Raw genomic sequence first — 576,716 nt, 5'->3', positions numbered from 1 at the left:
CTTTTGATAACAATCCCATGGATGAAGGTGCAGCATTACTGCACAGAGAATTAAATATTCGTCGTGAGATGATTATCAGACCGCGCATAGACGTCCTTAATATACTGCAGCCATAATTACAAAATAAATGAAATGGATCTTTTGAGCAAGTTGAATGTATTTGATTTAGCGTTTCCTAAATATAATCCCAGCTTTTCTTGCAATTCATAGGTTCAAAAGTGTGTGTTTTTAATCGGGTTACCGGTATATAAACTACTCCTATATAGCCTTCTGATCCAGAATATCATCTATAATGCGAGGTGGTGCATTTCACGGCAGGGGCTGAATACGGCCGTTTCATGTCACAGTCCATCATTTACATACACAGCCTTATCCGTTCTTACATTTCCAACATTAACAACCAAAGTCATGCTCTCACATCCCAGCAGATATTGTGTGTTGCGCTGCGTTTTTTTGCAAATGGGAGTTTTTTATACAACATATAAAACAGCCACAGCCACTACGTTTAAACTTACGCACTGACCCGAGCAGCAATGTTCTCCCACACCATCTCCCTCTCTTTTGCTGCTGTAGCGGTGTTACACTTTCGGCGAAAACATGCTCAAACTCTCCGTATGAGCTAAATGAAATAAACTAATAGGCTCCATCTCAAGCAGTTTCCCCTGTGATATTACTGTGATTGCAAAGGACTACATTTAAACTTATGCACTGACCCGAGCAGCAATGTTCTCCCGCACCGTCTCCCTCTCTTTTGCTGCTGCAGCGGTGTAAACCTGCTCAAACTCTCCGTATGAGCGCATTAATATTTACAGTTCCAGTTGTAGCGTAGCGCTCCGCTTCCCCGTTGCCATGGTGACTCGTCGAATCAGGGCTCCATTGATGCTGTCTTTTTTTACTTGGGGTGCACGCGCTTAACTCCAGGTCAAACTACTCTGAGTTGATCAACCTAACGCAACTCTGCTGTTCTGAGATGAAAACTCAGAGTTTCCTATCTCAGAGTAGATCAACTCAGAGTTCAGGGTTAGACTCAGAGTTTTTTGAACCTGCTTTGTGAAACGGACCCCTGCTCTTTTCCTGATCCTTGTGCAGAGTAAATTCAAATCGCAGGCAGAGAGGGATGCGGATACCCAGTCTACCAAAAGTCTAAAATGATGCAAAAAAACATATAGAATTATTTAATTTAAGTGACTGAGGCAGCCAAAAACATTCAAGGCTTTATTGTCAAATACACGGAGAACATGCTGCAGTATCATGGTATTCTACTGTGGGTTAACCACCATTGAGTCAGTAATTACAAACTTTCTTTATTTATGCATATTGTTCTTTTTTAGTGGTGATTGAATCGCTCCTCAACTCAGACATACTGGTTTGAGAGAATGGTTCATTGGGTATCAACCAGTAAGTGTAATTAGCTGCTATGCTGTCTTGTCACTCATTGGCAATCTTGTTCAAGACAATGATATTCGCTCATTCATCGCTTGTCCTGTTTCCTATGTTTTCAGCAAGTAGGAAAAGTGAGCAGTACCATGATGACAGCGAGTGAGTTGGCAGCACGAGTGGGAAAAGTCGGCATTCAGGATTACTTGGTGGGCTTGATAAGCTGATCCACTACATATCGGACATTCATCACTAGAAGACTAGAATAAATTAAACAAGTGTAAAAAATATAATGTCAGACCTGTACAATATGCATTTCTGTTTGCATATGCAGAAGCAACATGCGTTGTAATATTTTTACTACATACAGTAGAAGCATACTACTGCACCGTTAGAACAAGTGGATACAGAAATATGTTAAACACTATGGTAAACAGGTTAATAAGAGGTAAAGAGGTTAAATGTATAGGTTACTCTGTTGTGTGTTTGTATTTGTTGACACAGTAATGTGGGTGTGCATTGCTAGAGTGTTTTCTTATGTGACATTGTGTGTGTTTGGATGTTCTGACGATCTGTCCTGAAGGTAACATGAGCCTGGTCTGTGAGTCTGTGGCAGCCGCTCTTATGAATGGCAGTTACATGTCTCCCTGAGGAAACGTCAGGCTTGCAGTAATTGATGTAATCAAAGGCATTTGGCTTTGGGTCACATGCCGGCTCACTGGCTGCCTTAACGCCTTTGTGCCTCTGCCTGGACTTGCCGCTCTCCTTAGCCAGCAAATTCGTGGAAGTTCTTTTTGGCTGGAGGGTCTATCTGCGGGATCGTAAACCCCAATGAATCATTTAGAAATGAGTCATCCACGCTCCAAGTGATGACTCTTTGACCGGCGTGTCTTTCACTCTGAGCAGGGCTTTTTTTTTATACTTTTGAATTTGCTTTGAACACTTTTCCTATGAGTCACTGCTTTGAGGACATGCAGGATTGTACATGTGCCTGTTTTGCTCACAGTGCAAAATTATTGAACTGCTTTGGATATAAACTGTGCTGCTGCTGTTGAATCAAACACCTTTGGAAAACTATTGTTTCCACAATATGTTTCAAATGAACTGAAGATGAATACAGCTGCATTTTTTTGTGCAAATGAGTCCAAAGGCTGATGTTATAGAGCTCATGTTTCATCTAATCCCTCCTGAATAGCAGTTATGGGATTTATCTGATGTTGTCACCCTTGGGCTGTATCCAAGACGTGCATGGGAAGGAAAAATCTGTGTGGAAAAGTACATTGCAAAAGTCTTAATGCATGCATGACAGGACACATTTTCTGCTGACAACCATCAACCAAACAATAACATTCCACATATGTTGCACAATCACTAGCAATGCTTTAACTTTAAGCTGAGGATTTCAGAATTTCCACTCTACATGGAGCTTCCTCTTTGTGTCATGGAGGAATGGCAGACGTTTCACATGCTACTTTTATTAAGTCTAATTAGACTACCTGACATAAGAACACACTGTTTGTCCACAGTATGGGCGCTGGGCGGGAAGACTAAGCCAAAACCATCGCTCTGTAGACTCTTTCACCCCACATTAGCATTACCACCATCACCCCATTTATACCCCACACCTTCCCCCCTTTTCCGCCACCGAACTTTAGTCAGCCGTCTTTTTTGAAAAGGCCTGGAGGAGAGGTCATCAAGTGCAGGAATGCCATTGCTTACTGTGCATGTGTGTGTGTGTGTGTGTGTGTGTGTGTGTGTGTGAGTGTGTTTAGGAAGTCTATACTCTGTAATTAAATTCACCTCATGCATTTAGTGGATCGGGAGCATGAGTGAGATGTTGACTGTGAATGCACCGCGCTGAGACAAAGGCTTGTCTCCCAGCCCCTTTAGACACGGGGCCGCTGGAGGCCCCCGGCCTAGCTTTGCAGCTCTACTTTAGTTTTCAGAATTAAAAACCCTCAGATGTCTTGAAGGTTTCTTTCATGGATAAAAATGAATATGAATGCCTTCATTAATCTAGGGCAGGGGTCGGGAACCTATGGCTCGCGAGCCAGGTGTGGCTCTTTTGATGATTACATCTGGCTCACAGATTTTGGCTTTTCAGATTAAACATAAAATATTATCACTTGTTTTAGTCCATCCATCGATTTTCCACTACTCATGTCCTGTTCAGGGCTGCAGTTGGCTGCAGGAGCAATTGCCCATTATTTTAATTGGATGATAATAGCCGACGTTGGCCGTTGCTGGGTAAACAGGTAAACGCCCCCTTTTGAATCAGTCTGCTCACTCATTAGCTCAAAGCTAACCCTTCGACGAAGAAGATGGCGAAAAGAAAAAAAGATGATGAGTATCGTGCATTTCAGGATGAATGGACTTAAGAATTCGCCTTTGTGGAGAGAGCAGGTTCTGCGGTGTGCCTAATTTGCAATGACAAAATTGCATCGATGAAACGGTCGAATGTAAAGCGGCACTTCGACACACGCCATGCTACCTTTGCATCAAAATACCCTGCGGGAGACAGCAGGAAGAAAGCGTGCCAAGAGTTACTGAGCAGGGTGCAAGCTAGCCAGCAGCAACTCCGCGTATGGACCCGCCAAGGTGACTATAATTCTGCTAGTTTTGCTGGATCTTTAGCAATAGTGAGGAACGGAAAACCATTCACAGATGGCGAGTATGCTAAAACCTTCATGCTGGATGTAGCGAATGAACTTTTTGATGATCTTCCGAACAAAGACAAGATAATCAAACGGATACAAGACATGCCTCTGTCGGCAAGAACTGTTCATGATCGTACCATCATGATGGCAAACCAAGTGGAGGTAACGCAAGTGAAGGACATACATGCAGCGCCGTTCTTTTCCCTGGCTTTGGATGAGTCAACAGACGTAAGTCATTTGTCGCAGTTCAGTGTGATTGCAAGATATGCTGCTGGTGACACATTTCGCGAAGAAAGTCTTGCTGTTCTGCCAATAAAAGGGTCCACAAGAGGTGAAGATTTATTCAAGTCTTTCATTGAGTTCGCTCATGAAAAAAATCTGCCTATGGATAAACTTCTCTCAGTGTGTACTAATGGTGCTCCGTGTATGGTGGGGAAAAACAAAGGATTTGTGGCGCTTCTCCGTGAACATGAAAACAGACCCATTCTAGGTTTCCATTGCATTCTACACCAGGAGGCACTTTGTGCTCAGATGTGTGACGGGCAGCTTGGCGAAGTGATGTCGCTGGTCATTCGAGTGATCAACTTTATTGTTGCCCGAGCCTTAAATGATCGCCAGTTTAAAACACTGCTGGATGAAGTTGGAAATAACTATCACAGTCTGCTTTTGCACAGCAATGTGCGTTGGTTGTCAAGAGGGAAGGTGCTCAGCCGTTTTGCGGCTTGCCTGAACGAAATCCGGACTTTCCTTGAAATGAAAGGCATCGAGCATCCTGAGCTAGGTGAAACTGAGTGGCTCCTCAAGTTTTACTATCTCGTGGATATGACTGAACATCTTAACCAGCTCAACGGGAAAATGCAAGGCATTGGAAATACAGTACACTTCAACACGCCGTGTTTGCTTTTGAAAACAAGCTGGAGCTCTTCATCAAGGATCTTGAAACAGGTCGTTTACTACATTTTGAAAAACTGAGACAATTTAAAGATGCATGCACAGCAAGTGAGCCCACTCAAAACTTTGATCTCCACCAGCTAGCTGGCTTCACATCCAGTCTCCTACAGTCGTTCAAAGCACGCTTTGGAGAATTTCGTGAGCAACTTTTTAAGTTCATCACACATCCAAACGAGTGTTCCCTGAACACAGCCGACCTGAGTTACATTCCGGATGTCTCCCTCAGAGATTTTGAAGCAGAAGTGGCTGACCTGAAGGCCTCAGACATGTGGGTGAATAAGTTCAAGTCACTGAATGAAGATTTGGAAACAATCGCAAGACAGAAAGCGGAGTTGGCGAGCAAGCACATGTGGACAGAATTGAAAAAACTTCAACCCGAAGACCAGCTGATTATCAAAACTTGGAACACGCTTCCTGTCACATATGACACACTGAAGCGTGTGAGTATTGCTGTATTGACCATGTTTGGATCTACGTATTCATGTGAGCAGTCATTTTCACATCTTAAAAACATCAAGTCCAACCTACGATCACGTTTAACGGATGAAAGCCTCAACGCCTGCATGAAGCTTAACCTTACCAAGTACCAACCAGACTACAAAGCTATCAGCAAATCCATGCAGTACCAGAAGTCGCATTAATGGTGAGTGTCATCACAACATTATTTAAAGAATAAATTCAGAGGCTTATTATACTCACATGTAGTAGAAATCAGTCTTAAAATATATCATATGGCTCTCACTGAAATAAATTTCCGAATATTTTGCTTTCATGGCTCTCTGAGTCAAAAAGGTTCCCGACCCCTGATCTAGGGGATTAACTGCAGGATGTCACACCGCGGTGAGGAATGTCCTGTCTTGGGTTTTTTGTCTTGTGAATTTCATGTTTTTATTTTGAAAAGTAACTCTCCTCTCGTTTCAGGTCACTTGCCCTTCCTCTTGTGTCACCGGTCTGGTGTCTCCCCTAATCCCTGATTGTTTCCACCTGTGCTCTCTTCCCTGGTGTATATTGTCTTTGTCTTCCCCTGTCTCGTCGCCAGAGTATTTCGTCGTGTCATGAATCTCCAGCCTTTCACAGCCTTGCCACAGAGTTGCCTTGTAATCGATAAGTATTGCCTTGCTTGTTTTTCTGTTTCCTTGTATACCTCTGACGAAGAGTGATTTTGATTTTGATAAAGTTTTTGGTCAGTTGTGAACCCTTTTGTTTTCTAGAAAGCCATAGCCTTTTTGTTTTGTTCCTCCCTCCTTGTGGAGCGCTTTGATTTTGTAATTATTCTCAGCACAGTGTAGAGTAGATCATTTTATAGCCTTTTGTCCTTTTCCTCCTCGAGAGCGATTATCTGTTGGTGTAACGTTTCTTAGTTTTTTCATTATTAAACCAGTGTAGTGTTTGTTTCTGGTTTCCCCTCCTTCAGAGGCGAATTTCAGTTTCTAGTCCTGTCTATTGTTTTCTTGTCTATCCTCTGTCTGTTGACGAGGTAGAGTTTAAAGCCGTTTGATGGTCACTTCTTCTGAAGGAGATACAAGTGTTTTTCAGAATAAAAGCCTGTCATACTCGTTCTCTGACTGCATCTGAGTCCTCCTTTCGCCAGGCCTGACACAGGATTGTCAAACTATTTGTCTGGACCCCAAAAAACAGTCTTTGACTGATTGCAATCCTCCTTTAGTACTGTACTTATTATTTAGCATTCAGCTCCTTATTTCAGGCAACGTCTGATTTTCTTCTGTCACATTTAACTTAAATTATTAGCCATGCATATTAATTTCACATGACAGTATGTGTAGGCTGCAATGGAATCTATGTCTGTCATCAGACTTCTTAGAGGTACACTGACTCTGCACATGAAAAGGGCCATTTGGATTAAGCAAATGCCCCCCTCTTATAAAACAATTTTTTTTTACAGAGCCTGTCAAGAAGCAGCATGTTTAAAGTCCAACTGAAATGTGAATTCTCTTCACTTTTTTTGTAATGAAATATAAACCATAGCTGCAGCTATTTTACATATTTTTCAAAAGAGCATAAAACTTTTCTGTACACCCGTTGTGAGTGACTGATGTTTTTCTATACTGACTGGAAAATATCATACTGTATAGCCTATGAATATTGATTAAAAAGCAATTTCCCCCTTTTTTCAGTCCATTAGTTAACAGCAATTAGCAATGAAAGCTGTGTGTCTTAAAGGGTTAGGGTTAGGTCAGGTTCTTTTGCACATTTTTACAGTACTTTTGTATATATTACTATTGTAAAGTTAATGTAGTTATATACTGTATAAATATATATACACTATATGAAACAGTACATATATATATATATATATATATATATATATATATATATGTCTTATTTACTTGTTTAATATTTCTGTTTTTCCAAAATATAAAGTATATTGTATGTATAATATTGTTGTTAAATATGTTGTTAGTATAGCTAGAGTTTGCAACAAAAATAATTTCCCCCTGGGATTATCAATGTATTTCTGATTCTGATACTTTTATCTGTGGTTTCTACTGCATGTGTACATGCTTTAATGTTCAAAAAACACTTTATTTTTCTCATATTGCTCATGGCTGCTGCACCTATAATCACCCTCTGTCTGACACTCTGTTGCAGCGCCTGTCTCTTTTAGACCCCCGCTCCAAAACGACCAGTCTGCTCTGATTGGGCAACATTTCCGCATCTGTTTCTATGTTCATGTGGGATGATCGGAAAAATTAGTTCCTGCCCGGAAAGTTCATGTGAACGTACCCAAAAGTCAACGAAAACAACAACTCGGCTACAAGACCTGTCAAGATTCCTTCATATTACGCAGAAACATGGAGGATGAATGTAAGTTTTGTAAGTGGTTGATGGTAATAAAGTTATTATTATTGCATATGAAACTGCATAGTTGTGGTCCACATAGGGTGACCTGGATTGGTTAAAAAATAACCTGACTTGAAAATAAGCAAGTAGCATGTAGCTAAATGTGTATGGAATAATGTTCTACACTGCAGTACCGTGCCTGGAGCAGATGATCATCTAATGTCAACTTGAGCTGAGAGTAGAAAAAACTGGTGGAAACGGAGGGCTTAGAATGATCTGAAATCTGAGGATTCTTTTTTCATAAGTTTAACTCACTATTGGAAGCTTTAGTTGAATATGTTAGTCTAGTCTTCTGGACTCATCGATCATTTACCTGAAAGTCTGACAGTTTGTTATAATTTATGGCGCAATATACCCATTGTGTCCATGAGGGTCTGGTTTGGTCCTCGTGGTGTAAATGTCATCATCCGCCAATGTCCACGAGGGTCTGAGCGGACCAAAAAATCTGCCTAAAAAGTAACTGTACGCATAGCAAGCGTGCCTATTGCGCATGCTCCAGTTGGTCAATAGCTGGTTTGTCAAAAGGAGGAGGAAGAAGAAGGACTAGGGTACCTCCCTCCCCCACTAGTTCAGAGAATATTATAGATCTGAGATGAAACAACCGAAGGGCAGGACTCAGTCTGTTACCTTGGCCCCACAGACAGCACCATGTACAGTATTTATCAAATCACAGTTAATGCTCAGTTCCACAGTAGCAGTCCACAGACTTGTACTGGTCATGAGGTCATTCCCCCGATCTATTCCAGATGGTTCAATTCAATTCAATTCAAAAAACTTTATTTGTCCCCGGGGGGCAATTCAAGTTGTGATTGGTGGTTTTTGTTATTCTTTAAAGACAGAGAATTTCCTCCTCTTTCATTCTGTGGTCTAACTGGTCTTTTGAATTTGATACATTTCTGTCTTTACTGTCCTCATCTCACTTTTCCTTCTTTGCTTCCTTTCTTTCTCCTCCTTGTCCCTGTTAAAAATGTACAAATTGCCTGACAAGAGTATGGAAGAAAGAATTTCAGGTTAACTGTATGATTTAAGGTTTATAATCATCGGTGCTTATTAAACAAAGTAAGCCCTTGCTTTAAAGATAGTAATTCAATTATTAGAACATTTTTTAGACTTTTTCATTTTTTACATTGTATTTCATAAATCGCCCTACTCATCACCTCCCTTTGCATACACTATGCACAATCCTCTGTCTATTTTTCTGGATCATACTGACTGTGACGCTTGCTCCATGCCAATGGATGTGTTGTTTTGATGTCAGCAGCGGCACCATCTCAAATCGCTATTTTATGCATGCAGCAGCACAGAGAACTGCTCTTTGAATGCCACTCTGGGAATATGCTGTGAAACAAGACGAGTGCTATGAAGAAGGGCTGTCTGCTGTACTGTGATAATTCATAATTACATGCAACTCACCTGGGCCTTTCTGTGTGGAGTTTGCATGTTCTTTCTGTGTCTGCATGGGTTTTCTCCGGGTACTCCGGTTTCCTCCCACAATCCAAAGGCATGTGTTAGGTTAATTGATGACTCTAAAATTGCCCGTGTGAATGGTTGTCTGTCTCTGTTCGTCTCTAAGTGCCCTGCGATAGACTGGCGTCCTGTCCAGGGTGTACCATGTACCCAGGGATCGGCTCCAGCACCCCCCGCGACCCCGACCCTGGGATAGGTGGTTGAACATGAACGATGATGCTCCTTCCAGAGCAAAAGCGGTGCCTCCATCACAAGGCTGACTTTGAAGCCATGCAGCGCTCTCCAGCTTCAAATTCAAATTCAAATTCAAATTAAAAAAACTTTATTTGTCCCCGGGGGGCAATTCAGGGCACACAGAGCAGCAAATAACGACAGTGCAATTATACAAAATCATTTTAACCTAACACAAGAATAAAGTGTAAGAGAAGAGTAAGTGTCAGGATGTTAGTGTGTTAGTACAGGTAGAATAAGTGTCAGGATGTTAGTGTGTTAGTACAGGTTAGATACAGAGAACATCGTCGGCGTGAGATGTAGAAAGACATGTGTGTATCAGATGTAAGCAGACATGTGAACGGGTTTATAAGATGTAAACACGCAGTAGACTGTTGAAACAGGTATAAACAGAACTGTAGTGCAGAAAAGATATAAGTGGACAGATATCGGATTCAGATGAGGTCAGACATGATACATGTGTGTAATGAGCAGACTTAAACAGAACTATAGTGCAGTAATAGAGTATAAATATAATATATAACTATAAGCTAGATAATGAAGTGATAGTGGTGCATGGCAGGAAAACAGCAGTCTGAGTATATGCTAGCTCTGTGTAACAGATGAATACTGAAAAATAAAGTGACCATAGTGCTGTGATGGATACAATATAAGACCTGCTTACCTTGCTCCGCTCTTTTAGCATCATGCATTTTCTGCTGCTAACTGCTTTTTGTAATTTTTCATGTTTGTAATAAAAGTTTCTTATTAAAAAGAAGAATGTAATAGCTTTATGTTGAGTCTAGTTTTCAGTTGCTAGCTAAAGACATGTGGTATCTAGCATTAAAGCTTTGTCATGAGGTTAGATGGGGATAGTTCTGGATAGTTGCTCTGGGGTTGGTTGTCACAAGTATGGGACATTGTTTTGTTCACGTCTAAATATGTAGGTAGGGATGCCTTTTGTTTTGTTTGTTTGCTTGTTGGCAGAATGTTCCAGAACTTCAAAAGAAAGACAAACAGGGGCAGTAGGCCATACCATGCCCCCATAAATCAAATATTTGTTCTTAACAGCCAACAGCATATCAATTCTTACTTATTAAATCATCATTTTAAGGGTACTACTCAGCCCCAGTTCTTCTCTCCATCTCCTTTACCTCCCAGTGTAGGGGACTACTTTATGCAGGATTCATTGATATGGATGAATATGAAAATATGAAGCCCTTTTTAGAGCCTGTTGATCATCAGCGTCTGTGTAAGAAACTCCCCGTTCATTTGTGTTGTAGTGGAGCAGAGCAGAGATGGATGTGGAGTCAGAAATATGTTTGTCACACATTATTTTTTCCACCATTTCAATTATTTCAGTTTAGATGTTAAGTCTGAAAATACATTTCTTCAATTTTGAATAATTTAGGATATTTTTATTGGGGGGGGGGGGGGGAATTCATGTTTTTCAGAATTGATCCCCCCTCCAGGGTCTGCGCCCATGGTTTGACTCCAGCTTGTTAGAAATGCCTTGTGTCATCGTTCCGTGTCATATTTCCGCTGTGTGCACCGAGAGAAGGAGGAGAAGAAGCGGCGAGCGCGGGGGAGGGGTTTGAGCTGCGGAACGGTAGTGCGATTCTCCAAGCTCCGCTGCGTACCTTTGAGGGAGGACGCGCGCGCTTCCCGCCGACACCAACGCGAAGCCGCTGCGCGCTAACGATGTTGTGAATGAGGGGATGGAGTGACGTCAGCGGCCGAATGTCAACAATGTAGCGACTGAGAGTAAGCTTTCCAGTCGAGTGTAATCAACAGCGGGGACGGAGCGGCACGCCGCGCTGGATCACCACGCACACGCGCGCAAGTCGTACACAACAGACCGTAGAGTCACACGGACGTTTGTTTTTCTCTAAGTGAGCATTAACGGGAGGAGAAGAAGAGCTGTCTGCGGCCGGGAGGCTCCGAGGAAACAGCAAATCGAGTCATCATGTGAACAACTTCTGCGCGAGACGGACAAAAGGGAATACGAGCACAAAAGAAAGTCAAAGGTGAGCTAGCGTGCACGCGTATCCCTCTCTCCGTGCCTCTGTGTGGTTACACCGTGTGGCTCGCTCTATTGTTGAGGCACTCACTCACGAGTTGCAAACTTGCATAAGTGTCGCGGCGGCAGCGGGCTTCAATCGGGAGACTCTTCACTGAGAGCTCCGGGAGAAAAGTCCCCGAGAGGCACACGCACCGCACTCTGCAGAGCTCGCGTGGATATCGAAAGGTGTAATGTGTTGGGGTGCGAACGCGGCTTCAGGAGTGAAACTCAACCACATCCTGTTGTGTTTTGAGTCAGTACGCCGTGTGCGCACCCCCTGTTCTCTGCTTTTGCAGATGCGACCCCGGAGCAGGGCCAGCCTGCCGCCGCAGCTCCGGGAGGAACGGTCCAGAAAAGAAGACGCTGTCACTTGCAGCGTCATAAAAACCTCCCTCGTTTACTACATTACCATCCATCAAATGAATCTGCTGCTGAACAGAATTCTACATTCTCTTTTTTTGTACTTATTCATATACAAGAGGGATGTTTTCTGCTCTTCTTCAGTCTGAAATGCTCGGTTATTACACCTGCTCATTAATGCACATTTGAAAGCAATCATGGAAATATGCGCTGTGTAAGGACGTGCCGTGCTTCCTCCGACAGCCAATGGAATCCTATCAATCGCTCGACGGTGTCGTTAAAGACCCCATATTCCATCATCATTAACCCCTTAATGTAAAAAAGAAGCTGCGAGAAATAAAAAAAAACACTTTTTTATAATAAAGTGGGGACTGAATGGATTCACGCGCGCTCCTGCATTGTCATTGGGATGGGTGCTGCAATAGTGTCTTAGTCAGTTTTTATTAATATTAGAGGTGGCAGCGGGGTGCTGGTTATGATGCAAGATAAGAAGGTTTCACAAGTCGATATGAAAAATCAGAGGATGTTTTGTGTTATAAGACCCTTTAAAAAAATAAAAACACACTGAACAAACAGTTTGATGACACATGCTGTTTATGCAAGCAGCCACGTCTTCACGGTCCACGGTATTCAGCGGGACTGATGCGTGTTTTTGGACCCGATAACAAGCCTTATCTCGGCTTTCATCACGGAGTCTCGGGAAATAAAAGCATCCTCGTGTTGAGGCAGTGCTGCTTCCTGACAATAAAAGGAAAAATAAAACAATGAATGTTTATTTCGGGTATGCTGTTTGTTCTTTTCTTTTGATCGCCACGTGTCGGACTCGCTGACGGTGAGGGGAAACATAAGGGAGTGGAGTGATGCTGCCGTTGATGCGGTGAGACAGCATTCTGAGGAGCGGTGACATCCACGGCATCAGGTTCTTTGTCTGTTTGTGCTGATGCAACGCGATGGTTGCACTGAGTGAGGGGGTCGCAGCATCACCTCCATCCTCAACCCTTCCTCGCGTCACGGCGCGCGATTCTGCTCTTCTTTGAAACTGTAATTATTGGAGGTAATGAGTCTGCGCGGGAGCCCGTTTCGAGCGCTCACTGAGGCGACACCGCTGATGTGTCTCACAACTAATCGCTGACATTTGAAAGGGAGCTGAAACGAAAACACACTGTCGTTCACTGACACCGCTCTGCTTTCACAACACGTGCAGCCGCCGCGGCAGCAGCAACAGCAGCGGCAGCGCCAGTAGCAGCGGCAGCAGCAGCGGCAGCAGCAGCGGCAGCGGCAGCCCTCATGCGCAGTTTTACGTCGGGAGCCTTTTGTTCTGTACAGTGGCCCCGCTGCCGTTCTCTTGACAATCCCCTGCTTATTGCAAGGGGGGATTAAATGCCATTTCATCACTTCTGCCTGCGTTTTATGCCTCCTGCTCCTGTTATCATGTGAAATATCCAGTGTGGATTTGTCTGCATCAGGGTTCACTCTTTTCTTTGTCCAGCAGTAAAAAGAGAGAAATTCAATGACGTTTGACATTTTGACTTTGGACAAATGATCTACAGTATATATTATGAAGAAAAAAAATAATTCCTGCGTTTCAACATCAAAATTCAGTCCGTTTGTTTTCGGTCTGTGATTGAAACATATTAATATACAAACATCAGACAAATTTAACATGTGAAATAAAACATTTACATTTTTGAAAACAGATCATTAATAGGGATGCACCAGTTTTGCGTTTGGTTTTGTTGTTGTTTATTTTGTTTTTATTGTTATTTATTTCCTGTGGAAACAAAGTCATCTTAATATAAAGTCATTCAACCGTTTATGACACTATCTTTAAAGGAGCACACATTCAACCATTCAAAACAACCTTTAATATCACCTTCAATTACATTTTTACCTATTAACATTTAGTGGCACAAAATTGATGCATAACAGCAGATAAACATCGGCCACTGCCATCGGTGAATATCATCTTGTTTATCTTATATATCTTATATATCATCCGATACCACAGTTTTTTTCTGATTTTGCATGTGGTGTTTTTTAGAGACTCAGCTGTTACCTGAATGCAGAGACATTTTGAATCTCCCGTTTATTTTACTTCTGGAAAATGGTAATATGCCTTTTTTTGGCATAATAACATTGCTTCAATTCAATTCAATTTTATTTATAGTGCTAAATCATAACAAAAGTTATCTCAGGACACTTTACAGACTAGGTAAAGACCATCACCCCACTCCATTATGGAAGTAGGTGTACAAATCCAGCTAATGCTATCATAACACTAGGGCTAGTCAATTATTTGAATCAAAATACTGACTAGTGTGAATTAAGTTATTTATATTCACGAGGCTGTATCATGTTTGCAAAATGACATTAAAAAGAATCAAACTGATGCATTTGCATTACAGTCAAAACTGCAATACAGTTTGTTTCTAATTGAAATCCCATCTGAATGATTCATTTGGGCTAAATAATTCAGTGAAATGCTGACATGATATGAGTATATATTATGACAATATGATTCCACTGAATGTCACTCAGCAATGGTATTGACTTGTTGCCCAGTTATTGCATCACATAACTCTCAGTGTTCCTAGCTACAGCTGAAATCCCACACGGAAACTAGATCCCTTCATGTGACCCTACCAGCCCCCCCCCCCCCCCCCCCCCATGCTTTTTGTTCTGAAGTGCACCGTCCAGGCCAAGCTCCTCCAGCTTTCCACCGAGCCTGTAGTGATTGTGTTTTATGTTGCTGAAGTTCCTATCAAGCTCATTAAAATGTTGATGACAAAGGAAGCTGCTTGTGTTCAAAAGTACCAAAGCACTTATGGGTTAATGAGTCATGAAATAGTAGTTGGATTAGGATGTGATGGAAGAACTCCTTATGTGATCATAGATGGAACTGTCCAGAAAACATTCAGAGCAGGCCCACTTTTAGCAAGACTAAAAGACATCACCATAAAACTTTCCAAGTTGATTATTTACATTAAGACAAATCTTTTTTGTGTGTGTGTGTGTACAAGTTTTCAGAAATATCGTGTTTAAATATGCAAATGTGGTATTATCTAATGCTCACTTTTGGTGAATTTAAGAGAAACCTACAGGCCCAAACAGTCAAGGTGTAGTCAAATAAACATCTCAAAGGAAAAGGAGATGAAGAAAAAGCATCTCTCACATAGATCCTTTTCCCTCTGCATCATTAAAGGATCGTTTGCATCATTTTGATTGTGTGCCTTGGCCAGAAAAGAAAAGAAAAAACATGTTCCCATAGCTCTCCCACGTCATCTAAGATCCTGCACTTTACACAGAGGGCTATTGTTTCTCTCTCTCTCTCTCTCTCTCTCTTTCTCTCGATCCCTTCTTTTCTCTGTCATATCATGGCTGCTAATTTCTCTTAAGTCGTGAACGGTGCACTGGCACCATCGCTCACCATGTGAAATCAGATTGCATTATCCCGACAGACCCAGCTGCCATCAGTGTGCGGTTGCAGAGTCAGTGCCTGTCTAAGTGCTGCTAAACGGAGACACTTGGCAAGAAGCTTTCAAATCTAAAACACCACAGGTAGATTGTTCTCTTTAGGCTTTTTTTTTTTTTTTTAATTGTGTTGCCTGTAAGAAATTATCAAGGCATGTAAATCACCCCGTGGTTGCGTCAAACCTATTTGATGATCTCACAGACTTGTCTTGCAGCCTCCAGCGGATAGCTTCGCCTTCTGAACTCTGACTTCATCCTCTTTAGTAACCCATCCTGTGGTCATACTTAAGTTTACAACTGCAAATCATATTGAGCTAATAAAATGATGCACATCTGGTCCTAATAGCTTTGGAAAATGAAACAATCGAAGAGGGAGGGTTACTGAAGCAGTTTAGAAGAATTAGCTGTGTGTAAAGTGGTGTTCAGTGAATGAAGAGAAACCATTTAGTACAGTGTAATGACCTGTTTGTACTGGATTAGTGCAGCACTACTACTACTGCTGGCAAGGGCCTGGAGAGCATTGCTGAGGTCATGCACCCACTGAGCTTCAGAGACTCTAGTTTAATATGCTTTAACCTGGACCCTAATTCCCCATGGATTTCTGTGTAAGTGACCAATGGCAAAAAAATTGAAATTGGTCCAGTATTGAGCTGGAGCACTTCAGCCTGACTGCTGTGAACTGAGCAATGGAATCAAACGGGGCACCTGCACCCCTACACAATATAGTGCGACTTACAGGTTTTGTTTTTGCCGTTGACAGGCTCAGATCTTTATCAGAAGTTTCTGATTACATTATAGAAAGATGGAGATGGAGAAGCTGCCCTTCTCCTGCCATGCTTTACTGTGTTGCTAGTGATGCAGGTCAACGCAGTAACTTTAGCTAATAGCATTAGCCTCCCTCCGCTCTGTCTGCAGCAAGGGTCTCCTTTCTCTAAACAAACACATTGAAAACAAAAATAAAATGTACTTAAGCCATAAAAATAAAGACTATATTAAACACAGTGATATATGATAACCATATTACACTGCGCTCCTATCTGCCAGATGGTGGCAGCGATAACAGCATCAGTGTGGAAACATTATTTGTCCTCTTCACCGTATTATTTATGAAAATAAACTCTGTAACATGCACGTACTGTTTACTAATTTCCGAACATATTTATGAGTTATGAGATCCTACATCTTACTGTTTTTTTGAACTGCAGAGAGAACCAATCAAACAGCTGTTGGTGTAAGAATGGCTTACGTGAATTCTTCATATGATTAATGAGGTAATATTTGATTTACTTTACAGAATGGTCTCAGTTTCACAGTTTCTCATTTGTCATTATTCTGCCGTCGGTGTCACAGTTTCTCATTTCTCCCGTTTGTTTGCATACGCCAGGTTCAGAGTTTGTGTGTAGGACCACACATTCTCCCATCAAGTTTGCTTTTTATCAATCCCAAAGTTTGCTTAGAAAGTGGCGTGCGCCCTCTTCTGTGCGTATGCCACCTTTAGAAATGAGGCCCCCGGAAGTCCACTATAATGAAAATAATTGGCTGCACTGTTTTCCCAGTTGCACGCAAAAGACACTTCAATCTCAGATTTGTTCTTTGTTTTTGTTTTTAGGAAAATTTATAAATTTCAGAGTTGAATTTCATTAAATTCAATGTTCTTCCTGTGGCCTTGATTTCTACTGAACAATACATTTAGCATTTGAAAATAATACTTTGAATGTCAGACTTATTCTGATATAATAATAATAATAATAATGATTTTAAAGGCCAACTGGCACTGAGTTAAATTAATGACTGAAGACAATTCTGAGAGTCTGAAATAGAAAATCATTCTCAGAATCCTCACGTTCCTCTCACAATTCAGAAATTTAGAAATGTAATATCCTCCCCTAATATCGTCCCCTGCTGGAGCTGTCAGCTGCTGTGACCCGACCCAGGATAAGAGGCTGAAAATGAGTGATGAGTGACTTATATTCAGATTTTTTTAATTTTAGGCTAACATAGTTATAAAAGACAAAAGTAGAAGTAGGCAGAAGAAGATTTTTTTTGTCAGACATTGATCTCAGATTTAATTTTCAGAATTTTGAGAATTGACTCAGATCTAAGATATGTGCTATTTTTCTCAAGATTCCTGAAATTATTCTCAAATTAAATTGAGAATTCTTAATTTCTTCATAATTTCTTCTCATAATTATTTCATTTCAGAACTTAAATATATTTAGAATTCCGAGAGAAAGAGTTACAGTATATCACAGACTTTCCTCAGCAGTGAAAAGTAATTTTGAAAAGGACTTTTAATCATCATTTTAAACCATCACTGACAGCTGCAGAGCCACTCAACATTCCGTTTCATATCAGTAAAACTGTATGAATGTAGTGTACATTCTCATATTTCATACTTGCGTGCTCAGAATTCAGAAAATAAATTAAAACTTCTCATGTTGTTTTCAGAATTTATTTAAGAGCCCAAGCAAGTTTGTTAATGAGGCCTTAACTAGCTTTAATTGTGTCATTTTGTCAGTTGAACAGTTCAGTTGTGGAATTGCCAGTGGAACAACCATCTTGATAAAAATAGCTATGAAACGTCAGTCATATGTTACGGTTGTTTCACTCCTGAACACGCGCATCCAGTGCTGTATGAAACACACACCTCCGTATTTAAAGTGGAAATGCAAAGACAACCACACAGGGACAACTTCTATTTCCCTCTGAGTTAAAGTTAGCAACAACGCAGGACACACTGCATTTTTATATGAAACAGGTAGATTGAGATCAGGTCTTTGTTGATGTTCTGGTAATAACATGGCTACTATTAGCAGCGTGGCTACTGTCCAAAGCAAGAAAACAGCTGTCGTAAATACTTGGCATGAGTGTTGTCAGATTTTGTTTCTTACTGATCTAGCTTGGTAGAAAACTTTTATCGCCTTCTTTGCCTCCTCTGTCAGTGTGGCTCTGGTTTCCACAGATTCTAGTGTGCCTTTCACACTACCTGATGATAGCTACTGTAAAATATTTTATTGAGTTGGTTTGTTGCGTTGCCTCTTAGCAAAAGGCTCTCTGGTTAGCAGTGATGCGATGTAACATTATATGTCTAAGGCTTTTATTGTGAAAGGTAAGAACAAAGTAGTAAAAGCTGTAATTTGCTTCTGTTGAAAATGTGGAAGGCAAAATAGTTTGTGTTCTCTGTTCAGCCTCTTTTTTTATTATCGTTCTAATAATAATAATAATAATTCATTTATTTTATATAGCGCTTTTCAGAGACCCAAAGTCGCTTACAGAGTAGGACAGGTAATATACAGACGATAAACAACAGGAGACAAGGATGACAAGGATGACAGGGAAACAAGGCGAAGGGGGCATGGGGTAATGGTGATACAGACAAATAGCCAGAAACAGGTACAACAATAGAGGGTGGGGGGGATGGGATTGAAGAGCAGTTGGGGGGGGGGGGTCAGGGGAAGGGGCTGAATGGGTGAGGAGAGCGGAAGGAGGGTGTGGGGGGGGGGGGGGTGGTCGGGGGAGAGGCCAGGAGTGAATGTAGTTATGGGTAGGGGAGGTTGTAGGCTTGTGAGAAAAGGAAGGTTTTTAGACAGGATTTAAATGTTGTGAGTGATGGAGAGTCGCGGATGGGCTGGGGGAGAGAGTTCCAGAGTCGGGGTGCAGTTCTAGAGAAAGCTCTGTGTCCGAAGGTTTTGAGTTTGGAAGGTGGCATGGTCAGAGTTAGGGAGGAGGAGGATCGGAGGGCTCGGGAGGGGCGGTGGGGGGCAAGGAGGTCAGAGAGGTAGGGTGGTGCCAGATGGTGGAGAGCTTTGAAGGTGAGGAGGAGTATTTTGAAGTCGATGCGTTGTTTGATCGGGAGCCAGTGGAGGGTGTAGAGAATGGGGGTGATGTGTTCACGGGAGCGGGTGTGAGTGAGGAGGCGAGCAGCAGAGTTCTGGACCATTTGGAGTCTATGGAGGGAATGGGAGGTGATGCCAGTGAGGAGGGAATTGCAGTAGTCGAGACGTGAGGAGATGAAGGCGTGGATGAGGGATTCAGCGGCAGGGGGGGAGAGGCAGTGTCTGATTTTGGCGATGCGGCGGAGGTGGAAGTAGGAGGTCTTGACGATGGAGCGGACGTGGTGATCAAAGGAGAGCGTGGGTTCCAGGATAACACCAAGGTTGCGTGCAAGGGGGGAGGGAGAAATGATTGAGCTGTCAATGGTAAGTGAGATGGGTCCGGTTTTGTTTAAAGTGGATTTGGTGCCAATGAGGAGGAGTTCTGTTTTGTCACTGTTGAGTTTGAGGAAGTTCTGGGACAGCCATGTTTTTATTGCAGAAATGCAGGTTTCAATGTGGTTGAGTGGAAGATTTTGGGTGGGTTTGGTGCGGATGTAGATCTGGGTGTCGTCAGCATAGCAGTGGAAATCGAGGTTGAGTGAGCGGATGAGGTGACCAAGGGGGAATAGGTAGCAGATGAAGAGAAGGGGGCCAAGGACTGAGCCTTGAGGGACCCCCTGCGAAACAGGAGAGAGGGTGGATGTGTTGCCGGAGAGGGAGACGAACTGTTGCCTGTTGGTGAGGTAGGAGGTGAGCCAGTCGAGGGCAGTGCCCTCAACACCCTGCTGGCGCAGCCTTTCGAGGAGGATGGAATGATTGATAGTATCGAAGGCTGTGCTGAGGTCGAGTAGTAGCAGGATGTTGAGGGCACCGGAGTCTGCAGAGGTGAGGAGGTCATTGACAACTTTGACAAGGGCAGTTTCGGTGCTGTGAAGTGGGCGGAAACCAGATTGGAGGGGTTCATAGAGGTTGTTTGACTGGAGGTGGGAGTGAAGTTGGGCGGCGACAATGCGTTCCAGAGTTTTGGAGAAGAACTGCAGGTTGGAGATAGGACGGTAGTTGGAGAGGTTAGCTGGATCAAGGGTGGGCTTTTTAAGGATGGGGGTGATGGAGGCAAGTTTGTAGGTGGAGGGAACGAGACCAAGGGACAGAGACTGGTTGAAGAGGGTGGTGAGGTGGGGGATGAGGACGGGGAGGCAGGCCTTGGTTAGAGCTGTTGGTAGGGGGTCGAGGGAGCAGGTGGTTGTTTTGGACGCAGAGATGATGTCCAAGATGTAGGAGGGGTCGATGGGGGAGAAGGCAGTGAGAGAAGGGGGGGCGGGTGGTCAGGGAGGGGGGAGGGGACTGGGATGGTGTTGGTGGAGGAGTTGCCAACAGTGGCAGTCAGGAAGCTGTTGATTTGGGAGATTTTATTGTTAAAGGCGAGGAGGAAAGAGTTGCAGATGTCGGGTGACGAGGGAGGGTTGTGGTCTGGGGGTTGGAGCAGTTTGTTGACGGTGGAGAACAGGATGCGGGGGTTCCTATTGGTGCTGTTGATGAGGGTGGAGAAGTGGGCGGATTTGGCAGCGTGGAGAGCATCACGGTAGGAGGAGATGTGTTGTTTGGAGGCTTCAGCGTGAACGGTGAGGTGGGTTCGTTTGAGGAGTCGTTCCATTTGTCGGCCGGTCTGTTTCATGGTGCGGAGTTCGGGGGTGTACCAGGGGGCAGAGCGGGTGAATGAGACAGAGGACGTTTTCCAGGGGGCAAGGGAGTCAAGTGAGTCAGAAAGGATGGAGTTGAGCATGGTGGCGTAGTCATCAGGGGAAGAGGGGGCAGAGTCGGGGGGGAAGGCAGAGGATATGAGCTGGGAGAGGGAGAGTGGATGGACTGATTTGATGTTACGGTAGGAGATGGCACGCTTTTTGGGATTGTGGGGGGAGGGTAGAGGGGCGGAGAAGATGATGCAAAGGTGATCAGAGAGGGGAAAGGGGAGGGGATGTGGGTTAGAGACGGGGAGGGAGGCAGAGCAGACGATGTCGAGGATGTGGCCTTTGGTGTGGGTGGGGAAGTCAATATGTTGGGTTAGGTGGAAACAGTCAAGAAGAGAGAGGAAGTCAGATGTCAGTGGGGCGTTGGGCTGATCGATGTGGATGTTCAGGTCACCGGTAAGTAGGAGGCGGGGAGAGAGGGAGGACGCAATAGTGAGGAGGTCGGACAGATCAGAGAGAAAAGATGGGTGTGGCTTCGGGGGACGGTAGATTAGAACAGCAGTGATAGAGTTGGGAAGGGAGAAGGCAAGGTGTTCGAAGGATGAGATGGATGGGAGGTTGAGATTGAGTTCAGTGATGGTCAGGGATTGTTTATGGAGAACGGCAACGCCTCCCCCTCTGCCGGAAAGGCGGGGTTTGGCGATGTAGCTGTAGTTGGGAGGAGTGGCTTGGTTATAAGTACAGGCACAACGCCAGAGCTTTCCTCTTCCTTTCTGCTGTAAAGGGAGTTGTCATTCTCCTGGGAGTTTGTACCCGGTGGCATGAGTTTATACCCGGTGGCAGGAGTTTGTACCCGGTGGCAGGAGTTTGTAACTGGTGGCTTGGAAACAGTAACAGCCATTACCACAGCATGCAGCATGGAGGCCAGCTCCTCTATATATTCATGTTGTATTCTCTTCAGGTTGCTGAGGTTATTCATAGTAAACACTGTTGTCTCTGTGGTCCCTAGTGGCCACCCCCCTGCTGCTACCATAGAAATGATATGCATACCATATCAAATTAGAGCACTTTGCTGGGAAAAGGAGGCGGTGTATACAGTGAGTGTCTCTGGGGTTAGTCCTCCTCTGGTGTATGCAGCACCTCCCTGTGTCCTCCTGGAGAACACTGGAGCACACAGTGATAACAATTCCAATTTAAGGTCCTTCTCTTGTCTGTCAATAGTTTTCTCTCTGCAGCTGCTGATTCATTAAACAAGTGGTAGCTCTGTGACCAGAGAACAGCACCCACTGCTTCAGTGTTGCCACCTTAAAGCTGATCACACATACAGTCTGTCTCACCTGTCAGTCTTGAACCTTTATCTTTTAATAGATGTGATGCAGAATTATTGTCTTTAGATTTTTAACCCATCAGAGTAGAAACAGTAAAATTTGATTTTATTACTACAGATTATGTTCTGCTTATCATGTCAAATGACCTTCATTAGTAGATGGAGATATGAGATAAAAAAATCCAGAACCATGCAGTGTTTCTCATGCAGTTCAAACGTGTTATTTTGGTTTATTATTAAATGGAGTATTGGAATATTTCCGCATACTGGGGTCCATAAACAGTCTTGTAATTACATAAATTGGGTCTGAGAGTAAAGCTGAGACTCGTGGATTCAATGAGTCCTGTTGTCTTCATGTGTGATGATGTTAGTCCCCACAGGAAACATTTCATTGTATAAAATTATCTGTTTTGACCTCTAGGATCATTACAGCCTTATAAAACTTTACAACCACAAACTGGGACATTCAGAGGAGGGATGGCTTTCCAACTTATACTGACAAAAAGATGCTTTCTGAGCAGTTTACACAATCCAGTCAATGACAAATGTAATTCTTGCAGAAATCTCAAAATGTGATCCCCAAAGCAATTTCAGTCAAAAGCAACTGAACTTTCCTAGACAAATAACCAAGTCCAGTTGCTTATGACTGAAATTGCTTTGGGGATAATGATGACCTGGACAAATGAGAACATTCACAGGCTCCAAATGTGATCAAAGTTTTTGATCCAAAATCACTGCATGGATTTTTCTATGGCCTTCCTCAACGCCTGGGTTACTTTATGTTACTGTTACTGTTTGGAGGGATTTTGAGTGGTAAGAAAAAATGCTTCACCAACTAATGAGATATAATATCTCCATCCTGTGGGCCCGCCTCTCGCAGGAGGAACCACTTGGGTCGGGTGCGCTGCTGCATGGGTGGCAGTGAAGGTGAGGGGCCTCGACGGACCAGGCAGAAGAAGCTGGCTCTGGGGATGTGGAATGTCACCTCTCTGCCGAGGAAGGAGCCGGAGCTTGTGCGGGAGGTGGAGCGCTACCAGTTAGATCTGGTGGGGCTTACCTCCACACACAGTCTCGGTTCTGGAACCGTACTCCTGGATAGGGGTTGGACCCTATTCTTCTCTGGAGTTGCCCAGGGTGTGAGGCGCCGGGCGGGTGTGGGGATACTCACAAACCCCCTGCTGAGCGCTGCCGGTGTTGGAGTTCACGAGAGGGTTGCCTCCATACGCCTGCGGGTGGTAGGGGGGAAAACTCTGACTGTTGTTTGTGCATATGCACCGAACTGCAGTTCAGAGTATTCAGCCTTCTTGGAGACCCTGAATGGAGTCCTGCATGGGGCTCCAGGAGGGGACTCCATAGTTCTGCTTGGAGACTTCAACACCCACGTTGACAATGATGGAGACACCTGGAGAGGCGTGATTGGGAGGAACGGCCTCCATGATCTAAATCCGAGTGGTCATCAGTTAATAGACTTCTGTGCTAGTCACGGATTGTCTATAACTAACACCATGTTCGAACATAACGATGCTCATAAGTATATGTGGTACCAGAGCACCCTAGGCCAAAGGTCGATGATCAATTTTGTGATTGTGTCATCAGATCTGAGGCCGTATATTTTGGACACTCGAGTGAAGAGAGGGTCAGAGGATGGGGGAAGATTCTGGACAGACCAGGTAAGCCCAAACAAGTAGTGCGGGTGAACTGGGAACGTCTGGAGGAGGCCCCTGTCCGAGAGATCTTCAACTCACACCTCCGGCGAAGCTTTTCTGGCATCCCTGTGGAGGTTGGGGGCATTGAACCGGAGTGGGCAATGTTCAAAGCTTCCATCGCTGAAGCTGCAGCAGTGAGCTGTGGCCTCAAGGTCTTAGGTGCCTCAAGGGGCGGTAACCCTCCAACACTGTGGTGGACACGGGTGGTCAGGGAAGCTGTCCGACTAAAGAAGGAGGCCTTCTGGGATATGTTATCCCAGAAGACTGCGGAGGAAGTTGCAAGGTATCGACAGGCCAGAAGGGCTGCAGCCTCTGCTGTGTCAGAGGCAAAGCAGTGGGTGTGGTAGGAGTTCGGAGAAGTCATGGAGAAGGACTTTCGGGCGGCACCAAGGTGCTTCTGGAAAACCATTCAACATCTCAGGAGGGGGAAACGGGAAACCGTCCAAGCTGTTTACAGTAAGGACGGGACGCTGGTGACCTCAACCGATGAGGTAATCGGGCGGTGGAAGGAGCACTTTGAGGAACTCCTTAATCCGACTAACACGCCCTCTTTTGTAGAGGCAGAGCTGGAGGCTGATGGGGAATCATTGTCAATATCTCTGGCGGAAGTCCCTGAGGTAGTCAAACAACTCCACCCCAGGGATTGATGAGATTCGTCAAGAAATGCTGAAAGCTTTGGGTTTGGAGGGGCTGTCTTGGTTGACACGTCTCTTCAACATTGCGTGGAAATCTGGGACAGTGCCAAGGGAGTGGCAGACCTGGGTGGTGGTTCCTCTGTTTAACAAGGGGGACCAGAGGGTGTGTGCCAATTACAGGTGTATGACACTACTCAGCCTCCCTGGTAAGGTCTACTCCAAAGTGCTGGAAAGGAGGGTTCGTCCTATAGTCGAACCTCAGATTGAAGAGGAACAACGGACCAGCTCTTCACTCTCGCAAGGATCCTGGACGGGGCCTGGGAGTGTGCCCATCCAGTCTACATGTGTATCGTGGATCTGGAGATGGCATATGACCGGGTCCATCGGGAGATACTGTGGGAGGTGCCGCGGGAGTATGGGGTGAGGGGGTAACTTCTGTGGACCATCCAATCTTTGTACACCCAAAGCGAGAGCTGTGTCCGGATCCTCCGCAATAAGTAGGTTTCGTTTCCGGTGGGGGTTGGCCTTGGCCAGGGGTGCGCTTTGTCACCAATCCTGTTTGTGATTTTCATGGACAGGATATCAAGGCATTGTCGTGATGGGGAGGGGTTGCAGTTCGGTGGGCTGAGGATCTCGTCTCTGCTTCTGGGAGATGATGTGGTCCTGATGGCATCGTCGGTCAGTGACCTTCAGCACTCACTGGATCGGTTCACAGCAGAGTGTGAAACGGCTAGAATGAGGATCAGCACCTCTAAATCTGAGGCCATGGCTCTCAGCAGGAAACCGGTGGATTGCTTACTCCAGGTAGGGAATGAGTCCTTACCCCAAGTGAAGGAGTACCTCAGGATCATGTTCACGAGTGAGGGGACGATGGAGCATGAGTTTGGCCGGAGAATCGGAGCAGCGGGAGCGGTGTTGCAGTTGCTCTACCGCACCGACGAAAAGAGAGCTGAGCCGGAAAGGCAAAGCTTTCAATCTACCGGCCAATCTTTGCTCTTACCCTCACCTATGGTCATGAAAGCTGGGTCATGACCAGAAGAACGAGGTCGCGGGTACAAGCGGCCGAAATGGGTTTTCTCGTGAGGGTGGCTGGAGTCCCTTAGAGATAGCGTGAGAAGTTCAGCCACCCGTGAGGAACTCGTAGTAGAGCCGCTGCTCCTTTGCGTTAAAAGGAGCCAGTTGAGGTGGTTCGGGCATCTAGTAAGGATGCCCCCTGGGCACCTCCCTAGGGAGGTGTTCCAGGCACGTCCAGCTGGGAGGAGGCCACGGGGAAGACCCTCCCCCAGGTGGAGAGATTATATCTCCACACTGGCCTTGGAATGCCTTGGGATCCCCCAGTTACAGCTGGTTAATGTGGCCCGGGAAAGGGAAGTTTGGGGTCCCTTGCTTAGGCTGCTGCCCCTGCTACCCGACCCCGGACAAGCTGTTGAAGATGAGATGAGATGAGATGAGATATAATAGCGCATGTGAATAGGCATCATACTTCCATCATTATGCTCTGCCCTTAAAGTGAAATTCAGGCCTACTATCATCCTCAGGGTTTTTTATGGCAAATTGGGTCATCAAATAAGCCATCGAGACAATTTTTTTTCGTATATGAACTATTTACATAGATTTTCGCGAAAGTCTACTAATAAACTCTGGGTTCTCTAACTACGTTGTTGTTGCTTCGGTTAATGTTTAGGGACTCTTCTCATGCTACTGCAGAGGTTTGGTGTTAATAGTTCGTACACAAAAAAAATAGTTTCGATTGATGACCCAAATTGCCTAAAAAGACCCTGGGATGATTTTACACTGGAATATCACTTTAAGCACTCTAAAGCTTCATAATTTGAACAGGTGCCAAACCCAAACAGATTTCTGACTTGACACAGTGCTGTGTCTCAAATGAATCCAGCTTTCAGATGATGTACAACGCTTCTATGTTTCATCTAATGTTGACCTGCTGTCTCCCCCTGAACATCCCCCGTGGTCCCTAAAAAAGACAAAAATAGAATAATAGGAGCTCCTTTGCATAAGTGGTAGAAAAATCTTTTCTTGCACCTGCATCAAAATATGTTCACTTGTTCCTTAGTTAAATTATATATATATATATATATATATATATATATATATATATATAGAGAGAGAGAGAGAGAGAGAGAGAGAGAGAGAGAGAGAGAGAGAGCGAGAGCGAGCGCTATCCTGCTAACTAATAAGCATAGAGACAAAGACACAGAGACAAGATTCAGATCTGATTTATTAGTAGGTTTTCACAATCAAAGAATTTCCCCTGGTGTTTTGGTACATAACATTAACATAGAAAGAAAAATTAAATGAAAAGTTAAACCCAGCATTGCAATTTATCCAAGTGACAGCTTACATGCTTAACACATTTGTAAATTCAACAGTATCTGACAGGTTTCTAAATATAAAGTTAGTTTGGACACGGTCCTCTTCGTCCTGCACTGGCACAAGAATGCTGTGCTTCTTCCTCTGAAGTTTGAGGTCATATCCTTAAGTGGCACCCTTTGTTGTGTTTACTGACACTGAAGTGCACAATGCAACTCTGAAAATGATTGCAGTTTTGTTGCAGCCATCACTGTTCTTTCTGTTATTACAGTGTGTGAATAAAAACAAACTGCACGGTTATGGTTTGTGTTAATAACTCAGACTGTATGCTGCAAAGCTACTCTGATATTGATATACGTATATCTGTGGTATTGAAGTGTATTTAAGTCCACATTCCGGTCCTCCCCAAAAATAGCATTGCTCCTTTTTATATATAGTTATTAGTTGATCGAATGATATTAATTTATGTGTTTATACCATTCAAATAACACCGCTGCTGCTGTCATCTTTGATAAAAGGTTATTGTTCAACTGTAAAACATTTATTTTCTCAGACATATTAAAACCGATTTATGTTAGACACAGTTTTTGGATTTTATTACTATCATATTTCAATGAGTCTTCCTTAATTACAGTGGCCTCATAGTCACTAAGTGTAACTGAAACCATTAGTTGTAAGGGTCCAAATGCTGCTAGTTCTCATCTAGCCAGAGGGCTGGATGTTTCCTGCTAAGGCCGTTTTGTTTTCCCTGTCTGTCCTCCGGCTCGACAGGAAAAATAAGTTGTGATCAGTCAAGCACAGTGGAAGGTATTTCAAACAATCAGCGGATTCCTGTTACAGGGAGTGAGATCATTGTTTTAGTGAGAGTGGAGGGAGCCGGGATGACCCTCGTGGCAGGACGTTGCTTTGCACATCAGAAACACTGTGTGTCTGTGAGGCGTGTTAGCATGGAGCTCTGACATCTGTGGCTGATGAACACAGTATAAATAGAAAATAATAGACATGCTACTCTGAGGTCGGAGTAAACAAAGAGTCAGGGAAGAACCATTGATCAGTGGATACAGGCAATAATCCGATCTCTTGTTTGTTTTGTGCGCTCACATAAAAGGCGACATTGAGAAATGCTCTTGGTTTCTGTGCATCATTATTGCTGCACGATCACAAACTTGACAGTAACAAAATGGTGAACTCAGAATCTAATCCAAGTTGGCTTCTCTTGGGCTTGTAGTTGTCAAGTGAATGACAGCTGACAAATATTGAAGAGTGGTTAAAACATCATAAAAGTGTTTTAAGCTCATTACCTTTACTTTGAATTAGGATTCAACAATATTAGAATTCCCTTTCTAGTTGTTGGGGGCTGAACCAACCTCTAAACATAATTTTGAGGCAGTTTCCAGTAAACCCAATCATATCTTTACTGACGTTGTTGAAGCAGCAGAGTGTTAAACAACAAAGTGTGTTCAGTGTGCTGTTTGCTAAAGAAGTGCAGCTGTAAAGGAGTTTGTGTGAGGGAGGAAAAGAGGGTTGGAAGGGGGGACATCCTGTGAGACCAGCACAGGTGGTTGGGGTGTAGTGGTGGGAGGGGAGGGCAGCGGTTGTGGGCGTGGATGTGTAGTAATGTGCCCACTTCCTGCACCGAGGCCCCATGTTATACTGTAAAACAGTAAGCTTACAACGAGATGAGCAAGATTTGCCGACGGTGGCTTCCTGCCATTTCACAGCAGGCAGCTATAGGTGGAGATCCCGTCTGTGCACTCTAGTGACCCACTGCACCTCCAACTTTTCTTTATGTGTTATTTCTAATCATGGCACAGGAAAAGGACCATTCATTCTACAGCAAGGAAAAGCTGTGAAATGGAAGCATTATGAGCATGACGTTTACCCAATGGGCTTTCCATTTGTTGCACACAGATGTGGAATGGAAAGCATAAAAGTATGTGTTGGGTTAAATCCATGTATACAGCCCTTCCTGTGGGGGAGTAATCACATGTTGGAGCACTTCACTCATACTTTGGAGGGTTCATTTGTGTTGGTTTGGCTCGACTGGCCACAACGCCATTCAAACCAGGGCTGCCCCCTCTTAGTTGATTAGTCATTTTTTATATTTATTTCATGCTAAATTACTTGTTTAAAGAAACTAATAAGAACATCTCTGGTAAACACAAGATTAAATGCCATTTTGGTGTCACTAGTCAATGGGTGCCCTAATGTAAAATGCATGACACTCCAGGTTGTTGTTTAAAATGTTATACGTGGTTAGTTTTAGGCAACAAAACTTCTTGGATAGGGTTAGGAAAGATCATGCGTGGGGATAAAATAAGTTTGTTTGTAACGTAACCACAGTGGCGCATGGGACATGAAAGGGACATGGACCACGGTAGCACACTTGTGGGCCAAACGCCAAGGCCATTACAAAATGGAGGTATTCGTAATCCTGGGAATGAAAATGTTTAGCTCACTGGCTAATCTTAGTTTAAATCAACTAATCGACATGATCAAAGCAATCATGTTAGTCGACTTAGAATTTCTTTAATCAAGGACAGCCCTAACTTAAACTTGGGGTGGCACCAAAGAAACCCCACCATCCTCCATGTAAACCTAATTTTGTGTTTGTTAGGCGCATCAATGAACAATGAATTTACAAATATTTGAATTGTTGCCAAAAAAAGTGTAGAAGAAAGCAAAACCACACTGCCTGCTACAAACAGCAGCTGAGAAAAAGTGGTCAGAACATTCAAAAAGCTCAGACTTGAAATAGAATATAAACTGAACTTCAGTGACTGTGACACTTTAAAAATCAAGAAATTGCAGCAGAGAATTTACTTTTTAAGCAAACCATTTGAATGTAAACTGTTGGATTTTACAAATGCTTTAAACGTCGGATCTGCACAGGTCTTCTGGTCTTAACTGTGTGCTGTGTACAAACAGGACCAAGGGCTGCGACAACAAATTAGGAAAGCAGGAAAAATCATAGGAAATCAACCACTAGCCTGTACACCAAACGCATCCTCCAAAAATGGAAACATTCAACAAGATACTGCTTCCCCATCCCCTTCACTTCAAATCCATTCAAAGCAGCAATGGAAAAAAAGGGCTTCTACAAAATAGAATCAAAACAAGAACTCTTTTATTCCTCAAGCCATCTGCCTGTAGAACATACGACTCTTAGCTCTATAGTGGTACTTTTTTTCAATTACTGTATTGACTCTACTGTACATAATCAAATGTGTTTTATTATGATTATGTTGTTGTCTTACTGCCGTTTTTACCAAAAACATTCCCTGTGCGTAATAATAACGTTGATCTGAATCTCAAAAAGTAATTTGAAAGGATTCTGCAAAACTTCAGATTCTGTTCAGTGATGATGATTTTGAATGTTCACAATGTTTAAAGCAGACAGTGATGGCTGTTGGTTGGGGGTATGATGGAGATCCAGACCTCCAGTAAACAGGTTACCTGTCCGTTCATCACCCAGAACAAACCCGTCCTTATTTTTCTAAGGGCTGGATGAAGTTCAGACTTGGACACAGTTCTGTTCCTAATACAGACGTTTTCACACATTTGTCTGTGGATACCATCTGTGCCTCTGGTTCGCTTGCGTTTAAATTTATTTCATGCGGACCCCCACAGATATAATAAGCATTTTAGGCTGGAATTGGTTCTCCAGAGATACACTTACAATGTGTATGTGTATGTAGCAGCAATGCATCATGTGCTCCTAGGCAGGCTGGTTGGTTCATCCAAGTCCTCCACGGAGGAGAGCTCCAAAGAGAATCAAGTATGAAAGAAACATCCTCACAAACATTTTCATGCACGTTTTTCAACATGATTTGTGCCTTTAGTGTAAAACTTTATTCAGACTAACTGAAGGTAACAGCAGTTTGTGTTTGAAGACTCAACTTTGAATAGCACTTGACTTGACTTTTAACCCAAACCGTTATCTTTTTCTAAACTTAACAAGTAGTTTTGTTGCCTAAACCCAAGAAGAGTTCTGCCAGAAAGTAAGTTGTGGAAGTTGGAGCTGAGCTTGGCGCTGGAGACGATCCCAGCTGACATGGCGTGAGGTGGGGTTCACCCTAGACAGGACGCCAGTTTATCACAGGGCACATAGAGACAAACAGAGAAAGACAACCATCCACACTCACATTCACACCTACGGGCAATTTAGAGTCATCAATGAATCTAGCACCTGCATGTCTTTGGACTGTGGGAGGAAGACGGAGAACCCGGAGAGAACCCACGCAGACACAGGGAGAACATGCAAACTCCACAAAGAAGGGCCCCAGCAGGGATTCGAAACAGGAACCAGGCGACAGTGCTAACCACCACACCACTGTGCCATAGTTAACATGACAAAGAATAAATATTAAAAATCAAACTATGAAAAGGCAAGTGCAGAGGACCACTTGCCGGCCACATTCATCACATTACTTGGATCAAAATTCTCAGAATATTGTATAAAATGACCCAAAATGTTTTCAAAGAGTGATTGTTTACATTTAATAAGTAAGATTTTCCAGAAGTAGAGTGATGGGCAGTTGTTTTATCCAATTAATGAAGGCATTTGGAATTAAACTGAGACATTTTCTTTATTCTATGGCCTTGTTTTCTTTATTCCTTTTTCATTATGTATAAATAAAGCAACACATCAGAAATATGAATTCTGAATAATCAGTATCAACCTTACAAATGCCATCATTCTACCCCTAGTTAGGACGTAGAACATAAAATAAGGGTAACCAGTGTAAATGACCCCAGAGCACGGGGTTTTATGGGCATAGGAAGATGGACACCTGATAGCCAGCAGTCACAGATTCTTGCAAAACCTTAAGTAATAAAACATGTTTTTAATGGTGAATAGGTGAATTGTGGTAAAACAGAAAAACAGTCAGTTTGAGCCCTGGCGAGTGTGCAGACAGCAAGTGTGAACCTAAATGAAATCAACTCTAAAGGGGACAGGGAACTGATCTAAGTTCAAGGTCAGTTCAGTGGGTGTCCACCTGGGCCCCCCTCCGCTGCAGTGAGTAAGCAGACTCCTGTTGTGCACCTGCTGTGGTCACATGCTGCCATGTGCAGTCCACCGGCTGGGCCGTGTCATTAAGGGCAGATGCTGAAAGGTCAATGAGGCAGAGTTGTGTACAGTCACAAGATCTGTGTCAGCCAAGCATGCTGAAACAAACCTGACTTTTAAACAATTTACTTACTTTGAATTCTTTTATGTTTGATTTTAAATGTATACCATATTTAAAGGTAAACCATATCAAAAACTGGCTTCTTATTGGTTTCTGTGTGTGTGTGTGTGTGTGTGTGTGTGTGTGTGTGTGTGTGTGTGTGTGTGTGTGTGTGCGTGTGCGTGTGTGTGTGTGTGTGTGTGTGTGTGTGTGTGTGTGTGTTTTACTCACTTACTTGAAGGTGTGTGTTAATTTCCATAGGCTCTCTATTTTGTAACGTTGAGATGTGTGAACTGTTTTCTCAGCAAGTGCTAGACACAATTGTATCATCACATTATTATTATTATTATTGTTATATCAGTTAGAGGATATAGCTGGTATCAGCCAATCAGCGTACAGGTTAGTTACAGGTTTGTAAGGACATTAGCATTGTTTGTTTTTTCATTACCAGTCCAATACAGTAGCTGTTTTTCTACTGCACCGACTTCCTAAATAATTAACTAACTAACTGTAACTCTTGTTATACTCATGCCGTATAATATAATGTCAGATTTTTTAAGATATCATACGTATTGTTGTGCATTTGTTCTCATAAGATATCATGCAAACCTGTTGATGAGATAAGATTGACCAATTCAATCTTTAGATTTAAAACAACACAAAATAACTAGCAAGAGCATGATTGTAGTAGCCTCCTGAGTTCATCCTGATCTCTGAGCTCCATCGTATTTTACTCTCAGATCAGTCTGGTAATGTGCGACAAAGAAAATGTGGAGAAGTTTGAGCAGCGACCGAACCAATCAGCGTTGGTTTCTAGGTGGATTTAAGTGAGGAAACGAGAAGAGACTGTTCAGTGTAAACAACCTGGAAACTTCCCCGGATGAGATGAGCAGCTATGGAGCAAGCCGCTCACTAACTCTTTTTTCTCTGGATCCTTATGTTGAATATGGTCCGGGCTCCTGAAATTGGGCCTTTGATCCGCAAATTCATGTTACACAAACGGAAAATATCCTTTACCCACATGTTGTTTCCTTTCCGAGCTTTGCCTCCAAGCTGTTAGTACGTCATACGCTTCAGGCATCTGATTGGTTGATTTGGCCCGTATGTTGGTGATAGACAGATTATTTATCCAATCATCTTCCCAAAAATCTTTAAACCAGAGTTCCCAGATGGATCTGCTGAGACAATGAGAATCAGTCCATCTGGAGGAGTCAGGTTATGATTTTAGCTCTTTGGGATAACACACCAGTTTAAAGTCCAGTTACAGAGGCTTTCCTGTGAAGGGCAGAGAAAGGGACATATTGAGAAACAATGGCAGACACACGAAGAGTTAGTAAGAGCGGAGATCAATTGTCGGGGCTGCATGAAAGGATGTAAGAGCCGCCCATTTCAATGGATTACAGTAGCACAGCTGCCCTTTCATCTCACTCAGGGATTGTGTTTGGAGGGCAGGAAATTGGGCAACCTGGTGCTCAGTCTCATTCCGATAGCTGAGTCTGTTTGAACACCGTGATATATTCCTTCAGAATGATCTACAAGAGGAACATTTAGAAGCATTTATAACCAACTATCACAGTCATCTCCAATTCTAAGAGCACAGCGACAGACCGCAAACAGGCTAATCTATCACACTCTGTGCTGCAGCTTCTCCAAAATGTGATTCATCAGAAGCCTGCTGTAACCGTCATGATATCTGTGTCACAAACATGCAGCTGTGAGGGCATGATCAGGTCGAGCTGTGGAACTGTTATAAGTCAACACCAGTGGCAGAATGAGAAGAGAAGGGGAAAAAAGAGATTTCACAGCTGATTTGAATGTGAAAGTGAAGGAGTTGAGTCTACTCTATTAGAGCAGTGATGTGATTCTACATTTTCTCAGCCGCACACTGGTAACTGGCAAAAATACATATATTCTTCTTACATATAGTGCTTTATCAGTGGACCAGTAAGGACTAGCTTTTTCCACTGCTTTCAAACACATCTCATGGTGTTCATAGGTAGATGAAGCTTTTATGACAACTGAGCTACAGTAAGTCCATCTACTGATGAACACTCTGAGATTCATGTCAAATAGATTACTTATTTAGCTTCGCATGTTTAAAAATGACAACATCATAATTTCCAATGATCTAAATTGCTGTTGCTTATTTTGTCCAACCAACTGTACAAAAACAGCAAAGACTTTTGTTTAAGACATCAAATGTTTACTCATTTTTGGATGAATTTAGAACTGATTGGGGCATTTTCTGTGAAATGAGTTAAATACTGTAACTTTTTCAGCACTAGAAAAATGGAGATTCTTTTTGAAAAAAAAACTTTTTTTAAAGTGTAATTCCAGCATATTTGCATTTCATTGGTCTTTTTTTGGCATGAATATACATCGAATAAGCCATGGAGCCGACGAACGTCTTTTTAACCACTAATACTGCTCAAAATAACAGCAAACCTCTGCAGCAGCATGACAAGAGTCCCTACACAGAAAACAAAGCACCAAAAACATAGTCGGTGAACCCAGAGTTTATTAAAAGACTGTTTTACAGGGCGGCCAGTGGCTCAGTGGTTAGATTCCGCGAGGCAGCAGCCGAGGGTTTGACTCCGACCTACGTCCCTCTGTTCCCCCCCCCCTCTCTCTCATCCCATTTCCTGTCTGTTCTATATAATAAAGGCTTGAAAAAGTGCCAAAATATAATCTTTAAAAAAAAGACCTTTCTACAAGGAGCAGTAGGCTACGTCTATGTTGATAGGCAGTCTAGGCAGAACCAAGTGCATTGGTAATTGACTTGTCTGGACTTGTCTGGCTGCTCGTGACTCTCCAGGATTTCTCTGTTGATAGGTGATCAACAGAGAAAAAAAATGTCTCAATGGTTTATTTGATGTATATTCATGCCAAAAAAAGTTAATGCAATGCAAATACGACGAAATTACACTTTAAGAGCAAACCTACCTATAAGGTACAGTGATGTAAAACATTTAGGTAAAAAACGTGGCTTTAATAAAGTGGGTGGAATTCTGTGATGTGGAAATCTAGGAAAACAATGGAAAAAATTTAAATACTGTGTGTAATATATAGTAAAGGTAATCAAACTGCAAAATATTTAAAGGTAAAATTCAATGAAATTAAATACACAAAAATAAAACTCAAAATAACAGAGCAAACTCTGCATCCCTGACTGTGAGATACAGCTGAGAGCTCAGCAGAAAGCTATAGAGCTATTCAATCAGTCAATCGGTTGAACAAAAGCTTCATTCTCTTTGTTAAGAACGCAAATTAACTTAAGTGTTTCAGGAACAGCAATGTTTTTAAATCAAGTACTATTTACTCTATACAAGTAGATTAATCTTCCCTTTTTTACTGTATTTCTGATTCTTGATTCTAGAAAAGTCCTGAAACAAGTAAACTTGTGCTGAAAGCAAAATTACGGTAACTTTTCACTTGTTCTTTAAACCTGAATTCAAAGACAATCAATTACTTTTGAGCTTGTTCTTAAATGCTTCACTTTATGTCCTTGTGCGCTCTCTTGCCATAGATTTTATAAACAATTACAAGTTGGAAAGGGATAAAGTATAATGATCTCTCACAAAACTCTTTTTTCTTGTCAAAAATATCTTTTTTGGGAATCTTTTCATAGAGAAGATGTAGGAACGGAATGTGACATGTGTTTGTGTAGCTTTTCTGTGAGATTTCATGAGTAACTGTGGATGATAGGAGGGTCTGTCTTCACGCTGCAGGGACGCCCTCCCCATGCTCCACCAACCTGCCAATCATGTACCTGACCATGCGTCTTACTGACTGATAGTGATGTAGGTGTGTCATTGTGACTGTGCGCTGCTTGTGGATAAATGATCACTAATCACCATCAGAAGATGAAGGACCAGTCTGTAAGTAGCACTAATACTGTACATACTTTTGTTTTTGTTTTTTTTATGTCAAAACATTCTTTTCTGTAGGCAGGAAGGCTGCTTTTTATTTTTTCCTGTTGTGGTTAGACTGTGTGAAGCCGAGGCAAACATTTGTCACTGTGACATACACAAACAGACATTCAGTAGGCGCTCTAGCCTCATTGCTTTAATTTATATGAATCCATATCTATCTTATTCATTTGTAATCCCAGCAGCAACAACTCATATATTCATTTTGCTGTGAAATAATTCAATGATTCTTTTCAGTTTTGAAATAAAAAAATTGGAGTCTAGAACCAAAATTCCCTGTTAAAACCGATCATTCGAAGGCTGGTGAAGAATGATAATACCACTCTGTGTTCTCAAACAATATGAGAAAACCCCACGGTTCGAAAATATTCAGCTGTGTGCATTTATAACTAACTGTTGCAAAGGAAATACAGCTTCTTTCTCTGACTTCCTTCGCAGGTGCTAGAATAGCAGCTGTAGTAATATTTAACTGACCCAACTCTTTGGTTCTCTCTTTTGCTCATAAAATAAATGAAGAGAACCTACATGTTTAACTCTCTCCCTCTAGTAATAAACCCTGACAAACTATCCCACAGAATATATTTTTGTTAAAAGGGAAGCGTGACATGCTTACAGATCTCATTATGGCAGCTCTCACTTGTATATAAGGTCACAACTCTTATCCCTGCTTTTTTTTAAGAGTCTACTAGCAAACACAAAGGCCCTTTTTGTCCTGGAGCTGTTTGTGTCATAGCCACAGTTTGTGGCTTGTAGTGGGGTTAAATCTGCTGTAGTAAGAGTACAACTTGTCAGAGTACTTAAACCAGACCACGTGGAGTGCTGGCATCTGTGTGTTGCACCCTGAGACCAGCTCAACGTGGCTTTGAGCGTCTGTGGCATGCTGCTCTGGACCTCCACTGTAAGATAGATATATATCCAACTGAAATCATTATTCACTCTTGATGGGAGATCAGTTCATATCTCTGTGGTGTTTTGTATTTTGTAAACATTGTAATTGTAAAGAGAAGACCGCAGTTGTTGCTCCTGAAACCAGAGTTTTTTGTGAGCGGAGTCCAGGGTGAACTTTTTGTTAAAGTGTGGTTTCAGCAGTCATGTGTGGACAGGAAAAACCAGTGTTTGACGTCACACTGTGCGACGGTGACCAGTCAGTTGTATCCATGGAGACTTGTGGAGCGCTCTAGACGTGACCAGCTGAGGTAGGCGGATTTTGCAGTTTCATGTGGATGGAGATATTTTTAATCGCACCGGTGGTGTGGACGAGAATTTTTTTTTGAATGGGGGCCATAAAACTTTGGTTTCAAAAATACCCGTGTTCCTGTGGACTAGGCCTAAATCATCTTATTATCTTGTTTCCTGCAAGGACAGCACCCTCTATACTGCTGTTCTTCAGTTGGCTTGAATATATGGTGCCAATTGATGATAATGGTGCTCTCATTTGATTTTTGATTGTGCAATTTCTGTATAGGTGGACGTTAAGTGGCTCGTCCTTGTATATAACTTTAAGAAGCCATTCCAAAACTTGTTATGACAGATATCACTTTTCATGGAATTCATGCAATTAACGATATGGCGGCCAAAATTGTAAAAAATTATGAACTGAGCACATTTTCTATGTGGAGATTGCAGGCTGCTTTCTTAAACAGATACTTTTATTAAAGAATATTTATTAAAAAAAAAAACACTTTTATATACAATGTATTACGTTGAGGTAAGGTATAAATACAAGTACAATGAATAGCAAAATAAACCTCATGCTCAGTATCAGTGAATTGCTGGCATTCAAATAAATAAACAAAAATAAAGTAAACAGCTAAAGACTATTGTCTTTTCAGTGTCAGTCAATTTGAATGCAGTCTCTGTTTAATATGTCTTAACTACCTTAAATGTCTCAAACAGGAAGCTAAAATCCTGAATGACTTCCTGCATTTCTGTTCCTTCTCAGGTCAACTAAATCTTGTGTGGTCATCAAAACAATGTCTTGCAAAAAGGGGAGAAACAGGAGTCAAAAGAAGATGGAATGAAAGTTCTTATCCAGTCGAAGGGAACAAATAAGCTTTGTCAAAAAAAAAAAATATATATATATATATTCCAAGGGTTTTCTCTGTATCCAAACTGCATTCATATAACATTTTCATTTTGTTTGGGGAAAAAAATACCCTTTTTTTTGTTGTGCAATATAATTCAGGAGGGACTCCATAGTCTCAGCATGTAGTTAAACATAAATCTTTTTTTATTTAAGGATATTTCCTAAGGCGGTAGCTTAAGAAAGTCTTTCAATACTTTAAGCATCTGAGCAATTGTTTTTCTATGAAATGGGTGAAAACTGTCACAGCTGTTTGACATCTTGAACATGTAAAAATATGAAATATAGAAAGCAGTCCATCCTTCAAAGAAGTGCTTGCACATCAGAATCATGTAAACATCCCATCACACTTGTCATACTTAATTTTTCTGACATAATGTCAGGAGTTGTGGGTCTGTGAACTGACTGCCCTCTGATCCAGACTGACTGTTTCAGCACTGTGTGTTTTAAAGCAGCCATACAGTAATCCAACACATAGATCACACATGGCCCATATCTGGAAGTTTAAGTGCCGTTGCTTATTGCCATGGTTTGCATGAGGCCTCTCTGAATTTCTGCGCTCAACTGTACGAGTCTGTCTGTCTGTCTGTCTGTCTGTTTCCCATGATGCACCTCCCCATCTCCAGCCTGGTGAAGGCAGTGAAAGAAGCCATTGTTCTTGTCACTCTGAGGCATGTTGCATGCACTTCTGACACAGAGTGGGAGAAATGATTCCCTTTATACGCCTGGAATGTCTTTGAATCAATCAAGTCTGTATGAATAAATGCTGCTCTTTAGCAGACTTTGATCAGCAAAGTTGGTCAAAAAACAAGTATTGTAGTACAAAAAACAGATCTGAAGTTTCCAAATCTAAAGCAACACCTTTTAGTATGCTAATTCCCTTCCTCATTGATGCATTTTTCATTTTTAGCCTAACCTGGAGCAAAGACCACCTCTAGGCCTGATTCAGATGTCTGATCCTCTAAATGGAGCAGCCTGTTAACATTGTGCAGGAGAACAAGTGGCTTTCAGGACTTCTCTCCCTCCAATTCCTTTCTCTTCTCACTGAGCTTTGATTGATGTGCAGAAAACCACAGTTGGAAAAACTCACAGCTTCTCTCATGGATTCTTCCTGCATGATGAAATGTTTTGATGATCCTCCGTATAGTATGTCATGTGCAGTGGTAGCAAAACAAAAGAAATATCCTCCCTCTGAAAAGGTGGATTCCTCTGTCTTCTCAGGCAGATCATTTATGCTTCACATGCCATGAGACCCTTTGAATCGCCTAAACAGGACGTTCTTTGCTTTGATATGCGTGAGAATGTTTAATTCTCTCTGTTCTCAGGTTACACATAAAATCCTAACAGAAGTGAGCATTCCTGGTCTTATTTCCAACGTATGAGTGGTTAAAAAAAATGCAGATCTTTGTTTTTTTGTATTAATCTGGAGCTGATTCATACAAGTCTTAGACACAGCTACTCGTAGTGTAAACCAAGAGCGCTATGCAGAGGTCACAAAACACTGCCCTATCCGTCAGAGGTGAGTCTATTTTTAACCCTGCTGTATCACGTATCACCTCTTGCCATTTTGGTCTTTTGTTTGGTGAGCAGGGATATTTCAGGACACTCTCGGGTAGCGTGGGAGGCAAGGTGAGGCGGATCCTCTCCCCGACAATTGATCTCCCCTCTGCTTAGTCTGTTTGTGTGTGTGAGAGGAGGTGAAGGCCTGCCACTGACCTGTTACACGGGTTCAAAATGTGCTCTTCCCATTCATTAAGCTAGGCCGCCCACGCTGCTACCAAGCGCTTTAACTACATCTGTATTTGTGGTCTGATAGGATCCAGATGGCAGTCTGGAACACCCGTACAGACCTAGTATGAGCTTCACATATTGCAAACAATAAAGGAATATTTAAAGGAGCCTTGCACCCAGGTCACTCTGAAAGCAAGCAATGGATCCGAGCATTTGTAGTATACGCAATTCATTTATAATTAGTGTCCTGTGAGCAAGATTTAGATTCTGGACATGATTATTTGTTAATACAACAGGACCAAACAGTTTTGGGGCTCCCTGAGAGGAACTGCCCACTGGGGATCTCCCAGTGAACTACAGACCCTTTTTTTATTTCAATTTGCACCAGCAATAGGATCCCTGAGGTGACGTAAGACCTCCGATCCCTCTGCTCACTTCCTGCTTCAAGCAGACCACAACCAGCCAGCCTTTCTATCTCAGGTGCCGGCTAACATTAGTTAGCTAGCCAGCTGCACCGTCCACTCAGTGGCAGGGAGTGAGTCACAAGAACCGTGCCCAGCACTGCCTATGGCCACCAGCCCACTGTTTGGCTCATTTTCTGCAATCAGTGTAGCATGAAAGTATGGTGGAATTAACTACTAGCTTCTCTGTCTACTCTGAAGTTTGAGCTAAAAAAGTCCACAAAACAGCATTCTTATGGTGAGGATACAATAAAAAAAAAGGGGGGTTCTTAAAAGTATGAAAAGGTTCCTCCGGTCAAAAACGTTACATCAAGCAAAAAGCATGTATACCTTTCTCTGAAGGTGAGTAGAAAAGCCAGCTGTCATAAGCCCTATTCGGACGGGATTATTTTTACGTGGGGATGTAGGGTAAGCATTGACGGATTATGAGATAATGGGCCCCTGGGCCCAGACTCTTGAATGCAATTTTAAGAAATTTAAAAAAAGGATAACTACAGCGGTCGAGCTGCCATCAAGGACAAGCTCAGCACTAGTTGCTTGAAACCTGGATAAAATCGTATGCCAAAACTTGGCCTTGAAAATATTTCCAAAGTCTCCAATTGCGCACAAAGTTGATTCCTTTACGGGTCCTCATTTGCACTTTGTCCGTTGCTGCTTCAGAACGTGTGGCCCTTTTTTCTGTCTTATCCATGGACAAAGTCCTAAGCCTTTCTTGTATGTGCTGGTAATTCTGCCACAAAGCCGTTGTGGAGTCAGCATGGCAGCTCCAGTGTGTATTTGAGAGAGATTTTAGATCACTGGCGCACTGGAGTCCAAATACTGCGATGTGTGGAAGAAGACGTATATACACCGTGTTCCAAATTATTACGCAAATTTTAATTGTTGTAAAGATTACATATTTTGTTTTTCAATTAAACTCATGGATGGTATTGTGTCACAGGGCTCTTTAGATCACTGAAATCAATCTCAGACACCTGTGACCAATTAGTTTGCCAGGTGAGCCCAATTAAGGAAAAACTACTTATGAAGGGCGTTCCACATTATTAAGCAGATGACCATTTCCAAGCAATATGGGAAAGAAAAAAGATCTCTCTGCTGCAGAAAAGCGTGAAATAGTTCAATGCCTTCATGAAAACTTAAGCGTGATCATCGTACTGTTAAGAGATTTGTGGCTGATTCAGAGCACACACGGGTTCGTGCAGATAAAGGCACAACGAGGAAGGTTTCTGCCAGACAAAAACATCAGATTAAGAGAGCAGCTGCTAAAATGCCATTACAAAGTAGCAAACAGATATTTGAAGCTGCTGGTGCCGAACATCAAGGTGTAGGATCCTCCAGAGGCTTGCAGTTATGCGTAAACCTTCTATTCAGCCACCCCTAAACAATGGTCACAAGCAGAAACGGCTGCAGTGGGCCCAGAAATACATGAAGACTAATTTTCAAACAGTCTTGTTCACTGATGAGTGCCGTGCAACCCTGGATGGTCCAGATGGATGGAGTAGTGGATGGGTGGTGGACGGCCACCATGTCCCAACAAGGCTGCGACGTCAGCAAGGAGGTGGTGGAGTCATGTTTTGGGCGGGAATCATGGGGAGAGAGCTGGTTGGCCCCTTTAAGGTCCCTGAAGGTGTAAAAATGACCTCTGTAAAGTATGTGGAGTTTCTGACTGACCACTTTCTTCCATGGTACAAAAGGAAGAGCTGTGCTTTCCCTAACAAAATCATCTTCATGCATGACAATGCACCTTCTCATGCTGCAAGAAATACCTCTGCATCATTAGCTGTTATGGGCATAAAAGGAGAGAACCTCATGGTGTTGCCCCCATCCTCCCCTGACCTCAACCCTATTGAGAACCTTTGGAGCATCCTCAAGCAAAAGATCTATGAGGGTGGGAGGCAGTTCACATCCAAACAGCAGCTCTGGGAGGCTATTCTGACATCCTGCAAAGAAATTCAAGCAGAAACAGTCCAAAAACTCACAAGGTCAATGGATGGAAGAATTGTGAAGCTGCTATCAGATTAGGGGTCCTATGTTAAAATGTAACTTGACCTGTTAAGACATTTTTGATTGAAATAGCTTTTGATTTCACCAACTATGACCTCCCAATGCTGCAAATTCAAAAAATTACCTTTTTCAGTTATTAACAACCTTTAAATGTTATAAAACTGCGTTGTGCGTAATAATTTGGAACAGTGCGTTTTAGTTTTTTATTTTTGAAAAAATACTGTTATCATTGGGAGGTTTGTTGAATAACATTTGAATTCATTAAATAACAGTTGGTGACTTGAAAATTATGCTGACTGTGGTTTGCATCGACTATTTAGGAAAATCTGAGAAAAATATAATTTGCATTATAATTTGGAAGTGTAGAGACGACAACATATCAAAATATTTGCCAACAATATTACTACAAGCTTCAATAATGTTGACTTCGACCAGATTTAAAGAATGGCCAGCGAATGGGACATAGTGAATCGATGTATTCCTCTTCCAGTAGATGCGCCTGCAATCTGTTATATTGACTGGCGTTGTCATATGATTGTCCCCGGCAGTTTGCCAAGTCAAGCTCAAGATAGTGCACCATTGAGACAACACAGTCTGCTTCCCCTGTATGACTAGTGATGGGCTCAAATCCTAGAAATTGTTCTTCTACACAGTCCATTTTGCTCAGAAACCTAGATATAAAAGTGAGCTGAAGGGGTGGAGTCAACTATTACAGAGAAATATTTCGCATCAATTCATTCCTTTGTAATTGCTTGTTTGGTCTTCCCCATAAGGTCTATAAATTCTTCACAAATTGCTGAGGATAAATATGAAACACTGCCCCTACCCATCTGTCCACACTTTTTTCTATGCTCTGCCAAGAACAGGTCAAATTGTGACAGCAATTAACCTTCTGTAAAACGGTCTGGAAAAAATCCATCAGGTGAAACTACCGGTCTCAATATGACCCTCTGTAAAACAAATATATATAACATGATATACCGTCATATCCCATCACTACGTAGTTTCTACATTATTTTGACTTGAAGAAGCACTCTTAACACTTTTTTTTGATAATCGATTTTGTACGATTTTGTTTCGTCTTTAGTGAGTTTTTTTATATCAGGAAGCAAAGTGGCACACTCATAGCGACAGGGAGGTGACGGCAGTGTGTAAATCGAGTAACCCCTCCCACCTGTGGAAGAATACAGGGATTTCTTAATTCCGTGTGAATTTATATTACAGACGTAAGACTATTTGACCCCACTTCACCACATTAAACTAATCCCGTCCGAAGAGCATCTCAGACTTTTAGACATTCTCTCCTCGAAGGCATTCATGGTGTTGCATTGGGTTGTACACCCCATAAAAGATAGATTGAGAAAGGAAGTCAAACTCCTCTTACTTATCTGTACACACTTTGCCAATGGCTGCATAAGCTGGAAAGTTCCAAAACTATCACACGCAGCCCGCTTAATTCTGGCATCAGATAGGTAAGCGGAAAGGGGCATCGGACACTGTTTCTTCTAAAGCATACAGAGGCCTTATACATTGAAAGCCCACATGATGACATTTACATCAAGCGGATCGAAGCGTACCTTCACGGACATGTAATGCAGCAGGCCATCCCTGAACACACAACTGTTTTTCTTTCCTAAAACTAAAATGAACATGTGGCTTAACTTGTTCTGTAAATAATATATGAACTGCCTAGCTAAGACATGTAGTGACTATAGGCTAATAAATGAAAATAATGAAAACCAATTAAATGCAGCTGAAGGTTCAAAGGGTAAAAGGCTGAAAGACACAGTTTCCAAATGATGTACCATTCATGCAGACATTTGGAATATGCCATTTGCTGAGTTTAGAGGTTTAGTCAGTGTTCAGGACAAGACTTAATCTCCCTGAGGGAAAAGCCCACAGGCTCGTCTGCTGCTGTATTTGTTTGGGTTGGGTTATCCTTGATGCTATGAATGTGACTGGGGAATGTGTGTAGCAGAGGGGGGAGCGCAGTAATTCCCACTCACTTGGCTCATCTTGCATTTGCTGTACTCCTTCGCTGAATCTCCCCCACCGCACATGGAAAGGGGATGTTTTGTTTTTTGAAACTCAGCGCTCTCTGGGCCGAGCACGCCATCCTTGTTTTTCAGGCAGGACCCAGAGACGCTGCACAATGTAGCAGCTGGGTTAGCAGGAGGAGCACCGCTGAGTTCATTTATCCGCCTTTCAAAGGCCCCTTGATGCTTTTATTTTTAGCCAAAATCCAAGTGGGGCAATTTGAGCGAAGTTGAGGGCAGAGTTCCAGGTCCTTTCTACAAAGTCAATGTTCTACTCCTCCTTTTGGGAAAAATCTCTGGACAGCCCTGCTCCAGGCCCGGGGTTTTGTTGAGTCATGTGAGATCATGTACACAGAAACACAGGAGAGGTGGGGGTTGACGTTGGAGGAGGCTGCGGGGTAAATGAGGCGGATGGGGTTAAGGCCAGGGGTAGCAGGGGAGCTAGAATCTGCTCACAAGCCAGCAGACAGTAGAACGCTCTGGTGTTAGCCTTGTATAAGGTAATGTCTAGTGAGCATGTTGGGGTGGGACGTGTGCACAGATTTATTTTAATACACTGCTGGTCTTGCCAATGGGGGGTGGGATGTCAAGCCTGCCCGCTCGTTCCAGAACCACTGTCACACCTCGGGAAAGACAGGACATTTTAGTAGACAAACTCACCACAGGCGAATAAAAAGCACTGAAAGGAGGCAAGTTTAGTTCAAGTTTGACCTTTTAATCTGCATGATCAGACTGGATTGTTTTCTCATCCCCTGAATGCTGTCTGAACTCGTATTCCTCATGCTGCCTTCATGTCACTGGACTCACTCCTCACACATGCATGTTTTGAGTGAATTGCCCTATAGGGAGGTTTGGATTTGGCATGTCAGTCTTGTATTTAGCATCACAGTGATACAGTATGAGTAGCTGCCTCAAGGTAGTTATGGTGCACTGAGGTAATAGTCTGCTGTAAATTCACACGTCTATGGACGACATATTCAATTCAGCTTTTGGGAATCAAAGATTTTTAACAACTACTTAGATACTGTTAAGGCTGCAGCTAATCATTTATGTCACAAATAATGATTTGATTCTTTAATTTAAAAAAAAAACTAAAATAGTCCCCGAAACAATAGCATTTCAGCAGTGCTGACATGGAGTTAGCTGTGTGTGAATACCAAGCGCCCACCACAGCGACTTCCTGGGTGATCCAATCACGAAGTGCCAAAAATTGCAGTTCTCCAACTCTCCACTAGGAGTAGTTTGCACAATAGAGCAGTTAGCCTGACTTAAATTTCTTTGGGGATCCATAATAGAGCAGTTTCTCATTGACCCCCATGTTAAACAGGCCGTTTTCACAGCATAATTAAATCTATTTGAGGGCGCACTCACACTGTCCATCCGTACCCGTGCTTTAGGGTACTTGTCCCCCCCTCCCTCTCCCCCGCGGCCCAGGCCCGTTTGTACTCACACTACCTGGGCCTCGCCGCGAATGCTTCTTGCCTGCCTATATGTCATCACGCCGTAACACGTCACACGCATTGATTGACGTCATCGCGATGCAACGCTTTGTTTACAAAAGCGTGCGGTCTTTTGGCCACATAATGGAAAGCAGCGCAGAAAACATGGTAACGTTTTTGGCTTTGTGGTTTTTATGAACTCATTGTGAGCCATTGTTTTAAATGTCCACGCATGGTCCTTCCATCTTTTTTCTATGTCAGAACAGGTAACCATAAAATGACTTCAGAACCGCCATAGGCCTCGCGCTCGTACATGTGCGCACTCTCATGCTTGTACATGTGCAAGCTTGCTTGACAAAAGCCCACCTCTCCCAAACGGGGCCGTGGCCGGCAAGCGTACCGCGCCTAGGCGCACTAGACTTTACTTTAGCTGTGAAACATGCTTGGGCACGGTACGGATGGACCGTGTGAGTGCGCCCTAAGGTTTCAAAAAAACTTTCTAGTTTGTATGTTTAGGTCATATCTCCATGACAACACTGAGAGGGGTGAATTATTTTGTACCAGGCTAGTTTTTATTTTATTGGAGGTTAAATTTTATGAATAATAAGTGGCGCGGCCTCTTCAGTGACAGTAAGCCTCTGACCCTCACTACTCCTCGGAGGCTAGTTGTCAGGATTAGCATCATTAGCATGCTAACTCCGTCAATCGGCCTGGACTGTGGTCATTCTTGTGGTGGTGTTTCCATAAGTGACAAGATGGTTTAGGAACACACGTGTTAGCGTTAGCTCTGTTATGCTAATTAAATAGCCGCACTTGCACCATGACTTGCAGTACAGCCTGCTATCAATGGCACATACACTAGATGCTAATTTAGAGCAGCGGGAGGATTTGGGCCGTGAGGGTCAGTGTTTTACATGTACATCGGACTGTGTTGAATATCAGTTACACAAGCCGGCGTAATCTCCGCTAGAGACACGGGACTCTTCCACGGTCCATTTTTATAAAGTCTGTGGTGAATACACACCGACGTGTTGGCGCAGCTTTCACATACAGTCAGTGGCAATTGCTCTAAGACTGCAAGGGAAGCTCAGCTTCCCCTAAAATGTCACCAAAAAAAAAAAAGTGTTGAAATTCATCTTTTGTTCAGAATCAGCTACTTATCACAGCTAACCGGCCCAACTTCCTTCTCCTTCATCCCCACAGCGCCACAGCGCTTTACTCAGTTGGACGCTCAGCTTCTACTGACTTCAATGGGGAAGCGTAGAGTGGGTTATTCCACTGCAGCCAAACTAGACGCTCATTGGATAAATGCTGGGCTTTGTCCCGTCCATCGGATGCTCAGTGTCTCCGGGGTCTATGGGGCAGTTGTCTGAGGCGGAATCCTTTTTTGATTGACAGCTAAATGAGCAAATCAGAGATCTTGAAGAATAAACATCCAGCGGAACATTTTCCAAGTTTTTCATTCCGTTGTTCTGTACTGATCTGGAGTCTTTACCGATCCCTAGAGACTTTGTCTTTGTTAAAAACGACTAGCGATGTTTTTGGCGACTCTTTTCTGTCTGCAGTTCTTTCCCTAACGAGCAGCAACAGCTGCTGAGCTTCTCCCCCCATCACTCACACTCACAGGCGCAGCAGCTCCAGCTGGGCCAAGGCCGTTTAAGCAGCCTAGCTCTGCTGCCATTGAAAGGACATTGGTCGGAAAAGACGCCTAGTTTATCAGACAAGGGCGCAGATCATTTTCTTGAAAAGGAACGAAGGGTAGAATTTACATCTAAATAAACAAACACATTTATGATGTAGGCCGGAAAAATGAGCTTCCCCTCCTTGAAAGACCAGCAGCCATCACTGCATACAGTAGATAGAAAAATAGTTTGCTTATGGATAGTTTTGTGGTGCCACTGTCGCTTTTCTTAATTTTTTCTGAAAATGTTTTGACAACTGAAGACAGAGAGAGAGAAAGTATTGAATCTGAGCTAATTCTATAGTTGGGCCGGCATTGAATGCTACTATCAGGTTCAATGTTAACTTGATGGTAGCCAGTGGCAGGAATTCACTGAGTTCTGCTTGGGTTAACAATCCAAACCAAGAAGAGAAAATTTTCGAACTTGCATTCACTTTCTTCTTTGACAGCAGTATTAGCTTTGCAGGAACAGGCAATGGCTTTCTCAGATATTTTCCATTGTGGAATTAAACTGTTTAGAGTACATTCAGGGGCTTAATCATTTTTTAGCCTGTAAAAACACTCCCACAGAACATACATCTGCACAGTTTGTCTTTGCAGGGTGTTCTGAAGCATGTTGGAAACAAGGCTGTATACTGCAGTGGCAACCCCTTCCACCCCACCTTGAGCAATGAAGGTCACAGAAGAGGAGAGTTAATGACCAACACACAGGTCAACTTTAATGAGCCCTGCACAAGTGTAATTTAGATGCCATCATAGCCTGTCTTCCTACTCCCGTTAGAGCTTTCAAGAGGCTGTATATCCTTCATCTGTGCATGTGTGACTTTTATCTCTGGGAGCTACACACTTCCATGCTGCTATATGTTCATGGGGGGATGGTTTGGTGGAGGTGGTGGTGGTGTGGTGTTACTCATTACCCCTATTTCTGCTTCTTTTCGTCATGGCTTGTCATCATTCAAAAAACACACACACACACACAAACCTATCCAGATACATCGTGCCATCCGGATAGAGTGAATTTGATTGTGGTTGGATAAGAAGTATAGACATCCCTATTGGTTCCAGACCTCCATGAACTTGCTCCAACAGAGACCCGTCCATGCCAGATTGTGGCAAAGAGTGCATACTTGACCGTACAGCAACATTTTGTGCCATTACTTAGAGTAGGTGGGACCTTTTCCTAATGAGTTTGTCTCATTTTAGTGACAAACTCTTGAGCCTAGACTGGATTTATTGTTCTCTCAGTATTTGATGTTGTGTGGCATGTAGCCTTTGTTGCCTGTGAGCAGGGGTCTATAAGTGGGATGTCACCCCTGTCAGCACTGTTCACAGAGCCTTCAACCAAGGAAGGCATGGCATAGGTGCCGTGGCTATGCCTGTGGTCAGTATGTTCCATTTTTTCAGTTGGACATCACACTCTTGCAAGGCAGCTTCCAGCTTTGTAGCTTTTCTCAAACGACTGGGATTCCTTCATTCCCTTTGTTCTCATTCTGTTGTGCAACATCATGGCTTGTTGAGTTTCATGATAACTAACTGGAAAATGTAAAATTGCAAAAAGGATTATTGATTAAAATACTTCATAAATAGCTCACAAGAGACTACAGAAATGGTAGAGCACTGCTACAAATCAATAATGTAAATTTCCAAATTATTCTACTTATGCGAAATGACCCTTCCAAAGGGATGTGTTTCTCCATGCTTGTGGATTCTGTTAAGGATGTTGTTTTCTTCCAAACTATTGATGCATGCAAATTCCTCCTGTGTTGTCAAGACCTAAGGCTGAAAGGATGCCTCTGGCAAAAAAAAAGGGAAGTTTGAGGCTGTATCCATGGACCATGGGAACAGCAGTGATGGTAACGGAACATGGACAAAAGGGGATTTTCTTTTCTTTAAATCAGAGTTTACTTACCTTCTGACACAGAACGGAAAAAGGAGCCTGCTGAAAAATGTTCTGTAATGTGGTGGAAGTTGGGGGTCATTGTTCCGCCGGTTCATTTCTGTACCGCAGCCCTGGATCTGAGGACCCATCTCCATGGAAACCATTATGCGGGGCAATTGGCGGCAGAGCAATTTAGAAATCTCCTTGGAATATATTAGTAGCTGCAAAGGCCCCACTCTCCTCACCTTCAACCTCTCACCATTGTCTCACAAGTTAGTTTACTTCAGGCGCTGTTCTCAGGATTTCAGGCCTCGGCTCAGGAATGCTCAACCTAACCGAGCCCGTCTCCACGTAGGGACGTAAAAAAACAACCCAGCTGCTGTCGGCTGATGTTTGAAATCTCAAATGAACAGGCTGAAACATGCACACCTGCCACCAGTGACGCTGGTCCCGAAGGCTCACCTCTCTATTATACAGAAGAAATCCAATGAAAAAGATGAAATTCATTGACTCATGCAGACCGTAGCAAAGCAAACCGTCAATTTTGACTTTGATCAGAGAAATTAAATGATTTGCGCTGCAGAGCCAAAGAACAGCATTTTTTTTTCCTGATGTGGCAAAAACTCAATAAGATGAAGTCTTAATATAGAGCAGATGTGCTGAGAGACTCAAATTTCACTGCTGCTGATTCAGAATGCTCATTGAATTGTCAAACTGTGCAGGTGCATGTGTGTGTATGTGTCATTAACTCAGCCCTACCTACTGAACAGACCGCTCTGATGTCTGAAAATGATTTCTTTCCGCCTCTTTCACAGTGATATTACCTTTTTGCCCTTCACAGACATTCCCCTCTGGTATTTTGTCGGCAGGATCAGTTCTCAAACTGAAACGCTCAGCAATCTTGTAGCCTATCACATAGGATCTCTCAAAGGCATTGAGAGCAATACTACTTTTCCTTTTTAGATAAAAAAAAAAGATAGTTGTGCCAATTTGTGTGCTATGGCCTGATATGGTACATTTTTATTGACCAGGAAAACAAGCTTCTTAAAGATCTGCTAACCCATCTGGCTGAGGTTATTAACAAAAGCGTAGGCAGATGGTGCCACGGCAAGATTCTGCGTTGTTTCGGGGGGGGGGGGGGTAATAATCTGCATATATGAGAGCCATGTTTGGCTGTGAGAAATATTTTTGCGTCAGTAGTTTCCAGCTGTGTGTGAGGTTTCTGGTGAAAGCTCATGCTCATTTACTGCGGCAAGCTGATTGACTGGGACCCTCAGGATGTTTTTGTTAGGGGACGGGGTGGGGGGGACCTTCCACTCTTCATCTGCAGCAAACATGGTAAGAGTGAATGAGCCCCGCAGCAGCCACCTCCCTTCACTGGCAGCGGGGTCTGGAAATGTTGATACACAGAGGAGAGAGCAGCCCCAGAAACCTCAGGAATCCCCCCGAGAAGACGCTGGGCGGGAGGGTGAGGTGGAGCCTTGGAATGTACTTATTTACTAGCTGAACTCGGTGAACCCTGCATTAGTCAGCCACTTCCACCACAGCCAGTCTGTCCCACCTCTGCCTCCCACTCTCCGCTCTGTTTTGTTCTTGAACCTACCCTAATGCTCCTCGTTTGCTCGCCCCTCCCCTTCCTTCCCCTTATTGACAGACATTCCACCTCTTGGCTTCTCATTGGCTGGCATCTTCGCCCATGCCCCGAGTGACCTCATCCAACCCCCACCGGATCCCCACTCTGTTGCTCACCCTCTAGCCGCAAACGTTGCGGTTATAAACTCATGATGAGGAATGAAACAAATGTCTCTGAGCAGTAGAGTACTAAGAACTAAGTACTAATGTTTTGAGATTTTTATTTTTGCTTAGGTGCAGACTGTATAAAATACAAAGAAGACTTTATACTTTGGAGCTCCACTTGTTATAAGCAGTGTCCCTCATGTTCAACACAAGGATTCACAACATTACACACAATTCATTTGATTTATTTTTCGCTCCTTGAAACCTATGAGACACACTTTAGTCAAGCCTCTCATGTGAGCCTCGTCTCTGTGCGTAACATATTTTTCCTGCATAGTCCTACGACCTCTAACGTTAGACAGCCAATCACCAGCATTATTATATCTTGGTACAAGCATGCTGCATGCTTTCTGGCTCACTGACGTTGATGACATTTACTGCTTGGGTATTGAAATTTTGGTATTAAATGACAAGGTTATTTTTTATATTTAATACAATGGAGGCACATTAGTACCAAAGTTTGGTTCTAGGGCCTGACAGATATGGGATTTTTAAGACCAGTATCAATACCGATTTTAGATGTAAAGAAAATATACCTTTTTGTCTGCTGACATGACTCTGCAAAGGTACTCAGAAGACTGCTTTCCAAACAAATAACTTTAATAAAGAACGTTTAACATTATCATATATATGCTGTATTACAATGTCCGCCAATTCTAGAAATGAACACTGAGAAAATAAAAAAGCGAAATAAATATCAAGTTCAGCATCAGTTAACCGATGACCATTAAAAAAAAAAGAAAAGAAAATGACTAGCTATATGACACGGTTTCTAAATCACTCCAAGCATCGATTTACATATTTACATATTACACATAACATATCGTGTGTGCCTTGTGGCTCTTTCTATAATCATCCTGTCATGTTTGAAAAAAGCCATTACAGAACAGACATGGAGTCTGTATATTGCGTGTGAGTCTGTATATTGCGTGTGAACATGTTGATGGATTTGGTGAAAATCAGTCCTCATCTGAAGAGAAGCATTGTGAGAGGAGGTGTAATGATGACCACTGATCTGATGAGAGAACAATAATCCATGACTCTGGGAATCCAGAGCAGTATTGTCAGTGATACTCTCTGCATGTCAAGTACTTTCACTGGTAAATGTCAATGGGCTTCATCTGAATTCAGCACAGCAGACACTTCGAACCACGTCATTTATTATAGTATTGAAAGATAGAATAGATTTTTAAACAGACAATATTGTATGAAGACGGCATAATATTACAATAACATTGTGTGTGTGTGTGTGTGTGTGTGTGCGCGTGTGTGTGCGTGTGCGTGTGTGTGTGTGGTCTACGGGAGGATCACTTGACCGTGGATATTGAATGTGTGTGGAGACAGCGAGGAACAAGCTGTTTCCCTGACAGCAGGAGCGTGGATGTGTTCAGCAGAGTGCTGCTTCTGCTCACTTTATCACCTTCATCTGGCTGCTGGACTGATCCACGTCCCCGACTGATACACCAGAACAGCAGCTTCTGTATGCTTGCATGTGCTCCATCTGTGTGTCCCTACCTCCAGCAAGGAGATTAAATGTTTGTCCGTTAGTTAGCAGGATATCTCAAAATACGATACCAGATTTCAGTGAAATTTGGTTAAAAGCATGGAGCAAGAAATAAGTGGTTGGTTTTGGGGGTGAATCTGGATCTAAATGCAACTCTTTTACTTATAGTAGTAATCTAACAGTTGTACTGCGTAAGATTTTAATCTATTTAATTGTCTATTAAGTTCCTCTCTATCACAGAGTGAGTTAAAACACTCATGATTGATCATGTGACCCACTAATGAAAGCACCTGTTGCCTCTTTGCTGATTATTCCAATATCTGTGTCTGTGGAGACATTCCCTCTCTAGATGGAAATAAGCCGCCATGTTAGTGACTCTGCTGACAGCAGTCGGTCTGTCAGCCCAGATCGTCACCAATGGTTATGCTGTGTTCAGTTGTACCCGGAAATCGGAAATTCCAACTTCTGAGTCAGGCTTGTAGTAATGACAGAAGTTTAATAGGAACATGTGTGTGTGTGTTGATTTAAGAGGGGAACATATAGGAAGACTGGAAGTAGAGAGGTGAATGTGTTTCAATAAAGTTAACAAAAGAGCAAAACCAAAATACAATAGTCAGCACACAAAATGACTGTGGAGGTGACAAGATGGAGGCTCTGAAAGAACAGGCTGCAGTTATATCTTACTGCCACAGAGGCCACTAGAAGCAAGGGATCTCAAATCTAATGGAGTACAAGTTTAAGTCACTATCTATCACTGAATAGGGGAACACAATGGTGACAAGATTTCCAAACACTGCTGAGTCCATTTTAGTTTAGTGTTTTAGTGTGGACAGCAGAAACAAAGACATTTGTAAACAATGACACACACATCCGCGTCAGTCAGTGTGATCAGTTAGGTAGGCTGACTGTGATTTCATCTTCTTGGGTTGGAGCTCCTTTCTCTGTGCCATGACTTCCTCCAGTGATGGATCACACTCCTGCTATCGCTCTGATATATGGATGTTATTTTTTAACCACTGTTGTCTCTTTATACTTATGTTTTACTTTTAGTAACACCTGTCAGTCAAACAGTGTTATCTGTGTTTGTGCAGGTGCACCATTTTCTCTTTATCATTCATGGTGGCTTGCCCTGCTACTTTTCTATAGTGAAAAGTTACTGTTGCCAGTGGTCATGTTAAAAATACTTCTTGTGGCTGCAGAAGATCTTTCAATATTTTCCCAATATTTACCTTGAATGACATTTGAGCTTGGTCTGTGTTTTTGCCTGTGGCTAAGGAGCAGCTAGAAAAGACACTGTCACAACACTCCCCAAGACATTCTATAAAGCTTTCTTTCCAAATCAACCTTTTGTTTTTCTCCTTTTTGTTTTGACTCTCCACATCCCAACAGAAAGTAGGTCACAGGCCGGCCGAGGTAAAGTATGAGGCAGCAGTTTGCCGGCCGGCCCCAGTAGAGGCCGATTGTGTCTCCAGGAAGCTTGTTGCAGAGGAGATGTTAAACACACAAGTTCCTGTTTGACATGTGTTCCCAGAGGGCCTCGCAGGCTGGCCTTCCCCCTGCCACACATACTCAGAGGCCACATTTACCTAGCCGCTCTATCAACAGGTTTGACGGTTTAACTGCTCTGTGACCCCTTCCTCCCCTCCCATCCTAGAAACCAAAAATATTCGGATGACGCGCCTACTGTTGACTCTGTGCCCAGAATAACGAAATGTTGAGAGATACAATCAGGAAAGACAGGTCCTTACACAGGCAGCTAGACTGCAGACCCTCAGGGCTGTGAATAATTAACCAGGTGTATATTTAAGGAGACAGGGCAACACTGTGTGTGTGCATGGAGTACATCTGCTTGTGAATGATCCCATCCTGCCATTTTACATTTAAAAATCCTCAAATTGCAGTTTGTTTGAAAGCATGATCTGAAAGAAAGACCGGCTTGAGGAATCCTCCAAGTGAGCAGTCAACATGACAGCTACACTGGCACACTTTAGGGTTTGTGTCCCAGGCTGCCCAGAGATGGCTCTAATTTTTTTCCGTCATCAATAAACTGGTTGTAAACCTCTACGGGCTTCCCTTTGCACACGTATGAAGGCAGACAGATGAGGGGGGTATTTTTAGCTGCGGGAGATACTGTGACCTGCCAGACATCAGAGGACAAATTATCCTCCTACTACATCTTGCTTCATGTGAAACCCTAGATAGGCCGGGCCAGAGTCAGACAGCGAGCTGGCCCTGCGAGCAGTGCTGATGTCAGAGGCTGAGCTGAAAGGCAACACGAGTGAGTGTTCGAGGTGGCACAGGGCCAGCAGGGCACAGTGTTCCTGTGTCACACAGGGGAAGGTGTCTCCCACCTGGACTCCACAGGCATGTGGACACGGAGCTACAGCTCAGTGATGTCATCAGCAGCAACACACAAGGTGGAGCGTCTTCTTACACCGCAAAAAATCTATCTCATTTGAGCTATTTTTAAGGCTTTATTTGAGGTTGATATGGAACGGGGCTGTTGATAAAAATCTTCTCCTTTCAAGAACTTGTACAATGAAGTGGTAGTGGAAGCAGCATTTAGACTTTTACATGAGAAAAACACACTGTAAAGTTTTTTTAAAAATGAATTTATTAAAGTCAAGCTAGCATTAGTCTCATCAGAGAATTATATTCTATGTTATCAGATTATTATTAATGATGTGACCCAGATCTCAGCAATCGTCAATCAAAACTAATAGAAATGATGGTCAAAACTAGGAAAATAAGACCAAGGTGGAACAAGAATGAACCTTTAAGACTGAATCTGATTTGTATGGTTGAATAGTGTTTGCAGTCTGGCGCATTAGCATCAGTTTATGTTGCCAAAGTCTTTCAATGTATCATGGGGGCTTTCACTAAATGTCATGCAGTTACTCATCGTGCATTAGATCAGAAACAGTGTTCTGCCCACTACCCTCCTCAGTGAGGCCAGATATCCTGCAGTTGGGGATGTGATAAAGTCAGATTTTATGAATGTTAAACCCCTGTACATTTTCCTTTGGAAACAATGAGGGGTAGTGGGCCCAGCCTAAATTTCCACTAATTTTCTTGGGGTTGAAACGTTACAGTGAACGATTCACATTTTCCACTTACTGTAAATCTACTGGCAGCTAAAGGTTCTATGTTAGCTGCTCTCATGATGAGGCATCATCTGCAAGAAATCTCTGTAACAACTCATCATCACCATCTGACACAAGTTGAGTCAATGCAGATGCTCCTATAGTAACATATTTAGATTCTTAAAGTGGAAACAGATGGCTGGATCAATCTAGCACAAGTAAAATTTTCATGTAACGTTATCGTTAGAACCATGGCTAATGTTACAGCTAGCAGCCTGGCTACTGTCCAAAGCAAAAAACAACTGTAAGAATCCAAGACCCAGTAGTATTAACCAGTGGTGGCTGGTGGAATTTATTTCGGGAGGGCTTTGTCAAAAATAAAGCAAACTTTCTCTCAGAAATATATAACCGGTTCTGGCAAGAAACAGTGAGAAGATTGTGTGTCAATATAATGGACACAGACACAGTTCATATTGTCCCTGTTGTGTAATATCAATAACCTCAAAAACATAGCTTTAAGATAATGACTGACACATTGTGGTTACTGAAGTGAACATAACTAAACATACTTTTCTTTTAGATGTTTCCATATTTAATTTGCAAATAATTTAGCTGAATTTTCAATGAGACATCTCTCTTTTTCATATATATATTTATATATCAGAAAGGAGCTTTAGGTCATTTGCTCCATTATTTATCCAGGTTTGAACTGTTATTTTGATTTGGAAAGGGAGGAAAGGAAGGCATTAACTAGTCAGTTTAACAGCTAACGTTCATCGTAACATCGGTAAACTAACATACGATCGACAGTTCATGCTAATAGTACATGCATCCTGCAAAATTACGACTTTGGACACATCGATCCTGCAGACTCTGGACAGCCTCGGACTGCTTCGTCAAAAAGACCCGGCGGCCTGTGAAGCAGCGGGAGCTCCCACCAGCGCTGGCCGCTCCCGGAGGAGAAGGAGACGGTGCGATAGGAAGCGGAAGCGCGGTAGCCGGGGAGGGCTAACGGCTAAGCTAAAGGCGAACCCCTGCAGAACGCCGCTTCCATCCATCCTGCTTGCCAACGTCCGCTCCCTGGAGAACAAAGTGGATTACCTGAAGCTGGATCTAACATCGAAACGGGAGATAAGAGACTGTTGTGCCATAATTCTCACGGAGACGTGGCTAAACTCCTCCATCCCCGACAGCGCTGTTAGCATGGAAGGACTGACAACTTTCCGGTTGGACAGAAGCTGCGCTCTCAGCGGTAAAACCCGGGGTGGTGGCGTTTGCATCTACAGTAACAACAGTTGGTGTAATAACCCTAATGTGGTCTCAAGTCATTGCTCTCCGGACATTGAACTTCTGGCTATAAAATGTAGACCGTTTTATATGCCCAGGGAGTTCACCACCATCATCATCACTGCTGTTTACATCCCCCCAAGTGCTAACACCAAGGAGGCTCTGAGTGTGCTCTACCGCTCCATCAGTGACTTGCAAACTACACATCCAGAGGGTGTCTTTATTGTTGCCGGGGACTTTAATCAGGCCAACATGAAGACAGTTCTCCCCCATTTCCATCAGCATGTGGACTTTGCAACCAGAGGCTCAAACACACTAGACAAAGCCTACACCAACATCAAGGCAGCATACAAGGCAGCCCCCCGCCCCCACCTTGGCTCATCAGACCATCTCTCTGTTATGCTAATTCCTGCATACAGGCCCCTGCTCACCAGAGGACAACCCACTGTGAAGCAGGTGAGGGTCTGGCCTGAGGGATCTGTGTCAGCACTACAGGACTGTTTTGAGTGCACAGACTGGGACATCTTTAAGACAGCTGCAACTGTAGACAACACCATCGATGTGGAGGAGTATGCTGAATCTGTGTCGGCTTACATCCAGAAATGCATGGAGGATGTCTCTGCCACTAAGTCTGTCACCACACGGGCTAATCAGAAACCCTGGATGACCAATGAGGTACGTGCTAAGCTGAGGGCACGGAATGTAGCGTTCAAGTCCGGGGACGGTGAGGCGCTCAGATCAGCCAGAGCCAACCTGAACCGTGCCATCAGAATAGCTAAACGTGCCTATGGTCAGAGAATCCAGGGATTCTTCCACGACCCGACAAACACCAGGCGCATGTGGAAAGGCATCCAGACCATTACCGATTACAAAGCTGCTCCTCTACCCTGCGACGACAACACAGACTTCCTCAACGAGCTCAACTTCTACTTTGGTTGGTTTGAAGCTCGTAACCACACTCCTGCGAGGAAATCCCCACCTCACCCCGATGAACAGGCACTCAGACTTGAGACAGCTGAGGTCCGGAGGACACTGAGTAGAGTCAACGCGCGGAAGGCAGCGGGCCCTGATAACATACCGGGTCGGGTGTTCAAAGACTGTGCTGACCAGCTGGCTCACGTCCTTACGGATCTATTCAACACCTCGCTGTCACTTGCTGTCGTCCCTTCCTGTTTTAAGACTGCCACCATCATACCTGTGCCCAAAAAACCCACAATCTCATCCCTCAATGATTACCGCCCTGTTGCACTGACTCCAATCATGATGAAGTGCTTCGAGAGGCTGGTGAAGGACCACATCATCTCCAAACTCCCCTCCTCCTTTGACCCGCTCCAGTTTGCTTACCGCTCCAATCGCTCCACAGAGGACGCCATCTCCTCTACACTCCACCTGAGCCTGGATCATCTGGAGAGGAATAACACCCACGTGCGTATGCTGTTTCTGGACTTCAGCTCAGCATTTAACACGATCATCCCCCAGCATCTGGTGAGCAAACTGGCCCCCCTTGGACTCAACACCCCCCTTTGCAACTGGCTGCTAGATTTCCTCACAGACAGGCCCCAGTCTGTGCGGGTCGGCAGAAACACCTCCAGCATCATCTCCCTCAGCACAGGCTCCCCCCAGGGCTGTGTCCTGAGCCCACTGCTCTTCACCCTGATGACCCATGACTGCCGTGCCAGGTTCAGCACGAACCACATCATTAAGTATGCGGACGACACGACAGTGGTGGGCCTCATCAGGGACAACGACGAACTGGCCTACAGAGAGGAGGTGAAACATCTGGTGGACTGGTGTGACATGAACAATTTGATCCTGAATGTCAACAAAACAAAAGAGATCGTCGTTGACTTCAGGAAAAAACAGCCCAGTCACACCCCCCTCCTCATCAATAACGCCGCAGTGGAGCGGGTCAGTAGCACCAGATTCCTGGGGGTGCAGATTACCGACACTTTGACCTGGTCCCTTCACACCTCTGCTCTCGTGAAGAGAGCACAGCAGCGTCTGCACTTTCTGCGTCGGATGAGAAGAGCATTCCTTCCCCCTCCCATTCTCACCACCTTCTACAAAGGGACAATAGAGAGCATTTTAACCAGCTGCATCTCTCTCTGGTCTGGGGCCTGCAACGCCTCAGACTGGAAACGTGTGGATAGAGTGGTGAGAACAGCGGAGGGTATCATCTGTACAGCTCTTCCTGCCATCCAGGAGACTGCACGCAGACGCTGCCTGACCAGGGCAGAGTCCATCATCGAGGACCCCTCTCACCCCCATCATGTTCTGTTCTCCCTGCTGCCCTCTGGTAAGAGGTTCAGCAGCTTCAAGAGCAGAACATCCAGACTCCACAACAGCTTCATCCCCCACGCAATAAGGCTTTTAAACTCCAAATAACCCCCCCCCCCCCCCCCCCCCCCCACACACACACTCACTTGTCACTTTACTGGACACTGCGTCACTTTACTGGACACTATGCACTACCTCATTCCATTCTGTTACTCTCTGTTTATATTCACCGTTCACTGTTTATTTATTATTTATACTTAATATTCTGCTGCTAATACTCACTCAAACAGCTGTCAACTTAGATGTTATATTTTATTTTATTTTATATTTTATTTGTTGTAGATATGTATATATCTTGCCTCCTTTTATATTTTATATTTACCTTTTATATTGTATATTTTTTGGTGGTTTCTGGAGCCTTGCAACGGAATTTCGTTTGTATACATGAAAATGTGTGTGAATGACAATAAAGTTTGTCTAAGTCTAAGTCTAAGTCTAAGTCTAAGTCCTGAGCATCAAAACAGGCAGTTAGCTGTGAAGTTTTTACAAACCTCTTTAGACTCATTCTCCCACGGTGTAATACTGAACACCGGAGGAAGTCTTTTCTTCCGGCGGCCATCAAACTTTATAATTCATCTCCCCCCAGTCAGGTAAGGAACAGTGGAGACACTGTATCCTGAAAATGTCACTTTGTCACTATATACCATCACTGCATCACTTTATTCAGTTGTACTTTATTCAGTTGTACTGTCACTTACTTCAGTAAGTAATGCTGCTATACGACACTGTCACTTTATACCACCACTACATCACTTTATTTATTTATTAATGGTTTACTGTAACTATCTGCTGATACACTTACTGTGCTTTAGGACATGCTGCTACATTTCACTGTGGTTACTGTAACTTACTTAAGTACGAAATGCTGCTACACTCCACTGTGCCATACTGTCACTTAGTTCTGTATGACATGCTGCTACATTTTTAACATTTTTAACACTTATAACTTATCGCTCCTTCTCACTTATTTAGTTTGTACTTATTTTATTTCAATCTGCTGCTAAACTGCACGCTGCGTATTGTTGTATATTGTATATACCTACGCTTAACCACGACGTCTGTTGCACTCTGTCACACTTGGTTCATTGCTTGATTTATCTGACGTTAGCTTTATTTTGATTTGATTTATGTTTATGCTTATTGTTACTCTGATCCTTTTCCGCCTTTGTATCGAAACTGTTGCACAATAATTTCCCTCGGGATAAATAAAGCTTCTTGAATCTTGATATTCTTTACCTCTCTCAGTGGTTGTCGTGACAACTGTAACATCATGCTGATGCAGCCCAAGTTGTTTAACAAGTTTGTCTGTTTGTGATCTTTTCTTAAAATTATTTAGTTTGAGAGATTTGACAGTTAAGAACACTAGTCAGCTCCATGTTGTGGTCCCTCCCACTACAACTATCGTTTCAGTTTCCAGTCCCACGTAGGCTGTCAGTCACCCAACAGAAACACAACGGGCGAGACTTGGAGGGAGTTTAGGGGAGTGATTTGGGGTGATAGAAATACCGCCCGAGGTCCCATGTAATCGTCCATAGAGGACAGCAAGCTGCGTGGCAACCTCTTAATGAGTGTATGTGGAACCGATGGGCGCTCTGAAAATCGCCCTCATTCTTGTCTGAGAACTGTAAACTTACAAGAACAGCTTTCTTCGCCTGGCAGGAGGGGCAGCACCCTAACGCCCTCTATGGGTCAGCTGCCACTGGTATTAACATGAAGACTGACTTAGTAGAAAGAGCGTTTTTATGGCTATCTTCCTCCATCTGTGGGGCTGTTTTTCTTTGGCCTTTATTGTGAGGGTTTCCACTGGTACTCTGTTTGTTTCACCTGCCACCATTCATGCTACCTGATGATAGCTATTGTAAACTGTTTTGTAAGCTTTTTTGATTACTTGCCTCTTAGCAAAATGCTCTCTGATAAGCAGTGATGTGGTTTAACATTATGGCTATTATTGTGAAAGGTAAGAAGGAAGTAGTGAGGCTGTAATGCTGCTGTTGACATTGTGGAAGGTAAAATAATTTGTTGTCTTGGTTCAGACCATGGTTCAGGCTACTCAGCCTCTGTGTTAGTAATGTATTACCTTCATGAGAACAGGCCCAGCTCCCGATCTCCTCTTCCTTTGTGCTGTAAAGTAAGCCTTCATTCTGCTTGGAGAGTGTGCCCGGTGGCAGGAGTTTGTACCAGGTGGCAGACAAAATTGCATAGTGAAAGCGAGGCTTATAGGGGACCATCTTAATTAGTATTTGAAATGTATTCATTTGATGGGATAAACCCCTTGAGTTGGACCGACTCATTATCGAGGGGGTCCCGCACAAAACAGATAAACACAATACAGACAAAGCAGTAAAAGATACAACAATGATAGAACAGACAAAAACAACTAAAGACAGACGGAGAACATTACACAAACATAATAATAACTAATAATAAAAATAAAAAAGGGATAAATGGGTAAAACTAACCTACATATAAGCACAAACATAAACATAGACTATGTTACTGAAAACATATGCAATCAGATTTAAGGTGAGAAGACAATTTATTTTTAAACCCATAAAATGATGAATGCGATCGGATGTCTATGGGTAACTGATTCCAGTCTGAGGGAGCCCTAACATAAAAGCTTTTTATACCAAAGTGTTAATTAGTGTATGGGACTGTAAAAAGTGATTGAGCAGTGCTTCTGAGTGAATAGAAATGAGATAAATGCTGGTGGAGTTGTTATTCTATAGCCATTACATTTTGCAACCAGTATTTACTTCATAATGTTAAGTTACAACAGAAAAGGTATCTATTGCCACTTCAAGTGATTTACTTTGCTTCAGTAAATGAATAATAATGTCTTTTGCTGCAAAACCAATTTAGCCACAAGGGATGAAAAGCTGCTCCTCATTCTGTGTGATTGCGCACTCTAGGACTTTAGAATGTCAGCAGTATTGACGTGGCTCTGATCGATAAACCATGAGCAGAGGGTGCAGGGGATTCAGGACGGAGGTTGGAAAAAAGAATCAGCTTGGTTTCTCTCAGAGTACGTGGGAGTCAGTGGGATGACACAGGAAAAGAGAGGAGAAAAAAAGAGCTCTGTTTGTTGTTGCTGCCCAGAGCTGCAGGCTGAGATCAGACTAATCAATAGCAGAGATAATGTGGAGATGAGTAGTATGACATCAATATTAAGCGCAGAGTCCCAGCAACACCATTGTGCTGCTCCCCAGCTTGGCCTGTGCTGAGTAAACAGTAGCTCCCCAGGGAGAAAAGAACTCATTGATGCTTTAGCCCCTCTGCCTCTGTGCATTGTTGGTCCTCCCATACATGGCCAAGTGATCTACCTGCAGGCCAACAGAGGACAGGGAGACCTGGTCAATCAGTGGCTAAATATAACGACATCTTAGTGGTTTGCGAGATTGACGAACTCTCCTCCTCTTCAGTCCACCATTTATTGCATTGTGAAATAAATCATCAAGGCTCTGCTGAGACGATTCATGTTGGTAATTGAGTGGTCTTTCTTGTGGAAGGTTAGATTTTCACTGACGCCTGATGATTCTACATAGAAAGTGTGCACAGTTTGATCAAAGAAAAAAGTGACAACTGTGCTTGTATACTGAATACCATTTCACATACAACAAAACATGTTAAGAGGAAATAGAAAAAAAAGCAAAGTACTCCGACAATCAAAAACATAAATATAGAATAAAATAATTACCATAAAAAATGTAAACAGATACTATTAAAATACTAAAATACTGTAACCATGTGTTCAATATAACTGTTAGAATCGGAAAGTCTATATTCTGGGCCTTGTTGATGAGGACAGATGCAGTTGGGAAGAAACTGTGATGGGAGGTTTTGGTCCTGATGGACCCCATCCTCCTGCCAAAAGTGACTGTTTCAAACAGTTTGTGTTTTGGGTGGGAGGGTGGGGGGGTAGGCAGAACTTCTTCAGCTGCTACAGGTAGTGCATCTTGAGGCTTCTCGGTGAGGGAGCTTGAGGTCCTCGGTGACCCTGGAAGCGTAAGGACTACACAGTGTCGAGTGGGGAATGACAGGTGGTCAATCTCCCACCTGTAGGTGGACTCATCCCCACCAGAGATGATTCCAACAAGGGCCGTGTCGTCTGCAAACTTCAGGAGCCTGATGGACTGGTGACTGGGAGCTGTTGGTGGTCAGGGAGAAGGGCAGAGGGTAAAGAACAAAGCCTTGAGGGAAACAGGTGCTGAGTCAGAGATGTGTTTCCTCAGCTTTACGTGCTGCTTTCTGTCAGACAGGATCCAACTTATTGAATAGAGAAAGTAGGAGATGTATTTTTCTTTAATTCAAAACTAAATGATTACACATTACCACCCTGGATACCACAGATTGTGTGGTGATCTTCAAAAATATATTTTTAACAAAGGTGGTTAGCATCACTACCATGTTAACATTGCCATTGCAACCATGTTAGCATGCTGATGTTAGCATCCAGCTCAGAACACCATTGTGCAGCCTTGCAGAGCCACTATCTAACAATGAAACAAGAAGTAAAACATTTTTAAGTTTACATCTCTATGGACACGTCTGCAGCAGTCCTCAAAAACAGAATTCATGGCATGCATGTGTTAATTTGGATTACTTATTACTTATTTTTTAAATTATTACTTTAATCTGGCATTTCTGAACAAAACCTATTAAAAATAGCAACAGTCAGACCTGTTAGAAGAACTGTTACCGATGTGTTGTGATAAGTTATTTTGTCAAAGTTAGAGAAATGTTAATTAGCCACCACGTCCTGATATTATTTTACCTGTGTGGGTAAATGTCACCTAAGCATTACATTTATATACTGTATTATGGTAGTGTGTCTTTATGGTTGTGTTCAATTTATTCATTATTGTTAGATTGCTTGAGTATCTTAGAACATTACTATGTAACGGGGTTTATGTCAACAATTCTATCAAACCTTCTGTTTAACCTACAAATATGAATGCTTTCATGGTGTAAAACAAAAGTCTAACTTCTTACTTTTGTAACCATATATTGGTTTAACGCCCCAATTAAGCTTTGTGTTTACTGTAGAAGTTCAAAAGGACGCTGATACCCAAAGTATGTCGCTGCAGACCCGGAGACCTGCACAGTCAGACCCCTGTACTTGGTCTGTAGACACGTCCTCCATATTTCGAGTAGGTAACATTAGCATAACAAAAACCAGGGGGCGCTGTAGCAAAAAACCAAAGTGTCAGACCCTATGTGCAGGTCTGAATGTGCAGGTCTCCGGGTCTGCAGACACATGCTCCTCCTGATACCAGTGAACTAGCTACCCTTGGCCCTGCTCGGACTCCCCGATCTCCTCGCCGTAAACACTGGGAGCTGCTGGTCCAAACAATGCTGTCAACACATCCAGGACTGTACTTCAGTCATTCATAAAAAATTACATGCTTTAAGAACTCCAAAATACAATGTAAAATCTTCTTAATTACCATTTTTAATGTAAACCCCCACCTGAGCCACAAACATTCTGACTGCTTTCTCTCATCAAAGTCACTTTCTTTATTAAATAGACTTATAAATTACAGTACAAACATGAAATATCACTTTTAGATTCTTAAAGTGTGTAAATGAAGTCTAAAAGCACCAAGAAAAGACCAGAAACTGCACCAGACGCGATGTGTCCGAATAGGGACCATACCAGCAAACGGCGCCCGACTGGTGATACAGTGATGTACTGTAGATTAACAGCTGTCCAACTTTGACAAAATAACTTATCATAACACATCGCTGACAGTGCCTCTAACGGCTGTGACTGTTGCTATTTGTAGTAGGTTTTGTTCAGAAAGGCTGGCTTTCATGGTTTATTGTTGTTTGTAAGATAATAGCTAAGCTAATATAAGCTAACAGAACTATACAGCTTCTGTAGCCTTATATCTAACGTTAATTATATCTCTTAGTATATCAATAAAGTATTATGGGTTGTCGTTCTGTATTTTATCCATATAATGATCACACTCTGTCACCAACGTTACTTTACCTATAGCAACAACAACAACAACAACAAGCTCGCGTTTAAACAACAATAAGCCATAAAGCTAGAATTCAGCACTTTAGAACCAAACCAGTCCCAACTCAATACAGTCAAAGCCCTCAGGATCTTAACCATGTGTTGTCACAAGTTCAAATATCAGAGAAGAAGCAGAAATCCCTCTCTGACACAGCACCGTCCTCACAGCTGCTTTACTGGGAAATGGAAACTTACGGTCGGAGAATATAATAAAACAGTAGTTTTTTTATTTTTGTCTTCTAGTGATTTTAATTTTTATTATCATAACTAGAAAACAAAAATCAAATAAAACACCTTGTATTTCAATTTGGATTTTAGTATTTTAAAACGAAAATCAAATAATCACTAATTTTATTTATTTTTTTAAATCCATACATTTTTTTCCTTGAACTCACTGCACACTCATTGATGGGTAAATTATCATCCTCCTCTCTACAAAGAGACCTGAGTGAACGAGGCCATGGCCGCTCAAGTGCTGGTCATCTCTTTAGATGAACGCTGGAGCTGTTGCTCTCTTGGTGCTGAAGAGAACCGTTAGTTTAAGAATCCCCACTGCATTTCAAGCTCTTAATTTGCTGATGTTCTGATTAAGCCTCTTGTGTCTCTGTAGCAACTTCAGTTTAACGCTGATGTGTACATTTTCTGCATTCCAGAGTTCGAGGACATTCTCTTGAGTCCTGTCATCTGGCTCTCTCTTGGCATGTGACAATTCATTATGTGGGACATTGTTTTGACATTAAACAGAATACCTGTCTCTTTGAGGGAGGGATCCAGGATTATGGTTCAAATCATCAGCATCATTTTGTTTGCATTTTTTGCATCATGAATGTTAGCAAAATGAATATGTCTTTGGGAACAAAGCCGTTTTATTTAGTGCTGGAACCATTAATGCAACAGCAACAGATTAGATACAATTCCTGGTAGATCGACTACTTGATGTCAATCCTGATAAGTAATTAATCAGGCGAAAATCAGTCATTACTCTCTGACATTATGTCCCTTCAAGGAAATCCCAAGTTACTGCGGTGAGAGTCAAGCCAGACAAATCAACTCATATGAAACCCTGATGATCTACCCCGGTTTCCACATTTAAATCATTTAAAAGACAGAGGTCATGAGAAGTTGAGTTTTTTTTTTACATCAACAAAAACTGCCTGCTTACACCTTGGGCCATTGCTGGTCATGCGTCTGGTCTGCCACATCCTAGTGGGTTCCCAGGTTTGTGCGCACTGCACTAAATCACCAAATAATGTTTCAAAAACAAATTCTAACTTCTCAATACTTAGAAAATGCAAGTGTTTAATTTTTAGAAAGTCCTTTCAAGTCATCTATGTCAGACCTCTAATCTCTCACCTCTGCTTTTTTTTGTAATTTAATAGATTATATGATTCACCAATGAATGGAAAAAATACTCAACAGATCAAAAATTAAAAGAAGTGTTAGGTGCAGCACAATTTTTATTGAATCCATGTACATATCAGTAGATAAACAAATATAGTTTGACAAAATAATATTGACCCAAGGTCCGGTTACTCACTTTTTCCAGAGTTTTTAAGCACATGTGCTGCTCTCCCTCAGTGAAAGACTGAGCTAACTCAGTAATCTGGAAAAATCTATAAGCTGTATGCAGTTGAAAGCTCTGAAAAAAAAACTTGTAGTGGACCTGAGGTTTCAAACTGTCCAGTTCACATTCATTGATATTATTTTATAAAAAGGACAATGAGAAAAAATGAAAAAAATGTAACCTGTTACCCTACAGTTTCCAAAACTAAAACTGTAATCATTAACGTTAATTTTTATTCATTTATTTATTTTTTAAACCAGTCAAGATTGTTTTGTTTAAGTTTTCAATTTAGTTTTAGTTTTTATTCATTTTCAGTTTACTAGAAATGTTTTTCACTGCTTACTTTTGTTACGGTTTACAATAATAACCCTGTTTCTGACGGACATGTGTCAAAGCTTGAATTGATAACCACAGGATCCACCACTCAGCCCTCCACCCCCCTCACGACGAGCCTCCTCTCACTGGAGCGGGGACACCCAAAGTAAATGGTGGAGCTTTGATGTGATGCTGCTCCACTAAGCCTCTCAATTCAGCACTTGACACTTAACAATGCATGTGTCTTTGATCTGCAGAGCCAATTAATTTGTGACATGGAGTAGAATTTCAGAGAGCGGCTGTAGAGCTAAAACTAACTGACTGGTCATATATATATATATGGTATATATACCATATATATATGCTGTATATATGGTCAGTCAGTTGAGAATGGTGTTGTGTTACCATATACAGTGAATATGCTTTGTATTTCAAGTTTTTGCATAGATAAATGATGTTGTGTTCACCTCAGTTTACTCTCTACAGTATCAGTGTTCATCCAGAGGAGGTTTTATGGAGAAAGACAGCAGACAGCAAGTTCAGTCTCGTCACTGGACTTATTTATTGTGTCAAGAGGGAAACAGTCCCTGAGAGTCATTCATGCAACACTAACATGTACTATTAGGCTTGTGGAACATTTTCTGACTCATTCCTGGCTTCCTCCTTCATGTCTCAGAGGTACAGGGTGAAAAAACGTTCAGACTTTAGAGCATTCTCATGTGTGTATCTGTGTGTGTGCAAGAGTGAGAGACAAATGGCCAGTGCAAGAGGCCCTTGCTCTATTCATAAAATAATGTCATCTGATTACAAATGTGAAAAGAGCTCGGGTAGCACAAAGATACATTTCTAAAAGTAGGTGATCCCAATACCAAGAAATCATTGTACATCTGGTTTACGTTGTGAAATCTTCATTTGAACATGTGGAAGTTCAATTTATGATCCTGTTGCAGCTTTTTTAATGTATTCAAAACAACAATTCTACCAATATTTATGTCTATTAATGACTCTTAAAGCTTTTCTTTTTTAAATAAAAAAATCATTTGTCAGAACAGTGAGCTAATTTAACCTGCTTCCAATATGAACAGTACAAGTGGATCTCCTCACATTAATGACAGATCCATTCCAGTAAGCCATGCCACTGAGGAAATGCAGCCATCGTTAATGTTATTAATTACACCTGTGTATTCAAAGGCAATGTTTATTGGTTTTGTTTTGTTTTGCCAATGCCACTGAATGGCAGCTAAAACGTGTGGGTATGACACATAAACTTCCATACCCACTTCCATACGTTAAAGTTAAAGAAATAATATGATGAGAGTTCATAAAAAGTCGAACATTATTTGCAGGTTTGTGACAGTCTCCTGCACGGACACAGACTCCAGTCTTCTGCACACCTTTACTTTCTGCCCCCCCTGCCTTCCAATATGGACATAGGCTGGGCTGGACATGCACTCATCTGCTGTACTTCTAACCTTAACCCTACTGATACAACATATACAAAAACTGAGAGTAAGTCAGGAAGTCAAAATACTGAAAATCGATAACAGAAGTAACATCGGGGATGGAAACATTCAATGTATTTATGTTAAGAAGTTCCTGTGATATCTTATGAAAAATGATGCACAACATTTCATAAGGTTTCTTACAAAATATCACATTCTATTTAATGCTGTGTGACCGTGAATGGTAAAGTTTAGGCAACAAAGCATCTTAGGGTTAAGGGTTAAGGGGTTAGGGGTTAGGGGTTTGGCTTAGTACTTTCTGTGTTTTGGGACCCATCCACAACCCCAAATCCTCCCCTTGTGGTGTTCTACTACATCACCTGATTTCCTTCTTTGCTCCAGATGTAATTACAGTAATACATATGTGGATTCCATATGAATAACAGCGTATTACTTTATGTAGTTATATACAAATAATGAATGAGGACAGCCTGAAATATTGCAAAGACATTGGGGAAAACAGCAGACACACACAACACACCGCATCCGTTAACAATTCAATTCAATTTTATTTACATTTTATTTTATTTACTTTACATATAGACACTTTACATATAGAGTAGGTATAGACCACACTCTATGACTTATTTATGATTCACACAGACCCAACAGTTCCCCCTTTGAGCATGCAGTGGCAACGAAAACCTTCCCTGTAACAGGCAGGAACGTCGGACAGACCCAGCTCTGTGGAGGACGGACATCTGTCTGCACCGGTTGGGGAGGAAGAAAAGGAGAGCGAAAGAGAGAAAAGACAGACAGATGGACAGAGAGAGACAAGGACAGACATAGAGACAGCAACCCAAAAGTAACAGTAACTATAATAATATCTAAAGTAATGTGAATATGACTTATATGTTATGGCAGTTAATACAGCAGAATAGTAGAAACAATCACAGCTAAGGTGACAGAATATGACAATGATAATAATTATGGTGGTAAACATGATTAATGATAAGTAGTGGTAAGAACAGCTGTGCTATCCATATATACATACATATATATATATATATATATATATATATATATATGCGTGCGTGCATGCGTGCGTGCGTGTGTGAGAGAGAGAGAGAATGGGTGGGGATGAATGTCCTGTGGCAACCCTGGTGCTTTGTGAGCTGTTTACCAGTCTCCCCTGTTGCCCGGCCCCTTCCACCACCCCACCACCCCTCACTCCCTCCTCCCATCACCTCGCTGTAGAGAGTTTGTTGTGACGAGCCTGAACAACTGGTAGAAACGAGATTACCACAGTCACACAGGATGTGAAAGAGTTCAGAATAAGTCAGCTTGTCGCACATAACATCAAATGATTTCTTGTCTGCCGTGTTTACATAACCTAGCGTGACTCAATCCCTAGATCACAAGCGAAGAAGTTTAAAACTCCCAATGCGTCTTTTGGAAAGAACAGATTCTGAATAAGCAGCAGCAGTCAGCTTAGTTGACGTCATGCTGCATCAGTCAGTCCAGGGCTGAGGAATGGACTATGACTCACTCTGAGCTGTTGTCCTGACAGGTGAAGTCTGGGCTGGGGCTTTTACGAGTTCTGCAAGCTTCAGCAGAGGTGAGGAAAGGTCACCAAATGAGGCGGGTGAGGACCAGAGGCGCTGCTGAGCCACGCTTGTAAACTTGACTCATGCTGAAGCTTGTGTGCAGGGACTGAGATACTGCACCAAAACACTTGAGAATCACACTTGCAATACTAGCTCATCATCAAAGCATAACAAATCAGAACACAGACTAATGAAGCACAGTTTTTAGCAATAAATAATAATACATTCTATTTGTATAGCGCTTTTAAAAGGTACTCAAAGATAGACATTTAAAACAAGTAGGCTATATTTCAGAAGTAAGTTGTGTAAAAAGATGCAAAATGATAAAACGGCTAAAAAGCAGGCACATTTAAAAACAAGAAGTGATGCAATAGAAATGAAATGAAATAGTGGAGTTATTGGGGGTTGAAGGCAATTCTGAAGACATTTGCACGACGGTTACATTTCAACAGGTCAAGTCTGGAACTTGTGGCAGTATGGAAATAAAATGAATACATAGGCTGAACTGTATTGAAGGCAGATGTATCGAAGCTTTTGCATGAAAAGACACTTTTAACTGATTTTACTGAGAATTATGGGTATCTTAGACATCATGGCTATGAAATATACAAACAAAGAATGGACACAAGCACACTGGTTGATTTGCAGACTGAAACATAGTCACCAAAATACCTTTATTTAAAATAGAGATTAAAAAAAATCCTGAAAAGAAATACAAGCCCCAACTTCATCAATACAGAGCACTCAACACCAATGCTGCGCAGGTTAGATGAGTTGTACATCAAAAGTAGTGTTGTCATAATACCATAATTATGACTTCGATAGTGATACTGAAACGATACCAAAGAAGAAAACTAAAACATTAGCAAAAGTAATGGAATAAAATATGAGATGACACTGGTGGGTCAAATATGGATAAATTATGCTTATGTTCGATACTATTATAATGAACATTATTATCATTTCAGTTTTGATACTTAGCTGCCAATGTGTTTACATAAATCTCTGTAAGTGTCTTTTTGTTCATTTGTTCATTCCTGATGCCATTAAAAGCTTGCAGTAGAAAAAAATTACCAGCACATTAACTACGATTTTATTCAGCATAAGGATAATGAACATAAATTACTAAGTAAATCTGGCTATTCATAAAATCAGATAATCCTTTATTCATCTCACAAATGGGACATTTTCAATTTGAACTTCCTGTTGATAAAGTTCAAACCCTGCAAACTACAGTAGTGACTACAGTACAACACAAATGACCCAGACCTGAAGGAGGGCTGTGCTCTAATCACACCATTTTATACTGCTAGAAATTATTATAGATATTATAAATGATTGACAAAAATGTACATGCTATGATTATATTATCAGTACAGACTTAAAATCGATAATTTATAACTGGTGGTGTTGAGCATACTTGTGAACACCAGCTCATGTTCTGGTAAAGTTAATGTCTCCAGTGTGAACAGTGTGAACCACATCAGACAGTTCAACAGTTAGCTTGAGCCCTGACTGCCTCGATCAACTCTGATGGTGAAAAAAGTTCACTTCACAAAATAAACTTTCACTTGACCTCACGTTACATAAGGGGGATATTTCTGTTATCTATCTCTAACCTGCAGCTCTCTGAACTCTTTGAACAAGCCCTCATGTCTGTCAGCTCCATGTTTCTCCAAGTTGGACATGTTGACTTCTTTGGTCTGTATCGATTTAAAGCCTCGTTTACAGACGGGCTGTGTGGCGTCCATTGGCTTGACACTGTCAGCTACCTTTTCGTTCTCTGCGTCTGCTTATAAATAAGCCTAGGACGGTCGGCAGGAGGACTGCCACTTTCAGCCATGTCTGTCTCTGTAACTAACATTATGAAACCACGCCCACTCTGGCTGCAGGCAGTGATGAAGCAGAGAGAAGCTGCACACAGACACGCTACCTGGCTGTCACACAAAGTACAGACACTAGTAAAACGAGAATTAGTATTGTTTCTAATGGCACGGTAGAAAGATTAGAAACTTTTTAGAAACGTTTTACCGTGCAAAACTAAACCAGAGGTGTTTTAGGTCTTCTTAAACAAGTCCAATCCAAAATCCCTTGACGCTTGAAGTCAAGTGGCTGTCTGCAGTCAGAGTAAAGTTACTCAATTTCCTAATTTTGGCACCTAAAATACACCTCAAGTCCTCACATCACCTCTGCATTCATTTCATTCTTTATTCCAAAGCCAGATTGAGGCTAACATATTGAGACTAAACAACACATTCATACGTGAAATTTTTCTCCTTTAGAGTGGGGTCACTGCTAAATGTGATCAATCCACAAAGCCACACAACTCACTGCACAATTCAGCAAAAAGCAGAAAATATGGCAAAATAGTGTACAAAAGTCCGTCTTGCCCTTAATCAGATTCAGTTCCAATGGTTGAGATCCAACATATCTGTTGTTTGCATAAATGTACACTGCCAGATTTTTTTTTTCCTGGCCACTGGGCTGACCTGGATCTTTGACCTCGGTCAATGCTTCTGCATGATGAGAAGTAGACACAGAAGAGTCTCCAACGGCGTTAAACCAGATGACACTCGCACTCTATACAGTGGCTGAGGCATGCGTGTGTTCACAGCGTTATCGAGCTGTGCGTCTATGTCTGGCTTTATATTAGAACATATTGAGCAGCGAGGCAGAGGAGTTTGGGACATGTGGAGGACATCACATGTGGAGTGCACAGAGATCAGCTGGTTGGGGGTGAATCCCTACTTGCAGAACAGCACTCATTCCACACTAATACATCTTACACAGTAGTGTTTTCACGATACCAAAATGATGACTTAGAGGTATGATACCTTCCAAAATATACCGATATCGATACTGAAACAATACCATGGCAGAAAACTAAAACATCATCAAAAATAATGGAATAAAATATTACATGACAGAACGTGGAACTTAAAATTATTTATGTCTTTTTATCAATTAAAACACTTAAGGTGCTGTCATCTCAACGTGGTCTCATGGGAGGGCGTATAAATAGCACGCCACTTTTCATGACTTGCATGACTTTTCGCGTGCATGTCTACGCATATTAAGCTTTTCGCGTGTCATTTAACGCCCGTAGTTCCCCAGGGTTAGGGTCTGGGTTAGGGTTAGGGTAAGGGTTAGGGTTAGGGCATTTCACGCCCGTTATTTCAGCCATCCTTCACATGAAATATTGATTTAAAAACAACCCTCTGACAGAAAGCTCCACCACTTCGTATTTCTCCGGAAAGTAGCGGAGAAATACGAACACGTGGGTTTTCCCTCAATGACATTTGTGCGTGAAATGACAACGCAATCTCTGCACTATACAAGTCAATTGAGACTACATGGCGTGAAATGACACGCAAAAAACAGGACATGCGTTGTAATTATACGCGAGATGGCTTAAGAGAAATAGCGTGTCATTCACACGCCTTTTAGTGAGACCAGGCTGGTCATCTGCATTTACAAGGAGCTTCCCTCGCTCCCAAGCCAGCAGAATCTGCTAGATCCAGCTGACCAGATGCAGCTAGCATTGCATGGCGTTTCTTTGTAGCCTGCTGCCCATGCTGCTTTTTTTAGGAGATGGAAATTGCTCAATCCACTCTTCCATAGTAAGGCCACTCAAGAGATCAATGTTCATCTTAAATGCTTCTTTTTGTAACAGTTTTTTGTTTCTTTGTTTGTTAGTCTGACAAACAGTTAAAATAATAAAAGAATTAGACATGCTTATCATATCACGGCTATTAGCCAATCAGATTGCTTGATTTCATACATTTTTGTGTTTTTTGATCATCTGGAATAACTGTTGGCTTGTTTACATCTTTGCGCTTTTGGACTTTGACGTTTCTGGTTCCAGTTCTGAGCAACTGCCCTCGATATAAATCATACCAAAAACTCCAAGCTGTAATGAATTATGCTTTAAGGGTAATCAGAAATTGACCTTACTGGTACTTAATTTTGTGATTAAGTTGATACCCAGTACAATACCTGGAGAGCACCTGTGAATATGTTCTTACATCAAAAGAAAGAAAAAAGACAATTGAGAAAAATGTACCTGTCATCATGTGTAAATGTTGAAATCAACATGCCTCATATGTTTTGTTGTGGAGTTGTGGAGTGCCCATTGGCTCACAGCAGTGGATCCCAGGAATTGCAGATAATGATGTTGATGTCTGCAGGATTCTAGACAGCTACAAGATTAGAGTAGAGTTTGTTCCTGATAAAAGCCTGAGGGGGGAGTTCATGCCGTCTGTGTGTGGTCACGTTTGACCCCACCCACCTCAGCAGATTAGCTGCACAGTTACTGCTTAGCTGGGCAGAATGTCCAGGATCTGTGTGAGACATGTTCAGCACTTCTGAAAGAGATTAATAAGATGCTCACCATGAGGAACCTGTTGTTTTTGAAATCCTTTGATTCATCATACATAATCAGCATGGTTGCTGTCCCAAAATTGCTCTCATGTTCCATAATAAGTTATATATATATATATATACAAAAATACAAAAATAATGACAGATGAGACATAAACCTAGTGTGCTCTTTAACATTAAGCTTTTTATGTTTATTTTTGTCATCTGGCCTGTTTGGCCCATTATGAATTCTTTGAAGGATTAGGCAGCTAAAAATAGCCGCTTACGATGAGGACTTAGTGCACAATTTGAACCATAAACAAACAAATGGCAATTTCTCTGCGGCCCTGTCTGCCAGCGTTTCAGGGAGTATTTGCATTGCGCAGAGAGGCTGACCTCGGTCAGAAAACAGCGGCAGGATAAAGGAGGGCCATTTAGCCCTGTTTGGAGCTAAAGAGTGGCGTTCTCTCAGACTGTGTCCACTGTGTGGCAGCTGCACGGCCACAGACAAGTTAAAACGCTCAGGACGCTCGAGCACAGATGTACATCAACCATGTCTTCCAAATACTGTGTGCCACTAGAAAAGCCAATGTCCTCCCACAGCCCAACGTATCATTTCAGCCAGTGCTGTCTCTCATCTGCAAATAGCAGCAGCTTATGTCTGCATTTTCCACAGGGCCGATCTGAGAGGAAGGCTGGCCTCCTCTGTGCTCGGCTGTAGGCTAAGTGAGAGTGGAGGAGGACAGGGACTTTGGAGATACTGGGTGCTACCAGCTCAACTGAGGAGTGTAGATGTAGGTTTTTCCTGCTACAGTTATTATTTGTAACACACGGAGAGGGATTTTTCTGGCAGTAACAGCTGGTGCACTGATACCCTTTTTCGACCAACCCAGACCTGGTTCTAGTGCTGGGCTGGAGCTGGTTTACTGTTGGTTTAACTTGCAAACCTTCTTAGAACCCGTTTTTCCACAGACTAGAGAGCCAAGAGAGTCACGTCATTATGTCACTGTATATGTCTGAGGTTTTCTCAGAAATGCTAACGCCCACTTCAAGCACAACAACAACAACAACAACAGCAACAACGGTGGGCACATTTGTACTGCTTGTCTTGAATACAATGGATGATTTCGTTTGAGAAGAAAGGTAATCATCTAACACGTTTTGATTCTTAGCACAGACTACCTGCAATTGATCACAATGCAGTTAAAAGGAATGATCCATTTATTTCTTTACAATTTATGTCAACGTCATACTCAAAGGAGTGCAGCTGGAGCTGTGTTCAATGAAAACTGCTGTTACAACAGACATGTACAGGTTTATGTTTGCTTTCCGAGTTGTTAATAGTTCTTTGATTTTCTGAAAGGAACTGTGTTTAGTTATTGTGTATAGCTGTGAATTAACATTTTAAAAAAACTGAACTTAAACTGTGTTTCTCTGTTGATTAAGCACACTAAAGAAGACATGTCTCTTTAGAAAAGTTGTTAATTTTGACCAAAAAAACAACAATTGGGGGTGGTTCTAGACCAGCAAAGAGTTGGTGCTGATCTGGAACCAGTTTTCCTGACAGAGCCGGTTCTCTGTCTGTGGAAACAGGAAGAACTGGTTCCAGGTTGGGAACCAGCTCTGAACTGGCCCTCCGAGTGTCTTGGTTGAAAAGGGGTATTAGTAAGGCCTGACCAATATGGGATTTTTGAGAACAATGTCGATTTTAGTGCAAAATTCACTGATTACAGATATGGTGACCGGTGAATTTGTGAGCAGAAATGAGAATAGACCTTATCGATGTGGATTTGCACTTATATGACTCTGCAAAGGCATCCAGGAGGCTATTTTCTTATAACTTTTTCAAAGAATATTTAACATTATTATGCATTGTACAAGATGACATTCAACCAATTCTAGAAAGAACATTTAGAAAATAAAGAATAAATACAAATAAAATAGTTATCAGCACTGTATGTTCAGTATCAGTCAATTGCTGACCGTGCAAAACGACATTATTTCTAAATCACCTAAGCATTGTTTTCTGCATTATATGTTCTGTAAAAAAGGGTTTCATGTCAGAGAATATCTGAAAATATGTGTATACACCGATACCAATACATACCAATGTGTCTGTGATAGGTCAGTATCGGCCAAATAATATCCATTAAGAGTAAAACGTACAGTATATTGAACTGTATGCCTTCAAAAAAAGAAAACAGCACTCAGCACTGTGCATTTACCATAGAAATAGAATGCGCTAACCCACTACAACGCTCACAGTTCTTTGCGATGCAATGGTACTATTGTTGTTTTTGGCGGCCTGTTTTACTTTTAGTCTTAGTCTAGTCTTTGTGTCAAGCTGTCATTTTAGTCTTTATTAGTTTTAGTCACGGTGATATTCTTTTTAGTCTAGTCAAGTTTTAGTCGACTAAAAGTCTGAGCACTTTAGTCTTATTTTAGTCAGAATTGTCCGTGACTATTTTTGTCTAGTTTTAGTCAAAGAAAATTGTATATTAGTCTCTTTTGTAATGCAATTATATTTAATCAATATAATAAAAGTACCTAGTAGTATTGACGAAACCAACATTTTCTTTTAGTCAAACCCATGCAAATATCTTTTGTTTACATGTATGTACGGGTCTACAATAAGTTTTTCAAAGTCATGTTGATGCCAAATTCAGTTCAGTGTAAATGACAAAACTAGTGAAAGTATTTGGCCAACAAGGGATGCTTAGTGCTCTTATAGAGTGAGTGAGTCAGGTAGGGACTAAAGACCCATCTTACACTCTCTCACAAACAAATATACACACACACACGCTAGTCACACACATTTGTTTTCAGCTCCAGTGGCCAATGTCTAAGCTAGCATTAAAATCCGACACATTAACCGTAGCCTCACGAGTTAGCATGTCACATGAGCTTTCTAAAACAGAAAGTATCGTTACATTAATGTCTTGACTTACCTAAATTTCATTATGGGATGCCCTGAAATGTCTCTTAAGATTTGTGTTGTTTTTTCCTGTGATTGTCGCATTTCTCCCCATCTTTTTCCACAATACATTCCGTTTTCTTTTCCACGTCTATGTAATGAAAGTGTTTCTTCTTTTTCTCCCAAAGACGACCCCAGGCTGGCCGACCTTCGGTCCCTTTCTCGATGTCAGACTTCGTTCTCATTTTTCTTTCTTTCTTGTCGTTAACGCTAACCCACAGCAGCTGCATCTTCGTGACGTCACCCAGATGCAAGACACAGGAAACAGAAAAACTTCAAAATAATAATATTAATAATAATAACAACATGACTGAACGAGACGAAACAACGTTATTTCGTCTCCTTTTAGCACAGTTTTTATTTTGTAAACCACATTTAGTCTTGTTTTTATTTGTCAACAACATTGCATTATATATTTAATTATAGTTATCGTCACATGACCAGCATTTTTTCGTTTCGTCTCGTCTAGTTTTCCTCACGTGATAAAGGTTCGTTGAAGACAATATTTCGTCATAATTTTCGTTGTCGAAAGCAACACAAAAGGGTAGACAATCATGGCTCTGACTCTCCTGCTGCAGTTTGTTAGTTTTTATGGGAATGGCCTCCTCCTCTTATTCTACAGTATTTCTTTTGTATTGCAGAGGCCTTTTGTCTGAGATCAGTGGCACGTGTTATGCCCAACAAATATTACTGTGATCATGACTGAAAATCGCAGACAGACATTTTAATTTAATCCACAAACTGACGTTACAGACCTGACCACAGACTGACTACCAACCGGGCCATAATTAAGCTCAGTGACCATGAATGTTCCAGCCATATACTATTATTTATTAATATTTAGCTTTTGCCAGTGTTTTTATAGTCTGGGTGTTATGACATAAACGTAGGTCTGCAACTCCTTTTTTGTCATTTGATCCAATGTTTAGTTTAGTGTAGGTTTCAAGGAAACAGAAAACCTCTATGATTGTAATGGAAAACTGAAAATCTAAACCACCTACACTAAAAAAACATTTACATATGATTAACATCACTACCTCTGTGATTGACTTAAAACAGAGCATCATTTCCCTCAGTCCCTCTTTTCATGTTTGCTCTGAAAAGGACATTTACTGTATATGCAGGAAAGGAGTTCCAGCAAGTGAATACTAAATGGCTTCTGTCATATAGTCATATTTATCACGTATTTATGCAACTCTTATGTATTTATCTTTATATATATGAATTAATATATGAACACTCTCATGAGTCAAAGTCACTTCTCTCAGCCATAATGACACTAACAAACCGCAGAACACTTACAAGCTGCAGTCATTGCAAAGACCAGACTGTAACGGATGATGAATCAGATGTTTAACAAAGACTTAGATGAGCATTTCTGTTTAAGTCATTGCTCCGTTTTTATAGTGTGAGACAAAATAAATTCCATCAGAAGTGGATCGATGTGTGAAAACAAATAGACTGGCTGTTTGTTGCCTATAGATGTTTTCAACTGATTATTGGATTAGTCATTTCCAGCCGTGATGGAAAAATCAATCACACATCCCTCAGAAAGTTGTCCTCCACCGCATATACAGTACATCACAGTATGTACTGTGCTGAGCTGTGCTCAGGATTCCCAGTGTTCATGTGAGTTCAGATTTCTGCCATCCAAAAACACACACCTGCTGTTGCACTGCTCTTTCTCTTTGAACTTGTTACCATTCAGTGTTTAAATCCAAAAGAAACTATCCCTAAGATGAATATTGCTCTCTCAGTATTGACTCACTGTGACCAGACAGTGACTGAGTTATTTCAGCGGTCTTTTGGCTGTCCTCACAAAGTAATGCACTGTGATTCATCTGTTATCCACATATTTAGTGCTGCAACTGTACTGTAACTTCAGTTACCTTTCGTTGTCTAAACTTAACTGTCACATTTTGTTGCCTAAACTTAACTGTCATCATTTGTTGCCTTCACGCCAAATCCTGGTTGCCGTTTTACGGAACACCGTGTTTCCTAAGATATTATACAAACCTGTTGAGTAGGGCTGCCATCGTCATATTGGTCTAAACCTAAAAGTCATTTGACTAAGATTTGTTTTACCTATTAGTAGTTTTTTGAAATCATTTTTTTCATGCTGAATTATTTATTTCCAACAAACGTCTGAGCACATCTCTGCTAAACACAAGATTTAAAGTGATGCTTTGATCATGATTCTCTGTTGAGAAACTCCATTTTACAGATCTGTTGATAAAATCAACTAATCGATGAGTCAACAAAATGGCACAAGTGTGAGTCGACTTAAGATTTCTTCAATGAAGGACAGCCCTATTGATAAGAATAGGTTTGATGTTACTTGTACTTTTATGTGTTTAGCATGCAGCAGCCAGGGTTTCTTCAAGCAGACTGTGTACTATTGTAATGTAAAAGTGCACAGCACACAATAATAGTCAGATTGCAACACTGTGTTTAACAGATTGCTCTAATGGCTGCATGACACAGCTGTCCCACCCATGTGTAGATAAATCACAGGTTGGCTCCTAACATTACTCAGGAGAGCTTTATGACTGAGAGGCTGCTCTCTCTGCCAGCCTATGAAAATATGTTGATGTTGCAGGTTTAAATAGTACCAGATTGACATCACTGCTGACTGACACACTGGCTCAGCATTTTAAAGAAATCTGATGGAATCTTTCTCTTTTGTGTCTGATATGTATGTATGACCCCATTTATGTTTTGGAACCAAGTGATCAAAATCAAACAACTCAAACATTTGACACACTGTTCCCTGGTGATGCGGTTCCTCCTCCCTGCGAAGATTTCCGCTGTGATGCTTAGACGTGAAAAGGGGTCCAATAAATAAGCATTGCTTTCTCTTATCGGGTTGAGTCATCAGTACTGCTGCCCAAAAGCCACTAAACCACTCTGTGTCACATCTGCGCACACTTGAAACCATAACCTTTCATTCGGTGCCCTTGCGCTTGATTCGAGGCAGTCTGGATTTGAGTTGGCGTACTTTGACAGCTCAGACTGACCTATGATACATGCTCTTCACTGATGCTTTACTGTAGATAATGTAATATATGTATATTATAAATTATGTCTGTTAGAAGAGGACACAGTCTACAAGCATGTTTAAATGGCACAATGCTGGATTTAGGACTCCTTTTGTGATGTCATTTTGTCGTGCTCAGTCACGCAGTCATTCTGTGAAATGAGCACAGTGGTTAAAGGAACCACTGAGAGAAAGAGAGACGAGTGGAAACAGGTACTGAGGTTGTGTGCATTATAAGGTCATTGATACTGCAATATATCTCTTGTGTGTTCTCTTGTGATGCTGCAGATATTTAACTCTTGTGCTCTCTGGCAGATGAACCTGGTGTCACCGTTGGTTGGCTGTTGTTGCACAAATGTCATGATGGATCTTAGAGGAGTCTTGGACAAAACAAATCTCAAGGTTTACTAGCCACCGTTTAGCAGAGTTTTTAACTGCATCACAGTCTACCTCAGGTGATGGAGTGTGCTCAGTTATTGTCCTTTTACTCTTTGGCCGGGAGGACACAACGTCCATGATTTCCAAAAACAATATGAAATGTGGACTCATCAGACCACAGCACACTTTTCCACTTTGCATCAGCCTGTCTCACATGAGCTCAGGCCCAGAGAAGCCGATGGTGTTTCTGGGTGTTTTAACTTGTACATGTAGATGTAGTGATGAACTTTGTTAACTGACAATGGTTTTCTGAAGTGTTCCTGAGCCCACGTGGTTTTATCCTTTACAGAATGACGCTGGTCAGGGCCATCTAAGGGATCAAAGGTAACGGGCATTCAATGTTGGGTTTCGGCCCTGCCATGCAGAGATTTCTCCAGATTCCCTGAATCTTTGGATGATATTATGGACTGTTGAGAAACGTTCTTAAACTGTCGGACTGTTTGCTCCCGCAGTTATTCAAGTGGTGAACCTCGCCCCATCCCTGCTTGTGAATGACTGAGCCTTTCGGGGATGCTCCCTCTATACCCAATTATGACACTCACTTGTTTCTAATGAACCTGTTCACCTGTGGAAGGTTCCAAACGAATGTGTTGCAGGCATCAAGTTCAAAAGGAGTGAATATTTGCAAAAAAAACAAACCAATAAAGTTTATCAGTTTGACTATTAAATATCTTGTCTTTGTAGTGTATTCAATCAATTGAATATAGGGTGAAAGGATTTGCAAATCATTGTATTCTGGTTTTATTTACGTTTTACACATTGTCCCAACTTCATGTGAATTGGGGTTGTATGTGTATACTTATCTCTTTAGTACACCAATCGATCACACAGTCCAGTCCCCTTCCGTGTATTCACCCTCACATCGCTTTTTAAATTAGCTCACTCTCGGTGGCTGCTGCTGCCAGTTGGTCATCTAACCCGGTATAGCCGTTCTCTGGCGTGGTAATGTGAGTGAGCTTGAAGCTCAGCTTTAAGTGTTGGAACATGTGAATGTGTTGCAGCTTCTCACATCTTCTGACAGCGATGGCTGTTCAGCAGATCCTTCCGCATGCACTGCCTGACTGACATACAGGTTTTTATGTGACCTGACTAATTACCTTAGAGCAGGCCCATCAGCGAGGTGAAAGTCTGCTAGATAGTTACACTCTTCAGACTGCCAAGGAGCACAATGTGAGCACTCAGACAGTAGTCATAAGTACAAGTATTATATGTCATTCATTTTAGGCAGGTTCATTAGGCAGAGTTTTCATGCATCAGTCCTCTGAAAATCGATTTTAAAATCTTTGGCTTTTCTTGTGTTACAACAGATTCATTTTTTTCAGTGAATTCATACTGTTACTGAAGCAGTAAGAAGACAGACTGTCAGGTGCAGGTCCTGACCTGACCTGACTGTTGACAGCAATCGGGCTGGGTCAGCCTAATTGGGTCTAGTAGACTCCTGTTGTACTGCCTTAGGTCTGTGTCATGTAGTATAATTAGAGACAGCTGGATGGATTCCCCTCAGAGATCGGTCTGTTTGGGCAAACATATGAACACAGCAATCACAGTTGGATGAGGAATAAAACTCATCCAACTGAGGAGAAGTGACGGCCAGAGGCTAACTGTCACTCAAGAGGCCATGCCCCTAATTATTCATACACTTTAACCTCCAATAGACTAAAAACTAGCCTGGTACAAAAAAATCCCCCCCAGTGTTGTCATGGAGATATGACCTAAACATACAGACTAGAATGTTTTTTTGTCCCAGGCCTTAAACAGGTTTAATGATGCTGTGAAAAAGTCCTGTTTCCACTTCAGTAAGTTTAAATCCACTAATTTAGTGAAGTTTGGGCATCCATCATAAAACAGAGAGAAGAAGACTCACACTTTGCATGACAGGATGTGTTCACATGGTTACAGCAGACAGCCTCTTATCCAAGCTAACGTTTGGCTCGAAGATCAAGAAGCTAGAGAAAATGAGTCATGGGTTGACCTGGAGCAGAAATGACGTCAAATACCTTTTTTCTTGTGTTTTTTTCCCCTAAGATTTCTGACCAATGAGAGATCAGTTTGCTAGGGCTGCAACTAATAATTCTAAAATTTTCAAAGAAAAATGAAAAATGTCCAGCCCAGTTTCTCAAATTCCAAGTCAATGTCTTTGAATGTCTTGCTTAGTCAGTGCAAAAACCAAATATATTTAATTTACTGTGATATACAGAGGAAAGCAGGAAATCTCCATGTTTGAGCGATTTTTGCATGAGAAATTACTTTAACGGTTAACCAGTTATCAAAATAGTTGAAAATAATTTTCTCTTCTTCTCTTCGACCAATAAGTTAATCAACTTATTGTTGAAGTGCTACAGTTTGCTCTTGCATGGCATTTGTTTACAACTAAGGTTGCCGTGTGATTCATTTAATTGATGGCACATATGCTGCAGCCAATGTCGATTTCAGATTCAGTACTTATTGTTTATCAGCCCAGGTGCTATGTGCCTCATCAATTGAGTGCCATACATTCCTCAAAAGATCAAGGTTCATCAGTCAGATTAAGACATGCTGGTGTCATTGTCGCCTTTTTGGGCTTCGTGAAACAAGAAAACAAGAACTGTATTGTTAAGCAAGCATGCTTGTGAATGGCTGACAGGCAGGACCCACTCCTGTCCTTCCGGTCTTGTGTGTGGTCTCGCACGGCAGCTAGAACTGCAGAACAAGGCGTGACAACAGCACACAAACAAATAAACAAGGAGGGATTTCATGAGAAAAGGCACCAGTATGGCGTCCAGCTCGAGCCCTGAATGGCTGAATTGGTGCTTGTGTGCGAGGAATTAGGGCGCACTCACACTCTCCATCCGTACCGTGCCCAAACAGGTTTTACAGGTAAAGCCTAGATCGTTTGACCAGTGTGAGTGCAACCGCACTGCGCCTAACTGCGGCCAGCTTGACGGCCACAGAGCGTTTGGGAGAGGTGGGCTTTTGTAAGCGCGTTTACACATGTACGAGCATGAGGCCTACGGCGGCTCTGACGGCATTTTATGTGCACCTGTTCGGACATAAAACATTTTTTTTTAAAAGACGGACGATGCGCGGACATTTAAAACAATGGCGGCGAAGGTTCACATTGGTGTAATGCTGAGGTGGAGTGTTTACTGCAGATTTGGTCAGATGAAAATATTCAAAAACAGTCAGACAAGATGCACAAAAACTCTGAGGTCTATGGAAAAATTTGTAAACAAAGCGACGCATTGCGATGACGTCAATCAATGCGTGTGACGTGTTACGGCGTGATGAGGTATGGACAGGCAAGAAGCATTCGCGCGAGGCCCAGGTAGTGTGAGTACAAACTGGCCTGGCCGGCGGGGGGAGAGGGAAGGGGGGACAAGTACCCTAAAGCCCGGGGCACGTCACAGATGGACAGTGTGAGTGCGCCTTTACATCAGTCACATCAGGAGATGTTGTCTTTCATCTTCCTCATGTAGCCCTTCGATCTCAGCTGGATACCATTGCTTTGGGTTTGTAGGTGTATGCATGTTGCTACAACAGGAGCTCTTGCATGTATTCTTAAACTTGAGATGTATGAAGAAGTGCTTTTCTTTGCCATATCAACTGAGTTGTATTTTCCAGCCCACTCACATACATGATCACACGCACATGGCTTTGCACACACACACCCACACACACAAACACACATACATGCATTCAGACATGGGTTGTGAAGGTTTTAATGTGGGCGATGCCTCTGTGTCAACTCTTTCCTGTGGGAAGACTTTCCACTTGTCTTTTTTCCATGAGCACTGTGAAAACTGATGGTTGAATTTCAACTTCATGCACGCGCTGAATTTATTGTCTCAGATAAAAGGCTTGCATCTCAACCCAGCCCCCCACTCAATTCATTCCATCTGTTTCCACCCGACCCCATTAATAATGCAGCACATAATCCAGTCTTGGGCACAATCATGCTAGCAGCCCCTTGACCTGCCAATCACTGGCCTAATTAGCACTAGATCTGCTCCTTATCTTGCTGCTACTGGGAAACACACATGTCCCAATTCAGTACCTTATAGGTCACTTTCCCTCTTTTCAGTGATTGTTTTGAGGTGTTTCGCTTCCATTCTGAGGTTGTTTTCTGTACCTGCAGACTGAGGTGTCACTTGTTTCCTTGTTGATTCAGTCAATCACACAGGAAGAGGTTTAGATTTATTTTTTTAAATTTAAACCTAACTTACTTAATTTGAGGAAGGCAGATGCCGGAGACGAGCAATATGTGCGTCTCCTGGTCACCTTTTTCTTATACTCTGTATCAACCACAGTTCAGTGGAGAGCCAGCTAGCTAACTAGCTTGCTAATTTCACCATGCCTTCATGTTACACTGGTTGCAGAAACCAGTTGTCTCATCTGGTGATAGCAATGTGGGTGCTTTCTTTCGCTGTATGTGGATGAAGCATTAAGTTGTTAAATTTTATTCATTTAGTGGCTGGCTGGATAGGTAGCTAGCTTGCTACGGGGCTCCTTTCTCCAGTTTTATGGTATGGGACAATGTTTATTTTGTGATGTGTAGATATTTTAAAAGTTTATGTTGAAATAAATGTACCTATACAAGTGGTTATGTCTCCCATTGTATTGCTTTGCCCTCTTATGAACACAATGCGCAAAAATAGGTTAAAATATATTTCAATATCTATGAGTCATCTTTGGCCAGTTTTGACAGCCCTAGTGGATGTTTACCTTGTCAGTGCTAATATCAGGCTTGAGGTAGAAATGCAATAAGCATCTGCTATTATTTCTAGAATCTGTCTAAGACTTGGTCCATATTTGTCTTTGTGGTGACTAATTTACGTTGTGCAGTAATGTATGGCTGCTGTGTTACATTTGAGGCTGAAGCTGTGTCACATGAAAACCAAAATCTGTCTGAGTCATGTTGAGTCACACCAGAATGTTGGACAGACTGCTCAAAACTAAAAATCACACTCACAAATATCAAAGAACTGTGTTAGGCATATCAAAGGGCAGATTAAACAAAGACAAATGTGTTCTATTATCTGATATCTGAACACTGAGACAGAGCTGAGACGCTGCAGCTCTGCTTCAGACATTTGAAACAGCGAGCCCAGTCTATAGATAACCCCAGTGTTTCTATCACATGTGCAGTGTGTTACCATATAAGACAGCAATATGACTCACCCCTGCTCACTGACCTACTATGTGGGAAGTCATGATTCATGCAAGCTGCATTTAAGCAGGCAGGGCCCAAAAATACTCTGGCATGCCATCACACAAACACATACACAACTATCACACACACACTCACACATAGCTCACTTGCTCAGTCATACTCACCACCCACAGACACTGATAGGTTCAGATGCTGTCTGTAACATACAGTGAGAGACATTTGACAGTTGTCAGAGCAAAGACTGGAATATCGAGATGACTGGATCAGTGCTGATGCCTATTTGAGGTAATGTTAACATCGCTAGCAGCTGACACTTTCAGTGCTTAATTCTTTTTCTAAAGTCAAGTCTGGTTTGATGCAACAGGATTTCATTGCAATTCAGCAATACAAAATAATAGCATATCTTTGCTTAAGTTCAATTTATCTGGCCACATAGTGAACTGCCCAGGGTGTTGTTGTATCCTGTTTGTCTTGATGTTGTTTTTCAAAGTGAGCGGGTCTTAGAGGGATTAGTCAGCAGGATACATCTATTAATAGCTCCTTGAGTGTTTTTGTTGCGATAGATACAGGTGCAAGACACCACAGTGACACCAGGCTTTGAAGACAACTCTTACAAACTTGTCCTCAAACACCTGGCTAAGGCTACATCCACACTACTACCATTTTATCCTTAAAGCGTTTTAACTCTGTATCAGGAATAATCTTGGCCCATATTAACACATGCAACATGACTAGGGCTGCAAACTAACAACTATTTTGATAATCAACTATTCTGTTGATAATCACTTCCATTAATCAATTATTAATCGGATAAAAAGAAAAAAGCTACATTTTATGCCATGCATCATAACATAGACCCATCTAATCAATGATGACATTTGTTGCTAACTATTTTTTTGTTATTCATTTTAATCGATCTAATCAATTACTTGTTGCAGTGCACTGGGTATGTGCGTGCCGGTGTTAACAGGAAGCAGAATGTGAGTTTCTCTGCAGTTAAAAAAAATCTTGGAAGTGTTGCTAAAAGTAACACGAGTATAAAGAGGTAATGGTGGTGAAACACACTGATTTGGAGTCTTTTAACGTTTTGGGGGCTCTGAAATGCAACTTAACAAAAGATATGTGTTTTTAAATGAAAATGAAGTAGTACTCAAGATTTTACCCTGTAGTCTTGCTTTTTTCTGATGTCAGAGACATAAGCCTCCATGCATTTTTAATGCAGATGTTGGCTGTTCTGATAATGAGTTTCTTTGTATTTAATCCAGGTGTATTTGATGGTTTATATGTAGCTTGTACTCCTCATTAATTGTTTCTTTTAAAAGGTAAATCTTAGCATCGGTTTGAGTATTGATTCATGTGGTTGAGGTCACTGCCCGGACCTTTCCATAGCTGGGAGATGAAGTAGCTATGATGTTAATTAGGCTGATTGCAGATAGATACAGGTCTGTGCAGCGCTCCAAGTGCATTCTGAGCTGTGCAGATGCTCTCTTTCATAGCCAGTCCCATTCATCAGTGTCTGGGTTTAGGAGGGACTCAGAAGATCCCTTCTCAGGTCAGACAACATTTCTAGAGTCTGGTTGAATCTCGCGCATAAATACCCCATGCTTTCTTGCCTTCTTGAATTAATGCTGTGTTGTCTTTGCTCAGTCCCCCGATCGAAGCACAGGGAGGCTGTATTGATTTTTCTCTGGAGTGAAAAGCACTTGATCCATGTATAGATGGACTCCAGCTGCAGCCTGAGATGACTATGTCCTCTATTTTTGGTTTTACCTTGAACTTCCTTGACCATTGTGTTGTAGAAAGTGTACCTACAGTAAATCTTGCAAAACTCCCTCATTATGCTTGAACATTCCTCAGCATGTGATCAGCAGAGACCAGTGAGCATCTGCAGTGTGTCTTAGATGTGGCTTTCTTGCATAAATTATCTCAGGATCAATATCAGCAACCCAGTGACCTTCTGAAGGGTTGTTTACCTTATCAGCAGTGTGGAGAATGAGGAGCGTCTGCCATGAATGTTAGTGAATAACTGTGATCAGAGTGGAAAGCCCCCCAAAAAACTGCTCAGCTTCAACCATAACGTACAATCTTAGGTGGAGGAATTTACTTAAGGGATGATGTTTTCTTGCTTGTTTTAAAGCTTAAGTTGGTAACTTTCTGTAAAAAAATTAATGTTTTTTTTTTCATATTTGCTGAAACTGTCACTATATCCTGACAGCAAAATAAGACAGATGATCTGTAAAAAAAAAGTGATGTGGTTCGACCTCTCTCTGTATGCTCCAAATGTCATCTAGTAGATCCAATGCACCTGATTGACAGCAGAGTAAAGGATACTCTGACACCGCTTCAATAACTGCCAGTCAGTTGGTGGGTGGGGCATGGTTTTGTTTTTGACTTTCTTATTTTACAGATAAACAGTAACTAAAAAAAAATCTAAAAACACTTTCGACACTTATGCAAGAAATATGCATACACAGTACAGTTCCACAGTTTGCTCAGAGTTCAGAGCAGTCATTGACACTGAGTCAGAGACTCCTCGGCTTTTGAGAGGTTGTTTTTCTTCGGGCGGTGGAAACTAGCAGATGTCATTAGGAGCAGACAGAGAGGGCTCTGGGAGCAGAAAGGAACAGTAGATGTAGAAAACATAACAGAAAGTTACCAACTTCAGCTTTAATGCAAAACATCAGTGATGTTCCTTATCTATGTGACCATTGACATTCATCTTCAAGGTGTTCAGAGACTTGCTGAAGTTTGTTCAAACACCTGGAAAATCTCACCACACTGGAGGATTAGTGTTCTTTCTTATGTTTCAAGATTTAGATTTTGGATTCATCACTCTTCACCACTGCAGAAACACACACCCTCCATCCTCTTACTAAGAATGGCCTCTCCTTTAGAAATAATGTATTTGTGATTTAACAGTGTTTGCTGAACGCTGGCAGTCAAGTGGAAGTGTCTCTGCTGAATTGATAACTGTTTTTTAATAGAGCCTGAACAGCATGCTTTTTGTCTGATACCACAGTTCCAGATGAAAAACACATCTTTCAGGAACTAACAAAAACAGTGTTGTTTTAAGTCTTGATGACAGAGCACATGTATTGGTATTCAAAAGGTTTTGCAATGGTGTCATAAGCCATAGAGGTCAACCATGCAATCATACTGAAGTTGGAACATAACAGTGATAGACCACAGATCATTTGTTCAGTGAAAACCATGTACATTTTTTTTCACACAACCAAAACTGGATAATTTAATTTAATTTAATTAATAAACCACATTTTAACATTGAGACCAGTCTTAATTAATGACTGTTAAGTAAGGGCATGACAGAAATAGAGAGGCAGGTGTAATAGCTGACTAGCCAGGGAGACATTCGATAAAAATGAGGGGCTCCATACTCATTAACATTGTCTGTTATGGCCCAGATAGACAAATCACAGTTTAATCCATCTCCGTGCCTGATATCACTATTGATGCTTGTAATGAAACACTAACACTTCTCTGATGATGTCTGCATTTCGTCCTGCAGTGAAGCACCATTCTGGGCATGATCAGCACCATCTCTTGATAAATATTAAAGGAGACCACCTATTGTCCATTAAATGTATAATGTAGGCTACTCAGAAATATGACTCAAGTCATTAGGTCCAAGTCTCAAGTAAATCCTCGTCGTTTGTTCTTGGGCCAGTACCAGATTATGTCAAGTCAAGCGGAGTCCATAGTTAGGACTAGTCAAGTCCCAAGTCAAGTAGGGGTGGGTAAAAATATCTATTCATCAATGCATTGCATTATAATATTTCCCAATTCAATATCTATTCAGGAAATCCTGAAATTGTTTTTTCCATTATAATAATGAAGTCCTAGTCACCAAACACTGTTTATTCAAACACAATGACGGCCGAACAGCAGCAGCAGGACTTTCACCCGGGCGAGCAGGGTTCATTTCCCGGGTGGTGGCCGTCCATGTCCAGGTGGAGTTCATGCCATGGACGTACTAAACCAAACCACGGCCTTTTTTCAAATCCTAACCAAGTGGTTTTCATGTCTAACCCTGCCTAACCATCACCTTTTGTAGGCGTAACGGTGTTTTTAATGTGTTGTGTCGTGTTCGACTTCCAGTCCATGACAGTATTGCGTCCGACTTTCGTTCACCGTTTTTCCAATTTCTGTGCTGACTTTTTGTACATCCTACGAACCCGATCATGAAGTAATTTTGATAGCAATAATAATGCAACTACTATCTTCTCTTAATTGCTGTTACCAGTACAGTACAGTACAAATATTGCACACATGATCATTTACCAATTATCAGAAGGTATTCTAATGATTTATTTGTGTATTTTATGTCATCTACACTCATTACTGAATCAATATCGAAGCATTTATATCAATATCGAATTAAATCTAAATCAAATAGCGACCTAAAGAATAAAAACGGAATCAAATTGTAAGGCTCTTACAATTCCCTTAAACTCAAGTTACGTTTTACCACCAAGATTTGGTCACCTGCAGTATCTGGTCTTTATAAAGAGAAAAGACACACTATTAGTACTTCCCCATTACTTTAAAAGTGAAATACTTACAAGACTACAAAATTAAAACGGATTCAAACAAAAAAGTTGAGCTCATTTATTTCTTAATTTATTCTTAATTTATTCTGGTAATTGGGTTGAAAAGTGATATCAGTTGTTATCAAGCTAACATCAGCCAGCTACAGAGTTTTTAGAGAACAGATTATAGGTAAATTTGTAGTTAACATCAGCCCTCTCAGACACTATACACAGACACTCTAATGTCAACATTGAACATTGTAAATATTTAAATTTAAAACATAAAATGAACACAGGCAGGTTATTTGAGTCTTCATGTCTTAAGTCAAGTAACTAGTCTTTAATTTCCTTTTTTTTTCATTTTCAAAGTAATCAAGTTGTATGGGCTACCTTTCAACATGGCCCTACTGGTAAGGCACAGACTTGTAAAACAGTATTTTTGAATAAACTCTGGGTTCACTAAATACGTTGCTGGTGCTTGGTTTTCTGTATAGGGACTCTTCTCATGCTACTGCAGAGGTTTGCTGTTATTTTGAGCAGTATTAGTGGTTAAAAAAAAATGCCTTTTTGGATGAGTTCACCGCACTGTCCAGAGCTATTCAGTGTTAGCCCTTCCCGGCTGTTAGCATCTCCCCAGGATTTCTCCATACAGGGTTGATCAACGATAAATTTCTCAAAGACTTATTTGCTGTATTTTCATGCAGAAAAAGACTATGGAGTCCATTTTTCGCCGGACTTACACTTTAACATGTACAAACTGAGATCTATCTGATAAATACGACTTAAACCAGCTTAATGTGGTTCCCTTAATGCCAATTAGATGCTCCAGTCTCTGTAGCAGGATGCGATGGTCAAAAGTGTCGAAGGCTGCACTAAGATCTAGTAAAACAAGTACAGAGACGAGTCCTTTGTCTGAAGCTATTAGAAGGTCATTAGTAATTTTTACCAGTGCTGTCTCATTGCTATGATTCATTCTAAATCCTGGCTGGAAGTCCTCAAATAATTCATTATTATGTATAAAAAATAAAATAAAAAAAGTCAATGTGCTACCTTTGCCTGACTAACGCTCTTGCAGAAACCCTGCAATAACCTACAAACTGGTGGCATGAAGTTTGAAAGACATTGCTGTTAGCCAGGCAGGGTTAAAGAAAAGATGGTTGCATTACGGGGAATTTAGCTTTTTCAAAGCTTGACCTATAAACTGGAGCCCAATCCTCTCCACTGAATATATTTGGTACTGCCAAATATAAGCCAAAATCCGACATTATATAATTGCTTAATTTGATCCATTGCACACTAGTAAGGCTATAGTGCAAGGCTTTTTGCTTAAATGTCTTGCGATCGCTTGTGCATCCGACTGGCCATTGTATCTCTACCGTACAAATCTGAAAAAAAATGCATACCATGAAGTATTAAAGGCTGTCATACAGACTGATGAATAGATGTACTATCGCACTCACCAACACTGCCACAAAAACTACTCTGAGGGTATGGGGTAGCAGATAGTTTCACGGGAGGAAATGAAACCCGTCCAAAAATATCATCTGCATGTTACATTCAATGATGACAGTATGTATTTTGTGGTTGAAAAGGCTTCTGCTTTGTGGATTTCATTTGAACTTTACATGGTGATGTACACTCTGGATTATGGCTTCCATTTACCTCCCGATTATCACCATCAATGTTGACATTTGCTGCCTTGTACAGCTCCAAGGACATTCGCTGCTGTGGCCTGATTTGATCATTACAATTAAAATAATGTTCACCCCAGTGTAATTACAGTCACCTGGCAGGAGTCCTCCCCCCCTAATTGTGCACAGTGACACAGTGTTCATGTTAGTCTCCATGTGACTGTACTGGCTCAGTGGATAATGTTATTAGACTGCAGCAGCAGCAGTTGAGACTAACCTAACTGTCCCGCAGTAAGCTATGCTTTAGACCTCCTGTCTGGGACCATGCTGATTCATTTGCCCCATGTTTGAGGCACTAATATGCCAGGAAATGATGGAAAGCATTTCAAATATGTTAATATACCAGAGAAAAGAATATCTGTGTCGACTTGCCAGCAAAGCTTCTCAAAATGCAATCTGATAATTTACAAAACAGCCTTTCCATGACTTGAGTGTAAGTTATGGAGCAGTTTCCACTTTCTTTTAAGGGATAATCCCTATTAACAACTGTCTGGATTGGTATTTACATAGTCCAGATCCACAGTCCAACATCCTAGTTCTTCTCGCCACAGTGATGCGCCAGGGATGGGGACTCACAGTTTGATACTCAGACTTGAGTTGCACTTAAGTCGCACACAAATGTGACCTGAGACTCGACTCTGCCTCGAGATTTAAGAGTTGTGCACAATCTCTTCATCTATGTACTTTTTATTCTCTCCCACAGAGACGTGTGAGCAGCCACACTCACACACAATTCAATTCAATTCAATTCAATTTTATTTATAGTGCCAAATCATAACTTAAGTTATCTCAGGATACTTTAGAGAGTAGGTATAGACCACACTCTATGACTTATTCACATAGACCCAACAATTCCCCCGGTGAGTACGGTGGCAACGAAAACCTTCCCTATAAAAGGCAGGAACGTTGGACAGACCCAGCTCCATGGAGGACGGATATCTGTCTGTACCGGTTGGGGAGGAAGAAAAGGAGAGAGAAAGAGGGACAAGACAGACTGGTGGACAGAAAGAGACAAAGAAAGACACAAAGACAGAGACAGACACACTTCCAGTAACTATAATACTATCTATAGTAATGTGAATATGACTTATATGTTATGGCAGTTAATACAGCAGAATAGTAGAAACAAGCACATCTAAGGTGATAGAATATAAAAATTATATTAATTATGGTGGCAAACATGATCAATGATAAGCAGCGGCAACAGCAGCTACGACACAGCGAGACATACCACCGATGGTGCCTCTATGGCTACAAATTCCATAGTTTATAAGACTAGTGATAGTATATATGAGTAATAGTTATAATAGTAGCAGGAAGCATCATGCAGGACCATGGCAGCAGGCACCACCACGATCAGCAGAGACCTGCGAGACGACAAAGCACAAACAACTCCGGGGAAGAAGTTGAATTAGTAACATGCATTGATGAGACATGGATGATACAGACAGAGAGGAGAGAAGCTCAGAGTAACACGAAAAGTATTATCCCCTGGCAGACTAGGCCTATAGCAGCATCATTAAGCAGAACAAAATCAGCTTAAAAATAACAACATTTGTTGACTTTATTACCAAATTTAAGTTTACTCTTAAATATGGGGAAAGTGTCCGCCTCCCGAATAACACTTGGCAGTTGGTTCCACAGGAGAGGAGCTTGGTAGTTGAAGGCTTTGCCTCCCATTCTACTTTTGGAGACTCAAGTAGCCCTGCATTCTCAGAGCGCAGCGATCTAGTCAGTATTACGGTACTATGAGCTCTTTAAGATACGACGGAGCCTGACCAATAAGAGCTTTGTAGGTAAGGAGAAGGATTTTGAATTCTGTTCTAGATTTGACAGGTAGCCAATGCAAAGAGGCTAATACAGGAGAAATATGTTCTCTTCCATTTGTTTTAGTTAGTACTCGAGCTGCAGCATTTTGGACCAACTGGAGACTCCTAACAGACTTATTGGAACAGCCTGATAATAAGGAGTTGCAGTAGTCCAGCCTAGAAGTAACAAATGAATGGACTAGTTTTTCTGCATCTTTCTGAGACACAATGGGCCTCATTTATCAAACTTGCGTGGAAACGGGTGCAGATCTGAGCGCATAATTGGTCGTAGGAAAGGAACCACGTGTGATTTATGAAACATTCGTATCTGACCAATCTCAGCGTATGAATGAGCGGGCCTTGATAAATGCGGCGGCTGAATTCGATCGTCTTTAACATGTTACGCCCTTAAATATTCCTGTTTCGGAGGCCTCGCCCACTGAGGTCAAACACGGAGAGAAAGAACGCTGGTTAGTAAAGAAACTTTTCCGACACACAGATCAGCATCCTGACATCTGAGATGGAGCAAAATAAAGATGTGCTTTTTGTCAGTCTTAAGAGTGGAATAAAAGGGGCCCATAAAAACACTGTATGGAAAAAAATAAACCGAGGGATTTAAACCGAAGCAGCGCTCCACTGTGACCCGAGTGCGCCTGTGCGCACTGTTGGACAGGTGTGCCGTATTCAGCACCCCTGCCGTGAATTGCATCCCCTCGCATTATAGCTGATATTCAAAAGATCCATTTAATTCATTTTATAATTATGGCTGCAGTTTATTTCCACAGAATATAAAAAAGGTGTTGTTTTGTGTTCGCTATTATCCAAGTTTGTGATTTTAAACTCTTTAAAATAGTTTAAAGACTGTAAGTAACCAATGGTCTGACCGTTGTGGGTTACCTGTATATAAAATACTCCTTTAGGTGGAAACAACAGCCTTCTGATCCAGAATATCACCTATAATGCGAGGGGGTGCATTTCACGGCAGGGGTGCTGAATACGGCTACCGGTGGGTCATTAGGTATTCCGTAAGAGAATACCTTTGTCACCTAGAAGAACCATACCAAGATGTTAATCATCTGATACCTTGTTTGATTTAATGCAATTTATTGAGGGTAGCCACTTACCGAGGAGATGAATTTGGCTCTGCAGTGCGTCTTGCTGCAGCCACGCGCCAACACATTCATTCATTCATTCAATGTCGGGGTCGCGGGGGGCTGGAGCCCAGCTGTTTTGATATTTAAAAGAATCGTGTGTGTCCCCCCCTGGCCACCTGGCCACCACGTTTAAAAGCGACAGCTTGGCATCACACATCGCCTGTACATTTATCGGGTGGTAGTTTTGGCAATTGATGAATGCGTAATCATTCATGGATGGTGCCTTCAGACGCACATGAGTACAATAAATCACTCCAACCACAATTTTTATATATTTTTTTATTCGTTTTAAGAATCCGTTTTGATATGTTCTTAATATGTGACTGCTTATGCTTAATGACAGCTGAGGTTTGTTAATTATTTTCAGTCAGATTTTGCTGTGCTGCACCACAAATCCACAGGCTCAAATTTGCGTACACGACCTCAGACCAGACGTGAGATTTGATCGTAGCTCCCGCTCACGTCAAAATTGATAAATACCGACGTTTGCCAGGAAATGGTCGTACCCACGTTTTTCTGCCGTACGCTCGTTTGATAAATGAGGCCCAATGTTCCTAATTTTCGCAATATTATGCAAGTGAAAATATGCAGTCCTTGTCGTTAGTTTTATGTGAGAATCAAAGGACATATCCTGATCAAAAATAACACCCAGATTCCTTACTGTGGTGCTGGAGGACAACACAACATCATCCAGAGTAACAATATCTTTAGCTATTGAGTTTCGGAGACCTTCAGGGCCAAGTACGATAACTTCAGTTTTATCTGAGTGTAACATCAGAAAATTGCAGGTCATCCAGCTTTTTAATTCCTTAATGCACATTTGAAGTTTAGCTAACTGATTGGTTTCTTCTGGTTTGATCGACAAATACAATTGTGTATCATCAGCATAACAATGAAAATGTGCTTCCTTATAATATTTCCTAAGGGAAGCATATATAGGGTGAATAGAATCGGTATAAGGACAGAAACCTGTTGAACTCCGTGACTAACTTTAGTGTGCATGGAGGATTTGTCGTTAACATGTACAAACTGAGATCTATCTGATGAATACGACTTAAACTTAGAGAGAAAAAGAAGGTTAGATATAGGTCTATAGTTAGCTAGTAACTCAGGATCAAGACTGGGCTTTTTAAGAAGAGGTTTGATTACAGCTACTTTAAAAGACTGTGGTACATAACCTGCTGATAAAGACATATTAATCATATCTTATACAGGAGTGCTAACTAAAGGTAACACTTCTTTAATAACCTAGTTGGAATAGAGTCTAGGAGACAAGTAGAAGGCTTTGATGCGGAATTAGTAGAGGTTGATTTGTTAAGGGGGGCGACATGGTGGAATAGTGGTTAGCACTGTCGCCTCACAGCGGGGAGGTTCCAGATTCGCGTCCCGGCTGGGGCCTTTCAGTGTGGAGTTTTTTCTGGGTTCTCCGGTTTCCTCCCAAAGTCCAAAGACATGCACGTGTTAGGTTAATTGATGACTCTAAATTGCCTGTAGGTGTGAATGGTTGTCTGTCTCTGTGCATCTCTATGTGCCCTGCGATAGACTGGCATCCTGTCCAGGGTGTACCCCGCCTCATGCCCGATGTCCAGCCCCCCGCGACCCCAACAAGCGGTTGAAGATGAATGAATGAATGATTGAATAATTTGTTAGTGTCAACTGTAGAAAAGCAGTCCAAGAATATATCAGGTCATACAGTTGTTTCTAAGGTTCCTGGGTTTGAAGAAAAATTGGTGCCATGCGAATTGATTTTGTCTCTAATAGTTAGGATTTTGTCATTTAAGAAGGTCATGAAGTCGTTACTACTGAGGGTTATAGGAATACATGGCTCAATAGAGCTGTGGCTCTCTGTCAGCCTGGCTACAGTGCTGAAAAGAAATCTAGGATTGTTCTTATTCTCCTCTATTAAAGATGAGTAATATGCTGCTCTGGCATTACGGAGGGCCCTCCTATTTGTTTTTAGACTTTCATGCCAAACTAAGCCAGATTCCTCCAATTTAGTGGAAGGCCATTTACTTTCCAATTTTCGCGATACTTGTTTTAATTCACAGGTTTGTGAGTTATACCATGGAGCTAACTTCCTCTGTCTTCTTTTTTAAAGGAGCAACAAAGTCGAGTGTTGTTCGTCGTGAGCCTGCAACACTGTCAACAAAGTGATCAATTTCAGAGAAACTAGCGTTAGTGCAGGAATTTTGAATATTAGGATAAGGCATAAAATTAAATGCAGATGGAATTACTTCCTTAAATTTAGTTACAGCACTATCACATAAACATCTAGTATAGAAACTTATGCTCAGAGGTGAGTAGTCCTGTAATATGAATTCAAAAGTTATTAAATAATGGTCTGATAAAATAGGAGTCTGTGTAAAGACTTTTAAGTCATTGATTTCCACACCATAAGCCAAAACAAGGTCGAGGGTGTGATTAATATAGTGAGTAGGTTTATGTACACTCTGACTAAAACCAATCGAATCTAATAGAGAGATAAATGCAATACTAACACAGATGACACAGAGAGCAGACCACGTCACCTACTGCTGCTGACCAGGGTGAAGTTAGTTCTAAGTTCGATATTCAGCGGACCCAGTCCAGTCCCGGTTCTAATAACTTCAGACAAAGCAGAAAAAAAAAATCATTGAATGCGACGTCTGTGTTAAGCTCAGCTGCATAAACTATCAACGTTAGCTTGCCACTAATGTTAGCTTTGTGAGATTTTTGAAATGTGTTTTCTTTCCAGTTCTGCCACCATCTGCTGGCTAACGCCGTTAAACCGGGCGAAATAATCGTTAATTATTAATGTCAGCTAAAGGCAAGTTTACGTTACAGATTTATTGTCGACCAGTTAACTTGAGTGTTACTTAACCTAACTTACCTTATTAGCTTGCCATTACACTGCATTTGAAAGGCTATAGGACTCTTTTTTTTAACAGGAAGAGCTCACTGACATTTAAAATCTCTTTTTTCAGAGTGCCCTGGCCAAGACAGGCCGCAGCACGACTAACGTTTCTGACAAACAGCAGCCAAAACAAAATACATGACTTTAATACAATAAAAAATATATCGAAGAACAAGTGAAAACAGAGAATATATATCAAAATCGATCATAATCACAAACGTCTTTAAAATCATCCAATGAGAGCAGGACCTGAAGTTTTAGGTGTGACTGTAATTAGTTCCAGGTAAACAGAGCAGCAGACCTTTTTTTTATTTACAGTAGATTATAAACTGTCATTAGTTGGGACTTTGTGTAATTCTACAATATGGTTACACTCCAACTCTATTTTATTATTTATTAAAACCATAAGAGACTTGATTAGGACTCAGTTTTTGACTTGCAAAAAGTGACTTGTGACCATCTCTGTTGTGCGCACACATTTATCCTGTGTAATACCGGATTATAACCAACATCTCAGGTGTGCTGCTCAGATTGTTTCCCCCATCAAGCCTCTTTTTAATGTCGCTGCATTCCTTTATTTCAGCAATAACTTTTGGTAAGTGCAGTGTTCTCATGACCGCCTACACGGGCAAAACTACGGAATAAGACCAAAGTCGTCGATTTCCACTCAAGGTCCATGATTCCCTTGTTCTGGAGCTTTTGCCTAGTCCATCCTGATCTCTGAGCTCCGTTGTATTTTACTCTCAAATCAGTCTAGTAAGGTGCGACGGAGAAAAATTGGAGAAGTTTGACAAGTGACCAAACCAATCAGCGTTGGTTTTAAGGCGGGTTTGAGTGTGATGAAAGAAGTACTGACTGTTCAGTGTAAACAACATGGAGGCTTCCACGGATGAGATGAGCAGCTATGGAGCAAGCTGCTCACTAACTCTTTTTTCTCTGGATCCTTATATTGACTATGGACCGGTCTCCGGAAATTGGGCCTTTTATCCGTAAATTCACGTTACACAAAGCTGTTAGTACGTCACACGCTTAGTTGATCTGATATTTTGATTTGGCCCATATGTTGTTGATAGACAGATGGTCTATCCAATCAGCAACCAGTATTTTCACCCCTTCCCAAAAGATCTTCAAACAAGAGACAATGAGACAATGAGAATCAATCCATCTGATGGAGTCAGGTTAGATTAAGCCCGCATCGCAGTTGAACTGTAGATGATGATAAACAAGATCTGAACATCTATAGCATGACTACTGAGCAAGACCATATGATGAGGTCGAAGGCCTCTTGACAAGCGAGTCGGTGGCTCTTTTTATAATTAGTATATTTCATTTGAGTAAGTGTCTTATTTTTGACGATGTAGATGGCCTTTTCCAAGGTCAAGAAAAATGTCATATATGTAACTATCCCCTTCATGCTTTTCTTGAAATTGAATATCAAAGCATGAAATGATTTCTTGAAAACATCCTGAAGCTCAGAGAGTCAGTAGAATAATGTGATTCCTTATAGAGTCCAGTCATTAACAGGGTTCCCACATCCTGGAAAACCTGGAAATTTAGAGACTAGACCAAATAATCTGAAAATAATCCATGTTGTCCTAGAAAATTCAAATTTTCTTTAAGCCCGCCCTCAGATCACCTATGTAAAATAGATCTCCAACTAATGATTACTTTCATTATCGATTACTCTGTCTATCATTTTCTCAATTAATTGTTTTTTTTTTGCTCTAGAAAATGTGGGTCAGTCTCTCCCAAAGCGATTTTTAATTTACTATCATAGAGAAAGAAATCAGAAAATATTCACGTGATTAATGATTAATCCGTCATCAAAATAATTTAATTTAATAGTTCAGAACTAATTGATTAATTGATTAATCAACTAATCGTTGTGGCTCTAACGTGAATGTAGGTACATATTTGGTTTCAAACTTGACTTGTTGGTAGGATAAGCTGTAATTCTCTGAGAAGCTGAGGGATAAATGCCTCCCTACTAGGCCTACCGGTAAATTATGACCTTTTGTGATCAAGTGCAGACCTGTATTTTAAAGAAAAACTCCTGGAAATGTCCTGGAAAGTTCCTGGAAAATAGGTTCTTAAATACAGTGGGGACCCTGATTATGTCCTCAGCAGCTTGAATGCATTTAACTTTCAAATGTGATTTAGCATGTTAAACTGGCAACCCTGCTATTATGAGATATGCACATAAAAATGCAGTGTTAAATACCTGTATGCCTGAAGCACAAATTGCATTGCTGTTTTGTCCATCACTGTGCTGTAGATGAATGTGGACAAGTGCAGCAGAGCCTCTCAGAGAAACATGATGATATGTCAGCTTCCTGAATGGTGAATGATGTTTTTTATACCAATAGCCATCCAGACTGCCACTGGGGGCTCAGTTCAGCCCCTGAAGTCTGTCAGTCCACCCTCGCTCTTTTATAGATTTCATTCCGTCATGACCCAGCACCGCCTCTTCTTCCCACACACCCTGCAAATGATTCTGCTGGGGCCCAGGGAGGAGGACACACATCACAGAGCACATTATGACACGCTGTCACACATTACCATCCCCCTTATTTAAAGTCGCCAAACTAAGACGACTGAGCGTGATCACACTGTCAGGTCAAGGCTGACTTGAACATCCTGCTCTGTTGTGCTCACTGATTGGCTCTGCTAGTGTCTGCTTGGTCCAGTCTTAGTTCTGCTCTTTTAACATACTGATGCATGAATTAAAGATTGATTCGGGGGAAGGTTTTCTTACCTACCCCCCAAGGTATCTCAGATTTGTTTCCATGGTACCAATCAGTGAAATCTGTGATAATAAAAAGAAAGAAAAGATGAAATAATGCGACAGTAAGCCTATTTAAATACATTGGCTCATTCAAGTTTCTCAATGTAATGATTTACTGTTTCAATTCAGATCATAAATTGTGTATGATTGGTTCCTGGAAAAAACAAGTTGAGGAAGTCATCTTTCCAGTTAGTGAGTTAGTCTCAGTTCGCCATGTTTTGTAGTTTGACAAGAATCTTTTATTTACCAAAATGTTAGTTGGTTTTACTTAAAGGACATGATCATCCCTTTGGAAAATAGATGTATTTGCTTTGTTTCATATCAGTCTTGTATGTGTTAAATACTGCGCTGGCATAAGGACATAGTTAGCCTAATTTAGCACAAAGACTAAGCATGCATCTTCCCCGAGAACCAAAAATCGTCATCTTTACATTGCTGTGTGCAGATTAAACAGCTAGATGTTTCCCCCTGCTTCTAGTCTTTATGCTACACTAGGCTAACCCCATCCTTTTTCTAGCTCTGTACTTAAAACGCAGATATGAGACTCTCACCTCTCTCTGAAAACAGCAATCATTTTAGAATATTTAGAATTTAACATTTAGCAGTAGATTGAACAGATAGTTGTAATAGATCTAATGTCTCACGGTTTGATACATTTTATATAGAAAAAGTTTATGTAGCTCCAGTGAGAACATGACATGTTAAGTTGCAATTTGGAACTTTATTCTCCACAATCAACATGAATTACAAATAAATAAAATAAAAAATATATACAGTTAACTGGATCCAATCATTGAACTGCCATTGGAATAAGTTATTTTTTGTAGACGCTTTTGGTAGCTAGTAGCAGTCTGAAGCACCTTTACATTCAAGCTTTGACTGCACTGTAACACCCTACGCTGTGTTAGTAAGCAATCGATCTGACCAAGGACAGCAGACTCTTCACACATGAAGGCTGTGTCAGGTAAACATAATGAAAGCATTGTTGAGTACAGGATGTTACTGTCAGCAGTGTGGTGGGGGTCTCTTTTTCACACATTTAAGCGGGCCGCACCATAGCTCCACAAAAATAATTGCTGTAATGGATTCAGTTGCTTGGTTGGTCATCGTGACCCAGTCTGACGTGGGTTGTTGGGAGGGATAGCGGGATTGATGTTGGGGTTTTTCTGTTTTTATCTGGGGCTGTTTTGCACCTTAAAGCAGACACACTGTACAACTATTATACTTTTTCTTGTGTACTTGTCTGCATAATTCAATGAAAAAAATTGGTGTAATGGGTAATGCAAAGCTTACGGGTCTCCAGCCATATTAGTCTTCATCAGCCTTCCTCAGATCAGCAGGCTTGCTCCAGGAGCAGCCAGCGGTAAGCACTGAAGTTAGATCTGACCACTGCTGAAGCGCACTCATCACCCTTACGCTGTGCTTTTCATCTACACAGGAATGTCAGCAACTCACAGAGGAGGTTGGCGGCATCACTGTTATTGTGGCAGAAAGAGCTGCCATCAACAACTGACCCTGGAAGTAAAAAGAAATCAAAAAAATCTTTTGCATCCATCAGCACTTCTAATCAGATTTCGGCCACAACCTGCTATTTTGCGGTGTGTTTGTCTGGGTATATGTCTGTCTGTATGAGTGTGTAAATATGTTTGCTGTGTGTGTGTGTGTGTGTGTGTGTGTGTGTGTGTGTGTGTGTGCGTGTGCGCCCGCGCGCGCATGTCTGTGTGCGTGTGTGTGTATCATCTTCGTTTTTTCCTCCCACTGCAACAAGCCATCTGAAGTCCAAGAGAAGTGAATGTGCATTCCAGGGTAGAAATAGCAAGTTTGGATGGCTCTAAACCTCACAACCGCATCTGGAAACATTATTCTTGGAAGACAAGTCATTATCTTAGGAAGCCAACTGAGAAATGTTTGGTGGAAATAAGCAAACTATACAACATTCAGAGCAGCCAGAACCACATGAAAGTCTGGACTAATATAGTTGTTCCACAACAGCCCCCACACTGGACTGTCTGCTCCAGTCGAATCATTACGACAACTCTGTCACAGGTAAAAACCATGGACTGTATAAATAATTGATGTATCGTCTCCAGCGAGGTCTATTCTCTACCAACTTTATCCAATTCGACTCGCCTACAGGAGTCTCCATCTTGTCAGACTTTGACTCCGCCTCATTTCCTCTTACCAAAAAAGGGCATGTATGTGACGTTGGGGGAAGGGAGATACGTCCATCTGGCTGACGTTTACCTCCGAGGAGAAGTGAGGGCCAGAGGCTAGCTGTCACTCAAGAGACCACACCTGGTACTAAAAAATCCCCCCGTACAGTGTTGTCATGGAGACATAGGCTTGGAAAAAACCCAAATCTACAAATAGGCTGACAAATAGACTTCAATGCAATCCATGGCTCAATGTAGCCTTGCTAAGCCAGCTCACAATTTTCACTTCCCTTGTAGTGGACTAGGCTCATTTGCTCGTCAGATGTAATTTCTAGTATGCTGTACAGTAGATAGTAGAGGATTGACCAGTGCTCTCCTTTGATGCCTTCTTGCACCTGGTTGGACAGAAGCACCACTCACTGCACTGTGATTAGCCTTTGCTTCTGGTTTTCAAAGATGCTGATCACCCTAAATTTGTTTCTTCATAAACCTGAGATCAAAAACAGGTAATGCAGTCATTGAGGCATTATATCTACAATGATATGTTACATGTGACATGTTACATCATCAACTAAAACACTTCTTATTGTAATTAGCTTTGTCTCATTGTAAAAGACCTACAATTCCTTTCAGATAGAAATATAGAAACCAAGATATGTATGAGTATGAAGTGAATTATTTTCTTCCTATTAATTAAACAGTCTCTTCATCAATTTATCCCACCATTGTTCAGTATAAAAGAGCATCTGCTGAATTTTGTCTTCAGATGGTGATGGTAAATCTATGTCATCTGCATACAGAAGAATACTGTACACATGTTAGCCCACATGTAGAATTGATTTGTGCATTTAATGGGAACCCGAGTCAATCCGATGATGAATAAACTGCAACCAAACTTTTGCATAATTAAATGAAATAAGAATTGGATTTATTTTAGGGAAATAGTAAGGCAAGCCATCTGTCCACACCCATGTTGTTAAGAGTATTAAAAACTCAAACTCAGTGCCATTTGGCCAATGATACTGTAACAACTATAAAGGAAGGAATCTGTCTGTGAATGTATGCATGACTGTCCTTTGCATATCTCAAGAAACATTCCCACTTCACACTTGGCAGGTGTATTGCTGAGAACACAAGGGAGAGCAGTGTAAAGTGTGAAGTTGATTGGAAAAGCGGTTCTCGAGAACTTTGGGTGTCAATGCGCTCTGAACAGTTATATTGAAATATCACTTATTGTACTATTTTATACAAGAACTTCTCTATATCCTAATGGAACTGTTGAGAGCAACACTTATGCAATGATTGTGCCAAACACTATGCAGGTTTTTCAAAGGTTGATATCAAAATGATGACCTTATTTGTATTAGTTAAAACACTTGAACTTAAAAAGTCAAAATAAAAAAATAATTGTTTTTTAAAGGTGCTGAGCTTTATAGCTACTTAACATGTTCAGTTCATAAAAACAGATAATCCTTTATTCATCTCACTAAGGGGACATTTTCAATTTGAACTTCCTGTTGATAAAGTTCAAACCCTGCAAACTACAGTAGTGACTACAGTACAACACAAATGACCAAGACCTGAAGGAGGGCTGTGCTCTAATCACACCATTTTCTACTGCTAGAAATTATTATAGATATTATAAATGATTGACAAAAATGTACATGCTATGATTATATTATCAGTACAGACTTAAAATCGATCATTTATTACTGGTGGTGTTGAGCATACTTGTTCTGGTAAAGTTAATGTCTCCAGTGTGAAAAGTGTGAACCACATCAGACAGTTCAACAGTTAGCTTGAGCCCTGACTGCCTCGGTCAACTCTGATGGTGAAAAAAGTTTACTTCACAAAATAAACTTTCACTTGACCTCACGTTACATAAGGGGGATATTTCTGTTATCTATCTCTAACCTGCAGCTCTCTGAACTCTTTGAACAAGCCTTCATGTCTGTCAGTTCCATGTTTCTCCAAGTTGGACATGTTGACTTCCTTGGTCTGTATCGATTTAAAGCGTCGTTTACAGACGGGTTGTGTGGCGTCCATTGGCTTGACACTGTCAGCTACCTTTTCGCTCCGTGCGTCTGCTTATAAATAAGCCTAGGACGGTCGGCAGGAGGACTGCCACTTTCAGCCATGTCTGTCTCTGTGATTAACATTATGAAACCATGCCCACTCTGGCTGCAGGCAGTGATGAACCAGAGAGAAGCTGCACACAGACACGCTACTGCGCACACAAAGTTACATAAAATATAGACACTAATAAAACGAGAAATAGTATTTTTTCTAACAGCAGGGTAGAAAGATTACAAACTTTCTAGAAAGGTTTTACCGTGCAACACTAAACCACAGCCACAACAGTGATGAGGGCCAGCTGATCAGCAGCCGTGTTGAGTTCTCCCCTCTGCCCTCCCATTGAGGGGCTCCTAATTTCACAAGATGGAAGCTTTCTATTTGAAAGTTGAAGACATCGCAACCTCCATTTTCACACTTAGTGCAGTGGTGGCAACACACACACACACACACACCCCACCTTTCCTGTGGCCTTGAGTGTCTGTTGGGTAACCAGATCCACTGGTTCTGAGAATCTCTAAATGATGGAAAATTAATCCCACAGAATGTTTGAGTCTATTCACCTAAAGGATGTTAGCTGTGCTTCCTCATTTTCAGTAACACTTCTCCTCTTGCTCAGCATTTTTCATACATTAAAGTATGAGTCAGTGAGAGCTTCCTTTGCTTAACATAGTTATTTGGTCATTGCTAACACTAGGAAGTAAAAATGTTATTTCCTTTATTTATCCAAAGACGTCTTAAAAACACATCTGGTTGACAAAAATCCCTTTCCATAAACATTTCCATACATAAGGAGCCTAACTAGAACAATTGTATGTGTGGATTCACATTTTTCTAGACCTCTACATTTGGCTGATATCTTGCAAGCCAACTAAAAAAACACAACATCTAGTCTAATTTGGAGCACTGTGTAAAACTAGGACAAAGGGACAAAGTCACAGAATGTCAAGGCATTCATTTTGATAGAAAAAAATAAAAATAAAACTTTCATTTTATTCATGAAATAGTACATAGTTTCTCAAGTTTAGAACTCTTATGAGGGTCCTTGAGTTTGAATCATCACACAAACCCACCAGGGTCCAGAGCAGTAGATGTAACAAATGTGGGGTGAACAGCTTCAGACTGAGTGGTGTTGTGTCAGCAGATGACACAGAGTAGTAGAGTTCATTTCAAACTTGCGACCACAAGTTCTCTCAGCGTGAGCAGAACGGAACGTTTTGCTGAAAAGACAGGAGCACAGGCTGTTAGGTTCCCAGAGCTGAGCTTTCTTGAGGTTTTGTGTTTTGACCAATCCCCCACCACAGCGACTTCCTGGTTGATCCAATCAGGAAGTGCCAAAACTGCAGTTCTCCAGTGTCCACTGGGGGCAGGTTTCATAATAGAGCAATTTCTCATTGACCCCCATGTTAAACAGGCCATTTTCACAGCATAATTAAACCTGTTTAAGGCCTGGTACAAAAAAAACATTCTAGTGAATTTTTTTGTTCCAGTCTAGTTTTTATTTTATTGGAGGATAAAGTTTATAAATTATTAGGGGCGTGGCCTCTTGAGTGACAGCTAGCCTCTGGCCCTCACTTCTCCTCGGAGGTAAACGTCAGCCAGATGGACGCATCTCCCTCCCCCCAATGTCACATACATGCCCTTTTTTGGTCAGAGGAAATGAGGCGGAGTCAAAGTTTGACAAGATGGAGACTCCTGTAGGCATGGATGACTGGATCAAGTTGAGAGAACGGACCTCGACAGAGACGCTACGTCCATTTTTTATACAGTTTATGGATTTGATGGAAGTGTGAAGTAATGCTGAATTACCATGACTCCAGACCAGTGGTGATTGTTCTAAGAAGAAAAAAAAAAGTGGTGAACTATGTACTGCTGTGTGTACATTTCATTATCTAAATACGCGCTAGAAAGCCTTCCTAATTTAATCAGAATCAGCTACTTATCACAGGTAACCGGAGCAACTTCCTTCTCATTCATCCCCACAGCTCCACAGCGCTTTACACAGTCGGACGCTCAGCTTCTACTGACTTCAGTGGGGAAGCGTAAAGTGGGTTGTTCCACTGCAGCCAAACTAGACGATCATTGGATAAATGCTGGGCTTTGTCCCGCCCATCGGACGCTCAGCTTCTCTGGGGGTCTATGGGGCAGTGGGCTGGCCTGGACGCTCGGCTTCTGCATGATGATTGGATGAGCTGTCCGAGGCGGAATTCTTTTTTGATAGTGCAAAAGATAGGGAAAAGTAACAGGTCTTTTCAGGTGTCCTGGTATGACAAGGCGAGCTGGCTGACTGGAAGTGCTGTCCCAAATAAAATGTACTGTTGGCCACGCCTCTTGATGAAATCATCTCAGGGATGTGTTGTCTGGTCAAAAGTGGGTTTTGGGGATCTATCTAAAAATTTTTTTTTTTTTTCATTTCAGTTTTTAATGTTGTTTTCATTTAACAGACATTGCAAAAACACTACTGACAATAACCCCCCCCCCCCCCAAAAAAAAATAAAATAAAAATAAAAACAGTAGAAGGAGTCACTCTCTTGAATATTTCAGTCTTCGTTTCCCATGTCCTCGTGTCTATCGCTGTTTGAGTTCTTGTATATAGTCCATTTCTCCCATTTTTGCTCTCCTTGCACCTCTTGTAGTCTCATACAAAATGTCATCTTCTCCATTGTGTATATCTCTTCGACAATTGCCATCCACTGATCCTGGTTAGATGGGTCTACCTTACACCAATTTCTAGTTATAGCTTTCTTACACGCAATCAATAATATCTTTACCAAATATCTATCTCCAATATGTATATGTCCTTCATCCAGGTCACACATGTACAGAGTCTCACAGGTCATGGGGATATTATATCCCAGTATCTTCTGCATGACATTGTGTACCATTCCCCAAAACCTTACAATTTTATTACACTTTACAAAAAATATGGGCATGGCCTGCTTCTAACTCGCCACATTCTCCCCAACACAAGTAATTCGTTTTTGAATATTTATTTTTAATTTTAGGCGTAATAAAGAATCGTATCAGGTTTTTCCATGTGAATTCCCTCTATGACTGTGAGCTGGTGGTTGTTTGGTGTGCTTTCCACATCTCTTGCCATTGTTGATTTGTAATGCCTATGTTGAGTTCCGATTACCATTTTTCTTTTACATACTGTATTTGGTTGAATTTTTATTTGCTGTCAATGCTTTGTATAATGCTGATATAGTTCTAAAAGGAGTTCCTGCATATGATTTGATTAGAAGATGAGTTACACCCCACACTTCCATGGGGGGGATCTCTTCTGATTTTCTTCTTGTAATAGTCCCTTAGCTGTAGATACCTTAGCTTCCCCAGATCGTATTTATCCTTCATATTTTGAAAACTCTCCAGCTCCCCCTTCTCCTCTAGGGTGCACCATGCTGTGATTCCCTTAGTTAACCATGTTTTGAATACCCCGTCATATTTGTTTGGTTTGAAACTACTATCAAATGCCAGCCATTTTAGTTGGTTTATATAATTTATCTTTTATTTTGGGACCACTTTGAACCATAGATTCAACATGAATGAGGTAATTGGGTCTATTCTTTCCTGTATTTTTTTTTTAGGTTTCCTTATCCCCAATGATGCTCTGAATTGGGTACCCAGCAAATTCCTTTTCCATGTATTTCCACTTAGTCAAGCCTACACCAGCACACTATGGATCTAAATTGGGCTGCATGGTAATATTCCTATGCCGCCAGCTCACTGCCACCCCGCTGTTCCGTCAGCTCCTCGGTGTTGAGTCTGGTCTCGCTCCGGAGCCGGTGCGCTGTTGCTCCTCCTCGCTACCGGTGCTTCCCCCTCCTCACCTGGATCTTCCATTGTATAGCCCTTCGCTCTCATATCAAGCGCTGCCTCTCTGGCATCTTCATATACTTTAACTCCGTCTTCCCGGTATATTCTTATTTTAGCCAGCGGGGCCTGGAACCGGATTCTTTCTTGTTTTAGTATCTTTTTAATATACTTCCATATGTTTTTCGCTTCTGGATGACTTCGGTCGCATAGTCATGATCAAAGAAAACTCGTTTGTCTGCGATCTTTATCGTTTTCTTCTCTTTGCCCCATACCTTTTATAGGATCATTTCTTTAGTGTCGTATTGCAGAAAGTTGGTGACTATTGATCTAGGGGTCGCCTCTGGGCCAGGTTTTTTCACGAGGGCTCGGTGACAGCGCTGAATGTGAAGCTTGGTTCCTTCTGGCAGTCTGAGTTCAGTAATCAACAAGTGCTCCACATATTTGCTCAACCACTCATAGTCCTTTTCTGTGTCTTCCAGGACTCCATAAATACGGATATTTCTCCGTGATCTGCCTTCTAAGTCCGTTAGCTTATCTTGTAGCCGGCGGGTCCGCTCCGACATCTCCCACATCAGTGTGCCTGAGTCTGCCTGCCACTCCTCAAGTTCCGCTATGCGTGTCTGTGCTTCCTCTATGCTAGCTGCCTGAACATGCAGCTCTTTTTGATTTTCCGAGCATTTGCGGTCGATCTCCACTCGCATTGCGCTTATCTCACCCTTCAACTCTCCTTTGAATGTGGCTAGGTCACTGCGGAACTCACTTCTTAGCCCTTTTATTTCGTCCTTGACAGTGGTTAGCCCAGCTCTGAGCTCCTCCGTGTACTTCGCCATTTCAGTTTTCTCGTTAGCTTCTTCGTCTGTGTTGACGTTTCTAACTTGTTCGGGGTCCATTTTAGATTTTCCCTCTTGTTTATTTCTATTCCTTTGTCTTCTTAGTGCTGTCGCCTTGTTCATATCTTGCCTTTGGCTGTCAAGTTACATATATTATATGTATTTTTCCTGCCGACTCGAGGGAGCTGGTCAAGTGTACGTCCACTCACAATGAACATGTGAGTGCATGTGCAAGGTTAAGTTGCCTGGGCAGAGTCAGGGTTGAACATGCAATAAATGAAGGTCCTCGCAGTCATTTAGGGGGCATGGTGAGAGTGGTGAATCATCCAACAAGGGGAATTACAGGGAGTTTACAGAAACATTAGCAAAATATGACTCTGTCCTGGCAACACAATTCCAGTCATCGGCTGTGTTTTCTGGGATGTCCCATTCAATCCAAAAATGACTTGATCACGGCTCTTTCAGCCACTGTTTCTGATAGTTCTCAAAGATGAAATTCAGGCTGCTCCCTTTTTTGCATAGCAGGTGGATGAGACAACTGATATAGCTTGCTTTGTCCAACTCTCGTGGCACAAACCTATGATGAGGGCTGCTGTCATGGCTTCAGCTCTCAATGGTTTGCAGGCCAAACTTAAAGCAATAGCCCTCAGTGCAATGTTTGCTATGCACACAGTTTGAATCTGGTGCTGTCTCAGGGGGCTAAATACTTATCTGAGTGAATTTTTTTTTGTATCTCTCTCTGGGTTTGCCACATTTTTCTCAAAATTCACAAAAAGGAAGTCTTTTCTTGAGTCTGCAGGCTGCTCAAGGTTGCCCAGAAACGCTCCGGCTCCATGTTTTACATCACGGATAGTGAGCACTGTGGCAACCAATTATGATGCCCTTCATGGAGACTTTTGAGAAGATCATCGCAGATAAGACCATGGATGACGACACATTAGATTGTGCCAAAGGCTTTCTGATGAAACTGGAGGATTTTGAGTTTGTGTTCACGTTGTACACATATGAACAATCTTCTCATAGACTGATGTGGTGTTTGACATTGTCCAGCAGAGATCTATAGATGTTCTATACTGCAAGAAAAGAGTCTCTTCTTGCTTACGTCATGGAGAAGAGGTCAGAGGGGGCTTTCCTGGCTGTCTATGCCAAAGCAGAAGATCTCACATTAGACATGCAAACTGAGCCCCTGAGAAAGCACCGTCTATCACAACTGCAGGATCCCAAGGAGCGCTACAGAAATCTATACATGCAAATTTGGAAAGCATGGGCTTCTTAGAATTAATCAATCAAGGGAAATTTGATGAGTGTTTCCAGAGGAGGCGTTCAGAGTGTCCTGGAAAGTTATGGCCAGTTATTTGATTCAAAGTGACTGAGGTCTGAACGACATGGAGTTGGACCGTGCAATGCCTCAGCTGCACAAACTGTTGTCATTAGTAGCAACAGTTGGAGCTACATCTGCAGGTGTAGAGAGGAGCTTCTCCTGTTTAAAGCGGCTCAAGCCTTACAAGCGCAACACGATGGGCCCAGGCCGCTTAAGCAGCCTAGCTCTGCTGCCATTGAGAGGACACTGGTCAAGTCCCTGGAAAAGATGCCTAGTTGGTACGACAAGGTCACAGATCATTTTCTTGAAAAGGAACGGTAGAATTTGCATCTAAATAAACAAACACATTCATGATGTAGGCCGGAAAAATGGGCTTCCCCTGCTTGAAAGACCAGCAGCCGCCGCTGGTGCACATACACACTTGTTTTATTTGATAATATTCATTTAATGCAGTGAGTAGATGCTCACAGACGACAGTGTCTCTCCAGTGTCCTGAAGCTGTTCTTACAAGTTGCCTGGGTGCCTGAGGAGTAAGGTTGAGGTTAGCTTAGCTTAGCATCAAGACTGGAAACAGGGGCAAACAGCTATCGACTGGCTCTGTTCATACATTTACCAACACCTCTAAAGCTCATTGATGAGCATGCTTTGGCGATACATTTTGGCAACATTTATTTATATACCAAAATGTTGTGATGTAAAGTATTCCTTTAATATTTCTGTTTATAATATATAGACAGAGCATTATCTTCAATACATTTGTGTTAAAATGAAATAATCCAAAACTAACTGAGACACAGCAGCAGTACAGTTTATTTTTGACCCCCCTGCTGGTTAATCCGATATTATTTGAAACGCCAAGGTAAAACCAAACATGAAATGGCACAACTCAGTAATTTCCTATAGCTGTGTCCACTGTCCCACCTCTTTAAGAGACTAGCGGCATGTCATGAACACAGATTATGACCGATACCTTTGCACCATAATCCCTGAAGTAAATATTGGACCCATTTTTTTACAAGCCAGATATCTGCAGAGGTTCCACCTCTCTGGGAACCATCACCTTATCGTGGTGGAGAGGTTTGTGTGTCCCTGTGAACCTGAGGGCTGTGTTGTCTGGAGTCTAGTGCTCCTGGTAGGGCCTCCCATGGCAAAGTGGTCTCAGGCGAGGAGCTGGACTAAGAATGGTTCACGAAGACTCAATGGACAAATGAGGAAGAGGAAGAGAGACCCTGCCCGGAGGAAGCCCGGGGCCCCTGTCTGGAGCCAGGCAAGCGCCTGGTGGCCGGGTTTGCCACGGAGCCCGGCCGGGCACAGCTCGAAAAAGTGACGTGGCACCTCCCTCCTCTGGTGAAGGGCCTCGACGGACCAGACACGGGCAGCAGAAGCTGGCTCTGGGGACGTGGAATGTCACCTCTCTGTCGGGGAAGGAGCCGGAGCTTGTGCGGGAGGTGGTACGCTACCAGTTAGATCTGGTGGGGCTTACCTTCACACACAGTCTCGGTTCTGGAACCGTACTCCTGGATAGGGGTTGGACCCTATTCTTCTCTGGAGTTGCCCAGGGTGTGAGGCGCCGGGCGAATGTGGGGATACTCACAAACCCCCGGCTGAGCGCCGCAGTGTTGGAGTTCATCCCGGTGGACGAGAGGGTCGCCTCCTTACCCCTGCGGGTGGTAGGGGGAAAACTCTGACTGTTGTTTGGGCATATGCACCGAACAGCAGTTCAGAGTATTAGTGTATGATGACTGAGTGACCACACCAAATATGGTGCCATTTGGCCAATAGGTGGTCCTGTAGCAGCATCATTTATCTATAAAGGAAGTAATCTGTCCGTCTGTCTGTGTGTATGCTTGTATGACTGTCTTTTGCACATCTCAAAACATATTCATCCAATTGACTTCAGACTTGGCAGGTGTGTTGCTGAGGACCTAAAGGGGTGCAGTGTGAGTGTGAAGTTGATCTGTACAGCGGTTCTCGAGAACTTTAAGCGTCAAGCAATCAGCCCACTCCAAACGGGCATGGGTCCTGAACGGGCATGCACTAGTTACATTTAAATTACATCTATTGTACAGTATTTATCCACATGGCATTCCCTACACTTTCAAACGAGGCCACGCCCACTAAGGAGACAGGAAGTGTTTACCATTTTGCTCCTTTAGTTCAGAGAGTCTTTGGTAAAAGTGCTGTTTTTAATTTGGAGCTGCAGATACGCAGTTATTATACAGTATTTCCTTTATTGTTTCTACTCTCATGGCTACAAAACAATCTCTGTGCTGTCATTTGGGTTATTATCCCATGATGAAGCTGCTCCTCTACTTATATTCTCATTCTTCCTCAGCGGGTGCTCTCTTGCTGCTCAGCATACCTTTACAGTGAGTCTTTAGATTACAAACACATGTGGATCTCTAGGGGCGTATTCACACTGTCCATCCGTACCCTGCCCCGTGCTTTAGGGTAGTTGCCCCCCCCTCTCCCCCCGCGGCCCAGGACCGTTTGTATTCATACTACCTAGGCAAGGCAAGGCAAGGCAGCTTTATTTGTATAGCACTTTTCATACACAAGGCAGACTCAAAGTGCTTCACAGCACAACATGTCATGAATTCAAATGCATTACAGGAAGACAAAGAGAATAAAAACATAGACAATAATCAAAACAGTGCGGACGTTAAAAGTGCGAAGATTTAGCAGAAAGCTAAGGTGAACATAAAAGTTTTCAGTCTAGTTTTAAAAGTGGTCAGAGTGGGTGAAAGTCTCAAATCTTCAGGAAGTTTATTCCAGCTGTTTGTTGCATAATGACTGAAAGATGCTTTCCCTTGATTTGAGTTTACTCTGCGAACCACTAACAGATTGGTCTCAGAGGATCTTAGTGATCTAGAAGGCTTATGTAGTGGGAGCATATCAGTGATATACCTCGGCCCTAGACCATGAAGTGATTTATATGTGAGCAGGAGGATTTTGAAATCAATTCTCTGACGTACAGGAAGCCAGTGTAATGATTTAAGAATTGGTGTAATGTGCTCACATTTTTTGGTCTTTGTTAGAACTCTAGCAGCAGCGTTCTGAACAAGCTGTAGCTGCCTGACAGTTTTTTTGGGAAGACCTGCAAGGAGACCGTTACAGTAGTCTAGCCTACTGGTTATAAAGGCATGGACAAGTTTTTCTAAGTCTTGAGCTGACATGAGCCCTCTAAGTCTTGTTACATTTTTAAGGTGATAGTAGGCCGATTTTGTTACTGATTTGATGTGACTGTCGAAATGTAAATCAGAATCCATAATAACCCCAAGATTTCTGGCTTTATTTGAGGTTTTCAGGGACAGTGATTGAAGGTGTTGGATGACTTTAGACCTTTCTTTCTTAGCACCAAAAACAATTATCTCAGTTTTATCCTCATTTAGTTGAAGGAAATTTTGGCACATCCAGTGTTTGACCTGCTCAATGCACTGGCACAGTAGATCTATGGGGCGATAGTCATTTGGTGTACCTAGGCCTCGGCACGAATGCTTCTTGCTGCCTATATGTCATCACGCCGTAACAAGTCACACGCATTGATTGACATCATTGCGATGCGTCGCTTTGTTAACAAAAGCGTGCTGTCTTTTGGCGACATAATGAAAAGCAGCGCAGAAAACATGGTAATGTTATTGGCTTTGTGGGGCTTTTTTTACTCATCGACCCGTGAACCTTTCGCCGCCATTGTTTTAAATGTCCGCGCATGGTCCGTCCTTCTTTTTTCTATGTCCGAACAGGCGCACATAAAATATGTCAGAACCGCTGTAGGCCTCTTGCTTGTGCTCGTACACGTGCGCACGCTCGTGCTCTTACATGTGCAAATGTGCTTTACAAAAGCCCACCTCTCCCAAATGGGCCGTGGCACTCACACTGGTCAAACGAACTAGACTTTAGCCGTAAAAACATGCTTGGGCATGGTACGGATGGACAGTGTTAGTGCGCCCTGGAGAGAAAAAGTACAGAAACAGTACTTCTGGCTGGACTGTCTTGGCTACCTTTAATTTAAACCTAATTGTTTTTTAAACAAAGCGTGTTCTGTGTTGTTTTTTTGATGATGTGATTACCTTTCTTTGTGCATACACTCAAAGTCACTCTTTTGTGATTCATGTATGGGTGTCTTGTGTGTCCACACTGAGCAGGGCCTTGCACAGAAACGTGCTGGATTTTAAATGTTAAAGGGGCGAGTGAGCATGTGAAGCAGAGAGCAGCAGTCATTTAGGCTCATATGTGTTGAATCATCAGCAGACCGCCCGGGCTGATGTCAGACCGCCGGGGCTGATGTCAGCCCTGCGGTATGTGCCTGCTGGGCTCCGCTATAAGCTGACCCCCCTCTGTTGTGCTTCTTTTTCCAGGGTGTGAGCGGAATGTCTGTGGATGAGAAGCCTGAAGCCCCCATGTATGTGTATGAGTCGACAGTTCATTGTACCAATATCCTCCTCTGCCTCAACGACCAGCGGAAGCAGGATATCCTGTGCGATGTGACTGTCCTAGTGGAGGGCAAGGAGTTCCGCGGGCACCGGTCCGTGCTGGCCGCCTGTAGCGAGTATTTCCTCCAGGCGCTGGTGGGCCAGGCGGAAAATGGCTTGGTCATTAGCCTTCCGGAAGAGGTACGCCCATCAAACATGCTGTTTCCCTGACAGTTTTCTCTTGCAGGGGTGGAAGTGCTATTGACTTCTAGACAATGCAACACCAAAACTCCCCACTGACACCAGTAGAAATACTAACCATGCTCTCTTCACCTTTTCCCAGCGTCCATATTCTTTGTATTTACATTTATGAATTTGGCAGACGCTCTTGTTAATGTTGTTTTGTCCAAAGCAACACTCACATCTGTCTTGTAAAGTAAAATCACATGAATCAACATATAACATGCACATATTTGGTCAGGACCAAGGGAAAATAAAGATACCTTTATTGTTGCCTATTCACTCAACTACAAGGAATCATATGGACCGACAGGTATCTCAATTGCAAGAGCGTTTTGGTGACAGTCTTGCTGCATTATAAACTGTATATGGACCCACAGGGGAAATTAACTGACTGGTGACTGACAGCAAGTTATGCTGCACCTTATGAGAATATTTATCCTCTCTTGTGTCACAAAGAGCTTACAAAAATGATCAGGAGCATTATTAATCAGGACTGTTATGAATGTTGTATATCATATGATGAGGTATGAAATGAAACAATAAATGTAGACTGATAAATATAAGGTCACACCAGAGGGGCAAATTCTTTATTCTTTCCTGATCAAATTTAAAGTTTTTAACACAAATACTGTTACAGTGTTATTTTATTATTTTAAAGTCACCAGAATGCAGGAAACAAAGTGTCTAAAACAGATTTCAAATCCTCCCTATTTTTGAAGTCTCAAGGTTGGCTAGTATGATGTTGGTTTGGTGCATTAGCTTGCACTTAAATGTTGCTTGACTGGTAGAATGCAGTATTGTTATGTTGTGTTAGCGCGGCCATATTTAAAAAGTATTTTTTTTAACTGAATAAAGGGGCATGTCTACATAGTGACTTTTTTCAGCAGAAGGTGCCGGCAAGTAACCTGACTCTCGCCAGATGAATTTGGTTCCGCCTTGCTTCATTCATCTATCTGGGATCGCTCGACCGGGAAGCGATTTCAGGAGGCTGGGCCTTATCAAAAATCCTTGCGTATGATTGGATAAACCACTTGTCCGTCATCTTTATTGACATGCTGCTTCAACCCACTCACGTCGAAACCCACCTGTGATGCTGATGAGAGCGACGCAGGGAAAAGCCAAACAGAACAGCCGACATGATTTCCACCAACAAAAGCCTTCAGAGCTGTTCTCTGGTGTTCTTTTGAAGAAGAAATATTCACTAGATTGGACAACATGGATGAAATAGCAGCATCGATGTGGACGCCTGCTTTCTCGATGCAAGCCGCCATTGTTGTCTGAATCACAACAGTCGTTTCTCTGCTCTATAAAACCCTGGCCGGCGCTCCTGATTGGCTTGACCACCTGAAATCACTTTCTAATGGAGCGATCCCAGATGGTTGAGTGGAGCTAGGCGGAACGAGAGTTATCTAGCAACAGTCAGGTTAGCTGGCAGGGTGCAGGGGAGTGCTTCATTCAAGCGCCTCTTATCCCTGCCAGTGGGTTTGGTTTCTATGACAATAACATTAATGTTAGCTAGGAGGCTATATAGTTAACAACAAACTTGCAACACGTATGATAATATAAGCACAACACTTACCAGCAAAATTCAGTGTCTGGTAGATCTCATCTCATCTTCATCCGCTTATCCAGCAGCAGCTTTAGCAAATGGAGCGCAAACTTCCCTTTCCCGGGCCACATTAACCAGCTCTAACTGGGGGATCCCGAGGCGTTCCTAGACCAGTGTGGAGATATAATCTCTCCACCTAGTCCTGGGTCTTCCCCGAGGCCTCCTCCCAGCTGGACGTGCCTGGAACACCTCCCTAGGGAGGTGCCCAGGGGGCATCCTTACTAGATGCCCGAACCACCTCAACTGGCTCCTTTCAACGCTAAGGAGCAGCGGCTTTACTCCGAGTTCCTCACGGATGGCTGAACTGAGGGTAGGAACAAAGATTGACCGGTAGATTGAGAGCTTTGCCTTCCGGCTCAGCTCTCTTTTCGTCACAACGGTGCGGTAGAGCGACTGCAACACCGCCCCCGCTGCTCCGATTCTCCGGCCAAACTCACGCTCCATCGTCCCCTCACTCGTGAACATGATCCCGAGGTACTTGAGCTCCTTCACTTCGGGTAAGGACTCATTCCCTACCTGGAGTAATCAATCCACCGGTTTCCTGCTAAGAGCCATGGCCTCAGATTTAGAGGTGCTGATCCTCATCCCAGCCGTTTCACACTCGGCTGCGAACCGATCCAGTGAGTGCTGAAGGTCACTGACCGACGATGCCATCAGGACCACATCATCTGCGAAAAGCAGAGACGAGATCCTCAGCCCACCGAACTGCAATCCCTCCCCATCACGACTACGCCTCGATATCCTGTCCATGAAAATCACGAACAGGATTGGTGACAAAGCGTATCCCTGGCGGAGGCCAACACCCAACGGAAACGAATCCGACTTACTGCCGAGGATCCGGACACAGCTCTTGCTTTCGGTGTACAGAGATTGGATGGCCCACAGAAGTGACCCCCTCACCTCATACTCCCGCAGCACCTCCCACAGTATCTCCCGAGCAACCCGGTCATATGCCTTCTCCAGATCCACAAAACACATGTAGACTGGATGAGCATACTCCCAGGCCCCCTCCAGGATCCTTGCGAGAATGAAGAGCTGGTCCGTTGTTTCACGTCCAGGACAGAATCCACATTGTTTCTCTTCAATCTGAGGTTCGACTATAGGACGAACCCTTCTTTCCAGCACCTTGGAGTAGACTTTACCAGGGAGGCTGAGTAGTGTGATACCCCTGTAATTGTCACACACCCTCTGGTCCCCCTTTTTAAAAAGAGGAACCACCACCCCGGTCTGCCACTCCCTTGGCACTGTCCCAGACTTCCATGCAATGTTGAAGAGGCGTGTCAACCAAGACAGCCCCTCCAAACCCAAAGCTTTCAGCATTTCTGGACGAATCTCATCAACCCCTGGGGCTTTGCCACTGTGGAGTTGTTTGACTACCTCAGTGACTTCCGCCAGGGATATTGACAATGATTCCCCTGCTCCCACAAAATGGGCTTTGAATTGAATTGAATTGAATTTATGAATTTATTTCATTTGTTTTGTCAAAAAAGAATACAAAAGTATACAAAATTAAATTAGTTGAACAATAAAGAGAAAAAAACAATATATATACAATTAACTCTTCCTGCTTTCTGTCTTTGTTGGGATAGTTGTGAACAGGCTGTATGAATGGGGTCATAGAAAATAGTTGCCTATGATATTGTAACATACGTGAGTGGGGAGGGGGGATCTGTGGCGTGTGCATTAACTGTGCCTGATAGTCAGCTCTCTGCTGAGTGGACAGAATGATACAGGCGCGGTTTTTGAAAAACAAACAATAGACTTACGTGGACATAGACGCGCGTTTTTTTTTCTAAAAACAGAGGATTTGTGTTGTTATAACAAAGCATAGTGTCGGCTTCAGTGAATATGATCAAACAAATGTTTCCGACTGCGACTTTAACATTATGAATATTGCGTACAGTGCCTCTAACTATCTGGTCCATTTGTAATATATTGTTCCTTCTCAGTTTTAACTTCAAGTTTGGAGTATTCTCATTTTAGAGTTATTTTTGGTTTCTTTTCTATTTGCAGTGCCGTTTTCTGTCATGAGAGGGGATGGCAGTAAAACAGTATTTTAATTTGATGTGCTGTTCGCTGGAGGATAACAACTCAGTGAAAGGTGTGAGAATGCATTATTGAGCCTATGAGGCTGTGATTGCCAATTAGCACCTGTCAGCTGCCACCAGTGCGCCGTTGTCGGTGGCAGGTAGCATTTCCTGGCGAGATTAACGACACCTTGGGCTCAGCGCTCAACAGGTTTAGCAACACTCCTCACTTTTGCTCACCTCAGATCTCACACTGTCACTTTAAACTGATCCCCTTCAGAGCTCTTCCACTGAGCACATGATGAAAGTCTCCCTCTGACGTATTGATGTCACACAGCCACACTCGCTCACAGACACATATGCGTACATACATGTGCTGCTGTGAAAACTGGGGCACATCCCACATGTGCTGTGGAGTTGTGGCTCCTTGCTGGGGCTAGCGTGCATTAATAAAGTAACGCCTGTCAAAACACTTTGTCACCGCGCTCATTGAAAAAAGAAGTCACCGTCAGATTGTCGTCTTGTATAAAATGAGCATCAGGGGCTTTTTTCTCCCTCCTTACCTCAAAGAAGGACTGCAGCAGGGACCCGCTCCTGGATGCTCAAAGCAGCATCCCTTTCATTCACTCACTGCATGCATGAATAATGCATGAGCTTCTGTGTGTTTCAGGTGTGAGATGGAGTGTGGAAAGTAACATCTTTCAATGACTGTCTTCAATGTGCCACAGAGAGTTACTCCCATTGAGGTTTAAACCAAGCCTTCTTTCCTTTGTCCATCCCTGTTCAATTTGACAACATCTCACATCTTTTTTTAATTATTTTTATCCTAGTGGAAAAACAGCACATAATGAAGACTGTATGTTGGCTATGTTCTGTCTCAATGGACACTTGAGGTAACTCCGGCGGTTCTCATGCAGTTTTCATACATATAACAATGAATAGTAATGGTCAGTAATTTGTGCTTTTTCCACATATTTATTCCGCCTCCTTTTGTATGCTAATAGCAGTCACATAATGGTAGTTTTGGAGGCTAAACATAACCGACACCAAAAGCAACCGTTGCAGTCCATTTCCAGCCAGTGCTGCTACCACAAGCTCGGTGGTTGTCGTCGGGTCTAGTGCAGCAGTCCCGGACCTGGCACAGGTGGCGAGTGCACAGGTGGTTGTCGGAGAGATAGCGGAAGAGGGGAAGGAGGGAGAGGATGATGATGACAAGAGAGATGTGACCCAGCAGCAGCAGGGACAGAATGAGGTCAGAGAGGCCACTGAAATGTTAGGAGAATCAACGTGGCATCAACAATGAAAATGTTATTGGATGTGTATTGTAGGCTTATGCAATTGTACTTAAAATAATATCAATATATTCATTTTCATTCACATACGTGTGTGTGTGTGTGTGTGTGTGTGTGTGTGTGTGTGTGTGTGTGTGTGTGTGTGTGTGTGTGTGTGTGTGTGTGTGTGTGTGTGTGTGTGTGTGTGTGTGTGTGTGTGTGTGTGTGTGTGTGTGTGTGTGTGTGTGTGTGGTTGTGTGTGTGTGTGTGTGTGTACTGCCTTTATAGCCTTTGTTGTCAAATAATGCTTAGAGTAGATTTGGTGTAACTCACAGTGTTAGTTATTTTAGCTTGCCATAAAGTTATAGTTTGCAGGTGTTGCAGCTTACAGTTAGGTCTATTATTATCACATAATAGTAGTGAAACATTTCTTTGCTGAAATGGATGATTCATCGTTGGTAAACAGAGAAGAAACACTAGTGACACTAACATCCCTGCCTCTCTCTCTTTCCTATGTCTGCCTGTCTCTGCATCTCCCTCCCTGTCTTTCTTACTGTAGGCCTAATTGCCTTGTGTAAATTGTATGTTTGATTAAACACTGAAAAGACAGTGTGATGTTGAAAGTGAGAGACCCCACGAGCCTACCTTAGTTTCACCGGTGATCGCTGCTGCTAGCAGGCTACCTAGCAAACAGCGCCTTCTCAGCCCGTTTATGATGTTTTATAGCATTTGCTGTACATATGTGATGTGTGGATTAGTTTAATGTAGCCTATAAATTTTGCATTGTGTAAGCCTCCGATGTTTTGAGCCTGTTTTGACGCCCATGTCAGAAGCGTCAATAATTAATTTTCAGCAGTTATATGTTTCACATGTTTGTTTTAACCATCAATTTCGGTGCAAGGCTATACAGCAACATTTGTTACCTTAGCAGACAATTACTTTGTGTGCGTTAGTATCAATCTGTGTGGGTTTTGCGACATTTCGTCAGCTCTTTAGTGTAGCCATAATTTTCTAGACAGTAGCCTGTGCTGTGTGCCATGCAATGCCAGTATGCTGTCCTGTAACAGACAAAGGAGTTTCAATAAAATACAATTAATTTTGTGCTTTTTCAATAAAGCCTATTTTTATGTAGACACACACACACTACAGCACCCCCAACCAAAACTCACTTCCCACGGCCTTGATCTGAGTGTTATTGCTGTGTTCATATACTGTATAATATATGCCCTGACGAACCGATCTTTGGGGGGGAAACCATAGCAGTTTCTTAACAGTATCATGGAGAGCTGCAATGATTAATCAACTAATCAATAACTATTTTGATAATCGATTAATGGTTTAACATTTTAAAAAATAATATTTTATATAAGGATAATTTTTCTGTTTTATTTCATATTGTATTGATATCTTTGGGTTTTATAACATGACATTTAAAAAAATTACCTTGGATGGACATTGTTCACTATTTTATTACATTTTATAGACCAAAGGATTTTTCGATTAATCGATCATTCATAATTATAATCAATCATTAGATTAATCCATAACGAAGATTATTGTTGTGCAGCCTTAGTATTATCATAAAAACAGAGCCTGGAAAACAAGATGAATTTAAATTGGTTGTAAGTCTATCGAATTGTGTCCAGAAGCATTTTGATCTTCTCTGTTGATAATGCTCCTTGGAAATCTTATAGGGCCCAGATGAACTCACATTTGGGTCTCCGTGTAGTGTAGAACTATAAAGTGCCCTAAAATAGAAATATTCAAGTCCAAGAGTAACAACTAATTGGCTTAGAAACTGCCCTGTTCAATAGATACCTGACTGTCTAGACAATTCACTGTCACATCATGGAAGAATGTCATTTCTCTGATGAGCAGTTTAGTTTTTTAAGGTCTCTGTCACCCTTTTGCTTTATGGTCAGTGACTGAAGCATGCTGACACATCCCTGCCTGGTGTCTGAACACCATCTTTCTCTGATGATGGGGGAGGGCTGGGTCTGCTCAGCCTGGAGCTGTGGCCCGGGTCATGGAGAGTATTCCTTCATCAACTACTGAAGGCGGCTGCCTATTTGTAAAATGAAGGCAAATCAGGCAGGCCCTGGCTGCCGCTGGGGGGAATGAGGGGGAGTTTGGTGCAGATGAAATGTGAAACAAGGACCACCTCCCCCAACAATCTTCATCACTCCTCTCTCATGGCCCCAATGCCCCTGGAATAGCCGGGGCTGGTGCTGGTGAGTGACATCATCTATATCTAATGTGATTGTGTGGCGTTGCAGAGGGGCAGCCAATTTCATCTAGGGGCTTTGTTGGCCATCACATCATGGGAACAAAACAATCTTGCTTTATCTCAGTGATGCTGTCCTCCGGGCAAGCTGGCAGGGGGAGGGAACAGAAGATGGAGGCTTCACACACACACACACACACACACACACACACACACACACACACACACACACACAGTGTTTCTGTACATCATATTTCTTGTGAGTGTAAGAACAAAGAGGGATTCATAAGAATCACTGGCCACAAATACGAGCCAGGAAGATGAATTTTAAAGAGAGCCCTCCACTGGAGAGGAGCAGCCATCACTGTATCAAACAGAAATGTTCTCCATATAGTGGAACTGTATGCAAAGCTGTTACTCAATCCTCACTGTCATTATCACAGCACAAGAGACTTCTGGTCAGAGCCAGCTAACTTCAGGTTTATGCTAGGCTAACTTGAATGAGGATAAAACAATTCTCTTCTAGACTTTCCAAATTGTCATCAGACCTAATTTATCAGATTCTGCTAGTGAAACAAGTCATTTTGCGGTGGTTGTGACACTCCAAACAATTTATCTACCTTTTCACAGCTACTACAGAAGCGTCCATATTCTGTGTGGTAGCAAAGGAGTAGGCTATGGCACTGTATGGCTACAGTGGAGTACAGCAGGGCCTATGATGTTAGCATGTTTTACTAACTTGGTTGTGATTGGCCAGTGAATCTATGTAAACACACAGCCTTACAATGGTGTTAGTCCCACCAATGGCGGTGATAGGCTAATCGTCAGTCGTTCAGGAAGAGGTATCAAAGTGAAGGTATCAGTACCGGTGTCGGTATCGAACATTTTAACACTATCCAGCCCTAGTTAGTAGTGTGGCATGATACCTTTGTTCTCCTGTACAAGAATTCGATGCTGGAAATCTGATAATCCTCACTACTGTACACAGGAAGGTTATTCCGCAACTGTAGCAGAAACCTGATTTATTGTGGTAATTACATCAGTAAATGATCGAGTTTACTTGAAAGAGAGAGAGAGTCATTCCAATGACTGGCTTCTCCACTGTCTACTTGTTTGCACATCTGACATTCAGGGCGCACTCACACTGTCCTTCCGTACCGGGCCAAAACAGGTTTTACGGGTAAAGCCTAGTTCGTTTGACCAGTGTGAGTGCAACCGCTCCGCGCCTAGCTGCGGCCAGCTGGCCGTCCCCGGCCCGTTTGAGAGAGGTGGGCTTTTGTAAAGCGTGTTTACACATGTACGAGCACGAGCGTGCACACGTGTACAAGCACAAGCACGAGGCCTACGTCGGCTCCGACGTCATTTTATGTGCGCCTGTTCGGACATAGAAAAAAATAAAAAGACGGAGCATGCGCGGACATTTAACAACAACAATGGTGGCGAAAGGTTCACGTTGGTGTGATGCGGAGGTGGAGTGTTTACTGCAGATTTGGGCAGATGAAAATATTCAAAAACAGTTGGACAAGACGCACAAAAACTCTGGAAATATTTGTAAACAAAGCGACGTCAATCAATGCGTGTGACGTGTTACGGCGTGATGACTTATGGACAGGCAAGAAGCATTTGCGCGAGGCCCAGGTAGTAGTAGTACAAACGGTGAGTACAAACGGGCTGGCAAGCGGGGGGAGAGGTAGGGGGGGACAAGTACCCTAAAGCCCGGGGCTCGGTATGGGCGGACAGTGTGAGTGCGTCCTCAGTGTGGGATTGTTCTGACTGATTCCAGACCACTGTGGGGACAGTGGAGGGCTCCAGAATGTGGCCGATCATCTACCATTCCTGAGTTTTATTCTTGCAAAAGGAGAGAGCACACAGTGATTCAGCAGAGGCGCTGATTCACAGACCTCAAACCACCTCGTGTTTGTCATTTCTTTCCTTAGTCATGAGCCATGGAACACTGCACATTTTTCATCTCAAAAGAAAACACAAGCACACAAATCTTCACCCAAGTTTGAAAAGGAGAGTGTATCCACTGCAGAGTCGTAAAGGATTTGCTGTGATTTATTTTAACAAGACAACCCAGCAAGTCTGAAAAGCTGCTTGTGGCCCCTCAAGGCTGCTGTTTTCTTTACACAACACAATTTGAACATGTTGGATGGATTACTGAAGAGTTTGTTATTAATGGTGACTTAAACATAGCATGGAAGCAAAGACATTTGTTTTTTGTAATGGTCGGGGCTATAGTCAGATTAGGGTTATGGGTGTTGGGGTTACAGATCTTTGATGGCTCTTCATACCTAAAATCATCGTTTAGGCAGTTTGGATTATGATGCCAAAGGTATGTCACTCAAGACCAAATGCATCAAGTGGACCCCCATTCAGCCAGGAGGAGCCCCCAAACCACAAAGGGTCACAGTGGGACATGTTAAGCACGCCCAGCTGGGGTTATGCATTCAAGATAAAATGGTTGGGGTATGGGCAGATTGGTCCAGGGTTTAAAGGCCAGGGCAGAGATCAAAGACAAAGATGGGTAACATCATGGGTAACAAATATGGGTTACAGCAGTCCAAAAATGTCAGTGTAAACGGTGTAGTCTGCAAAGCATCAGACGTGGCACTGTTGTCAACATTGGGTTCTTTAAGCAATGACCATGATCTTGCCCTAACATGAAGAAAGTCATTTTAGCTTCCTATATACAGTATACCCAGACCTAAGCTATAGAGGTGGCAGGTCAGAAAATACAGCCTGTTCTCAATCCCAGGGCGTCAAGTGGGCATTATGGCACAGAGGCACAAGGTGCAATAATGCACCAATCGTTCAACTGTAAACCCAAGCAAAGTACTCCAGGATTAACAGCACCAAACTCCGCCTAAGGAGGCCAGTTGGGGTGGTGGATGGTCAAACAAACACCAGACTTTCACCCAGAAGACCATGGTTTGTCCTGTGCATGTCTCATCTGTGCATCACTGTAGTTACATTACAAATGCATTCATTTGAACTCCACCCACAATCTTTTCCTTACCCTAACCAAGTGTGTTTGTTGTCTAAATCTAACCATATAGTTTTGTGTGAATTCAAGACGTTAACCAAATGTTGCCCAAGTCTTAAACAGCAACCGCCAAGTGGATGCAATTGATGTGCAGGGCTACCTAAGGTATAGACAAGTGACACCAAAACGTTCTAGCAAAACGGCAGTATGTGACAACTTTGGATGAGAATGGGTTAGAAAGCACTCATATTGTTTTGGTATGAGGATTGCAGGCTCTGCTGCTTGTGAGATTAAAAAAAAAAGTCTGGCTGCTCAGAGATAGAGAGAGAGTTGAGCTAGACCAGAGACAGGAAAACAGAATGTTCTTGTAGTGGTTTAGGGAGATGAGTGATATCCATCCACCACCTCAGATCAACCAGTTGATCGGAGCTCGACCCCAATGCTGGCTAAACTGACTCTCACACAGACTGGCCCGATACAGTGCCTGGCAAGGACACTATCACAGAAATACAGTCTATTAGACAGATGGTAGAAGTGAAGGACAGAGCGTTGGAGAAAGGAGTGATGCGCTGTGTTGGTTGTACCGGCACTAATACCCTTCCCCCTTGGTCCAGCTGGGGGTCTCTCTTTCTCTGCCAACACAAGGACACATCTCTTTGGTAAGCTGACAGAGAAGATGCAGGGTCTTTGTCTAAGTGTGGGTAGAGGAGCACCTTGAGCAGCCAGTCTGCCAGGCGACAGCCTGCGGTGTGATCCCCATGTTTATGCTCTTTGTATTTAACCTCCAAACCTGGCACAGTTAAGCAGCTGACACCCCCTTACTGAAAGGAATACACAGACTTTCATCAGGCTAGGCTGGAAAAACCTGCCAGACAAGCATGGTGGACAAATCAGATGCTGGACACAGAGCTGAGAATAGCCTAGTTCGTGTTAATGTACTTTTAATGTACATTTATAATTTGTTATTTGTATTATCAGGAAGAAACACATTCTTCTTGTGTATTAAACAGCGTAAAGGGTGGGCCATGTCCTTCCCAGTGTCTGGCCTGTACAGTAAACTTCACTGGGAGAGGATTAGGATGTACACTATCTGATTTAATCCACTGCCAGGAAGAGGTTTACTTACCCACAGCTGAGCACCAGAAACGTCTAATCTCTGCTGTCACTGTGGTTGACACTTTCCTTACGTTTCCAATTCTCTCTCAACATTACTGTGAAAATGTATTCACAGTGCTTAGTCCCTCTTTATCACAGTTAATACTGACTCAAATGTGCAACAAACCTCACAGTACAGATCCAGGACCTTTACTGATCTGGACTTGAATATTAGAGCCTCACTCATATAACAGCAGGCTGATTTTGGCTTATGAAAATACACTGTTATGGCAAAAATCATTATCACAATTATTTTGGTCACTTTTGAGATCACGATTATTTTACATGATTACAGTGACTTTGGAAACATCATGCATTTATTGAACCTTTTATAAAAAAAAAATAAAAAAAGATTTTTCTTCTAACTGGATTTTCTTGAACTAAATATTATTCAACTGAAAAACAAAATGTAGAAAAAAATAATGAATATACAATAACATGTAATTTCATTAAAACAATACATATAAAAACCATTAAAATAGATAAAAATATAAACAACTAAATAAAAATATTCAATATATAATAAATTAAAATAAATTAGATCTAGTTCTAGTGCACTTCCAAGACCTATTGTAAACTAAAAAAAGATTCTTGCCTAATTTTGTAAACTTAACTCAACATATTCCAGTCAGTAACTCAGTGCTGTAAAGGAAAGGCAGTACTGGATTTACAACACAAGAAGAAAGACTAATGATTGTGAAACATAATAATATTATCTTGTTTAAATTCAATTCAATTTAATTCAATTTTATTTATAGTGCCAAATCATAACAAAAGTTATCTCAGGACACTTTACAGAGTAGGCATAGACCCAACAATTCCCCCCCGTAAAGTACGGTGGCAACGAAAACCTTCCCTAGAACAGGCAGGAACATCGGACAGACCCAGCTCTGTGGAGGACCGCCATCTGTCTTGACCGGTTGGGGAGGAAGAAAAGGAGAGAGAAAGATAGAAAGACAAAGACAGACAAAAGACAGAGAGACAGACACACTTCCAGAGATGCAAGTGTGGGAGGAAGCCGGAGAACCCACGCAGACAAAACATGCAAACTCCACACAGAAGGGCCCGAGGGGGGATTTGTACCAGGAACCCTCTCATGCTGTGAGGCGACAGTACTAACCACCATACCACCGTGCCACCCCCTACTGTGTTCTTGCATCTATTAATGCTGTGGGCTTTAAAAAGCACACAGTATATTATTGTTCAGACTTATTCTGCTTATTCTCCTTCTTCTGACTAAAACTTTGACTCGATTCAAGTCCGACAGCGTTGCCAACACATGCTCAAAACATACAACAAAACGTGCAGAATGATTGGGAAGGGTGTGCTACTATTTTTGTCAAAGATTTGCCAAGCACATACACAGCAATGGGAAATCGTTGTGGACCAGGCTCAAAACCAGCCTTCTTTGGGGCGACACCGATTGGCCATAGTTTAACCTAGAAAACCGATTGAAAGTTTTAACGGGTCAGGAGATTTGCAACTTCTTTGGGCTAAATGGGCATTTTGAAATCAAGCACCGTTTTCACATAATCACAGTTTTGGTTTCATTCAATGTTCAGGCTGTTAAAGATGTTGTAATGGTTGTGTATGTGGTGGAAAGTTCAGACCTAGAGCGTGTGACATCACAGCTAGAGAGTGGAGGAGCTGTAAAATAATCTGAAAACACTCTCAACAACTTGCTCTATCTCCCACAATGTTCACTCTTCTTACATCAATTTCAGTCAAAACGGAGGAAAATGTGTGCTGGTCGCAGACATGTTACTATGGGATTAAATAGGAGTAAACATTTGACCCTATGAGCCTCCCAGTGACAGGAGTGACAACCAGTTGCCCATTGTGCTCAAATACAAACTGGGACAAGAAATAGTCTGATTATAGCTGACAGCCAGGTTTTTAACCTGCTCTTCTCTCTGCAAAAATCATATTTTGGACCTTGGACTCCACGCTTTTTTGATTAAAAGATGTTGTTTGAGAGGTGTAATCTCCATTAAATGAACTTTCTGACCTGTCTACATACAGTAAGTTGCTGTCTACCTGTCACCATGGAAACCAGGGCTGCGACAGGTGACTCTGATTGATGGAGACAGTGACCCAATGACTTAACAGTTGCTCAGAAAACAGAAGACAGGACGACTCTAATTTGACCTTTCCAATAGATCTCGGATTGGCCCTATGTATTTTTGCTTGGACTTCAGTGTTGCCCCTACCATTATATTAGGGGGGGGCATGGCACCCCCCGCCCCCCTTGAAAGTCAAGTAAATTTTATTTGTATTTGTATGTATTGTATTTTATTTTCTGAAAAACGTGAGATCCAGGGTTCTAAATTAACACCTGCCAACCCGCCAAATGCAGGTAAAAATTGCGGGTGTTGATAATAACTCACTAGCCAGTGTGGCCGGTGATGTAGAATATGAGGTATTACATGCATGATACAAGCCTCTGTTATCGGCTATTTATCCCTGTTGTGGTACTTCCTACATTTCCCATGAAGGCTGTGCCTAGGGTTGCCAACTCCCTGAAAAAAAAACAAGGGACACCGATTGCGGATAATTCTGGCGTAGTGAATTCTTTCAGCCCTTTTTCGTATATGTGAAGCGATTTTTTTTTTAACTATTTGACTCATTGAATTAGATGCACATTTGAGTGATATAAACACATAGAAAATAAATAATTATCAGCTTTTTTAATACAAAATAAAATAACGGAATAACAGAATAAAATAAATATATTTCCTGCTTAACTTAAAACTGTATAAATTAATATAAAACAACACAAAGCAGAACATAGTACACAATTAATGCAACGCGAAAAGTGCAAACATAAGATCTGAGTAAAACAAAGAGCACTTGTGCCTCAAAGGCCATGACTGTAGCCTGCAGTTGTAGTCTTTGTTTTTCCGTCTGTACTTTTTCTGAGCTCTTGCTGCAGCCACAAGCTGTTTTTCTTTCAGTGCCACACAGTAAAAATCTACTTAAGGTACTCATCTAGCAATTGTACTTGCTTATTACACAGAAAACAATATTGTTATATATTATATATTTCTCCATACAATTCAGACATTCATTGTACTTTCCCATATTAACCTTAAACAGAGTGTTAAAATCATTATTTCCATACCATATCTGCCTCTGGCGTTGCCTGGTGGACAATAAATTGGCCTAGGGTTCCCCTGGTTTTGGTGTCCCTTGTGTTTCTTGTGTGCCCACTGCCCACCACTGGAAGCCTGTCACTTTAGGTCAGTCAGTCCACCATGGGCTATGGGAAAAGTCACAGCGCAGTGCGCTTTATAGACGTTATTGTGCACTTTTTCCACCCATGTGTTTCCTTCTAACCATTCCTCTCAGTATTTTTACATTCTTTTCTTCCTTTTTTTCCCCGGAGGAGTAGTTGCATTGCTGCTAGAAGATGTACAGCCTGGACCTGTAAAGTACTGTCGGCGTCACTGCTCTCATTAATGCTTTGTTGTCTTCCGGTATCTTCTTCGCAAGCAACAGTACCTCAACCAATGAGATGAGCGGGATTCTGGATCATCATACTCGTGTGTGAGTGTGCTCATTGGTCAAAGAACAGGAGATGCTGAGAATAAGTTTACCGTAAATTTTCTTATAAGGCGCCATTTATTCATTCATTCTATTGACATTTTTAATACTATTTTTGATTCTCACGGTAATAGGGGACAAAGTGCGTCTTTTCAGCTCAATGCGGGACGCATTGTTTCTGAATACGGGACGATTCCGTTTTTCAAGGGACGGTTGGCAACCCTAGCTTTGCAGTTTCATACGCCCATTGACTGTGTGCAGTTTGCAGTGAAACCAGCGTTAGAAACCATGGAAACAAATGTTGCGTCCAACAGAAGACACAAGGAAAAAGAAAAACGAACAGAGCTGAAGCAGGAAAATAGACTGAAAGAGGAGGGAGTTAGCTAATGTTAGTAAAGTAAAGTCAAAAATTCAGATTAAACTAAATGACTAAAGAGGAGGGAGATGGCTAACTTTAGTGAAGTAAAGTCAAAAGTTCAGATTCAACTAAATGACTAAAGAGGAGGGAGATGGCTAACGTTAGTAAAGTAAAGTCAAAAGTTCAGATTCAACTAAATGACTAAAGAGGAGAGAGTTAGCTAATGTTAGTAAAGAAAAATCAAAAATTCAGATTAAACTAAATGCCGCGGTGGTTGGGACAGACCTCTGGGTGTGAGAAGAGGAAAGAGGCAGGGGGTGATGATGTCGACAGAGAAAAGGAAGAAAAGAAAATTGAAAGCCAAATGGCTGACGGTCATGGCTGGCTTGTGATTGATCACAAATATGTCGTCATGTTTTGTCAGGAATGCTGCATATACGAAAAGAAAAAACTAAATGAATTATTTGGTGGTGTGAACTAGTAATTCTAAAGTCGAGACAGTAAAGGACCATAAGAGTGCCTGAAGTCATCATGAGAGCCTAACGAACATGTAATATTATAGATAGATAGATAGATAGATAGATAGATAGATAGATAGATAGATAGATAGATAGATAGATAGATAGATAGACAGATAGATAGATAGATAGATAGATAGATAGATAGATAGATAGATAGATAGATAGATAGATAGATAGATAGATAGATAGATAGATAGATAGATAGATAGATAGATAGATAGATAGATAAAATAATAGGTAAATAGAATTATAGATAGATGCTACCACATCCTGTGTCTGGAAAGATTTCTTTACTGTTAGTCTGTTACAGCGGGTATCCAATCCTGCTCCTGCTGAGCTTGAGCTTGTCACATTAGCTTATACCTGACTTTTCACCAGTAATGATAGTTTCATCCATTTCTCAGTATAACGTATTTCTAATGGAAGCTGTCTGATAGGTTAGTAAGCTTCTGTATGTCTGCTCCAGCTGTCTTTATAAAAGACCTTGCTTTGGCCCCAGAGCTCTTCTGTTCTGCAGCAGATCTTGTTCCTGCACATTTCCTGTCATCTCCTCTAGCATAACAGCTTAACCCACAATGGCGTCCTGACAGCGTACAGTACAGCGCCTGTTTCATTTCCATTAGTGCTGTGACTCAGGCTCCTTATGGTTTGTCTGTGAACACAGAGGTTAATGTCAGGTTACTCAGCAGATCTGATGTTAAAGTGTCGGCTGCCCCCTCCAATGGAGATGGAGCATTTTCTCTTGCACTCTATTGTCATGCCATACCATGTCCTCATTAGCATGCATGACATGCAGGAATTTGCTGGAGGACATTTGCATAAATTAGCCTTCTCTTCTACGGAGGCGAAAGGCTGATGAAAGAGAGGAGCATGGGTTAGGGAGAGTGGTTTAGGGAGGAGTTTACTATTGCTCAGCCTGTTTATGAAAGGATATTTGGCAGCTTCACAAAAAACAAAAATGTCCTGCAAACATTGCCTATAATTTCCTGCCCTGTAATGTTATCGTCTTTCCACTCCAGACGCAGAGCAGAACTGTGTTAGCCCAAAAGGGCCTCAATCTGTCACACTGATAAATTTGTGTCTTTGTTTTAACTCATACACTAAGTGCTGCTAACAGCTGAAATACTTCAAAAAGTCATGGACTCCGCTAATGACCAGGAAACAGTCCGTGTATCCTCCCTGTCCTCCTCTTCTTCCTTTAACACTTCCCTGTGCTGTGACTGCATCCCTTCCTCTCTCATTTTCCTCTGTGCTCACTTTGACCTAGACTTAGACTTAGACTTAGACTTCTCTTTATTGATCCTTTGGGATGACTCCCGCAAGGAAATTAAGTTTCCAGCAGCTTACAAAAACACGAGGGAGGTATAAAAAAATACAGTATAGGATAACCAATAAACTCTTAGCTAAATAGATACAGACAGTATAAAAAAAGCAATAAACACCCTCCATCTCCATCCTCTCTCAGTATTTACCCCCTTCCCTCCCTTCCTCCATCCTGTGTCGCTCTCTTTACGCTTTCTTTCATTAGGCTGCTGTGCTGCTGCTGTTGGAGTGGAGTAATCACATATGGTGCAGGGTGCACATAAAGATGTGCTCCCGCAGGCAGCAGCTGCTGATACTAGCTGAAAATAGATCCCTGGTACGCTCAGCACTTTTTCTCCATCAGCTTTGCTGTTTATCAGCAGCCCTGGACCAGCCTCATTTAAGTTGCCACGGCCTCACCATTACAGTGGGCATGGCCTGATCTAAAGCAACTAACTCAGTGTGTGTGTATGTGTGTGTCTGTTTGTGTGTGTCTGTGTGTGTGTCTGTGTGAGAGACAGTGTGTGTGTGTGTGTGTCTGTGTGAGAGACAGTGTGTGTGTGTGTGTGTGTGTGTGTGTGTGTATGTGTGCGTGTGCATGTGTGTGTGTTTGTATCGGCAATATATATCAAATACAGAAGTCATGTTGCCTAAAAACAGTGTGTTTACAAGGAAACGAATAATGTGCGTATGATGGGGTTTTTGGAGTTTATGTGTTTGAGCATGTGAACACTATATCCTGTTATAAGAAACCTGACTATACTACCTGGAGCACTCCAAAAGAAACTGTGATACTGCTGCATGTAAATACTTTAATCCAGTTATTGAGTAACTATCGCCGCCTATCTGCAAGTGAGGCTTCAACCATGGGTGCAGATCCACCAATAAAATCTTGAGATGGAATAGAACGTGAGTCGTAGGCGCAACAGTGCCTCCAGTAAAATAGGGGGCAGTATGCGCCCTCGAAAACAGCCATGTTGAGTCTCCACTTTGCAAGATAAAAAAAACACAGCAAAGGCTGTTCTGATACAGCTGCAAATTAGAGCGAGAATAACAACTAAAAGGAAAATTCTAGTCTGGCAACTACAACAGAGTATTAGGGCCACTATTAGAAAAAAAATGATAATAATCTGAGATTTTCAGAATGATGACATAAGACAATAGGTTGCTTGGAGTCATATTATCAGATTTTTATATTTAAATGTTGTCACCTGTGTTCTCCATTCCATAAATAAAAATGAGTGTATAAACTCCCACCAGAATGCAGGAAATCAAGTGTTATGCTCAAAATGTTCTGGGGGTGGACCCAAAGACCCCCTGCTTATATGAAATTAAATCTGCACCCTTGGAAGCAAGAACATGTCACACCTGGAGAAATGAAAAAACATCTCATCTCATCTCATCTTCATCCGCTTATCCGGGGTCGGGTCGCGGGGGCAGCAGCTTTAGCAGGGGACCCCAAACTTCCCTTTCCCGGGCCACATTAACCAGCTCTAACTGGGGGATCCCAAGGCATTCCCAGGCCAGCGTGGAGATATAATCTCTCCACCTAGTCCTGGGATTTCCCCGAGGCCTCCTCCCAGCTGGACGTGCCTGGAACACCTCCCTAGGTGCTTTCACATACAGGGAATTCTCCAGGAAGCGCTGAAGGACGGACTGGACATGATGAATGTGTTGCTCCTTGGACCGGGAGAAGATGAGGATGTCATTGAGATAAACAAAGACATATCGATTGAGCATGTCTCTGGGCACATCGTTTATCATTGCCTGGAAGACGGCAGGGACAGGCGGAACGGCATTAAGAGATACTCATAGTGTCCAGTTGGGGTGTTGAATGCCGTCTTCCACTCATCTCCTTCTCTGATGCGGACGACATGGTAGGCATTGCGCAGGTCAAGTTTGGAGAAAATGGTAGCCCCCTGGAGCAGTTCGAAGGCAGTGGAGATGAGTGGCAGTGGGTAACGGTTCTTAATGGTGATATCATTTAGTCCTCTGTAGTCGATGCAGGGTCTCAAAGTCTTGTCCTTCTTCTCTACAAAGAAAAAAACCGATCCAGCAGGACATGAAGAAGCACGAATGATGCCTGCGGCCAGGGAGTCATTGATGTAAGTCTCCATGACTTTTCTTTCGGGCTCAGAGAGAGAGTACAGGCGCCCCTTAGGAGGTGAGGTACCAGGCAGGAGATCTATGGCCCAGTCATAGGGGCGGTGAGGGGGCAGAGACATAGCTCTGGCTTTACTGAAGACCTGACAGAAATCGTAGTACTCAGGTGGCACCCCGGAGAGGTCAGGTGAAGAGCTGGGGGAGTGAAATGGAGCTGAGGCATGCTGTAGGACCCTTTGTTGACAGGAGGAGCTCCACTCCAGAATGGCCCCAGCGGCCCAGTTGATGTGAGGGTTGTGAAGACGGAGCCATGGATACCCCAGGATGAGAGGCAGACAGGAAGAGCTTAGGATGTGGAACTGGACTGTCTCGTGATGATTACCAGAAAGCAGCAGGTGAACCGGGGAGGTCTAATGCGTGACAGTGCCCAAGATGTGTCCATCTAAGGCTCTAGCAGGAACCGGATGAGGCAAAGGAACCCACTTGAGACCCAGCTGAAGGACCACCTCCTCATTAATGATTTAGGCATCAGCCCCAGAGTCAATGAAGATGGCCAAGGTGTGGGGGCCACCTGGAAGGAGAAGGCGGCCTTGAAACAGAGGTCTCTGGCTTTGGGGAGGTGACAGGGCAATTGAGCTCACCAGGATCCCCCCAACTACTGGTGAGCTCTGGCTTTTGCTGGAACAGTTGGAGATGTAGTGTCCTGCTGCCCCACAATAGAGGCAAAGATTAGCCTTGCAGCGGCGCTCCCTCTCTTCCAGGGAGAGGGGGTTGTGACCCAACTGCATGGGTTCAGCATCCTCAACCTGCTTATGCAGTGAGGTGGAGTTGGCTGCTGCAGCGCCCCCACGGGAGCGAGGTGGAAAAGAGCGTTGGGGCCCCCCTTGACGCTTCTCTCGTCGACAGGTCTGAATGCGTAGGTCAATGCGGATGGCCAAATCAATTACCCCGTCCAAGGTGATGGGATGTCATGTGAGACCAGTTCATCTTTAATATAGTCAGCCAAACCGTGGAGGAAGGCCTCACAGAGAGCAGAACTGGTCCAACTGCTTTGGCTGGCTCTGGCTCAATTGTCTCCAGGCAACTAAGTGGTGTGGGATTGTCTGCTGGGTTCATAGCTGGCCAGGTTGTACTGTAACGGATATGGAGTGAACCCAATTGCAGCCCAGATGAACCAGGTATTCGTTTTAAAACAGTCTTAATTCAGCAGATACACGGCTGACCAGGGGAGGGCAGCAGAGAACTGGATCTGGAGCTTGAGATGATTTCACCAGAGAATGTGAGCTGGTGAGGTGAAGCTGAAGCCAGGTGGGTCTTTTGGTGGAGCAGAAAAAGGCCAGGCTCCAACCAGCCACAGGCAGACAGGGAACAGAAAACAGGCAGGCAATACTCGTGGTCAGGGACAAAAGGCTGGTGGATTTACCGGGGCTTAGACGAGAGGCGAAGGTCAGAGGCAAGTCAGGTCGATACCAGGTAAGCAATCCGGGAACAAGTGCTGGAGAGTCAGGCATGAGAGCGAAGACAATCTGGCAAAGAGTGAGTGGAGTGAGGCTGCATATATACTGGCTTGATTGGAGATGGTGAGCAGGTGAAAGCTGTAGACTGATCAGGGGTGTGGCTGAGCAGCAGAACAGGGGAGGAGCCAAGCAAACTGTGACAGCGCCTGCACAAATAGAATGCAGTAATCGCTTACTAGGTAACTGGTAATTATCATGTATACAGGGAATATGAATAACCTGATTTCTCTGTGCTCATGTGAACACCATATGCCATATATGATCATAACCGGGATAAGCCTCATAAACAGGATATTCATGTCCATGTAAACACTTCTAGTCCTTTTCTTAATTGAAACTTAAAAAACTAAATGAAACACGGGAGAGTAAACACAATGAGCTTTTTTCGATCCATTTAAAATATTTTACATTGGAAATATAGACTGGGTTTTAATTTAAATATAGACAGGCAAAATCTTTATTATTATTATTATTTTCATTATTTCAACATATGTCTCTCTCTCTTTTTAACGGCTCCGACAGCAACGAAGCATGGTAATATGATTCTGCCCCAGTCAGAGCACGTTTTCTAAAAAGTGGCACTATGAAGGTGTGTTCAGACCATGAAGCAAATGTTCACCAAAATGTTCTTTTTCTTCTTGTCTCAATACCATCATGAATTAAAGCCAGAAAACCTTAAGATAAGCTAGAATGATTGTAAAGGGAGACATTTATCCACTGAGGATACTGATATTCGGAAGAAGCTCGTAAGTGAACCTTGAGTTTAAAATATTTTATCCATTCTCAAAAAATGAAAGAATTCTGTATATCCCCACCAGAATTGTATTCCAGGCAAAGTGTCTAATATTTGACAGCATTTAGCCCAGGGGTTGGCAATTAAAGGCACGTGTGTCAATAGCTTAACCAGTAGCACTAAGTGTGCAAGAGAGTTTTTGGGAATTTGGAAGTGCCATTGGTGCACTGCCTCATATTAAGGTAGTTTGACTGACTTTTTCACGATCTGCAACGTCATTGTGCTTGTTTCAATCATAGCTAGTATGACGCGACTATGGTTAAAGCCAGATTTACTTCAGTGCAGTTGTTAGACACATTACCTTGCAGATCATCGAGTTAAGCTGAAATTCAAGTTGGGTGTTTGACAATTTAAAGCTCTAATTCTCGTATCTGCTCATCACATAATCCTTGTCTGTATTTTGGGGTCATGTTCCATTTAAATGGGCATGAACACATCCTCTGTTGTGCTGTTGAGTTCTGAGCCTCTAGCATGTATAAGCTCTAGTTTCACACTGAACATTTGGAAGTAAACAAGGATGAAGTCAATAAAATGTTGCCTCTACTAGGTTTTAAACCTTTAAAAAAAAAAGTAACAACCTATTACACGTTTGTTCATCTTCCTGCCAATTCACAAAGACAAATGATTCAATATATTCTTAGACTGACTCTGACGACTCTGTCTCTGCTGTTTTTTACTGACATATTTGTGTTTCCTCATGCATATTGCTAAGTTTTTTCCAGGCGGAAAAATCCACTGAGCAAATTTTGTGGTTTTTGAAGCCTAATTGCTAAAGAGGGAAATCCTATTTTACTAGTGAGGTGTTTGTCAGAGACCACTGGAACTGTGGAATCTGCTGCAGTGCTCACACAGTGTACACTGTTCCACCTGGGGTCATTCATCTTCTTGTTTCCCCCCAACAAAGGCAGCAAAACAATCAGTAAACAGTGGGCTCAAAATCACATTGTGCCGCTCCTTCCCTACATCTGCAAGCCTCTGTTAAGTCTTGTAAGAAAAACTTTACATCACTCAGCCTCTGAAAAGGCTGCTTTGTAGAGTAAACAATACCGTCTCAAAAAGCAATTGTGTTTGTGAGCACACCTTTTCTCTGAGTGTGTTGTTTGATTGCATTCCATGAGTGCCTAACAGTATTGCGTTGTCACAAGAGAATGAACCAGGATAAAGCTGCAGTGATCGGTTGCTATAGCCTGAGTAAAGTGAAAAAATGCAACCTAATGTGAACCCCACGCTGATCTCAAAACAGCAGACAACCCTGGTATTAAAGCCATCTCCTCTGGCTCCCGCCTCTCATCTGTGTACTCTGTGACAACAGCAGGAGAGGGCGGCATGGCCTTCTGCAGGCTCAGGAGTTTACCTAATTATCTGGTCTTAAGTCTAAATGGAAGGCTTCCCTCTATCATCCTGCACCACATGGCCACAACGGGGATAAGCCGTAGTCTTACAAACCATTAGGCTTTACAGGCCCTTGACCTGAGGATGCAGTCACAGACAGAAAGTGAGGCTGTTGGGGGATGCCCTCATCAGGGCGTTTACAGTACACTACACTACGGACACGTTTAGATCAGTATTGTTAAGGTAAAACTCCAAGGGTTAAGCAAAGCAGTCTTTTAACTGAGGGTAATATTTTTGTTTATAGCACCAGCAGTTTACTGTCAAGTGCCAAAAGCTGGCATCAAATGTGTGGCCAGATTCTTTAATCTTTTTTATTTATTATTTTTCAAAATTTTAATTCTTACAAACTTTGCTTGATATTAGTGTCAACGCTTTGGAACTGGCAGCAAACCTCAGTTGAGACTAAAACTCAAAACCCATCTCTAGGTATTGAACAAGTCAAAAAGCTCTTTGCTGGTTCTTTGTTTTATTTTTTTATTTTTTTCATTTAACCATTATTTAACCAGGAGAAATCTCATTGAGATTAAAAATCTCTTTTACAAGACAAGCAGCAGCACAGTTTCACAGTTACAGACAATAATTTAACAGTCAGAACGGCATCAAACAAAGCATGTACAGACAGAAGAGTCTGCTTCAACATTCTAAAGAAGTGATTTAAATCTGTTTAGAGAAACCAGCTCCTTCTGTTTCAGTTCATTCTGCAGCTCTCCAAAGACTGTAGGCATTTTGAAGACAGAAACGTTGCAGCAAGTCTTTTTATGGCTTCAAAAGAAAAACTAAATTTGTATCTAAAGTAAAAACTTAATTTTATCTTTAGTTTGAGTTCAGTTAAGTTCCTGGATATGAGGTTTTAAAAGAGTGAGAATAGTTTATATTGAGATTCAATCACAGAGCCCTGAAAAGTGGTGATAGGGGGAAGGTCAGAGTGCTTTGATTTAGCTTTAATCAACAGCATGAGCATTCGACTCCGACCTGCGGCCGCATGCCCCCCCCACCCCCCCCACCCTATTACCAGTCTGTCCTACTGAGTAAAGGCTTGAAAAACTGCCAGAAAAAATCATCTTTAAAAAAAATTCAGAGCTTCGTGATCTAGACTATTAATATAAATAATAAAGGGTCGAGAACAGATCCCTGTGGCACACACTTGGATATATAAAAAAAAAAACTAGAGGCTATACCTTGTGGTCGCACACACTGGGGTCTGCCTGATATTATATTATAGGGCCTTATGCACCTCTGAACGTGTAACAGCATCAAAAGTAAAGGCTTGCAAAAAAAACAGAATTGTTAGGAACTACCATCACTTGCAGTTAAGACAGTAATTTCAACATAGATTCCTACTGCTACTAGTGAATACATATAACTGTATGAATACGTTTAAGCACCTGTCCTTAAACATCTTGCCTCAAGTAAGTAAGCGTTTCGCAAATCCAAAGCAGTGACAGGAGGGGGTGTGGGCAAAACCAGTGATATCACCACAGAGCAGACAATGGTAGACTGCTGGAACGTCCCAGAGGTTGTTATTATGAATTATGAAGGTTTAGTGCTGATCTGATAAAAAGATAGACCGGTACTTTCCAGTGTTTGTATATGGTCGTTGGAGCTGTCGGGTTGTCTCACTACACTCCAAGTGCTCTGAACAATGGCTGTGCTGATGGTAATGCTGGCAATTTCCCTGTTTTTTTTGCAGGTCACTGCCAGGGGATTCGCTCCATTGTTGCAGTTTGCCTATACTGCTAAGCTGTTACTCAGCAGAGAAAACATCCAGGAGGTCATCCGCTGTGCTGAATTCCTGCGCATGCACAACCTTGAGGACTCATGCTTTCGCTTCCTGGAAGCTCAGCTGCGCAGTGAGGAGGATGGCTTGCTGCTCTGCCACAAGGTGGCAGTGGAGGTGAACAACTCAGAGGATGACAGCATGCAGTCAGAGGTGGAAAGGCCAACCTCCCCCAAGGCGCAGCAGTGTGCTGACGCCATCAGCTCCTTTGGACACCCTGACGATGATCGGCTATCAATAGCTATTCCCAGTAACTTAACAGATGGCCGACTGGACTTTGATCGGCACAGCGCATCAGACCTGCCACGATGCCCCAAGTACAGGAAATACCAGTGGGCTTGCAACAAGCACAATAATGACACCTCCTCACACACCAGTACCTCAGGTTTTCCAAGCACATTAAAAGAGAGCAGTGTTAGCGGAGTAGTGCCGGATCAGGGCAGGCTACCTTTGGCCCAGATCAAAGTTGAACCACAGGCAGAAGAAGTGGCCATCTCATTGTGCCTGTCAGGGGACGAGCAGGACGTCAAGGATAAGGACAGCGTGACAGCTATGGAGATGGATAGCCCCATATCTGTGGTAAGAACCAAGAGAACCAAGTCCCCTTCCTGCCTCGGAGCCTTCTTTAAGAAAGGGGTGGACCTCCCCAGTCTGCCCAACACATCACAGCAGCTATTTGCCAACAGACTTGTCTGCCCCCAGGACAAAGGAAACTCTCAGGGAGATCAGAAAAAAGACTTCAGGCCTTTCACTGGGGAGCTGAGTCTGTCTGTTATATCCCCAAAGGACAAGGACAGTTTCCCTGCAGGGTTGTCCCTCAAGTCTGCTTCCTGCGATGGGGTCTGCAAACAGGAAGGTGAGCTAGATCGGCGTAGTGTCATATTTTCCTCAGGGGCATGCAACCGTCTGGGAACCCCAGCACATTCCTACCCTGGTGGGAACTCTTTGGAGATGGAGCTCTCTGAGCACATGCCAAAGGGCCTGTGGGCTGGAGCCAGCCAGTCCCTCCCCACCTCCCAGACCTATTCTCCCAGCACCACCTCCACTGAGCCCCCACTCCTGTGCCAGCCCCGACCCAACACCAGCTGCCCAGTGCCAATCAAAGTGTGCCCACGCTCGCCGCCTTGTGAGACACGCACCAGGACTTCCAGCTCCTGCTCTTCCTACTCCTATGCAGAGGATGGCAGTGGAGGCTCTCCCTGCAGCCTGCCCCAGTTTGAGTTCTCCTCCTCTCCATGCTCCAACGTGGCACGCTGCCTCAATGTGGACCAGCAGGAGCAAAGTGTGGGCGGGGATGCCCTTTTTAACCAGGTGCGGCCCAAGATCAAATGTGAGCAGTCCTATGGCACCAACTCCAGTGACGAGTCGGGCTCCTTCTCAGAGGGAGACAGTGAGTCCTGTCATGTACAGGAGCGAGGGCCAGAGGTGAGTGTAAAACATTGAATTTCACATGTAAAACACAATGTAGTCATTGCACTCAATTCCACCATGGCTAATTATATCAAAGTGCCCTGCTCTCCAGGTCTGCATTAGCAGTCATTAAATCATCATGTAATTGAAGCAGGAGTGTTCAGTACAAGATTTATAGCATCACCAAAGGACACAGATGTGCTTTGATATTATTATTCTGCTTTATGCACACTGCTGGAGATCTGTGTAATGAGTCTGATTATGTGAGCCCAAATGCACTAGGAGAGTCTAAGTGCAGGAGGTTGCGGTTCTGTATTTTAAGACTGTGTGATTGGTTCATTATCTTAGCTGAGAGTAGCGTATATGTGTGAAAAGCACTGCAGGCAGTTGAAGGCTCAGGATTCTCCCAAGGCAGACTTGCCCTCTGAAGTGATTCCCTATGGCTCTATCCATCTCCCTGCCAGTGCCAACTACCCTAACTAGCTCATTTTATCCCGGCAGAAACACTGACATCTATAATTCGTGCCTATAAATATGCAAAATGCTAATTCTAAGTGAAGCCTAGCCGACTACTGACATTTCTGATCGATCAACAATTAGCTGTGATACCCAGCTGCAGTGAAGGTGTGTGTCGCAAAGGGATTAAAACGAATACATTACAGCAGTGATGTGTTGTGGCCATAAAGTTTTAATGGCCGGCGGTTGCAGTGAGTTGGAGTTGTGTGGGCGAGAGGTTCAGCTCGGTCTCATGACGGGACTGTAGTGCAGCTCAACAGTGCTGACAAGGATGAATAGCCAATCCTCTAATCATCTTCCCCTAATCCACATGGGCAGACGTCCTCCAAGCTGCAGACTAGACGACTGTTGTTGTTTACCGGGTAAAGATCAGTGAGGGAGCCCCCTAATTCACAGGTGGAGCTCAGCACATCTAAATGAGAAGATTTCCCACCTAAGGGAGAGTGAAAGGCATTATAATCAATTTACAAAGAACAGCTTTGGCAAATGGTAAATGGACTTGTATTAAATAGCAGTGACGATTGCTCTAAGACTGCAAGGGAAGCTCAGCTTCACCTGAAACGTCACCAAAGAAAAGTGGTGAAATATGTACTGCTGTGTGTACATTTCATTGACTAATACGCGCTAGAAAGCGAATCAGCTACTTATCACAGGTAACCGGCGCAATTTCCTTCTCCTTCATCCCCACAGCGCCACAGCAGTCAGACGCTCGGCTTCTACTGATTTCAATGGGGAAGCGTAGAGCGAGTTGTTCCACTGCAGCCAAACTAGACGCTCAATGGATAAATGCTGGGCTTTGGCCCGCCCATCGGACGCTCAGCGTCTCTGGGGGTCTATGGGACAGTGGGCTGGCCCGGACATTCGGATTCTGCATGATGATTTGATGAAATGTCTGAGGAGGAATCCTTTTTTGATTGACAGCTAAATGAGCGAATCAGAAGAATAAACATCCAGTAGAGCATTTTCCAAGTTTTTCATTCCGTTGTTCTGAACTGATCCGTAGACTTTACCAATCCCCAGTGACTTTGTCTTTGTTAAAAACGACTAGCGTTGTTTTTGGTGACTCTGTTCTGTCACTCTGCGGTTTCTTTTCCCAACGAGCAGCAGCAGCGGTGGAGCTTCTCCCTCCGTCACTCACACTCACACTCACAGGCGGTCACACTTCACAGTAGCCTGGCGCAGCAGCTCCAGCTGGGCCAAGGCCGTTTAAGCAGCCTAGCTCTGCTGGCCATTGAGAGGACACTGGTCAAGTCCCTGGAAAAGACACCTAGTTGGTACGACAAGGTCACAGATCATTTTCTTGAAAAGGAACGAAGGGTAGAACATCTAAATAAACAAACACATTTATGATGTAGGCCGGAAAAATGAGCTTCCCCTCCTTAAAAGGCTAGCAGCCACCACTGTTATATAGCACCTTTTTAGTCTTCTGACTACTCAAGGCGCTTTTACACACTACTGCTTTCAAATGGAGGAAGACCCGCTCTACCTCTGCTCCACAGCCGCCTGCATTTCTTCCTCCTAGCACTGCTGTTTACTCACTTTAATTATAAAAAATTCTGTATCTCTCAAATGCTTTTAGGAGCTTGGAAAATGAGCTCTTTTTTGGTTTTCCTGGTTGGGATTTGAAATGCTTTTAAAATAAAATCAGGTTTGAAGTTTTCACATGATACTAGCATTGACATCACATGTTGGCTGTTGCAGAGCTTGAACTTATGACCCCTCCCGGAGGCTCTGTGTTACCACCAGGCCATCTTGACTCTTGTGATATTACATCCAGTGATGTTTGCTTGATGTACAGGCAGAGTTATCTTTGATAAGCTTGGCGGAGAGGGCTGTTCTAAGTGCACAAGGGAGCAGAAAGGGAGACAGAGAGAGAAAGTGCTGCGTTGCCATGGTGATCGGATTCAAAGAGCAATGAGATTCAAGAGTCGGTGTGTCGCAAGGGTTGCGTGACAGGATTTTGCTTTTCCGTGGAAAGAATTCAGTTCCATTGCTCAAACAGAGCTGCAAGATGAAGAGGCTCAGCAGTAATGTGTTATTATTACCTTCACATCGTGTTACACAACACCCATCGCTATTAGATTTATGGGCCTTTGAAGTGGCTGCTGAATGTGCCACAGTAAATTATGTGGTATGGATTTACAGTGCTGAGCTATCAATCAGAAGAGAAGCCCAAAAATGACTAGGAGACATTTCAGTTCCCTTCTTTGTGTGGGTATGACTGTGTTATGTATGTGTCAACCATTGTTGGCGCGCCATTACTCCACACAATAACATCTGTCAAATCTCTATTGACTTACACAGGTTTATCTGCCAGCTTTCCACTTAGTATCACAGCCTGTGGAAGATCCTTCCTAAATGAATGCTTCCCAGACCTGCCTGCTCTACAGTTTATTGCACTGACATTAAAGTGAAGGCCACAGGGAGGGTCATAGAAAGTAAAGCTCAGTGTTAGGTTACTCTCCCTTTGCATTTATGTGGTGAAGAACTGCTAACTCATACTTCATGGGCCACTTGTCCCACCACCCCTCTGTAATTCTGCCATACAAGCAAACATGGAGAAGGCAGACCTCATTGTTGCAGAGCAAATGGCAGAGGGGAAAAGTAGCTTTGGTAAAGAAAAAAAACAGTTGCAACCCTGGACTGTGGGCTGAACACAGTGAATACGGATGAGGAAGGAAGTTGTTAAAGTGCAGGGCAGTCTGACTGAAGCCTAGTCATTCAAGGTAGCTAGGGTCACTTGAGGTCTCTTGGCAGCTCCTGCTCTGTGCTTATGGGCTGTCGTGTTCATATGTTGTGTTACCACCGCAATTATTATCATAATCATAATCTTTCACCTTGACTGCAGTTGTTGCTATTCATATCCCTCTGGTATATTAACTGCCATAACATATAAGTCATACTAACATTACTATAGATATTATTATATTTACTGTTACTTTTGTGATTGCTTGTATCTCTGAGACTGTCTTTGTGTCTGTCTGTCTGTCTGTCTGTCTTTGTGTTTGTCTGTCTGTCTGTCTCTCTCTGTCCATCTGTCTGTCTTTTCTCTCTTTCTCTCTTCTTTTCTTCCTCCCCAACCGGTGCAAACAGATGGCCGTCCTCCATAGAGCCGGGTCTGTCCGACGTTCCTGCTGTAATAGGGAAGGTTTTTGTTGCCACTGTGTGCACAAGATTTCTGGATTAATATTAATGTATTGTAACTATAATAATAACAATTATTATTATTATTATTATTATTATTATTATTATGATTATTAAAGATAGTGCGACTTGTTGCAACTGATGGGGGAATTGTTTGGTCTCTGTAAATCATAAATTAGCCATATAGTGTGGTCTTTACCTACTCTATATGTAAAGTGTCTTGACTTCTGTAATGATTTGGAACCGTGAATAAAATTCAATTAAATTTAATTGAATATGAGCCACATCTGAGAACTATCAGCAGTTTCGTACAATAGACAGTACAGTCTCCTTAAAAGACAGAAGAAGCCATATTTGAAAGATTAGCACATTCTTCTCTTAGATATGAAAAGTTGGACCCAAAGCTCAACCTGATTGTAGCTTTTAACATTGTGTGTACAACCATGCATGCTTTTGATTTTGTGTCAACAACACCGGCCCACTCGGGGAACCATCACCTTATCGTGGTGGAGAGGTTTGTGTGTCCCTGTGAACCTGAGGGCTGTGTTGTCTGGAGCCTAGTGCTCCTGGTAGGGTCTCCCATGGCAAAGTCGCCTCAGGCGAGGGGCCAGACTAAGAATGGTTCACAAAGACTCAATGGACAAACAACGAAGAGGAAGAGAGACCCTGCCCGGAGGTAGCCCGGGGCCCCCGTCTGGAGCCAGGCCCAGACGGAGGGCTCGCCGGCGAGCGCCTGGTGGCCGGGTTTGGCCTGGCCGGGCACAGCCCGAAAAAGTGACGTGGCACCTCCCTCCTCTCCATCCTGTGGGCCCACCACTCGCAGGAGGAACCACTTGGGTCGGGTGCGCTGCTGCACGGGCACTACACGGGCAGCAGAAGCTGGCTCTTGGGACGTGGAATGTCACCTCTCTGTCGGGGAAGGAGCCGGAGCTTGTGCGGGAGGTGGAGCGCTACCAGTTGGATCTGGTGGCTTACCTCCACACACAGTCTTGGTTCTGGAACCGTACTCCTGGATAGGGGTTGGACACTATTCTTCTCTGGAGTTGCCCAGGGTGTGAGGCGCCGGGCAGGTGTGGGGATACTCACAAACCCCCGGCTGAGCCCCGCGGTGTTGGAGTTCACCCCGGTGGACGAGAGGGTCGCCTCCTTATGCCTGCGGGTGGTAGAGGGGAAAACTCTGACTGTTGTTTGTGCATATGCACCGAACAGCAGTTCAGAGTATTCGGCCTTCTTGGAGACCCTGAATGGAGTCCTGCATGGGGCTCCGGTAGGGGACTCCATAGTTCTCCTGGGAGACTTCAACGCCCACGTGGGCAATGATGGAGACACCTGGAGAGGCGTGATTGGGAACGGCCTCCCTGATCTAAATCCGAGTGGTCGTCAGTTATTAGACTTCTGTGCTAGTCACGGATTATCTATAACTAACACCATGTTCGAACATAAGGATGCTCATAAGTGTACATGGTACCAGAGCACCCTAGGCCAAAGGTCGATGATCGATTTTGTGATCGTATCATCTGATCTGAGGCCGTATGTTTTGGACACTCGGGTGAAGAGAGGGGCAGAGCTGTCAACTGATCACCATCTGGTGATGAGTTGGATCAGAGGATGGGGGAAGATTCTGGACAGACCAGGTAAACCCAAAAGAGCAGTGCAGGTGAACTGGAAACGTCTGGAGGAGGCCCCTGTCCGAGAGATCTTCAACTGGCTGATGGGGAATCATTGTCAATATCCCTGGCGGAAGTCACTGAGGTAGTCAAACAACTCCACAGTGGCAAAGCCCCAGGGGTTGATGAGATTCGTCCAGAAATGCTGAAAGCTTTGGGTTTGGAGGGGCTGTCTTGGTTGACACGCCTCTTCAACATTGCGTGGAAGTCTGGGACAGTGCCAAGGGAGTGGCAGACCTGGGTGGTGGTTCCTCTTTTTAAAAAGGGGGACCAGAGGGTGTGTGCCAATTACAGGGGTATCACACTACTCAGCCTCCCTGGTAAAGTACACTCCAAGGTGCTGGAAAGGAGGGTTCGTCCTATTGTCGAACCTCAGATTGAAGAGGAACAATGTGGATTCTGTCCTGGACGTGGAACAACGGACCAGCTCTTCATTCTCGCAAGGATCCTGGAGGGGGCCTGGGAGTATGCTCATCCAGTCTACATGTGTTTTATGGATCTGGAGAAGGCATATGACCGGGTTCCTCGGGAGATACTGTGGGAGGTGCTGCGGGAGTATTGGGTGAGGGGGTCACTTCTGTGGGCCATCCAATATCTGTACACCCAAAGCGAGAGCTGTGTCCGGATCCTCGGCAGTAAGTCGGATTCGTTTCCCCCGGGTGTTGGCCTCCGCCAGGGATACGCTTTGTCACCAATCCTGTTCGTGATTTTCATGGACAGGATATCGAGGCGTAGTCGTGGTGGGGAGGGATTGCAGTTCGGTGGGCTGAGGATCTCGTCTCTGCTTTTCGCAGATGATGTGGTCCTGATGGCATCTTCGGTCAGTGACCTTCAGCACTCACTGGATCGGTTCGCAGCCGAGTGTGAAACGGCTGGGATGAGGATCAGCACCTCTAAATCTGAGGCCGTGGCTCTTAGCGGGAAACCGGTGGATTGATTACTCCAGGTAGGGAATGATTCCTTACCCCAAGTGAAGGAGTTCAAGTACCTCGGGATCATGTTCACGAGTGAGGGGACGATGGAGCGTGAGTTTGGCCGGAGAATCGGAGCAGCGGGGGCAGTGTTGCCAGTTGAGGTGGTTCAGGCATCAAGTAAGGATGCCCCCTGGGCGCCTCCCTAGGGAGGTGTTCCAGGCACGTCCAGCTGGGAGGAGGCCTCGGGGAAGACCCAGGACTAGGTGGAGAGATTATATCTCCACACTGGCCTGGGAACGCCTCGGGATCCCTCAGTTAGAGCTGGTTAATGTGGCCCGGGAAAGGGAATTTTGGGGTCCCCTGCTAAAGCTGCTGCCCCCGCGACCCGACCCCGGATAAGCTGATGAAGATGAGATGAGATGAGATGAACACCGGCCCAACTCTACCTCTGATTGGCTTACCATGAAATTTTTCTCTACTAATCATCTTCATTTATGTGGTTGTCTCATCCCCCCTCACCAAGAAAGAACAGTCTTTGCCGCTTGACTCAGAGATCTAGTTTGTCTGATGAAAAAAGCTTCAATGAGCCAATAATTATAGTAACGCGCCACATTTATTGGGAGTAATGGTAACGGCATTATAACGGCAAGAAGAGGAGTATATTAGATTACTCGTTACTAAAAAAAGTTAGTAACGCTGTTATTCCCTTCACTGGACATTACTGGGTCAGTCCTTGTGCTGCTGTTACTATATGTTTTATCATTCACTGTTATCTGATTATTGCCATAAAATGTTAGCTAAATGCATCAGCAATAAAACATACTCTTGCAAATGTAAGCTAATGTTCTACCTTTTAATCGGTATCGTAACTGATAATACCCAGTCACTTTGCTAACCCTTTATAGCATGCGCTAATGTCAAAGCATTTGCTATTCTAGAATTGCCACAAAATTTTTGAAAATATTCAAAAAGTTCAATTCATAGGCAATTAATTGTATTCTTGCGCAGTTCACTGCACTTGGGAAGTTTGTCAGATCCAGCTTTAGTTTGATATGACTCTTAACTTATCATGGCCAATGTTAGCTTATGTTTAGGGCGCACTAAGACTGTCCTTCCGCACCGGGCCAAAACAGGTTTAACGGGAAAAGCCTAGCTCGTTTGACCAGTGTGAGTGCAACTGCTCCGCGCCTAGCTGCGGCCAGCTGGCCGTCCACGGCCCGTTTGAGAGAGATGGGCTTTTGTAAAGCTCGTTTGCACATGTACGAGCACGAGCGTGCGCACGTGTACGAGCACGACGCCTACGGCGGCTCTCACGTCATTTTATGTGCGCCTGTTCGGACATAGAAAAAAATAAAAAGGACCATGCACGAACATTTTACAACAACAATGGTGGCGAAAGGTTCACGTTGGTGTGAGGCAGAGGTGGAGTGTTTACTGCAGATTTGGTCGGATAAAAATATTCAAAAACAGTCGGACAAGACGCACAAAAACTCCAAGGTCTATGGAAAGATTTGTAAACAAAGCGACGCATCGCGATGACGTCATCAATGCATGTGACGTGTTACGGCGTGATGACGTATGGACAGGCAAGAAGCATTTGCGCGAGGCCCAGGCAGTGTGACTACAAACGGGCTGGCCAGCGGGGGGAGAGGGAGGGGGGGACAAGTACCCTAAAGCTCGGGGCGCCTGCTTTACAGTTTATCATGTTAGCTAATCGAAATATTAGTGTGAATCACTGTCAGTCCGTCTGTTCACTGACTTTATAACTAGTGGTGTCCAAATGAAGCTTCATGAACCATTTGCATTATTTCCGGAGTCCTCTAGATGGAGCTCTCTGTTCAACAAAGGGTTGAAAACACACTGAATTAACATTCATTGAGCCTTTTCCTGGGGCAACACGGTGGTGTGGTGGTTAGCACTGTCACCACACAGCGAGAGGGTTACTGGTTCGAATCCTGGCTGGTGCCCTTCTGTGTGGAGTTTGCATGTTCTCCCCGTGTCTGTGTGGGCTTTCTCCAGGTTCTCTGGTTTCCTCCCACAGTCCAAAGACATGCTCATGTTAGGTTAATTGAAGACTTGAATTTCAATTAATTGAAGATGTTACTTTTACACTAAGTATTTAGCACTTATCAATAAGAGCAAACTCAATTTGAAATACATTTAATGGAAGATACCAAAATGCATAAGTTTGCATGTTGGACATCTTCACAAAAATCATAGATCAATAGATCATAGATCATAGTATCAATAGATGTGATTATGAAGATATGTGCAAGTTTAAAATGTATGCATGAGGGATTACTTTCCTGTTACCGTCCTAAATCTGTTGCATAAGGGGTCTGGATAAACCTCAGCCAACTTTTCTTTGGATGAATGAGAGCAGTGTAGGACCTTGAATTGTAGGGACCTGAGCACAAATTGAGGCAGTATGTACTCTTTGAAGGATGGACTGCTTGTTGTTATCTGTTATTTTAGATGCCAAATCTTCTTCCCAATGGGATCTCATATTGGAAAGAGAGAGAGAATTTAAATTCCATCATATATTATATCACTTTGATTATTCCTCTGTTGTGTACGTTTAAAGCTGTTTCAGATGATAAATTGGGGAACTATGCAACGCATGAAATTTCTAATTTATAGATAATTGAAGAAAGGAATCTGTGGGATTTTACATTTAGGTCAATTGAGTTAAGTAAATGAGGCAAATACTGTATGTTATCTGTATCCTTAAAACTATGTGTACCATTATTGTTTCAGATCGTAAAAACAGAAAAACCTTTCAGAGAGGGTGGGAACGTGTTTAGAATAAATTGGTGCCTAAAACGGCACTGAATGTAATCTAAACTGCAATGGCAGAACCACATGAATAGTGTCAGTCACACAGGTCTCAGCTATTATGTGAAGGCTGCCACAAGCCCACCTGAATCGGACATGGTTTAAAGTTTGAGTGTTGAGACCTTACCACCGCAAACAGCTGAGAGTACAACATGAATTTCAACACAACACCATTTGTCTCTTTCTCTCTTTGTGTCTCTCAGAGCTCCAGCTCCTGGGTGCAGCGTATACGTTGAGCTCATTCTAGCGTATCGTCTGGCCGCAGTGGTGAAAATCTGAGAGCAAGTAGGAGGAATGAGGAAGTAGTTGTGATACATCAGCACATTGTTGTTGTTCTTTTTATCTGAGCGATACATGTGATAGAATGTAACGCATGTGTGACAGGAAGTGCACAGACCTTAATATCAGTTCTGCTAGCCTTGCACAATCTAGATATGATGTGGCTGTGGTCTGTTTCCAATTTGCTATTCATAATGTTAGCAGTAGAGCTGTTTACTTGTTTAGTCAGAAACAAAAGTGATAAATGCCTTTAGTGGGGTGTTTAGTGAGCTATGAGTAATGTGCAGAAGTCTACTATCTATGACTGTTAGCTGGAAATGAGTTCTTAATTATAGTATAGTAAATCTAGAAATACAGAATGTTTGAAAGGATGTAATGAAATATACAGTAAATACCTGAGTGTAAGTGTACCTGAATGAACAAAAATGAAAGAGCAAGGCAGTCTCATTGCACACTGTGATATATTAATGGAGACTTATTCCAGGTTAACACGTTTGCCCATACATTTCATTCTCAAATTTGTATTTAATAAAGACGTTGCACATGGAAATGCACTTATGGCAACACTAGAAGACTTGTTTTTAGCCTACAGAATACGCAGAGGGACAAAGTGAGCAAGAGGAGTAATGTTTACCCAAGCGTTTTACTTTGAAATCTATATTTATCTAGCCATGCATTTACAAAAGAATGTAGTATCAAGGTAATGAGATACAGTGCCTCCTCATTACCTCCCAAATCACCCCTGGAGCGTATGCTGCATTGCTCTGGAGCGCTGAGTGAGTGGGAAAAATAAAGAGAACTAACAGGAAATACTTTTGCACTCTTATTTAGTGTGTGCATTGAAGAGAATGGTGTGTGATCAGGACAGAGATCCCAGGATGCTGCTGCAGCTGAGTTACAGCATACTGTACAGTACAGTGCGTGGATCGTCAGGGCCAGATGGGGCACAGTAACATCTCTATTCCTCTGCAGGGCCATTTATCCTGTGCAGTGCTGGAAGAAAGACATGTAGCAGTTACCTTACAGTGTTAATCTACAACATTCTTGTGTTGATTTTGGGTGTGTCATTGCAGCTCGTTGGCTAGTACTGTGGTGTCTTTGCACTTCAATGCCCAGAAATAATTTGGCAATGAAACGGTGTTTCCGGTACTGCAAGTTATGTTGGGTTTTTATGGATTTTCTTTTTTGTTGATGAAGTTTGATATTTTGTTCTAATTAATTACACATTTCTTCCTGTGTATATTCCAAACAAACTACAGTTGCTGCTGCTGGTAAAGGATCAGATGATTTTTCCATGGAAATCTTAATAACACAGAATGCTTATTACGTTATATAGTGGAGATCGGCACACAATGTCTCATCGTTTAAGACTTTTTGGAGTGAAAGCCCACTCTGCAGTGGCCAAACCTCTCATCAGCAGAAAGAATCAAAAGGCTAGACTTGCTTTGCTGAGGAGCACCTTGTGTGGACAGAGGAGAACTGGTCCAGGGTGACTTCAGTAATGAGAGGACATTCAGTTTATTTGGGTCTGATGGAAACATTATGTTGGGCGTAGGACTGGGGAAAGACTGAACCCAAAGTGTGTAAAGAAGTCAGTTACATTTGGAGGAGGAAGTGTCATGGTTTGGGGGATGTTTTCTGCAGCAGGAGTTGGGCCTCTTGTACAGCTACACTGCAGGGTGAATGCAAATGTTTATGTGAGCCTCCTTCAGCAACATGCAATACCTTCACTGCAACTGTCTCCCAATCAGCTGCAATTTGCATACAAGACAATGGCCCCTGTCACACTAAGCTGAAAATATTGAAAAATGAAATGGCCAGCCCAGAGTCCAGATTTAAACCCCACAGAGAATCTCTGGAAAATCCTTGGCTACAAAGTAATGTCTAAGAAACCCACTCCAGTTAGTGAACTGTGGAAGAGACTGAAGAAGAATGGACCAAGATCAAACCAGAGCAGTGTGAGATACTAGTGATGTCCTGTGGGCGCAGATGTACTGAAGTCATTCGAAGCTGTGGCCTCTACATTCCTGTTCATTTTTTAATCCTATTGAAGAAGACATTGTTAAAATCTTCTCTTCTGACACAGTGGTTACTGTTCTCTAATTTCTATCACTGTTTTTTTTCACAAAAGAAAGGTTTTTGTTGAAGTGTATTAGTTATTTAAAAAAACATACAGTGGTATAGCCACAGCTGATATTCTATTAAATTATTAATAAAAAATTACAATATTTCAGAATAAATGAAGAATGAATACTTTGTTCTATAATGTTGATCCTCACAGTAAATGTAGTTATATAAAATATATTATTATTATTATTATTATTATTATTACTATTAGTATTATTATTGTTAATTTTCTATTATTATTATTACATAATCCGGCAAGAGAGCAGCAAAACATTTATTTCTCTGAGAATGCAGGACTAAACAGTTCTTACTGAACCTCGCCACATTATCTTCATTAAGATCTGACTCAGTTTATGTGTGATGCTTCTTTATTATCCCTTTTACAAGCATGTGCACTGTAACAGGGTTAATTACAGAAATCTCATGAAACACAAATGTGTGTTTCTAAACCACATATTATAAAGATAAGATCTCATTTTAGTTTGGATAAGAGTAGATAAGGGAACAGCATTACACAGGCCTGGAGCAGAGGTGTCAAGCAGGAATCATTTTAAAAAATACCTTCTGTTGTGAAAGCTGACTGCAGTATCACGTTTGTTCTAATCTGGGCCACGGCCCACGCCCCCTATCAAGACACATAACGATACAAATTCAACTATCTGCAATGTGGAGAGCGTTATTCCATTCTTGAAATAGAGATTATTTCTGATACGGAGCTAAAATGCTTATGTGAATGGAGTTGGAGATTAGTTGGAATGAAAACATAGTATGTGGATGCAGCAGTCCATGACACAGCAGCATGGTTTCCCCTTGAACCAGCAAAGGGACTATAAGCAGGGGAAACAGCTAGCCTGGCTCTGTGTAAAGTTCAAAAATACTCTTACCAACCGACTTAAAGATCACTGATTAAAACACTTTTCTTGTTGTTTAAGGGGGCAGTTATATTGACAAGCAGTTTATTCATCCACTTACTACTGTTGTGCAGTACCTCCAGCAGGTTAAACTAATTAGACTGAACTGGACTGTATGCACAGAGGTTCTGCTGTTGCCATTTCTTTACTCCTCCAATGATATTAACATTGTACATTGCTAAAAAGAACAGGGAAAAAAAGACAATATTCAGAACATCAGACAAATTTGATCTCCAGTTCATGAAAGGAAGACCCAAGCTGTAATAAACCTGAACATGTGATGAATCTAAACATCCTTTTGACTTAATTTTTCACTTGTCCCACATAAATAGTACTTTGAGCCTAAATTTGGGACTCTGAAACATCTGTTATTTTTTTCAATCGTGCACAGTGTCTGGGCAGATATAAGATGATGAGCCCTACTTTTCATTTTGACTACCCCCAGAGTGACTGGGGGTAGGAATGAAGTGTACTTAGAAAGAAATGTAAATCCAGAGCAGTTTGGTGTGAATTTATGACCACTGCTGAAGCATACTCAGTCATTCCAGCCTTGCTGCTGAACTGGGTCTGGTGGTGAAGCGGCTAAATTTAGCTGTCCCCTGTGCACCGATGACTGGTGGTGGTGGATGCGGGGGAAAAGTAAGCATCACAAGGTTGCAGCGTCTTCTTCCCCTTGTTTTTCTAGCCTAGTTTTGCCAAAGATCCCATCAGACCCTGTACCGGGGTAAAGTTCACACCTCTGTAAAAGCTCTGCATGAGATACAAGCTATGGAATCACAAACAGAGTCATCTTCTCCTCTGCTTTAGACGAATTTGGCAGCTCGTACTGATGTTTTATAGCGTTACCCCACTCCTCTCTTTGAGGCTGGAGTTGTCATGCCCTGGCAAAGTAGCAAGAGCCGAGTGTGGCCTTGAACGCTTGGGTCATTATTTATTCATGTGTCTGCATGCAGATGTTGAGCTGAGATGAGAAATAAGGCTCCTGGCAGCTCAGAGGGCTGCACTTCTAATGAGAAAACTCAGTCAATTTTCTCTCTCAGGGATAGATTGACATCTAGATTTGCTCTTCACTGAAGACTCATTTGGATTCTGTCATGAGTAGGCAGCATTCTGTTTATCACCCTGATTGTGGCACTTACACCAGGTGAGGCCTCAGCCATCACTGTGTACTGTCTGGTGGAGAAACAGAGCCACATCTGCTGCAGCCTATGGCTGTAGTCATCTGAGCAGTTAAGAGTCTCTATGTATATGTTAGTGTGGAGTAGCATCGTTTGCTCCTCTTTCTCCTCTCTTCCTCCTTTGTTTGACTTCCTGTGCTCCTCATAGGCAGCCACAGGGAAGCAAAGGGAAAGGGGAGATGAGAAAACTGCAGCTCCTCTCATCTCTGCCAAGCTCATCCGGCTGCCTTCCTCTGGCTCTTTGTTATGCCTCCACTGCTTCACTCGTTGCCTAAAGCTACAGATCCCTGGTGCACACAGATACCACTGGGGTGGATCTGCCTATGATGTGCTTATCATAAGGTTTGCCATCACCTGAGGGAGAGAGGCAGACTTATTGTTGCTCTTCAAACTGAGAAAAAGAGAATAAACACATTGATATGGTGTTATAGGAGTGAAGAAATACCACACGGCTTTCTGATTTGGCTTTGCACCGTCAAATCACTGCTGCATTTATTCCACCAATTCTTTTGTTCTAGACTGCTGCTAGTTGCCAGTGTAGATATTCATGCCCCCAGAAATCACCTGACACTGCCCCCTCAATCTGTTATACTGGCTCTGTCCAAGGTGCTAAGGGACAGATGGAGAGGGACTCTCTTTTGGATCACCTTTTCCCCTCTGCTTGAGAATGCACTGTGTTAACTATAAGGCAAGGCGAAGAGAGCTGAAGGCTCACTAAGTCCTGCTCTGCGAGGCATGTGAAGCAGAGCTCTTTTGCCATCTTGTGGTCAAGAGTGGTAACTGTCCTACAGTTAATTGGCACAATGATGCATTGACTCACCTTGTAAATTCTCCTCTATGGACGAGGTAAATTTAGCCGTAATCCTTTCTATAACCCACCTCATTAGATCACAGGAGATGTTTATTAAGCGAATCAGACAAGGTGTTTTTTGTTGTTTGTTTGTTTTGAAATTGAGATGTCAATCATGTAAAAGTGTCTCCTATAGAAGAGAGCAACCCTACACCACATAAAAGGCCGCGCCACCTCGCCAGTGAAAACAAAGGAGAAGACCACAGTGTTCTATAGGTGCTCATATGAAAAACAGGAGTGTGTACTCCGTTTATAAAATAAATTATATTACATTTGAGGAAATACAAGTAACATTTCCATATTTATTGATATTATGATGGCACAAAGATGCAGTGAGTGTGTGTGTCAGAGAATTTTCACCCTCATTTAGGTGGACAAAGCCTTTGCTGTTTGTTTTGTTTCACAGAGCTAAACTAAAACAACAGTATATTAACAACAGAGAAAGGGATCGTTGTCATAGTTCTGCATTACCTGGTGATTCAGTGAGGTAGAATTAATGTGTGGGGATATCACCTCTGGCCGCTGAGTGGGATCCTTTACACACTTCTCCTCCACTAAACTGGAGAAACATTTTCTGACTCTTTGATTTTTTCCATAAAACGCCGATCATCGCTCTGCAACAACCTAATACAGCTGTCTGCCTGACTAACGTTAGCCATTGCAGGAGGTTTGCAGGTCGGTTAACGTAAAATAGGTGAAATCAGGACAGATTACAGCGGGATTTGTATTTATGGCCAGTCAAATATTTTCTTTATTTTCTGTATTTTCAACATACACATCCATGATTTTTTGAACCACAGAGTAATGTCAGACAATCTTCTTCCTGTTTACACCAGCACACACATACCCACTAGGGATGGGTATCGTTAAGGTTTTAAAGTTATACTCTGTAAGATTTTCATCTATTTAATTCTCTATTTAAAGTTCCTCTCTATCACAGAGTGAGTTAAAACAATGTTGACTGATCATTTGACCCACTAATGAAAGCACTTGTTGCCTCTTTGCTGATTATTCCAATATCTGTGTCTGTGGAGACATTCCCTCTCTAGATGGAAATAAGCCGCCAGTAGTTGGTCTGTGGGCCCAGATCGTCACTAACAGTTATGCTGCGTTCACTTGTAACCGGAAATCAGAAATTCCAACTTCTCAGTCAGGCTTGTGGTAAGAACAGAAGTGCAATAGGAACAGTTTACAAAAGAGCAAAAAAAAGTCAACACACATAGTAGCAGTGTTCGAAATTGTTCCCTACACAGAAGTAGTGCACTCTACGTGTAAGTTATTTTGTAGTGGTGTTTGAATTCTCCATCGTTAATTGTATTCACTATATAGTCCACTATAGAATACCCACAATGCACAGCTAATTTGACTGTACATAAGATGTACACTACATTGTACTCCTGCATACCACAATGCAATGTGGTCGTGTTTTACCGGAGGAGAAAAAGAAGAAGAAGAGGTGCTAACTGTAGCAAGGTATCTGAGAGCTAACTGCAGTTACTAACAACTGTTCCTCGTGAGCTGACTGCTGTTACTTGCTTAAGCCTGTGAATGTTCTCATTTGCCCAGTTTATTGTTATCCCCAAAGCAATTTCAGTCAAAAGACACTGGACTTGGTTATTTGTCTAGGAAGACGTTTCACCTCTCATCCAAGAGGCTTCATCAGTTCATGTACGCATCAGACCAGGCCGGGACTGGTCCAACTTACTGGTGTGGAGATCCAGGTATTTAACCTTTCACAAGACCAATGATGTCACTGGAACCCTTTGTGCTCCAAGTGCCAACAACCGTCGTTAGAGTGGCAGTCGCTGGTGGTAAGTTGGTTTTGACTTCGTTAGTGCTCTATTGAGTCTTAACGACAGTCGTTGGAGTCACAGGAGGCCATTTGTGAACAGTTGTTCTTTGAGGTTAGATTGTTGAATCTCCTGGAAAGGGATGAAAGGGCAGCATTGTAAATTGGGGATAAGTGGTGTCTCAGACCTCCTCCACTGTTTAGAAGAAGAAGAAGAAGAAGAATTACTTTATTTATCCCGCACGGGGAAATTTAATTTTTTCACTCTTATTATTATACATGTTACACACACAGGCCCGAAATACACAATAGTGATGGTTTCTCTAATTTTGCATAGATGGCTTCTTTTATTCCTCTTTCAAAGCATCTGTCCTCTCTGTTTGACCAGTAGGTACTAGTCAGGTGACTAATGTTAGCCATTGTAGGAGGTTTGCAGGCCGGTTAACATAAAATAGGCGAAACAACATTCCCTCTCTAAATGTTGCCGCCATGTTAGTGATGCTGCTGACAGTGGTTGGTCTGTCTTCCCAGGTATGGCGAGTGTTTTTCTTTGGTTTTGCCAATGAGAGTGGTGGATGACGAAAGGACACCCCCCCTCACCAACTCGCATATTTTCTCCTCCAAATTTTGCGGCATTCTTAAATGTCCAGTTACTCCTCTTCTTCACTGATTTTCGCGAATGGCTGGACTTCTGACTCTACACTGCCGCCTTGATTTCCGGTGGTATTGCTCAGTTTCCCCCGGAGAACTCGACAAGACAACCTCTGAGACCGGATAAAAGGGTCCAAATCCGTATTTGCCGTAGGGTGGGAAAGGGCCTTATGTCTGTACCCATCCCATTGCCCAGTGTATGAGAACTGTCACGTGATATGTGTTTTCAGGCATGTTAATATGGATGGAGATGATTTATGATACAGCGATAAAACACTTGTGTGGAGGAAGATCGTTTTTGTTTTGAAATGCAGAACATTGTAGTGTGGATAAAGCCTGGGAGTCATTGAAATGTCATTAAAATTATTTAAAATAAATTATTTAAATATTATGCTGCAAAATAAGTTAGTAAAACATAGTCATGGGTTTCGAAGCCCCCTTTACACCTCAAGTTAACTCTGATTGTATTGGATTTATAGATATTGGGTCTAAATATATCAGAATCCCATCTAGAAACAGTCCCAAAAACACTACCAAGTAAACACGGGGTGGGAGCTTCTATGTGAAGGCAGCACAATGGCAGATGGGCTGTTAGGGGCTCTTTAAATTGAGGATTTATAAACTCAAAGTAGAAAATAAAAGAATAGATCAAAGCATACCTTGCACATCCATTGTAAACCCAAACAGATTTCACTTCTTTCTGTTGATTAGACCTTTGTGGTCTGTTAGATCTGTGTGGATGTGAACAGTGTTTGATTGATATCTCCTTCACTCTCCTGTTGGCTCTGACATCCTTATCATCCTTATTTTAATCTGAGCAGAGGTAGCATCACACATCCAAAACCTCTTTACCTTTTCAAATGGTAAAATTGGTTTTATGAAGGTTCTCCGTTTAAATAAATAATCATAATAAATGTTACCACAGCCTGTAACTCATGTACCATCTCCATGAACCAATAGTGCTATAAGACACACATAATTCCTGCTTTACACTCAGATTGCGGTTCTAAACCCTCTTTTTTCAAATAACAATTCTCTACAGTTGGCACTGATACTGATGACTACTTCAGTCAAATCTCTTGTAGTGTTCAGCAGTATGGCCAAAAGTTTGTATTGCAGTATTTCCTAGTATTTGGGTGGTCTGAGTGTCCTGGTCCTGGTCTCTGGTTGTTTTTGGATATGTGTTCTGAGAATGTGAGGTATGCTTTCGGAAAATTTGTAATTTGGTTTATTCATAACATCTTGTTCTTTTTTTCCAGGTGAAGCTGCCTTTCCCTGTAGATCAAATCACAAATCTTCCACGGAATGACTTCCAAATGTTGGTGAAAATGCACAAACTGACCTCGGAACAGCTTGAGTTTATCCATGACGTGAGGCGGCGGAGTAAGAACCGCATCGCGGCACAGCGCTGCCGCAAGAGGAAGCTCGACTGCATCATGAACCTGGAGTGTGAGATCAGAAAACTGGTGAGTCGACTGTTTCTGTAACTGTCACCAGCTGTCATGTTTGCCATGAGACCTTGTCACCAGGAATACTTCTGGTATGTGCCATCTGGTCACCATGCTGAGTGCGTGGGTTGTGTGCACAAGAATACTGGATTAATACTATCTTTAATAATAGTATTATTTTTACTAAAGAAAGTTCAACTTGTTGCTTCTCATGGAGGAATTGGTGCGGTCTTTACCTACTCTATGTAAAGTGTCTTGAGAGAACCTCTGGTAGAAATTGGCATTATAAATAAAATTGAATTGAATTAAATTGAATTGAATTGGTTCAATCTGCACGAAACTGTCTTTTTTATGTGATGTTTTTGGTAGTGAAAATGATAATTATATACACCTTTTACTGTGAAGCACCTTTCGTACATCAGATGGCCTGCTCCAGCTGTATGTTGAGTCATTTCAACCTGATCTTCTCATTATACAGCTGACTGTTAATAATAACATGATATGTCAGCACAGTATAAGAAAGCGACATTCTGATATATATGTACAAATTTTTTCAACGTAGTCATTCCTCCAGTTCTTACCGGACATTAAAAGATCCCTTCCTAATGTGATTCCAAAGTATGTTAAAATACAGCCTTTGGTTGTATTCAAAACCTACTATACTAGCAGTATGTACTAATTAATTAATCATTAATTCATTGATTAGTTGTTTGGTCCATAAAATAGTGAAAAAGATCTTAATGTGTTCCCCAGATGACGTCCTCAAATGTCTTGTTTTGTCCACTTCTCAAAGAAATTTAGTTCGCTGTCATAGAGGAGGAAAGAAACCAGTAAACATCGGATAATATAAACTGGGATCAGAGAATTTGATTTGTTTTCTTAAAAAATGACTCAAACCATTTACTGTAATCGATTAACAAAATAGTTGGCAATTGACAACTGATGAATTCATTGACTAATCACTGCAGCTCTATTGGCCATAATGTAGCATGTACTGTAGCATGCAGTATGAAAACAAAAGCAAAATCTGCTCTATGCTAAAAATACCCAGATGTTGCACTGATACCATAGACAGTCTAAATAAGTAGACATAGCGTCCGGGCCTGAATAGTGAGTGTCCAGCAGAGGGAAACTCCACTGGCTCCAAAAAGAAGCCCATCAGGGTCGCAGCTGACATCGGGCGCAAGGTTGGGTACACCCTGGACAGGACGCCAGGCTATCACAGGGCACATAGAGACAAACAGAGACAGACAAACATTCACACTCACATTCACACCAGGGGAAATTTTAGGGTCCTCAATTAACCTTAACACCTGCATGTCTTTGGACTGTGGGAGGAATGCCAGAGAACCCGGAGAGAACCCACGCAGACACGGGGAGAACATGCAAACTCCACACAGAAGGGATTAAGAGATTAAGGGAAACCAATGGTTTGAGAGATTTTATTCCAAAAACTGACAAACGAATGCTTATTTTAGCACTAGAGGGTTTTATTGAATGAACCGAACTGCACCTTTAAAGTACTTCATATTCTGTTTGTGTGTGTGTGTGTGTGTGTGTGTGTGTGTGTGTGTGTGTGTGTGTGTGTGTGTGTGTGTGCGTGTGCGTGTGTGTGTGTGTGTGTGTGTGTGTGTGTGTGTGTGTGTGTGTGTGTGTGTGTGTGTGTGTGTGTGCAGGTGTGTGAGAAGGAGAAGCTGCTGACAGAGAGGAACCAGTTGAAGGCATGTATGGGCGAGCTGTGGGAGAACTTCTCCTGCCTGTCACAGGAAGTGTGTAGGGACGTGCAACTGAGCCCCGAGCAGGTCCAGTCTTTACACCACTACTGCCCCGTGCTGCGGCCCGCCAACTCCACTGCCAGCATCAACGTCGCCCACGAGCCCAAGCCTACCCCAAGCCCTGCCACCACCACCACCAGCATCGACCTCACCGCCCACTCGGGCTCAGCCACGCCGGAGCCCAGCTTCCACGGGTCCCCTGGACCCTCGGAGAGTGAGCACGACTCAGCCGTCAGAAACGGGGCAGACAGAGATATGGACAGTCAAGATGCCAGCTTGTACACAAAGTCAGGGCTGGAAAAATCCAACCAGACGGTAACGGTGGATTTCTGCCAGGAAATGACTGACAAATGTACAACTGACGAGCAGCCGAGGAAGGACTACACTAACTAAAGGTGGTTCTCTGTGTTGTTGTTTTTGACGTTTTTTTTATTATTTAATTTTATTCTTCTGACAAACCCTCTCTTGGGGTTGCTGAGATGGTCAGCCTCTGCCAGTGTTCACTGAAAAACAAGCTTTGTTTGTATTTATGTCTTTTTGTTCGTTCTTTTGTTTTTTTGAACGGTTGACACTAAAGTTGTCTTAACAGCAGCAATACTGTTCTCCAGGTATTCTCCTCTCGCATGGCAGAGTGGGAACTTCTCACCAGACTCTTCCAATGGTGCTACCCTCTCCCTGACAGCAACCTCTATGGTGGAGACGGTTCTCCACGCGTAACACATCACAACTCAAAGTCGAACCTCATCGGACCTAAACAGCAGCTCCCTTTGTCTTTCTGTGTACCAACAGTATCTCTGTTCCTGCCTTTCTCTTTCTCTTTTTCTCTTGTCTCTGTCAATCTTCTCTACCTCTCTCACTCTCTTTCTCTCTCTGTGTGTGTCTGTCTGTGGTTCTTCTTTCGCTATATCTCAGTGGCACTTTTCGTCACAGCAATTCAAACTCAGGAAAAAAAAAGAATCCTCTGAATGTTCAACCTAATTCATGAAAAATGAGAATACAGCTTCTGTACATGAGGACGTTATGATGCAGTTAGACTGTAAAATGTTCATATGCAAAAATGTCCTCAAAGTGTCTGGCATTTGTATTTCTGTACAGGAGAACTTTGTACTGGCTGTAACCGAAAAACATTCCTCCTTTGCCTTCCTCAGCACTGAATTGAAAGGAAAAAGGTTTTTTTTGCAGGCAGTTAAATGGCTATTTTTATCTCCCACTCATCAGCAATACCATTGTATTTGGATGTTGTAACGGTGACTTTCAAGTGCTTGTTTGGCAGAAATGTACATAGTATGGAGCATGATGACTGTAACAGTGATTTTGTACAGGTAGAGGCTTAGATGTTTCTTTTTCACGGGGTAATATCAAGCACCTTTTGCTAAGGGTAAATCTTTGCTTTGCTGTTTCCTGTCCTGCCTAACGAGTTTTCCTCATCATGGTGAGCGCTCTTATACTCAGGAAATCAGCTACACACGCGCACACACGCGCGCGCACACACACACACACGCGCACACACACACACACTCACACACACACACACACACACACACACACACACACACACACACACACGTGTGCGTCATCATGTATAAATGTGTGCCCCATGCATGTTTAAAAGATAGACATTCAAGATTTTTTTAACACGAGGCTGAGGCCAGCTCCTGTCTCCTTTGACTCCTCTTTAAATGTGAAAAAAAGACTTCTTCCATGTGTTTTTTGGAGGAAATCTTATTTCTTATCAGTATTTGAAGATGCTATTTGTGTACACTCTCACAGACATGCTTTTGGTTTCTTCAGTGTTGCAGTTTGATGTTAGGAGACAGCAATAAGGGAAGCAAACATACAATACACATATACTTTCTTTTTTTTCAAATTGATCCTAATTGAAATGAATTAACAAAAATAAAAAATACTGACTTTTAAGTCAGGCACCTTCCGGCCCCCAAGCACTCGGAGCCGTTCAGCACTTCAAAAAGGGTCTTTGTCTTTGTTTCAGACCCCTTAAAAGTCTCAGACTGGAGCACTTAAATTGGCACTTCAAGAGAAAACAACCTTGTTGATATGATAATATTAATATTCAATTAAAAGTATCTCTATGAAGAAGACATATCTGAAACCTAAACATAAAAATAATCTAATGTTTCTGTGTAAGAGTGTTGACACCTTATATCTGTTTTTCTTTAGAAATTGAATAAGCTAATTCAGATTTCATTTGACGTGAACCTGAAATCAGTGTATGTGTTGTCCAGACGATTGAGTAACAATCATATAAGATAGTAACACGTTTGCCCTAATTGTGCATTTGTTTGAATATCCTCCTCTGTGATATGCATGCATGCTGCCTATAGCGATAGGCCTAGTTAGTTTGTCTAGCTTCTGTTTATCTTCTGAGTTCTGTCTGCTTTCGAGAATTATATATTTTTTAAATTCCTATACATGCGTTATTTCAACCATTACTAGAGGCAGGCTTTTAGTACAAGGGCAATACTCTAGCACAGAGGTTGAATCCAATTGGAATGTGAAGCTTTATTCATTGCTCTTTAAAGCCCCAATCCAAAATAGCGACCCCTGTTAGCTTAATAGAGAGCTGAAGCTAATGTCCTCTCTAGGCTAACCACTGTTCCACTAGCTTCTGTATATCAGTGTGATCTGTCATTGAGCATTTCTAACACAGTCTTTCTGAAAAAAAATCCTGACGTTTACTACCTTTACTCTCTTCATCCTAACTAGACTTAATGCTAGTGTGTGAGCAAGCGAATATCAGATTGTTTCAGTGTTTCCCAATGAAGATGTTCTAACCTGCTCAGGGTTTAGTCGTTCTTCCACACTATTGGGCCCATAAGACAGGCGCACTAGAAATATCTGTGGACCGAGCTGGCTACTTCCAGTAGGACTTCAGCTAACTTGAATGGGGATTAGATGATTTAATCGTGCCATTCTTCTGGACTTTCAAAATGTTATTGGAACGAATGGATTGAATTCTGAAACTGAAACGAGTCGTTTCATGGGGGTTGTAATGCTCCAAAAAATGTATCCACTGATATTTTATTTATTGATAGACATCTCTTTTAGTATACAGGGATAAGGCTTTTTGGACCAGAGGGCATCACATGACGGACTTGGAAGTTGCAATTCCACCGTTTGGCCACTATGTCAAACTGGCTTCAAAGGCCTCTGCACTTTCCGGGAGCTTGCTTGACGCCGAAAGGATCACTGCATGTACGTTCAACTCTGCAGATTGATTGAGTGTCATACTGCAGCTTAATATGCACCTAGGTTTACATAGGTGATCTGAGTAAGAGGCTTTTTGGTAGTTTTAATCAATTTCCAGGTGTTTCCATTACTGGAAAACTAGTGACTAAATAATCATCTATCTTACAGTATGGACAGTAAACTTCACACAGACCCTCCCCTACCAGTGAATCCACTGGGACCTTTTTTGAGAAAAAAAATCGGCTATGTATAGTAGTTAATGTCTAGAGACAAATCATTTTTTGATCCAGTTTGAATTGTACAATGAATTATACATATGATGTTTGTCAATTTAAATGATAATTTTGCGAGTCAAGAAAGCCAGTTTGTAAATCTGTTGAAGTAGGCTGCAAAAATACATAATTAGACCCCAAAGTTAGGTAACTGACATCTGACTGAGGTCAAGTCAAGGAAGTCATTGTTGGTCTTAGGTTTGTCGCAGTACATTTTGTATAAAACCAAACAGTGAACAACATCTCGTCTTGCTCAGTATACGTCACCTACAATCGCTTGCTTGCTAGCTAGCTAGCTAACTTTGCTATGTTTACAACACATGTAACATTATCTAACCTGATGTGATGTGTTTTCAGCAACTCATTTTATCAACTGGGGAAGCTAAAGAACTAGCAAGACCGGTTTGTGTGACTAACGATATATCCCAGTACACGTGTACATGACTTTCAAAATGATCTTTTAAATTAACAAACCTGTTATTCATTGTCACAATTCAAACGGTATCAAAAAAATTATTGCTCTCCCCCCGTTTACTACCATACATATTTATTCTAAAATAGATCCCCTATAATATAGTCCAATAAACTGATATCATCTTACGTGGAACAGGCTGGACAAAATTGTAAATGAAAAATCTGTTTTCGAGATTGGGGCTTTAAAGTTTGGATGAAATGTTTTGAAGTCCTCCCTCTGACTTTAACTGATGTAAATTTAAGATGTAGTTTAAAAAATTATGTCTCATGTGAGAATGTTTCTGCTATAAAGCTGAACAGATTAAGTGTATTTTATAAACCTGTCTTTAAATTCTTAAAAGACTGGTACAAAGACCCATACATGCACAAATACATGCACAAACACACGTATATTCATACAATACACACAGTACATACATTGTGGCACAGCCTGAGTGTGGAGCAGTAGTGTTTCTTTATCGACTGCTGTAATTTTTCACGTTTATTCAGCCCTTTATTCTATCTGTGCTCTTTTCATTCTTTTATACATATTTACTACAGCAGAACAGTGATTACCCATGTGGAGATTCTACCAGGTTCAGGGCAGAAAACTAAAGTGGAAGCATCTACATTACAGAAGCTTCTCTGCACATGTTATGCAACTCATTGTCTACTCATTAATTTTCATTAGCTTGATCCGAAATCGAGGAACCCGGTGTTGCATTAGAGAGCACCGACACAGACTGTGACTGTGTCTTTCTGTTTGGTGAAAATGAATTTGTGTGTCTCCTCAGATGTCCTAATAAGACTACAATGGTCATTCTTGTTTTTGCATTGCAGAATTGCTTTCATACTTTTTGAAGTTGATGATTCAACGTAACAAACTCTTAGATTCCTGTGGAGCTAAAATGAGATGATACAGTAAACAGAGGCCCCTGAGGTGCTCTCTCCAGTCAGAAAAGCTTTTTGTCCAGACCTCTAAGCTCTTCCAGTCTTGCTGCATGCTCCAAGACTGGCTATCAAAGTGCAGTAACACACAGCTTCAGTGGTGAGATGAGTTAATGTCAGCATCTACAACATTTCCAATGTTGTTTCATAGGTCGATTCAAAATTCTAACTTCTGTTTTGTGTCATGTAGTCATGTAAATTGTTTTGGTTTTATTGGTCGAGGTTTTGGGATAGTGGTCTCTTGAGATTTCTGCTTACACTTGCAGTGGAGGGATTTCCTTCATTGCGCTCACATCACTGCAGAAAAGCGAACATTTCTCTGCAGAAGTAGTGTCCAGTTTCTCTGGATGATCACAAAACTGTGAACTAGTTTTTTTCTCAGACAGTGAATACAACCTAAATGATATGCATAGCTAGATACCACTAGAAGTAAGGGAGATTTTTTTTTTTTTTGTCATTAGGGTGAACCGACTCTTTAGTGTCTCAGGGTGCCAAGCTATTGAACCTGCTCTCTATGTCATTCTAAAACTGATTTTTCTTAGTCAAACTAAAGGTCCCTTAAAATTACTTGTTAATATTACTTAAAGCTGCATTCATTTTTTTTTTTGCCACTTGGGAGCAGCAGAACAATCTGTATACACAACATTGACATACTATCACCTTATAAAGTTTAAATGGCTAACAATTTAGTAAGTCTGTAAGTCCAATATCCTGTCAGCTCTGTTTTTGGTCTCCACAGTGTCCTCAGAAAAATATCTCATCACTATGTCCACCAGCTAATTTGTATCTGTGCCATTTGGTGTAGCAAGTGGCACAAGTAGCACACAATTCCTTTTTGCAAAGGGTTTTTTCTTTAAAAAAAAAAAAAAACAGTGGCCTGCTGCAGCTGGAAACAAGACTGATGGAAAACCAAAACAACCATCTTAAAGAGACTAAAGCGGTGGTTATACGCTGATATAACTTCCACGCGTGGGGCAACTGGAGCATGTGCAGTAAGCACACTTACTGTGCATGCAGTTGGCACCGTCACTTTTTTTTGGACAGGATGGCGAGATTTAGCTTATGCAGATCAAAGCAGAGCCTCACGGACACATGGAAATCATCCCTTTTAAATTACACATAGTCATCTAATCTATTGATCATATAAAAATATCAATTAGTGCGGCTATAAAAAGATGCAGCATTAATAATAAGCATGAACACCTAAAATGCATTTTAAAAATTGACATTTAGACTGAAGGAATCCTCCAGGTTCTTTTTTGGTTTTGGACGTTATAGCAGATTGCTGTTGCTGTAATCAAATGCTCATACCTTTTTGCTGTGTATGTGTCTTGTTCAGTTAAACATTTTTTTTGTTGCTACTTTTCTGAAACAAACACTGGCTTTTCAACTCCAAAGGTTGTTCTATAAAAGAATATAAACAAAAACATGCCTTTCTTACAGATTGCTCAAAAAAAATCTGGTATCTGGTTGAATGCAAAGGCTGAGATCATTGAGTACAATATAAAAATGGAAAATGTTTACAAATAGGTGTCATGTCATACGTGATACATTTTTGCCATGTAAAAATCGTTCGGTTCAATTGGACTGGTTCTTGGTGTTGTGTAAGGAGACAATGAGTTTCTTCATCTTGTCTTGAATCCAACTTTTGGGATGGGTCAACATTACATGGATACAAGTGCACCTCCGATATTTGCCTTAGAACTTGCAGAGGCCATAATTCACATGCAAGTGAAGTGAGTGTATGCAGGGGCCTGGGCCCCCCATCCCTGAGTCACCAGTGCGGACTTTCTCACACTTATCTACCTGTGAAATCCTTCATACCTCTCATAACTGGTCAATGACTGTATCAGCAAACTGCATCAGGTGTTTTTTCTACATGCTTTTTACACAGATTATAAGGATTATTGTATTAGTAGATTTTGGTGCATCATTTTTTAATGTAATAGCTCTTGACCTATTAGTAGTTCAAGTTGTTCTTTCATTTTTGTAGATGACTGTTTTGTGTTAATATTGTCAATTTGAAATAGCTGTTATTTGCTTCTTCTCTACTAAGAGTTCTTATCTTTATAATTTTTAAATGCTACATGACTCTTATTAATTAAAATGACTTAATAACCATTGTAAATACGGTATTGTGCAAACCCCATTTTCATTCATTTCAATTGCTAGTGTTATATAAATGACTCTTTTGCCTAGACACCATTTCTCTTGATGAAATAAAGAAACATGCATATCATATTTTGTGTTTTGTGGATGTTTTAGCGGAAAAATATGTTGGTCGATATTAAAGCTGCATTAATTGCACAAACACACGTATATTCATACAATACACACAGTACATACATTGTGGCACAGCCTGAGTGTGGAGCAGTAGTGCTTCTTTATCGACTGCTGTGATTTTTCACGTTTATTCAGCCCTTTATTCTATCTGTGCTCTTTTCATTCTTTTATACATATTTACTACAGCAGAACAGTGATTACCCATGTGGAGATTCTACCAGGTTCAGGGCAGAAAACTAAAGTGGAAGCATCTACATTACAGAAGCTTCTCTGCAAATGTTATGCAACTCATTGTCTACTCATTCATTTTCATTAGCTTGATCCTAAATCGAGGAACCCGGTGTTGCATTAGAGAGCTGTGTCTTTCTGTTTGGTGAAAATGAATTTGTGAAGTTTGTGTTGTAGCAAAACAATTGTGAATTATTCCAAACTGTACATACTAAAGGGCATCCAGTATATTCTCTAGCTTGTAAGGGCTCCTTGGCTGCAAACATAAATTCTGGTTAAGGCAAATATTTAACATGTTCACCACTATAGAGTCATCGTACCCTTTTGACATATTCTCCAATCAAAAAAAAAAAAGTGACTATTTCCCCATTCTTCCTTCAGAACTGTTGGAGTTCAGTCAAATTCTGTGGTGAGCGACTGCACTCTTCAAGTCCATCCACAGATGTTCTGTAGGATTTAGGTCAGGGCTCTGACTAGGCCACTCTATGACATTAACCTTCCTGTCCTTTAGCAAATGTGTTGTTTTTATGGAGGTGTGTTTTGGGTCGTTGTCATGCTAGAAGGTGAACCACCTGCCCATTTTCAAGTGTCTAACAGAGGGCTGCAGGTTGTCCTCAAGAATTTGCCACCAACCTGTGTTTGGTTTCTGACCAACATAGAGCTTGGAGTGCAGCCCAAAAAGTTCAATTTTGGTCTCATCTGACCATATAACCTTAACACATGGCATCAGAACCTTCAATATGTTTCTTGGTACACTATAAACGAGACTCAGTGTGACATTTTTCAGAAGATGCTTCTTTCTTGCCACCCTGCCATACAGAATTGTGAAATAGTTGTCACATGCACAGATCGACCAACCTCTGCCATTAAGACTTGGAACTTCTTCAAGGTCCCTATGGGCCTCTTGGTAGCTTCCCTGATCAACCTTTTCCTGGCTCGGTCATCCAATATGGACGGGCGGCCTGATCTAGGCCAGGTCTGGGTGGAGCCATATGCCTTCCACTTCTGGACAATACTCTGAACGGTCCTCAGAGGGAGTTAAAGCCTTTGAAATCTTTTTAGATCCGTCTCCTAACTTGTGCCTATCCACAGCTTTACCCCGGAGCTCGTTTGAAAGCATCTTTCCAACCATGGTGAATTCTTTGTGTTGCCATGCACTACTAGGAGTGGAATCCTCAAGGAACAGATGATTTTATTCTGAAGTCAAATCAAACATGCGGCATGTGCAAGAAAAACAGAAACATTCACAAAAGCTTTAATTTTTCAGTTACATTCATAAACAATATTAGGACACTCAGTCAAAACAAAATCCTGAATTTGAAGAGCCCTTTTCCTCCAGCTCATTCTGTATGATAAAACATAAACACTTGATAAGCTCATCTTTTTTCTTGAAATTACAATCTTCAGTCAAATACCTTTTCAACAGACTTTTGGTCTCATTTTATGAGCAGCCACATTTTCTTTGAGCCATATATCATTTTGATTCATATTTGAATTCACACTATCAATATTAAAGTAATTGGATGCTGGAGATATCATTTGTATAGTACATGAAGCAATTTATGAATTGTCTGTGGGATGTCATGTTAACAGTGAAGAACAAGGGAAGCACAATACATACTGTATATACTGTGCATACGGAAAGTATTCACAGCGTTTAACTTTTTCCCACATTTTATTACGTTACAAGCTTATTCCAAATTGTATTACATTTATCTCGGTCCTCAAAATTGTACACATAATGCCCCATTATGACCACGTGAAAAAAGTTCTTGAGAGTTTTGAAAATTCATTCAAATACAAAAACAAAGAAATCATATTTACATAAGTATTCACAGCCTTTGCTTAATACTTTGTAGAACCACCTTTGGCAGCCTCAAGTCTTTTTGAATATGATGCCACAAGCTTGGCACACCTCTCTTTAGGCAGTTTTGCCCATTCTTCTTTGCAGTACCTCTCAAGCTCTATCAGGTTGGATGGGAGCGTCTGTGCACAGCCATTTTCAGATCTCTCCAGAGATGTTCAATCGGATTCAAGTCTGGGCTCTGGCTGGGCCACTCCAGGACATTCACAGAGTGGTCCTGAAGCCTCCTTTGAGATCTTGGCTGTGTGCTTGGGGTCGTTGTCCTGCTGAAAAATGAACTGTCGCCGTAGTCTGAGGTCAAGAGCACTCTGGAGCAGGTTTTCATCCAGGATGTCTCTGTACATTGCTGAATTCATCTTTCCCTCTACCCTTACTAGTCTGCCAGTTCCTGCTGCTGAAAAACATCCCCATAGCATGATGCTGCCGCCACCATGCTTGACTGTAGGGATGGTATTGGCCTCGTGATGAGCAGTGGCTGGTTTCCTCCAAACATGACGCCTGGCATTCACACCAAAGAGTTCAATCTTTGTCTCATCAGACCAGATAATTTTGTTTCTCAGCCCTTCAGGTGCCTTTTGGCAAATTCCAGACGGGCTGCCTTGTGCCTTTTACTAAGGAGTGGCTTTCGCCTGGCCACTCTGCCATACAGGCCTGATTGGTGGATTGCTGCAGAGATGGTTGTCCTTCTGCAAGGTTCTCCTCTCTCCACGGAGGAACGCTGGAACTCTGACAGAGTGACCATCGGGTTCTTGGTCTCTTCCCCGACCAACGCCCTTCTTCCCCGATTGCTCAATTTAGACGGCCGGCCAGCTCTAGGAAGAGTCCTGGTGGTTCCAAACTTCTTCCATTTATGAATGATGGAGGCCACTGTGCTCATTGGGACATTCAAAGCAGCAGATGTTTTTCTGTATCCTTCCCCAGATTTGTACTTCAAGACAATTTTGTCTCTGAGGTCTACAGACAATTCCTTTGACTTCATGCTTGGTGTTTGCGCTCTGACATGCAGTCAACTGCGGGACCTTATATAGACAGGTGTGTGCCTTTCCAAATCATGTCCAATCAACTGGATTTACCACAGGTGGACTCCATTTAAGCTGCAGAAATATCTCAAGGATGATCAGTGGAAACAGGATGCACCTGAGCTCAATTTTGATCTTCATGGTAAAGGCTGTGAATACTTACGTAAATGTGATTTCTTTGTTTTTTAATTTTAATAAATTTTCAAAACTCTCATGAAAACTTTTTTCACGTGGTCATAATGGGGCATTATGTGTAGAATTTTGAGGACAGAGATTAATTTAATACAATTTGGAATAAGGCTGTAACGTAATAAAATGTGGAAAAAGTGAAACGCTGTGAATACTTTCCGGATGCACTGTATATACTGTGAAAACATCACGAAACAAGATGAGATTCTCTTTGCAGTCAGGGTCCCTCCATCCCTTTTGAACTCCTATATGCCTCTAGTTTGGTCACAAAATTGTCATTTTCAATTTACTTTTTCATGATTGAAGACAGTTCCAGAATCATGCTCTGAAAGAAAGAAAGAAAGAAAGAAAGAAAAAAGAAAGAAAGAAAGAAAGAAAGAAAGACAGACAGAAAATTCATGGTTATTCAAATTGCAGACATAAACATATTTCTCTGAGTGGCAGATGAGAACTGGGTTTTTCTTACAATTCACCTTGCTTCAGTGGTGTCGAATTGTACTGCAGGGTTTGTCCCCATGACATCATACATATGACAACATACAGATGCAACAGAGCACACTTCTGACCACACCTGACCCAACCACACCAGAGGAGCACCAGAGAAGGCAGCCCAGATGCAAGTCACCTAGCCAGATCATCATTCAGATCACCCAGATTATCATTTTTGGAAGTAAAAGCTCTGGCCAATTTTGATGATCTCATTTTGCTCTGAACCAATCACAATTGCCTTATGCAGCACTAAGCTGGAGAGCAGAGATAGCAAAGGAGGAAGAGAGAGAGATACTCTTCAAGATATTTCCCATGTTCCGTCATTTCCCAATTCCCAAGCTAATAAGGATTGTGAGGTAAATTGGAGGCAAAAATGTTAAAGTTGTTCTCCTTAAGATTTGCGATACTAGTAAGATAATTCTGATTGGTCTTCAGTGGAAACCCAGTCCAGTTTCCATGTAAACAGCCTGGTCTCAGTGGCTAACTATAACACATTATCGGAGGTTGCTAATAAGTTAGCCTCCTGCTAGCCGTAGCCAAAGGCATACAGCTACTGCTAATACAAGCTCAGGTTTATGTTGCTACATTTAAGTCCTGAATCATACTATTCCACCTCAAACATCTTCACAAACCTACAAGTTTGCCAAGAGTGACAGTAAATTCCCTTCTATCATTTTACACTCATGATCGGGGCGATGTAAATGAGTGATGCATAAGCAGACTGACACAGGTGAACATATGAGTAAAGTTAGTTCTCCATTTCAGTCATACTGGCAAGTTGGCGATTGCTGTCGGTGCATGTATGAAGCGCATGCATCAGATGCGCATGATTGTCTGGTGGGAGGATATGGGTCAGAGCTGAGGAGATGAGACCCACGTAGACCCAAAAATCACCATCTTTCTAGGTTTCCTGCCTACTGAGCCTTTAAATATGACAGACCAATGTTTATCTAGGGCAGAGACAAGACCAAAAAAGACTGAAGACTTAAGTTTGCTGGCAAAACAATATAGAAATGTCAATGGCTTACAATACTCCAAGGTGTGTCCACGGATTCCAAAATGGCATTGATTCATGTTTACTAAATATATAAATACATAACTAGTTTGTACGGTGGCTCTGAAGTGCAAATCATTACAGCAAATAGAAAACACAACGCCAAATAGGGAAGCACAACGCCAAATCCGAAACCACAACGACAAATCGTAAAACACAACTACATTAACTTCTACCGGAAAGGGTAGTTCTCTCTGATCAGAGGATGGACCCTCCTGATTGGAAAGAAGGACTGTCTGTATTTTAACAGGAAGGAGAGATGGAAACCCGCTGCAGCTGTACATGGCCGTGTAACGTTAGGGCGCTCTCTGATTTTCCCAGTGATATGACGGGTTTCAGAGTGAGATATTGAAGCCGACACCGACACACATGTGAGGCAGACAGCTGGTGCACCTCCTTCAGTGCAGCAGCTTCGTCAGCCTCCGGTGCAGCTGACGCCTCCGGTGCAGCTGACGCCCCCGGTGGGGGGGATGGTCATGGCCATGAAGACTCAGCTGGATGAAAACATGAACTGTACATCGTAAGCTTATTTGTTTTATGTTTGTCAGCGTCCACATGAACCAGCATAAGTGTTTCAGTCATAAGAACCGAAGTGTGGTTAGTACTCTTGCTGTAAAGCAGCCGAAACACACCAGCTAACAAGCTGCATTAGCGGTTAGCATTGGATTTTATCAAACCTAACGCTACAAGTTAATCCAGCAAAATCTGTAACACCAGTTCGCTAATGTTAAAACCCTGACGTGTAGTTACAGAGTGTTAGTTTGAGATTATGTTTGCACAGCTAATGTATTTATAATTTATGGTTGTTTTGGACTAGTATTGCCTGGGTCCAGACAGCCCACAGACTCGGTAACGTTAATGTAGGGACAGATGCACCTTGTCACGCTGCGGTGAGGTTTGTCCTGTCTTTGGGTTTTTTGTCTTGTGAATTTCCTGTTTTATTTTGAAAGATAACTCTCCTCTCTTGTGTCACCGGTCTGACGTCATTCCCTGATTCCCGATTGTTTCCACCTGTGGCTCCCCTTCCCTCATGTGTATAAAGTCCGTGTCTTTCCTCCTGTTCTGTGCCAGATTATTTCGTACCTTGTGTCGAATGTATCCAGCGTTTTGTTTCACAGTCTTGTTCATGCTATCGAGTTCTTTGTTACCACATTCAGGTTTTTGTATTCCTTGTTTTTGTCCAAGTAAGTTTTCCATTTTTGAATTCTCTTGTGACTTTGTTTTTTCCTCCTGGTTGGAGCGTCTTTGTTTGATTAATTATTTTGTTCACTTTGTATTTGTTTATTCCTCCCGTACGGAGCGACTCTCTTTTGAGATTTATTTTTTAACTTTGCCTTTTGTTTTTTCCTCTGTACGGAGCGTCTATATTTTGTACTTTGTTTTATTACTGACGACTTTTGTTTTGTTCCTCCTGTGCGGATATGATTTTTTGATTGTGGCTTTTTTCTGTGCCACGTCCCAGTCGTCGAGCTAATAAATTCAGTGTTGATCCGCGAACCTCCGCATCTGAGTCCTCTTTCCTGCCTGGGCCTGACAGTACAATCTGGCCAGTATGGAATCAGCGGAGGCAGGTCGTCTATTGGAGGCACTGCGTACTCAGGAGGCCCGCCTCGTCCAGCAAGAGGAGTTCCAGACGGCCACGGCCAACCACATGGGACAGCTTTCCTCACAGCTACAGGACCTGCTGGGGCATCTTGCTCGACCAGCGGCCACAGCTCCTCCTCCGGCCGTGAATACTACCCCAGCGCCCACCTCCCCAGCCAGGAGCGCTAGTTGCAGGATGTCTCCTCCTGCACAGTATTTGGGAGAGCCCGGAACCTGCAAGATTTTTTTAATAGACTGCTCGCTGCATTTCGAATTTTTGCCTCATACATTCCCCACGGACCGCTCCAAGATTGCCTTCATGATTTTTCACATGTCTGGCAGAGCCAATGCCTGGGCGGCAGCTGAATAGAGCCAAGGTAACACCACTGTCCTCACTGTAGTTGATCGATTCTCCAAAATGGTAAGATTCATCGGCTTGCCTAAGCTACCCTCCGCCAAGGAAACGGCGGAGATCATGATGACTAGCATTTTCAAGATCCATGGGTTCCCCAACAATATTGTTTCTGACCGGGGGCCCCAGTTTGTGTCCCGGTTCTGGAGGGAATTTTGCAGGCTCATCGGCGCCAAGGCCAGCCTGACTTCTGGTTACCACCCGGAAGCCAACAGCCAGACCGAACTCCTCAACCAACAACTGGAAACCGGCCTCCGGGGCCTGGTTTCACAGAATCCCTCCACATGGAGCAGACACCTGGTCTGGGTTGAGTATGCACACAATGCTCTTCCCACATCTGCCACTGGTTTTTCTCCTTTTCATGTTGTCTTTGGTTATCAGCCACCTCTCTTCCCAGAGAATGAGCTGGAGGTGTCGGTTCCCTCAGCCCATGCCATGATCCGACGCTGTCGCCGCATCTGGCCAGCCGCCCGTCAAGTACTGATTTGACAGGGGGATTGAGTCAAAAGAGCAGCAGACCGCAAGAGCAGCCTGTCCCTACCTATCAGCCTGGACAGAAGGTTTGGTTGTCGGCCAAGGACTTAAGGATAAAGGTCCCCTCCAAGAAGCTGGCCCCACGATTCGTCGGGCCCTTCCCAGTCACCAGACTCGTCGGACCTGCGGAGGTTCGACTTCGCCTGTCCCGGTCTCTTCCCGTACATCCTACCTTTCACGTCAGCCAGGTAACCCCGGAGGTGATCGACGGGGGACCAGTTTACAAGGTCAAGCAATTACTGCCGGTACGCAACCGGGGCCGGGGCAGACAGTTTCTGGTGGACTGGGAGGGATATGGACCCGAAGAAAGACAGTGGGTTCCCTCTCGCCACATCATGAACCCTAGCTTGATCAGGGACTTCTTTCAAGCTCATCCTGAACTCCCTGGGCCGTCAGGTGTCGGCCCTAAAGGGAGGGGTAGTGTCACGCCACGGTGAGGTTTGTCCTGTCTTTGGGTTTTTTGTCTTGTGAATTTCCTGTTTTATTTGGAAAGATAACCCTCCTCTCGTTCCAGGTGACTTGCCCTTCCTCTTGTGTCACCGGTCTGACGTCATTCCCTGATTCATGATTGTTTCCACCTGTGGCTCCCCTTCGCTCATGTGTATAAAGTCCGTGTCTTTCCCCCTGTTCTGTGCCAGATTATTTCGTACCTTGTGTCGAATGTATCCAGCGTTTTGTTTCACAGTCTTGTTCATGCTATCGAGTTCTTTGTTACCACATTCAGGTTTTTGTATACCTTGATTTTGTCCAAGTAAGTTTTCCATTTTTGAATTCTCTTGTGACTTTGTCTTTTCCTATTGGTTGGAGCTTCTTTGTTTGATTAATTATTTTGTTCACTTTGTATTTGTTTATTCCTCCCGTACGGAGCGACTCTGTTTTGAGATTTATTTGTTAACTTTGCCTTTTGTTTTTTCCTCCTATACGGAGCGTCTTTATTTTGTACTTTGTTTTATTACTGACGACTTTTGTTTTGTTCCTCCTGTGCGGAGTGATTTTTTGTATGGGGCTTTTTTTCTGTGCCACCTCCCAGTCATCAAGCTAATAAATTCAGTATTGGTCCGCGAACCTCCACATCTGAGTCCGCTTTCCTGCCTGGGCCTGACACACCTACGGTTACAGAGCTGTTAGTGTTGTAGATTCAGAACAAAAACATGTGCATTTACTCTGCTATCTAGCATGAACTGTTAACTGTACATGTTCTATAGTAAACAGATTTATCCACTCCAATGACATGATGCTGTGTAAAATAACACCACTGAGTATAGTGCAGTCAGACACAACTCTACTAGTCCCTCTGACCTCAATGATAATATTATGATAATCTTAATGACATAATGTGATGAACTCATCTCAGTAAAGCTGGACTAAATCATCTCGATAACAGTTATAACAAAAACATTATAAACGTCATGCATATTGAATTCATTGCAGGGTCCTTGTGTTTGACTACATTATTTATTTTCAATGTTTAATGCAACAGTTTTATCAGACTAGTAGTGATCCGCTAATCTACAAAATACAAAAAAAATGTGTTTTGTTCTACATACAAGATTTTACTTGTATCCTATATTTTCTTTACTTCTGTGTTTCTTCACAAATTATCACATTGTGAACTGCATAATGTGCTTTTTCTCCAGGCTTCTCTTGGCAGTCCTGCTTTTAAACCACAATGGCAGCTGAGAGGTCGATGGACCAGTGATGGTGACGTCTGATTGCCCTATCAATGAGACGCTGAATCACTGAATGTGATCTAAAAGCATGTGTTTGCATCCTCAGCCTTCACATCGGCCCTAACAGAGTCACAGAGAGGTCTACATCACATTATCACCTCATCAAAGACTGCTGTACCAGAGAGCCGTGCTGCCTGCCCTTTCCACATCCTGCCAAAACATCACCGGGGACAGCTGGACAGCCTGTCTCTCACACAATATTTGCAGTTTAACACAGGACATCAGTGTGAAAGTTTACAGCTAAAGATTATTATTCGTCAAAAAAAAGTCAGATCAAAGTCTAAAATTCACATGAGTAAAAAAATGTTTTCTAAACATTGTAAGATGTTTGTTTTTACCTTTGTCACTATTCACGTTTGCATATTTTACTAAGTTGAGAAAAAATGTTGCATATATGTCATGATTGTCTGTGTATTTTGATCAATTAAAACATTTTTCTAATAATAAAATAGTTAATTTAGGATCGTACAAATCTAATAAGTGCTTTCAAGTTTTAAATGGATACATCTTTTTTTTTTTTTTACTTTTGACCATTTGGCACATCCACATTCATATTTTAAAAAGATCCAGTCTGTTTTAAGTTTTGCGGGTGCAGTTATACACACTTAAATTTGTATTGCAGAATGTTTCTTATTGTTTTAACTGTAGTTCCTGAATATAAAAATACATTAATAGTTTGTATATTTTGGGATGTTGGTAAATAGTTTCACTTCTGTATGCAGGCCTAACATTAATGCAGTATCTTTTGAACATTCAGCATCAGTGTTTATGTTGGATTCACTTGGTCTAGAAAATGTGATAAAGTAAAGATATTAAATGAGTTCTATCTCAGTCAGACTCTGTCCTCGCTCTCCTGCGGTCCGTTATAGCCCCATACACGTGTAGCGGTAAATAATGAAAGTCACGTTTGAGAGAAGCAGGGTTGTATAGAAGGAAAAACTGTTCACATCCAGATGAGGTGAGACGTGCCGTCCTCACAGAGCTGCGTGGACCAGGGCAGCTACTCGGCTATCTGCTGTGAGCAAAGGTTAAGTTTAACATGCAGCTTGTGTTTTTGCTGAAGTACTTCCCACATAGTCCGATATACTCATCCTGATGTTTAGGTTGGTTGACAACATATCATCTGTCAAGCCGTACGGATGCCCTGCATCAAAAATGATTCTTAATAATAGCGAAAGTATCTTCGGAAATACTTTGAAAATAGGCTCTTTTCCGTGTTTTCCATCGCTCCTTCCTGTTAAAAGACGGACAGTCCGTCTGTCCAATCAGGAGGGTCCATCCTCTGATCAGAGAGACCTACCCTTTCTGGTAGAAGTTAATGTTGTGTTTTACGATTTGTCGTTGTGGTTTCAGATTTATTGTTGTGGTTTCAGATTTGTCGTTGTGGTTTCCGATTTGACGTTGTAGTTTCAGATTTGTCGTTGTGGTTTCAGATTTGTCGTTGTGGTTTCAGATTTGTCGTTGTTCTTTAGGATTTGTTGTTTTGTTTTACTATTTGTCGTTGTGCTTTAGGATTTGTTGTTTTGTTTTACGATATGTTGTTGTGCTTTTGGATTTGCTGTTGCGTTGTAATTAAAGGCTTTAATACATTCATAAATATGTAATTCATTGCTAAATTTTCACCACAACTAAATAAACCATAACTTAAATGAGACATTACAAATACTGTATACAGTATATATATATATATATATATATATATATATATATATATATATATATATATATACATACAGACACACAGTTGAGATCAAAATTAGAGAACAAAGTATTAATTCTTGATTTATTCTGAAATACTGGTTTTTTTTTTATTGTTCAGAATTTTGATAGAATATCAGCTGTGGCTATACCACTGCTGTACTAGAATGTTTTTAAAATAAAAATCACTGTTTCTTTTCAAAAACCTTTGCTTTGTGAAAAAAAGCAGTGATCAAAATTAGAGAACCCTTTCAGATCCTTCCCAGTTATTGGTGTTAATCTGCACCTGGTGACAATTGACTTGTTGGACACAACCTATTTATCTGCAGCTCTCCTGGTTAATTTGAAGATGGAAGCTGCTCTAAGGAGACTGAAACCCTGACACAGCAGGTTGTCCAGATGAAGGCCAAAGGGATGACCCTCTCAGCCATCAGAGAGATGACAGCACTAAGATCTATTAAAACACATACAGAGACAAGTCCTTTGTCTGAAGCTATTAGAAGGACGTTAGTAATTTTTACCAGTGCTGTCTCAGTGCTAGGATTCATTCTAAATCCTGACTGGAAGCCCTCAAATAACTCATTATTATGTAAAAAGTCACACAGCTGATTGGCGACTAATTTCTTGAGGATTTTAGAGAGAAAAGGAAGGTTAAATATAGGTCTATACATGGCTAGTACCTCTGGATCAAGACTGGGCTTTTTAAGAAGAGGTTTGATTACGGCTACTTTAAAAGACTGTGGTACATAACCTGCTAATAAATTCAATTCAATTCAATTTTATTTATAGTGCCAAATCATAACAAACGTTATCTCAGGACACTTTACAAACTAGGTAAAGACCACACTCTATGATAAACATAGACCCAACAATTCCCCCGTAGAGTACGGTGGCAACGAAAAACCTTCCCTATTACAGGCAGGAACGTCAGACAGACCCAGCTCTGTGGAGGACGGACATCTGTCTTGACCGGTTGGGGAGGAAGAAAGGAGAGAGAAAGAGAGATAAGACAGACAGATGGGCAGAGAAAGACAAAGACAGACACAAAGACAGAGACAGACACACTTCCAGTAACTATAATAATATCTATAGTAATGTGAATATGACTTATATGTTATGGCAGTTAATACAGCAGAATAGTAGAAACAAGCACAGCTAAGGTTATAGATTATAATAGTAGCAGGAAGCGTCATGCAGGACCACGGCAGCGGGCACCACCATGATCAGCAGAGACCTGCGAGAAGACAAAGCACAAATAATAATAATATACTGTATAATAAAGACATATTAACCATATCTAATACAGGAGTGCTAACTAAAGGTAACACTTCTTTAAGTAACCTAGTTGGAATAGAGTCTAGGAGACAAGTAGAAGGCTTTGATCCGTAAATAGTAGAGGTTAATTTGTGAAGGTCAACTATAGATAAGCAGTCCCAGTATACATCAGGTCGTACAGTTGTTTCTAAGGTTCCTGGGTTTGAAGAAAAATTGGTGCCAAGCGAATTGATTTTGTCTCTAATAGTTATAATTTTATCATTAAAGAAGGTCCTGAAGTCATTACTACTGAGGGTTATAGGAATAAATGGCTCAATAGAGCTGTGGCTCTCTGTCACCCTGGCTACAGTGCTGAAAAGAAATCTAGGTTTGTTTTTATTCTCCTCTATTAAAGATGAGTCATAGGCTGCTCTGGCATTACGGAGGGCCTTCCTATATGTTTTTAGACTTTCTTGCCAAACTAAGCGAGATTTCTCCAATTTAGTGAAAGGCCATTTACTTTCCAATTTTCGCGATGTTTGTTTTAATTCACAAGTTTGTGAGTTATACCATGGAGCTTACTTCCTCTGTTTCATTATCTTCTTTTTTAAAGGAGCAACAGAGTCGAGTGTTGTTCATAGTGAGCCTGCAACACTGTCAACAAAGTGATTTAGTTACAGCAATATCAGATAAACATCTAGTGTAGAAACTTTTGCCAAGAGGTGAGTAGTCCTGTAATATGAATTCAAAAGTTATTAAATAATGGTCTGATAAAATAGGATTTTGTGAAAAGACTATTAAGTCATTGATTACCGCACCATAAGCCAAAACAAGGTAGAGGGTGTGATTAAAACAGTCAGTAGGTTTATGTAAACTCTGACTAAAACCGATCAAATCTAATAGAGAGATAAACGCAGAACTAAGGCTATTATTATCAACGTCCATGTGAATATTAAAATCTCCTACAATTATTACTTTATCAGATTTAAGGACTAAATTTTACAGAAACTCTGAGAATTCATACAGAAATTCAGAGTACGGACCAGGAGCACAGTACACTATAAAAAGTATAATTGGCTGCACAGTTTTCCAGGTTGATTGTGGAAGACAAAGTTCAAGACTGAATTGAAATGAATTACAAGTTAGTTTAGGTTTAGGGTTGATTAATAGGCCTGAGTCAAATAGCCACAACGCCTCCTCCTCCGCCACTGCCTCGAGGAATATGAGTATTAATATGACTGGGAGGAGTGGATTCATTTAGGCTAACATATTCTTCATAACACAATCAAGTTTCAGTCAGACAGAGTACATCAATATGGTTATCTGATATCAGCTCATTTATTAATACAGCTTTAGATGACAGAGATGTGGCGTTGATTTGTATCAAGTTTTTCTGTATAGCTCCTCTTCTGTTCATTTTTGATTTAATAAATGTAGATGATCGTGAGGCACACAGCGTTTGTATAGGGTACTGAGCTGGAAATTGATCCACAGGGAACTCTGCTTCCTTTGCGTCTTTGGTAAGGGCAGCTCAGAGAGGTGTATTAAACTGTGCAGGTGCAGCTGGCGGAGGCGGCTGTACATGACGTCACCAAAACGCGGCGGGGGAAGCGGGCCAGAGAAAATCCGACGTGTCTAGCAGGCGGTCCACCATGGACCTGAAGTTCTGCTTGAGGACCTCGGACTGGTGGTTTTTTAAATCATTGGTACCGACTTGCAGGACCAGCGTGGAGGCCGAGCTGTGCAGTTAACACTGCTGGAGGGCGGAGGACTCAACCTCTCTGCCGCGGGCTCCAGAGCGGCAGAAGGTCTGGCCGCCGTGTACCCTTACGTGCCTGACCATCGAGGTCCCGACAACCAGCACGGAGGGAATGCGCCTTTCCACAGGTTGCCTGGAGGTGCGCTGGCCTCCTAACCGAGATAGAGGGGCGGGCGACCGGCTGTATGGACGGATCCCGGGGACAAGCTGGAGCGCTCACCCAGCGGAGGGAAATCCTGAGGGCTTAGGATGTCAAACCTGTTATCCAGTGGTAGATCTGGAGGCGGAAAAGGGAGAGATGGGCGAGCCCCAGTGCCCCTGTTCACCACTGACCAGGGTTCACTCGGCTTGAGTGGAGTTGAGCTCACCAGACCCGGAGCCAGTGTTCCATCCTCCCTGGTGGAGCACTGTGAAGGCAGGAGGTGGAGGGTGACGAAGACTGGGGCTTGGCTCCCTGGTGGTGCCAGCGGTACTCGTGAGTGCTGGTGCCGGAGATCCGGTGGTGATGGAGCCATTCCACGGCAGGGTGGTGTTGGTGTTATCACCAGCGCCGGAAGCCTTAAGATGGGCGAGAAGCTTCGCTAGTGCGATTCGGCGTCATGATTCGGCGTCATGACTTCCGTATTTTACTTCTCCAGTGTAATCCATGTGGTTGCCTCTGATTACACTGGAGAAGTAACCAGATGGTTAAAAGCTTTGTTCCATGGTTTGAAGAAATAAATACAATAAAAGCTGGGCACGATTGATTCCAAATATGGAAACGATGAACTAAGTTAAAAACAATATTTTCCGGAGCCGAAGTGGCGGGAAATCCAGTGAAATCAAGCAACGCTGCGCATGCGTATGCATAGATGACGTAGACAAATGACGTAGAAAGTACAATGCAATACAATGCGATACAATACAGAGCAATACAGGCCAATACAGAACAATACAGGCCTCTAGGTGGCGCGGTGGCAAGAAAGTTATCAGAAAGTCTGGGGTACCCGGTCATATGCCTTCTCCAGATCTACAAAACACATGTAAAGTGGATGGGCATTTTCCCAGGCCTCCTCCAGGATCCTTGCGAGAGTCCACCCACTGACTTTTGATGGATGAAGTTGAAATATTAATTTATTTTGCTGCAGCAATTTAAACTATAGACACATTAGTGTATATATATATATATATATATATATATACTGTATATATACTCACCAGCCACTTTATTAGGTGCACCTGTCCAACTGCTCGTTAACGCAAATTTCTAATCAGCCAATCACATGCCAGCAACTCAATGCATTTAGGCATGTCGACATGGTCAAGATGATCTGCTGCAGTTCAAAGCGAGCATCAGAATGGGGAAGAAAGGTGATGGAAGTGACTTTGAACGTGGCATGGTTGTTGGTGCCAGACCAGTATCCACTGGTTCCAACAGAAGAATGCAGGAGCATCTGTGAACACACAACACCACCTACTTTCTAGCAGATAGGTAACAGCAGCAGAAGACCACACTGACACTTTTATAAGCACCAGGTGCACCTAATAAAGTGACCGGGGAGTGTGATAAAAAACAGCAGCATAAATGTGTTATTTTCTACTATTTTAAAACGGTTTGGTATAGCACTGTCGTAATGTGTATATATATATGGTAATGTGTGTATGTATATATATATCTATATATATATATAGATATATATATATATATATATGAGGAGCTCTTTTCCAAAACGCTATAAATCCATTTGAATAGTTTTCAGGAAAATTACATTTTTTACCCAGACCCACACATTTGGTTAATATTCAATGTATCTTGTCACAATGGTTTATGGCTCAGTCTGAACATGTTGAACGGACGGACAAAACAAAAAATTCTTCCGCTTCAGAGCGCCGCCATGTTGGATCGCATAGAACGCTCAGTGAATTCTAATTGGTCGAGAGGACGTATCCCATTTAGGCTAAAAATAGGTTTGGCGCTGGTCGCGGTTTGGAAAGGAACTGCATCTTGCGGACCATTTTAAACAAGGAAATATAGCGATTTGGCTTGAAACATTGATGAAGCAGTGAAAAGGTTCTGTATACAGCAAAGTGGCTCAAACTCATTTTTTTTAAATTTGGCTTTTATCTCGTTTTGGAAAAGAGCTCTCCATATATACACATTAGTGTTATACCAAACCGTTTTGAAATAGTAGAAAATAACACATTTAAGCTGCTGTTTTTTATGTGAGATTAACATAAAGTGGTAATGTATGTAAAGGGGAGGCTCATGGCTACCAGTAGAACCCATTTTCCCTGTCTGAAAATGGTCATGCCAGTTTTCCCTCGCCAAACTTTAGCCTAACTTTGGAGCGTCATTTAGCCCCCTTTCAGACAAACTAGCCTGTTATGGAGTTTTACCACCTTTATTCTAACTTTGATCGCCAGTGTATATACATAGTATGAATGAATTTTAAAAAATTAAACATTTATATACTATGTCTGTAATTCTGTATATAATAACTATAATTATTTTTATTATTATTATTATTATTAAAGATAGTGCGACTTGCTGCTGCTCATGGGGGAATTGTTGGGTCTCTGTAAATCATGAATAAGCCATAGAGTGTGGTCTTTACCTACTCTATATGTTATGTGTCTTGAGAGAACTTTTGTTATGATTTGGCACTATAAATAAAATAAAATTGAATTGAATAATTATTTATTTGTTTGTTTATATAACCATTTTATTATATAATTAGTTATGTATTTAGACCCTTAAAACCCTCCATACTATATCATATATAGACATATATATATTTACATATCATATATATATACTATGCTATATTCAGTTCAATGAGAATTGCTCATCTGGCCCCACAAAAAAAAAAATTCTGGGCAATACTGGGATGATGTCACAGGTTTTTAATTCGCTAGTTTGACAACTAAAATAACTCCATGGATTTAAATTCATAATAGAAAGAGTTATACTGGACCATGTTCGAGGTGTCCTGTCAACAGTTTTAGAGACGTTACATTGGATTCATGGTGAAAATGCTTTTTGAGCAGCAGGGGGATTTTTTGGCCAGTGGAAAAAAATTGTCCAAAGGGCAATGAATACACTTTAAATGTCTAAATAATAAAAAAATAAATAATAAATACAATGAAGTACTATACACATTGTTTGAAATATTTCTATATTATATGACTTAATGGTGTCACAATTAAATGAAAAATATGTTAAAAGAGAAGAGGTGAATTATATTGCAGTGCTGTCCAGCAGAGGGCACCGTAGATCTGCCAATACTAAATGTTTTCATGAGGACAACCAGGGAGCTTTTTCTCCATGCCCATGACAAAATCAAAACAATCAGCATGAGCTGGAAATACATGTGACAACGTGTAATTTTATTTTCTTTGCTTGATTTGCTTTTATGTAAGCATTTTGAATCTTCCATAACTGAAACACTGCTTTCCAGCTTGGTGTTAAATTTCCCTTTAAATGGACTGCTTCAATATTATATTCAGTTATAATACTATCAGACAGTGTTGCTTTAGGGACTCTAGATAAAACATAACTGGATGACCATTTTTTGTTCTCACCATGGACATCCTCCTCCCGCTTGCTGGAGGCGGCGGGGTTACAGCTGGACTCTCTCCCTGGTTGAGGTGCTGGGCCTCAACGTCTGTTCCACTCTGAGAGTTGGTGGTGTCAGACGGTGTCCCCAGCTGGGCCTCTGACAGTCCTCGGGACATGAAACTGCACTTTCTGGCTGTGGGGTAGTGGTCGCTCTCTGGAGAATCACTCATGTCGCTGAGCTCCTTACAAGCACTCACTCTGCTCTGCTTCCTCTGTGGGTTCCTCAGAGCAGCTGGGATCTCCATGTGGCCGGCCATGAGCGTGGGTCGAGGTCCTGCGTATTGCAGCCGGTCAGAGACGTGAGGTTCATTAGACTCCTCGCTGCTGCATGAGGGCTTCCTGTTGTCCAGAGTGTAGCGTTGCTCCACAACCCCCAGCTGCTGTAGACCCTGCATGGCAGCTTGACTCGCCAGGTACATTTGTGCAGGCTGCTGGTTGGAGCTGTTGGACCCCTCCTTATACAGAGGGGCCAAACTCAATGGCAGAGTCTCCCTGTGAGCATCAGACACAACAGAGCAGGTCATCTGTGTGAGATGCGTCAACCTCTGTGGCGAAGAGTTAGTGAGCACACAAATCTGCTGCACTGTGGAGTTTTTCTTTGACCTGCACATGCTCTCATCGTCTCCATATTTGTATCCATTCAAGCTTTGTTTGATCTTCTTCACCCCCAGATGGAAAATCTCCAGGAGGTTAAGGAACAAAGAAACTCCAGCAATAACCAGCATGAAAACCATGAAAATGTTTTTCTCTGTTGGTCGCGACATAAAACAATCAACGCTGTTGGGACAAGGCAACCTCTCACATTTGTACAGAGGAGATAGTCCAATGCCGTACAGAGCACACTGACCTATAATGAAACCCACCTCCACCACCGATCTGGTTAAGATATGGAAAACATATGTGCGTAGTAATGAGCCTCTAAGGGGAGCTTTCCTTACTCTCTTTTGTTCATCTAGTTTCCTAAGCTCTCGCTCAATCCTCTTATGGTCCTCCTGGACGGGGTCTGCCCCCTCCAGCTCAGCTTTGAGACAGGCTTTCTTCCTGTGTCTCTCCTTCTCAAGAGTCCTCAAACGGTACAATGCATGCCCCATGTAGACCAGTGACGGAGAGGATACGAAAATGATCTGCAGCACCCAGTAGCGGATGAGGGAGATGGGGAAAGCCTGGTCATAGCAGACATTCTTACAGCCGGGTTGCTCCGTGTTGCAAACAAACTCACTCTGTTCGTCATCCCAGACGTCCTCAGCTGCAACGCCGAGAACAAGCATGCGGAAAATGAAGAGGATGGTAAGCCAGATCTTGCCCACGATGGTGGAATGAATATGGACCTCTTCTAAAATACTCCCTAATAAGTTCCAATCCCCCATCTTCTGTCACATCTGTCAATGAATAAAGAAACACAAGCAGTTTGTAGTTTTTATCTAATGGAAAATCAAAAAATTCAATAAAAATTGTTACTTACATAATTTCTAGGGTCCTTTTTTCACATGCGTCAGCATGAAGCCAGTATAGAAGAGCAGACTCATTGTGCAGGCATCGTGGGCTCATTTGTCGTCCCTTGTAGACAGACTAGACCCCACTGTGCAGTGTAAATGACACTGTTTCAATGCTGTTGTAAACTAGGACTCCAGTTTGGAGCCATTGATCCAATACATGGCCCTATAATGCCCTGAGGTTAGTTTCACCCTGGTACTTTTAACAGGACAGTACACCAGATGTCAATACTCAGTGTTGTGGAAATAGATTCTTCAATAAAGATCAACAAACAGGATCAGCTATTTCTCCATGGTTTATTTTGCCAAAGCATTTTCCTCTGCAGACAAAAATACGTTCACCCCTGCATCCTCACAAGTTAGAGTCTAGCAGAGAATGACGATTTGCCAAATCTCGCACAGTCTTTTAGGGAGAGGGACAGGACGCGAATAGCCTTGGTTGGGTGACGTCTTTAGACCAAACATAAACATGCCTTAGACATTACAATTCTGAACATTCTGAACCTCTCTCATCACAAGGTCTCTAACATAGGGTACAGATGCACAAATATGCCAATATATCATCATGAGTTAGTAATTTGCATTATCCATTAAGAATGTGAGATAGAGGAGACACTGAACTGTCCCCCCTTTGAACATTTTATGTTCACTACAAAAGGAAATTTGTAATTTATCTATATTTCAATTTTTAGCAATTTTTTAAATAGCATGCATCAAAACTGGAGAAAAGGCTTTTTATATTATAGATGAATAAAGGTAATTTTGTTGAAAACAGTGATTGGAATAGTTACAAAGGGTAATTATCATGTAATAAATGATTGAGGGGGAAAGGAACAAACGATGAATTCAATTCAATTCATAGCATAATACAGATAAACCCCTTTCTTTCTTTTCACTACCACAGGCCAGAAATTGACCTGATGGCTTGAAACATTCACCCTGAAGGGGAAAAATGATAAAATATGATTAAAAAGAAGGTGCGGATACAGCATACATGTATTTGGCCAAACTTCTAACCACAGGGCCCCCACCCACCGTCACCGCTCAGCAACTTTCTAATTTCTATAGCCCCCTTGACAAAGTCTGTTGTCACTTTTCACCGGGTTGAGACGAAGGATATCTAAACAATCCCCCCCCCCCCCCCCTTTGAAGCGGTCTGGTCAAGCTGTAGAGGGTAAAGGAGCTAAGGTCGGACAGGCAAGCAGGCAGACCTGAGTGAGACAGTTTGCACACAATTACATGTCATGGTTTGCACAAAAGGGTGAGAATTTTATTGTTGTCATCACGCATGTGGTTGTAGTGTAATCACACTCTAGCATTCACATTTTGTGTTTACATGAGTTTGACTCAATATCTGAATCCAAAAACGGTGGTACCCACAGATCTTAATCTGGGGTCATGTTGATTCATGGGTACTACCATGTTGCGGAGCTCACTGAGGAAAACACGAGAGCTCTGCAGCAAGGCAGCACGCAACAAATGACCAACAACATTACCACCACCACAATCAACACAATTCAATTCAATTCAATTCAATTTTATTTATAGTGTCGAATCATAACAAAAGTTATCTCAGGACACTTTACAGAGTAGGTAAAGACCACACTCAATGACTTATTTATGATTTACATAGACCCAACAATTCCTGTGTAGAGTACGGTGGCAACGAAAACCTTCCCTATTACAGGCAGGAACGTCAGACAGACCCAGCTCTGTGGAGGACGGCCATCTGTCTTGACCGGTTGGGGAGGAAGAAAAGAAGATAGAAAGAGAGACAGACAGACACACTTCCTGAGATGCAAGCAAAGCCTAACAGTAACTATAATAATATTTATAGTAATGTGAATATACCGTATATGTTAAGACAGTTAATACAACAGAATATTAGAAACAAGCACAGCTAAGGTGACAGAATATGAAAATGATAATAATTATGGTGGCAAACATGATTAATGATGAGTAGTGGCAATAGCAGCTACGATACAGCTACAAAATTTATAGTTTATTATTGATAATAGCAGCAGGAAGCATCATGTAGGACCACGGCAGCAGGCACCACCACGATCAGCTGAGACCTGCAAGACGACAAAGCACAAACAGCTCCGGGGAAGAAGCTGAATTAGTAACATGCATTGATGAGACATGAATGGTACAGACAGAGAGGAGAGAAGCTCAGAGTATCAGGAAAAGTATTATCCCCCGGCAGACTAGGCCTATAGCAGCATAATTAAGCAGAATAAAGTCTTATCGTAAGCCCTAGCTGTAAGCTTTATCAAAAAGGAAAGTTTTAAGTTTACTTTTAAATAAGGGGACAGTGTCTGCCTCCCGAATAACATTTGGGAGTTTGTTCCACAGGAGAGGAGCTTGGTAGCTGAAGGCTCTGCCTCCACTTCTACTTTTGGAGACTCTAGGAACGACGAGTAGCCCTGCATTCTCAGAGCGCAGAGATCTAGTTGGGTGATGTGGTACTATGAGCTCTTTAAGATACGACGGAGCCTGACCAATAAGAGTTTTGTACGTAAGGAGAAGGATTTTAAATTCTATTCTAGATTTTACAGGTAGCCAGTGCAGAGAAGCTAATACAGGAGAAATATGTTCTCTTCTATTTGTTTTAGTTAGTACACAAGCTGCAGCATTTTGGACCAACTGGAGACTCTTAACAGACTTATTGGAGCAGCCTGATAATAAGGAGTTGCAATAGTCCAGCCTAGAAGTAACAAATGCATGGACAAGTTTCTCTGCATCTTTCTGAGACACAATGTTCCTAATTTTTGCAATATTACGCAGGTGAAAATATGCAGTCCTTGTTGTTAGTTTTATGTGAGGATCGAAGGACATATCCTGATCAAAAAATAACACCCAGATTCCTTACTGTGGTGCTGGAGGACAACACAACATCATCCAGAGTAACAATGTCTTTAGCTATTGACACAACTACACAGGGAGTAATAATCTGACAGCGGTGGATTTTCCATTCCCCCATTGTGAGCCAGGACCAAGGTCCCAGCTGTCATGGGCTTCTGAGTTTTGCTTTTCTCTCAACAGTTCATTCAAGTGGGCGACAACATGAGTCAAATTGTCACCTAATGCAAGCACATGGGTGCAGCATTTTGTCCCGATAATGTGGCACACACCCCCTTGAGAGGCCAGGCTGTGGGTGTGTGTGAGGTTCAGTCTGCCCAGTTAAGAGCCCGCGTTCTTGCACTCAGGGTTGGTGTAGGCAGCGTTCCATGCGCTGTTGCACGTGGCGCTCACTGTCTAGTTGCAAAATGACGTGCCTAGATTTTGGTCAAGTGATGTCCGGCACGTTCTTACAAAGCACACAGCTCCTCGTTGCCGTGTGGGGTTTGTCGTCATCACTGAATGATGCACCTGACTCAGTGTAGTTGTGATGTTTCTGAATCTGACTGTCGATCCCTCGTAGTTGACGGCACTGATGTTCAGAACCCCCAACCAGGGAGCGAGGCCGCAGGCAGTGCCATGCCCACACCGTGAGGATGTTGGGCACAGACATACCAACTGCCATTCATAATCAGCCTGGTGGTTAGAGCCACAGCTCGCTACCAGGCATTCTGCTCCAGTCGGGTGACCGGGGCGATGTCCACGATGTGTAGTTCCTGTCCGTTTCGATCTGCGAGGCTGGAGTAGGACTCGTTCAGCAGCAGGGGTAGTAGGTGTTGAGCCGGCAACAGATCCAGGTGGCGTCTCAACCCCCCCTGGAGTGGCTTGCCTTGGAAGATCGATGCCATCTGGTTCCCTCGGATCTGTCTGTACGAGGGTGTCGTCTGATGGCTCCGTGACTCTTTTGCAGTGGCAGGCGTGGATCCAGGTGGCCCTCTCTGCGTCCTTTACTGCGGCTTCTGTGATGAGCAGCACCTGGTAGGGCCCGTTCCACCTTCTTGATCGCCAAGATTTCCTTCTCAGATCTTGGACCGCTACCCAGTCACCTGGATCCAGCTATTCAACTGCTTGTGAATATCAGAGAGAACAGAGGTTAGATGTGTACAATATCGCAGCATCTCATCTTCACAACACCCTGTCTCAGGGAATTGCCTCTCAGACCCAATCCCAGTTCGCAAAGGCCGACCGAACAGGATTTCAAACGGGCTGAGATTATTTCTGGAACTGATTCTCCCCCTCATGTACATCAACACAATGGGGAGGGCCTTTGTCCAGGGCAGTTTTGTTTCCTTACAGCTTTTAGCTAGTTGGTTCTTTAGGGTCCCATTTTCTAGCTGCAATGCCGCCTCAGGTCAAAACCGAGGTACTGACTGATGTTTTTAAGTACGGCGTTTACAAAAGGGGTCCCATTGTCGCTTGATATTCGTAAGGGGACTCCCCATCTGGGAAGTTTCTGTGTTAGTAAGGCTTTTGCCACTGCTGACACATCTTGCTTTGAAGTGGGAAAAGCCTCTACATACTTTGAGAACCTGTCGACCATGACAAGGAAAAATTCCTTTTCTTCACTTGGTGTTAGTTCTATGAAGTCCATTTGTAAGTGATCAAAAGGTCTCGCTGCTGGGGGATGGGCGCTCTGTTTGACCCTAATGCCTCTACCTGCATTGTTTGTTGCAGAGATCACAAATTTTTTGTAAAGTGAGAAACCCTTTTGTGAACCAATTTCTTTAAATATCACGTGTCATCCAATGTCTTTGGATATCACGTGTCATCCCCCCTTTTGACTCTCGACCATGCGTCAATTTAGCGTAATGGTGAAACAAATAATCCGGCAAACAGGGCTTGTCATTAGGCCCATACCAAATGTTTTGTTTCATCACACTGCCAGCTTGCTTCCACGCCCATTTCTCTTTTGGTGTGGCTCTGTTCTGCAGCTCTTGTAAGTCTGCGTATGGTGTTACAGCGGGCTGGAAGTGATAGCAAGCTGTGTTATCAGCGGTTGTTTAGCTGCGACCTTGGTTGCAGTATCAGCACGGGCATTTCCTAGTGAGACAGTCTGTTTTCTGTGTATTTTCTTCTATTACATATGGCGATGTGATGTGGAACAGCAAAGCATCAAGGAGGGAAGCGACCAAGTCGTGATGGGCGATGGGTTTGCCAGATGCAGTGAGAAAATCTCGATTTTCCCAAATTTGCCCAAACGAGTGGCAAACCCCCCATGCATATCTGCTATCTGTGAAAATAGTGACAGTCTTACCTCTAGCCAATTTGCATGCTTCAGTCATGGCCACAAGCTCAGCGGCTTTTGCTGAATAGTTAGACGGGAGAAGTTCTGCCAAAAGTGTTTTGTGTATGGTGACTTCAAAACCTGATTGGTTAATGCCTGTTCCCGGGTCCCTTGATGCTGGGCCGTCCACAAAAAGCTCCATGTCAGGGTTGGTGAGTGGTGTTTTGCGAAGATCAGGTCTGGGGGAACAGATTTCATTAATAATAGCCACACAGTCATGGGGCTTCTGTTTCTCAGAAGTAGGGAGCAACGTGGCAGTATTGAGTACAGTGCAGCGCCGTACAGTGATATTGGGCAGTTCGAGCAGAATGGTGTTGTATTTTAACCATCTTGCGGAGAACAGATTTTTTGAGGTTTTTTCCTCTAACAAAATCACTAAGACTGCATGTGGGACTAACAAGGTTAGTGGAGAGTAACGGACAATGTCGCGAGAAGCTATGACTGCCTTCTCCGCAGCTGCCACAGCTCTAAGGCAGGCTGGGAGACCGGCTGCCATAGGGTCTAGTTTGAATGAGAAGTATCCAACCGTTTCTTTTTGTTAGTTTTTTTTTTGCCCCCCCTAATCCTGCAGTAAGACGGAGATCATGTAGTGTCCCTTTTTATCAACGGTTTGTGTAAATGGCCGGTTGCAATCTGGGAGGCCCAGAGTGGGTGGTGTCTGTAGAGCTAGCTTTAGATCGTGGAATGTTTTTTCTGCATCGGGCGTCCAAGCGACTTTGTCCCGTGCTGCTAGACCCTGACCATGAGCAATGGCCGGCAAAGGTGCCTCGATGCTTGCATAGTCAGGGATCCACTGTCTACAGTATGATGTCATGCCAAGAAAACTCATAACCTGTTTCTTTGTGATTGGTTTTGGGATTTCTTGGATGGCAGAGATGCACTTTTGGGAAAGTATTTTCCCCTCTTGCGGTATAATGTGTGTAAGCAAGGCTAGTGTGTCCGCGACGCAAGCCTCCTGTGTAGGAGAGCAAATCATTAAATCATCCACATGTGCCAGCAAGGCGCTGTTTTGTGGCAGACTTAAGGACTATAAATTCTCACGCTGAGTAGCGTTGAGGATGGTTGGAGACTCCGACAGCCCCTGACACAGTCGGGTAAACTTGATGCTTTACCTTAAAATGTGAATGCAAACCAATATTGGCTGTCGGGGTGTATGGGGACGCTAAAGAAAGCGATAGCCAAAACTATAACAGAAAGCCATTTACTTTCAGGTGGAACTTGTGAAAGAGTTGTATGAGGATTTGGTACTGTAGGGGCACGTGCATGGATTGCTGCATTTACCGCCTGCAAGTCCTGGACAAACCCTTCACTCGTCACATATTGGCGTGCGGACTGGTGAGTTCTCACAGGGGACGATGATGCCTGCCCTGGGGAGGGCCTCAACCACCAATTTGATGCCCTCCACAGCCTCTTTTCGTAATGGATACTGTCGCTGGCAGGGCCTATAAGGATTTTGGGGTGATTACAACAGGTTTTTTTTTTGTTTTTTTTTAAGCAAACCTACATTGTGCCGGTGTTGTGCCCACACTTGCGGTGGCACTCGTTTCAGTTCTGGTATGCCAGTGACATTATTAATCATTATCTTTCTGTGTGGTGCAGTGAAGTGTGATGTAGAGTATACCTCTTGGTTTTGAAGTTTAAATCTCGACCGTTCTCAAGATCAGCAACTGCCTTTTGAATTGTGGTCGCCGGGGGCCGAGTCCTCTGCCTCTTCCCCTGGATCTGCCTGTCGTGGTGGCCGGCTGGCCACTTCTCCCCCTCACCAGTGCAGCCAGGTCGTCGAGGGGGTAGAGTGGTTGGTGCGGTTGTGGTGCAGGCTGGGCAGCCTCTTGGATCTGGGGCTGAGCCTGCTGAGCCTGCTGCTGGTTGGCTGGTTGGGGAGCCAGCCTGGTTGGAGGAGCCGAGTCAAGGTCGAGGGTCGCATCTAGTTTAAGACACAGAGAAGAAGGAGGGGGAGGAGAGGTTACCCTTTCCCTGCCTGTCTGCTGCCTTCTGTCTCTCAGCCTGGCTTCCTGTAGCCAGCTATCTTGTCGGCCCAATCAGCTTTGAAAGACTCCTTTCTTCTGCCCCTCCTGCTCTTTTGCTTCTCCCTGTCATCTTTCTCCTTCTGCCTGAGGTTACTTTTCGAGACCAATTGTCTGAGACTAAAACTGCCTGTATTGGGAAAACTGCACTCAGTGGCCCAAAATTTTAATTGGTCAACGCAAGATTCACCGTAGTTTTGCACATGTACTGGAGATTTGGGCTTAGGGCTACGCCTTTGTCGCGTTTGCTTTGAGTTGGCCCCATCTCGCTTAGTTTAGGTCTGTCTAGAGTCGCACTGGCGTGTCAATTATGTGCTTTATTGTTCCTCTGAGGATGCTATTTCTATGTTTTACGCGTTGTAAGTTTGGGCCTAGCTTACCTTGGTTATGCTAAACTCGTCTTTAGTGATATTGAAATCAATTGAACCGTTAACTCTTTAGCTTTAATGCTTGCTAGTTTAGCTTTAGCTATATTGATAATGCTACTTAGGTTATGGCAATACCCACAGTATAATTTTGATATGCTATTTTTCTCAATGCTAATTAGCTTAGCATTTGCTATGTTAGTTATGCTAAGCTAGTCTATGGTAAAACCCAAAGTCTAAATTGATATGCTAGGTTTTTTTTGCTCAATGCTAATTAGCTTAGCATTAGCTATGCTAGTTATGCTAAACTAGTCTATGGTAATAGGTGCAATCAATCGTAAATGCTAACACTGAGCTTAGCCTTTCTGGTAGTTTTTCTGCTCCTAGGGCCTATAGCTAATTGCTAGTCCCTAGCTATCTGTTGCACCCCCCTCCTGTCTGGCGGTCTGCCAAACCACTCCTGGCAAAAGTGACGTGTACCAAGAATTTAGACTTGCACAACGTTTTATTCAAAATGGCGACCAGGTTCTAAAATGGCGGGCCTCCAAGCAACGCCCAATACCTAAATTTCTCTGAACCATGAAAGCCAGCTGCTCAACATGCTGATAGCAGTTTGCCAAGGCACATAGGCAAGGCAAGGCAAGGCAACTTTATTTGTATAGCACTTTTCATACACAAGGCAGACTAAAAGTGCTTCACAGCACAACAGGGCATGAATTAAAATGCATTACAGAAAGACAGAGAGACAATAATAAAAACAGTGCGGACGTTAAAAGTGCAAAGGTTTAGCAGAAAGGTAAGGTGAACATAAAAGTTTTCAGTCTAGTTTTAAAAGTGGTCAGAGTGGGTGAAAGTCTCACATCTTCAGGAAGTTTATTCCAGCTGTTTGTTGCATAATGACTGAAAGATGCTTTCCCTTGATTTGAGTTTACTCTGCGAACCACTAACAGATTGGCCTCAGAGGATCTTAGTGATCTAGAAGGCTTATGTAGTGGAAGCATATCAGTGATATACTTCGGCCCTAGACCATGTAGTGATCAAATCAATTCTCTGACGTACAGGAAGCCAGTGTATGATTTAAGAATTGGTGTAATGTGCTCACATTTTTCGGTCTTTGTTAAAACTCTAGCAGCAGCGTTCTGAACGAGCTGTAACTGCCTGACAGTTTTTTTGGGAAGACCTGCAAGGAGACCATTACAGTAGTCTAGCCTACTGGTAATAAAGGCATGGACAAGTTTTTCTAAGTCTTGTTACATTTTTAAGGTGATAGTAGGCCGATTTTGTTACTGAATCAGAAATCCATAATAACCCCAAGATTTCTGGCTTTATTTGAGGTTTTCAGGGACAGTGATTGAAGGTGTTGGATGACTTTAAACCTTTCTTTCTTAGCATCAAAAACAATCATCTCAGTTTTATCCTCATTTAGTTGAAGGAAATTTTGGCACATCCAGTGTTTGACTTGCTCAATGCAGTGGCACAGACGATCTATGGGGTGGTAGTCATTTGGTGATAGCGCTACATAGATTTGGGTGTCATCGGCATAGCAATGGTGGTCAATGTTATTATTTTGCATGATTTGTCCTAGTGGGAGCATATAGATGTTAAATAAAGTCGGCCCATAGATTGAACCTTGGGGGACTCCACACGTTACGTTGGTTTGTTCTGATACAAAGTCGCCAATGGAAACAAAATAGTTCCTATCTTGTAGATATGACTTGAACCAGTTTAAGACTGTGCCTGAGAGCCCCACCCAGTTTTCAGACCTGTCCAAAAGTATTGAGTGGTTAAACAGTGTCAAATGCAGCACTGAGGTCCAATAGCATTAATACTGAAGTTTTGCCAGAGTCTGTGTTAAGACAGATGTCATTTATAACTTTAATAAGGGCCGTCTTGGTGCTATGAAAAGGTCGAAATCCTGACTGGAGGTTGTTGTGGCAGCCAGTAGAAGCCAAGAAGTGATTTAGTTGTTGGAGTACAACTTTCTCAATTATTTTACTTATGAATGGTAGATTTGAAATTGGTCTGTAGTTGTTGATAATAGAGGCATCTAGGCTCCGCTTTTTTAGAAGAGGTTTAATGACTGCAGTTTTTTTTTTCATACTTATTTTTTAATTGAAATTTTCAAACAACAATTACAGTGTCAGGGTTCACATACTTCTCCAAACAATCCTATTCATAGCAGTGGCCTTCATGTCCAATGGTGGTGGTGGTGGTGTCCTCTTCGTGTGGGTTTTTTTTTTTTTTTTTTTTAAAGGTTTATTATTTGAGTTTCCTTTCATCAATTACAATGTCAAGTTTTACACACTCCATAAAGCGACAAATCACGTATCTGTGTCATTACTGTCCAGTGGTATTGGTGGTGTCCTCCTGCTGTGTTCTATAATCCGTCCATTTTTCCCATTTATCCTGAAATTTATGTGTCATTTTTTCCATTACATATATTTCTTCCACAGTGCTCACCCACTGCTCACCGGTCGGTGGTTCTGTTTTGTACCATAGTCTTGTAATGGCTTTTTTACTAGCAGATAGCAGAACTTTAACAAGATACTCATCTTCTTTTTGTATTATGTCATGTGTTAGATTTCCCAAATAGAGTATCTTACATGACTTCGGTATCTCGTATCCTATTATTTTTCTTAGACCCCGCCATATTTTATCCCAATATCCTATTATCCCTTGGCAAGACCAGAAAATATGCATATGGGCAACATTCATGACTCCAGCATGGTTGATGGTTACCTGTAGTTTCCTTCCTAATGTTCGGGGTTATAAAAAACCTGACTGTATTTTTCCAATTGAATTCTCTCCAGCTCCTGGAGCTAGTGGACGAGCACTGTGTTTTACAAATAACAAACCATTCCTCCTCAGTAATTCGTTCCTTCAACTCTTTTTCCCATTTTTCTTTGATATAAAGAGAGGATGTCTTTCTGAAAGACAGCAAACCTTTGTATAAAGTTGAGATTACTTTACACTTTTTCCCTTCATAGGCTTTCAAAAACACATTAATAACTTCATTGTCAGTGTCAGTTTTCGGTATCGAAATGTATCATGCTCATCTAAACCAAATTTATCCCTTAGCTTTTCAAAACTCTGCAGCTTCCCCCGCTCAACCATGGTGCAAAATGCTGTGATGCCTTTTTCCCCCCATTGTTTAAACCCTTTATCAATCACACCAGGTACAAACCTTGGGTCAGACGCAAACCAACTCAGAATCTTTACCTCTTTCTCCCATTTATATCTTTCAACAACCTTGTTCCATATTTCTACTGTAGTCTTGGTTATTGTATCTAATTGGTTACCTAACTTGTGCAATAGTCCCTTATGGGCTATTAAGTGTCGTATTTCGATGTCCTTTTGTCCTAATTCTATACTTTTCCATCTTGCGACAAACTCATTACACCAATGTATCAGAGGTCTTATTTGTGCGGCGTAGTAATATTCCCTAAGGCTTGGTAAGGCCAGGCCTCCTTTGCCCTTTGGGAGCTGCAGAGTTTTGTATCTGATCCTGGGTTTCTTTCCTCCCCATATAAATCTCGATATCCACGTATCCCATTCAATAGACTGTTTTTGTGGGATCATCACTGGCAGTGACTGAAACAGATATAGAAGCCTTGGTAGGATATTCATCTTAACTATCTCTAACCTTGAGCTGAAATCAAAGTTGGTCATTGACCATCTCTCCAAGTCCCTCCTAATTTCTTGACTTATTTTTGTATAGTTCGCATCGTACAGTTTGTCCAGTCCTTTTGTGATATTTACCCCTAGGTACTTTATTGACTTAGCATTCCACTTGAGCTTATATGTGTCCTTTAACTCTTGAGATGGAGAATAGTTTATTGACAGAATCTGTGTTTTTGTGACATTAATTTTGTATCCTGAGTAGATTCCATAGTTCTCTAATAGTTCCATAGTTTTTGGGAAGCTTTCATTAGGTTGTTTTAGGAAAATTAATATATCATCCGCGAAAAGCCTTATCTTGTGCTCTCCCTTTCCTATTGTCACCCCTTTAATTTCTCTCTCCTGCCTAATCATCTGAGCTAATGGTTCGACAAACAGCGCAAAGAGACTTGGTGAGGGGCAACAGCCCTGCCTCGTTCCCCTTTCCAGTATGAACCGCTTTGTCAAACTACCATTTATTCTGATCCTTGCCATTGGTTCCTGATATATTGACTTAATGCAGTTTACAGAATCCTCATTAAATCCAAATTTTTCCAAGACCTTATACAAAAATGCCCAATTCACACTGTCAAACGCCTTTTCCGCATCTATACTTACCAAAATTCTCCCTCCTTTTGTACCTTCTCAATGACATGTAGAGTCCTTCTTATATTGTCTTGTGTTTGCCTCTCTTTAATGAAGCCAGTCTGATTCTCATCAATCAGGTCCTGCATAAATGTCTCTAATCTCTTGGCTATGATGGAGGTGTAGAGTTTATAATCTATATTTAGTAATGATATTGGTCTGTAATTACAGCAATACTCTTTATCTTTACCTTCCTTTGGGATAACAGTGATAATAGCTTCTTTCCATGAGGGAGGGATCTTGCCTTTCTCGAGACTATAGTTAAATGAGTTGCATAATAGTGGGGTTAACTCCCCTTTAAATGTTTTATAAAAGGAGGCACCCAATCCATCAGCTCCTGGTGATTTCCCTGATTTTGCCCGGCTAATTGCCTTTTCAATCTCTTCTACTGTTATTTTGGAGGTCAACATCTCATTCTGCTTTGTACCTATTGTTGGCAGATCTAACTGATCTAAGAACTTCCCTAAGTCTTCTTCACCCATTGAGGTTGGCTGTGCATATAATGTACTATAATAATCCACAAATATTTTTTCTAATTCTTCTGGTTCATATAAGTTTTTATTGGTTTTAGGATGTCTTATTTTATGTATATTGTTAAATGTTTGTTGTTTCCTTATCTGTCTCGCAGTATTTTTTGTGGCTTTAGAACCTCCCGCATAGTAAGTTTGTTTTATATACCTAGCTTTCCTTTCCACCTCTTCCAATAGGATGTCGTCTACTTTTTTCCTGACTTCTTTTATCCGATTAAGTGTTTTCGAGTCTTTTGTCTGTTTGTGATGGTGTTCCAATTCACTTAATTCTTCAATTTGTTTCTGGTACGTTTCCAGTCTGGCTTTTTTGGCATAAGCTGTGTGTGAAATCAGCCTCCCCCTTATTACAGCTTTAAGGGCATCCCACAAGATTGTTGGGTCTTCTTCCCCATTATCGTTTTCCTCCCTATATCTAATTATTTCCCCTTTTAATTCTTCAACCAATCTCTTGTTGTTCAGTGTACCTTCGTTAAGTCTCCATACTGTAGTTCTCCTCTTGCTATTCAGATTGATTTCTAGGTAAACTGCACTGTGGTCTGATATATCAGTTACTCCAATCCTGCATTCTTTCACTTTATATACGTATATCTCCTTTGTTCATTAGAAAATAATCAATTCTAGAGTACATTGCGTGGGGGGCCGAGTAGTGAGTATAATCCCGTTCAACTGGGTGGAGGTCTCTCCATACATCTGTCCATTTCTGACAATACCGTCTTCATAAATCTATTAACTTGTTTTTTATTTCTCTTTAGACTTGTTGTGTCCAGCCTGTAGTTTAATACCACGTTGAAGTCCCCGCCGCATATCAATGTCCCTTCCGTTTCCAAATTTATGAGGTCAAATATTTTCTGAAAGAAAGCTTTCCCGCTTTCCGGAGGGGCATACACGTTGAATAGTGTCACCAGTCGATTTTCTAATTTCCCTTTAATCATGATATACCTTCCCTCCTTATCAGCAACTTCCTTGATCAATTCAAACTTTATCGTGTTAACAATCAGTATTGCCACACCTCTCTTATGGTTTTGGCCAAAAGAACTGGCAAATTAATTTCTGTATCCTAATTTTTGAAACTTTTCGTGCTCCTCTCGTGCAGAGGTGTGTCTCTTGTAAGAAAATAATCTGCATCTTTTCTTTTCTAAACTTAGTTAAAGCTTTACCTCTTTTTCTTTTATTGTTCAGGCCATTGATATTCAGTGACACCACCTTAATATCATTGTATTGCATTGTTTTTGTCTCTTGCGGTGATTCGTGACCCTTCCACTGTAATATTATTAACCCTCATTTTCTTACGAACATAATAAGAACAAACACAGAACCTGGAGCTGAACTTCCAAACAAAAAAGGACCATATTCCCCATAGGCCCTGTCTCCCTGTTGGTGGGAGTGAGGGATAACCTTTGGTGTACAAAGGGCCCCCCCTAGTGAATTGGAGTATGCATGGAAAGGTTCTTCCTATCCTACTAGATGAGTCCAACAGTTCAATGGATCTTCTTGTCGATTCTTTTGTTACATTATAGAAGTCTTGCATTTCTGGTAGAGGGGAGGGGGAGGGGGTGTTGAAACTCCCCATTTAGAGTCTGTTTCAGTGTAACCCTTCTTATTGAATTGAGTAAAATGCAAAAATAAAATCAGAGGTCCCAGTCAGAATCATATCACAAAAATTAACTATAACTCAAGTGGTCACGCTATAGCCCTTGGTGTAATATCAAAGTAAACTGGCTATCTGTTCCGTTATAGTGGGTCTATTTACTCACCAGCTGCTGTAGAGGCCTTAACTCAAAAATAGGAGACATTTTATTCTTCTGGGTTTCCTGTGGGTTCTCTCCCCCTCCCGCACAAATTCAACTGAGTTTGCATTCATCAGTCTTCTGTTTGTTTCTCTTTTTTTTTTTTTTATCCGTTGTTTCCCAGCTTCTCGGCGTTCCTCCGTGGCGGTGTCCCCCCCGTTTATCCCCGGATTCCTTCCAGCGCGCTGCCATGTGGAGGACCTCAGGCTGCCGCGCCCCTCCAGCACCTCCAGCCCTCTGTTCCTCACGTCCTTCGCTGCTTTTTCAGTGCTGTTGTAGATCTTGGGACCCTCCGGCCAGTGGATCCTAATCCTGCTCAGTGGAGTTTGGAAGCGGATCTTTTTGTTTTTTAGAGTCTTTTTAAACTCTGAGTAGGATTTACGTTTTTTCATCACCTCTGTGGGTAGTCATGGTCAAAAAATATCTGTCTCCCATCGATTTGTATTTTCTCCTTCAAGGCTCTGGACAGGATATTTTCTTTGGTCTCGTATTTCAAGAAGTTGACCACTATGGACCTCGGGGTTGCTCCCGGTGGTGGTTTCTTCCCCAGGCTTCTGTGTGCCCGCTGTATGTGTAGTTCAGTTCCCTCCGGTATCCCGAGCTCCCGGCGGAGGAGCCCCTCCACTAGCTCTGGCACTGATTCATTATCCTGTTCGGATACATTATAAATTCTCAGGTTGCATCGTCTTCCTTGTCCTTCAACCTCGGTCAACTTTTCTTGTAGTTTTGTTTGTTGTTTTAATAGCGTAATTATGGCCTCTTTAGCGTCCGTGTTCCACTCTTCCAGCTCTGAAATCCGCTCCTGTCTCTCACTGATATCTTTTCGCTGCTGTTGTATTTCCGCGATGTTTTTTGCCATTTTGCGGTTCGTTTCCTCTGTGAAGCCAGTGAACTCTCTCCTCATCTCCTCTTTAAATTCTTCTTTGAATTTTGAGAGGTCCTCTTTCATTTCCATCCTGAGGTCTCGTATTTCCTTCGTTAAACTCACGAGGCCGTCTAGCACCGAGCCGAATTGTTGTTTAGGGTCGCTGTTTCCGTCGTCGCCTAACTCGTCTTCAAAACCGTCTTCTTGGTCTTTGGATGTCATTTTTTTCCGTATGCTTCTCTGTTTTCGTCCCCCACTCATTTCGTGTTAGTGTTAAAATTGAATTCTCTGTTCTTTCATAGTTTAGGGGGTAGTTTTTCTTTAATCGACTCAGGAGCTCTACTCTACTCTGCCATCTTGCTCCGTGACCCCGGAAGTCCTCTCAATGACTGCAGTTTTGAAGGCCTTTGGGAAATTGCCAGATTGAATAGAGTTATTAACTATTTGCAATACGTCTGTTGATAGGCAGTCAAAAACATTCTTAAAACGGTTGGTAGGTAAAGCATCAAGACAGCAGGTGGTTGGCTTTAGATCTGTCACTGTTTCCCTTAGAGTTTTAGAGTCTATGGCATTAAAGCTTGCCATCATTGCTGTGTTATTTTGGCCTAAACGGGGTGGTGATCCAACTCTTTTGTTTGAGATATTGATGGCACGTCTGATTCCTTCAATTTTATCAGTATAAAAGAATGCAAACTCATTGCATTTCTGTGTGGAATGGAGTTCGGCTGGTATTTGTGTTGGGGGGTTGGTCAGTCTGTCGACAGTTGCAAATAGGGTTTTGGCCTTATTAGTGTTGCTGTTTATGATATTGGAGAAGAATGTTTCTCTAGCGCTTTTTAAGACTAAATTGTAGGCCTGGAGCCTCTCTTTATAGATGTCATGGTGAATAGGAAGTTTTGTATTTCGCCAGATTCGTTCAGCCTTTCTGCACTCTCTTCTCTGGGCTGTTACAACAGCAGCTTTTCTCCAGGGTGCCTTTTGCTTACCAGAAATCGTTTTAACTGTAACCGGTGCAATGACATCTATGATATTCACAATTTTGGAATTAAAGTTGTTTACAAGATCATCAGCATGGCATGGGTTTAGAGTTGGTAGCGAGGAGATCGCATTTTTGAAGAGTATATTAGCATGTTCATTGATGTAGCGCTTTTTGACATTCTCTGATTCTGTTTGTGTCTCCGGAATTAAAGAAATATTAAAGAAAACACAGAAGTGATCAGACAATGAAAGATCAGTCACAAGAACATCAGAAACATTGAGACCTTTTGTGATAATCAGGTCCAGGGTGTGTCCTTTACAATGAGTAGCCTCTTTCACATGTTGAGACAGTTCAAATGTATCTAAAATAGTAAAAAGTTCCTTTGCACCCTTGTCATTCAAATCGTCAATATGAAAATTAAAGTCACCAGTTATAACTAGGCAGTCAAAGTCAGTGGAGATGCTAGACAATAATTCGGTAAAATCATCGAAAAAATTTGCTGAGTATTTAGGTGGCCTGTAAATAATTAACAGGAGAATTTTGGGAGAGCATTTCAACACAGCGCACAGGTATCCGAATGATGTAAAATCACCAAGGGACATCTGTTTCCCCTGAAATATGTTTTTAAATATAGCAGCAACCCCTCCCCCCCTTTTCCCAGATCTGCATACATCAATAAAGTTATAGTTGGGGGGTGCTGTCTCGATCAGAATGCTTGCACTGTTATTTTGCTCCAGCCATGTTTCAGTTAAAAACATAAAATCAAGTTTGGAAGTGGTAATAAAATCATTGACTAAAAATGATTTATTATTCAGAGACCTAACATTGAGCAGACCCATCCTGATGGTGTTATTGACAGGCTTCGATGTTGACTTTGATTTGGAGAGAATAGGAATGAGATTGTTTAGGTTAGCAGGGTGTCTACGTTTCCCAATGTTCACTCTCTTGGTAGTCACAACAGGAATGTAGAAGGTGCCAAGCTTTGACGTAGGCAGCCTTGGGCCCAGCTGATAATGTGGTCTACTGCTGAACCCTTTTCTGTATCAGTAATATTCAGGACTGCTGTCAGGGCGGGGCGGGGGTGGCCATGAGGGGGAGGAGGAGTGAGCAGCGTCAGAGCTGGAACGAACTACTGAAGGTTGACGTTGAGGGCGTAGAGGGGGTTGACGTGAGAGGGCCGAAGTAGGGCTGAGGGTTTGTGAAGCACGCCTTCGTGGAGGGGGGGGGGGAGGTGAGAAGGGGTTGCCACTGAGATGACACTGAGGGGGGGATCGCTGAGGTCGGTCAAGGGGGGTAAAAATAGAAGTAGGGCAGGGAGTGGGTGGGGGTAGCTCCCGGAACTCCAAGGGGAATAGGGGGGGAGAAAGGCTTACTTGAGGAAGGGAGAAGGATGGAGACCTGGATGGAGGCTTGGGGGGTGTGGGGGAGGGATCTTCACGTGCATTTGAAATTAAGGGGGTGGTAGAGGGGGATAGACACCTCTCCTCTTTGCTCTGGTGTCTCTCATGGTCAGCGCTCTCCTTTTGCAATGGCGGTCCTCCTTCGACGTTCATGATAAACTGTGTTGTGTCTTCCTTTTTCGTTGGTTCCTCTTGTCTCTTGTCCTTGGCAGTGATGATAGATGGATGACGCAGGAAGTAAGACATGTTGGTCATGAAAAGCTTTACTCCCAGCTTATTTAGACAAAGTCCGTCTGCCTTAAAAAGATGCCTGCGGTCCCAGAAAAAGCTAAAATTGTCAATAAAATGCATTGAACGAGCAAGAAAAGTGCTGGAGAGCCACTCATTCAGCGAATAAAGTCGACTGAATCTCTCAGCTCCTCTCCCGATCGGGGGTAGAGGACCACTGATAAACACCTCAGCATTCACAGCGCTGACTGTTTCAAAGAGTTTATTGAAGTGCTCTCTCAGCTCCCTTGATTTTTGTTTTTCAATGTCATTAAAACCAATGTGCAGAATGATATTTTTCACATTTGGGTGTGCAGCCACAATTTCCAGGATTCTTTTGTCCAAGTCAGACACCGTATCCTTCGGAGAGCAGAGTACTTTGGTGTTATTATTGCTTTTCATGTATTTTACAGAAAAGTCACCCACGATCAGATTTTCAGGCCCACTTGTTCGCTTTCTCTGTGGTTTAAAGTTAGCAGGTCTTACCCTTCTGCGTGGTGATGGTGAGTTATTCAGGCAATCAGGAGGGGATCCATTGTCCGGCAACAGTGGAGCAAACCTGTTCTTTAGTTGAACACTTGCTTGCTGGGGAGGTTTTTTGGTACTTTTCCTCTTTTCAGCTGTCCGCTGCTTTGCCCTACGTGGCAGTGTAGTTGATGAAGCGCTATGCCTGGATGGAGATGGTAGCGCAGGCCAACCGGTCAGATCGGAGATATCGGGGAGCTGGGTCCTCCCAGTTATCCGTTCTCCCTTGTAGCAGGGAGGTGGTCTTCTCTTTGGCTTTGCACCAAGTGTGTTCCAGGGAGGATTATCGCTGGTAGATTTATTGCCCTGTACAGGGACCTCCCGTTTCCTCGTAGCTTCATCATTGCTAGTTAGCTGGGTTCTAGCATGCCCCTGTCCACTGTTTTCAGTCAGTGCTAGGGTGGTATTGTTGTCACAATATCCATTCACTTCTATATATACTTCTGACCGATTAATTTTTGTTTCCAGCAGTAAAATCTTCTGTAGTAGTTTGTGGTAATCTTCCGTAGAGAAGGGAGGCATCTTCTGCTGATTACCTTTAGCACTGTAGCACAGGCTCAGGCTTATCTTGAATGGTAGGCCTCCCTGCCTAGCGTTGAGGAAGTCGTAAAAATATTGAAAAATGCCTCTGTTATCTAAGAGAAATATAATCCCACTGGTTTTGTAAGTATCCAGGAGCTGTTGCTCTTTGCTTCTTGTTGAGGAGAAGCAAATAGTAGCAGATAGTAGCGAAAAAAATGCAAGCAAAGGCGAGAGCAAGCAGAAAAGTGTCCGCACTGTAGCAAAGCAGGAAGTATTAATTACATTATATTATTGTAATTAATTAATTATACATTATCTCAATTGGTCATCTGGTCAGTCAAAACATGTCTTAAACGAACGCACACACACACACACAGGCCTTCAACATTCATTCCAATGCAAACATCCTTGATAAAAGTGGGTCAGTCAGTGATTTACCCGTTTTTACCTGTTCAAAGATTTTCTAGAATCCAGTTTATGGATCTACATATATATTTGTGGGTAACAGATTTTTTTTTTTTAGAGATCTATATATTTATTTATTTTCGACAGTAACTTTACCTTATTAATTGTTGCTTTACATAGCGTATGCAGTGGTTATATGAGTATACATACAGTATATATATATTCCTGTAGGAGTTTTCACAAGCGGAGTTTTCACCCTACTGACTGAATTACTTTATTTTGTTTCTAGTTATTTATTGCTGTTAAAAACAATCTCTCCCTATATTATCTTATGCTCCCTCTTACCTCAGCGCGTAGGAAAGGGAGGATAGTACTGTTGATGTGACCTTGAGCTAAAACAAAGCCTTTACACACTCTCCTCTTTCCACAGCTGTCGAACATGCATGCACACACACAAAGATGGGGTAGAGAGGGAAAGAGAAAAAAGAGACGCACATGGGAACAACACACATATAGACTTACAACAAACTATCTACCATACTGTCCGGAATCACCTCTTACTTTGCTCATGAGCTAACCAGAAACGTTGCTGTAATTCACCTCAAACAGACTCGAACTGTGAGACAACGTTTTCACATACCAGTACTACTAATCAGACTCGAACTGAAAAGAGAGCAGCTGATCAAACTGCTGGCCGGCCCTCGCACAGACTCTCACTGTACGTCAAAAAACAGAAAGACTCGAACTTCCTGCAGAGGAGGGTCCCGCACCCTCGTCTTCTAGGGCCCTAGTGGACGTCAACAAACAAACAAATGGACTTGAACCATTTGCGGAAGAGGGGCTGGCAACCCTCGTCCTCTGGACGTCAACCACCAAACAAATGGACTCGAACCATTTGCGGAAGAGGGACTCTCACTCATCCTCCAGACGTCCTCTAGACGTTAACAAACAAACAAATGGACTCAAACCATTTGCAAAGAGGTAGTGGCACCCTCGTCCTCTGGACGTCAACAAACAAAAAAATGGACTCAAACCATTTGCGGAGCAGGGACTTTCACCCTGTCCTAGACGTCACCAACAAAAAGAAACTCACCGGAGATTATTGAAGAGATCCTCCACTGAGTTCAGTAGGCACCAGCAGTGAGAGGACATGCCTGCTGTTGGACGTTAGGCCCCCACCTCTCAGCTGAATTTGTGGCGAGGTTGAGGAAGGAGCTTCACTCCACTGTGCACAGGGTCCACCGTCAGTCCTGTCCAGCCTGTGCCTCTCACTCCGGGTGCCCACCCAGGGATGCCAAATTGTTGTGGAAATAGATTCTTCAATAAAGATCAACAAACAGGATCAGCTTTTTCTCCGTGGTTTATTTTGCCAAAGCATTTTCCTCTGCAGATAAAAATACGTTCACCCCTGCATCCTCACAAGTTAGAGTCTAGCAGAGAATGACGATTTGCCAAATCTCGTACAGTCTTTTAGGGAGAGGGACAGGACGCGAATAGCCTTGGTTGGGTGACGTCTTTAGACCAAACAAAAACATGCCTTAGACATTACAATTCTGAACATTCTGAACCTCTCTCATCACAAGGTCTCTCACACAGGGTACAGATGCACAAATATGCCAATATATCATCATGAGTTAGTTATTTGCATTATCCATTAAGAATGTGAGACAGAGGAGACACTGAACTGTGTCTGACCTGACAAAACTATGAATATGAATCCAAAATTCCAAATTCCCACAACAACAGCCATGCACAAAATTTCAACCTTGTGTCAGTTTGTTTGTCCCTTTTCAACATGCACAGAACCAGCTCCAGCTCCATAAAGAAATGCGTTTCCCAGTATGGTGTGGAAGAACTGGAGAGGCCTGCACAGAGCCCTGACCTCAGCCCCATCCAACACCTTTGAGATGACCTGAGATCCAGACCTGATCACCCCTCATCAGTGTGTTGCTAATGCTCTTGCAATCTCTGCTGCCAGGAGGAGGCTTTAATAGCAGATGGAAGCCGGATCTCATGGCTCCGTTCCTTTCTGAGCGCCGTTCAAAAGAGCAGCGCATCGTTTTTTTGTTATACTTTCTTTAAGGGGTGGTGGTTACTATTGAACTATATTATCTGTGAATATGGATTGTACCTGCTTGTCATGCTTGTTTGGCGTGTTTTCAGTGTAACCTTCTGTGTCACTGTCACAGCCACAGGAGGAAGCGGGAGTGTTGCATGAGCATTAACCCAGCACTGTGGATCTAGCCCTGAGTTCCAATACCCATACTACCATATTATTGGTAAGCCAAAAAAGATTAGATGCCCAACTACATAATATGTCAAATGCATTAGACCAAAAATACCAAGATGTCCTAATACATCTGGTTAGATTTTTGAGTATGCAAGCCAGCATGCTATTCTGGCTATTCTGACCCATAACCCTTTGTGCAGCATATAAGTTAAAGGGGCAATGTAATGGAGAAGTAGTAAGTGTCAATTGTATGCATACTGCACACCAACAGTACATACTGTGTAAGGGCAGCTGCAGCACATACTAAAAGTAAAAAGACAATACAAAGAATGGCTCTTAAGTAGCCTGCAACTCGGTTCCTGATGTTCATACCAAAGAGCAGTTCAAAAGAACTGGATCGTTGGTGAATATAAGATCACTAGGATCAACTATCAGGCACTGGAAGAATACAGCGGTGGTAAGCAGCTAACTTCATTTACTCAAGGACACTTGAGAACAATTTTGAGGTACTTTGCTTTTTCTGACAGCAGTAGTTACTGGCTAAATTAGGCTAAAGATTTAAAATGTACATGAACTACATGGTACACTTACAGAATACAGTGCAGTCAAATCCTGTCTTTGGACTGTGGGAGGAAACCAGACAACCCGGAGAAAACCCACACTGACACGGCAAGGACATGCAAACTCCACACAGAAGGGCCCCAGCTGGGATTCGAACCAGGAACCCTCTCACTGACAGGCGACAGTGCTAACCACCACACAGCCATGTCACCCCTCTACAAGCATCTTGACAATAGGAAATCATATGCTAGAATGCTATTCATAGACTAAAGTTCAGCTTTTAACTCAATGTTCCCAACAAATCTTATTCACAAACTCAAATACCTCGGCCTCGACGATGCCATTTGCAAGTGGATTTTAAATTTTTTTACTTGCTGACCACAAAGGGTCAAAATCAAAGGTTCTGATGAGCTGCATGCTAGCACTGGCTCCTCGCAGGGATGCATTTTGAGCCTTGTTGTTCACACTGTATACTCAGGACCTTGTAGCATCTCATGACAGTAATGTGATAATAAAATATGCAGATGATACAACCATCATCAGGCTTATTAGCTCAAAAAATGAATCACATTATCGTGAGGAGGTGAAAAATGTAGTTAAATGGAGTAAAGAAAACAACTTGCTTCTGAACACATCAAAAACGAGTGAACTTTTGTCAAAATAGGAATCAGACGCCTATTAATATCAATGATTCTGAGGTGCAGATTGTTGAGGAATTTAAATTCTTGGGCGTGACTCTTTCTCATGACTTGAATTGGAGCTCAAACACCAGTACCATTGCTAAGAAAGAGAGACAGAGCCTCTTCTTCTTACACAAGCTCCATGGTTTAACTCAAAATGCGAAGATTCTTTTAAACTTTTATATTGCGTAATCGAGAGTGTCTTAACCAATTGTATCACTGTGTGGTTTGGAAATCTCACGCTGAAAGAAAAAAAGACTTTGAACAAAGTGGTTGGCTCAGCCAGCAGGACCATTGGCTGTATGTTTCCGCTCCTGGAGGCCATACATAAAGCCAGACTCTACAAAGGGCCACCCTGCCAGGGCTATCTTTGAAACGCTTCCTTCAGGGAAACGATATCGTTCTGTAAAATGTTCCACTGCTCGCGATTCAAACAGTTAGGGAAGGTTTTTTTTTCTAAGTGTCTGTTCCAACCGGGTTGTTTTAATGTTCTGCCGCCATGACTGATAACAGGACATTGGTCATTGAAATGTTTGCTGTATATTAGGTGATATGAGTCTACACTTTGAGCTTGCTGGAGTCTACGATCATGTACAGATGTGCCTAAGCTTCTCCGATCAGATTTGTTATTAAACTATTCACCTGGACCTTGAAGGATCGTCAATAGTAGTTTTCTTCATCAAATACCAAAGTTTTAATATGCTTATTCAAGCAAGGACTGAAAACGGACACCGGCATTAATAAATAAAACTTTATTTTCAGTAAAGAATTACACACAATATTCTATTCCATTCTGTTTAGTTTTAAATGAAAGGCGGAATCAAAGAAAAAGCCAACTTGGGCCCACTGATAAAAAGTTTAATTTGTATTCAGAGATAAATGTATTGTCCTGTACATGAATTGGACATGTACATTAAACTAAAATCTGCAATACCACATACAGAATTCAAATAGAATGGCCCAACCTAACACCTCCAGTCTTACTGGTGGGTGATGCTTCAAGTTGTTTCCATCTTCTACTTTTTTTAAGAACTAAAACTGTCACTTCATTTAGGATCATTTGAGCACACTTGCACTGGAACCGGGAAGTATCGTAGTCCAAAGACCGTTTTTACCAACAGTATGGAGGAAAAACATAAGTTTAGGATGTAAGATGAACTTGCAAAGTTATCTGCTTCTATAAGGACCAGACATCATATCCAGAGCCAATACTGAAATAGTCACTGAAGTGTGGATTTCTAAAAACCAAAATGTGCATCAAAAACAACACTGATGTTTTTTTACTGACATATCACATCGACCTATCTTGTCAGCTTAGCTTCTTATTCCTTATTTTTTTTACAATTTGAAGTCTTATCCAACACTGTGAACAGGTCCAGTTCAACAACCATAATAAAAATACCTTCACGCACAGTGACTGGACTTTTTACCGAGCTTGACTAAAAGGCTGCTCATATTTTATTGGCGAGACTATGCAGGACTCCAGATCTTGATAGAAAAAGTAGCCTATGTGGGGATCGCTTTCTCCCAGGGACTTGTAATGATTCAGCCACAAAGCGTTCATTTCTTTCAGCACTACCTAACATGAACAGCAGACGACTTGTCTGTGCCACAGTGTACCATCTGTAATATCACAGTCAGATAGATCAAGGGTCCATCTTCTCCTGCTTCTTAAAAAGTTTCATGAGCTGGTAAAATCTGTGAGCAATCTGAGAAAAGAGAATCAGTTAACAGTTATTGTATGCCACTCGCCTGTAAAGTGATATCATGTTACTACACAAAGGAGAAGAGATCCATTTACCTGTGCTGATGGCTTATGGAGTTTCTCTGACAAGGCAGAGAAAGTCTCACGTGAAGCACCTTTTGTCTTCAGGCCAATCAAAATAGATCGGTCTTCATCTCTGGTGGAAGCAGATTACAGATAAAGAGCGTTAATCCTTTTTTCACGTGACAAATCAAATTGTGTTGCTGCGGTTACCATCACTGTGTCTTTACATGTATACACATACACTTCTTGCAGTGCGTCCTACACAAATATGTAAGATAATCAAAGAGTGCCAACCATGTTAGTGTTATTTGGAATAAATTATAGGTCACAGCAAAACTTTTTAAGAAAAAACAAAAAAATTGTACCGCCTTTAATACATTTTAATTTCTTCATTAAGTTTCAATGCAAAAAGTTGAGCATTTCTGTAGAAGTTGCTGTAAGATAACTTGTAGCTACAAGTTGGTGGGCTGAGTTTACGGGTAGCTGGGGGGGGTTAGGGAAAAAGGCCTTTTTGGTCAATCACAGCTATCTTTTATCTGTTATTTCTTTATAGCAGACCGTCGTCATGTATAAGAGACCATTGCTAAGGATGCAGTTCAGGAAGACCGAAAGCCTGGGTAGACCAGTATGCCAACAGACTTTAACAGAACGGAGCATAAAACCTCTATCAGGTGCTGCATCTGCAGAATCTGAAAAAACATTTTAAACGGATGCATTTTTAAATCAAGAAAATAAATTGTAAAACAACATTTTATCTAACAGTGGATTTCTTTAGTAAGTAGTAGTATAAAAAGCTAGATAATGTAGAGCAAGCCGGATATTACAGCAAATGAAGCCAAGATGCTCTACATTATCCCTTACTAGGCAAAACAAATATCCTGACTCTGCTCTGAACTTAACACAGACATGGCATTCTTTCCATGCCAATCTTGGAAAGAACCAACTACTGACCTGGTCCATGCAATCACCACCTCGCCCTTCTTCCTGATGACATTCTTGGCGTAGAGATTGTTGGGGGACAGAGATGCTGGGGAAGATTTGGATTCAATACTGTCTTTCTTGCAGTTAGATGCCATCTCTTCTGAACTTTCCTCTGTGTTCTTTCTGAACCGTTTTGTCCTGGATTTCTGGTGCTTCTTCCGTTTTCTACCTTTGTCACAGTCACTTTGGCCTTTCTCTGGTGTGCTACTTACATTCTCTGGTATGGTGAGACTTGTCTCTGAAACCTCCATTTCATCTCTCTCAGAGTATGAAACATGTGACGCAATTATTTGGTTCCTTTGATCGGTTTCAGGGCTTTCAGCAGGGTGATGTAGACCGTTAACTAACACCACAGTTTCAGAGCAAATGATGATTTTCTGAGAAAAAAGAGCTTTTGAGGGACTTTGTTGAGTCATCATGGATTGTTCTCTGTGGTGTGCTGGACTTGCTGTGATATTTTCACTTCTGGTTGCCTGGCAGATGTGTCCAAATAAATTATCAGAGCATTGAACACTGGTGTCTGAAGGAGCAGTTTTAGGCTGTTTTTTCAGAGACTCTGATGGTTTCTGAGAATCAACAGAAAAGCAGACTTTGGAGGTATTTTGTTGACTTGACAAATCTTTTTTGTGGGATGGATCTTCTGTTAGTGTTAAGCTCTCATCTTGAGTAAGTTGAGCATCAGTGGCAGCCTGACAGACCCCGGACAGACTGCTCTCCGACGGTACAGTATTTGAAGAAGGACCATTCTGCGAGTTGTCTGACAAAGCAGATATTTCTTGACTGTCTTTAGTTTTCACATCATCTTCTCTATGTCCCTGGTCTTCCTCTGTTAGTGTTCTATTTGAGGTGTCATCAGCAGTGAGCGTAGTGTCTGCGCGGGCTGCCTGACGAATCTTCACAATGAAATGATCGTTGGACTTCTCCATCACTAGCGCCTGCATGGGTAGGTCAGGCTTGAACACAAAAGGCGTGGCAAGTGCTTCGCTGCTGCTGGAGCCACAGCTGGAGATGTCGGTGTCAAGGGCCAGGTGAATGTCCTGCTCTGAAGCGTCTTCCCCATCCAGCAGAGCGTCCTCACTTATGTGAGCACTGAGGACGCTGTCTGGAGTGGACATGAGGTGCGTGCTCGACGGATGTAGGAAGCTGAGGTGGCTGTCGGACTTGAGAGGTGATGGAATGGTAAGGGAGACTGCCAGATCTTCAGCTAGAATAGAATATGACTTCTGTGAAGATGAGCTGGACTGTAGCATTGCTCGATTATATGATGGAACTTCTAACAAGCAACTTTCATCAAATAAGGCTGGATTTAGCGGGATCTGATCTTTGGATTGTGGAGACGACATTTTGTGAGGTGAAATGCTAGACCACGGCGTGCTAAGTTTTGAGGGTGTATCAAATTTCATCGGGGTCAGCAGTTTGGACGGAGGGTTAAACTTAGTTGGAGTGGGGATGCTAATGAGTCTCTCTCCATCCTTTCTTGGTGTACTGAGGGACCATGCTGTGTGGTCTCCAGTGACTGCATTGGTTTCTAGTAAGTCGGATCCTTGCAGGAGACACTTAAAGATTTCTCCCATTTGAGTGTCTCTCACCAGTTTGAATGTTAAACTGGAGGCTTGCTGTTCTGTGAGAAGCTCAAAGTCAGTTTTGTCAAGCACAGAGACATTTTGAGAGACAACCAAAGAAGATATGTTACTTTTCTCTGGAGTTAAAGGAATATTTTTTGGAGGAAGGCAGTTGGACATGGTTTGTGTATTTGGGCAACTTCCTGGATGGGGGTCAACATTCCTGTCTTTTTCCACGTGTGTGATTCTGATATCTTTTCCTCTGCTTCCAAGGCCTGTCTTATAAGGTACCACAGCACATGGCTTGATTTGATTCAGGCTGGTTGAAGCCGAATGTGCTTCCTTTTGTTCGCACTGTGGCTTCTTTGCAGGAGGCTGACTAGATAACCCTTTATTTCCTCTGGGCCTACGGTCTTCCCCTTGAGCTCTTGTTGGTTTGCAAAGGCTCTTCAGTATCATGTAAATGTCTTTGAACAAGAAGTCAACTTGGACATCTACAAAGTCCCACAACCTTTGCTTCAGGTCGACTGCTTGCTGTTCAAAGATGCGTTTCACAATACCATTATTTGATACTTTGTTAAAGACAGGTGTTATCAATTTCTTCATCTTGGATTTCAGCTCTCCTGCCTGACTGCATATTTGACCAAAATGAGCGCCGTCCACAAATTCTAACAAAGATTCCTGGAAGTTGTCCATCACACCATAGAAGCTCTTCCTTGGAAAGGTTTTATGAAGCTTCATGTACTTTTTTCGCATCTCAGTATGAACCACCTTGAATGTCTCCATTACGTCCTCTATAGTAGAAAAAGAGGCTTTGGTTGCTGCGGGACAAACGGTTTTAAAACGACTCTTTGGACTTCCTGTCGATACACCTGCTGTTTCAATAGTTTCTTGTGATGCAACACATCTTTCTTTAGATTTCCTGTTAAACATAGACTTAGGACTTGGTTTATTTCTGACTGGTCGTTCTAACTTGGCCCTCTTGGTTGCAGGCAGAGGAGAACCTGCGGCTGCCTCATCACTTTCGCTTAAAATTTCCCCATCCTCCAGTTCAGTGTCAGAGAGACTTGGTGGCAAGTCCGATACCTTGTCCACCACGTTGTGTGTGTCATGGTTTGCAGGAGAACCGGGATATTTGTTTTCCTTGTTTACATCCAGCTTTTTTGAGCTGTTATCAACAGCTGTGCTGGTGAAATCTGGACAAGAAAGAGAAAGCAAAGACATTTATATAGACATTTAGCATCATGACTAAAATATCTTATTATTACAAGATCCCTACCTGGTAAAAGATCTGCATCTTATATTTATGAGGTGTGGTAATCTTAACGTAGTGACTAACTGTTACTGCCAGTTGAGAAGCCAATATTTGATGACAGTAACTGGTTAGGACTTAATTTGTTCTCTGCATGTATTACCTCTTGGTTCAAGGTATTGGGATATACTGAGGTCAGTTACATAATGTAGTCTAGCATACTACTTAAAACTTGGTGTCTGTTTGCTCCCTTTCGAAACATTGTTACCAGACAGCACAGCCCCACCTCCCCCCTAACTTTACCCAACCTAACCTATCTAACGTCATTCTCACCATGGTCATTGCTGTACGTTCTTTTAATCTGCCAGTCTTTTATACTCATTTGGAAATAAAAACATGTGCACTGACAAACAAGCAGTTATGAGTGACCCGTATCACTCAGGGCCCAGTGATAATTTTGACAGCCACTTTAAAATTTAGTCAGTCTTTTAGATGAAAATGCAAATGACATTTGTCATTTGCATTTTCACACTATTATCAATACTTTTTTTGGACTGGTTTTCTTCAACATTAGTTCAAAATATTTTAAATTCATTGAATGTCTGGTCATCATATTAAGTGCTAATAAAGGTAAAAATGCCTATATTTAATTCATTACTTATTTTCATAAGCCAAAACATATTATTGATAAAATAAATGAAAAGTCTCTTCATGAATAAAACAATAACGTTTACTGCTTTGTTCTGGATTACGGCACTCGCTCTCCTTATTCATTGTATTTCTTACTCGACCCCGTCTCTCTCTCCGTCTCTTTCTCGTAAGCTCATTGAGCCTGCGTCCATAACTGCTAGTTGTGACCAGAAGGTAACAGGCTTGTAAAATGACTAGCAACAACAGACGCTCTATTCCTCTGGATGTATGTGCATGTAAGATTTTATGTAAGGGTTTTAATGAGGCCAACTTTACCTTTCTGAAGGCTCTTGACATGACCTGGCTTGCCATGAACATGGAGATGACTTCTCTTGGTTATCCGTATTGGGCTCCTCAGAGGGCTTATGGCATCAGGGATTCTCTTCAGATTGCTCAGTGTGTACATCATAGAGTCTTCGTCGTGAAGTAATGGCATAGAACTGGAAGGCTCAGTGTTATTCTCACGACTCTTTCTAGGAGTGAAGTTCTTCTTTGGTGTGAAAGTTAGGTCACTACGCTTATCTGGCAGTGCCATCTCCCCTGTTGTACTACTGACTTTGGACACTGCGATACAGCCAGTGGAAGGGCTAGGCTCAGTTAAGATGCTACTGCTGTCATTGGTGTCTTCATTTGTCTGTGTTAAAACATAAATAGCCTCAGCGAGACTCAGTCCTTCTTGTGGAAGTGATTCCAAGCTTATTGTACTGGATACAGCATCTGCATCTTTAGAACCATCTTGCGTAGGACAAGCATCTTTCTTCTTCTGGAAGGAAGCAGGAAGTACTTGCTGAAAGTCGTGAGGTAGACAAATGGGAGAAATTTGCTGACTTTCATGGCTGGCCTTTTGAGGAACATCTTCAGTTACAGGATTTTCCCTTGAGGTTAAAGCAGCTGCATCTCCATTGACTGAATCTGCAGGGAGATGTTTATGTACTGTAGTTTTAGGATTTCTACACTTCTGTTCGATACTTGAATCAAGCCTAACAGGGTCTGTAATAGCAACACACTGATCAGTTTTATCTCCAGGATTTACTTTTTGTGAAGAATTGTCTGTGTGTTTTTCAGAAATTATTTGAGATGGGTCACTGGCACTATCTGTAGCCTCCAAAGGTCCACAATCACCTACCTGGCTGTGTGAGGCAAGCTTGGTTTTGTCCTCATGAGTTCTTGAACTGTCTGCTTCTTTTAGAGAACTAATCTCTAGGGATATTGTGGTTAGATGCAGAGCCATCTGATTTTTCACGGTAGCTGGACATTGCCTATGAATGGAGGAACTTTGGTCTGAATTGTCTTGAAGTTGCTTTTCAGCTGCAGGCGTTTCACTCTGGTTTTTGTCCTTTTCGTGGACATCATTACACATCGCATGTGTCTTTTCAGCGTTTGGCGTTTTGGGGATATCAGAAGATTGCTCTGCAACATCTTCCAACCCTGCTTCTAATTCACTGCTGTTTACTTCATCAATCACACACATGTCCTCAATGTTAGACAGTGAATTGTCCTCGTCTGGTACCTTGTCCACTGGTGCAACCTGGCTGGCATCGGGGGGCAACACTGGCTTCTTAATAGGTGAAAGGGTGAGATTCAAAGTTTCCATGAAACACAGTTTCCTGTTTGGACTATTTTCCTCCACAGAGCTTTTGTCAGTGATATTTGTTTTTTCGGGTGATCTTTTTAGGGCCTCATGTGTCTTATCTGGTCTTTCCTTACTAGTGACATCCACTGTACCCTGGTCTGATTCTTTTGATCCTGTTTTTTTGTGCTCTCTGCTTGTCTCCGCCAGAGTGCTTCTCTTATGCCTTTTGCTGATTTCATCTTCCCGTCGTCTATCCTCCTTCCTTTGATAATCCTTTGACAGTCTATTTCCTTCCCTCTCTTTAGAGAACTCAGAGCGCTGGTTTGAAGAGGACTTTTTCTGGCCCTTTTCCCTTCTGACAAGTCCATCACTAGTCTTGTCTTTTCTATGATCTCGACTGTGGCCTTCTTTAGAGCCTGATGTGGACATTTTGACTGTATCTTGTCTCCGTTCTCGACTTCTCTTCTCTTTTTTTTCCTCAGAGGAAACTGCACTATGAAAAATCTCCAACGGAGGGCTTTTAGCCCCATCTGATCTATGGTGTCCCTCAACATTTAGGTAGTTCCTGCTTTTACATGATCTTGACTCATATCTTTTTCCTGTGTCTTTGTCTGCATTGTGAGACCTGCTCCTCTCATCGGCATAACATTCCTTGTTTGGATCTGAACCACTTCCATGTCTCCTATCTGTTGATTCAGATTTTTGACTTGGACATCTTTCCTCTCTGTGTTTGGACTTGTGTTTGTCTGAGTCACTTAGTCGGTTCGATGAACTGCTGCTGGATTTCCTGCTGGATCCACTGGGTTTATAGGTGGAACTATTGCTTTCTTTCCTTGAGGGTTGAGGAGGATTATCCTCCCTGGGAGGTAAAGCCACCAGCAGAGGCGGAAGAGGGGGAGGAGGACTGGATGGTGGAGGGGGAGGCAGCAGCGCAAGACCGGAGGGTGGTGGAGCAGGTGGCCTACTCATGGAGCAACCTGCGGAGGTCCGACTGGAGGAATTTTGTTTGCGACGATTATTAATGTGAGATTGTTGATGATAGCTACCTTTGTGTGACCTGGGGAAAACAACATTACAATTGATTAATCATTTAACATCCCATCCAATCAGTAGAGGTAGCTTTGTCTACATACCAGTGGTTAGGTAATCATAAATAGGATGGAGTATTTCATAAATTACATTGACTTTTAACCATACCACAAGTAAGTTACTGTTAAACAGATAATACAGTCATAATGAGCCACCGGTTCATTAAAAAAAACACTTACTGTTGGTTTAACCTCTGAATCTCATCATCTTTTCGTGTCACCTCCAGTCTAGCTGTTTGTAGAAGTGCAGAAATATTCATTTTGAGACGGGAGTTCTCAGAGTTCAGCCCAGTATTCTGGAGAGAGGGAGAGGGAGAGAAATAATTCTAGATACTAAAATAACAGAAATGTTAATGTTTTTTGTATGGACTAAGTTGTTTTTGACTGTAGGTCACAATTTGATAGACAAAATTAAAACAACACTGAATGTGACAAAATTATCTTCAGTTTTATTTACACACGCCTTTGAACAGCTGTTTTTATCTCATATAGTGTATTTGATCTATGTTAATTTTTTCATTTACTTTACTTTGATAGTTTTGAAAAAAAATTTTTTTTAATTTTCATAAATAAGCCTTTGAAACTGAAAAAATGGTGTGAGAGAGCAGTCCTGTATGCATATGTATTAAGTGTATTAAGGTGAATGGCAGAGCATATTACATTAAAACAAATGAAGTAGCGAATTAATTGTGTCAGTATTTATATCTTCAGATTGACCAGGGGGCAGAGGATTCTACCTGTGAACGAATGAGAGCCAGTCTGGGAGTGATGGAACCAGGGAGTGATGGAACCAGGAACCAGGTACTGCCTTAGCAACATTCTGAACCAATCACAACAACTCAATGACTTTGTTGCGCTATAAATTCTTTGTGAGGAGGGCTCTCTCAGTGCTCTTTTTGCCTCCCTGGCTGCAGCGACAACTTGGCTAAAAGCCAGGATGTCTGCAGCTTCTGACCCCAGAGAGAGCCCCTGGCCAGGCTGAAGATTATGTGCTCTTTTTATAATTAACTTTTTAAACTTCAAGAAGTACTCTAGCTTTCCTTGAGTAGAACATGACAGCGGCCGCCTAAACACACCCCTGCCGCCTTAACTAACGTTGGTGGTATGGAGATGCTGATGCCTTTATCTCATGTCATTTAGATTATTGTAATGCCCTGCCCTCTGGTCTTCCCAAAAAGAACATGTACAATTTACAATTACTACAGAACTCAGCCGCACACATGCTGACGAGGGAAAGAGGGCGGGAGCACATTACATCAGTTTTTAAATTGCTGCATTGACTCCCCGTGTGCTTCAGGATCAATTGTAAGGTTCTGTTACTAGTTTTTAAATGTCTTAATGGTCTCGGGCCTTCTTATTTATCTGCAATACTTTTACCCTATCAACCCCCGCGGACCCCGAGGTCCTCCGGTGCTAGTCTTTTAACCATACCACAAGTAAGGGCCAAAACAAATGGGGAGGCGGTTTACAGTTATTGTATGGCCCCCGATTGTAGAACAGCCTGCCAGAGAACCTCAGGGCCGCAGAGAATGTTGATGTTTTTTAAAAGAGGCTCAAGACCCACCTTTTTAATCAGGCTTTTAACTGACCTGTTTGATTCTTTCTCATTCCTTTTATGCTTGTTATATACTGTATATTTTTTAATTATTTTCAGCTCATATTCCTTTTATCTTATTTTACCGTCTTTATTCCCTCCTAGTTTCTCATCTTTTTTATCTTATTTTACAGTTTTAGCCCCTCAGGTTTCCCAGTGTTTACTCCAGGGGGCCGACCACACCAGGAGTTGTCTCTGGTCCACCGTTGGGGGTGCTGGCCTGTGGACGGCCCTGGCCAGGGTGGCTTGAGAGCTCTACAGCATGGTGTGGAGCCACAACCTGTGGCGGCGGCCCCTGCAGCCATGGACCATGATTCCTCTCAGTGTGCGCGGCCCCCAAAGGTAGATTATTCCTCACCTCAGAGCCTAGCCATGTCTCCACAGCAGCTGCTAGTGTATGTGTGTGCGTGAGTGTTTATGTCTTTATGTATCTCTGTGTGTATATTTGTGGGGTTGGGAGGTTTGGGTTGTAGTTTGCAGGGTTTTAACTTTATCAACATGAACTCCAAATTGCAAATAATAAAGGATTAGCTGATTTTATGAACCGAACATTTTAAGCAGCTATAAAGCTCAGCAACTTAAGTTTAAATGTTTTAATTAATAAAAAGAAATATCGGGACAGATTATATGACAACAAACACAATATAAAAGGAACTTGGGATACACTTAATAGCTTAATTAAACAAGGACGTTCAGAGTCAACACACCCTGAATATTTCATTGATAAAAATGGAAAGAACTACGACATGAATAATATTGTGAATAATTTCAATAACTTTGTTGTAAGCATTGGCCCAGAATGGGCTGCTGAAGTTCCAGACTATGGAGTAGATAAAGGTAATATGACTGTTAATCAGAATCCGCTGTCACTCTTCCTCGCAGCCACAAACGAGCAGGAAGTGATAGATGCTGTGCTTAAATCTAAAAGTAAGTCATCTACTGATTGTCATGGCATTGAAATGCTTTAGGTCAAGAAAGTTGTTTACAATATTGCTAGACCCCTTGCTTATACTTGTAATTTATCATTTCAGTCTGGTTGTTTTCCTGATAAAATGAAATCTGCCAAGGTTATACCTTTATTCAAAAGTGGTGATAAACACAGTTTCACAAATTATAGGCCAATCTCTCTACTTCCCCAATTTTCAAAGATTATTGAGAAACTTTTTAACAGTCGACTGGAGAAGTTTCTTGAGAAACATGGAATAATAAACGAAAGCAAATATGGCTTTCGGAATGACAGAACCACCTCAATGGCAATTATAGATGCAATTGAAGAAATTACTACCTCCTTAGAGAAGAAAAGATTTTCCGTCGGCATCTTTATTGACCTCAAGAAGGCTTTTGATACACTGGATCATACAATCCGACTTGACAAACTTGGCCAATATGGAGTGTGAGGTGTGGCTGGCGATTGGTTGAAAAGCTATATAATGAGTAGGACAGAGTATGTTCAAATGGGGCAGCATACATCAGAACAATTGCTCATCACATGTGGTGTTCCTCAAGGGTCTATTTTGGGGCCTAAACTATTCAACCTGTATATAAATGATATTTTTAATGCATCCAAAATTCTGAAGCTTATACTTTTTGCAGACGACACAAGCATTTTCTATAGCAACACAAATTATGATGAGCTTGTAGATACGGTGAATAAGGAAATGAGCATAATTGAAAGATGGATGGATGGTCTTTAAACTTGAACATAACCAAAGCAATGTTTTTGTTAGCATTGCGAGTAGTTCCGATTCCAAAATAATCATTGACGGTGTCCCAATTGACACTGTGAATGAAATTAAATTCTTAGGAGTTATATTTGTTAATAAATTGTCTTGGAAGTCTCATGTCAAGCAAATAAAAACTAAAGTTGCCAAAAGCATTTCAATTATGAACAAAGTGAAGCCATATTTGGATTACACTGCTCTCTGTACTTTATACTGCTCGTTGGTACTTCCTTACTTAATGTACTGTGTGGAAGTATGGGGCAATACTTACCAGTGCACACTAATCCCTTTGATTATGTTACAGAAGCGAGCAGTGCGGATGGTTCATAAAGCTGGTTTTCTTGAGCATACTCATCATCTTTTCTGTCAGTTGCAATTGATGAAGCTTGATGATTTGGTTAAGTATACCACAATGATATTTCTTTACAAAAGCATTTGTTAATTCATTGCCGCCTGACCTGCAACAACTCTTTGAAAAAAAGAGATAATGCTGACAACTTGAGGGGTTATGGAAACTTTGTTCTACCAAAGATCCGAACTACTCGCAAAGGCTTTTGTGTGTCGGTACGAGGTGTGAAGCTATGGAATATGCTGGGTATCCAGCTCAAGCAATGCCAAAGCATCAACAAATCTAAATTGCTATGCAAACGCTTTATTTGGTCACAATGGGCCTCATTTATCAATCTTGCGTGAAAACGGGCGCAGATCTGAGCGCAGAATTGGTCATAGGAAAGGACCCACGTGGGATTTATGAAACATTCGTATCTGACCAATCTCAGCGTACGAATGAGCGGGCCTTGATAAATGCGGCGGCTGAATTCGATCATCATTAACATGTTACGCCCTTAAATATTCCTGGTTCAAAGGCCTCGCCCACTGAGGTCAAACACGGAGAGGAGAAACGCTGGTACGAAAAGAAACACACAGATCGGCATCCTGACATCCGAGATGGAGCAAAATAAAGATAAAAACGCTGTATGGAAAAGAATAAACGGAGGCAGACAACCCGAAGCAGCGCTCCACTGAGACCCGTGTGCGCAGTGTTGGACAGGTGTTGTGCCGTATTCAGCACCCCTGCCGTGAAATGCACCCCCTCGCATTATAGGTGATATTCTGGATCAGAAGGCTGTTGTTTCCACCTATAGAATGCATGAAAAACTGGGATTATATTTAGGAAACGCTAAGTCAAATACATTCAACTTGCTCAAAAGATCTATTGAATTAATTTTGTAATTATGTCTGCAGTATATTTCCACAGAACATACGACAAGGTGTTGTTTTGTGTTCGCTATTATCCAAGTTTGTGATTTTAAATACTTTAAAATAGTTTAAAGACTGTAAGTAACCAATGTTCTGATCGTTGTGGGTTACCTATATGTAAACTACTCCTATAGGTGGAAACAACAGCCTTCTGAACCAGAATATCACCTATAATGCGAGGGGGTGCATTTCATGGCAGGGGTGCTGAATACGGCACAACACCTGCGCTCTTGCTCTGTAGCGGGGATGGCCAGCGGGGTTATTAAGTATTCCGTTAGATACCTTTGTCACCTAGAAGAACCTTACCAGGATGTTAATCATCTGATACCTTGTTTGATTTAATGCAATTTATCAAGGGTAGCCACTTACCGAGGAGATGACTTTGGCTCTGCAGTGCGTCTTGCTGCAGCCGCGCGCCAACATATTCATTAATTAATTCAATGTCGGGGTCGCGGGGGGCTGGAGCCGAGCTGTTTTAAAATATAAAAGAATCGTGCCCCCCCCATGGCCACCACGTTTAAAAGCGATGGATGGTGCCTGCAGACGCACATGAGTACAATCAATTGCTCCAACCACAATTTTTTTTTTATTCGTTTTAAGAATCCATTTTGATCTATTCTAATGACAGCTGAGGCATGTTAATTATTTTCAGCCAGATTTTGCTGTGCTGCACCACAAATGCACAGGCTCAAATTTGCGCACACGATCTCAGACCTGACGTGAGATTTGATCGTAGCTCCCGCGCACGTCCAAATTGATAAATGCCGGAGTTTGCGTGGAAATTGTCGTACGCACGTTTTTCTGCCGTACGTAAGTTTGATAAATGAGGGCCACTGTGTGCAGAGACAGATCCTTGTCCTGTTCAGAACTGAACTGGAGACCAACTCGAGCTGCAGTGTTAAACTGATTCCTCATTGAGAGTTTTCTCATAATCCTGCCCTCTCGTGCACTTTTTTTGTATAATGTTTCCCATCAGACACAGATAAACTGAAGTGCACTCTGGACCAGTTCTCCTCTGTCCACACAACATGCTCCTCAGCAAAGGCAAGTCTAGCCTTTTGATTCTTTCTGCTGATGAGAGGTTTGATCACTGCAGAGTCGGCTTTCAGTCCAAAAAGTCTAAAATGACGAGTAACTGTGTGCAGAGACCGATCCTTGTCCTGTTCAGCACTGAACTGGAGACCAACTCCAGCTGCAGTGTTGAACTGATTCCCATTGAGAGTCTTCTCACAATCCTGTCCTCTCGTGCACTTGTTTTACGTGGACGACCGGCCTTTTTGAGGGACTTAAATTAATCTGTGTCCTCTCTCTGATGGCTGAGAGGGTCATCCCTTTGGCCTTCATCTGGACAACCTGCTGTCTCATGGTTTCAGACTCCTTAGAGCAGCTTGCCATCTTGCAAAATAACCAGAAGAGCTGCCAGATAAATAGGGTGTGTCCAACAATGAAGTCAATTGATCTCCAGTGAATATCGTTATCAGAATATGAGATTTTGGTCATATTGCCCAGCCCTATGACCCAATATCATATATTTGTCTCAAGGAGCTTTGTATGTATGACACCCTTTGTCCTTAGACCTTTGCTTCCAAATAAGGAAAACTCTCCAAAAAAGCTTAAAACTGGGGGAAAATTGCAACTGAGGAGGGATCTCTATCATCTATCTATCTATCATTTTCCATTTCAGCATTAGATACATTTTGTCATTATAGCTAATCTCTACAGCTGAGGAAAAAGACTCTCCACAAAATCAATTTAAACTCAATATGGGAAATGGCAGTTAGCAAACAACTACTAAAATGGAATATCAGTAAAGGTAAATATAATAATTATCTTTTAAATGTTTTAATTTTGAATGAAGCTTCACCATATCAAGCATTTTAAACTCTTTTTTTAATCAGCTGAAAAATAAGGAAAATAAAACAAACCTGCTTTTCCATCTGCTCCACTCTTCGACGCAGCTCTTTAATTTGGTTTTGAGCGGCTTGGAATCTGGTTTTCAACTGGAGACACAAAAAAAAAGAAACTGAAATGTTTGTGTATGTGATATAATTGACAGCAACACTCTGCATCTCAGGGCCCGACACACGAAGACGTATTTTCCTGAAACATTTTTAGTAGCAATTAGGCCGACCATCCACGCGCAGCCGGCGTTATTGGAGCCTGAAAACGGTCTTTTTTTTTGTAACCAGGTACCAGAGTGGGAATATTTAAGAACGCCCCCGTGGCGTTGTTGTCTGGACGGCGAAGGAGCATACTTTGCCGTCATCTCCCCATCTCCAACCCCTAACCCCCGTGGTGTCACATTACAACAACAGTGCTGCTGCGTGAGAGGAGAGAGACTTTACTGGACTGGACTCTGCGCCACATGCATGGGAATTAATAAGCCCAACCACAGGTTTCTGTGAACTGGGAACTTCTGGAGGAGGCCTCTGTCAGAGAGATCTTCAACTCACACCTCCGGCGGAGCTTTTCTGGCATCCCTGTGGAGGTTGGGGGCATTGAACCGGAGTGGGCAATGTTCAAAGCTTCCATTTCGAAGCTGTAGCGGTGAGCTGTGGCCTCAAGGTCTTAGGTGCCTCGAGGGACGGTAACCCTCGAACGGTGGACACCGGTGGTCAGGGAAGCTGTCCGACTGAAGAAGGAAGCCTTCCGGAATATGTTATCCCAGAAGACTCCAGAGGCAGTTGCAAGGTACCGACAGGCCAGAAGGACTGCAGCCTCTGCTGTGTCAGAGGCAAAGCAGTGGGTGTGGGAGGAGTTCGGAGAAGTCATGAAGAAGGACTTTCAGGCGGCACCAAGGTGCTTCTAGAAAACCATTCGACATCTCAGGAGGGGGAAACGGGGAACCGTCCAAGCTGTTTACCGTAAGGACAGGACTCTGGTGACCTCAGCCGATGAGGTAGTAGTAGTAGGAAGGAGCACTTTGAGGAACTCTAACTCACACACCCTCTTTTGTAGAGGCAGAGCTGGAGGCTGATGGGGAATCATTGTCAATATCCCTGGCGGAAGTCACTGAGGTAGTCAAACATTTCCACAGTGGCAAAGCCCCAGGGATTGATGAGATTCGTCCAGAAATGCTGAAAGCTTTGGGTTTGGAGGGGCTGTCTTGGTTGACACATCTCTTCAACATTGCATGGAAGTCTGGGACAGTGCCAAGGGAGTGGCAGACTGGGGTGGTGGTTCCTCTGTTTAAAAAGGGGGACCAGAGGGTGTGTGCCAATTACAGGGGTATCACACTACTCAGCCTCCCTGGTAAAGTCTACTCCAAGGTGCTGGAAAGGTGGGCTCGTCCTATAGTTGAACCTCAGATTGAAGAGGAACAATGCGGATTCCGTCCTGGACGTGGAACAATGGACCAGCTCTTTACTCTCACAAGGATCCTGGAGGGGACCTGGGAGTATGCCATCCGGTTTACATGTGTTTTGTGGATCTGGAGAAGGCATATGATTGGGTCCCTTGGGAGACACTGTGGGAGGTTCTGCGGGAGTATGGGGTGAGGGGGTCACTTCTGTGGGTCATCCAATCTCTGTACACCCAAAGTGAGAGCTGTGTCTGGATCCTCGGCAGTAAGTCGGATTTGTTCCCGGTGGGGGTTGGCCTCCGCCAGGGGTGCGCTTTATAACCAATCCTGTTCGTTATTTTCATTGACAGGATATCGAGGCGTAGTCGTGGTGGGGAGGGGTTGCAGTTCAGTGGGCTGTGGTCCCGATGGCATCGTCGGTCAGTGACCTTCAGCACTCACTGGATCGGTTTGCAGCCGAGTGTGAAACGGCTGGGATGAGGATCAGCACCTCTAAATCTGAGGCCATGGCTCTCAGCAGGAAACCGGTGGATTGCTTACTCCAGGTAGGGAATGAGTCCTTACCCCAAGTGAAGGGGTTTAAGTACCTCGGGATCATGTTCACGAGTTAGGGGACGATGGAACGTGAGTTTGGCCGGAGAATTGGAGCAGCGGGGGCGGTGTTGCAGTCACCCTACCGCACCGGCCGGAAGGCAAAGCTCTCGATCTACCGGTCAATCTTTGTTCCTACCCTCACCTATGGTCATGAAAGCTGCGTCATGACCGAAAGAATGAGGTTTTCTCAGGAGGGTGGCTGGAGTCTCCCTTAGAGATAGGGTGAGAAGTTCAGCCATCCGTGAGGAACTCGGAGTAGAGCCACTGCTCCTTTGCGTTGAAAGGAGCCAGTTGAGGTGGTTCGGGCACCCTGGGTGCCTCCCTGGGGAGGTGTTCCAGGCCCGTCCAGCTTGGAGGAGGCCTCGGGGAAGACCCAGGACTAGGTTGAGAGATTATATCTCCACACTGGCTTGGGAACGCCTTGGGATCCCCCAGTTAAAGCTGGTTAATGTGGTCCAGGAAAGGGGAGTTTGGGGTCCCCTGCTAAAGCTGCTGCCCCTGCGACCTGACCCCGAATAAGCGGTTGAAGATGAGAGATGAAGTTAACCCTGTACTTGACAATTGACACCAGACTGCTGGTTAGAGGGAAATCTCTGGAAGCCGTTTTTTTTTCACTCCAGGCACCTCACACATCACTTTGAAACCAAACAATACTGTCAGACACAACATTTGCATTTGTAAAATGCAGCCCCTCATATGTTGGTCCAGCAAGGGTCATGATGCAGAGGACTCTACTGGAAAAAACTCTCCTTGGCTCACCTTTTGCAACACAATTCAATGTCATCCAGAAAATTGCTTTGTTGGCCAATCAAACATTACTGAGTGTTACATAATCAAAATTATTTGAGCCAACCTCATCCTTTTGCATAATCATTAGATTCCACAATGGAGGACATTTAAAGCCAATGTTAGAAATATGACGGTAAATTGAATTAGGTGTGTTTTCATGAGCTAGGTTGAGGCAAATAAAGTAGTTCCAATGTCAGGAGAAAAAAAACTTCAAATTCATGACATGGAAACAAAGAGCTGTTCGGAAGGTTTAGCTCATATGAGATCATATGTGTTGCTTTCGAAACAAGATGTTGACTGAGAAGTGCAGATAAAGGGTCCCTTGATTTATAACAGAGATTAGGGTTGCAGCAGTGCCATGGTATAAAAGTTGATGGTTACCATACCATGTACATTTGCCATTACATCTAGGAGTATTAAAAAATGTATACATTTTTACTATAAATGCAACTGCAAAAGGTCAGAGGACACATGCAACCCTAACCCTAACCCTTCTAAGAGCAGATGGTTGCCCACATGAGACCACAGACTGGAACTGAAAGAGACCTTTTCTTCGCCCCCCCTGTGTCAATATAGCTTGTATATACAGTATATACTGTATAAGATAATATAGCACAGTCCTTGAAAACACAACGGTTAAAATGAAACATTTTCCAAACCCTCAAGACTTTGGACGAACCTTGTAACCATTTTGATCCATGTTCCCTTTCAAGCACATTTGAGACCAAAACTAGAATTACTGCTTTGTAGTTGTCTGCCTCTGCCAACCAGTGAAGTTGCAGTTTATCGCTTGATAGTTTTATTCTATTAGACATTTGTGTGAAATGTTGTCATAATTAGTGTGGAATTTCTTGGGTTATGGCCAAAAATGTGTTTTGTAAGGTCACAGTGACCTTGACCTCTGACCTCCACAATCTAATCAATTAACCTTGAGTCCAAGTTCCCTCCAGGGATTCCTGAGATATCACATTCAAAAGAATTGGACGGATGGACGGACAACCCGGAAAAAAAATACCTCTCACTACAGCTGTCACCAACACGGAAGCAGGAACATTAATTATTCCTAAGTTGTTCTATGGCAGAGGTCACCTCGCCTAAAATAAATGATCTTCATGGAAAAGAGCAGAGGCACTATTCCACACAGGATAAACTAATGGCTATTGATCAGACAACTGTCTACTAACTGGAGTGATTAATGAAATTAAATGTGTCAGTGTGAGTGACATCTAAACTATTTCCTGAGGGGAACCCTTGGACAAATAGCGTGCAATAGGGTCCGTAGCAACCCTGTACTTACTAATCCATGTTTGCCTGTTTACATCATGGCTGTGCAATGTCAAACCTGAAAAAATCCAGGGAACAAAGCTGCAGAGCCCAGCAGAAAACAGTAAACACAGGCGCAGCTCAAGCCTCACCTATAGTATGAAAGGTCTATTATAACAGGTCAACAGAGAGAAAGGATGCATGGAACATATAGTAACTCACCTCCAAGTATGAGGATTCTCTGCTCTGCTGTTCCTCTGTGACAATTTCTTCATAAAGATCCATTGAGCCCTTTGGAGATGACTTCTCTGTAAAAAAACAAAAACAAAATCAGAACAAATAATATAATTCTGTTCTGGAATATTGTCCCAATATGAAATACTGCGAATATTGCAGAACAAAGACAGACTATTTCAAAATGGACTTTTACCTGCATAGCAGCTAAAACTGATATCCAGGCCATCATAGATATCCACAGAACCTTCACCACCATCAGGTACCAACACTGTGGACATTACATGTGTATTATAAATGATACAGTGATCAAAATTAGAGAACAAAGTATTAATTCTTGATTTATTCTGAATCATCCATCCATAATTTGATAGAATATCACGTGTGGCTATATCACTGCTGTACGAGCATGTTTTTTAAATAACCTAGGCACTCCAACAAAAACCTTTATTTTGTAAAAAAAAAAACAGTGAGCAAAATAAGAGAACACTTTCAGATCCCTCCCAGTTATTGGTGTTAATCTGGCATCTGGTGACAATTGACTTCATTGTTGGACACACCCTATTTATCTGCAGCTCTCCTGGTTACTTTGCAAGATGGCAGCTGCTCTAAGGAGACTGAAACGCTGACAAAGCAGGTTGTCCAGATGAATGCCAAAGGGATGACCCTCTCAGCCATCAGAGAGAGGTTGAGTGTTCACACTCTGTGATTTCAAGAATATTGAAACTTTACAAGGACACGGATTCATTTAAGTCCCTCAAAAAGGCCGGTCGTCCACGTAAAACAAGTGCACAAGAGGACAGGATTATGAGACGACTCTCAATGGGGAATCAGTTAAGCACTGCAGCTGGAGTTGGTCTCCAGTTCAGTGCTGAACAGGGCAAGGATCTGTCTCTGCACACAGTGTCTAATCGTTTAAGACTTTTGGACTAAAAGCCCACTCTGCAGTGACCAAACCTCTCATCAGCAGAAATAATCAAAAGGCTGCACTCGCCTTTGCTGAGGAGCATGTTGTGTGGACAGAGGAGAATTGGTCCAGAGTGACTTCAGTGATGATAGAATGTTCAATTTATTTGGGTCTGATGGGAAACATTAAGGAGTTTAGAATTAATTAGGACTTGGGAAAGACTGAACCCGAAGTGTGTAAAGAAGTCAGTTACATTTAGAGGAGGAAGTGTCCTGGTTTGGGGTATGTTTTCTGCAGCAGTTGGGCCTCTTTTACAGCTACACGGCAGGGTGAATGCAAATGTTTATGTGAACCTCCCTCAGCAACATGCAATACCTTCACTGCAATTGTTTCCCAATCAGCTGCAATTCTCATGCAAGACAATGCCCCCTGTCACACTACAAAACAGGTTAAACAGTTCCTTGAAGTTAAAAACTGTGTGAGAAACTAGTGATGTCCTGTGGGTGCAGATGTGCTGAAGTCATTGATTGTTCCTGATTGGCTAAACCATTTTTTGCAGACCCTGAAATCCCTCTGCCATGGAGTGGAGCTAGGCGGAATCATCTGGCGACAGTCAGGTTAATTATATAGTGCATTAGTTTTACCCATAGAATTAAGGTATTGTTGGAATTAAAATAAGTGTGCTGGGTAGCAAAGACATGTATGTTTACTTGAAAAAACTTCCCCACACCAAACACTAAAAAAATAAAATAAAATGATTTTATCTTTAGAAATTAAATATATTTTGGGGACAATTGTAATGTTTTTTTCTCAGATGAATTTCAGTTTTGTACATGCAATAATTTTGTGACTGAGAATTGGAGTGAAACCACTTCTAGAGCCATTGGTAGAGAAACCTACACCATAAATGATAGGCTAAAATAACCATATATAGTAAATCATATTATATATATAATTATAATGATAAGAAATACAGAAATACCAAAAATAAAAAAATGTGATTGTGTGTGTTAATGTAATGCTCTAACTTACGACCAGAAGTATCAGTGGTGTTCTCCATTCTTCCAAGTATGTCTGTGGTTCAGTTTCTTGAGGAGTTCCTGATTGCAATGCTAGAGAAAAATCTGTAGTTATTACAAGTCTACAATATCAGCCAGAACACACTAAACACATGTTGAAGATCAACCTAGAACACCTGGCTGATGGAGACACCGAAGACAACAATGAATAAGGAATTAATGAATCCCCAATTGATTCTCGAGTTGATATAGCAATCTTAGGGGTCATTCCACCAATTTTTCACGGGCAGTCAAGAACTAGTCATGGACAGTACTTTGAGACTACGTTTTGACAAAGGGCTTGGGTTCTAAACTAGAGTTGTGGAGTTTGAAAGATTGTAGGTTGTACTGCTTGCATAATGTGAGATTTGGACTTTGATTTTGGACACTTTAATAAATCTGTCTCATGTGTGTCACTCAACGTAATATAAGTACAATACTAATTAACTGGAGTACACCTCTAAGACTGGTTAAACTTCCCTACTGCAGTCCACATTCCTTGGGCTGATTTATTTTCCTCCTTTTATTACAGTAAACTGGATATCTTTGAGTTGTGGACAAAACAAGAGTAGGCATGCTTTATGGTAATATTTTTATCAGTTAGTACTTTGATTTTGTATTCAATGTGCTCTGTTTGTCAAAAATAGATATCTGTTTGGTTGTTCAATCACTTAATGTCTCACTTGATTTACCCCCAGAAAATGCACTATACTGTGTCATAATTTACATCCATAATGCAATATACAAGCATAGAGGATTTATCCATATTGCCCACTCCTACAGATAATTCACAATTATCAATGTACTCAAGTGTTTGGATAATACTTTTCCAGATACTCTGAGATTCTCTCCTCTGCATGTATCATTCATGTCTCATCAATGCATGTTACTAATTCAACATCTTCCCCGGAGTTGTTTGTGCTTTTTCGTCTCGCAGGTTTCTGCTGATCGTGGTGGTGCCTGCTGCCGTGGTCCTGCATTACGCTTCCTGCTACTATTATAATCTGTCACCTTAGCTGTGCTTGTTTCTACTGTTCTGCTGTAATAACTGAAATAACATATAAGTCATATTCACATTACTATAGATATTATTATAGTTACTGGAAGTGTGTCTTTCTCTGCCTTTGTGTCTCTCTGTCCATCTTTTCTCTCTCCTTTTCTTCCTCCCCAACCGGTTAAGACAGATGGCAGTCCTCCACAGAGCTGGGTCTGTCTGACGCTCCTGCCTGTAATAGGGAAGGTTTTCGTTGCCACCGTACTCTACGGGGGAATTGTTGGGTCTATGTAAATCATAAATAAGTCATAGAGTGTGGTCTTTACCTAGTTTGTAAAGTGTCCTGAGATAACTTTTGTTTGGCACTATAAATAAAATTGAATTGAATTGAAGTGTACCATTAGCATGTGTTAGCATGATTACCATAGTGGGCTACTCTAGCTAGACCTCTTTTGTTCCCCAACTGTCCAAACAAAGACGACAGCAAAGAACAAAGCCACTCAACAACATGGCTAGGCAAAAAGAAAGTAAGAGGTAGTATACTGTTGAGTTTGATCATAATGTTAATCTCCTCCTGCCTCAATGTTGCTTCAGTTGGAACGTTCTGTCCCTGCCTGCCCTCAATCTGAAATGTGGCCCAGCTCAGGCTCAGTTAACATTAGTATTGCATTAACAACTAGCGTTATTACCGACCTGTTCTAAATGTCACGCGACTTTAAGTTCTCCTGAAATCCACACTTGAATCAGATCCAACATAAAAGACAGAATGGACTATAAATACTTCGTATTGATGTTAATACATAAGCTCGGGTGTGTTATTGGCTGCATGTTGAACTTCACTGCTGCCGATGTAACGTTCATGTCGGACTGAAGCTAACCGCAGGAAGTGCTCAGTGTGTAAGTTAGAGATGCTAATGTGAACGCTATGCGCCAGCCAGAGATTAATAAAAATATAACTACAGTAAGATAACTGGTTGACTCACTTGTTTGCGTACTGTTGTGTCCTCCTGTTGTTTACAACTGTAATGTCGCGCCAAGACTGGACTGCACAGGAAGTAACTACATTTTCCCGCGGTCCGTCACTGCCGTGGGCGGTGTTATCACAGCTCCTCGGTGTCGACAGAGATTAAAACAGGGGTCAAACCCCAAAGAACATCAACTGTCCAGTGACTCCGAGTTCGCCAGGGGTTCACAGTTCCTCACAGCCAACTGGCAGAAAGGAAAGCGTTCAGTAACAGCAGATAAGGCAGTGAGTGAAAGTTGTACCACTCGCGGGGAGAGCTACGCTGTGCTCGCGTCGCTGTCCCACGCGTCATCACAGCGCGACGTGCTGGAGGGTGCCCCCAACCCGACCCGGAAGGATTTGTGTCTCACTCACATGTGGACAGGATTTTAACACCAGTGACGGAAACGTGCATGTGTGATGCGATATAAACCCAGACAACCAAGCGCGTGATGAATCGAACAGTTTGGTTCAATAACAATCAATCAGGATACCAGTTTATGAACCGCGCGAGCTTGTTTTCGCCCTAATCGCCCCTCTAGAGGCGACATATGATACGATGGAAAATTTAGAATTGAGCCTGTCATCACTGGGCACCATATCCAGACACATTGACAAAAGTCACAACGAACTGAGCCAGTATCTGTCAAAACAGGTAAGATGTGTTCATTCCTGGTTTGTATAGTCTAAAATTAAGTGTTTTATTATCACACTGTGATTTAAAACGTGTCCTGTGTGCAGCATGCTTAACCTTCCCTTCAAATCAGTAGTCACTGTACTTATTACATAATCTGAGTGTATTATGTGTAATCAAAACTATTCTGATGCCTTGTTAATCCCTAGAATGTAAATATTTTGAAGAAATATATTTATGTGTGGCTTTTATGTCAACCTGTCCCATATGATCTCTCCTCAGATATGGAGCCAGCAGGACAGGCAGTGTATTCTGGAGTGTGTTGCTCAGCTGCTGCTGGAGAAGGATTATACTTTGCTGATTGCTCGACACCTGCGACCGCTGGTCTTGGACCTGTTGGAGCGCATCGCAGAGAGGGTCAAAACTGGTGCCAGGATTAACCATGACCTCCACGAGCGCCTGTGTGTGGCCCTCAGCAAACTCCTCGGGATCAATCCTGATGCACAGGCGTAAGTGGACTCTGTTGTCTTCACAGTGAGCATGAGAATGTCCCCTCTCTTCACCCTAGCCCCTAAAGATGCTTGAGGTTCTGCATCTTGACACGTAGCTGGATTTACCCAGTTGGGTGCCCTCGATCAAAAAGGAGAAGGGGAACTGAAGTCTCTCTATGCTCTCGTCAAAGCCCCCAGATTCCATTGAGAACAACAGTAATTTTTACCTTGCAGAACATGTCAGTTGCTGGTCTACTGCTTCCTCCATTACTTAGTCTGTCTGTTTTATTGTTTTGGTTATAACTTTGGGATTTTAAATTGTTAGGAACTAACAAAACAAAAATGACTGTTCAGCAGGTAAAATTACCGATTTTGTCAATTGAGTCTTGTGGCTGCATTGAGAGCTTCTGTTCCCCCTGCGTAAACTCAAACAGGGCTGTCTGACATCAAGGTAAAACAGAGAAAATATTCTTAATATGGCGTACACTTAAAGTGATACAGAATTTGTTTAGGTGGATAAAATACGATTAATTGCTGCCCCGTCCACTGCAGTACATGCTTAGCTTCCATGCTTGTCCTTTTTCCAGAGATTAGAAGATAATAAACAATTTAATGACACTATGCTATTTTAGCCCAGTTGGAGACCCAGCCTTGACTGCAACCCCCATACTTTGATCAAATTTGGGTGAAAATGGACACATCAGTTAGTTACCTCATGTAAAGAAGAAAATCAGGGTTCAGAGGTACTCAAGTTATTTAGCGTTGCACTTTGCTAAATTGGGAGAATTGCAAGAGACTGTTAAAAAAAGAATGGTCTAAAGTGATTTAAAAAAAAAAGGCTAAAATATCCCAATTTCTAGTTCTTAGTATTGGTAAAGCTGGAAAAAAGTGGGATCCTCTGGCCCTCAAACATACTGCTGCAAGAACGTAAGCTAGCATATCTGCAGGCTACATCCACTCTGATAATTCCCTACCTCTCTCTGTAAGGTTTGCTGCAAGGTACTTCAACGATGCCCCCCCAGTGTTCCAGAGGCTCTTCTTCACCAGTGAAGAGTCATCAGCTGTCCAGTATGGCCCCAGGAGGATGAAATTGCGTGACCTTATGGGTGCCACCCTACGTTTCCTCCAGAGTGATTGTGCCAAGTTTCGAATGCTCTGGGACTGGAGTCCCTGCGTATCACAGCTGCTCACCAGCGATGTAATGGTTCGAGGGTATGCACCTGTTTCCTCTTTAGACCTATAGAGGCTTAATTGGCCAAATAGGATATCAAATCCATAACCACAGCAGGTTTCATTGGTGGACATCCAAAAAGAGAATTCTTGAAATTTTGAGTCAGCCTGCAAAAACCAAGTCTTACATTTAGAAATCCAACCAGCTGTTTACAACCACAGTTCTTGTGTCCAGGGTGAATGTGAAGACTGACATGAATGATGTGGACCATTTTAGAGATGTTTGTTTGGGACTATGGTTGCTTCACTGATAATTTTTCAGATTTTCTGGCTATACTAAAGGTGATATTATTCAGCAGTAAATCAATATCCATACTGTAAAACATCCCTGCAGAAACTATGGATGACATCAAAATGTTAATGGTTGTTACAATGTTAATACTGCTGTATGCCTTTCTACAGCTTGTATACATTGTGTATACACAGGATTGTAGCCTTGTTTATTGAAAATTAAAGCTGCTGTATTTCCTTATTGTCTCAAACAGGTACACTGCCCATTGTTTGGCGATGGTCTCTCATATGACTGATAATCAGAAAACCATCTTTTTGAGAAAGGTGCTCTCGAGTGATGAGATCCTGCACATGAAAATAAGGCATGTACCTTTTGTTTTCCTTCCTTTATCTATTGTCGTCTGTGTTATGGATTTGTTTTTACTTGAGTAAAAGTACTAATAAAAAACTAAAATACTCAATTAGTAGTAAAAGTACTGCACTTAAAAATGGTATTGAATAAAAGAGGATAAGTATCAGGTCAGTCATAAGGTTTCCTTTGTTCTTTCTTTAGAGCTTTGGAAGAAACTCAGCAGCTGGAGGTAGAAAAAGCCCTGGTGTTAGCCAATCAGGGCTCTGTGATGTGGCACCAGGAGAAAGCTAATAAGTTTACCAGGGGCCAGGTGGTATCAGAGGACCTGTCTCAGAATGTTGTGGCAGTCTGTGGTGTTGTCCTACCCAGGCTAGTTCCTAGACAGACTGAACAGGTATGTAACCTGGTTTGTTACAATTGTCTGCACAGCACAAAATAGTCGGCTGTTGATCGTTTTGGTTCTAATGTTGATCTTGATTTGCAGAGGAACCAGAGAGATCTGGTGCTGGTGGACTCAACCTGCCGTAATCTGAGAAGACTGGCATTGGCAGTGGCTTCCCAGACACCTTTGTTGCTTGAGGGACCGATTGGATGTGGTAAAACAGCCCTGGTTGAGTACATGGCTGCTGTCACAGGACATACAAAAGCGACAGAGATCCTCAAGGTCCAGCTTGGGGATCAAACTGACAGCAAGGTGAGTGTGTATGGAATCAATCTAAACTCAAAGGGGCCCCCACCACTTTTACTCCTAACATTGAGTGTACTCGATTGCAGCTGAGTGCTGACTTTTTACCTCAGTTTTGTCCTTGTTTAACTGAAGAAAGTGGCACATCCAACCATTGATTTGCTCGAATTGTTATTTTTTGGTTTACCATAATCTGAATCAGTGGAAGCATGTAGATGCTACATAGCCTTAACATTTTTAACAGAAAGCATTACAAACTGCATTACAAACTGTAAATGTGAGGTTTGAAAGAAGTGGGCATTTAGGAGGTAGGGAGGGTCTATTAAAGACCCTATGGACTTGTAGGGTCCAGTGTTTTTGAATCTTGGCGCATACAAGGAACTAAAGTCTGGGTTTCTCGGATATCTTGCTGCTTTGATTTTGACCATTCTTTTTTTAAATTATGTCCCTTGTTGTCTGTCTAGGACTTTGTTGAAGTTCAAATACTAAATCACCCTTTAACATTCAGTGGCGGGTAGATGGAAGGCTGAAAATGTATGCGTTTTGATTGCATCACAGATGCTGCTTGGGATGTACCGTTGTACTGATATACCAGGGAAGTTTGTGTGGCAGCCAGGAACACTGACACAGGCTGTGTCCAAAGGCCAGTGGATCCTCTTGGAAGACATAGACCACGCACCTCTGGATGTGGTGAGTGAAAACCATACATATTTTTGTCTTAAAGTGTTATTCCATGTAATTTTTTTTTCAAAAATTCTGAAAATTAATAAAAAATGAAAAACTAGAGTAGCAGTGTTGTAAAAGTGATGAGTCCCATCAGAATAACCATTATAAACATATACTCAGGTATCACCTTCCAAATTACACACCAAGTTAATTGTCCTCCTGACAATTGACGTGCCAATCACCTGTGGTAGCTTTGATTTGACTTCAGAATAAAATCATCTGTTCCTTGAGGATTCCACTCCTAGTAGTGCATGGTAACACAAAGAATTCACCATGGTTGGAAAGATGCTTTCAAAAGAGCTCCGGGATAAAGTTTTGGATAGGCACAAGTTAGGAGAAGGAAATATTCCCCAATCTAGGTGAATAAAGCTGGTAGAGACATATCCAATCAGACTGATGGCTGTAATTAAAGCAAGAGGTGCCTCCACAAAGTATTACATCTGAGGACATATCACTTTTCCAACCCTGCTATTTTAATTTTTCAAATTTTATTAATTTTCAGAGTTTTTGTAAAAAAAAATTCACTTCAATGTTGTAAGGCATAGTGTGTAAATCACGCTGGCAAAATATTTTTTTTATGTGACTATTTCAAAAGGGTATCAGAACATTCCATAGGCACTTGCATACATCAAATAGGGCATCAAGACAGTTTTTTTCGTGTAACATCTATTAACAGAGTAATTTGGTAGAGTCACTAACAGTCGGACATGGCTAACAGTGATTAGCTTGGGTCAGTATGATGAAGGCATTCAAACGTCTTTTTTAACCACTAATACTGTTCAAAATAACACCAAACCTCTGCGGTAGCATAAGAGTCCCTACTCAGAAAACAAATCCGGGGCCAGTTGGTAAGTCTTTAAAACACTCTTTTAATAAACTCTGGGTTCTCTAACTACGTTGTTGGTGCTTCCTCTTATGTTTAGGGATACTTACTCCGTTAATAGTTTATACACGAAAAAACTCTCAATGGCTTATTTGATGTACGTGAGTGTTGGAAAAAGGCCATGGGATGATTTTACACTGGAATTTAACTTTAATACTCAATATACCTCAACCTGGGCTTACACCAATACATTCTCTGAATAGATTCTGAGACCAGTTTGTTGTGAATATATCAGTACAACAGCGCACAACTGGATGGGAGTGTTCTTTTTGTTTTAGATATCTGTGCTCCTGCCTTTGATGGAGAATAAAAAGCTGATGATTCCAGGACGGGAGGATTGCATCGATGTCGCTCCTGGATTTCAGTTCTTTGCAACAAGAAGGTAAGAGTCAACACATTCTAAATATACGTATGGAATAGTCGCTTGTAGGGATAGGATTTTTGATGGAACGCTATTTAGATTCGTCTCCCAGTCCAACCATGTCAATATCTTATGGAAACAAAGTCAGGGTTCCCACGCGTCCTGGTTTTTCCCATGCTATTTGTTTTTCCAGACTAGTTTTCCATTCATGGAAACAGCTGGAAATTGATAAAAATGGCCCTAATACCATGGAAATAATCAATGTTGTCCTGAAATATTTTAATGGTACTTGTTGGTAGGATAAGCTGTGCGGTGTGACACTTCAAAGTGGGTTTACCAGACGCAAAGAGGAACGCTCTCTTTTCATTTTGACTTCCATGTCGGTCAGTTTGCTAAGTGGAACAGCCATATATCATGAGTCATATTTCCAAAAACAATGCAGGTAAAGAATAGGTAGCTGTACCTACCAATTTTGGGACATCCATTAAGCAATTGAAGAGCTGGCATTCACCAAACTGAAACAATTTACAGACAATTTGTGCAGTTTAAAAAGTTTGGTGAATCCAACTTGCAATATTGTACAAGAGGTAAAGCATAAGAATATAAAAATCCTTCTGGCCCAATGAGTCCTATAGACCTTTTAAAGTTGTAATATAAACATTTAAGATTCAAGATTCAAGAAGCTTTATTTATCCCGAGGGAAATTATTTTGCAACAGTTCAATACAAAGGTGGGAAAGGGTCAGAGTAACAATAAGCATAAACATAAATCAAATCAAAATAAAGCTAACATAAAATAAATCAAGCAATTAACTAAGTGTGACAGAGTGCAACAGACATCGTGGTTAGGCGTAGGTATATACAATATACAACAATACGCACTGTTCAGTTTAGCAGCAGATTAAAATGAAATAAGTACAAACTAAATCAGTGAGAAGGAGCGATAAGTTATAAGTGTTAAAAATGTAGCAGCATTTCCTACAGAACTAAGTGACAGTATGGCACAGTGGAGTGTAGCAGCATTTTGTACTGAAGTAAGTTACAGTAAACCACAGTGAAATGTAGCAGCATGTCCTAAAGCACAGTAAGTCTAGCAGCAAATAGTTACAGTACCATTAAATAAATAAATAAATAAAGTGATGTAGTGGTGATATAAAGAGACAGTGTAAGGTGTAGCAGCAGTAAGTTACAGTACCACAAAATAAGTGATGTAGTGGTGGTATAAAGTGACAGTGTAGTATAGCAGCATTACTTACTGAAGTAAGTGACAGTACAACTGAATAAAGTGGTGCAGTGATGGTATAAAGTGACATTTTCAGGATACAGTGTCTCCACTGTTCCTTACCTGACCGGGGGGAGATGAATTATAAAGTTTGATGTTCAGTATTACACCGGGGGAGAATGAGTCTATGACTGAAGGTGCTTCTGCTGGAAGTCAGCAGATGGTGGAGAGGGTGAGAGTTGTTGTCCAGGATGCTGTGCAGTTTAGACAGCATCCTCCTCTCAGACACCGCCACCAAAGAGTCCAGTTTGACCCCCAGGACGGAGCCAGCCTTCCTGACGATCTTCCCGATCCTCTTGGCGTCTGCTGCCCTCAGTCTGCTGCCCCAGCACACAACAGCAAAGAAGATGGCACTGGCTACCACCGACTGATAGAACATCCTCAGCATGGTGTTACAAACATTGAATGACCGGAGCCTCCTCAGGAAATAGAGACGACTCTGGCCCTTCTTGTAAACAGCCTCAGTGTTCTTGGACCAGTCCAGTTTGTTGTCCAGGTATACTCCAAGGTATTTGTAATCCTGGACAACATCCACAGTCACGCCGTTGATGGAGATGGGTGTGGGGGCAGATTTACTCCTGCTGAAATCTACCACTAGCTCCTTAGTCTTGGTGGCGTTTAGAATCAGGTGATTAGCTGCACACCAGTCGACGAAGGAGTCCACAACGCCCCTGTACTCCTCCTCCTTCCCCTCACTGACACAGCCAACAATTGCAGAATCGTCAGCAAACTTCTGCAGGTGACAGGACTCAGAGAGGAACTGAAAGTCTGAGGTGTACAGGGTGAACAGAAATGGGGAAAGAACAGTACCCTGTGGAGCTCCAGTGCTGCTGACCACAGTGTCAGACACTCCGTCCTGCAGTCTGACATACTGTGGTCGACCCGTCAAGTAATCCGGAATCCAGGAAACCAGGGGAGGGTCCACCTGCATCGCCATCAGCTTACGTCCCAGCAGAGCAGGCCGGATGGTATTGAACGCACTGGAGAAGTCCATGAACAAGATTCTCACTGTGGTTCCCCGTCTGTCCAGGTGGGCGAAGGCACGGTTGAGCAGGAAGATGATAGCATCATCCACACCTAGTCTCGGCTGGTAGGCAAACTGTAGAGGGTCCAGTGATGAGCTGACCAGGGGCCGAAGAAGTGAAAGGACCAGCCTCTCCAGGGACTTCATCAGGTGCGATGTCAGCGCCACCGGTCTGTAGTCTTCGGAGGTGCTGGGACGCACCTTCTTTGGTACTGGTACCAGGCAGGATGTCTTCCACAGCACAGGGACCTTCTCAAGACTCAGGCTGAGGTTGTAGATGTACTGCAGGACTCCACACAGCTAGATCGCATATGTTTTGAGGACCCTTGGGCTGACACCGTCAGGACCTGCTGCCTTGCCTGGGCGGAGTCTGCACGGCTCCTTCCTCACCTGCTCTGCAGTGAAGGTCTGTCTGCTGTGTGTGTTGGTGGGGGTGGAGAGAGGTGATGGCGGGGGGGAGGGGACAGGTAGGGCAAAGTCAGGAAGGAATTGAGGGGGAGGTGTCAGCAGGGTTGGAGGTTTGAAGGTGGATGGTTGTGGAGGAGCCGTGGGGGGGTGATCCAGAGCCCTTTCGTCAAATCTGTTGAAGAACAGATTCAGCTCATTGGCACGTTCAGTACCATTCTAAATGTGTTTAAGTTTGATTCCTGTTGCAGTGAAAGGGTCTATGTTTGGGGACAACAACAAAATCATTACAAACTCTTTGTTTTCATCGTCTTTCTTGAAGGACATACATTTTAATAATGGTCGGATCTTCAAGTGCTCATAAATCTGTCTGAATGTCAACCAGATTATTCAAACCGCAACTTTTCTGTAAGTCTTACTTGGAGAAAGAAGTGCCGGAGCGCTGTTCCAGTGTATCAACGATTACTTGACGATCGGAGCTCATTCAGTTTAATACGTCACCTCTGGAGTCTGGTAAATCCCTCTGGGGTCTTTTTTTGTAGTGGAGACACGCAGAGTGAGCGGCCACATTTAACCTAAATGGAAACATGCCTTATGTGTGTTGACTTTTTTTGCTCTTTTGTAAACTTTATTGAAACACATTCACCTCTCTACTTCCAGTCCGTCCCCTATATGGTCCCCTCTTAAATCCATACACACACATGTTCCTATTACACTTCTGTCCTTACTACAAGCCTGACTAAGAAGTTGAGGTTCCCGATTTTGAATTACAAGTAAACGCAGCATAACCATTGGTGATGATCTCAGTAGTCCAATTGCTGTCAGCAGAGTCACTAACATGGAGGCTTAGTTACATCTAGAGATGGAATGTCTCCACAGACACAGATATTGGAATAATCAGCAAAGAGGCAACAGGTGCTTTCATTAGTGGGTCACATGATCAGTCACCATTGTTTTAACTCACTCTGTGATAGATAGGAAGTTAACAGACAAACAGATTCAAACTTAATGGAAAGTAGTTGTGTGATCAATGGCAAACAAGAACTTAACCCAGCCAACTTTGACACCTTCTCATACCTGGCCACTCACTGCATACAGTGGGCCTGATATGACATTAGTGACTTGTGTATTGCAGGATGTACTACAGTGGTGGCAGCTGGCATAAACCACAGAACTCTCATGCAGCTCTGCTGGACAAGTACTGGACCAAGCTGCAAATGGGCTACATGACCAGAGAAGAGCTGCAGAAGGTGAGTTGTTGGCTTTCGACAGCCAACACAGCTATAGTGCCCCACACCCTACACTACCCACTGTCCCCGACTAAGGTTTTACATAGTGATTGGCCAAGTCTTGCATGTGTTGACTGGTTGTGAAATTTATTTTCCTTCTCTTTCGCGACATTTGGCTTGCATTTTTTCCCACACAGACGAAAGAGCCATGAATAAATGCTTATATTTTTGCCACCTCTGTTTAAGCTTTATGTAGAAAAAAAGCAAACATATTCAGTATCACTATAAGAATATTACTTGGGAGAAATAAATAAAGAGATATTGAAGTGTACTCAGTTCTACTTTTCTGCTTTCTTAAGCATGCAGCTAAAATAGAACAACTTGTAAAAAAAAAAAGTATTGTTTTATTGAACTGAACACAAAAGGAAAGATGAAGAAAAGAATGTGGTTACATTTTTGAGTGCAGTTTAATACTGACTCTCTTTTAACTTACTCCAAAATCCTGTCTTTCGTGATGCATCATAGTCTTTTGATATCAAGTTGATATCGTGGTGACGATAAAACAGCTGTCCATCTGATTGATTTTATGATTAACAAACTAAGCAATGGTGGATTCAGTGTTTTAGATTCTCCTACTTTTATCTCCACTTTTAAAGGTTAAAACTTTAACTAATCCAACCTCATTATGGAATTTTATTTCAACATATATATTTGAAGCTTTAGGAGGATTTAATTTTTTTATCAAGATGTAATAATAAGATAGAAAAGCTCCCCATAAAAGTTTCTGATTCCCATAAAGTTGCTTTTAAGCTGGTTCCTTGTGTACAGTGACGTGCAGTCAGGGGAGGCTGGTGAGGCTGTGCCTCCCCTGTCATCATGAGAGGAAAAAGAAACGAAATAATAAAATAACACAAGTATTATATTTGTCCTCTGGAATATGATTTTGGTGTGGTTCTTAATGTAGTTTGACCATTTTTAAAGTAAAAATGGCAGAAAATTCTGTATTTCCGGCTTAAATAAACGTAAATAAAAGTCTCTTCGGGTACGAGAGGTGAGGCATGGACAGCCGAACTGGATTGAACGCGTGCAAATGGCGCGTGCTGGTTGAGGACACTTTTATGAAATAAAAGTATACGCCTTCTTTTCCATGGTGTTCAGTAATGTATTTTACGTATGTGTGTACTATTTACATCTTATTGATAAGACATAAATCCACAGGGAAATTGCTTGCCTTGATGCAGGCAGTACCTCTGCCTCAAGGAGGGCGGCGATAGTGAGCAGCCCGATAGCTTGCATCCAGCCAGGTCACGGTGAACTCTAGCCTGTGTGCAAAACGTAAACACAAGAAGTGGGCTGTGCGACGCTGTAGAGCTTAGCGACAAGCTGTCATTTCTCGCCCTGAAAATGGAGGATTTGATTTCTAAACTAAGACATTTTTCAAAGCTGGACTTTCAGTCAAAGCAAGAAGTAATTTACAAGTAAAGGTAAGATAAACGGCAATATACAGTGGCACTGGTGTTTTAAAATGGTTTTCAGCATCCTGTTCGCTCCTATTCTCTCATCCTATCCTATCGGCATCCTACTGTATGTTTGTAAATCTGACTTGTGAGTCAGTGCCTCCCCAACCCCAACCCTCACTGCACGTCACTGCTTGTGTATAAACATATTTTTCCGCTCACAAATGTTACATGCAGTTCCTTCAGGTGTTAAAATTCTAATTTCATCTGCAATCAGATATACTAACCAGCAAACCTCTCTACCAGAGCTTTATGTGGAAACTCAGATAATTTTTGCGTATAAAACTAATAAAAGGTGTATAAGGCAATTAATACAAAGTCGCACAATTAGTAAACCTGCTTCTATATTATTTTGAGTAATCTCTATTTTGATATAGGATGGGAAAAAACTTGGTTATTACCCAAGAAACCATTTCTTAAATATGGTGCAAGAGGTGTCTCTGAAATGATTGCACAGATGGTATCCTGTTAATTCTGTTATCTTAAGATTTATGTTAAATATTGATCCTCTCTGCTCCTTTTGTCACATCACAGATGAAACAACATTTTTTTAGGGAATGCGTTTAGTCAAACACTGTGTCATGATCTATTTTTAAACAGAAGGTTAGGTATACCACTCAAACTCAAATTTGATTTTTTTTTTTGTATTCTTGAAAATATATGTCCTGTTAAAAAGTTGTATGTTTTTAATCTTTTCTTATAATTAGTGAAATTCTATATACATACCACAAAATTTGCAAACCAGAAACCTAATTTTATTGTTTTCATTTCTTACTTTAACTCCCACGTGGACACACTAAAGCACTGCAACAACTGCTAAGCTGTGCAAACCAAAGACATTTGTGAAAAAAACTATGCCCTTTTCATTGGTTGTTGAGTTAAATCTTACCCAGATACAATAGTGCTATTTTCTGATTGGCCATTGTGTAGCCCCTGTCTTTTTTTTGTTGATTGGCTGGTGAGTGGCAGCTCGGCTGATCTCCAGAGGAGACGCGTTTGATTCCTGCCGGTTCCATAGTGAGACCAGCTACTTGCGCTGCAGCTTATTAGAAAATGTTTTTCTGCGTTTACGAGCCCTTAGCAATGTTGTTATTTTTAAGCTGATTTTGTTCTGCTTTATGATGCTGCTATAGGCCTAGTCTGGCGGGGGATAATACTTTTCCTGATACTCTGAGCTTCTCTCCTCTTTGTCTGTATCATTCATGTCTCATCGTGGTGGTGCCTGCTGCCGTGGTCCTGCATGACGCTTCATGCTACAATTATAATCTGTCACCTTAGCTGTGCTTGTTTCTACTGTTCTGCTGTATTAACCATGCCATAACATATAAGTCATATTCCCATTACTATAGATATTATTATAGTTACTGGAAGTGTGTCTGTCTCTGTCTTTGTCTGTCTTTGTCTCTCTCTGTCCATCTGTCCGTCTTTTCTCTCTTTCTCTCTCCTTTTCTTCCTCCCCAACCGGTCAAGACAGATGGCCGTCCTCCATAGAGCTGAGTCTGTCCGACGTTCCTGCCGGTTATAGGGAAGGTTTTCGTTGCCACCGTACTCTACGGGGGAATTGTTGGGTCTATGTAAATCATAAATAAGTCATATAGTGTGGTCTATACCTACTCTGTAAAGTGTCCTGAGATAACTTTTGTTATGATTTGGCACTATAAATAAAATTGAATTGAATTGAATTGCATGAGAAATACAATGTGTGGCGGGAGTGATTGATTAAAGACCGAAATGCGTGACTGTCACGCTCAATGCGTGACACTTGAGAGCCCTGCTAATACAGTCAAATCTTCTATTGGTTTTGTTGAACCTGTAACAGCTTGCCCTGTTATTATTCTTATTCATGCATGCAGCTTGGTGACATCACCTAATTCCCTGCATAGCTCCACCCACCTCCAACCTGACCAGAGGTCTAATCAGCCAGAGTAATAGAAAACAGGACTTTTAATATCCTTGTCCGTAATATTTTTGCTCTTTATGTCGTAATTGCAAAATTCTGCTACAAAAATCTTCCATAATTTCCCACATGAATTACCAGCTTCCCCTCTTTCTCTGTGTGTAGGTACTCATTAGCAGGTATCCCAGCCTGACGGTGGTGTCAGACCGTCTCCTGGATATCTACTGCCAGCTGACTGGAGAGAGACACTCTGATCTGGACACAATGAGCGTCCAAACCCCCAACGACAGCCAGCAGCACAAGTCAGAGGACAAAAGCACACTGCTGGAGGGGAGAGCCCTGTCACTGAGGTCAGGCCCAAGTCTCTACTATCTCTTTACTTTCCTTTATCTGCTATTTTAATGAAATAAAGTGATTTTGACTTGAATGGAAGACTTTCCTATTTAGAGTGTGGGACTTTTCCATATTAATAAACATAATTTGATTTCGCATAATTAAAGCCTATCTCTGCCAGGGAAAGCTTTCTGTATTTCTTAGTGTCCTGCAGTCGTGATGTCTGGTGCACATTCCATAGTCTGGTGTCTGTGGTGACAGGAAGTATGCAGATAGAGCTTATTTATTAACTTCACAAGAACTGTGTTTCATTAGCAGTACGCAAAATGCCGTCAACAAAAATAATGTTTAGTGCATATGTTGATTCATACTATTGCAATAATTACAGGTACTCTATTGCAGTAAGGGCAAAGGCATATTATGTTAGAACATGGGTGGTTGGCTGTAGTGTATTTTACTCAGGTTGTTTTATTTTTATTCTGTTTTGTTTCCCTGTGTCTTTTTAAAGAGATATTTTACTGATTTAAATCCCCTCTCTGCAGCACTCTTAAAGTGAAATTCCAGTGCAAAATCATCCCATGGTCTTTTTCGACACTTGCACACATCAAATAGGCCATGGAGACAATTTTTTTTGTGTAACAACTATTAATGTAGAAATCAGGTAGAGTCGCTAACAGCCGGACGTGGCTAACAGTGATTAGCTCGGGGCAGTACGGTGAAGGCATTAAGATGTCTTTTTTAACTACTAATACTGCTGAAAATAACAGCAAACCTCTGCAGCAGCATGAGAAGAGTCCCTACATAGAAAACAAAGCAGCAACAGCGTAGTTAGTAAAGCCAGAGTTTATTAAAAGAGTGTTTTAAAGACTTACCTACGCCCACTAACACCTGCAGCCACATTATAACCATCCGCTCCCACAACATTTGTGTTGAGATCTGCAGGATCCCAATCCCAGTGCCTGTCCATGAACCATAACGTTTGCATCTAAGGATGACATTGTCATTAATCTCCCACTCCCCACCAAAATAGCCTTTAATGATGATAACATAGACATGACATGACATAGATGATTTTGTCTAGCCTAAGTATCATTTGACTTGAATCATTCAGCCTGACATTGTGCTCAGATTTTAGTTTCGGAGAGGGGGGTTGGTGTATTTAATTTTGAACTGACGAATCAGTAGCAAGGAACTTGCAGTATCTTCCCTGCTGTCATTTGTGGCAGTTGATAGGAGCATTTAACTTAATGTTTTTTTCAACAGTCAACGAAATATGCTAATGTATTATTTCTGTAAAGCTACTCACAACAACTTGTACAGCTGTGTCTATCAGCAATTTTGTGTCAATTCTTCTATCATTATTTTCATGGATCTAGCTAGGTAGCTAGCTAGTTAGCTGTGTAGGAAGATTGCGATCCCGTTGAAGATGTACTCCAGAGATTCAGTATAGCACTTCCATGAAGTTGGGGATCTGGCTAGACATAAAAATAAAAAGCGTGGTGAAAATCTGTGCGGAGAAGATATCCTGTCTTTTAGGCCCAACCAAAAAAATTAACTGAATCCTTCAATTCCTATAATGCCGCGCTCATTAGTGTCTTTCTTTAGACGTTCACTTTCTGTAATCTAAAGCCCATCTCAGGAAAAATCCCCCAGATCCTCAGTTATTTATCCAGATAACAAGCCTTTTTTCCACAGTGTCTGAACTGTCCTTATTATCAGCAGGCAAACATAGAAAGCTTCAGCCCCCCCCCCCCGCCCCCGCAATCAACACCAGCCAGTCTGCAGCGGCAGGCTTTAATTAGCTTTCCACTAGCTCCTGCTGGGTTCGATCCATTATTGATCGGACTGTCCTCCGACGGGCTGGAATCACAGATTCTACAGGTCAGACCAAAATTCTCATTAGGACACAGGTTTCCGTATGTTTTCTGTGTGATGTGTTTTCTGATAAAGATTTAGCCATAAAATCAATGTGTCTGTAGTTTCCATGTGCTGCAATTCAATACTACATATGCTTCTCATAGATCAATGTAATTAACTTTATAGGAAGGCCTGCAACGCTCATATGTGTTGGTCTACATCATTAGGGTTCATGCTATTGAAGAAGGCCCTCATTTGGAGGGCTGCTCCATTAAGCCAAAATCATAATCACAATTTTCTTTGTCAATATTGAGATCACAATTATTGAACACATGGAAATATATATATATATACAGTGAAGATAAAAAGTTTCTTTCTTGATGTATTCTAAAAAACAGTTGTTTTTTATTGTTCATAATTTGATAGAATATCAGCTGTGGCTAACCATTGCTGTGCTAGTTTTATTTTGTACCTGTTTTTTAAATAACCATGGCGCTTCAACAAAAACCTTTATTTTGAGAAAAAAAGCAGTGATCAAAATTAGAGAACAGTCCTGGTAACTATGTAAGATGGCGAGCTGCTCTAAGGAGACTGAAACCCTGAGACAGCAGGTTGTCCAGATGAAGGTCAAAGGGACGACCCTCTCAGCCATCAGAGAGAGGTTGGGTGTCTGTGATTTCAAGAAGATTGAAACTTTACAAGGACACAGATTCATTTAAGTCCCTCAAAAACGCCAGTCGTCGACGTAAAACAAGTGCATGAGAGGACAGGATTATGAGAAGACTCTCAATGGGGAATCAGTTTAACACTACAGCTGGAGTTGGTCTCCAGTTCACTGCTGATCAGGGCAAGGATCTGTCTCTGCACACAGTGTCTCACAGTCTAAGACTTTTTGGACTGAAAGCCCACTCTGCAGTGACCAAACCTCTCATCAGCAGAAAGAATCAAAAGGCTAGACTTGCCTTTGCTGAGGAGCATGTTGTGTGGACAGAGGAGAACTGCTCCAGAGTGCACTTCAGTTTCTTTGTGTCTGATGGGAAACATTCTGTTGGGCGTAGGGCTGGGGAAAGACTGAACCCAAAGTGTGTAAAGAAGTCAGTTACATTTGGAGGAGGAATTGTTATGGTTTGGGGGATGTTTTCTGCAGCAGGAGTTGGGCCTCTTGTACAGCTACATGGCAGGGTGAATGCAAGTGTTTATGTGAACCTCCTTCGGCAACATGCAATACCCCCACTGCTATTGTTTCCCAATCAGCTGCAATTTTAATGCAAGACAATGACCCCTGTCACACTGCAAAACAGATGAAGCAGTTTCTTGAAGCTAAGAATATTGAAATAGTGAAATGGCCAGACCAGAGTCCAGATCTAAACCCCATAGAAAATCTCTGGAAAATCCTTGGCAACAAAGTAATGTCTAAGAAACCGACTCCAGTTAGTGAACTGTGGAAGAGACTGAAGAAGAATGGACCAAGATCAAACCAGAGCAGTATGAGAAACTAGTGATGTCCTGTAGGCGCAGATGTGCTGAAGTCATTCAAAGCTGTGGCCATGCTGTATTGTGACCCCTGAATATAAGGCTCACCCTGTCACCCAGTTAGTTTGTATTTCATGTTGTTATCCTGATGTGTCTTCATCCTGATTCCACAGGGACATACTGAAATGGTGTGAGCGGATCAGTGTGAATTTTGACCACACCTCATCAGCCACAGCACAACATGTCTTCCAAGAGGTTAGTGGGTTTGATTTCTTAAAAAGTAAGCAAATAGATAAATACCTTTCCCACACTTTAGACTGGAATTTAAGAATGGAATGCCAGGGTGTAAAATTCTGGGTGTATTCTTTTTATTGACTGATGTCTTGTCTCTTTGTCAGGCTCTTGACTGCTTCACAGCCATGCTGTCTCGTCCTGAGAGTCGACTGCGAATGGCCGGGATCATCGGAAGCAAGCTCAACATCTCCAAAGAAAAAGTATTTGACCAGCCTGCTTTTGCAAAAGAATGAAGTTTGGTTGTGAGGGGGGATCATCCCCCTGCTGTGGAGAGCTTTAAGGGTCAAAAGTATATTACACAAGTAATTAAATAACTATAATTAAATGTTTATCAGATAGTGCTTATAATTAGATAAATAAATGTGTGAATGAATAAGTAAATAAATTAATAAATATACAAATTAATAGATATACAAATGTTCAAATATATAAAAAATTATGAAATACACAAATAATGTTACATTATTATTCATTAACATAACATGACCATAGCATTATTAATTTATTTAAGTATATATGTTTATTAATAATTAAATTGTTATTTATTAATTCAAGTATTTTATTTTTAAATTATAATTTTAAGTATTTAATTGTAGCATTAGTTATGTATTTATATATTTGGTTTTACTAAACTCTCCATACCCTGCAGCACTGATTGAATAAAAAAAAAAAGAAAATAGTATTTTGGACATTAATGTGATCCCATTCCTGAACCTCGTAGTTTCCAAAGTGCTGTCTCCCTCCTTTTTTATAACCTACATTATCAACAAAGACATGTTTAGATTTGAATTCCTGTCTTGTGTTTGTCTCCAGGCCCAGCACTTCTGCCAGATGTATCAGCCTGGCATCTCGCTGACTGAGCTGGAGGCCTCAGTGGGCAGAGTGACTCTGGGTCGAAAGCAGACTGAAGCGGTGCAGCTGAGTGTGTAAGTGGGGCACCATGCCCCCTTTGACCTCTGTTTACGCTGTGTATCTATCAGCTAGTTGCTGTGCCAACATTTCCCTACTGATAGGACCAAATAGACCCCTGCTGGTAAATGGAATAACCATTCAATTGATTTTAAACTACATTATGGTTAACAAACCCATCTAATGTCAGGGCATGCCCAAATATTCACATTGATTCTTTCCCAAAAGCTAACATAAATGGGTGTCATACTTAAAGGCAGAGACGGGCCAAGCCAGCGGTCGAAATTGGACTGACAGTGAGAGATTGTCGCCCTAGTTTTTGCGGTGCCTGCGACATTAGTCGGCCCTCTTTGGCTGTTTCCAGCCAATTCAGCATGTTGAATTGGCAGCTGAAACGGAAGTGAGGAAAGTAAACAAACAGCTTAAGTCAAAAGGCTGTAAGATGGAAAACAAACAAAGAATCAAGATATTGAGATTATGTTTTATTCTCTTAGCTCTTCAACAGAAACAGTTCATAGTTGTTTGTGTTATAATGTGTATAATGTTCTCTAAATATTTATCATCTTTCAGTTCATTCAGTGTATTGACACCGGAGACAAGGTGATTCAAATTGATTGATTTAAAAACATATTTTAACCTTCAAGGCTGTTGAAGTAATAACTGTGATACCAGTATCTACATACCAAGCATACAAATGGCATGTTTAATCATTAAATGTGTTCTTTATTTTCACCAACAGGGATAACCAGACATTTGCTGCTACACGTCCCTCTGCTGTGCTGCTGGAACAGCTGGCAGTGTGTGTAGCCAAAGGGGAGCCTGTTCTCCTGGTGGGAGAGACTGGAACTGGAAAGACTTCCACTGTGCAACACCTGGCCAGTGTCACAGGTGAGCTCAGGAGCCTAGCTCGACTGTCTATAGTGTATGTATATCAGGTTTTTGATGAGCAGTCCGTAAATGACTTCACATGGTTCGCCATCATTCCTGATTCATTTCCTATTTTGTGTTCATTCCAGGACACAGACTGCGGGTTGTGAACATGAACCAGCAGAGTGACACTGCTGACCTGCTCGGAGGGTGAGTGAGACACAGATTGTACCTTAATAACATGAACAGTACATTTTCTATCAGATTTTGTCTTGGTCATATCAAATACCATCTGTCATTTTGATGGATTAAAAACTGTGGTGCAACACACTTACCCTCTGCCAAACACAGGGTTGAGATAATGAACAAAAAAAAAAAAAACAGAATATCAGTTCTGTGTCATTGCTGGTGGAGGGCAGAAGTTTTGTTTTGGAGCAAAGTTTGAAAATCAGTCTGTCTTATGCAGGTACAAACCAGTAGACCACAAGCAGATCTTGCTCCCTCTGCGGGAGGCCTTTGAGGACCTGTTCTCCCAGACATACTCGAGGAAGCAGAACCTGACCTTCCTGGGTCATGTGCAGACCTGCTTCAGGGGGAAGCGCTGGCAGGATCTGCTCAAACTCATGGACCACGTCTGCAAGTCTGCTCTCACTAAGGAGCTGCAGGAGAAAGCCAATGGTAGTGCACTGTAGAGGATAAACAATGATAACAGTTAGTGTGTTGGCTACTGAAGTGTGTTAAACGACTAATATCCACTGTGTGTTTATGCAGCCGCCTTGCTGCAGGAGCAGTGGGAGGCTCTGGCTGCCAAGCTGAACCAGACCCAGCAGCAGATCCGAGCCTGTGAGACGGCCATGGTCTTCGCCTTTGTGGAGGTAAAGACCATTAACAGTATCTTGTCAACGGGCACCCTGGTAGCCTCACAGTTAGGGTGAATACCACATAACCACACCCCTCTCTCTCTTCTCCTCATATAACGGCAAAATGGCCAAAAAGTTCATGTACAGAGGAGTATAGCCTTGGTGGAGCAGATCTGACCCCTCTGTGTTCTTCTGTAGGGGACATTAGCTCAGGCAGTAAAGAAGGGCCACTGGATCCTGCTGGATGAGATCAACCTGGCAGCAGCCGAGACCCTGGAGTGTTTGAGTGGACTGCTGGAGGGCAGCAGCGGATCTCTGGTGCTGCTGGACCGTGGAGACACAGGTGAGGAATACTATCACTCATAGAGTTGGGGGCTCTGATGTCAAGTCTGAATCCATTTGAGCTGTGTACTTTCTGCTCCAAGAAACACTTTTTGTAGTTGCAGTCTAAATAATGTTCTCAACCTGTAGATGAGACCCAAAACTGAAATAAGCAGCAGAAATTTGAAGTTCCGATTAAATACAGGCAGAATGAAATAGCAGGTGTAGCTGCTAACTTTTCATGCCTTATTTATTGAGTTACTTGAACCAAATACGTGCCAGCTGCAGGCACACCTGGCTTTTAAAGGGAATGGGAGATGACTCAAGAGACTAAATACAACACTATACTTCCTGCGTCCTACTTTGCGCCCAGATTATGTGTTGTGTAGTGAAAGTGGAGTTGGACACGTCCTTAATGCACTTGTGCTGTGCACTTTAGACCAGGGGTTCCCAGACCTTATCAGCTTGAAACCCAAAAAAGAAAGGCAGTATCTCCCTGGGACACAAACATACAAAAAAACATGATGAATTACTATAACATCTAGATGTGTAAACTACTGATAAAGAAAATGCATGCTGTGGATTTATAATGTACTGAAATGTATTTCTTTCTTTATAAAAGTATATCGCAGCAGTAATTCAATTTGTTTAGTGTAATGTTAAGGAGCTGAAAAGGAGCTCATAGAAGCTGTAAGGCAAGAGAGTCTCTGTCAGCTGGAGTGGGGAGTGCGTCAGAGAGGACCAGCGTACCAAAAAAGAACAATCTTCTTTTACTTTAATGAGGAAAATGAATTCATATATCATAGCATTGTTATGCATTTTATTCCGCGGCCCATTTTTTGTCCCAACCTTTAAATTGGGAAAGGCAGCTTTAGACCATGCACTATAGATCTGCATTATAGGGCCCTATATAGGGCCTGTTTTGTTCTTTACCGCTAAAATATCATATTTTTATTCACATTTTATCTTTACCACATGTAGTGCTCATTCCAGATTGGGAAGCTGCAAACATGGTTAACTGTTGATGTGTGCAGCTCACCTGGTAGAGTGTGCTTACTATTACCACAGAGGCCTGGCTTTGATCCCAGCCTTTCCATCCTGTAAATATCTTTAAAAAAAACATGTTGGTAATATTATTTATTAACCCTATCAAGGCATTGTTCTTACTTTATATCCGGTAGCTGCAAAAAGCATAGTTTCGCAATCATGCGTTTTTAAGTTTATATAAATGTAAACAAAAGATGTGTTTATGATGCTATTATTAACACAAAATATTGTTAGTAAACATCTTATAAGGACTTATAAGGCCCTTACTACCTATTAACTAATAATTACTACAAGGAGGTTAAAATAAAGCATTACCAAAACTATATATACTAGGACAGGAAGTTAATTTCTCATTTGTAGGATGTCATTGGTTTCTGTTGCTTATTCGTTTAGAAGTTCTGTGTATGTTATGTGTGATTGTCTGTCCTGTTTTCTATGACATCAGGGACATTGTTAGAAACAAGTTTTCACGCTTTTCTATATCTATGAATACAATCAATCAATCATCATCAAGTAGTCCTGCTAAACTTTTTACTTTGCAGACACTTGCTGCAACATACCCATGTGACAATCCAAAGATCACTCTGATAGGTCTAGATTTGTGTCATTGTCATCGGAATCAATATATATTTAGTAATTTTGCATTGCTTTTTTTATATTCCTGGGATTGTTGCTATTGTTGTGTTTTTCGATCACAGAGCCCCTGGTCCGCCACCCAGACTTCCGGCTCTTTTCCTGCATGAACCCAGCTACTGATGTGGGGAAGAGAAACCTGCCTCTGGGCCTCAGGAACAGGTGAGAGTGTGCAGAGGTGAAGGGAAAGTCTTTATCTCATCAGCCCAATGCTAGACTGAGCTATTACTTCATTATAGTAACAGACATACTAACGTGTGTGTGTGTGTGTGTGTGTGTGTGTGTGTGTGTGTGTGTGTGTGTGTGTGTGTGTGTGTGTGTGTGTGTGTGTGTGTGTGTGTGTGTGTGTGTGTGTGTGTGTGTGTGTGTGTGTGTGTGTGTGTGTGTGTGTGTGTGTGTGTGTGTGTGTGTGTGTGTGTGTGTGTGTGTGTGTGTGTGTGTGTGTGTGTGTGTGTCCCAGGTTTACTGAGCTGTATGTGGAGGAACTGGAAAATGAGGGAGACCTGCGTATTCTGGTTTCAGACTACCTCAAGTGCTTGAACCCACACAGGAGTTGCATCAGTGGCATCATAAGGTTAGCTTTTAGATAATGTTACAGCAGGTAGGACCAAGTTATTGCTGTTCTAGACAGTGTTATAAGCAACCGTGGCAGATATATAGAGAGGTACTACTCAGGATGTATGTTTTTGGGGACACTAAGGGCGAACTCACACTGTCCATCCGTATCATGCCCAGACAGGTTTTACGGGTAAAGCCTAGTCCGTTTGACCAATGTGAGTGCAACCGCACCACGCCTAGTTGCGGCCAGCTTGTCGGCCACGGACTGTTTGGGAGAGGTGGGCTTTTGTAAAGCACGTCTGCACATGTACGAGCACGAGCGTGTGCACGTGTACAAGCACGAGGCCTACGGCGGTTCTGAGGTCATTTTATGTGCGCCTGTTGGGACATAGAAAAAAGAAGGAGGGACCATGCACGGACATATAAAACAATGGCGCCGGAAGGTTCACGTTGGTGTGATGCGAAGGTGGAGTGTTTATTTATTTTATTTATTTATTTTATTTACAGTGCCAAATCATAACCAAAGTTATTTCAGGGCACCTTACAGAGTAGGTATAGACCATACTAGGACTTATTTATATGACTTATTTATGATTTACACAGACCCAACAATTCCTCCGGTGAGTACGGTGGCAACGAAAACCTTCCATATAACAGGCAGGAACGTCTGACAGACCCAGCTCTGTGGAGGACGGACATCTGTCCTGACCGGTTGGGGAGGAAGAAAAGGAGAGAGAAAGAGAGAAAAGATGGACAGATGGACAGAGAGAGACAAAGAAAGACAGACACACTTCCAAAGATGCAAGCAACCACAAGTAACAGTAACTATAATAATAGTTAAAGTAATGTAAATATGACTTGCATGTTATGGCAGTTAATACAGCAGAACAGCAAGAAACAGGCACAGCCAAGGTTACAACATGACAATGATAACAATTGTAGTGGTAAATATGAAGCTGAATTAGTAACATTGATGAAGTATGCATTGATGAGACATGAATGATACAGAAAGACAGGATAAAAGCTCAGAGTATCAGGAACAGTATTAACCCCCCGCAGACGTGGCCTATAGCATCATCATTGGGCATAACAAAATTGTTGTGTTGAAAAACAAAAAAAAAGGAAAAAAAAGAAAAGGAAGCTTTTCCGAAGCCTTTGGTCGACAGCAGGGCAGTAAGTGGGCTACGTTCTCTTCTTTGCTCCTCTTTGTGAAGGAGCTGAGGCCAGACGTTGGGGGAATTGGGTCTCCGACCATACTGCAGATATGGTCGGATGAAAATATTCAAAAACAGTTGGACAAGACGCACAAAAACTACGAGGTCTATGGAAAGATTTGTAAACAAGGCGACGCATCGCGATGACGTCATTAATGCGTGTGACGTGTTACGGGGTGATGACGTATGGACAGGCAAGTAGGTAGTGTGAGTACAAAAGGGCCTGGCCCGCGGGGGGAGAGGGAGTGGGGGGACAAGTAGCCTAAAACATGGGGCACGGTACGGACGGACAGTGTGAGTGCGCCCTAAGATACTTTATTAAAATGCTTTAATGCATTTTTCCAGAATCCTGCAGTTGGCGCAAGCTGATTTACTCCTTAATTGTGTTTGTGGGCAGTTTTTACCTTGCAGTACGAAAGGAGGCCAACTCCCATCTGGTGGATGGGACAGGCCACAGACCTCACTACAGTCTGCGTACTCTGTGCAGGGCACTGAAGTACGTGGCAACAAACCCCTGCAACAGTGTGCAGCGCTCACTCTTTGAGGTAGGAGGCCAGATAGAAAGAATCTCTTTAAAGTGTCGCTTCACTGAAATCAAAAGAAAAACTTTTTTTTTTTACTGATACTAAGCCATACCAGTAGTTTTGGTCTAGTGACTTTTTTTGCTTGGGGGTTGGTATATGTGGGTGCTGAAGAAACTGTAGATCATGTCAATGCTTTGGAGTTGGTTGTTTCCCCATCACCATCATGGATTCCAAGTTGACACGGCTCGTGTCCGCGTCCTTACACGTCCATATTGGGGCTGCACCGAACCTTTAAATGCAGTTTTAATAACCAAAGCACATCTTTTCATAATTTGCATGTCCCCCCCGTCAATATGCATTGCTATGGACTGTGTTAAGTCTTAAGTTTGCGTGTGTTTAAACAGATGGGTTCACACATTCTGTTAAACCATGTAACACTTTCCCCTACCATTTCATTCATTCTTTCAACCAGTCAATCGCGATAAAATATTGATCAAACTTAAAAGTTTAAAGTTTCTACATAATGTGTGTGTTAAGAAAAGAGGCGAGTGTTGTATGCCGTTTGCTTATTCACTTTGTGAAAAGTACAACTTCTTTCTACCATAACTTTTTAGCACGGATGTCCAAATACACCTGGTGATGGAGAAATAAATTGCATCATGTAATAACTGTTGCTTCACATCTGCCTTTTGTGCCCGTCCTTAAAACCGTCAACACAATACCCTCTAACACAGTCTCCCCGATTCATGGTCGCAGGGTTTCTGCCTGAGCTTCCTGACTCAGCTGGACAGAAGTTCCCACCCCCAGGTCCAGAAACTGGTCTGTCAGCACATCCTGATGGGAAACACCAAGTGTCTCAAACAAGTAAGATTTTCTGAGAGCTAGTTTTTTACTGGATATTTTGCATTTGACCTTTTAAAAATGTGTAACTTAAAAGAAAAGTAACTGCGTGGCATCTGTGCGACACTGAAAGTGACATGTTTGACTGTTGTGGCTGGGTAAAACAGTAAATTAATAAATGGTAGAAAGAAATAGCTAAAGGTAATAGAAGTACTTTGCTAAAAGTAGACTGAACAGTTCAAATAATTAGCTTAACTAGCTAAAGTATATTAAGACTGTTTGCTAACTTAAAAGTATTTGTAAAACCAGTAGTAGTAGTTAGTTGTAGTAGTAGAAGTTAGTATAGAGAGTTGGGCCTCTTGTACAGCTACATGGCAGGGTGAGTGCAAATGTTTATGTGAACCTCCTTCAGCAACATGCAATACCTCCACTGCAATTGTCTCGAATCAACTGCAATTTTCATGCAAGACAATGGCCCTCGCTTATCAATCTTGCGTGAAAACGGGCGCAGATCTGAGCGCAGAAATTGGTCCTACGACAGGACACACGTGTGATTTATGAAACATTCATATCTGACGGCCTGTGAATGTTCTCATTCGTCCAGGTCATCGTTATCCTCAAAGCAATTTCAGTCAAAAACAACTGGACTGGTTGTTTGTCTAGGAAGACGTTTCATTCATATCTGACCAATTTCAGCGTACAAATGAGCGGGCCTTGATAAATGCGGCGGCTGAATTCGATCATCATTAACATGTTACGCCCTTAAATATTCCTGGTTCGGAGGCCTCGCCCACTGAGATCAAACATGGAGAGAAGAAAAACTGGTAAGAAAAAAGACTTTTCAGACACTGTATGGAAAAGAAAAAACGGAGGCGGTCAACCCGAAGCAGCGCTCCACTGTTACCCGTGTGCGTGTGTGCACACTGTTGAACCTGCGCTCCTGCTCTGTAGCGGGGTTTGCCAGAGGGGTTTTTAGAGATTCCATTAGAGGATAACCTTTTTCACCTAGAAGAACCATACCAAAATGTTAATCATCTGATACCTTGTTTGATTCCTATCGGGGTCGCGGGGGGCTGGAGCCGAGCTGTTTTGAAATATAACAGAATCGTGTGTCCCCCCCTGGCCACCTGGTCGGCACGTTTAAAAGCGATAGCTTGGCATCACAAATCACCTGTACATTTATCGAGAGGTAGTTTTTGTGATTGATGAACGTGTAATCATTCATGGATGGTGCCTTCAGACGCACATGAGTACAATCAATTGCTCCAACCACAATTTTTATTTTTTTAATTCGTTTTAAGAATCCGTTTTGATCCGTTCTTAATACGTGACTGCTTATGCTTAATGAAAGCTGAGGTTTGTTCATTATTTTCAACCAGATGTTGCTGTTCTGCACCGCAAATCCACAGGCTCAAATTTGTGTACACGATCTCAGACCTGACGTGAGATTTGATTGTTGCTCCCGCTCACGTCCAAATTGATAAATGCCGAAGTTTGCGTGGAAATGGTCGTACGCACGTTTTTCTGCCTTACGTTCGTTTGATAAATGAGGGCCATTGTCCACTGTCACACTGTAAAACAGGTGAAGCAGTTTCTTGAAGCTGAGAATACTGAAACAATGAAAGTGGATTTGAATTGATGGTTTAAGACTAAACATGTTCCTACTTAGGGTTTGTCTAAAATATGTTTATGGTCCTTGGTAGTAGCACTTAAGTACCACAGAACAGTTTAGATAAATACTTATGTTTTACATTTCCCCCCTTATGTACACAAGGATATTTGTGAACAAATAAAAAAAGCCTTTTGTTTTGTTTCCTACAGCGCATCCCAGAACCCTCAGGCCGGCCCTGTGTGGAGGTGGAGGGCTACTGGGTGTCACAGGGAGAGATGGAGCCAGCTCTGGACCCCACTTACGTCCTCACCACCTCAGTCAAACTCAACCTCCGCGACCTCACCAGAGTGGTATCTGCAGGGTAGGAAAAATGTTGCTCAGCCCAATCCCCAAGCCCAATTTTTTATTCTTCATAATTTGATAGAATATCCGCTGTGGCTATACCACTGCTGTAGCTGTACAACTGCTGTAGCATGTTTATAGGATTCAAAAATGAATAGGACATCACTAGATTCTCACACTGCTCCAATTTGATCTTGGTCCATTCTTCTTCAGTCTCTTCCACAGGTCAGTAACTGCAGTGGGATTTTCCAGAGATTCTCTATGGGGTTTAGATCTGGACTCTGGGCTGGCCATTTCATTGTTTCAGTATTCTTAGCTTCAAGGAACTGTTTAACTTGTTTTACAGTGTGACAGGGGACATTGTCTTGCATGAAAATTGCAGCTGATTGGGAGACAATTGCAGTAGGGGTATTGCATGTTGCCGAAGGACGCACTCACACTGTCCATTCTTATTGTGGCCCGGTTGAGAGAGGTGGACTTTAGTAAAGCACGGATGCACATGTACCGGCAGGAGGGTGCGCACATGCACAAGCATTGACAATGATCCTGATGTCTATTTATGTCTAGTCAGACATTTAAAAGATGCAGCCAAACGGTTTGCGGTGGTCTGATACGGAGGTGGAGTGTTTACTGCAGATTTGATCAGATGAAATGTTCAAAAACAGGCGGACAAAACTAAAACTCTGAGGGGTGATGACATATAAGCAAGAAGCATTCGAGCCGAGGCCCGGATCAATTCAAGTACTGTTAGTGCAAGGGGGCCTGGGCTGTGGGGGAAGGGGGGGGGGGGGGGGGGGTGATCACCCTAAAGCACAGGGCACGGTACGAATGGACAGTGTGAGTGCGCCCTTACATAAATATTTGCATTCACCCTGCCATGTAGCTGTACAAGACGCCCAACTCCTGCTGCAGAAAACATCCCCCAACCATGACACTTTCTTCTCCAAATTGAACTGACTTCTTTACACACTTTGGGTTCAGTCTTTCCCCAGTCCTACGCCCAACAGAATGTTTCTCATCAGACCCAAATAAATTGAACGTCCTCTCATCACTGAAGTCAATCTGGAGCAGTTCTCCTCTGTCCACACAACATGCTCCTCAGCCAAGGCAAGTCTAGCCTTCTGATTCTTTCTGCTGATGAGAGGTTTGGTCACTGCAGAGTGGGCTTTCAGCCCAAAAAGTCTTAGACTGTGAGACACTGTGTGCAGAGACAGATCCTTGCCCTGATCAGCAGTGAACTGGAGACCAACTCCAGCTGTAGTGTTGAACTGATTCCCCATTGAGAGTCTTCTCATAATCCTGTCCTCTCATGCACTTGTTTTACGTGGACGACCGGCGTTTTTGAGGGACTTAAATGAATCTGTGTCCTTGTAAAGTTTCAATCTTCTTGAAATCACAGACGCCCAACCTCTCTCTGATGGCTGAGAGGGTCGTCCCTTTGACCTTCATCTGGACAACCTGCTGTGTCAGGGTTTCAGTCTCCTTAGAGCAGCTTCCATCTTACAAAGTAACCAGGAGAGTTGCAGATAAATAGGGTGTGTCCAACAATGAAGTCAATTGTCACAAGGTGCCAGATTCAATAATAAACAATAACTGGGAGGGATCTGAAAGGGTTCTCTAATTTTGCTCCCTGCTCACTCGCTTTTTTTTCTTTCTTTTTTTTTTTTTACAAAATAAAGGTTTTTGTTGAAGTGCCTCAGTTATTTAAAAAAACATGCTAGTACAGCAGTGGTATAGCCACACTTGATATTCTATCAAAATATGAACAAAAAAAACAACTGTATTTCAGAATAAATCAACAATTCATACTTTGTTCTCTGATTTTGATCTCCACTGTGTCATTTTATCGTCACAAACAATAACAGGAGAATATGGAATGTTAACACACCCATAGTCATGTCTATGGAGATTTATTTTTGTCAACAGTGGCTACGATATGACTCTGCCCTCCCATCACTCTGTCTTTTAATGGTCCTGCCTCACAGGACTCACCCGGTGCTGATTCAGGGAGAGACGTCTGTGGGGAAGACCAGCCTGATCCGTTGGCTGGCTGCAGCCACGGGGAACCGGTGTGTGAGGATCAACAACCACGAGCACACTGACATCCAGGAGTACATAGGCTGCTACTCATCAGACGACAGGGGCAAGCTGATGTTCAAAGAGGGTACGAACGAAAAAGATGTTATGGTTATACATTAGGCTAATGTATTTGTCAATGTCTCAGTGAGATGGGATTTAAATCCAAAGCAGTATCAAGAGTAACAACCAGAATATTTAAATTTATGATCGAAGGGGTGGCCGGTGGCACAGTGGTTAGAGCAGTCGCCCCATGTAAAGAGGCTGAAAGTCCTCTAAGCAGCAGCTGCATGTCTCCCCTTCTCTCTCACCTCATTTCCTGTCTGTCCTATAAAATAAAAAGGCTGGAAAACTGCCACGAAAAAATCTGTAAAAACAAAAAATGATATCATTACTGATGCCAGAAAAGCAGTCAAATCCAAAGAACAAAAATGTGCAACCAGCAGGTCTGTATTTGAATATTGGATTATTAGGACCCAAGCGGCATATACAACAAAAATCTTACCAATTGACTGAATTGAATTGAGCAGTACAGAGTAAGACTGCAGCATTCACCATATTTCTTTGGTAACTGGGGTGCATTGAATGGAAGTGAAGTAGCTCATCAGAAGAAAAGAAGTAGCTCTCAGAACGTCTTACAAAAGTCCCCCCAGACTAATGTCTCTCACTTGTCTATCTGCTCCAGGCGTTCTGATAGACGCCATGAGGAAAGGCTACTGGATCATCCTGGATGAGCTGAACCTCGCACCCACTGATGTCCTGGAGGCTCTCAACAGGCTACTCGATGACAACAGGGAGCTCTTTGTGGCCGAGACACAAGAAGTTATCAAGGCGCACCCCAGATTTCTTCTGTTTGCTACCCAGAATCCCCCTGGTCTCTACGGCGGCAGAAAGGTATGCCATTCACTCAGTCTGAGAGATTTGACTGATGCCATGGTTACATGTTGCTTCATGAGGCCTTCTGTTAATCAATATCAAAGTGTGTTCGGTAACTTTTGAGGGACTGCAGAGAGAGAGTTCGAATTTAGGGGCGGCCAGTGGCCAGTACAATTCGGGCATAGGCTATATTCCCTCAGACTGGAGTAAAACTATGTAAGTCTCAATAAAACATCTTTGATGTGACGTCCCAGGCCTTTTGATAAATCAGAATCAAGATAACAGCATCGTCTTTTTTATGGTAAAAGACAACTTATTGCAGTGCTAACTTGAAATTTTGTGGTAACTTTTGCTGACATCAATGTAATATGCTGTTTAATGAACTTAAACTGCTACAGTAATGTTAACAGGACAAATCAAGTTAGTCTGTAAGTAGGCTGTCAAATAAGTAGAATGTGTCAGGATCATAGACTGTATAAAAAATGGATGTAGCCTCTACATCGAGGTCCGTTCTCTGAACTTGATCCAATCGTCCTCGCCTACGGGAGTCGGCATCTTGTCAAACTTAGACTCCGCCTCATTTCCTCTTACCAAAAAAGGGCATGTATTTGACATTGGGAGGAGGGAGATGCGTCCATCTGGCTGATGTTTACCTCAGAGGAGAAGTGAGAGCCAGAGGCTAGCTATCACTCAAGAGGCCACGCCCCTAATTATTTATGAACCTTTACCTCCAATAAAATAAAAACTAGCCTGGTTCACTCCCCTCAGTGTTGTCATCAAGATACAACCTAAACATACAGACTAGAATGTTTTTTTGGCTCTCGCCTTAAATAGGTTTAATTATGCTGTGAAAACGGCCTGTTTAACATGGGGGTCAATGAGAAACTGCTCTATTATGAAACCTGTTCCTACTGGACACTCGGAGAGCTGTAAAGGCGCTATACAGAAAAACGTGATACAAATCAACACCAAATCTGCGATAATGCAACAAAATCAGAAAATAAAATGTGGACTTTTAAACATCAGACCTCTGTCATCTAAAGCTGTATTAGTAAACGATCTGATATCTGATAACCATATTGATTTACTTACTGACTGAAACATGTTAGCCTAAATGAATCCACTCCTCCCAGTCATATTAATACTCATATTCCTTCAGGCAATGGTCGAGAGGAGGCGTTGTAATTATGACTCAGGCCTATTAATAAACCCTAAACCTTAACTAAACAATAATTCATTTGAAAGTCTTGTTCTTTGTCTTTCACATTCAACCTGGAAAACTGTGCAGCCAATTATACTTGTTATAGTGTACCGTGCTCCTGGTCCGTACTCTGAATTTCTATCTGAATTCTCAGAGTTTCTGTCAAATTTAGTCCTTAAATCTGATAAAGTAATCATTGTAGGAGATTTTAATATTCACATGGACGTTGATAATAATAGCCTTAGTACTGCGTTTATCTCTCTATTAGATTCGATTGGTTTTAGTCAGAGTATACATAAACCTACTCACTGTTTTAATCACACCCTCGACCTTGTTTTGGCTTATGGTGTGGAAATCAATGACTTAATAGTCTTTCCACATAATCTTTTTTTATCAGACCATTATTTAATAACTTTTTAATTCATATTACAGCACTACTCACCTCTGGGCAAAAGTGTCTACTCTAGATGTTTATCTGATAGTGCTGTAACTAAATTTAAGGAATCGATTCCATCTGCATTTAATATAATGCCTTATCCTAATATTCAAGATTCCTGCACTAACGTTAGTTTCTCTGAAATTGATCACCTTGTTGACAGTGTTGCAGGCTCACTATGAACAACACTTGACTCTGTTGCCCCGTTAAAAAAGAAGATAATTAAACAGAGGAAGTTAGCTCCGTGGTAAAACTCACAAACCTGTGAATTAAAACAAGTATCGCGAAAATTAGAAAGTAAATGGCGCTCTACTAAATTGGAGGAATCTCGCTTAGCTTGGCATGATAGTCTAAAAACATATAGGAAGGCCCTCCGTAATGCCAGAGCAGCCTATTACTCATCTTTAATAGAGGAGAATAAGAACAATCCTAGATTTCTTTTCAGCACTGTAGCCAGGCTGACAGAGAGCCACAGCTCTATTGAGCCATGTATTCCTATAACCCTCAGTAGTTACGACTTCATGACCTTCTTTAATGACAAAATTATAACTAGGAGACACAAAATCAACTTGCTTGGCACCAATTTTTCTTCAAACCCAGGAACCTAGGAACCAACTGTACGACCTGATATGTTCTTGGACTGCTTTTTTACAGTCGACCTTAACAAATTAACATGTACTATTTCAGCATCAAAGCCCTCTACTTGTCTCCTAGACTCTATTCCAACTAGGTTACTTAAAGAAGTATAACCTATAGTTAGCACTCCTGTATTAGATAGGTTTAACATGTCTTTATCCGCAGGTTATGTACCACAGTCTTTTAAAGTAGCTGTAATTAAACCTCTTCTTAAAAAGCCCATTCTTGTTCCTGAGGTACTAGCCAACTATAGACCCATATCTAACCTTCCTTTTCTCTCTAAGATCCTCGAGAAATTAGTCGCCAATCAGCTGTGTGACTTTTTACATAATAATGAGTTATTTGAGGACTTCCAGTCAGAATTTAGAACGAATCATAGCACTGAGACAGCACTGGTAAAAAATGACTAACGACCTTCTAATAGCTTCAGACAAAGGACTTGTCTCTGTACTTGTTTTACTAGATCTTTGTGCTGCCTTCGACACTATTGACCATCACATCCTGCTACAGAGACTGGAGCATCTAATTGGCATTAAAGGAACCGCACTGAGCTGGTTTAAGACATATTTATCAGATAGATCCCAGTTTGTACATGTTAATGACAAATCCTCCATTCACACTAAAGTTAGTCACGGAATCCCACAGGGTTCTGTCCTTGGACCAATTCTGTTCACCTCATATATGCTTCCCTTAGGAAATATTATAAGGAAGCACTCCATAAACTTTCATTGTTATGCTGATGATACACAATTATATTTGTGGATGATGTTGTGTTGTCCTCCAGCACCACAGTAAGGAATCTGGGTGTTATTTTTGATCAGGATATGTCCTTTGATTCTCACATAAAACTAACAACAAGGACTGCATATTTTCACCTGTGTAATATTGCGAAAATTAGGAATATTATTTCTCAGAAAGATGCAGAAAAACTAGTCCATGCATTTGTTACTTCTAGGCTGGACTACTGAAACTCCTTATTATCAGGCTGCTCCAATAAGTCTGTTAAGGGTCTCCAGTTGGTCCAAAATGCTGCTGCTCGTTTACTAACTAAAACATATTTCTCCTGTATTAGCCTCTTTGAATCGAATTTAAAATCCTCCTCCTTACCTACAAAGCTCTTATTGGTCAGGCTCCGTCGTATCTTAAAGAGCTCATAGTACCGTATTACCCGACTAGATCGTTGCGCTCTGAGAATGCAGGGCTACTCGTCGTTCCTAGAGTCTCCAAAAGTAGAATGGGAGGCAGAGCCTTCAGCTACCAAGCTCCTTTCCTGTGGAACCAACTCCCAAGTGTTATTCGAAATACAGACACTGTCCCCATATTTAAGAGTAAACTTAAAACTTTCCTTTTTGATAAAGCTTACAGCTAGGGCTTACGAGCCCTTAGCAATGTTGTTATTTTTAAGCTGATTTTGTTCTGCTTCATTATTCTGCTACAGGCCTAGTCTGCCGGGGGATAATACTTTTCCAGATACTCTGAGCTTAATAGTGCTATTTTGATTGGCTGGCCACTAGTCAGTGTCAGCTCTTGATTCCTGCCGGTTCCATAATGAGAGCAGTGCTGCTGTGTCGCGGCCAGCAAGTTTTTGGGAGCTGTAGCATATTGTACATTGTTTTTCCGCGTGAGAAATAGAATGTATGGTGGAAGTGGGTGGCCAAAGACCGAAAAGAAGCCTGGACTTTTAAGAAAATACAGTCATGATAGTGTTTTTCTTCGTAAAAAACATCATTGCCTGCCTATTGACATTGATACACTGCCCTCTGGTGGACAGAAGAACATATACAAAATCATTTTGATACCAATAGGTCGTAGTGAAGATTAATATTAATAAACAAACAAACCTCAAATATTATTTTTGGGCAAAAGTCACAATCCTAATTGGCAAGTAGTTGTCCCCAGGCCTCGACTCTATTCATCACTTGGAAGTGTGGTGCAGTTTGAACATTTTATGGTAAAGTTAGAGCAACTTCCTGTTTATGGCGGGTGTCACAAAATGGTTGCCATGCCATTACCCAATATACACAAAACATGCATCTTGTTTCCATACATCAAGTGTAGAAACAACAATGTGAGTTTCATGTAAATCTGTATTATTTGTCATTTTTCCTGTTGCCAGTAGGTGGCGCTGTGTCTGTTCGTCGATATTGGCATGTAGTTGTCCTCAGGCCTAGAGTCTTAATCATCTCTGGGAAATGTGGTGCAGTTTGGGCAATTTATGCTAAAGTTAGAGCGACTTCCTGTTTATGGCGGGCAGCACAAAATGGCTGCCATGCCATTACAACATTCACAAAAAATGCATTGTGTTTCCCTACATCAATTAATGATGAAACCCCAAAAGCTACATGATCTAGCATCATGAAGGTCTTAAGTATGTGCTGACCGGATTTGAAGTGGATGTGCTCAACCGGCTAAGAGCAGGACATCAAAATATATAAAATGTAACTTCCTGTCGCCAGTAGGGGGCGCTATGGCTACAATTCAAACTTGTCCTACATATGTGTTCAGGACGGGTCTCTTATCAAACATTGGAAATTTGGAAAAGATCTGAACACCTGGTGTGCAGTTTCAGCAGTGTCTTTTGTCATGGTGTTTCACGTTTCAGGCCGAGAGACCAATTATGCCTGAGAAGTTTGGGACAATGTATGGTCATGTTAAAGACCACTTCCTGGTGTGGGGGCGAAATTTGAGGCCCCGCCACGGCCAAGCTGATTGGTGACTTACTCTAGCCCCAATAATCATTCGGGGCCTAATAATCATTCCAATTACAAGAGGGTCCTCGCTGTTTTCGTCGGTGCTCAGGCCCTAATAATAAAAATAATAATAATAATATGTAATAACAATAATAATCTCATCTCATCTCATCTTCAACCGCTTATCCGGGGTCGGTCGCGGGGGCAGCAGCTTTAGTAGCGGACCCCAAACTTCCCTTTCCCGGGCCACATTAACCAGCTCTAACTGGGGGATCCCGAGGCGTTCCCAGGCCAGAGTGGAGATATAATCTCTCCCAGCTGGACCTGCCTGGAACACCTCCCTAGGGAGGCGCCCAGGGGGCATCCTTACTAGATGCCCGAACCACCTCAACTGGCTCCTTTCAACACAGGCTGTCATAACATGTTAGCTGTGCACCATCAGTTTGGTCTGATTACAAAATTGCTACTCCAATAAAGAGGCAGGGTTTGTCATGAGAGGGAAGTGGATGGTTCAAATATCTCTTGAGGTATTGGCTAATTGTCACGCCGCTGGTTGGATTGTTTGCATTTTCAATTGAGAAACCTCTGTTTTGTGTTCCCAGGCAAGCCCTACTTCATAATAAGCCGAAAACACACCAAGAAGTGGCAAAGTGCGCCCCGCAGCGAGCTATGAATAGCTGTGGTGGCAGCTCCAAGCTGCGGTGTAGTGCGGCCAAAACAAGAGTTAGGGATAGCAACATATGGGCCAGGTCAACCAATCAAATCAACGCGTATGACGCACTAACAGAGCGTCGAGGCAAAGTTCAGAAAGTAAAAAAACATCTCTCTGATTAAACAAAACCTGAATATGATAGGCTTCATAAAGGTTTTGGGATTGTTGTGTTGGATTGCATTTGATCTAATATGTAAATTTACTCCACTTCTACCTCTCAAACCTCTCAAACAATATAAAAACAATCTTTACTGACTGATCTCCAGGTGCTCTCCAGGGCATTCAGGAACCGCTTTGTGGAGCTGCACTTTGATGAGCTGCCCAGTGGAGAGCTGGAGACCATCCTCCACCAGAGATGCAGCCTGCCTCCATCCTATTGCACAAAGCTGGTCAAGGTCATGCAAGACCTCCAGGTAAAAGGACACTCTTATATGTTGCTTAAGTCCTGAGTTTATACCCTGCATATCCCTTTGTAGGATTTACCTGTTGTAGGTATTGTGTGAAATCTGTTTTCCCCCCATCAGTCCTTACGCAGGGGATCTTCTGTGTTTGCGGGAAAACATGGCTTCATCACCCTCAGAGATCTGTTCCGCTGGGCAGATAGATACAGGCTAGAGCAGCAGACAGACACCTCTCAGGACTGGCTGCAGCATTTGGCCGATGACGGTGAGGCTTGTCAGACGTGTTTGTTAAGTCACCAGCCCAAACCCGTGTTCCATTAAAAATCTTAGATCAAGTTGTCGTGCTCTCCATCAGGGTACATGCTGCTGGCAGGACGTGTGAGGAAGCCCGAGGAAGAGGCCATCATCCTGTCCATCCTGGAAAAACACTTCAAGAGGACGGTGAACCCTGAAAACCTGTTCTCTCAGAAACAGGTCACCAGCCAGTTCAGTAAGTGGAGCAAAACCACACTTCACTGCAGCAAACTAATCCAGAGACGCATCTTTGTTGCATTAACAGCATTGTAGCTCCTGGAACACTTCATTAAAAAATGGTTGAATTATGCAGGTTGTTGTTTTTAAATGAACTGTTGTTGTTGAATTCAACCTTTAACATGGCAGAATCATTGTTTGAAATTGAGGTAGGGGATTAGATAATCTTTAAGAGTCAATCCTCTGTTCCGACAAAATCAGAGAGCACATTGCATCCCCAATACATTGTTTAATCAACATTTCCTTTCCAGCATGTTGATCTCCTACTTTGATGTGAGGCTGTGTAACTTATGAAAGAAGAAATCGAAAGCGAAAAAGGAAAATAAAAAGTTAAATTCATCAATTTTTACTTATTTAATTCATAATTCAATACATTTAGGGGGTTGCTGCTGCAGACTTATTTGATCTGCTATGACCAGTAGCTTATGGTCGCTACTGTTGGCAGACTCTAGGGCCCTCATTTATCAATCTTGCGTGAAAACGGGCGCAGATCTGAGCGCAAAATTTGTCGTACGACAGGACACACGTGTGATTTATGAAACATTCGTATCCGACCAATCTCAGCCTACGAATGAGCGGGCCTTGATAAATGCGGCGGCTGAATTCGATCGTTATTAACATGTTACGCCCTTAAATATTCCTGGTTCGGAGGCCTCGCCCACTGAGGTCAAACATGGAGAGAAGAAACACTGGTAAGAAAAGAAACTTTTCCGACATAGAGATCGGCCTCCTGGCACCCGAAATGGAGCAAAATAAAGATTTGCTTTTTGGAAGTCTTAAGAATGGAATAAAAGGGGCCCATAAAAACGCTGTATGGAAAAGAATAACGGAGGCAGTCAACCCGAAGCAGCGCTCCACTGTGACCCGTGTGCGTGTGTGCACACTGTTGAACCTGCGCTCCTGCTCTGTAGCAGGGTTTGCCAGCGGGGTTATTAGGTATTCCGTTAGAGAATAACCTTAGGTGAATAACCTGTCACCTAGGAGAACCATACCAAAATGTTAATTATCTGATACCTTGTTTGATTTAATGCAATTTATCGAGGGTAGCCACTTACCGAGGAGATAACTTTGGCTCTGCAGTGCTCTGGTATGTCTCCCCCCTGGCCACCACGTTTAAAAGCGATAGCTTGGCATCACAAATAACCTGTACATTTATCGAGTGGTAGTTTTTGCGATTGATGAATGTGTAATCATTCATGGATGGTGCCTTCAGACGCTCATGAGTACAATCAATTGCTCCAACCACAATTTTTATTTTTTTTATTCGTTTTAAGAATCTGTTTTGATCTGTTCTTAATATGTGACTGCTTATGCTTAATGACAGCTGAGGTTTGTTAATTATTTTCAGCCAGATTTTGCTGTTCTGCACTGCAAATCCACAGGCTCAAATTTGTGTACACGATGACCTCAGACCTGACGTGAGATTTGATCGTAGCTCCCGCTCAAGTCCAAATTGATAAATGCCGAAGTTTGCATGGAAATGGTCGTACGCACGTTTTTCTGCCGTACGTTCGTTTGATAAATGAGGGCCCAGATGATTGTTTTGTGTTTCTGAGGAACAAACACGACTGAGTCCGTTTACTGATTGTTAGGGTTGGGAATCACAGTGTAACTCGTGATACGATTCCATCACAATATGTTGCCCAGGATAATGATGTTATTACGATAGAGTGATTCTGCGATACTCTGTATGTTGCAAGACAAACATCTATGATACATGAAGATATATGTGTAAAGGAAGAAGAAAGGTATTGTTTAATCTATATCTGTTGGACATGTAATGACCTGGCTCAGGTGAACACAACAAAGAGGAAGACATCATGTTAAAGGTTTAAACAAGACTTTTTTCAATCAGATTCAATTAAATGAGAGCAAAATAGGGCCTAGTCCACAAGGACAAGGGTATTTTTGGCCCCCGTGTAAAAACAGATTCCTGTCCACCGTGTGATTTAAAAAATATCTCCGTCCACATGAAACCACAGAATCTGCTCAATCTCAAACAATGTCATGCACATGCCAAAGCAGTATGTGGCGATAGCACTCTTAACAGGAAGGCCATTTTGGCCAATCACAAGGCTGGAAACAGTCATGTTGGAAAAACAACAATGGGGAACGGAGGCAGGGCAGATTCCTTCGTGTGGACTGACAGCGAGACACATACAAAGTGCTGAGAAGCTGATAATAGCAGCAGTATTTTGGCGAGGTCTTCCATCACAGCAACTCCATCAGCTGGTCATGTCTAGAGTGCTCCACAAGTCTCCATGGATACAACTGACTGGTCACCGTCGCACAGTGTGACGTCAAACACTGGTTTTCCTGTCCACACATGACTGCTGAAACCACACTTTAACAAAAAGTTCACCCTGGACTCCGCTCACAAAAAACGGCCCCTAAATAACCAAATTAACTATATACAGAATTGGATGTAGAAATCAGTGAAGTCAGTAGTGTAGGTTGTGCATGAGTGGAAGGTGGGTGTGTTCTGATGTTGTGAAGTGTGAACATAGCAAAAGAGAAAACTTATGGCAGCATTAGCTAACCAAACCAAACCGTAGTGCCACAAAGGGCCCAGGTGTGCTGAGTTGCACTAATTAATGACAGCAAATGGGAGGCACGCTCCAAGATGACACTATAGTGACATCAAAGACACTCTACAGATTTCCTGTGTATATTCCAGTCACTTGTTGAAAATTCAATCAAAATATTCCTGAGAAAGTGGACACTATAGATTGCGACTAAACTATTGAATTGAAAAATCAAAGGAGAGTTAGATGAAGCCATGTAGCTCGTCTGATGAACAGTGTCATTTCGGCCGGATGCTCTGATTGGCAGGTCCCTTCATTGACAGCATCGCTGGAGTCCCAGAGGAGTTTCGTCACGTGGTGTGGACACACAGCATGAGAAGACTAGCTGTGCTGGTAGGACGGGCGCTTCGATTTGGCGAGTCTGTCCTGCTCGTAGGAGACACTGGGTAAGATTCAAATCTGCCAGGCCCAATTCATTCGGTTTGTAAGAAGATTAGAGTTAAACATGTTAAGAACATTCTCTGATTGATCCAACTGCTTAAATGTGAGTGTTTTCTGGTTTCTTTCATCCTCTAAGACAGTGAACTAAATATATCTTTTAAGTTGTGGAAAAACCGGACCACATTTCTCACCATATTCTGACATTTTATAGACTTGACATCTTGTGTGTTGACTTGCTGTTATTTTAATCATGCTTATCCTTGTTCCTGCTCCCTCACCAGCTGTGGAAAGACTACAATCTGCCAGCTGTTTGCTGCTTTGTCTGCACAGCAACTTTTCTCCGTAAACTGTCACCTACACATGGAGACGTCTGACTTCCTGGGAGGCCTACGACCCGTCAGACACTCGCATCAGGTACTGACGGGGAAAATGTACAAACTATGGCCCTGTGACTTTGTCCTCTGCCCAGAATCTAACCCCAGGTTTTTAAAATGGTAGAAGGGAGAAACATACATAACAAAATTGTAGATGACATCAGTTATGTTATTATTCCTGAAACTTATAATCATCTTTGTAGAAAAATAATATAAATACCATGTGAATAAATCCATTTATTGTTAACTTAACTTATGTTCCACTTTCATTGATCTTGAATTTCCACTTTTGTATAATTTTTGTCGAGTTCAGGTTGAAGAGAGTTACGGAAGCCCTGAAAGGCAAGGTGAAAAAAACTTTGGCACGGTGAAAAAAAAGTGCCTGGCGCACGAGATATAGATAGATATAAGGTCTGATGAATGATGTTGTCTTTGTGGACAAAATAAGCTTACAGTTCACTGATCACACATCACGGGCGATGTCAGCACTACAGACACACATACGCAGACACACACGCACACACCTGACTTGATAACTAAGGTTATAATATAGCCTATAAGTGCAATTAAACCTGAATGCCACTAATGTTTGACACACTAGTAACGCTGGTAGTGAAGTTAGCCACTGCCAGCCAGCTTCCAGTGCCATGCATAATTTTACGCGTTTGGACATAGATCTCGTATTTATTTTCTTAAATCACCTGAAAACAACAGCAGTCTGCCACAGTTAAAACACATAGACCTCCTATGAGACAGCCATGTCCAGACGCATCAGCTTTACAAAAAATGTCCAGGTGTGAAGGTGTGTGTGCTATTTGTTGTTCCATTGATTTTCTATTCATGTCTTGCATCCGGGTGCATCAGAATCAGAATCGGAAATACTTTTTTAATCCCAGGGGGAAATTATTTTCGTTGCAAACTCCAACTATACAAACAACATATTTTAAAACAACAATATTATAAAGATAACATATATTTGGAAAAACAGAAATATAAAACTCATCAAACTCACTCATCTTCAACCACTTATCCGTGGTCGGGTCGCGGGGGCAGCAGCTCCAGCAGGGAACCCCAAACTTCCCTTTCCCTAGGGATGCGCCCAGGGGGCATCCTTATTAGATGCCCGAACCACCTCAACTGGCTCCTTTCAACGCAAGGAAGGACTCTACTCCGAGTTCCTCACGGATGGCTGAACTTCTCACCCTATCTCTAATGGAGACTGCAGCCACCCTCCTGAGAAAACCCATTTCGGCCTTTGTACCCGCAACCTCGTTCTTTCGGTCATGACGCCGCTTTCATGACCATAGGTGAGGGTAGGAACAAAGATTGACCGGTAGATTGAGCGCTTTGCCTTCCTGCTCAGCTCTCTTTTCATCACAACGGTGCGGTAGAGGGACTGCAATACCGCCCCCGCTACTCCGATTCTCCAGCCAAACTCCCGTTCCATCGTCCCCCCACTCGTGAACAAGATCCTGAGGTACTTGAACTCCTTCACTTGGGGTAAGGACTCATTCCTTACCTAGAGTAAGCAATCAACCGGTTTCCTGCTGAGAGCCATGGCCTCAGATTTAGAGTTGCTGATCCTCATCCCAGCCGTTTTTACCCTCTGCTGCGAACCGATACAGGGAGTGCTGGAGGTCACTGACCGACGACGCCATCAGGGCCACATCATCTTCAAAAACCAGAGACGAGATCCTCGGCCCACCAAACTGCAACCCCTCCCCACCACAACTACGCCTCGATATCCTGTCCATGAAAATCACAAACAGGGTTGGTGAAGAAGTGCACCACTGGCGGAGGCCGACCCCAACCGGAAACGAATCCGACTTACTGCCGAAGATACGGACACGGCTCTGGCTTTGGGTGTACAGAGATTGGATGGCCCACAGAAGTGACCCCCTCACCCCATACTCCCGCAGCACCTCCCACAGTATCCCCCGGGGGACCCGGTCATATGCCTTCTCCACGTGTCAACCAAGACAACCCCTCCCAACCCAAAGCTTTCAGCATTTCAGGACGAATCTCCTCAATCCCCGTGGCTTTGCCAGTGTGGAGTTGTTTGACTACCTCAGTGACTTCCGCCAGAGATAATGACAATGATTCCCCATCAGCCTCGTGTTAGTGAGGGCGTGTTAGTCGGATTAAGGAGTTCCTCTAAGTGCTCCTTCCACCGCCCCATTACCTCATCAGCTGAGGTCACCAGCGTCCCGTCCTTACTGTAAACAGCTTGGACGGTTCCCCGTTTCCCCCTCCTGAGGTGTCGAATGGTTTTCCAGAAGCACCTTGGTGCCTCCTGAAAGTCCTTCTCCATGACTTCTCCGAACTTCTCCAACACCCGCTGCTTTGCCTCTGAAGCCCTTCCGGCCCTTCGGTACCTTGCAACTGCCTCTGGAGTCTTCTGGGATAACATATCCCGGAAGGACTCCTTCTTCAGTCAGACAGCTTCCCTGGCCACCGGTGTCCACCACGGTGTTCGAGGGTTACCGCCCCTTGAGGCACCTAAGACCTTGAGGCCACAGCTCACCGCTGCAGCTTCAGCAATGGAAGCTTTGAACATTGCCCACTCCGGTCCAATGTCCCCAACCTCCACAGGGATGTCACAAAAGCTCCGCCGGAGGTGTGAGTTGAAGATCTCTCGGACAGGGGCACTATGCGTTTGGGCTTACCTGGTCTGTCCAGAATCTTCCCCCATCCTCTGACCCAACTCATCACCAGATGGTGATCAGTTGAAAGCTCTGCCCCTCTCTTCACTCGAGTGTCCAAAACATACGGCCTCAGATCAGATGATACGATCACAAAATTGATCATCAACCTTTGGCATCATTGCCCACGTGGGCTTTGAAGTCTCCCAGCAGAACTATGGAGTCCCCTACTGGAGCCCCATGCAGGACTCCATTCAGGGTCTCCAAGAAGGCAGAATACTCTGGACTGCTGTTCGGTGCATATGCACAAACAACAGTCAGAGTATTCCCCCCTACCACCCGCAGGCGTAAGGAGGCGACCCTCTCGTCCACCAGGGTAAACTCCAACACCGCAGCGATCAGCCGGGGGTTTGTGAGTATCCCCACACCCGCCTGGCACCTCACACCCTGGGCAACTCCAGAGAAGAATAGGGTCCAACCCCTTTCTAGGAGTACGGTTCCAGAACCGAGACTGTGCAAGCAGGTAAGCCCCACCAGATCTAACTGGTAGCGCTCCACCTCCCTCACAAGCTCCGGCTCCTTCCCTCCCAAGGAGGTGACATTCCACGTCCCCAGAGCCAGCCTCTGCTGCCCGTGTCTGGTCCATCGAGGCCCCTCCCCTTCACTGCCACCCGTGCAGCAGCGCACCCGACCCCAGTGGTTCCTCCTGTGAGATGTGGGCCCACAGGATGGAGAGGGGGGAGGTGCCAAGTCATTTCGTCGGCCACCAGACGCTCGCCAGCCAGCCCTCCGTCTGGGCCTGGCTCTAACTATAAATTAGTAAAATATCAAATTTACAATTGTTATATAAATCATATACACATTAGGTAGGTGAACCACCTTTGTTTTATGCTATGTTCAGACACCATCATGGTCACCCATCGGAAGTGATTATGAATATTAAGTAGCCATGATGTGGAACACGCATTCTCTTCACAATATGATTCCATCAGACCATATATCTACATTTTTTAACCCAAGTCAGCATTTATGCACAGGCCCATTATGTTTACAGGCATTTCTAGTTCATTAAGGTAAAACATTTGTTTATGCTGCATTTTTTCACTTCCCTTTGTATCATACGTCAGGCGCGGCTTTCAAAACAGACTAATTAAGTGCGTGTGCTTGTGTGTGTGCTTGTAGACTGATAGTGAGGACAGCAGGCTGTTTCAGTGGCATGATGGTCCCTTGGTGTTGTCCATGAAAGAGGGTGGAGTGTTTCTCATGGATGAGGTCTCCCTGGCAGATGACTCAGTGCTGGAGAGACTCAACAGGTAGAAACACACACACACACACACACACACACACACACACACACACACACACACACACACACACACACACACACACACACACACACACACACACACACACACACATACACATACACACACAGAGGCTGAATACACATGGCCTGTTTTCCACAAGACAATATGTATACATAAAAATCTGGACGCAAATTTGACCACATTTTGTGCGACAAAACAAACCTTCTCAGACCCTTTTCAAGCTTTTAGTTCACCTCTCCATCACAGTTAGACATACAGTATATGCTACACTTGGTATGACATTTCATATGGCACATAGGGCTTTTCGTGCTCATATGGCCTTTTGAGACCAAAAATCCAAAGTGAACACGACACATGGCCCCGTTTACAACCACATACAAGTGGAATTGTGCTGTGTTTCCTGTCAGTGTTCTAGAGACAGAGAAGTCTTTGCTGCTGGCAGAGAAGGGCAGCGGGGACAATGACGACGTGGAGCTGATCAGAGCAGCTACAGGTTTCCGTCTGGTTGCCACCATGAATCCTGGAGGAGACTTTGGCAAGAAGGAGGTAGATGAAAAAATAATGTGTTATCAGTGGATCTCAGGATGAAGGTACAGTAGCAGCAAAACTGCTGATACATTTCTCATAAGTCACTGAAGTCCTACTTGATGAATACATTTTATTTTAACTGAATTTGGAAGTAGGATGTTTGTCCCAATGATTTAACATGCTTTTTAAAATGTATGAATGTGCTTTAAGAGTAACCAACCTCAACTGTATGTAGGTAGAGAGTCTGACTTTTGTGCTTGTGTGTTTTCGGACAGCTCTCTCCTGCCCTCAGAAACCGTTTCACAGAGATCTGGTGTCCTCAATGTAACAGCCGCAGTGACCTGGTTCAGATCATCCAACACAACCTGCGCTCTGGCCTCTCACTCGATGGTAAAGACATCCAAACAAAGTCCTTTATGCACATAAGTGGCCCAAGAATAGATCCTTGAGGCACCCCACAATATAGACCAATCGTTTGTAGAGGGCCATAGTCTTGTTAACTACACAGGACAACTACATGTACTTTAATGAAATGCACAAAGAGTTTATTAAATGTATGTGAAAACATACAATACATTCCTCAATGTAGTGATGTGGTCACTTTGGATTCAAATGCAGGCGGCGATATTGCAGAGCTGATGCTGGACTTCATCGAGTGGCTGACCCAACAGGAGTTTGGCCGCCGCTGCATCCTGAGCGTCAGAGACATCCTGTCGTGGGTTAACTTTCTCAATGCTGTGTGCGAGCGGGACGAGGACGGCTTCATGACCATGGGCGCCCTGGAAGATGAAGAAGAAGCAGAGTGGGACCTCAGACTGGACACAGTTACCGCCTTCATCCACGCCGCATGTCTGGTGTACATCGATGGCATCGGCTCTGGTGCGCTGTTGGTTTATTTTTAGTTACAGAGAATGTATCTCCCAAATGAGGTGTTAAAGAGGTGGGATCTTAGACTCTCTTTTCTTGCAGGAACCACAGTGGCGTGTGCAAACAGCGCCCTCCAGGCACGACGTCTGTGCCTGGGCTACCTGCAACAGCGGCTGAGCAAGATGACCAAACTAGATCAGGAGATGCTGGACGGCCTGAGAGTCTATGACAGCAGCCTGCCGCGGGAACCCCAGTGGGGCGAAGACTTCTTCGGCATTGACCCCTTCTACATCGCTTTAGGTATGAACTTCACGGATTCCTAATCGATTTATCAGATGGTGTGTTCATTTCCTGTATCATCTGCTTCTTTTACTTTTGTTCATCCCTGGGAAGATCAATATTCTTTCTTGTGTATTAGGTTACTTGTGGTATGCTTTGAAAACCTTTTTAACCATGTATCCCACCCTGGTGGTTACAAAGAGTGACACTGTATTAAACTGCCAAATCGACATGATTAGACATGATGAGAATAAAGCCCTGGTTATTACATACTTCTTTAGTACTGTTTACATGCAGTTGAGTTTCTCTTCTCATTGCTGAATCACATGTCTGACTACTCTTCGTCCTCCCAGGGCTTCAGACTGAGAGCCGAGACCTGATGGATTATGCTATCACAGCAGGCACTACAGCGGTGAATGCCCAAAGGCTTCTGAGGGCACTGAAGCTGCAGAGGCCTGTGCTGCTGGAGGGCTCACCTGGCGTGGGGAAGACCAGTCTGGTGGCAGCACTGGCAAAAGCTTCTGGAAACCATCTGGTCAGAATTAACCTGTCAGAGCAAACGGTAAGCATTAAATACAAACCCCAATTCACATGAAGTTGGAACATTGTGTAAAACATAAATAAAACCAGAATACAAAGATTTGCAAATCCTTTTCAACCTATATTCATTTGAATACACTACAAAGACAAGATATTTAATGTTCAAACTGATGAACTTTGTTTGTTTTTTTCACAAATATTCACTCGTTTTGAATTTGATGCATTTGTACATGTAGATGTAGTGATGAACTTTGTTAACTGACAATGGTTTTCTGAAGTGTTCCTGAGCCCACGTGGTTTTATCCTTTACAGAATGACGCTGGTTTTTAATGCAGTGCCATCTGAGGGATCAAAGGTCACAGGCATTCAATGTTAGGTTTCGGCCCTGCCGTGCAGAGATTACCTACAGATTCCCTAAATCTTTTGATGATATTATGGACTGTTGAGAAACGCTTTAAACTGTTGGACTTTTTTCTCCCGCAGTTATTCACAAAGTGGTGAACCTCGCCCCATCTCTGCTTGTGAATGACTGAGCCTTTCGGGGATGCTCCCTCTATACCCAATCATGACACTCACCTGTTTCTAATGAACCTGTTCACCTGTGGAAGGTTCCAAACAGGTGTTTTTAAGCATTCATCAACTTTCCCAGTCTTTGTTGACCCTGTCTCTGCTTTTTTTGGAATGTGTTGCAGGCATCAAATTCAAAATGAGTGAATATTTTCAAAAAAAAAATACATTTTATCAGTCTGAACATTACATATCTTCTCTTTGTAGTGTATTCAATTGAATATAGGTTGAACAGGTTTTGCAAATCATTGTATTCTGCTTTCATTTACATTTTACACAACGTCCCAACTTCATTGAAACTGGTTTTGCAATACTCCTGAATGGTTTTTGAATACTAGCTGGCTCTGATGCTGATGACCTGTACTCTGGCAGGATGTTACTGATTTGTTTGGAACAGATCTCCCTGTGGAGGGAGGAAAGGGAGGAGAGTTTGCATGGCGAGATGGCCCCCTTTTGGCTGCTTTGAAGGAAGGCCACTGGGTTGTCCTGGATGAAGTAAGGGGCATTGTTCCAGCCTTTTTTTTTTTTTTCACAGTGTTGTTCACCAGGTTTTAAAGCTTGGAGACTGTTTTGTTTGCAGTTGTTTAGATAATCTGTGATAATAAACATGATCCTCATGCTGACAGCTGAACCTGGCCTCGCAGTCGGTGCTGGAGGGTCTGAACGCCTGCTTTGATCACCGAGCAGAGATCTACATTCCTGAACTTGGGATGAGCTTCCAGGTTCAGCAGGAGAAGACCAAGATTTTTGGCTGTCAGAACCCCTTCACTCAAGGTGGTGGGCGAAAGGGACTACCCAAGTCCTTCCTCAACAGATTCACTCAGGTAAGGAACGGTCAGCGTGATAATACAAACTTTTATATACCTGGCGATTTTTGTTCAAGCTGACGTTGGCAAGTCTGGCAGACTGAGTAAACTTGAATGTTTACAACTCTCACTCCCCTCCCCCTCTACCACCGAACTCTTCCGCTACCTCCCATCGAGTGCTCATCAGTGCGTGTGCACCAGATTTCTGTGAATGCACCTTTGTCTCCTCTCATCAATAAACCTCAGGGAGTACACGCTACATGGACATAGGCTGGCTAACTTACTCATAAAAAGCAACTGCTAACGTAATTTAGAGTATACCTAGCTTGAGGCGTGTGTCTATGATTTTGTTGCATGCGTGAGCGTGGAGGGGGGCATCTGTGGCGTGTGCACAAACTGTGAGTGAACAGGATGATACGGGCGCTGTGGATTTTTGAAAAACAAACAACAGACTTACGTGCACGTAGAGGCTCGTTTTTTTTTTCCATCGGAGCAGAGTGTCGGTTTCAGTGAATATGATCAAACAAATGTTTTCGACTGCACGTTTAACTTCTGTGCTTATTCATTGTTTTGTGACAATTTTGCTTTGTGTAATTATTTTCATTTTTTCCCATCTATTAATTTTTGTCAATTTGGATTGATTCCTTGATAATTGAAATTAAATTTGTTACTTTTATAGGGTTTGAACAACACTAAAACAGATAATACCACTAATAAGTCCCACACGTCTCCAATAACAACAAGCAGTCACCAAATGAGTCATTTACCATATAATTTAGAATAGGCTTAATCGTCAAGTTTTTTTGATGAATCAGTTTTATTAATTGTTTAACTGATACTGATACTTCAATATTAAAGCTATGGTTTACATTCTGAAAATCAGTTGAGCCTCTAAGATAGATTTGAAAAAAATGATCTGACCATTAATATGATATGTGCACAAAGGTTGATAGACAACCACAATCATTTGTTAATATTCTGACAAGCTCAAAAGCTTAATCGAGCCCATAGAGTGTGTTGTTGTCATGAACGTTGCGGGGAAATAACACTGGGAAACTGGACCCAAATGCAGACACAGACACAGGGTAAAAGTACAAACAAAACGCTTAATATAAACGATAAACAAACGTGAAATAACGACAGGGTATACAGATATATTGAAAACTAGACGGTCGGGGAAAACCGGAACAAGGAAACGACGGATGATCAGGGAACAGGACGAGGAAACAGGAACGCGGGAAACTACGGAGTAACAAAGAGAACAACGATTAATACAACAAACAACGATTAGATAAACAAACAACGAGGAGCACAAAAACCCAACAAACGAGTAACGGGAGCCAATCCGACTAAGAGTTTACCAAGGGAAGGATAACAACGGTCCGGCACTGCATGCCTGTCAGTTCAGGGTCCTTATACTCTTCAGGTGATCAGCGTAACAGGCTGCAGCTGGGTAAGCCCACGCCTACCGGACCTGGACAAACCAAAACACCAAGGGGAGACACATGCAGGGAAAAACAGACAGAGGGAGACAAACTCAAAAAAAAGGGAGAGAGGAGGGTACTGACAGAACCAACTCTTGACAGTTGTAGTCATTTCTCACAGTACCATAATTGCCACTGTTGTCCTCCCTGACTCTTTGAAATCTAAAACGCTAAAATCCTATTACTAAAGCAAAGCAAACAGTTTGATGAAATCTGACATGCCCCTGTGTTCTCAGGTGTTTGTGGACCAACTCACGAACAAAGACATGGAGTTCATAGGAGACTCCATTTTCACTAGCATTGATAAGGAAATCATTGCTAAAATGGTGGAGTTCACTAACAGGGTAGGTTTCTCTTCCCCTACTCTTGTATGATTGCTGAATGAGAGTTACTCTGCTGTTCCAGCTGAAGATACAAGCTGCAAGTCTAGCATCAGGCAGTTTCATACGTTTAAAGACCACTGAAAGCTTTTCTTTTGCCTCCACCAGCTTGTCCAGGAGGTATGTGTGGAGCGGCGGTGGGGTCAGAAAGGAAGTCCCTGGGAGTTCAACCTGCGTGACTTGTTCCGCTGGTGTCAACTGATGCAGGTCGACCAGTCGCCAGGATTTTTCAACCCTGGCCAGCATGTAGCCTTGGTGTATGCTGACAGGATGAGAACCGAGGCTGACAAGGCTCAGGTACATACAGTTCTCTAACTTTGCTTGTACTTGAGGGTTCACAAGAAACTTCACTAGTATATCAATAAATAAAATCTGTTTAACAAGTTTAGTTGGTTTTTCGGAATAGGAGCAAGTTAATATTAGGTGGATTCACACAAAAACAGAAGGAGGGCTTTTTTGGGGTCTTTGTGCCAATAGGTGGCTGTCTTTGTGCCCATATTGAGCATATTACATCCCCTCTTTATTGCATTGGATGTCCACCCTCAGTTTTCTTTGCGTCGTTGTGGACCTATTTGGAAAGTGTTTTTCCACTGTTTCCACACAGGTTCTGTCCGTGTTCAGGAAGGTGTTTGGGGAAGACTTTGAGCCTTACAGCGGCTCCAGACAGTTCCACATCACGCCACTCAACCTGCAGGTTTGTCAAAACAACACCCTGTTTTTCAGAAGCAAATGTTTTAAATGGGACGGACAAAGTTAAGGGTTTCTCCTCCTGTCAATTGCCCCTGTAGGTGGGCTTCTCTGTCCTGCAGCGTAGTGGTGGTGCCCCTGTGGCCCTGGACCCCCCACTGTCCATCACACACCAGGCGCTGCGGCCCCTGGAGTCCCTGATGAAGTGTGTGGAGATGAGCTGGATGACCATACTTGTTGGCCCCACAGCGAGTGGAAAGACCAGCCTGACGAGGCTGTTGGCCCTGCTGACAGGACACCGCCTCAGGGTCATGGCCATGAACAGTGCCATGGACACCACAGAGCTGCTGGGAGGCTTCGAGCAGGTAACCAGAAACTAGTTTGTCAAGCCTCTTTAGTTGTCCAGCAACATCAGACCGCATCACTCAGCACATTTCTTCATTCCAGGTTGATATCATGCGGCCATGGCAACAAGTGCTGGAGAGTGTAGACTACATAGTTGCCATGGTAATAAGACGTGGCCTGATGTCGCTGGATGTTGGCATCCAGGACACAGAGTTCTTGCTGCAGACGTGGAGTCTGTTCTGCCACTGGCTGAAGGAGGAGGGACTACAAAGATCTGGAGGGACCATTAACTCAGAGGCACTGAACAAGCTGGAGGTCATCATCCTCCTCCTGCAGAAACTCAACACCAAGCTCAAAGTGTTCACTGGTAATGGCCAATCAGTGTCTCATAGCTAAATACTTTCAAAAGTGTTTTGTTTGGCTTATATGTTTAAGAATGTTTTCCCAGTGCAGCGAGATGTTCATGTTTGTCTTCCAGACATGTCCAAACTGCAGATGGACTTCACACTGCTGAAGGAGCGTCTGGCTCAGTTGGAGGACGGCTGGACAAATGGAGGCTTTGAGTGGTTGGACGGTATGCTGGTCCAGGCTTTGCAAGCCGGTGACTGGCTGCTCATGGACAATGTCAACTTCTGCGGGTGAGGAAGAGTGCAGTGTTGCAGCTGTAACTGTGTGCTTGTTGATCTATTTATGAAAAGGTTTTGCTCTCCTATGGGATTTGTAAATAATGGTCACATCACTGGGAACTTTTTGTTTATTAGATTGTTTTTAAGTGTTTAACTGATAGTTCTCATTGTTGGTTAACAATTAAAAGGCTGATTAACTTCCCGAACTTCAAACATGTTATTTGTAGGAATATGGATAAATTACCACAGCCGTTTTAAAATAGTAGAAAATAACACATTTATGCTGCTGTTTTGTTTTTTTAAACCAAAAACTGCACGAGATTAACATAAAGTGGTAATAAACACTCACCGGCCACTTTATTAGGTGCACCTGGTGCTTAATAAAGTGTCAGTGTGGTCTTCTGCTGCCGTTCCCTCTCTGCTAGAAAGTAGGTGGTGTTGTGTGTTCACAGATGCTCTCCTGCATTCCTCTGTTGGAACCAGTGGATATTTGAGTTACTGTTGCCTTTCTATCAGTTCCAACCAGTCTTGCCATTCTCCGCTGGCATCAACAAGGCATTTGCGCCCACAGAACTGCAGCTCACTGGATATTTTCTTTTTTTGCGTGAAAATCCCAGTAGATCAGCAGTTTGTGAAATCCTCAGAGCAGCCCATTTGACTCCAACAACCATGCCACGTTCAAAGTCACTTCAATTACCTTTCTTCCCCGTTCTGATGCTCGCTTTGAAGCACATCCTCTTCACAATGTCTACATGTGCGTTAACGAGCAATTGGACAGGTGCACCTAATAAAGTGGCCGGTGAGTGTATGTAAAAGGGAGGCTCATGGCTACCAATAGAACCCATTTTCTTTCAGATGTCAGAGGTCAAAGGACCTGTCTGAAAATGGCCATGCCAGTTTTCCCTCGCCACATTTTAGCGTGACTTTGGAGTGTCATTTAGCCCCCTTTCAGACAAGCTAGCCTGTTATGGAGTTTTTTTTACCACCTTTATTCAAGAGTTTGGTCTTTCTGTTTGAGCGCATTATTTACTGATTTCTTTCAAACTCTGCCCTTGCACTCAAATAGCTCCTTCTTGTGCTCAAATATTTTCTTCTTGTATTCACATTTATTCTGATTCTGCTCAAACTGTATACTTGTGCACAAATGTACTGTTGCTCACACTTTGATATGTTGTTGCTCACACAGATTTCCTGCTCCCAGCTTCAGCTCTTATCCTCACACTGCTTCTGTGTGCTCTCAAGTTGCCTGCTTGTTGATTTTTGCTGCGAACCAATAGGATTCCAGGTGTAGTGTTTGCTTACTTCTTCGAGTGTCCTGTACGAGCAGTTACTATTTTACCTGGTGCAGCCACTCCCCCTGGTTAAGAAAAGGACATGTCCATTAGCTAATGGCTGTCATTTCACAAAAGGATACTGTAAAAACAAAAAAGACTTCTCTTTTGATTTTTTTAATTATATTTAATTATAGTTTGTTTTTTTTATCATTCTTGTCAAAATTTAAATCACTAGAAGACAGAAACTAAAAAACTCAGACTGGAAACTCAGACTGGAAGTGAGTGTGTACAAGGACAGTGCTGTGTCCACAGGGATTTAAGTTTCTAATTTTCATATTATAACTTGTGACAACACATTGGTGAGGAACTGAGGGGTATGACTGTTGGTAGTTGTAATTGTTTTGTTCAAAAGTGCCAAATCTTATCTTAATGGCTTATTGTTGTTTGGAAGGCAACAGCAGCTTGTACTTGTTGCCATGGCTACAGTAAAATTTCAGGTAAGGTTAGTGGGCTGAAAGAACATAAAGTGTGATCATTATATGGATAAAATACAGAATAAAACGGATAATGCTTTTTAATATAGTAAGAGCTTTGATTTCTCATGTAGGGTTATCCATATTTACAATGTAGCTTGATCACACTTCTTCATGGTTTGTCTTTGCATTGCGTCCAAATAACAATGATCCATGAAATCCGGCATTTTTTAACAAAACCTGTTAGAACCGTAACTGAACTATAACGTTATATTGTCAAAGTTAGATGTCTTTTTCCACTAATCTACAACAGCTGCTGTTATAAGATACTCAAGCAATGTAACAAAGCACAATAACAAAACAAAACCATATGGACAGACTACCATAACAGTAAATATAATGCTTTGGTGACATTTAAGTAAAATAATATCAGGACATGATGGCTAATTTACACGTTTCGATATTTGTCTAACACTTACACTTTGTCCAACACTTACACTTTGTCCAACACTACACCTGTAATCCTATTGGTTGAGGATTTTTGACAGGGTTGTCACACAATAAATCCAAGCACGCAGCAAAAATCAACAAGCAAGCAACTGGAGAGCACACAGAAGCATTGTGAGTGTGAGGAGAAGAGCTGAAGCTGGTAGCAGGAAATCCGTGTGAGCAACAATACATTTGTGCACAAGCATACAGTTTGAGCAGAAGCAGAATAAATGTGAAAGCAAGAAGAAACTATTTGTTTGACTATTTTATTTGTTTGAGTGCAAGGGCAGAGTTTGAAGGAAAGACAAATCTGGGCGTGAAATCAGTAAATAATGCGCTCAAACCAAAAAAACACACTCTTGAATAAAGATGGTAAAATAACTCCATAACATGGTTGGTAACAAAGGATTCCTTGGGTCTTCATGTTTGTTTCATATATCTTCACTCTAGTTTTAAACGGGAGCCTGATACAGCCTCTTAAAGACTGTAATGTCAACAGACATCGCTAACGCCCCCTGCAGGTCTCAGAGGGTTGATCAAAAATTTATACTGTGTTTTTCAGGATCAATACAGTATCACATAATATCCTGATACTCAAGTGTATTGATTTTTCTTACACTCCTAAAACCTATGCATGTCTGGAAAGTTAAGAAATTACAGTTCCGAAAGAGTTTGAGATAGCATTTTAGAATAAGAAGTGATAAGAGATGTAGAGGAAGAGAAATCTCAGCAGATGAAAAAACAGGCTTCACATTTTAACACTTTTGAGGTCTAAATAATTAACAAATGGCACTGATCATGCATTATGTGCTTAGTGCGTCTGTCCTGGATCGCCTCAATGCTCTGCTAGAGCCCGGGGGATCTCTCACTATCAACGAACGCGGCGTCATAGACGGGAAGACGCCCAAAATCAGCCCGCATCCTAACTTCAGGTAGTACGCAATATTAGAACTTGTTCACTTTTGGTTGAAGTCATTAAAGAAGTCCACCATCAGCTGATGTGTGGGGCTGTGCAGGTTGTTCCTGACCATGGACCCTGTGCATGGGGAACTCTCCAGAGCCATGAGAAACAGAGGGGTGGAGGTTTACATCCCAGGGGAGCATGAGGGGGTCTGCTGGGACACACTGGACTTGAAGACCCTGCTTCACACTGCAGGGGTGACCGGGGACTGTGTGTGTGATCTGCTGATTGAAATACATAAAAGCATCAAATCTTCCATTTGGGGTAAGGTCTGAATAAGCACCACAGATATATAATAGTCAGTGTGCAGAGTTAATAAAAACCAAAACTGTCTCATCCTTTAGATTCCCCAGCATCATCAGTAGCCTCCCTCCTCCATGCTGCGACCCTGCTGTCCTGCCAGCTGCAGCGAGGTGTAGATTTACCCAGCGCCCTGCAGCATGCCTGTGGAGAGGCCTACTCACTCTGCCAACGCACCACTGCCAGCCAAAAGGTGTGTGTGTGTGTGTGTGTGTGTGTGTGTGTGTGTGTGTGTGTGTGTGTGTGTGTGTGTGTGTGTGTGTGTGTGTGTGTGTGTGTGTGTGTGTGTGTGTGTGTGTGTGTGTGTGTGTGTGTGTGTGTGTGTGTGTGTGTGTGTGTGTGTGTGTGTGTGTGTGTGTGTGTGTGTGTGTGTGTGTGTGTGTGTGTGTGAAAGCTATCCTAGAATGGGTTACTTACAGTATATCCAGCTCATACAAAATGCTGGCTCTTAACAAAGGCCAGTAAAACAGACAACACATTACCCCTATACTTTCCTCCCTTTACTGGCACATGTGCGGTATATAATTCATTTCCCATAGTCCCATATTGTGAAAATTAAGACTTCCATTTTTTTTATTTGATTACAATGAGATGCTATATAAACACTGTAAAAATATTTAAATGAACAATCCACAGAGAAATGCACACAGCCCATATTCAGAAACGAGTCATCAGGACTTCTGTATGGTTGTGATGTCACAACTATACTATATATAGGTAGAAAGTACTGCTACAGTCATTCCACGGCTGCAAGGATGGTGCAGAGTGCAGATCTGAAAGACCCAACACTGACGAAACAGCAGAAGAGGAGGACTTACAGAGACAGGAACTTAACCCTTTACATCAAAGCATGTAAATTTGTTCTATTAGAAACTCAAAAAAGTATTAATCTTAAAAAATTAGCATAATACATCCCCTTTAAGATCCTGCTGATAACTTTTAAAGCATCCCATCTTGCTTTTACCAGAAGGATATTTTTAATCATGTTGCCTATGTTGATTTTATTAAAATTGATCATAAAATTCCTAAAAAAATATTCAGTTATTATTAATAGGTTAAATTTTGGTACATGACAAAACTAAACTAGAAATTATTGCGACTATTCATGGATGGCCAGTCAGTGCATGAATCCTAATGTCTGGGCCTAATGACCTTTCCTCCTGCATGAAGGCATCTAGTGAGCACTGTCACACTTTGTAGAAGATGAATAAACATTAGTGCATTGTTTACTCTCCAGCAAGCCCAACAGGTGATAGAGCAGCACCTGGCCATCCTGGACACAGAGGACTGGGGCAGTGGCCTGCTGTGTGCTGGAGTTTGGCCTGACTGCTTTCCCTCTGCCCTCCTCTCTACGGAGGATTCCTGCTTCTCTGCTGTGCTCCGAGATGGACAAGTCCTCTTATTTTGCCTGAACACCCTCAGCCAGCAGGGCAAACGGTAAGGAGAGTCACAACGCAATCACATGAGTCTGCATTGGAAAATTACAACAGATACTGTAACTACCTTTAAATGTATCCTGAAAGGACCTACCCATAGAAAATTGTCTTAAAGGGAATAAACATTTACATGAAGTTAAAATACTAAAAGTACCTAAAGTGGCAGTTGAAACAGAATTACTAACAAAAAATTGAATTATTTTGTAACAGGCTAGTTTTTATTTTATTGGAGGTTAAAGTTTATGAATAATTAGGGGCACAGCCTCTTGGGTGACAGCCTCTGGCCCTCACTTCTCCTCAGAGGCTAGTTGTCAGGATTAGCATCATTAGCATGCTAACTCCGTTATCTCGACCTCTACTTCGACAAACACTAGATGCTAATCTGGAGCACCGGGAGGATTCAGGTCATGAGAGCGGGTGTTTTACAGTCTATAAGCATGGTACTCCCGTTGACGGAAAAAAATCGTAACTATCTTAAATCTTAACATTAGCTAGGCTAACAGCGTATCCTGGGCAGTCGTGCTAATGCTGCTAATTCAGTATACGTCAGCAAGATGGACGTATCTCCCTCCCCCCAACGTCACATCAATGCCCCTTTTTGGTAAGAGGAAATGAGGAGTCCACAGTCCCATGGAGACTCCCAGAGGTGACAATTGGATCAATCTGAAAGGGTTTGCTGTGTCTACTGTGTTTCTAACTGTAAGTGGTAAAAGGAGTTGAATTGTCAGTTTAAGTGTAATTACTAAAGAGATTAAAAGATAAAAGTCAGCTGACTTATAGGCGCTGAGATAAGTTTAACTTTCAGTTAAAGTAAAGGGAAGGAACAGTTGAAATGCCAGTTAGAAAAAGTATGTTTAATACTTTAGGAGATAATTACGTACACCAACTGTGTTGTCCACAGGAATCGTCCACTGAGTCTGAGTGACCTGCAGAGGGCGTTGCAGAACAGTGTCCATGAAGGCCTGATGTTCTCTGGAGGAGTGGTGGATCTGGCGGAAGGAGACGCTCTGAGGCTGATTCCCACAGCAGTGAGACTGCTCACAGAGAGAGCTTCTCATGGAGATTGGATCCTCCGCAGCAGCTGGCTCTCACACCTGGGGAAGAGCTACAAACATGCCCCTGGTTTGTCACTCTGCACACACCAACACACACAGCACCCCAACATTTTGCTACTCTTGGTGTTTCTGAGCCCTTAAAACTGAGACATTTCCAAATGCTGCTGAGTCCATTTTAGTTTAGTGTTTTAGTGTGGACAGCAGAAACAGAGATATTTGTAAACAATGACACACACATCCATGTCAGTCAGTGTGATCAGTTAGGTAGGCTGACAGACCTGACTGTGATTTCATCTTCTTGGGTTGGTACTCCTTTCTCTGCGCCATGACTCCATCCAGTGATGGATCAGACTTCTGCTACCGCTCCGATATATGGATTATGAATTATGGTTATTTTTAACCACCGTTACCTCTTTATACTTCCACATCATCTTCGGTCCAAGCAAATAAATCTCTGCTCTGACTTTTCATCATTGTTGTTTTTCCTCCGGAGTATTGTCTTTATTTTCTGTATTTTCAACATACACATCCATGATTTTCAACCACAGCGTAATGTCTGTAAGAAAATCTGCTTCCTGTTTACACCAGCACACATGTGTTTTCAGGTGTGTTAACATGGACAGAAGTTGTTTCTGATACAGGAATAAAACACTTGTGTGGCAGAGATCATTTTGGTTTTGAAGCATTGTTTTAGAATGGAAATGTTTTATATGTTATGTAGCCTGCAGTGGTTTCATATTATTTCAAAACAAGGTATTCCTTATTGTAGAGTTTGTTGTAATCACACTACCTTGTAGAAATTAAAATGGGAGTCCTCTTTAGTCTGGAGTGTCCAGCACTATCTATTCTTTGGATTCTGAAACTCTTGACTCTTCCAGATCCGGCACTGGTCCAGGTGGAGGCAGGAAACAGGGCTCTGAAGGCTGTGTTTGGAAGCAAGCTTGCTGCCAAGGGCAAGTCACTAGCAGAGTTGCTGCAGCCTCACAGCATAGGTAAACTCTGTGATTGACTGTTTAAAACACTACACTTACAATTCCTGACCAGAGTGTTGAAAGCATAACCTTCAAATAAAGATGTTTTATTTATAAGATTAAAAGTCTAAAATTTTAATTCTAAACAATACGGTCATCAAGATAAAGCATTGGTCATTACATTTCATTGCTGATGATCAGTACAGTACATTGTATGCCTTTCTGTCAGACATATGACTTACCACGTACTGCTGCCATCTTTATGGAGCAATAACCACTGTCTGTTACATTGTCAGATGAATACAGAATTCTGGTGGACATGCGATGGAACAAGCAGTACCTGGATATTTTAGCTAACAAGTGCAACTTTGAGGATGAGGAAAGATACACAGAGTTTCTGGAGGCACTGAACGCAGTAGCCAACAGGTACAGTCAACTTTATCCTGCGTGCCATGTGCAAAATTTTGGCAGAGGCACATCGCCCATACACTTCTCAAGGACAAAGTCTTAAAACATTGTGACAGTGTAACTGTCAGCATACCTGTATTCTCATGTGCAAGTGTAAGGCTAAGAAATCAAGTCTGTGTGTTTGTTAGGGTTGTTCTGATGATGGACAGAGAGGAGAGGTCTGTCATCTGCACCTGTGCTATCAACCTGTCTGCTCAGAACTGTGCCCTGAAAATCGCCACAGCCTACAGCAAAGGTATGTACTGCACCCTTTGGATAGTTCTAAACTGATCGATGCATAACTAGGAAAACCCTGAACAGCAAGCAAGAATGTTTTTTTTGCCAGGATAATTTTCCTACGTTTATTTTTTCAGCTGTGAAAAAAGGTGAAATTGTCTTGTTTCAGGCTCATTTTTCCAACTGTTTGTCTGTGTTATACTCACTACTGTGTTTCGTTGGCCACAAGAATCTGAAGTGCATCACTAAACACAATGCGCTAATTTGCCGTTAAAGGTTGAATATATAGAATCTTGGTTTGATTTCATTTATTGTCCACAATGTGGAAATTTGTCTTTGGTCTTATAAAAGCAAGAAGCAGGACAGCCACACTTACACGCAAACATCCTCAGGGCGAAAAGCAGGACAGCAGTGGCAGCAACAATAAAAATGCATCAATGGGACATGGTGTTCAGTGCTCCAATGGCATTCGGGATGAAGGAATTAAAAAAAAATATTATGATTTGCCCTTGGTACCTTGTATCATCTACCAGAGGGAAGAAGTTCAAACTCCCTATTGAGTGGATGAGAGGGATCGTTTGCTATTTTGACAGCTTTTTTCCTAAGCACTTCCTCGTACATACAACTTACTGGTTTCTGTCTCATCCCTATGATTTTTGATGCTAGGTTTACTATTCTCTGCAGCTTGTTTAGATTACCGTACCACATTGCCATGTTAAAAGTTAAAATGCTCTCTATCAGGTTCTTATAAACTGTTTCCATAATATGCTTGCTCACTCTAAAGGTGTTGAGCTTGCGTAGTAGGTGGAGATGTTGGTTACAAGTTTTAAAAATATAGTCGGTGTTTTCACTGAAATTTAGGTTGCAAACAATATATGTACCAAGATACTTGAACTTGTGAACTACCTCTACAATTTGTCCCTTAATTATAAGGGTCTGCACAGGGTCCTTTTCATTAAAGACAAGTTCCTGTGTTTTTGTTATATTGATCTCTAAGAAGCTTTCATCGCACCACTTCTGGAGAGCTGACACATGTGCTCTGTATACTTCCTCTCCAACTATGTCCCCCTTCTTCAATAAGGCAACCAGGGCCATATTATCCGCAAACTTAAACAAATGAAAGTTTTCCAAATCTAATTGGAATTTGTTTGTGTATATAGAGAAAAGTAATGGGGATAAAATAGTCCCCTGCGGAGCACCAGTATTAAGCACAATGATGTTGGACCGAATATTATTAACCAGAACCTGTTGAGGGCGGTCAGAGAGGAAGTCCCTAACAAGGTGGATAAGGCCACCATTTACTCCTATATCAATAAGTCTCTGCAGCAGGGTGTGAATCTGCATGCTGTTAAAAGCAGAAGTAAAATCGATACAGGGCTCAAGCAAGGTTGGAGGGGACTTGAAGGTGCTTTGACAGGGCGTGGAACATACTGACAGTTGCGATATCAGTTCCCCTCTGACATTTATAAGCAAACTGGAGATGATCTAAGCTGTTAGAAACCGACGCTGTAATTTGTCTGCTTATAACTCTCTCAAAACATTTTCCCAAAATAGAAGTAACAGCAATGGGCCTAAAATCTTTTAATTTGGTAGCTGCAGGCTTTTTGGGGAGAGGCACAATATAAGACATTTTCCATAGTTTGGGCATTGTTAGAGAATTGAGCAAATACTGGAATAACTACACAATACCTTTAAGTTCATGAACATTTTCTTTTAAAACTCTACCTCTCAGGCCATCTGGCCCCGGGGCCGAGTTGGGCTTAATATTAGACAGGCTGGCTACAATCTCATGTTCATTGAGTGTGATAGGGGCATATCCCAAAATGGACCTACACATACTATCACATTCAGCACTGAAATCATTCTTGTCAAAACGACTGAAAAAGAAATTTGTGCAAATGTGCAATTGTGCAAAAGATGGAGAGGGGTGTGACAGGGGGGTACGCTTTTGCTTAGTTACCCTGCCCATCATCACATTTAAACCTTCCCATGCTTTCTTGGCATTTCCTGAGAAGTAATGCTCATCTTTATTGAAAGCTATATATTTTTTCAGATAATACACACAGGGCGTTTTGAAGGGTACATAATTAGTACTGCTTTTCCATAAAAAAATATATTTAGCCTGAATTAATATTTAAAAAACGTTTTTGACAGGTTTGCCTTTCTGTCCCGTTCTGTTTCCATTGTAGCAGCCAATAGCGTTGGGCATTGCTGGTTGCCAGGGTTGTCTGTGTTTGGGTGCAGCTACTGTAGGCTGACACTCTTCTCTATATTCATTCTCACCAAACCACTGCCTGACAGCTATTTGTGTGCGAACCTCAGTGTCTCCATCTCTCCATCTGCCTTCAGCCTCACTGTCTCTGCTGTGGAAGCTGCTGCTCTGCTCACACACATCAGGCTACAGAAAAAAAAATCATTTTGAGTTGAAAGCTAGCTAATGGATTCAACAGCACTCAAAGAAACGTGAAATACTGTTGTGAAATTAATTGATTAGACCAAATTAGTGGTTACTACTTTGATTCATCACTGACATGGAGCAGGCTGATCGCTGACACTCGGTAACGAACCTGACAACCTGACTACTGGAATTATTTTTTGTTGTGACTACGATCTTGAGACACTGGATGGCGGTGTTCTGCTCATTCTCCATATTCAACCTTTAATGTTAGCCATTAGCCCACAATGCTAGTGAGTGAAAAACAAATTGTTCATAGCTAATGAACAACTACAGCCTAGGTTAGTTGATCAGTATGTGGCATTAAGGGTAAATATATGTTTATTTGCCCACTCAAGTAACCGGCACAAGAGCAACTGTGGGTATAAACTGCGGGCTTGCGCTGCATTCTGAGTTCGCAGTTAAACCCGGAGTAAAGCTTCTAAAGACCCGCCAAATCACTGTTTGTTTTCATTTATTTCTTCAGGTGGGTAAATCTCACCTAAGCAGCATTGTTCCACAGCAGATTAGCACCAATTTTTCTACATTCCAACCATAGACTGTATAAAAATGGAGGTAGCATACCCGTCGGGGTCTGTTCTTTCAACTTGATCCAATCGTCCTCGCCTACGGGTGTCTCCATCTTGTCCAACTTAGACTCCGCCTCATTTCCTCTTACCAAAAAAGGGCATGTATGTGACCTGGGGGGGGGGGGTGATACGTCCATCTGGCTGACGTTTACCTCCGTGGAGAAGTGAGGCCAGAGGCTAGCTGTCACTCAAGAGGCCACGCCCCTAATTATTTATAAACTTTAACCTCTAAAAAAATAAAAACTAGCCTGGTACAAAAAAAAATCCCCCCTGCATGTTGTCATGGAGATATGACCTAAACATACAGACTAGAATGTTTTATTTAACATGGGGGTTAATGAGATGAACTGCAGTTTTTGGCACTTCTGTATTGGATCAACAAGGAACTCGCTTTGTTGGGGGCTTTGGGTCAACACTTCCAGCCAAAAAAAAGACTCAACAGTATAGTTACATAAATGAGTATTGTGAGTATTTCACACAACTCACTAAAATGATCCTGAAAAAAGCGCCCATTTTCACAGATGAAGAAAACAAAAAACATAAGACATAGATCCTGGCAAAAAAAAATCTTGCTTTACTTTCAGGGCTTCTGTATACAGTATAACTCATGCAATAGCATAATTCTATACACCTAACACCAAACCTTAAAACTGAGTTACAAAATCAAGACATCTACCAATACGTACTGAGCAACACAGCATGCAGCTTATTATGAATTCTGGCTGAGTTAGTGCAGCATGTGTTTTCCTCTCAGGAACTGTAGATATTGGTCACCTGCCCCACCCAGTCCTGATGCATCTGCGGGCCTTCTTTGAACTGTGGGACTCATTCAGCCTGCAGGCTGTGCAGAGCGGCCAGCCCTACATCTCGGACCACATCATGTTTGAGGTCAGAGTTCACTTGCTTTATTCCTGTGTCCCTTATCATATCAACAGTTATCTTTTCCTGGGCTGTGTGTAAAACTACAGCTTCTACTTCTACTACTGCTACTATTACGGCTACGGATACAACTACAACTGCGACTACTATTATTACTGCTACTAGCTGCTACTATTAGTAATATATAGTTATAATATATAGTAATAATAGTAGTAGCACTAAGTAAGTAAGTACAATTTAGTAATAAAGAACTTTTCACAGGCAAAAGTCACAAAGTGTTTTACAAGGGTGTAAAACAACATATAGGGCAAACAGAAAAACACATTACATCAAGAAAAAACACAATAAGATAAGATAAACCTTGGTTGCCCAGGGGAATTTGTCTTGTGCTTAGGAGCAACACACAAGCACAAAAAAGCAGCAGTAAGTACAAAACCCTGCACATGCAGACTTAGGCAATGATAGACAAAATGATAGACTTATAAAAACAGACAGTATAAAAAGGATAACAAACTAAATATTCAAAGTGCATAATGTATACTTTAGGGTGGTTCTCTACATGAATTCAACCTGTTAAGAAACGAGAAGAAAATATTATTGCTACTAGTATTATTACTGCTACTGCTACTACTGCTATTATTATTTATTCTATTACCTGTACTTTTACTATTACCGGTAATACTATTACTATTGTTGCCAGTCTACTACTACTGCTGCTGCTATAGCTACTACTAAATCAGCAATACCAATAATACCTTTATCTCTACGACTGCTTCTTCAATTGCTGCCTGTACTATCCTATACATTTCTACAACGTGTATGTTTTAGCTTAATAAATAATAATAATAAATAAAAAAGACAGAGCAGAATTAAATGGAAGGTAAGATAATGCAAAACCTCGCCATCTGGGTAAAAGTATGAAAGAACATGAGGGAAATGCAATTCCCCAGAGGCTGAAATTCAAACTTGGCTGTTATGGTCTCCTCACTCATAGCACTCTACTTGTTGTGTGTGTTTAGATACTGCAGCTGTTGCAGTGGCTTGATCGTTTCTGGGATGTGTGCAGCACACTGCCGGCTGACTCTCAGGGCATCTCTGTGCTGTCTCTGCACTGGCAGTGGGTGCAGAAACACCTCATCCTCCGACTGCCCCAGCTGCTGCTGGGAGACAGTGACGCCACATTTGAGTAAACATTTTTCTCCACATTACATAATACACCTTGAAATTAGTCAATTATTATTTGTTTTTCTTTACATTTGCTCTAACCTTTATAGTTACAGAGATAGTATAACTATAAAATTGCCGAATGATTTTCTATCTTATGTACCATATTTGTATTTTATTTATTACTAATTGGATTACAATATTTTCTTTTCAATGTCTGTTCAATGTTGATTTATTTCCTACTTACTGACACTTCTGCCTGGGCTGTACTCCAGAGGACAACAGGAGCTGCAAGCAGTATCAGCAGCCATCCAGACGGTTCTGTCCACCCCAGTTTCTGTGGCCACAGCTCTGAAAGGAATTCAGAAAACCCTCGGAAAAGCTCTGCCATTCAAGGTCTGGAGACAGCTCTACTTCACTGTCACCTGTCTGCCGATATTTACTCGTTTTTACTGTTTTTCCCATGGTCTTTTCTGTCTTGTCAAATATGGTTTTCCAACCTAAAAGTTTTAGTTAGTTTTTTAATTAATCTATTCATTATGTACACAGTGGAGGGGAAGCATATTTCCATAAGAAAGAAACAAAGAAAAAACTGAATAATTAAACGCATCTCTAAATCCATGAAAATATCAAGGGCCCAGTGAAATATTACTTGTTCTGAAACCTTCTCCCCCTACATTGCTCTCAGTGTCCCCCCCCCCGAATAAATAAAGGTAAAAAAAAATAGAAAATGTTTATCCTTCTTTTTACCTTTGGTATCAAAAATAACATTGGGGATTTCCCAACTCGGTGCCCCAAGGAACACCTTGAGCACGCATTGCTGCACGTTACTGTAAATAAAAATAAAAAGTGCCCAGTAAGTTATAAGACCTCTCTAAATCATGACCTCGATGTCCTTAAGACACCTCTATTACTCCATTGTGGAAACAGAATTGCTTTCTTCTCAATTAACAGAGAGTAATTTTGAAAAAAGAATATTTTTAAGATATGGCAAATCGGTGGATTTTATGTCACACAGTAAAAAGATATGAAATTGTTGGCTTGAAATAAAGTGTTTATTGTCATGTGCACAGTCAAGGAAACATGTTTCCCAGTACAATGAAATTCCTCATTTGCTGTCCACAGAATGCCAGACAAGTCTAAAAGAAGGAAAAGATACATACAAAACAAAGCAATTTTAAAAGGCAGCGTATTTGACAAATAAATAAACAACAATAAAAACGGTGCCAATGTAAATGTCCATCATTCAAAATTTATCTGCGATAATGTGAATTATTTCACAAAGAAGTCCATCTTCTTCTCCAGCTGGAGTCTGTGGCTGAGTGTGCGTCTCGGCTCAGGATCCTGAGTAAAGCCCTGGATGTAAGCGATCTAAGGCTGGACAGAACCACAGGTCCTTGGAAGCAGGAGCTAGTCCGACTTCAGGGTGCCGGACTCGGGCTGGACATCAAAGAGAGTCTGCTGGAAGCCTGGGGCCTTGTTCTGCTGGCAAACAACCTGCTTAATCCACAGAAGTCTGGTGAGCTTGTGTTACAAAAAGACCTTTTACCTGTCTAGCAGTATTTTTGTGGTGGCTATATGGCCTGAGAATGGCTATGATGGTCAATGGGTTGGTTGGTAGGTCTGTCTCATTCATTCCAGCAGAGATGATATCTCAACAGTTGCTGGTATTTCACCACACATTGTGGCATTACAGGAATTAGTGTAAAATACTGTCTGTTGTCCAGTGCCCTCAATACAAACTTTATTTTGATGGATATAGTGTAAATCCTGTTTTATGTCCCACTAACATATTTTTTAGCGCCACCACAAGGCAAAAAGTTTCACTTGCAAATCCAAAATTCCAGCAGGAAGATTATTGTCAAGTAAACTGAGAACATTCATTAAAGGATAAGCCTTTTTATTTTGGATACTCTACGTCCTTAATTACTTTGCTCCAAGTCTGATTCAGCAATTTAACAGCAGCTGAAAATCTTGTTTCTCCTGACTGCCAGAGGTTTATTCTTTCATCCTGCTGCAGTGATGTGAAATGTACTCTAGGGTGTCAGTAAACGGTGACATCAGTGTTGTGTTTAGTTACAGGTTATCCCTATAAACAGATGTATGCATTTAATGACAGAATCTGTAGGCACCAGGAGCCTGAGTTACCTGACCAGGCCTAAGTAGCATTTACCAATCGTTCAATTGTCTCACGTCTGTAGTTACTAATCGGACTGTTAACAATGGACACTTATGATGCACTGAAAGTTTTGTCTTGTTTCACCTCGAAGGGAAAACTCCAGTGTGATATTTAAGGGTCATGTTCAGCAGATGTCCCAACTGAGGGGACTCTGATTGCATCAGAACTCATTCAGTCTACGCATGCGCAGCGTCGCCAGATTTCGCTGGATTTCCTGCCACTTTGGCACAGTTTCACGTTTTTCTATCACTCGTGCCCAGCTTTTATTGTATTCCTCATCTCATCTAATCTTCAACCGCTTATCCGGGCTCGGGTCGCGGGGGCAGCAGCTTTAGCAGGGGACCCCAAACTTCCCTTTCCCGGGCCACATTAACCAGCCCCTTAACACCTCCCTAGGGAGGCGCCCAGGGGGCATCCTTACTAGATGCCCGAACAACCTCAACTGGCTCCTTTCAACGCAAAGGAGCAGTGGCTCTACTCTGAGTTCCTCACAAATGGCTGAACTTCTCACCCTATCTCTAAGGGAGACTCCAGCCACCCTCCTGAGTAAACACATTTCTGCCGCTTGTACCTGCGACCTCGTTCTTTGAGTCATGACCCAGCTTTCATGACCATAGGTGAGGGTAGGAACGAAGATTGACCGGTAGATCGAGAGCTTTGCCTTCCGGCTCAGCTCTCTTTTTGTCACAACGGTGCGGTAGAGCAACTGCAACACCGCCCCCGCTGCTCCGATTTTCTGGCCAAGGTCCCGCTCCATCGTCGCCTCACTGCTGAACATGATCCTAAGGTACTTGAACTCCTTCACTTGGGGTAAGGACTCATTCCTTACCTGGAGTAAGCAATCCACCGGTTTCCTGCTGAGAGCCATGGCCTCAGATTTAGAGGTACTGATCCTCATCCCAGCCAGTTTCACACTCAGCTGCGAACCGATCAAGTGAGTGCTGAAGGTCACCGATGATGCCATCAGGACCACATCATCTGCAAAAAGCAGAGACCAGTTCCTCAGCCCACCGAACTGCAACCCCTCCCTACCACGACTACGCCTCGATATCCTGTCCATGAAAATCACAAACAGGATTGGTGACAAAGCGCACCCCTGGCGGAGGCCAATCCCCACCGGGAAAGAATCCGACTTACTGCCGAGGAATCGGACACAGCTCTCGCTTGGGGTGTTCAGAGATTGGATGGCCCACAGAGGTGACCCGCTCACCCCATACTCCCGCAGCACCTCCAACAGTATCTCCCGAGGGACCCGGTCATATGCCTTCTCAAGATCCACAAAGCACATGTAGACTGGATGTGCATACACCCAGGCCCCCTCCAGGATCCTTGTGAGAGTGAAGAGCTGGTCCGTTGTTCCACGTCCAGGACGGAATCCGCATTGTTCCTCTTCAATCTGACGTTCGACTAGAACCTTGGAGTAGACTTTAAAAGGGAGGCTGAGTAGTGTGATACCCCTGTAATTGGCACACACCCTCTGGTCCCCCTCTTTAAATAGGGGAACCACCACCCCAGTCTGCCGCTCCCTTGGCACTGTCCCAGACTTCCACGCAATGTTGAAGAGACGTGTCAACCAAGACAGCCCCTCCAAACCCAAAGCTTTCAGCATTTCTGGACGAATCTCATCAATCCCTGGGGCTTTGCCACTGTGGAGTTGTTTGACTACCTCAGTGACTTCCGCCAGAGATATTGACAATGATTCCCCATCAGACTCCAGCTCTGCCTCTACAAAAGAGAGCGTGTTAAGGAGTTCCTCAAAGTGCTCCTTCCACCTCCCGATTACCTCATCGGCTGAGGTCACCAGTGTCACGTCCTGTAAACAGCTTGGACGGTTGCCCGCTTCCCCCTCCTGAGGTGTGGAATGGTTTTCCAGAAGCACCTTGATGCCGCCTGAAAGTCCTTTTCCATGACTTCTCCGAGGCTGCTTTGCCTCTGCAGCCCTGCAACTGCCTCCGGAGTCTTCTGGGATAACATATCCCGGAAGGACTCCTTCTTCAGTCGGACAGCTTCCCTGACCACCGGTGTCCGCCACGGTGTTCGAGGGTTACCGCCCCTTGAGGCACCTAAGACCTTGAGGCCACAGCTCACAGCTGCAGCTTCAGCAATGGAAGCTTTGAACATTGCCCACTCCGGTCCAATGCCCCCAACCTCCACAGGGATGCCAGAAAAGCTCCGCCGGAGGTGTGAGTTGAAGATCTCTCTGACAGGGGCCTCCTCCAGATGTTCCCAGTTCACCTGCACTACGCGTTTGGGCTTACCTGGTCAGTCCAGAATCTTCCCCCATCCTCTGACCCAACTCATCACCAGATGGTGATCAGTTGACAGCTCTGCCCCTCTCTTCACTCGAGTGTCCAAAACATACGGCCTCAGATCAGATGATACTATCACAAAATTGATCATCAGCCTTTGGCATAGGGTGCTCTGGTACCATGTACACTAATGAGCATCCTTATGTTCGAACATGGTGTTAGTTATAGACAGTCCGTGACTAGCACAGAAGTCTAATAACAGACGACCGCTCGGATTTAGATCAGGGAGGCCGTTGTTCCCAATCACGCCTCTCCACATGTCTCCATCATTGCCCACGTGGGCGTTAAAGTCTCCCAGCAGATCTATGGAGTCCCCTACTGGAGCCCCATGCAGGACTCCATTCAGGGTCACCAAGAATGCTGAATACTCTGAACTGCTGTTCGGTGCATATGCACAAACAACAGTCGGAGTTTTCCCCCCTACCACCCGCAGGCGTAAGGAGGCGACCCTCTCGTCCACCGGGGTGAACTCCAACACCGTGGCGCTCAGCCGGGGGTTTGTGAGTATCCCCACACCCGCCCGGCGCCTCACACCCTTGGAAACTCCAGAGAAGAATAGGGTCCAACCCCTATCCAGGATTACGGTTCCAGAACCAAGACTGTGTGTGGAGGTAAGCCCCACCAGATCTAACTGGTAGCGCTCCACCTCCCACCACCATTGGGCCTGTGGTTGCCTCTGATTACACAGAGAAGTAATACACGGAACTCGTGACGCCGAATCGCACTAGCGAGGCGCCACTTTTTAAAGAACTTTTTAATCTCAGTGGGATCTAAGAGCGTACTCACACTGTCCTTCTGGCCGGGGCCAAAACCGTTTTTTCAGCTAAAGCCTAGTACCTTTAAGCAGTGTGAGTGCACCCGCTCCGCGCACAACTGCGGCCAGCCCGCTTGAAAGAGGTGTGCTTTAGCGGAGCCGTTTCCATATGTACGAGCATGAGCGTGCGCACGTGTGCGAGCAAGAGCACGAGCACGAGCCCTACGGCAGTAGCGTTATGTCCGCCTGTTCGGACATGTAAATAGAAGGACGGACCATGCGCGGACATTTAACAACAACAACAATGGCGGTGAAAGGTTCACGTTGGTGTGATGCGGAGGTGGAGTGTTTACTGCTGATTTGGTCGGATGAAAATATTCAAAAACAGTCGACAACACGCACAAAAACTCAGAGGTCTGTGGAAAGATTTGTAAACAAAGCCACACACACGCGATCAATGCGTGTGACGTGTTACGGCGTGATGTCGTATGGACAGCAAGAAGCATTGGCCGGCCCTGGCAGTGTGAGTACAAACGGGGCTGGGGCGCGGGGGAGAGGGAGGGGGGACAAGTACCCTAAAGTCCGGGTCGCGGTACGGAAGGACAATGTGAGTACGCCCTAAAAGCAACTGGTGAAGTGGGCTGCCTGCCCAGGAGTGAAGAAAGTCTTTCCGGACATTTTGGGCTCCAGGGCCGGAATTAAAACTCACCTCCCTGTGGTGGTTCTGTGATGGCCATGTGCGAGTCCTGGCCTGAAGGCTGACCTCAAGGAGAGGGACAAAATCCTCCTGGATCTCTCCACCATGGCCACGACCCGAGCGAAGCTCTGCCCATCTTAGGGCCTCCGGTGCTGGTGACTGGAGCATGACGGCCGCGGACAACACCACCCTGCCATGGACTGGCTCCATCATCACTGGATGTCTGGCACCAGCACTAACTGAGTCCCGCTGGACCCACCCAGGAGCCAAGCCCAAGTCATCGGCACCCTCCACCTCCTGCCTTCGCCCCACGGAGTGGCAGTGCTCCATCAGATTGGATGACTGAGCGGTGGCTACGGATCTGGTGAGCTCAACTCCACTCGAGCCGAGTGAACCCTGGTCAGTGGTGAACAGGGGCACTGGGCTCGCCCATCTCTCCCTCCTCCGCCTCCAGATATACCATTGGATAACAGGTATGACGTCCTAAGCATGCAGGATTTCCCTCCGCTGGGTGTGTGCTCCAGCTTGTCCTCGTGATCCGTCCATCCAGTCGGGTTATGTACCACAGTCTTTTAAAGTAGCTGTTATTAAAACTCTTCTTAAAAAGCCCAGTCTTGATCCAGAGGTACTAGCCAACTATAGACCTACAGTATATCTAACCTTCCTTTTCTCTCTAAAATCCTCAAGCTATTCGTCGCCAATCAGCTGTGTGACTTTTTACATAATAATGAGTTATTTGACGACTTCCAGTCAGGATTTAGAATGAATCATAGCACTGAGACAGCACTGGTAAAAATTACTAGCGACCTTCTAATAACTTCAGACAAAGGACTTGTCTCTGTACTTGTTTTACTAGCTCTTAGTGCTGCCTTCGACACTATCGACCATCGCATCCTGCTACAGAGACTGGAGCATCTAATCGGTCAAGACACATGTCCGTCCTCCATAGAGCTGGGCCTGTCCGATGTTCCTGCCTGTTATAGGGAAGGTTTTCGTTGCCACCGTACTCAATGGGGGAATTGTTTTGTCTATGTAAAATCATAAATAAGTAGTAGAGTGGGGTCTATACCTATTCTGTAAAGTGTCCTGAGATAACTTTTGTTATGATTTGGCACTGTAAATAAAATTTAATTGAATATGTGAATGTCATACTATATTTTACCATCAGGAGTGTTGGAGAGGTTGGTGTCGAGTGTGGAGCAGCAGCAGCATCAGATGACCTCCAGAGGGCTGCTGAAGGTCCACTCCATGTCTGAGGGTGAGAAGCCAGGGGTCCACCTTGCCAGAGAAGAACTGCAGCAGCTCAGCCGCAGGGCTCAGCTCTGGCCCCTGATGGAGGAACTGGCTGTACTCAACCAGCTGCGACTCAGCACTGATCTGCTGCACCTGGCTCTCTCTCCTGGGTAAAACTCAATTTCCTCATCAAAAACATTTTAACAATTGATGGACTGTGTAGTGAATTCTTCTTGTTGATTTGCAGTGACCAGGAGGCTGAGGACAGCTTACGTCAAGAACTCTCCAGACATCTACGTTACTGCCTCCAGTCCACACCAATGAATGTCAGTCAGCTCCAGCCACTGTGGTTCCTGCTCAGCAGTGACAGGGTCTGTAGAAGAAGGTTTCAGTAACAATGTAAAAGTCTCCTTACTGTGCAGAATGATGTATTTGTACAATAATCAATAATTAGCTCTTATTATCACTCCTGTAAACGCATATCACAGGACCATTTGTGTACACTGGGCATGTGCGTGCCGATGTAAACAGGAAGCAGATTGTCTCAGGTTACTCCGGGGTGGAAAATCATGGATGTATAAGTTAAAATACAAAAACGAAATGGAAAACACAAATTGGGAGTCTTTGCAAAACAAAAACAAAAGAGGCCAACATATCAGAGCGGTACCAGGAGTATTATCCTTCACTGAGGAAGCCATGGCAAAGAGAAAAGAGCATGCCCGCAGATGGCACTGGGGACAGGGGGGGTATGATCCCCTCAGATTCGCAGTGACCCCCCCACTGTTCCTACATAAGGCGCGAACATCGCCGGTAAAACGGAGGATTAATGTTCCGTTAGTTAGACTAATTTACATTGCAGCGCGCATTGAGAGCCGGCGTTTGTCTGCTATGATTAATGGTGCGTTTAAGTTGTGCCCGACTTGAAATTTCCGAGCTCCAAGTAAGAATTTTAATCAGAACCCCCGTGCTCGTGTAGTCGGATCACCAACTCAGAAAGTCGGATTAATCTCACCGGCCAGACATTGAATTCATGCTATCTGCTTCTCATGTAAACAGTAGTTACATGTTTTGTGCGTTTGGGAGACCGTGAAGCGCTGGGAGTACACAACCTTGGGGTTACGTTGTTCCGAGCTCCAAGTTCCGACTTTCAGTACATTCAGACATTCAGACATACCATGAGGCTCGTCTCTCAGTCCCCAGGGTCCTAAAGAGGGACTGGTAGCTGTGCCTGTGCCTGTTGCAGTGGTCAGACCATTGTCAATGCCTACTATGACAGAGCAGGTGATTTCCATTCAATGAAGAAACAAAATGAAGAAACAAAAAACAAAAATCATAATGGATCCTACGACTGTTGACTTTCCCAGATGTGGCAACAAATCGTTTTGTAATGTTGAGTAGTTAGTCTGACATTAATAAGTGGCATTTGCTCTTACCTGAAGTAGGCTAAATCTAAAATAAAAGTCCTTTTAGGCCGTAGATGAATAGCTTTGATGTTTTTTTTTATATTTTATGTATAATGTTATTTTAATAAGCAACAATAGATAATAATACTAAGAATAATAAGAATAATACTACTCCTGTCATTTAAAATGTGAATTTCATTTACAGTATGCATACTTATTTTTATTTCCAGTTTCATCATAAATGGCTAGTGTTGATCAGGTCGGCCTTTGTTTAACAATGTTCATTGTTGTTTATCCATGATTTCAAATAAGAATTCTACAATGGCGTTTTCGTGGCAACCATTGGCCCATAGGCTATTAAGAAAATAACTACATGAGAGCTAGTTAGTTGCTGACAGCTTGGTCTCCCCCAGTTGAAAAATCTCATCTGCGGCCTTGGAAAGGAGCCCCCGTTTTTTCAATGTGGGAGAATGAGGAGAATTTGAGAGGAATGAGGTATGCCTGTGAATGTTCTCATTTGTCCAGGTCATCGTTATCTCCAAAGAAATTTCTGAAACAATTAGACTTGTTGTTTGTTTAGGAAGACGTTTCACCTTTCATCCAAGAGGTTTCATCAGTTCATTTACGCATCTGACCAGGCTGGGACTGGTCCAAATGTCTGGTGTGAAGATCCAGTTATTTAACCTCTAGTGAGGGCTTTCACAAGGCCGATGATGTCACTGGAACCCTTTGTGCTCCAAGTACCAACGACAGTCGTTGGAGTGACAGTCGTTGGTGGGAAGTTGGTTTCAGCTTCGTTAGTGCTCTTTTGGGTCTTAACGACAGCCGTTCTTTGAGAGCCCGTCCACACGAGGACGTATTTTCCTTTAACCGCACATTTTTAGTATCAGTTAGGCGGAACATCCACTCGCAGCCGGCATTATCGGAGCCTGAAAACAGTCTTTTTTTGTAACCAGGTCCCAAAGTGCGAATATTTGAGAACGCCCCCCCGTTATCGTTTGGGCGGCGAAACCGCATACTTTGCCGACATCTCCCCACCTCGTACTACTAATCCCTGCGGCGTCACATAACAATAGTGCTGCTGCAAGGAGAGAGACACCACAGACCCACAGACTGAACTGTACTCAACATGCATTGGAATGAATTAGGCCGACCAGATATTTCTCCCTTTTCCCTTATGCTCTGAATAAGTTGCTAAATTGGTCGCTAGTAGCTTTTTATAAATAAAGTTGCCAAGACGGTCTCAAAAAGTAGCGAGACAGTGCCCGCCTGTGAGTGCTTTGGGACGGGGAAGGGGCTCACTGCAGCACCCTCTGCTTGTTGAGGACACTAACTGCAGAGTGATTGGTGCATCAGAGTCCAAAACACCACGGAAGTCTCCAATAACACCAGAAACAGTGGACAGATTTCTCTCTAGGATGGAGGAGGATTTGGGAAGTCTCCAGATTTGGAGAGAAACTCTCCTGTGTTATGTTGTAGTTGTGTTATGATTCCACACAACAGCGGCTCTCCCTCGCTTCTTCTCTGTTGTTGGTGTATTTCTGTGGCAATTATAGCGCCACATACAGGCCTGGCATGTATATTACAGCGTTTTTGGCCGGTTTCACTGGTTTCGTGAGGACGCAGATATTTCTTGAGCCGAGTCTGTGTGGACGGAAAACTTTAAGAACGACGAAGAAAAAAAGGTAGTTTTCGACCGTGTGACCGTACCCTGAGGTTAGATTGTTGAATCTCCTGGGAAGGGATGAAAGGGCAGCATTGTAAATTGGAGATAAGTGCTGTCTTAGACCTCCCCCTCTGTCCAGGGATGGTTTTAACAAACAAATACTACATAAATACTACTGCTTTCTAGCGCATATTTAGTCAGTGAAATGTACACACAGCAGTACATCATTTTTTGTGACATTTTAGGGGAAGCTAAGCTTCCCTTGCAGTCTTAGAGCAATCACCACTGATTTGGACCAGTCCCAGCCTGGTCAGATGAGTACATGAACTGATGAAGCCTCTTGGATGAGAAGTGAAATGTCTTCCTAGACAAACAACCAAGACCAGTTAATGTCTTTAAACATGTCTGTGTTAATATAGTATAGTATAGGTAGTCAGAAACGGCAGATACATTTATAAAACACACGGTTTAGCATTTTATTTGTCATTATAAGAAAACAGTTTAAAACTAGCTGCTGCTGTGCTGTACATCAGCACTACAGAGGTGTGGAGGGAGATGGTGTTGATTTCAGTAAGTAGCCTACTCTTTATTATGCTTTATTAATTATTGTATAAATTGTGATGCCTTGTAAATGTGGACGGATTTTGATTGGCTGTCAGTGTTTCTATTGTTCATCAAATCACTCTGAAAGTGCAACAATATTGATATAAAGTTTGTACAAGTTCTAGTAATTGTTCTAGTTATAGTTCTGGTTGTTGATAGCCCTTAACTCTTACATTGAGTTCAGATTTGAGGCCAGTGATCCAAATACGCTTCAAATCCATGTAGTCACAGTATCCCTGGTTTGAGTCGCTTTCTTTCAGCTCTACACTGTGTACTATCAGATAAAATCCCTGAAAAAACAAGTCTTCAAAGTCACAGACATGAAGAATGTTGCTCATGATTTCCCCTGTTTCTTCTCCAGCCGGCTGAAGAGCTGCAGTTTGTGTGGTGCGAGCTGCTATCAGAGGCTCTGGCTTCCCTGTGGACCAGCAGTGTGACCTCAGACCCCAGCCTCTGGCTAAAATGGGACCCACTGAGTCCCAAGACCCAGCCAGCTCCAAAGCTGCACCATGGAGCAGACAACATGGTACTGACATTCCCATCTCTTATTGATATCACTGTATTTAAATGAGCTTGCTCCAATTATCATAGTGATCTCTTGCTGGATTAATACATGTCTGTGTTGTTTTTAGGGACCAGCCATGCTGAGTAAAGCAGTGTGGTCATGTTGCATACTGGGAGTCCTCTGCAGCAGTGAGACAGGAGGTCGATGGGAACCATCAGAGGCAGCCCTCCTCTCCTTCTCCCATGTCACCCTGGGGGAGTGGAAAGAGAGGATCCAGCAGCTGCAAGATGTGTCTGCTGTGTTGTGGGACAATATGGCCATCCCTGCACTGGCTGAGTTCAGGTAGATTAAGATGTTAACGATGATCTTAACAAGCATTTATAATTTTTTTGGTTTACTCAACACTCCATACCTCCCCAGGGGCACAGACTTTAGGCTCCAGGGCGTGATCCTGCGTCGCCAGCTTCAGAGCATGGCTGATCTGCTGCCTCCCAGTCTGCAGGAGGGCTTCATGGAGAGCTGTGAGAGCCTGGTGGAGGACCCTGACCCTCTGATAGCTGCCCAGGAGATCCAGACTGTCTTCAGAGACTTCCTGCCCCCCAATCTGCTCCCAGACGGCCTAGTGGAGGCCTGCATTATCTGCCTGCAGCAGTATGTCCAAAGCAAAGTCCAAGGCTCCAACCCACTGGCTCAGTCCGGAGTGTTCTGGGTCAACATGGGCCTGCTGCAGATCAAAGTATGGACACCACAGACCATCTTTGACCCAGCTGTGAAGAGGGCCTATAAACTCAACTATGCACAGCAGGAGGTTAAAAACATTTTTTTGGCATAAAATGAATATACATTTCAGTGTTTCCCCTAGGATGGAGTTGTAGCAGCGGAGGTGAAGCGTGCATGTGAGAAAAATACGTGAGCCTGAACAGCGCGTCCTGCCAAGAAGGCCTCTTTGGACCTAAGTACATACAGTACTTTTGTTCACACTAATGGGACATATCTAGCATACTACTTAAAACATTGTACAGCTTGCTCAACCCTCTCTCTCTATGTCTCTTTCTTCTCTCTCTCACTGGTTGAGCCTTTCTTTCTCCTGTAAAAAATGTATTTTTCTAATAATGAATTAATAATTGATTAATAATTTTGAAGCGCCGATCAAAATACAGCAGTGTCGCACCTCTGCTGTAGGGGAAACACTGCACTTTAAAATGTCTATTGCCTTTGACTACCTTTGTCTTTTCTAAAAGCCCATCCAGCAGCAAGTACTGATTGGTATTCCATCATAACTCACAACCTTTACCAACAAGACTCTAAACTGTTACGATCAGATTTGGGATTCTAAATTCACGAGCTGTATATCTATAAAGACGTCCCATCCTTATTTTTAGAAGCTGTTAACTCCAGTATGAAATGTTTCATTAAGATTTAATGGCCCTCATTTATCAAACGAACGTACGGCAGAAAAACGTGCGTACAACCATTTCCACGCAAACGCCGGCATTTATCAATTTGGACGTGAGCAGGAGCTACGATCAAATCTCACGTCAGGTCTGAGATCGTGTATGCAAATTTGAGCAAAATCTGGCTGAACATCCTTAACAAACCTCAGCTGTCATTAAGCCCAAGCAGTCACATATTAAGAACAGATCAAAACGGATTCTTAAAACGAATAAAAATTGTGGCTGGAGCAATTGATTGTACTCATGTGCGTCTGAAGGCACCATCCATGAATGATTACGCATTTATCAATCGCAGAAACTATCACTCGATAAATGTACAGTTGATTTGTGATGCCAGGTGGCCGGGGGACACACACGATTCTGTTATATTTCAAAACAGCTCGGCTCCAGCCCCCCGCGACCCCGACAGGGACAAGCGGTTGAAAGTGTGTGTGTGTGTGTGTGTGTGTGTGTGTGTGTCTGTCTGTCTGTCTGTCTGTCTGTCTGTCTGTCTGTCTGTCTGTCTGTCTGTCTGTCTGTCTGTCTGTCTGTCTGTCTGTCTGTCTGTCTGTCTGTCTGTCTGTCTGTCTGTCTGTCTGTCTGTCTGTCTGTCTGTCTGTCTGTCTGTCTGTCTGTCTGTCTGACTGACTGACTGACTGACTGACTGACTGACTGACTGACTGACTGCAGGAGCGCAGGTTCAACAGTGCACACACACACGGGTCACAGTGGAGCGCTGCTTCGGGTTGACTGCCTCCGTTATTCTTTTCCATACAGCGTTTTTATGGGCCCCTTTTATTCCACTCTTAAGACTGCCAAAAAGCACATTTTTATTTTGCTCCATCTCGGATGTCAGGATGCCGATCTCTGCGTCGGAAAAGTTTTTTCCGTACCAGTGTTTCTTCTCTTCATGTTTGACCTCAGTGGGCGAGGCCTCCGAACCAGGAATATTTAAGCATGTTATTGACGATCGAATTCAGCCGCCGCATTTATCAAGGCCAGCTCATTCGTACACTGAGATTGTTCAGATACGAATGTTTCATAAATCACACGTGTGTCCTGTCGTAGGACCAATTTTGCGCTCAGATCTGCGCCCGTTTTCACGCAACATTGATAAATGAGGGCCACTGTGTTCACTAGAAGGTGGTAAGCCATAAATACTTTTGCCTGATGATGGGATTGGCATGTCCTTCTGTTTCTGTTGCAGCTGGCTCTGCTGCAGGAGGAGTGGAGAGGACGCAGCCTGTCGTCTCAGCTGATGACTGGAGCCGAGCTGGAAGAGAGCAGCACCACTGATGGCTTCCAGCATCCTCGAATCAGGTCAGAAACGGCCACAAGTTCTCATTGTGTGATTTTTTTCTACTGAGAACTTTTTGATAGACAAGCTCTATTTTGATTTTTTTTGTGTGCACTCTGCCACCTTATTTAAAGTAGAACCTGAACTAGGGACCATTTTTCAATGGGATCACACCAGCTGCCACACTAAATCGGGCCAGGGGCATAAAGTGGAGGGCCCTTTGCAACTCTCTGCCTCTCTCCTTCTGCCCCCCGTTACTTGGATCTCACCCATTTTTCAACTTGTGTTCTTCACTAGAGACTGACATGGGAGTGGCTTTTCACTCCCATCCTGCTCCTGTAAAAAGAATCCCGCTCGCTCACGTTCCCAGGAAAAAAATCTCTACATTTCCCAGCTCCTGGGCGGGCGTGCTAATGTTGCTAGTTTGGTATACGTCAGCTAGATCAGCGTATCTCCCTCCCCCCAACGTCACATCAATGCAGAGGCGGAGTCAAAATCTGACAAGATGGCGACATCCATCGGCCAATTGGATCAACTTGAAATAATTGACATCGACGTAGAGGCTTTATCCATTTTATATAATATCTATGGTGAAAACAATACCAGCGGCGCTGTAACAGCTGGGAAACCCTCCAATGTGAATCACTTTATTTTCAATGTGATATGTTAAGGTGAGATTTGGCCCATAGGCCAGAAGTTGAGTATCACTGCTATGGAGTCTTGAAAACCGACAAAAGGCAGTGAAAGGTTAGATGGCAAGTTGAAACAGTTACACAGGGCATCACTTTCCAGCACGCATGGAGAGGAGGAGTGATTACAGTGACCCACAATTCTTTCGCTGCACATATGGCATGTGAGTAATGTATTAAGGCAGACTTTAACCACTGGTATCTGGCTTGTTGTTGAAGGTACCTGTGGATCCGCATGCAGCAGGTGAAGGAGCAGATAGCTGAGCTCTCCAGGAAGCAGGCCTGTCGCCCTCATGATGCCCAGTATGGCCGCCTCTTCCAGGAGCTGCAGCACTACCTCTGCAGCATTGGCCAGACATCAGCTGTGGAAGACCTGCTGTCCCACCTGCTGAAGGCCCTGCAGGGCGCCTCCTCCAAGTCTAGGTCAGTGGTCCTGGGCCTGCTGAAGGAGGAGGCTGTGTGGCAGAACTCCCAGCAGCGCTTCTGTCAGAGACTGCTGGAGGATTACCCCCTGTACGCCGATGTGGTTGGGCCGGTGCGGACTGGCATCCTCCAGCTCCGGCATGGGATGAGGCTGGTGGCCTCCCAGGTGGCTGCCTCGCTCACACCTGTACCCGGTCTGCATAAGTTTGTGTCCTGTCTGCTGGCTTTCCCCTCTCTGTCCCCCAGTCTGCCATCCTACCTGGCCCGGGCAGATTTCCTCTGCTCTAGAGCTTGCATGGACATTCTGCAATGCCTGGTGAAGCTTCTGCCCCAGCAGCAGGACCCTGAGCATGTGGTTCCCCAGTCCTCCACTCTGCTCCTGAACTCTCTGCTGTATGTACATTGCCACACCCTGTCCACAGGAGAGTTCAGCCCTGAGGCACGCAGCCTCTTCAGACACATCTGTCAGGTCAGACCTACTGCTCACACCAACATCCAGGGATTTTTTAATGTTTGACTCAGCAAGAATTACAATTTTTGTCCAACTTTACAAGTGACATGCTGTAACTATGCTGACTGTAACATGATGTTCCTCAGGCTCTGGTAAACGAGTGGGATGAACAGGAGAGACGAAAAAAAGAGAGAGAGCAGATGGAGGCCAGTCTGTACCGCAATCGCAGTCGACTGCACGGCTCGGGGGTCACTGAGGACGAGCAGGAAGAGAGGGACTTCAGATGCCAGTTTCCTCAGTTCAACAAGGTATAGTAGTTATAGTAATAGTAAGGTACAAGAGTCTTGTCTGCCCTAATGATAAACATTATATCTGTCATGCACTGGTCAGTTTGTGTTGAAGCTTCAACAGGCTGGCCTAGTTGCAGTGCCACAATCAACCATAACAATTAAAGTTGTACTCTGTACTGTAAGATTTTCATCTATTTAATTTTCTATTTAAAGTTCCTCTCTATCACGGAGTGAGTTAAAACAATGGTGATCATGTGACCCACTAATGAAAGCACCTGTTGCCTCTTCGCTGATTATTCCAATATTTGTGTCTGTTGAGACATTCCCTCTTTAGATGTAAATAAGCCGCCATGTTAGTGACTCTGCTGACAGCGGTTGGTCTGTCGGCCCAGATCGTCACTAACAGTTATGCTGCGTTCACTTTTAATCGGAAATCGGAACTTCCAACATCTCAGTCAGGCTTGCAGAAGTGTAATAGGAACGTGTGTGAGCGTGTCTGTGTGTGTGCGTGTGTGGATTTAAGAGGGTACAAGAATAAAGGGTGAGTCTGCACACCAGAATCAGCTCCAAATAGCGTTATTAATGCACCATGTAACGTTTCGGGACCAAGCCCTTCATTAGACATGAGACAAAGTGGGGAGACATACCTCCTTAAAAGCACAAATGCTCTCAAAACGGAAGTACAGAATGACCATGCAAATAAATATACAGATATACAGTACATACACACACACAAATATATAAATAAATATACACTCCACAATTTACCCTACCAAGAAATTTTAAAGTGCAAAAGTAATTTAAAGTGCATGAATCATATAGGTAAGAGAAGGCCTACTGGGCCTAAAGCATAACCTAAACAACTTGTATATACATGTCTGAAACATCAGGAAAACCGTCATAATGACATGCAATATCAAGGAGAAAAATCTTAGTATAGAGGCGCCCCTACCACTATAAAAAGTACTGATAACAAATGAAATATTAACATTAGACAAATACCACGGAGGTGTGTGTCTAGAGTAAGATGTTGGACATTGTTCCCATTGCAATGGAAAGATACAAGAATCTAATAAACTATCAGACCAACAGCGGGTGGAAAAATGTCCACACACAAGAGAAACACATCCAAATCAAGCAAAAGAGTCTCAAAATCTAAGACCAGGTCAAAATGGCTCAGAGCAATACACCAACACAACAGGAAAGTCACACACAGATTTATAGAAATGGCCTGAAGTCAAAATACTCATTCAACCCTTTTGGAGCTAAAGTGTCAAGGGCATAGATCCAAAATTCTTCTCTTTTAAGTAACAGACAATTAACGTCACCTCCACGGCAGGGCTATTGAGTTGACACATTTTGCAAGGCTTGTGTGAAGTGCAGTGCTAAAGGGTTTCTGGTGTCATGGTTGCGGATATTGGATCCATGTTCAGAAATTCTTGTTTGCAGTGGTCAGGTTGTTTTTCCTACATAGGCCAAGCCGCATGGACACTTGAGTAAATAAATGACTTTAATGATCCCAGACTCGGAAATTATTTTGTAACAGCAGTAGTAGTGGGTCAGCAAATAAAAACTTTGTACATAACATAAATAGAATCCAATATATACATAGTGTATATATACAGTGCACAGTGTGCTATAAACAATAATAATATATACAACAAAATATGCAAAATATACTATAACAATAATATATACAAAAAAACAGTAGAGAGAGCAGAGTTCTCTGTCAGGCAGAGGTAAGAGAGTTATTATAAAAAGTGATGGATTGTGGCAGGAAAGATTTCCTGTATCTGTTGCTACGACAGGGAAGCGGAAGCAGCCCTCTGGAGAAGGTGCTCCGCTGTCTGACCAGTGTGAGTTGGAGAGGGTGGAGAGGATTATGATTGATGGATAATATGAGTTTCTGTCTGTACTTTTTTGGTAGAAGTTTGAGCCTCCTTCTTCATGTCATATTCCATTGTGAATTTTAAAGGACGGCAGTTGGAGTTTATAAATTCATGAAACATCTTGAGTTGGACCTCAGAACCTGTCCAAATGAAAAAGATGTCATCGATGAACCTCCTCCAGTTTGAAATAGAGGGCAGGTGAGGGTTGCAGAGTCCGTTCAGGATGATGATGTTTTCAAGGAGTCCACAGTAAAGAGTGGAAAAACTAGGGGCCATTTTGGCTCCCATGCTCGTGCCTGACACCTGGTAGAAGTCAGAACCAAACTGAAAGAAGTTAGATGTGAGAACAATTTCTGTGAGGTCCACTTTACAGGAATTACTAGTGGTGCAGTTAGAGCATTGATTTAAAAAGGACTCAACTGCCTGTATTCCCCCTGCAAAGGGTACATTGGCGTAGAGAGACTCAATATCCATGGTTACTAAGAAGCAATGTTCATCTGGTAATCTGATAGATGGAATCATTTAATCAGAATCAGAATCAGAATACTTTATTGATCCCCGGGGGGAAATTCTTTCGTTCCAATGCTCCGTGCACAGTAGAAACAAGCCATAAAGATGAATAAAGTAGAAATAAAATAAAGTAAAGATTCAAATAAAATACAATTAAAATAAATCTAAAGTAGCTAATAAATAGCCAATAAAATACAGTACAAATAAATAATAAACAATCAAGTAAACAATCTGAAGTGAGTGTGAAAATACAATCTGAGATATATACACTGTACAATTAGGTTGTTATGGCAAATTAAATGAAATGAGAACAGATATTTATATTTTGTTTTGTTTTTAAGTAGTCAAGAGTCCGATAATTAAAGAGATGAGTTGTACAGTTTAATGGCCACAGGTAAGAATGACCTCCTGTGGCGCTCAGTGGTGCATTTAGGAGCAATCAGTAATTAATGAACTCCATAGAGTCTTTTATATAGGACGGCAGAGAGGTGACTCGTGGTTGGAGAAAATAATCCATAAATGTTGATATTTTCTCTGTTAGAGACCCGATGGCTGCAACAATAGGCCGTCCAGAGGTACATCTGTGTAAGTTTTGTGGATTTTGGGGAGATTATAAAAAACTGGAGTGACAGGGAAGTCTAATACCATAAACGTGAGTTTTTTGTTTTGTGATTTCTCCAATTTCAAAGAGGGAATACAACGTCCCTCTAATGCACTGTTTAAAATCCTGTGTGGGATTAAGTTTTTTGTAAAAAGTGGTATTGTTCAATTGTCTCTGAATTTCCCCATCATATGCTGCACGGTCCATGATGACAATAGCTCCACCCTTATCAGCGCTCTGAATCACAATTGACTTGTTCACCTTTAAGGAGTTCAGTTCCAGCCTCTGGTCCTTAGTTAAGTTTTTAGCCACCTTATTTTCCCTCTTTTCACCAATCAAGAGGAAAAAAAATCTTTCTCCACTAGTCTGCAGTATTTGTCTTTAGAAGCATTTCTAAAGTAGGAATAGAGGTGCTTTTACCTGGATTTAAGAGGGGAACATATAAGGGACGGATTGGAAGTAGAGTGTTAAATGTGTTTCAATAAAGTTTACAAAAGAGCAAAAAAAAACATAATAGTCAACATACAGTTTTTTTTATTAGATGCTGAGAGGTATTACAACAATTATGAAGATTTTAAATCAGCTGTGTATTATGGCAGTGTGTGAAGTGTGTGCATATGAATGGTGTTTGGCTGCCCTCTGTGGCAGAAATCTGCACGGATTGAAGCAGTGGAGGTTATTCGGTTGAGCTCCGATGCTTCGATGCTCTATGCACTGCAGCCAAGGAGAGAAGCCAAACAGTAAAAGTATTTAACAGATTTCATAGGAATCGACGTCTCGAACAAAATTTAAGATTGTACGGGTGGAAATTTTATCCACCTGATAAATTGGTGGGATTTAGTTGGTGTATACTGGTCAGAACCACATCTGGGAAAACACTGCTGTCATAGAAAATATGGTCAAAGGTTATCAATATCATTAAGATTCAGCCTGTTCTTAAAACATGAGGCTGGCTGCTAGTTCAGAGCAAGATGTGTAGTCAACAAAACATTAAAGGGTCTCTGTCCATACTTCATCAGGACTTTGCAGACATCGTGTCCCAGCCGAGTCTAGAGGGTCCAGCAGACTCAGGAGAGAAGGAGGAGGAGAAAGCCCAGGAAGGGTCCAGTGAGAGCTGCTCCCTGTCTCCGGCTGCCATGAACACAGTGCTCCAGGTTCATCAGCGCCTCTGTCTGGGATATGCCCAATCGCTGTGGTACCAGAGCACAAAACCAGCCAATAACAGCAGAGAACACATCAAAGCCCTGGTCTCCTCCTACCAGATTGCTTCCCCTGTAATGTCACGCTTCTATCATCTGATTGGTCAGTGTCCTTGTTCACTCATTTATGCAACAGGAACAATTTGTAATTTTTTTTCAGCAGACGAGCAGAACTGAACTCTTATAAAGTGGATTATGACCTCTGTATTCCCTCTCAGATGCTGAACTGGACCAGCAGCTCACAGGCAGTGAACTGCTGCTCTCTGCCCTCCTCCAGAACACTGTGCAGGGCTCAGGGGGTGCTGATGGTCTGGTCGTCACCTCAGAAGGACCTTATGACTTCTACCAGCAGCCCAACATGAGCAACGCCCGCCTCTGTCTTCCGGTCCTGGAGCAGCTGAGTGTGGCAGTGAAGCAGAGACTGGAGGACTGGCCGGACCACCCAGCTCTCATACAGGTCAGTTACCTTTTCACATCAAACCCTGCAGTGAGTCAGGACATACTAGGGATTCAATATTTAACTCAAGGAACGTTACAGAAAGCAAGGTCGCTTGGTGGACATGCTTCAAGAAAGGAAATACAAGTTAAGAGGAACCTGTGTATTCAAAAAACCACCAATAAAAACCAATATAAAACTACACTGTTTTACAACAAAGGCTGTCAGTCTGTGGAACAACTGTGATGATGAGATGAGAATGTACCAATATATCAAAACTGAAAAACTCTTCAAAGACAAAACATTGAACTTTTATGAGGTGGAGCACTGAATTGCAGGTTTTTTTTGTTTGTTATTGTTTTGTTTTTCCTACTCTATCCCTTGTGCTTCTCTTTGTTATTGTTTTGCTGCGTTTTGTCCGACTAATTCAAACTAAATCTTTACTTTGTTTATGATTAATAATTATAAATAATTATAAAAAATAAGAGGGGATAGGACCAGAAAAGTTTTCAACTTGTTCCTTTCCCTTTTGAACATGAACTATATTATTTGAGTCATGTATTTATCGCTTAGGATTCTGAGGATCCCATTTGCTTGTTTTTCTTTTTTTGCTTTCCTTTTTACAACTCATTCGCTTTATTTAGTTTGTATTATTTATTTTCTTTAACATGTTCAATAAAGATTAAAATAAAAAAGAAGTAGCTGTGGCTCAAGTATGGACTTTACAGATTAGTTGCTATAATGTGTTATCCTGTCTGTGTCTGTTGTTTTTAGCTGACTGTGGTCGTGGAGAGGCTCATGGCTTTCAGTCTGGCCAGTCCACTGGCCAAGTTCCTTAATGGTCTGGAGATCCTGCTTAGTAAAGCACAGGTGAGCTCTGTTAGCAACATACCTCCTGACACATGATTACATTAGTGACTTTCACCTAGTGTTGACACATTTATTCCACTAGAAATGAAATGGGTGACAGCTTTAATGGCTGGCAGTTATACTTTCTCAAACCTCTCCTCAGGACTGGGAGAATAACGCCAGCCGCTCAGTCTCTCTGCGGAAGGAACTGGAAGCAGTCACACAGCTCATTATCCAGTGGCGCAAACTGGAGCTCAAGTAAGACACAGAGGCCTTAAATCCAGCCAGCCTCTTATGTTCTGTTTTAGATGATGTTAGAAACTGAGATTCTGGATTTGAAAAACTAGTTCATGAGTGTACAGAGTATACAAGCTGTTTCCTGTCCCTGTGTGTAGGTTGTAAATGTGTCCTGTCCTGTCACTCTTGTGTGCTACATGTAGTTGCTGGTCGAGCAGTCTGGACAACGCAATGAAGCGGCACACTGAGAGATCCACCAAACACTGGTTCTCTATCTACCAGCTAGTAGAGAGATATCTGGAGGAACAGAAGATGGACGCCAACACAGGTGCATACAGTACACTATGGCTCTGAGTGGGTGTAGACCACTTATTATACAAATGTTCAAGATGACACTTATTTTTTACATAGCTAATTCAATAAGTAACTATTTGTTCAGTTGGAGTGAGTGAATTGAGTGAAAACTGCCTTTCATACTGTTCATTTATGGGGGAAGTTTAAAATCAAAATCAAATGGAAACTATTTTGATGTCAAAAGAAGCTCAGAACTGTTTATTTCTATCATCTATATCCACTATGTATTTATAACAAATAAAGGACCGCATGTAATCTTCCTCCTGCAAACTAAATACACCATCTCTGTCTTCCTGTTACTGTCCTCTCCAGAAGAGGGGGTGGAGCGCCTCTCGCTGTCCTCATTATCCTCCACCATCCAGGCCTTCATGGAGGGCTCCACCCTGGGAGAGTTCCACACTCGCCTGGCCATGCTGCTCAGCTTCCACTGCCACCTCCTGCTGGTCCCCAACCAGCCTGGACAAGGTCAGCCATTCCTTCTCTTTATAAGGCATACATGTCTATGATAACACTGTGCTCGCATATATTTATGAAATACTTATTTAATTTAATTAAACCGGTGTCCACTTGCTATTTAAACTAGCACATATTTACTAACACAAAGTTGGAGGTATGCATGTTAACAGGAAAACATGCTGTACAGTTAAAGAAGTGTGAGCGGATTCTCATCTTATTCATTCATACACTCAAATAGGAAAGGTTCACTGTTCTGAAGCCGGAGCTGGCAAAGCACTTATTATCCATGCGCTCCCCAACATTTGCACCAGTCTTCTGGGAGTGCACAAAGGGGCTTTTGCCACCGACCATACGCGCTGCAGTAACAGTAAAAAGACAAATTAAAACAAAAACGTAGCAAAATTCATGGGCGCTATTGGCCTCTAGCACCTGCTGGTTGTCGCACACATGCTCCTAAATACATTTTACAGTTTGCACACAATTTTTAGTCGCACACCGTCGAGCCCTGCTGCCTGTTTCTGCTGGCCTTCTCCTCCCATTCCACTCTCTGTTTTACAAGAGCATGTCATTGCATCCAGGGCTCAAGACCATTGTGATTGGCTTAAAGATATACAAACAAGCCAGAAGAGTTTCCCCCTTAACAGAATGTTAACTCATAGCCAATTGACTAATTGGTCATTGCATAAAGACAGTGGCCCCTCATGTTTTGATTTCAGTAGAGCCAAAGCACAAATTGATGATTATGATTTTTAATGAGCTCAGATTGAACACACGTTATTCTGACAGTCTTCCACAGTATCAGACATGTATGTCCGAAATAGTGTTGCCCTGTAAAACGATTCTAGAAAGTTTCTAATGTTTCTACCCTGCCATTAGAAACAATACTTTTTCTCGTTTTATTAGTGTCTGTACTTTATGAACTTTGTGTGCAGCTTCTCTCTGCCTCATCACTTCCTGCAGCCAGAGTGGGCGTGATTTCATAATGTTAGTCATAGAGACAGACATGGCTGAAACTGGCAGTCCTCCTGCCAACTGTCCTAGGCTTATTTATAAGCAGACGCACAGAGCGAAAAGGTAGCTGACAGTGTCAAGCTCATGGACGCCACACAGTCCGTCTGTATCCAATGATTTAAATCGATACAAACCAAGGGAGTCAACATGTCCAACTTGAAGAAACATGGAGCTGACAGACATGAGGACTTGTTCAAAGAGTTCAGAGAGCTGCAGTTATAACAGAAATATCCCCCTTATGTAACGTGAGGTCAAGTGAAAGTTTATTTTGTGAAGTAAACTTTTTTCACCATCAGAGTTGATCGAGGCAGTCAGGGCTAAAGCTAACTGTTGAACTGTCTGATGTGGTTCACACTGTTCACACTGGAGACATTAACTTTACCAGAACATGAGCTGGTGTTCACAAGTATGCTCAACACTACCAGTTATAAATGATCGATTTTAAGTCTGTACTGATAATATAATCATAGCATGTACATTTTTGTCAATCATTTATAATATCTATAATAATTTATAGGAGTAGAAAATGGTGTGATTAGAGCACAGCCCTCCTCCAGGTCTGGGTGATTTGTGTTGTACTTGTTAAGTAGCTATAAAGCTCTGCAGCTTTTACAAAAATATAAGTGTTTTAATTAATAAAAAATAATTTATTAATAAATAATTTTATGTTCCACATTCTGTCATCTAATATTTTATTCCATTCCATAATGTTTTAGTTTTCCTCAGTGGTATCGTTTCAGTATCGATATTACGATATTTTAGGCTGGTACTTGGCTGTTCAGTCTGATGTAACACAGTTTCAAAATATGATTCCCGGGTCCAAATGGTCCGTTGAAACAAAACGGACACAACGGCTGTAATTGTGAACAATTAGGATCACCTCTTTGGTCAGTTAGATACCTTTTTCATCTATAAGAAAGAAGTAAAATGACGATTATGATGTTTTTTTCAAACTCAGATCTGTTCAAACAACTGTGAACACGGCACTGTTGCGTTGTTGAAATACGAGGTTTGGACCTAGAAATCACATTTTGAAAAGGTGTTACGTCATGACTTAACAGCTGGATAGTACCGAAGTCATAACTTTGGTATCCTGACAACACTACTGCAAAAAAGAAGAACCATTTGTCAACTAATGAAATCATGTTTGGTCGCATTGATATTGACATTGTATCGATCCATTGACCGACACTGTCTTTTAACATATGAGCAATGTTTATTTCAGACACCACTGATTGGATTTCAACACAACTCTACAGTGAAAATTAATGTTTATCATTTGAAAATCTAGTTGTGTTGTGTGTCACCACACAGGTCAAAACAATGTAATATGGAGTATTCGTTGAGAGATGACCGGTTAACTCTTATTTTACAGAGCGATTGTCCAGTCTCTTGTGGAACCTACACAAATACTACAGTCAGTTCTCCGACAGCATCCAGACCAGAATCGGTCAGCTCAGACAGCCCATCGAGAAGGAGCTCAAGGTTTATATTAGTGTGCTTTTTCATTGCATACCAATTATCTTGTCCACACACGTCAGAGTAACACAGTGCGTGAACATTCTTACATTTTACTGTGATGTGAATTGTTGTTCTCAGGACTTTGTCAAGATCTCCAAGTGGAACGATGTCAGTTTCTGGTCTGTCAAACAGTCAGTGGAGAAGACACATCGGTAAAATATAAATTTGTGCTCTGCTGTATATTTATTTTTTAGGACTTAGTTAAGTACTCTGACAGGCTCCCCCACCACTAACATTGTTCTGGTTGTTTTCTTTTCACTCAGGACTCTCTTTAAGTTTGTCAAGAAGTTGGAGCAGGCTCTGAATGGGCCGAGTGTTGCTGCTTTGATGGAACAGGGAAGTAGTGCCAGCTTGGACAGTGTGGATGCCAACCCCGAGGAGACACCCATCCATCGGGTCCACAAGACATTGAAAAGCACCCTGCCTGGGAAGGGCAGAGAACTGCAGGTACAGGTGTTTTATTGTTTTTTTATTATCTCAAATGGATTATCTCTGTTATGTTATTATCATATTTAATCACTGATATGTGCTTTATGGTGATAAATAACCTAAGCTAAATTGGATATTTCAGCATGAGGGCCCAGAAGAAGGAGTTGAAGCTTCGTCTTTACAGGGACGCCTGCCCGCTCTGTCCAGGAAGATGAAGAAACTATGTGTCAAGCTGCTGAAGAAAAATCCCATGCCTGAGCTGGCTGAAGACCTGGACGTCTTCACTGGTAAGAGCCCCACTTGTACACAATACACTAGGGCCGCTGAAGTTAAATTGATGATAATAATAATTATAATAATGATAACAATTTTTTGACGTTTGATTAACACTGGCATGTTTTGTGATTATGACCCTCTGCCCGACCCATAGTTTGTGAAATCCGTAAGCGCTGTGGATGACAGACAGAAACAAACCTCCTTGAGCAGAAATTAATAAAGAGGCTCTTTTGAATGTCAAGTTCAGCTTCAAAGCCAGATGGTTCTCTGGACCCAAGTAATCTGCATTTACTCTTACTGTGAACTGAGTTACCACCAGAGTACGTCCAGTCTCAAATACCACCTGCTGGCCAAACATACAGCAAGGCACACCACGCTGGATAGTTTCACTATATTGTGGTGGTTTTACTAAGTATGTTATATTCAGGTTAATCTGCCCTTTCAGCAGATTTTTGAGCATGCAGTACCTTTGAGGTTATTCTGGAGAATATTCTGGACACTATTTGTCATTGTTTTGGATTGTTGCAATAATAATAAACATGCATTTGCATAAAACAAGTATCATTTTCCTCACCCATGTTGATAAGAGTATTAAATGAATGACTCCACTGCCTTTCCTTTGGTGCAACCCTCAGGATCATTTCATCATTTCATCTCTGCAGCTATTGCCATGAAATGTGGTGCAGATGTCCATGTTGACCTCTGGGTGTGTAACCTAGGTTATCCTCTTACGTTTCATCTATTGTCATCATCAGGTCAATGACCAAAATATCTGCAAAACTAATGACATATCCACCAGCTTCAGCTTCATTTTGAGCTTGAAGCTAATTTGCGAATGTTAATCTAAGAACATGGTAAACATTATGCCTCCTAAACATCAGCATGTTAGCAGTACAGCCTCACAGGCCTGCTAGTATTAAACTAGCCGTAAACTGGTTGTGATGTCCGACTGTTTGGGCTTATCCATCCTGAGATACAGTAGATGTGGAATCCCTCATCCTGCCTACAGTGCACTGGTGCTAGACAACTTTCAAACTACAAAGATATAATAAAGATATTATAGGAATATTATACATGCCTTGATCACTTAATGAAATGACATGCTAAGACAGTGTAATGGACATCTTTCTTTTCTCCTGAAATTTCAGTCAGCAGCTGAAGGTAGATGATGAGGTTTTTGTAAGGAATAGTCTTGTTAGTTGTTTATTTTTGTGTTTACCTAGTCAAAGACATCATTACAACACAAAGCTGCTTCTTCATTTGTTGCATTGCTGCAAACCTATCTGTGTTAATTAAAGGGTGGGACCTAATATTGATACAGGGATATATTTTATGATGTCCTCTTGCGATACAATGTGGTTTAATAAAATAAATACATATTTCCGGCTTTTTGCCTTTTAGGGTGTTCTCCTTCAGTTACACACACATCCAGATGTATCGTACAGAATACTCGTGACAGTATAGTATGGTGACTGACTCTGTTAATGCCATATCCTTTTTGTTTCTTCTTTTCAGGTGAGGTAATCAGCAACCTGCGGGACCTACAGAACCTCACCATTGACACGTCAGCAGAGAAAGATAAGCAGAAATCTGAGGTCAAGCACATCCTGCAGCAGAAGCAGAGAGCTCTGTCAGACCTGTTCAAGATGCTCACAGAAATAGGTGATTTTCCTCTCTGATTTACAGCTGTCACCTAGTGATTTAAAGTGAAATTCCGGCATAAAATCATCCCATGGTCTTTTTCGGGGAATTGGGTCATCAAATAAGCCATCGAGACAATTTCTTTCGTGTATTAACAATTAACAATTAACTTTGTTTTCTGTGTAGGGACTCTTCTCATGCTGCTGCAGAGGTTTGCATTTATTTTGAGCAGTATTAGTGGTTAAAAAAGACGTTTGAATGCCTTCACCGTACTGCCCTGAGCTAATCAGTGTTAGCCACACCCAGCTGTTAGCGACTCCCTGGGATATCTCCGTTAATAGTCCATACATGACAAAAACTGTCTTGATGGCTTATTTGATGACCGAATTTGCCGAAAAAAACACAGGGGTGATTTTATGCCAGAATTTCCCTTTAAGTCTCAGAAAGAAAAAGCAGTCTCAAACCCTCTCTGCGTATCACTGTCCCATCTAGGTCTGTCTTACCGTAAAGGCCTGATGTGGAACAGAACCGCTGACCCGGAGAAAACCCTCTGTATGCAGCCGCTGGAGATGAGCACCGCTCTTTCTGCTGTCAGGAACCGGGAGCAGTTTGAGAGCATGTAAGAAGTTGCTTAACTACTACCAGCTCGTTTTGGTTAAGGATGCCTGCTGTGTGGTATATGAGAACATCCCAACTTATTGAGACCCTGTGTAGCTTTTGAAAGAAGACAAGTAGGGAGTTAGCAATTCTTTGTTTGTTTTTTTATTATTTATTTGTTGTTATGTGTGTCTTGATGGTGTCTTTATGTGTTTATATGTATGTAAATAGCTATGCTTCATCCATCTCCTTTTCAGGCCAGGTGTTGTTCTTGTCTTGCTGTGTTGGTATGTTGGTGTTTGTTTTGTGGGATTGCTGTGGTCTGGTGTGAAATAAAGCTCAATGAATTAATTAAATAAAAACAAGTAGTTCACAGTGGCTGATGTTTAGTAATGTTTTCAGACTTTAGATTAATACGGATACTGAGAATGAAAATATTGAGTCAATTTACTAAATTCTCTTTTTGTGCTGCTAAGCCACTTTTGAGCTGTGTGTTAACAAACATTTTCTGATATTACTGAGTCAGTTTGCTCAGGCTTGCCTCTTCAAGTGATCTCAGTTTGGTTGTTTGGTCCGCACCAGGGTTCCATTGACAGCTTTCACTCTGAAAATCACTTTCTGAAGTTCCATTTTTTTCTGCATCCTTGGTGTGGCAGGTTGTTTACAGAGTTGATGGCAGCCTGGGATGGATGTCAGAAGTACTTCTACCGGTCATGGGCCAGGAGAACGGTCATGCAGACTGCTCTTCAGCACGCTGCCAAGGTCAGACACACATACTGATTGCGTGGTGGTTCACAACATAACTTTCGCACACTAGCATTTCCTACTCTCCCAGGTGTGTGTGTGTGTGTGTGTGTGTGTGTTGTGTGTGTGTGTGTGTGTGTTGCCCTGTAGTCTGACATGTTTTACCTTTTGACTGTAGGAGCTGGGTCTGGGGAACATAGAGCGCTGTAGAGGTTTCTCATCTCACCTTTTCAAGCTGCTCCTCAACCAGAGGCAACGACTGGCCAAGCTCACTGAGCAGTGGGTCCATCTCAGGTCAGTCTGCTGCCACATGACTGTTAACAAGACCGTATGGAACCAGGAAGTAAGTTTGTGTGGATGATTGTAATCCCATCTCTATTAAAAAAAGAGTTGAGGTGGTTCAGGATTATCTGGTAAGGATGCCCCCTGGGCAGGTAAGTCCAGCTAAGAGGAGGCCTCGGGGAAGACACAGGACTAGGTGGAGAGATTATATCTCTGGGATCCCCCAGTTAGAGCTGGTTAATGTGGCCCAGTATGTGCTATAGCTGCTGCCCCCTCAACCCGACCCTGGATAAGAGGTTGGAGATGAGATGAGATGAGATGAGAGACTAAAAAGAGCTATGTCTTATCTTTGAGGTAACTCTTAAAAAACATTTTTGGTCTAAGAGTTTTTCACAATTATTTTTTTTGTCTTTTACAGTTATCCCAACTCTTTCCTTTAATAATGTCCTTCCTTTCATGCACAAGTTGTCTGCACCTCTCACTATCATCAAGGTTATTGTAGTCTGATCATAATGAGGCTTCTTACATTAATGTATCCTAATTGTTAATGAGCTGCCAGACATGTTAGAGAGGCTGACAGTCAGCTGCACATATACTGGACTCATCAGCATGCTGATAAGTCTGTTTGTTTCATGTTCAATCATTTGATTTGAAAATCTTTATTTGGATATGGAAACAAAGCTTCTGCAGTATTTCTATTAAGACTAAATTTGAAAGAGACCTAAAACCACCCAAGACCCAAGACAGCCAATCACAGTCTGTCACACTCTGGCCCAGAGTGAGGGTAGTTTGCCGGAAGGCTGACTGGAAAAGGGGTGGTTTAGCCTTAAAATGTTGACAAAAAAAGGTAGCAAGACGGAGTCCACTTGAAGAAAAAATTAAATGTTTTATTGTCCTTTAAACATTGTCCATCGACAGCAGGGTTTCAATGTTTCAATGTGAAAGCCAAAAACAGATATTTTCACAGTACTTGGGTCCAAACAGCTACACAGCCCTTCACCGACTGCCTAGGCAGTGTCGAACCCCTCAATTTAAAGGCCTAGCCCCTCCCATGGACCATACCATCTTTAATTGAAATCAATTAAGTCATCAATCAATCTTTACAAGTTATTTTCCAATATCCAATATCCCAAATCACTGTCATATATACCTACACTACATCTACCCACCCTTAAAGGCAGTCATCACCACATTACAAAAGGCCTCAATCCAGAGATGCCTGTACAAACCAATTTCAACCCCACAATTGGTATGGTTCGGGCACTATAAAAGCCAGCCTGACACAAGGCTTGGGTCCTTGCACCAGGTAATACTATGGTGAGAAAAGAACAATTTGCTAAACTCAGGATTACTTATTCTCAAATAATAATAAATTAAAAAAACTCAAAACAATACATGTGTTTGTGTGTGTGTCTATAGAAAACTTTGAAAATGCATAGCACAGGAAACTTACTGGGATGTTAACTGTAGTTCAGTGTGTGCACCCACCAAACTAACAATAGTATGCCATCTAGCTAACATGTGGTATGTGTACTGAATGATGGTGTGGTGTGCTGGTGTGGTGTTTTACCAGTGGCAGGGGAAACATGACATCACCCATAGCAACAGGGTCAACCCCACCCTTTCTCCTAGCTTAACACTTCTCCCAGTTCCTTAGTAAAAGTTGGTGTCAGCAGCTTTGTGAAGAGGAACTTGTAGTGCTGTTTAGGAGTCTTCCTGGTGGGAACATACAATGTTTTTCAATATGGGCCCTGGGTTTTGGAAGTTGGACAAGAGGTTGAAGTCTAAAGTGTGAAACAAACCAGGAGCATGTGCTGTCATCCCCAGAGGATTACACTTTTGGTATGGAATAAAAAATATAAATAATTCTAATGTAATGTTTGCATCTAGTTAAAATGGCAAAGCAATATTATTGCAATAATATTACATTTTGAGGAATTACATTTTGTAAAAATGTCTTTGCATTCATTGGCCTACACACAGTGAGGTCAGCTACCATACAGCAGCCATAGATGATCTGGAGCAGAAATTTACTGAATGTGTAAATTGACTCAATTTGTTGCTGTGCTCTTTATTACTTATGCTTGACCCATTGTCTATTCTTGTCTCATCACCACTCTCAGGAGGCTAACAGACAGCATCCAGGGCGTCAAGGCCCACCTCCAGGGTCACAGTGAAGACCCAGGCTGCACCCTCCCGCCCCAGGCCTCTCTCCAAGGTTGGGTCAGCAAAGGCCAGGCACTGGCTGCCCAGTGCACCACCCTCCTGCAGCAGCTGGCCTGGCTGCTGCAGTGCTGCCCGGAGGACTTCCAGCAGAAGGAGGAGACGAGCAGCTACAATCAGCACACCCTGAGGTGCCCATCCCCGCTGGCGGCACAGCGGCAACCTCCAGGCTGTCTGATGCGGATGGGAGATGCAGCCTGGTTTCAGTTAAACCAGCGCATGAATGCAATGTTGAAGCAGACTGAGAGCCTGAAGGTGGAGCTGGACAATGTGGCACAACAGACCTCTGAGAGAGTACTCCACACTTGGTATAATAGGGTCACTCATGACTTTATTTGAAATATGGTGTAGCAGTAACAACAGGCACAAACAACAACACTGTGATTTTCCACAGGAACCACTTTTTCACATGCTGTTCAGCCTTCGACCAGCTGGGAGCTGTAGTGGCCCAGATGCCCAGCGTGGAGCAGCTCTTCACCCCTGCCCTGTTCGTCGGTAGCGCAGACAGCCAGCCAGCCATCACCCAGAGCCTTCATTTTGTCAGAGGACAGGTGGAGGCTGACATCACCAAGTTCACCACCTGGAAGACCCAGCTGCTCTCCCTGGACAACCGGCGCTCAGGTAAATGCACCGACCAATGAGCCTAATACTATTATTCCCTCAAATATTACTGACAGACATCTTGCTGACATGAGGACAAAAAAAAGGGTAAAAAAGTAGCTACTGCTACTAGCGTAACTAGTGAGTGTATAGGGATCACTTATGGATAATTTGACTCTTGCACTTTCATAGGGCAGCCCTACATGTAGTACCATGCTTCTAGAGTTCCTCTGCTTATTTCTCCAACAGATCACCAGCCTGCCTTCTGTACTGAGTTCTCTGCTGAGCTGGAGATAAACATCAACACTGTGCTGTGTGCTGTCCAGACGCTTGTGAAGAGAAAGGAGAGAGAAGGAGAGCAGCATGGAGAGGTCAAGAGAGGTGAGAATGATGCACTCAAGGGCTGCAGGGTTGTCTCAGTAAGGGAAACACATTCAAAGTTTGGTTATTCCAGTGCAGAACATTACAAACAACAATATAACACTGGTTTGCTGCTTTATTTGGTCCACCTGTCTTGTAGAAGTCTTCAGACCATTTTTGGTCAGCCTATTTGAAATAAAGTGTTATATTCTGTGTATTCTAAGAGGGCATCCTACACACATCCTACACCAAGTGTACCTGCTTGAGGCCTGTCTGTTTATTTGCCCAATACTCTCTATTTTATTTATTTATATTTTATTTGACATTGACAGTGCATATTAATAAACATTTCTGTAAATATGCCAGATTTAGCCAGAAGGCTAGTTTCCCTCTGCAGTCCCTGGCCAGATGTAACAATAAGCTCCCTAAAAAACAAAAAAACAGAAGGGTTAAAAAAACGACACATTAACGAAGATAAGAACAACACTTTCCGGGGGACTTCCGGGGTCACGGAGCGAGATGGCAGAGTAGAGTAGAGCTCCTGAGTCGATTAAAGAAAAACTACCCCCTCAACTATGAAAGAACAGAGAATTCAATTTTAACACTAACACGAAATGAGTGGGGGACGAAAACAGAGAAGCATACGGAAAAAAATGACATCCAAAGACCAAGAAGACGATTTTGAAGACGAGTTAGCCGACAACGGAAACAGCGACCCTAAACAACACCTCGGCTCGGTGCTAGACGGCCTCGCAAGTTTAACGAAGGAAATACGAAACTTCAGGAGGGAAATGAAAGAGGACCTCTCAAAATTCAAAGAAGAATTTAAAGAGGAGATGAGGAGAGAGTTCGCTGGCTTCACAGAGGAAACAAACCGCAAAATGGCAGAAAACATCGCGGAAATACAACAGCAGCGAAAAGATATCAGTGAGACACAGGAGCGTATTTCAGGACGGGAACTGGACGGGCTCCTCCGCCGGGAGCTCGGGATACCGGAGGGAACTGAACTACACATACAGCGGGCACACAGAAGCCTGGGGAAGAAACCACCACCGGGAGCAACCCCGAGGTCCATAGTGGTCAACTTCTTGAAATACGACACCAAGGAAAATATCCTGACCAGAGCCTGAAAAAGAGAAAATACAAATCGATGGGAGACAGATATTTTTTGACCACGACTACCCCACAGAGGTGATGAAAAAACGTAAATCCTACTCGGAGATTAAAAAGACTCTAAAAAAACAAAAAGATCCGCTTCCAAACTCCGCTGAGCAGGATTAGGATCCACTGGCCGGAGGGTCCCAAGATCTACAACAGCGCTGAAGAAGCAGCGAAGAACATGAGGAACAGAGGGCTGGAGGTGCTGGAGGGCCGCGGCAGCGACCCCCCGCTGGAGGAACGCATCCTGAGGTCCTCCACATGGCAGCGCGCTGGAAGGAACCCGGGGATAAACGGGGGAGACACCGCCACGGAGGAACGCCGAGAAGCTGGGAGCCGAGCGAGGGAAAGGCTACAAATATTTAGGAAATAAACAACGGATAATAATTTAAAAAAAAAAAAAAGAGAGAGAGAAACAGAAGACCGATGAATGCAAACTCAGTTGAATTTGTGCGGGAGGGGGAGAGAACCAACAGTAAACCCAGGACAATAAAATGTCTCCTATTTTTGAGTTAAGGCCTCTACAGCAGCTGGTGAGTAAATAGACCCACTATAACGGAACAGATAACCAGTTTACTTTGATATTACACTAAGGGCTATAGCGGGAACACTTGAGTTATAGTTAACTTTTGTGTTATGATTCTGACTGGGACCTCTATCTTTATTTTGCATTTTACTACACTCAATTCAATAGGAAGGGTTACACTGAAACAGACTCTAAATGGGGAGTTTCACCAACCCAATCCCCCCCCCCCCCCCCCACCCCCTCTACCAGAAATACAAGACTTCTCTAATGTAACAAAAGAATCGACAAGAAGACCCATTGAACTGTTGGACTCATCTAGTAAGATAGGAAGAACCTTTCCAGGTAGACTCCAACTCACTAGGGGGGGCCCTTTGGACACCAAAGGCTATCCCTCACTCCCACCAACAGGGAGACAGGGCCTATGGGGAATATGGTCCTTTTTTGTTTGGAAGTTCAGCTCCAGGTTCTGTGTTTGTTCTTATTATGTTCGTAAGAAAATGAGGGTTAATAATATTACAGTGGAAGGGCCACGTATCACCGCAAGAGACAAAAACAATGCAACACAATGATATTAAGGTGGTGTCACTGAATATCAATGGCCTGAACAATAAAAGAAAAAGAGGTAAAGCTTTAACTAAGTTTAGAAAAGAAAAGATGCAGATTATTTTCCTACAGGAGACACACCTGACACGAGAGGAGCACGAAAAGTTTAAAAAATTAGGATACAGAAATTCATTTGCCAGCTCTTTTGGCCAAAATCATAAGAGAGGTGTGGCAATACTGATTGTTAACACGATAAAGTTTGAATTGATCAAGGAAGTTGTTGATAAGGAGGGAAGGTATATCATGATTAAAGGGAAATTAGAAAACCAACTGGTGACACTATTCAGCGTGTACGCCCCTCCGGAAAGCGGGAAAGCTTTCTTTCAGAAAATATTTGACCTCATAAATTTGGAAACGGAAGGGACATTGATATGCGGCGGGGACTTCAACGTGGTGTTAAACTAAAGGCTGGACACAACAAGTCTAAAGAGAAATAAAAAACAAGATTTATGAAGACGGTGTTGCCAGAAATGAACATGTTAGATGTATGGAGAGAACTCCACCCAGTTGAACGGGATTATACTCACTACTCGGCCCCCTACGCAATGTACTCTAGAATTGATTATTTTCTAATGAACAAAGGTGATATATATAAAGTGAAAGAATGCAGGATTGGAGTAACTGATATATCAGACCACAGTGCAGTTTACCTAGAAATCAACCTGAATAGCAAGAGGAGAAATACAGTATGGAGACTTAACGAAGGTATACTGAACAACAAGGGATTAGTTGAAGAATTAAAAGGGGAAATAATAAGATATAGGGAGGAAAACAATAATGGGGAAGTAGATCCAACAATCTTGTGGGATGCCCTTAAAGCTGTAATAAGAGGGAGGCTGATTTCACACACAGCTTATGCCAAAAAAGCCAGACTGGAAACGTACCAGAAACAAATTGAAGAACTAAGTGAATTGGAACGCCATCACAAGCAGACAAAAGACTCGAAAACACTTAATCGGATAAAAGAAGTCAGGAAAAAAATAGACGACATCCTGTTGGAAGAGGTGGAAAGGAAAGCTAGGTATACAAAACAAACTTACTATGAGGGAGGTTCTAAAGCCACAAAAAATACTGCGAGACAGATAAGGAAACAACAAACACTAAACCATATATATAAAATAAGAGATCCCAAGACCAATAAAAACCTATATGAACCAGAAGAATTAGAACAAATATTTGTGGATTATTATAGTCCATTATATGCACAGCCAACCTCAGTGGGTGAAGAAGACTTAGGAAAGTTCTTAGATCAGTTAGATCTGCCAACAATAGGTACAAAGCAGAATGAGATGTTGACCTCCAAAATAACAGTAGAAGAGATTGAAAAGGCAATTAGTCGGGCAAAATCAGGGAAATCACCAGGAGCTGATGGACTGGGTGCCTCCTTTTATAAAACATTTAAAGGGGAGTTAACCCCACTATTATGCAACTCATTTAACTATAGTCTCGAGAAAGGCAAAATCCCTCCCTCATGGAAAGAAGCTATTATCACTGTTATCCCAAAGGAAGGTAAAGATAAAGAGTATTGCTGTAATTACAGACCAATATCATTACTAAATATAGATTATAAACTCTACACCTCCATCATAGCCAAGAGATTAGAGACATTTATGCAGGACCTGATTGATGAGGATCAGACTGGCAAGGCAAACACAAGATAATATAAGAAGGACTCTACATGTCATTGAGAAGGTACAAAAGGAGGGAGATAGTGTAATTTTGGTAAGTATACAGTAGATGCGGAAAAGGCGTTTGACAGTGTGAATTGGGCATTTTTATATAAGGTCTTGGAAAAATTTGGATTTAATGAGGATTCTGTTAACTGCATTAAGTCAATATATCAGGAACCAATGGCAAGGATCAGAATAAATGGTAGTTGGACGAAGCGATTCATACTGGAAAGGGGAACGAGGCAGGGCTGTTGCCTCTCACCAAGTCTCTTTGCGCTGTTTGTCGAACCATTAGCTCAGATGATTAGGCAGGAGGGAGAAATTAAAGGGGTGACAATAGGACAGGAAGAGCACAAGATAGGGCTTTTTGCGGATGATATATTAATTTTCCTAAAACAACCCAATGAAAGTTTCCCAAAAACTATGGAACTATTAGAGAACTATGGAATCTACTCAGGATACAAAATTAACGTCACAAAAACACAAATTCTGTCAATAAACTATTCTCCATCCCAAGAGTTAAAGGACACATATAAGCTCAAGTGGAATGACAAGTCAATAAAGTACCTAGGGGTAAATATCACAAAAGGACTGGACAAACTGTACGATGCGAACTACACAAAAATAAGTCAAGAAACTAGGAGGGACTTGGAGAGATGGTCAATGACCAACTTTGATTTCGGCTCAAGGATAGAGATAGTTAAGATGAATATCCTACCAAGGCTTCTGTATCTGTTTCAGTCACTACCAGTGATTATCCCACAAAAACAGTTTATTGAATGGGATAGGTGGATATCGAGATTTATATGGGGAGGAAAGAAACCCAGGATCAGATACAAAACTCTGCAGCTGCCAAAGGGCAAAGGAGGCCTGGCCTTACCCAGCCTTAGGGAATATTACTACGCCGCACAAATAAGACCTCTGATACACTGGTGTAGTGACGAGTTTGTCGCAAGATGGAAAAGTATAGAATTAGGACAAATGGACATCGAAACACGACACTTAATAGCCCATAAGGGATTATTGCACAAGTTAGGTAACCAATTAGATACTATAACCAAGACTACAGTAGAAATATGGAACAAGGTTGTTGAAAGATATAAATGGGAAAAAGAGGTAAAGATTCTGAGTTGGTTTGCGTCTGACCCAAGGTTTGTACCTGGTGTGATTGATAAAGGGTTTAAACAATGGGGGAAAAAAGGCATCACAGCATTTTGCACCATGGTTGAGCGGGGGAAGCTGCAGAGCTTTGAAAAGCTAAGGGATAAATTTGGTTTAGATGAGCATGATACATTTCGATATCGACAGATAAAGGACTATTATGAGAAGGAGATAAAAACTGACACCGACAATGAAGTTATTAATGTTTTTTTGAAAGCCTATGAAGGGAAAAAGTGTAAAGTAATCTCAACTTTATACAAAGGTTTGCTGTCTTACAGAAAGACCTCCTCTCTTTATATCAAAGAAAAATGGGAAAAAGAGTTGAAGGAACGAATTACAGAAGAGGAATGGTTTGTTATCTGTAAAACACAGTGCTCGTCCACTAGCTCCAGGAGCTGGAGAGAATTCAATTGGAAAAATACGGTCAGGTTTTTTATAACCCCGAACATTAGGAAGGAAACTACAGGTAACCATCAACCATGCTGGAGACTATGTGGAGACATGAATGTTGCCCATACGCATATTTTTTGGTCCTGCCAAGGGATAATAGGATATTGGGATAAAATATGGCGGGGTCTAAGAAAAATAATAGGATACGAGATACCGAAGTCATGTAAGATACTCTATTTGGGAAATCTAACACAAGACATAATACAAAAAGAAGATGAGTATCTTGTTAAAGTTCTGCTATCTGCTAGTAAAAAAGCAGGGTTACAAGGTTATGGTATAAAACGGAACCACCGACTGAGGAGCAGTGGGTGAGCACTGTGGAAGAAATATATGTAATGGAAAAAATTACACATAAACTACGACTTCAAGAGACACAATTTCAGGATAAATGGGAAAAATGGACGGATTATAGAACACAGGAGGACACCACCATACCACTGGACAATAATGACATAGATACGTGATTTGCCGCCTTATGGAGTGTGTGAAACCTGACATTGTTACTGATGAAAAGAAACTCAAATAATAAGCCTTTAAAAAAAAAAATAAAAAAAACACGCACGAAGAGGACACCACCACCACCGCCATTGGACATGAAGGCCACTGATACGAATGTGATTGTTTGGAGAAGTATGTGAACCCTGACACTGTAATTATTGTTTGAAAATTTCAATAAAAAATAAGTTTAAAAAAAAAAAAGAACAACACTTTCCGATAAAACATTAATCATAACCACATATCCTTTAGAAATATTCAGTAGTTCAGGGAATAAAATACATAGTCAGCATCACACAAGTAAACATAAAGGTAAATAGGAATAGCCCATACAGCAAGGCATGCACAACACATACAGGCAGTAGCCCACCAGAGCAGACAGTACATACACACAACAGGACAACATACAGCAACATTGCATAAAAACAAAAACAACATGTCTCGCAATCATAAACAAACAAAAACTACAATAGAACTACAATAGAACATATGAAGCAGCACATGAGAACGACCTACACAGAAGCACGCCACAACGGGTGACACTAATACAAGAAGGCAACAGCAGGGGGATCAGGTTCAGTGCTGGCAGGTCATATTATAAATAAACCCCTGTTTCATATTGGAACTAAAGGAACGATACATATTTAGATCTCTGATACATGTTGGACTGTTGTTCCATTCTCGTAAGGCTGTGACAGAGATGGCTGACTAAAGGCACTTTTCCTAGACTGAATAATGCAGTCCCCTCTCATGACTCCTCTTGTGAACCGACATGGATTTGTTCTAATGTTAACAAATTCTCTGAGTGGAGGAGTGGACATGCCGTGTATGATTTTGTAGAAGATACAGTCATGTAGATACAGTCATGTTTAATTCAACAACTCCTTTTATCCTCTCTGAGGTGAGCTGTTTTTGATCACCTGATCATTTGTAGATTTCAGATTTCCATTTTATGTATAAAAAAAAGGGACTAAAGTTATATGAACATGGCTTAAGAATTGTCACTCCATGTGCTGGTATTGGCATCATTCAAAGTCACCATGATTACTAAGCTAAGATTAAAGAAGACCTTGGTTGCATTTCAGAAACATGAGAAACTGCAGCATTCTGTGACCTAAACATGCACGATGGGGTCTCATGATGATGCCTCCTCTACTAAAAACCCTCTCAACTGGTGCAGAGGATGCGGGAACTGACAGCACCTTCAGTGCTAAGTTGTGGAAATTTGTCTTGGTTTTTGTACCAGAAGACAAGTGCATCGTCAGTGTCCTGGAAGGCATCAAAGTATTTGCTTATCTGTGTTCTGATGCTTGAACCCTGGCCTGAGCTGCGCTTTTTGAGAGCTTTGTAGTGAGTAAGAAGGCGTGGGCATTTGACTGGAGGTGAATCACTGGATGGATCTCCATCTGTGGCTCCGGCTCCGCACTCTTCACTGCCCATCAAGTTCTTAACCTCAGAAATCAAAGTGTCTGAAAACTACAAGCAAATGAAAGAACAGTGATACAGTGTCAGCAGGTATGAAATAATTAACTTAACAATATGTTGTTTAGAACAAGCTTGTTCCCTTAAGGTGGATTACATGGACGGTATCAGAGTTTTACAAGATGAAATTATAAATAATAAATTCCACTACAAGGCTAATGTACATGTGTCTAGCCTACCTGTCAGTTTTTATTTCAGATCTTCTCTGAAGCACTTGGTTGCTGGTTAACTTTGCCCATTTGTAACATCCAGATCCACCCAGTTTAATCCAAATCGTGGGTCAAGCATTGTTGCCAAAAAATACATATTGGGATGGGATAGTTGGCTGTGTAGCATCTGTCTGTTGGTTAAGTTGTGCAGAGAGAAAAGGTGTCAAAGTCTGTCAAGTTGCCTAATTAATGTGCAAATATGAAAAAAACGTTATTTCTCCACTAAGTCTAAGTACACTAGATTCAAATACCCCCCCCCCCCTTTTCTTTTCAAAAAATGTTTGAAAAGTAATTTAATTTATTTGCAGTTTAAATTTAAATCATTTAGTTGCTCTTTTAGTTTATTAACTTTGTTTGCCTTTAAATTTTCAGTGTAAGCCGTGCCTTGAGGAAAACTCTGAACAGGAAACAATACATATTTCTATATACATTTATCTATCCATCTATTTTTAGACAGACAGATGTGCTTAGTGCCAACACACCATGCATCAGTGTGATACTCAATATATTCACTTTTTTATAACCGTGTTGAAAGCTGCAGACAGATCCAGGAGGATGAGGAGTAATGGGGAGCCAGTGTCAGTCGCCATCGCCAGGTCATTTGTGAGTCTGACCAGAGCTATTTCGGTGCTATGGGCTGGCCGGAACCCGGACTGGAATTTTTCAAACAGGGAGTGTGAATTGAGGTGGTCTTGAAGCTGGGTGGCAACTACTTTTTCCAGCACTTTGGACAGGAATGAGAGGTTGGAAATGGGCCTGTAGTTAGTGAGGACCTTCTGGGTCTAGGGTGGGTTTCTTGAGCAGGGGTCTAATGACAGCAGATTTGAGAGCAGAAGGAACATAACTGGCCTGGAGTGAGAGGTTGATGACTTTAGTAATCAGAGGACTTAGAGTGCAGATGTATTATTTGACCAGACAGGAGGGACAGACTGAGCCGATTTTTGTCCTGAAGAAGTTGATGAAGCTGTTGCACTGCTCTTCTGTGGTCTCTGTGTGTGAAAGGGTCTGTGGAGGGGGGAGATAATTTAATTAACACGCCCAGCTGCTTTCATCGTCCCTAGCTCTGAAGTGAACCAGGGGCTGAGCGTGCGAAGGTGACTGTTCGTGTTATGACGGGCTTGGAGGTCCGGGATACTGCTCAGGGTGTTATTGTAGAAGTTAACTGATTCAATTGCTGATGAGAAGTTTGCAGAGGGGATTTGCTGGAAGTCTGAAGTCATGGTGTCTGGATTGATGTTTATGAGGTTTCTTAAGTTAATTTGGCATTTTGGCTTGGAGTGATGGGACAGTTTTAGCTCCAGTGAAATTATTTTGTGATCTGACGCTCCCATCATACACCGACAGATTTGTGATGGGGGCAGAGTCAGTAATGACCAGCTCACTGGTATGCCTTTCAAAATGGAACCTCCTGCTTGCAAATGGCTGAAGGAGGACTTTGACAGGCATTCCAGTGCACTTTGCCTAGTTGGAGGTCTGAAACTTTGGAATTCCCATTGCACTGGAACGCAGCATTTCTCTCTCAAGCACATGTCGGAGGAGGAGTGAGCAACAGAGGTCAGGCAGGGGAAAGAGGGTGGGACTCTGGAGGGAAGCGCTGTGAGACATGCAAGAAAGGTAAGAATTGCTTTAATGGTTGTCTACATGATGTTCTTTGATGGTTTAGATGGTGCTGAAAAGGAGGAGGAGGATGGAGAGTCTGTGGAGGACCTGCTGAAGCCCAGTCACCTGACTCGACTCCTGGAGGAGGACTTGGCAGCTGACGTGGAGGCTCTGTGTGTGGGAAATGTTAGTGCCGGTTTGGAGAGCCTGCTGAGCCACCTGAGGACACACAGAGACTCCTGTCAGCCACCACAGCTCCAGGTACAAACTACAGCCACAGAACTTTACTGTCTAGCTACCGTTCAAATGGATTTGATCGATTCAAGAAACAGCGACTATGGTTTTTACTGATTCAGTGACTATGATGTTGAATATCGTGATGACAATATTACTCTGCATCTGTCCATGTTGTGTGTGTGTGTGTGTGAACAGGAGGTGAACAGAGCGTGCAGGATGCTGGTGCAGCTGGAGCCTTTGATTGCGATTTACTCTGACCTGGTGCGTTACTACCTGGCTGTGTCACTGGGAGCACACAGGAGCACAGGAAAACTGCTGTCTGTACTGGCTAGCATCTTCACTGAGCTCGCCCAGAAGGTACATACACAAAGTTCTCATCTGAATTTTTTTTTTTTAAGTAATACCAGCATGAGTTAGGAAGTCCAGCTCAAAGCAGTGACTAGTTATTTTGACCGTGTCTGACGTGGGTTGTTGGGCGGGATAGGGGGATTCATGTTGGGTTTTTTTTTGTTTTTGTCTGGGTTGTTTCACCTTAAAGCAGACACACTGTACAACTGTTTACTTTTTCTTGTGTACTGTCTGCCGAATTCAATAGAAAAGTTTTTTGGGGAGAAAAGCAGTGACTAAATGTTTTTTTTGTGGCCTCCTCCCCAGGGTTTCTGTTTGCCTCAGGAGCTGATGGCTGGTGGAGATGGAGAAGGTGCCACAGAGTTTCACAACTATGAGGGCGGAGGTATAGGAGAGGGCGAGGGCACCAAAGACGTCAGTGACAAGATTGAGAATGAAGATCAGGTAATTTTACTCGGAAAATAATCTTAACTCAGGGTCTACGTACTATCTTTTTTCTTCTAGCTTCAACTGCATCTCATGGTCTTCATCAGCTTGTAAGTGGTAGTGGTAAACTTTTTTCTATAACATGTACTGTATTTTTCGGATTATAAGTTGCTCCGGAGTATAAGTCTCACCAGCCGAAAATGCATAATAAAGAAGGAAAAAAACATATATAAGTCGCACTCGAGTATAAGTCGCATTTTTGGGGGAAATTTATTTGATAAAATCCAACACCAAGAATAGACATTTCATCTTGAAAGGCAATTTAAAATAAAAATAGAATAGAGAACAACAGGCTGAATAAGTGTACGTTATATGACGCATAAACAACGAACTGAGAACATGCCTGGTATGTTAACGTAACGCAAATAACTATAACATATAGAACATGCTATACGTTTACCAAACAATCTGTCACTCCTAATCACTAAATCCAAGGAACTCTTCTTCCTCTGTGTCACTTCTGAACAACTCCGCCACCTCCAAAGGTAGACAATGCGGTAGCATCTTTATTTCACAATGCACTTCTGCCATGACCTGCCCCCGCCGAATTTTGACTGGTTGACGTGTGTGTGTGACGATTGCTGATATACGCCTAGTCTCTTACGTGACTGAGATAAATAATAGCCCGGGCTATTATTTGATATTTTACGGTAATGTGTTAATAATTTCACACGTAAGTCGCTCCACAGTATAAGTTGCACCCCCGGCCAAACTATGAAAAAAATGCGACTTATAATCCGAAAAATACGGTATACCACAACTGATACGCCAATGAGACTTCTAAGTGGTATAACTTAAAATAACAAGATATGGCAAGTCTAGCTAATAGCTGGACTAGCGGGTCACATTTTAGAGAATGTAATACATATATATACATAAAGAGAATTCAAAGTTTCAAAGACGTTTAAGCTCGCGGTATAAAAGAGAACTTGAATCAGTCCTTTAGCCAATGATTATCTGAAACTCCTGAGCATAAAACATAAAAGAAGCCTTTCTCATAAAGATCTCCCTGCATTCTTCTTCTTCCAGGTGGAGGACACGTTCCAGGAGGGTCAGGAAAAGGAAGAGGAGCAGGATAAAGAAAATATTAAGGCAGAGGACAATGCTATCGAGATGTCAGAGGACTTTGATGGCCAAATGCATGATGGGGATGAGAATGAACCAGGTAACTTGTCTATAGTCTATTGATCTTATGCAGCTCATTTTTTGGTCTGTTTCATTTCCAGTTTTGTCTCTTGACTTTTGATCGTTATTTTTGCCTCTAGTTGGAAAACCGGAAATAATAATAATTGGATTTCACCAGAACCGTCCACCAGAATCCCTGCTAAATGGATTTCTCTTCTTTTATTAATTTGCAGGTGAAGATGATGAATCGTCTAAAGAGGACGAGGAGCTGGATAAAAAGATGGGTGATCTGGGTGAAGGGCAGACGGACACTCTGGATGAGAGAATGTGGGGGGATGATGATGATGATGAGGAGGAGGAAGGAAGTGACAAGGCGGAAGAGTCTGGCCAGGGCATGGATGAGGTACAGAGCACAGAATTACCACAAGGCTTATGAAGAAACATTTTGAAAAAGAATATATAGAGCAGCAGTTTAAATTGAAAACCTGCCAAACAAATATTACTAGTTGCTGTTTTTAGGTGACTCAGTGAGATTTGACTCAATTCCCTCTCAACACTGGATTCGTAGGGTGAATCAGAGCTGGTTGCTAAAGACGACAACTTGGATGCTGCAGACTCCAACAAGGACAAGAAGAACCAGGACAAAGACGAACAGATGGATGTGGAGGAGAAAGAGAAAATACATGAACAAGGAGATGAGGTAATCTTCACATATACACTTCCCTGCCCCTAATCACTGAACTACAGCAGTCATTCACCAACCCTTTTATTTTTGACTGTTTTCATCCAGGAGTAGTATAAGATGTTTCCTACATTTCATGGCTTTGCTGTTCCTGATCTGTGCACTTATTTTTTTCCAGCGGGAGTTTGATGAGAATGAAGTGGACCCCTACCACGGTCGGCAGGAAAAGAGACCTGAGCCTGAGGCCATGGATCTGCCTGAGGATCTCAACCTGGACCAGGATAATGAGGCTGAAGATGATGGAGAGGGCGAGGGTGATGGTGAGACCCGCATGGTGTTACTGATATCACTTTGTTTATTTGTAAAAAAAAAAACTGATATATTGGCTGATTAGTCACTATATCCTGACAGCACTATGAGACAGATAGTCTGTGAAAACATCACATTCTTCTGTCTCCACCTGGTGCTGCTATTGGCATCTGCAAGATTCCACCGCACCCGAAGGCAAATAACAGCAGTCAGCAGTCGCTCACACAGTGTCAATAACTTATCATGAACTCTGATCAAACTGTGAAACTAGGCAGCACTGATCAAATATGAATCAATACTTACTGTATTGCATATTTCTCTCATAAAGCGTTTTCAGAAACATATTTTAGTTACCGTTTAGCTGTAAAATGAGAAAGTTTGTGACCAAGTCGAGCCAAAACCAAGCCCCGCCCATTTGCACCAGAGAATGTTGTAAAAATGAATAATTAAAGTAGCTCATAACTTGTTAGATATACAATATACAATACAAACATTATTTAGGAATTAGTGTATTTACTATATACATTATTTATTTTTATTTATAAATGTACTATATAAGTACTTTTTACACACTCATTTACCAATACAGAGGCAATTCTAGAATTCTACCCCAAAAGGGAAGTGAACACATTGTCCCACATGAGGATAAGCTCAAGGATTGTCTCTCCCTCTTTCCCTCTTTCCATTACCTCACACAAAAGGTTTGAAAACCACTTGTTTAGACCCAGGTCTTGTTTGTTCGTGGGATTTACATAAAATCAGGTATCACAGTTCTTATTGACATTTAAAATAATCATTTATACCTTTAAACGCCAGTTTCAGAACCCATCTGCTTTCCGTCTGACAACAATTTAGCCTCTGGGGTCAACAGCTCATAATTCTGGATTTTGGGTGTAGCCAATGGATATCTGGACCAAGACTTCCTCTTCCAAGCCATGGTCATTGTTCATGGTCTAATTAAAAACTTGAGACACGATAACGGAGTTGAAGTTTAGAGACGGTGTCTCTATAAACAGATATCTGCATATAAATGCAGATAAATAATAACAAAAGGCTAATGAAAAGTCAAATCTGCATCAAACTATGAAACACATGGTTTCCTTGATGCATGACAGCCGATGTGTTCCGCCTCTTTAGTTCTCCACGTGGACCGTTTACCTGCATGCAATCAATGCATGCTCAAACTTGATTGGTCAGTACTACAGACTACTGTGAAAACCAGACTTCCACTACCCAAATCTTGTTTCTACTGTATGCAGAATCTGTTCTCTTGTCAAAATGAAGGCAATGACACAGTGTTTGTTTTGGCATTTAAATCAGCTCAGTGAACTCTTATGGCATTTTTCCCATTTTCAGAAGAGAATCCATTCGACATTGATGAGAAGGCAATGGCCCTGGACGAGAAGGAGGACGGACAAAAAGATGGAGACGAGGAGAAGGAGGGAGCAGAGCAGATGGAGGAGGACCAGATGGACCGGCCAGGAGAGGAGAACGGTCAGGAGTCCAAGACTGAGGAGGAGGAGGGAGGAGGAGAAAAAGCAGAGGGAGACGAGGAGTCTGCTGAAAAAGATGAGGAGGAGGAGAAGGACGAGAGAGGACAAGAAGCAGGAAAAGATGAAAATCTGACTATTCCAAATGACCAAGGATGCAAACCAAAGGTGTGTATGTCAAAGTACTACTGAGCATATGCACTATATGATGAAAACAGACTTCCACAATCATGGCTTTGATCTGTGTGACTAATGTTTACAGGAGGAGGAGGAGGAAGCAGCAGACGAGGAGGAGGAGGAGCCTGAGGGGGCTGAGAGAAAGGAGCACAACACAGACGGTCAGACTGGAGAGCAGAACGTTCAGAGTGATACAGCTGTGGAGCTGGCAGGAGAGGCATCAGAGAGAGACCAAGCTAAAGAGGTACACTTCAGCCATTCAGCCTGCAGAGGTTCTAGACTACGACACCCTTGCTCAGAACACGCCCATCTTTGAGCTCAACCTTCATTTTGATCTCAGCTACACACTTGGACAATTCAATGACTGCATCTTGCACAGATGTGTTGTTAAATGTGGGGTTGGGGTTTCAACCATAGACTGTATAAAGAATGGAGGTAGCATACCCATCGAGGTCCGTTCTCTCAACTTGATCCAATCATACTCACCTATGGGAGTCGGCATCTTTTCAGACTTTGACTCCTCATTTCCTCTGACCAAAAAAGGGCATTGATGGGACGTTGGGGGGAGGGAGATACGTCCATCTGGCTGAAGTTTACCTCCGAGGAGAAGTAAGGGCCAGAGGCTAGCTGTCACTCCAGAGGCCGCACCCCTAATTATTCATAAACTTACACCTCAGATAAAAGAAAAACTAGCCAGGCCCAAAAAAATTCTGAAACCTAAACAAACAGACTAGAATGTTTTTTTGTACCAGGCCTTAAATAGGTTTAATAATGCTGTGAAAACAGCCTGTTTAACATGGGGGTCAATAAGAAACTGCTCTATTATGCAAACTACCCCTAGTGGACACTCGGGTTGGTACTTTTGTATTGGATCAACCAGGAAGTTCCTGTGGTGGGGGCTTGGTTTCAACTGACAAAGAACCAGATGAACCTGAACGAAAAACAAAAAGGGTATTTGTACATTTTTGTCACATTTTCATTATTATTCTGACAAATAACTTCACAGTATCGTAATTACTCAAAAATATAGAGTGACTAAAAATGGCAAACATATTTTCAGTTTTGTGTTAAGCCCTTCCTAAACAAATTGAAGTCTAAAATATTTATCATTCTGGTTTGTTAGGAGCTTGGGAGCGGAGCCGCTGATGCCAGCCAATCAGAGGGCCACCGGTCAAAGCTGACAGCCAGAATGGCTTCACACACACAGACGCAGAGCAAGACTCAGGTACCACCAGCCTCTCAGAGGGAGTCCACAATTTCTGGATTCTGATCCATCTCTACTCCTGCCTCCCTCTGTTTTTCAATCTTCTCACCGTTTTCTGTTTACTGTGCTGTTCCAGAGCTTCAAGAGGAAACCAGGTGAAGCAGACAACGAGCGATCGACAGGTGACTACAATGAACGCATTAATAAGCGTCTGCGTACAGTGGAGAGCAGTAAGGATTGCACTAAGGACAGCAGGCAGAGCGATGCGGAGCATGAATCAGACCTTTATGAGCACATGAAAGAGGGAGATACGGCCTACGACACTCAGACATATGGTCAGTAATCACCGCATGTGAATGGAATGGATTTCTTTGTTTACAGTTCCTGTGATGATAGTTATATTTGCTGTTCTTGTTTCCAGATGTTGCTAGTGCAGACCAGCAAAAAGCAGCAGGGCCTCCTCAGGACCAGGATGAAGATCAGAATGATGAGGATGTCGCCATGGAAACGGAGAAGCAGGAAGAGGACCTCCAGGCTGCTAAGGTCCAGGAGCTGAAGCCTGAGCAGCTGGACTCTACCAAGGCCTCCCAGAAAGGTGACACATTTCCTCTTATCCTTTCCTCTTAGCCTAACCTTTTTTTTTTTGGAGCAACTTGGTGTTTTGGTGTTTTTATGTTGGTTTTTAAATTACACTTACTCAGCATATTCCCTTACTCCCTGCTTCTTGTGCAGGTATAGAAAGTGGCGAGATGGAGGTGCAGAGGCTGGAGGAGGAAGAGCAGAGGTGTGAGGAGCGACAAAATCCCAGAGAAGAAGAGCAACCAGACAGACATACAGAATCCACAATTCACACAGTTTCTGAGCTGCGTTTGGACACCATGCAGGTAGAAAAATACTTCTTATTAGGGCCCAAGCATAAAAGTGCCAGGGACCGTTTCGGCGCCTGGCAAATTATTTTTATTATTTTTCTACTGCACCATCGCATTTTTGAGGGGCTTAGGATGCACGAGGGCTCACAGAAATTGGCACACAGGTCAGAAGTGGAGAAAATTGCAAAGTTTAACAGTGATTCAAGATTTAAGAACAAACACAAGCCATGGTTGGGATAAAGTTCCTTTGATGTTCATAAAATTTAGTGGGATCATTGCTCTCATCTTAAAGAGCATAAGTTCATTTTTGGATTTTTTGTTTGCTGGACAGGAAGTCGGCAATCTTAGATTTTGTGCATCAATTTTCATTTCGCGAATATGTGTTTTAGGAATTTAGGATGAACAAAAATAGAATGTTCAAACTAGTAATTATTTTGATTTGATGCCACAATGGTGGGGATAATGGTGCTCTTAAGCGCACAAAAAGTTGAACATGCATCTTAAGTGTCTAAACGTAATACCTGATATGGGTCTCGGGCTTGTGTGTGTTAAATTGGCTAGAGGGTGGCACCCGAGAATATTTTAAAGTCACTGCCCCCACCTTTAAAGTTGATGTAGACGTACAAAATTTGGTAGGAAGATGTAAAGTATGGAGACTAAAAAAAGCCTCTTGAAGCCATACCCTAAGTCCAACAGGAAGTCGGCCATTTTGAATTAACTGTGGCATTTTTCAAAGTGAGCCAGTCGGACGTGTTGTACTTCAACAAACTCCTCCTAGAGAATTAATCTGAGTGACTTCAAATTGGTTGGTTGCATCTAAAGACCTTTGTGATGCTAAATTTCGAAGCTTTTGAGGATTCATGGAACGCCCTCGATGTGGCGTGGCAGTAAATTTTGCCAAAACTTGAAGAATGAAGTTTCCCTAACTCAACTTTACTTTGTCCAATCTGCCCCAAATTTCACATGCTGGATAACAGTCCAGGCCTGAAGACATCTACATGCTGAAATTGAGTCATAGTCATAGCACCACTTACAGACAACAGGAAGTCAGCTTTATGTTTCAAACGTCATCGTATTTTGAGGGACCTGAGATTCTCAAAAACTCACCAAAACTGGCACACAGGTCAGAAGTGTTCTGCAGTAATTAGGCTCGGCTGTAGCCAGCCGGCTCCACAGTGCCCCCAAACACATGCCATGGTTGTGAAAAAGTTATTTAGATGTCCACAAAATTTGGTGAGATCATTAGTCTCATCTTGAAGAACATTTTTTAAATTTTTCTTGCATTTTGTGCATTAATTTTAATTTTCTGCACAAGATTTCTGGATTAATACTGTATATAATAATTAAAGAGTCATACGGTCATAGAGTCATAATGTGGTCTTGGTCCACTCTATATGTAAAGTGTGTTGAGATAACCTTTGTTAAGATTTGGGACTATAAATAAAAATGAATTGGATTAAATTTTATAAACACGTTTGAGGCCTTATCGATGTACAAAAAAAGCATGAACTGTGGACACATGTTCAAAATAGTTGTTTTCAATTCGAAGTTATTTGACTTGGTTGTGGCACATCCAGGCTATAGCGCCCCCTAATTACTTTGAGCACTTGAACGCATTTTTAACGCCCTTGTTGTACTTGAAAGCAAACAAAACTTGGCACACACATGAAAATCCTTAAACATTGCGAAAATATACAGCATAATTACTTTTAACATATTTGAGGTGATAATTGTGCTCTTAAGCGCACAAAAAGTTGCACATGCATCCTAAGTGTCTAAACTTAATACCTGGAAGGCCTTAGTTGAATCAAAATTGCTCTTATAGTCACTATATACATACATACATACATACATATATACACGCATACATCAGTGACGTGCAGTGAGGGTTGGGGTTGGGGAGGCACTGACTCACAAGTCAGATTTACAAACATACAGTTGGATGCCAATAGGATAGGATGAGAGAATAGGAGCGAATAGGATGCTGAAAACCATTTTAAAACACCAGAGCCACTGTATATTGCAGTATATCTTACCTTTACTTGTACATGACTTCTCGCTTTGACTGAAAGTCCAGCTTTGAAAAATGTCTTAGTTTAGAAATCAAATCCTCCATTTTCAGGGCGAGAAATGACAGCTTGTCGCTAAGCTCTACAGCATCGCACAGCACACTTCTTGTGTTTACTTTTTGCACACAGGTCAGAGTTCACCGTGATCTGGCTGCAGGCTATCAGGCTGCTCACTATCGCCGCCTGCCTTGAGGCAGAGGTACTGCCTGCCTCAAGCCAAGCATTTTCCCTGTGGATTTATGTCACATCAATAAGATGTAAATATTACACATATACGTAAAATGCATTACTGAACACCATGGAAAAGAAGACGTATGCTTTTATTACATAAAAGTGTCCTCAACCATCATATTGGAAACATACACAGAAATGGGAACAAGCACGCGCAGAGGGCACGCGCTCAATACAGTTTGTGAGTGATTGCGCAATCTGGAGGGAGGCACGGCTGTCCGTGCCTCACCTCTCGCATCCGAAGCGACTCCATTTATTTAAATAGGAAATACAGAATTTTCTGCCATTTTTACTATAAAAACGGTCAAAATACATTAAGAACCACACCAAAATCATAGTCCAGAGGATAAATATTAATACTTGTTATTTTATTATTTCGTTTCTTTATTCTCTCATGATGACAGGGGAGGCGCAGCCTCACCTGCCTCCCCTGACCGCACGTCACTGGCATACATACATACATACATAAATGCAGTGCCTATCATAAGTATTCACCCCCTTGGATGTTTTACCCTTTTATTGCTTTCATAAATCAATCATGGTCAATAAAATGTTTCTTTTTTCACACAAAAATGTATTGGAAAAAACTCTTTAATGTCAAAGTGAAAACAGATTTCTACAAAGTAATGCAAATGAAACAAAATTATATAAGGAAAAATAATTGTTTGCATAATTATTCACCCCTTTCAAGTCAGTATTTAGTAGATGCACCTTTGGCTGCAATCACAGCACTGAGTCTGTGTGGATGAGTCTCAATCAGTCTTGTACATCTGCACACTGCAATTTTGCTCCATTCTTCTTTGCAAAACTGCTCAAGGTCTGTCAGGTTGCGCGGGTATCGGGCATGATAGTCCTTTTCAAGTCCAGCCACAAATTCTCTATAGGATCTCCCAAGCCGTAGTTCTCTTGCAGACTGAAAAAGATTGTCCCCCAGGATTTCGGTGTATTTTGCAGCATTCATTCTGCCCTCTATCTTTACAAGCCTTCCGGGGCCGGCTGCTGAGAAACATTCCCACAGCATGATGCTGCCACCACCATGCTTCACAGTGGGGATGGTGTGTTTTTGGTGATGTGCAGTGTTGAGATCTAATATGAATTTTTTCAACAGTGGCTTTCTAATTGCCACTCTCCCATAAAGCTTTGACCGGTGAAGAACTCGGGCAGCAGTTGCTTTATGCACAGTCTCTCCCATCTCAGCAGCTGAAGCTTGTAACTCCTTCAGAGTAGTCGTAGGGTCTTGGTGGCTTCTCTCACTAGTCTCCTGCTTGCACGGTCACTCAGTTTACGAGGGCGGCCTGATCTAGGCAGATTCACACATGTGCTATATTCCTCCCATTTCTTGATGATTGATTTCAATGAACTCCGGGGGATGTTCAATGCCTTGGCAATTTTTTTGTATCCATCCCCTGAATTGTACTTTTCAATAACCCTTTCCCTGAGTTACCTGGAGTGTTCTTCTGTCTTCATGGTGTAATGATAGCCAGGAATACTGATCAATCAGTCTCTGGACCCTTCAGACACAGGTGTTTTATACCTCAATCACTTGAAACACACCCACACCACTCAGGTTATCTTCATTACACTATTTGTGAGACTATTGGCACCAATTGGATGGACCTCTAATAAATTAGACCATTACATTTAAAAGGGGGTGAATAATTATGCAAACAATTATATTTATTTATATAATTTTGTTTCACTGGCATTACTTTGTAGAAATCTGTTTTCACTTTGACATTAAAGAGTTATAATTTTTTTAGTGAAAAAAGCCACATTTTATTGACCATGATTGATTTATGAAAGCAATAAAAGGGTAAAACATCCAAGGGGGTGAATACTTATCATAGGCACTGTACATGCATACATACATACATACATACATACATACATAGCTTTACTCATTTCAGACATATTTCACATTAGGTTTCATTAGCTCCGCCCAACCGGAAGTCAGCCGTTTTGAATTTTGTGCAGTTTTTATTTAACTTATGCAAACCTTTTCAAACTCCTAGAGAGATTATCGGATTCATTTCATATTCTCTTGGTATAATCCTCCCAATAATGTGATGCTAAATTGTGAAGAAATACTCAATTCCTTGAAGATGTCATAAGTTATGTAACATTTTAGGCACTTTTCAGGTATGGTGTTTTTTTTTGGAACTCCTCCTAGAGAATTCAGCTGCATTTGCATTTGCAGGTGGAAGAAAGAGACCCAGACGAGATAAGGAGGGAGATGGAGCTGCAGCTGGAGGCCTGGCACACACTGGCTCCAGGAACTCAGGAGGAGGTGAGGCTGACCCAGGAGGTTTTGTTCCACAAACACACAGAAAAACCTGACTTATGATGCTTCCTATAGAACATTAAACATGTCAACTAGCTGTTCTAGCAAAATAAAATTAATTAGATTAAAATAGGGGTGGTCTTAAATACTGTTAAATATAGTGTTTATAATGTTTTAGAACTTTTAAATGCAGCTTCTATCTTGGTTCATCAGTTGCTTTAGGCTCAAACTGTTGTCAGTTATCCATTAAGTTAATTTATTTTATTTAAAAGTAGACCCCTTGATTGTTAAATGCTGAGCTCATGTTTCATTTGCTGTGGCAGGTACATGAGATCTGACAACCAATCACGACTGTTTATCTCATGTTGAGCGGGTCTAAGATGATAACAGACAGAGGAGCATCATAGTTACCGTATTTTCCGGACTATAAGGCGCACCTTCAATGAATGGCTTATTTTGAAACTTTTTTCATATATAAGACACACCGCATTATAAGGCGCATAGAATAGACGCTACAGTCGAGGCTGGGGTTACGTTAAGGACCGCCTCTAAATTCATTGATGTTAAGTTTGCGTGCTAGCGCTGTTGCCTTCAGTCGAATAGTGATTGTACTGACACTTCTACTTGCTGCTCTCTGTTCAACAACCCACTGTTCGAGTTTGTCCTCCAACTGTAGCCATCTTGCTCTGTTCCCTCGGAAACTCTGTTTAGTTTTCTTTACTTGGCGCAGGTCATCTTGTTGCTTCCTCCACTTCCACACTATTGATTCGTTAATGTTAAACCCTTTTGCTGCTGCTCTATTCCCATGTTCTACTGCGTGACTTATCGACTTGAGTTTAAACTCTGCGTTGTATGTGTGTCTCTTAATAGGAGCCATTTTGGAGTCTTTACACAAACACACAAATGGAAATGAAACGGCACGCTTCGAGCAGTCATATATCTCAACATGCACCGCGCGTTACTTCTTCTACAGGGGAAAATAGAGTCGGCGGCTGCTTACCGTAGTTGCGAGACCAGTTGTGGCTCAATATTGGTCCATATATAAGGCGCACCGGATAACAAGGCGCACTGTCGGCTTTTGAGAAATTTGAAGGTTTTTAGGTGCGCCTTATAGTGCGGAAAATACGGTACTAACATAGCTGCCAGTCTCCATCCAGTACACTTTACCAGGTTCCTAAAACTCAGATCGAACTAGGCAGCACTGATCAAACATGAAGCAAGATTCTTTTACCTATTTCTCACCTCAGATCATTTCAGAAACACATTTAAGTGTACTGTTTAGCTGTGATTTGTGACCCATTTTTTCTGTGCTTCAAAATGTACCAAGCACAAGCATATATCTGCCTCTACTGTCCACCACCTGATTTGACATTAATACCTCACAGGTGCTTCAGATTTAAGCACAAGATCCTGCTTTTGCTTATTTAGAAATCAAACCTGTGCATACTTTTCTGAAATGATCTTTACATTATCTTCAAGTATAAATATACAGTAAGGACATTTTTATAAAAAAAAAACAAATCAGTGATCTAAAATATGTCAATTATCTTCATAACATATCCAGGTCCTAAGTATGTGGTTGTGATTGTATGAAGATATGAGGTTGTAACTTGAGTCTAATGTGTGTCACATCACCTTGCTTACAGATATCCTGATATATTCAGGTTCCACATCAAACAGTTGGGCTTGTCAACATGGGAGAAGGAAGATATATATCGTCAAAACTACATAAATGTTGTATATAACAGATCAAACTAGCTGATCGTTATACTAGATTAATAAAACAACATTTCTGATGCGTACATATATACAGTATACTGTATGTAGCTTATTAATACTCTGTATCATTGTGTGTGTGTGTGTGTGTGTGTGTGTGTGTGTGTGTGTGTGTGTGTGTGTGTGTGTGTGTGTGTGTGTGTGTGTGTGTGTGTGTGTGTGTGTGTGTGTGTGTGTGTGTGTGTGTGTGTGTGTGTGTGTGTGTGTGTGTGTGTGTGTGTGTGTGTGTGTGTGTGTGTGTGTGTGTGTGTGTGTGTGTGTGTGTGTGTGTGTGTGTGTGTGTGTGTGTGTGTGTGTGCGTGCGTGTGTTTTCCAGGAGAGTGCGGCAGCCTCCATGTGGCACCAGTACCAGACTCTGACCTCGGCTCTTTCCCAGCAGCTGTGTGAACAGCTGCGCCTCATTCTTGAGCCCACGCAAGCCGCCAAACTCAAGTGAGGACCAACACACCCACATCCTTATGTGTTAAAATGGCCATTTGAAATGATGAAGTGTGGTCCCAGGAGCATTTGAGGCCACTTATTGTTTACGATTTCTTAAGATCTCAGGTTTTAAGTTTTTTTCCACACAGAATTTGTCTTCTGTGATTAAATTTAGAGGCTCATTGTTTAGCAGAGCTAATGCCGCGTTTCAACAAAGACAGACATGCAAACAGTGTTGTTGTGATGTTCCACTGCTCCACAGAGGAGATTACCGCACAGGGAAGCGTCTGAACATGAGGAAGGTGATCCCTTACATCGCCAGTCAATTCCGTAAAGACAAGATCTGGCTGAGGAGGACCAAGCCCAGCAAGAGAGAGTACCAGATCTGTCTGGCTGTGGACGACTCTTCCAGCATGGTGGACAACCACTCCAAACAGGTAAGAGAGCCCTGTTGTGCAACATCACATCCTACTCAATAAGCCTGTAAATGTTCTCATTTGTCCAGGTCATCGTTATCCCCAAAGCAATTTCAGTCAAAGGCAACTGTGTTACTTGGTTTGAAATACACAGGGATGCAGTGTTTGTTGAAGATCCTCCTGAGTTTCTCTGATACCCTAACCACATACGGGATGACTATGTTGTTTCTCTTGTTTTGTTTTTCTTTCTCAACCACTTTGGTTTTCTTTCTGGAAGCAGCTGTGGTCCTGCTGGGGTAACCACAAGTTGTGAGGGCTTTGTGAGTGGGTTTTCTGTCAATATTACAGGCTCTATCCCCAGGACTCAACCCCCTGCTTATATGGACTCCCAAAAATCCATAAAGAAGGGGCCCCGCCCATTGTCAGCAGCATAAACTCGGTCACTTACAACATTGCAAAGCACATAGCCAATATCCTGGCACCATTGGTGGGCAACACCCCACACCACATCCAAAACTTAAAAATGGATCCAGATGAAACCATGGTATACTACGACGTGACTTCCTTGTTCACATGTATTACAACCATGGAGGCTCTGGCCACAGTAAGAAAGCGGCTCACACAGGACAACTCCTTACACAACCGAACAAATCTCAAACCAGACCACATTTGCCAACTTCTGGATTTGTGCCTGAACACCACATATTTCCACTTGAATGGCACTTTTTACAGACAAAAACACGGCTGTGCCATAGGTTCACCAGTATCCCCTATTGTGGCAAATTTATACATGGAGGAGGTAAGAGGACAAGGCTTTGAACTCCTTCAAAGGAATAACATCGAGCCATTGGTTGAGATATGTGGACGACACATGGGTTAAAATCCTAATCCTGTTACTCTTTGGTTGCTTGCATCTCTGGAGGTGTGTCTGTCTCTGTCATCTTGTCTGTCCTTGTCTCTCTCTGTCCATCTGTCCATCTTTTCTCTCTTTCTCTTTCCTTTTCTTCCTCCCCAACCGGTCAAATCAGATGGCCGTCCTCCACAGAGCTGGGTCTATCCGACGCTCCTGCCTATTATAGGTAAGGTTTTCGTTGCCACCGTACTCTACGGGGGAATTGTTGGGTCTATGTAAATCATAAAGAAGTCATAGAGTGTGGTCTTTACCTACTCTGTAAAGTGTCCTGAGATAAAATTAATCCAAAGAGGTGCAAACTTTTACTGAAAATATAAACTCAGTGGACAGAAACATCCAGTTCACCAGAGAAGAAGTCAAGGACAACAACAGTTTGCCTTTCTTAGACTGTGACGTCCATATGGAGAATGACAGGAGCCTCCACATTGGGGTATACAGAAAACCCACTCACACAGATCAATATCTACTGTTTGACTCCTACTACCCCCTGGAACACAAGCTTGGAGTTATCAGAACCCTGCAACACAGAGCTGATAACGTACCCACCAGCTCACTGGCCCAAGGGGAAGAACGCAAGCACTTGAGAGGCGCCCTCACAATTTGTGGTTACCCCAGCTGGACTTTTGTGAAAACGGCAGCTGCTTCAAGAAAGAAAACCAAAGGGGTTGAAAAAGAAAACAAGAGAAACAACATAGTCATCCCGTATGTGGCTGCGGTATCAGAGAAACTCAGGAGGATCTTCAACAAACACTGCATCCCTGTGTATTTCAAACCCAGTAACACACTCAGACAGAGACTAGTACATCCCAAGGACAGAACACCACACACCCACAAAAGCAATCTGGGTTATACTGTCCAATGCAAGAAGAAACGCAAAGATCTCTACATTGGAGAAACAAAACAACCACTGCATAAAAGCATGGTCCAACACAGGAGGCCTGGACTCACATCTAAAGGAGAAAGCCCACTCTTTCAATGACAACAATGTCCACACCCTGGACAGAGAGGACAGATGGTTTGAAAGAGGAGTAAAAGAAGCTGTCCATGTAAAAGTAGAGAAACCATCGCTAAACAGAGGAGGAGGTCTGAGACACCAGTTATCTCCAATTTACAATACTGTCCTTTCATCCCTTCCCAGGAGATTCAACAATCTAACCTTAAAGAACAACTGTTCACAAATGACCTCCTGTGGCTGTCCTTAAGACTCAATAGAGCACTAACAAAGTCGAAACCTACTTCCCACCAACGACTGTCACTCCAACGTCGGTCGTTGGCACGTGGAGCACAAACGGTTCCAGTGGCATCATCTGCCTTGTGAGAGGTTAAATAACTGGATCTCCACACCAGATATCCTCAAAGCAATTTCAGTCAAAAGCAACTGGACTTGGTTATTTGTCTAGGAAAACGTTTCACCTCTCATCCAAGAGGCTTCATCAATTCATGTATGCATCTGACCGGGCTGGGACTGGTCCAACTAACTGGTCCAGTTGCTTTTGACTGAAATTGCTTTTGGGATGCTACTCAATATGATAATTTATCGTCTTTGAATGGAATCGATATCGTAAAAAAAATCAATATTGTGTGATGCACAGATATATTGTCTAAATTGATAATAACAAGCATACTAACTCAAACTTCTCAGAAGATGCTATATCTAAATCATAAATAAGTATTTACCTAGTCTGTATGGAAAGATAGTTTTTGTTATGATTTGGCACTGTAAATAAAATCAAATTGAATTATCTGAAATCTCAGAGAGAACATCATTTGAAAGTTGTGGTTTTATAATTAGACTTTACATTATTTAACACACAATGTTATGCACATCACCTGGCTTACAGATATCCTGATATATTCAGGTTCCACATCAAATAGATATAGATATAGATCGTCAAAACTACATAAATGTTGTATATAACAGATCAAACTAGCTGATCGTTATACAAGATTAATAAAACAACATTTCTGATGCATATATATACAGTATACTGTATGTAACTTATCAATAGTGTGTGTGTGTGTGTGTGTGTGTGTGTGTGTGTGTGTGTGTGTGTGTGTGTGTGTGTGTGTGTGTGTGTGTGTGTGTGTGTGTGTGTGTGTGTGTGTGTGTGTGTGTGTGTGTGTGTGTGTGTGTGTGTGTGTGTGTGTGTGTGTGTGTGTGTGTGTGTGTGTGTGTGTGTGTGTTTGTGTGTGTGTAGCTGGCGTTTGAATCTCTCTCAGTGATCGTCAACGCTCTCACTCTGCTGGAGGTGGGACAGGTGTCTGTGTGCAGGTGAGGTCATGCACATACAATGTGAACCCATGAAGATAGAAAAGAAGAAGAGATTTTACAGATAAAATGATTGAGTCATGTAGACCTGCAAACAAAATGCTTGAGATGGAAATGTTTGCGATGTCATACTGTGAAGACATGTATTTAATGTGAGGCTAACATTAAACGGCTGCTCATGTGTCCAGTTTTGGTGAACAGGTGCAGCTGCTCCACCCCTTCCAGCAGCAGTTCAACGATGAGTCAGGGGCTCGGATTCTAAGACTCTGTCAGTTCCAACAGAAGAAGACCAGAATAGCACAGGTGGGATTTTCTTTGTGCTGTTCCTCCTCCACTGTCCTACATATCAACTGCAATGTGTGACTTTTTAGATGAAATGTAATTACATTACATTTCAGTTAGCTGACGCTTTTATCCAAAGCGACTTCCATTGACACCCATGCACAGCACAGGGAGCAAGGACACTTCGACATGGCATTCATGGTGTATGCTAGTAGATGCCATTAGTCTGGATGTAATATATATAGCCAGTAGTACAGTGCTTTTATACTGAGTTTTGATTAATCTGAGACACATTACAGTACAATGCAGTACTGTATGTTCTCATCAATAGAGAATAGAAAGAAGAATTCTGACCTCACAGAAATATAGAAATGTTTCACTGCTTCAAATGTAATTGAAGTCAACTTTTATTCTCTTACATTAAAACTCTTGGTAAACAGAGGTATGAATGAAGATATTTCTCTATAAAGGAATGCAACCACTGTAGGAGGATAGGTGTCATCCTGGGCCAGTTAGCAAAAGGATCTCTTTAGAAAGTTTGGAAGGAATGCAGTTTACGCAAACAATAAATCAAAAACATGTAATGCTACAGATGAAAATAACAGTAAAGCAACGTGAGGTTTGTTGCATTTAAAACTACTGTTATTAACATTTAGTTTCCTTTTTTCTTATTTCTTGACCTGAGTTTCATGTTCTAATGCTCTATTTAAACATATGATGTGACTGTGACTCTCTCTTCATACCTGTAGTTCTTGGACACATCAACAAAAATGTTTGTTGCAGCACGACAGCAGATTCCAGGATCTCTAAACTCAGGTAAAGACTCACCCTGCATAGGTCAGCTCTGCCCTTTACTCTTTTCTGTGAAATTCTGAGCCATCAGAAGCTGTTTCCTCATTAATTACAGACAACATCAGGAGAATCAGGTCCGGACATAGGGTTGGATGATACGTTTCAAAATTGCAGATATATTCACCCAAGTGTATGTGCGACTATTAAACTGCAGGAGTCTGGAAATGACATGGATTACATCATGGTTTTACATGGTAAAAGCTATGAGGTGGAAATGTAATTTTTAATCATACCTTTATGGAAAGTAAAGTAAATTACAATAGACAAGACTAAGAAGGGAAAGGTGAGAAGTCTGAGGAAATCATCTCAGGAAATCTTCTAGAAATCTGAGGAGACAGATTGGGTCTGCTATCTTTAAGTCCAAAGGTGGGGCCTGGGTAATGAGATGCATTCATTGTTCCACTTAAACTGGAAGAAACACCCTCTTTCCTTTGTCTCCGAAGACAAGGGATCAGTTTTCATATAAATATACAAATCAGGCCAAGTGTATGAATTTAACAGTGAATACACACATTAACACATAATGTGAACGTTCCTCTTAGTTAATAATCCTGTGGAAGTATTTGTCAGTGACACAATAACATCAACACATTCATTAGAATAATCGTTTATTCATTCATGCAAAGGAGTATGGGGTGAGGGGGTCACTTCTGTGGACCATCCAATTTCTGTGCACTCAAAGCGAGAGCTGTGTCCCCAGATCGAATACTTTGTGGAGGCACCTTTTGATTTAATTAAAGCCATCAGTCTGTTTGGATATGTCTCTACCAGCTTTGTGCACCTAGATTGGGGAATTTTTTTCAATTCTTCAGAATCAGAATCTGCTTTATTTGCCATGTATGTGCAAACATACAATGAATTTTTCTCTCCTCTGGGTACACAATACACAAAAAACACAGAAAAATACAAAATAAAAATAAGGTATTTACCAAAGAAGATAAAAGATATACTTTAAAAAAAAAAATATATATATATATATATATATATATATATGTGTATATATATATATACACACGTTTAGTGCAAATGGGCATGTAATGGCAGGGGGATTATGGCGAGATCAGGGAGACGGCCTGGGAAAGGTCTGTAGCGCCTACCAGAGGGATAAGTTCAAACAGTTTATGTGCAGAATGCGAAGGGTCTGCAGTGATCCTTCCTGCCCGTTTCTTCACTCTGGACTGGTATAGGTCCTGAATGGACGGCAGGTCGGCCCCGATGATTTTTTTTCTGCAGACCTGGTTGTCCATTGTAGTCTGTTCCTGTCCTGTTTAGTGGCTGATCCAAACCAGACAGTTATTGATGTGCACAGGACAGACTGAATGATGGAGGTGTAAAAGATGATGAGCAGCTCCTGAGGCAGGTTGAACTTCTTCAACTGTCGCAGGAAGTACAACCTCTGCTGGGGCTTTTTCCTGACTGAGTCTATGTGGGACTTCAACTTGAGATCCCAGGCGATTGTGGTTCCCAGGAACTTAAAGACGTCCACAGTAGACACAGTGCTGTTGACGATAGTAAGGGGGGGGATACGGTGGGTGGGTTCCTCCTAAAGTCTACTGTCACTCCACAGTCTTGAGTGGGTTTAGCTCCAGACTGTTCTGACCACACCAGAGGACCAGCTAGTCAACCTCACACTACTGTTGTGTCGTCCGCAAACTTTAGCAGTCATTCGTGTAAAGGGAGAAGAGCAGCGGGGAAAGAACACACCCCTGGTGGGGGGCGCCTGTGCTGATGGACCTGGTAGATGGGTGCCAGCTGGTTAACGCAGATTTTCAGGCTAGATGGGGACACTTGATCAGGTCCTGGAGCCTTCATGGTCTGCTGTCTCTGGAAGAGCCGTTGCAACTCCTCGATTTTAACTTCGGAGCCAAACCTTGCAGAACTGTTTAAGTTCAGTCAAATTCTGTGGTGAGCAGCGATGGACTGCACTCTTCAAGTCCATCCACAGATGTTCTGTAGGATTTAGGTCAGGGCTCTGACTAGGCCACTCAAGGACATTCACCTTCTTGTCCATTAGTCACTGTGTAGTTTTTCTGGCGGTGTTTTGGGTTTTTGTGTCTAACAGAGGGGCCGCAGGTTTTCCTCAAGAATTTGGGTGTACCTGGCAGCATCCATTTTCCCTTTAATCCTGACCAACTGCCCAGTCCCTGCTGAAGAGAAACAAGCCCACAACAGAATGCTGAATCCATGGTTCACTGTAGTCCTCTGTGTTTTGGGTGGTGTGCTGTGTTTGGTTTTTGCCAAACATAGCGCTTGGAGTTCAGCCAAAAAGTTTTCATCTCATCTGACCAATAGGTTTTTTACTAGACTCAGTGTGACATTTTTTCAGAAGAGGCTTCTTTCTTGCCACCCTGCCATACATGTAGAACTTGTGAAATTGTTGTCACATGCACAGATCGACCAACCTCTGCCATTAAGACTTGTAACTCCTTCAAGGTCATCATTGGCCTCTTGGTAGCTTACCTGATCAATCTTTTCCTGGCTCGGTCAACCAGTTGGGAGGGGAGGCCTGATCTAGGCAAGGTCTGACTGGAGCCATATTCCTTCCACTTCTGGACAATACTCTGAACGGTCCTAAGAGGGATAGTTAAAGCCTCTGAAATCTTTTTAGATCCTTCTCCTAACTTGCCTATCCACAACTTTACCCCGGAGCTCTTTTGAAAGCATCTTTCCAAACATGGTGAATTCTTTGTGTTACCATGCGCTGAGGCAATCAATAGACTTAAGAATGCTCTAATGGAACAAAACTGGGACAATGTATGTTCAGATAATGTAAATACTGCTTATGTAGCCTTTTTGAACTCATTCTTTACTCTATATAACAAACATTGTCCCCTAATTAGTAAAGTATCACTGACAGATTTTCTGGAAAACCATGGTTAACAAAGGGTATTCAAAAGGCATTTAAGAAAAGAACAAACTGTATAAAGAATTCCTTAAAAAAAGGACTGAAGAAGCAGAGAGAACCTACAAAACATATAAGAACATACTAACAAACATCATGAGAGCATGTAAAACAGATTATTATAGTGATATTTTGGAAAGAAGCAAAAATGACAAAAAATACATGGAGCATTTTGAACAAATTAATTAAAAGAGGAAATAAGGAGTCCCACTTCCCTTCTCACTTTGAAATAAATAATGGACTTTTGATCACCCAGCCAAACGAAATTGCGGATATACTTTGTTGTGGTAGAGATTTAAAGGCATTATTTGAAGCTGTAGAAAATTAATTGAAAATATTGAAGCATTGGTTTGACTCAAATAAATTAACTCTGAACTTAAAGAAAACTAAATTTATAATATTTGCAAATCATCCAATCAATGTGGAAACAAATTTAATCATAAATGATACAGAGATTGAACAAGTAAATTAAATTATGTTTTTAGGAATAATATTGCAAAATAAGCTAAGTTGGAAAAATCACAAATTATATCAAGGCAAAAGTTTGCAAATCATTAGCAGTCATTAGTTAGGTTAAAGAATATTTAAATGATCCAACATATGTATTGTATTGTTCCTTGGTGCTCCCTTACATGACCTATGGTCTGGAGGTGTGGGGAAACACATACCAAACTAACACAAAACCAATCAGTTTGATCCAAAAAAGGGCAATGCGACTTATGAATAAAGCTGGATATAGGGAACACACAAATACACTTTTCATCCGAAAAAAAGCCTTGAAATTCAAGGACTTGTTTACTTTCGAACGGCACAATTTATGTTTAAAATAAAGAATAATCTATTCCCAATTCTGATTCAGAACCTGTTTCAGGAAAGGGAAAGTACCTATCTGCTGAGAGGGCAAGATGTGCTAAAAAAGCCCATTGTTAGAACAAATGCAAATATGCATTGTATTTCTGTTTTTGGAGTGAACGTTTGGAATGATTTGGCCATAGATTTAAAAGACTGCAGAACATTAATTTACTTTAAAACTGTTCTCAAGAGGAACATTATTCAAACATATGTTGATTGTGTATGCTGATAGCAGCAATAAATTAATTATCAGACATTTTCTTTTTGACCTGTGTGTAGCAGCTACCTAAGTTTATGTATTTTAAAGGGTTGGCGTTATAAGCTTTAGCTTCTGCCTTTTCCCTTTTTTCAGACCTTATAAAAAAAATGTTTTTGTGTTTGTCATGAAATGTCTGAAAATAAACTGAACTGAACTGAACTGAACTGAACTGAATCGAATCCTCAAGGAACAGCTGATTTTATTCTGAAGTAAAAATCAAAGCTACCACAGGTGATGTCAGATGGAGGACAATTAACTTGTGTACTTGAGCAGATGTAACATGTAAATGGTATTTAGTTGTTTCCGAGAGATTCCAAACAATGCTAGGTTTTTTCAACTTAAGTGCTTCATAATACTATAATATTTGAACGATGCGGTGGACTGCTGGCTGGCCGGACGATATCTTTAAGAGGCAATATTGATATATGAAAGCAGACGATCTAAGGAATTCAGCGATGTCAGCAGCATGTTATCTTATTACCCTCCACTGTCCCTCTCTGAACTCCCTCCACAGAGACAGCCCAGCTGCTGGTCATCGTGTCTGACGGCAGGGGCTTGTTCCTGGAAGGGAAGGAGCGGGTGATGGCAGCGGTGGGAGCAGCACACAGCGCAAATGTGTTCATCATCTTCGTGGTGCTCGACAACCCCAACTCACGGGTGAGTGGAGAAGAATTTGACCCTTTTTACTTTCTAAATTTCCAGTCACAAAGTGTAACTAAACCCTGCCGCTGTACTGCAGGACTCCATCCTGGATATCAAGGTGCCCATATTCAAAGGTCCGGGAGAGCTGCCAGAGATCCGCTCATATATGGAGGAGTTCCCCTTTCCATTCTACGTCATCCTGCGAGATGTCAACGCTTTGCCTGAGACCTTGAGCGACGCACTCAGACAGTGGTTTGAACTTGTCACGGCAGCCGAACAGTAGGCGTAAGACTGAGAAGCCATCTTACACAGGAAGGGAGAAGAGGGCAGCAATCGACTGCACAACTCTGCTGCCAGCTACAGTTAAAAAAAAAAAAAAAAAGACAGATTTGACACTGTACATGTGCCTTTATTTTCTTATTTTTACTGTAGATTTTAGTAGCGCTTGATAGCAACCTTTCCTGTTTTGTCTTTATCAGGGGAATTTTTTTTGTTATGTGATGAGGATTGCTTTAACTTGCACGTCTGAGATGAAATGATTAAGAAAAGTGTGATTCCCTTTCATGTGAAACACCTCAGTGAAGAGTCAGTAAATACCTCTGTCCCCCTTGTACCATAGACCTGAACTCATGTTTGTATGGATGTTTTAGTCAGTGTTAAGGCCATCATTCATTCTCAATGTGAACACAGCAACAGGTGTACAGAGCTGACAGAGGGTTGTTGGATTGTGTTTTAACAGAACCTCAGTAGCATGTTGGTGTGGTCATGAGTGACATTCGAAGGAACTCAAACATGTGCCTTGGAGAGGAGAACAGTATTTCATCTCATGTCACACCTGAATCAGCTGTCGGGGTGATGGATCAGAGGCTGTCAAGATTTTTACAAATTTAGATCTCTACACTTTGAAGCACAGGAACTGCAGTTTCCAGTTCTGATGAACACCCCAGTATGAGCCACTTCTGTGGTTCTATGTAGTTCTTCCATCCATACTGTGCAGCTTCTGCTGAACGACATCTCCGAGCTCATCAGTCCCTTAGGAGTACTGCAGTTGTTGATAATATGTGCATTGAAATGTTTATAGTCACTTGTGTGTTTTGTAACGTGGACTGACATTTAAGCAGCAGTGGTCATATTTAAGAGGTTGTTTCTTCATTGCATCCATATTTTAATCCATGACATGAATGATCCTGATAATAAACTGTTTACAAGGTTGCTCTGTCTGTGCTCACCTTTTCAAAGCAAACATTTTTTCTTGACGAAAATCCCTCAACTACTGTGTGCTGAATGTCAACAGTTTTCATTCAGTTTTTAATTGAGGGCCGACAGATATGGGATTTTTCTGACCAATACTGATTTTAGAGGGCGAAATTCACACATTACCGATATGACAGCTGACATAGTAATAATAATAATAGATCCGTTTTATATAGCGCTTTTATCAGTACTCAAAGGCGCTTTACAGGAAATACACATTAAAAACAAAACAGTTAAACAGTAGTGCACCGATATGAGTCTGCAAAGGTACTGAGGGCTGCTTTCTTAAACAAAACAATATTAAAGAATATTTCTGTGGGCTTTAAAAAGCACACAGTTGGGGTGGCCAGTGGCTAGGTGGTTAGAGCAGTTGCCCCATGTAAAGAGGCTGAAGGTCCTGAAGGCAGCAGCCGAGGGTTTGACTCCGACCTGTGGCCTTTTGCTGCATGCCCCCCCCCTCTCTCACCCGATTCTGTCCTATATTATAAAGGTTTGACAACTGCCAAAAAAATAATCTTTAAAAGAAAGCACGCTGTCTATTATTGCTCTGGCTTATTGGGGCAACCTATGTTATCCTAAGGTTTAATATTCTACATACAAACGTACGTTTTTTGGTCATTTCTAGCTGCTGCATACTTTCAGCTACAAGAACCATTCAACTATCGAAATGAAAACCTTCACTATAATAGGGTTCAAATCTCCTCTAGCTTCCACTGCTTTCACTTCTCAGATATAATTTAGATATTCTTGTCTTCTTTCAGAAACTTAGTTTTTTAAATGTTCTTGGCTCAACCAAGAGATGCCTTCCTGCTCTCATTAACTCCAATGTTAAATGTGGTCAGCACGCACCATCAGAGAAAGAAAACTTCAGGATTTTAAAACTGTGATTTATCAGTCATTTTTTACTTTTTCCAGACAAACATATCTCCATGTTGACCAAACCCCCAAATGCTCAAAGTGAAGAAATTATAACAATTCAAGAGATAGTTTTTCTCTGAGAAGGAGTATGTGTCTCTGCATTTCAGTGCAGAGACTGTATGCTTCAGTTAGACCTATGTAGTGCAGGCCTTCTCCATGGCAACCGTTGATTGGGCAGGGCTCTGACATCTTTCCCTTAAAGTTTAATTCTGGCATAAAATCTTTCCATGGACTTTTTCGACACTTGTGTTTCAAAAGACTAACCAACTGGCCCCGGTGCCAGCTACTCTCGTAGTACAGTCCATTCAATTCGATTAGCAAATGCAATTAGTGGTATTAGTGGTTATAAAAGCCTTTTTAATGCCTTCACTGTACTGAGTTGCCGGTTCGAGTCCCTGTATGGACTAAGAATGGAGAGGTGCCAGTTCACCTCCTGGGCACTGTCGAGGTGCCGTTGAGCATCCAGCTTAATTATACTTTTGCACATATTCATCTTTTTAAATATCAATCATCATGAGCTATTTTTTGTTAAAGTTTTGCCAAGCCGTTTCATGAAAATCGCAAAAAAATGGCGCCACATTTACACATATACAACCATGGGAAATCGTTGTTTACCAGGCTCAAAACCACCCCTCTTTGGGGCCACGCTGATTCACAAAACTTTAATGTAGACAAATATAATTTAACATTTCCAGTGGATCTCTGATTGTCCCTTTGTATTTTTGCTTGAACTGTCTATTGTATCAGGCTGATGTAAACAATAAAGTCAGCATCTTCAGTAAAGCCTCCTGTCACTCACAGTAAAATAGGTTTTTCAATACAACTTCTGGATTTTGAGCCAAGAGAGTATTGTTGATGATGCCTAAGTGCCACCAATGCTACCACATCCTGCGTCTGGACAGATTTCTTAACTGTTAGTCTGTTACTGGGGGTGTCCAATCCTGCTCCTGCACGTTTTAGGTTTCTCTCTGCTGTAACACACCTGAGTATAATATATAACATATAACAAGCTTTAGCTAGTCGTAGCTTCAGCTGCTTGATAAAGAGCAGAGCATTAGACTCGTATGTTAAAGCAGGGACAAATCTAAAATATGCAGGACAGTCGCTCTCCAGGTGCGGGTTTGGACACCTTTGGTCTATCATGTACTACTACAGCTTTTTTCACTACTACTACTACTACTTTTGCCCTTTGCATTGGGATGTGCACCAAGTATCAGAACGGGTAAAAGTCAAGCCCACAGTTAAATTATCTTGCATAATTTTCTATTTCATATTATTATACATACAATGTATTACATTGTCAACCAATTCTAGAAATGAACAGAGAAAAGAAAGAATGAATTAAATTAAATAGAACTGTATATTCTGTATCAGTAAATTGCTGACTATTTATATCAATAATTGTATCTATCTTTATATATCACCTTTCAAAAAAAAAAATACATACAGATATGTTTGATAAGGAGATATCGTCAGACTGATATGGGTCGCACTCTAAAGCCCTTTTCGGACGGGATTAGTTTTAGTAAGGAACGGCTTGTTAACCACATGAAACTAATCCCGTCTGAATATGGCTTAATTCTGTTACATCACTATCATTCAACATGTACAGTAGGCTATATATTTCTGAAGCGTCAGCTCTACACTCCACAGTTCAGCCCATCCCTCAATATTGAGCATCAATTTGTTTCATCCATTATTATCTTTTCATTATGAAAACCATCAGAATTTTCTGTATGATATCTGGAGGGATCATCTAATATTCTTCCCAGGAATGGATCAAATGAAGTCATAGCAGGGATATCATAGGCTGAATTAAAAACATTAATGATGACAAGACTGAAGACTTTCAGGATCCCTGTTCTGCCAGTGTGAAAGAAATTCTCTGGAGTCCTCAGTCTTTCTCAAATCATATCTTTACTAAATACTGCATGCATACAGGAGAGGTCATACCAACAGCCGGGTCTCAACAATCTCTCCCTGTCTCCAAATTTCTTCAGCAGATATACAAGTCACATCAAAGCATCTTACAAACACAATGACATTAGAATAAACAAAAACACACTACCCCATGTTTATGACCCCAGTGGGTGTTATCAGTGTTTATGACCCCCCTTTTGTCACCATTTGCAAATCCCCATGTGACTCCTATCAACAATGCCCCCAGCACTCATTCTCAGCTTGACTGTTATGCTAATCAAGGATTTACAATCATAGATAAATAAGGTAGGTCAATCTTTGGTTATTTCTCACACCAGCCTCTCCTTTTGTGCTTGTGTTTGTCTCCCTCTGTCTGTTGTTCCCTGCATGTGTCTCCCTTCTTGGTGTTTTGTCTGTCTGGAGCTGGTAGGCGTGGTTCCACCCAGCTGTATCCAGTTCCACTGATGACCTACCATGCTGCATAAAAAGCCGGATGTGGGACACATTCAGCGCCAGACCGTTGTTGTGGTAACTTCTCGTCGGTTGGCTCCCGTACTTTGTATGTTTGATTCCTTGCGCTTATTTGTTTGTTTGTTAACGATTGTTTCTTCGTTATAGTTTCCCGAGATCCCGTTCCTGTCTACCCTTGACCGTCTCGTCACGTTTTTGTTTGGTCCCTTTCCCCTGTTTTTGGATTTCCGTTTTCTGTGTTATTAAATATTCGTTTAAAGCTTTCACTGTGTCCTTGTCTGCATTTGGGTCCAATTTATCGTGTTTATCCCCGCACCATTCATTACAGAACGGTCTGGCCATAACTTGGACCCCGCAGACATGGAAGTCGACCCTCCGGACTTTTGCGTTCGTCAAGCGAAACCACTTAGGGTATTCTGCTCGGTCAGCATTCACAGAAGCTGCAAGGAATCCTTTGGGGTCTAAACCAGCTGTCCACCTGTGTTTCTCGCAGTGACGTGCAGTGAGGGTTGGGGTTGGGGAGGCACTGACTCACAAGTCAGATTTACAAACATACAGTAGGATGCCAATAGGATAGGATGAGAGAAATGAGAGAATAGGAGCGAATAGGATGCTGAAAACCATTTTTAAACACCAGTGCAACTGTATATATATATATATATATATATATATATATATTTATATTGCAGTATATCTTACCTTTACTTGTAAATTACTTCTTGCTTTGACTGAAAGTCCAGCTTTGAAAAATTTCGTAGTTTAGAAATCAAATCCTCCATTTTCAGGGCGAGAAATGACAGCTTGTCGCTAAGCTCTACAGCGTCGCACAGCCCACTTCTTGTGTTTACTTTTTGCACACAGGTTAGAGTTCACCGTGACCTGCCTGGCTATTAGGATGCTCACTATCGCCGCCCTTCTTGAGGCAGAGGTACTGCCTGCCTCAAGGCAGCATTTTCCCTGTGGATTTATGTCACATCAGTAGGATGTAAATATTACACACATACATAAATACATTACTGAACACCATGGAAAAGAAGACGTATACTTATACTCAACCATCATACTGGAAACACACAGAAATGGGAACAAGCACGCGCCATTTGCACGGGCTAAATCCAGTTTGTGAGTGATTGCGCAATCTGGAGGGAGGCTCGGCTGTCCGTGCCTCACCTCCGAGACTCCGTTTATTTAAGCAGGAAATACAGAATCTTCTGCGATTTTTACTGTAAAAATGGTCAAAATACATTAAGAACCACACCAAAATCATAGTCCAGAGGACAAATATTAATACTTGTGTTATTTTAATATTTCGTTTCTTTTTCCTCTCATGATGACAGGGGAGGCACAGCCTCACCTGACTGCATGTCACTGGTTTCTCGCATAGAGAGACAGGTTGCTTCTTCCGCGAATGCTGAGTTACCCACTACCACTGTGAGTACCCTTCTGCTCCGTGAGCCTTATGTCCCTGCACCTGAGCTTTATAATGGGAAGTTGGGGGAGTGTAAGATTTTCTTATTTCATTGCTCACCCGTGTTTGGTCAGCAGTCCCTCACCTACGCTAGCGATAGCTCCAAGATAGCATATGTGCTAGGTTTGCTCACCGGTAGGGCCCGAGTCTGGGGAGCAGCTTTCTGGAACAACCCTCTCACACAACATGCTCCCTTTCAGCAATTTTCTTAGAGATCCTTTCCGTGTTCGACCACCTGGTCTTTAATTGTGATACTAGTAACCGGTTACTCGACCTGCGTCAGGGCTCCGCCTGTGTGGCGGATTATTCTGTTGATTTCTGTACCTTAGCAGCTGAATTAAGGTGGGATTATAGGGCTCTACAGAGCATATTTTTCAAGGGGTTGAAGAGGAGGTAAAGGACTGCTTAGTGGGGATATCTGAGACCAGTAACCTACAGGAGCTCATCGGCCTTGCTGTCAAGATTGACAACCATCTCCATGAAAGGCGCCTTGAGACTCGGTAACGCCAGGTCCACTCACTGTCCCTATCGACCCTGTTACTAGCTTTCCTGCTTACAACCGGGTAAACCAGTCTTCCGTTCCTGTCCAGGAAGAACCCATGCAGTTGGGCCGCAGCCGTCTGACTCCCGCCGAACTACAACTGCGTTTTCGAGAGAGACTTTGTATTTATTGTTCGAGCTTCTAGTCACCAGCTGGCTACCTGCCCACGTCTGTTAAACTCCCAGGCTCACCGGTCGCAAAGGGGGTTCTGGTGAGTTGATCTGTTGTTCCTACTATTCCCAGTAAGCACATAGGTAAATTACTAACATTGTCTGAGTTGGTTGGTACTAGTCAGTTCCCGACTGTTCCTCTAGTTACTCCGTTGGTGATTAATGGTCTCAGTGGTGAGGAGCTAGCTCAGATCTCTGCCGAGACGATTCCCATGACCCTGTCGCTTGCAGGTAATCATACTGAGACCATAGCCTTTCACATTATGCCGTCCGCTAATGCTCCCGTTGGTCTTGGTCTCCCCTGGCTTATCACTCACAACCCTGTTATTGACTGGGTAACAGGTAGGGTTGTGAGTGAAGAATAAGTACCCTCTGCCATTGATTAATTCCGCGTTTGAACCGTTGCATGGTGCCACTGTCTTCTCCAAACTAGATCTCCGTAACGCTTACCATCTAGTTAGAATTAAGGAGGGGGACAAGTGGAAGACCACTTTCAATGCCCCTCTTGGCCACTTTGAGTATCTGGTAATGCCCTTTGGCTTAACTAATGCCCCAGCTGTCTTCCAGGCATTAGTGAATGACTTTCTCCGTGATATGTTGAACCGCTCTTTGTTCGTTTACCTGGATGACATTTAGATTTTTTCTAGGGACTTGTCAGAGCACGTTAATCATGTCCGCCAGGTTCTCCAGCGCCTACAGGAGAATCGGTTGTACATCAAGGCAGAGAAATGTCAATTCCAGTTTCATCAGTGACTTTTCTGGGGTACATTGTGGAGAGCAGGCAGGTAAAGGCCAATCCAGCTAAAATTAAAGCTGTGACAGAGTGGCCGACGCCATCTTCCAGAAAGCAACTACAGCATTTTTTGGGTTTTGCTAACTTCTTCCGTCGGTAACTACAGTCAAGTAGTGTCTCCTATGCCTAAGCTAACCTCTCCCACTATTCCTTTTGTGTGGTCTTCTGCTGAAAGTGCTTTCCAGGCGCTGAAGAAGCGCTTCTTCCCCTGTGTTGGTTCAGCCCGATCCTTCTTGTCAGTTCATTGTGGAGGTAGACGCCTCAGATCTGGGAGTGGGTGCGGTTCTGTCACAACGTATGGCTACAGACAAGGTTCATCCGTGCGCGTTCTTTTCCAAGAAGCTGTACCCCACGGAGAGGATTATGACGTTGGGAACCCTGAGTTACTGGCGGTCAAATTAGCCTTGGAGGAGTGGTGACACTGGTTGGAGGGGGCAGAGACTCCGTTTGTGGTTTGGACTGATCACAAGAACCTGTCGTACATCCAGACGGCTAAGAGATTGAATTGCCGGTGGGCCCGGTGGTCATTGTTCTTCGGACGTTTCAATCTTCTTTGACTTACATTCCAGGAAGCAAGAATGTGAAACCGGATGCCCTTTCTCGCCAGTTCGGACCTGCTGAGGAGGAGGAGACCGGGTCGGACCACATCATTCCCGCATCTTGGACATTGTTTTAGACCGGGGTTCCCAGTTCACTTTCTGTGTCTTGAAAGCCGACAGACAGACAGACAGACAGACAGACACACACAGACAGACACACACACACACACACACACACACACCCACCTAGGGTCAAGGACGAGGGAACACTTGATCCAGGAACATTCCTCTGTCCCATACCCCTCCCAATCTACCAGGTATTGAAAGCCCCGGCCCCGCCTCCGCACATCCAGCAGATGACGGACAGTGAAGGCAGGGTGGTCATTGATGATCGGAGGGGTGGAGGCGGTTCAGTCGGAGGGGACAGAGGGCTGGTGAAAACAGGCTTCGAGGGAAACATGAAAGGACGGGTGTACCTTTAGGGTAGGCGGAAGCCTCAGCCTCACCACAGTGGGATTTATCCCCCACTCAATTTCATAAGGGCCGATGAACCAAGGTGCCAGTTTTCGGTGTGTGTCTCAGTGTCGGGTGAGGGCTGCCCAAATCTGGCGGGCACGCCGGAGATGACCCTGCACCGAGGGCACAGCAGAGTCCGCCTCCTGCGAGGGAAAAAGTGGGGGCTGGAAACCATTCGAAGCCATTAAGGGAGACATACCTGTGGCGGAGCAAACCAGGGTGGGAAGCTATCTTTGAGGCGTGTCCCCACTGGAGAACCGGGAACCTAGCAGGCTGAGGCACAAACAGACGGTTGGGTGGACAGCCTTCAGGATCTGGGTGGCCCTCTTGGGCCTCCTAGACCAACCTATCGTTCTCCCACCTGGCAGCTCCAACCACGAACGATGAGGGCAAGACGGTCTCCCCACCTGGCTCCCCCTCCGGGAGGGCAAACTGACAAGACAGGGCGTCTGGCTTGGAGTTCCTGGAGCCCTGCCGGTATGTTAGGCTGAAGTTGAAACAGCCCAGGAACAACGCTGCTCCCACCCCAGTGTCTAAAGCGTCAACCTCCACCACAAACTGAACAGCAGGGTCTATGTGAGAGAGCACAGGGGCAGAGGAGGAAAAACCTCTGTAGCTGCTTCCTGTTAGTAGGAGTGGGCCAGTCGGCCACTGCCTGGACCTTGGCAGGGTCAGCCCTGATCTGCCCCCTTTCCACCATGAAGTCAAGAAACTGCCCAGAAGACAAGTGAAATTCACATTTCACAGCCTTAACATATAGTCTATTCTCCAACAGCCTCTGAAGAACCAGACGGACCTGCTGGACATAGAGAAAATAAGAATGTCATCAAGGTAGACAAATACAAACTTATTTAACATATCACATAGGACATCATTAACAAGGGTCTGTAAAACAGCAGGTGCATTAGTTAGTTCGAAAGGCATGACACAATATTCAAAATGTCAGAAGGGTATTAAAGGCTGTCTTCCACTCGTCCCCCTCCCTGATACGTACCAGATGGTAAGCATTTCTAAGGTCCAGCTTAGTGAAGACGGTGCCCTCGTGAAGGGAGCTGAAGCCAGAGTCAATGAGTGATAAAGGGTACTTATTACGTATAGTAATGTCATTTAAGCCCCTGTAGTCAATACAGGGGCGAAGAGTCTTGTCCTTCTTATACACAAAGAAGAAGCCCGCCCCTACAGCACAGGAGGAGGGACGGCTAAGACCAGCTGCAAGGGAGTCTGTGATGTAAGTTTCCATGGCCTCCCTTTCTGGTTTGGAGAGGTTATAAAGCTTGCTGGATGGTAGGGGGCGCCAGGAAATAAATCTATGCCACAGTCATAGGGTCTGTGGGGTGGCAAGGATTGGGCACGGTCCTTATTAAAAACCTCCTGGAGGTTGTGATATTGAGCAGGGACAAGAGTGACGTCAACTGGTCTGGGTGGAGGTGGTGTAGAGGAGACTGTGGTAGGAATAGCAGAGTGAAGGCAGTGTAAGTGGCAAAAAAGGCTCCAGTTGGTGATGGCCAAGGTGGACCAGTCAATGTGGGGATTGTGCACCTTTAACAAAGGGAGACCTAACACAACAGGGGTAGTGGGTGAGGAAATGATAAAGAGTAAGATTCATGATGGTTACCAGAGAGAAGCAGTGACAGCGATGCAGTGCTGTGAGTTACTCGACCTAGTAGCTTCCCATCAAGAGCCACCACATTCTTATCTGTAGCTAAGGGCCCCGAGGGAAGGTTAAACTGGGAGATAAGGCATGAGTCAATAAAATTGTCATCGGCACCAGAGTCCACGAGTACTTCCACAGGAAAGGAAACCTGAAACCGAGACACAGTACCTTTAAGCGAGGTGGGGAGGAAGGGACGGAGGTGTGGCTCACCAGTGCCCCTCCTGTGGCTGATGAGCCTGCTCTTTTGGCAGGACTGGACACTGGGCGAGAAGGTGGCCAGCCTGGCCACAGTAAATGCAGAGGCCCAGGTGTTGTCGTTCAGTTGGAGAAAGCCTCATCCTACCGAGCTGCATTGGTTCCTCCCTGCTGGGGAGGGATGAGGCTGCCGAAGAAGAGCCACTGGAGACAGGTGGACCAGGAGGTAGAGGAGAAGGTGCAGGTGGCTGCGCAGACCAGGAACGAGGGGAGCTTAACCTGGCTGCTCTCTCCCTCGGTCTCTCACGGACGATGTTGTCCGTGATATTAGGACGTCTAGAAAAGAAGTTTCATCCCTAGCCGCTAGTTCATCCTTGAGCTCCTCCTTCAAACCCCTGACAGATACCCCCCTGTAGGGGCACACGAAGAAAAACATCAGCACTAGTAGGCAAGACTGCAGCAAAAACTCACTAATAGAGGAAGGTCAGCTGATGCATCTGTGGCTGCTGGTAATGCAACCACATAAAAGTCTACTGTATAGGGCTATTTTCATTATCATTATGTTATGTTGGTTTTTTTTTTGGCGGCACAGATGTCCAGGACTCGACCTGAATGCCTAGGTCTAACGACGCGCGCACACCGAAAAATACACTTAATTATTTACTTTATTATAGTCTACTTATCAAGCATTCACCAGGGCTTCTTATCACTCTAGTGCCTTTTAATCACACTAATAGTGTGAAAGCCTCAGACTTTGCAACAAACTTCTGTCTTCTAAAACACTTTGGTTACCAGCTGTGCACGTTGGCACAAGATCTGGTTAAGCAGTATAGGCCCTGCTCGCTCGTTGTCTGTCCAGCAAAACACTGTACAAATAAAACCAGAAGATTGAAACATCAACATATTTTTCTGTATATATTGTTTTTATTTGGGGGACTTTGCAACAAACATCTGGAAACCAGCTGCTCATGTTCGTGCAGGATGGTTAAGAAGTACATGCACTATTTGCTCCTTGTCAGTGAAACCACCATTAACGTTAACTATTGTAAAGTGTGTAAGATAACACATCAGATGACATTAGTGGGTAACTGCAGTTTGTTTAGTCCACGTCAGCTCTGATGTTGTTTAACGTTAGCAGGTTGTGTAGAATACACTAAATTTGTCAGACAAAGTGAAATTAATTTCAGAATTATCTTCTCCCGTACATATTCTGTTTCAAACCACCATAAATGTTATCTTCTGCAGTTTTGCAACTTTCAGTGTTACTGTCTCATCGATTTAAGTTCTATTTCATTGGTCTATTTGGTTTATAATTCTTGTTGGGAAATCACCTTGACACCGTAAGTGAGGGTATGTGTGTGGTAGAAGACCTCCCTTCATTCATGGTTATTGTGTGTCGGTGCATAATGAAGTGGCATGTAACCTGGAGTTGAGCTGTGTATGGGGCACAGGAGCTGCAGATAAAGCTGGAAGTATTCCCTGCTCAAGTCTGTTATACCTTGGAACCCTAGATTGCCACATTATTATTAGTACCTACTAATGGGTAGGCCCATAGCAAAAGCCTGCAGTGAGACGGAGCCGAAGCTAATTAGCAGCAAGATGCCTCCCTTTTTTGAAGAAGACTACCACAAACTTCTCCAGAAGATTGCAGTACTGGAAACTAAAATCCGCAGGTTAGAAGTGGATGTGGAAGTGAATGGACAATGTGATACAACCATGGCCCCAAAACAGTAGACAAGAAAATGATAACACAGGGCTAGTTAGCACTACGAAGAAACAGGAGGACTGTGTACAAGGTAATAAATCCACAAGTTATCATTGGAACTCTCTTGGTGCCAAGCCTAAGAGTAAATCATCTCCCTGGGGAATCCCCGGGAGACTAACAGGCAGAGCCCAGCACATCAAGATTTGTGATGCAACCGGCTGGCCTGCTTTACCATCCCAGCATAGTGCCTCATCAACCCCTGCTCCTAGCAGGACAAAGCCCCAGACAGATGCCAAAGGGAGGCATAACAACAAACCTCCCAAACAACAATTATTGATCTGCTCAACACAGTCTGCTGTCTGAACATTGAAGTGTCCATCAGTGGGCCTCTGCCGCCTGTTGGAAAGGAGCAGAGAAATTCCCAAGACGAGACGAGACGTGTATCATCTCCATAGCAACAACTCTGTACTTCCGTTCTGACCTCCGAATTTTCAGGCTTTTTGTGTTTCTATAGAGATGAAACAGAGAAAATGCCTTTTAATTCCCTGATTTACTGCTTTGTTCTTGATTACTGCACTCGCTCTCCTTATTCATTGTATTGCACACATTGTATGTATCTCTCTCTCTCTCTCGCTCGCTCGCTATCGCTCTCTCTCGCTCTCTCACACACACACACACACTCGTTGAGCCTCCGTTCATAACGGCCTTTTCAACCAGCTGACAGCTTGTCAGTGACTTGACCAGTGGACTTTGCTGAGACTTGATTGGCTGTTGAAACAGGTGATGTGTGTCACGTTCTAAAGCCAGCTGCTGGAGATTTGACAAGTTGTATCTCTGGCGACCACATCAGCCTTTCACAACGAGACGGGTCAGTTCACACCGCTGCAACTCTCACCTGTGATGTTCAAAAACAGTTGCGTTGTGAATCTTTAGTCTGAACTTTAGAAATGAACAAGTGGAAATATGGACAAGGGCACAGCTGTGTAAAAATTCACCTCCCACCGGAGCTCTTCAGCCTCCGCTCCACCCCAGTGCCGAACATGCTGAAGCTAACGTTAGCACAGACAATGCTAAACATGCTGCAGCTGACGTTAGCACAGACAACGCTCCGTGCTTAAGTCAAATATATATATATATCAAAATCCATTTAAATTGATAAATGTTGCTACTTGTGTAGAATATTGATATACGATTAATTAATTACAAAGCCTCTTATTAATCAGATTATTTTTTTTAATTGTGTCCCGCCACTAATATACAGTATATATATATATATATATATATATATATATATATATATATATATTGTAACATGCTTCTTCATTTTAGTTGGAAAATGGTCATGACATATTCAAATCTCACTTAATGCTGCCACTCATATCAAACACACTCACAAATAAACCTAGACACAGACACACACACACACACACACACACACACACACACACACACACACACACACACACACACAAAGAATGTTGCCCATAACCTAGTGGTGTCAAAGTAATGTTTGTGAGGTGAAACATGACTCAAACCATACTTATCCCTCTTTCTGCTAGGATCATGGCTGTGCCCGGCCTGCTTCTCCTACCGCTCTTAGGACCAGACTCAATGTAGACTTGGCTAGAGTGGAAAGTCTGGAGCGAGAGAAGAAGAATGACATGGCCAGAGAAAAAAGGGCAAAGACCACAGTGAAGAGTCTTTTGAGGGATTTGAGGGAAGGAACCTGAGTATTGAAGAGCTGAAAGAGAAGCTTGAATTCTACTCAGGTAAGAGAAAATTAGAACTTTATGTTATTCTTACTCTCTTTATTAAACTCCTTAGCTATTATCTGATGGGGCTTAGTTTTTGCTCTTAACATTTCAGATCTTCAGATAGACCTCATGGTAAAGCAGGGCGATGAGTACATAAAGGACTACAGAGAGTTTGCGCTCACACTCCATCCAAAGGAATACAAATACCTCAGAGAGACTCTGCATTTTCCCCTCCCACATCCACAGACATCACAAAGGTACGCTTAATGTTGTCCAATTTAATTTTGGGAAATTACTGTTGTGAACACGTTAAATAGCTTCGTCTCAATTTTTTGTACAGGTGGCTGATTTTGGTGGATGCCAAGCCTGGCCTGAATAAGATGCCAGGAAGACCAGGCTAAATATAGATGTGTTTCACTTGTGTTGGGTGCCATGCCCATCAAAAAACATGTGCAATATACCATCATGATGTTTTTTTATTGTATTATCTGTGCACATGAAAAGGACAGTTTAAAGTCATGATATTGGTCCCCAGAGGCTGCAGCCTACTGTATTTTACGGCTAACAATATGAAAAATCCTGGTGGTTTTGTCAGACAACATTTCAGGATGCTCTGAGATACAGCATCCTATCTGCTATATGAATTACATATTGCACAATGTAAACATTTCCATTGTTATTTGTTCAGTCTATTGAAGAGAATAATTTGACATGTATTAATAAGAGAGAAATATGTAATTTTAACTATCATCAGATCGTGTTTAACATGAAAATGATCTCCTTAAAACAAGATTTTTATTTTGTCATTGTGGCAGCAATAGGTTGCCGAGCCACACATAAACTTTTACCTTTGAACCACTCCTCATCCTCTTTTCTGCCCTCTCATATCGGTCCTCCAGGTTGATCATATATTTGTATTTTATATACTATATACTTCACATATTGTGTGTGTGTGTGTGTATATATATATATAGCTTAATTATATATTGCTTTAGCAATTATCAAAATTGCTGACTTTACTGTCCCTATGTTTCTGCTTCTCTATCATATTTGCAAAATACCTATCATAGCATACATCTCTCAGGGTGAAACAACCAATGCGTCCTGTATCATACCTACATGTATGGCCTTTACATCAAAAAATGTGTAAAAATCAGTTTGGTATTCAGTGAGGTATGATTAATTAACTGAGTTAATTTCACCTACCAAACAGATTACGTCGACCGGTCCAAGATGGCGGCCCTACTGCTCGTCAGCGCCTGTAGGCAGTAGCGGTCGATGTGGCGTCCACTCTTTATTATGACTTTATAGGAAACAGCCTTAGTCCTTGGTAACTTCCTGTCAGCTGATGCCATCCACATTCACTGCAATAGGAAATAAACTAGGACTGTTTTGGAATGTTTATGTTTACATCATTGAAAAGGTCCATACAGGCTGTTCCCATAGACATAATAAAAAGTCGACTCTTTATTATGTCTATGGCTGTTCCTGCAGGTGTTCTCCGCTCCACCAGAGGGAGACAAACAGTAAAGCAGCCGGTAGTGAACTACAGTCTACGGTAAAAACATCCGCCTGCGAGGCTGCAGTTGTGCTGTTCAGCTGTGAGAGATGACTTCAAGGTTACCGTCTGCAGCGCTTTCTTTAAAGCAGGTAAATACACACAGCAGGGGTGAGACCGTGTCTCTGTAACAGCCTGACTGGCTGTCGGACTAAAGCAGCTCTGCGGGTGTCTCGCTTGTGTTAGCTTGTAGGCTAACCTACATCTGTACAGCACGGCTAGCTTCTCTCGATGACAGTTGGTTCATCTTAAATCATTTTGACAGTTTCAGGGCTGTGCATATTTTACACGTTAAACGAATCTTTGGCAGGCCAGTGAGTGGGAGAAGGATAGGGAATCGCCGCGAGATATTCACTGCTGTCAAGTGAGCCGTCATTCGCTTCTCAGTAAAAAAAAGTTACATAAATACAGGTTTATGACATGCATATATTGAGTACAACAACGATGTAAATGAGAAAATGAATGAAAAATTATATTATAAATAAATAAATTAACAAACAAATGAATGAATTAAAACGAGAGAAAAAAGGAGAAAAACAAATCAGAAACAAGGAGTTGAATGAATGAATTAGAAGTGATGCTTTGAAACCATGAAGAAAAGTAGTCGACCTAAACTGGTGTGAGAGATTGTTCCAATCCGATGGAGCTTTGAATTGAAATGCACAATGACCAGATTCTTTAAATATTCTAGGAGTGCAGAAAAACATATGATCAGTATGTCTTAGGTTATAGTGTGTGCTATAAGGAATTAGAAGTTGTTTTAAGTATGAAGGCAAATTAAAGTGAATGCATTTAAAAATAAACAACAACCAATGAAAGAATCTTCTGGCTTTTTGGGCTCAACCAATTCAGAGATTCGTAAAGAGTACAGTGATGTGTGTTGTCATGCTTAAAGTGCAATTACTCCCCCGCAGGAACACAAGCAGCTCTTCAATGTAATTTTGCGACCCAGAGCTGAACAAACGCTCTCGTTCTGCTGCGGTTGAGTTGGTTGAACCGAGTTGAACTTATCGCCACTGAGTTTCCATAGAACTATATTGATTTTCAATCAAGATTCCAGCGTGGCAGCAGACAATTTGAGTGAGGGTGCCGCCTCAAAATTTATAATGCAGAAAAAACCCTGATTCTTCTTGCAGTCTCTTCCACAGTTCAGTAACTGTAGTGGGTTTTTTAGACATTACTTTGATGCCAATGATTTTCCAGAGATTCTCTATGGGGTTTAGATCCGGACTCTGGGCTGGACATTTCATTGTTTCAATATTCTTAGCTTCAAGGAACTGTTTAGCCTGTTTTGTAGTGTGACAGGGGGCATTTTCTTGCATGAAAATTGAAGCTGATTGGGAGACAATTGCAGTGAAGGTATTGCATGTTGGTGAAGGAGGCTCACATAAACATTTGCATTCACCCTGCCATGTAGCTGTACAAGAGGCCCAACTCCTGCCCAAACCATGACACTTCTCACCACTGAAGTCACTCTGGAGCAGTTATTCTCTGTCTACACAACATGCTCCTCCTAATATCAAAGCTTGCAAGCATGTTCTAATAGAGACCCAACATTCAAGTATGAACCTGAAAATATGCATCATGAGACTTTTTAATAAAAAAGGATCTGGGTACCACCAATTACAGTGCCTATAGAAAGCCATGATACCCATTGGAAATAGTTTTTTGTTTTACAGCCTGAAATGATAATACATAAAAAAATCATATTTTTCCACTGTGATTTGCAATACAACATTCAAGTGAAATTTTTTTTTCCAAAATGTCTGTAAATTAATAAAAAATGAAAAACTAGAATATCAGTACTGAAAAAGTGATAAGTCCCTTTAGAATAACAATTCTAAACATATACTCAGGTATAACCAATCACCTTCCAGATTACACACAAAGTTAATTGGCCTCTACCTGACTTCAACCGTGGTGGTTTTGATTATTTCAGAATAAAATCAGCTGTTCCTTGAGGATTCCACTCCTAGTAATGCATGGTAACACAAATAATTCACAATGGTTGAAAAGATGCTTTCAAAAGAGCTCCAGGATAAAGTTGTGGATAGGCACAAGTTAGGAGAAGGATCTAAAAAGATTTCAAAGGCTTTATCTATCCCTCTGAGGACCAATCAGACTATTGTCCAGAAGTGGAAGGCATATGGATCCACCCAGACCTGGCCTAGATCAGGCCGCCCCTCCATACTGGATTACAGAGCAAGGAAAAAATTGATCAGGGAAGCTACCAAAAGCCCATGGGGACCTTGAAGGAGTTCCAAGTCTTAATGGCAGAGGTTGGTCGATCTGTGCATGTGACAACAATTTCACAAGTTCTACATGGATGGCAGGGTGGCAAGAAAGAAGCCTCTTCTGAAAAAATGTCACACTGAGTCTTGTAAGAAAACATACTGAAGATTCCGATGCCATGTGACAAAAGGTTATATGGTCAGATGAGACCAAAATTGAACATTTTGGGCTGAACTCCATGAGCTATGTTTGGCAGAAACCAAACACAGCACACCACCCAAAACACACCATCCCTACAGTGAAGCATGTTGGTCAGGATTGAAGGGAAAATTGATGCTGCCGAATCCACCCAAATTCTTGAGGAAAACCTGCAGCCCTCTGTTAGACACTTTAAAATGGGCAGGTGGTTCACCTTCCAGCATGACAACCACCCAAAACACACCACCATAAGAACAACACAGTGGCTAAAGGACAGGAAGGTGAATGTCATAGAGTCGCCTAGTCAGAGCCCTGACCTAAATCCTACAGAACATCTGTAGATGGACTTGAAGAGTGCAGTCCATCACCACTCACCACAGAATTTGACTGAACTCCAACAGTTCTGCAGGAAGAATGGGGAAATATTCACTTGAATGTTAAGGCATAATGTGTAAATCACGCTGGCAAAATATATTTATGTGTTATCATTTCAGGCTGTAAAACTAAACAAGTGACTATTTCAAAAGGGTGTCAGAACTTTCTATAGGCACTGTATGCAACCACCAGTGTTTGTGTTTTAAAGTTTTTTTTTATGTGTTGTAGAGAAACAAATACTACAGATATATTTTGCACTGAAGTTCTTAATAAAGTGGTTATATTCTGGTTAATCTCACTCACTTAAGCCAGCCTTCAGGCCTGCTTTGCCAGGACTTCTTTATCAAACAACCCCAGGCAGCTGCAGAGCTGCGATCTGCTGCCTAAGTGGAGATTGAGTTGAGGGTAGTTGTAATTTTGGAACTAGAAAATATGAATATTCTTGTCATGATCAGGCTTTATTGGAGTCATCAGTCACTTATTTGAGTTTATAACTGTCCGTCCTGCTGACTCTTCAACAGTTTTTGCAGAGACAGAAAGTTTTGGGGATTTACAGAAATATGATGAGGACCATACGGAAAGTACCGAATGAGGCAGACAGAAAGTATCTCCGTCACTGGGCAAGAGACGAGTTCAAGAGGAATAAGAACGCCACAGACCAGGTAAAGAAATTAGATCAATGTGTTTGTCTTCCTAATACACAGCCCTCAGGATCTCTGAAAGAAAAAGCTTGGACATGTTTACCACTGGGTTACAACACCTTTCCTTTTAACAACACTCGATAAGTGTTTGGGAACTGAGGACACTAATTGTTGAGAAGTTGTAGGATAATTCTTTCCCATTCTTGCTTGATGTACGACTTCAGTTGCTCAACAGTCCAGGGTCCCTGTTGTTGTATTTTGTTCTTCATAAGCAGGTCTGGGCCAGTCCAGTACCTGCATTCTTTTACTACAAAGCCACGTTGTTGGAACCCGTGCAGGATGTGTCCTGGCATTGTCTTCCTGAAAAAACAGGGTTGTCCCTAAAAAAAGATGTTGCTTGGATGGAAGCATATGTTGCTCCAAAACCTGTATGTACCTTTCAGCATTAATGGGGCCTTCACAGATGTGAAAGTTACCCATGATGCCATGGGCACAAACACACCCCCATACCATCACAGATGCTGGCTTTTGAACTTTGCTCTGATAACGATCTGGATGGTCCTTTTCCTCTTTGGCCCGGCGGACACAACGTCCATGATTTCCAAAAACAATTGGAAATGTGGACTTATCGAACCACATGTGGTTTTACACTAACCTGTGTATATATGCTGTCAAGAGCAGGCCTAACCTGTCTGACCGGATTTTTAGAAAAAAATAGTTTTTTAGAGGCGAGTTCTCTGTTTGCATGTAAACGAAGGGCACAAACGCAGGGAAATGTCTGTGTTTTTAAAAATAACCGCGCACTTGTAAACAGGGCCTGAGCCTTTCGGGGATGCTCCTTCAATAACCAATTATGACACTCACCTGTTTCCAATTAACCAGTTCACCTGTGGAACGTTCCAAACCGATGTTTGGAGCATTCTCAACAAGAAGGGGAAAGTATTCCACCTACAAAGCTTCAATAATTAGTGTCCTCTGTTCTCAAACACTTACTGAGTGTTGTTAAAAGGAAAAGGGATGTAACGCTATGGTAAACATGTCCCAGCTTTTTTGGAATGTGTTTCAGGCATCAAATTCAAAATAAGTGAATATTTGCAAAAGTACAATAAAGTTTATCAGTTTGAACATTAAATATCTTGTCTTTGTAGTGTATTCAATTAAATATAGGATGAAAAGGGTTTGCAAATCATTGTATTCTGGTTTTATTTACGTTTACACAACGTCCCAACTAATTTTGTGTATGTAATATGAGTCGAGACATTATTTTCCCAGCATCCTCTGCTCTGTCCCATCCTGCTGTTTTTCCTCTCAATATTCATTCAGGATGCCATCCGCATGATGATCACACAAGCTAACAACCATATGGAGGAGCTGCAGAGGTCTCTGGCGTTATCCGGGAGTTGAATCCTGTGAGCTGCAGAGGACTACACGTTGGACTGGTGACAGGAAGTCACATCTAGACTGGTTTGCTGCAGAGACTCTGTATCCTGGACAGGTGAAACCTCTGGTCAGGGATGTGTCATTGTAAGTGGGCAATGCAGAATGTCCTAAAACTGGTCTTTGGCTGGGTGTCTTCTTTTAAGGATGGATTAATGGAATTGATCTAAAGGCCTCATCTGGAAAAAACTCCTGTGCTGCTGTTCAGTGTACAGTGGTGAATAAATGGAAACACGTGTATTGTATGTATTAAATAAGAACTTTTGAAACCACAGACAGATTCAGAATGATCATTTTTATAAAAAATCTGTTTAATGTGATCATCATACAGAGTGCATTATTCACATCTACAGTTAATCATGAAAAACTAGCCAACTGGATTAATGGAATTGATCTAAAGGCCTCATCTGGAAAAAACTCCTGTGCTGCTGTTCAGTGTACAGTGGTGAATAAATGGAAACACGTGTATTGTATGTATTAAATAAGAACTTTTGAAACCACAGACAGATTCAGAATGATCATTTTTATAAAAAATCTGTTTAATGTGATCATCATACAGAGTGCATTATTCACATCTACAGTTATCCATGAAAAACTAGCCAACTAGTGTGAGCAGACAGTCAATACATCAATTATACACAAGACAGTAATACCGGAACAGCTTTCTTTATGCAACATGATACAAATAATCTTTTACATCAGGAAGACTACTTCTAAGGGTCAGGACATATCACCCGGGGGTGCACCTAATGATAATTTTTTACTATTGATCAATCGTTTGGTCTGTAAAAGTTCAGAAAACAGTGAAACATTTCCAAATGGAGAAAAGTAGCAGATCCTCACTGGAGGAACTGCAATCAGACATCATGGTGTTTTTGTTTTTTTAAAACAGACAAACAGTTACTTCATTTTCTTTCGATCGACTGATTGATCACCTAACTGTTGTAGCTTGAGTGTCTACTGCAGCAGAGATCCTTGGCTGGTTCAGCCACAAACAGGTAGGATGGACAGATGCAGACATTTACAAAAAGCTGGTCTGCACAGTGTTGCATCACCTCCACCACCTGATTGTAAACAATTAAATTCAATTAAATGTTATTTAAAGTGCCAAATCATAACAAAAGTTATCTCAGGGGGGCTTCCGGTTCCTGTTCAGAGGGGATGGCCGCTTAGTTAGAGAGCTCTCGACTAGAGTTAATAAAACTGCCCCAAAGTGATTAATTTATTTAGTGAACTGCACGAAAAGAAGGGTAAAGGGGCACAGATGACGTCTAAAAAGTACAAGAAGGGAAAAAAAACACCTATCGAACAACTTGCAGACCGCGAGGAGCAGCTAACAGAGGAAGCTAACGTTAGCTCCCCCGGGGCTAGCCGCGGGGCTTCACCTGCTCCCAGCTATGATGGCGCTGATACGGAGGAAGAGGAGGAACCGGTTAACCTGGTGACGATCCTGAAAGTGCTAAGAGGCGTTGGGAATGAGGTGAAAGAATTTCGAAAGGACACAAAAATACAACTACAAGACATCAGAGGTGAGCTGGACAAAACAAACGCGAGGCTCAACGAGGTGGAAGACAGGGTCGCCGGGCATGAAGATAAGCTCCAAAACACAGATGAGATACTGGCTGAGATGATAACATCACAGGAAAAACTTCAGATGAAGCTGACAGCGATGGAGGCCTACTCGAGAAGGGAGACACTCAGACTGTACGGAGTCCCGGAGGGAGCGGAGTCGGGGTCACAATCTATGAGCCAGTTCGTGGAGAAGCTACTCCGAGAGAATTTAAACATCCCCCCGCTAACAGCACTACAGATCCAGAGGGCGCACAGAGCGTTAGCTCCCCTCCCACCAAGCGGCTCCCAGCCCAGATCGATCCTGGTAAAGTTTCTGTGCTTCACTGTTAAAGAAGAAGTGCTCAGGCTGGCCTGGGAGAAGAAAGGCTTCACATGGAACAACAACAAGATAAACCTCGATCACGACTACCCCCCGGAGATCATGGCCATGAGGAAGGAATACACGGAGACGCGGAGGATCCTGAAGGAGAAGAACCTGCGGTTCCGGACCCTCTACCCAGCCCGCCTTAAAGTGTTCTTCGAGGAAGGAGTGAAAATCTACAACTCGGTGGAGGAGGCGACGGCGGACCTGGCGAGCCGGGGGCTTCCGGTGAGAGTGATTAAGCCACCGACGACCCCCAGAGAGAAACTACAGAGATGGGCTTCGTGGCGGGGGGCGGGGGACCGGCGCCCGCGGCAGAACCGAGGAGCTGCAGGATACAAGGAGAGACTGCAAGTATTTAGGCGAGATGAGAGTTAATGTTAAGACATGATTGTGATTTGGACGTCATGGTAAGAACTTAATTAATGTCGAGCCAATGTGGGTGGGGACTCTCTTTTTTGAGGACGTCATCACAATGGAAGGCCCCCTATCTCAGGGAGTAAGTAGGGGTATTCCTTCAAAGACCAAGGGCAGCAGTGGAAGAGCGTCACTGCTGGAAGGTCGGTTAGGAGCTTTTTTGCTTCAGTTACACACCACTTCTGTTCGTTCTACGTTTGTTCGCTCGTTGTTGTGTTTTTTGTTTGTATTTCTTTCGTTTTTTTTTTTGGGGGGGGGGGGGGGGGGGGGGTGCCAGCCGCAGTTGGGGAATATTTTGCTGTCAGTTAATACAAAAACATGCAAACTGAACCAGTGAAAATTATTTCATTTAACGTAAATGGGGTTTTGAATACGATCAAGATGAACAAGATTCTATCTAAATTAAAGAAAGAAAGAGCCCAGATTGCATTACTCCAGGAGACACACATGAACCAAACAGATCATTTGAGGTTAAAGAGAAAGGGTTTTAAATATGTATTTTCATCAGCTGTCAAATCCAAACATAAGAGGGGAGTGGCAATACTTATCTCTGGTGGACTTAACTATGAACATGTCTCAGAAATCGGTGATGAGGAAGGCAGATTTGTCAGGGTAACAGGTAGGATAGAGGGATCTGAAATTACAATACTAAATGTATACGCTCCACCTGGGAGTGATTGGGTATTCTATAGGAATATTTTTGATTTAATGGTGGACTCTCAGGGCACGGTTGTCTGCGGGGGGGACTTTAATTTTAGACTTAATCCTAAACTAGACTCATCCAACCCGACGAGCCAAACTAAACCTCTATCACGACTACCCCCCGGAGATCATGGCCATGAGGAAGGAATACACGGAGACGCGGAGGATCCTGAAGGAGAAGAACCTGCGGTTCCGGACCCTCTACCCAGCCCGCCTTAAAGTGTTCTTCGAGGAAGGAGTGAAAATCTACAACTCGGTGGAGGAGGCGACGGCGGACCTGGCGAGCCGGGGGCTTCCGGTGAGAGTGATTAAGCCACCGACGACCCCCAGAGAGAAACTACAGAGATGGGCTTTGTGGCGGGGGGCGGGGGACCGGCGCCCGCGGCAGAACCGAGGAGCTGCAGGATACAAGGAGAGACTGCAAGTATTTAGGCGAGATGAGAGTTAATGTTAAGACATGATTGTGATTTGGACGTCATGGTAAGAACTTAATTAATGTCGAGCCAATGTGGGTGGGGACTCTCTTTTTTGAGGACGTCATCACAATGGAAGGCCCCCTATCTCAGGGAGTAAGTAGGGGTATTCCTTCAAAGACCAAGGGCAGCAGTGGAAGAGCGTCACTGCTGGAAGTTCGGTTAGGAGCTTTTTTGCTTCAGTTACACACCACTTCTGTTCGTTCTACGTTTGTTCGCTCGTTGTTGTGTTTTTTGTTTGTATTTCTTTCTTTTGTTTTTTTTGGGGGGGGGGGGGGTGCCAGCCGCAGTTGGGGAATATTTTGCTGTCAGTTAATACAAAAACATGCAAACTGAACCAGTGAAAATTATTTCATTTAACGTAAATGGGGTTTTGAATACGATCAAGATGAACAAGATTCTATCTAAATTAAAGAAAGAAAGAGCCCAGATTGCATTACTCCAGGAGACACACATGAACCAAACAGATCATTTGAGGTTAAAGAGAAAGGGTTTTAAATATGTATTTTCATCAGCTGTCAAATCCAAACATAAGAGGGGAGTGGCAATACTTATCTCTGGTGGACTTAACTATGAACATGTCTCAGAAATCGGTGATGAGGAAGGCAGATTTGTCAGGGTAACAGGTAGGATAGAGGGATCTGAAATTACAATACTAAATGTATACGCTCCACCTGGGAGTGATTGGGTATTCTATAGGAATATTTTTGATTTAATGGTGGACTCTCAGGGCACGGTTGTCTGCGGGGGGGACTTTAATTTTAGACTTAATCCTAAACTAGACTCATCCAACCCGACGAGCCAAACTAACCCACTCATAAGGAAAATCAACTCCTATCTGGTAGAAATGGGGATTATAGACGTGTGGCGAGAGCTGTGCCCGTCCACCAGAGATTATACTCATTATTCTGGCTCATTTTAAGTATACGCTAGGCTGGATTACTTCTTTATGTTCAAGGTGGATAGTTTTAAAATTAAAGATTGTGATACTGTATATTAACAAGGGATTTATCGGATCACAGTCCTATCTTTATGTCTTTGCAAGTGGCTAGGAAAAAACGAAACTCCTTATGGAAACTCAACTCAAATATATTCAATGACCCTGTCATAGTTTCCGAAATAAAGGAAGAAATAAAAGGATTTTTAGAAATCAATGACACAGGTGAGGTATCAACAATTATTATTTGGGACACACTTAAAGCGGTACTGAGAGGCAAATTAATTTCTATTACCTCTCACCTAAAAAGAACCAAAGGGCAGAAACTAGTAGATCTTCAGACAAGACTAAAACGGAAACAACAGGAAGACTCTAACAACCCAAACCTTACTGTAAAGCAGGAAATTAGGAAACTACAGGCAGAAATCAACGATGTTTATACACAGGAGGTCCAGAGGAATTTAATTTTCCTGAGACAGAAGTATTATGAGATAGGAGGGAAATCAGCAAAATACTTAGCATACAAACTACGGAAGCAACAGGAGGAAAGCACTATTTATAAAATTAAGGACCCTAAAACTCATATACTAGAAACCAAATTGGAAAGGATTCAGGAATGTTTTGAGTCCTTTTATAGAGATCTTTACACTCAACCTGACGCCCCTGGGGAAGATTGTTTTGAAGGCTTTCTCAGCCACTTGAACCTACCTTCACTTTCAGACTCTGAAAATGACAATTTATTAAAACCGAATTCGACAGAGGAAATTAATGCTGCTATCACCAGACTAAAACCAGGCAAGGCAGTGGGGCCGGACGGGTACAACTCTCAGTGGTATCGCATCCTTAGGTCAGAACTTGTTCCACTATTGGCAAAGACGTTTAACTACGTCCTGCAGAAGGGAGAAATCCCCCCTTCCTGGAGGGAGGCCTCTATCTCAGTTATCCCAAAAGAGGGGACGAGGATGTGGGAATTATCGACCAATTAGTGTCCTCAACTTAGATTATAAACTATTTACTTCTATTCTTGCCCGCAGATTGGAACACCTGCTACCTGAACTCATTAACTTAGACCAGACCGGTTTTATACACCACAGACAAACAACTGATAACATAAGAAGAGTACTACACATCCTTGGACAGATACAAAATGACAAATCTCAAGTAATTATAGGGAGTTTAGACGCTGAGAAAGCTTTTGATTCCGTCAGATGGGCATTTCTATACAAGGTACTGGGGAAATTTGGATTCCAGGATAGGTTTATCAAAGTAATCCAGGCGCTGTATGACTGACCTTCAGCCCGCATCAAGGTCAACGGTAATCTATCAGAGGCCTTTACTCTAAAACGAGGGTGTAGGCAGGGCTGTGCAATCTCGCCCCTCCTTTTCAACCTATTTATAGAAATATTAGGCCAATTAATTAGACAAAATCAAAATATTAATTATAATTATATTAATATTATATTATCAGGTGTTGAACATAAGGTAGCAATGTTCGCTGATGACGTGCTGGTCTGCCTGGGGGAACCAGAGAGGTCATTTAGTGAATTGATGGCTACTTTGAATGATTTTGGCAAGCTATCTGGCTACAAAGTCAACATTTCAAAAACCCAGGTGATGACTCTTAATTTTTTAGCTCCTGTGACTCTACGTAAGAAATTCAAGCTAAATTGGGAAAATGAAAATATTAAATACCTAGGAATACATCTGACTAAAGACCTCGCCGGGCTTTTCAGAGCAAACTATGAGCCAATATCTTCAAGTATAAAAGCAGACCTACATAGATGGAACCTGGTCCCCTTCCTGAGTCTTAGTGCGAGGATTAGTGCAATTAAAATGAATGTGTTACCATGTTTACTTTACCTGTTTAGGAATTTGCCTATAGAGGTGGGTGAAAATCAATTTAGGGAGTGGGACAAGTGGATCTCCAGATTTATCTGGCAGGGCCGGAAGCCAAGGATTAAATATGCCACTCTCCAACTCGCTAAGGGAAGAGGAGGGTTGGGTCTCCCCTGCCTAAGGAATTATTACAACGCCGCACAGATAGCTCCCCTCCTATATTGGTGCAATGAAACATACAAAGCTAAATGGAAGGAGCTGGAGTCCAACCTATCAAGCCAGTTCCCCATCCAAGCTGTAATTGCGGACCAAGGTTTAATATGTCATTTGGAAAAGCTAGGGAACCCCTGGTTGAGCCACACCCTCCGAGTCTGGCAGAAGGTGACTAGTATCTGTGGGATACATAGAATGTTGAGACTATTCAGATGGTTTGCTTTTGATTCGGATTTTACTCCCAACAGACACGATTCCAGCTTTAAATCATGGACAATATATGGGCTTACAACATTTATTTCACTTACTCAAAAAAACATTGTGTGCAGCTTTGATACCTTGTGGGACAAACATGGCTTAGCACGGATCGAATTTCATAGATACCTTCAATTGCGCTCCTACATTGACCATGAATGTAAATTAACTAATTTCTCAAAAGTTGAATTAGAATTTTTCCACATTCTGAAAAATGCTATGACCAAGATCCCTTCCAATTCTATTTCAAAGCTATACACAACGCTTTCCAATGCTAACAATAACAACACTCAATACATTAAAAATAAATGGGAAACAGAATCAGGGATTGAGATTTCTGAGGAGGCTTGGGATAATATCTGGTCCTTTCAATGGAAAACATCCAGCTCTATGGACTGGAGAGAACACTGCTGGAAGAATATTATTAGATTTTTCAAAACACCGTATCAGGAGAGGTATAAAGGTGTAACTATGCCGTGCTGGAGGCAGTGTGGCTCGGTTGTTGCCAACCACTACCATATCTTCTGGGACTGCCCCAAGTTAAAAGCCTTCTGGAGGGATATACAGGTTTCTTTAAGCGCAGTCTTTAACACTCATATTCCCCTGAGCTTTGATGTCCTGTACCTGGGTCATGGTCTTGTTCTCCAAGGCAGGAGAGAGATAAAGCTGCTGCAAATTCTCTTGGTGGCAAGTAAGAAATCAGTTACAAGAAGATGGTTGAGCCCGATCCCGCCTACTCAAGATGACTGGATTGGAATTATTCTGGAGATATATAGAATGGAAAAATTGACATACCAAATAAGACTTCAAAAGGACAAATTTGACCAAACCTGGAACAACTGGATTTCGTTCATTGCCCCCATGAGAGCAGACTTTATTTGATTTCATTGGTAACATTGCTCTACTATTCGCTCGTTTAATTTATGACTTGTTTCTGAAGATTATTTATATGACACTGACAGCTGGGGTCCCCCCCCCATGGGTTTTATATTGTTACTTGTTCTACTCTCTGTCAAGTTGTATGAGAAGTTTCCTTAATGTTCTAGTCTGGGCTACATGTCAACTTGGGCCTAAAGAAGATAACTGTGCTCCCTTGTTGAAACTATAATACCAATCTCACATAGTTTATGCTACTACAGGTGAGCGGGATCTGCTAAGTCCCAACAGGGTCTGGCCCCTGCTCTATGTTTGTACACTCTTTGGACTTATAAGCCCTGATGACTAATGTTGCACTTTTTCTGTATATAAAACAAAAACTGGAGTGGCATTTATTTCTGCTTTACTGTAGTTACCATGTGGATGTATTTTACTGTCCATTCCAAATAAAGATACAATTAAAAAAAAAAAAAAAAGTTATCTCAGGACACTTTACAGAGCAGTAAAGACCACACTCTATGACTTATTACTGATTTACATAGACCCAACAACTCCCCCGTAGAGTAAGGTGGCAACGAAAACCTTTCCTATAACAGGCAGTAACGTCGGACAGACCCAGCTCTGTGGAGGACGGACATCTGTCTGCACCGTTTGGGGAGGAAGAAAGGGAGAGAGAAAAGATGGACAGAGAGAGACAAGGACAGACAGAGAGACAGACACACTTCCAGAGATGCAAGCAACCAAAAAGTAACAGTAACTATAATAATATCTATAGTAATGTGAATATGACTTATATGTTATGGCAGTTATTTTTATCGCAGAATAGTAGAAACAAGCACAGCTAAGGTGATAGAATACGACAATAATAATTATGGTGGCAAACATGATCAATGATGAGCAGCGGCAATAGCAGCTACGATACAGCGAGACAAACCTCTGATGGTGTTTTTATGGCTACAAATTTTATAGTTTATTAGACTAGTGATAGTATATATGACTAATAGTTATAGTAGTAGCAGGAAGCGTCATGCAGGACCACGGCAGCAGGCACCACCACAATCAGCAGAGACCTGTGAGACGACAAAGCACAAACAACTCAGGGGAAAAAGTTGAATTAGTAACATGCATTGATGAGACATGAATAATACAAAAAGAGAGGGGAGAAGCTCAGAGTATCAGGAACAGGATTATCCCCTGGCAGACTAGGCCTATAGCAGCATCATTAAGCAGAACAAAATCATTTTAAAAATAACATTGTTAAGGGCTCGTAAGCCCTAGCTGTAAGCTTTATCAAAAAGGAAAGTTTTAAGTTACTCTTAAATATGGGGACAGTGCCTGCCTCCTGAATAACACTTTGGAGTTTGTTCCACAGGAGAGGAGCTTGGTAGCTGAAGGCTCTGCCTCCCATTCTACTTTTGTAGACTCTAGGAACGACAAGTAGCCCTGCATTCTCAGAGCGCAGCGATCTAGCCGGGTAATACGGTACTATGAGCTCTTTAAGATACGACGGAGTCTGACCAATAAAAGCTTTGTAGGTAAGAAGAAGGATTTTAAATTCTATTCTAGATTTTACAGGTATCCAGTGCAAAGAAGCTAATACAGGAGAAATATGTTCTCTTCGATTTGTTTTAGTTAGTACACGAGCTGCAGCATTTTGGACCAGCTGGACCCCCTAACAGACTTATTGGAGCAGCCTGATAATAAGGAGTTGCCATAGTCCAGCCTAGAAGTAACAAAAGCATGGACTAGTTTTTCTGCATTTTTCTGAGACACATTCATTTTGGCAATATTACTCAGGTGAAAATATGCATTCCTTGTCATTAGTTTTATGTGAGAATCGAAGGACATATCCTGATCAAAAATAACACCCAGATTCCTTACTGTGGTGCTGGAGGACAACACAACATCATCCAGAGTAACAATATCTTTAGCTATTTAGTTTTGGAAGCCTTTTGGGCCAAGTACATTAACTTAATTTTAACATCAGAAAATTGCAGGTCATCCAGCTTTTTATTTCCTTAATGCACATTTGAAGTTTAGCTAACTGATCGGTTTCATGTGGTTTGATCGACAAATACAATTGTGTATCATCAGCATAATAATGAAAATTTATGGAGCGCTTCCTTATAATGTTTCCTAAGGGAAGCATATATAATTCAATTCAATTCAATTTTATTTATAGTGCCAAATCATAACAAAAGTTATCTCACACTTTACACACTAGGTAAAGACCACACTCTATGACTAATTTATGATAAACATAGACCAAACAATTCCCCCGTAGAGTACGGTGGCAATGAAAACCTTCCCTATTACAGGCAGGAACGTCAGACAGACCCAGCTCTGTGGAGGACAGCCATCTGTCTTGACCGGTTGGGGAGGAAGAAAAGGAGAGAGAAAGAGAGAAAAGATGGACAGATGGACAGAGAGAGACAAAGACAGACACAAAGACAGAGACAGACACACTTCCAGTAACTATAATAATGTCTATAGTAATGTGAATATGACTTATATGTTATGGCAGTTAATACAGCAGGATAGTAGAAACAAGCACAGCTAAGGTTATAGATTATAATAGTAGCAGGAAGTGTCATGCAGGACAGGACAGGTGAATAGAATCGGTCCAAGGACAGAACCCCATGACTGACTTTAGTGTGCATGGAGGATTTGTCGTTAACATGTACAAACTGAGATCTATCTGATAAATACGACTTAAACCAGCTTAATGCGGTTCCTTTAATGCCAATTATGCCAGTCTCTGTAGCAGGATTCAATGGTCAATAGTGTCGGAAGGCTGCACTAAGATCTAGTAAAACAAATACAGAGATAAGTCCTTCGTCTGAAGCTATTAGAAGGTCGTCCTGACTGGAAGTCCTTAAATAACTCATTATTATGTAAAAAGTCACACAGCTGATTGGCGACTAATTTCTTGAGGATCTTAGAGAGAAAAGGAAGGTTATATATAGGTCTATAGTTGGCTAGTACCTTTGGATCGTTAAGTTGTTTCTAAGGTTCCTGAGTTTGAAGAAAAATTGGTGCCAAGCGAGTTGATTTTGTCTCTAAGGGCGCACTCACACTGTCCTTTCGCACCGCGCACCGTGCTTTAGGGTACTTGTCCCCCCTCCCTCTCCCCCCGCGCCCCAGCCCCGTTTGTACTCACACTGCCTGGGCCTCGGCCAATGCTTCTTGCTGTCCATACGTCATCATGCTGCAACACGTCACACGCATTGATCGCGTGTGTGTGGCTTTGTTTACAAATCTTTCCATAGACCTCAGAGTTTTTGTGCGTCTTGTCGACTGTTTTTGAATATTTTCATCTGACCAAATCTGCAGTAAACACTCCACCTCCGCATCACACCAACGTGAACCTTTCACCGCCATTGTTGTTGTTAAATGTCCGCGCATGGTCCGTCGTTCTATTTTCTATGTCCGAACAGGCGCACATACCGCTACCGCCGTAGGGCTCGTGCTCGTGCTCGTACATGTGCAAACGGCTCTACAAAAGCCCACCTCTCTCAGGCGGGCTGTGGACGGCCTGCTGTCCGCAGTTATGCGCGGAGCACGTGCACTCACACTGCTTAAAGGTACTAGGCTTTAGCTGAAAAACGGTTTTGGCCCGGTACAGAAGGACAGTGTGAGTGCGCCCTAATAGTTATAATTTTGTCATTAAAGAAGGTCATGAAGTCGTTACTACTGGTTATAGGAATACATGGCTCAATAGAGCTGTGGCTCTCTGTCAGCCTGGCTACAGTGCTGAAAAGAAATCTAGGATTGTTCTTATTCTCCTCTATTAAAGATGAGTAATAGGCTTCCCTGGCATTATGGAGGGCCTTCCTATATATTTTTTGACTTTCTTGCCAAACTAAGCGAGATTCCACGTGAATATTAAAATCTCCTTCAATGATTACTTTATCAGATTTAAGGACTACATTTGACAGAAACTCTGAGAATTCAGATAGAAAGCTAGAGTACGGACCAGGAGCACGGTACACTATAAAAAGTATAATTGGCTGCCCAGTTTTTCAAATGAATTATAATTTAGTTTAGGTTTAGGGTTGATTAATAGGCCTGAGTCATAAATAGCTGCAACGGCTCCTCCTCGACCACTGCCTTGAGGAATATGAGTATTAATATGACTGGGAGGAGTGGATTCATTAAGGCTAACATATTCTTCATGACACAGCCAGGTTTCAGTCAGACAGAGTAAATCAATATGGTTATCTGATATCAGATCATTTACTAATACAACTTTAGATGACAGAGATTTATTCTATTCTCACACACTTTTATTAAGACACTGAAATTAATATTCTGTATAGCTACTGGTCTGTATTCACAATTGTATCTTCCCAGGGAGACTCCTAAATAGCACTAACAGTTCCTCACTATGAGTGTTCTCTTCAAACCTCTTCACAAAGCTGCTGACACCAACTTTTACTAAGGAACTGGGTGAAGTCTTAAGCTAAGAAAAGGGTGGGATTGACCCTGTTGCTATGGGTGGGGTCAAAGATTTTCAAATCAAATGATTGAACATGAAACAGATTCATATCAGCTGCTGACAGTCCAGTATATACCGTATGTGCAGCTGACTGTCAGGCAAGGCTAGGCAATTTTATTTATATAGCACCATTCATACAAGCAGCAATTCATAGTGCTTTACAGAAAAAGAATAACATCATAAAAAGACAACAGTATGATCATACAATACAGGACAGTGAAATAGCTAATAATTAAGAATGATAGAATAAGCAATAAGACAAATGCATGAATAGTAAAACAGTCATTAAAACAATAATATGATTTTAAAAAGCACATAAAAGGTTAAGATTAGAGAGTTAAGATCACCTGTATGTTGGGTTATGGGAAGGCTGCAGTAAACAGAAGTATTTAGGCCTGAATTAAAAGAGCTGACAGTCTGTGCACACTTCAGGTGTTCAGGGAGCTTGTTCCACAGGTGTGGACCATAAAAACTGAAGGCTGCTTCAGTTTTTTTAGTTCTGACCCTGGGAACACAGAGTAAACTTGTCCCTGAAGACCTGAGGAGTAAAGGAGTATAGTTGATGGTAAACTACCCTTTCAGTGATTTTTGCCAGAAATGCCAAATTTAAAACAGGCCCGTAGCTGCTCATGGCTGAGGCATCCAGATAAGGCTTCTTCGATAGGGGCTTTGTCGATGCTCAGGCCCTAATTAAAGCCGCAAGCGGCGATGAACAGGCCCTCGCACCTGCCGCGTGCAGGGGAGCCCGGGGCAGTTGTGGCTTTTCGCAAACTGCGGAATGCTGCGCTGAGGCTGGGGGGCCACAGGATATCCATTGCCATTCTTGCAGCGCTTCCTGCATCCCCCCGTGTGGCGCTAGAGAGCGCGTACCAAACACGCTTTGTGTTGCTCTTCATGAAGTGTAGAACACACGTAATTTTAATGTAAATTTGATGAATTTTGTCCTATCAGGCTGACTTCGTGTTGCCAGTAGGTAGCGCTGTGGCTGTTGGTAAATATTGGCATGTGTTTGTCTTCAGGCCTGGACTCTGATCATGTATAGGAAATTTGATGGAGTTTGGACAATGTCTATTATCTATCTATCTATGTTTGGACAAGTTAGAGCACAAAATGGCATGCCATTACCCAACATGCACAAAAGGAGCAGCGGCTTTACTTCCTCACGGATGGCTGAACTTTTCACTCTTCTCACCCTGATTTTGAAGTCGATCATGTTAAATCCCTGGGAGGAGTTTAAGTACGACAGATGCAAATGTGCTAAAATGGGCATAAAATTTAAAATCAGATCTGATGTGTTTAAAAAGGCGTCACTTTGGCGCCACGCCCACACGGTGCAGGGAAAACTCAAAGTTTTAAGTATTGTTTAATCTCACATGTGTTTAGATGGTACTGGTCTCATTTTGGAGTCAATCGTGTTAAATCTCTAGGAGGAGTTTGTTAAAGTATAAAGACATGTAAAAACACATGACTTCCTGTCCGCTGAAATTACAGCTACTTCCTGTTTCTGAACTATTGCAAAAGGCCTTTGACGGCAAGATACGGCGTCAGGGAGCAAAAAATAGAAAAGGTGCTGATTATCGTTTCATCAGACATGTCTTTAGATGATACTGGCTGATTTTGAAGTCAATTGTGTTAAATCCCTAGGAGGAGTTTGTTTAAGTATGACACGTGCAAATGTGCAAAAATGGCCGACTTCCTGTTGACTTTAGCATACCTCTCCAAAAGCCTTATTTGTACGTCTCAATGAGTTATATGTGCCTACTTGTTTCTAGAATTTTATGTCAGTCCTGGGGGAGTGGCTGTAATTAAGTGTTTGCCAATAGGGGGCGCTATCACTACGAGTCAATATTGAGATGTAGTTGTGTTCAGGCCTGGACTCTTGTCATGTATGAGAACTTTGGTGCAAATTGAACAATGTATGGTCAAGTTACAAAAACAACCTGTGGCCACGCCACGTCTACACAGTAAAACTAAAACTAAACCCTGAGTATGGTTTGATCAGACATGTCTTTAGATGGTACTGATTTTGAAGTCGATCGTGTAAAATCTGTAGGAGAAGTTATTTAAAGTAAAGACGTAAAAACATGTGACTTCCTGTTGCCAGCAGGGGATGCTATGACTGTGAATCAATATTAACATTGGTTTGTGTTCAGGGCGTGAATCATGAGAAATTTGAGGGAGAATGGACAATGTATGATGAATTTACAGCAATGTCTGGTTTTATGGTGAGAAGCGCAACTTTGGCGCCACAGCAACACGGGGCAAAAAAAAAGGTGCAGAGCATCGTTGGGTCAAGCGTCCTTCGATGATACTGAATAATTTTGAAGAGGATCGTTTCAAATCTCTAGGAGGACTTCGTTAAAGTACGACATGCAATAGTGGAAAAGACCATAAAATTCAAAATGGACGAATTTCTGTTGAGTTTAGGATATTGGTCAAAGAAGCTTTTTTTATTGTCTGGAGGTGTTTTATATGCTTACCGATTTTCATATTTTCATGTCAATCTTGGGGGAGGGGCTGTAATTTAGAGGGTGCCAGCAGGGGGGCGCTATCACTGTGAGTCAATATTATCTTGCAAGTGTCATCAGGCCTGAACTCTTATCATGCATCAAAAATGTGGTGCAGATTGGGCAATGGATGTTGAAATTACAGCAACTTCCTGTATCTTAACTTTGGCGCCAAGCAACGCCCACACGTTGAAGTGAAAACTCAGAGTTTTCAGTATTGTTTGGTCAGACATATCTTAAGATGGTACTGACTGATTTTGAAGTCGATCGTGTTTAATCTGTAGGAGTAGTTTGTTAAAGTATGACACGTGCAAATCTCCAAAATGTCAAAAAATCGCTACTTTATTCAAAATGGCCGACTTCCTGTTGAGTTTACGATATGGTTCCAAGAGGCTTTTTTTTTGTCTGGAAGAGTTCTACATGCCTACCGATTTTGATAGATGTACCTCATTCGTAGTGCCCTGAATGATTCTAGGGGGCGCTAGCCAGCCAATTTTTCACGCCCATTTCTGAGAACAATTAAATACGTACATTTTCACCAAGCTTGAATTTTGTGTGATGTTTTTTTGGAGATTTTGAATATGATTTAAAAAAGGCAATTTATTTGCATGAATAACAACAAAAAAAAATCCTTCAATTTTAATAGAGCCTTCCCTGACCCGACATTCGTCGAGCTCAGGCCCTAATAATGTCCTTGGCATTATATAAACAGTTTAACATAATGTGCTTTTTCTCCCATGTTTTCAAAAACACAGAAACAAAAATGATCCATCAACTAATGACAGTCCCTCAGGAGCGTTGTCTGTGCTGATCTTAGCTGCAGCATGTTCAGCACTGGGGTGGAGCAGAGGCTGAAGAGGACAGACTCCTGATTGGACAGACGGACTGTCTGTCTTTTAACAGATAGAAGAGATGGAAACCCGCTGCAGCTGTACATGGCCGTGTAACGTTAGGGGGCTCTGTGATTTTCCCGGTGATATGACGGGTTTCAGAGTGAGATATTGAAGCAGACACTGACACACATGTGAGGCAGACAGCTGGTGCACCTCACTCGGTGCAGCAGCTTCGTCAGCCTCCGCTGCAGCTGACGCCCCCGGTGGGAGGGATGGTCATGGCCATGAAGACTCAGCTGGACGAAAACATGAACTGTGCACTGTAAATTTAATTTTCTAATGTTTGTCAGCGTTCACATGAACCAGCATAAGTGTTTCAGTCATAAGAACCGAAGTGTGGTTAGTACTCTTGCTGTAAAGCAGCCGAAACACACCAGCTAACAAGCTAACGCGATTGTTAGCCCGCATTAGCGGTTAGCATCGGATTTTAACAAACCTAACGTTACAAGTTCATTCATTCATCTTCAACCGCTTATCCCGGGGTCGGGGTCAGGGTTGCGGGGGGTGCTGGAGCCGATCCCAGCTGACATCGGGCGTGAGGCGGGGTACACCCTGGACAGGACGCCAGTCTATCGCAGGGCACATAGAGACAAACAGAGACAGACAACCATTCACACCTACGGGCAATTTTAGAGTCATCAATCAACCTAACACGTCAGAAAAATCTCTAACATCAGTTTGCTAATGTTAAAACCCTGAAGTGTAGTTACAGAGCGTTAGTTTGAGATTATGTTTGCACAGATAATGTATTTATAATTTATGGTTGTAAGGACTATTATTGCCTGGGCCCAGACAGCCCACAGACAGTTAAACTGAGCTATCAGGCAAGTAACGTTAACAGCGATGGTGGTGTGTTAACGTCAGTTTCTAAGTTTAATGTAGAGACTGTCTGTAACGTTAATGTAGGGACAGATGCAACTACAGTTACAGAGCTGTTAGTGTTGTAGATTCAGAACAAAAACATGTGCATTTACTCTGCTATCTAGCATGAACTGTTAACTGTACATGTTCTATAGTGAACAGATATATCCACTCCAATGACATGATGCTGTGTAAAATAACAGCAGAGTATAATGCAGTCAGACACATTTCTACTAGTCCCTCTGACCTCAATGATTATATTATGTGATAATCTTAATGACATAATGTGATGAACTCATCTCAGTAAAGCTGGACTTATAAACACCTCAAATAGATTCAACTGCAGACTCATAAAAAACAAAAAAGTTAAATCATCTCTATAGCGGTTTGAACAAACACATCATAAACGTCATGCATATTGAATTCATTGCAGGGCCCTTGTGTTTGACTAGATTATTTATTTATTGTCAGTGGTTAATGCAACAGTTTTATCAGAGTGGTAGTGATCCCCTAATCTACAAAATACAAAAAAATGTGTTTTGTTCTAAATACTAGATTTTATTTGTATATTATATTGCATTTACTTCTGTGTTTCTTCACAAATGATCACATTGTGGACTGCATAATGTGCTTTTTCTCCAGGCTTCTCTTGGCAGTCCTGCTTTTAAACCATGATGGCAGCTGAGAGGTTTATGGACCAGTAATGGTGACGTCTGATCGCCCTATCAAGGAGACGCTGAATTACTGAATGTGATCTAAAAGCATGTGTTTGCTTCCTCAGCCTTCACATCGGCCCTAACAGAGTCACAGAGAGGTCTACATCACATCATCACCTCATCAAAGACAGCTGTACCAGAGAGCCGTGCTGCCTGCCCTTTCCACATCCTGCCAGAACATCACCGGGGACAGCCTGTCTCGTACACATTTGCAGTTTAATACAGGACATCAGTGTGAAAGTTTACAGCTTAAGATAATTATTCGTCAAGAAAAAGTCAGATCAAAGTCTAAAATTCATATGAATAAAACATTTTTTTCTAAACATTGCAAGATGTTTGTTTTTACCTTTGTCACTATTCATGTTTGCATATTTTACTAGGTTTAGAAAAAATTGTCTCTGTTCTTTGATCAATTAAAACGTTTTTCTAATAATAAAATAGTTGATTTAGGATCGTACAAATCTAATCAGTGCTTTCTAGTTTTAAATGGAGACATCTTTTTTTTACATTTTATTTTTTTACTTTTGACCATTTGGCACATACACACTCTGATTGCAAAAAGATCCCGTCTTGTGTTTTAAGTTTTGCTGGTGCAGTTATAAACTCTTATTTTACATTTGTATTGCAGAATGTTTCTTATTGTTTTAACTGTAGTTCCTGAATATAAAAATACATTAATAGTTTGTATATTTTGGGATGTTGGTAAATAGTTTCACTTCTGTATGCAGGCCTAACATTAATGCAGTAACTGATCTTAACTGTATAAAATGTTTTTATACAGTATGACACTGAGTATTTTTGTAGATTGTCACCTAAATGGGACATTTCATAATTTAAAGTCCTCCTTCTGGAAGCTGTCTCCTGATCATGGACCTAGTGAAGGTAAGGGCAGACGACCTGCATCTTCGCTGTGTAATAATAGTGCCTGGTTATATGGACACAATATCTACAGTTATTGAGAGAAACATTTCAAAGGTAGATATAGGTAATGATGATCTCTTACTTAAAAAAATATACAGAAAATAACCCAGATTCAGTTTTAAAATGGTCTTAAATGTACTGTTTTATTTATAGGATACCCTTTTTTAATGTTACTAATCATCTATTTAGTTGTATTTGCAAGTTCAGAGATAAGTCAACCTTACATATGAAACATGAGGTATGTTGCAAAACCAATGAGTTCTGGGTTTTTTAAAAGCTGCTGAACACTCAGCATCAGTGTTTATGTTAGATTCACTTGGTCTAGAAAATGTGATAAAGTAAAAATAATAAATTAGTTCTCTCTCAGTCAGACTGTCCTCGCTCTCCTGCGGTTCGTTACAGCCCCATACACGTAGTGTAGCGGTAAATAATGAAAGTCAGAGGGTTGTACAGAAGGAAAAACTGTTCACATCCAGATGAGGTGAGACGTGCTGTCCTTCCAGGGCAGCTACTCGGCTATCTGCTGTGAGCTAAGGTTGCGTTTAACACGCAGCTAGTGTCTTTGCTGAAGTACTTCCCACATAGTCCGATATACTCATCCCGATGTTTAGGTTGGTTGACAACATATCATCTGTTACGCTGTACGGATGCCCTGCATAAAAAAATAATTCTTAATAATAGCGAAAGTATCTTCGGAAATACTCATGCTTTGAAAATAGGCTCTTTTCCGGGTTTCCATCTCTCCTTCCTGTTAAAAGACAGACAGTCCGTCTGTCCAATCAGGAGGGTCCATTCTCTGATCAGAGAGACCTACCCTTTCCGGTAGAAGTTAATGTTGTTGTGTTTTACGATTTGTCGTTGTGGTTTGGGATTTGTAGTTGTGGTTTGGGATTTGTCGTTGTGGTTTCAGATTTGTCGTTGTGGTTTCAGATTTGTCGTTGTGGTTTGGGATTTGTCGTTGTGGTTCCAGATTTGTCGTTGTGCTTTAGGATTTGTTGTTTTGTTTTACGATATGTTGTTGTGCTTTCGCGTTTTTCTATTTGCTGTTGTGATTTGCCCCTCAGGGCCACTGTACATCTGTCCGCCCACTGAACATCTGTCCGCCCACTGAATGCAGCAACAACTCATCATCTGCTTCTCATCGGTTTAATTTCTCTCTTGTTGTGTCCTGTGCGTCAGTATTATGGGCCGAACTTGTGCAATGAGCAACTTTCCGCACTGAGTGCAAAAATAAATTGCGATTAATTGCGTTCTTTTTTTTGTAATTAATTAATCAATCAATCTATCGTAATTAACGCATTAAAGTCTTAGCCCTATTATATATTTTGAACCAGTATTTTGTGTATGGGATTAATGGATGGTGTTTTGAGTAAGCCATTATTATGAGAATTTTGAAGGATCAGCATATTTTGTTTTATACTTACCATTAATTAGTTTATCTGAATGATTCTGATTTCATGTTTGATGTTTAATCGACACATAACTGCACAACGCAGGCAAGTACTAAGTTACGTTTGCTTAGGCTTACATTTCATTTGTAATTCAGTTGGTCATTTTACAGGCCATTTACAGATTCTCTGCCAAAATTCCCTTCTCTGTTGCCCGCCGAACTGCAACCCCTCCCCACCACGACTACGCCTCGGTGTCCTGTCCATGAAAATCACAAATAGGATTGGTGACAAAGCGCACCCCTGGCGGAGGCCAACCCCCACCGGGAACGAATCCGACTTACTGCCGAGGATCCGGACACAGCTCTCGCTTTGGGTGTACAGAGATTGGATGGCCCACTGAAGTGACCCCCTCACCCCATACTCCCGCAGCACCTCCAACAGTATCTCCCGAAGGGACCCAGTCATATGCCTTCTCCAGATCCACAAAGCACATGTAGACTGGATGGGCATACTCCCAGGCCCCCTCCAGGATCCTTGTGAGAGTGAAGAGCTGGTCCGTTGTTCCACGTCCAGGACGAAATCCGCATTGTTCCTCTTCAATCTGAGGTTCGACTACAGGACAAACCCTCCTTTCGAGCACCTTGGAGTAGACTTTACCAGGGAGGCTGAGTAGTGTGATACCCCTGTAATTGGCACACACCCTCTGATCCCCCTTTTTAAATAGGGGAACCTTAACCCCGGTCTTCCACTCCCTTGGCACTGTCCCAGACTTCCACGCAATGTTGAAGAGACATGTCAACCAAGGCAACCCCTCCAAACCCAAAGCTTTCAGCATTTCTGGACAAATCTCATCAATCCCTGGGGCTTTGCCACTGTGGAGTTGTTAGACTACCTCAGTGACTCCCGCCAGAGATATTAACAATGATTCCCCATTGGCCTCCAGCTCTGCCTCTACAAAAGAGAGCGTGTTAGTCGGATTAAGGAGTTCCTCAAAGTGCTCCTCCACCGCCCGATTACCTCACCAGCGTCCCGTCCTTACTGTAAACAGCTTCCCCCGACGGTTCCCCGTTTCCCCCTCCTGAGGTGTTGAATGGTTTCCAGAAGCACCTTGGTGCCGCCCGAAAGTTCTTCTCCATGACTTCTGCGAACTCCTCTCACACCCGCTGCTTTGCCTCTGACACAGCAGAAGCTGCAGCCCTTCTGGCCCTTCGGTACCTTGCAAGTGCCTCCGGAGTCTTCTGGGATAACATATTCCGGTAGAACTCCTTCTTCAGTCGAACAGCTTCCCTGATCACCGGTGTCCACCACGGTGTTCGAGGTTACCGCCCCCTTGAGGCACCTAAGACCTTGAGGCCACAGCTCACCGCTGCAGCTTCAGCAATGGAAGATTTGAACATTGCCCACTCCAGTTCAATGCCCCCAACCCCCACAGGGATGCCAGAAAAGCTCCGCCGGAGGTGTGAGTTGAAGATCTCTCGGACAGGGGCCTCCTCCAGACGTTCCTAGTTCACCCGCACTACTCGTTTTACTCGGCTTACCTGGTCTGTCCAGAATCTTCCCCCATCCTCTGACCCAACTCATCACCAGATGGTGATCAGTTGACAGCTCTGCCCCTCTCTTCACTCGAGTGTCCAAAACATACGGCCTCAGATCAGATGATACGATCACAAAATCGATCATTGACCTTTGGCCTAGGGTGCTCTGGTACCATGTACACTTATGAGCATCCTTATGTTCGAACATGGTGTTAGTTATACACAATCTGTGACTAGCACAGAAGTCAAATAAAAGACGACCACTCGGATTTAGATCAGGGAGGCCGTTTCTCCCAATCATGCCTCTCCAGGTGTCTCCATCATTGCCCACGTGAGCGTTGAAGTCTCCCAGCAGAACTATGGAGTCCCCTACTGGAGCCCCATGCAGGACTCCATTCAGGGTCTCTAAGAAAGCCGAATACTCTGAACTGCTACACCCGCCCGGCGCCACACACCCTGGGCAACTCCAGAGAAGAATAGGGTCCAACCCCTATCCAGGAGTAAGGTTCCAGAACCGAACTGTGTGTGAAGGTAAGCCCCACCAGATCTAACTGGTAGCGCTTCACCTCCCGGACAAGCTCCGGCTCCTTCCCCAACAGAGAGGTGACATTCCACGTCCCCAGGGCCAGCCTCTACTGCCCGTGTCTGGTCCGTCGAGGCCCCTCACCTTCACTGCCACCCGTGCAGCAGCGCACCTGACCCCAGCTGTTCTTCCTGCAAGTGGTGGGCCCACAGGAAGTTCATTTTTTATCACATGCTAAATGGTTAATTTGAAGAAATCAATGCAGCCGCTGCTCGCGCCTAGCGCAGTCATCCTTCATCCATGTTACGTCAAAACAGAGGCCAATGGGGACTATGCAGGACTTTTCTCCTCCATAAAGTGACGAAATGATCAAGAATGACTATATAATGAAGTAATGAAGGCCGGAGGTTTTTCCACTGCGTGGAGAATTGATTTCTGACGACAACACTTTTTGTGACGATTCTGACGACAATACTTTGGTGAGGGTTTAGGAACCCTCAAAAAGGGGATATGTGGAAGAAAGTAAGGCTTTATCGGTGTGTGTGTGAGTAACAATAACAGGAAATAGAGGCCAATAAGATCACATCCTGCCAAGTGAATAACAGGACTATTTATGGGCAAGTTTTGATGACGTTCTGGACACACAAACACACTAGGAGAGCCTGGGAGGTGATGGTCAGTAATAGGAGTGTATATATGAAATCATGGGGCGTGTAAACTTTGTCAACACACGAAAATCAGTATAAAGTGAGAGACTGGAAGGATACAGTTTGGGACTTGCGTGACGAAGGTGTAGTGAGAGCTTCTGTAAATTTGTGTTAATAAAACTCCCCCTTGATGGCTGAGACGGTCTCTGCTGACTCATTTGTAGATCTTTCTATTTTTATAATACATCGTTTTGCAATACTTATCGCTCTAAATGACGACCATTGGTCCTTGGTCAGGGGCAGCCCTAGTATGTACACACATCTGAATATTAATTATACGATTGAGTGGACATAATGAAGGTAGCGATCTACTCAGTGTGTCTGTGTCATGGCTCTGGGAAGAGGGTCAAATTGGGTCCTGGATTGGTTCAGTTTGCATGTAGCGAGGAGAGACACATGAGCTGTGTGTTAGCAGTCATCATGTCTGTTAGACTTCAGTAGCTGCAGCTCGTCCTCCAGGTAAGTGATCCTTTCGATCAGAGCGGCTCTGTCTGCCTGAGCTCTCTGATCGGCTTGCCAGCGAGCCTCCTGCACCTTCCTCTCGTACCAGCGCTCCATCTGCGTTGACACAGCCTCGAAGAAGTACTGGGTCACCTGCAGAGCGTGCATGTTGTCCTTCGCCTGCGCAAAGAAGGGATCACTTGGCTGGTCTCCAAAGACCCCCGGGGTCCTGACCCCTGTAGCCCCTCTGGACTTAGTCCTGCCCTGGGAATGTTTCTGTTGGTTTTTCCCTCTATCCCGCCCTCTCTCCCTGTCCCTGATCATGGCTTCTGTCCTGCTGCTGCTGCAGCGGCGCTCTGTGGCTGGAGACAGACTGCTGGCTCTGTAATTCCTGCACCGCCTCGCCACGGACTCCACCATTTCCACGTCCTGCAGGACCTGGTTCTTCCTCTGGGAGTCGGCGCAGATCAGAGGACGCTCCTTCGGCCGAACCGCCTGGACAGACGATAGGGGACTCTTGGCTACTGCAGGAGAGGTGACTTCTGCATGATGAGCCTTATCACCATCTGATAGATGTTCAAGAGATTCAGTGAGTACATTGAATGACACAGCCACCACGACACACAACATAGTCCTCATTATTCACATGCAGTAAGTCTGAACAAGCATGTCACAAGCACTTACAGTAGTCAGACTTAAATGTATTTCAAAGATGTTTTTTAAACTCAAATATGTTATGTAAGTAACAAACTCCTGGAAAGTGGGAAAAAATTGCTACAGACCACTGCAGCGGACTGACCTTTAAGGTGGACCAGCTATTCTCATTTTACTCTGTTTTTTTTTTTAACACAACCACTGTCATATACCTTACACACTGATGAAATGTCAGGAAGGTATGAAAAAAGAGATATGGTTTGAGCCTAGTAGAGCTTAAAACCATCTCTATGCAGTGGGTAGGAGATATGGCACTGTAAACATTATATTATTAAATTTGTGTGCAGTAAAGGGCAATGTGTATTCAGTAGTTTCCTTCCATAGCCTCATAAAATATCCAGCGTGGTGGGATTTAGTGGGTGAATCATTTCCAGTAAAAGGGTGTGGAAAAGGTTATGACAAAATTATGTTAAAATAAAATCTAATTCAAACTTTTCTTTGACAATTCCTAGCCAGTTAATGAATGACAAACATTTTAGTAAATCAAGCCAAAGTCCTGCTTCTCATTTTATTCAAGTACTTGTCATTTCTGAGAACGTTTGGGCTAACTGCTGTCAACATCTGCTGCCGTGGCCGGTTCCGGCGCTGTGTAAAGTGGCAGCCAGCAACAGTTGCTCCCTCTCCTTTCCGCACTTTTTTGCTATTTCATCTTATTTTACTGTCTTTTTATTAGTGCTTTTTCCTGTAAGTCGTCGTGCTAACCTTAGCAAACTATGTTCGTTAACTTTCTTACGTGTTTTTTGTCCGTTTGTCTCATTCTTGGGACTATTTTTGCCGACGGCGTCTCCGTCTGGACGCAACAATGCGGCAGCTCCATTGTTTACACCAGTGAACAGCTGTTGTCGCTAGCACCAACGGCGCTAATGCGGGAGAGGCCTGAAATCCCCACAGAACTGAGGAGAAAGTACAGGGGATGTAAGGCTGGACATAAACACCGGGAAAGGAAGAGGAGATATAAACCATCTCTCCCTTCCATCACCATGGGGAACGTGAGGTCGCTGGCTAATAAGATGGACGAGCTGGCGGGCCTGGTGAAGACTCAGTGGATGTTTCGTGTGAGCAGTGTGCTGTGTTTCACAGAGAAATGGCTCCACGAGGACATCCCTGACTCTAACGTAACTGTGGACGGCTTTCAGACTGTTCGGGCGGACAGGAGTCACCGTGAGAGTGGCAAGAGGAAAGGTGGGGGACTTGCTATTCTTATTTACAACAAGTGGTGTCATCCTGGACACGTTACTGTAAAGGAGCGTGGCCCGGACATTGAGCTGCTTGCCGTGAGTCTTCGGCCTTACTACCTGCCGAGGGAGTTTTCACACGTGATCGTCCTGGTTGTTTACATTCCTCCGACTGCATACGCGGCGCGTGCGAGTGACGTCATCCACACCGTCGTCGCGGGCCTTCAGACACGGCACCCAGACGCATTCATTGCAATATCTGGGGACTTCAACCACAGCACTCTGGCTGCAACACTGCCCACTTTCAAGCAGTTTGTGGACTGTCCCACCAGGGAAAACAAGACACTGGACCTGCTGTATGCTAACATTAAGGTGGCTTAAAGCTCCACTGCCCTTCCTCCCCTTGGAAGATCAGACCACAACCTCATCCACCTGCAGCCCCTGTATAAGCCCCAAGTCCAGCGGCTTCCTGTGACCACCAGGACTGTGAGGAGATGGTCACAGGAGACTGACGAAGCTTTTCAGGGTTGCTTTGAACTCACAGACTGGGATTTGCTCTGTAATTCACATGGGGAGGACCTTGATGATCTCACGGACTGCATAACAGGATACATCAATTTCTGTGTGGACAGTGTTGTTCCTACAGTGACTGTACGCTGTTTCCCAAATAACAAGCCGTGGGTCACCAGAGACATCAAGGTCCCGCTGAATGCGAAGAAGAGGGCCTTCAGCTATCATCTTCCTGCTCAACCGTGCCTTCGCCCACCTGGACAGAGCGGGAACCACAGTGAGAATCTTGTTCATGGACTTCTCCAGTGCGTTCAATACCACCCGGCCTGCTCTGCTGGGATGTAAGCTGACAGCGATGCAGGTGGACCCTCCCCTGGTTTCCTGGATTACGGATTACTTGACAGGTCTACCACAGTATGTCAGACTGCAGGACGGAGTGTCTGACACTGTGGTCAGAAGCACTGGAGCTCCACAGGGTACTGTTCTTTCCCCATTTCTGTTCACCCTGTACACCTCAGACTTTCAGTTCCTCTCTGAGTCCTGCCACCTGCAGAAGTTTGCTGACGATTCTGCAATTGTTGGCTTTGTCAGTGAGGGGAAGAAGGAGGAGTACAGGGGCGTTGTGGACTCCTTCGTCGACTGGTGTGCAGCTAATCACCTGATTCTAAACGCCACCAAGACTAAGGAGCTAGTGGTGGATTTCCGCAGGAGTAAATCTGCCCCCACACCCATCTCCATCAACGGCGTGACTGTGGATGTTGTCCAGGATTACAAATACCTTGAAGTATACCTGGACAACAAACTGGACTGGTCCAAGAACACTGAGGCTGTTTACAAGAAGGGCCAGAGTCGTCTCTATTTCCTGAGGAGGCTCCGGTCATTCAATGTATGTAACACCATGCTGAGGATGTTCTACCAGTCGGTGGTAGCCAGTGCCATCTTCTTTGCTGTTGTGTGCTGGGGCAGCAGACTGAGGGCAGCAGACACCAAGAGGATCGGTAAGATCATCAGGAAGGCTGGCTCCGTCCTGGGGGTCAAACTGGACTCTTTGGTGGCGGTGTCTGAGAGGAGGATGCTGTCTAAACTGCACAGCATCCTGGACAACAACTCTCACCCTCTCCACCATCTGCTGACTTCCAGCAGAAGCACCTTCAGCCATAGACTCATTCTCCCCCGGTGTAATACTGAACGCCGGAGGAAGTCTTTTCTTCTGGCGGCCATCAAACTTTATAATTCATCTACAGGTCAGGTAAGGAACAGTGGAGACACTGTATCCTGAAAATGTCACTTTGTCTCTTTATATCATCACTGCACCACTTTATTCAGTTGTACTGTCACTTACTTCAGTAAGAAATGCTGCTATACTTTACACTGTCACTTTATATCACCACTACATCACTTTATTTAATGGTACTGTAACTACTGCTGCTACACTTTATACTGTCACTTTATACCACCACTACTTCACTTTATTTTGTGGTACTGTAACTATCTGCTGCTACACTTACTGTGCTTTAGGACATGCTGCTACATTTCACTCTGGTTTACTGTAACTTACTTCAGTATGAAATGCTGCTACACTTCACTGTGCCATACTGTCACTTAGTTCTGTAGGAAATGCTGCTACATTTTTAACACTTATAACTTATCGCTCCTTCTCACTTATTTAGTTTGTACTTATTTCATTTCAATCTGCTGCTAAACTGCACAGTGCGTATTGTTGTATATTGTATATACCTACGCTTAACCACGATGTCTGTTGCACTCTGTCACACTTAGTTCATTGCTTGATTTATTTTACGTTAGCTTTATTTTTGATTTGATTTATGTTTTCATGCTTATTGTTAATCTTACCCTTTCCCACCTTTGTATTGAAACTGTTGCACAATAATTTCCCTCGGGATAAATAAAGCTCCTTGAATCTTGAATCTTGAATGTATTTTCAGCCTCTAATGTAGCCACATCAGGATTACTGATGTTTGAAATAAGTTAATTTCACGGGAGAACAAGTGCGATAAATAAAGATTGAATGATTGTCAGTGTTTGATGAAAATGATACATTAAACATGTGGTTGGGTGAGCTGTTTGTTGAGGCGTTACCTGGAGAGTTCTCCACATGAACCACAAAGTAGTGGTTAGCTGAGCTGCCCTCTGTCAGACAGGACTCCCCCTGGCTGGAGTCCAGGAGGGCAGGTTTGTCGCAGAACTCTGTGCACTGAGAGCTGCCACCCTGGGCAGAGGGCAGCACGGTGAGGCTGGCTCCGTCGGCTTCATCCAGGCCCTCGGCCACAGAGGAGCAGCGCTGCAGCTTGGTACTGCTGGGGTCTCCTGTGGAGCGAAGATCCATGTTCTGCAGCTTGGACAGACACCAGCTCTTTAGCTCACTGACCAGGGATGTCTGCTTAAAGGTCACATATAATCAAACAAAACAGTTTGTATTGCTTTGACTTTTGGTGTACATGTAAAGTAATCTATGTACTTGTTATGTTATTAAAATCGTCCAACTTAATTTATACAGGATATTTCTGAAAGTACATTGCAAGAAAAGTCAGTGCTGGTAGAACTTTCACCATTTTCTCAATACTGGACAGGACAGACTCCAGAAAAAGTGCACAGCGTCTGTTTTACCAGTCCTTCCCTCTGACATTACTGGCAGCTTACTTACTTACTATGTAAAGAAATGGTCTCAATAATCCTCCTTAGTTTTGACTTTGAACATTAAAAAAAAATAAATTAAAAAAAATAAGATGTAGTAGAGTTTTGATTCTCTGTCCAACATGTGTTCCTAGAATTTTGTGCCTTTTTGAGGCACAGGAACAGATTTCAGAGTTGAAAGAGTGGAACATGGATGCGAAAGAAGCCATTGCTACTTAATTAAAAGAGCAAACTACAAGAGAAGTTGACCAAAGTTGAAGGTCATGGAAGACGCTGAAATCTCAGGATTTATAACATGGCTAAACAGGACAACTAATCTGTGCCAGGGCTAGCGGACGGGCTGCTATGCCGGGAGCTTGTGATACCGGAGGAAACTGAACTGCACATACAGCGGGCACACAGAAGCCCCGGGAAGAAACCACCACCGGGGGCAACATTAAGGTCCATAGTGGTCAACTTTTTGAAAGAAAATATTCTCTCTAAAGCCTGGAAAGAGAAAAATACACATCGATGGGAGGTGTTTTTTTTATCCCACAGAGTTGATGAAGAAATGTAAATCCTACTCTTAGATTAAAAAGGCTCTAAAAAGCAGAAAGATCCGCCTCCAAACGTCGCTGAGTAGGATAAGGATCCACTGGTCGGAGTGACCCCAGATCTACTGTATAACAACGCTGAAGAGGCAGCATGGGAAATGAGGAACAGAGGGATGGAGGTGCCAGAGAGTCGCGATAGCGCCCCCCGCAGGAGGAGCATATTCTGAGAGCCACTACATGGCAGCAAGCTGAAGAGAAGCTAGGGATAAACTGGGGGGCCACCGCCCCAGTGGAAAGCCGAGATGCACGGAGACGAGCGAGGGAAAGGCTACAAGAGTTTAAAAGAAGAGGGGGGAAAATGATTAAGATAAGGCAAACTGAGAGGGGGGTGTAAAGGGGGGAATCCACAGGGAATCCAGAAGAACTAAATGTCCCCTGGTTTTAAGTTAAAACTTTAATGGCGGTTGGGTAAACAGTTGAGTAAATAGAGACAATAAAACGGATCAGATGTCCAAGTTATTTTGATATTACAGAAGTTATTGACGGGGGACTACTTGATTTATAGTTAACTTGGGTGTTGTGATTTTTATTTTATCTCTGTGCTAGACAGGTTGTGTTTTAATTATACTCAGTACAACAAAAAGGGTTCCGCTGAAACAGACTTAAAATGGGGACTTTTAAAATTCCCCCCCTCCCCAAGAAGCACAAGACTTCTCTGATGTATAAATAAGAATCAACAAGGAGGATGAGTGACTGTTGTACTTAACTATTAGGATGGGAAGTCCTATTTCAGGTCTACCCCAAATCACTAGAGGGGGCCCTTTCCACACAAAAGGTCATCCCTCACTGCCACCAACAGGGAGACAGGGCCTATGGGGAATAGGGCCCTTATTTGCCTGGGAGTTCAGTTTAAGTTTCACTGTTTTTTTATAATTTGTTCGCAGGAAAATGTGAGTTAACAATATTACAGTGGAGGGGTTAGGCATCATTTCAAGGGATATAAACAATGTCAGCTGGGATTGGCTTCAGCCCCCTGCGACCCCGACAGGGACAAGTGTTGAAGATGAATGAATGAATGGATAAACAATGTAAAGTAATGATATAAAGGTGGTGTTTTTGAATATCAATGGCCTGAATAATAAAAAGGAGAGGTAAAGCCTTAGCTAAATTCAGAAAAGAGAAGATGCAGATTTTTTTTTTTTACAGACAGAAGTATCACGAGAGGAGCACGAAAAGTTTAAAAAGTTACAGGAATTAATTTTCCAGTTCCTTTGGACAAAATTGTAAGAAGGGTGTGGTTTATTGCTAACACAATAAAGTTTTAATTGATTAAGGAAGTAGCTGAAGATATATTATGATTAAAGGTAAATTAGAAAAACAACTGGTGACACTATTCAATGTGTATGCCCCTTTCAAAAAGTAGGAAAACAATAGAAAATATCTGGTCTGGAAGGAACATTGGTATCTGGCGGGGACTTCAACGTGGTATTGAACTACAGGTTAGACACAACAAGTACGAAGATAATGTAGGACCTCGAGAGGAAGTGCTGTTTAATGATTTCTTTGTGTCTGTTTTTTCTGCTCAGCGTCACAGGAAGGCAACGGGAGATAAGACGTTTTATACTTGTTTCAATATGAGATAAGGTGTGTTTTACAACCTCAAACCCTCCTAGGGGTAATAAAAAAAACCAGAACTCCAGGATGAAGGACCCCTTTAACCTAAATCAACGTCAAATCTGACCGCAATTCAAACCGGAGGAGCAGTCTCTGTTTGGAGACAGAGGGACTTTCATTAATAAAATCTAAACAACAGAACTTTGTGCAAAAGTTTGGAAAACAGTTAAAGTTCGATGTTTCATCGCAACTGGCTGTTCAAAGACATTCTTGCAAGTGTGTAACAGTAAATTAATTATTTGTATCTTGTTGTGATTATGATTATGTGGTTTCAGAAGTGCAAAGTCTCTCAATGTCTAAACCTACGAACCTGCATCAGTACTGTAAGACGCCAGGGCGACTCTAATATCAACGGCAAAGTAAGGTTGGCCTTTTAATGCAACTCTTGGTTTAAACGTTGGTGACAGTTAAATTCTGATCCGAGTTCTGTTGACAGTCTAATTAGAGCCAGTTTTAAGTCCGCCAGTAATATTATAAACCAGTCCCGTAGGTCTGAATCACTCTGGTCTTAAGCTTTTTATATCCACATAACCCTTTTCACTTGTCTATTCAGTGTTGCACTGTCCTGTATTCTCCTTGTTAGGTAGTCAAATAAATGTTTATAACCTTACGTCGTTGTGAGAGTCTTACGTTCTGTGCAGAAAGTTTGGTCACTAATAAAGGCTATGGTACGAATTAACGCGTTCAAGACGAGATAAGATTTAAACAATCAATTACTTTAAATTACTAACAGGTATTAAACCTTCACCAAAGTTTAACAAACATCCTGTCATATTTTGGTGTGGTGCCCTACTTCGAGGTAAAATAAATCCTAAATTTTAACGAGTCGAGTTAATTCATAATTAATTCAGCGACTAATATATTCTAGCCATAATAAAGGTAGGCTTACTCTCCTACAATGGGAAAACAAAAGTTAACAGATATATGAAGACGATGTCAGAAATGGATTTATTAGACATATGGAGAGAACTCCATCCAGTCCATCGGGATTATACCCACTACTCGGCCTCCCATGCAATGTACTCCAGAATCGATTATTTTCTAATGAAAAAGGGAGATATATACAAAGTGAAGGAGTGCAGGATATGGGTAACTAAACAGACCTGAACAACAAGAGGAAAAACACTGTATGGAGATTTAACGAAGGTATACTGAACAATAAACAGGGCTTGAAGTTAACTTTTTTGGCCACCAGCCACAGGTGGCCATAGTGGTTTTTTACCAGCCAATTTATTTTGTGCCTAAAATAAAGGTGAATGACTCCAAAAATGCATAATAATGGTTCTTGAACTTTACAGAATACACATTAAAGTGCTGTTGAGTTATTAACCAACTCATTAATGATAGTGATAGTCTCATTTATTTAGTTAACACCCAACTGCAATCCATTAGTCACCGTTTCTTTGTAACTGTAGTGTCATAAGATATCCAGGTTCAACATTTTTTTTAGTTTTAGATTAACAATAAACAAATGGCAATCCCGACATTACATCTCCTCTGTTGTGGCGTCTTACACAAGCCAGTCGTGAACCTTGCCATCCCTTTCCACTTTGTATAAAATTTTCTCCTCATCCTCTTTTTGTTCTTTTGCAACAAGCGGCTTCTCAATGCCAGCAATACGCCGCCACATTTTTTATTTTTCCTCTTCTCGTTTTTTATTTTGAAAGAAAACGGCGCTTGCTTAGCAACAATAGGCTTCCTGATTGGTCAACAACACACAACACTAGCTCAGTGGCAGGTAGATTGACAGTTTCACCCGCCAATCACAAAGGTTACCCGCATTTGGCATGTGGGTGGGTGCCAATTTCATGCCCTGACAATAAGGGGTTAGTTGAAGAATTAAAAGGGGAAAAAATAGATACAGGAAAATGATAATGGTGAAGTTGACTCAACAATTTTATGGGATGCCCTAAAAACCATAATAAGGGGGGAGCTGATTTCATACACAGCTTTTGAAAAAAACACATTGAAGAATTGAAAGAATTGGAACAACAACATAATCAAATGTACGTATGCAAAAGTAGAGAATCCATTGCTAAACAGAGGAGGAGGTCTGAGACACCACTTGTCTCCAATTTACAATGCTGCCCTTTCATCCCTTCCCAGGAGATTCAACAATCTAACCTCAAAGAACAACTGTTCACAAATGGCCTCCTGTGACTCCAACGGCTATCGTTAAGTATCCAATAGAGCACAAACGAAGTCGAAACCTACTTCCCACCAACGACTGTCACTCTAACGACTTTCATTGGCACTTGGAGCACAAAGGGTTCCAGTGGCATCATCGGCCTTGTGTGAGGTTAAATACCTGGATGTCCACACCAGTTAGTTTGTCCAGTCCCAGACTGGTCAGATGCGTACATGACATGATAAGAGGTGAAACGTCTTCCTAGACAAATAACCAAGTCCAGTTGCTTTTGACTGAAATTGCTTTGGGGATAACGATGACCTGGATACATGAGAACATTCACAGGCCTAGGCCTATAAACAGCGTCCTGACCTAAAAAATAACAGCAGAAGAGATAGAAAAGGCAATTAGTTGGGCTAAATCAGGGAAATCACCAGGAGCCGAAGGATTGGGTGCCTCCTTTTATAAACTATTTTTGTGACTCATTTAACTATAGTCCCAAGAAAGGCAGGGTTCCCTCATGGAAAGAGGCTATTATCTCTGTCATTCCTAAGAAGAAGAAACGACGAAGAAAAATTCCATTATTCATCCTGTAAGGGGACATTTTTTTCACTCTGTTATTATATTATTCATGTTACACACACACACACACACACACGCCCGAAATACGGCCCCATGCACAAACAGGACCTACATACATGCAATTAATGCAGAGATGTCAGAGCAAGGGGGCTGCCAAATGGACCGGCACCCGAGCAGTTGGGGGTTCGGTGCCTTGCTCAACAGCACATCGGCAGTGCCCAGGAGATGAACTGGCACCTCTCCAGCCACCAGTCCATACTGAGCCACTGCCGCCCCCAGGAAGGTAAAGATAAAGAATATTGTTGTAATTACAGACCAATATCAATTTGAAATGTGGATTACAAACTCTACACCTCCATTATAGAGGTTAGAGATATTTCTGCAGGATTTGGTTGATTAGGATCAGACTGGTTTTTATCAAGGAAAGGCAAACACAAGATAACATAAGAAGGAGTCTACATGTCATTGAAAAGGTACAGAAGAAGGGAGAAAGTGTAATCTTGGTAATCATGGATGTTGAAAAGGCTTTCGATAGTGTTAACTGGGTATTTCTGTATAAGGTGTTTACGGATTTAACATGGAATCGGGGAACTGCATTAGTTCAATAGTAATATACTGTATCAGGTTCACTATATTGGTGCATGTGCACGAGTGCATGCTAGTGGGGTGTCGTGCGCGGGTCCGTTTTTTTTAATTTTATTTTTGTATAGATATAGTTTGTTTTAACTATGGTTGTTTTTGTGGGGAGTCCTTTTGTTAATGTATATTCTGAGTGTCTGTCTGTGTGTGATCCTGTGTGTGTGTTCCTGTGTTGACAGCGTGCACGCTGCATGTCCAGTTTTAGCGGTCGCGGTTATATGACATATTATTTCCTCGTCTGTCTATTTGTAGTTTTTAATATGTTTTGTGTTGGCACAGCACATGCGTGGTAAGCCTCCCGTTTTTTTTTGTTTAAAAAAAAAAAAATAGGTCTTTTTACAAAAGGTGATGTGTCCTGACATGTTTTAATGTGATGGTTTTACTGAATCCTTATGTTGTAAATAATGTGAAAGGGTTAGAGTTGTGTTTAAATGAGAGTTTTAAAAAAATAGTAAGACCATGTTTTCATGTATAAAAGGACGGATGCTGATGTAGTGTTTTTAAATACAGGTCTTTAAGATAAAAGAGAGATGAGCAGAGTTACAAAAAAAAATAGCAGGCTTGTTTATTGATGAGAATGTAAGTCTATTTTAAAATAAAAAGGATGCAAGAGTACTATATAAAGTGGTGTTTTAAAATAAAATTCAGTTAAAATATTGGTGTTTATATGAGTATAGATTTAATCAAAATAGTATTTTATAGTTCTGTCTCTTAGAGGCTGTGTTTTCTTGTTAATTTTTTCTCATCCGAGATTTGAATGTGTGTGTGTGTGTGTGTGTGTGTGTGTGTGTGTACTTATATACACACAGGGCATGTGATGCGTTCAGTGCAGTAGTGTTGGAGTAGAATAGTGCTTGTAGTTAGTGCATGTTCCATGCTGCTTCTGCTTGCTGCTCTCTGCTTTCAGCTACCGCCGCCGGCTAGTCACCTGTCTCAGGTGGCGAATAGAGGAGCCGAGAGCGTAAGTCTCCTCTGACGGTACACAGCCTCTCCATCGCCAAGACTCGTACACGCCTCCTCGTGGCCACATGCGGTAACTGGTACCCTGCGGTTCCAGGCAAAGTTGTACGGGATCTCGGAGTAGCAGGGGACCCCAGAGACGTGGCATGCAGGCCCGCTAAAATGTGGACATGTCCTGCTGCCCGTCATCCCCTGCCCCAGCTATGGGCAAATAGCAAAGTCCTCAACGACGGACCAGGCGGAAGATGGTAACAGTGTGACGTACCACAACCGCTGAGAAGGCGGATGAAGGCTGCAACAGAGGGCGACCTCCAGTTGTCTTGGTCTCCATGCCACTGGATCCAGGTCCCTCTCTGCTAAGGACCGTGTGGTGGCTGCAGACGCATCAGTCTCTCCAAGTTAAAAGACGTCACGCGCAGGCGTCCTCCCGAAAGGGAACCCATCCTAGTTCACACCCCGGATACAAAAAGCCCTGTGGCGACTGGGAAGTGGTGACGGGGGCAGGATTGTGAAGTCTGGTAGCCCCTAGCCACAACCTGGCACACAGGCGGTGGGTGTAAGAAGATCACTAAGCCCTTGGACGAGGCAGAAAGAGCTTTTCGGTAGCTGCACCCACGACTGAGCAGCCCTTTTCAGAATCCACTCTGCTCACCCCAGGAGGGGAAGGGGTTAGAAAAGGTACCCTAAACATAGCCTGCCTCTCTTGCCCTGTCTGGACTACCGCATCCAGAGGGGTCACTACCATGCGGTCAGAAACACAAATTTAATTTTGGAACCTGGAATGTGCGTACCATCACGGACAGCCAAACCAGTGAACGACCCGAAAGAAGAACAGCCATCATCTCCAGGGAACTAAAAAGGTTCCGAATTGACATCGCAGCTCTCTCTGAAACCCGCCTGGCTGATGAAGGGCAGCTGAAGGAGGAAAAAGGCGGCTACACTTTCTTCTGGAAAGGTAAGCCTGCTGATGAGACGCGAATCCACGGTGTGGGTTTTGCCACTAAGAACAACCTCGTCAACCATCTCCATGAACTTCCTGTAGGCATCAGCGAGCGCCAAATGACTGTATGCCTGATGCTTGCAAGCAGTCAGATGGCCACTGTTGTTAACGCTTACGCCCCAACACTTGATGCATACCAGGATGTAAAGGAGGCCTTCTATGCTGACCTTGACACAATTCTATCCAAAGTCCCCAAGGAGGATAAGCTAATCCTTCTTGGAGACTTTAATGCCAGAGTGGGGAGAAACCACGATCTGTGGAGAGGCACACTGGGGAGAGAAGGGGTTGGAAACATAAACCCCAATGGCTTACTGCTGCTAACCAAGTGCTCCGAATATGACCTGGTCATCACTAACACACTCTTCCACCAAAAGTACAAGTTCAAAACATCTTGGATGCATCCCCGCTCAAAACGCTGGCATCTCATTGACATTGTCATTGTTCGCTCCCAAGACCGTCGAGACGTGCTCAGCACGAGAGCAATGATCAGTGCGGATGAATGCTGGACTGACCACCGCCTCATACGCTCCACCATGTCTATCCAGCTGATGCAGAAAAGAAGGCATCAGAAAGGACAGACCCGACGAAGGCTTAACATCGAGCGACTGGGAGAAACCACCTACCAACAACAATTGCAGGCAGCCATCAGTGCAGACCTGCCAGATCAGTATCCAGAGGATATTGAAAAGCATTGGGACGCCCTCTCTGCTACCATCAGGAACTCCTGCAAAGCCATCCTCGGTCACAAAACGCGGAGGCATCAAGACTGGTATGATGAGAATGATACCGAAATCCAGCAGCTTATCAACACCAAGCGAAAAACTTTCATCACCTGGCAAAATGACATCAATTGCAGGGATAAAAGAGAAGCCCACGCCAAAGCGAAAGCAGCTGTCCAATCTCAGGTCAGGACACTGAAGAACCAGTGGTGGACACAAAAAGCCCTGGAAATCCAACAGCTTGCTGACTCTGGAGACACCAGAGGCTTTTTCGAAGCCATAAGAGCGGTATATGGCCCTAGCAAACGTTGCCTGACCCCCCTTCGCTCTAAGGATGGACTCTCTCTGATGAAGGACAAGGATTCAATAACACACAGATGGAAAGAACACTATGAAGAGCTTCTAAATAGGGATACAACCCCTGAGTTTGAGGCCCTGAACCAACTCCCTCAATTGCTGATCTTTGAGAGTATGGAAGAACCACCCAGTTTGGAGGAGGTACAGGATGCTATCAGGACAATGAAAAACAACAAGGCCCCTGGGCGTGATGGCATCCCAGCTGAGGTCCTGAAAGAAGGAGGCCCTGTGCTCCTTGAACATATCCACAACCTGCTTCTCAAAATATGGGATAAAGGGGAAATACCTGCACAGATGAGGGATGCCTTAGTTATCCCCCTCTATAAGAAGGGTGATAAGGCAGACTGTGGAAACTATCGTGGCATTTCCCTCCTTTCCACCATAGGGAAGGCATTAGCTAGGGTGCTGGCCAACAGACTCATCCCCCTGTCAGAAAGCACTCTTCCTGAGTCTCAGAGCGGATTCCGTCCAAACAGAGGCACTACGGATATGATCTTTGCTGCCCGTCAGTTACAAGAAAAGTGCCGGGAACAAAATCAACCTCTATACATGGCCTTCATAGACCTTACCAAAGCCTTTGACTCTGTCAACCGTCGGGCCCTCTGGCTGGTCCTGGCAAAAATTGGCTGCCCTGAAAAGTACATCAGAGTGTTGCGGCTGCTGCATGACAATATGTCTGCAACTGTATTGTCAGGCTCTGGGGACGAAACGGAACCCTTTCGGGTTGACACAGGAGTTAAGCAGGGATGTGTTATCGCGCCATCACTGTTCTCCATCTTCATTGCCGGCATTCTCCATCTTACAGGAAACCAGCTGCCACAGGGAGTCAAAATTATGTACAGGACTGATGAACTTCTGAACATCAACAGGTTCAGGGCTAAAGGTCAAACCACCACTGTATCCATCACAGAGCTGCAGTATGCAGACGATAATGCAATTGTAGCCCTCTCAGAAGAGGACCTACAGAGCACCCTGACTGCTTTCACGAAAGCATACAAACAGCTTGGACTGGCCATAAACATCAAAAAGACTCAAATCCTCCCTCAGCCATCACCAAACAGCAATACTCCCCCAAACATCTCCATTGAAAACATCAGGTTGGAAAATGTGGACCACTTCCTATACCTAGGTAGCCTTCTGTCATCTAAAGCCACCATTGATGAAGAGGTACACCATCGCATTAGCTGTGCCAGCGGGGCATACGCGAGACTGAAGAAAAGGGTCTTTGAGAACCGCGATCTCCAGTCAAAGACCAAAATCCTGGTCTATAAAGCAGTATTGCTCCCCACTCTCCTGTATGGGTCAGAAGCCTGGACCACATACAGTAGGCACCTGAAAGCACTTGAGGCCTTCCGCCAGAGGTACCTCAGGAGAATCCTCAGGATAACCTGGGAGGATCGACGGACAAACACCAGTGTCCTGGAGGAGGCTGGCGTCTCTACCATCACCGCCATCATTGCCCAACTCCAGCTCAGATGGACTGGACATGTGATCTGGATGCCTGACTCCCGCCTCCCCAAACAAGTCCTCTACTCACAGCTTGTCCAAGGAAAACGCGCCCCAGGAGGCCAAAGGAGAAGGTACAAAGATAACATCAAAGACAACCTCAAGAAGTGCCACATATGCCTTAAGACCTGGGAGGCTACAGCAAGAAACAGGGCCGCATGGAGGAAAGCTGTCCAAGATGGGGCTGCACAGTATAACAACGATCTCCACAGTGCTGCAGAGCAGAAGCGCAGACGAAAAAAGAGACCACCTCCACTAAGAAGGCTCCACCAAAACCCAAAATCACTGTGGTTCATCCATGCCCACGTTGCACCAAAGTATGTGGGTCCAGGATTGACCTCATTGCCCATCTGAAGACCCATAAGGACCAAGAAGGAGGACAGACATACTCGACCCCGAATGTCCGCCGATAGTGTGTGTTTGTGTGTGCATGTGTTGTACTGTTTTTAAAATAGTTGTATTTATATGAGGAGATTTTTTTTTCTTATCATTATAAGTTATTATTCTTGCTACTGTTACAGTCGTGGGAACCAGAGGGGTAGGGGTTGCCGACGTATTGTCTTTTGTTGCCGACGTATTGTCTTTTTTTTGTGTTTGGACATGTCTGTAGAGGTGTCTCATTGAAACTCTTTGAGGCTGCCTTTTTGAGATCTGCTCAAGGTGTCACTTCCCAGTGTCACATATATTTTATGTCTTTCTTGTTATACAAGGCTAACGGATTGATTTTGTCTCACTATATATGTATTATTATATTATTATTTTAAAAGTAAATAACTGCATTTAAGATGTATTCTTTAACCCCCAAAAGACAATGGAGAATGCATACAACATACACTGTCTCTCACGACCCATGAGGTGTGAAATAACTTTTATCAAAGCTGCAGTCGTGAATCAACATAGACATCCAAAACAACTGAGGTGTTATATCGAGGAGTGGTTTTCTGTATAAATCTAGGGGCTCTCGTACAGATCTTTCAGACCTCAGACTCCATATCGCCACGAAGCAGACTGCGTTTTGCATTGTTCATCTGTTTTCTGCTTGAAAATATGGAAACTTTTTTTTCTTGAAAATTGCGAGCACATCTGGTGAGTATGACATTTTATTGTTTAAATTTAAAATGGTGCAAGAGTATTTACCTGATGTGTTATTTGATAAGCAGTGTTCTAAATCAGGGGAGGAGTGCGCTGAGCTATGCACTACAGTGACCTTTGGGGACTCCATTGTAGAAGCCACGAGAGCAAGAAAGAGGTCTTATGTCCTGGGTATGAAACTACCATCTAAGCTAACATCACCTTGCATGTGTGTGTGTGTGTCTGTGTGTCTGTGTGTCTATGAAGAAACGTTTAAAGTGTGTCATTAAATTATTTATTTTTTCCCATTAGAAGATGCCGAGCAGGCTGTAGAGGTACTGCAAAACTCTTTGGCAAGTGCCTCTTCTCATGTGCGCGAGGGTTTTTTTTCCAGCGCATATTTGCTCTTGTATGTGTGCACGTCAATATAGTAAACCTGATATACTACTATCAATATATCAGGAACCAATGGGATCAAAGTAAAGGCAGGGTTGCTGCCTCTTGCCAACTCTGCGCTGTTTGTCGAAAAAAAACAACCTAATAAAAGTCTTCCAAAAATGATCGGACTATTAGAGAAGTATAGAATTTACTTAAAATGAATACAATACAATACAAAATGAATGTCTCAAAAAACCCAGATTTTGTAAGAGATAAAGGAAACATACAAGCTCAATTGGAATGCTAAATCATTAAAATATTTAGGTGTAAATGCCACAAATGGATTAGACAAGCTCTACGATGAGAATTACACAAAAATAAATCAAGAAATTAGGAGGGATTTGGAGAGATGGTCAATAATTAGTTTTGACAAGAATAGAGATAATTAAGATAAATATCCTTCCAAGGCTCTTATATCTGTTCCAATTGCTGCTAGTTATGATCCCACAAAAACAATTCATGGAATGGGATAAGTGGATATTGTTTAAATGGGGAGGTAAGAAACCCAGGCTCTGATACAAAACTCTGCAGCTCCCAAAGGACAGAGGGGGCCTGGCTTTACCGAGCCTTAGGGAATACTTTTACGCTGCACAAATAAGACTTCTGATATACTGGTGGGGGGTGAGTATGTTGGAAAAGTATAGAAATAGGGCAAAATGACACTGGAGTACCAAACTTGATAGCACACAAAGGATTATTGCGCAAGATAGGTAATCAGTTGGATTCAATAACAAAAATTACAGTTGAAATATGGAACAAGGTGGTGGAAAGATAAAAATTGGAGAAAGACAAAGATTTTGAGTTGGATCGCATTTGATTTGAGATAAAAGGTTTAAGCAATGGATTAAAAAAGGCATTACAGCAATATCTACCATGGTCGAACGAGGGAAGCTGCAGAGTTTTGAAAAGTTAAGGGATAAATTTGGACTAGATGAAAATGAACAATATCGATACTGACAAATAAGGGATTATTATGAGGAGGAGACAAAAACTGACACTGATAATGAAGTCATTGATGTGTTTTGAAAGCATATGAAGGGAAAATATGTAAAGTAATCTCAACCCAATAGAGAGGTTTGATGTCATGCAGGAAGATTTTCCTCCTTTTATATCAAAGAAAAATGGGAAAAAGAGTTGAAGGAACAAATAACTGAGGAGGAATGGTTTGATATTTGTAAAACACAGTGCACGAACACTAGCTCCAGGACCTGGAGAGAAATAAATTGGAAAAATATGGTCAGATTTTTCATAACTCCAAATTTATAGTAGTGTGCATGCGCGAAAGTTGCATGTTACTGCTTTTTAAACTTTCTTAACTTCTATTCTCCTTTGTTCGTTCTGTTTCTTCACCCTAACTTCTGTGAAGTTCTGCCCTCTACAATGAGGTTACTTTCAATTGTTTTCGTGTTTTTTTTTCATGTTGTTTTTATCAATCCACCGGGACACGTTTCCTTTGTTTACTCCAGAGAACGGCCACACCAGCTGATATTCCACCCGAACTCTGGAGAAAATCACACCAGGGACGCAGAGGTAGGAAGCAACATCGGGGCAATAGAGGAGGGCCGAGACTGGACGGGCTTATGGAGTGGAGAAGATTTAAGCCGTGTCTTCCCTCTGTTGTTATGGGAAATGTATGGTCTCTGTACACCAAAATGGATGAACTAACGGCACTAACGCGGATCCACCCGGAGTACCGTGAGTGCAGTCTGATATGTTTCATGGGGACATGGCTGCACAGGGATATCATGGACCAGAACGTCTCCGTCGATGGCTTCCACACCATTCGGGCTGACTGGGACTGCACTGAGAGCGGTAAGCGGAAAGGAGGGGGGCTTGCCGTTCTAGTAGACAGCAGATAATGTGATCCTGGTCATATCACCATTAAAGAACAGCTCTGTAGAGCGAATGTTGAACTGCTGGCCATTGGACTCCGTCCATACCGTCTGCATAGAGAGATCCCGCATGTCATCACTGTTGTTCTGTACATCCCTCCCTCTGCAAACCTGACATCTGCCTGCAGCATCATACACACCACCATCTCCAGACTCCAGACTCAACACCCCAGTGCCCTCGTCATCATGTAGGGAGACTTTAACCACGTCACCTTGGATAGAGTTTTGCGGACCTTCCAACAGTACGTGAGCTGTCCTACCAGAGAGGAGAGGACTCTGGACCTGATGTATGCTAACATTAAGGATGCATACATCTCCTCTTCTCTCCCACCTCTGGGCAGGTCAGATCATAACCTGGTTCACCTCAAACCCTGCTATGTGCCTCTGGTGAAGAGGAAGCCTACGACCACCAGGACTGTGAGGAGGTAGTCTGAGAAAACTTATGAGAAACTGCAGGGCTGCTTCGAAGTGACTGACTGGCCTGCACTTTGTGAACCGCACTGGGAGGACATCGATGGGCTCACTGAGTGCATCACGTACTACATACATTTTTGCGTGGACTGCAATGTCCCAGCTCGGACTATAACCTGTTACGTCAACAACACCAAGGACATTATGGCCATCCTGAATGAAAAGAATAAAGCATTCAGAGATGGCAACCATGATGAGGTGAGGAGAGTGCAAGGGGTACTCAGACTTAAAATCTGGGAGGCTAGCAAGACAATTACTCTCTCTATATATATATAAATATATATATGTTCCATGTTTGGACACATGGATGTAGCCCATATGCATATTTTCTTGTCTTGTCCAAAAATAATAGGATATTGGAATGAAATTTGGCTGGTTTAAGAAAAATAATAGGATACAAAATACCCAAATCTTGTAAGATACTTTATTTGACATAATGCAAAAAGAGGGCGAGCAATGTGGAAGAAATTTTTTGTAATGGAAAAAATTACACTAACTACACAATTTCAGGGAAAAATACAACATTTTTACAGAAACACTTAGTTTTACTTTGGAGACCACAAATAGAATGAGCAGACTTTTGCAGCAAGTTTCTTTCCTCAGCACTCTACGACGATACTTCAGCCTTCTGAAACCTTTTAGAAGGCTGAACTATCTCTGAATAGTGTCTGCGCCTTCAGCGACGTTTTCTTTGATGCTAAACAAAGTCATGTTGCTGCAGCCTAATGAGACTATAGCCTCTACTTTTGTACAGCCTGTCTTGTTTACTTGAATTTTTTTATTATCAGCTGGGCCCAAGGCTGCCTACGTCAAAGCTTGGCACCTTCTACATTCCTGTTGTGACTACCAAGAGAGAGAACATTGGGAAACGTAGACACCCTGCTAACCTAAACAATCTCATTCCTATCCTCTCCAAATCAAAGTCAACATCGAAGCCTGTCAATAACACCATCAGGATGGGTCTGCTCAATGTTAGGTCTCTGAATAACAAATCATTTTTAGTCAACGATTTTATTACTACTTCCAAACTTGATTTTATGTTTTTAACTGAAACATGGCTGGAGCAATATAACAGTGCAAGCATTCTGATCGAGACATCACCCCCCAACTATAACTTTATTGATGTATGTAGATCTGGGAAAAGGGGGGGAGGGGTTGCTGCTATATTTAAAAACATATTTCAGGGGAAACAGATGTCACTTGGTGATTTTACATCATTCGAATACCTGTGTGCTGTGTTGAAATGCTCTCCCAAAATTCTTCTGTTAATTATTTACAGGCCACCTAAATACTCAGCAAATTTTTTCGATGATTTTACCGAATTATTGTCTAGTATCTCCACTGACTTTGACTGCCTAGTTATAACTGGTGACTTTAATTTTCATATTGACGATTCGAATGGCAAGGGTGCAAAGGAACTTTTTACTATTTTAGATACATTTGACCTGTCTCAACATGTGAAAGAGGCTACTCATTGTAAAGGACACACCCTGGACCTGATTATCACAAAAGGTCTCAATGTTTCTGATGTTCTTGTGACTGATCTTTCATTGTCTGATCACTTCTGTGTTTTCTTTAATATTTCTTTAATTCCGGAGACACAAACAGAATCAAAGAATGTCAAAAAGCGCTACATCAATGAACATGCTAATGTACTCTTTAAAAATGCCATCTCCTCGCTACCACCTCTAAACCCATGCCATGCTGATGATCTTGTAAACAACTTTAATTCCAAAATTGTGAATATCTTAGATGTCATTGCATCGGTTACAGTTAAAACGATTTCTGGTAAGCAAAAGGCACCCTGGAGAAAAGCTGCTGTTGTAACAGCCCAGAGAAGAGAGTGCAGGAAGGCTGAACGAATCTGGCGAAATACAAAACTTCATATTCACCATGACATCTATAAAGAGAGGCTCCAGGCCTACAATTTAGTCTTAAAAAGTGCTAGAGAAACATTCTTCTCCAATATCATAAACAGCAACACTAATAAGGCCAAAACCCTATTTGCAACTGTCGACAGACTGACCAACCCCCCAACACAAATACCAGCCGAACTCCATTCCACACAGAAATGCAATGAGTTTGCATTCTTTTATACTGATAAAATTGAAGGCATCAGACGTGCCATCAATATCTCAAACAAAAAAGTTGGATCACCACCCCGTTTAGGCCAAAATAACACAGCAATGATGGCAAGCTTTAATGCCATAGACTCTAAAACTCTAGTGGAAACAGTGACCGATCTAAAGCCAACCACCTGCTGTCTCGATGCTTTACCTACCAACTTCTTTAAGAATGTTTTTGACTGCCTATCAACAGACGTATTGCAAATAGTTAATAACTCTATTCAATCGGGCAATTTCCCAAAGGCCTTCAAAACTGCAGTCATTAAACCTCTTCTAAAAAAGCGGAGCCTAGATGCCTCTATTATCAACAACTACAGACCAATTTCAAATCTACCATTCATAAGTAAAATAATTGAGAAAGTTGTACTCCAACAACTAACTCACTTCTTGGCTTCTACTGGCTGCCACAACAACCTCCAGTCAGGATTTAGACCTTTTCATAGCACAGAGACGGCCCTTATTAAAGTTATAAATGACATCCGTCTTAACACAGACTTTGGCAAAACTTCAGTACTAATGCTATTGGACCTCAGTGCTGCATTTGACACTGTCGACCACTCAATACTTTTGGACAGGTTGGAAAACTGGGTGGGGCTCTCAGGCACAGTCCTAAACTGGTTCAAGTCATATCTACAAGATAGGAACTATTTTGTTTCCATTGGCGACTTTGTATCAGAACAAACCAACGTAACGTGTGGAGTCCCCCAAGGTTCAATCTTGGGGCCGACTTTATTTAATATCTATATGCTCCCACTAGGACAAATCATGCAAAAGAATAACATTGACCACAATTGCTATGCCAATGACACCCAAATCTATGTAGCGCTATCAGCAAATGACTATCGCCCCATAGATCTACTGTGCCAGTGCATTGAGCAGGTCAAACACTGGATGTGCCAAAATTTCCTTCAACTAAATGAGGATAAAACTGAGATAATTGTTTTTGGTGCTAAGAAAGAAAGGTCTAAAGTCATCCAACACCTTCAATCACTGTCCCTGAAAACCTCAAATAAAGCCAGAAATCTTGGGGTTATTATGGATTCTGATTTACATTTCGACAGTCACATCAAATCAGTAACAAAATCGGCCTACTATCACCTTAAAAATGTAACAAGACTTAGAGGGCTCATGTCAGCTCAAGACTTAGAAAAACTTGTCCATGCCTTTATAACCAGTAGGCTAGACTACTGTAACGGTCTCCTTGCAGGTCTTCCCAAAAAAACTGTCAGGCAGCTACAGCTTGTTCAGAACGCTGCTGCTAGAGTTCTAACAAAGACCAAAAAATGTGAGCACATTACACCAATTCTTAAATCATTACACTGGCTTCCTGTACGTCAGAGAATTGATTTCAAAATCCTCCTGCTCACATATAAATCACTTCATGGTCTAGGGCCGAGGTACAGTATATCACTGATATGCTCCCACTACATAAGCCTTCTAGATCACTAAGATCCTCTGAGACCAATCTGTTAGTGGTTCGCAGAGTAAACTCAAATCAAGGGAAAGCATCTTTCAGTCATTATGCAACAAACAGCTGGAATAAACTTCCTGAAGATTTGAGACTTTCACCCACTCTGACCACTTTTAAAACTAGACTGTAAACTTTTATGTTCACCTTAGCTTTCTGCTAAATCTTCGCACTTTTAACGTCTGCACTGTTTTGATTATTGTCTATGTTTTTATTCTCTTTGTCTTCCTGTAATGCATTTGAATTCATGACATGTTGTGCTGTGAAGCACTTTGAGTCTGCCTTGTGTATGAAAAGTGCTATAAAAATAAAGCTGCCTTGCCTTGAATTTGGTGATATGTAAATAAAAAACACATGAGGTATAGATCTTAGACAAACGTTACATTTATTTCAAATTTTTTCTAGAATAGCTTGCAACAGATGGGGGTTACACTGCACTGTAAAAAATATTAGCAGTGTTAAGAGGGTTCTGACTTTATAAGGGCGCACTCACACTCTCCTTCCGCACCGGGCCAAAACCGTTTTTTCAGCTAAAGCCTAGTGCGTTTGAGCAGTGTGAGTGCACCGGGCCGTCAACGGCCCGCCTGAGAGAGGTGGGCTTTTGTAGAGCCCTTTGCACATGTATGAGCGCGCGCACGTATACGAGCACGAGCACGAGGCCTACGACGGTTCTGACGTAATTTATGTGCGCCTGTTCGGACATAGAAAAAAGTACCCTAAAGCCGGGGGCGCGGTGCAGAAGGACAGTGTGAGTGCGCCCTAAGTGGGATAATGGTTAGTGTTACCTGTCTCTTCTCTGCTTCCAGTCTCTCCTGCAGGGCTCGCTGCTCGATCCTCTGCAGACACTTGCTCCTTTCTGCTGACACTCTCTCCACTGTCTTCTTATCAAGAGCTCGGATCTGATGGCAAAACCACAAATTATACTCAGCATGAGTGCGACCAGAAACCTGACAGCAGGGATAACAGCACCCCGGGAGGCCCTTCTTTGTTCAGTTGTTCACATTTCATAACTGTATTGCATTTTTAGTCAGCAGTGCTCTCTAACATGTACAGAGACAGCTCCATATAGAATGGCTTTCCCAGTTTGGTGTGGAAGAATTTGAGAGGCCTGCACAGAGCCCTGACTACAGACAAAGACAGAAACTTGGTGTAGTCATGGACTCAGACCAACAGCCACATTAAGACACACAGTGAGCCTACCACCTTGGAAAATATCAAGAGTTAAAGGACTTGTGTCTCAGCAGGATACCTGTCTATACATTTATTCAGTGGACTTGATAACTGTAACAGTCTTTACAGTTCCCTCTAATCTAAATTAACCATTCACACCACATTCACACACCCATGTGAATGCACAGGGAGCAATTCGGGGTTTAGTGTCTTGCCCAAGGACACTTTGTCATGCGGACTGGAGGACCTGGGGATCGAACCTCCGATCTCTCGAATGGAGGATGACCTGCTCTACCTCTGATCCACAGCCGCCCGAGTACAGCAAATTCTGAGCTTCTGCGACCTTATGAGCCTTCCAGACCACTGGGGTGATCTGGGACAAGTCTGCTTTTCTGTCATAACCAAACTTGGAGAGCAATCATCTCTTTTTATGCCCCACATATCTGAGAACAAACTCCCAGAAAATGTCAGGTCTGCTGCAACTCTCAGTTCTTTTAAAACAAGATGCTGCCTTTTATTAAATCAAATAATTGTTAATTTCTTACACTGCACTGTAAAAGTTATTCTTGTATTTTATACCTGTCATTCTATTTCTTATTATTTTTAATTGTTTTAACTGCTTTGCAATGTAAAGCACTTTAAATTGCCTTGTTCCTGAACCTAGCGACACCAGGAACCATAGTAAAAAGCATTCCAGGGGCCAGAGCATTAAGTCCTATTTGAAACTGCTGGCTAAGGTAGGGGTGGGGGATATGACAATATTAGACTGTGAAGGATTAGAACGTGTTGACGATGCCTTCCCTAAAGACACAACGATCAACCAATCATAGCCAACTATAGGCAGTGATGTGGATTTCTCATTCCCCATCCTGTTTGATTCAGAGAGTAGCGGAATGTCATGGCTGAAAACTGTCCTAAAAACATGAAGCCTCTCATAAATTCAACCCTAACGTCCCCGTTGTGAGAGGTGGAAACAGGTAAAGCTGGCCAATAGGGCAATGGTAAAAATTCATGGGCCAATCACCCCTGAAGTGGATTAAAATGATTACAGAAACATTGATGAAGCCCCACAACCTAGCAGAGGAAGACTCTTCAAGCCTAAAAGCTAAAGAGACAATGAGAGGGTGTGTTGGAATCTTCTCTCTCCTAGGCAACCTACCAACATCGCAACCTGGAACATCAGGACCATGTACACAGCAGGGAAGACGTCAGTCATTGCAGATGAGATGAGGAGATACAAGGTTTCAATCCTTGACCTGTGCAAAACTAGATGGCTACAGACAAGAGAGGTCAAACTGGGCAGAGGCGAGTACATACTCTACTCTGGACAGCCTGATGAAAATGCACCACACACGGAAGGAGTTGCACTTATGTTCTCCAAGGAAGCTCAGAAGGCCCTTATCAGTTGGGAGCCTATCAACTCAAGGATCATCACTGCAAGATTCCAAACCACCCATAAAAGAATTAACCTACACATTATACAGTGCTATGCACCCACCAACAATACTGATGAGGAAATAAAGGACCGTTTCTACAACCAGCAACTCCAGACCAAAAAAGAGCGAGACATCCTCCTACTCATGGGTGACATGAAAGCCAAGGTTGGAAACAACATCAGTGGTTATGAAATAGCTATAGGAAAGCAAGGACTTGGCACCATGAACGAAAATGGGGAGAGATTTGCAGACGTATGTGCTGACTACAATCTGGTCATCGGAGGGACGGTCTTCCTCCACAAACCCATCCATAAAGCCACCTGGATATCACCTGACCACAACAAAGAAAACCAAATCGACCACATATTTATAAACAAGAAGTTCAGTTCAGCTCTAATAGATGTGCAAGTGAAGAGGGGGGCAGACGCTGGTTCAGACCACCACCTCCTGGCTGCAAAAAGTCCAACTCAAGCTAAAGCGCTGCCATAACCCCTCTAACAGCAGAGCAAAATTCAACATCCATCTCTTCAAGGACACTGAAACAAGGGATATGTACCAAACCACCTTACAGAACAGGTTTCAAGCCTTGCAAGAACCTCAACTACCAGTAGAAGAGCACTGGAGCATATTTTGATAAATATGGAAGGAGACATGTCTAGAAGTTCTGGGGAAAAAGAAGACAAACCGCAAACCCTGGCTGTCCACAGGAACGCTGAAAAGAGTAGAAGAGAGGAGGACAAAAAAGGACATATTAAACAAATGTAAAAACTAGAGCAAAGAAGACAGCAGCCCGCAGAGAATTTGAGGTAGCAAACAAAGAGGTGAAGAAAAGCGCCAAACGTGACAAGCAAAACTACATCGAGGCCTTAGCACAAGAAGCTGAGGAAGCAGCTGGAGAAATCATCCTCAAAGAACTGTACATGATTACAGAGAAACTATCCAAGAAGTTGAGAAAGAGCACCGCTCAAATCGGTGACAAGCAGGGACGACCCCTTACCACCAAGGAAGAGCAACACCAAAGATGGACAGAGCATTTTAGAGAACTGCTTAACAGACCACCCCCTGTCCAGCAAATAGAGATTCCACCAGCTGCGCAAATGCTTGACATCAAATGTGCCCCTCCAACTAGATCCGAGGTAAGGAGGGCCATTACGGCACTACGGCATGTCAAGTCAGCAGGGACAGATGACATCCCAGCAGAGGCCTCACAAGCTGATGCTGAAACCTCAACCACTATGCTACACCAGCTGATCAGGAAAATTTGGGAAAAGGAAAATATAGCTACAGACTGAAAGGATGGGCTCATTGCTGTCACTCCCAAGAAAGGAGACTTTAGGGATTGCAACAACCACTGAGGGATCATGTTGCTGTCAACACCAGGCAAAGTGCTCAATCGGATAATCCTAGAGAGATCCTGGGTTGATGATGAGCTGAGAGAAAACCAAGCGGGTTTCAGGAATACAAGATCTTGAAGTTGCTACCCTCAGGATCATTATCGAACAATCCTTGGAATGGAACACACCTGTCTATGTCAATTTCATTGACTTTGAAAAGGCATTCGACAGTGTAGACCGACAGCTGCTATGGCAAGTAATGGCACACTATGGAATACCCCCCAAATACACAAACATCATTAAAAGCACTTATCAAGATATGCAATGCAGAGTACTACACCAGGGACAAGCACAAGCAACATTCTCAGTGCTAACTGGGGTGAAGTGGGGCTGCCTGCTTTCCCCCCTCCTCTTCCTGCTCTGCATTGACTGGGTCAAACCACAGACAATAAAGGGGCATCCAATGGAGTCTGACAGAACATCTTGAGGACCTCGACTTAAGAGATGACATAGCACTACTTTCACACAGCCACCAGCACATGCAAGAAAAATCCCAACAGCTAGAATTAACCGCAGCCAGACTGGGGCTCAAAATAAATTCAAGAAAAACGCAAATAATGCGGATAAACAATAAAAACACAAATCCCATAACCATCGGAGACCAGGCACTGGAGGTGGATAAGTTCAAATACCTGGCAAGTGTGTTAACAGTGAATGGACAGAAGAGGATGTGAAGGCAAAAATAGGCAAAGCAATCACCTTCAACATATTAAATAGAGTCTTGAAAACCAAAAACATATCACTAAATACCAAACTAAAAATCTTTAAATCCAACGTCAAATCCGTACTGTTATACAGGTCAGAAACCTGGAGGACCACTACCAACACCATCAATAAACTGCAGACTTTCATCAACCGCTGCCTTAGACGTATCCTCAGAATCTTCTGGCCAAACCGTATAAATAACATCGACCTGTGGGAATGCACCAAACAGGAACCAATAGAGGCACAGCTATTGAGGAGGAAATGGAGCTGGATTGGTCCCACATTAAGAAAAGGTAAAAAGTCCATAACCAAACAGGCACTAACATGGAACCCACAAGGCAAACGGAACAGAGAAGGACCCAAAAACACCTGGAGAAGAAGCACAGAGAAAGAAGCTAAAGAAAGAGGACTGACATGGAAACAGCTGAAAAGAATGGCCCAAGACAGACGAGGGTTGAAAAGATTCATCAATGGCCTATGTTCGGAAAGGAATTGAAAGGCCTAAGTAAGTAAGTAAAAACATGCAAGCATTAGGTTTTAGCGTGAAACGCGGTGCCCAAGGTGGAGAGATACAGGAGGATTTTTTCCCTCTCCTTGAGGTTAGCCTTCAGACCAGAGACACTCTCCTTAAGTTTTGATAGGGTGTGGAGACTCATGATATGATGCCATCATATCGCAGCCTGTGCTGGGGATCTGTCACCCTGGGACACAGAACCACCACAGGGAGGTGATTAATGTCCAGGGAGAGCTTCTTTACTCCTGGACAGGCATCCCACTTCACCAGCTAGAGATGCTGTCCATGCGTAGACTAGATGACTTCTCATGTCCATTAAGCTGGTTCAAGTCTTATTTATCAGATCGATCTCTGTTTGTACATGTTAATGATAAATCCTTCACTAAAGTTAGTCACAGAGTTCCACAGGGTTCTGTCCTTGGACCAATTCTATTCACTTTATACAGTGTATGCTTCCCTTAGGAAATATTATAAGGAAGAACACTACATTTTCATTTTAATGCTGATGATACCCGGCACCACAGTAAGAAATCTTAAACAAATCTTATTTTTGATCAGGATATGTCCTTCGACTTCCACATAAAACTAATGACAAGGACTGCATTTTTTCACCTGGAAACCTCAATAAACTTATCGTTAATCAAATAATACTAGTTATCACAAATAATTATCTAAGATAATATTAAAAAAAATTACTGAAGTTAAACCAGAGTTCCTCGGGGGCACCACCTTCAGAGAAGGACAGTGGCAACTAATATAAAAGTCTCATGAAATATACTAAACTATTAGTTAAGGGTTATGCACCAATTAATGTAATAGTTTTCTCAGTTCTTTTCTTAGGAGAGGCTGACATAATCTTCTTTGTGTAATATTAAATAAACAAACAATTTTGTTTAAAATATGTCTATCAAAAATGAATAAATGCATCAAACATCATTGGTGAGAAAGAGAGCTAGCACATGGGGGGTCTGCACTCAGGAAGGGGAAGCCTTTGTTCCTACCCAGATGTGTGAACATGTGACTAGAAAAAGAAACAGACGGGCTTCTCTCAATTTGTGAAAAGCCAAATCCATTAAAACATCAGTATTGTAATATATAAGTTACAGTTTTGTGCTTAGCCGTTCATGTAAAAGTCTCATAACATATGTAATAATGCCCAATTGCACTATAGTTACCAGTCCATTGAAAGACGAGGTTGCAATGCTTTTGCTCTCAGACAAGTTTGTCAGAAAATCCTTCCAGCATTCCCTTTCAACACAATTCAAGATTCAAGATTCAAGATTCAAGAAGCTTTATTTATCCCGAGGGAAATTATTATGCAACAGTTTCAATACAAAGGTGGAAAAGGATCAGAGTAACAATAAGCATAAACATAAATCAAATCAAAATAAAGCTAACATCAGATAAATTAAGCAATGAACTAAGTGTGACAGAGTGCAACAGACATCGTGGTTAAGCGTAGGTATATACAATATACAACAATACGCACTGTTCAGTTTAGCAGCAGATTGAAATGAAATAAGTACAAACTAATAAGTGAGAAGGAGCGATAAGTTATAAGTGTTAAAAATGTTAAAAATGTAACAGCATTTCCTACATAACTAATTGACAGTATGGCACAGTGGAGTGTAGCAGCATTTCGTACTGAAGTAAGTTACAGTAAGTTACAGTAAACCACAGTGAAATGTAGCAGCATGTCCTAAGCACAGTAAGTGTAGCAGCAGTAAGTTACAGTACCACAAAATAAATTGATGTAGTGGTGGTATAAAGTGACAGTGTAGTATAGCAGCATTACTTACTGAAGTAAGTGACAGTAAAACTGAATAAAGTGTGCAGTGATGATATAAAGTGACAAAGTGACATTTTCAGGATACAGTGTCTCCACTGTTCTTTACCTGACCGGGGGGAGATGAATTATAAAGTTTGATGGCCGCCGGAAGAAAAGACTTCCTCCGGCGTTCAGTATTACATCGGGGGAGAATCGTGATGATCTTACTGATCCTCTTTGCGTCTGCTGCCCTCAGTCTGCTGCCCCAGCACACAACAGCAAAGAAGATGGCACTGGCTACCACTGACTGGTAGAACATCCTCAGCATGGTGTTACATACATTGAATGACCGGAGCCTCCTCAGGAAATAGAGACGACTCTGGCCCTTCTTGTAGACAGCCACAGTGTTCTTGGACCAGTCCAGTTTGTTGTCCAGGTATACTCCAAGGTATTTGTAATCCTGGACAACATCCACAGTCACGCCATTGATGGAGATGGGTGTGGGGGCAGATTTACTCCTGCGGAAATCCACCACTAGCTCCTTAGTCTTGGTGGCGTTTAGAATCAGGTGATTAGCTGCACACCAGTCGACGAAGGAGTCCACAACACCACTGTATTCCTCTTCCTTTCCCTCACTGACACAGCCAACAATTGCAGAATCGTCAGGAAACTTCTGGAGGTGGCAGGACTCAGAGAGGAACTGAAAGTCTGAGGTGTACAGGGTGAACAGAAATGGGGTAAGAACAGTTCCCTGTGGAGCTCCAGTACTGCTGACCACAGTGTCAGACACTCCGTCCTGCAGTCTGACATACTGTGGTCGACCTGTCAAGTAATCCGTGATCCAGGAAACAAGGGGAAGGTCCACCTGCATCGCCGTCAGCTTACGTTCCAGCTGAGCAGGCCAGATGGTATTGAACGCACTGGAGAAGTCCATGAACAAGATTCTCACTGTGGTTCCCGCTCTATCAAGGTGGGTGCAGGCACGGTTGAGCAGGAAGATGATAGCGTCCTCCACACCTAGACTTGGCTGGTAGGCAAACTGTAGAGGGTCCAGTGATGAGCTGACCAAGGGCCGAAGAAGTGAAAGAACCAGCCTCTCCAGGGACTTCATCAGGTGCGACGTCAGCGCCACCGGTCTGTAGTCTTCGGAGGCGCTGGGACGCACCTTCTTTGGTACTGGTACCAGGCAGGATGTCTTCCACAGAACAGGGACCTTCTAAAGACCCAGGCTGAGGTTGTAGTTGTACTGTAGTACTCCACAAAGCTGGGTCGCACATGCTTTGAGGACCCTCGGGCTGACACCGTCGGGACCTGCTGCCTTGCCTGGGCGGAGTCTGCACAACTCCTTCCTCACCTGCTCTGCGGTGAAGGTCTGTCTGCTCTGTGTGTTGGTGGGGGTTGAGAGAGGTGATGGCGGGGGACAGGTAGGGCAAAATCAGGAAGGAATAGAGGGGGAGGGGGGGTGGTCCAGAGCATCAAATCTGTTGAAGAACAGATTCAGCTCATTGGCACGTTCAGTACCACCTCCCACTGTCTGGCTACCAGATGGTTTGTAGCCAGTGATGCTCCTCATGCCGCTCCACACGTCCTTTAAATTGTTCTGCTGGAGTTTGAGCTCCAGCTTCCTCCTGTAGGTGTCTTTGCCCTGTTGAATCCTCTCCAGCTCCCTCTGGACCTGCGTCATCCGCTCTCTGTCCCATTTGCTGAAGGCCCTCTTCTTCTCATTCAGCAGGACCTTGATGTCTCTGGTGACCCACGGCTTGTTATTTGGGCAACAGCGTACAGTCACTGTAGGAACAACGCTGTCCACACAGAAATTGATGTACTCTGTTATGCAGTCCGTGAGATCATCAAGGTCCTCCCCATGTGAATTACAGAGCAAATCCCAGTCTGTGAGTTCAAAGCAACCCTGTAAAGCTTCGTCAGTCTCCTGTGACCATCTCCTCACAGTCCTGGTGGTCACAGGAAGCCGCTGGACTTGGGGCTTATACAGGGGCTGCAGGTGGATGAGGTTGTGGTCTGATCTTCCAAGAGGAGGAAGGGCAGTGGAGCTGTAAGCCTCCTTAACATTAGCGTACAGCAGGTCCAGTGTCTTGTTTTCCCTGGTGGGACAGTCCACAAACTGCTTGAAAGTTGGCAGTGTTGCAGCCAGAGTGATGTGGTTGAAGTCCCCAGATATTGCAATGAATGCGTCTGGGTGCCGTGTCTGAAGTCCTGCAACGACGGTGTGGATGACGTCACTCGCGCGCGCCGCGTTTGCAGTCGGAGGAATGTAAACAACCAGAACGTTCACGTGTGAAAACTCCCTCGGCAAATAATATGGCCTCAGACTCACGGCAAGCAGCTCAATGTCCGGGCTACACAAACGCTCCTTTACAGTCACGTGTCCAGGATGACACCACTTGTTGTTAATAAGAATAGCAAGTCTCCCACCTTTTCTCTTGCCACTCTCACGGTGACTCCTGTCCGCCCGAACAGTCTGAAAGCCGTCCACAGTTACGTTAGAGTCCGAGATGTCCTCGTGGAGCCATGTCTCCACGAAACACAGAACACTGCTCACACGATACATCCACTGAGTCTTCACCAGGCCCGCCAGCTCGTCCATCTTGTTAGCCAGCGACCTCACGTTCCCCATGGTGATGGAAGGGAGAGATGGTTTGTATCTCCTCTTCCTTTCCCGGTGTTTACGTCCAGCCTTACATCCCCTGTACTTTCTCCTCAGTTCTGTGGGGATTTCAGGCCTCTCCCGCATAAGCGCCGTCGGTGCTAGCGACAATAGCTGTTCACGGGTGTAAACAATGGAGCCGCCGCATTGTTGTGTCCAGACGGAGACGCGGTCGGCAAAAATAGTCCCAAGAATGAGACAAACGGACAAAAAACACGTAAGAAAGTTCACAAACATAGTTGGCTAAGGTTAGCACGACGACTTACAGGAAAAAGCACTAATAAAAAGACGGTAAAATAAGATAAAATAGCAAAAAAATGAGGAAAGAAGAGTGAGCAACTGTTGCTGGCTGCCGCTTTACACAGCGCCGGAACCGGAAACTGAGAAAACACAAGAGAAAACCAAGTCACTCATGTTGTGCAGAGGTCGTCCTTGTGACCAGTTATTGGCTGGGAAAACACTTGCGTCCCTGCCGGTCTGTTGTTTTGTCAGGCGACTCTGCTCTGTGCAGGCCACTAAGGCTTCAGGATTCAGGAAGGCCGACGGCCGGTCCAAAATGCAGTACTGTTCCAGTACGAGAGTTCAGAAGAAGCGTAGAGAGGATTCGAGTTCCAGGAGAAAGAGCAGAAGAATGGCAATCTTCCACTTTTATAGACCTGATGATGTCATCAATCAGGATGTCAGGCTTTGGAGGGTTTTCACACCTGGGTGTGAGAACTGTGTGGGGGAGGGGCTGGCCTGGTTGTCTTGCCTTTGTTTCTGACCAGGTGGCCAGAAACAGGCTCTGGGCCTTACCCTTTTGGTAGGTGCAACCTACAATAACATCAGTCATATAACAAAGTTACAGTAAGCTGCTTAGCCGTTCATGTAAAAGTCTCAATAACATGTAATAAAGCCCAGTTGCAGATTAGTTACCACTCCATGAGTTGGGAAAGATAAGTTACATTGCTGTGATGCCAGTATCTGGTCCTTGTGAAGGAAGTTGGTAGAAGGAAGGTAGCCCTTTTTCCTGGTTGTGTTGCTCTTAAGGGTGTAACGTTACACCAAAGTCACGGTTCGGTACGTATCTCGGTTTTGAAGTCACGGTACGGTACAGAACGGTACGATTCATGGTAAAGGGGAAAAATGAAAAAAACTGCTTGGTTGTCAGAACAAACATAAGTTTAATTAGTAAACAGTCAAATACAACAGTTAAACAGTTTTAGCTGTCAGTATAAAACATACAAATACAATGTATGACAAATATAAAAAAAAATACTGCTGCAATTCTCCAATAAATAAAGCCATCGATCCACACAGCTGCGCTTGCGGCCCTGTGCTACAGCTATGCCTGCCTGCTACTCTCACTAGCTGGCTGCTACTGTGCACATGCGAGCCGAGCTAAACAGGGGGAACTCCGACTTCAAGTTTTAAGTTTCGCACCAAGACTGTTCAGTTGCCATATTAACTCTATGTATGCCATATTTACGGACCGCGGTCATGTTCATAATTTTGATAGAATTAACACAGATTTATACAGGTCGGTCGTCCACATAAAACAAGTGACGACAGGACGGGATTATGCAAAAACTCTCAATGAAGAATCGGTTCAACACTGCAGCTGGAGTTGCTCACCAGGGCACACAGAGTCTCATCATTTTAGACTTTTTGGAGTGAAAGCCCACTATGCAGTGACCAAACCTCTCATCAGCCGAAAGAATAAAAAGGCTAAACTTGCCTTTGCTGAGGAGCATGTTGTGTGGACAGAGGAGAACTGGTCTAGAGTGACTTCAGTGATGAGAGGACGTTCAGTTTATTTGGGTCTGATGGAAACATTATGTTGGGAGTAGGACTGGGGAAAGACTGAACCCAAAGTATGTAAAGAAGTCAGTTCAATTTGAGGGAGGAAGTGTCATGGTTTGGGGGATGTTTTCTGCAGCAGGAGTTGGGCCTCTTGTACATCTACATGGCAGGGTGAATGCAATTGTTTGTGAACCTCCTTCAGCAACATGCAATACCTTCACTGCAATTGTCTCCCAATCAGCTGAAGACCAAGATCAAACCAGAGCAGTGTGAGAAACTAGTGATGTCCTGTGGGCGCAGATGTGCTGAAGTCACTCCACTTTCAGGCTTCGCACCATCCAAGACAACTGTGATTGGTTTAAAGAAATACAAACAAGCCAAAGCATTTTTTCCCTCTATATCAGAACTCGAGCAGCCGGACCATATTCAAGCACTGACACAGCGCTGTGGATGTTACCTGGTGTTTGTTCTTGCGGTTGAGCTGGCCCATCTTACTGTTCATCAGGCCTTGGACAGTATGGATTTCAGTCTTCATCTCCTCCTTGGTGGCCTCCAGCTGGTTCTCCAGTTTACTGATGAGAGGTTCACAGCGGCAGCCTTTCAGAGGAGCCTGCAATACAATGCAAACATCAACAGTATTGTTACTCTGGATGAGTTGCCCTCCAGCATTACGGTAAGGAATCTGGGTGTTATTTTTGATCAGGATATGTCCTTCGATTCTCACATAAAACTAACGACAAGGACTGCATATTTTCACCTGCATAATATTGGGAAAATTAGGAACATTGTGTCTCAGAAAGATGCAGAAAAACTAGTCCATGCATTTGTTACTTCTAGGCTGGACTATTGCAACTCCTTATTATCAGGCTGCTCCAATAAGTCTGTTAAGAGTCTCCAGTTGGTCCAAAATGCTGCAGCTCGTGTACTAACTGAAACAAATCGAAGAGAACATATTTCTCCTGTATTAGCCTCTTTGCACTGGCTACCTGTAAAATCTAGAATAGAATTTATAATCCTTCTCCTTACGTACAAAGCTCTTATTGCTCAGGCTCCGTCGAATCTTAAAGAGCTGATAGTACCGAATTACACAACTAGATTGCTGCGCTCTGAGAATGCAGGGCTACTTGTCGTTCCTAGAGTCTCCAAAAGTAGAATGGGAGGCAGAGCCTTCAGCTACCAAGCTCCTCTCCTGTGGATCAAACTCCCAAATGTTATTCGGGAGATTTAAGAGTAAACTTAAAACTTTCCTTTTCGATAAAGCTTACAGCTAGGGCTTACAATCCCTTAACAATGTTGTTATTTTTAAAGCTCATTTTGTTCTGCTTAATGATGCTGCTATAGGCTTACTCTGCCGGGGGATAATACTTTTCCTGATACTCTGAGCTTCTCTTCTCTCTTGTCTGTATCATTCATGTCTCATCACTGCATGTAACTAATTCAACTCCTTCCCCGGAGTTGTTTGTGCTTTGTCGTCTTGCAGGTCTCTGCTGATTGTGGTGGTGCCTGCTGCCGTGGTCCTGCATGACGCTTCTTGCTACTACTATAACTATTAGTCATATATACTATCACTAGTCTAATAAACTATAAAATTTGTAGCCTTAAAAACACCATCAGTGGTATGTTTCGCTGTATCGTAGCTGCTATTGCCACTACTCATCATTGACCATTTTTGCGACCATAATTATTATCATTGTCATATTCTATCACCTTAGCTGTGCTTGTTTCTACTATTCTGCTGTAGTCATATTCACATTACTATAGATATTATTATAGTTACTGTTAGGCTTTGGTTGCTTGCCTCCCTGGAAGTGTGTCTGTTTGTCTCTCTCCATCCATCTGTCCGTCTTTTCTCTCTTTCTCTCTCCCTTTCTTCTTCCCCAACCGGTTTTCGTTGCCCCCGTACTCTACGGAGGAATTGTTGGTTCTATGTAAATCATAAATAAGTCATATAGTGTGGTCTTTACCTACTCTGTAAAGTGTCCTGAGATAACTTTTGTTGTGATTTGGCACTATAAATAAAATTTAATTGAATTGAACAGAAAAGCATACGCAGCCAACACAAACAGGATGTCAATTATTCAAATATTCAGTCTTTTACTCCACCTAGTTTATTTTTGCTAAATGTCTTACAATGTCTGTCCATATCCACTGACTTTGAGCTGGCAAAATGCTGCTGAAGGTAGCTTAAGTTCATGCTAAATGTATATAAAGGAATAGTTCACATATTTTGAGGTGTGGTTGTATGAGGTCCTGACGGTTAGCACTCCAGTTTGGAGAAGCAGCTGGCTAAAAATCTCATGTAATGAGATGCAGAGTTTATGTAAGACTGAACGTAACTTCTAGTTAAGGACGGTTTGGCCGAAGCTGGGCAACGCAGGCCTTGAGGCGCAGCGTGAGCAGAGACTCTGAATTACTGGAATATAAAATCAGAACAGGGAGTCAGCAGTTTTATTATTGGGTGGGTGCGCTGCACGGAATTTGATTGCCCATGACACACGGCCATGTTAGTTGTCTAACTTTTGTTGTTACCAAAGAAAACTATTACTGTTTCCTAGACCATAGTTGCCCCATAGAATCATGCAACGAATGGGATACAGTCCTAAAAGTTCAGTAGATGTAACTTGAGGGAAGTCCGAGCAATTCTTTTGGCTAAACATCTGCACCATTGATTTTTGTAAATCCCCTCCAAACCAGTAGAAGGAGCCAGATTGGTAAACTTCAGGCGATTGACGTTCTACGTTGCCATTGTTGAAAATGAAATACCGTTCCAGTAATCACACAGTAGAGACCAAAAACTTAGGTCAGATATACATCCTTCAACTAAAGCAACAGTATAATGTAACCTAGTTGGTCCACTGTCATTTTTTAAATTCATTTATTTTATTTTATTTATTTATGTATTATAGGTCTGACAATCTAGGTATAAATGATCTGCCTTGGGGAATAATCCTCATAGCAAAGTTAAAGGTGGCTGTCTCCGCAAAAACTGCAAGCGTGTATAAATTCCAGTTAGATAATCTACATGCATAACATACTGTACTTGCTTGAGGATCATAGGATTATAAGAGACAACACAGAGGTCTGGTTGATTTGACAGAAAACTATTTCTCTACAACCTCACAAAGCAGCGCAGATCTTCTCTGTCTTCTCTATCTTATACAATAAAAGCACACTACGAACTTAACTGTTTATCAGGGAACTAGACATTCAGAGCATTTCTCTAAAAGAAAACTCAATAAAATAGATTACTGTAGTTCAGTGTAAGCTTTTCGTGCTTCAGAATCCTGACTGTGGTCAGAAATCCAGGAAGGAGACACTTATTTTATCTCCTGGCTGGAGTCAGCAGCCGAAACACTGGACTCCTCCTGAGCTGCTGTGACTATTCAAAACTTTATGTCATAAATTGCATCGCTACTAGTGTGAACAGGGTGGCTATCATTAAGTGTTTTACCACTTTTATACAGTGGAATGTTTTCTTTCATGTTAGTTCGTTCATTTGAATTGACGTGAATCAATCAAGCCACCTTGACTGTCAAATTGATTGAACTATTTATTTCCATCGTCTTTCTTGAATGACATACACTTTAATAATAGGATCTTGAAGAGCTCAAAAGTGTATAAATACCAACCAGTTTATTCAAACTGCAACTATTCTGTTTTTCTCACTCTGAGAAAAAGTGCTGCACTGTGCAAAATGGCCATTATCCTGTGGATATAATGGCTAAATATGTGTCTATATCACATCTACATTCTAGATATACTTAACATATAATGTCTCTGAAGACGCCAAAGCAACATTAACTCAACAACCCATGGTTGGAGTTTTTGATAGTCTGGGGTCGCTTTCTTTAAGGCAACTTAGATATTTCTGCAGTCACAAGGGTTAAAGCAAGAAGCTATTTGTGAGCCTAAAAAGTTGTTGAGCAGGATGTGTACAATGTATTGAATTAGGTATTATATGAATATGAAACTCCTCTATGCCTGAAAATGTTGCGATTGCAATCATCGAAAGCACCCCTGCCTAAGGTGAAGCATCAGTTTGTGCACTAGGTAATATGAAGGGAAATCGCTTTTCATTCCTGGCTGCTCTTTTTTAAGCAAAAAATCAGCATCTGTGATGGTATGGGGGTGTTTTAGTGCTCAAGGCATCATGGGTAACTTGCACATCTATGAAGGCCCCATTAATGCTGAATGGTACATACAGGTTTTGGAGCAACATATGCTTCCATCCAAGCAATGTCTTTTTCAGGGTGGATTCGTAGTAAAAGAGTGCAGGTACTAGACTGGCCTGCTGCAGTCCAACCTGTCTCCCATTGAAAATGTGTGAAGTGCAAAATATGACAACGGAGACCCTGGACTGTTGAGCAACTAAAGAATGGGAAAGAATTGTCCTACAACGTCTCAACAATTGGTGTCCTCAGTTCTCAAACACTTACTGAGTGTAAAAGGAAAGGTGATGTAACACAGTGGTAAACATGCATCCGTCCAAGCTTTTTTGGAATGTGTTGCAGGAATCAAATTCAAAATGAGTGAATATTTGTAGTGTATTCAATTGAATATAGGTTGATAAGGATTTGCAAATCATTGTATTCTGTTTTTATTTATGCTTTACACAATGTCCCAACTTCATTGGAACTGGGTTGTAGGTCAGGGGTAAAGTGGTGGAAAATTGGCCCCTTCCTTGCTCGTACCACACTCATCTTTGAATTCAAACTTCATTTTGATCTCAACTAAACACCTGTAACATTTTGTGCATGTTTTTGCAAAGCTGCTGTTACAGCATGTGTCTCTAGGACGACATTTACCTTCGCAGTCAAAGCTGGTAATTCATGGTCTTTAAAACATTTTTTTTGACAACTGACCATGTATAAGTGTGTGTCTGAGGTCAAGGGACCCTTACTCACTTTATTGTAAACACAGTACTTTTGTCAGATCCTGAGCGAAAGATGACTCAAGTGCTCTGATTGGTCAGTAGTCAATATTAACAGGTATTATTCTGATCCAGTTAACCTGTTCTGGTTGTTTTATCGTGAGTGAAAATAAACCACAAACTGACAACATGTGCTGATGCAAAATGTGGCCCTGCCGGTAATTTGCAGTAGGCCTCCTAAATCTCCTCAGTGCAGTTGTTCGCGTTTAAAGAATGAGTTTATGGAACACATACCTGAGCGACTACATGAACTATGTGTTTGTGCACTTACCTGCATGATCTTGCCATCTTTGCCGCGGTACAACGTGTAGAGCTGATAGGCTTTATAGTTGTGTGGGGGGATAGATGCATGAAGGGAGGCTCCTCGCAGTTTGCATTTCCTCTTATGAAAGCTTTCGCTGTGCTTGGTCTCTTTGCGGCGGAGGGGGTCGGACAAAGATGGCTGAAACATCAAAAGCACATGAGGTTAGTAATGATTGATGATCTGTTACGTCTCTACCAATAACTGAGTTTGAGCACTACTTGTTGTCTTCCTCTGTCTAGAACTTCGACTAACAATGGTTAGTTTCTCTAATCTTAAAGTTAAATTCCGGCGTAAAATCATCCCATGGTCTTTTTCCGACAATAACATACATCAAATAAGCCATCGAGACAGTTTTTTTGGTGTATAAACTATTAACAGAGAAACAGAGAGTCGCTAACAGCCGGACGTGGCTAACACTGATTAGTTAGGGGCAGCACTATGAAGGCATTAAAACGGCTTTTTTAACCACAAATACTGCTCAAAATAACGCCAAACCTCTGCAGTAGCATGAGAAGAGTCCCTGCACAGAAAACAAAGCACCAATGGGCTCCTTCCTTTTGGATTGACTTTGGTAATCCACTTGAATGGACTTTACTATGAGAGGAGCTGGTACAGGGGCCAGTTGTTAAGTCTTTCAAAACACTCTTTTATTAAACTCTGGGTTCAGTAACTACGTTGTTGGTGCTTTGTTTTCTGTGTAGGGACTCTTCTCAGGCTACTGCCGAGGTTTGGTGTTATTTTGAGCCGTATTAGTGGTTAAAAAAGATGTTTTAATGCCTTCACCTAGCTAATCAGTGTTAGCCACATCCAGCTGTTAGCGACTCTTCAGGATTTCCCCGTTAATAGTTCATGCACAAAAAAAACGTTCTTGATGGCTTATTTGATGTGTGCAAGTGAAGAAAAAGACCCTGGGGTGATTTTACGCCGGAATTACACTTTGATTGACCATCATTCTGGCTTAGAGTGTTTTTCTAACTGAGGTGAATTAAGGGACCTACCTTCTCTTTCTGCTTCCTGTTCTGTCCTCTCCTGATGTTTGATACGATCACCTCAGCGTGTTCGCAGGCAGCCAGGTCACTGCTCTGGGAGTCATCTGCTGCAGATGCACTGTCCTGCAGGCAACAGGAGCAGGATAAAGGTTTGGTAGAGCAGCTTCCTGGAAATGTTTAAGCACTCAGGACATTGAAAAAAATCTTTAAAAATGTCATGCCAGTTTCAAGGTATCCCATAAACACACATAACAAATCCCATTGACAATTCACTAAAATCACTGTTTTTTTCCTATTATTATTTACTCTTTGTTCAACCACTGACCCACCTGTAGTGGAGCCTTTACAAACAAATGTTTTGTAGCCACACTAATTCTAAAATCCTAGTGGAGGTTCAAAAATGTCCAAATCTGATCTCTGTGTAAATGCCTAGGCCCCTTTCACACATGAACTGCAGCCCTGAAATTAACCAGACATTACCCGGCGTGGCTGTATATGAAAACGCAAATGTAAATGCAAATTTTATCTCTGAGTGAGCCCATGTGTAAAAACAGCTCATTCTCCGGTGTGTTGATTAACTTTCTATCAAGCTGCTGCCATCACCTGGAAAACAAACATCCAACAGTGAAGGAGAGGGAATAACATGAAGACAGCTACGAAAATGTGTAACTGGAGAAACGGCAAGATTCAGGACCTATGGCAACGAGGGCAAATTCAATGAACGATAAGAGACTCCATCTTACGAACCGGCTCCATGACCACAGTGGTGTCATATCCTCCCTCCCACACACTCAACCGAGATGCCCCCCTTCCCAGAGCAGTTGTCTTCTTCCTGTCTCACAAGTGCCTCATGTATCTTGAGGTTTTTTCTGGATTTTCAAACTGTCAAAACAATCATTTACAGTTGCTTTGACACAGTGGTCCAGTCTTTACCTTACAGGGCATCTCATCTCTGGGCACAGACTGAGCTCTGCCCTCGGCCTTCAGCTTGTCTCTCCTATTCCTTGCGCTCCTGCCACGCATAAAACTCTGTACCTGAACACACACACACACACACACGCATGCGCACGCACGCACGCACACACACACACACACACACACACACACACACACACACACACACACACACACACACACACACACACACACACACACACACACACACACACACACACACACACACACACACACACACACACACACACACACACACACACACACACACACACACACACACACACACGACAATATGAGTTGCTATCATCATGCTTGCTTACTAATCAATAAAGAATGCAGGTCATCATTATTATTACACTGATCAGTAATCTGTACACTATTATAACCCAAACTTTATTTCCAACGGCTTGTCAAGATGTCTGTTCTGCTACAAATGCCAGACATGTATTTATGATACAGAAAGTGTGGTTAAATATAAATACCAACTGATACTGGTTTTACCTGGGGAGCTTTGGTCAGTAGAAGAGCCACGTCTGGATTGTTGTGCTCTCTGGCCTGGTCCAATGTTGTCTGACCTGCCTGCAGAAACACACCCACAAACACACATATACCCCCCACCCCGCCACCAACACACACACTTTTTTTTAAAGTGCAGATAAACCCTCTAAAACTAGGTCATTGACTCTGCTGCCATGTGACTATTCTCACGCAGGTGCAAATAGACACTTCATAAAAAGCTTACTTTTTCTAAAAAAGGAAACCAGCTATTTAATTTTCAGAGACCAACTCGATTACTCAGATAATCGATAGCTGTGGCCTTTGTTGTATTGATGTAATTAACGCTGTGGAAATACATTGTGCTTAACTTGCCCTGTGAGTCTTTTTCGTACTGATAATTCCACCTTCTCTTTTACCTGTGCTGTGACAATGTCTTCACCTTTAACTGACTGAAAGTGAGAACATCTTCTGGTTAAAGTGATCATAGCAGAGAAATAAAGTGTGCTGTGTACCCTTTAAATAATCAGCTAAAAGGTGCTCTGCCTGCTGAACTACAAATAGTTTCTAAGCAGCTGCCTATTGCTTCTGCTGATGTGTAATGTTGCCTTGTGCTGCTTTAAATAGATGGAAGGAGGCAGGGACAGTGTGCTGCCGTAAGAATCTCTCAAGAGCAAATTGGTAACACAACGGAAATGTGTGAAAGGCACAGTGAGTACACAAACACTTCTTCTGAGTGTTAATGATTCAGAAAGAGGCTGCGGGCACTCACATTGTTGCAGATGTGGCTGTCTGCGCCCGCCTCCAGCAGCAAACGTACTGTCTTCTTATGATTCAGAGCAGCAGCCACGTGTAGTGGTGTGTCACCAGCCTGCGCACGCGCACACACGCACGTACGCGCACACACACACACACACACACACACACACACACACACACACACACACACACACACACACACACACACACACACACACACACACACACACACACACACACACACACACACACACACACACACACACACACACACACACACACACACACACACACACACACACACACACACACACACACACACACACACACACGTTATGTCGGCCCTTTATTTATTCAAACTTCCAAACACCAGAGACTCTCATTTGTGCAAACTGATGAGCACAATCTAAACACAAATGCATTACACATGTTTAAGCTGTATAAGCTACAATTCAAGATAACAGACAAAAAATACTAAAACAATGTGATGCGTCACATTTAAATGTAAAATTCTGGACAGAAAATTGTGTCAAATTAATTAAAAAATAAACCTTTTACAAGCTAGATGTATGTTTTTTTATTCCTGGGGAAAAAGTTCCAATCAAAGTTTCTAGTACTGTACAATAAGGCCATATTGGATTCATAACTGGTATCTGGCTGGTGGTGAGTGATCATTTGTGTCTATTCAGTAACTAACCAGGTTCTTCTCTGAAACGGAGCAAAAGGCCCCAAGCAAGATGCGGATCACAGCCACATGGTTGTAGCGGGCCGCCACATGCAGAGACGTCTCCCCCGCCTGAAAAACATATTGACTAATTAGGAATTTAATTTCAAATTTAAGTTCAAAGATGTGTCACAATAGAACCCTAATTAAGAGGACCAAATCAGAATATTTAATCTCTGAAAGCACAAAAAACCTTAATGACCCAAAGAAATTTTGGAAAGTCATAAAATCTTCTTCTGGCCATGTTCTGAATGTCAAATCAGCCATGCTAAATCATTTTAATGAACATTTTATTTCAGCTGGCTTTTGATTTGACTCATTGCACCCTGATTTGGTAAAATCTGACAAAAATCAGGATATTGTGTCACAAGCATCTGAGGTTGATAGTCAACGTACTGTTCATCTTTCTTAATTTATGCCAGTGTCAACCACTGAGGTGCAGAGCATTACAGAATCTGGACTCCAGGGAATCAGCAGGTCCTGATAAACTAGAGCAGTTCTTCCTTAAGTTGGCTGTTGACTTTATAGCTGAGTATCTTTCATATATTTTTAACTTGAGTCTGATCAACAATAAAATCCTGAAATCAGCATTTGTTCGTCCCCTGTTAAGAGGGGGTAATCCCTCTTTGGAAAAAGCTTCCCTCAGCCACCGAGCTGGACTCAGTGGCTGAGGGAAATCCTACAGCTACTTGAATAGTGTTGTTGATTTTTTTTCGTGCACTGTCCTTCTATGTTGAGCTGTTAGCTTCTCTTTAAAAACAAAAAAAAATAATAATAATAATAAAAAAAGAAATATATATATATATATATAAAGGGGGTGATCCCTCAATAGTAAACAATTACAGATTGATTTCTAAACTTTGCATTTTGGCTGAAGGATTTTTTGGATACCAATAATGTATTATCTAAGTATCAGTCAGATTTTGAAAAAAACAGCACTGTAAAAGCTGCTCTTAAGGTTTTAACATTATTGAAAGAAATGATTGTAAGCAATTTTGTGTAGCTCTCTTTATCAATTTATCAAAGCCCTTTGATAGAGTTGATCACGGATTATTGATCAAAATCCTCTACCGAGTTGGTTTATCAAAGCCAGAGGCCTCCTGGTTTGGCAACTATCTGTCAAACAGAACGCAATTCGTGCAAATGGTAGGATCAACCTCTTCCTTTTTTAGAAATCTCAAAAGGGGTGCCCTAAGGTTCGATAGTAGGACCTATTTTATTTTCCATTTATAGCAATAACGTGTGATCATTTGTCAAATGCCATGTATCACTACTATGCTGATGACACTATCATCTATTGTTTCTCAGCATCTGTTGCAGAAGCTTTTGAGTTTCTGCAGTCAGCTTTCAATGTTGTTCAGTCTCATTTGAGGGAACTAAGGTTGGTCAAAAACACTGATAAAAAAAGCTCATGTTGTTTTCTCATTTAAGTGGAGAAAAAATAAATGCCCCATTGATTTTAACTTCTCAAAGAAATGTTATCGAGCATGTCGAAAGCTAGTAGTAGTACTTGGGATTTATTCTTGAGCGTGATCTGTCTTTGAAATCACATATTGACAATTTGGCCTTTAAACTTAAGGTGAAGTTGGGATTTTATTACAGAAACAAATCCCTCTTTTCCCTTAGAGCAAGGAATTTTTTGTTTCATCAACCTTTTTTCCTCTGTTGGATTATGGAGATATACTGTATATGTGCGCCTCGACCAAATGTTTACAGTCATTGGACACCGTGTCTCACTGTGCGTTGAGATTTTTGACTGGTTGTAGACACTTAACACATCACTGTGACCTGTACACTCAGATTGGCCATCTTTGAAAGTACACAGGCATATTCACTGGCTGAAGCTTATTTCTAAAGCTCTTCTTGGTTTGGTGCCTTCATACATATGTTCATACCTTCAAATAACCAGAAGCCATTATGCCTTGCGTTCCTGTGATGTTTTTAAACTCTCTGTGCCTCTTGTCCGCACTAAACCCGGATAAAAGAGCGTTTAGTTTTGCTGCTCCCACCGCATAAAACTTCCTCCAAAAAGAATTAAAAATGGCAGATCTCCTTTTTCAAGTCTTTGGCTCAATTGTAATAGAAAAAATACGTGAGACAATTTGTCAGTCCCTGTGTTTCTGATTTGTAATCCATGGTCAAGATTCTGCACTTTATCTGTAAGATTCGGATCTCAATGGGTTATTTATCTGGTTAAATAAATAAATAATAAAGAACGCAGGAATTGATTTTAACAAATGGTATGAATCCAAGAATTGCAGCAACTTATCGTTGCTGTCTGGCGGAATCCTTGTAGCTCCATATTTTGTCATTTTTAATTTTCTTTATGAATCAGTGTTATTTGTCACTCTGTACGTCTGTGTGTGGGTTGTATAAAGTGTTAACCAACGAAAAGCATTAAAAAGAGCTTGTGACTAAAACTTGTAACACCATTGGATCATCAAACCTCACATTCCTGAATAATGACGTTTTTTGACATACAAGGTTTCCGACGGAAAGCAACGTTATGAGACATAAGTGATCATTGGGATGGGCATCATAATGTTCTCTTATTATTATACACTCCAAAACTTCAACATTTGAATCAGCCATCTTCACTGCAGATTTATGACAAGAAAAACTTGAGCAGCATATTCATTTTATCTTCAGGTTCCCATTTTCATGGGTCTATAGTAGGGAGGGGTGGAGTAGAAGAGGTTAAGTGCACTGTGCCATGTAAACAGCACTGTGGCAGCAGTGCACTGCACAGAGCAGGCAGGCATCCTGGATTTCAAGGCTTTCACATTACACACAATCAGGTTTTCTTCTGTTAATATAAAAATGATAAATAATGCAGCTTTAATGGCTAGATGTTCCAGACCAGTATAAAAAGGCTAGAGAGAGAGAGAGAGAGAGAGAGAGAGAGAGAGAGAGAGAGAGAGAGAGAGAGAGAGAGAGAGAGAGAGAGAGAGAGAGATGCAGTAATGACATTTTTGTAGGCCAATAGGATTTTCCAGGATTATTGCAGGAAAAAAAGCTATTCTGCCTTAAAAATAAGCTCTTCACAAATGAACTCCACTTTTTTTTGCGGAAATGCAAACTACACCACCCACTAGCTTTCATCTGATTCCTCCGCATGTGATGACGTTTGTAGTCTCATTTAGCCACTTGCTAGCAACCAACTTTTTTAAAAGACATGCACAAGCTTCAAAATTTGAATTTAATATATTTGTCGTATTTTATGTTGTAGACCAAAAAGTGGAAATCTCTTAAGCTTGTGTTAACCACACACCTTATTTAAAGTATCTAAAACATTGACTTCAAAATGAGGGAACCGGAAGTGCAAAAATGCTCACTGTCTAAACAGAAATGTCACAATGCCTTGTTCAGTGAGACAGGGCCGTTGCCGTTCTTTGTTAATGTTCCACCAACAATGGAATTTACAGGAGGCAGACTGTCTCTGCATCCATCTCATTAACTCTGGGAGATGCTTCAGGCTTCAGCAGCAGCAGCAACCAGCAGAGCCCTGCTGGAGACTTACATGGTTCTTGCTGTCGGGCCCGGAGCCTCCGAGAAGCAGAACCTTGGAGCTCTGAGCGTGTCCGTTCTGACACGCAAGGTGGAGAGCGGTGTTTCCTGCCTGGAGACAGAGTGTCATCATTTATTAGTGTACAACTAGGGTCTTTTTTGCTGTCATACCACATACCATGTACCATTTATGTATCTTTAATATTTTATTCAGGTTCCCAGTGTTTAGAAACTTTGGTAAAAACTTTCATCTGGCTATCATTCTACTACAGCAGTCGCCGAATTTGCTCAGTAATGGATGGGGATGAAATGTCTGGAAAATGCTCATTGTGGACCATGAGTTAATATTATCTGTGCTAAAGTTTAGCGCTCCTCTGCAGAATCACCTTGTTTTTAGCGTGAGCATTGGCTCCAGCCTTCACCAGCACTTTGACAGAGTGGCTGAAGCCGTGCCAGGACACCTCGTGGAGAGCTGTGTTGCCATCCTGACAGACAAAAGACAAGAAAACAAATTACCGACAGCCAGATAGATGCACTTTACTTTATGTCAACACAAATCTTCATGATATATGTCCATTTATAAAGATTAACTTCCTTCATAATTTTTAGGTTAGCCATGCTCTGAGTTTCATTCGCTACTTCATTCCAATTAAAACTACTTTGCCATTTTTGATAACTGTTCAGCTACTGATGTTTTACATAAAATTGGATTCATTTATAGGTGTGGATCTGTATAGGTAAATCACACTTTATGGTGCATTGATAATGGCTTTGGTTTAGTGTTTACACATATTTTTTACATTTTGATATATGCCCTGCTGGCAAAATGAACCAGTATGCAATAATATATTACACTCTCCATACTTTTTGACGTGTATACATTTCCAATGTTTCAATTACAATATTATGGATAACATTTGGAATTCCTTGTCATTAATACTCAATACTAGGGTTTGGTTTAAAAAATTAATTTTCCGGTTAAATTGATCTTTGTTCGAATGATCAAGGTTTAGGTTAGGGTTCAGGTTGGGGTTCAGGTTATGAATTCATAAAAAGAAAACTTGATATTTTCTTAGTATCAAAAGTAAAAAAGTTAGGCTAAATTTTGGCTAGGGAAAACTGAAATGGTCATTTTCAAATGGTCGTTTGACCACTGACCTCAAGATATCTGAAAAAAATTCTGAATAAATGTCACTCAATACTCACTGACTGTAGAGTGTGTAGACTAGAGTTGCTCTTTATTGTGTTAACTGCTGTAGTGTGTTCATATTAAATAAAAAGTATGTATGTTACTGATTTGGGGTAAATTCTTAATGTAAAATTTAATATTTTTGATATTACACCAGGTCAGAGGGTTCATTGTACAATTGACAGAATTAGATCTCTGATAATATCTTTCATGTCCCCTTCCATTCATTGAAATGAATTAAAAATGTGACTCCTTTGCTACTCCTTTGCTACTCCACTCAGTGAGGCGAAGGGTAGACACAAGGGAAGGAGGGCAGCAGAGCACACGTGCAGGGCCTATTTGAAGATATGGGCATAACATCTTCTGAGTTGTCCAATGTTGAATTTTTATGTATTTAATTATTTTGGTTAGATATGGAGTATTTTTTTAAGACATTGACTGCTCCAAATATATTTTTGATGAAAAGAGATATATTTTTGATGAAAAGAATGACTTACTGATTTACTTTTTTACCGAAATATACTGAAACTGTATATTTTAACTTTATTTTATATTGAAAATTCTTCATTCACAAATACAATATACAGAAATCACAAATACACAATTTAAAAATAGAATTTGGACATTATAATCAAACTTTACATGGACTTAAAAACAGTAAAGCAATAAAAACAATTCAAATGTGTAAAGCCTTACATATTTTACACGCAATTAAACTCCACCAATATAATATGTATTGGTAGAATGTCTAAGTTTGAATGATTCTGATCCAAATCTTAGCCTATAATTCCTACCAGTGATTATTTTCCAGATAAAATAAAGGCTGGGTACCCCTAGGATGGCTTCTTAAAAATAAATACATATACAAATGAGAAAGTCTTTTGAATGGCTCTCTGAAAGGAACGGGTCCACAAGATCTGGCTCCCTTCAAAGAGCCAAAAATTCCATCTCTAAAATGAATCAGGAAATCAGTGCTACCCAGCTCTACCCAATAAATATGTTCAAATCTATCGAAAAGATAACAACTTGAGTCACTGTATAGTATGCTACATAATACAGACTACAGTTCTGGAATGAATTGGAACTAAGTCTGGAAAACTGTCTCAACATTACCCATCTGCAGTTAGCATGACTACTGAGGGGGTGAGAGTATTTTTAAGCATTGGTTCCCCTTATAAAGACTAAACAGACCTTATGTGTTGTCGTTGTTGTTAGGAAGGGTAAAATAAAATATAAAAAAGGACACAAAAATACACTTTAGACAAATGATGGTAGTATCGGTGTGACATTGTTAACCATCTTTCCCATCTTTTCAAAAAAGTTCCCTGTTGCAGTTTCAAAGCCAAGGTAATCCTTTCCATCTTAAATACGTCATAGATTATGTCAATCCATTCCTCCACAGTGGGTTTTCCTGGTTTTAATCACCTTCTAGTTATAGCTTTTCTGCTCGCAGCACTCAGGATCTGAAATAAGTATTTGACAAAAGAAGAAGCATTTTCTGACGTTATGGCACCCAAATATAAAGACTCAAATTTAAATTGAATGTCCATCTGAAAAATGCTCTGCAAAACTTTATATACCTCCTGCCAAAATGGAATCAATGATGCACAGGACCAGAATATGTGAAAATGGTTTGTTTCGAGGCACCCACACTGTCGCAAGCATGCAGAAGAATTTTCGTCTTTTTTAGCTGGAGTGATGAAAACCCGTATAAGGTTTTTCCAGCAAAACTCTCGCCATATACAGTAGTTGAGCTTGAAGTTTTCCACTGTATCTCATAGAAGTTATCCCAATCTTCTTCCTTCAAAACAAGGTTTCCTTCCTGTTCCCATTTTTGTGAAATGAGAATATTCACAGGCTTATAAAATGCACACCATCTCAAGACAAGCTTAAGCTACTGACTTGTTCCACATCTTAAGTGATAAACATATCTATGGGTTACCCAAATCCTTTAAATTATTCATCAAGCCCCTGTCCCCAATTGCAGCCTAGATTGGAAACTTTTCTGATTATAGAACTTTCAATCTCCTTCAATCTAGCGCAATATCCTGGGTTGCACCAGCATATTAATGGCCTCAATTGAGCAGCAGTATAGTAAGCTTTTAAGCATGGGAGAGCGATCCCACCCTTGTTTGTTGCCAATTGTTAACTCTGATATCTGATTCTTGGCCCCTGTCCCTGCCAAATTAACCGCAAAATGTGCATATCCTACTCATGAAATTGGTGGTCAGGTATATCTAGTGGAAGGGACTAAAAGAGATACAGCAATTTTGGCAAAATAACAACTTTGACAGATTCCACGCGTGACCCAAAATTAAGAAAATGTATAAGACACTATCTCCTAATGTCTTCCCCAATCTTTTTTCACAGGGGGAGGTAGTTAAGCATTCTCAAATCTATTGGAATATTTACCCACAAATATCTAATTGAATCAGAATCCCAAATCAAGTTGTACTTATTTTTCACACTTGGCTCTAATTAAAACAGAGAATTTGTGTTTTTGTAACATTCAGCTTTTATCGCGAGAAGGATCCATATTGTTTCAAAAGTACAAATAACCGTGCCAAAGAATGTTCTAGGTCGGATTAATACACCAATACATAATCAGCAAATATCGAAATTGTTTGTTCTGCTCCTTTCATTACTATTCCTTTAATATTATCTTCCTGAATGATCCATTGGCTCAGGATCCACTGTGACTTTAACACAACTCTACTTTTACTGGGGGAATGAGGCTAAGCAGATTACAGGTACAGTGGTTTCTCTATGATTATTGGATTCTTTAATGCAGTCATTGCAATGGCTTTGGAATTCCACGTTCTTCTGACTGACTGTGAGCTAAATGTGCCATTAGCCTCTGTGTGTGTTTGAGGGGAAGCCTTAGGGACTTCTAGGAGGCCCAACATATCAGCATTTTAAATGTCATTAAATTTATTTCAATGAATAATAATTATCTCTTTTAATTCTAATTTCAGCCTAATTTCCTAAGGGCGTGTTTCCATTACAACAAAAAAAGGCCTGAGAGGGATTTACGAGACTCCGGAGGTGACGTACCACTCTGAAAGTGTGTCGATTGCCGGTGATCAGCTGATCAGTGATACAGCGGCTCGCTCTTTCTCAAAGTGAGAAATACAGAATAGTTGCAATTTGATTTAACAGGGCCCGTATGATTCACAACGTCAACTTATGTAACATGTTATTACATTCACATTAAGTAACATGAAATAAAACACTCTACCTGAAAATGACCATGAACCTCAAGTATGTAGCTGTGTGTGTGTGTTGATGTAGTAAGTGACGGGTAAATCAGCCAATCAAATGCTGCTATTAGTGGGCGGAACAAAAAAACATTGCTCTACCAAAGAGATTCTTTGGCCCTATGTCTCAAAGCAGGCCACACTGACATTTAACTGGGTCAGTGGGCGGGAAGAGTATCAGAAGAGAAGAGAATCAGTAGCCTACGGCTTAGGACATCAGAGTAGACAACAACACTGCAGTTAGCTTGATAACATTGACTTTTTCATGGCATGCTTTCGAAGATAGAGACCAACTCCAGCATTGGAATTAACAGAAAAGGGGAAAAGTGTTGAAAGGCATTTAAGACTGACCGTTATCAACGCTGGCTGTGGATGACAAGAACACTAACAGGTTCTTTCCTCAGATAAATTGTCTGCCGGGGCCAACAGTGGATTTAGAAGTCATCCCACCGTCACCAGGGTTCTACTGTACACCTGAACACTAGGTGAGATTAAAATTATTTGGGGATGTCAGAGTGGACCTTAAGCTGAATGAGCAGCACTGCGAATTCTGTCTCACAACAACAATCAGAAAGAATAGATCCCTGATTTTATTTTACTCCAAATCAAAGCTGGCTTGTTCATTTTGCATTGTCATGTCACTTCATACCTGGTCATTATAACACTTAGGCCATCATTTTGAGTACAATTGGTCTAAATAAGCAAAGTTGTGGCATATTTTGATGATGATTTTGACGTGGTTTATAATCTGGCGTTGATTGTGTGTATGTGTGTGTTAGTATGTTAGTATCCAAAAAAAATTATGACTTTGCGACATTGAAGGCTCAGTACCAGACCCCACAGGTTGCTATTATATAGCATTATGTGTGTGTTTCTGTCCTTTGCTGTGCACCTTGTCCTGTCTGTCCAGTGCACACCCTTCCTGGATAAGAGCCCTGATGACGTCGCTGTTTCCCACCATGGCAGCCCGCTGTAACGCTGTCTGCTCGCCCTGACAACAGACAGACAAACACACAACACTGATGGTATGTGACACGAAAGACAAGAAAAAGAGCAACCATCCAAAGAAAAACTATTACATCGTGTGAAAATACTTTATTTTACTTTGTGTATTGACTAGCCAGCTCCCCTTCATGCAATCAAGATCCATGAATCTTACAGGAAATTCTATTTATTTTTAAAATCAATAGACATTTATTTAAGAGTAGGCTCTCTAGAAGTGCTGACCAATTAGAGGTGATTGAGTCCTGTCAATTTATCATTCTGTTTAAGGAATTTGTTTATATATGTTTGTGATGGATGCATTTACCTGTCAGCTGATAGAAAAGAAAACTATTAAATTGCATATTAAACACAGGCTGCATGTTAGACCTTCAGCCACACAGGAATTTGCATTCATGAATGTACATTTTACAATGACAGAATTACAACATTTTTGGTAAAACACTTATTTTCTTGCTTTCTGAGGGTGAGATGACGAAATGGAAATTAGTCAATTTTCCATCCAAGCATAGTGCAGGTTTTAACTGAGTTAAGGTTTTGTTTTTACCTCAGGTTTTTGTATGTGCACATGGAAAATGAACATACAAACAGGTGGATGGGTACTGAAACCTGGTTCTAAATATGCCCCGGGGCAAGATTTTGTAAGGCCTCATTATCAATAGGCTCTGAGGTCATCGGTTCTGCTACAGTCCTCACATTCCTCCTGAACAGACTGTGTCAGAGTCTATCCTCCGGTGCAGGGGGCGGGGCTTGGTGCTGCCTGTCTGTCACTCTCTCACACGCGATGATGTTGGAAAAGTAAAGAACCAAGCGGTCCAAAGTGAGGCTTTATTTCACCAACATTGACGCAAATAGTAGGCTCATGCTCGTTGCCCGTGCAACAAAATTTTTGCGTGTAAAGGAGGTAACATGAGCAACCTCTCTGCATAATATGCATTGTTTTCGACAGCCTACCTCACAACTCTCCCATTCCCCCATCCACCTCAGGTATGTTAAGTTATGCTAGCAGTATATTATGCTCTCAGAGCCCACACAGAGGGGTAATAATACATTTTTATGTTGTTGTGAGTAATATATACAGTGGAGATCAAAATTAGAGAACAAATTATTAACACTTGATTTATTCTGCAATATTGTAATTTTTCATTGTTCAGACTTTGATAGAATACCCACTGTGGCTATACCACTGCTGTACTAGCATGTTTTTTAAATAACCATGGCACTTCAACAAAAACCTTTATTTTGGGAAAAAAACAGTAACCACTGTGTCAGAAGAGAAGATTTTTACCAATGTTTTCTTCTATAGGATTCAAAAATGAATAGGAAGTGTAGAGGCCACAGTTTTGAATGACTTCAGCATATCTGCTCCCACAGGACATCACTAGTTTCACACTCTGCTCTGGTTTGATCTTGGTCCATACTTCTTCAGTCTCTTCCACAGTTCAGTAACTGTAGTGGGTTTCTTAGACTTTACTTAGTTGCCAAGGATTTTCCAGAGATTCTCTATGGGGTTTAGATCTGGACGGATGATTTTTTTGGTAATAAACACAGCTAAAATTTCCACGTGTTTCTGCTGAGAGCACAATGAATGTCCCAGCAAACCATTTATCTCAAAGTTTCAGAAGACACCGATATGCACTCTATCACAACTTTAATGGCTAAGGATTTGCGTCTGCACTGCAGCCTCCGGACTCGAAAATATTTTACTTACACAGTGATCTTCAACCTCTACAACATGACGAAAACCAAATCATGGAATCACTTTAGAAAGAGGGTAGGGTAGCTTCAACATATGGTGAACACATGGTCATCCTTTGTCACAGAATCTTATGTCACTGTAACTGAGCATTTTATCACAGATGAGTGGCAGCTAGTGTCTCATGTGCACCTAATGAGAGCAGTGACTGAGAGCCACATGGCTGCAAATATAGTTGAACTGTTTTGGATTTTATATTATTTATTTGTCAATAAGGGAATCTTATTGACAAAAATTAATTTATTAATCCCATAAGGGGAAATTCAAGTTTTTCACTCGGTTATTATATTCATGTTTCACACACACAGGCCCAAAATACACACACAACAGGACCTATATACATGCAATTAGTGGAGAGATCTGCCAAAGGGATCGGCACCCTGAGCAGTTGGGGGTTCGGTGCCTTGCTCAACAGCACCTTGGCAGTGCCCAGGAGAGGAACTGCCACCTCTCCTGCCACCAGCCAGATATATTACTGACTCCAGTAATGATGTTAATATGGTCCCAATATATTTATACAAACCACAGCTGGGAATCTCAAATAGCTCTATTCAGAGTCCAGTGTGGTTCATATAACCATATGAAAGAACTGACATACAGTCCCAGGAAAAAGGTAAAGCTTGCATTTACGCTTAGCCATAAATGGAATTCTGCATACAGAGCAGATTAGTGGTGAGTGATAATTAATGTGGAAGAAAACATGATTGAGAAAGTGAATAACAGGACGAGGTCACAGTGTTCTGGGGACATAGGCCTGATAAGCACACATTTTGTTTAGAAAACAATAGAACTGTATTTGGGCATGATGACGTCTGGACACAAAGTAGACTCTACTTATTGTAAATGTATGGGTGTGTATTGGAAAGACCTGATGGGGCGTGTAAACGTTGTCAGCACACGGACATCAATATAAGATGGGAAGTTCTGTTAAGAGACACTTGGAATTTAGGAATGTAGGATCTAGAATCTTGGAAATTGAAACTCTGTGATGAGTGTGAAACTTTCAATTCAATAAATTGTGTGTGTGTGGTGACCGGTCATTGTGGTTGTGATACGGGGAGTGGATGAGGGTTTCAATAAAAAACAGGACTGGATTTTTGGTATTGGCTTAAGAGAGTATTTCCAAAGAGTTTGGAAATATAATATGGAGGGGCATGCGCTTTAGAGTCTGTCTATGTAGGTCACAGGCTGACCCGCTACCGCCACGGGCTGATCACCTTGGTACTACAGAGTCAACTAAATCATCTATATATACGTGAAAGGAAATTCACTAGAAACTGAGCAGGATATGTTTGAGCACTGGATAAAGATATGATACACACATACAGCAAACAGGAAAAAGTGTCTAAAAAGCTCTATCCGCTTGTTAAGTCGTGACGTAGCAACGTCCGTTAATACTGTTTCCGGGTCCACGCTGGTGGCTGAGGCGCGCCTTTTCAACATGCCACAGTGCTGTGTCCCCTGTTGCTTGAACAGATCAGAGTAAAAAAAAACTGCTGGTATTCAGCTGTCATTCTTCCGCTTCCCTTGCGATGAAAGAGAGAAGAGGAAATGGCTGCAGTTGATAAGGTAAGTTACTATTCTTATGACGTTACGAATAAAGAAAAACAAAAGCCGTGTTCGCTACCTAGCTAACGTTAGCACTAACTCGCAAAAGCCAAACCGGCTCTTTGCAGATACCCCTGATATAACCTAGGTTATGGGTTAAGTTAGGGTGTTTGTTGTTATGAATTCAAATCTTTGTGTTTCGATCTTCAGCCCTTTTTCTAGCTAGACGCGAGATAGCTAGCTAAGGCGGCTAGCTAGGTGGCCACCCTCACGTTTCAACCGAAACATGAAGATGTGGATAACTTAGCGTTAACGTTAAATACCAAATGATAGCCGGGGCGTCTATTTGTTTGTTTCAACCACTTAACAGACCAGGTGTTTGAATTGAGACTCGGATAATTGACACCTGGCTGTTATTTAGCACAACGTTATATCAGAGGTATCCGTTTTGATGGCATCTGTGCTGCCCAGCTCAATTTAGCTAATCATGGGTATCAGCAAAGGGCCGGAGTAGCAACAGGTTTTTGTTCTAACCATGGAAGAGCACAGCTGATACTGATGTCATCATGTTACCTGTTTAAATCCTGTCCTAACCAGTTCTCATTAACGTTATGCATATACATTAGTGCACAACCTGTCTACACATGCTACCACAGCATTATAATCTATTTTACTACTATTTTTTAACTTCTGCACTATTTAATGTCTTAGATTCTTAATTTTGTTTTCATTTTTAGTTGCGTGTTTCTTTTTTCTATATATTTTGTTTGAGCATTGTTGTAGGGAGCCCCAGATTTGCGATTTTCATTGTCAATGGCTGCTTCACTGTAATTGTTGTGCACATGAATAATAAAGAACAAATGTAATGATGATCAATTTCTTTCTTCTTTTTCTTTTAACAGGCGTGAAAACTTCACCCCAAACTGCAACTCCAGGGTGTGCAGTTGGCACTTCCCCGATGGCAAAGCTGCTGGGCCATCGCGGTTTGCATGGAACGAGGGGAAGATCCTACAACACCCCGACCACTTAAGCCATACCCATAAACGGAAGAAGCAAGCACAAGAAACACCTACCAATGGTGAGGAGGAAGGAATCCATCAACTACACAATGCTGAAATTGCAACTGCACAGACACCTAGTACATCTAGTCATGTGGTGCTTGAGATAGAGAATGAGATGCTGAGAGAAGAGAATGAGAAATTGAAAAAACAATTAGAGAAATAGAAGCAAACTTTTTCCTTCAGTCAAATTTCCAACAATCCTGACAGAGTCCAATATTTCACCGGATTGCCTGATGCTGCCACCGTCCTGTTTTTGGAGGCGCTTCTTTCCAAATTTTAGTTACAATATCATTCTGATTGGACTGTCCAAATGATGCCCCTTGTAGATCAATTGCTTCTGACCTTAATGAAGCTTAGACTTAATTGCGGCCACGTAGACCTTGCAACAAGGTTTAGTTGTAGCACAGCCACAGTAACAAACATCTTTATCACCATCATTAGTGCGCTGTATGACATTTTGTATGTTGGTCTGCTCGAAAACAACATCCCCTCGACAGCCAAGAACCAAACATCGCTGCCAGACTGCTTCCGGCCCTTTCGTAACTGTAGGATCGTGCTTGACTGCACCGAGGTTGCAGTCTCTAACACGGAGAGGCTCGACACACAGAGCCATTTGTACAGCCAGTACAAAGGACGGACCACACTGAAGGCTCTAATTGGTGTGGCTCCTAATGGAGTGATTACCTTCGCAAGTGATTTGTACGGAGGGAGTGCCTCAGACAAGGCAATAACAGCTGACTGTGGACTTCTCCAACATCTACAACCAGGTGATATGGTTATGGCTGACAAGGGCTTTACAATTCGGGACATTTTGCCAGAGGGGGTTTTGCTGAACATCCCGTCTTTTCTTGTAAATGGACAGTTCACACAGGAGGAAGTGAACAATAACAGACTAATCTCCAGTGCCAGGATACATGTGGAGCGATCCATTCAGAGGCTGAAATTGTATGGCATTTTGCACCACATCCCATACCAGTTCAGAAAAAACATCAACAAGATATTGAAAGTGTGTGTGTGTCTCACAAATTTACAAACACCCATTCTCCGTGAAATTGAATGAATGACTGAATGAACGAATGAACTAGAGCTGCAACAATTAGTTTGATCTACATGAATAATACTTTTTTATTTTTACTACATGAAGTTAATAATACTTGCAAACTTGTACTACTGATTCTTTAACTACATGAAGCTAATAATAATTGCATTCTTTTACTTGATTAAGCTAATAATACTTATGTACTAGGGCTGCAACTATTCCACAGACGAGGGGCAGCCGAACAGAATGCATATATACAGATATTTATACAGAATCTATACAGATATTTATACAGAATCTATACAGATTTATACAGATATATACAGAATCTATACAGATATATACAGAATTTATACAGATATATACAGAATCTATACAGATATATGCAGAACCGATGGTCCATCATACAGTATCAAGCTGCTGAGGAGTGGGAGATGAAGTGTGCGTAGGCTGCTGAACTTTTTCATTAAATCATATGATCTTTTTGTGATGGTGTCAATTTTGAATGTCGGTATCGAATGTGTAAATAGATGTCTGTGTTTTTGGGATGTTTTAATGTTAAAGGGAGACCTTGCTGGTTTAATAATTTACAAATGTGACAAAATGTGTGGTAGGAAACAGTCCTTATAGAAGGTTTCCAGTGTGCCAATGTTAGCAGCCCATGTTGGGTCTTTGAGCACTTGCAGGATGACATGGTCTAGAGGAGTCCAAACAAGTAGGTGACAACTGTTTGCTCTGGTCAGGTGTAGGTTGCCCTGGATCTGATGCCAGTAATTGTGATTTTGTTTGAGTGACAGGGAACCAGTTACCTCATCTAACACCAGAAAAAAATCAGTACTCTCTGCTGCCTGCAGGACAGTTTTGGTTCTCGCTGACCACGGACACTTCACCTCAATAATGCAGTCATCAGACACTGTCCCATCTGGAGATCCACCAAGTAGGCCACTGTCAGACAGGAACACTCCCCTCTCCTGGATACTGGAACCAGTGCGCTCTGTGTACTCCTGCTTTGCCCTTGACTCATGGACGATTCCCCAATCACATGCCTTGAAAAAAAAAAAATAGCACTTAGCGCCTGGAGAGAGTGGGGAGATGCCAAAAACATGCAGGGCAGTAACTCCCCAGGAGCAGGTTGGTGACTACTTGCTTATTAAGTGTATTCTTAGGAGCACAGATGCCTTCAATACAAATAATCATTTATTACCCACAACATACTTTAGATCCTTCTTTGAGGTTGTAATGGCCAAGCAGGGTTTTGAACAAGGAAGGCGGGTAAGAGTTTCGCTTGACCGCTGCCAAGACCAAACCGAAGTTGCTGGCAGTGATTCGCTTCTTGCCATATGCTGACCTGTTATGAAGAAATCCAAAATAAGAGAGATGGTGATGGTTGCTGCTTAACACACCCTCTGCAGCTACAATTTCTCAAAGTTTCTGAAATGTTTAGCAGTTTCAGTTACTAGTTTTGTATTGTTTCTATTAATGCGTTTCTTACCATAATGCGTTCTTCGCTTGCCCAACTGTGGCTCCCTCAATGTGCTCCTTCTCCTGCTCAGTGACAGCAAGCAATGGCAGCACATAAAGAGTCTTATTCTCAGCTTGTGCAAAACCTGGGCTGGTCACCAAACCATCGAAAGTCTTGGCAGGGAGAGTCTGGATTTAATGTTAAGCACACAGTGTCAGATATTTTGAAATATCCGCATACTTTTGGCCACATAGTGTATTCAAAATACCTTTAAATTAAAGGGGAGAGTCTGATGTCTGTAACTTGCAAGGAGTTTACAGACATATCTGTGTAGTTTACATTACGTGTCAAACCAAATTTGTCAGGGGCCTAAACTATGTAATATTTGTTTTAACTACACATTACACTAGTTTGACACCCCTGGTTCAAGTTATGAGAAATTATGAAAATATTGCTTCAAAAGTTGCTCAAACTTGACATTATACAAAATTATTGAGTGTGGGATGACTATACTCTAGCTGAATTGTCACTGGTTTAATGTAGTGTAATTGTGATGTTTCTGGTAAAATACAAATGACATAAATCGTACCTGAGGTGTATCTGGACTCAAAATCCACCCCATTCCAGCGAAACGCCCAAGTTGTGACAAGGACGCAAGAGCCCAATCCTTGTCCTCCTGGGTGACGGGTCTTTTGATTCCAGCTGAAATAATAGTTATTGAGATTATTTCAAGTGTTGATGGGTCATTCTATAATTAGGGGTACATGTCATGTCCATAGAATTTATTTATTAATTAATTAATTTAGTCACAAAGCAATAATTCATTTTACATCAAGGCACATTTCTCTTTTATTTAATACAAGAAGTCAACAGATCCCATCATTTATTTAGCAAACAATGTATATACTAAATTTGAACCCTTTTTGCTGTCTGATTTGCTAAATGTCAGGTTTTGCTCTTCAGATTAAACCTAAATTGCATGTTTTTGTATAATATTTTCATAAATATTTGTTCAAAACAAGGTTAAGCAAATAAATTAAACCAACAACCACATCAGTATCACTTGTAAATTAATTACTAACCTCGTGTTGTGGATGGTGTCATCTCAGACACTCTCTTGGCTGCAATCTGATCTGATTTTGGTGTCTTTGCCCTCCTCCACGCGCATTCCACGTCGGTGCGTGACACGTTTTTCTCCACCCAAATCAGCAAGGCTGCCATATGGTGGCACTTGTCTCTGCCGATTGGGCACTCACAGGCACTGTACCTCACTGCCTGACCCTCAACATGCACCTATATTGAAAACAGTTTTACCGCTCACCCTAACACATCTAAAAGACATTGCCTGCGCTGTGTTTATATTTTCAACAATGCTTGTGTAGCTAGACAGGGGGTGGCAGATCATTAAATGTCAACTAGCCTAACTTCACTAACCCTCCAAAACCTGGCTCATACATATTTAGTTTTTCAACTTTGTTTACGTCCAGAGTTATAGCAGTAGTGGGGTGGATTCCAGAAAGCGGGTTTAGTGAAAACCTGAGATGAGAGAAACTCTGGGTTTCAGTTCCAGAAAGAGAGGTAACTTAAACTCTGGGTCAGTTACTATGATAACAAACCCAGACGTTCTCTCTGTCTCCTCCCTCTCACAGAGCCAGACACAGTTTATTACCTCATCGATTCAGTCTGTATCAAACCGCATATCTAATCACAGACCAAATTATTACTGGATCAGATTGTGAGTTTACAGTCATTTCTCTATATCTTTAATCTCTATATATTTGAACTTCAACTATATCTCTAATCTTCAATTGCTGGCCCCTGTGTTTTATCCCTGTCAGATTAAAGATGTTAGCTACAGCCAACACAGTACACAATAAGCCATACACAGTCAGATTCACAACTTTATCATCTATTAAGAAATGTAAGTCTGTAAATGTAAGTCTAAATGATGTATTAATGGACACCACTGAATAAAACTTCATTGTGTTAACTTATTGACACCTTTCCCTGCTCTGACTGAGGTTTCTTTTAAAGATAAATGCACACAGTTCGCATATTTAAATGGCGGCGCTGCCTTTTATTTACTCGTTGCGGTGAAACGTAGTATCGGCGCTCCAGCTTATTTGGACCCGAAAACTCAGATTTTCTATCGCAGGGTTCAAGTCAGAGTTCAGGGTTAGGCTGAGTTTGTTAAACCAGCTTTCTGGAATAGACCCCTGGACGTTTGTTTTCTGTGTGTGTGTTTTAAATAATACATATCATCTTTAGATGTCAACTAGCTAGCTAGTTCACGGCTAACTTCTAACTCACCTCAACCTGGTAAACTTTTTTTTTCATGGATGCCTGGACGCTACCCTTGATTATTCCACCTGGCAAAACAGCTACACTGACGACTCTATTGGAGTTAAAAGAATTTAGACCCTTTTGTACTCTCAATGGTGCCTCGCTAAAAAAGGAAGTTATTGTAAAGAGATTGACTGGTTCCGTCATAGTCGCTTGTTTTTTCCGATCTGAAAGAGCGCTGGACCCGGAAAAGGATGTTACGTCACGCGTGACGTCAGACTTAACAAGCGGATTGAAAGGTTCACAAATAAGTAATTCAGTCAGTAAGGCGACACACTGCTTATGAAAACTCCCACAGAAATATATATAAACTCATACAAACAAGGCTCGAAAGCTGCGGGGCAAGCTGAAATACAAAGATTCTCTGATCCACATATTCGAGGACTACTGTCCTGAGATACTGAAACAACGCTCAGTGTATCGCAATGTCATTAAGGAGCTGTATAACCTCAGCCTCAAACCAGCCCTCCATTACCTGGCTAGGCTGTTCATCACAACCACAGAGGGGAAGAGGAGACAGCTCGCTTCGCTCAAGGATGCCCAAGATTTTAGCAAATCTCACCGCCGACACTAAAACGGATCTACGGAGGACTGATTTAATGGGGCACGTTCTCGCAGGTCTACCATGGTAATCTGACAGGCTATGCTAAATGGGGGCTTTACTCCAACATTGTTGTTGTTGTAAGCAATTAGCCATGGTTGTCGCTCTGTTTAATTGAAATGTCTAACCCAGTGACTGACAGTTGAAGGACTGATAAGAATTCAGTACAGTTAAGTGCTGTGTTTCTTTACACTGGCGAGGCCTGCCTGTGTTTAAACTGTTTTCCTATTACGTTATGCTATCAGTTGGGATCTGATTTTAACCTGGCTGTTCTTAACAGGTAGCCATGCCTGGCGCCAGGTTACCTTGTTATTACTACCCTTTCAACTTAAGGCTGATGTAAATTCACTAACGTTTTATGTATGTCTGTTTTCTATTATGGTGATGGTATCTCATTTAGATGAAATGGCTTTACCTCTGTTAAACTCGAGAGTATTATATTTCTTCATATGTATGTGCATATGTATGTATGTGCGTATGTACTGTATGTATGTATATATATATATATATATATATATATATATATATATACGGTATATGTGTGTGTGTGTGTGTGTGTGTATGCATATACAATATATGTGTATATACATATGTGTCCATATCCAGTCCACCTGCACAGCTCTTAACTTTAGTTTTATTAAAAATTTTAATCTATTCTTTTTTAAACTTGACGGCATTCACCCAAACAGGATGGGTAGCAGTATGTTAATGGCAAACATTAACCACACCATTCAATAAAATTCACGTGCATGACTGTTTACCTCATACACCCCCTTCTCCCCGGAACATCCACCGTCACCTCCAGCCTCCCGGTCTACGTTTTCCCCCGCCAGCGCCCTCTGCCGACCACACCTGTCATTACCACCAGAGTTTCTTCTCACACCCGCCAGGATTCCCTACAACACAACATACCTCAGGCCACCGTCCTTTGTGTCCATGGTCTTCCCACCATGGAAACAATAAAAATCTAATTCAGATCAATCTGAAAACTCCCCAGTCTTCTGCCAGCAACTCCCCATCTCCTCCAGTCAACTTCTGTCTTTCTAATGTCAATATTTGAATTGAATTGCACAATAAGTCCTTTTTTATTTCAGGATTTTATTACTTTTAATATGGTGGACTTTTTTTCATCAACCCCCCAAAATTATAAGCTTTTACATCAACCCGGTCTAACTGGGATGGCGAGTAGGTTGATGTTATGATGCTTTTATTTCATTTGAACACCTTGGTTTTATGATAAATTAAATAACTCCTAATCATTTACAGACCCCCGAAACCCAACAGTGTTATTATCCAAGAGTTTTTAAGAGTTTTTATCTAACTTTATGTGTAAATACGGCAGGGTTCTTATCTTAGGTGATTTTAATATCCATGTCTGCTGTCCGACTCAAAGTTTTATCACAGATTTTTTAGATGTTTTAGATTATTTTATACTCACCCAAGCTGTAAATGAACCCACTCACTGTAAATGTCCTACACTAGACTTGGTTTTTATTCAGTGGTCTCAGCCCCAAGAACCTAAGATCTGAGGATATCTGTGTGTTCGATCATAAAGCAATTTTATTCAATGTGGTTTTAGTTTGCCCTTTTCAAATGAAAAAGAAGAATTTTAAACAACAGCCCACACACCAACTGAAAAGATGTTGCAGGAAAAATGAAAGAAATTGGAAAAAAGACTGGCATCCATGTTTTAAGAAAATATGGAAAGATTGAATCAAAAAAATATCAAAATGCAGTAAAAGAAGCAAATAAGACCTTACTTTTCCAAACTGATTTTAGAGAACCGTTCTAACCCCAGAGTTTTATTTAAGGTTTTAGATTTAGTCACCTCCCCCTCTCCCTCCAAATTTACTGATGCAACACAACAGACCTGCAAGGAGTTTTTACAGTTTTTTAAAGAAAATGTCAATTTTATTAGGCAACAGATCACTCCCCCAGACAGTATTTTATCCACCAGTAGAGGCTTTTTTTTTTAAACACATTTTTGCGATTTTCAACCTGTTTCCCTTTCTTTCTTATCAGACATTTGATCAGACATGAAACCAACCACATGCAGCCTTGATTTTATTCCTACTAAATTTCTAAAAGAGGTTTTTAACACAGTTGGACCAAGTATTTTATCCATTGTTAATAGTTCTTTAACCCATGGCGTTTTTCCCTCTGTTTTTTTTTTAAATATTTTATCTTTATTTAGGATGGACAAGTAAAAACACCTGCATAGTAACATTTAGTGGACATAAAACACATGTCCTTCCAGTTCTGTTTGTTTGTTTTGAGTCAAGAAGAAGGAATGTAACACCAGACATCCAGGCAAACAAGTCCAAAGAGTATAGTCATGGATCGTGGATCGGGTGACGTCATCCTTTATGTTGTCTGCTCTCCTCATATTAAGTCATGTTTCACAGCAATTGAGATAGAACAACATCAGTAGATATTCATTATCCTTTTGAGGACAGTACTGACACTTAGCCAGGGGTAGATAGAGAAAAGAGAAAAAAACTCTGATACAACTTTATCATAGATGGAACGATTTACATGAGACTATGTACAGGAACCAGAGTGGCCACCTTCTGCTGTCATAGAAGTATGACAAGGGGGCGGCTGTGGATCAGTGGTAGAGTGGGTCGTCCTCCATTCAAAAGAATGGCAGTTTTGATCCCCAGCTCCCCTGCACATTTAACTTTGGACAATCCCAGAAGATATAGTAGTGGTTAGCTATAGTTGAGCCGGAGGTGGAGTGTTTACTGCAGATTTTGGTCGGATGAAAATATTAAAAAACAGTCGGACAAGACGCACAAAAACTCAGAGGTCTATGGAAAGATTTGTAAACAAAGCGACGCATCGCGATGACGTCAATCAATGCGTGTGACGTGGTACGGCTTGATGACGTAGGGACAGCAAGAAGCATTTGCGCGAGGCCCAGGCAGTGTGAGTACAAATGGGCCTGGGGCGCGGGGGGAGAGGGAGGGGGGACAAGTACCCTAAAGCCCGGGGCGCGGTGCGGATTCCTTTTCTCATTTACCTTTAATATATAAAGCGTTATTACCAGTGGTATGGGAGAGAGCTGTCTACAGTTTTGAAATGGAGTTAGAAGGGGTCAGGGTCATGGTCATGGCAGTATTCAAAATGTAGTAAAATTCTAATTCAACATCTGAAAGTTCCGTCAGTTTATATTCATGATTAATACATGGTCGTAGCTGAAAGCATCTATAAAATTCGTTTCGTGCCACCCATGTCTTACCCACAAGGACTCAAAACTGTGCACAGTGTTTCTTTGAGTAAGTGAAGAGAATGTTGTGAGACCATATATTGTCCATGATTTGAAATCCGAGTCATAAGCAAACCATCTGAAAATTCTTAACATTCTATGGATCTCAAAAGAATTAATTACCTTTTGCCAGGCTTGGAGTGTGTGGGTCAACCAGGGGTTCTCCAACTTTTCTATATGACACATTAGACCCATATCCGCCACTGTTTTGACTGACTGGACTCCTTTCACCTAGTTATATAAGTTTCATTACACCAGAATGGAAGGGGAGCTATTTTTGCAACATAATAGTAATTCCTTAAACAGGGGAGACCCAACCTTTCACTTTCCTTGGCGAGTTGAAGGCATTATTTTAAGCATATTTAATTCTTGGTTTCCGGAACATTTCGAACATAAGGATGCTCATAAGTGTACGTGGTACCAGAGCACCCTAGGCCAAAGGTCGATGATTGACCAACTCAGGGTCAGAGGATGGGGGAAGATTCTGGACAGACCAGGTAAGCCCAAATGAGTAGTGCGGGTGAACTGGGAACGTCTGGAGGAGACCCCTGTCCGAGAGATCTTCAACTCACACCTCCGGCAGAGCTTTTCTGACATCCCTTTGGAGGTTGGGGGCATTGAACCAGAGTGGGCAAAGTTCAAAGCTTCCATTGCTGAAGCTGCAGCGGTGAGCTGTGGCCTCAAGGTCTTAGGTGCCTCAAGGGGGGGTAACCCTCGAACACCCTGGTGGAAACCAGTGGTCAGGAAAGCTGTCCGACTGAAGAAGGAGGCCTTCAGGGATATGTTATCCCAGAAGACTTCGGGCCACAAGGGCTGCAGCCTCTTCTGTGTCAGACGCAAAGTAGCGGGTGTGGGAGGAGTTCGGAGAAGTAATGGAGAAGGACTTTCGGGCAGCACCAAGGTGCTTCTGGAAAACCATTCAACACCTCAGGAGGAGGAAACGGGGAACCGTCCAAGCTGTTTGCAGTAAGGACGGAACGCTGGTGACCTCAGCCAATGAGGTAATCGGGCGGTGGAAGGAGCACTTTGAGGAACTCCTTAATCAGACTAACACGTTCTCTTTTGTAGAGGCAGAGCTGGAGGCTGATGGGGAATCATTGTCAATATCTCTGGTGGTTGTGGTTCCCCTATTTAAAAAGGGGAACCAGAGGGTGTGTGCCAATTACAGGGGTATCACACTACTCAGCCTCCCTGGTAAAGTCTACTCCAAGGTGCTGGAAAGGAGGGTTCGTCCTATAGTCAAACCTCAGATTGAAGAGGAAAAATGCGGATTCCGTCCTGGACGTGGAACAACGGACCAGCTCTTCACTCTCGCAAGGATCCTGGAGGGGGCCTTGGAGTATGCCCATCCAGTCTACATGTGCTTTGTGGATCTGGAGAAGGCATATGACCAGGTCCCCCGGGAGATACTGTAGGAGGTGCTGCGGGAGTATGGGGTGAGGGGGTGACTTCCGTGGGGCATCCAATCTCTGTACACCCAAAGCGAGAGCTGTTTCCGGATCCTCGACAGTAAGTCGGATTCGTTCCCAGAGGGAGTTGGCCTCCGCCAGGGGTGCGCTTTGTCACCAATCCTGTTTGTGATTTTCCTGGACAGGATATCTAGGCGTAGTTGTGGTGGGGAGGGGTTGCAGTTCGGTGGGCTGAGGATCTGGTCTCTGCTCTTTGCAGATGATGTGGTCCTGATGGCGCAGTCGGTCAGTGACCCTCAGCACTCACTGGATCGGTTTGCAGCCGAGTGTGAAACGGCTAGGATGAGGATCAGCACCTCTAAATTTGAGGCCATGGCTCTCAGCAGGAAACTGATTGCTTACTCCAGGTAGGGAATGAGTGGTTACCCCAAGTGAAGGAGTTCAAGTACCTCGGGAAGAGTGAGGGGACGATGGAGTGTGAGTTTGGCCGGAAAATCGGAGCAGCGGGGGCGGTGTTGCAGTCGCTCTACCACACCGTTGTGAGGAAAAGAGAGTTGAGCCGGAAGGCAAAGCTCTCGATCTACCAGTCAATCTTTGTTCCTACCCTCACCTATGGTCATGGAAGCTGGGTCATGACCGAAAGAACAAGGTTGCGGGTACAAGTGGCTAAAATGGGTTTTCTCAGGAGGGTGGCTGGAGTCTCCCTTAGAGATAGGGTGAGAAGTTCAGCCATCCGTGAGGGCCGCTGCTCCTTTGCATTGAAAGGAGCCAGTTGAGTTGGTTTGGGCATCTAGTAAGGATGCCCTCTGGGTGCCTCCCTAGGGAGGTGTTCCGGGCACGTCCAGCTGGGTGGACGCCTCTGGAAAGACCCAGGAATAGGTGGAGAGATTATATCTCCACACTAGCTTGGGAACGCCTCGGGATCCCCCAGAGCTGGTTGATTTGGCCCGGGAAAGGGAAGTTTGGGGTCCCCTGCTAGAGCTGCTGTCCCCGCGACCCGACCCCGGATAAGCGGTTGAAGATGAGTGAGTGAGTGATGAGTGAGTGAGTGAGGATGCTTTTATGGACAGATTATTCCCCCTAACTCAATATCAGCTATTTTTGGCTCCCCTCCTGACATTGACCTCCCCACTGAGACGGGGCCTGACTTTCTCAACCTTGCTGACTCGCCGGCTGATTCTGCTTGATTGGGAGCTCACCCGCCCTCCATCATATACTCACTGGGTTAAAGAAGTTCTTTTTATTAATTTCAGAATCCCCCCCTCTTTTATTTATTTTAATAGGGGCAATGCAAGCAGCAGTGTGGCTCCCAGTACCAACGGTGGTGAATTTTCCATCGGTAAAACTCCACAGCCCACACACTACAAGTTATGGAGGTGAAATTTTGAACTTTGGATCAGCCCCCTGCACTTATGGCAGACACAAAAAATGACTCATGTTCACCAGCATGTGGCGCTATACTCAAGTTGAACGCGTTTTTGCTTGTAACTCCCACATCGTACTTCGCACATTCAAAATTCAGGCTTTCCCTGAACACACATGAATCTCGGGATATAGGCCACACCCATATCGCCTTGACTTTTTTTCCCGCAGGATCGCGATATATGCAAAAGCTACTTTTTCAAAACTCCTCCTAGGCCAAGTATCAGATCAAGAGGAAACTTGGTACACGTAATGTTTGGATGGTCCTGACCAAAAGTAACAAAATAATTTTGATACACTTATAAATGCGGAAGTTATAGAGGATCAATTTCCTGTAGAATACAGTTAAAACAGGAAGTGCTGCGTATCTTCCTCAAATTGTGTTGGATCGACACAAAACTTGGCAATCTAGTTTCCTATGTCTTACTGAGGCTTGCTACAAAAAAATCACACCAACCAACCACGACGGCGCTGTTATGCAGAATTCATATCTTAGCAATTATAATTCAGATTAACAAGAAACTTAGAATAATAGTTTCTGATGTTTGTCTGAGTCTTTGAGAATAATATGACATCAATCATCCTGGAGGTGGTGCTGTTTTGAATATCACTCATACTGGAGCATTAACCGTACAAGTTATGGAAACAAAACTTTCAGGGGAGGTATAGACTGGTTCCCTCCATGGAACACACAAAAAATGACATGTCCACCACAAGGTGGTTCTATAATCAAGAAAAAGGCTTTTTGGCCTCTAACGTCCACATCGTATAGTAAATTGCACATATAGATTTCTTACATCCACATGTTCTCTTAAAGGCGCTGGATCTTGGGATTTAGACGGCGGCACATTTCTGCCTAGTATTTTTGCACAAAAATTGCAAAAAATGAAAAACCTATTTTTTCAAACTCCTCCTAGGCTAAGAGTACGATCACCAAGATACTTTGCAGGAATTATCCTTTAAGCATATTGATGAAAAGTTACCAAAAGAATTGTAATTTTCCAAAACATGTATTTTATGAAAAACAACTTCCTGTATGTTGTACTAATATAAGGATACTTCCTTATATTAATACAACATACAGGAAGTTGTTTGCATATCTTCGCAATAATTAGTCCGAATAACATCAAGCCTGGCTGATAGTCTTCCATGGAAACTTCAGGCTCTGTGCAAAATTTGAGGTCAATCGTACATTCGTTGGCGCTGTTACACAAAAATGAAAAATACACAAATCATGCGAAAAATCTTAAAAACCTACTTTTGCGAACTCATCCTAGGCCAAGAGTCTCATCAGCATAAAATTTTGCACACAATCTTTCTAACCCTACGGTCAAAAGTTATCAAAACAAATTTCCTAATCCAAACAATATGAAAGTTATAGAGGAAAGACTTGGTACACTGGAGTCAAAACAGGAAATGGTGCATTACTTTGAAGTAGTTTCTCTGATTATCACACAACTTGGAAAAGTTATTTCCTGAGTTGCACTTAGGGTCTGTGCAAAATTGGCCACAAGTTGGGGCTGTTATTCAGAATTGAGTAATGCATGCATTATGTAAACAAACGCAATATCTACTAATTAACATACCTACACTTTCTTTTTCAAACTACAATCTGTGCTGTGTTCAAGCTGCGACTTGCCCATGGACCTGCGGGTTCGAATTGCATCGCCTCTGTGGGTCGCTAGGTCAGAGTTGCAAGGGGTGCTTGGACACCGTTGATTTATTTTTATTTACTTATTTTTTTTATCTCCTTTCTATCTCTCTCCTCGTCTTCTTTCTCTCTGCCCTTTTCTCTGTATGTGTATGTAGGTTTGTGGCTTGTCCCAGTCTGGTTCTGACCTGATGTGGTTGAGTTTGTGGGGGAGTGGGACGGGGTTCAAGGGATTTGTTGACATACTGTTGCAAATGTCCTTTTCTGTTTCTCCACACTTTATTGTCAGTGTTTTTGGAAAATCCCAATGAAAAGATTTTGGGGAAAAAAAAAAAAAAATAGAAATTAAAGCGAAAAGAGAAACAATTCACTGGTAACCACCAATGCAGAGAGCTCTAAGTGGAGGAAAATTGGAAAAATGTCTGCCGCCGCTCACAGATGACTCTACTCACATCATCTTGGATGTCCAGGCTGCAGCCAGCTCTGAGCAGGACATGCACAACCTCAATGTGGCCTTTGTAGGCAGCCAAGTGCAGGGGGCTTCTGCCATACTGTGAACACAAAACATACATAACTCAGCTAAGTGAACAAAACACCCCAGTGCACACAACATATGTACAGAAACTCCCAGCAGAAGCAAAGTCAAGTACAAACAAAACCCACCTCTTCTGTCCCAAACACAAAATCACAACCCAGTGAGTAAGATAATGCTGCAGAGTTAGTAACAGCAGTCATGGCTGGTGGGACTACTGAAGACAATCTGCTACAGAGTACAATCCATCTCAGTAATGAGTGAACTGAAAACAAACAAATACTTAATCCTTGGTTTTAGCGAATAGGGCACTATCAATGCACTGAAATGCACCTTTATCGCTCTTGCACATTAAAATCCACATAGCACATTGTAATATAGTGTTTATCTGCAATACTGTACTTTTATTTTATTGTTGTTCATATTTTGTATTTTATCTTATTTTTCATACTTCTGATTGCTCTGTACCACTCCTGCGATGACCTAAATTTCCCCTCGGGGATAAATAAAGTTATCTATCTATCTATCTATCTATCAGCACAGCTGTTCATGTTAGCTGAGAAGAGGATAAACTCTGCATCTGGCTAATATAAGGATAAGCAAAAAGGTTACTTAATTTTGGGGAGGTTCAAAGGATCAATTCCCCATCTCCATGTCTCCATGTAAATGTAGAAATAGCCCCAATAAAAACTAACAGGAAGCTCTGTGGATTATCTGGAGTATCTGGACATAGAAAGGCAGGTTGCTGTTAAATTTCTAAATGTAATTTTCAATGCTATGAGCACCACAGACGAAATTACATTTATCTCGACTACACTGGGGTGGATGCAGAAGCAATGAATAGAGTAATCAAGACAATTATCTACAAAAATATTTCTCTAGTTTACCTCAATCCCTGGATGAGCCAACAGGAGCCTTCCGCAGACAGACATCTCATCACAGGGCTACAGACTAACTTTTTTCCCTAGGAGCTAAGTTTTAGGAGCCCCGCCAGAAATTTTAGGGGCACACACAGTAAATTAATAATAGATGCAGAAATTACAATTTGCTTTTTCAAATTCAGTGTCACATTTTTATTGTGCTCTTTTGAAGATGCAACATATAAGGTAAACCGACAGCATCATATCTGTCATGACAGTAGCTACAATATTTAAAAAAATATACCATACATTCAGAATAAGGGGTGTGACGAAACAATACATGATAATTCGTGAATGAAAGTCCACAAGATGCGAAAAGATTTTAACACTATTTTAAAATGTCAGAATTTTCTTTGCAGGAGGTTGATTTTAGCAGAGAGCTGTGGTGGTGCTGCAGGTGTCTTTGCATAGAACTTTTGTTAGCCACACTGCAGCCTACGGTACTCAGGGCTGTGTTTTAAACCGTATTTACACTGACGGATCAGATCAGTCTGTTTATGTGTTTTAAAAATATGAACCGTATCTACACTGACTGATCAGATCAGTCTGTTTATGTGTTTTAAACATATGAACCGTATCTACACTGACTGAACAGATAAGTCTGTCACCTGCTGTCTCACTGGGTGGAGAAACAAAGTCAATGAATCAGTTAAACACTGTTGATTTTGTCCCATATATAAGTAGTTGCGGACATGACAACTACTTATATATGTATTAGTAAATTTCTGCTGTCACTCGGCTTGGGAGCGGCCGATAGACGGTCTGGTCCGTCAGGTCCCAACACTGTGACTAGCTGCAGGAGCACAGGTGTTACGTGTTTGTGTTACTGTGCTGACAGCACTCTCTTCTTATACTGCTTGCATATTGTTCCTATCTTACCTGTCACTCTGTTGCTGTTTAGCCTCACATATTAATATGGCGAGACCTCTGGTTGCACATGGACGTAAAATTCAGTTGCACACTCTAATTTTGGCTGCAAAATGCGACCATTTGGTCGCAGTCTGGAGCCCTGCCATCATTCATCAGCGCTTCATGAAGACGACGATTAATCCCTCTGAATAACTACCCATCTGTCACTGTATCCAACATTATATATACTTATAAAATATAAAATATAAGTTTAATATATATACAAAATATTGACACATGCCAGAAGACAGCTTGTAGAGGATATTAACTCTACAGTAGGGTTGACAATATCAGAACTTTAGGCTTAATATAATTTAAACAAGTGAGTTAAATAAAAATGGTATAGTTGTCATGAATAGTAAAATTAGCTATAGAGACCAAAACCGTTCTTTGTAGTATATCTGCTGTGAAGTTGGGCCTTTTAAAATGAGAACGCTACGCTCTGAGAATGCAGGGCTACTTGTCATTCTTATAGTCTCCAAAAGTAGAATGGGAGGCAGAGCCTTCAGCTACCAAGCTCCTCACCTGTGGAACAAACTCCCAAGTTTTATTCGGGAGGCAGGCACTGTCCCCATATTTAAGAGTAAACTTAAAACTTTCCTTTTTGATAAAGCTTACAGCTAGGGCTTACGAGCCCTTATCAATGTTGTTATTTTTAAGCTGATTTTGTTCTGCTTAATGATGCTGCTATAGGCCTAGTCTGCCGGGAGATAGTACTTTTCCTGATACTCTGAGCTTCTTTCCTCTCTGTTTGTAAAGCCAAGACAGGTGGCCGTCCTCCACAGACCTGGGTCTGTCCGACGTTCCTGTCTGTTATAGAGAAGGTTTTCATTGCCACCGTACTCTACGGGGGAATTGTTGGGTCCATGTAAATCATAAATAAGTCATAGTGTTGTCTTTACCTACTCTGTAAAGTGTCCTGAGATAACTTTTGTTATGATTTGGCACTATAAATAAAATTGAATTGAATTGAACATGGGGATCAATGGGGGATTGACATAACGATCGTCAACAGCAGGATATTCCTTCTTATAGTAACCAAGAGATATTAATACTCATTAAAAGCACTCAACACATCCAGACATCCGGAACATTACATCCAACATAATGTACTGCATGACAGAGCAGGAAGTCAGCATTCAAACTTCAAACACAAGATACAGGGAATTTCTGTTAATCTGTCATCTTACTGAGTAAATGCAGTTTAATTATACATCGACTGTGTATTCTCACACAACAGCACAAGCTGCATTACACCCCAGGCATTACCTTGGCGCTTGGAAGTTTGCGTGCATTTGCGTTTGTTTGGGTGCGGCTCGGCTCTGTATTTATGTGGTTTTAAGATTGAGTTACACTGGGCCAGTCTTGGAGAGAAGCCACCAGCTCAGGTAAACGGCAGGGAGCTTCTGTTGTCTGCACATTGACTGACGGTCTCTTTGTGGCTCTGTGGGTTGTTTTGTGACAGTTGGTATGTTGGGTGTCAATTTACATTGTAATTTGTGTCTTCAAAATTATTAATTATCTCTTATTGTTTATGTGTACCTACTACTGTCATTGTGCTGCTGCACCCTAAAGCGCACAGATCAACTTACCAACCTAATGGAACGCATTGATTTATCAGAATCAGAATCAGCTTTAATGGTCAAGTATGCACACATACATGGAATTTGACTTTGGTAGATGGTCACTCTCTCAGCCAGGTAACTTTTCCGGAGCAGAGAAATGTGATATGAAACAAGGCTCTGGTGAAAACTAGGAACAGGAAGAACTACAAGTGTCATTGTTTACATATTTATTTTTGATGTTAATATTTCCTTAAATAAATGGTTCAAATTCACATTGTTGTAGCCCTAGTATTGTTGCTCCAAGTGTATAGTAGAGAAAATAGATAATAGTTATTGGCTGAAGTGGAGCTACTAAGCTACTGTTGCCTTAGATGAAAATAGATAGCAGAATGAATGTCATACCTCCATCTTTTTTTTTTACTTTGCAAGTCTAAATTGCAATGCAAGTCAGTTATCTCATTTCAAGTTTGTAATGTTGAACTTTGGTGTAGACAGCTAGGAGTGCAGGAGTGAATCATTTCTTTTTATTGTTCAAAAATGAAAGAATTGTGTCATTGGTAGATAACAAATTTAAATAAACAAGGATAATGTGCATACAAATGTGCAGCAAAAATATATAATAATATAGTATATAGTCAGTATACACACTGTACTGTATACTGTATATACAGTATACACAGTATATACATAGTAGTGGCAGAATCTAAAAAAGGCCCAGCTGGAGGTGTCCCAGAGGAGCAGAGCGGAGAAAGATGGAGTTGGGTGGTATGGGAAGAGTTCTCAGAAGTAGCAGTGGGAGGTTTTTTGTTTTATTTTGGCCTCTGTAGCTGTGCATTGTGGTGCATTTTGGGAGTTGTTTTCAATCCACAAGCCTGTGAATGTTCTCATTTGTCCAGGTCATTGTTGAAGGTACTCTAGTTTAATTGGATCAAAAGTGTGACTATCAAATGAAATATTTGAAAAATAAAATTAATAAAGACAAATTACTAAAAATTAATAACTTTAATTTTTTTTTAAACTTCACACAGAGAACCAATTAAATGTAGGGCCTTGACTCACGTTCATATTGAGATTGAGTATTCTCAATAAACTTATCATTAATTAAGAAATTATTAGCTATCAGCAATAATTATCAAAGACAATAATAAAAATTACTCTAGTTAAACCAGAGTTCCTCGGGTCACCGCTGTCATAGACGGAGTGACAACTAATATAAAAGTCTCATTAAATATATTAAACTACTAATTAAGGGTTGAACACCGATAAATGATAAATCGGTTAAATTTAAAAGTTCTTTACTTAGTAGAGACTGGCTCATTCATCTTTGTGTCATATTAAATAAACAGACATATTGTAAACACAAACATCTATTAAAAAATGAATAAATGCAACAAACAAAACAAAATAAACTAACTAAAGCCAACAGCAAGTGTGTGTGTGTGTGTGTGTGTGTGTGTGTGTGTGTGTGTGTGTGTGTGTGTGTGTGTGTGTGTGTGTGTGTGTGTGTGTGTGTGTGTGTGTGTGTGTGTGTGTGTGTGTGTGTGTGTGTGTGTGTGTGTGTGTGCGTGTGTGTGTGTGTGTGAAACAAAGAGAAGAGGTGTGGGGCATGGACCCCTGCAGAGATGGTGTGAACATTTAAGTCACACAAAATCCAGCAGGCTGAAGATCGCAGAAGTTATAATTCAGGTTATAACAAAATGACAGTTCTATGCTTAGCCGTTCATTCAGTCTTATAACATGTAGTAATGTCCAGTTGGTGATTAGTTACCAGTCCATGAGATGGGAAAGATAAGTTGCGTTGCTTCGATGCCAGTGGCTGGTCCTTGTGAAGGAAGCTGGTTGAAGAAAAGATTCCTTTTCTGGTTGTTTGCTCTTAGACAAAAGAGGAATCAGATTGCTCTTTGTTCTGCTCAGTTGAGTTGATAACCGGTTGGTTAACCTGGCTGATGATGGCCTGAGTTTCTCTGATATCCCAGCCACATACAGAATGACTATGTTGTTTCTCTTGTTTTCTTTTTCTTTCTCAACCACTTCGGTTTTCTTTCTGGAAGCAGCTGCCGTTTTCAAATAAGTAAGTACATATCATAAAGTCTGTACATTTCCGATAGTATTTTCTTTTATTGACCATCTTTCGGTATGTAGGAATGCTTTTATTGTGAAACCAGTTCTAAGACGCTATTACAGTAATGGCTATTTTATACACATACAGAAAAAACCTGGGTCGGCTGGCTTGACTGTCGTTCACAAAATGTTGGCTTGCTTGACCGCAGTGGGAAATCCGTCGTGGCGAACGTTGATCCCTGTAGTTAGGTAAAGTTGGATACTGACAGATCCAAATTTGGGGTTCAATAACTTATAAATGAAAAAACAAACAAACACAAACAATGACTCTTTCTAACCGTGCTAAGGTAGACGAGCTACAAGCTTAACATCAAAATGAGCTGGCCTCCTGTGAGACCTGTCCACAGAGTACAGCACCAAAGAGAGAAAAATATTCAATAGCTTCTTTACTAAGCAGTGTCACTGAAATGACTTTACACATAAATGGCCTCCTGCTGATCATACTACAACACCTCGTTTGAAAAATTAAGCTTCTGCATAATTTCAGGGACTATTTATTGGTAATAATCTTCAAGAGTTTCATTATTATACAGTGTAGTGTAGTGTTTCATTATCACCAAAGAAAATGCTGTCTTGCAGGGATGCATAATGTCTAAAATGACAACTCAGAAACTTGTGTCTAGTTGGTCCCGTTGGTCTTCTCTCTCTGTCTCTGGGTGTATGTGTAGGGCTGGGAATTAAGAAGCATCCAGTTAAGAATCGGTCAAACTGGAATTGGAACCGGAATCATCTGCCCCCAAGCTTATCAATTCCTTTTATCAATGCCGTTATGTTTTTCTGTAAAGTTGCTGGGATCTCTGCCTCACCCAGCATCTCGTCAGTCTGCTTCCCACCCATCATCTGCTCTCTCTGTCTACCCTGCTCCACCATGAGACATTTGACCAGGCCGCTATTTCAGACGATATGAGCATACTGCAGATATATTGATTAGTGTACATGTGGGCTGATAAGTTATAAAACAAACTGCAATACAACAATGTTATATTTGAGGTAATTGGGAAACAGATCCATTAAAGTTTTTTTCTACCAGAGAGCACTGACTGTAAGATGTCCTGCTCTGTATGCATCTTGGTCCGTTTTAAAAATATATTTAAAATATTGCACAAAAATTGATGTAAAAAAAATAATGAATTGGGTAGATGAATAATAATCGAATATTTTTTGTAATATCAATATCAGTTTCAGCAAACTTAAAAACACAGTATTTCTTTGTTATTGAAGATCAGGTATCCAACTGGCATTAGTATCAAAACTTTAAAATGATACTCATTCCAAATCACTGCAAACTACTTGTTAAAGCCATGTAACCCTTCTGATTTGCTTTGTTGTTATTGTCTATTGAAGCTACATGGTAATGCTTGTAATTGACAAAAATAAAACCATATTTTCATCAAGGAATGGCCTCTACTCAGAGCAAGAATCCAACCGAAAAGTCTTGATATCTCCTCCCCTCAGGGATCACACAGTGTAATTAGAGAAGTCTTGTGCGACACCCACACAAGAGAATATTTCACCAAACCGATGAGATCCCTGAGACAGCCTGGAGCAGGCTGGAGTGTCTCACTCAAAACAATCCAGTGGGATTGAATATGTTGGCTGTACATCAATTGCTGACTGAATGTTAAGCTCCTGGATTTGTTTTAGTTGCTGTGTGTGGGGTGTTCATATGTGCAGCTCCAGTGCTGCCAACCCTTGCATGCTCTGTTTTGTGTCTTATTTAAGAGATGCAGATGAGCGGACGGAAAGTGTTGCTGGATGTGTTATCCAAATTGATTTATCCAACAATGACTTAACAGATCTGACATCTGGCTCACAAACAATAGAAAATGATAATGTGACATTTTTGGAAGCTTACAACTTTACAGCCTAAGTTTTTGTTTCTTAGTGTGGCTATCAGCTATATTCTCTAGAGCACAATGATGAGTCACAACTGAGTGTCAGTGTCACAGTGGGAGTAAAACAACAACCAAAAAACACAGACACCATAATACAAGCAGCTAACAGGAAGGATATCACATTCCCTGTTTTTTTGTTGCTTTAACTGTGTTCACTTCAGTTGGTCAGGAAAAGGAAAAAAAGATCAGTTAGCTTTTAGCTCTGGTCTCATTCGTGCTCACACTGACTAAACCAACCTCGAGACGAGTAAACAAAGTAAAAGCAAATTTGTACATTATTCATTGGACAGATCTAATACATTGTGGAGGCCCCTTTTGCTTTAATTACAGCCATCAGTCTGTACCAGTCTCTACCAGCTTTGTGCACCGCAATTTAGAAATTTGGGAATTTGGGATGGGCGGCACAGTGGTGATGGTTAGCACTGTTTTCTCAAAGCAAGTGGGTTCCTGGTTTGAATCCGGGCTGGGGCCCTTCTGTGCGGAGTTTGCATGTTCTCCCCATGACCGTGTGGGTTCTCTCCAGGTTCTCCGGCTTCCTCCCACAGTCCAAAGACATGCACATGTTGGGTCAATTGATGACTCTAAATTGCCCGTAGGTGTGAGTGTGAATGGTTGTCTGTCTCTGTTTGTCTCTATGTACCCTGTGATAGACTGGAGTCCTGTCCAGGGTGTACCCCGCCTCACGCCCGATGTCAGCTTGGATTGTCTCCAGCCCCCCCGCGACCCCGATAAGGACAAGTGGTTGAAGATGGATGGATGGAATTTGTGATTTTGGAAACCCAGGAACCTTAGAAACAACTGATATATACTTGGACTGCTTTTCTACAATCGACCTTAAAGTGCAACTTGCAGGTTATTTTTTAAACTAAATGTACATATACCCTTTCTCTTAGATAACCATTTGAAAAGTTAATAGAGGATACTTTTTTTAACATCATACGTCAAACACGTCATATTACGTAGGAGAGACTCTTCGCTGTCCTCTGAACGTTCATAGGCGGTAGTAAGTTTAACGGTTTGAACTTTCCTGTCTGTTTCTTTTTTTTCTGTAGTTTTACATTGAATTTAACCATTTGTCATCATGGTCATTTATTTTATTTGTAAAGGAAGCATCAACTGCAGCCTGTCACGACCTGAAGTCCATAGTTTATGCCTTTAAGATTGAGATATTGGAGCCGACATATTAGTGCATGTGAGGCAGACAGCTTGTGCTCCTCCTTCAGTACAGCAGCTTCATCAGCCTCGGATGCTGCCACTGCCCCCGGTGGGAGGGATGGTCATTATCAGGGAGACTCAGCTGGACGAAAACATGAACTTTGCACCATAAGTTTAATTTTCTAATGTTTGTGAGCGTCCACATGAACCAGCATAAGTGTTTCAGTAATAAGATCTGAGCTGTGGTTAGTGCTGTTGCTGTAAAGCAGCCGTGGAACACACCAGCTTATAAGCTAATGTTATTGTTAGCCTGCATTAGCTGTTAGCATTTGATTTTGTCAAAATTACGAGTTAATCTGTAACGTCAGTTCACTAATGTTATTATCCTGAAGTGTAGTTACAGAGCGCTAGCTTGTGATCATAGAGTGGAGAAAATCATAGGAAAGGCTCAAAACCAACTCCTCAATGAGCGAATAAGACAAGTCAATTTCACTATTCAAGGGCTAAAAGAAAAAGCGGACCTCTCACTACAGAAACCGACATCGATCTTACTTTTTTCTATCATGGAGAAAGCCCAATTATCTCAACACAACAAGAGCAAAGAAAGAGAAACAAAGAAATTTCACATTTTACAATCCCGGAATATTGACAAAAACACAGAAATACTTAAAGGCAAAAAACTGACACTCCAGCACAGAAAGAAACACATTACATATGGGTTAAGAATTTTTACCCACCCAGAGAAGGAGGTCTTAGGCAAGGGCTTGAACTTTGCCATGACACCAAAAGAGTTACCCATAGTTGAGTTGATTACAGCTACAGAACCTGCTATATAGAAAAACAACCTTACTGGAACTGAGGCTGAAAAGCTACAGTTAAGTGTCAGCAACGTTGTCCCAAGCTAAGGTTCCCCTGTCCAACCTCACAATCGAGGAAAGAAAAGCAGTAACAGCACTGAGCAAGACCACAACATCGCAATCCTTCCAGCAGACAAGGGTAGATGCACAGTTGTTCTCAATACAATTGATTACCAGGCAAAGATCTCTGCACTACTCAGTGACTAACACTTACGAAACTCTGAAACGAGACCCTACCAGCGGTTACAAAAAGAAGGGGTCCTTGACAATTCACAATATTACAGGCTCTATCCCCGCACAAAACACGGCTGTGCCATGGGTTCACCAGTATCCCCTATTGTGGCAAATCTATACATGGAGGAGGAAGAGGACAAGGCGTTGAACTCCTTCAAAGGAATAACGGCGAGCCATTGGTTCAGATATGAGGACGACACATGGGTTAAAATCGAATCCAATGAGATGCAAACCTTTATAAACTCTGTGGACAGAAACATCAAGTTCACTAGAGAAGAATAAGTAGTAGTTTTGCATTTCTTAGACTGTGACATCCATATGGAGAATGAAAGAAGCCTCCACATTGGGGTATACAGAAAATCCTCTCACACAGATCAATATCCACTGTTTGACTCCCACCACCCCCTGGAACACAAGCATGGATTTATCAGAACCCTGCAACACAGCTGATAACGTACTCACCAGCTCACAGGCCAAAGGGGACGAACGCAAATACCTCAGAGGCGCCCTCAAAACTTGTACTTACCCCAGCTGGACTTTTGTGAAAACGGCAGCTGCTGGACCTTTGACTAGGCTGGGACTGGTCCAACTATCTGGTGTGGAGATCCAAGTATTTAATCTTTCACAAAGCCGATGATGTCCCTGGAACCCTTTGTGCTCCACTTGCCAACGACCGTCGGAGTGACAGTCGTTGGTGGGAAGTTGGTTTGGACTTCGTTAGTGCTCTATTGGGTTGTAACGACAGCCATTGGAGTCACAGGAGGCCATTTGTGAACAGTTGTTTCTTGAGGTCAGATTGTTGAATTTCTGGGAAGGGATGAAAGGGCAGCATTGTAAATTGGAGATAAGTGCTGTCTCAGACCTCCTCCTCTGTTTAGCGATGTTTTTTCTACTTTTACATGGATGGCTTTTTTTACTCCTCTTTCAAACCATCTGTCCTCTCTGTCCAGGATGTGGACATTGTTGTCCTCAAAGGAGTGGGCTTTCTCCTTAAGATGTAAGTGGACAGCAGAGTCCAGGCCTGAGGAGTTAGCTCTCCATGCGTTGGACCATGCGTTTATGCAGTGGTTGTTTTGTTTCTCCCATGTAGAGATCTTTTCATTTCCTCGTCTCATTGGACAGCATAAACCAGATTGCTTTTGTGGGTGTGTGGTGTTCTGTCATTGGGATGTACTAGTCTCTGTCTGAGTATGTTACTGGGTTTGAAATACATGGGGATGCAGTTTTTGTTGAAGATCCTCCTGAGTTTCTGTGATACCCCAGCCACATACTTGATGTCTATGTTGCTTCTCTTGTTTTATTTTTCTTCTTCGACCACTTTGGTTTTCTTTCTGGAAGCAGCTGCCGTTTTCACAAAAGTCCAGCTGGGCCACAATACTGGTGAACCCATGGCACAGACGTGTTTTTGTCTGTAAAAAAGTGCCATTAAACTGGAAATATGTGGTGTTCAGGCACAAATCCAGAAGTTGGCAAATGTGGTCTGGTTTGGGATTTGTTTGGTTGTGTGAGTAGTTGTCCTGTGTGAGCCACTCTCTTACTGTGGCCATGGCCTCCATGGTTGGAATACAGGTGAACAAGGATGTCACGTCCGTCGTAGGACACCATTGTTTCACCTGGATCCATTTTTAAGTCTTGGACTTTGTTCACAAAGGGCCAATTGGCCAGATTCCTTCTTTATGGATTTTTGGGACTCCATATAAGCAGGGGGTTGAGTCCTGGGGATAGACCCTGTAATATTGTGATTTGTCAAGGACCCCTTCTTTTTAAAACCGCTGGTAGGGTCTCGTTTCAGAGTTTCATAAGTGTTAGAGTCACTGAGTAGTGCAGAGATCTTTGCCTGGTCATCAGTTGTATTGAGAACAACTATGCATCTACCCTTGTCTGCTGGAAGGATTGTGATGTTGTGGTCTTTGCTCAGTGCTGTTACTGCTTTTCTCTCCTCAATGGTGAGGTTGGATGGGGGGACCTTAGCTTGGGACAACATTGCTGGCACTTTAAACCTTAGCTGTTCAGCTTCAGTTCCAGTAAGGTTGTTTTTCTTTATAGCAGATTCTGCAGCTGTAATCAACTCCACTATGGGTAACTCTTTTGGTGTCACGGCAAAGTTCAAGCCCTTGGCTAAGACCTCCTTCTCTGGGTGGGTAAGATGCCTGTCCGACAAATTCTTAACCCATCTGTTAGGTGTTTCTTTGTGTGCTGGGGTGTCAGTTTTTTGCCTCCAAGTGAGTATTTCTGTGTTTTTGTTAAAATTCCGGGATTGTAAAATGTGACATTTCTTTGTTTGTCTTTCTTTGCTCTTGTTGTGGCTGGGCTTTCTCACAACGTTCTCCATGATAGAAACAGATGTCAGTTTTTTTTAGTGAAAGGTCCGCTTTTTCTTTTAGGCCTTCAATAGTGAAATTGACCTGTCTTATTCGCTCATTGAGGAGTTGGTTTTGAGCCTTTTCTATGATTTTCTCCACTCGGCACGTGGAGCACAAAGGGATCCAGTGACATCATTGGCCTTGTGAAAGGTTAAATACCTCCACCAGATAGTTGGACCAGTCCCAGCCTGGTCAGATGCGTACACTGATGAAGCCTCTTGGATGATAGGTGAAACGTATTCCTAGACAAATAACCAAGTCCATTTGCTTTTGACTAAAATTGCTTTGGGGGTACATGTTCTATAGTAAACAGATATATCCACTCTACTTACATGATGTAAGGTTTGTATAAAATAACACAATTGAGTATAATGCAGTCAGATACAACTCCACTAGTCCCTCTGACCTTAATGAGTATATAATATACAGTAATAATCTCAATGACATAAAGTGATGACTTCATCTCAGCTAAAACTGGACTTCTCAAATACGATTCAACTGCAGACTCATTAAAACTATAAAGTTGAATCATCTCAGTAACAACAAATCAAGAGTTTGAACAAACACATTATAAACTTCATGCATATAGAATTCATTGCAGGGCCCTTGTGTTAGACTACAGTATATTATTTTTTTAGTGGTTAATGCAACAGTTTTATAAGAGTGGCAGTGATCCCCTACTCTCCACAATACAAGAAAAGTTTTCTACATACTATATTTTATTTTTATACTATATTGTCTTTACTTCTGTGTTTTTTCACAAATGATCACATTGTGAAAAGCATAATCTGCTTTTTCTCTAGGCTTCTTTTGGCAGTCCTGCTTTTTAACCATGATGGCAGCTGAGAGGTTGATGGACCAGTGATGCTGACGTCTGATGAGCCTATCAAGGAGAAGATGAATCACTGAATGTGATCTAAAAGCATGTGTTTGTTCTGTCAGCATTCACATCGGCCCTCAAAGTCACTGAGAAAGGTCTACATCACATCATCTCATCAAAGACTACCAGAGAGCCATGCTGACTGTCCTCCACTGCACCTGCCTCCCTTTCCACACCTGCCATAAGATCACCGGAGACAGCTGGACAGACTGTCTCTCACACAACATTCACAGTTCAACACAAAGTTTACTGGTTAAGATTATTTTGAGTCAGGAAAAATTCAGGTCAAAGTCTACAATTTATATGAATCAAAGGATTGAATAAATGTTTTATAAACATTGCAAGAAGTTTGTTTTTACCTTTATCACTATTAACTTTTGCATATTTTACAAAGTTGAGAAGAAAATGTTGCATATACCTGTATCTCATGATTGTCTATGTGAGGATATTGTTTCTGTAGCAGCTGCTGCCACTCTCTTTAATGAGAAGTCCTCCTGAGCCCTTTCTGGGCTGAGCTCTCATTCCTCCGCTCAGAGCTCTGCGGAGGGGACAGCAGATGGCTCCATGGGATCCATCATTCGTGCAGCCCTGGCACGTCTGCAGCTGGATTTCCAGCAGACGGAGCCAGCGCCTGCTAGTGCTTTTTTCAGGCAAAATTTGGCCTTGTCTACATGTCGGCGGTTGAGCCGACAATCGCTTCCCTCATAGTTCCCCCCGACAAGGCCCTGAGGCCAGATACCCTCGCCCCCAATGTCGGGTCACAGGTGATCATCATATTGGCAATTCAGTCTCACTTCTGATGCTCGCCCTATCGGCAGCGGGCCGAAGTGGACGCATCCACCATCGGCCCCAGTGATGCCTAACTGCAGGCTTTTGCCCTAATGTCAAGGGAACTCTCGTTCAGACTCACCACCAGGTCTGGCTGGCGCAGTCACCATTGTCCAAAACGTGTAGGAGGACTTGAAGTGTCCGGGCCGGCTGTCGGACATTTCTCCCAGCAGCGCAAACTTTGGATCCCTAGTTGATTTCCACACTTGCCCAGGGTTACAAACTCCATATCCGACGCCGGCCCTCTGCCTCTGCCCTCATCCACGACCCGGTGAAAAACCTAGCCCTAGTTTGGGAGTAATGCGCTCTCCTGACCAAAGGGGCAATCGAGCCTGTGGACCCCCTGCTTTAGCCCGGGGGGTTCTATTCAACTTACTTTTTGGTCACAAAGAAATGCAGCGGGCTTCGGCCAGACCTCCACGGGTATTCACCAGGTGCATCGCAGCACTCTTTCGCCTATGCAGTCGCAGGGCTTGAAGATCCTGCCATACCTCGACGATTGGATCGCCAAGGACCCCGAACTTTAGGGGGGGATTGAAGTGTCCGGGCCGGCTGTTGGACATTTCTCCCAGCAGCGCAAACTTTGGATCCCTGGGTGATTTCCACACTTGCCCAGGGTTACAAACTCCATTTCCTGGACGCCAGACCAAGTGGCACAGACACAGGAGGCTCAGGTGGTCACAGCAGTGCCTTTGTGCCCTATTGCCATGGAGGGACGAGTCATACTTGACGAGAGGAGTGCCCATGGGCCGTATTCCATTTCGTCCCAAACTCGTCACGATAGATGCCTGCCTCTCAAGATGGGGCAGAGTAGGACAGTGACTGCATGGAGCATGTCAATGTGCTAGAGCTACGGGCTGTGCACCTAGCACTCAAGCACTTCCCGCCATATCTGAGGGGCAAGCATGTGCTTATCCGGTCGGACAACACTGCAGCGGTTTTTCATAAAAACCATCAAGGGGGCACCAGGTCCGCACAGTTACTGCTGGTGTCCCAGGCTCTTCTAACATGGGCAGCCCCTCGCCTGACCAGCCTACGAGCGGCGTATTTACCGGGAGATCGGAATCAGGACGCAGACTTCCTCTACCGTCGCAGGCCTCCACCAGGAGAGTGGCGGCTTCATCCAGAGGTGGTGCATAACATTTGGGGTTTCTTCGCTAGAGCAGAGGTGGACCTCTTTGCCTCGGAGGAGTCAGCCCACTGCCCACTCTGGTTCTCCTTAATGGAGAAGACCAGCCCTCTGGGTCAGGATGCTCTGGCCCATGCATGGCCAGACAGCCTTCTCTATGCCTTCCCACTGCTTCCCCTGATCTTCCAAACACTTCTCAGGGTGCCTCATCAGGGTCACAGGCTTCTTCTTGTGGCCCCATTCTGGCCTGCAAGGACCTGGTTTCCCCTGCTCCACAAACTTTGTTGCGGGACACCCTGGCGCCATCCAGAGAGCTCTTGTCGCAGCTGGGGGGTCGGATTTGGCATCCCAACCCTTGCCGCCTTCAGCTGTGGGTTTGGCCACTGCAGGGCCCAATCTGCCGCTAAGCAATTGCATAGAGCCTGTGAGGAAAACTATTTTGAGTGCCAGAGCACCCTCTACCCGTTTGCAGTATCAGAACAGGTGGAAACAATTTTTTAACTGGTGTTCAGTTGAGAATGTTGATCCAGTGGACTGCTAAGACCATTCTTAATTTTTGCAATCGCTCCTAGATGTTGATCGGTCTCCTTCTACACTAAGGGTGTATGTGGCTGCTTTATCATCGCAGCACGCCAGAATCAACCATGACACAGTGGGAAGCCACAGGATGGTGCCCCTCTTCTGGAAAGGGGCACTGAGATTACGCCCTCCTATGCCCCTAGAGCTCCTGCATGGGACCTGCCCCTGGTGTTGGACGCCCTATGCTTGCCACCTTCTGAACCATTGGCACAGGCAGAGCTGAGGTCATTGTCTGCCAAAACTGCCTTCCTACTGACCATCACTTCGGCAAAGTGTGTAGGTGAGCTGAACGCCTTGTCTGTAAGCAATTCATGCTTGAGGTGGAACTCAGATGGCTCTAGCGTTACTTTGTGGCCAAAAACAGCTTTTCTTCCTAAGGTGCAGGCGTGCCCGGTGCGGGCCCTTAGAGCCTATGTAGACGCTACTGCAGGCATGAGGCGGTCTGATCAGCTCTTTATTCGTCACGGTGGACCTAGGAAAGGTTTTGCTGTGACCAAGCAACGCCTGTCCCACTGGATTGATGTCATAGCCTCGGCATATGATTTGAGTGGCCTCTCTTTACCCTCTGAGGTGAAATGCCACTCTACTAGGAGTGTTTTGACATCATGGGCTGCTCTGAGAGTTGTGCCCTTGGTAGTGCCACGGCCTCATGGGCATCTCCAAGCACGTTCTCCAGATATTACAATGTGAATGTGGCATCCAGTGTTAAGCACTGCCTCTGGCGGTCAGTTAGGATGAAATCGAACGAGAGTTACAAATGTAACTACAGTTCTATGAATCCTGGAGGACCGTCAGAAATCCAGGTCACTCAGAATCTCGTAAACTGCAAGAAGATTCTGTAGGAAGTGATCTCATGGATGACAACTTATACCTGAGCCGGGTGTCATCCGAGGTCAAATGTGATTTTGTTGATATTAATACTTGACCTGCGCATGCACAAGACAGAAGATATTCAGTGTTAAGCACTACCTCTGGCGGTCATCCAGGATTCATAGAGGCATAGTTACATTTGTGACTCTCGTTTTAGTGAGTGCTTTCTAGTTTTAAATGGATAAATCTTTTTTCCTTTTGACCATTTGAAACATTCATATTTATATTTTAAATAGCTCCAATATTGTGTTTTGAATTTTGGTGGTGCAGTGAACTCTTAGTTTACATTTGTATTGCAGAATGTTTCTATCTTAACTGCAGTTCCTGAATATAAGAATACATTTATAGTTTGTATATTTAGGGATGTTGGTAAATAGTTTTGTCCTGATGACGGACACTTGTGAAGGTAAGGGCTTTGATAGGGACACAGTATCTACAGTTAATTATATTTACATCAAAAGTAGATATACATGTAGGTAGTAATGATGTAACACAGCTGTGTCAAACTCACAGTGGGCCAAATTTAAAAACTGGGACAAAGTTGCAGGCCAAACTCAATATCTACAAAAAAAAAAGACTGCAAATGTGCATGTTTTCCCTTCTCTCCAGATATGGAACGTTGAACCTTTTCAGTGCAGGTCCTTGTACTTGTCGTGGTGTTTCTTATTTTATATTGTTTTGTTACAGCCATGGTGGCTCTGCAAACAAGACAAACAGGTATTTACATTAATGAACAGATAATCTGCCTCCCACGTGTGTTGAAAGCTCCTGTTTTCCATCTTTCTTTTGGTCATATTAGGGGAGGGGTGGATTAAGTTTGTCCTAAGAGACTGGTGGCATGGATGCTCATGTTTGTCAACAAAAAAGTAGCGGTGTATGTGCTATATACTCGCGAACCAGCTTTCATAGAACCTTGATATGATCTTGCGGGCCAAATATAATTACACCTCGGGCCAGATTTGACACCCCTGATGTAACACTTACGTAAAAAAAAAACAGAAAATAACCCTGATTCAGTTGTAATATAGTCTCCAAATTACAATTATATTTATAGGATACCATTTTTTAGTTTTTCCTTTGTATCTATTTAGCTGTAGAATTTGCAAGTCAACCTTGCATATAAAACATTAGGTATATGGTTTAAAAGCTGCTGGACACTCATTAAACTTGGTAGCTGAAGAAAGTAAATAGAGTATTTATTACTCTATTTACTTTAGCTACCGCATTCTGTGCTCTCTCGGTCCGTGCTCCCTCCTGTGGTTCCTTACAGCACATAAACGTAGTGTCGAGTTATACCATATAATGTAATTCCAGATATTATTGATAATATATGCACATTTGATTGTTTTTGGTAAGTATTAATTCCTGTACCTGTGCTATATTATTATTACCAATACTAGTTTAGTTAAAGCCTAACTTTACAGTGTTGTGACGTGACCATTAGCTGTTGCTGTTAGCGATCGTCAGCTAACAGCGGTCACTGGCAGAGAGCTGCCCAGCTGTTCACTTCTCACACAAATCCTCAGTTTCTGGCTGATCTCAGATATTTTTCAATTATTTCTTCCGTCCTTGTCTCGTGGACACCTTTCAGGATCATACTTATACGGCTGTGGTCCATGATATGCCTATGAATATACATTTTCAGCCCTTTAGTGTCAAATAATGCAAAATAAGCATTGTGATCCATATATAAAACTGAGCTGACTCCATTCTCCTACGTCACATCCAGATAGGCGATTTTTTGATGCAGAAGTAAAATATCTTTACAAAAACGACTCCGATAGTGTTTATGTTTATGTATATATATATATTTTAAATTTAGTTTCTACATAATTTTGCTACACATTGATTAACAGGGGTCTCTAACCTAAAAATGATCCTCTACTATTTCGGCATCATATCCTTCTACTTGTCGCCTAGACTCTTTTGCAATTAGGTTACTTAAAGAAGTGTTACCTTTGGTTAGCACTCCTGTACTAGATGATTAATATGTCTATCAGCAGGTTATGTACCACAGTATTTTTAAGTAGCTGTAATTAAACTTCTTATAAAAAGCCCAGTCTTGATCCAGAGGTTCTATTCAACAATAGACCTATATCCAACCTTTCTTTTCTTTCTAAGATCCTCGAGAAATTAGTCGCCAATCAGCTGTGTGACTTTTTACATAATGAGTTATTTGAGGACTTCCAGTCAGGATTTGGAATGAATCATAGCACTGAGACAGCACTGGTGAAAATTAATAACGACCTTCTTATAGCTTCAGACAAAGGACTTGTCTCTGTACTTCTTTTACTAGATCTTAGTGCTTCATTCGACACCATTGACTATCGCATCCTGCTACAGAGACTGGAGCATCTAATTGGCATTAAAGGAACCGCATTAAGCTGGTTTAAGTCTTATTTATCAGATGGATCTCAGTTTGTACATGTTAATGACAAATCCTCCATGCACACTTAAGTTCGTCACAGAGTTACACAGGGTTCTGTCCTTGGGCCGATTCTATTAACCTTATATAAGCTTCCCTTAGACTTAGACTTCTCTTTACTGATCCTTTGGGATGACTCCCGCAAGTAAGTTTCCAGCAGCTTACAAAAACACAAGGGAGGTTAAAAAAAATACAGTATAGGATAACCACTAAACTCTTAGCTAAATAAATACAGAAAGTATAAAAAACAATAAACAGTAAGCAATAAACTCTTAGTCAAATATATATGAGGTAGATGTAAGAATACAGGTCAAATAAAATACACAGAATGTTAAATCAGATAAGTTAAATCTAGAGGAAATGTATAAAATAAAATATGTTTGACTGTATACGACAGAAATGAGCAGTAAGATTAGATTAATGCACTTAAGTGGTGGATAAAGTTATTGCACAAAAAAGAAGATGATAAGTGTCCAGGTATGTAAGAGTAGATTATTAATTGCACAGTGAGTGGCACCCACTCCTTCCCTTCTGTCCTCTTTACCCCCCCCCCAGTGAGGAGTTAGGGCGCACTCACTGTCCTTCCGCACCGCGCCCCGGGTTTGTTGGGTTGGGTTGTTGGGTACTTGTCCCCCCCTCCCTCTCCCACCGCTGGCCAGCCCGTTTGTACAAAATGCTTCTTGCCTGTCCATACGTCATCACGCCGTAACACGTCACAAGCATTGATGACGTCATCGCGATCTTTGTTTACAAATCTTTCCATAGACCTCTGAGTTTTTGTGCGTCTTGTCCGACTGTTTTTGAATATTTTCATCCGACCAAATCTGCAGTAAACAGTCCACCTCCGCATCACACCAACATGAACCTTTCGCCACCATTGTTGTTGTAAAATGTCAGCGCATGGTCCGTCTTTTTTTTTTTTTTCTATTTCCGAACATGCGCACATAAAATGACGTGAGAGCCGCGGTAGCCGTCGTGCTCATGCTTGTACACGTGCTCTACAAAAGCCCACCTCTCTCAAACGGAAGGACAGTGTGAGTGCGCCCTTATAGAGTGTGATGGCCTGAGGGACAAAGGAATTCTTGGGCAGGAGCAGCCTTCCACTGAACAGGCTCCTCTGGTTGCTGATGACGGTGTGCAGGGGGTGGCTGGCATTGTCCATAATGTCCAGCAGTTTGTCCAGTGTCCTCCTCTCTGCCACCGTCACCAGTGAGACCAGTTTCATGCCGACCACAGAGCTGGACCGCCTGATCAGTTTATCCAGTCTGGAGGTGTCCTTCTTGGATATATTCATTTCCAACATTCACAGCATGTTTTTATCTAACGAAATATTCTGCTTCAATCTATATGTGTTGACTCATCAATATGATGACAGATATTCAAAGCTTTATAGGAAAACTGACATTTGGTACAACCCTACTATTAATCATTTTGACAAATCCAATTGCCAGTCTTTTCTTTCTCCCTCCTTTTTTTTCTCCCCAAACGGTCAAGACAGATGGCCGTCCTCCATAGAGCTGGGTCTGTCCGGAATTCCTGCCTGTTAAAGGGAAGGTTTTCGTTGCCACTGTGTATACAAGGGGGAATTGTTGGGTCTATGTAAAATCATAAATAAATGTGGTCTATACCTACTCGGTAAAGTGTCCTGAGATAACTTTTGTTATGATTTGGCACTGTAAATTAAATTGAACTGCAGATGTGATCAACTGATTAGGAATCCCCATTCTTTGACCCAATTGGAAAGGGGGCAAAATCACAAACAACACAAATGTAGAAAAGTAACCACCCTCTAATTATCAGACTCCGGACCACTCACTCACCTTGGTGACAGCTACTTTTGCACCCTTGTTGATGAGCTGGACCACATTGTCTGCTTGCCCCTTGTGTGAAGCTATGAGGAGGCGCTCGGAGAGTGCGAGGACCCCAGCTGCATCCTGCTGGCTCATGAAGCAGGGCGAGTGATGCTGCTGTCACGATCAGACACAGCGCTCCAGACAGTTGGGAAGGCAGCTGTGCAATGGTTTCCAATCTCCTCTAACTCATGGTGAGCACAAACTGCCAGGATTCCTCCCCTTCATCCTCTCAGCTGCTGGGCAAAGAACAGGAAACACATGGAGTGAAACAAGCCAGCATGTGCTCTGCATAAAAAGCTGGCAAACAGGAAAACAGGGAGGAATGGGTACAGTGGGCCAACATCCCTACTATCCAGGTCCACCATGAACACAGCGCAACACCCCTGTCGTCATTAGTACTTCTTTTTGAAGCAACCAGGAAAGGACCAGAGAACCAGGTTCTGGACACCCCATATAAACAGATAGACATGTTAACATTAGCTGAACTGAAGTGCAGCAATTAACTGGATTAATGTTGGCGTATGATGCCCAGGTCAGATTATTTAAAAAATCCCTGCATGTTCCTCTGATCGCCTCTGCAAACCTCAGTGGTGTACTTCTGTTTTTCCTCTAACTGTAACATTATGCCAGAGTCCATAAGTTACAGTTAAAATCAAGTAGAATTAATTTGACACAAAATCCATTTTCACATTTGATGGAGCCTATTAAAGAATAATTACAAAGAGAAAGACACTTTCTCAACAAGAAATAAAGTTGATCTTATATAGGCTGTATGCGTGTAAAAATTACAATCTACAGCATTTCCACAGGCCTCTGCTCTACAAGTCTGTTATGCTATAATGTTTATGACACTGTCAATAAGTGGGACCTTATGATTAATGATCACCACATTAAATTGCTTGATTGTTCTCCACTAAAAAGATGTCCTATCTATGATGTAGTAAAAATACTTTTCTTAAAGTTGTACTCCATAAGAAGTGAGCGGCCTCTGTGGTGGTAAGATGTAACTGCAGGTGAGCCTGTTCTTTCAGAGCCTCCATCTTGTCACCTTCACAGTCACTATGTGTTGACTTTTTTTTTTTTGCTTTTGTAAACTTCACTGAAACACATTCACCTCCCTACTTCCAGTCCTTCCCATATACTGTATGTCTGTCTGCAACTAAGTTATAATTTCAGCAGCCTGAACCCGGTATCAGATGAGGTTTATGTTGTGCACTAAAAAGGTTGACTAGTAGACAAATCAGAAATGTAAATGTAGTTACAATCTTTTCTTAGTTTCTGTTGTTTGTTAGCTTTTTAGCTTTGAACTGTCAGTGGCTGATAGCTATGATGGCAGTGTGTTTTCTCTCTGTACTGGCAGTCTGCTCTGAGCTGGAGGTTTCATGTTTCTTTGCCAGTGTTGTGTCGAAGTTTGTCCCCCGTCGAGTAGTGTTTCACTTATCAGACAATTATTGGTTTATTTACAATCGCTAATTGCAATGAAGTTGTAACGTTGTATAAAACATACATAAAAACAGAATACAATAATTTGCAAATCTGTTTCAACATATATTCAATAACTACACTACTAAGACAAGATATTTAATGTTCAAATGTTTTTTTTCAAATATTCACTTATGTTGAACTTGATGCCTGAAACACATTCCAAAAAAGCTGGGATAGGGGCATGTTTACCGTTACATCACCTTTCCTTTTAACAACACTCAATAATAATAAGTGTTTGGGAACTGAGGACACTAATTGTTGAGGCTAGAGGTCAACCAATAGTGGATTTTCAAAGGCAGATACAATAAAGATAGTTTTGAGCAAGAAAAAGCTGATAGCCGATATCAATAACATACTCATACATCAGGTAATCCACAATCCAGGACACGATGTACAATAGTATTATTGTCTCGTTAGACGGATACACAACCGAATTATGTCGACGTATGCGACCAGACTGTAAAAGACCATGGGGCGAAGGCTAGCCCTGCAGAGAAGGCAGGTGGCGAGATTAGCATGGCAGCTTTTGCTCACCTCTGGGTAGAGCACCGCACAGCCCTCTCCGCCGAGTTCAAAGCCCTTTCCGACGATCTCAAAGCCCCCATTTCAACGCTGGACCACGTCCACGCCACAGTGTCCGACCATGCTTAGAAGGTAGACTCCCTCGAGGTAAATGCGAATCTACAAGATGAACGTCTGCTAATGCTGGAGGCCTCCTGTGCCACGCTAACAGAGAGCAACGCTAAACTGCTGGCTTAAGTTAGCGACCTGGAATCCCGTAACCGGCGCAATAATATCAGAGTGGTTGGACTACCTGAAGCAGTGGAGGGGCCAAGGCCGACAGCCTTCTCATGGATGTCTTCGGCGAAGGCTTCCTGGATTCACCGCCAGAATGTGACGGCACGCTATCCGAGAAGCCGAGGCCAGAGCAGAGACCACTCTGCACAGGCTGCACAGATACCGCCAGAAATCCGGGAGGTGATGTCGGAGTTTTATAACCTGGGCTTCAGACCCCCGTCGCTGTTCCCTGCCACGCTTGTCATCGTGATGGAGGAAAAGGTTCTCTTCGGTCACCGAGGCAATACCTTCATAACATCCACAGATTTCACCACAGACGAACCACTGTCATGTTATCTGAATAAATGTGAGTTTGTGTGGTGCTAACTCTATAGCTGTGGTTTAACCAGACCCGGACTGGCTGGAGTTTATTTTGAGACCGCAGCACGAAGTCCTGATGGGTTGCTGATATTCTGTCTGTTAGAGAGTTTTGACCGTTTACAGGCAGGAACGTCAGACAGACCCAGCTCTGTGGAGGACGGCCATCTGTCTTGACCGGTTGGGGAGAAAAATAGGAGAGAGAAAGAGAGAAAAGATGAAAAGATGGACAGATGGATAGCTAGAGACAAAGACAGACACAAAGATATAGACAGACACACTTACAGTAACTATAATAATATCTATAGTAATGTGAATATGACTTATATGTAATGGCAGTTAATACAGCAGAATAGTAGAAACAAGCACAGCTAAGGTTATAGATTATAATAGTAGCAGGAAGAGTATTGCAGGACCACGGCAGCAAGCACCACCACGATCAGCAGAGCCCCGCGAGACGACAAAGCACAAACAACTCCGCGGAAGAAGTTGAATTAGTAACATGCATTGATGAGACATGAATGATACAGACAGAGAGGAGAGAAGCTCAGAGTATCTGGAAAAGTATTATCCCCGGCAGACTAAGCCTATAGCAGCATAATTAAGCAGAACAAAATCAGCTTAAAAATAACAACATTGCTAAGGGCTCAGGATCAAGACTGGGCTTTTTAAGAAGAGGTTTAATTACAGCTACTTTAAAAGACTGTGGTACATAACCTGCTGATAAAGACATGTTAATCATATCTAATACAGGAGTGCTAACTAAAGGTAACACTTTTTTACGTAACCTAGTTGGAATAGAGTCTAGGAGACAAGTAGAGGGCTTTGATGCGTACATAGTAGATGTTAATTTGTTAAGGTAAACTGTAGAAAAGCAGTCCAAATGTACATCAGGTCATACAGTTGTTTCTAAGGTTCCTGGGTTTGAAGAAAAATTGGTGCCAAGCGAGTTGATTTTGTCTCCAATAGTTATAATTTTGTCATTGAAGAAGGTCATGAAGTCGTTACTACTGAGGGTTATAGGAATATATGGCTCAATAGAGCTGTGGCTCTCTGTAAGCCTGGCTACAGTGCTGGAAAAAAATCTAGGACTGTTCTTATTCTCCTCTATTAAAGATGAGTAATAGGCTGCTCTGGCATTATGGAGGGCCTTCCTATATGTTTTTAGACTATCTTGCCAAACTACGCAAGATTCCTCCAATTTGGTGGAACATTTACTTTCGAATTTTCGCGATACTTGTTTTAATTCACGGGTTTGTGAGTTATACCACAGAGCTAACTTTCTCTGTTTCATTATCTTCTTTTTTAAAGGAGCAACAGAGTCGAGTGTTGGTTGTAGTAAGCCTGTAACACTTTTAAGAAGGCGATCAATTTCAGAGAAATAAACAGGGATCTAGAATATTAGGATAAGGCATTCAATTAAATGCAGATGGAATCGATTCTTAAATTTTGTTACAGCACTATCAGATATACATCTAGTGTAGAAACTTTTGCCCAGAGGTGAGTAGTCCTGTAATATGAATCAAAAAGTTATTAAATAATGGTCTGATAAAATAGGATTCTGTGAAAAGACTATTAAGTCATTGATTTCCACACCATAAGCCAAAACAAGGTCGAGGGTGTGATTAAAATAGTGAGTAGGTTTATATACACTCTGACTAAAACCAATCGAATCTAATGGAGAGATAAACGCAATACTAAGACTATTATTATCAATGTCATGTGAATATTAAAATCTCCTACAATGATTACTTAATCAGATTTAAGGACTAAATTTGACAGAAACTCTGAGAATTCAGAGTACGGACAAGGAGCACGGTACACTATAACAAGTGTAATTGTCTGCACGGTTTTCCAGGTTGAATGTGAAAGACTAAGAACAAGACTTTCAAATGAATTATAATTTAGTTTAGGTTTAGAGTTGATTAATAGGCCTGAGTCATACATAGCTGCAACGCCTCCTCCTTGACCATTGCCTCAAGGAATATTAATATGACTGGGAGGAGCGGATTAATTTAGGCTAACATATTCTTCATGACACAGCCAGGTTTCAGTCAGAGTAGATCAATATGGTTATCTGATATCAGATCATTTACTAATACAGCTTTAGATTGCAGAGATCTGATGTGTAAATGTCCACATTTTATTTTCTGATTTTGTTGCATTATCGCAGATTTGGTGTTAATTTTTATCAAGTCTTTCTGTATAGCTCCTCTTCTGTTCATTTTTGATTTCATTAATTTAAATGATCGTGGGGCAGACAGCGTTTGTATAGGATACTGAGCTGGAAAGTGCTCCACAGGGAGCTCAGAGAGGTGTGTAAGACTGCAACTCTGCTTCCTGGGCCTCTGTGATAAGGGCAGTGCAGAGGTGTATTAAACTGAGACTCTGCCTCCTGGGCCTCTGTGATAAGGGCAGTGCAGAGGTGTATTAAACTGAGACTCTGCCTCCTGATGAATTACTCTCATAGTGATATGGATGAGTTAAAGAAATATCTATGTGCGCTACAAAATGAGTCCAAGGGCTTAACCAAGTGATTGACCGATCTGAAATCAGGTCAAGCTGCAAAGGGAGAGTGTGAGCAGATGGACTACCTAGAGAATCAAAGCAGGAGGAATAATCTTGTGATAAATGGGCCTGTACATGTTCTCATTTGTCCAGGTCATCGTTATCCTCAAAGCAATTTCAGTCAAAAGCAACTGGACTTGGTTATTTGTCTAGGAAGACGTTTCACCTCTCATCCAAGAGGCTTCATCGGTTCATGTACGTATCTGACCAGGTTGGGACTGGTGTGGAGATCCAGGTATTCAACCTCTCACAAGGAAGATGATGTCACTGAAACCCTTTGTGCTCCAAGTGCCAACGACTGTCGTTAGAGTGGCAGTCGTTGGTGGGAAGTTGGTTTCGGCTTTGTTAGTGCTCTATTGAGCATGGACAACAGGTCGGAGTCACATTGGGCCATTTGTGAACAGTTGTTCTTTGAGGTTAGATTGTTGAATCTCCTGGGAAGGGATGAAATGGCAGCATTGTAAATTGGATATAAGGTGTCTCAGACCTCCTCTGTTTAGCGATGGTTTCTCTACTTTTGCATAGATGGCTTCTTTTACTCCTCTTTCAAACCATCTGTCCTCTCTGTCCAGGATTTGGACATTGTTGTCATCAAAGGAGTGGGCGTTCTCCTTGAGATGTAAAGAGACAGCAGAGTCCAGGCCTGAGGAGTTAGCTCTTCTGTGTTGGGCCATGCGTTTATGCAGTGGTTGTTTTGTTTCTCCAATGAAGAGATCACTTATAACATTACCAAGCACGTTGCCAATATTCTGGCACCACTGGTGGGCAACACCCCACACCACATCCAAAACTCCATAGACTTTGTGAACAAAGTCTGAGACTTAAAAATGGATCCAGATGAAACCATGGTATCCTATGACATGACTTTCTTGTTCACCTGTATTCCAACCATGGAGGCTCTGGCCAAAGTAAGAGAGCGGCTCACACAGGACAACTCCTGCACAACCAAACAAATCTCACACCAGACCACATTTGCCAACTTCTGGATTTGTGCCTGAACACCACATATTTCCAGTTTAATGGCACTTTTTACAGACAGAAACACGGCTGTGCCATGGGTTCACCAGTATCCCCTATTGTAGCCAATCTATACATGGATGAGGTAGAAGACAAGGCTTTGAACTCCTTTAAAGAAATAACACCAAGCTGTGGACTGTATATGACTGTGACGTCCATATGGAGAAGAAGAAGGAGAAGAAGAATTATTTTATTTATCCCGCAACGGGGAAATTGAATTTTTTCACTCTTATTATTAATCATGTTACACACACAGGCCCGAAATACACACACATGCACAGACAGGACCTATACATGCAATTAAGGAGAGATGTCAGAGCGAGGGGGCTGCCAGTGAACGGCACCCCGAGCAGTTGGGGGTTCGGTGCCTTGCTCAACAGCACCTCGGCAGTGCCCAGGAGATGAACTGGCACCTCTCCAGCCACCAGTCCACGCTCCATACATGGTCCACACAGGGACTTGAACCAGCGACCCTACGGTTCCCAGCCAAGTCACCTATGGACTGAGCTACTGCCGCCCGAATGACAGGATGACAGGAGCCTCCATTCACACAGATCAATATCTACTGTTTGACTCCCACCACCCCCAAGAACACAAGCTTGGAGTTATCAGAACCATGGAACACAGAGCTGATAACATACCCACCAGCCCACAGGCCCAAGGGGAAGAACGCAAGCACCTGAGAAGCGCCCTCACAACTTGTGGTTACACCAGCTGGACCTTTGTGAAAACAGCAGCTGCTCCCAGAAAGAAAACCAAAGTGGTTGAAAAAGAAAAAGACCACACACCTACAAAAGCAACCGGGTTTATGCTGTCCAATGCAACGAGGAATGCAAAGATCTCTACATTGGAGAAACAAACGGCCTCTCTCCATTTCAGTGTGTATACGGATATCAACCACCACTGTTCCCAGCCCATGAGAAGGAGATTTCCTGCCCTTCTGTCCAAGCCTTCATCCGCCGCTGCCGCTCTCCTTCGTTCAGTGGGCCGCTACACTGCCGCTGCCAACCGATGCCGTACACCTGCACCTACCTACCAAGCAGGACAGCAAGTGTGGCTCTCCACCAGAGACTTACCTCTTTGAGTGGAGTCCAGAAAGATGGCACCTAAGTTCATCGGGCCTTTCACGATCCAGAGAGTAGTCAGTCCAGTGGCAGTCCGTTTGAAGCTCCTTTGTTCCATGAGAGTTCACCTCACCTTACATGTATCCAGGGTTAAGCCAGTTCACAATAGTCCCTTAGTCCCTCAGGCACCACCACCTCCCCCTCCATGTATCGTCGATGGTGGTCCGGTGTACGCAGTGCAGCGCCTGATTCGCTCTCATCGGCGGGGTAGAGATCTCCAGTACATTGCGGACTGGGAGGGTTACGGTCCAGAGGAAAGGTCCTGGGTTCCTGCTCGCCATATTGTAGACCCCACCCTCATGACCAATTTTCATCTGCAACACCCAGACCAGCCAGACAATGAGTCAGCTCGTCCAGGGACCCGTACCTTGCCCCCGCCTGTTAAGGATGTTGGAGACCCTTCTATGTCAGGTGTCAGGCCTGGACTCTGCTGTCCACTTACATCTCAAGGAGAAAGCCCACTCCTTTGATGACAAAGTCGAAACCAACTTCCCAGCAATGACTGTCACTCCAAAGACATTGGCATTTGGAGCACAATGGGTTCCAGTGAAATCATCGGCCTTGTGAAAGGTTAAATACCTGGATCTCCACACCAGATAGCTGGACCAGTCCAAACCTGGTCAGTTGCGTACATTAACTGATGAAGCCTCTTGGATGAGAGGTGAAATGTCTTTCTAGACAAACAACCAAGTCCAGTTGCTTTTGACTGAAATTGCTTTGGGGATAGAAAAATCAACGTTCCTAAGGCAGGAAACAAGATAAAATGCTGCTGGTCATTCATGAGGTTTAATCATGATCTCTATGTGAAGTAGATCAGTGATGAGCAGTGGTCAGATGATTGTTTGGAGAATGATCCAGATAGTGCTCTGAGAAAGTTTATGGAAAAACTAACAAAGGTGGCTGGCAAGCATACTCCCTTAAGGAAACACACAGCTAGACATAACAGTGCTCCATGGTTGAGTAAGGAACTGAAGGCTTTGATGACTCAGCGGTATAATGCTAAAAAGGTTGCAACTCAATCAGGTTGCCTGAATGATAGGGAAAAATACTGTAGATTAAGGAAAATGGTAAACTGAACAAGAACACAAAAAGAAAATATTATCAACAGAAGCTCAGCACAAACAACAGCAAGAAAATATGGAAAACACTGAATGAAATTATGAGACGGAAATCAAACATGCATAACACTTATGTTGACTGTAATAGTGTTTTAATTACTAAACCACTGGAAAATGCTAATTATTTTAATGTTTTTTTTATTAATAAAATTGATAAATTAAAAGTCACTATGACCCCTTAACATGGCTGTCTATCACATGCATTGATTGAAAATTGTATTATGAAAGGGAAAAGGTGTTCTTTTGAATTTAAAAATGTTGATGCTTTATTGATTAGGAAATGTTGTTACACCTTCCTGATGTCAAGTCTCCTGGAATTGATAATGTGGATGGGATACTACTTAAGGTTGCAGCAAAGGAGAGCTTTGTGTTCCTGTATGTCATATTTTTGATAGATGTTTGACCAATTCCCTGTGCCCTGCATTGTGGAAAGAAGCTAAAGTTATACCCTTGCCAAAAAATAAAAAAGCTAATAATAGGCCCATCAGTTTACTACCAGTACTGAGCAAGATATTGGAAAGGATTGTTTTTAATCAAAATCAAGATTATTTTATTAATAATGAGCTTATAACAATATCTCAGCGTGCATATCGAGTTGGTCACTCAACCAACTCTGCTATTGTTCACAGGACTGATGAATGGCTTAAAGAAATGGACAACAAAATAATTGTGAGTACTGTTATGATTAATTTTAGTGAAGCTTTTGACATTATTGTTCATGCACTGCTAATTGATCAACTCAAGCGCTATGTTTCGCTGATACTGCCCTCTCTTGGATGGAGAGTTATCTGTCTGGCAGGATGCAAGAAGTGTTTTTCCAATGGAAGCTTATCAGTCAGCAAAGATGTCCTCTGTGAAGTGCCTCAAGAAGGCTGTCTGGGTCTTCTTTTATTTTCTATCTTTACCAATGACCTGCCCTATGTTCTGGAACAGAGTAGTAGAAGTAGTAATTTATGCTGATGACTCAGCTATGTTCTGTGCTGCGTTAACATGCAAGCAACTGACTGAGGTATCAAGCCAAAAATTACAAACCGTCTCTGATTAGGTAGAGGACAACAAACTAGTTTTGAATATCACTAAGACTAAGTGCATGGTTATTGGTACCAGGAGAAGGTTTGCCGGAGACTCCTGTTTAAATCTATCTATGGGTGATATCCCGATAGAGCAAGTAAGGAAAATGAAACTACTTGGAATCATAATAGATGATCAATTGTCATGGTCTGACCATATTGATTCTATTTCTGTAGAAATGGGACAGGGTATTGCTTTGACAAGAAAATGTTCTTACTGTGCGACACCCTCAGTCAGGATTCAGGTGATTAAGGCTCTAGTTCTCTCTCACTTATGGTACTGTTTAGTTGTGAGGTCCAGTGCTGCAAAAATACTTATTAAAAAAACTCCAGCTTGCTTAAAATAGAGCTGCTAGATTGGCTCTTCAATGGTCTTTTAGAACTGTCATGAAGATGCACAATAGTCTCACATGGTTGACCGCTGAGGCTAAAGTTACGTCCAATCTTGAAATGTTCATCCGTAATGCTGGTGTTGATCGGAAACCTGAATTTTTTTCAGAACAGCTTGTTCAGACCGGCTCAAGGCACATGACCAGACTGGTCAGGAAAGACTGTTTTGACCTCCCACAGCCCAAGACAAATCCACTGAATAAAGCGGTCATTTACAGAGCGGTCAGTCAGTGGACTCATTACTTTTTAACAGTTACGCATGGGGTCATGCAGCAAAGAGTGCGGTCACAGGTCTACTGCCATCTTCTGGTGAAAAATAAAATAGCTTTTGTCAGTGCTGGGGGGCCGCATATTCTTTATTATCTGACAGAGGCTGGTGGCCGGTGGAAATTTGAACACGGGCCGCAATTGGCCCCCAGGCTTACATTTTTTTGAAATATGATATTAGACCATTAGAATCAGGGAAAATGAGCAGTGGTGCTACATCAAACAGTAACGACCAGATAGATGGAGTTTGCCATCTGACAAATATCCTTGAAACATTCCCAAGACCACACAAAGTGGAATGCCACAGAATGCATAACAAACCTCACTATCGGGGGTCAATTCACTAGAGCTGCAAGGGTGCTAATGCGCTGTGAATGGCTCCCTCCAGGATTAATGGAGGTGTAGGGGGTGAGGGTTGGGGTTTTTTCAACAACTACATTCCAGTTGATTCTCCAAAAGATCCTGTTCAGTCCTACGCACACAAAACAGGCCTGGCAGTCACTGTGAGGCTCCTTACATGCAGCTAGACTCCTCACATGCAGCTAGGCAACGGGGCTTTGTGAAAACTTTTTGAAATCAGGACTCTGTTCAAGAATGAAATGCCAAGCCCTTGCTCTTTACAGGGAGGAGGCCCTAGGATTTTATTAACCTGCTCGCTCCTGAAAAACAGATGCCTTCTCTTACAGACACACTGCTTCATATCTGTGTTGTTTCATCCTTGGAAAAAGGGGGCAATCTTTCCTATTAAATGACTACTATAACTACTAAATTATTATGATCTAAACTATAAAGAATAGGAAAATATAGTAGCAGCAGAGTTGTATGTATTTGTTTTATACTATGTGCAGTGTTTGAGTCAGGATTGCCTGGGAGAGGCCAAATGGGTACTTTTATACTACCAAATTACGCTGTTGAGTGCTACAACATATCAAAATGATAATTGATAATGAACATGATACATTTAGAGCTTACTTTTTTTATATTACACCAAAGAATTTTTGGAAATTATCTAATTTTATGGCTGGTAAATGGGGTGATGGTGAAGACAACCAACAATACAACCCTGTCTTTCACTGAGGCTTACCTGTCCCACTTAAAGATAATCTATTAATATTTACTTCAAATTCCTTTGTAGTTGACTGAAGTTCATCTGTGTCTGCAAAACCAAACTGACTATGAAGACATCAGGTATGTACCATCTAAATGGATCCTATTGAATACTCTTAGTCTGCTGAGCAAACATTCAACAGACAGGATCTGCTGCTGCTCACCTCTGAATGCTCATAAATGCCACATTGGTTATGGACATACAGACTTGCTTTTTAAACACTAAAATCTTGCAATGCTCGTACCCTTTTAAAGGTCAAAACAACACAGAGTGGCATTTCCTCTATCAAACCATCTTAGGCTAAGTGTAACGTATATATATATATATATATATATAACGAAAAGTTTCATGGATAGAAATGCACACTAATTCACATTTTCTTTGGTCGTTTTTCTGAAAAATGGGTTTAAATGTGCACTATATTTGGATGGAAACTTGACTTGTACAGTATATAGTAATTCCCTGGTTGAAGCCTGAAGTGATGGTGTTATACAGAGTTTCTGACAGGGTGACCTGTCTACACCTAGGCCTGCGTGTCTTTTTATGACCCTTCCCTGGAGGGGGAGTTTGGGTCAGTCTGGGGTCAACGCCCTGGTCGCTCAAGTCTGACCTCATTGGAATGCACCCGTGTCTTTCTACACTACATGTAGTGACTTGACTACATTTATAAATGTACATTTATAAACGAACATTTCTAATGTAAAAAAAACCTTAAATGTAGACACAAATAGAAATGATCAGAACCTTTGAGACACACTGTAAAAAGTGGGTGTAACTTAAAAACAAAGAATGAGTTCCCATGCAAGAAGAGCTGAACTAAAGATATACTGACAAAAGCATTTCATCTTGCCACAAAGAAATGGCACCAAAAGATACCAAAAAAAACCTCAACCGATGTGTCTATAATTTTAAAGTAAGCTATCCATGAAGCTGATAATGTCAGTGTATTTGTACTAAACGGTCACAGTGTGTGTGTGTGGGGGGGTCATGGTACAGTGTGTGCAGAATACATGGTATGTTCATTCGATGCACATAAAGGCGCACACACACTGTCCATTCGTACCGTGTCCAAGCATGCTTCACGGCTAAAGTCTTGTTTGTGTGACCAGTGTGAGTACAACCGTACTGCTCTTATGTGGGGGCCAAAGTTCACAAGCGTGAGTTCCATCCAAAAACATTTAGCCATACTCTGCTAGCAACATGTGCTGAAATGACCACAACAGAAGTACTGTGCATGTCAGTCACATTATGGCAGGAAAACCTGTCTGCAGGTTCTCAGTCAGCTACAAAAGCGATGGAGTGAGAGCTGTGTATAAGATGAGGACAGTTGGTTGAGTGGAAACACATCCAACATGCTAACGCATATTTGATGGAATCACCCAGATATGCTGATCACATGAAAGACAAATGTCTGAGTGCTGTGAATGTTTGAAAACAGCCAAGGTGGAACTAATTGAAACACTCTACCTTATGGATAATCTATTCTGTCCTCACTCTTGCATACTTGGACAAGGCTGGACAGATGGTGTACAAAAACTCAACCAAACTGTATTCAGGTTTATGTTTTTTTTTTACTGATGCAGTTTCTGTAAAACTGAACAATCTGCAAGTAAAATACAGTGGAGCTCAAAGATCAGGATGGTCTCACAAGGCTCGGCAACAAGGGCAGGGGCTGAGCACAAAGTCATACCCGTATGTTTTTATTATTTTGTGTATTTTGGCATTTTCAATTTCACAGCATTAGAGCTGCTTCTCAGTTTTATAGCCTTTTTTTTACCTTTTGCCTTTTGGTAAAGTGTTAGTAAAATGTAATACAGAAGGATGTGAAATGTTTATTATTTTTATAATGAAAATAGTTTGACAAAGTTGTCAGTAGGCAAAATGTTACCTCAGTCCCATACAGGAGAATACTGTCTGTCTTTGACACGTGCACTACTGTCTGTAAAAAGAAAAATGAAAAGAAACATATCCTTATGTACTTGGTTCTCATCTCATCTCATCTCATCTCCTCTTCAACCGCTTATCCGGGGTCGGGTCGTGGGGGCAGCAGCTTTAGCAGGGGACCCCAAACTTCCCTTTCCCGGGCCACATTAGCCAGCTCTAACTGGGGGATCCCGAGGCGTTCCCAAGCCAGTGTGGAGATATAATCTCTCCACCTAGTTGCTGTACCAAACTCTCACTCAGCTTTGACTCCTAAACTGAACCGAGCTGGGACTTTTGTGTACCTTTACACCCCTATAATCCAGTGATGGCCATGAGGCTGTAATTTGTATGAACTCGTTTTGGGTGTCATGACTTGTAAAAGAAGCTGATTTCCGCTGCATCATACAAAATGACGAATCTCTCTTGGCAAGGAAGCTGCACATTTGCAAAAAGTTCCCACGGTTGCTTGAGCCCTCATTCTCATCATGTCCTCTATAAGCAAGCCCTTGCTTTCCCAGAAACAAGACGATTTCAGCAATGGAGGAGGCATATGCCCGGTTTTCTTGTGAGCAGTGCTTATCCGCTTTGTCTGGACTGTTGACAGCTCTGCCACTTTTCCATAGTTTGCTCGTGTTGAGCATATTCCAAGTGCTTCACCATATTTTTCTTGATACTTCTCCAGTCCATCTCATATAGCTATTCATTTTATTTCTATTCAGTCTTTATTTAAATATTTGACTGATAGTGAATATGATTATTTAGCAATCTATTTTATTTTTATTTATTCTTTATTTTCTTAGTGTTCATTTCTAGAATTGGTTGACAATGTAATACATTTTATGTAAGGTATATCACAAATAATAATGTTAAAGGTTGAATATGTAGAATGACCGGAACACCACCATCTAGAATCTTATGATCGTAGTCTCAACAACAGTTGGGTTGCCATGTTCATTACCGAGTTTGACAAGCGAGCAGCTTGTGCCATGTCAAGTGATGAGTCATACAGGGTAACGTCTAATTTGGACTAATCATTTAATTTCACAAAAGGTATTTAATGTTAGCTAGTAGGTCTGTAGCGATACACTAATCTCACAATACAATACACGATATTCAGCTCACGATATGAAATATATCATGATATTCAGCCAACGATATGATTCGATTTGATATGACGCCCTTACATCATTTTCTGAAAGATTTTAAAAGGGACAGTGTGATTTTGGTGACTTCTTCTGAGTGTTCCATTGACTGGGATTGATTTAATAAAAACTGAAATTATGTGATTAATCAATTACACAATACAGTATATGGCTCTAACTGGACAGCAGAGATGGTAACAAGTCACTTTTTGTAGGTTCAAGTCAAGTCTCAAGTCTCTGAGGGGAAGTATATAATAAAATAGCGTTGGAGTGTAATAATTACACATGGTCCCAACTAATGGCAGTTTATAATCTACTGTAAATAAAAAAAAAAGTCTGCTGCTCCCTTTACCTGAACTAATCACAGACACCACTGAAACTCCAGGTCCTGCTCTCATTGGAGGATTTTAAGACATTTGATATTAAGGTGGAGGCAGACACATGTTGCTGTAGATATTCTGACTTATATATTCATGATTATGCTCGATTTTAATGTATATTTGCTTTTTTTTACTTGTTATTTGATACATTTTATTGTATTATAGTCATGTATTTTGTATTGGCTGCTCATTATGTTTGTCAGAAATGCTGTCAGTCGTGCTGCTGTCTGTCTTAGGACACTCTGAAAAAAGAGATGTTTAATGTCAGTGAGCTTTTCCTGTTAAATAAATAAAAATCCTCCAGCCTCTCAAACGCAGTGCAATGGTTAAAGCTAATAACACAGAAACATTAACGATATGTGGTCAACAATAAACCTGTAACATAAACTTGCCTTTAGCTGACATTAATATTTAACGTATTTCTCCTGGTAAAACGGCATTAGCCAGCAGATGGAGGCAGCACCGGCAAGAAAACTCTTTTCAAAAATACGTAATTTAATGAACGCCAATCTAAAAATGAATCTCTCACAAAGCTAACATTAGTAACAAGCTAACGTTGATAGTTTATGCAGCTCAGCTTAACACAGACGTTGCATTCTGTGATTCTTTTTCCCCCAATTTTGCCAAACAATATGACAAACGGTAATGAAACAGCAGCAGCAGACCGAGGTGAAGTTAGTTTGAAGTTGGATATTTGGATAGACTGGGACCGGAGTGGGTCTGTTGAATATCCAACTTAAAACTAACTTCGCCCTAGAAACAGCAGGTGATGTCATCTGCAGTTTGGCCGCTCACACATCTCTGTGGGAGAGAATGACTTTCTGATCCTGATGTTAATGCTCCAAAAAGTACATAGATAAAAAGATTGTGCATGAGTCTCAAATCTTGAGTCCCCATCTCTGCTGGACAGACAGTTAGAAATGCAAACAAAGTACTGCGCAGATTGTATTTTCTTACAGCGGGGAAAAAGCAAAAGGGGTTTCGTTTGTAATTTCTATACAATGTAAAACAACAAAGTTGCACTAATTCATCTAACGTATGGGGGAAAAATGTCATGATGGTCTAATGTTTTGAGATGCACCTGTATGTGATTGCTGCTGAGAGCCTGTTAATATTCTCATTTGTCCAGGTCATCGTTATCTCCAAAGCAATTTCAGTCAAAAGCAACTGGACTTGGTTATTTGTCTAGGAAGACCTTTCACCTCTCATCCAAGAGGCTTCATCAGTTCACGTATGCATCTGACCAGGCTGAGACTGGTCCAACTAACTGGTGTGGAGATCCAGGTATTTAACCTCTCACAAGGCCGATGATGTCACTGGAACCCTTTGTGCTCCAAGTGCCAATGACAACCGTTGGAGTCACAGGAGGCAATTTGTGAACAGTTGTTCTGGCCAAAGTAAGAGAGTGGCTCACACAGGACAACTCCGTACACAACCGAACAAATCTCAAACCAGACCCAATTGCCAACTGCTGGATTTGTGCCTGAACACCACATATTTCCAGTTTAATGGCACTTTTTACAGACAAAAACACAGCTGCGCCATGGGTTCACCAGTATCCCTTATTGTGGCATCTCTATACATAGGAGGTAGAGGACAAGGCTTTGAACTCCTTCAAAGGAATAACACCGAGCCACTGGTTCACATATGAGGACGTCACATGGGTTAAAATCAAATCCAAAGACGTGCAAACTTTTACCGCACATACAAACCCATAGGACAGCAACATCAAGTTAACCAGATAAGAAGTCAAGGAGTTTGCCATTTGTGAACAGTTGTTCTTTGAGGTTAGATTGTTGAATCTCCTGAAGGGATGCAAGGGCTGCATTCTAAATTGGTGATAAGTAGTGTCTTATCCTCTTTCAAACCATCTGTCCTCTCTTTCCAGGATGTGGACATTATTGTCCTCAAAGGAGTGGGCTTCTCCTTGAGATGTAAGTGGACAGCAGAGTCCAGGCCTGAGGAGTTAGCTCTCCTGTGTTGGGCCATGCGTTTATGCAGTGGTTGTTTTGTTTCTCCAATGTAGAGATCTTTTCATTTCCTTGTTGCATTGGACACTATAAACCAGATTACTTCTGTGGGTGTGTGATGTTCTGTCCTTGGGATGTACTAGTCTCTGTCTGAATGTGTTAGTGGGTTTGAAATACACAGGGATGCAGTGTTTGTTGAAGATCCTCCTGAGTTTTTCAACCACTTTGGTTTTCTTTCTGGAAACAGCTGCCGTTTTCACAAAGGTCCAGGTGGGGTAACCACAAGCTGTGAGGGTGCCTCTGAGGTGCTTGCTTTGTACCCTTTGGGCCTGTGAGCTGGTGGGTACGTTATCAGCTCTGTGTTGCAGAGTTCTGACAATTCCAAGCTTGTGTTCCTGGGGGTGGTGGGAGTCAAACAGTAGATATTGATCTGTGTGAGTGGGTTTTCTGTATACCCCAATGTGGAGGCTCCTGTCATTCTCAATATGGACGTCACAGTCTAAGAAAGGCAAACTGTTGTCCTTGACTTCTTCTCTGGTGAACTTCATGTTTCGGTCCGCTGAGTTTATATGTTCGGTAAAGGTTTGCACCTCTTTGGATTTGATTTTAACCCATGTGTCGTCCACATATCTGAACCAATGGCTCATGTTATGTTATTCCTCTGAGGAGTTCCAAGCCTTGTCCTCTACCTCCTCCATGTATAGATTTGCCACAATAGGGGGTACTGGTGAACCGATGGCACAGTCATGTTTTTGTCTGTAAAAAGTGCCATTAAACTGGAAATATGTGGTGTTCAGGCACAAATCCAGAAGTTGGCTTATGTGGTCTGGTTTGGGATTTGTTCGGTTGTGTAAGGAGTTGTCCTGTGTGAGCCGCTCTCCTACTGTGGCCAAAACAACTGTTCACAAATGGCCTACTGTAAATCCAACGACTGTTGTTGTAACCCAGTAGAGCACTAACAAAGTCGAAACCAACTTCCCACTAACGACTGTCACTACAACGGCAGTTGTTGGCATTTGGAGCACGAAGGGTTCCAGTGACATCATCGGCCCTGTGAGAGGTTAAATTGGATCTCCACACCAGATAGTTGGACCAGTCCCAGCCTGGTCAGATACGTACATGAACTAAGAAGCCTCTTGGATGAGAGGTGAAACGTCTTAATAGACATATAACCAAGTCAAGTTGCTTTTGACTGAAATTGCTTTAGGGTTAAATACTAAGGCTTTGAATTAAAAAAATGTATATGTTTTATGCATTGTATGAACTTGAACTGCATTAGACTTCAGTGTTATTGTTGTTATAGAAAAATTATGTTAATAAATGCTGTATTTAACAGCAAGATGACAGTATTCATCTTGTCTTGAGTTATCTCTCTATTTAATCTTCTACATCCCTGCACCACTTTTTATTTCATGGAATAGAAGCTACCCTTTAAATAGGGTGTTTTTTCTTAATATACTATATATACAAATTTGTGACTGGTGAGAATGCTGAGGGGCTAGTTACTTTTGAAAACCAAAATGCTTTGAGGTATATCCATTCACCCGCACTTTGGACACAGGCCCTGAATATAACACACTGAACCAATTGATGAAATCTGGATGAAAACCCATTTTTTCCAATGTGTGTTGTAAGTACTGCCAATCCACCCTATCAAATGCTTTCTCAGAATTTAGGCTGAGAAGCACTGAGGGTTCCGTTTTTTGTTTCGCCACTGAGATCAAGTTTAGGATTCTCCTGATGTGATTTATCCCATGTCGACCCAGTATAAACGCGGTTTGATCTGGTTAAATGAATGTATGTATACACTTCTGAATTTGTTTTGCCAATATTGTGGTTAAAATTTTCACATCAAAGCAGAGCAGACTGATTGGTCTGTCAGAGGAACAGTTTGTAGGATCTTTACCTTCTCGGGGGATTATGGAAATTATCGCTTCGGACCAAGATTTTGGGGGGTCATTCTTTGTAACGGCAAAATTAAATATGCTTTGTAAAAGGGGCGTAACCTAATTTTGAAAATGCTTATAAAAGTCACCTGGGTATGCATCTACTCCCAGTGCCTTATTGTTCTTTAAGTTTTTTACGGTGTCCTCAATTTCCTTTTTTGTAATTGGATGCCTCATTGCCTTGGAATCATTCTCAGTTAATTTGGGTAACTTAATCTTTCCTAATAAGCTTTTAACCCTCTCTGCTTAATTGCCTGTCTCCACTGAGACATAAAGTTGCTAATAATAAACAGAAAAGGCTGGCCCCATTTCCTGATCCATAATATTTTTGGTTGGCAAAATGTAACGCAAACTCAGCCTTATGTGTCAGTAACTCATTTAATGTTTGCCTATGCTGGGTATGAGATTTCAAAATATAACACACACAAAAAATCTATTCTGGAGTAGCCTTTGTGGACCTTTGAAAAGAAAAGTGGCGCCATATATCTACCAGCCCCTTTTCCTCAATCATATTGTAATTTGGTTTTCTGTGGTTTAGGTCCCTGTTCGAATGGGTGTTTATCTAATTTTTGGTTCAACACATAATTAAAATCCCATCCCACTATGATAAATCTTTCGGAGCGCTGTAATTTCTTTAAAGGAGCTGGGGTCGTCTTCATTTGGTGTGTAAATGTTTAAAAAGGATATCCAAACACCTCTGGTTGTACCCACGACCAAAACGCAGCGCCCTTTTGGTTTACATACGCGTTCTCTGAGGTAAAATGGAGTGATCTATGACACAGAATTGCCACCACTCTTTTTTTACCCTTTTCACATGAGGCGCTGAAAGCCAGCCCCACCCACTCCCTTCTACGTTTCTTGTGTTCTATATCATTAAGGTGGGTCTCTTAAAGTAATGCAATTGAACTTTTCAACTGTTTCATAATTTTCTTTCTCTTTATGGAATGATTAACTATTTACATTGTAACTAACTACCGTAAACCTGTCCATATTTTGTAACTTGTAATACTTTCATATAAACATGTTTTAATACTGTGATAGAATCTTTTTTCTTTAAAGTGTACCTTAATCGCCGCGATCAAAGCCGAATCATAAGCAAAAGCTACCTTGACTTCCAATCCTCCAGTGGTTTGCCCCTGAGATGAAATGAACAGTTTTAACTTTATACTCAAGGGCTCTCCACTCCCAATCTTCACTAGGCAGAGAAAAAGATCTCTCTGTGTGTATCCCACAAAGTGCAATAGCAACGGTCCACCAGGTTATCCCTGGGGTATCCTCACGTCGCCTCGATGGCTGAGTACTCCTCATACTCAAAAGTAGTCTTACCTCCGCCACCCCCCTCCTGTATGCTCACCTTGTTTTCTCCTAATGATAATGTAGCCTGAATCAATTATTTCGGATCAGAAATTTACGATAAACGATGATCCCGTTCCATCTCGTTTGACATCTCCATTTTTACCCTTTCCTGGTCCAGTCTTGTGGTGCCAGACCTAGTTCCCAGCAGGAATGTCTGTCTCTCTTTTTATTCTTCATCACAAGTCCAGCCTCAATGTCTCTTATATTTTTTATATTTTACATCCCACGTTCAGTCTCAGTGTATCTTTTTTTTTTTTTAATATTCAACACAGGACCAGTCTCATAATGTCTCTTTGTTCATCACCAGTCTGGTGTCTTTTGTCATTACTCATCACAGGTTTGGTCTAATAGTAGTTTCCTCTTTACTCATGACCCGCGACTCTGGCCTCCCTGTTGTCACCCTGAATGATCGCTCTAATCTCCGCTGGTTTCAGCTGTTGGTTCTTCCTCCGATTCTGTTGTATAGTCCATCCCTCTCGTATCAGCTCCCTTCCCATACCAAGTTCCTTCAATGTTGAGTGTGCCTCCACAAGTGAAGGGAACCGTTATGCCACCATCCAGGAAGAGTCTTAGCTGGGCTGGGTATGGTGACTGAGCCCTGATGTTCTTTTCTTTTAACTTTTTAATTACCTCTCAGACTTTCTTCCTTTTCCTCTGCATGTCAGGCGAGTAGTCATGGTCAAAATAGATCGTATGCTCCTGTATCTGAATGTTTCTTTTCATCCAAGCCTGCAGCAGTACTTTTTGTTTCACATTTAAGTCCAGAAACCAGCTGCAGCTTTGGGCTTTGGACCTAACGCTCTGTGCGCTATCTCGAACTGCTTTGTGAAACTCTAACAAAGTGCTCAGAAAGCCTTTTTGGAAAGACATCATGTCATCCTTCTCCACGCCTTCTGGAACTCCGTACAGCCTGACGTTGTTGCGGTGGAGTCTGTTTTCCACGTCATCGCACTTGGCACGGATGTCACTAACGATGGATGTCCACACCAGTTAGTTGGACCAGTCCCAGCCTGGTTAGTTGCCTACATTATCTGATGAAGCTTCTTGGATGAGAGGTGAAACGTCTTACTAGACAAATAAGTCCAGTTGCTTTTGACTGAAATTGCTTTGGAGGTAACATATTTGTTAAAGAATGCAGTCTTCTGAGCACCTTCGCAGAGCCATGTCAGAGCACAATCCACATAGAAAGGCTCTATTTTCATTCCAGCTCAAAAATTAATTATATCGGCCCCCATGTTGTGAATCTTTCCATTTTAAACCAGTATCAGTATCGGTCTCAAACATCCCATATCAATCGGGCCATAGCTATTTACTGCAACAGCAAATTCCTGTATTCCAGTAAAAGTATAACAACTGTCTTTTAACATTACTACACAATATATAATATGAGGACTGACACAGCAACAGAATCATTCCTTGGTGAGATGGTCTGCCAGCTAAATTAAATTACCACAACACTGAATTACACCTTTCAAAACAGCTTTTAGCTGATGAGCAATGTTGAGTCAATCACACACGAGTTATTTTCTTTATTCTTATAATGCAGCACTGAAGTCAGTGTCACTGGGTAGTTGTTAACACTGTCACCATGACTGATGTGATTGAGAACCTTGGGAAGCAGTTGTTATCCAAAGTATGCCAGGAATGTGCTAGTGCCTGCCTGTCACCATATCCAACAGCAGCTCATTCAAATCCTCAACCAAAAAAACTTTCATTAAAGATTTAGGGGGTGTGATGATTTCACATTTAACCAACAAGGAAGTTATGTGACCCATTCACTGACCCCAAAAATACCCTAAAAAGTGCAGTGTTTCAGTGGAGTTAAACAGCAATAAAAAAAAGTCTGTGCTAAAAGACAATAACAACAACTGGTTGGTGACTATTTGGGACTATTATACAGAAGTACTATTCATGGCACCGAAAAATGCTCAAATCAGGCTTTCAGACTTGTAGCTACTTCCCCTACCAGAAACAAGCCTGAGCTTCTCACAATTACATCAAGTGCTTTTCACTAATCACGAAAGATGATGTGCTGTTCATACTTCAAATACTAGCTTTGAAACTGTTGGATGCTTATAGAAATGTAAAAACTTCCCTTGAGGTCATTACATGCTCTCAGGCACTCAGCAACAAAAAGTTTAAAGAGGTCACAGCCTACAGAACCAGCTTGATACAAATCTAACATACACTGAACACAAACATGAAAAACTAAATCTGTATTACCTTTGTGTAATGAAGCAGGACATGAATGCACTAAAATTAACTTCAGTGTTGTGAGCTACAAGCACTGCCTGCAGTACATTCTCTATTATGTGGGTCATCTCTACCCACTGTTCATGAGCTCTCACAGCCCCATAGTCAGGGGCGGAGTGGGACACAAAAATCCACTGGGACAATTCTGACTGCACCGGCTCACAAGGGGCCCAACCCATTCTCTCCACCAGGACAGGGGGGTGTCTGTGTGTGTGTGTGTGTGTGTGTGTGTGTGTGTGTGTGTGTGTGTGTGTGTGCAAAACTTGCGGTGCAGACCGTGACATGACGACACCACCCCACTGAGGAGGAACTATGAAGAACTCAGCTCAAATGTTTTGCTAATTCTCAACAATGTCAAAGCTTGAGCTAACCGTTTTCCTGTCAACTCACCTGCATCACAAGTTGACGCCTGGTTGTTTTAGAATAAATCCGTGATTTTTGACCATTTTGATGCACTCTCCTCCAGCATCTGCTTCTTCTTCATTCTGGCCTTTTCAGCCCCTCCTTTCTCCTTTCTCTTCGTGCCCTCCATCAGGTGTAACTGAGCAAATCAAACACGCAAATCCGATTCCTTTTCCACTGTTAGAAAATCCACTACTCCAACCTTGCCTGCTTTCTCTCTGTGTGACAGCCGTTCATTCATCCCCGTTCGTTCATTGCATAAACATGGAGCGATCATTGGAGCGATACGCAGTTCCCATTTCCCATGAGGCTTTGCGCCGACCATTCTACATTAATTTATGAACAAAAAAACAACTTCAATCGTTGGCCATTTTATATTTGTGGTCATGAAAGTTATGCAACGTCTGAATCAAAATAATTAGATCAAGATAGGAGGCTATACAAAAATCAGTAGGCTGGATTAATGAGAGTGTGACACTGTAGCAACCATGAGTGAGATGTAGAGACACAACAAGTGTCATATACATGTACCTGGAAAGTTTTGGCAGTGCATCACTTGTTCTTTATAAACTGTAAGCTGACATTGTGCAGCTATTGCATATCTCTATCACTTCAAATATGTAATTTACAACAGAATCACCTTAATATGTCGATAAGCAGAACCAAACAAAAACTTCTCCCCATACTGTTTATGCAGCCTCCTACTGCAAATTCAGTAATAACTAATGCTATGGAGTGTGTATTACTGTGTGTAGGACTGTCACAGAAGAATCTCCAATCAAAGCATATGCTAGAGCCATGCTACATTTTCCCTTCACATGTTTGTATTCATCAGTACTTGTTGTCTTAATGGCCTCTTAGAAATTATCAGTGTTTTAATTATTTTTCTTACCATATTTTTAACACAATAATAATAATAATATAAATATACAACACCAATAAGTAATTTCCCTACACACACACAAAACCTACAAATACAACTCGCAATAAAATAAAAAAACTTTAATTTTTAAAACCACCAAAAGTCAGAAAACTAAGTTCCTCTCCTGTGGAACCAACTCCCAAGTGTTGTTCGGGAGGCAGACACCGTCCCCATATTTAAGAGTAAACGAGCCTTTAATTATGTTGCTATAGACCCAGTCAGCCGAGGGATAATACTGTTCCTGATACTCTGAGCTTCTATCCTATCTGTCTGTATCATTCATGTCTCATCAATGCATGTTACTAATTCAAATTCTTCCCCGGAGTTGTTTGTGCTTCGTCGTCTCGCAGGTCTCTGCTGATCGTGGTGGTGCCTGCTGCCGTGGTCCTGCATGATGCTTCCTGCTGCTATTACTCATATATACTATCATTAGTTTTATAAATTATAAAATTTGTAGCCATAAAAACATCATCAGTAATATATCATTGTATCACAGCTGTTCTTACCACTACCCATCATTGATCATATTTACCACCATAATTATTGTTCATCATATTCTATCACCTTAGCTGTACTTGTTTCTACTATTCTACTAATGTATCTTAACTGCAATAACATATACCGTATTTTTCGGATTATATGTTGCAGTTTTTTTCATAGTTTGGCCGCAGGTTCGACTCTGGAGCGACTTATGTGTGAAATTATTAACACATTCCCGTAAAATATCAAATAATAGCCTGGGCTATTATTTATCTCAGTCACGTAAGAGACTAGGAGTATATCAGCAATCGTCACACACACACTTCAACCAATGAAAATTCGGCGGGGGCGGGTCATGGCAGAAGTGCATTGTGAAAAGAAAGATGCTACCCGCTACTTGGAGTTGGCGGAGTTGTGCAGAAGTGACACCGAGGAAGAAGAGTTCATTGGATTTAGTGATTAGGAGTGACAGATTGTTTGGTAAACGTATAGTATGTTCTATATCTTATAGTTATTTGAATGACTCTTACCATAATGTTACGTTAACATACCAGGCACGTTCTCAGTTCGTTGTTTATGCATCATATAACGTACACTTATTCAGCCTGTTGTTCTCTATTCTATTTTTATTTTAAATTACTTTTTGAGATGAAATGTCTATTCTTGGTGTTGGATTTTATCAAATAAATGTCCCCAAAAAATGCGACTTATACTCTAGTGCGACTTATATATGTTTTTTTCCTTCTTTATTATGCATTTTCGGTTGGTGAGACTTATACTCCGGAGCGACTTTTAATCCGAAAAATACGGTAAGTCATATTCACATTACTATAGATATTATTATAGTTAGTTATTTATGTGGTTGCTTGCATCTCTGGGACTGTCCATCTGTCTGTCTCTTCTCTCTTTCTCTCTCCTTTTCTTCCTCTCCAAGCGATCAAGACAGATGCCTGTTATAGGGAAGATTTCCGTTGCCACTGTGTGCACAAGGGGGAATTGTTGGGTCTCTGTAAATTTACAGGCAATCCTTTATCCTTGCTGGATAAAGTGTGTCCGAGACTACTGAAGACCTGCTCTGCAGAACTGGGGGAACCACTTCTACTGATCTTCAACCCCATCCAGCCCCCTATACTTCAGGACAAACTGAACAGGATGGGATTGGCCCCCGATCTGGTGGACTGGGTCAGGGACTACCTCACTGACAGGCCACAGTATGTCAGACTGAAGGACACCACATCTGACACTGTGGTCAGCAGCACTGGAGCCCCTCTTCTCTACACCCTGTACACCTCAGACTTCTGCTGTGTCACATACAGATGTACGCCGTTGACACAGCCATCGTGGGATGTATCAGGGGTGACAGAGAGCAGGAGTATCGGAGTCTGGTGGGGGATTTTGCTCTCTGGTGCCACACTAACCACCTACAGCACAACACCTCCAAGACAAAGGAGCTGTTCATTGATTTTGGGAGGTCCAGACCAAGACCGCAACCAGTCCTGCTAGAGGGAACTGAGGTGGAGGCTGTGGACTCACTCATACAAATACCTTGCGCTGTGGCTGGACAATAAACTGGACTGGAAAACACACACCAGCCACCTGTACAGGAAGACACAAAGCAGATTGTACTTCCTGAGGAGGCCAGCTCTGTGGTCGGCATGAAACTGGACTCGCTGGTGACGGTGGCAGAGAGGAGGACACTGGACAAACTTCTAGACATTACGGACAATGCCAGCTACCCCCTGCACACAGTCATCAGCAACCAGAGGAGCCTGTTTAGTGGAAGGCTGCTCCTGCCCAAGTGTAGGACCAACAGCCTCAAGAACTCCTTTGTCCCTCAGACCATCATCTCCTCACTCTGGGGGGAGGAGGAAATAAAGAGGACAAAAGGGAAGGAGTGGGAGCCACTTACTGTGCAATTAATAATCTACTCATACAAACCTGGACACTTATCTTCTTCCTTTTTGTGCAATAACTTTATCCACCACTTAAGGGCAATAACTTAATCTTGCCGCTCATTTCTGTCATATACAGTCATACATATTTTATCTTATACATTTCCTCTAGATTTAACTTATCTGATTTCATTTTCCGTGAATTTTATTTGACCTGTATTCTTACATCTACCTCATACATATTTGACAGAGTTTATTGCTTACTGTTTATTCTTTTTTATGCTTTCTGTATTTATTTAGCTAAGAGTTTATTGGTTATCCTATACTGTATTTTTTTATACCTCCCTTGTGTTTTTGTAAGCTGCTGGAAACTCAATTTCCTTGCTGGAGTCATCCCAAAAAGATCAATAAAGAACAGTCTAAGTCTCTAAGGGCGCACTCACACTGTCGTTCTGTCCCGGGCCAAAACCGTTTTTTCAGCCTAGTACCTTTAAGCAGTGTGAGTGCACCCGTTCCGCGCATAACAGCCGACAGCAGGCCGCCCACGGCCCGCTTGAAAGAGGTGGGCTTTAGCGGAGCCGTTTGCACATGTACGAGCACAAGCGTGCGCACGTGTACGAGCACGAGCACGAGCTCTACGGCAGTAGCGTTATTTCCGCCTGTTCGGACATGTAAATAGAAGGACGGACCATGCGCGGACATTTAACAACAACAACAACAATGGCGGTGAAAGGTTCACGTTGATGTGATGCGGAGGTGGAGTGTTTACTGCAGATTTGGTCGGATGAAAATATTCAAAAACAGTCGACAAGACACACAAAAACTCCGAGGTCTGTGGAAAGATTTGTAAACAAAGCCACACACCAGTAACGTGCAGTGAGGGTTGGGGAGGCACTGACTCACAAGTCAGATTTACAAACAAACAGTAGGATGCCAATAGGATAGGATGAGAGAATAGGAGAGAATAGGAGCGAATAGGATGCTAAAAACCATTTTAAAACACCAGTGCCACTGTATATTGCAGTATATCTTACCTTTACTTGTACATGACTTCTTGCTGTGACTGAAAGTCCAGCTTTGAAAAATGTCTTAGTTTAGAAATCAAATCCTCCATTTTCAGGGCGAGAAATGACAACTTGTTGCTAAGCTCTACAGCGTCGCACAGCACACTTCTTGTGTTTACTTTTTGCACACAGGTTAGAGTTCACCGTGACCTGCCTGGCTATCAGGCTGCTCACTATCGCCACCCTCCTTGAGGCAGGGGTACTGCCTGCCTCAGGGCAGCATTTTCCCTGTGGATTTATGTCACATCAATAAGATGTAAATATTACACACATACGTAAAATACATTACTGAACACCATGGAAAAGAAGGCGTATGCTTTTATTACATAAAAGTGTCCTCAACCATCATATTGGAAACATACACAGAAATGGGAACAAGCACGCAGCCTTTGCACGCGCTCAATACAGTTTGTGAGCGATTGCGCAATCTGGAGGGAGGCTCGGCTGTCCGTGCCTCACCTCTCGTCTCCGATGAGACTCCTTTTATTTTAGCAGGAAACAGAAATTCTGCAATTTTTACTATAAAAATGGTCAAAATATATTAAGAACAACACTAAAATCATAGTCCAGAGAACAAATATTAATACTTGTGTTTTATTATTTCGTTTCTTTTTCCTCTCATGATGGCAGGGGAGGCACAGCCTCACCTGCCTCCCCTGACTGCACGTCACTGCCACACACACGCGATCAACGCATGTGACGTGTTACGGCGTGATGTCGTATGGACAGCAGGAAGCATTCGCCGGCCCTGGCAGTGTGACTACAAACGGGGCTGGGGCGCGGGGGGGAGAGGGAGGGGGTGGCAAGTACCCTAAAGCCCGGGTCGCGGTACGGAAGGACAGTGTGAGTACGCCCTAATAGTACCTTACAATGAGTTCACCACCCATGGGCTAGCAAATGTATTACCACAACACCACTGTAACTATTTGTCTCCCTCTCTGCTCGGCTACGTAGCCCTCCAACAGTTAAAAACTACAAAAACAACAATCTGATTAAAAATTATTAAGAGCGTGATCACACTGTCCTTTTGGCCGCGGCCAAAACCGGTTTTTCAGCTTAAGTCTAGTACCTTTAAGTAGTGTGAGCGCACACGCTCCGCGCTCAACTGGGGCCAGCTGGGCCGCCACGGCCCGCTTGAAAGAGGTGGGCTTTAGCGGAGCCGTTTGCACATGTACGAGCACGAGCGTGTGCACGTGTACGAGCACGAGCACGAGCCCTACGGCAGTAGCGTTATGTCCGCCTGTTCGGACATGTAAATAGAAGGACGGACCATGCACGGACATTTAACAACAACAACAATGGTGGTGAAAGGTTCACGTTGTGTTTACTGCAGATTTGGTCGGATGAAAATATTCAAAAACAGTCGACAAGACGCACAAAAACTCCGAGGTCTACGGAAAGATTTGTAAACAAAGCCACACACACGCGATCAATGCGTGTGACGTGTTACGGCATGATGGCGTATGGACAGCAAGAAGCATTGGCCGAGGCCCAGGTAGTGTGAGTACAAACGGGGGTGGGGCGCGGGGGGAGAGGGAGGGGGGACAAGTACCCTAAAGTCCGGGTCGTGGTCCGGGAGGACAGTGTGATCACGCCCTCAGAAACATACCTTATTGTACTAGAGGGCAATGTGGGGCAGCACAGCTTCCAAACCCTTTGTAACCAGCTGCATTAGAACTTAATGGCACACAGTGAGCAGCAGCCACACCCTACTGACGAAGTTTGTGTAGCAGGTAAAAAACCAGCCGTATCCGTTACCAATGTGTTTTGGCTGTAACAAATAAATATGACTAAAACCCCACAAAAATAAAATCCAAGTTGTGATGAATGTATCCTCTACAATGACTGCTGTCAGAGATCTAATCAAGGACTAACATTATTATGGTGTCTTTCTTTGTTTGTCTCCCACATACAGAGATATGGCATTAACCTGCTGTACATACACAGAGGCAAATCTGATTACAAAGTGATATTATCTTCTTTAAATGCAGCATTATGGCATAAATTTGATGTCAGAATGCTCCAAAGGCACTGCAAAAACTAATGCAACATTTTGAACTACATTTATTTTTCACTCACAAAGCATTCTGGGAATGAGCAGCATCTTTACTCACACTTGACAACAACTGCTTAAAATAGGCATCATCTCACCATCTGACGGACGGATCTAATCATCACCTCTCATGCAGTGTCTAGTTTCTGGAGCCTGTAAAACGCCCCCTCCCCCCTGCCCTGTGGTCCATTAGGACGCATTATATACCCATTATACACCTGGTGACCTCTGACCTGGTCAGCAATGTGGCGTGCTAATCACCACCCCGGGGACACAAGCAGACGGACAGACGGGTAAGGCTGCTCATACTCCAACTGCGTGTGAAGACGAATACATGTCGCTGTATTCAGGTTGAAAGCTTCTATTTTTAATTTACATTGCCCAGAGTTTGTATGGGTGTTAATGAAAATTAATGGATGATCTCCGTCCATGGAGGACAATTTATTCCTAAAATGGTTTGTTTGCATGAAAATCACAGATTTAGAAATTGGATACAAAAGGCTTTTACAAAACAACAGAGTGGAATGACAGAAATAAAGAATATGGATGAATCATCAGTGTAACAATCTCACATAAATTCAACAGCTTTTTGACACCAGAGAATTGCATAAGGCCGTTTATGTTGCTGTCAACATTAAAAGGGGCACTACATTGATTTTATTTACATATCATAAGTCAATCTCCTCAGTATAAGGGGTGCACCCAGCCCTTTTTCCAGTTATGGTAACATTTACTGTTTCATTATCTGTTTCCCTTGAGGCCTGATAAATATGTCAAGTTCAGATGGAAGACTTGTTAGCCTATATCAAGTAAGATCTTTTTTTTTTTTTATCCATTGAGCTTTATGTCAGAAACTTTCATAATTATTTGAATTATTGTTCACTCGCACATGGTAAATATCATTTGTTCTTTCAACGCTGGGTTGTGTTGTTAATGTGCTAACTTGTAAACTAGTGTTTTGAATCGGTGGTATAAGGTAGGGAGTTCCATCAAATACTGTAGAAACTTTTAGAACCAGAGAATGCCATTTGTGTCAATGTGTGGTTGTATGTTTTTATAATGTATAGGTGTCTGAAAACAAGAAAGTGAAAGCTTTACATTATCTCACTAGGTCAATCTCCAGTGGAGGAAGTCACCCTACAATGATAATATCCCTAGTCTAGGTGGGTATCCCAGACTCCATCGACCCTGACATCACCTGAAGACACTGAGCTTCATAAAAAAATCCCATCAAATGAATGTGCACTTCATCAACACTACTTCTAGCTCACAACCACTTCTTCTGCCTTGTGGGTGTGAGCTGATGTATTGCGCTGAGGTATTATAATTGTAACTCATTACAGACCAGCCTTAACCAATAAACTCGTATCTCGAACTATTAAATACCCCCAATTTGAACCCTTATAGAATTGAATATTCAGGTTAAGCCTTAGGCTAAGTTCCATGCTGCAGACAGGATTTCACTTAAGCCTACTTTATTTCCCATTTATTTTGGCAGGGGCTGTGGCCTAATTCATTTTGAACTGCTGAATTTGTTTTCAGACATCTCTCACATAAAAAAACACTTAACAGCACTATAATGACAACACTAATCAGACGCTATATGAGTGAGGGCATTTAATAGTGAGCAGCACAGTTAGCCTATATAGCCTACAGTAGCATTCTGAAAGGCATTTCAACTTAGATCTTAAACAAATAAAATATTAAAACTGAATATGGCTGTAAAAGCCATTACAAGGAGATTACAAGGATGTCTAACCATACAGAGGCCAGAGAGACACACAGAGTTTGAAGTCAATATATACCTTAAGTAAAATAAAGTAACTATAAAGGGTACCATTTAGTTACCAGATAGGCAAACGGGTTATCATAATATAGTAGCCGAAATTGCCGTGAATTGGAGTAACTTTAGGAAGTTAAGAAGAGGCAAATACAATGCAATACTGTCGCATAAATGTACCAGAACAGGCTAAGATAAAGCTATGAATGACATAAAAGTTACTGAGGGAGGGAGCTAACGACCTCACATTATTTGAATATCGCAGTGATATCTTCGAGTCCAAACAAAATTTAGGTCTCTATGCAGAGCTCGAGTCACAGCCAGTGAACGCAGCACAAATCATGCCGTGTAAACCGTGCCATTTTAGAGACCACACAAACAAATACACGGCATTAATAAAAATGACTAACCTCGATGAGTGTCCACTCGGGCGGAGACGGTGTGTCCAAAAGTGTCGTGAGGTCCACGCTGTTTGAAGGGAAAGAAAGTAAAAACACGAGGGATTCTGTCGTCGCTCCCGCTGCTGCTGCCTCCTCCCCGGTCTTAAGAGCGTACTCACACTGTCCTCCCGGTACTTGTCCCCCCTCCCTCTCCCACCCGCGCCCCAGCCCCGTTTGTACTCACACTGCCAGGGCCGGCCAATGCTTCTTGCTGTCCATACGCCATCACGCCTTAACAGTCACACGCATTGATCGTGTGTGTGTGGCTTTGTTTACAAATCTTTCCATAGACCTCGGAGTTTTTGTGCATCTTGTCGACTGTTTTTGAATATTTTCATCCGACCAAATCTGCAATAAACACTCCACCTCCGCATCACATCAACGTGAACCTTTCACCGCCATTGTTGTTGTTGTTAAATGTCCGCGCATGGTCCGTCCTTCTATTTACATGTCCGAACAGGCGGAAATAACGCTACTGCCGTAGAGCTCGTGCTCGTACACGTGCGCATGCTTGTGCTCGTACATGTGCAAACGGCTCCGCTAAAGCCCACCTCTTTCAAGCGGGCCGTGGACGGTCCGCTGGCCGCAGTTGAGCGCGGAGCGGGTCCACTCATACTGCTTAAAGGTACTAGACTTTAGCTGAAAAAACGGTTTTGGCCACGGCCAAAAGGACAGTGTGAGCAGGCTCTAACATGTCTTCCATTCTCATATCCATAGACCCGCTGACAGACTGTCGGTGAAACACAGCACAGCCACGGTCCAACTTTCTTATATATATATCCTATACAGGTAACCCACAACGGTCAGAACATTGGTTACTTACGGTCTTTGAACTACTTTAAAGAGTTTAAAATCACAAACTTGGATAATAGCGAACACAAAACAACAATTTTTTGTATGTTCTGAGGAAATATACTTCAGCCATAATTACAAAATGAATTAAATGGATCTTTTGAGCAAGTAGAATGTATTTGACTATGCGTTTCCTAAATATAACCCCAGCTTTTCTTGCAATTCATAGGTTCAAAAGTGTGTGCTTTTAAGGTGGTTACCGGTATATAAACTACTCCTATAGGTCCAAACAACAGCCTTCTGATCCAGAATATCACCTTTAATGCGAGGGGTTGCATTTCACGGCAGGGGTGCTGAATACGGCACAACACCTGGTCCAAAAACACAACTCCCTTGACTTGGGTGCAAAGCCAAAAAAAAAAAAAAGTTCTAATTTCTCTAAGCCGTGCTTGATTAGCAGATTCAGATGCTTGAATTTAGCCAATTAGTATCAAAAAAAAAAAAAAAAAAAAAAAAAAAGGGTAGCTCACGTTTGATTTGAACATCTCAGATGATGGTTTAAGAGATATTACAGTCAGGGCTTTTTTAATCACTAGCCAAGCCAGCCAATCAGAATTTGCACTAGGCACATTTTTCTCAGTGAAAAAAATCAATTATGAATGCCACTGAAGGCATTTGATCATTTTATTAGCATTGTTGGCATGAAAAACACATCAAGTAAAATGCAACAATACACAGAAAGTGCAAACATTGCATTTCAAGCTTGGGATCCATCTATCCATCTATATATATATATATATCTATATATATATATATATCTCCTGCCAAAACATGACAACATATTTGAGATCAAACACGAGCCAGCCACGACCGTCAGCCATTTGGCATTCAATTTTCTTTTCTTCGTTTCTCTGTCGACATCATGACCCCCTGCCTCTTTCCTCTTCTCACCCTCAGAGGTCTGTCCAGACCACTGCAGCATTTAGTTTAATCTGAATTTTTGATTTTACTTTACTAACGTAAGCTAACTCCCTCCTCTTTAGTCATTTAGTTTAATCTGAACTTTTTACTTAACTTTACTTATGTTAGCCAACTCCCTCCTCTTTAGTCATTTAGTTTTAGCTGAACTTTTGACTTGACTTTACTAACGTTAGCTAACTCCCTCCACTTTAGTCATTGAGTTTGATCTGAACTTTTGACTTTACTAACGTTAGCTAACTCCCTCCTCTTTAGTACTTTAGTTTATCTGAACTTTTGACCTACTCCTCTAACGTTAGCTAACTCCCTCCTCTTCAGTCCTAAAGATTATCTGAACTTTTGAATTTACTTTACTGACGTTAGCTAACTCCAACCTCTTTAGTCATTAAATTTAATCTGAAGATTTGGCTTTACTTTACTAATGTTAGCATATCCCTCCACTTTAGTCATTGAGTTTATTCAGAATTTTTGACTTTACATTACTAAAGTAGGCTAACTCCCTTCTCTTAAGTCATTTAGTTTACCTGAACTTTTGACTTTACTTTACTAACGTTAGCTAACTCCCTTCTCTTTAGTAATTTAGTTAAATCTGAACAATTGATTTACTTTACTAACGTAAACTAAGTCCCTCCTCCATAGTCATTTAGTTTAATCTGAATGTTTGACTTGACTTTATTAACGTAAACTAACTTCCTCCTCTTAAGTGATTAATTTTATTCTAAACTTTTGACTTTACTTTACTAACATTAGCTAACTCCCTCCACTTTAAAGAGGTGGAAGTTAGCCAACGTTAGTAAAGTCAAAAGTTCAGATTAAACTTAATGATTAGTCATTAAATTTAATCTCAACATTTGGCTTTACTTTACTAACGTTAGCTAACTCCCTCCTCTTTTGTCATTTAGTTTAATCTGAATTTTTGACTTTACTATACTAACGTAAGCTAACTCCCTCATCTTTAGTCATTTAGTTTAATCTGAACTTTTGACTTGCTTTACTAAGAAAAGCTGACTCCCTCCTCTTTAGTCATTAAATTTAATCTGAACATTTGGCTTTACTAACATTAGCTAACTCCCTCCTCTTTAGTCATGTAGTTTATCTGAACTTTTGACTTGACTTTACGAATGTTAGCATACTCCCTCATCTTTAGTCATTTAGTTTAATCTGAATTTTTGACTTTACTATACTAACGTAGGCTAACTCCCTCCTCTTTAGTCATTTAGTTTAATCTTAACTTTTTACTTTACTAACGTAAGATAACTCCCACCTCTTGTCATTAAATTTGATCTGAACATTTGGCTTTACTTTACTAACATTAGCTAACTCCCTCCTCTTTAGTCATTTAGTTTAATCTGAACTTTTGACTTACTTTACTAACGTAAACTAAATCCCTCCTCTTTAGTCATTTAGTTTAATCTGAACTTTTGACTTACTTTACTAAAGTAAACTAAATCCCTCCTCCATAGTCATTTAGTTTAATCTGAATGTTTGACTTGACTTTATTAACGTAAGCTAACTTCCTCCTCTTAAGTGATTAATTTTATTCTAAACTTTTTACTTTACTTTACTAACATTAGCTAACTCCCTCCACTTTAATCATTTAGTTTAAGCTGAACTTTTGACTTTACTAACGAGCTAAATCCCTCCTCTATAGTCATTTAGTTTAATCTGAATGTTTGACTTGACTTTATTAACGTAAGCTAACTTCCTCCTCTTAAGTGATTAATTTTACTCTAAACTTTTGACTTTACTTTACTAACATTAGCTAACTCCCTCCACTTTAATCATTTAGGGCGTGATCACACTATCCTTTTGGCCGCGGCCAAAACCGGTTTTTCAGCTAAAGTCTAGTACCTTTAAGTAGTGTGAGCGCACCCGCTCCGCGCTCAACTGGGGCCAGCTGGGCCGCCACGGCCCGCTTGAAAGAGGTGGGCTTTAGCGGAGCCGTTTGCACATGTACGAGCACGAGCGTGCGCACATGTACGAGCACGAGCGTGCGCACGTGTACGAGCACGAGCACGAGCCCTACGGCAGTAGCGTTATGTCCGCCTGTTCGGACATGTAAATAGAAGGAGGGACCATGCGCGGACATTTAACAACAACAACAATGGTGGTGAAAGGTTCACGTTGTGTTTACTGCAGATTTGGTCGGATGAAAATATTCAAAAACAGTCGACAAGACGCACAAAAACTCCGAGGTCTATGGAAAGATTTGTAAACAAAGCCACACACGCGATCAATGCGTGTGACGTGTTACGGCGTGATGGCGTATGGACAGCAAGAAGCATTGGCCGTGGCCCAGGCAGTGTGAGTACAAACGGGGCTGGGGCGCGGGGGGGAGAGGGAGGGGGGACAAGTACCCTAAAGTCCGGTTCGTGGTCCGGGAGGACAGTGTGATCACGCTCTTAGTTTAATCTGAACTTTTGACTTACTTTACTAACGTAAACTAAATCCCTCCTCTTTAGTCATTTAGTTTAATCTGAATGTTTGACTTTACTTTATTAACGTAAGCTCACTACCTCCTCTTTAGTGATTAGTTTTTTTCTGAACTTTTAACTTTACTTTACTACTTACTAACATTAGCTTATTCCCTCTTTAATCATTTAGTTTAATCTGAATTTTTGACTTCACTATACTAACGTAGGCTAGCTCCCTCCTCTTTAGTCATTCAGTTTAATCTGAACTTTTGACTTTACTTTACCATTGAAGCTAACTCCCTCCTCTTTAGTCACTTAGTTTAATCTGAATTTTTGGCTTTACTAACGTGAGCTAACGCCCTCCTCTTTAGTACTTTAGTTCAACTGAACTTTTGACTTACTCAACTAACGTTAGCTAACTCCCTCCTCTTTAGTCATTATTTTAATCTGAACGTTTGACTTTACTAACATTAGCCAACTCCCTCCTCTTTAATCATTTAGTTTAATCTGAACTTTTGACTTTACTAACGTAAACAAACTCCCATATCTTTAGTAATTTAATTTAATCTGAACATTTGGCTTTACTTTAACATAAACTAACTCCCTCCTCTTTAGTGATTAATTTTTTCTGAACTTTTGACTCTACTTTAATAATGTTAGCTAATTTCCTCCTCTTTAATAATTTAGTTTAATCTGAACTTTTGACTTTACTAACGTTAGCTAACGCCCTCCTCTTTAGTCATTTAGTTTAAGCTGAATATTTGACTTTACTTTATTAACGTTAACTAGCTCCCTCCTCTTTAGTCATTTAGTTTAATCTGAATTTTTGACTTACTTTACTAAAGTAAGCTAACTCCCTCCTCTTTAGTCATTTAGTTTAAAATTATTTTTTGACTTTACTTTATATATGTAAGCTAACTCCCTCCTCTTTAGTGATTAATTTTTATCTAAACTTTTGGCTTTACTTTACCAACATCAGCCAACTCCCTCCTCTTTAGTCATTTCGTTTAATCTGAACTTTTGACTTTACTTAACTAACGTTAGCTAACTCCCTCCTCTTTAGTAATTTAGTTTAATCTGAATATTTGACTTTACTTTATTAACGTAAACTAACTACCTCCTCTTTAATGATTAGTTTTTTTCTGAACTTTTAACTTTACTTTACTAACATTAGCTTACTCTCTCCTCTTTAATCATTTAGTTTAATCTGAACTTTTGACTTTACAAACGTTAGCTAACTCCCTCCTCTTTAGTCATTTAATTTGATCTGAACATTTGGCTTTACTTTACTAAAGTTAGCTAACTCTCTCCTCTTTAGTCATTTAGTTTAATCTGAATTTTTGACTTTACTATACCAACGTAGGCTAACTCCCTCTTTAGTCATTTAGTTTAATCTGAACTTTTGGCTTTACCAACGTGAGGTAACTCCCTCCTCTTTAGTACTTTAGTTAATCTGAACTTTTGACTTACTCCACTAACGTTAGCTAACTCCCTCCTCTTTAGTCATTTAGTTTAATCTGAACGTTTGACTTAACTAACGTTAGCTAACTCCCTCCTCTTTAGTAATTTAGTTAAATCTGAATTTTTGACTTACTTTACTAACGTGAGCTAAATCCCTCTTTAGTCATTTAGTTTAATCTGAACTTTTGACTTTACTTAACTAACCTTAGCCAACTCCCTCCTCTTTAGTGATTTAGTTAAATCAGAATTTTTGATTTACTTTACTTACGTAAACTAAGTCCCTCCTCTTTAATCATTTAGTTTAATCTGAATGTTTGACTTGATTTTATTAACGTAAGCTTACTCCCTCCTCTTAAGTGATTAATTTTTTTCTGAACTTTGGACGTTACTTTACTAACGTTAGGCAACTCTTTAATCATTTAGTTTAATCTGAACTTTTGACTTTGTAACGTTAGCTAACTCCCACCTCTTTAGTCATTAAATTTAATCAGAATTTTGACTTTACTATACTAACGTAGGCTAACTCCCTCCTCTTTAGTCATTTAGTTTAATCTGAACTTTTGACTTACTTTACTAATGTAAACAAAGTCCCTCCTCTTTAGTCATTTAGTTTAATCTGAATGTTTGACTTGACTTTATTAACATTTGCTAACTCCGTCTTTAGTGATTTTTTTTTCTAAACTTTTGACTTTACTTTACAAACGTTAGCTAACTCCCTCCTCTTTAATCATTTAGTTTAATCTGAACTTTTGGCTTTAACGTTAGCCAACTCCCTCCTCTTTAGTCATTTAGTTTAATCTGAATTTTTGACTTTACTATACTAACGTAGGCTAACTCCCTCTTTAGTCATTTAGTTTAATCTGAACTTTTGACTTTACTTAACTAACGTTAGCTAACTCCCTCTTAAGTCATTTAGTTTAATCTAAACTTTTTATTTTACTTACTAACGTTAGCTAACTCCCTCCTCTTTAGTCCTTTAGTTTAATCTAAACTTTTTACTTTACTTACTAACGTTAGCCAACTCCCTCCTCTTTAGTCATTAAATTGAATCTAAACTTTTGACTTTACTAACGTTAGTTCACCCCCTCCTCTTTAGTCACTTGGCTAATATTAGTAAAGTAAACTCAAAAGTTAAGATAAACTAACTACCTTCTCTTTAGTCAGTTAGTAAAGTAAAGTCAAAAATTCAGATTAAACTAAGTTTAGTTAACTCCCTCGTCTTTAGTCATTTAGTTTAATCTGAACTTTTGACTTTACTAACGTTAGCTAACTCCCTCCTCTCTGGACCTTATACTTTATGTTGTTACAAGTTAAAATGTAAAATAAGGAGCATTAATCCCTCTCCGACACAGCACCGTCCTTATAGGTGCTTTTACTGTGGAAATGGAAACTTCAGGTCGGACAATATGAAAAAACAGTTGTCTTTTGTTTTTGGCTTCTAGTGACTTTAATTTTTGTTATCATAATACATGGAACCAAAAGATACACGGACCATAAAACAAAACACTAGAGGAGAAAAATAAAACACAAATTTTCTGACTTTGAATCTAATACATTTTCGCCTTTTTATCGAAGATTTGCTAGTTTTTAATCTCGTAAAACTTTATTTCATGGGTCATGGGTCATGGGTTCTACAGTTTATATGGAAAAAGGAGAAAGAAAAAAAGAGTTTTAAAAAAGCATTGAAAAAAAGGGGGGCACAGATGGAGAAAATAAGATGCGCAAAGGGAAGATCAATCATAATGAAATATATTTTAAGAGATAAGGCTAGGTCCAGGGGTCCGTTTCACAAAGCAGGTTTAGTGAAAACTCGGAGTCTGTTAACCCTGAAATGAGGGAAACTGAGTTTTCCGTTTCACAAAGGGAGGTAACTTAACCTCTCGGTCAGTTACCATGGTGACATGCTCTCTGAAACTAACCTGGTCGGGACCAGCTTTTTCTCAGCAAACCTTGAGTTTCTCTCTGTCTCCGCCCTCCTTCAGCCACACACGGTGTTTGATTTCCTCATTCATTCAGTCAGTCAGTGGGCGAGTTTTGGCTTAGAATAGTTCTGTCGTCAGTTTTTTCAGAAAATCATTGCAAAAATCAGTCAGTAGGCCTACATTGGAAGTTATATTAGGTGGCAACTATTTCACTACCCTGGCATGTCCTTTTGATAACGATCCCGTGGATGAAGGTGCAGCATTACTGCGCAGAGAATTAAATATTCGTAGGGAGATAATTATCAAACTATTGATTATAGATGTTCTTGCATTTCCCGGCAATTCTCGTTTTGAGCGGTACTGTTTCATATCACAGCAGATATTGCGTGTTGCGCTGCGTTTTTTATGCAAATGGGAGTTTTTTTATACAACATATTAAACAGCCACTTAAGGTAATATTTACTTTACAATGTAAAACATGCTTGTGACGGAGCGCCTTTGAACGCCCGTCACTCCCTGACCGGCGCGCTCTTTCTCTCAGAGAGTGCCGGTGCTGGGAGCGCACGCTGCGCTCTTATTGTTCAGGTGGAGCCATGCTCCATCCAAACTGTCTGCTCACAGACCGCATCTCGCGGTCCAACAGTGACACAAACTTTCGCCCATTTCCCTGAACTCTGTTTGCCCACCGTAGGTCGTCGAGGGCGCACACTCGGCGCCTACGCAACACACATACACACACATACACACACATGCATACACACACGCTCACCTGCTGTTGCTATAGAGGTCTGTCTCGGGTTCACGGCCGAACCGAGGCAGTTCCGGATCCTGATTTAAATAGCGCTGGTTGGCGCGCTTTTGCTTTATTATCGAGTTTGATTGGACAATCTTCAACCAGGCCAGGTGCCTGAAAACAGTAACAGTAACAATGATAACAACACTGCAGCTTGACCAGAAGCCTGTTATTTAACACAGTTTAATGAGACTGATCAGTAGGGATGTAAGAATACACTGATTCAAATCACGTTTGGATTCCATTCACGATATGTTTTCAACAAAAAGTGATAAAAAAAACAAAATATATAAGCTCTTCTCTTCTCTTTTCTGTTTCAAATGAAATATTGATTATATCTGAGGTATGAACTGCAAAACAGTGCACATTTCATTTTCTTTAAGTTAAAATGAACATTTATTCTTTTTAAATAATAAAAGCAACAATTGAATTAAAAAAACAAATAACTAAGGCTGGGCCTGTGTTCTCCCGTACACATGATGAATACCATTCTGTTAGTAGAGGCGCTGTTTACAGAAACAAAACAGCGTCAGGAAATTTTAAACTTTTACAAAAACATAACAATTTAACTGCTAATTTCTTCTCTGCTCCGACCATCACTAGCTAGAGCTGTCTGTTCTGTGTGTGTGTGTGCGCTGGTTGGCGCGCTTCCATGGGTCAGCTGACCACGGACTATATTAATATTATGATTTAAGATGAATGTATGGGGAATTGAGATGTTTTGTGTGAACAATGGCACAACAGTATGGAGGGTTGTTAGTGCCACACACTGACATGAAAGTTAATGGGTTTTTTTTTGTGGTTGGGTATTCTATTTCCCTGTTTGTGTGGAAACCCCTGTGCTGGGATAATTGGTTTGTCCGGGGGAGGGGCCAAAGGGTATATATAAAGGAAACTTTGCTCACTTGGGGAGAGAGCATTTTGGCTGAGAGGCATGTGGGTCCTAATTGCTTTTGTAAGTCCTGTTGTAAATATTTTTTCTCTCCTTCCTGTTGTAAATAATCCTGCTATTTTTTGCTTTGCCACCTCTGGATATTTTTTGAGTTTTGGTGTCAATAAAAAAAGTCCCCACACTGAAGTTTGTCGACTGGGCCATCATCTATCAATCTCAAAGTCCGAACCCCTACATTAAGTGTCAGAAGTGGGATGGCCAGTCGACGAGGAGCATGCATCCGGTACAATGGAAGACGTACTGGACTGCGCTCACAGAAGCAGGAACCAGCTCGTGAGGAAGATTTCGAGGAAGGAGCCTGGTCCACAGACGAGGAAGGCGGAGGAGCTGCTGCAGCTCCAGCCCTGAAGGCCGGCCCTGGAGCTCCAAGAGCAGGAGAGGAACTGGTGGCGGTCATGAGGACCTTCCTTGAGGGACAGCAGAAAAGAGAGGAGGGGTTTCTGGCAGAGTTAAGGGGACTCCGGGCTGTGTGGCCAGCCCCGCAACTGGTTCAGGCAGTGGCAGAGCGAAGGCCGGACGCACCTATCCAAGCACCACCCAGTGCCACATCATTACCTGAGTCGCTAATGAGCCTGAGAATGGACTTGCCTACACCCGCTGCGCCTCACCACAGTTCCCCCTTAAGGCAACCAAGGTTTGGGGGGAGCAGTGGGGCAGAACCTCCTAGGCCGGAGAGCAGACCCTTTGGCGACCCCAAGATCCCACAGTACCTAGCTGGAGAGGACATCGGAAATTACCTGCTCCGCTTCAAGCGTATTGCGAGAACGTGGGGTTGGCCAGATGGGGAGTGGGCGTGTCGCCTGGTGCCTCTGCTCACGGGGAAGGCTCTCGAGGCGTACACAGCAATGGACGAGGACAGGGCTCACTGGTACCCGGACCTGAAGGCAGCGCTCCTGACCAAGTTTGACGTCTCTCCGGAGACTTAACGCCAGCAGTTCCGGTCCCTGGCAGTTCCACCGGGAGAGAACCCAACAGAGACTTGCCACCGCTTAAAGGGTCTCTACTGTCGATGGATTCGGCCAGAACAACACACAAAGGAGATTGGTGAGCAGTCATTTTGGAGCAGCTGCTGCGTGTCTTTTCCGCCAGACATCCGCACATGGGTGAAGGAGCACGAGCCGACAGATGGGCTAGCTGCAGGCAAGCTAGCGCTGCAGTACCTCAACGCCCGGAGGGGAGGCCCAACTGCCTACCAGGGTGGTCCCAGTCGTCACGTTCCGTCGCAGCCCAGACCAGCAACCAGAGCCAGCCAGCATCCGCCTGGAGAACACCGGCCCGCACCTCGCCAGCGAAGCCCCGGTAAGTAGCTCATCTGTTTTTACTGCCAGCAGGCAGGGCACAAGGCTTCTTTGTGCCCCATCAGAAAAGCGAAACTTAACGGGGCATGTTACACTCCCCAGGCTGAGGTTTCAAGTGCTGGGAGAGTGCAGCAGCGTTTTAAAGGCATTACCATTAACGGTGAATCTGTGACTGCACTGGTAGACTCAGGGAGCTTCCTGACACTGGTCCGAAGGGAGTTGGTGCCAACGGGCATTGTGGACTATAGCAGACAGGAAGACACTTTGTGTGTGCATGGGGACAGCCATTCCTACCCCACAGCGGAGGTGACTGTGGTGGTGGATGAGCAACCTTACCTGCTAACTGCATCTCGCAGTGCAACAGTGACACAAACTTTTGCCCATTTCCCTGAACTCTGTTTGCCCACCGTAGGTCGCCGAGGGTGCACAGTCGGCGCCTACGCAACACACATACACACACACATACACACACGCGCGCGCGCACACACACGCACGAGGTCTGTCTCGGGTTCACGGCCGAACCGAGGCAGTTCCGGATCCTGATTTAAATAGCGCTGGTTGGTGCGCTTCCATGGGTCAGCTGACCACGGACTATATTAATATTATGATTTAAGATGAATGTATGGGGAATTGAGATGTTTTGTGTGAACAATGGCACAACAGTATGGAGGGTTGTTAGTGCCACACACTGACATGAAAGTTAATGGGGTTTTTTTGGTGGTTGGGTATTCTATTTCCCTGTTTGTGTGGAAACCCCTGTGCTGGGATAATTGGTTTGTCCGGGGAAGGGGCCAAAGGGTATTTATAAAGGAAGCTTTGCTCACTTGAGGAGAGAGCATTTTTGGCTGAGAGGCATGTGGGTCCTAATTGCTTTTGTAAGTCCTGTTGTAAATATTTTTCGCTCCGTCTTGTTGTAAATATTTTTTCTCTCCTTCCTGTTGTAAATAATCCTGCTACTTTTTGCTTTGCCACCTCTGGATATTTTTTGGGTTTTGGTGTCAATAAAAAAAGTCCCCACACTCGACTGGGCCATCATAGAATAGAATAGCCTTTATTGTCATTGCATTTGCATACAACGAAATTGGAGTGCTACTCCCCCTTGGTAAATTTTTAGAAAAATAATATATAATAAAACAATAAGCAAAGTATAATATAAGCAATAAACACACAATATAGTATAAACAATATAATAATGTGAACGGTATAAACAGATGGGGATCATCATCTATCAATCTCAAAGTCCGAACCCCTACAATGCTCAAAATGGGGCGTCACCATGAGAATGTTTTACCTGTTTGAACAATGTTTTTATGTTTCATCTTAAGCTGCTGCCAAGTGCGCTTCTCCCCTGTGTGAAGCACCTAAATTAAATAAATGATAATAGGCTACCACTCAAGCAGTTCCCCCTGTGATATTACTGTCATGCAACAGGACTACATTTAAAATTACGCACTGACCGTCTCCCTCTCTTTAGCTGCTGCAGCGTTGTTACACTTTCGGCGAAAAACATGCTCAAACTCTCCGTATGAGCGCATTAATATTTACAGTTCCAGTTGTAGCGTAGCCCTCCCCTTCCCCGTTGCCACGGTGACTCGTCGAATCAGGGCTCCATTGATGATGTCTTTTTTTACTTGTGGTGCACGTGCTTAACTCCAGGTCAAACTACTCTGAGTTGATCAACCTAATGCAAATCTGCTTTTCTGGAACTGAAAACTCAGAGTTTCCTATCTCAGAGTAGATCAACTCAGGGTTAGACTCAGAGTTTGTTGAACCTGCTTTGTGAAACGGACCCCAGGATTTAGAGATATTTCAGTCCTTTTTGTTCCATTTGCCCTCAGTCTTTCCTTCATATCAAAACAGGGCAAGAGCCTTCTCATTTAGGTGTACAATGATCATTAAGAGGGTACTTTGACGGCCCGTGGTGCTGTCTTGCTGCTTCCTTTCTGCAGGTGTCTGAGTGGGCGGGGCTTGAAGGGTCTGGAGGCTATTTGTGCAGGCTGTCTCCTCCTCATTCTTTAATAAATATTGTTATTTTTTATATTTATCCATGTCGCCCCATACTTTTGTCATGGCTTCTTGAGCCAGTCATGACAGTACCCTGAGTAGGACATTAAGGGCCTTGGGACACTTCACTCATACAAAAACCCAACAGAATCAGTCATATTAGTAAATGTTGTTTCGGATGAGCTTTTAATTTCCTCTGGTATGTAGTGAATTTGTCATTGCACAAGTTCAAGGAGAATGTTAGTTTCTCAATGTCATTTATTTATTTTTCAATTGCAATCCACTCCACGATGGGGACTCTTGATAGCCATCTTCTCGTAATAGCTTTTTCGCTGGTAGCTGGTGTTTCACCCCTATTAAGTGTAAAGTTGAAACATTTCGACAATGAGGGTGATAGTAATTCTCTAAATGTTTTATATCATTTTGCAGAGTATCCATCCTAACCATAGCATAACGGATCATTTAACAAGCTTGTGCTAAGCTTCCATGTTTTATTTTTAATTTCAGTGCCCAGTGTTTCCCACAGTACGAAGACCTTTTGAGGGGCAGGAGCTCTGACTTCTCCTCTGTGCAGACTCTGACAAAAGATATGTGTACTGCTTTTATCTGAATCATAATATGCAAATATACATAACTATATGTCTGTGGGTATAGCAAAGATATGTCTTTTTTTAAACTTCAATGTTTCTTGGAACTGAATAATCACAATCCAATTGGAAGTTTATAGCGTGATCGGGCTGGCATTTATGGGATTAAGACATCTATTAGGCTATACTTGTATATATTTTTGTTGGACAAATTAGAGCCACCCAGTCCCTTTGATCTGCAGAAATACTTTTTTATTTGACTGAAATATGTTTTTGGCACCATGACGGAAAGACCTTTTCTTTTGCTTTATTATCGAGTTTGATTGGACAATCTTCAACCAGGCCAGGTGCCTGAAAACAGTAACAGTAACAATGATAACAACACTGCAGCTTGACCAGAAGCCTGTTATTTAACACAGTTTAATGAGACTGATCAGTAGGGATGTAAGAATACACTGATTCAAATCACGTTTGGATTCCATTCACGATATGTTTTCAACAAAAAGTGATAAAAAAAACAAAATATATAAGCTCTTCTCTTCTCTTTTCTGTTTCAAATGAAATATTGATTATATCTGAGGTATGAACTGCAAAACAGTGCACATTTCATTTTCTTTAAGTTAAAATGAACATTTATTCTTTTTAAATAATAAAAGCAACAATTGAATTAAAAAAACAAATAACTAAGGCTGGGCCTGTGTTCTCCCGTACACATGATGAATACCATTCTGTTAGTAGAGGCGCTGTTTACAGAAACAAAACAGCGTCAGGAAATTTTAAACTTTTACAAAAACATAACAATTTAACTGCTAATTTCTTCTCTGCTCCGACCATCACTAGCTAGAGCTGTCTGTTCTGTGTGTGTGTGTGTGTGTGTGTGTGTCACCACCCCACCCCACCGAGGAGGAACTATAAAGAACTGGGCTCAAATGTTTTTCTAATTTGCAACAGCCCCTCCTTTCTCTTCTTCTCCCTCCATCAGGTGTAACTGATCAAATCCGATTCCTTTTCCACTGTAAGAAAATCCACTACTTAAACCTTGCCTGCTTTCTCTCTGTGTGACAGCTGCTCAATCATCCCCATTCGTTCATTGGATAAACGCGGAGCGATCATTGGAGCGATGCGCAGTTCCCATTTCCCATGAGGCTTTGCTCTGACCATTCTACATTATTTATGAACCACATGACTCTGAAAACTAGCATCATAGGGCCTCTTTAAACATCCTTTAATATATCCTGTTTTCTCATGAAAAATAACTATTCTAGCTGCTATACACTAAACGTTACCTACTCAATGACAGTCATTTTTCAGCACTCACTACTCTTTCAGAACTGCATCACCTTCTTAATAATCCCTTTAGCTTTGGCGCTGTCCGTGGGGAATTTTTTCCCTTTCCTAAATGCTTTGGTTATCAAGGACTGAGTCTAACTGGTGGCACTTTGTGTCACTGATCTTTCTCTGACACAGTGTAATAGCTAATCTCAATCATCAGCTAATCTAGTGTCTGACTGATTTGGATGTGTATTCCCATGTATATGTAACAGTACATGAGCAGATTCAGGTGTGTGCACCTGAGCCATCTCCGTGCCGCCACCTCAGTGTGACAGAGCACAGAGTATTCACTCAGTGAAATTACAGACCTGAGGGGTAGTTGGTGAGAAATGTCATTGTCGACAAAAATGGAACTCTAATATATTCCATCTCAGGTTTGTTGGACACTTATTAATGTCTCTCAGTGAGTGCCACTAATTAAGGTAGTCAGTCTGGTGCAGCAGATGAAGCGTGGGACAAATAACAGTGTGACCTGAGAACAAAAGAGATGTCATGAGAATATACATATTTAGCAGCACTGTGAAGCAAAAAAACTAATTCAATGGTTGGCATTTATATTTGTGGTCATGAAATTTATGTAACATCTGAATCAAAATAATTAGATCAAGATAGGAGGCTAAACAAAAACCAGTAGGCCGGATTAATGAGAGTGAGTGTGACACTGTAGCAACCACGAGTGAGATGTAGAGACACAAGTGGTATATACAGTGGTTGGTTATTTGTCTAAGAAGACATTTCAGTTCTCATACCAGAGGCTGCATCAGTCCATGTATGCATCAGACCAGACCAGGCCAGGCCAGGCCGGGACTGGTCCAACTAACTGGTCTGGAGATCCAGGTATTTAACCTCTCACAAGGCCGATGATGTCACTGGGACTCTTTGTGCTCCAAGTGCCAACGATTGGTTTCGACTTCGTTATCTTAATGGCAGTCTTCGGAGTCACAGGAGGCCATTTGTGAACAGTTGTTCTTTGAGGTTAGACTGTTGTTGTTGTTGTTGTTGTTTATAGAGATTTCTGAGATTTTCACAGGAACGTGCTTGATTGACATCGTGTTGCGCAGGGCAGTCCGCTGGCTGGTTCACTTGACCATATTGGCCACCGGCCAACCGGGAAATCTCCTGGTTGTCCCGATGGCCACTCCGCCCGTGACTAGAATGTATCTCCCCTCTGTATCCTTTATCTGTTTTGAGATATGGAATACAACTCTGTTAGAGATTCATATTATAACTCCTCTTTTCCCCTCATGTTTATAGTCTAAGTAGTATGCGTTTTTAGGGCCCAGGTGTTTAAACTTCTCATGTTCTTTATCACTAAGGTGAGTCTCCTGCCCAAAATTTTTTTTTTTTTTCTCTTTTCATTTTAGGGATTAACTTGCTCCTTTTGATAGGATTTTGAAGACCATTAACATTCAAAGTAATTACTTCATATTCCTAATTTAGCATTCTACCTCTTAATTCTAACGCACATATCTCCCACATATCCTTGTGGATTTCTACTCTAGAATATCTGGTTAGCGTGAAGAACAAACGGACACATCACTTAATTTGAATGCATGAGCTACATACATGTCATTGTATCATGTGAGGTACAGCGCCGACTAGTGGTGCGGCGGCTACAAAACAACAAAGACATCACATATCCTCCCCACTTAATGTAGTTCTCTCACTTAACATGAACATGAAATTTCTATTTAATTTTCTTTCTTTTTTTTTAAAATCAAATACATAAGTCCGTCGAGGGTTTATTCTGCCCTGGTTCTTGAGACATGACTCCTTAAACTATTAAAACACAAACATTTCAGTCTATTCAGTGTAGGTACTTTAGGTTTAATTGGATCAATAGTGTGACTATCAAATGAAATATTTGATAAAGAAAATTAATAAAGAAAAATTACTAAAAATGAATAACTTTAATTTATTAAAACTTCAAACGGAGAACCAATCAAATGTAGGGCCTTGACTCAAGTTCAGATTATGAGATTGAGTATTCTCAATAAACTTATCGTTAATCAAGTAAATATTAGTTATCACCAATAATTATCAAAGATAATAATAAAAATGACTAGTTAAACCAGAGTTCCTCGGGGCACCACCGTCATAGACGGAGAGATAACTAATAATAAAGTCTCATTAAATATATTAAACTACTAATTAAGGGATAAACACAGATAAATGTAATAGTTTAATTAGTTGAAGGATTTAAAAGTTCTTTTCTTAGTAGAAGCTGGCTCATTCATCTTTGTGTAATATTAAATAAACAGACATATGGTAAACACAAACATTTATTAACAAATTAATAAATGCAACAAACAAAACACAATAAACTAACTAAAGCTAACTGCGTGCGTGCGTGCGTGCGTGCGTGTGTGTGTGACAAAGAGGAGAGTAGGGGGCTCTGACCCCTGCAGAGAAGGTGTGAACATTTAAGTTACACAAAGCCCCAAAAGCCTTATCTCTCAGTTCTTATGACAAAGTTACAATTCTATTTAGCCGTTCATAAAGTCCTATAACATGTAGTAATGCCCAGTTGGTGATTAGTTACCAGTACATGAGATGGGAGAAAAGTTTTTGCTTGATGCCAATGGCTGGTTGAAGAAAAGAAGCTAGAAGCTCGTCTTAGTTGTGCGCTTAGGCTAAAGAGGATCGCTCTTTGTTCTGCTCAGTTGAGTTGGATAACCGGTTGGTTAAACTTTCGTTGGTGATCCTACGCCATAGGCCAGGTTCAGGGCCGAGGGAACAGTGGCAAGCTGGTCTCCTGGATCCGCAGGAGCGCGTCGAGTTGAGTGTGAGATCCTGAAGAAAGATCAGGAGGAAGAGAGGAGAAAAAGGAAAGAGGTTGTGTGCTACACTTTATATAGGCCCTGGTGATGTCATCTCCAGTGGTCAAGCCAGCCAATGAACAGTTTGGGGGTCCCTTGGAGAATCACACCTGGGTGTGATTTGTGGGGGAGAAGGCATGGCAGGCCTTTGTTTTGTGGCCATGTCCTCAGAGACAAAGGCAGCCAGATTTACGGCCTTTACTTTTCTCCTTTGTCTAAGCAAGGCTGAGGCCTTCTCATAGTTAAACTGAAAGTTCGAGTTAATCCAGAAATTAACAATCATCTTTGGGTGCCGGTTGCACCTACATCAGAATGTCCACAAGAACATATTTCCCATATGCAGTATGCATAAATAATTTCCCCCTGGGATTATTGAAGTATTTCTGATTCTGATATACCAAAGGGCATATCAGAATCTGTACCTAACTAGTGGTTTAGTAACACAAGATGGGTATCTCTTACAGATTCCTCGAAGTGGTGTCCCGGCGACTTCTGGTGTTACCTGAGGTGATGCCACACTCACTGGGTCAGGATATGGATGAGTAGCAGGTTCTGGAACAGTGTCCCTGACTCAAATCACGTTTGGATTCCATTCACAATATGATGTTTTCAAAAAAAGTGATAAAATATGTAAGCTCTTCTCTTCTCTTTTCTGTTTCAAATGAAATATTGATTATTTCTGAGGTATGAACTGCAAAACAGTGAGAGACACCTGAGAGACCAGCCCTCAGTAGTCATTGGTCAAACCAGGCCTAGGACCAGTGACATAATTTCCCCTATAAAAATTAAAATCACTCTCTCTTTGCGAAATAGCAGCCTCCGAGGACTGCTGACTTGCTGTTGGAGATACCGAAGCTTCAAGAAAGAACTTTCCCTCCTTTTCTTAGACAAAGCAATTATAGTTATCTTATTCTCCACTTGGCCAGGGAGAAGTAAGATTAACTTAGCTCTGCTCCTAGTTCAAGACAACCAGTTTCCTTTTCTTCCTTTTTTTGGATTATTTTGTTCTTTTATTCCCTTTTTGTGTTATTCTGTTTTATTCACTGCAAGACAACAGTGTACCCCTTTTTTGTCATCTTTGAAAGGACGAGATTAAGGCGACCAGTTTCCCTTTTTACCCCTTTCTTCAACGTCCCTCACGGGTCCAACCAGGGCGCGTCCCTTCAGCTGATGAGCGTTTGGACTAAAAGGACCAGCTGTGTGCCACTCCTGACCACTCACTGCAACAGGAAATTCGCAACCAGCTATAGAATCCACGGAGTGATTCTCTCAAGTAAGGCTGACAGTCTGGGCAGATGTAGTTAGAACTGTTTATGCTAATGTTTGTTGTTTTTGCTGGTTAATGTTTGCTGAATGTGTTTCAATTTTCCGTGCACCCTTTCTTTATGAGATAGCCATATCACATGCCTTTCCTCTGTGCCTCACTGATAAAACACACGTAGTGAGAGCGGTACCGATGTGCAGAACTGACCAGGCTCAGTGTTTCCTAATCCTGACTGTTTATTTACCCACATCGTACCAACCTGAGACGGGTCTCGTGCTGTCCGTTGTCTGGCCATGTGGTGCCTGTAATTTTCCCACTCTCACCGGTTACTAGAGCCACCATTTTGGTTAAACAGGCAACACATCTGTTAGGCGCCATCCTACCAGCTGTGTCAGCCATTTTGTGTGTGTTACCCTTTGTTCCCTGCATGTGGGGCTCATAACCTCCCTCCCCCTCTCACTCGGTCACTGAAGGAGCCATTTTGTTCGAGCAGCTTGCTAGGCGCTGCCCTACTTGCAGTGTCAGCCATTTTGTGTTGCCATCCTTTGTTACACACACACACACACACACACACAAACACACACACACACACACACACACACACACACACACACTCATCTTTGAAACAAGCCCACACAACCTATATATAGAGTTTGGTAGTGTTGTATAATGTTAATCGTTACTTGAAGTTTATAATAAATTATGTTTGTTATAACAAGAAGTAATCCTGTTTGTTTTGCTTGAATGTGTAGAAGCCAACCTCTGTTAAGCCAAGAACTCCAAATTATACCTTCAAGTTACCGTGTTTGTATTGATAGGCTAACCTTAAAACACTAAACTGGTAATTAAATTTCCCTTACATTTTTGATTCAATTGACCCTAGAGTACTTACACCCCACATGAGGCACCCTTGCTGGACAGTCCGCTCGTCCTTCCTACTAATGAATGGCAGTGTTTCCCCTAAGTTTACAGCTTTTGGGGGGGCACTTAAAGGAATCATGTGTTCCATGGACCACGATCTAATCCATGGGTGTCAAACTCATCCAGTAAAGGGCTGTGTGGCTGCAGGTTTTCATTCCAACCAATCAAAAACACACCTGACTCCACTTACTCAATCACCTGAACTGCCTTCACACAGTTGATTTGTTGGACCAGGTGTGTTTTTGATTGGTTGGAAAGAAAACCTGCAGCCACACGGCCCTTTGCTGGATCAGTTTGACACCCATGATCTAATCCATGACCCGACAGACTCCGAACTGTTCGCTGGTGACGTAACCCCCCCCCCCCCCTCAGGCCACCCCGATGGCCTCCCCGATGGCCTCCCCGAGGGCCCTCCTGTGACTGCTTCCTCTGTGTCTGATTGGTCTAGTGTTTTCTCCTCTTTTCTTGTCATCCCTGCGTCTGCAGGCTGCACTTCCGACCCTTGCACATACATCCCTCCATTCCGGCATCCTTTCTCCTTTCTCCCAGCAGCTCCGCCCCTGCTCGCCGCTGCCTGGATGGCTGTCCAAATATGTCTGGCTGTCTTTCATAATATTCTTAGCCAAGAACTATACCATTCAACCCTTGTTCAATCAAAAAGGAAGAAATCACATTCACAAAAAGCAACTCCTGGTAGTTCTTTGTGATACTTATCATCGTTCATAATTTTACTTTGCTTTCATTGTCAGTCACAAGTACACCTCGGGCCATGTTCTCCTGGTGTGTGAGTGCGCGCCAAAATTAATCCGCCCTTCATTTTCCCCCTGGGGATAAATAAAGTTTTCTTGAATCTTGAATATCCGGAGCCTCTCTTTGGCTTGCTCAATGTCTGTGGCCTGGTCCCGACGTCTTTGGGAGTCGCTGGTACGCTAGATTATAAACTTTCATTAGTTCGAACTTTGTGTAATTATACAATACAGTTGCACTTCAACTCTATTTTATTATTTATCAAAACCATAAGAGACTTGATTAGGACCTGCTGCTTCCCTTAGAGACTTGAGACTTGACGTGGACTAGCAAAAAGTGACTTGTTACCATCTCTGCTGTCCAGTCAGAGCCATAATTTGTGTTATTGATTCTTTTTAGTTTTTATTAATTCAATCCCAATTGAATTCAATCCCAATGGAACACTCACAAGATGTCACCAAAATCACACTGTCCCTTTAAAATCTTTCAGAGAATGTTGTAAGTGTAGTGTCCTCAAAGCAATTTCAGTCAAAAACAACTGGACTGGTTGTTTGTCTAGGAAGACGTTTCACCTCTCATCCAAGAGGCTTCATCAGTTCATGTACGCATCTGACCAGGCTGGGACTGGTCCAACTAACTGGTGTGGAGATCCAGGTATTTAACCTCTCACAAGGCCGATGATGTCACTGACACCCTTTGTGCTCCAAGTGCCCACGCCCGTCGTTAAAGTGACAGTCGTTGGTGGGCAGTTGGTTTCGACTTCGTTTGGGCTCTATTGAGTCTGAACGACAGTCGTTGGGGTCACCCGGGCCATGTGTGAACAGTTGTCCTTTGAGGTTAGATTGTTGAATCTCCTGGGAAGGGATGAAAGGGCGGCATTGTAAATTGGAGATAAGTGGTGTCTCAGACCCCCTCCTCTGTTTAGCGATGGTTTCTCCACTTTTACATAGATGGCTTCTTTTACTCCTCTTTCAAACCATCTGTCCTCTCTGTCCAAGATTTGGACATTGCTGTCATCAAAGGAGTGGGCTTTCTCCTTGAGGTGTAAGTGGACAGCCGAGTCCAGGCCTGAGGAGTTAGCTCTCCTGTGTTGAGCCATGCGTTTATGCAGTGGTTGTTTTGTTTCTCCAATGTAAAGATCTTTGCATTCCTCGTTGCATTGGACAGCATAAACCAGGTTGCTTTTGTGGTGGTGTGGTGTTCTGTCCTTCGGATGTACTAGTCTCTGTCTGAGTGTGTTACCGGGTTTGAAATACACAGGGATGCAGTGTTTGTTGAAAATCCTCCTGAGTTTCTCCGATACCCCACACTGTAAGATATAATAAGTTGGCTTTACTAAAAAAAAATATGCAAACTTATTGCCTTAAACTAACTGAGTTAAGTTAACTTGATTAAGTAAGTACATGTAACTTATTCAATATAAGTGTGCAGTACTTGCAAGAACTTGTTTATAATGAGTTTACTATACTAAACTAAACATGGGTATTTTGAGTTCACAGCTCTTGGATTAACTTGCTTGTTATGATTGTATTTTACTCAAAATAACTAATTTACTGTAACTTTACTGTACTGAAATAAACTTGTCAATTCTAAGTCTACAGAACTTAAAATAACTTTGTTATCATCACTTAATTTGAAAGAACAAAATACTGCGGAAAATAATGTTATCTGCATTCAATTTATTTCAAACATGCATAGAATTAACAGTATGCAGATTTAGTGCTCACAATTTTTGATGGATTATTTGCTGGCCACAATATCCAACATATCACATTTCCTTTTACACATAATTTAACACCTGCATCCCAAGAAGGCACTATTGTAAAAGCACTGAACAGGTCTGAGTATTGAACAATGAAATGATTATGTTTTCACTTCTCTTAAACAGTTTAAAATGTTGTTTAATAAAAGCATCAAACCTCTTTTCTCCATCATAAAAAACATTAACAGTGCAGATTTAGTATGTATCTGAACACACACTTTATGCGGGAGTCCTGTATTTGCTGGCTACATCATCCAATATTTTCAATTCTTTTTACACATTTAACATCTGCATCACAAGAAGGCACTATTATAAATGCACTAAACAGGTCTGAGTATCAATTGTGCAATAATGAGAACAAAGGTTACTGTATGAGGGGCCGTACAAGACATTATTTATCCTGGCCCTCTCACACACATACATTCTCCTCTCACATACATATATTCTCCTTTCACACACATACATTCTTCTCTCACATACATATATTCTCCTTTCACACACATACATTCTCCTTGCACATACTTATATTCTCCTTGCACACACACACACATTCTCCTCTCACATACATATATTCTCTTTTTACACACATACATCCTCCTTGCACATACATATATTTTCACTCTCGCACACACATACATTCTCCTTTCACGCACATATATTCTGTGTGAGAGGAGAATATGTGTGTGTGTGTGAGAGAGGAGAATGTAGGTGTGTGTGAGAGGAGAATGTAGGTGTGTGTGAGAGGAGAATGTAGGTGTGTGTGAGAGGAGAATGTAGGTGTGTGTGAGAGGAGAATGTAGGTGTGTGCGAGAGGAGAATATAGGTGTGTGCGAGAGAAAGTATAGTGGAAAAGGAAGTAGTTTAGTGGAAAAGTGCTGTGATTGGCTGTTCGGGTGGGACTGGGTGGGACTCCCTGAAAACCATATGTCTATGCTGAAAACTACTTTTGTGAAGAGACGCCATTTTTTCTCTGGCGTGTGATGGCCTTACCAGCCTTGTGTAGAAGCTGAGAGCTAATCACTGAAAGGTCTCTGTTGTTGGCTGAATAGCCCCCCGCCTCAGAGGACAGAGAATCTGAGTGAATTCACTTCATTTTAGAGGGAAATAACCCCACAACTGGAAAACTGACACGTGTGTGAAAACTACTGCAGACTGCTTTCCTGTGGCAGTACAAAGAAGGTTTAATGAAGATCAAGGATTGATTGATGCTCACTTCAAACTTGGAAGCTCTAAATTTTGCCCTTTCTTATGATGCTTTACTGTTTATTTTTCATGTTAGCCTGTTGAGCCTGGCAGCAGCAGCAGCACTGTCCGCGGCTAACCTGGCTAATTTAGCATCGCTGGACCTATGAAGTATTTAAAACCTTACAGAGGGACAGCTAAAGGAGGATGAGGTGGTGTGTAAAATGTCTGTATCCGTTTTAAGTTAAGTGAACATGACATGAGCATTAGAGGTGAAGAAGTTATATAATTTAGCAGCTAATGTAAGTTACTGTGCATGGCTTCACAGACAGCTAAGTCGTTAGCCTCGTGTCTCTCCCAGGCACAACACTATTAGTCTAAAGGTTTTAAATTTTATCAGTCTGTTAGTCAAACAGTGATCTGTTTGTTTGAACACTGGACAATGCCTCAAAATTAGATCTCTTCATCTGTCCAGTGTTCACACAAACAGAAGCACATGGCTAATTATTATACAGAATGACATCATCGAAGCGCGTGGGATATTTAGCTTAATCGATAATCCACTGTCAAATGCAATACTGATATTCTGAGGGTAGTGATGGTTTCATGTCCTGCATTCATCATAATACGTGCCTCAGGAGTGATCACTGTTTGTACACACCACCTCATCCTCCTTTAGCTGTCCCTCAGTAAGGTTTTAAATACTTCATAGGTCCAGCGATGCTAAATTAGCCAGGTTAGCCGCGGACAGTGCTGCTGCTGCTGCCAGGTTAAGAACTGAGGACATTTTCAGAAATAGAGCAGCCGAATTATGTTCCAACTGACTCTCCAGTTCTTGTACATCTTTGCTCTCCAAGACTTCCAAGTCAAAATCATCAGCTACAGAGACATTATCCTCTGCTTGAATGTTCAGATTAGGGGGAGATTCTTCAGGTAAATTCCCTGGAAGAATTTCGAATTTGAATGACATTGTACTGTGTACTGGGTGCTCTTTGGATTTATGTGCATTAAATGTGGAATAATTGCTGCTCTGAAAGTTACACCCTTGATATGGACAACTAACCTCTTGTTTCAGTTTCAAATGCCCACGTAAATGGGTGAAAAAGTTTGAATCAGTGCCAGGCTCAACAAAGTCACACAGCTGACAGTGGAATGCTGTTTCATTCCTTTTGCCTGGATCTTTTTGACTGTGCCAGGTAGATAAATGCACCTTAAGTGCATTAAAAGACTTAAACATGCATATGCATTCCTTATGTGGGCAAGGAAGTTGTGCAATCCGTGTATGGGACCCATGTTTTAAGCGGTAATGCTTAAGTAACTGGCCTCTCTTTTCTGCATAAAATGTGCACCACTTACACGTCCACTGCATTTGAAGGTTTTATCTGGTTCTGAAGGGTCCTGATTGATAAATCTGAAATGAAAGAAAATTAGGAAATGATTAGAAAATGGAGGGAGAGAGGGGGAGAGAGGGAGAGAACATTTTGAGAATCCTCACCTGGATCAAGCTGAGCCACTAGACGAAGCAATACTTCAGATGTGTCCACTGCAGAGGAACTGAAGGCCAGGCTGGGGTTAAAAACAGTTCCTGAAATACTCCCACCTTCAGAAAAGGAGGGAAACAGCAGAGTCAATGTCAAGACTGAGCACAGAGAGAGAGTGAGTGTGTTTGGTGAGATGATTATTTATCCACAAGTGCAATCATTGTATTATTTGGGACACAAAATAGGTACTATGGATTCCATTAGATTTATTTCAATTGTTTTCCTTTTTATGATCATAAAATTTACAAAAATGCAAGGAGATATTAATTACTGCACAAGAAGAATCATGAGAAAATACCTTTTACTGCTGAGAACGTGCAATGTGTGGACTCCTCATTAGTTTGAGCCTGTGTTGGATACAGTTAAAAAGAATAAAACAATTCAACTGTTAACACTTAATATTTAGGCATGCACAGATTATATATCAGCAAGCTTCTGAGCGAAGAGAGTCCCGCTCCAACTGCCCATTACCTCCAATAGAAAATTTGAAACCGATTTTTGAGAAAAGCAGAAACGACCCTCTTCTTACACTCGTTACAGTTTCCATAATATTTACTCAAGAGATACCAAAATTACATCAGAGTGTTCGGAAACTTCTCGTGCCAACTGACGTATCTTTGTTTTTTTGATGCGAGCTCGCGTTTTGCCACAGTAAGCCCTAATGCGAGGGCAAGAAATCCCAATGTTTCCCTCCTTTCCTCCTTGTTAGTTTGTCCTGCATCTCCAAGCTAACTTCAAAGAAAATAACCCCCTCCCCCAGCGCTAGACTTGGTAACGTTAGCACTGCTACACAAACGCGGCCTGTAACCCCCAATCTCTTGTTTATGACGGATAAGACTACACAGAGACACACGTCGTAACATCGAACATGATAGACAATGTTATCAATGGCTCTATCGATTGTTTTTTCGCAAATTTCATTGAAAACAAATGCATTGGCCGAGAGGACGGTTAGCGAAACAGCAGAAAAGCGAACAGACTTGCATAGTTCCCCTTTTAGTCAAGCATGGACTTACCAAACCAACGTTCCCAGCAGCAGCAGAGTGATGAATCCGAAAATTGAAATGATGGCGGTTGCTGCCGTGTTGTAGTCCAACGACATCATGTCCACTCCACTACCGCACGGCGCGCCAAGGGGCAGGTGGTTGATGACCTGTGCAGTCAGTGCGCATGTGCAAATGTTGAGACGTTTGGGGGAGGGGAGGGCGCAGTGGCAGATTGTGGCACTGCCAGCCCTGCTCGCTCACTGACAGACTTCTGTTTAGATCCACAGTTTTTAATTGCTTAATTTACGACAAAACTACAGATTTATGATATTTGTTTTTTCTTGTAAACAATACAATTGTGCCGATAATGTTATGTAAAAGCAAGAAAAGAAATGAAGTAACAAAACTAGAGGAGCATTTTCCTCTGAAGTGTAAGGCAGAAGAAATAGAAAGTAACTTAAGAAAATGTGCCAACACCTCTAATATGTAGGGTGTTTAAGTATAAGAGTAAATGCACATAGTTACATGTAACTAAGTACATTTACTCTTGAAAAGGCACAAGTTCCCAGGACTTGTTTTTTCTAAATTAATACAACTTGAGCATACTGAGTTTGGAAGGTTTTTCATCCCCAATGTACAAGTAACTTATTCTAAATGAGTGTTAACAACATGTTAATAAAAACTGAGTTTGGTGCACTTAATACCTTTTTATTAAAGCCAATGTTAAGATTTACAGTGCAGCTACATATGGGATGACTATGTTGTTTCTCCTGTTATCTTTTTCTTTCTCAACCACTTTGGTTTTCTTTCTGGAGGCAGCTGCCGTTTTAACAAAGGTCCAGCTGGGGTAGCCACAAGTTGTGAGGGCGCCTCTCAGGTGCTTGCGTTCTTCCCCTTGAGCCTGTGAGCTAGTGGGTACGTTATCAGCTCTATGTTGCAGTTGCAGTTTTAACGACGGGCGTGGGCACTTGGAGCACAAAGGGTGTCAGTGACATCATCGGCCTTGTGAGAGGTTAAATACCTGGATCTCCACACCAGTTAGTTGGACCAGTCCCAGCCTGGTCAGATGCGTACATGAACTGATGAAGCCTCTTGGATGAGAGGTGAAACGTCTTCCTAGACAAACAACCAGTCCAGTTGTTTTTGACTGAAATTGCTTTGAGGATAACGATGACCTGGACGAATGAGAACATTCACAGGCTAAGTGTAGTGTATAATATCGTATCAAATAGAATCGTATTGTTGAATGAATATCGTGATATATATCGTATCGTGGGCTAAATATATCGTGTAACCTATTGTGAGATTAGTGTATCGCTAAAGTCCTAATATATGTTTCTTTTTCCATGCGGTGCTCAGCACAAGCTCCTTAGTTTTGTACATGAGGAAATATGTGATCATGGATCTTGGGGCTGCTTGCTGTAGGTGCAACCGGCATCCCAAAGATGATTGTTAATTTCTGGATTAAGGTGAACTTTCATTTTGAAAATGAGAAGGCCTCAGCCTGATCAAACAAAGGGAAAAAACTAGGCCCAAAAGCCTGGTAGCCTTTGTCCCTGAGCGCATGATCACAGACATAGGCCTGCCATGCAACTCTCCCCCAACACGTCACACCCAGGTGTGAACTCTCCAAGGGACCCCCAAACTGTCATTCAATTGGCTGACCTGACCTCTGGTGATGACATCACTATTGAGTCTATAAAACTGTAGGACACCTCCTGCTCACTCTCTTTCTTGGACTCTCTTTTCTTGGATTCACTCAACTAGACGCTCTCCTGCTGGATCCAGGGACCAGCTGCTTGCTGTGCCTAGGCCCTGAACATGGCCTGTATGGAGTAGGATCATCAGCCAGGTTAACCCAACAGTTACCAACTCAACTGAGCAGAACAAAGAGCGATCCGATTCCTCTTTTGTCTAAGGGCAAACAACCAGAACAAGAATCTTTTCTCCAACCAGCTTCCTTCATAAGGACCAGCCACTGGCATCAAAGCAACGCAACTTATCTTTCCCATCTCATGGACTGGTAACTAATTATCAACTGTGCATTACTACATGTTATAAGACTGTATGAATGACTAGGCAGAACTGTAACTTTGTTATAACCTGAATAAGAACTCCTGAGATCTGCAGCCTGCTGGCTTTTGTGTGACCTTAATGTTCACACCTTTTCTGCAGGGGTCCAAGCCAAGTCCAAGTTTGTTGCATTTAATAATTTGTTTGTGTTTACTATATGTCTGTTTATTTAATATTACACAAAGATGAATAAGCCAGCCTCTATTAAGAAAAGAACTGTTAAATCCTTCAACTGATTAAACTATTTCATTTATCGGTGTTCAACCCTTAATTAGTAGTTTAATATATTTAATGAGACTTTTATATTAGTTGTCACTCCATCTATGACGGTGGTGCCCCGAGGAACTCTGGTTTAACTTTATTGAAAAAACTCAATCTCAATCTGAACCTGAGTCAAGGCCCTACATTTAATTGGTTCTCCGTGTGAAGTTTTTAATAAGTTATTCATTTTTAGTAATTTTTATTTATTAATTTTCTTTTTCAAATATTTAATTTGATAGTCACACTTTTGATCCAATTAACCTAGAGTACGTACATTGCGGTGGTGGTTTTGGACAGAGTAATAAATGGCAACGTTTTATTTTGGGTGTTTCAACTCCTATTTAATGAATTTATCCAGAAAGTCACATGCATTGTTCCCCTCCACTCCCTCTGGGATCCCGAAGATATGGAGGTTATTTCTGCGGGAGCGTGTTTCTAAATTTGCGTTTCTAAACTTTACTCCTTCAAAGCCTGGAGAAGCGTGTTCGTGGTCACACTCCACTCCTCCACCTCAGCCACTCGGGACTGCCCCGATCTCGCTCAGTTTCTGGTTAACTTCTTCTTTAAAGTTTCCCAGCTCTTCCCTTATGTCTCTTTTGATTGTTTCACAAAATCCGCTCAGTTCTTTTTTCATGTCCTGTTGTCCTGTTTTTATGTCCACACATAGCATCTATGCTAGCTTGCAGGGCATCTACAGGAGCACGTACGTTAGCTTCACTTGTATCAACTCTCCTGTCGCCATATTTTTGTTTTCCTCACTATTTGACCTTGTTGTGGTCTTAGCGTTTCTTAGTTGGTATTTCCCCATAAGAAATCACAGGTATAATCATATGAATTACTCTAAAACAGGGGAAATCTAAGACCGTTCTGGAGCTGTCGAACTACACCACCGACCAGATCGCCAATCAGTAAGTAATTGTCTATTAAGTTCCTATCTATCAAAGAGAAAATTAAAACAATGGTGATTGAACATGTGACCCAATAATGAAAGCACTTATTTCCTCTTTGCTGAGTATTTCAATTTATGTGTCTGTGGAGACATTTTCTCTCTAGATGCAAATGACAAAGCCTTGTAACGGCTGCAATTAAGTCAGGGAAGTCGGGGTGGATGGATGGGTCAACAAATATAAGATGTAAACATGCAGGGCTGGCCCTGTACATCTGGGGGCCTTAAGCAGGATACGTTTAGGGGCCCTGTCTCTCAGATGTGAAGTATTCAAAGAAACCGCATTAAAACCCATGTGCATTTTATTTGTACCTCTATCAACATGATGGACCACAGTTCTTTTCCTGTAAAGTAAATAAACTCACAGAAGCACTCAAAGTAAAGCTTACTTGCTGCACTTGCCATTTTTACTACTCTGTTTTTGTCTGAATGATTTCTTTGTTTTTAAAAAAATCTACTTTTCTGTAGCAGAAAGATAAGATTCCACAGGTTATTTGATTTCATATTTACCGTCTATATCATTATCTACTTTACACATTAGCATACTAAATGGGCATAGTATGAAACATGGAAAGTGAAAAAACAACTTCAATACAAAACAAATCACAAGGGAACACGATACATGTAACTGGCCATAAAGAGAACACTGCGTGCAAATGCAAGACTAAAAGGTTCAATCAGCAATGTATAAGAACTAATAAACAACAAGTCAAATAGCCACATTGAAAGATACAATATAATAAAATGATGATTGTTTCTGAGCTACCCCTTCCTCTCTGTTTTAATTGTGCGTCAGACAGTGACAGATGTTGTATGATGGTCTTATAGAAAATGATGCATTGATGAAGATTAAACTATACAACAGTGTATAAAGGAGATAAAATGAGCAGAAGCTTAAACATCTACAGCAGAAAAATTAAACATACACATTAATACCAAAGAGATTCATTGGCCCTACGTCTTCAAGTAGGCCACACTGACATTTAACCGTGTCAGCGGGCGGCAAGAGTTAAATCAGTAACCTACGGCTGAAGACATCAGAGAAGACAACAACACTGCAGTTAGCTTGATATCATTGACTTTTTCATGACGTGCTTTTGAAGATGAAGACCAACTTCAGCATTGTAATTAACAGAAAAGGCTTGAAGAGTGTTGAAAGGCATTTAAGACTGTCAGTTATCAATGCTGGCTGTGGATGACAAGAACACTAACAGGTCTTGTTGGAGTTTCCTGCTTCTTTCCTTGGATAAATCATTTGCTAATAGTGGATTTCCATAGACATACAGTATATAGATAGATGACACATCGACTGCTGCCACGCTCTAGAGCGTGACTACAAGGTGGCCATCTTGGAACATGGCCACTCGCTTCTACAGTGCATCCACAGATATGATTACATCTAGGGAGGAATGGTGTTTCTATCATTTGTCAAGCTATTTTCACAAGGTTTGTTTGTGTAATGGTAAATTTGAATATTCCTTTTTCCTTGAGAAGCCTCCACACCCTGCGTTCCCCTCAAGATATCAGATCTCTTTTTCTTTGCTACCCATTTGTGTATTTTAATGTCTAAACCTTATAATTGCATTTCAAGTTTCAGAGACAGCCAACCGCTCACTGTCTCATGATGTATTCAAACCCTTTTGCATTCTGAACTGTGTTGATTAGACCTCTTAATTATACTGCAGGATGTCTGTGCTGATACCTGTGAAAAGACAAGAGTGTGAACTGTGTTGACTAGACCTCTTGATCATACTACAGGATGTCTGGGCTGATACCTGTGAAAAACAAGAGTGTAAAAATACACCTTGAGGAGGGGGTCAACCCCACAGTAGACAAAGGATGTAATACACATTCAAGGGGTGGGCTTTCCCTCAGGTATAAATGTTCAAGTTTCCTGATGCTCAGGGTCTTTCTTCATTTTGAACCGCTCGCATGTAGATTGACCTTTTCTTTGCAAAGAAAATAAAACTTTGTCGGCCGGCAAGAATTCGTTATTTCCACGACAATTTGGTGTCTGAAGTGGGATTCCTCAGGTGATCGTCTGGGACGGAACGCGGACAGGGATAGGCCATCCTGGAAAAGAAAAGCTTTCCGGCCTCCAACCTCAAAATCTCTTCTGAGGGAGGACTGACCGCAAACGCCCCAGATCGTCCTCGCTGGAATTCTGCGAACAATAAGTCAGCGAAATTTATCTGGTGAGCATTGAAATATTTACATTCTAACTCCTTGTCTTTTAAAATTTGGAATTTAATTCTACATAATATTTCTAGTTTTCGTTTTATCTCAGGGATCAAAGTTTAAATACTTTGGGTTACGCTTTTATCACTTGTGCGGGTTATATAAATATTTTATTATATTGGTATAAGTAACGAAGTGGTCCTTGCAGAGACGTCTGTATTGAAGTTGTCGTGCACGACCTCCACAGCTGGAATGGGGAGTAAAGGCACTGTTGAGGCAGGACCTCCGGAGGGGGCAATTGTGGATGTAATGAGAAAGAAATATGGGGATAAAACTCTAAAATATTTAAATGTCTGGACAGCTGAGTTTGGATTCCCAATAGGGGGATCTCTCAGTTTAAAACTATATTACTATTAGAGGAAAAACTAAAGAAAAAATAACTAAACATGAGAAGGAAAAAGAAATTATCTGTAAAAAAATTGGAAACTATAGAAGATCAAAGGGAATGTTTACAGATTTGTAAAATGGAAGCAGATGCAAGAAATAGGAGAATAATGCAGAAACAACTTCTTTTTCACACGAAATAACTGAGATCAATGAAAAACAAGATTTACACACACAAAGAACATCAGACTCACAGGTTTCTTCCTCTTTGTTTCCACAGTTGGCGGCTTTGAAGCTGGACACAGACCTCGACGGCAACCCACCCACCCATCCTTCAGCTCCACCACCATACAACGCTACAACAGCTGACGAGAGAAGAGGAACAGATCCCTTCAGCATGACACAACAAACAAGTTCGGGAGCAGCCCATCCAGATGCGTCTGTTCAAACAAAAGATTCTTCGGACAAAACACCTTCTCCAATCGAACACAGACTACGTCATCCGAATCAAGATGCAACCTTCAACATGCCTATGGTTGAAGTTTCTGGACCAGAAGGTGCAACACTGGTTTTCCGTGCATGGACTTCTGCTGACATCACAGCAGCCTCTCAACATCTGCCCAATCCTACAGCATCCAGTAAAGTATTTGCTGAACAATTTTCTACCTTTTGTCAAGAGTTTAAACCAACCACAAACAAACTAAAAAGACTCCTCATCACCAAAATGAAACCAACGGACTGGCAAAAGATATCTGGAAAATTCCCAAAAGCAGATATCCGCTGTAAACACATCACCTGGGACGATGAGTCTAATGCCCATTACAGAGATATTGTCCAACTACTCTGTAACACATTCATTGAAGCCTTCCCTGTAAAAATTAACATGAAGAAGATCACTGCATGCAAACAAAAAGATGACGAAAATCCTAACGAATACCTCACTCAACACATACAGTGGCCTTACATATAATGAATCAAGCAATACTCCAGATGTGTGGGAAATTCATCTCTGCAATTGTTTCTTAAACGGACTAAAACCAGACATTGCCTCAGCTGTTAAAAATTCCTGCATTGGTTGGAATGATGCACGCCTGTCAGAACTTCGCAGACATGCCGTACATGCCTCTGACCAATTACTCCATCAGAAAAAGAAAAAAGAAGAAACAACTCAAAAAGAACTTCACATGGTAGCAATGACCATGTATAACACAGCCCGAGACTACAGACAGCCACAGCGTGAACACAGACAAAGAATACACAGCCAAGACAACAACTGGAAAAGCAATGCTAACAGATCTGCAAGAAGACGTCCCGATGACATCTGTTACTGCTGTGGCCAATATGGACATTGGAGACGTGAATGTCTCACACCAAGATCATCAGTTCCGCAGACATCAGACTGACGTTGGTCGGGGGTTGTCGGCGAGAGATGGACTCCTGCTGACAGGCTCAACCAACATGTGAAACCAGAAGGAGGTACTGCACCACACTCACACACACATGTTGAGCAGATTGACACACAATCTATTGAGAGCTCAGACACAATTGCTTTAACATATGTTCAATACACATCTGATCATTTCAAAAGGTTTCCCAAACATACATTGACCATTGCTGACCAAGATGTTGTATTCTTAGTTGATTCAGGAGCCACACATTCTGTGATAAGAGCTCTAGAACTCACTACAAAACCAAGACTGAGTGGAAAACATGTACACTCTGTTGGTTCATCAGGTCAAACAATCAGAGAGAACATTACTGTCCCACTCAAATGTGAGGATGGAACATATACAGATTTCAAACATGCATTTTTACTCTCTGAAGTCTGTCCCATTAATCTCATGGGCGGAGATTTATGTGCAGACTAGGCCTTTGCCTAATCTCAACCTCAGAGGGTGTGAAAGTTCACACACTATCCGATTGGGAACCAAGTCTTTCACACTCCTTTGTTCACCCAAATTTAAATTTGCTCTATGCATATCAATGGAAATTACAGGAACTAACAGTCTCTTCTGAACTAGTCACAGAAGCTAAAAAGACAGTTTTAACAACTGCAACTGGTTTCATGACACCTCTCGAACAGAGGACGACCCACTCTGCCACCAAGCCACAGCCGCCAATACTTTAGACCTTGCAAAACTCAATATCCACTCAAACAAGAGCCATCGATGGCATAACGCCAGTTTTTGAGTCTCTTAAAGCAACAGGAGTAATTATCCCCTGGGACGACTCTCCAGTGCGCACCCCTTTGTTCCCTGTGAAAAAAGTCAGAGATAAGAATCAACCAACAGAATGGCGTTTTGTTCAAGATCTGCAAGCAGTTAATGCAGCAGTTCGACCCAGAGCTCCAAATGTTCCAAATCCTTACACCATCTTGTCTCAAGTTCCCCCAACTGCAAAATTATTTTCAGTGGTGGTTCTTTCTAATGCTTCCTTCAGTGTTCCAGTCCATCCAGAAAGTCAATTTTGGTTTGCTTTCAACTTCAATGGAAGAGGCTACACTTTCACTCGCTTGTGTCAAGGATATTGTGAGAGTCCCACCATCTACAATGAAGCTCTCAAACAAAGTCTTGAATCTCTTCTTCTCTCTCCAGGTAGTGCTTTACTACAGTATGTTGACGACCTTTTGATCTGCAGTCCAACCAAGGAACAATGCGAAGCCAACACAGTCAAACTCTTAAAACATCTGGCTAAAAGTGGTCACAAAGCCAGCTTGTCGAAACTACAATTTGTCCAGGAACAAGTTCTTTTCTTAGGTCATGTCATCACTTCTGAAGGAAAAACTCTTTCACCAAAAAGAGTAGATGCAATTCAGAATCTTCCAAGACCTATCACGAAAAAACAAATTATGTCATTTCTTGGAACGTGCTCTTATTGTCGACAGTTTATTTTAAACTATGCCACTCTTGAGGCTCCACTCGCCTCCCTCATTCATGGCAATAGTTTGCAATCACAAGATAAGATCACATGGACTCCTGAAGCAGAACAATCTTTCACCAAACTAAAACTTGCCTTACAGACCACTCCAACTTTGGGACTACCTGACCCCACCAGGTCGTTTACTTAAATAGTAGATGAAAAAAATGGATACATGACTTCTGTTTTGTTACAAGATCACGGAAATAAACTACGTCCCATAGCTTATTTTTCTTCCAAACTGGATCCTGTGGCTGCAGGCCTCCCAAGATGTCTCAGAGCTGTTGCTGCTGCAGAAAAGGCAGTTATGGCATCCAGAGACATTGTGGGTTACTCTGATATAACCCTCCTGGTCCCACATGCTGTGTCCATGATTTTACTTGAACAAAAAACTTCTCACCTCTCCACAGCAAGATGGCTCAGATATAACACTGTGCTTTTAGAAATGTCTAACATCACTGTCAAAAGATGCAATGTTTTAAACCCTGCCACTCGGACCGGAACATAATTGTGTTGCTGTCCTCCAACAGGTTTGCTCTCCAAGACCAGATCTACCAGATCTTCTCTCTCCAGGTAGTGCTTTACTACAGTATGTTGACGACCTTTTGATCTGCAGTCCAACCAAGGAACAATGCGAAGCCAACACAGTCAAACTCTTAAAACATCTGGCTAAAAGTGGTCACAAAGCCAGCTTGTCGAAACTACAATTTGTCCAGGAACAAGTTCTTTTCTTAGGTCATGTCATCACTTCTGAAGGAAAAACTCTTTCACCAAAAAGAGTAGATGCAATTCAGAATCTTCCAAGACCTATCACGAAAAAACAAATTATGTCATTTCTTGAAACGTGCTCTTATTGTCGACAGTTTATTTTAAACTATGCCACTCTTGAGGCTCCACTCGCCTCCCTCATTCATGGCAATAGTTTGCAATCACAAGATAAGATCACATGGACTCCTGAAGCAGAACAATCTTTCACCAAACTAAAACTTGCCTTACAGACCACTCCAACTTTGGGACTACCTGACCCCACCAGGTCGTTTACTTAAATAGTAGATGAAAAAAATGGATACATGACTTCTGTTTTGTTACAGGATCACGGAAATAAACTACGTCCCGTAGCTTATTTTTCTTCCAAACTGGATCCTGTGGCTGCAGGCCTCCCAAGATGTCTCAGAGCTGTTGCTGCTGCAGAAAAGGCAGTTATGGCATCCAGAGACATTGTGGGTTACTCTGATATAACCCTCCTGGTCCCACATGCTGTGTCCATGATTTTACTTGAACAAAAAACTTCTCACCTCTCCACAGCAAGATGGCTCAGATATAACACTGTGCTTTTAGAAATGTCTAACATCACTGTCAAAAGATGCAATGTTTTAAACCCTGCCACTCGGACCGGAACATAATTGTGTTGCTGTCCTCCAACAGGTTTGCTCTCCAAGACCAGATCTACAAGAAACCCCATTAACTAACCCTGATTTGGTTGTTTTTGTAGATGGATCTGCCTCACGTGACCCCCAAACCGGTCACAACAGAGTGGGATTTGCTGTTGTCACTAACCATGAAACTCTTGTCTCAGACTCACTCCCTTCCCACTACTCTGCACAAGCAGCAGAACTGATAGCATTGACTCCAGATATGCATTTGGTGTTGTACACGATTTCGGCACTCTGTGGAAACGCAGACAATTCTTAAAATCTGACGAGACACCCATTCTCAATCATAACAAAGTTGCAGCTCTTCTAGATGCCATTTTGCTCCCAACCTCAATTGCTGTTTATAAATGTCTTGCTCATACTAACAACTCTGACCCTATCTCCCTAGGGAACGCAAGAGCTGATACTGCTGCAAAAAGAGCAGCAATCCAACCCATTATCCTTAATCCTTTGTTTGTTTCAACTCCAGCCTCCATACCCAGCTCCCTCAAAGCATTACAGACCTTTTCCACACCAGAGGAAAAGACGCTGTGGAAACGATGCGGTGCCACACAGAAAGACGCAGTGTGGCAAGGGCCTGATAACAAACCATGTCTACCTAAACATTTCTTTCCTCACTTTGCCAAGTTGACACATGGATTGGACCATGTGTCAAAAGGGTCACCAGCAGAAGGGAAGAAATACTGCTTAGTGATGGTTGACATGTGGTCAAAATGGGTGGAAGTATTTCCAGTAAAACACCAAAACAGCCAAGTGGTAGCAAAAGCTTTGTTAACAGAAATCATTCCGAGATGGGGAATACCAACCACACTGAGTAGCGATAATTGTACACACTTTGTCAATTCTGCAATCACCCAAATCAGTGAATTCCTTGCTATCGACCTTAGACAACATTGTGCATACCATCCTGCCAGTGGAGGTGCTGTTGAACGAGAAAATGGCACTCTGAAATCCAAATTAGCAAAATGCTGTGAGGAAACGGGACTGCCATGGACAAAAGCTCTGCCCATTGTCCTAACGCACATAAGAATGAGGAAAAGAACCAGAGCAAACATGAGTCCTTTTGAAATTCTTTTCGGCAGACCTCCATCTTTAGGAGTGGAGCCTGTATCCAGGCCACTCCCCTCCACTGGCCTATGTGAAGATGATATGCTACAATATTGCAAAAACTTATCTTCTACTCTCTCTCAAATCTCTCAACAGGTGAAGTCAGCCCTTCCACCGCCAGCTTCCACATCGCTCCATGACTTCCAGCCTGGTGACTGGGTGGTGATAAAGGACCTGAGAAGGAAACATTGGAATTCCAAACGCTGGCGAGGTCCATTCCAAGTACTCCTGACAACACATACCCCTGTGAAGATTGCTGAAAGAACAACGTGGATACACACCAGCCACTGCAGGAAGGTTCCCGAACCAACAGAGGGACTCAGCTGTCAACCCGGACAACGCGGGAACGAACAACGAGAGGACAACACGAGGGATAACTCCGTGAATTCAACAAACACCAATTAGAGGCACAGAACCATTTTCTTTCAACTGCATCATGCACCACCTGATCCTGTTCCTTTCATGGTCAGCGATGCTGACAGAAGCTTACACCTACAAACCCGCCAAGACTGTCACTCTGACCAAAGGACAAAATGCAACATTCACCTGCACTCTTTTTCCTGAAATTTGGCGAACAGGACAAGTTCATGCATATTATGCCAATAATGACAAATATCTATGCAGAGACCCTTGCAGCCCGCGTGATTGGCATCTGGTGGTAACTGCCACCAATGAAAACCTTGCTCCAAACGGAGACCCCCGCCTCACGATGACAAAAATACCACGCTCCAACGGAGTCCAAATCACCATCTCTGATGTCAGAACCACTGATGCAGGCACATATTGCTGTGGAATTGAAAATCCAAACACTGATATGTACAAACAACTCAGCGTCATAGTCAATGAGCCACCACACTCATATGACACCTCACTTAACATACTGTCAGATGTGAAGACCATTCCACCGACCTCTGAGAAAGACAATTATCATCCGGACAATTTAAGCACCACTGACTCCAAAGATGACACAGTGCAACAAGCCCTCAGACAATGTACCGGCAACAGCGCATGTGCCCTAGCTCTATTACACAAAAAAGAGTTGAAAATTCCTGGTGACTGTTGGGTTTTTCAGGCTCTAGCAGCCAGATGGCAAGCAAAACCCCTTACAGCAAATGTTGTGTTACAGGGTCACATGAAATAATCCTGGGGCAAAGAAGAGCATGGTAAGTGCACTGTCCCTTTGGGAATGATGACGTTATTAATTGCTGGTCAACAAATCAGGAATAATGTTTCAATTACTCCACACCCCAATATTACCTGTACTGATTCACATTCAACTCCCACTAACATGGCATTTGAAGTTCCTCTACAACATGCAGAGACTTGTGTTTGTTCAGTATCACCATCCGGCCCTTATCTAGGTCAGTCAAGTTGTCAAACTAAAATATTTGTAAACACTACAGCATCAAATAATTGTTTATATAGATGGCCTAATAACACTCTAACAAAATTTGCCTGTCCATTTAAACAACTTTCATCCCAACCGGGAATAATGTGGTCTTGCGGTAGGAAAGCTTTTCACAATTTGCCAACTCAGTGGTCTGGTTGTTGCCACCCATCAGTGGTTACAACTTCCACAGAAATTTTATATAAAAAGCCTCCTACCATTAATATTTAATCTACCATACATTCTCAAACTCACCAAGATACTATCGGTGTCCCCACCAAATTTGGCAGTTATGTGTTGGCGGATCCCTGGACTTCCCCAGGCGCTAATATTGGCTGGTCTCTATTTTTAGGAGGTGGAACAACTGCAGCATTGAACAAAATTAATGGAATAGCCTGGTCTGTTCTCTCCTTAGCAAAACACACCAAAGCAGCCTTTACTCTAGTAAATACCGAAATGTCTGCGATCAGAACAGCAGTTATTCAACACAGACTTGCCCTTGATATCATACTAGCTGAAAAAGGAGGTACTTGCAAAATGCTCAATGTTTCTTGTTGTTTTTATGTCCCTGATGAATACGAGAACATCACCGACATCATCAAACACATGCAAGATGCCATTCAACCCCCACAAGTTGTAAATTACTCATAGTTTTCCTGGTTAAAACTTTGGAGCCAAGGATGGGCATCATGGTTTTTAACAATAATTACCCCAGTTGTAGTTATTCTCTTTTTGCTCTGCACCATAATTCCCTGCATGTTGAAGTGGTTGTCTAACATACTCACCAAAAAGGTGATCCAATCCTCTACATATGTTCATGTGAATGTTAACAATGACCATCAAAATTCAACCTCATTCTACGTTCCTGATTCCCATCATTACCCCAGCTCAGACTCTGACTTTGATGAAGACATTTTGTAAAAATAAAAAAAAAGGTGTATGTTTTATCTTTCTTTATTTTTATTATTTGTGCCATATTTTTCTATTATCACCATTACTATTATTTTTATTACCATTATTGTTTTTTTTTTCTTTTTTCTTTTTCTTTTCTTACTTTTTACTCTTATATTTTATATTTTAAATTCTCAACTTACTTTTCTTAACCACTGCCATGATGATACATTTTAAAATGTATGTGAATTAATGTGTCGGATAATTAAGTTGTAGTTGAATTCTAAAGTTGCATTTTATGTTTATTTTATTCCATTTTTTTATTTTTTATTTTGTTTTACTTTATCATTATTTCATTTAATCTATTTTGATTTTGCAAATATTATTTTTATTTCTTGTTTATGCTTTATTCTCTTCAGTTGTGATTAATGAATAATCAAAAGGGGGAAATGAAATGTTAAATTTGAATATTCCTTTTTCCTTGAGAAGCCTCCACACCCTGCTTTTCCCCCAAGATATCAGATCTCTTTTTCTTTGCTACCCATTTGTGTATTTTAATGTCTAAACCTTGTAATTGCATTTTAAGTTTCGGAGACAGCCAACCGCTCACTGTCTCATGATGTATTAAAACCCTTTTGCATTCTGAACTGTGTTGATTAGACTTCTTAATTATACTGCAGGATGTCTGTGCTGTTACCTGTGAAAAACAAGAGTGTGAAAATACACCTTGAGGAGGGGGTCAACCCCACAGTAGACAAAGGATGTAATACACATTCAGGGGGTGGGCTTTCCCTCAGGTATAAATGTTCAAGTTTCCTGATGCTCAGGGTCTTTCTTCATTTCGAACCGCTCACATGTTGATTGACCTTTTCTTTGCAAAGAAAATAAAACTTTGTCGGCCGGCAACAATTCGTTATTTCATTCTTCACCAAGAGCAGAAAATTTCCACGACAGTTTGTCAAACGAAATAGACAGAATGAAAAGAACCCAGAAAACATTCAGGTGTGTTGAGGTCTTTATTTAAAGCATTGCTTGAAGGGTATACATTGCATTTGAGTATAATAATATATAAATAAATATTATATAATAACAATAATAAAACTATTATTATTGTTATTATTGTTCAAGGACACTTTGACATGTGGACCAGAGGAGCCAGGGATCGAACAGCTGATCTTTGGTATGGGGAACACCCATTCCACCCCCTGAGCCACAGCCACCCACTATTGTTATTATATTGTTGTTGATATTGCTATTATATTAATATTACATTATTATTGTTATAATAATTATATTACTTGCATCATTATTATTATTATTATTATCCTATTGGCTTTTAAAAGCACACAGTTATTTCTCAGGCTTATTGGTGGAAATGCTTTAAGCACTTCCAATCTATGTTATCCTTTTTGGCCATTTTGTTTATTATTATTTATACTTGAAAGTAAGGCTTTATCATTGAAAAAGTGTGTGTGCAACAAGAACAGTGGATAACAGGAAATAGAGGCCAATAAGATTACATCCTGCCAAGTGAATAACAGGACTATATATGGGCATGTTATATGAAACCATGGGGCGTGTAAACTTTGTTAATGCATGAACATCAGTATAAGGTGAGAGATTGGAAGGAGACATTTTGGGATTTGTGTGAGTTTTAAGTGAATTTTAAGTGAGCGCTTCTGTCAAGTTGTCACTCACTCACTCAATCACTCATCTTCAACCGCTTATCCGGGGTCGGGTCGCGGGGGCAGCAGGGCACCCCAAACTTCCCTTTCCCTGGCCACATTAACCAGCTCTAACTGGGGGATCCCAAGGCGTTCGCAGGCCAGTGTGGAGATATAATCTCTCCACCTAGTCCTGGGTCTTCCCCGAGGCCTCTTCCCAGCTGCACGTGCCTGGAACACCTCTCTAAGGAGGCGCCCAGGGGGCATCCTTACTAGATGCCCGAACCACCTCAACTGGCTTCTTTCAACGTAAAGGAGCAGTGGCTCTACTCCGAGTTCCTCACAGATGGCTGAACTTCTCACCCTATCTCTAAGGGAGACTCCAGCCAGCCTCCTGAGAAAATCCATTTCGGCTGCTTGTACCCTCTGTCAAGTTGTGTGAAATAAAATTCCCCCTTGATGGCTGAGACAGTCTCTGCTAATTCATTTGTATATCTTTATATTTCCATAATACATCGTTCCGCAACATAATGGCGACCCCTGACTTGACCGGTTTGGACCTGCTTGCTTGGGCGGTGGCTGAGTTCCATCATCGGAGCTGTGCAGAAGGCGCCAAAAAAAAGGTAGGAGTCTTTTCCCCTATGTCGCACAGTTGTATGCCTCTGCTGGAATTCAGCCCCACTCAATGCAGCATTTTGATGTCCATCCCCAATTGAACAGAGTCAGCTGAGACTTCTCTTGTGTTTCCTGCATGCAGGAAAGCTGCTGTAAATATTCTAAATTTGCTATAATATAACAAGAATTTGAAATATTGGATTATGTCAGCAGCTGTGAGAAAAAACTGGCCAGGCAGGGAAGCAACCTGTTATGGTTTGTGTTGGATCAGGACCCAAATGCACGACTCGACACTGGTTCAAAGTGCAACAAACAGTCTTAAAGTTCAAAAAGGTGCAAGAATAGGTGCGAGGTGGAGGGGTGGTGCGAGGTCCCAGGATCCTGGGGTCCGTTTCACAAAGCAGGTTGAAACATAAAAACATTGTTCAAACAGGTAAAACATCGGCACAATCTCATAGTGACACCTCATTTTGAGCATGTTTTACATTATAAAGTAAATATTACCGTAAGTGGCTGTTTTATATGTTGTATAAAAAAACTCCCATTTGCAAAAAACGCAGCGCAACACACAATATCTGCTGGGATGTGAGAGCATGACTTTGGTTGTTAATGTCAGAAATGTGAGGACAGATGGGGTTGTGTATGTAAATGATGGACTGTGACTTGTTGCCGTGAAATGCACCCCCTCGCATTATAGGTGATATTCTGGATCAGAAGGCTGTTGTTTCCACCTATAGGAGTAGTTTATATACCGGTAACCCAATTAAAAGCACACACTTTTGAACCTATGAATTGCAAGAAAAGGTGGGATTATATTTAGGAAACGCTAAGTCAAATACATTCAACTGGCTCAAAAGATCCATTTCATTTTTGTAATTATGGCTGCAGTATATTTCCACATAACATACAAAAGGTGTTGTTTTGTGTTCGCTATTATCCAAGTTTGTGACTTTAAACTCTTTAAAATAGTTTAACGATTGTAAGTAACCAGTGTTCTGGCCGTTGTGGGTTACCAGGATAGATATAGATAATTATATATATATATATATATATATATATATATATATATATATATATATATATATATATATATATATATATATATATAAATTACTCCTATAGGTCGAAACAACAGCCTTCTGATCCAGCATATCAACTATAATGCGAGGGGGTGCATTTCACGGCAGGGGTGCTGAATACGGCACAACAACTAAGGTACCGCTGGAAATGCAAGAACATCTATGCGCGGTCTGATAATCATCTCCCGACGAATATTTAATTATCTGCGCAGTAATGCTGCACCTTCATCCACGGGATCATTATCAAAAGGACATGCCATGGTAGTGGAAATAGTCACCACCTAATATAACTTCTAATGTCTAATTTTTGCAATGATTTTCTGAAAAAACAGACGGAACTATACTACGCCAAAACTCGCCTGCTGACTGAATGAATGAGGAAATCAAATGCCATGTTCAGCTGAAAGAGGGCGGAGAAAGAGAGAAACTCAAAGTTTTCTGAGGTTAGTTTCAGAGAGCAACTGACCGAGAGGTTAAGTTACCTCTCTTTGTGAAACAGGCTAGAGTTACCCCTCTTTCTCTGGTTTGAGTTACCTCCCTTTGTGAAACGGAAAACTCAGAGTTTCCCTCATTTCAGGGTTAACAGACTCAGAGTTTTCACTAAACCTGCTTTGTGAAACTGACCCCTGATGTGGTAGGTGACGTCACCGAGGAGTGCGTGGATGCAGGTGGAGTGATGTGAGGTCCGCTGTAGGGTAATGGCGATGCAGTGAGAGAGCTCCGGGGAGCAGGCAGCAGGCAGGCAGGTCCACAGGCATGCAGGGAGGAAGCAACGCTCAAGACTGCACAGCAAACACAGTAATCTGAGACAGGGTAGCAAAAACACAGGGAGATTAGCTTCACAAGCTAAGCACAGAGCACAGGGCAAAAATACAAAGAAGCCAGGATCCAAACCACCACATAGACTGACGAAACGATCTGGCGATGAGCAGGAGAGAAACCAGTGGCTTTATGATAGGCTTGATTGTAGAGTGACTTCACCTGGCGCTGCCTGTGGAGAAGAAGCCACGCCCACATGCACACACAGCACAGACAGCGGGAGAGACACAGGAGGAATAATACAGACAGGGACACAAAAACACACACAAGGAAAACTCACGGCTGCCATGGTGGAATTATGACACAACTGGGTCGTTGACTTCTGCTGCAACAGGAAATGGGTTTGAGTGCGTGTGTGTATCTGACCGGTCAGAGTGGATGTGTGTTCAGTAAAAACCGGACTGGAATTGTGGAATTGGAACCAGAGAATATTTCCAAAGAGTTTGGGAATTAAAATATATGAATAGGCATGCGCTTTAGAGTCTGCCTATGTAGGTCACACGCACATGGTGACCCGTTACCGCCATGAGCTGATCACCGTGGGGCTACAGAGTCAACTAAATTATTATATATACGTGAAAGGAAATTCACTTGCAATTGAGCAGGATTTGTTTGAGCACTGGATAGAGAAGAGGAAAACACACACAGCAAAAGAAAAAGTGTCTCAAAAGGTCCATTGGAAGGCTCATAAGAAAAGTAATTTAAAACTCTCACATAAAAACATATAAACTCATATAACCACTGCATGTTTGATATGTAAAGCACCAATTGATAAATAAAAGTTATTGTTTAACTATTTTCTAAACAGAAAAGAGTGTCAAAATGATATCAGAATAATATAATCTATGTATAAATCTGTAAAAATGTCTATAATCTACATACTGTATATACATATACAGACTGAAGTCTTGAAAATCTTTGATTGAACGGGTTAATCAACTGACCCAGTCTCTCACTGACTGAGACATAACTGTAAACAAGATGTGAGTGTGCGTGTGAGTGGCCTTGTGTATGGGGGGGATGTCTAATGTGCATTTTGGACGTTTTTAAACGGTCTGAAGTGTTGCAATATGTACTTTTCCTGTGGCTCGGTGATCCATATTCAGAGGAAAAATAGAGGAAAAAAGACTGTGTAAAGGTATACTGTGAATTAAACAATTGGGTTTTTATGGGCGTTGTCATTTTGAAGTAGTGGCGAAGGAGAAAATTTAGAAGAACTATCGATCACCATCTTGAAGTTGTGGTGCAGTTGAAATTCAGGAGTAAGGGTTGGTTGTAAAATCGACATTTTGAAGCAAACGTTGCACAATTTTTTTGGTAGACGCCACTCCTGTCAGGAGGGGCTTGGAAGCCCATCATACACAAGGCTGGGTGTGACAGATAGCATCAGCTGAGGGCACACTCACACTGTCCATCCGTACCGTGTCCCAGGAGGTTTCACGGCTAAAGTCTAGTTTGTTCGACCAGTGTGAGTGCAACCTTACCACACCTAGGAGCGGTACGCTTGCGGTCCACGGCACGTTTGGGAGAGGGCGGCTTTTGTAAAGCACGTTTTCACATGTACGAGCACGAGTGTGGGCACATGTACAAGCACGAGCGCGAGGCCTACGGCGGTTCTGACGTCATTTTATGTGCGCCTGTTCGGACATAGAAAAAAAGAAGGACGGACCATGTGCGGACATTTAAAACAATGGCGGCGAAAGGTTCACGTTGGTGTGATGGGGAGGTGGAGTGTTTACTGCAGATTTGGTCAGATGAAAATATTCAAAAACAGTTGGACAAGACGCACAAATACTCTGAGGTCTATGGAAAGATTTGTAAACAAAGCGACGCATCGTGATGATGTCAATAAATGCGTGTGATGGTGTGATGACGTATAGGCAGGCAAGAAGCATTCGCGCGAGTACCCTAAAGCATGTGGCATGGTATGGACTGACAGTGTGAGTGCGCCCTGAGAGGGCCTAGCAGTTAGCTATAGGCCCAGAGAGCATAGGAATGATATTGATACAGAACTACTATGTCATGAGTGTTTATAGATGATTAGGCATGAAGTATAAATGAACATGTAAATGTAAATAGTTTTTTTTGTCAATGACTGCTTTTGTAAATTGCTGTTTTTGATTATGCGATCCGGAGAGTTGTTAAAGAGCCCATCAACTGTTCAATAGTCTTTGCCACAACATAAGTGACATACTGTAATTGGCATCCTGTCACGAACAAGACACCACATCGGTCAGCATCTTCTCTCCTGGCAAAAGACGCACGGCTAGCTCCCAAAACCAAGAGATCTTTTGATCCGTAATTTGGTTTGTGCAGTCTGTTAGGGCTGAGGTGCAGCTGGGGTTGTCTGAAAATTCTTCCAAAAAGAACCTTTAAAGGTAACTGAAGTACTGAGACAAGGAATTTGCACAATTGATGTCTGGGTGTCCAAAGCTGTGTTTTTCTAATGAAAATAATAGTTTTGTGAAAATGTGTAAAAGCACTTAACGAAAGCATTGTAAAAGTTAACTCATTGCTCAAAATAGTGTTGTGGAATCTGGTCAATAAAGATCAAATTAACAGGATCAGCTTTTTTCTTGGGTTTATTGTCAAAGTATTTATCTGCAGAAAAACTCCAGCTGCATAATGCACAAAGCTAAGAATCAGAATGAAGGACCTGGAACCCTTATAATGATACTCCTTTTAAGGAGGAGACAAAGCACAGATAAGGTCAAAAACACAAGACCTCAGCTGGATGTTGGTTTTAGACAGGAGCAGAGAACTTTTCAGACTCATCATTCTTCACCAACACACAAGCAAGCAATAATGATTTGTCATCTCCTAACTATAAAGAACAGAATGCATGGGCCACACAATGCCTCTGTCTCTTCTGGAGTTATCTCATGTCATCCAGTAGTCACACTCATTATCACAGGCCTACTCAGCGATGTACAAAGAGGATGATTTCAGGTTGTGGGATGAGGTAACAGTCAGCAGGTTGTGTTAAACAGTTTCACACAGAGAATGCAGGATTCATGGTTGGCCTAATAAAGGTTATGATTTATAAATAGTATCCAAAATTCCTGTGATAGCAGTTAAACCAAAGACGGTGGACTTTATGCAGGACGCTCATTAAGTGATAAGAAATTGTTTGTGAATATCTAATATATACGTGGGTACATGTATTCTGTGATATAGATATATTATACTGTAAATACTATTCAGAACGACAACTGAACTGATAAACTGTAGCTGCATATGAGAGCAGACGTAAAAAGAGAGAGAGGAAACGGGGGAGGATGTGTTCCTGTAGAAAATTCATACGTAAGTGAAAAGTGAAAAGTTAGAGAATAAGTATACATAGACAAAAAAAGTAACTGGAAACGTAGGTTAAAAATCCATGTAAAAAGATTGAGAGACTGACAGGCTGACTTAAGTGATATAGATGTCTTAACTGTTGTAGTGAATAGTGTTAAAACTGTGAACCTGAATAAACTGCTGTGCAGTTCTCTATGTGTATGACTGAAAAAAAGAAAAGAAAAGAAAACAAATCAGGACAGTGAGAGAGAGTGGGGCGTGTTTTTTGTGTGGGTGCGTACATGTCCGTATTTGTGTTTGAGCGAGCAGGATAGCAGCTACTGAGAGAGTGAAAAAGACTGGCTGGCTCGTACTGCGGTCTATTTTGTTGAATAAACTTGTTCCGTGCATCGGACTGTGTAGAGTGGATTGAGTTCTGGCAGTCCGACAGACTCTGTGGAGTGAACTAAATTGTGTGATGCCTCTGAACATAATCTGTGTAAAGTTGCTTTGAAGCTTGATATATAGTACGCTCTAATTTTCATACACTGTTAGAAGTGAAGTGGGTAAGATAGCCATTCTGAAGTCTTATTCTGCCTTAGTGAGACGTCAGGCCGATAGAACAGGGTTCACGGCAACCTGTTCTTACAATACAATGGGGGAGACGTTATCAGTGGCAGTTTACGAACATATCTGGGGATTAGAGGAAGTGAGAGCTTGCTAGACAGCAGGGGCGAAGCTAAAAGCCACCGACAGTAAGACCAGGAAGTACAGCAAGGCAAAGTAAAAAGCTAATTGCCTGTGAATGTTCTCATTTGTCCAGGTCATCGTTATCCCCAAAGCAATTTCAGTCAAAAGCAACTGGACTTGGTTATTTGTCTAGGAAGACGTTTCACCTCTCATCCAAGAGGCTTCATCAGTTCATGTACGCATCTGACCCGGCTGGGACTGGTCCAGTTAGTTGGACCAGTCCCATAACCAAGTCCAGTTGCTTTTGACTGAAATTGCTTTGGGTTTAAAAAGCTAATTAAGTGCAAATGGGGAAAAGTACATGTTAATAGCTTAACTAAAAAGTGACATTTAACATTAACTTTGGGGCTCCATGTATGGAGCGTGGACTGGTGGCTGGAGAGGTGCCAGTTCATCTCCTGGGCACTGCAGAGGTGCTGTTGAGCAAGGCACCGAACCCCCAACTGCTCGGGGCGCTGGTCACTGGCAGCCCCCTCGCTCTAACATCTCTCCTCAATTGCATGTATAGGTCCTGGTTGTGCATGTGTGTATTTCAGGCCTGTGTGTGTAACATGTATGATAATAAGAGTGAAAATTGAATTTCCCCGTGTGGGATAAAAATAAAGTAATTCTTCTTCTTCTTCTTCTAACTATAATAATAAATTAATAAATTCACTGAAATAAAAACAATTAGAGAAGTCAGGAAAAGTATATTTTAGCCAACATAACCATGACACTACACACCGTAGTGCCGTGCTGAGTGAGCAGACATACGCAGTAGCGGTTAGCTATTAGATGTGTGGTGGTAATGCGGAAATTAACATTCTTCCACCACATTGGATCGGTCTTTGTACTTTAGTAAGAATGAAAATTCCAATACAGGTAATTTACAAGGGAATAAGTGACTTAATTGGGGATCAGAGGCCTACAGATACAGGGCATAGGGTAAAGAGGCAATATGTACAGACTCACATGTACATTTAGATGAGATAATGATCCCTAGAGGTATCTCCCATGAGTTTAAAGCCAAGATGAGGTCAGAGCTTGAATAGAATCCATATTCCTCTGGGTAACGCCAAACAAGAATGTTGCATGGACAAATTACATTCATTATAATAAACAATGGTTTAGGAACTACACGAACGAGGCCCTTAGTGGCTTAGGAGAACAACTTCAGGAAACTAGTAGGCTTGGCAGAATAGACAAGCTTTAGATCGGATGCTAGATGACAAAGTTGGTGTTCGAAATGTTTTGAGAAAAATGTTGCACGGTACACACCAACAACACTGCTCCAAAGGGAGCGTTCTCAGTGGCAATGTCAAAACTTAAAGAATCAGGACAGGAAGTGAAGGAAAATGTAAACAAAGAGGGGTCATGGGATTGGTTGGATCTGAAACAGCAACACAGCTGATCTCTACAGAAACAACTCTTTGAAAATGGCATGCAAATTGTGCTATTTGCATCTTGCACACAACACAGGCGAGTCACATCTAGGATGGTTCAGCAAATTTCAGCAGCAGAGACAGAGGCGGGAGCAAAAAACCCCAAGTGATGGATAAACAGGAAGAGACTGGGTAACGTTAGCTGTCCTTGTGTATGCCTCTATGTTTAGTTTTTCATGACAATGTTAAACATAACGTTAACTATAACATAACGTTACCTATCTGATCAGTCTATATAGTTTTGTTTGAGTAAATGTGTCAGTCGCGTTTTGTTCCAGTGCTTGTGTGTTGGTCACACTACTCCTCTGCCTCCTTTAGTGATAACGGTAAATCTAATAAGTGTAGTGTATTTGTAGC

The 576,716-nt window shown here is 42.3% G+C and overlaps 7 protein-coding genes across 8 annotated transcripts; 4 read left to right on the top strand and 3 right to left on the bottom strand.

The window, feature by feature from the left end:
• Positions 1 to 11,288: 11,288 nt before the first annotated feature.
• On the top strand, positions 11,289 to 169,069 carry bach2b (BTB and CNC homology 1, basic leucine zipper transcription factor 2b). Of its 2 annotated transcripts, none has more exons than XM_083934709.1 (5): positions 11,289 to 11,551; positions 115,681 to 115,935; positions 140,469 to 141,980; positions 160,086 to 160,292; positions 161,951 to 169,069. In XM_083934709.1, exons 2-5 carry the CDS (start codon positions 115,693 to 115,695, stop codon positions 162,440 to 162,442), a joined length of 2,454 nt encoding a protein of 817 aa, XP_083790835.1. In that variant the 5' UTR covers positions 11,289 to 11,551; positions 115,681 to 115,692; the 3' UTR covers positions 162,443 to 169,069. The 2 variants fall into 2 exon arrangements, with proteins under 2 accessions (XP_083790835.1, XP_083790836.1); XM_083934710.1 differs by lacking the exon at positions 11,289 to 11,551 and adding an exon at positions 86,469 to 86,536.
• Positions 169,070 to 172,798: 3,729 nt separating this feature from the next.
• gja10b (gap junction protein alpha 10 b) lies at positions 172,799 to 187,991 on the bottom strand (the record flags this gene model as incomplete). Its single annotated transcript, XM_083934397.1, has 2 exons — positions 172,799 to 172,837; positions 186,588 to 187,991. 2 exons carry the CDS (start codon positions 187,989 to 187,991, stop codon positions 172,799 to 172,801), a joined length of 1,443 nt encoding a protein of 480 aa, XP_083790523.1.
• Positions 187,992 to 211,487: 23,496 nt separating this feature from the next.
• On the bottom strand, positions 211,488 to 234,641 carry casp8ap2 (caspase 8 associated protein 2). The gene is made up of 10 exons (XM_083934133.1): positions 234,357 to 234,641; positions 232,354 to 232,433; positions 230,611 to 230,685; positions 230,403 to 230,488; positions 226,159 to 226,233; positions 219,839 to 219,954; positions 217,274 to 219,627; positions 213,464 to 216,251; positions 212,546 to 212,645; positions 211,488 to 212,453 (listed from the first exon to the last, which is right to left on the bottom strand). Exons 2-10 carry the CDS (start codon positions 232,379 to 232,381, stop codon positions 212,391 to 212,393), a joined length of 5,685 nt encoding a protein of 1,894 aa, XP_083790259.1. The 5' UTR covers positions 232,382 to 232,433; positions 234,357 to 234,641; the 3' UTR covers positions 211,488 to 212,390.
• Positions 234,642 to 234,820: 179 nt separating this feature from the next.
• LOC310962143 (midasin-like) lies at positions 234,821 to 237,547 on the top strand (the record flags this gene model as incomplete). Its single annotated transcript, XM_083934526.1, has 5 exons — positions 234,821 to 235,031; positions 235,293 to 235,519; positions 236,489 to 236,713; positions 237,217 to 237,328; positions 237,518 to 237,547. The coding sequence occupies exons 1-5, from the start codon at positions 234,936 to 234,938 to the stop codon at positions 237,545 to 237,547; spliced, it is 690 nt and encodes a 229-aa protein (XP_083790652.1). The 5' UTR covers positions 234,821 to 234,935.
• Positions 237,529 to 363,403, top strand: mdn1 (midasin AAA ATPase 1). The gene is made up of 98 exons (XM_083934452.1): positions 237,529 to 237,708; positions 237,799 to 238,008; positions 238,558 to 238,689; positions 239,887 to 239,990; positions 243,815 to 243,929; positions 247,488 to 247,672; positions 251,159 to 251,240; positions 251,384 to 251,479; positions 252,093 to 252,205; positions 252,928 to 253,076; positions 253,205 to 253,265; positions 253,522 to 253,733; positions 253,827 to 253,930; positions 254,114 to 254,258; positions 255,982 to 256,078; positions 256,377 to 256,490; positions 258,086 to 258,233; positions 258,969 to 259,076; positions 260,874 to 261,025; positions 262,992 to 263,170; positions 263,768 to 263,976; positions 269,900 to 270,046; positions 270,158 to 270,299; positions 270,390 to 270,524; positions 273,398 to 273,536; positions 273,813 to 273,945; positions 277,730 to 277,860; positions 278,283 to 278,421; positions 278,679 to 278,793; positions 279,022 to 279,282; positions 279,373 to 279,570; positions 279,903 to 280,111; positions 281,029 to 281,151; positions 281,283 to 281,480; positions 283,183 to 283,290; positions 283,435 to 283,623; positions 283,931 to 284,020; positions 284,115 to 284,378; positions 284,461 to 284,725; positions 284,837 to 284,996; positions 288,036 to 288,152; positions 288,237 to 288,445; positions 288,526 to 288,674; positions 289,719 to 289,918; positions 290,819 to 291,039; positions 291,851 to 291,964; positions 292,240 to 292,369; positions 292,540 to 292,646; positions 296,406 to 296,539; positions 297,550 to 297,716; positions 297,970 to 298,090; positions 299,000 to 299,213; positions 304,802 to 305,036; positions 305,114 to 305,237; positions 308,900 to 309,064; positions 309,171 to 309,385; positions 309,464 to 309,851; positions 311,684 to 311,796; positions 312,682 to 313,354; positions 313,483 to 313,644; positions 317,646 to 317,928; positions 318,044 to 318,282; positions 319,036 to 319,131; positions 319,274 to 319,368; positions 319,551 to 319,675; positions 320,014 to 320,166; positions 322,544 to 322,653; positions 322,768 to 322,841; positions 322,953 to 323,136; positions 323,261 to 323,405; positions 324,910 to 325,056; positions 325,528 to 325,654; positions 326,289 to 326,394; positions 326,555 to 326,670; positions 328,782 to 329,189; positions 329,276 to 329,502; positions 329,731 to 329,862; positions 339,259 to 339,455; positions 339,627 to 339,788; positions 340,086 to 340,223; positions 341,295 to 341,430; positions 341,624 to 341,793; positions 341,959 to 342,090; positions 342,251 to 342,392; positions 343,738 to 344,039; positions 344,134 to 344,292; positions 345,172 to 345,273; positions 345,389 to 345,587; positions 345,674 to 345,847; positions 345,985 to 346,136; positions 350,619 to 350,708; positions 352,795 to 352,910; positions 353,161 to 353,335; positions 356,426 to 356,499; positions 356,685 to 356,799; positions 357,528 to 357,594; positions 362,158 to 362,300; positions 362,383 to 363,403. The coding sequence occupies exons 1-98, from the start codon at positions 237,583 to 237,585 to the stop codon at positions 362,566 to 362,568; spliced, it is 15,843 nt and encodes a 5,280-aa protein (XP_083790578.1). The 5' UTR covers positions 237,529 to 237,582; the 3' UTR covers positions 362,569 to 363,403.
• A 14,338-nt stretch (positions 363,404 to 377,741) lies between these two features.
• Positions 377,742 to 383,120, top strand: lyrm2 (LYR motif containing 2). Its single transcript, XM_083934275.1, has 3 exons — positions 377,742 to 377,833; positions 381,068 to 381,208; positions 382,511 to 383,120. The coding sequence occupies exons 1-3, from the start codon at positions 377,792 to 377,794 to the stop codon at positions 382,589 to 382,591; spliced, it is 264 nt and encodes an 87-aa protein (XP_083790401.1). The 5' UTR covers positions 377,742 to 377,791; the 3' UTR covers positions 382,592 to 383,120.
• Positions 383,121 to 405,226: 22,106 nt separating this feature from the next.
• On the bottom strand, positions 405,227 to 527,411 carry ankrd6b (ankyrin repeat domain 6b; the record flags this gene model as incomplete). Its single annotated transcript, XM_083933740.1, has 16 exons — positions 527,375 to 527,411; positions 496,067 to 496,332; positions 475,437 to 475,535; positions 457,315 to 457,413; positions 452,363 to 452,461; positions 451,990 to 452,088; positions 448,443 to 448,541; positions 447,759 to 447,857; positions 446,993 to 447,070; positions 446,468 to 446,569; positions 445,544 to 445,657; positions 444,513 to 444,683; positions 439,769 to 439,921; positions 428,663 to 428,776; positions 409,759 to 410,056; positions 405,227 to 405,825 (listed from the first exon to the last, which is right to left on the bottom strand). Exons 2-16 carry the CDS (start codon positions 496,190 to 496,192, stop codon positions 405,227 to 405,229), a joined length of 2,349 nt encoding a protein of 782 aa, XP_083789866.1. The 5' UTR covers positions 496,193 to 496,332; positions 527,375 to 527,411.
• Positions 527,412 to 576,716: the final 49,305 nt, after the last annotated feature.

The sequence above is a fragment of the Echiichthys vipera genome, assembly GCF_963691815.1.
Source record: "Echiichthys vipera genome assembly, chromosome: 19".
Classification (NCBI taxonomy): Eukaryota; Metazoa; Chordata; class Actinopteri; order Perciformes; family Trachinidae; genus Echiichthys; species Echiichthys vipera.
This window is presented reverse-complemented; position numbering and strand designations above follow the sequence as displayed.

What these genes read in the sequence shown, in the direction of transcription:
- bach2b (XM_083934709.1), top strand. Translation starts at nt 115,693, where the DNA reads ATGTCTGTGGATGAGAAGCCTGAAGCCCCCATGTATGTGTATGAGTCG. An exon ending in TACAGGAGCGAGGGCCAGAG is followed by an intron (nt 141,981 to 160,085) that starts GTGAGTGTAAAA and finishes CTTTTTTTCCAG; the next exon opens with GTGAAGCTGCCTTTCCCTGT. An exon ending in AGTGTGAGATCAGAAAACTG is followed by an intron (nt 160,293 to 161,950) that starts GTGAGTCGACTG and finishes GTGTGTGTGCAG; the next exon opens with GTGTGTGAGAAGGAGAAGCT.
- casp8ap2 (XM_083934133.1), bottom strand. Translation starts at nt 232,381, where the DNA reads ATGGAGAACACCACTGATACTTCTGGTC. An exon ending in GAGAATCCTCATACTTGGAG is followed by an intron (nt 226,234 to 230,402) that starts GTGAGTTACTAT and finishes TTGTGTCTCCAG; the next exon opens with TTGAAAACCAGATTCCAAGC. An exon ending in ATTCAGAGGTTAAACCAACA is followed by an intron (nt 219,628 to 219,838) that starts GTAAGTGTTTTT and finishes TGTTTTCCCCAG; the next exon opens with GTCACACAAAGGTAGCTATC.
- mdn1 (XM_083934452.1), top strand. Translation starts at nt 237,583, where the DNA reads ATGTGGCACCAGGAGAAAGCTAATAAGTTTACCAGGGGCCAGGTGGTA. An exon ending in AGCCCGCATCCTAACTTCAG is followed by an intron (nt 288,153 to 288,236) that starts GTAGTACGCAAT and finishes GGGGCTGTGCAG; the next exon opens with GTTGTTCCTGACCATGGACC. An exon ending in CTCAGCCAGCAGGGCAAACG is followed by an intron (nt 289,919 to 290,818) that starts GTAAGGAGAGTC and finishes TGTTGTCCACAG; the next exon opens with GAATCGTCCACTGAGTCTGA.
- lyrm2 (XM_083934275.1), top strand. Translation starts at nt 377,792, where the DNA reads ATGACTTCAAGGTTACCGTCTGCAGCGCTTTCTTTAAAGCAG. An exon ending in CAGCGCTTTCTTTAAAGCAG is followed by an intron (nt 377,834 to 381,067) that starts GTAAATACACAC and finishes ACTCTTCAACAG; the next exon opens with TTTTTGCAGAGACAGAAAGT. An exon ending in ATAAGAACGCCACAGACCAG is followed by an intron (nt 381,209 to 382,510) that starts GTAAAGAAATTA and finishes ATATTCATTCAG; the next exon opens with GATGCCATCCGCATGATGAT.